Consider the following 494,555-nt stretch of genomic DNA (forward strand, 5'->3'; position numbering starts at 1 on the left):
TTACGTGATTTATCAAAGACGGAGGACGACAGTTTATCACGGTGTTGCAATACTCCGTACTGTGAGTTTTTCGTACATCTAGTATTGAAATTACAGTCCGTTCTTTCAAAGTTTGGATCAAAAACAAACTTTCTGCAGCAGTCCAGTGCTGACTGCTCTCCACCATTTTTAAAATTGAGGAACGTCTCTAGTTGCGTCTTACGTAGGGTTGTCAACTGTCCCGTAATAGCCGGGACGTCCCGTATTTGAGCCAAAAGAGGTGCGTCCCGTAGGGGACGTTGTTTGTCCCAGCCGCATAGATAAAGGCAAGATGCATATATTTTTCTCTCTGTGCGCCATGCATTGTGTGTCTGGCTGCCTGCCATGGCTGTGCTAATGGTCATGTGACCCAGTCCCAATGCGTGCGCGCTGTACTGTGTAGCGAGCATAGACTGTATGGTAGCGAGAGACTGAGACTACCCCCCCTTGTCCCGTATCTGCCTCAAAGTTGGCAACCCTAGTCTTACGTAATATCTGAGCATGCGCCTAAAGAACACACACTGACAACTTTCCGTTTGAGTGGATACATGATACTTCGATCAGTTTGGGGAAAGGTATATTCCACCTTTGTGAAACCAATTAAATTTACATTTGGATCAGCACTTTTCTTTCTGAATGAGGTGAATACAAAGGTTAAATTCTTTCTGTTTGAGCAAATAAACCGAATGCAAGCGGAATATTTGGGTCCATGTATATGTGGCTACTGATTCATCATTACCCTCACTAGTAAGCACCATTGTTACCTGTTGATTAGTTAAACAATTAATTGATGGATTAATTTTGGTCTGAAAAGCTGAATATAAGTACCTGACTCTTGTCTACATAAAGCAGTATGAAAACGCATCACATTAATATAGTTCAAATCAGCTGTGGCCACAATTGGAATAATAAATGAAACAAAAAGAAATAACCTTTTTAATATTTTAACACCTGGTTTGAAAAGCTCATTCACAAGATTAATATGTTTCAGGACTCAAAAGCAAATGTGTTGCTGAGAAACAGAAATACATGTAACATGAATAAACCAAGCCTCCAGAACACTGTAAGTGAAGACCCAATGTGTGTATGTGGTGTGTTTATCTGTTGGTTACATGTCTGTTATAGGAAGACCCCCTGCTGAGAGCAAAGATGCTGTAAATGAGGCACCACAGACAATGTATTGCAGCCGATGTCACTGAACGTGCCCCCTGAGAATACACATAAAACACAAACATACACACAAATGTGAGGACACAGGCGCAGGTGTGAGGCCTGGAAAGCTAATGAAACACTACAGTGAACATATGTGAACATGCCACACACACACATACACACACACACACAGAGTAAATAACACACTGCACACAGCTGAGAGGACAGATACGTACTCATCTCTCTCTCACACACACACACACCATTTCATTCAGAGGCGGTATTTGTCTGTTAAAAAGGTCACTTTTGTAATTTGAAAGCGTACAAACCACCACTGGCTCCACTTTTAAAGCCTTACTAGAAAGAAAAGAGGCCATTCGTGCCTCTGGACACCTCACTCACAATTACAGAGCAGATCAGGCTGCTCTTTTCCCTCCATGTCATTGGAAATAGTGGATTAAGAGCGAAAAAAAAAAAAGGCACATGTTTTTAAGCTCGGCCATCTGTTTTTGGGCAAAAGCATGGCTGTGTGTATGTGTCTCCTTCCTTATCTCATCTGAACCATCCACCTCTCACAGCTCCCTGTCGCTTTTTTACTCTCCAAGCCGAAGAGGTCGGCTTAGGGACCTAAAACTGGGTCATCTGGGTGTTAAAAAAAAAGGGGGGGGGGGAGAAGAGGGAACTGGACAGTTGGACAGTGGCTGCAGAGCAGCCTGGACCACGCTCAGGTAGGGGAGGAAGGGATGGAGCCATGGTTGAGACGGAGCTGAGGAGGGGGAGCTCGGAGTGGAAAGGTCAGGACAGAACAGTGCAGCCCCATTGCAGGGGGAGATATTTTTGGACAGCACGTCGGGGTCGCAGCGCCAGACTGTCAGCCTCTGGTCTGCAGCGGGCCAAGGCGGAGGCCAGAGAGCCTCAAGGTCACGCCCTGCACCTCTTCCGCTGACAGAAACAGGGAGGAAAAGAGGGATGGCTGGAGGAAGGAGGGGGAAAGGTCACAGGAACCTAGAGTCCATGCTGCTGATGCAGGTCTAAATAAAACTCCCTCTGTTCTTTTTGAGCATACACACACTCATGCAGGGCGGTATGCAGGTCAAGATGGAACATGAACAGGCTGCTGGGTACACACTCTTATTTCTGAGGCGAGTGACAGTTCAGGAGTGTCACCTGTCCACAGGGGCCTCTGTGTGAAATGCGATATAACTCAGTCTGTCTGACCCACAGAGCTGGAGAGCTGCTCCTGTAATGGATATCAGCTGGACCGGAAGTCTGGAAACCCATTAGTGTTAGACAGCTCTTTAACTCATTGTTTGTAATTAGTTCTTTTCATTTCACAGCTTGAACTCTCGCACTGTTTTCCCAGGTAATTCAAAAAATAACAACAAAAAATTGAATATGCTCTTTTGAGAGGGTTTTTTTTGTACACATTTTTTTCCTGTCATCAAAACAGGAAAACATTTACTAATTAATTTTCTTGAAAAGTAAACCCGTAAACAAAAAGCTGTACTGATTTGAAATAAATAACAATAATAATAATAATTTTGAAAAACTGTATAATTTGTGCAGTGATTACCGGGAACTTGTCTCAAGTAAGTGTTGCACTTTGACTCATAATAAACAGAATTCTCAACCAGACGTGTTAACAGTGTCATGACCTTGATGTAGTCTGAGGGTTATGGCAAGTATCTTAAGTCTGATTGTTTTCTTTAAAAAAAAAAAAAAAAAAACATTAAGTCTTTTTTCTGTTGTTTAACACCAAAGGAACTCTTTTATTATGTCTGCTTTCTCTCTTTCAAAATACGTTTTTGTTATTTTAATTTTGTTTTCTCCATCAGTCAGGTCTATCCAGCTATCCAGTGTAAAAAAGCAAAGAACTTATTCCACTCTAAATGACATAAGTGACAGAAACAGACAGGGGGAAATGTTTGCTTGAACATTTTATTGCTATGTAAAATTAAAAATCTCATACCTTCGATGCAAAAGAACTACCTTTAAATAACACAAATAAAATCAGGCAAAATGAAAATATTTGGCATTGTGAATAGCTGTTCAGTGTATGGGGGGCATTCGGTTTGAGCAGAATTTCTGATCCTTTGAAATGCACATTAAACTGTATTGTACAGCCCACTGATAAACTACCACCTCTGAAAATCTATCATCTAAATCATCTCTTACAGGGTTGTACACAGGGCTGAGTAAACGACATGTAACACTAAGTTTCTCCCTACCAACATGTAATACTGTATTTAACTGAGGTCCTGCAAGAGATTCAGGAGACATTAACCTTGAAAAAAAAAAAACAGAACACATAGAGTAGATGTGCTTATTATTGGCACATCCTTGATATTCCTGGCACTTATCTGCAGTGCGGTGGGGAAAAGGCTGCAGTTGCTCGTCCCAGGCAAATTACCACTTTTACAGTGCGGTACATTAGGGCTGAAGAGCCAAGTCATTCAATGTGCTGCACAATCCGTAAGCGAAGCAACTCATCCCTCTTATCTTTTACACATTCATACTAGAGACGACAAATCTACAAGTGGAGTGTCTTCTTCTGAGTGCAGCCAACGCAAGACACAATAATGACAACGTAAAACTTCAAGTATAATCCATCTAATCACTAGAATCTGGTTCAGGGTCTAAAATCTAAGCATGCAAAAACTACTGTTATGTGCACCCACTTTCTCTTTCTGTGACAAAGTGCATATTAGAAACTGGGTGCTCTCTGAGACTTAAGATTGGCTCTTTTTGCAGTGGCATCAAAGACAGCTCATTCTCTAACAGGCAAAGAGGCTTGGCTTTACTACTCCGACATTCTAAACGTGTCGCTTAATTATGCTGCACTTATTATCACACATGGAAACATGAAGAATCAGAATTCAAGAGATTTGAGTTTTCTGGACATCACCTCTTCAGTGTATTCTGACCATAGACCGTATAAAGAGTGGACAGTGTGGCTACACCATTTACCATTGTACGGTTCTGAAGCTAAAACATCCGACTGACATGTGCCGCCATTGGCAGCTGTTGTGCAGTCAGAGTCTGCGCAGTTGAGGCTGTGAGGGACTCAAAGAGAATCTAAGTGGAGCCGAATGACAAAAATGTATATATATATTTTTTGTTTTGAGACTAATCTCTTTAGCTCCCCCCCTTCAACATATTTTACAATCCCTGAAAAAAATACACAAGAATGGCAGCTGTCAATTATCATTAAACGTGACTGAAAGCCTCGTTTTGAACCCCTATAACTAATGCAAATGGAACTTTTCAGAAAAAAAGAGGACTTGAATACAAGGCAGCCAAATGATATCTTTAAATCACCACAACCACTGGATGTAAGAAACATTTCTACGAGGTGTATTCATTTTTTAAAGTTTGACCACAGCCCATCTGGAATGGCTGGGGAGATGGATGTTTTGACCTATACTGCAGCCAGTCACCAGGGGGAGCAGTTTTTTTTTTTTTTTTTTTGTGGTGACCTTGCATCGAGCTGAGCAAGATGATGCCCATTTCTTTTTTTACAGTTTATGACTCTGACCTGAAAAAACTGGAACATAAAGTGACTCTTAAAAACATTCAAAAACATAAAGCATCTGATAAAAGTTATAGAATGAATAAAATTTAAATAATAAAATTACAGTCAGCAAAAATAAGCTTTTTGTTTTGTTTTGTTTTTTTACACCTTTCTCAAACAATTAATAGCTTTTTTGTTCTCATTCCATATCTGCATTCTGCTCCAGCATTCACTGCATTCATGGAATACCTTACAAAATAAGTAGGTACATAAATAAATAATCCTTGCATTGTTTAGTATTTGTTATTTTTTCCTTATACAGTACCTCAACTTGTAACTGTACAGTAAGTAAGTATATTACAATAGTTACAAGGTCAAAAGAAGGGTAAACCCATTGTCTGGTGATAACAGGGGTTGAAGCAGGAATCAGGGGTACTGGTGGTCTGCTGGTCGAGGAATGACCAAACATATCTGGACTGAACATGGCCCTTTGGCAGTTCCAAATCCACCAGGCCATTTTTGTTGGTCTTCCACAAGAAGGAAAGAGGGTTGGCTAAGGTAGAGGTTCCATCCAGTGTCCAGAGCTGCCCCAAATATTCAGATCCATCCTGGACGAGCTGAGATCGGAGTTTGGCAGGGTTAGAATCACCGAGAGGGAAGGGTTGAGGTCAATAGGTAAGGTGTCCAAAGCCAGGGTTGCCACTGTGACCTCAGAAGTGGCCCATCCTGGCGGCAAACAGGCTGCGCGAACGTGGCGCAGCCGAGGACATGCGGCCAAAGCTGGACGAAGGCCACTTCACGATGAACTGGGAGGTCACTGGCAGCAGATACCTGGACAGACGGAAAAAGAGCAAGGGACGGAGGGATTAGGGGAGAGGATGAACATAATGAGAGGATTAGATATGCAAAGGTCACAATTTAGAGGTCAGGGCGCATTAGTGCTCAGCACTGAGACCACATACTGCCAACTTTCCATATATTGATTTTACCATTTATGTCCCGCTCCATTCGCACATTTCAGCCTTAATAAAAGCCTGTTGATTCAAGTTATAATGACATCAGCTCTACTAGAAAGCAAAAGGAAGAAAATAAGTTGGCTTATTCCCTCTTAGATCCAATCATCTGAAGTATTTTGTGTAGGGCTGCAACTACTGATTCATTTTAGTGTCTATTCATATGCATTATGCACCCCAATAGTCAGGTAACCACTTTGTAAATAAAAGGCGAACAAGTCAAAATCTCTGAGAATATATAAGGTGAAAATACTAAATGTCTTGAGCAGAAATTTGTACTCTGGCTTTCCAACTCTGCTCTGGCACATCAAACCATAGAAGATGGAGAAAAAAGTAATAAAGTATCTTTTGTCTCTTTTTTCAGACCAGCAGTTCAACTCTCTTTTATTTTAAATAAGAAGCTGGGAATTAGCAAATTCTTGCATAAAATTCATTCACTGTCATCCAAATTGAAAGGAACCTGGTCTTTGTGTAACTGACAGATTGTTGCAGCCCATGTTTTAAATCCAAAAGACACAAGCACAAGCACTATCGGTTACAACCTGTCTACTTACACAGTGAGCATTAGGACTCTTCTACATGTATAAAATAACAAACACTACACTGAAGTGAACGATGCAGATCCTTTTCTTTTAAGAACAACTAAGTTTTCAACTTTAACCCTTAAATTTCTGGTATCATGAACAGGAAATCCTCACCTATCATTCCGCGGCACAGACGTCAGAACTTTTCTAAGACTTTTCTATGACACCTTCCACCGAGACAGAGCAGTGAGGCAGCTCCTGCTAACAGCGTTCCAGTACCTGAGAATGAGACCAGTGTCAGGTTGAGATAAGAGTCAGGAAGGGCTGAACCCTGCTCCCATCTTCCTTAGTTACTGGAAATGAGTCAGATATGGTTGTCAGAGCAATGTCAGATGAGATGATCAAATCCTGGACAGGGTTAACTGAAGATTATGCAAATGTTAGGGTACTGTTCAGGAGACATAAGACAGGGGAAGCTGAATTCTTCCAGACTGATCAGTTGGAAGAATGACTTAAGTGTCTGCACTTTTGCAGTACCTTTGTCATAATATCATATTAAACAGTGTAGCCCTATTGCCACATCCAGGGATCTTTAACTAATAAAAGATAGATGTAATACCCGTTTAGTTGAACATGTACAATGGTCAAAAGAAATAGTCCCTTTGGAAGTGTTTAAGATGTGACAATCTAATCAAAAGGGAGCCACTGGGGCCGAGGATTACAGAGCGAAAAAAGTAATATCTCCTTTTAAGCTGGTGCAGGGAAAGCATACGTTTTCTTTGACAGCTCTCTCTCCTTGTGAAATAGCTCTTGGACAAATTAGTTGAGAAACTGCTTCTAAAGTCGACCAGAAAGGGGGAAAAAAGCACATGTCGCTGAGGGCGTCGACTTCAATAGTGCCCCAGACCCAGGAGAGTAAGAAAGAATTCAAATTAACTTCATTTAGTCCAACAAGAGTGTCCTTGAAACAGCCTCGAGTGGGCCGTAGGTATCCCTTCAGCATTTCTTCTTTTGCTGTGACTGGACTTGTTGAACAAGGGCTCAGTCCGGTTTTCTTCTTAAACTCCTGCACCCAAACCTCGAAGAACAAGAGGACAGGATCTGCTTTGCATTAAGCCTTCCACATTTGCTTCCACTTGGTAGCTCAAAGTGAGCTTTCTTGTGACCGTGATGGCATGAGTTTATCAGACCACTGAATTCAGTTCTTCATGTTTTGTGTCTCTCTCCTCGGCTCAACACCTTTCTCCATCTGCCTCTTATATGTGATTGTCCATACATCCATATAGATTCTGTTTAAAGATATGTGGAATGGTTTCTCCTTTCACCCTTCCGTTTCCATAAGGTTTCCACTATAAACCCGGGCATGAAAATAGCAAAAAAAAAAAAAAAAAAAAAAAAAGGGAAAGAAAAATCAAATATTGAAGATCCATTGGGAAGGAGTGTGTGTTCTTAAGAGATCCTCTGCTATTCGCTTTGAGAATATTCTGCTTATAAAAAGGATCACAGTGGTGGTAGTGGCAAGAGTAAGGGGGGGGGGGTTCCAACGTCCAAGCGGCTGCTGTCCCTGCAGGCTATGTTTAATTGGACCCTCATTCAGCATCTTCCAGGTTTGTCCTCCTTTTGATCATGAAGAAGGTCTTGGCGACGGCAGGCAGGCTTGAAGAGCCAGGGGGAGGCTTGTTTCGTGCACTTGTGCTTTGCTTCAATCCATCAGCTGACAGGGAGACAGAAAGATGCGCTCCTTCTCTGTTCCTCACATGCAAGGCTCCCATCTACTACTGTTGACTACTGCCACGCCTCTGCCACGCTATTCCATCGAAAGGCGTACTATGGTGAACTGAGATCAGGCCAGACACAAAATGCCATGACTAAAGATTGAAGAGGAGACTGCTTCGATAGCTGACGCAATCACAAAACAAGAGGTACAAAGAGGCTTGAAGGTTATCTGCAGCCCACATTCAGCTCACCACCCCAATTAACCCTAATTACTACCGCACTTCTCCAGCAGATGAAAGTTAATAGAAACTGAAACTTTTGTCATCATGGGGGAAATTGTCTTTGGGTAGTGACAGTAATTCTAGGCTTAACAAGAAAGTCATTAGCAGAGCTATTTAGCTACTTCCTCTCATCTGCCCACACAAGCTGAAGGACTTTTCTCAGACCTGTGAGGCTGTTGACACACCTGATCAGAGCACTCCATAGAGGAGGGATGCTTGAACAAGAGCGGGTAGTTGTGGTCAACAATGGGTACGACTACAGACGACAGCTTATGTGCTGCCAGGAGCTCTGCTGCATTTTTTTTTTTTTTATCATGAACGTGTCATGCACAAAAGAAAGTGTGTAAATGTTTAGGAGGAGACAAATTAGCCAACACTGATGAGCTTTGACATCAGAGTCTGACTGTGAAGATCTCCCAAACTAGTGTGCCACTTCTAAACCATTGCTCAACTATTATTTAGTTCAGTTTAATTTAATTCTGACTTTTGTTTTGTTTTAGTATTGGTTTTAAAGTAAAATAGAGCTGATGATTTATTTTTTCAATCATTATTAATCGCACAATATTAGTTAATCTTTTGTTAATATATAGTTAAAATGTCATTATTTTCTAAATTTAACACCTTCTAATTCCGTATAAACAATATTAAATATTATCATATCTCACCCATCTTAATTTGGGAATCAATGTGCTTCATGAGCTTGACTTTCAGATTCATTATTCAGGTGCTCTGTTGCTTCCTTAGTTTGGTCTAAAACTACGACTTAGAGCGCGGTCACACTGGCCATCCAAACCATGCCGTGCTTAAGCACAATTGCCCCCCTGCAGCGCTGACCCCCAGCTGGAGAGTACGGCCAGCACTACCACATACTACCCCTACCAGACTTTAGCAGGTATCAAATATGCACATGGCCCGCCTACGTCATCGTGAAGCATCTGTTTACATGAAGTGCGATCTCATCAGAGTCAGCACAATGAGCAAAGGTTATAATAGTTAACTAAAACAAAACTAAAAAGGAAAACTAAAATTTAAAATACATTGCAGTTAACTCAAACTAATAAAAACTAGAAGAGAAAACAAAAACAATAAGTAAACTAAAACTGTATCTTGTGTTCACAAAACTAACTGAAACTAACCAAAATTAAAGACAAAATGTCCTTAGTTATTGTTTTTGACAATATTAATAGCCTTTAGGATTTAAATTAATCTGACACATTTTCCCAATCAATTTTACGACAGTTTTCTGCAGTCCAGTGCCGTACAGCACCATCATAGCGACGTATAGGGACGAGCTTGTTTACTGCACTGACTGGCTGTGCGCTGTGCTGCGACCAAACGTAGTGGAGCAATGAATCAGAGCATCTGTAATAGTTTAATTTCATGTGAGTCTGACTTTATTGTTACCAAGTCCAAGTTTCTAATTATTAAAGCTCATATTATATTGTTTTATATAATTTATGTTTTTATTATTTTTATTTAATTCATGTTAACATTATTTTATATAATTTATGTTTATATTTTTATATTACGTTTATATTATTTTCTTGTGTTTAAGGCAGCAGCCGACAGTTCAGTATCAGCATTGACTGAGCAGTGAGCACTATGTTGAAGTGGAAAATAAACTTTATTAAAAAATATTTACTCTGACCTTTTTTAAGCCTGCACCTGGTTAATAAGGTATGAAAAACTAAAACTAAACTAAAACTAAGCCTTGTTGCAAAAATTAAAACTAAATAAAAACTAGAATGCCTGCTCCAAAACTAATTAAAACTAAACTGTAATGGAAAAAAAAAAGTCAAAACTAACTAAAACTAAATTATAACGGAAAAAAAAAATGTCTAAACAAACTAAAACTAAAATATAATGGAAAAAAAAAGGTGTAAAATAACTAAAACTAAACTATAATGAAAAATCCAAAACTATTTGCTCGTGCATGAAATAAACTGTGCCGAGCACACTCTCAGCTTTAGTGATGCAGTAGCCCAAGTCTGTTTGGCTGCACCTGTCTGCTTAGCTTGTAGACAGTAGTAGTTTGTATTCCATTTAGATAAAGGAATATATGTCACAATCCTTTTGTAAGCAAAATAGGGCAAAAAGTGAAAGATGGTAAATCCAACAGGCTATCCTTCAGGGTTACACAGTGACAGTGGATTTTGTTTGTATTGTTTTGAGACAAAGTTAAAAAAAGAACCGAGCCTTGCTTTGAATTGATTTGTCGCTCTGGATCTGGACACAGCTCAAGTGTAATAGTTAGTTCTTAGCTACACGACAAACACTGACAAGGGATGAATGATTGTTGCAGAACAGTCGTGTGACATGCATGCAAACTCACACACCCTTATTCACACACATTTTACGCCCTCTCTTACGCATTAATGGAAAAATAATCCTAATTAGTTTCAGCTATCAGAAGTGGAGGCAAGTAGCGACTGTTCCCTGCATGCCCGATGGAGAGATGCAAGCCGACTGTGTCGTGTACTGCAAACTATATGATGCAAGGCGAGCTATTGTCTGTCTTCTTGTGACAAGAAGAGAGCGGTGCTTGGGTTGATCATGGCGCTGATGCAGTGCAGGTGAAGGGCTCAGCTCCCACTGGGACCACTCATTCTAAAAATGCACTCTGGGTAGGATGTTCTTGATAGAAGCATTGAGTGGAGGAAGAGTTTTGTATGTGGCAGCAGGGTGATTGGCTGATGATGAACAGCAAGCTGCCGAATGGTTGCGTTGTAGACAAACAGTGCTCCAAACAGTCTCAATATGCTTCCTCTCATGCCTTTGACCATGTATTTGTATAGTTTTCTGCCACTATAATCAGAGAATTTGAAACATATCCAAAATATCACTTAAGAGGGTAAAGGTGAGAAAGGGAGAGGAGACCATGTTAGACTGTTGGTTGCAACCATTACTGTGCAGGTGGGACCGAGCCTTTGTTACAGCTGTGAGGTGGTGAGAGCAGCAGAAAGCAGGGAACAGGGACGGTGCTGGAAGATGGTGAGGGGGGGTTTAGCAGAACTAAACCAAGCAGAGACCTGCGTCGAGGGGCGAGGAGACGGAGGAAGAGGAGGAAGAAGAAGCAGCAGCGACAGCAGCAGGGGTTGGGCCATGGGTAGAGGCTGGTCCAGCAGCAAATGGTAAGCTTTTTTACACAAACATATATAGACATAGAAGAAATAAGGAGAGACAGACCAATGCATGCTTAAATGGACTCTCAAGGATTCCTACTGCAAAAAATGGATATTTCTTGTGCATGCTTGAGTGTTAAATCCAATTACAAGTTATGTTTTTTATTCTGTATAACTGTCCCCTTTTCCACTGACATTATTAAACTTATCCTCAATATAAATAAACTCAAAATTAAACAATCAAAAGCATCACTGTCTGATTAGTGGAAACAGAAGCAGCCCTACTTTCTGTACACAAGCCCACATACTTTTGTTCTAACAGCTTAGGTTTTAATACTGTAGGTGCAAAGTGATAGCCTGTTAAAATATGCGCAAGAGTTATGAATCATGTAAAGTGAGGCCCCGGGAAAAAAGAAGCTCTCTCTCTCATAAGGTCATTTGCTGCACAGGCTCATCTGGGCTCTAATTGAATTAAGCAGGCCTCGGGGGGCCCGGGGCTAACCTGAGCGCTAATCTGTGGGCCATTATTTCCTGTTAACAGCACACTCCTTCTCTCCCTCTCCCCACTCTCCTTACTCCCTGTCTACCAGCCCAAAGCATATGTGCTCTAAAAGTTCACTTGCTCCAAACCTGAGCTGCTGTCTCCTGCAGGGTTTAGACTTAAAAATAGAATGAGACTGATTTTTTTTTAGTTTGTTTGTTTTATCCGTGTTAGGTGATGAAGATGATGTCTCCTAAGGCTCAAAGGAGAAGAGAGAGGAAATGTTCCTAAAAGGGATTTATGATGGTAGCTGTTCAAAATGTTCAAATCAAAGTTGCCTCCTGAGTATGCAAAAGTGTGTAAACATTTATCTCTCAATTTAGGTCCCTTTCTCTGCTGGGAGATTATCAAAGTTTATAACAAAACAGCTTTGTATTTTATTCCACTAAAAGAAGCATTATTAAGACGTCAAACCTAGACCTTATTACACTTATTGTCTGGTTTAAAGGTCTATAGGCATCATGAGACCTTTGCTGCACAAAATCAGCTACTCTCACTTTATTAGATGTCCTTTAACAAATGAATTTTGTTTTTTGTCTTTTCCAGTGCAGGAGCTCAAAACCCAGCAAGACAACACTTAGGACAGCTTCAACCAAGGATTCTATTTTTTTTTTTTTTTTTGAACCCAACACAGCTGCCCTGAAGTTTAGTGGCGTATCAGTTGCAGCAGGGATGCTATGAGAATCTTCAAGAAGTAAATTGATCAGTGGGGAGGCATTGAAGAGATAGGTGTCCTTCTCACCTGGTGTCATCCCATTCAGGGCTGAGTCCTGTCAAAGAGCCGCGGGACTCTGAGACAAACTTGTACACGACCAATAAGCAGTCCCTGGACAGCTGGACCAGCCGGCGGCAACACTGCAGCTCCTGTGGCGTCACCACCTCACTGCTTTTACTGAAGATGGTCTCCCAAGCCGAGCTGAAGATCGAACAGAAAGCACAGATCTAAGGTTAGATTAAAGTTATGGATAAGCATCGCTGTGAGTTTATTAGTAAACAGTGCTCAGCTATCGTGTCTATGCATGATGCTAGTCCATAGATTAAGCTGCATAATCTGTGTGCCTTACTCATATTCATGCATATGGAAATATGTTGTTTCATGTTTGGCCTTCACATGGACATGCATATACAAACAGTCTCTCACACACACCCACACACACAGTAAGATGGATAGACACACAGAGAGGGAGGATGAAACAAATCCAAGTACAGTTAACCCCCTTTACAACCCTGGACATACCCCTGACTGTGAGAGAGCTTCAACAACTGAGACACACAACTCCAGGGGGTACGTTTGATGTCTACCCCCTTTCACTCCTTGGTTAGTGGGGGGTGCTTCCTCTGAAAGGGTTCAAAACTGTGTGTGTTTCCATTCTCTTCGTCTAAGTCCTTTTCAAAGCCTGTTGAATTTATCGCCCACAATAGCTGCGAGGCCGTTTGATTGTTGTTAAGTCCCTTAGATAAAATATCAAACAGGGGAAGCAGAGGTGGGGTTGGGGTGCTCGGATTTGGAGTGTGCTTTTCGAGGTGCACTTCTCCTCTGTTGCCTCGTGACATCGGGGCCCCCCTGTGTGTTTTCATCCTTGTTTGGGCTATGGCCTGTTGTAGTGCAGGGTTGGGTGATAGGATACCAAGCTGGCTGGATCTTCCATGGCTAGCTGTGATCAGACAAAAGCAACATGGGGTGAAGCATGCTGGGGGTTGGCTGGAGCTGGGCTGTGATAATCCTTTTGAGTATTTCTCCACTGAGTGTTGTGTCATCTTCATGATGTATCTCTTTCAATTACTCTCCTCAGTTTTTTCCTCCTTTTGCCTTATTTTGCCCATTGCCCCTTCCTCTCCACTCATCCACGTCCCCATTCTTCCTCAATTATGACTGGAAAAGAAGTTAGGGAGGAAGAGAGCAAAGATATGTGGGTAACGACTTCAGTTTCACCCTCTTAGCCCTTTGTGTCGAGGGAAACACGGCCACTGAACAACTGAACTGTAAAGGATATGGAGACGAAGGATGAAAAGCTACCGCTGCAGCTGTTCAGCTCTCAGGGTTGTATAAGTGTCTGCGTTTTACTGCATGTAGCTTTGTTTTAGGGCTCTTATATGTAAAAACATATATTTGAAAAGCAGCCCCATGCATCTGATGATGTCTTACTGTGTGACTCTGCAAGAAGCTAAATATGTGTCTAAGAAAAGTCGATGTGAACCAGTGAAGGGGAGCAGTAGTTTTGCGTGTGTGTCTTGTGAGCTGTTTTGGGGTTTCTGCAGGGACATGATCAAGTGAGCTGTCACTGCAGTGACTCATCCTGTAGGAAGCTACTTTCTGTCACATCAAACAAGTTGAAAAGAAAAAAGGTAGCTGAGTAAAAACTTCAAAGTATTTGATAAGAAACCAAAGTAAAAGAACTAAGAGGCCTTCATTCACCCTCTTCCTGCTTCCATCCTTTCACACGCTTTTTCTTCCTCTCACCTGTGAAAAAGCTCTGATTAACAGCCCAGATTTGTGACCCTAATTTGCACTCTGCCTCCACAGAGTAACATGTTTCTTTCATCCCCTGGAGCTTTCAGGAAAGTGCAAAGGGGTCTGGTCGGTCTGTCACTCATTCCCTGTCATTCAGATGCAGTTACTTTGCCAGTCATACTGAATAGAAATGGTAAATTGTCCCTGCTGTCACTGAAACTGATACATTGACGAGCACCGGGTTTGAGGACATGGGGAGATTGACTGGAGCATGAACTGTGGAGATACATAGCAATGTAATGAATGTAGCGGTGTAAAGCATGATAGTTTGTTTGTGTTGAACCAGATTAATTGGTTCCTTTTCTACATGGTCCTTTACTGTGGTTGGTTGGTTTTCATTTAGGTCATTAACTCCAGTCAAATTCACGCTTCCCTAAGGTATGTGTGGGTGTGAAAAAGTGTTGGGTTTACACATCCTTTCTGAGCTCTCTTCTTCACTTTTCAAACAGCTTTTCTGAGTTAATCCTGTTTACAGTCAAGGGCATCGACCAAATTAGAGATTTTCTGATACAGACACCAGTATCTGTATTAACATCTGTAATTGCCTCAGTGCTAATTAGTCAAATGCACAACCTCCAGATACCATAATTTTAGCCCCCTGCCTGGGCTCAGGTAAATTATAATAATTATAAATTATCATCAGCTGAGGGTGCAATTTTTGGAGAGAGCAAGCAAATTGATAACAAGCATCCATATGCAACCAATTAAATGTACATATTATAATAACACACAGATCAGGCAGGCATTCTGTACTGGTCAACACTGTGTATTCATACAGGATTTTGTGTTAAAAGGGGTAAAGTGGCATCCGACCATCCATCCATTTATCCATTATCTTTACAACATTTCCTTTTAGGGGTCATGGGAGGCCAGAGCCTTTCCCTGCTGCCATTGGGCAAGAGGAAGGGTGACACCCTGGACAGTTTGCTAGTTCATCACAGGACCAACATATAGGGGCCGTTTACACAACAACGGTTTTAAGGGTGAAACACACAAGTTTTCTTGCGTATCAGCCTTGCATTTACACGGAAACGGAGTTTCAGCCGCAAACTTTTGAAAACGGCCTCCAGAGTGGGATCTTTCTGAAATGCTGCCAACACCATTGTCGTGTTAACAGTAAGCCGGTGTTTTCAGTGGAAACGCTGATGTCACACTCTGCTTCGCGCGAGTGCATATGACAGGACGACAGTACAGTTGTTATGAACGTCGCAAACTATCGTGTTGTGGTCGTGCTGCTGAATCTGCTGACTGTCTTCATACAAAATGTGCATCTGTTGCTCCACTTTTGCACTTAGAATTCCCCAGTACAATAGATCGGCTCAACTCTCCTTCGGTGGAGGTCACCCAAAAGCTGCTTCTGGACAAGACAGTTATAGCGCCGACTACAGGCCTGGCATGCTTACTACAGCGTTTTCAGTCCCTCTACGTTTCCGTGTAAACACAAATTTTTTACCACTGCGTTTTAGTGTTTTCAGATGAAATGTTGTTGTGTAAACCAGGCCGTACAGACATACATCAATTTCCACCTACAAGAAATTTAGAGTCCTCAGTCAACCTGATGAGTATGTTCCAACATGAACCTTCTTGTTTTGAGGTGACAGCACTAGCCACTGCACCCCTGTGAAACCCTGCATCCAAACATCTCTACCTTAATTGCGTGAGGTTCATGTCATCACACCTTTAATGTATTTCATACCAGCTCATACCTCACTGAAACGCAGGACTGTGAAGCTGATGACCAAACCTAATCACAATTTTTCAGCATTCAGCTTACACTCAGACTGACATACCCAGTGTTGGAGAAGCAATTCCACAGTCCCTGTCCGTGACTCCAGAGCAGGCGGTTGAAGACCCGGTTAAAGAGCCTGTAAAGGTGGAGACTCTCGACATCTGGCTCCCTCCAGATCCGCTGCAGCGCTGAGCGCACATTGGTACGTACGATGTCTAACACCTGAGCAAAGAGTGGAGGAGAGGGCAATGAAGGTTTAAATCAAGGCTAAGGACCAAAGGTGACTGGGCCTTCTCTGTCAGAGCTCCCATCCTGTGGAACCACCTGCCTGAGGAAATCAGAATGGCTGACTCCTTGTCCTCTTTTAAATCTCTTTTAAAAAAAACACATTTTTATCAATGTGCTTATACTGGAGATTCTAGCTGAGTGTGTTTTGATTGTTGAAATGCTGCATTTTATTTTATTTTATTTGACCTTTAACTTTTTTCTTTCACAGTACATGGGCAGGATCTTAAACTCTAATATTTTGTAGTTTTAATCTGTTTTAACGTTTTTAGTGTTCTTAATCATTTATTTATTTTTCTGATGTCTTCCTTTCTTCTATTTGGTGGTGGTTTTAGCCTTTTATAATTTCTTTAGTTCCTCACATTTCTCTTTTCTCTTTCCTGTATTTCTTCTCTTTTATTTCTTTCATTGTTGGTTTCAGTTTGTACAGCGCTGCTGCTTTTGAAAAGTGCTATATAAATAAAGTTTATGATTACCATTATTATTATAATCATTATAAATCAAGCATTTGATAATGACTGAAATTTATCCTGCAAAAGGTGACAGTTCTCCCAATCGAAATGCATGAGGTGGCATTTGTTCCAACTGTAAAATTTCTCTTTTTTTATTCAATCTTATCATAAAATTAGCAATCAAGGAAGAAAATGCACACACTCAGTAACAGAGAGTATTTAAGAATGAACACAAGAACAACCTGTAAAAACATCCTGAAAACACATCTATTCAGTCCTCACACACACACTGACAATTTTATTATTACAAAGCATGTTCAGGGATGGCCCATGGCACTGCCTATAAGAGAAGAAGGGGGTGCTGGGGTAGTGGCAGGACAAAAAGGACTGGGGCAGATAGTGGAGAGCATAGGAGGAGACTAATTGCAGCATGGCCGTCAGTCTAGGGAAGAAGGTGTCAGAAGTTCCCGGGCGGTCTGAGGACACCTGCGCCAGCTTTCCATCCTCTTCTCTGTTTTGCCGCCTCTCTCAACCTCACTGCCTTTTCTTCCTCCCCTTTTCCTTCCTTTTCACCTCGCTCAGAGTGCAGCGCTGTGGCTCTTTTGACTTTGATTCCTCACTCCTCATTATTGACGTGCCTGACTGACTCTGTGTGTGTGTGTGTGTGTGTGTGTTTTGTGATGCGAAGAGGCAAGATTTCCCTACAGCAATACAAAGCGAGCCGCGCATGCACACTCAGACAAACTGATAGATGAGTAGACACACACACATATGTTTTGGTATGGTAATCAGATGGCAGAGCGGTGGGCGCTACATTCCTGACCTCTGCCTGCTGCTCATTAGGCTGCCCTACTCCAAATAAAACATCAGCTCGCACCGCCACAGCCCACAACACAGCCAAACACAGTTGTGCAGAAAGCGGTGGCTGAGAGATCACATCATTACTGACACGCCTACTGGATGCCATTTCACGTCGTATCCCCCTTTTCTGTTTTGTTTACATCCTATTTGGTGTGTCTACCTCGCACTGTCTGGCATGATAATGATCTTCATGCTTGTCTTATTTTTCATTCTTTCTCTCATGTTGGATTTGGGGACTTTAAAAGTTGTTCAAAAGCATTCAGAGAAAGGAGAGGGGCTGGGGCATTTTGTCAGCGATTTAAAAACATCCTATACGGGGTAATAGTATGGACCATGCTGCAGCAATAATGAAGGCAAGCAATTTACACTGTGTCAAATGATGCAGGTGGCATGTTTTTAAGGATTTCTATGTAGGAAGATGAGGCATTATCTCTGGCAAAAGTTGTTAAAAGTATAGATAGTGCGGGACTTTTTTCCATGCATTGTGTTAAAAATCATAAAACTTCTTTTTTTTGACAGCATAAAAGTACAGAATCTGTATAAAAATAGAGAAACTTTTAATGATTAGAATGCTCTGTGATTTGGGGAAAAGATGGAGCACTTGTTGAGCAGCCTAGGAAGTGAATGAGGATAGGGAGCAGCGTTTAAGTTTTCTGATTGTTTCACATAAGGATACAGAAACATGGCCCTACAGGAAGGTGCAAAAACCTTTGAATGCAGCTGAAGCCTGCGCTTCATCATCCCTGCCACTCTGCTCTGCCTCTCAGTCACACCCGAAGCCCTTCATACATCAGTGACACAGCAGACGGTTCTGACTCTCAGGTTGTCAAACACTGATGCTTTGTCATGCTACCTTCTGCATCTCTCACAAACGCACAAGGTAGCCTTTAGGTAGACTGTGTAGCCCCAGTGTTAAAGTCTGTTTCAGGCAGCCAAAGAACACAGGAGTGCCCACGGGCTGAGAGCAAGACACTTCCTGAACACAGCAAATATTATAAGAAAGTAAAATACAGAGAAAGAGCAGGGTTTAGGAACATTTTACGCCTCCCGCCATGACATACTGGTGTCAAAAGTGACTCTAATTTACCAGCAACTGTGCGAGTTGGTAAAACAAAACAAAAGTTGTTTTATCATTTTAGCCTAGGACTTGTTTTCATAAGGCATTTTTTGTACTAGTGGTCTCCTGCTGAATTTTAAATCAAGCTATCCAACAACTATTAATCACTTATTGAGATCTTTTTTTTTTTTTATCAAACTCACGGGCTGATTTTCTCTTTCAAACAAATAGTTACATATGATTTCAACTCTTTTCCATTCAAAAAGGTTTTAAGAGGCACGCTAATCCTCACATAACTTGTTTTCCTTTTTCTGTTTTATGGGCTCTTACTTTCTGTTGGAGTTATGACGTACTTAGCTTACGGAGAAGAGAGGTCTAAATTCTTACTGATGTCAAAGAGGGTTAAACTTTTTTGGGCTCTTTAATGTATTATAACCTTGCCCAGTTGTGAGTATCTGAAACAGAGATTCTGCTGGAAATTGAAGACTTGGAGCTGAGCTGTTGTCCAGTTTTTTAGAGTGGCAGATCTAAAATGTGTTGCCTCAGGTTCTCTTTAGTTAAATTCTGCAGAAGACCTACCTTTCGTTGTTTTGTGGAGTCCAGCTTCACAAGCCAATAGGAGGCCACTTTTGATTTGTGGTACTTCCAGTTGTCAAGAATCTAAACAGAGCAAAAATGACACAATTAGTAAACAGACAGCAAGTCTTCTGTAGCTTCTTTGCTCAAAAACTACTGTTTTCTATTGCACTTTCATCAAACCCAGTTCCAATCCATGAGAAAAACTTGAAGATAGAGCTACAGCGAGCTTGTGCATGTAATATTTCACAACACAGAAAATATAAATTAGAAAAAGATGGATTGTTTACAGCAGAGTTTTGCTTTAACGCCTCATTATTTCGGCCCCTGTGTTTTTGCAGACGGGTTGTGCAGTTTTAGTATTTGAAGAATTTCTGGTGAAAAAACTTGTCTCCTGAGTTAAATGTGCTGCTTCATTTTTCTTTTATCTTTCAACTTAAATATCAACATATTTTAGCTTCATTTAAAACTTAAACACAGTTTTCCTATTTTTTCCTACCAGGGCATAGATAAGAAAAATAAATAAACCCAAAGAAAGTTGACCGACATAGTTTCTATAGGTCTCCGTGCAAAGTTCTGTTGGCATGTAAAATGTGACTTGCCTGTTAACAGACCTTATTTGTTTGGTTGTTTGTTTTCTCTAATTCAGATACAGCACATCTCGGGAATAATGAAAATGGATGTGTAATGTTTGGAACTCTTCAGAAAAGTCCTTTGTTTTGCAGATATGTGAAAAATCCTTGGGGCATGTGCTATTATGCTCAGAAGCTGTACTGGATATTCCTGTGCACTTGCACCAACTGGCAACATAGTTGTGTACCTACAGGCACTGTTATTGTTGCTCTGTTGACTTAGTCTACATCTCCCCACTGGTGCACATAAACCTCTCACGTAGCATGCTAGATCCCCTGCAAACAGCACTCCCCATGGGAAGCTCTAGTGCAAACTTTGTGTTTGTTCACTCACACATGTGTATGCACAAAAAACAGTCTACAAGGATTTACAGATACAGAGCACACTTTAGTGCACTTTCCTGAAAGTTACTTGTTTGTTTATTATTCTCCCTCAACAAGAACCTTATGAACCTTGTCTGGAAAGATGCATGCTCATTTGTCCCATTTGTTTCATACATACACAAATTACCCTCTATTAAAGCACAACAAAAAATACACCTGAATCTTTTCACCTTTCAGTGGTTTCAACTGTGACAAAAAAGCTGGTTTTGAGTGAAAGATTAAAGAGGCAATTACTAAGATACAGGCACACCATTAGTCCAATTAAACCTCAACTTTAAATCACAGACAGGATAAATTGTCAAAGATTGTTTTCATGCCAACTGAACACTCCTCCTCTCTTGAGGCACGGAGAAAACAGTACAGGTGCAGTTGCTCAGCTGCGTTTCCATGGCGCTCTCATTAGCATTTGTTAACAGTACAGGTGTGGAGGTAATTGTCTCTCACGACCCCGACACACCCTGATGAAAGAGAAACACATTCACTGTTTTTGCTGTTCTTGTGGGGACGTTGTATGGGCTTAAACCAATTACAAAGTGGCTGTCCCTGACTAAACCTAAAACATAACAACCACCAACTTGTAAGACTTTGACACTGAGGAGTTTATTTGTCACCTGTTTTACACTAAGCTGCTATTAAAATGAACATGATTTGTGTTTAAACAGTTGCATAACTGGCGGTACAGTTTGTATATGAGGATGTAAGGCTGTCCCCTATGGCTGTCCCTCATATGTTGATGACTCAATTGTCATCAGTTAGAGGAGCTCCAGAGTCAGCTCCCATTATGTCAGTCAAATCACTGATGTTTTTTCAGAAGCATCATTGTTCACAGTTACATAACTACTTTAGCAGCAGTGTCTGGTGCAGAAATGACCTAACTTAAAAACAGAGAGCAGTATAACCAGAGGGGGGTAAAACACAACAGGTAAACAAGTTTGTGTTTACTGCTCCATATCACACACACTCACCCTAGAAACAGACACTGCTGTAACCTTCTTTAACCCTTGTTCAGTGTGACTGGCAGATTGGAGGCAGTGCTGACGGCTACAGAAACACAATAAGCTAAATATATTCATTTATTCTTGGAAGATAAAGGACAAGAGGTGCTTATGGGTGTAAGTAGTAACTGCAAACAGGCGCCCTTTGGATACTTAAGGGTTTGCTGCACTATATTCATCTTGTTAAGGGGTTAATGCTTAGGCTAAAATTTGAAAAGAAATCATCTTGAAAAAGAATATACTCCATGGTACACGATTTTTGTTTCTACTTTTCACTACAGTCATGCTCAGTAGGAATATAAATATATTTTTTAAAAAAGGTTCAAGTTCTGCAAGCAACATAGGGCTTTGAAAATAGTGAATCAGCTTACAATGGCTACGATAAAGAGCTATGCTAATTGATACCTATTGGCCTTGTTTTTAAAATATAAATATGTGCTTATAGCAATTAGTAGAACACCATCATTGTACTGTGTTTGCTACTAGTGCCCTAAAATAACAGTGTATAGCCAATTACCAATACACTTTTTTAATGTTTTTTTGTGATGGTGAATCCACCAGGATGAGCGAGCTCTGTAATCTAAATTATAGATATAATGCTAGAAAATAATTATTGTTATCCATTAATTTCCGGGTGTATCGTTTACAACAAAGCAGGAAAAAAAGGAAAGCACATTATTGTTTTATGACTAACAAATAGTAGTTCATTTCTTATGTTCTTGAACAGAAAAGTGTGTTTTAGTAGTTGTGTGTTATTTTTGAATTATTTCTGGCTCCTCAAAGAATCCCAGTCTTCTGGCTCAAATTTGGGAATAAAAACATAAATTCAGTTTGCAACTCTTCACTCTTGTTTAAAATAGTGAAGCAAGGAATGTCCCTAGGTAGATAGGGACATAGATTTGACATTTATGCTATCCATCACTAATGTGGCCTCCAGTAAGCTCACTCAAACTAGTTACATATAGAATATATTTGCATTTGTCTTAAATATTCTGATAAAAATTTTGTTTATTTAACATGCTGCTGTCCTTACACCTGTCATGAGTCCCCATGGTGACAGCCTGACCAGCTGCTGTCTGTGTTACACTGTGCAGCCTCATAGGCAGCTGGTTCTGCGGTCAGCCTTGGCCATTACAGAGGTCAGAGTCACTGTGGATTCAGTTGAAGGATGCCTTCATGGTGTTTTGGCACAGCTGATTAGCTGCTTCTGTGTGATTTCAAAACAAGCTCCTGTCTTCATTTGGGTTTATTTTACTATTTTTTTGTAATAATACATAAATAACTAGTTTTCTATGACGCTGAATAAATGTTCCAATATACTGTTAAAAAAAACTCTTCGCTGCATCTGAAAAGTAAGTAAGTCTGTTTGCCTCAAGTCAATTTTTCTTTTTTTCATCCAGTGCGATTTCACAGAAATGCATATGACTGTATATATGAGCGATACTGGCAGCAACAGCACAAACAAAAGTAAAAATAAAATGCATGGGAGGACATAAATCTGAGATGTAATAGAGGCAGCACGATTCATACAAAAGAGCAGCGGGGAATAGCAAGAGGCTGCAAACAGTACGACAGGTTGTCACCGGGGTCATTTGAAAGACAATGGGACCCAAGCCAAAATGGTCAGGCCATTGTGGAGATGGACGAGGAGGTCTTCTCTGCTCAGGCTGCAGAGTGACCGCACCTGGCTACAAAGGGGACTCTGGGAATACGGTGAGTCTCGAGATGCTCCAAGTTCACTCTCACTTTCTTGTTCTTATTTACCTCAGTATTTTTCTGAGCCACTTCCAACATTTTTTAAACTTACTTTTGACCCCTAAGCTGAATCTGAATGAAACAAGACTCACAGACACCAGAAACTTAACACATTGCATTACTGTAAAATACATAAAAACTACTACATTACCCACCTCATCTAGCACAGCCTCAGCCTCTTCTTCTGTTTTACCGGGGAACCTGATTCTCATGGCGGTGAGAGCAGCAAGAGTCTGACGCACCAGCTCAGCCTCCTGCTCTTTACTCCTCAGGTTTATCAACGGATCGCCCTGCACCCAGACGAGAGGACAAAAAGCAAATGTTTTAATAGCAACAGGATTTGTTAAAGTTATGGGAAAAATCACTGACTATTGTTTAAAGAAACCACTTTAAAATACCCTTAATTACTAAAGTATTTTTAATTGTATCATTGCACCTAAATCCTTTTTGAGTTTTTCTTTCAATTGTTTTCTTCTCCTTCTGTGGGCAACTCTGACATGGATTCAAAAAGTGCAGGGCGGTTAAAATTACAAAAAGGAAAATTCCCCTGTCACTTCCTATACATGTGTGTCATGACACGAGCATGCAACCGTTGCACTCTATGGCCTTTTCAGTACAAAAGCTTTCCATTGGGTGCTGTATCCAAAGGTTAAAAGTATTTTTCTCCATTTCTTTTAGTAACACGGTATGTCACAAAGGTTACCCGTGAAGAGGGAAAGGGAATGGAGGAGGCAGGCAGAGAGCAACAGATGGCAACTTAATAAAGGATCATTGTGGTAGGCTACAGTCGCCTTTACAGTATTGACGGGGCAGCTGAGAGACTCTCACTGGGTCTGGATACGTAGCAAAAGAACAGTTCATAAAACAAAAATAAGTTTGATCAGAGGAGGATGCCCATATTCGGCATAAAATCAGCCTGACTACTTCAAAATGAGCCAAGTAAACTTTTCTGCACACACTCTGAATCACAACCCTTTTGTGTGCAAGTTGAGTTGAGCATCTTACTATGTTGGAATGGATGGTTCCCAGACTGTTGCTATGAGGCACACGGTGGGCGGAGCCACTTCGACTCAGCGAATGAGAGCGCAGCGTGGCAGAACTTGGCCTGATGAGGGGAGTGGCCATGGGCACGGTGGGAGAAGGTCTGGTGGACAAAGTCCGCAACTCATTGGGCGATGAGAGGGAAGCAATGGAACGAGGGCAAGAGATTGAGCGTCTGATTGGACCAGAGAGCGTTGGGGAAGCGGAGGGAACTGGGCTGGTTTTGAGAGACTTGATTGGAGGTTTCCAGTGCATGCGTCCTGTAGGGAAACAGAAGAGAGAGTGAGGGCAGAAGGGGGGAGAGATTCACTGTCACACTTCAAATTCTTGCCTCTCCTGATCCTGTCTCAGGGCTCAAGTCACTGTCAAGCCCTCTCCTCTGCTTTCCATCCGTTGCCGGGTGGCTTTGGAGATGAAGTGTGGCATTGAAACTACCATGGCTGCTCTCTGGCCCAGTGGCCCAGCGGCCCAGTGTGTATGTTATTAGCAACCGCAGCATGTGTTGGAGAAACCAGAAACTAAACAGTAGTCCTGTCTGGTTTGGGAATGGATTAAAGAGAGGCACGCTCCTTCTTTCTCAGATACTCACACAAAACGCACAAAGACAAAAAAAAATGACGCCGAAAAACCACACTGACACTCCCCATCACCCTTGAAACTCCTCCAGTTTTTCTACCAACCACTGTGTTGGTGTGTTTTCTATTTGTGCTGTGCATGTGTGTCTGACATCAAGCGTGCATGCAAGTGATTATTTGGGCTGCTGTGTGTCCTTCTGAGGTTTGGCCGGTGCCAAATGAGAGCATTACGGGGCTTAGTCCTAGCGGCTCTTTGGTGGCGTGGTATGGAGTAGTGCTTGGCGGGGTTGCAGTCTCTCTTTGCACATACACAGACACACAGTTAAAAGTTGGGCATTTCATTGGTTTTTCCCCTTTCTTTGTGACAAATAGAATGAGCTCACACAACACTCCTCGCTCTCTACTGAGCAGTAAAACCGCCAGTCCACAATGCGACTGGAGAAGCTTTTTTCTTTCCAAGGACAGCGCATATACGGCTGTGAAAGGTGCCCTCTTACTCACTTCAGAGAGCTGAAAGTGAGTTGATGTATGTGACTTATGAAATATTGTGTCAATGCTTGAGACTTATCACTCTCGATAAAACAGGGAATATTTCCACATTATATTCAAGGTGTTTTCAAGGTAAACAACAAAAGGAGTCTTTTTTTCTTACTTTCTCTTTCAATCACATTCCTTCTTCTCGTCCTCCACCTTCTATTCACTGGAACTACACTCTTCAGGACACTTATCTTTCCTCGAGTGCTTTTCAGATGTTTGACATTATTCTGTGTGCAGGTGTGTGCGCGCGTGTTTGTGTGTGTTTGTGTGAAGCTGGGACATTTTGCTCAGGCACAAGCAAGATTAGTCACAGTCTATGATCACCCATTACACTTTAATTTGAAACCAACCATCTACTTTAATTTTATCATGTCAATTAGAAGCACAAAAACTCGCAGGCGGATGAACATTTGTGATGTTCGCCTGCTCATTCACAGCATCACAGTCTCACCGGTGCAGGAGCCAGAGACAGCATGTGAGCACTGATCAAAACTTTGCATTAGTACTTTAAAAGTGCGAGAGCACGTGTTTCAAATCTGTCCCTTCCAGCTATCAGTATCTTAAATATTTTGATTTGGCGGGTTGCCCAGTCAGACCGTATGTAATGTATTTGTAGCCTCACAGGACCAGCTCCAAATTGCTTGTTGCATCAATGTATACACACTCATACTCGCTACATTTGCGTTTTATCCTTCGATCCTTGTCATTTTGAGAAAAAAAGGAAAAAAATACTCAAGAAATCTTGAAGAAATGTGTTACTGCAGGTGTCTGACTGCTCAATTTGATACATATGAAAACAAATCTGTGCTAGAAATCAGAATAACTCCTGTAATCAGAAGGAAAGAAAGCAACAAACATGGCAGAAGGACAGAAAATGCACAATGAGAGGCAAGCAAGCAAAACAAACAAGTGAGCACAAAATACCGACTGCTGTAAACAAGGTCCCCATCAAAACCCTGAATGCTACTGCTTCTTAATAAAGAGGTTCTCAGACACCTTTGTGTACATCCAGCCTCTTTACCTGAGCGCTCAGCCAAGTTCCTCTCCTTGTTTTCTCCAAGGTCATAAGAAACTTTCTTCTCCCTCTTCTCTCCGCTTCTTCCTCCTCCTCCTCCCCCTGCTTTCCTCCTCTCCTCCTCTTCTTCATCTGAGGAGGAGCAGGAGTTATCAGCGCTGCTGCCACTTGAGAAGTCAGCCAAGTAGTCTGGTCTTTGACGTCTGGGTGTTTGACTGCTTTCTGGCATCGCGGTCAAGGGCTGCCGGGTACAAAGAAGAAAGAAAAAACACGCATACACAAAATGTCACTACAAGAACGCGCACAGGTCTGTAGAGAAGCTGACACACACACGCACACATGCATGCACACACAGATATGAGTCCTTCTACTTTTGTCCTCAGGGGACCTTTAGCTGAGTGCATTTGCGCCCATACCCTAAACTTGCACAAATACCCTCATTTTCTCGAAGAAAAATCCTCACACTAAACTCAAACCGCCTTTCACAAGGACACCGGCACAACAATAAACACACAAGAGCACTTGTACATGAAGACATTGAGGTGTTGTCAGCCTCCCTGAGCCTCTCCTCACCCTCAGCCCATTACCATCTGTCACTGGGAGACCTGGAGGTGATGGAGCCAACCCACACGCCCACGTGTGTGTATGTTTACCTGCAAGGCTCATTATGGACGGAGACAATTTTACGATTTCATTCTACCCCTTTGTGGGTGTGTATTTGGATCGTTGTGTGTGTGAAAAACATGTTTTAAATGTGAATCATTTATTTTTAAGCCCTGAAAAAAGAGCATCTCTGGTACTTTAAGACAGGCATTAATGTAGTGTCATTTTATATCCATGCATTTCTTTGTAAGCCACTTTAATTGCAAGCCTTCAGCCTTCGTTCCAGCTGTCCCTGGTTCCTAATTTGATTTATTTATTGTTGGAATGCAAAGTTAATGGTCATCTAATCCTATGAAGTGATGGAGAAATTTCCCTGGATGCAAACCAAGGGAGTGAACAATGGCCACATAAGCTAGAGAAGAGGCTAGGGATGGGTACCTTTCACATTTGAAATGATACGGTACTGATGACTGGTACCTGGCAATTGGTACCGGTACTCAACGGTACCAAGTTTCGGTACTTTTTTTTGTTTATGTGGTAAAAAATATTAATTTGTTTAATAATTAAATATATAAAAAAAAAATTAACAAATTAATTCTTCAATATATAACCTTGCAAGGCTGTGTTCATGTCCAGAATGGAAAATCACCTACTCTTCCACTCCCTCACAGTCACAAGGATGCATTTAGGTACCTAAACATGGTACCTTTTGGTTTTACATGAATCGATACCCGGTACTTTTGACAGAATTCGGTCGGTACCTATAAAAGTACCTAATTCGGTACCCATCCCTAGAAGAGGCCCTGTATCTTTAACCAAAAATGACTGCAGATGAAACTCAAAAATCTGTCAACACTCTTTTGTTCGATGTGGGTTCAGAGGAATACATGAGCACTGAATACAGGCTTCGGGAAATAACATATCTACAAAAATGATCAGGACATGATTAAAACCTTTTTAGTACAATATGTCCTGATGTGGGTGCCCCTTCTTTTATGTGAAGGGTTTTAGCCCCACAGGTGTAGCTCTGTTATGAAGGACCACTTCCCTTATCCAAAGCTAGAGGTTGAAAAGAAAAGAAAAGAAAAGAAAAAGAAGAAAAGAAAAGAAACAGTGTCTTTCATTATTAAAAAGTTAAAAATCTTAGATTCTGTCCTACCATAGTTATCAAAGTGAAAACTTTTATCCTCCCAATAAAAATGATTTTTTCATAAAAAATATTGAAGGAGGGTAAACAAAATGCTGAATCTCTGCTATCTCTGAACAGGTGGCTGACTTTTTCACTTATGAAATCATGATCTGCTTCAGCCCCACAACACAAACACAAAAGATTTTTTTTTATCTCGGAGTTCATTGAGTTGAGTGTCAACTTCACATCCTGGAAAGGAACACACTGATCACATTAATAAAGCATTTGTACATCTGTTATTCTACGGTTAGCTCGGGCAGCGCTGTCAGACCACCTGGATTAATGGGCAGGAAGTGATCACAGGGCTTACACAGTCACCGCTGGGTAACTGTGAGGCTGAGTGATAGAGGAGGATCGAGACAGAAAGAGAGATTAAATACATGAGAGAGAAATAAAAGAGAAGATGGGAGCATTAGATTGATGGAGAGGGGAAAAAAGAGGACAAGGTGAATCTGAGTATAGGAGCGAGGAGAAACTCAGAAAAAGGTTTGAATAGATGGGAGAACGGAAATGAATAGAAAAGGAGAGAAAAGGACTGAACATTCAAGTGTAGAAGTGAAAACAGACAGGAAGCTGTTAGATAAACAGAAGAGAGGAAGACAAAGAGACAGAAACTTGAAGTTTGTGCTAATACAAGAGTGAGTGATGAGGTAAGAAGAGCGTGCTTACAGGGGAACTGAGGATAAAAGTAAAGCAGAGGCCCTTTCTCACATGCTGTACATGACTGTTAGGGATGCAGATCTAAATGTAACCAGCCAAATCTGTTCAAACAAACTTCAAAGCCCCTGTAAAGGGATGAACTGGTTATGAAACAGAATGATAATAAAGTAAAGCTTTACGACCTAGAAAAGAAAACCAGACCTTCTGAGATGGGATTTCCAGAGGTGGGAACAGTTCATCAAGAATTTAACTTTATCACCTGTTAATGTATTAAAATAAACCCTAACTTTACAACAGTCAATGTGGTCATTTTGCTTCATCAAAGAGATTTGAATTGTCTCTTCTATGAACTGACCTGCAGTTGTCTCAAGATGTAACATTCCCACATCTTTACTTCACATTGATGCCATAACCAACACAAACCAAAAGTTCTCAAAGAGATTTACTCTGAACTTTCCTTTTTCAGCTTTACAGTGAATGCAGCAGGAAGTAGCCTTGAACATTTATCCGTATGAAGAGAGAGTGAGCGCATGAATGCCATTGTTCTCACTGTACTGCTTTGTCCTGTTAACCCAGAGAAAGTCACTATCTAGATGCACCCTTCACCTAAACCAACAGGAGTATACCAAGCTGTGGTGTAGAAACTGTCAGGACCCTAAAGTTGTCAAACTGTTCAGAGTTCATGTAGGAAATGGACTTAAGAGTATCAAATGTGATAAGTTATTTATCATGTGAATGCACATGTTCATAAAGTGGAAGAGAAATACAGGGAAGGACAAAGGGAAACAAACAACAGGAAAGAAATAAAGAAAACTCAAAGGCCATCACTAGCTACACTGCCTTTCAACATTTCACTTTGTGCTTTTCTTGCTCTTCTGGTCTTCACCGTCTTAACATTTCCTCAGCAGTGACATACATTAGTGGCCCTTCCATTCCCTGGCAATCCAGTCTCTAATCCCCTCGCTCCTCTCTTCTAGCTTCATGCACTCACTGGTTCTCTTTCACCAGATGGCTTGTGAGCGCTGCACCCCGAGGAGTGAATCTATCCGTCACAGCTTTTTCTTTCCCCCCTGCCCCCCTCAATGTCTCTCCCTGCACAGCCAGCAACATCGAAACTGACAGAGTCCAAATTAATTTGGACAACAGTGATTGTGTCTGAACAAGTCCTCATTCCGACTAAGGCCTCTCTAATGCAGTGCTGAACTGCCTTGTCGAGTCCCTAACATACTCTTTGAGTGTTCCAGCCAATTTAGCCCAAGAGTGAGTGAGTGAGGGAGGGAGGGAGGGAGGGATGTAGATGTTCAGGAAGAGGCAGGGGATGGAGAGGTGAGAGGAGGGGAGTGAAGAAGGGTGATGGAGGGAGTAATGTGCTGTCGTGGGAAATCGAGGGGGCGTATAGGTATATGTGACAAAGGAAGGGAGAGAGGAAAGAGGAAGATAGACAGAAAGAGAGACAGCCTGACAGCTGTCCCCTAGGGGACTTGGGTCTTTTCTTTGGGATTCTTTCTGATTCTTTTCTTTCTCATCTACCCCTCCTCTTTATTTTTCTGAATCACGTCCTATATGCTTTCTGTGGGCGTTAGCTCCAGGCATCTGCCTCCCTGCCTCCCTCATTCTCTCCCTCTGACACTCTCCTTTGCACTTTTCCACAGGTCCCTTGAGGTATATGGCCCTGATTCTCCTTCCTCTCTCAGGGTTTCAGTGCCTCCCCACCTCTCACACCTTCACCCACCTTAGGGCCCCGTTGTCGGGAGGATTTTCCCATCAGCTTCTCATCATCCAATTCACATTGCTCCAGAAGATCCAAGATGTCCTCCTCCTAAACACAAACCAAAAACACATGACAATAAAATGAGGATGGTGGAAGAGAGAATGCTTAAGGTGAGAAAAAAAACTGTAAAGCATCAAAAAACTAACAGGTAGTTATATATCTTAATGATAAAATGATAAGAATAATTAAACTCTCTGATTTTTTATGGCTCTAATTACTTAAAAGTCAAAATGAAGTGTGAGTACATAAGAAAAAGTTGGACTTCACAGGCATATTTGCCTTATCTCAGTAAAAAAAAAAGCCCCTCGCTGGGCAAGCACTGCTATTTGGCTGCTCTTATAGAGTCTGGATTTGGAAAAGCCAGCTTTCCGGCCTTCGCCAATATGCTGGGGCCTTGGCCATTTGGCCGTAGCTGAAATGAAGGCAAAGGTGATTAATGTTGCTTCACGTCTGGGACATAAAAAGCGCCCACTTGCCGCTCAAAAACAGATGAAAAGTGATTGTTTTTCTCTCAGATTAGTCATCAAACTGCCTTCTGGGGTCTTTGAAAAGGTCACTGTGCCCCCTGGCTCTTTGTTGGGGTGTGTGTATGTGTATGTGTGTGTGTGTGTATGTGTGCGCAGTGGTATATTACTATGTCAAGGAGTTTTTGTGTTTCTTTGATGGGTACTTTACGGCCACTGGAAAACCAAACCTACAGTAGCCTTCAAACTCTGGACCTGCATACTGTTAACAGCTGAGAAAGTGTCAGATAAAGAAAAAGGCTTTCTGACAACGAGGATGAGTCAGTGTTGTCAAACTCAAATCCAAGATTTGGACTCAAGTCCAACTTGAGCCGAAGGGGCAACATCCGTATAGTAAAAATGAAGCCTATGTGGATAAATGTTACTGTCCATCAAGAATCTGCTTGAGGCTGGCTGCAGAAAGACTGGGAGTCATGTGCACACTCAGTCCTATATGCAGACACTTAAGGCATTAAAATGCATATCTATAGCCTGGTTAGGGATGGGTACCGAATTAGGTACTTTTATAGGTACCGACCGAATTCAGTCAAAAGTACCGGGTACCGATTCATGTAAAATCAAAAGGTACCATATTTAGGTACCTAAACTTGTGACTGTAAGGGAGTGGAAGAGTAGGTGATTTTCCATGCTGGACATGAAAACAGCATTACAGGGTTATACACTGAAGAATAAATATGTTAAATAAAAATAATTTACATTTTATTATTGAACCAATTGATATTTTTTTTCCATCTACGCACACAAAAGTACCGAAAATTGGTACCGTTGAGTACCGATACCAATTGCCAGGTACCGGGAATTGGTACCGTATCGTTTCAAATGTGAAAGGTACCCATCCCTAAGCCTGGTTCAAAAAAAGGCTGGGGTCTAAAACGCTGATCGGCACACACGGTACGATGGGTGAATTTTTTTCTAACTCTGTGGTTCAGAAGTTATTAAGATCATTTCATTGTTCAATCAGAGACACAGCTCAGGTCACGTGACAGACAGGCGCCTTGTAGCTGTTCGAAGGGAGGCTCACAGCCGGTGTCATATCAAATGTGGTGGAGGCTACATCCATGTTTTATACAGTCTATGCTTGAGCCTTGTTTTTCACGACTTGGACTAAATTTGAACACGGGCACCGATGACTTGGGTTCTCATTACATTCAGTAACAAGCACACTTTCCTAAATACCTCATACAATCTTATTTTTTAAATCCTATCAGTACCTTTGAGAGCTTTTGGGAAGCAGAATTAAGAAATGACCAATGTGTCGAAATTGAGTTAATCCCTCTGCTGTGTATTAATGCAATGAATATGTTAGTATTCCTCGGGTGCCAGTGCTGAAATATAAATCAAAATGTTATGTTTTTAACTTAATAGTTGAAAACAGGACTTTCCCTTTACTTAACGTTCCTTTTGGCATTCTAGCTTCAGTAAATGTCAGCCAATACAGTATGCTTTCACAAGGTGAAAGTTCCCCCACCCACAGCAGTGTTTAAACCACTGGAGGCCCATTACCTTGTTAAATTGTACCAAAGTAGATTGCATGGGTGATTTGATATGTTTTAAAGCATGGATGAAAACTGAACTTCACACATATATAGAAATCACAAATGAACTGAAAGGTATTTATCTGCTTCAAAGTAAAAGTGTTTGTGACACAGACACACACTTTAAATGATGCAGCTCGGTAAAGTGGACAGAGCTCTCTCCAATTATCACCAGCTTCAATGTCATGGGGATTTTCCCTCTTTCTTGAGATCATACATATAAACAACTTTATAAATTAAACGTTTAATATTCTGTTTGTCTGTGTCACTCTTAATAATAATACTAAGTACTTTTTTGGCCAAGTGTGTAGTGTTGTCTTGGAGTCCACAGAGAAAGCTTTTGTAATAATTTTATCCATTTTTGCTATGAAAGCTTTTTATTTTCTAAAGCTGGCAGCTTCTGCCTATGCCCTTCTCTGACGCCATACTTCTTTATGCTGTTTGACAGATGACCCTGTCTGGTCCATTCCTGTGGTAATGTAGTCAGGAGACGCTTTTTCACTGCTCAGGAATTTATGTTCTGTACTGTAAAATAAAGAAAAAAAGAAGAAAAACATATAGACCCCTGAGTCAGCCCAAAACTCCAGTGAGTCCAACTGCACTTATTCCTTCAGACTAATTTCAAACTTGGACTTGACCCCCCTTCTCTCCTTCTCAAAGCAAGTAGAAAAGTCTCAAAAAGGATGACCCCTCTAAGCCCTACTGTCCAGGAAAAACTTGCAAAAAATTCTTACACAACATTTAGCCGGTATTTTTCTGCCAAAGCAGCAATGGATTGACTTGAGCTGCAGGTCTGGATGTATTTTAGGATTTAGCTCTGCAGCTGATATTGCTGGCCTGTCTTTGGGTCATTTATGATGTGTCGCAAATTCCGTACATGATGAGCTGTGCTCACTTAGTGCCCTTGGTGATCTACTGTGCCCCTTACAGCAGGTAGCAGCACCTCTTGATAAACAGAGCTGCATTTGAAACTAGCTTCTACTTGTAAAGAAAGACCTCTCCTCTTTGAAGCATATGTACTTTATGTGAAACTTGTTTAAACATTAAAAAAAGAAAGATTGTCTCTTTGCTTAGTGTAAATTTGCAGGGCTTGCAGCCCACTTTTTTCTGATAGTTAAGTGTTCCCTGACAACAATTTGCAGTGTGTGTACTTTTTGGCATTTTATCATATTGGCAGAAAACTGCGGGCGAGCTGAGCTTGCACCTGCTCAACAACATTTTTCTTTTTTATGTTGGGAGTTTATGTGTGAAGAATGGGGAATAAGAAGACATCAGCTGAGCCGACAGGAAAACATTCAGTAGATGGCTAACAAGTGAACTAACATTTGATGCATATACCTTCCAACCTAACAGTAATAGAAATAGAAAGGAGGATGATGCAAACCCCTTAAAAAGCAGTGTAACCCTCCACTTGTTTCCTGCTGCAAAGAAGTGAAGCTGTAGAGCATCAGCACCAGGATCACAGAGCACGCTGTATTTTCTATGATAGTGTGACAGTTCGTGACATTTTTTCAATTTATGGTGGCATTGAGTAGCCACCAAAGGCAGCCTTCATCAGCCATGCAGGTGCAGACTTGACAAACATGTTGGTGGCGTGCTGACACACAATCCCTTGTGCATACAAAGGGAAACATTTAAGGGCCAAGGTAAAAAAAAAAAAAGAGAGAGATTTGGGAAGATTTGAAGATTTAAGTTTTAACACTCAGAAAAAAGATCATGAGAGGTTCAATTTCATAGATGAGGACAAACAGCAGTTGCAGACATGAGCCTACTGGCTTACCAGTCTTTATCACTGACTCGGTTTGGAAAACCTCAGTCTTACAACATTTTGGTTTTGATGCTTAAAGTATTCTTTAATGAAATTTCTGTCAAGGAATAACTTTAAAAGACTCCCCTAATTCCTCATTTATCTTTGGGTGCCAGCACTTTCAATCTGTCCCTTAAATTGCATGCAGACAAACCATAGCCCAAAACCACTAAGTTTTTATCCTGTTATTAACTGTAATAGTAATGGAAAAATCTATACACTAAAGCTTTTTTTTTCTTGCAATATTAAAACGTAGTTCACCAATTTTGATTTTTTTTTTCTTCAGTATTCTGCATTGTACAAATACACAAAAAAACTGAAGGGTAAAAAACTACAAATATATCAAATCAAATTTGTTACTGTCAATAACAAAACCTTAATTTTTGGTTTCAAAAGTAAAATAATTTCCATTGGGCCACAAAATTTGCCAGAAGGAAACACCTCAATGACAAAGAATGAGGCATATTTAGATAACCAAATAAACTCATGATATTTTTGCATAGAACCACCTGTTCGTTTTTCACTACAGGCTGTCGAAGAAAACAAAAACTGAGACTTTCCAAAGTCCTCATTAAGTTATGAGTATCTGTTGATTTTCTATCCCTTCAGATAAGGGATAAGGGAGCCCTCATATCTTTGCTAATGACTGGTAAAAATTGTGCAATTTATACTTCAATAAATATGTGAATCATCACACCATCAACTACTCAAACACCACAATTGGAAAAACATCAGCTGTGCTTAAGCAGAATAATGAAGGCAAACAACTGCTGTTACTTGAACTAACTACTTAAACAGCTTAAACAGCCCACAATGGCACTAATGCCACTAATCAAATCAAGTAAATGCAAATCTTTGACTTAATCAATAAGCTTAAGTGTTTATCCATCTAGTCAAAAGCAAAGCTGAGAAATGCAAATAAAGCCAAGGAAAGTCTGTCATGAAAAAAATCTCAATCACTTTGACCGTCGTCAGGTAATTACCTGCCAAATATGTCTGTAATGCGAACAAGTGCTCCATTATTGGAAGTTTAATGACTAAATTTCAACTTAAGAGATATATTTGCACCTGAACTCTTACACTCTGCTCCTTAATAAGAGCAGAGAAGTTGTCACTCATGTTTATGTTATTAGATAGCAAACTCTGGATTCTCCTTTTGTTCTATTATCTCTCTCCTCCTCCTTAAATGAGAGCCGCTCTCCGTAGATTAAACTTGCCTCAGCCTAGTGCTTACAACACCTGATCTTTACAAGACACCTCTTTAAAAAAAAATCATCTGGAGGCTATCCCTCCACAGACACACGATAACTTTCAGAAAACTAATCAGTAAATGACTACAGGCTGTTGTTTTAACAAAAGCTGCAATAGTTCTTTCTGAAAAATCTTCTTTGTGCTTTGATATTCATATTAATGTCAATAGTACTGACAAATATATCCACAGTCCATACTCAACATTACTTTACAGAGGCTAAAATCAGTTCAGGTTCTCTCTTCCACCCATGCAGTTTTATGTCCCATAATGTCTTGTTTCTTTCTGTATCACTAACTACATTTACAAGACGTACAATATTCAGATTAGGGTAAATATTCCGGTTTTTGAAACATTTGGAATAATCCACTGACATGTGTGAGCAAACAGGGTTATTCCTGTTTACATGGTATCCCAATCAAATCAGCAGCGCACAGACAACATCTCAACGTTCTGAGAACATCATGACGCAATGCACATCATTTCTACTTCTTACTGTATCCATGGCAACAGCAGCAACAAAAACAACACCAGAATGGAGAACTTCCTATACTCAAAAGACCAAGATTCCTTGCAAACAGAACATGCACAGAAAACAAATTAATGTCCCTATAGATGGGGATATCCCGATAGGGGTATACATGACCAAATATTTGGGTTAGAAAAAGAGTAACTCACAGATGAGTTTTGGGTTTTTAAAAACCGGAATATGAGCTTTTTTTTTTTTTTTTTTTTAAGGGTTATCGGTGTTTACTAGGCCGTGCACAACCAAGTTAATAATATATTCCAATAATACTCCAAAAAAGAAAGGGTTAATGACTGCATGTAAACGCAGCCTCTGATTTGTTCTTTCTGAATACAAAAACCAGACCTGAAAACAGAAAATTGCATTTATCTTCTGCTTACTTTTTGTACCCTGCTCAAGTAATTCCAATTCATAGTGTCTCCATAATAGCAGTCTGTCTCAATACTTCAAAAATTATGTTACACAGAACAAAAGTGACAGAATAACTATCCAAATCAGCATCCTACCAACTTTCACTGTATTTAATTACTGTGTTTTTGCTGTCTTTCTCTCGTCTCAATTTGTATTTTCTTCCCTAAATTCATGTAGAGTTGTTGAGTATTGACTCCTCTTTTTTTTTATAAGTCTTTTTATTCCAGGGTTTGACCGAAGCTACATTCTTCTTAGTACTGGAAGGTACTGCATTGAATAACTGTATCATTCTGCATGGCCATACAGGTTCATTTAAGTGTATGTGCTTACATGAATATTTCCAAAGTAAATCCTTGAATACTTTTACTACAATAAAAATGTAAGTCAAAAGAAAAGTTGATACAAATATGCAGCACTGATCATCTTTAAAGCCTCTTCACAACTTGGCTTTGACAGAAATAAAATAAGACAGAAAACTGGAGAAGGCAGAAGAGGGAAACAGAAGAGCGTCTAACTGTAAAGAAACAAAAATGACATTGTTGTGTGGGATTTGATTTGCTTTTAAAAGCTTATGTACACAGCACAATAAATATTTGTGGAGAGATGGAGTGAATGACAGAGGGAGAGCGAAGCAGATAGAGAAGAAGAAGGACATTCTGTCAGACGTTTTAACAAATGTGAAGGACTGCAGCACACTTTCTGCATTATTTGTGCATCCTTTTTGTCTCTGTGGGCAGAATCTTAATAGAAATGCGTGCTTCTTTTCTTTGCTATGTGCTTGTCCACAAGTGTCTGAATATTGTGTGTTTGTGTTTGTGTGTGTTTCTATGATGTGTGTATGTGTGTGTGTGACAGTCTGCCACTGATGTACGTGCCTTCATTCGTTTCAGAGGATTATTCATTTCCTTTTGAAGTGATGCAGCTCGCCCGGCGAGGAAGGTCTGAAAGGCGGCCGAGAGCAGGCTTTCATACTTCTCCAACAGCAGCTTGTCGTCTGGGGGGTAAATACGTCTGTAGGCAGCAGAGACACAGAGAGGGGAAGGCGAGGAGAGTAACGGAGGAGTGGAGAAAGAGGGAGAATGGAAAAGCAGAGAGGAGGGTCATCAACACAGGATGAAAGGGGATGAGAGGGGAGAGTAAAGAAATGATGAGAAAGAAAGAAGCAAAAACATTAAAATGAAGTGAGTGGGAGTGATGGAGAGAAAGAACGAAGAGGGGAATATGAGTTCAAGAAAAGAGGTATGTGAGGTGAGGGGAAGAACGGCCACAAAATTGGGAGGGAGGGTAGAGTGGTGGATAAAACATAAAGAAAAAGGATAAGAGAGGAGTGGAGAAAGGAGGGTTGGAAATGTGAAGAAAGTGAGCATGAAAGAAATGGAAAAGTTTTACAACAATAGAGGGATAAATGAAAGAGGAGGGAGGAGAGGATGAAGTAAGGCACAGAGAGGTCGAAGCACAGCAGGTGTGAGAAGTGATGGACAGAAAAGAGAGCAGGAAGGACAGGAAACACAAAAACGGAGAGAATTATAAGTATTTCAATGAGAGGTGTGAGGGTGGAGAGACAAAAGAAAAGGTGAGTTGCAGGATCAGGGGAGAATAATGAAGGAGGAGGGAGCAGAGAGAAAAGACAGTAAGAAAAAAAAGTATGAATAGAGACCTTGAGGTAATAAGCTGTTGAAACTTCAGTCAAGTTTCCATAAAGCATAACATATCAAAGCTTCTCTCAAACACATACACACACACACACACACACACACACACACACACACACACACACACACACACACACACACACACACACACACACACACACACACACTCACAAAGTCTTTGAGAGGATCACTTACACATTTGTCTTCACTTATGTGGCTTTTCACATATCCTGCACATTTCTTTTTGGACAGTTTTCAGTGTTTACATTTGGCCTGAGGGATAATAAAAATGCATTCACACTCCCCGATTATCCTTAGAACACATCTCCCAACTTCTATCATGTCATCACTTTGTCCATTGAATCATAACATTGGCCATGATTTAATCTGTTCAAGTGCTGACCAGGGAAGCAGTTTAGTGTCTGTGCAGACATATTTAGAGACAACCCCTCCAAAGTTGGCCTATTGAATCAACAGTTTCATACAGACCTTTTTCCAAAAAAGAAAAAAAAAGTTTTTTCAGATAGATTTATGTGATGTTAATGCAATAGCAAGACATGTTTCACAATTTAAGAATATCTAAACAGTTCTCTCATAAATGCATCTGAATTATAGACTCCACTGTCCTGAAAAGTTTGATGGTGGATCATGATTTTTCATATATCCCATTTCAGTCAGGACCATTTTGCCAAAATAATCTTGATTAACTTGCACAGTAATATCTGGCAGTATGGTTCTGGGACTCCCGGAAAGCCTGAGGCAGGTAGAGCACACCTTCCTGCCCATCACAAGCCATCGTGAATGGCATTAGCAGGGAGTGCAGCAGCAAAAATAAAAACCCAGACAGAGCAGAGCAATCAACATGAATAGATTGACAGAAGGAAGTGGGTGGAGGTGGGTTGCAAAATGCCATCAGAGGAAGCAAGAGGGAGGCTAGGGCTGTTTAAATAGCCCGCTCTGAAGTCAGCCGAGCAATCAGCTGATCTGCACTGATGATGACAGCTAAGCTGTTAGAGCTTGACATCATGGCCTGCCTGAACTAACGCTACGCTTGATTAATATGACTTATCATACAGGCTATGAAGTTTAATTAAGTGGTGGGTGAGCTTCTCTCCCTACGAATGAAAAAAGACGATACTATGCATGTTCTGTGAATTTAAAGTTTTACTGTGCACTGCTAAAAATCCCATGTATGTTCATACTTAACAGATTACTGATAAGTTGACCCATTACTTATCATTCCTTTAGAGGCTGCTGCTCAAATCATACAAATGCTGAAGAAAAGACCTAAAAAAGGACAGACTTATTTCTCTCTTTCCTTTTGCGTTATCCTAGTGGAGATTTTGCCATTCTCTTAAGCTCCCCGTAAAGTACACTGAACAGCTTTTTAATTCCTTATTCTTGGGAAACACAAGAGAATTGAGGAAAATGTGTTTTTCTTAAAGCTGGATAAAGTGCCAATCACAATAGAGAAAAGAGCCAGAACTTGTCAGTCCTTTAAGAGCCAAATAAACCTCTTGATCAAAAAGTAAAAGGTCAACAGTTCAAAAGTGGGTGTTGACTGCTCCTTTTCTCTGACATCCTCCATCCTCCCTCTTTGAATATATGGATGTTTTATTTGACAATAGCTCTCCATTATTTAAGAATAAAATGCGCATCCTCCTCCTACATGTTCCCAATCGGGCAGGAGATCAACAATAATTCATATTCCATTTACATATTTTCTGAGCTATCTTTGTTTTGGTCATCAGTGTCTCTCAAGCCTCCTGATTTCCAACAGCTTAAATGATTTTAAATGAGCATCAACAATGGCATCACCCAGCGTGGTTTCCCTCTGGTGCCACAGGGTCCTTACTTTTTTTCCCTGATTCAAGTTTTCTCTAATAGCTGAATGTAAGTAAGTTCATTACCCAAACTCATCTAATGAGAAGCACTGTGTTAATCAGACTCCAGTGCTAAGCTGGGACACCATTTGAATGCTAAGAGGTCTTTATTAGGGGTGCTCCAGACAGACCTCAGCCTGGCTGATTGACTGTCTGGCTGCACGTCGAAGAAAGAAGAAGGAGGAGGTGACAGCACTTCAAGCGAGCCGGGATCAGCATTCTGACTAGCCATTCAGTCAAGTGATGAGTCAAGAAGTCGCTTACACTCGGGGAGACAGCGAGACGGGGGAGCCAATTGTGAAGACGTGTGTCTGTGAGCGCCAGAAAGTGAGCGAGGGGAGAAAATCAAGACCTGGTGTATGTGTTAACACTTTGGGGAAGAAACTGAGATACAAGGAGAGAGTGAGTGTGGGAGTTCAACAATTTGGGCGGTTTGAGTGGCACATCAGAACTTAGTGTTAGAGCTGAGTCCTTCTTTGAGGTAGATCTGCTAAGTTTGAGATGTGAGGATTAAAAATTGACACACTTTGTCTTTGAAAGTCCCTGCTGGAGGTAAAAGAGAAAAGAATAAAAGAGGGAAGTAAAGAGGAGTTAGAGAATCACAAAGTTTGAATGCTAATCTAAATTTCTGACATGCAGAACAGGTGCCACAGTGAAATTTCTCACTCATGCACACTCAAAACAATCTTTCCCAGCATTTTATTCTCATGACACTGTGGTGCTCTGCTGGTGACCCCGTAAATGTAAATATAGCTTTGTAGGTGGAGCACCTGGAGGGAGATACTCACTCCCACAGCTGTTGGCTTCTTCCTTACCTGTAGTTCCCCAGATGTTGCTTTTCATGCTCCTCCCTGGAGATCTGCTTGCGGACCTGTGCCAGTCGCTCTTTCTAGAAAAATGAGGATAAAGGAGCTTATCTCTCAAACATTTTTTTAAATAAAGAAAGAACAAAGTCTTAAATTTGAGTGGGCAAAAAGGAAGAAAGATACAGAAAATAGTTACTGCAAATAATGACTGTTAATGGGAGGCCCTCCATCTTCTCGTATATTTATGTATTACGAAAGGATGATTGTGATGCTCAGTTGGACGATTTGGCTTAAAGAGGGGGGGAGGAGGTAGCTTCACTATTTACACAGCAGTATCAATGAGCGCTAAGTGATCTGTGCCTTCAATAGTCCTGAACCTGGCCTCGCACTTCAACCATAACAGCACTTAAATCTGAGGTAGTGCCCTTTTTAAAATGGTGCCTCTGCGCCATCCTTCCTTATTCCCACTGATTACTGCCGTGGCTGATCAAAAGGCTAATCAAAGAGGGTGGGAGACGTAAAGTAGCAGTAGCTGCCACTTTTCCTCATATAGATGAGAAACACTCCCTCGGCTCCTTCATTTCAAAGAGAAAATAATTTAACAGTATGCCTCTCTCAGAAAACTTTTGACGAAGAGTAAGACTTAAGTCAGACTGAGTTTCTGCTCCACTCCTCTCTCAGTCCTGAGGAAAGCATCGAAGAATATAACACACTGAGGTTCAAAACAGGTCCATATGTTCACTGAATATCTCTGATAATATCTCCAAACATATGTCTGATGAGCACCTGAACCAAAATAATTGACTCCAGCTCCTTTTGTGCTCATTTTTTGTGGCATAGAAGGTATCTGATGACTTCTGGGTGGGGTTTATGACAGTACAGACATTGTTTAAGTCCCAAGGCACATTTTGGAAGTCTGGGTGGGGAAATAAATGAGTATCACTCCTAACTCCCTTGACCATAGGCATAGTGCACCACCCTGCACAGGTGTTCAGCGTCCTAGATGCTCCCCTGCGGTTCAGCTAGCAGCAAAGAGTGGTGATTTTACTCGGTAGATCCCTGGTGGAGAAATGTGTTCACTATAAATCTTGAGCATTATCTTGCTCAGCAGACCTTTTTTAGGGAAAGTATTAATTCAAACAATCCCAGAGAAGTTAATGTGTGTATGCCCTACCAGCTCTTCCCTCCTTCGTTCCAATGTATGACGCTGTTTCTCCCAGTCCGAGGAGGCAGCTGAAAGTTTCTTCATGGATCCGTGTCCATAGAGCCGTCTCTGAGCCTCTGCTTTTTGCTGGGCCAGGTTACGTTTTTTATCACTTGCTCTGGATTAAAACATGAAACAAAAACAGAGTTTAGGAAATGGTCATTTGAGAGATGGAGAAGAAGTGTTAGATAACTCAAATGTATAGTCTAACAACGCAAAATCTACAATAAATTCCTTTTGTTAATGTTTCTGATAGTTTTTTACACCTCAGCAGTGCTCAGAGTTGTGAGGCTTTCAAAGCAAGATAGCTACATGACTGCTTTTCTGATCAAATTTACACTCAGAGTGTTTATTTCCCTTTTGAATGGTGTCACGTTTGTAAAGAACAAAAATCTGTGGGATCAGCAACAGCGCTAAGTATGTTGTTGGTTGCACACAGGGCTGGGACGATTTGGTCTTCTCTCGATTCAATTCTATAACGATTTTTGGGGTGCCAATTCAATTTAAATTGCAGTTCTGCAATATTTACAATTTGTGCGATCTTCAGTTTTCTTTTTAACACCAGACCATGTGAAAAAGTTAAATGATGATGATAATGTCTACAGACTACATCAGGAGCCGTATTTTCCCCATAAAACAAACACCACATGAATCAGAGAGAAACAATTCACCCTCTGCAGGAGAAAATGGTAAATTTTTTTCCAATCCAGTTTATAAAGAAAGACTGAACTGAAGAATTTGAATTTGGAAAAAAAAGACTTGTTCTGACAAAGAATCTTGATTTTGATCTTGTCAAACAAAAAATCCCAATATGCCGTTTTTCATTTTTTTCTCCCACCCCTAGTTACACGCATGAAAAAAATGGCCAAATCTTCCTTGCCAATGTCAAACATTTTGCAGATTCTCAAAGCAAATTTGGAGGCCATTTACACGACAATGGTTTTAGGGTGAAACACCAAAGTTTTGTTGTGTTTCAGCCTCGCGTTTACATGGAAACAGCGTTTCAGCCGACCTAAAACGCAAACTTTTGAAAACGGCCTCCGGAGTGGGATTTTTCTGAAATGCTCCCAACACCGTTGCCTTGTAAACAGTAAGCTGGCGTTTTCAGTGGAAACGCTGACGTCACAATCCGCCTCGCGCACGCACGCATAAAACAGGACAACAGTACCGTTGTTACGATTGTTGCGAACTACCGTGTTGTGCTTGTGCTGCTCAATCTGCTGAATCTGCTGACTGTCTTTCAACAAAATATGCATCTTTTGCTCCACTTTTTAGCTTTGTATTCCCCAATACACCAGATGACCGGCTCAACTCTACTTCAGTGGAGATCTCCCAAAAGCGGCTCCTGGACAAGATAGTTATAGCTCCACCTACAGGCCTGGCATACTTACTACAGCGTTTTCAGTCCATCTGCGTTTCTGTGTAAACGCAGAATTTTTTCACTGCTTTTTAGCGTTTTCAGATAAAACGCCAATCAGTGCAACTTAGACATCTGATTGGCAGCACCTGGAAGTACCAGAATACGGTGGCCCTGAGAGATCACAGCGCTGCAACTTAAAAAACACACATGCAAAAAAAAAAAAATAAATAAATAAAATTGAGAAAACAACTTCATTAAATAAACACATGTACAGCATTCAGAAAATGCACTGCGAAGACCACAACACACACATTAGAAAAACGCGCTGCAATTACACCGCAACACTACAGAAGTGTTTCCAGAGGGCACTTAAAAGTGATGCACATGTCCGAACAAGCTTTTTGTTGACACTGATTTTCAGTCACAGTGAAAGGCTAATATCTGAATCATGCGATCACAAAGTTAAATAAATCAGAAAATACTTACTTTTATCTCATTTTCCTACACAACCGATGGAAAGAAAACTATAATGGAGCTTTGACTAAAAATCTGTGGCAACAAGTGTGTCTGGACATGTGCATCAGTTTGAAGTGTCCTCTGGAAACACTTCCATTGTGTTGTGGTGTATTTGCAAAGCGTTTTTTGAATTTGTTGTATTGTGGTCTTTATAGCGCACTTTCTAAATGCTTTCTAATGAGGATTTCTTAATTTGCTTGTGTTTTGTCTTTTTTCACGTGTTTTCTTAAGCACTGTGAGCTCTCAAGGCCACTGTACTAGAAGACAAGATTCAGACGAGCACGGACACTTTCTTTGGAGTAAGAGACATTGCATTTTTGATTAACTTTCTGTAAACTCTTAAAATGGGGGAAATTATGCTCAGACTTAGACTCAGTTAAAGATCTTTTTCTACTCCAAATCACTACCACTAAAGTTGTCTCAGTTTATGAAAAACTTGCTCCCTTTACATTGCATATTTCACCAGGTGGCAACATTGCAAACAATCTTTTCCTGTTTACTGTGGAAATCTACAACTTACCAGCCTCTATCCTAACTCAGTGCTTATTCCGATTACCAAAAAAGAAGAAAATTCCTCAAAAAGGAATTGAACACTTCAGGGAACCAATGAACCGACATCCCCAGATGAACAGGACTAGACAGCTAATTCTGAACAAGTGGGCCATTGCAGTCTGGAGAAAGGGCAATTCATTTTAGTCAATCGGTGGCCCTTTAAATTGGATATTGAGTGCTGTTGGAGGCTGAGGTTTATCAATGTCCATGCCCGGCCGGGTCGGAATTGATCCCACGTTGATACAGTTGGTGTTGTGAGCAGAGCCAAGCGCCGACCCACCTCTACACACCACCGACCCCTCCCTGAAGGGGAGCAAAGCAACTTCTATATAAGGCAAAAGTGAGTGAGGTAGAACAAAGCCCTCATTCACTCGGGCGTGAACATAAGCAGTTTGTCCAGTGGAAAGAGCTCCCTGCTGCCTTTCATGGCCTCCTAAGATTTATTTGTCATGAAGTAATCAAATCTCGCCTTTTAATCTGTGGGAACGCTGCAAACATCAGCCATGAAACAAATCATTTTGATAAGAGATTTGTTTGTGCCGACTGGAGCTGGGTTGGGGGATGGAGTGACTTTTCACATAGGAAGGCTGCGTCTCTCTCCACACTCGGCCAAACTAGATCTATTGTGCTGCACGTAATTGATCCATTACATGTGTGTGTCTCTGTGTTTGTGTGTTACTGGTGGATACTATATTTAGAGCAGTAAGAAGGGGACAAGCTCAGAGAGAGCGAAAGAAAAAAAGAGAGCAGAGATCCTGAGGTCTGGTGTAAGATAATCAATCAGTGGACAGACTCGTTGTAGCCAGGGGACAGAAAAGCATGCCAGAGAAACACACACGTGCACAAACACATACACTCTCTTGACATATGTACAAAAACTTCATTACACAACAAGCATGCCCGTGTGTGTAACCTCAACGGGAAAACAAATACGCCCACAGAGCATAGTAAAAAAGCGAAGCAGGAAGTTTATGCAAATGTACAGAGCAGGGTAAACAAGGTAGACTCTGAAAATCAGATAGCCCAGTTAATGTTATCCTGCTCTCATCACACACACTCACACATTCAAGGCCCAGCATGTGCCTGATTGAAGGGTGCACAAAGCACACAATAGAGACATAGCTTTGCATCTCGGCCATTATCTTTCTTTTATCCGACACAGCAGCAGAAACACACAGATTTGCAGCATTTTTTGGTGAAAGCTTGGACTTCCTGTTAGTTGCAGACTAATGTTGCATCTGTGTCATCAGTTTGAAACCAAAACAAGATAAAGGCTGAATTGTGCAATGCATCAAAGTAAATCCAGAGTTTCAGGGCTGCCAAATAAAGTCAGGCTGAATATATCAATCGAAAGCCTTAAACATTTAGAGCCCTGAAAGATCAAGTTTGACATTAGCACTGCCTGCCTCTGCACATGAATCCTAATGGACCCCAAGATACACTTCATGTGAACATATCTAAAGGCATATGTTTGCATGTGAGTGTGTGTGTGTGTGTGTGTGTGTGTGTGTGTGTGTGTGTGTGTGTGTGTGTAAGGAGTGTGGGGAACTGTACCGAATGTTTAGAAGTTTGAGAGCATTGAGCAGCACCCCTTTCTTCACGTCGTAATCAATCTTCTGATCAGTCCCAAAGCTCGGAGCTCGATTGATCTGCAAGAGTGAAGAGGAGAAAAGCATTCAAAGAATATTCTGGGGGTTTTTCCTACACCATCTAATTTTTTCTTCTAATTTTCAAGAGCAGAAGTTGCTCATGGCACATCTATGGGGGGAAAAGATCTATTTTATTTACAAGAAGAGGAGAGAAGAAGAGAGAAGGAAAGAGAAAGCTGTGGTATTTTTTATCTTCAAGGACACTTCAGGGCCTTTACCTGGACATAGATCCTGTTTGACATTGATTTGTGTTTGCGTGTGCGTATAGATGAGCCAACGTGTGTATGAACAGATTGTGTAGGTTAAACTATCACCACAGCAGTGACCCTGCCCTTTTCAGACAACCACAGCGCTCAACCCATGAGTCCATAACCTCAGGATGACAGGTACTGCAACACCTACCTGTAACACTGCGATATACAGTATAATCTCTTTGTGAGCATCAGAGAATTACCAGTGCTCAGCTCAATACCTCCACATACAATCAGGAGCACTCGGAGGGAGTCAAGCGAGTGAGAACAGAATAAGCCGCCTGCGATTTGAGGCACAAAAGCCAGTATCACCCAGGGAAAAATTCAAGAGAAGCTCACCTTTCGTAACAAAATGATTTCCAGCACCAGTGCAAGGTATTCAGATATCACTTGTTATACCTGACACAACAAATCAATTCTTCTCTCTTTTACTCTTTATGTTTCCTCTATCTCAATCCCAAGGTGAGAGCCAGATTGTTTGAGACAACAAAAGGGGGCCGGAGAATGGAGAGAGGAGGGGTGGATGAACTGGCAGCCGTGATTGGAAGGGTGTCTTCCTATGAGGCAACTTCAAATGACAATGCAACAGATGTCCACCGAAAGGCTGGCTTGGGTTCATAGACCTTGATTATGGAGATAAATCAGGTCTCTTCCTAGTGTTGTTCAAATTCACACACTCAATGGTTTGTCAATGGTTCAACAAACACCTTAGAAAGGTGTAGACAAGCACTGTGTCTCAAATCGCAAACTTCCATACTGTGTACTCAAAGTTTTTAAATTGAGTGTACTAAGCATACTACATACTCACCGGCTTAGTGCGCAAATTTTGAGGGTGTAGTGCTGTCTCAAATCGCATTCTGCGATTTGAGACAGCACTACACCGTACTAACCGGAAATGTACGGAGTGCCGTACTTACCGGAAATGACGACATGATGCCGACCTCTTCTTCTTTTATGTCTAATTGTGACCGGCTTCCAGCGCATTTCCGCCAAATACCGCCACTATTTGCCCGCGAATCAAAGCCTTTTCAGTAGTATATTAAACACAGCTAATAACACTATCAAAATATCAAGATCTTACCATCTTTCATTGTAATTACAATGAATTTCAAACGCGCTTTGCTACGTCGTAATCGGCGCCAACAACATCTTCTCCTCCTCCTACTGGCTGAAGATGTCCCAGTACGTACTGTTTATTTGTATTTTTACCATGCTAAGCGAATGCCCACAGCTCTCTTCCGCCATTGCTGCCAGAGTAGGAAATGAGTGCGTTGAGTGTCCACAGCTGCATAACTCAAAATCCAGGCCGATTTGAGTACATCATCCGGGCACTTTTGCATACTCGTTTTTCACATACTATGCATACTGTTTTTCATTTTGATGCAGTATACTCAAAATTTTGAGTATTTGAGTATGGAAGTATGCGATTTGGGACACACTAATAGTCTAAAGGAAGAACACTATCAACACAGGACTTTCTTTGTTTTTAAATTTGAAACTTTATTTTTACTTTTATTTATTATATTTATTGTCATAAATAATATTCTTACTTATTCCTAGAACTCATTAAATCAGAATTTTGACAATCAAAAAAAAGTTTTGAGGGTAGCATCAGTGGGTTAATCTCTGTTGACTTTGACCAAACATGTGATCATCACTTATGATGAAAAAACAATGATGTGAAAATCACTGCTGATGGTAAGGTGGCAATTAAATCATCCCTGGTTGACTTGATCAACAGTCAGAGCACATTTTTGTGTCAGGAAATTCTTCATCCTGTTCCTGTCTTCCACCAGAAAAAAAAATCAGTTAGATACAGTTGAACTCATCAAAGCAGAGCCACAGCCAGTCACAAGCTATGGTTTGAGTAACGGAGCAACAAATGGCCCAATGAGAGGTTTCAGAATTAGTTATAGATCTATCCTACCTGCCAATCACGGGGTTGGATGGAGTGGAGTGAAAGAAGCCAATGAAATCACAGACTGCAGTAGAACACCAGGCTACTCTGAGCCGCGGAGGTTTCTGGCTGAAAAACGAGCAGCAAACCCGAAAGCTTTTTTTACAAAGGAGTGCAAAGCGCAGCACTAAGAAACTCCATCCTTCTTTCTCTTTCCTCCTTCTGAGCTAGCCATTACTAATCCTGACACAAAGGTGCTTACTTCTGTGTGGCAGATTGTGGAGCCGAGATGTAAGATATTATTTACATCACAACCCAGGCTTCACAGAACACAGAAAGAGAGAGCCAGAGCGTTGGCTGTGTGGCCAGCCGTGGGGCAGGTAGCCCTAGAAAAGAGCAGCAAGTACTGAGAGATTGGCTTGGCAGGCTCACACGAGTCAGAAAAGCTCTACCCTGCACATGGGGTTCACCCAAATTGTCCTTCAGCAAGACAACTAAACCTCACCTCCTGCGAAGCATATGACGATGGCTGAACAATGAATCTTTCATTTCTAAATGTTCTGTAGCTGAGCAAAGCTGGGTACCAATGGATAAGAGCTTACAAAGAGAAGAACACTTATCCCCTGAATCATTGGCAGCATTTCTTTCTCTACTTTGCAGGAAAAGTTCAGAAATACTGAGGTATCAACTAGACCCCTATGCTTTGAGAATATGTGGGTTCACACACCAATGTGCTTTTTTACTACACAGGAACCATTTATCCAAAGGAGGGGGGCTAGGTGATGAATGTCTTCCAGCATAAAGAGGAAAAAAGGCAAAGGGACTCTTTGCAGCTCTTTCATTCAATAGTCTAAAGTCTACAATACATCCCTCTGTGTGCAGAGCAGGGCAAAGCTCCACTTCAACCAACAGCACCTTGCTAAGAAAAAAAAAGAATCAAGAGAAAAGTGAGCAGAGGTCTGTTTTCATTTAGAGCGCTCCACGATATGACAGCTGCAATGAAAAAGGTATGGCTTTAGAGCACTATAGCCTATAGGTAACATCCAGACCAGCAGTGATCCTGGCGACGGTTGTCTCGTTACTTGTCTTCATTTCTTCGTTTGATTTGTGGTGTCAAGCTATCACAGAGTAGACAAGCATCACAGCACTCACTGTCTCTCCTTCCTCTTTTTCAACCTTCCCTCTTCCACCGTCGCACTCTGCCTCCCTCTGGTTAGCGTCTCTGCCCACTCTTTTCCTCGCTGCCTCTCGCCCCATTTTCTATCTGGTCTTTCAGCCCTACCCCCTTCTCCTGCTGGCCCTCACTCTCAGGTCTCTGCATCTCCCATTCATCTCTCTCCCTCTATCTGTTTCTGTGTTCTCTTTTCCTCCCTGGCAGAGGAAGTTGGACCAGTCTGGTCCTAATGAACCCCTGCAGGCTCCTGAAACCCCCACTCTGATTTCCTTAAGTGACTCTGGCAGGGCCTTAAAGGAGCCCTCGGTTGCTCCAAGACGCATTCAATAAAAATGTCAGATGAAAAGATTAGGAAGTCCTTTTTACTCATGCTTTGATTTGTTTCAGCATCAGCACCACATCAATGTGGCCCAAATACCACAGAGTTATACTGCAGAGCGAGCAAGTGGGAAGAGGACTTATCAGTCTTTAACTTTTCACAGACAGGTTTATCATCTTCTTATCATCCAATTAAACGTATAAAATCAGATGGTGGGCAGAAAACTATTAACCTCCTCTATAAGATATTTAAAAAATCTCATTCTACACACCTGGAGCTCTGACAGAGCACAAAAGTAACCCGCAAGAGTTTATGAGAAAAGTCATGAAATAAATAGCTACATTTTTCAACTATCCATTTGGTTTCAATTGTCTGTGAACTGCAGCTCTTCGACTGATCTTTATAGCGGGTCCTGAAGTGAAAACCACGAGGTAGGAGTGCAACCAGCAGATTTTGCATGCCTTATTTGATCTGATATAGTCTATTAAGTTCCAAGTGAGAAAGTCTTTTCCCCGTAGTTTGGACGCTGGCAGAGTCTCATTATGTTAGACCACTCTGGCAGTGTAACATTCTCATAAAACAGCAACAGCAACATTGAAGCCTACAGTAACACTATTATAACTGTAGCCGCTGGCCATCCTGCACACCTGAAAAGAAAACAAACTCAATCTGAGTTCATCCTGCTGTTCAAGAGTGATTTCCGAAATGGGTCAACAATTCATTATGTCATTTCAATCATGAATCAAGTTTGGAAAAAGCGAATACCTGAGTCACTCATTGCTAAACAGTGTAGTGGGCTTGTAACAGTAGCACCTGTGGCCTCTGCTGTGTCACAGCAACCCTGATAACATAGCAACAGCAATGGATCAACAACAATCAGCTGCCTTTTTTCCACAACAAATTGCTTCCTCCCATCAACATCTATTCTGTGTGTGGAATACTCGTCAAACAAGTGCAAGGGCTGCTCGTGATTAATCGGTTCAGAAAAACGACCCCCTCTTATTATTCCTGGCAGAGTGTAAACAACCGCTGCTTTGACAAGCCTCCCATTCTGCCCCGCACACTCGAGGGTATCGGCACAGTTCAACCGCTGTCAGAATGGAGTGTTTGTTGCCGTACAATGGTGGAAGGAGAAAGGCAGGCAGAGAGGGAGAGCACGAGTAGCAGAGCGACAGAAAGACAGACAGCTGGCTGCCATGTTAAGTCGCTCTCTTGTTTCAGCCGTCTTATCAATCACTGTTTTGTTCTTTTTGTGGCGTTTGTAGTGGACCAGTCAGACATGGGGAAACTCTAGCTGAGCATGCTGAGCTGCTGGTTAAGGTCCTGGGAGTGAGTGGGCCGATGTTTAGCTTAGCCACCAGTCGGTCTGACCTGTGTGACTGGCAGACAGGGTGCAGGGAGAGTTGCTTTTTGTTGTCTTTCTTTTTTTTTCCTTTTGTTTTGAAGACAAGTAGAGACAAAATCAGACACTGTTACAAAAAGCAACAAAAACATAGAGGTGGACACAGCTGCACACACATACTCAATTTCAATCTAAAAACTAAAAAGCATACAAGAATATATCATTAAAGAACACCTTAGGTCCTAACCATCAGTCAAAAATATGCAGAAGCATAAATCTTGCCTCTCAATCACTCATGCACTCAAAACACAGACATACAAACAGTCCGGGTGCTGCCAAACATGCCTCATGATAAATGACTAAATGTTGGGGTGTGTATTCAGCTGCCCCACATACAAGGTCTGTGTGCTCCTAATTTGATACTTATTCCATGAAATAGTCATGTTGGGGGAAAATGGATGTGGATAGAGACAGACAGTCCCATACATCATTCTAATTATTCTTTAATAAACCTCTTATAAGCCAAAATGTGGCTCACAGGTAACTACTGCCACCTAGAGTCCACAAGGAGCAAGGCACCCCTCTCTGAGCTGAGGACAAGATCCATGGACATTCATATCACAGAGAAACTAACCGCGTGCCAAAGATTAATCAAAGGCAAAAAGGGGGAATGGAAGATAGAAGGGTGAAGGAACGACTCGGAGAGGTAATTGAGAATATCAAACTGTATTTTCCTATCTCAATTTCAGCCTACGAAATTCAATCATGAGAGGGATGAAATTTATTTGTAGAGCACAGGTAGCAAGTAGTTTCCTCTTTAATCACCCTAAATACACAATAATGTTCCACCTGGCTGTTGTCGGGGTTAGAAAACACTGTGGAGGAGATATCTGAAAGGCAGGCTAACCTCTAAATCCTGCTTCTAAAACTCCTGTCCTTCCAGTGGCTACACATTGGATCTTAATGAGGAGCTATAAGGTTCTAAAAACGTCATCTCATACAGTTTTAACTGACAGAAAAGATAGAGGTTTTTCATTAATTTAAATTAACTTGCAGCATGTTAGTCAGTGTTAGGGTATGTTGGTTAGTAAAAAATATTCATGTTTGAATCTGTTTGTGTGTTTTGTGACATCTGTTTACACTTGCCAGCGCAGATTACTCCCAAAAAACGCACTCCAAACACAAACACTCCAACACCCTAACACACATATACACATATACACTTGCACTCAAAAGAAAGGAAGTCTGGATTATGTTGACCCTGTGGAATGGACAGGGAAACTAAACTCATCTTGAAACAATCGGGGACAGAGAACAGAAAGGGAGGAGAAGTTGCAGGAAGGGGTGAAAGGAGGGGTGAAGAATCAGTACCCGGCGGGGAGGGGGGCAGTGCAGCTACAGTCTGTTGGTCTGTTGTCTTCATGTCCAATCGCACACACACACACAAACAAACAAACAGACACACACACACACACACAAACCCGTGCCATGGTTGACCTAACCATGCCTGCCTCATTAGCTGCCAATCACTCTGCACAACCCAACCAGGAGGGGCAGGGAGACGAAAAGAGATGGATGAGGATATGGTAGTTTAGTTGCAGCCATCAATAATCATACTCCTGTGTGTGATGGCATCTTTATACTGAACAGTCACAAGTTAAGCACCATGAAAGTTGGCAAAGAAGACTTCCCATCTTCTTTTCTTCTGGAATAGTTTTTTGTGTGTGTTTTCTCCAGGACTTCTGTTGCCTCTTCCACTGTATAAGAAGATGGACTGTGAGTTGGAGTTGGATTGGTAAGCAGTAGGCAGGCCATCCACACACACACACACACACACACACACACACACACACACACACACACACACACACACACACACACACACACACAGAAACCTATCCCCATAGGGACAAAGACCACACAGTCAAACACACAAACACACAGAGATGGAGCAGAAAACACCAGTGGTTGCATGCAGCAGCTTTCACACTGCCTATGTGTGTTTAAAAAGCAGGCACGCACACATACAGTTCCTACAGCACAAATCAAATCCAGATTCATGTACCTTACATTCATACACACAAATACAAGCCCTCACATGCTGACTGTGGCCCTAATGAGCAGCCCGAGCTGTCTTTGAGGTGCCTGCTGCCTGTCACTGCAGAGACAGCCTCACACGCACCCGGCAGGTTTCTAATTATTCATGCTCGCTACAATTGCTTGTTTTTTATTTTGAGTTGACCAGCTGGAGACTTTTTATTCTACTGCTTGTGACAACTTGGAAAAAAAAAAAGAAAAACTCAATTGAGACTGTAATGAGGATGAGCTTCAATCCATTCACACTTTTCTTGAAGTACATGGACACCAATCAAGATGTTCTGTGTACAACAAGTTGTTCCTACACCAGAATCTGTTTTGGTGCTTTAGAAGAAGCAGGTTTTTTACATTCATCCTATCCTATCCTCAAATGATTATTTATCCTTTTTTCTCACTGCATTTGATTTTTTTGTCATGTTGGCATTACACCAGAGAAAGATAAGAATTGCAGGGGTGATATGATGTTGTTTTATTGCTAAACCCTATCATTGAGTGGAGGCCCTTTTTACATTCAGTGAGAGCAGAGTTGGAGATTTGCGATCCAACATTTTTTGGTGACCCCAATTTCTTTTTAGATTTTAAGAGAAGAGCCCATGTCACAAAGCGATATCTAAGCCAAACTAAATAAACTTGTGCATTAACAGTGTTTTTCTCTATATTTAAGTGTCTGTCTTTCAAATATTCAGTGACGCTCTTAAAATCAAACCCTTGGTACTGACAATACAAATCATGGTCTAAAAAGGACTGCGTGTGTGTGGGAACGTGCACTGTGAGCGTGTGTGTTAAGCGAAGATCATGGCTCAATGAAACGCCTTCCCTATACGAGACACAGATGCTGTCTGGGCCAGCTTAATGAAAGTGAACGTCTCAGGTTACGCTATTTGAGCATGTGTGTACGTATGTGTGTGTCCCGGTGTAGTGCTGATGTTTTGAATGTCAATAGGAGGTAAAACTTGTGTTGAAAACCCTGCTGAATTAAGATAAGTATCACACAAAAGCCTGTCTCCCTCTTTTTTACCTTCTCTTCTCCTCTTTCTTTGCTTGTTCTCAGCACAATGTGCCTGCTTGATGGCTGGCCTTGGTTTGAGAAGCACCGCTCCTACCTTCTCTGTTTTCGCCCCTGTGACAAGCTATTCAGCAGGTGTGCTCTGGTCTGAGGGTTTGTTCTCTTGAGTATCTGTATTCGTTATCAGTATATTTGCAATGATTTCTCTTTGTGCTAGGCTGTTTACAAAGAGCCGCTGTATTGTATCTTGCACAGCGGTTTTTATGCGATGGTGAGATAGTGAATGTGTCGTCTAATCATGGGAGTTTGGAGTTGCACTATTTTGAATACATTGTCCCAAAGGAAAAAAAAGCAGTGGATTTTTCTCCTGCTGGAGTAATTGGAGGATGTGAGGGGAAATCATGCTTCTTTTTCTTCACCAGCCTCCTGGACACACTCACAAAACAGCAGACAAAAATATGAGTACAATGCAGCAGGACTAATGTCATTTGACAGTTTCTTTTATATGATACCATCTAGCTTTCAGGTATTTGACTGACTCTGAGTTTACACAGGTTGAACTTTCATTTCCTGGCTGCGAGTTTGCATGCCCGACAACCAACTCTGACGTTTTAAAGAGTAAGAGAGGAAGACAGTGTCGGAACAGCAGTCTGGGTAAAGCACCAACGAGGCGTGGCAAGTGTAATTCACAGTGACACCAACAAGGAAACCTGAGAGGGGAAGTCTGCAAATGTAAAACAAACCTGTGAGACCCAGATTGTGTTTCTATTCCTGACACATTTTTTACTGTTTTAGCAACTCATGGGGGGGGGGCCTCAGAAAATGAAAAATAAGAAATGGTGAAATGGAGTGAAATAGATTCAATTTAACACAAAATGTTGCAAAGTGATCTGCTGAAAAATTAAATTTGGACCTGAGGGCTTGCCATGGGGTACCGTTTGTGGCAGGCAGCCTTTAGGCCTGGCTGCGTGTTGCGTCCCTGCTGAATAAAAATGAACGTCAACCAGCCTAAAAGTGGTAATAAAGTTATTTTCAGGCTTGACAGCGTACACAGCGAGGATTTGAGAAGGGAGCCTCTATGCTTGCAACTATCCCCTGACTAATCAGTCGAATTTTGGAAATAAATGATTGTTGCTGTAAATGTTGCGTGAAAGAGAAGCAGGGTTGAGTGTGAGCATGTGTGTGTGCATGGGTGTGTGTTTGTGTGTGCGTGGGATGTTAATTGATGAGAGTTATAGAGAGCTGCTGGTAGCACAGGGGGGATCATTACTGCTGGAGTGGAACAACTGCATTCACGGCTGTTTGCCATGTCTCATACACATTTTTGCACACAGTTACGCGCACAAGTACACATATACTGTCTTTGTGCACCAGCAGTCAAAAGGAGCACCAGCCTTTTCCTCTCTGTTGTACATCTTTGTGTCACTTAACATAACTGCTCAACCGCAAACGAAGAGTCAGGTGGAGTAATTATGACACCCTTATTCCTCCATGACTTCTGACAACCCAAATTTTAAAATATCAAACTTTTTTTTCCAAACAAATGTTAGTTGTTTGGAAATCACAAGATTTCTTTTGGGTTGGCATGATGGGTAAAAACAAACACTTATCCCAGAGGCATTCTCCATCCTTGAGTCAATTTGTGGGGAAAGGGGGGGAGAAAGGCGTGCAGCCACTTTGGGTTAAAGGATTTAGGTCACGCTGTAACTGACTGGCTGACATCAGAACGGTAAGATGGAAATCCTGGAGTGGACTGAGAACTTGTCTCCTTCTCCTGGATGACTGACACTTGAGAGACAGACAGTGAGAGAATAAAGGGGTGGGTGTCTTGTTAGTCAACCTGCTGTCCTGACCTATATTTTCCTACCCTGTATGTATCTCTGTGTTTGTGTGCTTTTCAATGAGGAACACACATCTTCGTCTCAACGTATACGCTGCAGCGTAGACAGACATTTCTATTTGTATGTGTGGGTGTGTATGAATGCACACATGCATGTAATTGTGTGTATGTTTCTGGTTGTGAGTCTGTCCTTGTGTGCCGAAATGCATAAATACATACTCCAGACTGTGTGGGAGTTTCTCTGTGTTTCTGTGCACCAGGGACGAGAGCGTGTAAGCAAAATCAGTGTGTGTTTATGGTTTCTGTCAGTGTCGGGCAACGTCTCCCTCTCTCCTGCTGATGCCACATTACTTCAGTTTAGGAGCCGCTGTCACTTTAGTAGCAGCATTGACAGGTGAGACTCCACAGAGTGCAGCCCTCGTTTTTCTGACATACACTCACAAACACAACCTTGAATAAAAATTTGTAAATCTTAAAAAAAGAAAAAATCCCCTCTGTATTTTAGGTGTTCAAATTATGTTAATAAAAAGCTTGATTAAATTTTGATTAGAAAAAGAAAAAAAAAAGAATTAATTTTAAAAAAAATCCTTAGTTAAGAATTTTGCTCATTTGAATAGTTTTGCTCAATGTGGTTTTCATTCAAAGTGCAGTATTTGACCACAAAAGCAATCACAGCTCTGCACACACACACACACACACACACACACACACACACACACACACACACACACACACACACACACACACACACACACACACACACACACACACACACAGAGTTGTACCTCTAGTAGCCAGGGTTTAAGCTTGCGGTCCAAGATGATGTCAAAGCCCAGGACCTCAAAGCAGACACTGTCGCTCCCTGGTGGCTGGCCGGGGCGACACATGCGGTAAGCGTGCAGCACGTGGGGCTCAGCCACTATTAACGTCTTCACAACCAGCTCCTGGTAGGACACACACACACACACACGCACGCACAAACACACAGGCACACAAAGAGAAAGATCACCATCTGAGCTGACAAGAGGAACATACACTTTAGCTTTTTAGTTTTTTGTTCCTCCTACATAGCCAAAGGCTACAATTTTTAGCAGATGATTAAAGGTCCCCTTTAAGTGAAAATGCTCCATTAGTCAGCCCACTTCAGCTGCAGGTTGCAACCTCATGAAAAAAACAACTTGAAACTATAGATTCGGACAAACTTTAAAAATATAGTTTTAATGGCATGTATAAAAGTCAAAATGTGATGTGTGTGTTTTTTCTTTCTTATGAAAGAGGTAGGACTGCAATCCAGACTGCCCCTGAGCTTCTTGTGTCATAAGATATTCTTTCTGTTTGAAAGCCGAGAAACAGAAAGTGTTACTGGCACATTTCAAACACACGCACACACACACACACACACACACACACACACACACACACACACACAGTTTTTCACCAGTGTTGATGGTGTACCATCTGTGTGGCGAGTGGCTCCAGGCCTGTGGTCAAGTTGTGTATGTGTGTGCGTGTGTGTGTGTGTGTTTGTTTGTATGTGTGTGTGTTTGCTCATATGTTTGCTGGTTGCTACCTGCCGGCCTACTCCAACTGTGCAACTGAGGTAAACATGCTCATCCTGACAAAAACGCAAATACACACTCTGCCCAAAGCCTCCCCTCACCACTCCAGCCCCACACAGCGCTGCTGGCCTGCAGTTTGCCCAGTCCAGTCTGACTGCTGGGTGCAGGAGGGGGGCATGGTGGTCTGGCCCTGTCCTGATAAGGCCTCAGCACCCCCTGCCCTTTTCTATCTGTCTGTCCCCCACACACCTCCATCCATCTGTCCGTCCATCCACCCGTCTGACCCACAGGCTGCCTTGCACAAACACCTGCTCCCACTTCCACCTTTTATGCCCCAAGTCCCCAGTACTGGCTAGTGTGTATGAGTGGGTGTGTGTGCCATTGTCCCTTCCCCCATCACCTCCCTCCTTATCCTGAGCCCCCAGAACTGGCCACTGCCGAGCATTGTGCATGTGTGAGCTTGTGTTTTGATAGTTTGAGGCTTAAATGATTTTATAAGCCTCTTATGTTTTCTAATCACACCTGCATTACTATTGATGTTGTTTGTGTTATTTGAAATAACAGAAATGGTAAAAACTTTTTTCTCTATTTCAGTTATTTCATTTCTGTATTAAAGCAGCACTTCCTTTTCTATCTTACTGTGGTATTTCCTAGAGGTTGGCTGCCTGCAAGGAAAAAATCATTAAGTGATTGGTAGAAGTATTTATTTTGTTTATTATAATCAAATGATGTGAACTTCTCTTCAAACGATTTCCTGAAAACTTTAAAATGCAAAACTTCTGCTACATCAAGATAATCACTTGCAGTTTTTTTTCTAAGTTGCACAGAAAACAAATTTAACTGAATGGAAGCAAATGGCAAATTAGACTCTTTCTAGGCAAGGTGTGACTGTTAAACTGGATTTACTACTTCAGGTTTCCTCTGACACACACCAAATCTTGATTTTTCAAGTCTGGCCTCTTACAACAGTGCTGCAGTTTGCAGGGTCCAGTCTCCAAGCTGGGTAAAGGGGAGAAGTTTGATGGTTTGGCCCCGGAACCATGTAACTAGCCCACAGTAGTTGAAAAATGCTCTTAAAATTGCAGCAACATTAAAAAAAGCACTGGTCAAACCTTGGGCACTCTGCCCCCTACAGCACATCAATAATCCTCTATATGAAAGAGGTGTCAGTGCTTTACTTGGAATAAAAAAAATGCTACATGACATTTTTAACCTCAACAGACAATTTTTTTGGCAAAGAGACTCTCTGACTCTCTGACTCTTTGACCGTGACTGGGGGGGAATAGTCAGGGCAGCCTGCTAGATCTGTAAGGGAACAAAATGTAAGAGGAGATAAAAGGAAAGCAGGAGAGAACAGCGAGCAGAGAGGAAAAAAATAGTACAGGGTTGAAACAAAACAGTGTGTGAGTGCGAAGCGGACAGCACTAACGCCAAAGTGGTGCAGCTTCTGAAGAAAGAGCAGAGAAAAATAAAGTGGTAAGAGTGCAAGAGAGAAGGAGGATGGTCTGGCTGAGTCAGAAGTCGACACTCTGGTGTGTCAGTGAGGGACACAAAAGATGAGAAAAAAAGAAGCAAAAGTGAAGAAAATGGGAAAAAAAAGAAGTGGGACTTTCACACCTTAAGAAATGTAACACAATGAGGGATTATTCAAGATTGATAAGAGGGAGTGTAAAGCAAAAAAAAACAATAACTAAACAATAAGCTAAAACACACAATAGTCACTGTTGTCTTAAAAAGCTCTTTGTTTCACAGTATAAAACAGAGAGATGTTGATCTTGAAGATAGTTTAAGAGACAATTGGATTTTATTTTGAGTTGAACACTGCTTGTCCAAAAGCAAGAGTAAAATGGAGTATAACCATGAGGGAGTTGAAGACTACATTAGATTCAAGACTATAGACTGAGAGAAAAACAGTTGAGGCAAAGAATAAAATAGAAAATAACATAATTCAAAACAAGGCCAAGGCTGGAAAAGAAAGAGATAAAGAAAAGACAAAAGGGTGTATAATCAAATGGAAAGGTATGAACAATAGGCAGAAAAGAAGATATATAAAAATGGTACAGGAGGTAACTGAGTCTTTCAAAAAGAAAAGAAAACGAATAAGGTAAAGGTGTTTGGATGAGATGAGAGTGGTGCCAGATAGAGAGAGCTCACCTTCCAGGAATGATGTTTTCACTGAGCTCTTCCTGAAGTTAAACAAAGCTCTGAAGCTCACTGAATTACTGTCATAACAAATCTTATCAAACAATGTCTGGTCCACATGCATGCTGTATGCAGTGTGTGCTGCCTGTTAGCCAGAGAACATGTATATACGTGAATGTACACTTACAGATTATACTCAGGATGTATGAGTGTGCTGTTTGCTTTTGTGGTGAGTTTTCTTATACTGCACGTCTTTGCTCTTGAACACATCTGCCCCACATATGACCGTGTGTAACTGTGCATTTGTGTTTGTGAGTGTGCAGACTCCCTACGTACAGAGACATCCCCCCAGAACTTGGACACGTCGTAATCATTGGTGCGGAGGAACTCAGTGAACCAGCTGATGGACCTCTTGCTGCCTTTGTCCACCGTCTCGTCTCGCTCAAAGTTCTCATTGTGTTTGTTGACGGAGTAGTTGGTCAGGTGCATGTAGAGCTGGCTCTGGAGGCACAAAAGAGAAAAAAGATGGTCTTAACTTACACGCACATGCAACAACTACTACCTAAATGATGAACAAAAAAGGCTCAGAAAGGGATTATTATGTAATAAAAAACACTATTATTGAAAAACTCAACAAATCCTCAAACATTTTCACCAGATGTGTTAGATTATGGAGTCTAAGGTCTGTGGTGCACTTGTAAGGAAGTAAACTTCTTTTATAAGCTCTGACAGCATTAAAAATTGAATGTCATAGCAACAGCAGATCATATTTGCACCAGATGGCATGTTTTGTTTGTTGTTGGATGAAAATCGCAATCTTTTTCTTCCCCCTGATTTCCTTTATTTATTGAGCAGATGAAGAAATAAGCTTTTTCCTCGCCTGCTCCTCACTCTCAGTAAGATGCATTCGCACCTTGGAGTTGTCCAGCTCAACTGAAATCTAATACTTTGTGTTTCAAATAACGTCACTGAGACAAGGGGAAAGACACTGCCATCGTGAACAGTAAAATATTCTTTTAATATGTTCATACTGTAGAATATGTACCTGAATAGCTTATAGCACCTTTGGCTGTGCTGTTAAGTGTAATTATACCTTTGACAGTGATGATTATCAACCCAGCTTATAATGTCCTGAGTGTAGTTCTAACATTTTTCCCCACAGATTGAATAATGTAATGTAAGCATTTTCTTTTAACTTATATGTAGAGACAGGAATAAAGAAAAAAAGTCAAAGCATCACAATCTCGTCCCCTGTCAGCACCTTAGGAGGTCAATAAATAGTGCAGTGAATACAAGAGAAGACTTTCTCTCTGTGCTGGATGGGAATAATTAAGCTCTATTTAAATGTTCCTGGGTGATGCTTTTATGTGATTTTCTGGTAACAGCTGAATAAGCTTACACTCAGAGGCCCTAATGCATAAGGATTCAATCATTAGAGGAGTCAAAGCCATAGTGCCCATCAGTCCCCACAGTGCATTGCTAAAACGCCTCACTAAGTGGTTGACTATAGCTGTTGTGTAACCCTTGATGTGTCCCTCTCTTTAAACACTATCTCTAAAGTTTGAAAACAATACATTCTTGTCCTTAACCTAGGAGGTAATAAAGCTGTGGCTGCAGGCCACTCCAGCCCCTGATATCTGTCTGGGAGCCGTTCTCTGTGGGATTAAACATCCATCTCCATGGCATGACTCACTCCATCATGTGTCACAGACTGGTAAGACAATACACATTGGTGTCACAGGAGGGGTCCAGCTCGTCAGAATGTGTATATGTGTGTGTGTGTGTGTGTGTGTGTGTGTGTGTGTGTGTGTGTGTGTGTGTGTGTGTGTGTGTGTGTGTGTGTGTGTGTGTGTGTGTGTGTGTGTCTGTGTCTGTGTCTGTGTGTGCTCATATAGTAGATAAGCATGATGCTTGATAAAAGCTGTGTGTGTGTGTGTGTGTGTGTGTGTGTGTGTGTGTGTGTGTGTGTGTGTGTGTGTGTGTGTGTGTGTGTGTGTGTGTGTGTGTGTGTGTGTGTGTGTGTGTGTGTGTGAGACTGTGGGAGAGTACATCCCATCATCAGCAACAGACTGTGCTTCAGCAGGTGCAAAACCTCCAGGCAAATATGAGCGGCTTGATATTACAGGAGACAACTGGCATGTGGACGTTTACACTCAACTGTGTGCATACAGTATGTCTGCACATACTGTGTGTGTGTGTGTGCGTGTGTGTGTGTGTGTGTGTGTGTGTGTGTGTGTGTGTGTGTGTGTGCGTGTGTGCGTGTGTGTGTGTGTGTGTGTGTGCGTGTGTGTCCACACAATATAAGCCATATAGTTGTCTGCATTTGGCCACTGTTGACTGTGTCTGTGAGTTTCTGCCTGTTTTTCTAATTTGCTTATGGCTTGAGGTCATAGAAGAGTGTAGCAAGTGCATTGTTGTGTGAATGGACTACAATAGTGTTAATCTTGGATTTAGTTTCAAACAAAAATTCATGAACATTTGTAGTAGCATAAAACTCCACAACTTGTTTGGCTTACCCTGAGCACAGATGGTAAACAAATAGGGAAGCGTGTACCGCCTAGGCTGCACAAATTAGGTTATTTCCTTATTTCATTAATCAAATTAAATCAAAGTATATTATTTAGGTACTTTTAGCAACGGAGGCAAACTCAGTAATTAATCTTTGTAAACTCAGGTTTAACCTTGCATGGCTTGCATTTCACATTAATTCCATTAATCTTGGCTGGATACTTCAAAACATCACTCCTGTCACATTTTTCTTGCACTTTTGACTGATTGATGCCTGGCTAAAACCTCTAATATGGTCGGTGGCTTTATAGATTTGGCATTTTGTTTTATAAATGTGGTAAAGCAGTCATAAAAAGATAAATCACTGTATCCTATCTGAGGAGTTTCATACATCAAATGCAATGATTTTAACACACTGATGTCTAAATGAAAAACTATGTGTGTGTTTCCAGGTCAGTATTCAACCTCTGTAACCTGATGACTGTGATTTAAAAAAAAAGTTGAATAGTTAACTAAAACATTTTTAATGTGTGTGACTCACCAGGTTGGCCTCACTGGGTGCACTGTATTTCTCCGTGCCCATGCGAACCAAGCCGTCGTTGTACAGAAAAATGCGTAGAGGGTCACAGGAAGTGACGAGGATGTAGATGCGCAGGTCGAACTTGTAGCCCTCCATCAGGAAGGGCTTGTCCAGATACTCCTGAACAATGAAGTGCTCCTGGGCTGGCAGTTTCTCACAGTTACGAATAAGCGAGATCCTGCAAAGACGGAAACTTTATTAATCCTTGGGGGGGAAATTGGGGTGTCGTCATGGCGTAATAAAATATGGCACAGTAAAGACAAAAAAGATAATTAGAAAAATGATAGATGGGAGCATAGCAGGGACCATGAACATGACTGATGACAATGGCACTGTCTCAAAAATGTTGGAGAAAAAAAGTTGAACCAAACAGTATACAGATTTCAAGGCAATATTTCATTTCAAAGTCATGAAAAACTTTGACATATTTCTAGGGGGCTACCTCTGCCTGTTTTGGTGATACTTTCAATTTCCACACTCTGATATAAACTTTGCCCTGCATAAATATTTCATAGCAATGAATTAGAAGTAAAGTGTTCTACGTGGAGCGAATAGATATGTCTGTCCTTAACATCAAATACCGTTTATACTGAAGACATTAAGCTTCATTCAGTAAAAGTATCAAAGTCATGTTGCCCAGATGGTATTCATGTGACCCTGCATTGCTATCTTCACTGAAAACACATGTAAATGAGAGGACTCAGTATGCCTCGGGCCTCGTTAGACAAGCTGTTCAGCTCTGAGAGGCATTTCATGCTCCAAAATGATTATTGCTCTGTTCTTAACCTGGCCGTCTAATTAAACCTGTTGAAAAATAAATGTACAAAAAACAGACAGGTAAGACACAAATGTTGATTTGTCTGGCCAATACCCTGCAAGCATCTGGAGAACATTGTGATTTTCTAAAGCTGAATTCCACTTATCAAATGCTGCAGCGGGCTCTTTTAGCCGTGGGCAGGTTAATAAGAGCAGACATGCCCCGTTTCAACCTACACTCTAATTCATTTGCTTTGGTCTCATGTCACTGGCACTCAGGCCTTATAGTACACAGGCCATTGCTAGCTGGACTCAGGAATGAGTTGTGTTGGTCTCTTTGCCTGCATGTGGGTGTGCTCGCAAGGGTAAGGGGCAATGTTTTTGAAACTCTGTGAATGTGTGTATGTCTGTGTGCAAGGGGGTGAGGGGTTTGGTTTGAAACAATAACCCACTATGTACAAACATCACAACTGACCTATATCACCATCACTCATAGTTAAGGCAGACTTGGCCTAAATTGCTTACATGCACAGCCTGGAAGGCTCCATTAGGCGGGCAAGCGGGCACAAAATACACAAACACAATATTTGGCCAGGAAGCAAAGACTTGATTGCTCAAAAAGTAGACTTTGAGCTCCTAAGATATTGTGGCAACTCGCCACCAGAGAACAAACGTTGATCTGCAAAGCATGCCTGCACAGTCACAGTGTACAGTATTTTTGGAAGAGTGCAGGGTATGTTGAAACTCAACCAAAGAAATGAAAAAAAAAAACTTGTAAAAGAAAAAATGTAAATCCAGGCTGACATCAGATATTGCCTTTCAGGTTATGATGAAAGAAGGTCAGAGTTTAGAAGTCCTCTCTTTAGCTTGTAGACCTGCCTTTGTGTGATGTTTTTGTTACATACGGATTCATCACTATCTCATCCAACCACTGAAATACACTCACTGGCCACTTTATTAGAAGACAATAAGTCTACTAACCACTTGTTACAACCGAGGTCTGCAGAAGAGCATCTCTGAACGCACAACACGTCCAACCTTGAGGTAGATGGGCAACAGCAGCAGAAGACCACACCGCGTGACCCTCCTGTCAGCTTAGAACAGGAAACTGAGGCTACAATTCGCACAGGCCCACCAAAATTGGTCCAAAGGAAGAATGGAAAAACATTGCCTGGTCTGATAAGTCTGGATTTCTGCTGCGACATTCGGATGGTAGGGTCAGAATTTGGCGCCAACAACATGAAAGCATGGATCCATCTTGCCTTGTATCAACGTTTCAGGCTGCTGGTGGTGGTGTAATGGTGTGGGGGATATTTTCTTGGCACACTTTGGGCCTCTCAGTACCAACTGAGAATCGTTTAAACCCCACAGCCCACCTGAGTATTGTTGCTGACCATGTCCATCCTTTTATGACCACAGTGTACCCATCTTCTGATGGCTACTTCCAGCAGAATAACGCTCCATGTCATAAAGCTGGAATCATCTCAGACTGCTTTCTTCAACATGACAATGAGTTCACTGTACTCAAATGGCCTCCACAGTCACCAGTTCTCAATCCAATAGAGCACCTTTGGGATGTGGTGGAACGAGAGATTCTCATCATGGATGTTCAGACAACAAATCTGCAGCAACTGCGTGATGCTTTCATGTCAATATGGACCAGACTCTCTGAGGAATGTTTCCAGTACCTTGTTGAATCTGTGCCATGAAGGAATAAGGCAGTACTGAAGGCAAAAGGGGGTCTAATCTGGTACTAGCAAGGTGTACCTAATAAAGTGGCCAGTGAGAGTATATTGTAGTACAGTAGAAAAGCACTACATTGTCCTGCCTATCACATTTTGTAAAAAGTGGGCAAAAAAAGGTAGGTTGACAGAGTTTGACCAACAATGTGAGGGGCCCATCTAACAGGCAGACAGCATACTGAATGATGAAGACAGGGTTAACAGTGTTAGTTAGTCAAGGAGGAGTAGCTGAGGAGAAGACGACATGATTGATGAGCCAAGGTGTCAGATAATCACGGCCCACTCTCCCCTGCCTATTTAATTTGGCACCGGAGGGGATCTCACCTTTTTAAGCTCTGCACACGCTTTTATTTTGTTTCCCCCATAACAAACTGTGCTTCAGACACAAACAATAACTTCATTTAGTCGGCTGACGGAAAAATAAATTACAGGGGGAAGATATAACTTAATTTCCTGCCGCGTCACACCATGCAAAAAAATAAGAGGGAAATCTAATCTTGTGAGCTACCCGCCATCGAGTGGACGAGCTAAACTCATCATCTTTCATATTCTTAATGTATTGCAATAATTCAGCCTTTGCTGCCTTTTATTCTTTAATAAATAAGAGCTTAGTGCAGCATGGATTATAAGTAATGCTCACATTATACCAGAAAGGACAAATTCAAAGAGAATAGGAGGGAGAAGTGAAGCCCACTGAGCTATTTGTACTTCAATATCTCCACCTATTGGTGATAGTAATAAATGCACTCCAAAGTAGTTCCTTATTTGAGCTGTTCAGGGATCACATTTTCAAAGAATAAGAAGTCAAAAAGAATTATTAATAAATATTTCACAATTCAAGCACTTTTTATGTATTATGAAGTAGTCAAAGGAGCTGTGAGCAAAGCAAGGAAGAAATTATTTCAGAGTACACTGTGCTCTTGCCAAATTACAAAGTTTCAAGTTTGGCTTGTTCTTTTGGTCTATTTTGAATCTAATGAAACAGAATTACAATTATGATCCAATAGATCTTGGACCGTAGAGCTTCTGATGTTTTATTTTATTATTGCACAAGACCCCACACTTGGCAAATCAAAGCTGAAAAAAAATGTCCTTTTTACTTTTGGATATGTTAGCTTTAACACAGAAGAGTCATCTTGGGATACTTGTGTTATTTACCACTTTTGTTTAACCCCAACTCTATTACTGCACCTTTGTGCTTCACTCAACCTGCTCAATGTGGTTTTGAAATAAAGCCTGAGCAGAGAAGCCCAACTATCTTAATTTCGCAGCGAGCTTCTGAGTTTTCATCCATCCCACCAGGAAGTAGATGTAATACCACCAAGGAGTCTTGCCTCTGTCCTGGGATCTGCTCCCAGCCAGGTGTACGTTGAACTCTTCCAAGAGCCACGGGGCCCTTTTCACTAGATGACCAAACCAGCTAGATTGGCTCTCCTCAAAGAAAAGAAGCTTTAAAATCAATACCACCCACATGCTCAGTCAAGCTTATCATTTTCAGTTTTCCTGACACTGACAGAAGGTAGTCAATTCTATTTCTAGTTTCTTTTGGTTTTCTAATACTTTCTCCAACCTTAAAGCAGACACAGGCAATAAAGAATATTAGTAAATACAAAAACAATAGGACTTAATGTTGCTGCAAGAAAGACTTGAGTCAGCTGTTACTTGTTTATATTTTGTACATCAAACTTCAACAGTTGTGGTTCCGCCGAAGATAGCTTGACTGATGGACTTTTACATTTTATTGCTCCAGAGTTCATATGTATACCTTATCAACCTACAACACTCCAAGTTCAGAAAAAAACAGGACTTGATACTGATTCTTTAATAACGTTATGATTCCTTCTGTCAGTACTGAAGCCATGCATAGAAATGTAACATCGCTACCTGAAGGAGCCTCCTACCCCACAGGCCTGCGAGTATGAAATATGCATTGAGGCACCGCAGCCTGCTCATCTTTTGATAAAGAGATGCTATTGAGAGACAGAGTCCCCCCTGCAGCAGCCATCTTGGTCCATTTTCTAGTCTGACTGGTCTCTGCTGATGATGCCTCATAAAGGAATCCAATAATCACATGCAGAGGCCTTCAGGGAAGAAACGACTGCATTTGCCAGGGACCCTGAGTGTGTATATGTGTGTCTGTGTGCCCTCCTCTGGCAGCGATAACCTCTGATATATTGAGACTATGGCCATTGAAGACAATGAGGCCAACAATGAGAATCACCCTCTCAGCTCAAATACTCAGTCTGTTCCCAACCATAGTACTATTTCCACAGACATCTATGTCAGGGTCACAAACCTCTGACTGCCTTGTTTTGTTGTGCTTGTGCTTTGGTAATATTTTTCCTCCTCTATTCACTTATTGCTTTGTTCCACCCTCTCCCTGTATCCCTCTGTTGGTGTTAAAGCTGGTCCACTAGACCCTGACCTACCCGTGACCCATGGCTCCATTGGCAGGTTTCACAATAAAAGTCTTCTGCTTGCGTTTCCTGCGGAGCTCCTTGACGTAGTTCTGGAACTGAGTGTACTCAGCGGGAAAGATCCAGGTTTTGGGTATGAAGCTGTACTCCAAAGGCTGGCACTTAATCATTCTGGAGAAACAAAAACAGAGTGGTTAATGGCTGTACTTCTTTACCCGATGCAACTTTTGTACTTCAATTAGGTTGTAACTGACATTTTTGTTACAGCAAAGAAGAGTTTATTTTAGCAACTTTGAGAGTTCCAGCTGGCTAAACACAGCTTTGAAATTTTCTTGTTTTACTATCTGCTTCTAAACCAAAGTACTCTCATTTAATGTGTTAAGAGAGACTTAAACTTACTTGGACATGTTTCTAGCTAGGCAGTCTTTCCGGCAGATTTCGCCCATGCCAGGGAAATGGTTAATTCTCTGCAGAGGGACAAGGAGACATAATAATGTTGTTAGGGCCATTACGCCACTCAATTCCACCCCCGCCCCTTCATAAAAATGAGCACATTAAAGGCAGCAACCTGAAGTGAGCTTACAACGTTCTGACATTTATGCCCAATTACGGACTCAAAACAAAAAGGTGACGCTGAGACCTTTCTCCACCCTTATTTAGTTTACCATGTTTTTTCATAGTATTTAAAGGTTGGGGAGGGAAGAGGCAAAGGGAAAAAAAACGATCAATCTCAACTCCGAGGGGCCGAGGTAATTGGTTCTGCATCGCAAGCTCCTGCAGTGACAGTTGAATGAATTGCTTTGAATGCACTGAAAGGGGGGTGGGGGTAAAGGAAAAACTCTGGGTTTTCTGTAGTCTTTGACCAAATGAGCCTGAACAGGGGTGTTAATTAGGCTCGTATGAACTGAAACTTGACAGCAAACTCTCACAGTACATCACTGAATGTAAAAAAAGCGAAAAATTTAAAAGAGGGAGAGAGGGGGGAAAAGAATACAAAGTGTAAAATCCTGTGATTATTATCCAAATGAGACAGACGTAATTAGGGATACGGAAGAGATTGCACAATTATGCCAATGCCGCGAGACGACGTGGCTTGTGAGGGGAAATCAAAACCAATTGTTGGGGGACTTCTACTTTTCTACTGAGAAATTATCTCATGAAACACTACAGCAGCACAAGAGAGCAAGTGAAAAACAACTGACAGCAAATCACCAGTTTTGTGTGAAACATTAGCAACATTGCTACACATTAAGCTGTTACAGTCTTTGCAATTTTCAGTCTACTTAGCTGAACTCTTGCTGCCCTTGTCCTAACAAGCCCTTCTCTTTCTAGCCTGTGATCTAATCAATCATTAGTGCCCAGTGTAATCAAATAAGCACTCGTGAAGATGGATGGTTAGTGCTGGGAGCTCAGGGGGAGCAACAGCAGCAGGTTCACTGTGCAGGACAGGGAGGTCAAACTGAGGTAAGATTACTCTCAGACCAGCACACAGAACCCACAGTAACCACTGTTGTTTGGGCCCATCTTGTAAACATGACTAGTGACATCTGAAACCTGACTGAGACCCCCTGCTACTCAAACGTGTCAGTCTTCCAGTCAGTCTTCCCATCCCTCTGTGTGTCAGCCCACTCTGTGCAAGCTTCTTTCTGCCTCGTGCACTCACACCACACATCATGACAAAAAGCACATAGACAGGCACCGAGTCTCCCCTCAGTCTGACTTTTTCCCTTTTGTTTGATATAATTAATTGAATTCTAACATGTACAATATATAATCAGAATCATTTTTCCTGTCAGCTGCAGCTGCTTGACCAGAAATCTTTTTGAAGCCTTGAACTAGACACTTTTGCACCTTTGTTGTCATCAAGTGGGTGGACAAACATTTCTGACCTCATGAGTGACAGCTCATTAGGCAGTGACTTGTCGATAACAGCAATGACCGAATGCAAACACTGCTGTATTGTTGATTTTTCTCTAAATGAGGCCATGATTTAGAAATTGAACAGTATGCTACAATGAATACAGCTTGATACCACAGATTAATTAGGAAATGTTTACTGAGTTGACAAATGGAGTGAGAAGTTGGCATATCTTCTAATTATATTGCATACATTTTAACTCCATTTTAATTTTGTATATGTGTACACTTTTCCCCTTTTTTTACAGGAAGTAGATCTTTAAAAAAAAAATCACCCTTAAATACTTATAAATACTTAATTAGATAGATCCAAAAGTCTTAATCTATACTTTCTCTTGAATAATCTGTAACATATCTTGCATCATGATAAATAAAGATTTACAACATTTGTTTCATTTTAGCCACTGACATTTATAAATTTGTGTTTTTATGAAAACTGATGTGACTTGAGCTACAAGGGCCTCTCACACACTTCTTCTGTGGGCATATTTTTCTTCACATGAAATATTTGGATCCCAGCGTTTTAGTGTTCCATCTCTAAGTGTGAGAAAACCATTGACAAATGCAGTGTTGTAATACATACACAGAAATGCATTTCATGTTTATCAACTGTAACCAAAAGAGTGTTTTAGGGAAGAGATTTCCATTTCTTAAAAGAGAAGTCATCTGAATAAGAACTGTGCAGAGGAGTTAAAGTAGCTGTCATGTTCGTTTCATCCTTTAAATCCTTTAGTTCTGGTGTTCTGCACTGCTTCAATTCTGCAACGTCTCTTTCACATTTCCTTTTAAACCCTTGAAGGAAGTCCTTTTTTGTTTTACTTAGAGTTAAATTTTATTTATTTTGAACATTCTAGATTAGATTCTTTTTGTATTATTCCTTCCTTTGGAAACTATGTTTACAAACCTTCCTAATCCATGCTTTCAAACACCCACTGGCAGTAGATGGCTAGCGTGGCTACAAACTCTTGTCCACTGAGCATCTGTAATGAGCATATTGTAAGGTTAACATCCAGATTTTCGTGTTCATTGCAGCAATTGATTATTCTTAAGCTCTCCTCTCTAACCTCTTGGCCCCCACACAAGGTGTGCTGACTTGACATGATAGCCATGCGGAGTACCTGATAATTCCTGAGCTCAGCGATTTTCTCGTGCTGCACAGCCGAGTCGTTCCAGATGAGGTTGGCTGTCTCATCCTCATCTCTAGACTTGATGAAGTCCATCTCACCGATGACTATCCGCACTAGGTGGGGGAAACTCACATTAGTTGCTATTCATATGAAATAAGCTATGCATTTTGCATTTATTTAAATCAAGTCCACACACATGCTTTGGATAAACATCTCTTGTTCATGATTTCAAACCCATCAGGAAAGAAGATACTAAATAAGGGCAAGATGTGACCTGAACTCATAAACCAGTTATTTCACAGATCAATGTTTCACACCAACATTTTGCTTGGCTTAATTCTGTATTTGCATGCATCAAGGGAGAAATAAGTCCAGAAGACTATAGATCAAAAAGCTTCCAGCATATTTGGCATTCATGGATTTGTTGCAGATCAGCCAATCGTAATGCCTGTCTTCAAAAAGATAAATTAATTGTCTGTAATGCATTCAAATCCCACTGGAAACCCTGCAATATGAAAGATCACTGGCAAGCCTATTTGGACATTAATCCTACAACTATTCATTATTCAGTGAGTAATGGAAAATTAATTTGCCTTAACGAAAAAAGGTACCAATTAATTTCTTATAAGTTTGCACAGATCTTAAGAAGGCTTGCTTAATGTAGCATGGCGGTGTTTAAATGGGAAAAAGGTGTTCTGATCTACCTTCACCCATCTGTTAAGATCAGGAAAGGTTGCATTGTTTTGCTCAATGGCTGCATTGCAGCGGGCCTTTGCTGCAGTTACCTGAAGTGTCCTCAAATATACTATATAACATTATAAGCAATCCTTTTTTACACATCTCACAAAACAAGACATCCTCAGGGCCAGGGTTTACATCCTCTTTCAGAACGTGAGACATGACTGTACACCAAACTTCTAACACTAGATCCTTTAACCATACCTGGAACAATCAATTGTGTAAAAACAGAAGACAGGTGCAAAACAAAGGTAACAGCAGAAATGAGCCATCCATCTGGCCCTTAATGTAAATTTTGCTTGAAAATAGCCCTGTAGTTCCCTCAGAATGGCCACTGTGAGGGTCTCGTCACAGCGAGCAAACTGACTCACAGCCAGACTCCCGTCTACCTCCAGGATCCCGGCAGCCCCCAACTTCTACTTGCTGCTGCTGACTCCTTAGTTTCAGAGGTTGTAGTTCACCCCTGAGAGCTGTACTGCCACACAATATACCAAACATGCAAGGATTGCTTACTGTGCTCTTTTGGCTCTTCTCAAAAAAAAAGGAAAAAAGAGGGGGGAAATCACTGCCAAGTTAAATTACCTCAGTAGGGCAGTAAGGATTTATGCATGTGCGTGAGGCCCAGCTGTCTCTGTGTGAAATGCAACTCTATTAAGTATAAGCCGAGACATTAAATAACGACGGCCTCTTTCAAATACTCTGCCACAGCAAATTAGATTTTATTGTTGAAAGGACGTCGTGACTCGATTTGTGGTGTTTTAAGGTGTTGACCGAGGCTTAATTACCAAAATAAAAAAATAACAAACTATTCACTTTGTAGCAGACCATCAATCCCACCTTAAGAAGCAGCAGAGATGAAAAGTCTTGCTAACTTGAGCAGTTTTGATGAAAAAAATGAAATGAAAAAATTCTACAGCTGTAAATCCTGGGCCTTGGTATTAAAATATGAAATGTGACATGATTTTACATAGAATTTGCTTGCTGGATGAGACTAGTATTAACACAATGGGAGTTTTTTCATATAAGAGAGACAGATCCAACATGTATCCCCAGGACAGACAACCTGAATGTACATTTATACTACAAATGAAACTTTAACGCTTGACACGTTTGCCAAATCCTTTCCTATTTTCCAACAAAAAGCCTTAATACTGGGTTAATTCACATCCATGAAAGGATTTCACCAACCATCTGAAACAAAGCCTCCTTTTATCCTTCCTTAGTTCCTGTCTTTAACTGAACTCTGTGATCAAAAGATATCTTACCTTTGCAGACTCACTTTTTCCTGTTTCATTTTTTTAGCTCTTCTTTAGGTTTTTTCTCAATATGAATACAATCTTTTTTTAAAGAAAAACATGTATGCACTATTACAACTGCTGCCATGTCAATCACTCAAGTATCATGAAGGGATACCATACCAATCTCATATTTGGTGCCTGCAACATTGGCGGTTATGGTGCCTTTCTTCTTCTTGGTGCGCACCTTCCTCTTCCCGCTACTGTGGTAGGAGCCCACAGATGGCCCGTTCACGGGGGACGCTCCTTGATCCTCTGGAGGAGAAGACAGGCATACAACACAACTAGATACAGTCACAGCTTGTGCCCCCAGATTGGGGGAAAACATGAGTTGTTGAAGTATTCTAATATATTTTCTGCATTTCTGCAGGGGATTTAGTGTGGTTTGTTTATGGAGATAGGGTGTAAATAAATTAGGTGTCTACTTTGTTGTAGCTGCATGCATCATTATCTTTTATCATAATTTGTTTGTGTGCTTGTTTCTCAGTGAGTGTCTCTGTGTGTGGCTCTTTGCAAGAGAGGATAGTGCTGATAAGCAGGCAGGAAGAGACATACATGAGCAGGTGGCCTCACTGGTGGATGTGTGTTTTTGGGTGCTACACTGTATTTTGACTAGCAATCTAACAGAAAAAAAAACCTTCAGTCCTAAGGGATTTGGACCTCTTCTACTCACCTCCATCATTGGGAGGAGAGGGCATCTCAGGGACTGCTGCAGTCAAGGGGCAAGCCAAGCTTTCTGCCAGGCTCGGCGGGCGGGTGGGCCTCTCAGGGTCCTCACAGCACCCTCCAGGGGCTCTCTCACACTCCCACTAGTTAGTCTTCCCTGTCTTGGGCTGTATGGATGATGTAGTTCAGGCTGGCCCAATGGATCATCTGAGCATCTCTGTGGTTCCTCTCAGTAACATAAAGAGCAGCAGCGAAGTCTTGAGTGGGTAGGGGGGGGTGGAGGGAGGTAGCCGATGGGGGGAGGGATGGGAGGGGGAGGGCCTCTCCAGGGTGTATACAGCCCCAGCTTATTTACAGCCCCAAGAGGAGAGAAAGGGGAGAAGGGGTGGGCGGAGGGATGGATGGGAAAGCCTGGAAAGGAGAAGAAAAAAGATATTTTACAACTGCAGAATAGAAGAAGTATAAGGCTGACTGCTCGGAGGGTGACTACGCTATGGATCTGTGTGTACTTCTCTGTGTGCACTGGACATGCTTCTGATGTTCACACGGGCCTGAGAGGAGGAAATCAGTCACTCTGACACTGAGCTTAACAGTCCTGAAAGGGCCCTTTACAGCTCTGGCACTGCAGTACTACTAATGAAATCATCCAAACCTGTGTAATGTCAGCTGAGCCGATTGTTATTGCATGGAGTTGTTGTGAAATATTAATGTGGTCGTCTAGTAAAGGGTCTGCAGATTCTCACTGTGTCTGAGGCTTGTGCCAGCTGGGTTTCACTGTGTGACTGAGAGGTCACTCCATTCAAACAGATGGCATCTTTACAGCGGTTTGTTAAAAGGATGCTTCAGGCTATAAACAATGAGGGAAATTGAGACCAGACACCAGACGAATCCAGTTATAGTTTGGCTTTAGTCTGAAAGTGTCTGAAACCATGGTCACAGGTAATCAGTCTTTGTTAAAATGTACTGTCAAATTTTGTTTTGCTAGGACTAACTGGTTCAGGGGTGAGTCAGTGATGTACTCAAATATAAGTCTTTCTGTAAAGAGTGTGTGATTTTCTTTTGATTTTTTACACGTTCATGCCTACAATCATCCCACAGTTGTGAGTTTTATGCTGAAACTGTGAAAAGCAGTTAAATGTTTCTGAAACTTATAGCATACTTTGGACAGTTTATGTTGTAACAGTGCACACAGTAGCCCCAGAATAGCTAACTCTTTGCCTGGTAGTTTATTAAACCTTTATTTTCTTTTAGCAGTGCTATAATTTTAAACTATAACACCATATGAATTTTTCCATCCTCTAGCTGCTTGAGAAGTTGCTTGAAAAACAAGGATGGTTTTCCATACTTAGCAAATGAATTCCAACCTACCATGTTTGTTCAAGTATCTGGTTTACAGAAAGTAGGAAGAGTGTGCCTTCAATTGAAAAAGCCCCTCAGAAATCTTATAAAAACACAGAAAAGACCAAACAATATCTTATCAAAAATAAAAAACAAGTTTCAATGCTACTAAAGAGGCCTTTACAATGCAAGTAGCTGCTTGATTTTGAGCTAACAGTGATGTATTTAAGTGGACTGTTGGGTCAAGTATTATATAAAATGTATGTATGTTAAGAAGTTTCCAGGGACACTTGTTTTAATGGTTTAAAAGAAAAAATATACATCACACAAAATCATGTGTAATAAACATAACGTAGACTTCATCTATTGGAAAAGGTTTATGGTGGGTTCTGGCATTCCATAAGGAGGCCAACAGTAGCCTCTAGTGGTGAAAATTTTCTGAAAACCCTATACACTTATGTTTTACTGTACACACACACACACACACACACACATGCTGCTGCATCTGTTGATATGGCAACCCTATAGATTCTATCAGCCTCCTCTGTTCGGGAAACAATCCAATGGCATCACTCGATCACTTAGTACTCTTCACTGCCAGTCTGTTGTTCTGCCTGTGGTAAACACGAGCCATTGATCCCGGACAGGACAGAGACTGGAAAGAGATCAGTGCAGGGGGAGGGGAGGTGCACAACACAGTGTGATAAAGTGAAGCAAGCAGTGCTGACAACAACCTGCTCCCACCTCCCCCTGCGGTGTGATGACTTTTTGTACAGGAGGCCGGCAACAGTCAGTACGATTACATGCAGATCTAACTTTTGGAATGGATGTAAACAGCTTAGTAAAACTGAACTGCTCTGGAAAAAGCATAGTTCGGTCGACACACCTAAAAATGTGATTGCTTTCTGACAATGGTTGGACGGTTCGCCTTGGTGTTCAGCCGGAAGAGGAAGTAGATGATCGTGGTTAATCGGGTCATATATAGTCTATGGCTCAAACACAACAAACAAAAAACATGGCACATACCTACATAAAAACATAGAAAGCTACAGCTACATCCATCTCAGCCATTGGTATTGGAATGTTGCTTTTTCTTTGGCTGAACCAAAAACTAGTTTGATGTGGCCACAGCTTCACTTATTAAAAAAACGACAGAGCACTACCTATTAGAGGTGTCCCAGTCCGATATTGATATTGGATATCGGTCTGATATCAGCAAAAAAAACAAGTATTGGGTTATAACGGAATGCATCTAAAATCTCCGATATAAGCAGTCCATTCCAGACCCCGCTCCTGCTATTTTCATTTGATTTATTTAGTTTATTTTCTGGGTCTTCTAATTTATTCTTTATTTTATTCAATTACTGGTATATTCTTATGTTTAATGTTAAAATGTCTGTTTCCCATTGGTTAATAATAAATGGGTCAGTTTTTCCTCATACCTACTGTTGCTGACTACTGTTCTTTGTTTGAATATCACTTAATCAAGCCTTTTCTAACATGACGGACATACTACAAAATAAGTAATAAAAGTATATTGGTATCGGCCAATACTCAATGCTGCAGTATCGGTATCGTATCAGTAGTGAAAATGTAATATCGGGACATCCCTATCCCTATTACCTATCACTGTGTAAGTAAGACATTCTCTGCCAAAAGTCCAATTCTCTATTCTCCTTGTATACTCAGGCAAGGCTAGGCCCCCTGCTGTGGCTTTACAATCAAGCTATGACCTCAGTCAGACTGCTGCATGCATGTAAACATCCTGACCTTGGTGTCATGCAAATCTTATAATAATAAATAATAGGGAAGATTTTTGACAAACATATCAGATGCAACTTAACACTTGCAAATACACACACACACACACACACACACACACACACACACACACACACACACACACACACACACACACACACACAGAATTTGTGCATTAATTTAAAATTACAGGCAAACCCAGGCAAACCTTGCAGAGGTAATCTGAGGTATTCTGATGAATATTGAAGGATTATTAGTCTTCATAATTCAATGTAGAGTTTTTTTTATTGCTTTTTATAATTTGAGCATTTGAAGCTCAGCAATGAAAATTAAAAGCTCACATTAACAACTGCACATTCTATATTTCATGTGATTTTCAATGTCTCTAAAACAGTAATGGCATACATTTACTTACATCTCCTCAAGTTAAATATGAACATAGATTTTTGCCAAAGCTTTTGCCTCATTTCTAAATATATGAGGTTGAGAAAGAGACTTCCTATCATATTCTGTTCATTTATCTCAAGGGTATTGGTGATAATCACCAAAACAGACTTTTTTTTGCCAGAAATGACTTCACTGTTATTATTGAGTGATGGTGGGACTTGAGCCAAACATCCTTTAGTGACATCACAGGATGAACAGGTCTTAATGATCATGTCACATGTTCTTAACATGTGCATCAGCACTCTCAGGATCTTCTGTCAAACATAAAGGAACGATACAACATTTTCACACAGATAGTATGAATATTGCAATCTTAATGTGAAGATTAAATAGGGTTCGGATTCTGAATGCATCCCACACACATATATTCTGAGCAAGAATCATCCAAATTAATCCCACAGTAAAGTATTAGACACAATCTTAGCTAAATCCTTTCCATTAAATAAAGTATCCATCGTTAATCCTCTGATGCAATGACACTTTTCTTCCAACAGGGTGAGCCAAAGGGCTACCAGGGTAAAGCAGAGCTGAACAGGCAGCGCTCCTATGGATGCTGAGCTCATGCACTTCTCCTTCGCTGCACAACACAAGGCTTCATTGTGGAGAGCCAGTCGTTCATGTCGCTCAGCTGCATCACTATCTCTCATACAGGGCCATGACAAAAACCTGTCTGTCTTTAAGGCATTGTTATGCATAATTTCCCTTAAATCCAACACAAGTTGTCCATGTGTATTACTAAATAATAAATAATGGTTGTATTTTTAAGTAAAATAATAATTTCTTTGCATTTTTTCAAAAGTCAAACTCCGTACTCCACATTATCACAAAACTGCATGGTAAAAGAAATTTGGTACCCCTTTTGATATCAACAAAAAATCAAAAAGACAGCACAAACAGCTTTGCAAGAAGTGTGCCAACAGAAAATCTGAACCAAGGTGACAGACTGCTTATAAATGACAATAGGTGTCACAGCAATTACACAAGTCCCTCCAACAACCAGCGGTACATCCCTAAGGGGTCTGTTTTATGTCTTTTTCTTAGATTAAACTACGCCTTGAAAGCAGTTGTCAGATACAGAATCAATAGAGAGGCTTGGGGAATCACCACTTAGCCTCATGCTGTGCTGAAAGAGCAGGATTTGCAGACACAAGTTCTTTTCTGTACATGCAGCATGCCTTGGACTTTCTTTTACAGCCGTGCTGGGACCTCAGGGTATGTGTAACCATTCAAAAGGACAGAAATGCTTACTAAGATTGGAGCAATGTTTTACTACTACACATCCCAGACTTAAAAACCATATGTAAACAACAGGAAAATGTATCTTTTGTCACATAAATAATATGAACCCTTCTCACTGGACAAAATGTATACAGCAAAAACACAATGAAAGGTTTTCCTCATGTTTAACAAGACAGTACAACGTTTTGTTTTGAATCACTTCTGCATCATTTTCCTTTAAGAAAACATAACAGCTGAGTTTGCCAACTTTTCTCACAGGACCGTGGATGGTTTAGACTCGCCTGTCCATCTAAAATTAGCTCAAACCAATGACCCAACTCTGGCTTTGTGCCTTTCTTCCAGATATGAGGAGGAACAAGTGTGGGAGCTATCAGCCCACAGGGTACTGAAATACACCAGCAAACTGCTGAATGTTTAGTTTAACTTATCCTGATCTACAGTATAACAAGCAAAACGATTAAATGTAAGATTCAGGCATTACCTAAGCATTATAGCATTATGGCAACAATTATAATCCATAAATATATCAAGGCATGTCCAACCCACCTGCTTGACCAACCCATTGTGATTCAGTGATATTATTTGCTCTTCCACTGCTTTATAATGGTCAAAAACAAAGGAGCATTAATATTAAAGGTCTAATGTTGGAAAAAAAAATACTACAATAATCCAAAAACTTGAGTATGCATGTGGTACTTAGCATGGAAATCAAAGATTAGACATATCATATCTTTTAATAATATTATCTCTGGGATATGTCCAGTGGGCAGGGTGCCAGGCATCACTCATATGTTTTGCTGTTATTATGTAATCCATCTGCTGTGTTGGGACAAGTGATGACCAGGGTGCTCTATCAGCATGTGGTCTTTTAAGTGGCACACTAGACTACAAACAGACCAGATTAAATCCAATGGTTTATTTTACAGCACTCTCCTAATGTACTTAATTATGCTCTGTGCATCCTAGCCTTATGTCAGCAATAAACTCGCACAATAAGTCTGATTTCTGTAGGTTGCTTGCAAGGCTAGCCTGAGCCAAGAAACTATGCCTGTCACAGCATACTAGTTAATATGGTATCTTCCAGATCACTGGCAGGATAGCAGGCCATCCTCTTACACTGATCTTGTCTAAATTTCAGGATTAACCCAAGATGAAATTCTTAAATCTCGCGTGTAATATCTTGGATATCCGGGATTTTCAGGAAATTGGTTGCACTCACAAATTAAAAGCCTCAAAAGCACAAGCAGGTGTTTTATTGCTATCAATCATTTGCTAGCAGGCAGGAGCTAACACAAGGCTAATAGCCACTTCTACGGGTCAGGTGGAAGGATCAGGCAGGAAAACATTCATGCAATGCTGCTCTCCAGTTCAACTGAAAACATCTAATGCAGCGTACAGTAAATGTTTGACAATCCCGCGAACGAGGGCGTTTTCATTTTTGTTGCCTTAATTCAGATAATTACCCCTGAATGAGACAGCGAACATTAAATCAAAGCAATCACAATGACCCTGCGCTACTGTACAGTTAGCTTAGCCTAAGTACCTAGCTGAGGATGGAGAGGGGAAAGCGAGGTACCTTATTTATTCCAGGCACTAGCAGTGCAGCCCTTCTGCTGGTGTCATCCGGACGACTCAGATTCTGGGAGACAATGAGGTCTCTTAAGAGAAACAGTGCCGTCTCGGAGAAAACTGCAAGGCTAATGTTGTGTTTGAGTGTGTAAGGCGTCTACAACAGAAGACTAACGATGACAAAAACACATAAAATCTGAATCTTTCAGACCTCTTGTGTGCTATGAGTGCTGGAGCGAATCCATGGACGAAACCATTTGCTCTGTAAGGGGGGAGGTCTGAAAGAAGTGCTGAAGTTTGCATTCTCAGGCTTGTGCCAACGTGACATTAAGTGTACTGTATTGTGTACATGTCAGGTCAGCATGGACTATTTTTTATCTCTTAACTAGTTGCGAGAGAAAACAAAAGTCTTACCACATCTTGGAGTCGTATTAAGTACACCTTTAAGTAATCATTTAGCGTAGGTTTCGGTGCAGTTCTTCCTCCACAACTCGCTGATACAAACACAGGAGAGCTACCTAGCAACAGGAGTCGCTGACCATGGTGCTAAAATACAACCTTGTAGTTTATGGGTGCGACTCGCTCAGAGGTTATTAATGCAGACTCCTTATTACCTTTATGGCAACGTAGAATCTAAGCTTAAACTCCCTTTAAAAGTCTCTGACTTTTTCTTTGATAATAGATTTTTTTCAGCTGCATATACTTTTAAAACCAGACATTTTTCTTTTTGTGGCGTGCAAAGGTCCATCTCCAGACAAATTCATTTTAACACATCAAGGACAAATGTAGCCTTTGCAAATATCACTATCACGATGGCTAAAAGAATACATTTTAGATTTAAGCATAAATAAGAAATAAAAGTTTCTGGCCAGTGCAAAAGAGCAGCCCTAAAATTACAAACATGCAAAGTTTTTAAATCTTTGGTAAAAGTTTAGACAAAGTTTTTTAGAATAATTTAACTGTTAAGAAAAGTGTTTTGTTTTGTGTAAAAGCAAAATAATGATAGGAATTGGATTGTGCAAAATGCTACAACCCCTGAACCTATTTTAACTATAATTTGTCCTTTATGAAATGTGTGGAAACTGAAAATGTAAATAGCCCACTTGCGCAAGTTATATTTTTGTCATTGTATGTGAAAGGCACACAAAGGTAAGTCTATTTGCATGAGGCATTTCAGCAAAAACGCAATTTATAATGCTTCCGGCTAGATATTAAGGAATTAGATAAAATCACAGGAAAGGGGGGAGAGCAGACAGAGAGAGATATCTTTATGTTCGGTGCACAGAAGCATAGACTAATTTTCACCATATGAGGTAGCATAAATAGCAAATAAGTTTCCTCTATTCCAAGGCTACTTGCGTGCAAAGATTCCGGTGTGCGTCTATCACATCACTCAATCCATGTGTATGCACATATCGCCCATATAATACGAACAAAACATTTTCTACTTCTTCTCACAAAATGCTTGCGACAGTGTGGTTTTATGCCTTGTATACACAGTGTACATCTGATCAAAACTTTAATGATCTATTTCTTCCAAACATATCTCATTGAAAATTAAACCAAAAATATCCTTTGCAAATCCAATAATTTTGTTTGAAGAGGTAAAAACTTTATCCTAACATAATGAGCAACAGTGTGTCTTCATGTGTGCTGGGGCACCAAGATTATTATGGCACTGTTTGACTTGATTGGAAAAGTCTAAATTGCCTTTTGCAGTTTTTGTATGCCTAAAAAAACAAAAATATTTAAATAAACATGAAAAGTATTGCTTAATTAATTATTTCATGTGCATCAATAATAGCTTTAGTCTTATACAGTTATAAAATATAAACATTCTAGGGGTATAAAACATAATTCACTCTAGCACCATTTATATAGAATACAATAGAATTACTTTATTGATTCCAAACCAAGAAACTGTGAAAAATTTATATATATATATATATATATATATATATATATATATATATATATATATATATATATATATATATATATATATATATATATGACAATTTGGTTTGCCGCAGACACGCATTCATTCAGTAGCGCATAGGGACAACACAAGACATTCATTAGACATACATGATAAAATCATACAAGATGTGAGCAAAACGGGTACAAAAATAAAGTGCACGACGAGTAATAATACCGACTGTACTGTAAAGTTCCTTTGGAAATACTTTTGATTGCCCTAAACTATTTACAAAATAAATACGGTGACTCAAGAAATTAAAAATAACGTTTTGGATCATTAAAATATCCGACCGGAACTTGAATGCACCGTTTCACCCATCGAGTCTTCTATATTCCCATAAGACGTGAACGTAGCACAAAACGACAGCAGGCAGAGGTGAAAAGTCTGGATCATGTTTTCATTCCAGCGGGGACATACTTGAACGATAAAGGACACTGTAAATAAAAATCAACAGGACGGTCAGCAGAGCACGTCGAGGTTCTGTCAACAATACGAAGACATTGATGTTGTTGTTAGCAAGCCAGCTAGCACAAGCTGAAATTTGTTAGCTAGCTAACGGAGGACCCTGTCAGCTCACCGCCACCATCATCGCTCCTCGCCAGCTGTGCATCGCCCTGTCTTCCTACGATGGGAAACGCAGCAACTGCCAAGAAAGGCAATGAGCAAGAAAGCGGTAAGCACCTGGACACCATCATGCTGCCCTTCCAGCCATGTAGCGTTAGCTATTGCTCAGCGTTGGCTTGCTTATCATGTAGTCAGTACTGAGCAGGCTTTAGCAGCTGTTATCCAGTGTTAGCAGACAGTATAGCAGGAATATGGGCTGCAGGGAAGAACCATCTTTGGTAAAGCACTTTACAAGGTGTGCTAGCAGCCTCGTCATGATTTGTGTTTACTGCTCTCACTTGGGAACACTGCCATAGACGATGCAGTAGGCTAATAATTTCAAATGAGACAGATGCAGATGTCAGCAAGGTTCTTATCATGCTTTTAGGGTGTTCACAGTGAAATGATAATAAATAAATGTATTAAAATAAATAAAATGAAAGATTTCTTATCCTATTTCACACTTTAAATAGAAGTTCCCAGAACACCATGGTCAGTACTCAAGAGCTAGCATCAACTGCTAGGTGGTAGATAACATCAGCAAACATGGGTTTCCACTGAAGCCGTAGTACAAGGCCTTGACATTGCTAATAACAGGAATTCACCAACAGGTTAACCAAGGAGCTGTTAGTTTTTGAGGTCACTGGTGTAGCTTTACTCTCTAAACATGGTCTGTTTGGGAAGAAGTATTGCAAGGAAATGTGTTACCCAACCCCAGAAACACTAATGTGTCAAGTCAACTGTCAACAAGTTTACTGTAAATAAAAATGTTGTGCCTTTATCACTGTTTCATACAGTGACATTAACCTATTGTGTTGATGCTATAACATCAAGTCCAAGTGGCCACCCTTCTAGTCCAGCTGCACCTGTTTAATCTCAAATTTCAGTCTTTGGTGCTTAATCAATCACTTAACATTAGTAGCACTGTTTTTCGCGTGCACATTGTCATTAATTACGAGGGTAATCCATTAAACTGCACCATGCTGCTAGTAGTGTGTCTTGAGATTCTCCAGTCTTGACCTGCTTTCTGTTTGGCAGTGGTCCATACAGTCTCACAACCTTTTGACTCAAGCCACCTGTAGTTTCTGCAGGGAGGGGCTGAGAGCGGTGCACATTACAGCCACGATACTTGACATAGAAATGCCTTGTTAAAGTCATTTCTGCACACATTTTAGGTACTTATGCCCAAACTGGTGTAACTTTATTTCAAAGATAAATTTATGGTACATAGGTGTTTAAAAAGTATGCAGAAGGGGGAGTAAGTAAGGGTGTAAAGAGAAGCTCTGCATTGTTTCCATTAACCACCAGAGTGCAGACTAACCTGGAGACAACTTCCCCTGCCAATCACCCAGTGGGTGTTACAGACCTACAGTTTTCTTATCAGCGTTCTGAATGCACAGCGGCTGTGTTTTTTTTTCTTGCATAACATAAAGAGGCTGGTTGTTTTGTGTTTTTGCCCTCTTATATCCCGTTGTCAACACGATATTATCGTTTGTATAGAAGGCCAATAGTTATTCACATGACACCAACTATAGGGAAAGCTGACATGCATGTGTTGCTGAAAGTAAGTAGTGAGTGCTTGAACAGGAAGTTTAGCTTTATGTGGTTAGCCAGGCATTGCAGAGCACTTCACTGCATACAACAGGAAGCAAGTGTCACTCATTGGTCTTCGGTCTGAAAACGACTACTTTGCCTCCAAGCCTTTTCAGTTCTTCGTCTATAAAATGGCCCAAGGAAAGGATCAGTCCTTCGCCATCCGTCTCTTCCAAAAATGTCGCAAGGGTAGCCATGAGCAGAAAGGACAAGTGAGCGAGGTGCCTCGTATTTCTGAATTCACCATCATGTGGGATAAGTGGAGTAAGTGCAGTGTTTTGCCTTTACACTTAAAACCTGCAGCCGAGCAGGATGAGTCTCAGCTTGTTTTGGTGTTTTTATTCGAACGGATGGGCATGAAGCTTGAAGGGTAAAAAACAAGAGCAAACTATACTTATCAGTTAAAATGATCAAGTTTTCTTGGTCTGGTCTTCGCGCTCCAAGAAGAAGCCCAGCTTCAGCACTTGCTGTTTTAGAGTTAGTCCTTATCTTCCTCATCGAGTTCACAGTCTCTGTATTTATGCACATTCTTTATCCTCCAGTGACATCAGTAAAAACACCGTGGGCATAATTTTTTGAAGAACAGGCTTTTTGTGGAGCTTCAGTCGCTTGCATCATCTTAATATTTCTTGTCCTGTCATTTTTGTGGACCTGTTTTGCAAGTATGAAATGTGTTATGTGTGCTTTTCACAATGTCTTTTTCAATCACTGTTTTATATTCTTTGTTACTGATGTTTAAAGTTTTACAACACTTTGTCCACTGTGATAGTAAAAGCCTCCTCAAATGCTGGTAAGACAGAAAGAGACTTGACAGCAAACTATTTGTGGCCTGTCAAATCCTGTTGCGCTAAAAGGGCATAGATATTGTATTAAATTTTATTTTTGCTGGGGTTTTTTAAGAAAATGTAAGAATATCAACTTTCCTACTAGTATTAACTTGTTCTTCTGATGCAGAGTGATTTAATTAAGGTTTAGCTTTTGTCAGGTTTCTGAGTTAACTTGTGTTTTCTTTTTCCTTACCATTTTGTTGTGTGTTGCATTTGACCCACTTGAAATTTCTAATGGTCTTGTTTTATGCACTTCATAAATGTTTCTTCCTCTCTTTCTCTTCTCCATCATTTCCATCCATGTGGGTGAATGTTCCTGCAAACCCTTGGTGAACTGTAGAGACTTTTGGTATGCTCGTTTTTTCATGAGCCATCTTAAGTCACAGAGGCAGTTAATTTTAATCTTTAGACCCCCCAAAATATATACTTGTTTTCACAAATTCTCCCAAAATGTTGGTTAATAGTCATAGCTAGTTGACATACAGCTTACACATGATGTTCAGCAGTCTTTCGGTACCAGATATGCATATAAATCAGCAACCACATACCAAATGCATCATCAGCTAGCCATCAGATACTCACTATGACTCTGTGACTTTGGACATCTCATGTCTGCTGTGACTTTCACAATGCACTGTCTTTTTACTGCCTGCACTGTAGTGTCAGTTTTGTTCTGCATTTTGTCTTTTGTCACTGCTCATTATAACTGCCCCCTCCTTTACTCTAACCTACTTTTTGAAAAGGATGCAGAAAGTTTGACTTAAAAGTGGCCAAAAAGTCCACAGCAGCTCTTTGCATCACTTTGTTAGATTTCCTGCTTAGTGTGGTTTTGAGTTTTCTCAAGAAGGTATTTTTTGCTGTTCTGTCAAGTATAGCCCTGCATCACACAGTACTTGACAGTTGCCTGACCTATAAATGCATTTGTTTCCCTAAACATGTGAACTTCCTTTGAACATGTTGAACTACCCCAGTTTATTTCCCTCAACATGTGGCCTGACCTTGAGAGAGTGCCAAAATGCTAATTAGTAAAACCCAACTTTGATGTCTTTTTTTTTACAGTGAAAGAGTTCTTAGCTAAAGCCAAAGAAGATTTTTTAAGAAAATGGGAGTGTCCACCCCAGGTAAGTTGTTCTCCTTTCAAGCTTTAGGTTAATCCACCTCACATAATCTTGATTTCTTTTGCTGAAGAAGCTAAATGATAAGACTGGTCGTATGAAAGCACCCAGCCACTTCCTGGATCAGATCTTGTTGAGTTACATGCAAGCTGATTGCATAATTGCACTGTCAACAAAAGCTGCTTATTCTAAAAACATCTCCATCCAGTTTATATATTTTGTTTAAGCCAACAAAGAGACAAACTAAACTACATTTGGTTTGAACTACTGCTGAAGTTAAACTACACTTACAATAACAAATACACCATTTCATTTATGAGTTTGCTGTCACACTTTAATTGATACCCTGTTTCCTCAGTGCACAACAGGCCTGGATGACTTTGATAGGTTCAAGACTCTGGGCACTGGCTCATTTGGGCGGGTTATGCTTGTCAAACATAAAGAAACAAACCACTTCTATGCCATGAAGATCTTGGACAAACAAAAAGTAAGTTTTTATTTTTTTTTACCAAGTTGACAGTTTACTCAACCACTAAAAATAGGCCCTATAAGTCATGGTAGGCTGTGAGACACACTCCTGCATGCTCGACAAGTGCTGCAACACCAGGACTGTGTGTGTGTGTGTGTGTGTGTGTGTGTGTGTGTGTGTGTGTGTGTGTGTGTGTGTGTGTGTGTGTGTGTGTGTGTGTGTGTGTGTGTGTGTGTGTGTGTGTGTGTGTGTGTGTGTGTGTGTGTGTGTCTCAGTCTCATAAAAGGAAATGGAAAGTTAACTCTCATGCGACCCCAGCACGTTATCACTGGAAACCTCAGAGGCCCTTCACATGAGTTTTGATCTGGAAATACAGATGTGAAAGTGGTAGGAGGTTAGCATGTCACTGGTGTTGCTCATGTAGCAGTCTTCGGATCACTTGTGCCTCACACTTATGGTTAAAGATGTAAACCTGTCTGGCTTTCTGCAGTAAGTCTAGTGTACGAGTTCTTTTTCTTTGTCTGAAGAATTTGTATGCCTATTGCTTGTTAGCCAAGTGCAGATCACATCAAAGGTTATTCTGTGTTTTTTTTTGTGTGTGTATAATCTAGTTGCATTTCTGCTAACCTTTTCCCAAAACATTCAATGCATTTATAAATTGTTGCGTTGGGATTTGCTGTGTACTTTATTTTACTTTAGATATAGTACATGAATGATCCTACAAAAACTTGAACAGTAGATGAATCATTACTAGAGCTGTCATTTTATGGTGCTACCACAGTGTTTTAATGCAGCTTAAACCTTTGAACAAGCAGACGCCTGACACTTTGATGTGTTGACATGCTGCTTTGCATATGACAACCTTTGCTTGTTGTTAATCTGCTTTTTCATGTTAGTGCCAATACGCAGTTTTTGTGTGTGTGTGTGTGTGTGTGTGTGTGTGTGTGTGTGTGTGTGTGTGTGTGTGTGTGTGTGTGTGTGTGTGTGTGTGTGTGTGTGTGCAATGTTGACTTTTAGAACTTGTTTGTCAGATTCCTCCCATTTCATGAGTGCTCCAAACCTGCAGAATTTTCAAAGTGTTTCATCATATAGTACTATCATCAATGCAACAAAGAATTGTAGATGTGGTTCTGACAATTGTGAGCACTTTTTGCCATATTCAAAAGCTTTATGAGGTATTTATAACATGGCTCTTAACATTAATAAAAACACTGATTGGACTTATATAACTGTTATTCCTTTTTTTTCTTTTTTTTGAGGTGGTGAAGTTGAAGCAGATAGAACACACTCTAAATGAAAAGCGAATACTACAGGCTGTCTCATTCCCCTTCCTCGTCAGATTGGAGTACGCTTTCAAGGTAGAGTCTAGCTACTACTTTCTACATTAAAAATAACCAGCAAACAATTTGTTAAGAGTAACCAAGAGTGAGCACCCCTTACAGTAAGTAAATGGACATAAAACGTGATACTTCTTGTTATACCTCTGCCAAAATGTTCCCCTCTTTGAACAACAGGACAACTCAAACCTCTACATGGTGATGGAGTATGTGCCCGGTGGTGAGATGTTCTCACACCTCAGGCGTATCGGAAGGTTCAGGTATGGTGTGCATAAAATTGAATTTTAAGTATCCCGATTTTCATGATAAGTACTGCAGCCACCTGACTGTCCACTGTCCTTCCTTTCAGTGAACACCATGCAAGATTTTATGCAGCTCAGATAATACTCACCTTTGAGTATCTTCACTCACTGGACCTCATCTATAGAGACCTGAAGCCTGAAAACCTGCTCATAGATCAACATGGGTACATCCAGGTGAGCCGTTTATGCAAAGTCTGCAAGAGGACAGTAAGATGACTGGGAAAATATCCTTTATCAGACGTACTTATTCGTTACAAGAAGAAACTGATAGCACTCTCCTTCCAAATAGTAACTTATATAACTAGACTAACATACATATACATATAGAGAAATAAAATGTTCATATTATAAGTGAACAAACACTGATTGATGACATTTTTATAGCTTTGACAAAAAATTGTTTGGCAGCAGTGCCGTTCTTTTGTTTGATTTGTCCTGAAAAAGACTCATTTGTTTGATGGCTATTGGATCTTGGTATTTGATTGGTGCATTGACTGGCACAGTTGCTGATATATAGTACAACAACAAGAAAGTTAAGATACAAAGGTATAACTCTCAGAAATTGGAGACAACTTCTGTTAATAACTTTAGTGAATGCAAATTTTCTTTGCCTTCAGGGGTCTACTATTCTAATTGTCCTCCTCTTGCTCTTTCTTTAGGTCACAGACTTTGGTTTTGCCAAAAAAGTAAAAGGCAGAACCTGGACATTGTGTGGTACTCCTGAGTACCTGGCACCAGAGATCATCCTCAGCAAGGTGAACCTTTGAATACACTGACTCACAAACCAAACAGTGGTGACCATAAGCTTTAACCAGCTCTACTTCTTAACCTGTTTCTACCCCTTCCAGGGCTACAACAAAGCTGTGGACTGGTGGGCACTTGGAGTTCTCATCTATGAAATGGCAGCTGGGTACCCTCCTTTTTTTGCAGATCAGCCAATCCAGATCTATGAAAAGATTGTGTCCGGCAAGGTAGGAAAAGATAGACATACCTGAGATCACAGATTCTATGGCTTTGGGTTTTTTTCTGTTCGAAAAAATTTTGATTCTTTTTGCAGTCTTTCTTATCCCTGTCCACATACTGTATAAAAGCATTTAACAGAAATAGGTGAACCAGATCTTCATCTTGATTGAGCTTGAGAATTCGGAGTTCTCTTTTTTTGGCCCTGTAGGTACGATTCCCCTCTCACTTCAGCTCCGACCTGAAAGATCTGCTGAGAAACCTGCTGCAGGTTGACCTGACAAAGAGATTTGGCAACCTTAAGAATGGTGTGAATGACATCAAAAATCACAAGTGGTTCTCTACAACAGACTGGATTGCCATATATGAGAAGAAGGTAGGTTTTTTTTTTGTCATTTTCAAACAACAATCAGGAAACATACTCTGGTGTTTCCTTACTACTGTATTACTTGAGTCATTTCAGATCATATTCTTTTTGAAATTCTGTATCACTACCTTTTCAACTCCTGAAAGTATCTCCATCTTCTGTATAAATAACCAGAAAGCAGACATTTTTAGTGTGTGCTATGCAAACTAAAAGGCACCATAACTTACCACTGAGACTGAAACAAAAAAAAATCTATTGCTCTATAACAGTAATACTTAACATATGCAGGTATTTCTTGGGGCTGAGTGGTAATGTTGGTCTGTTACCTAAAAAGGATGAATATAAATGATTAGAGAAGTGATTATTTGCACTGTTATGCCATGTGTCCTTCTTGAAATTGCAATTACTTTAAGGGTAAAAACATTCAGTCTTTTCTGAGAACTTTCTATCCGCTGATGGTTGGTTGAATGAAAGTGAAAGCACTCCTCAAGTACAGCTTGTAGTACTTTGACAGAGCCTAATTTGTTAAGCATCTCTGGATCAACAAAAACCTCATTTACCTCTCTGTGTCAGGTTGAAGCCCCCTTCATGCCAAAGTGCAGAGGACCAGGAGACACAAGCAACTTTGACGACTATGAAGAGGAGGACATTCGTGTCTCACAAACAGAAAAGTGTGCAAAAGAGTTTGCTGATTTCTAGTGAGAGTGGGCGGGAGTCCTCATAAGGGCTCATTCATTTTGGGATATTTGCACTCTCCTGAGGGTTAAGGTGGAACTGAGGTAATCTCGTTTCCAAATCCAATGCCTCGTTCCTTCATTCCACACAGCTGAATGAGGTCCTTCTTGCCATGATCCTGCGTGCATTTAGCACTAACCTACACACAGGCACATTATGCAGACACCACTCGTGCTGCAACACAAAAATACTAGACCACATTTTAAGTTTTTGTCTTTTTTTGTTTGTTTGTTTTTTAAGTTTGCCACTTTTGATAAGCCTTCCTTTTATTTTAGGTCAAATGATTATTTAAAACGTAACATTCAAAGTTCAAACCATTTATATGTGGCACAAAGAGATTGATTGTATTAGCTGGTATTGCACATATTGTGATATAAGCTTTGAGAATATAGAAGGGGTTTTTTTGCATTTCTGAGGTTGTTTTGGCTTTTTATCTGTTGTCTGTTACACGCTTGAGTTTGTTTAAGGTTCGTTTTGTGAGTTACCAATCATCACTGCTTAAACATAACCCGTAATTCATTTATCCATCATACTAGTGTCGTCATGACCTAGGACCATGTGTTTGTACATATAAGAATATACATATATGAGACATAAGATAAGATTTTCAAACAGAAAAAGGTGTTTGATGAAGGAAAAAGCAACTCATGATGACTCTATGGTGAGTTGGATTAACAACGACAAGTGTCATTATGGAGCAGAAACTTGTCAGTGCTGTATTTACTGATCAATTGTAGCATTGTTCCATCCATATCCAGTCACAGGACATTTACTTTTACCTCAGGCATGGTGTGGTATCAAAAGTATTCGAATGAGATGATATAATTTCGGGTACAGCTCTGTTTCACAAGACAGGAAATCTGAAGCTGTTTGAGTTAATCACGTCAAACCTCCGTCTTTGGTACATCCAAAACTCAATGAAGTGTATTGAAATGGCATTTTTTCAACAACTGAAAGTTTGTGTGATTTCTGTACGAGTATGCTGTTGTGGATGCAAAGCAGTGTTGGTCTTGAAATATTCTGTTCATTCTGGGTTACTTTTCAAATTAGGCTTTTATTTTTTTAGTCTAAAGCTTTAGCACGTCACTCAAAGGATATTGTGTCATTGCCATATTTGTTTTACTTTCATTTTGCATTCTTATGTAAGTTGTTTGTACAGCAGTGTCACAACAAGCTAATTTTCCCCTGAAAGTGTTCCCATTTTTTTATTTTGGTATTTTCCCTTTGGTTCTTGTTGTTTTGATTGTTACCTTTTTTTATATTCACAGCAGGGCACATCAATTAATGCTTTAGATTTTTATCTGAGTGAAATATTTCTCTGCATAATCCAGTGAAGCAAAACTATATCATTAACCATCTATTAATAGTAACACAAAACAGATATATCATAACCTTGAAGTATTCATTCACCTTGGTTGAAGCACATATGTACCTTTACTATAGCTTTCAGTTTCTTTGTGTCATTCCCTTTTTTTTAATTATTTTAACCAGTTTTTACACTGTGATGGAGCGTTATTTGCTCATTCTTCCTCTCCAGTCTGCTAAAGCTGAGTCTTGTTAGTTACAGAAAAGTTAACAGACAACAATGTTGTTGTTTGTAGCTTTCTTGTTGCAGATTTTCAAAGGGAATAAGGTCTAGAGTTTGGCTTATGAAGAACATTGTGTCGTAAATCACTTCTGCTAAGTTATTGTCTACATGCATTTAATCTATCTTACCCCCACCTCTCGACTATGGGGGGAGACACTGGGCACCTTTTATTTTCTGTCCACTCTGTCTTGTCTTTGTCATGTGTATTTAACACCCAGAACCCTCAGAGCCAAGGCGTCCACATGTTGACCTTAGATATCAGAGAAACACAGATTTCCTCTGCTTCTGTAATCTTTGATCCCTTTTTACAGGAATGTTTGTCTGAAGTCAGCAGGGAGGTCAGAGTTGGTGGTCTAAGGAGGGTTTTTGTTTATTTTTTTTCCACACACCTCAATGGAAAATGTGATTACTTCTGGATGGACATCCTATTCAATCATTCTGAATAGATTTCAATCATTATTTAAAGTGGTGCTCAAGTGTTTGTAGATGACAAAAAGTAGTTTAATCAAGCTCAACAATCTAAAACAACCAAATGTGGAAAATGGTTTAGGGACTAAATAATTTTTTAAGATACTGGTGTACTGTACATGGGCATTGGCTATCCCTGATTATAGATATATTGTCAAATATTCAAAGAATAGTGTGAACATTTATTTAATCCTGAATTCATTTTGAAGGAGTCAACTTTTTTGTTACTTTTTCATATTACAGACATTTAATTAATGCCATTTTTCATTTTATGCCTTGCATAACCCTTAGTTTTGGCAGAGTAAAGCAGTTTAATTTACAGAGCATTTATTACCAGCAAATCTTTTGGGATTATTTATTTATTTATAAAGCTTTCTTTTAATTTGCCCCTTATAGAAAACAAAAAGTTACATTTTTCCACGTATGCCTATTGAAGATGTAGCCTCTTAATATAGTAACTTCTTCTTTGCTTTCCTTGTGTAAGGATAATTGGAAATTGTTTTACAGATTTTAAAAACTGCACCTGGGAAATTTGGACGTTTCAGGTCAAACTGCCTGTGCATAAACTTTCCCAGAGAGTTTTTAGGACATCCACAGCTCCCTAATGTGTGTAAAAATGTTTTGTCATATTTGATGTAATATTATGGCACTTTTCCCTGAGCCACCACACACTCCTGACTGAAGTTTAAGTTGTTCACAGTTAGTCACAAGCCAGTATGGGATCAGTTATCTTAAATATGTCTTTATTTAGTATGTGGGGCATTTTGCACATCATTTAGAAGGCTGACACGTTTTCCCACCCATATTTACTTGTTTTTCTGCCAGGGGGATATTCTTTGCTGTAGCAGAATTTATGTAACAAAGGATATGTCACTATAATAAATTCTTTTTATTAAAAAAACGTTGTTGTTTTTGACGTTGTGCGCGATACTGTTGTGTGTTGCATCTGCGGTAACGTACGCCAGTAGACAGTTGAGCTGAGCTGTAAACTGTAGGTGACACTAAAACTTCAAATCCCATGATTCTCTGCCGTCATGTGGGCGAAGGAAGCTAAACCGATGAAGAGGTGCTAGTTGGCTTTACTTGATTAAATCTTGATTTATCAAGTTAATGCCGCCGTTTAATTATTAGTAAAATTATCTTAGTAATTTGTCAGCTTTTTGTTATCCAAAGTACGCGTGAAGCTTTGACGAACCGTTGATGTCAAGGAGGAATCATCCAAAATAAGGTAACTGTTAAATTTTGAAATAGCGAAGCCAGCTAACAATCCTTGTTAGCTTAATACGAGAGAGCAGCAATGAAATATTACATATCGTCTGTAGCATAACGGTCGTCGTTTATTGTAGTACTAAAAAATGATGACAACTTTATTCAAATATATGACAGTTAAGGTTCTATCGTATAAATGAGGTTATTATGCAGTTTTTAATCAAGCTAACGAGTTTTAGGTCATTTTTTCCACACACACAGTCAGTTATCTATATAGTGCCAGCGTTAGCTTTGTTTTCATTGATGTGTCGATTATAAATTCCCTCTCTGAATGTTTCACAGCTGCTCCATTTTGCTGCCATTGCAATGAGGATATCCAATGGATGCCAGACTTCGACAAAGATACAATGATGGTGTTTAAGCTACAAACGCTTTAGGCTCCTGTGAGAGACGACATCTGATGAAAACTAACTGCAACCTTACAGATTGTAAGATATTCATTTCGTACAGTTTTTATTTTACTTAGAAAAGCATTGTCTCAATAAACGCAGGGAGTCCAACTACGGGATCGTTTAAGCCTTGACAGAACCACTGGAACTTATAACCCCCTCAGGGGGTCGATAGTTTCTTTACAAAGTCATTTCCTATAAATCTTGATTCATAAACACATTTTTTTAACTTGTATTCTTTGCATGTTGGAATAGAACCTTGCTGTTCTTATTGAGCAAAATATAAACAGTAAAAGAGAGAAGCCCCAAATAAACTTCTCCAGAACTTTTAAAGACATATTCTGAAGCATATCCCAAAAGTTGTGTTAAAAATGATAACATAGGACATGCGAAACATCTTAACCAAACTGCGAAAGCTCACAAGTTAACAAACTGGTTAATGGTTTTAGTATTTCAACTCTTGCCCAAAGTTATCTTAAGATAACAAGCATGTCTCGTTTGGTGGAAGAAAAAAAAGGTTTTCTACCCTTGAAATCATTGTTTTTATTACAGTATCAGACAATAATGGAAAGCAGCTGAAAGATATGCAGTGAGAATAAGGATTTTTAACTTATTGAGACTTCTTTAAGTGGAGTTCAAGTTGGTTTTGTGTCATTCTATTTTAAAATTTTGTTTAGCAAGATTTAACATAACGATGTACAATACAACACATCTTGTGTTTAACATGTGTGAAGTGTATTTTTGACTACTTAAGATGAATTATGTGGGGAGAGACCATTGAGTTGATGCTACATGCTTCAACCCTGTTTTTTATTTCTTTTTGAATTGTAATTTTACCTTTTCATTGATCCATTTTTCTTCTATAGCTGGCATGGAAGACAAAGCAAATGGCTCTGTTGAAACAAAAAGGTGATTTTTCAAACTTGTGCAAGATTTAAAAGAGATGTCAAAGAGATGTTACAATTGAATATGTTTACACATCAAGATTCATCCCCTTTTTGTCACCCCACAGCCCTGTGGAGAATGGTCAGCTGCCAGACCCTGCCAACTGGGGCGTTGCTGACGTTGTCAACTACTTCAAAGCAACAGGGTTTGAGGAACAAGCCACGGCTTTCCAGGATCAGGTATGAGTGAGATTGTAGCCTTAAAATTACTTTTAGATAATTAGAATAAACCAGGATGTCATTAAAATATTTGTGGCTCTCCCCCTGACAGGAGATTGACGGCAAGTCCCTGCTCCTAATGACCCGTAATGACGTCCTTACAGGGCTGTCTATAAAGCTGGGCCCTGCACTGAAAATCTATGAGTATCACGTAAAGCCGCTGCAGACTCAACATCTGAAGAGCAACACCTCGTAGCAGTGGAGGCCGTCCCCAACACCCACCTCAGTGACAATCATCGTGTCAGAAGACCCCAGGTTAGCTGCCGCTTCACAAAGAATCCTCTGGCACCTTAAACAGGATTTGAATGCTGTGTTTTTATAAGCGAGGACCCAAAAATGGGATGCACATGGAGTCCACTCTGCTGTTTACCCTTTCAGCCATTCTTATGCCTGCTGCTTGAGAGATGTGTTTTATTTTGTTTGTGTTTTATTTAAAAAGAAAGAAATTGGGGACTAAAGTCCACGGGTATGATTCTTTTTGTGTGTGTGTATGTCTGTATATTTTTGTGTGTGTGCGAAGTGAGTTAACCCATGTTGGTTTAAAAAAATGAATATGTACATAAGATGATGTATAATTGAAAACTGTGTATGTTCCGTTGTACCTGAAAACTTTGATACATGCAGTAAATTATTCTAATGCATCCCATTTTGTCCTAAAATCAGATTTATGCTCCAAACTGTGCAGCTAAGTCTATCACTCATCCTTGGCATGTAACAATGAAGCATCTTGTTTTCCTAGACACGAGCCAATTGAAGCCTTTTTGTTCCTACACATCTACATTATCCAGGCTCAAAGCTCTTGATATGAAAATATTTATATGTATATATTCTTATTATGTTCCTACCTGTGGTGCTCTCAGCAATGTCACAGAGACAACTGTATTGAAGTGTGTATTACCGATGTGTATGTTCAACATAACACTGGAGTTTGAGAATCTGAATCAAAGATTTGCAATAAATGGTGCTCTTTTCTCACCAAAGAACAATAATGGTAAATGGCTTTATTAATTTGCATTCTTCTTTTATTTACTTACAACAAAGTTGAATGAAGCTAATAATAATTGATAAGGCAGTTGATAATCATATTAGGTTAGAGAAATTAAGAAATACCTCCAGATACCTGATAGTTACGCTTCTTACATGTAAGAAGCAAATTTTTGTTCCTCCTGCTGATGAGAAAAATAGCTGCCCAGTGTCGTGATTAAAAGAAAAAAAGTAGAAGTAAAGTATGTTAAAATGAAAACAAGGATCTTTTGAAGCTTGGCTCAGGTGGATTTTAATGTCAACAAAACATCTGTATCGAACTGCATTTCCTTTATTCCACACAACATGGTGAAAAGCTTTTTAATTTTTGTTTTAGCTCTGAAAAGATACTTCAAAGGTGATTTTTTTTCTCAGAACACTTTTGGTCTTTGTGATAATCTCATATTGCTTTTGCATAGAGTCAGTTTATTCAGATTAATGTAGCAGCAGCTGTGTTTCCTGTGAGTCACTGCCTTTACAGCTTGGCTTGTTTCCTGCGCAGTGTTCCTGTGATGTTGCCTGAAGGATTGTCCAGGGGAAGAAGGACCTGTAGGGGGGTGAACAATGTCAGTGACTTGAGAAAATCAATGATCAAATAACTGAAACTTTTTTAAAAAAACAAATAGCATCAGGACTTACTTCGTCTTTGTTGCTGAGGCCCATTTTTGTCATGTCTATGGTGAAGTAATGCTGGTTTGGCATGACAATCTCAATTTCATCCATCTGAAAGACAGAAAACTTAAAGCCTGGGCCTTTCTGAATAAGCATTTCTGACAGCTTGGATATTTTTGATCACATATTATAAATAGATATATTGGAAGCAAAAGTTTGACCCTAAAAACAGATAAAAATCTTATGACCAGAAATGTAGTCTTACCTCAGGAACTCTGGCCAGGATGAGGACCTGCGAGTCATAAAGTGTCTTCTGCACAGATGGTGAGAACTCTCCAAGATCATAGGGGCCAGCAAACTTCTCAATAATCGTCTCCTTCACACATTTCCTGCAAAGAAAAATGTATGTAGGTATTTTCACATTTTAAACTTTTAAAATGTGTTTTTCTCTGAATTGTTCAGAATTTGCAGCATCCTCTCCTCCTCTTTAACGGATGAATGCATGCACTCCATCATCAATTCCTACAGATGATCAATGAATGTGCCCCTTTACATGTAGTTGACAGATTATTACCATGAGGCATCAAAGTCCACGTCCTGAATCTTGTTGTAGCGCCACCTGGCGTAGACAGAGGTGCAGAAACATCTGTCCTTGGCCTCCTGCAGGGTCGTGAAGCGGTCTCGCAGGAAACCCACAAAACCAGACTGAGTGGTTTTCAGCACTGTCATGTTCTTCACCCCACTGTGAACCACAGGTGTGCCTGTGTGCACCGTTATTTTGAAGGATATTTTCAGACAGTGTCAACATTCAAGACAACAGGCATTTAAAATCTGGTACTATATGAGCATGAGCATGAGATGAAATTCAGCAACAAAAACCGGACCCAGACAAAACTGGTGACAACATATCTTTTTTACACATCCAGTTACATCTAAGTTGCCTTACACTTCACATTTACACCAAATGTAAGAAAAGCAGATCAGGTAAATCCCCTGCTCAAACTTTGAATGAAGACCTGGTAAAACCACTGTAGGCTCCACAGAAGCAGACACTACTGAGAGTTCCATCAGATGTCTACTAACAGATATCAAGACGATCTAGACGTGTAAATCAGCGCTGCTATAAAAGACACACATGAACTAAATGAAATAATTGTGAAACAATGATTGCTGTCACTTTGCTTACATCACACTGTTGATTTTTGTGTTAACTGGTCATGGTTATGGTATATGAGCTGTGCATACATACCTGCAAAATATTATTGACTTTATATTGCATGAGTTGCCAAACACTTGCTATTTTCCCCCAAAATAGTCTGTACTCTGTGTTTCTGTCTATGTGTGTATAAATATGCTTACCGTTAAGATTCTGTTCAACATCACAGAATCGGCAAGATTCTGGGCTGAGAATAAATGCATGAGCATGCTCAACTCCATTCTGTGAAAAAGAAAATAAAGGGCAATGACGAACTTTTTAAAAATCAAGTTTGACCAACTGTATTTTACACAGTAGTAAAAATAATTCTGAGGGTTGAGGAAGACTTGAAGTAAAACAGATTTAATCCAACTGGCAAACTTTTGTCAATCATTGAAGCCCTTGTTTTACCTTCTCCAACCTTCTCCATGGAGCCTCCTCCATGTGAACCTTGGCCCTCAGCACATGGTTGAAAGAGGTCAGGAAATGGTTACAGATGTCGAGGGAAAACTGTTCAATGGTCTTTACCTGAAACAGATATGTATGAGATCTAAAGCACAGAGACAGATTGAACACTGTGAAAAATGAAATAGAACCCACAGTAAGACAGACTTATGATGAGGGTTATTTAATGAGTATGAACATTGATTTATCACAAGTAATAAGGACATGATTGCTCCTGTTTTAATGGTGACTGTGTGATCAAGCTTTGGGACAGGGGTCACTTAAGGTGTTTTAAAAAAAAAAAAAAGCCACTACATTGGGATTAAGATTTAGATGTAGATTTTAAATTTAACATATTTTCATATTTTATGTTTAATTTAACAAGTTTTTCAAAATTAAAACACACATCTGCCAAACAAACCGTGGTTTTCTTTTCCTTCTGATACATGAGTTTTTAAGACCACAAGCTCATCAGCATGATAGTTTTCTTTAAAACCTTTTTAAAAAATGTAACAGAATTTATTTAATCCTTTTCAGGGAAATCATTCCATTACAGGCAGCTGAAGTTATATTTTGGCCCTTTTCTAGGAGTGCTCTGGTGAAATCATCAAAAACTTTTTCATGCAAATCATTTCTTAGTTTTAAGAAGCTGTGGCAAGAATAATATCTTAATTGTTTTTTGTTTTTTTTAATAAGTATTTTCTGTATTGAAAGAAAGCACATTTACTTAAAACATTACAAAAAATTGCCAAAACCACCCAATTTATCAAATGTGATACAGAAATTAAATCATAAAAAATGATAAAGCAATATTTTTTTCTCTATAAATAATTCATAAAATGAAAAATAATACAAAAGAAAAGAAATGAGCTTGTAAAATAAATGCAAGTTCATTTCGAAAAGACTGATCACAATTGTCCTGTGTTGGAATAACTGTAGACTGGAGTTGGGAGCTGCAGTGGGAAGTTGGGAAGTTGTCTGCTGCTGCTGGCGACTTACCCCCATGAGCTTGGCCAGGGCATGCACAGTGTTCTTGATGGTGTCCGTGGGGATGATGTCTGAGTTGTCACCTTGTAAATAATCCTTGCGTGTTTTGAGTGTGAGCTCCACATCAGCTTTCAGTTCAATGATAGAGTGATGGCTCCCCTGTCTCCTGATCACCAGCACCTTCACCGTGTTCTTGCCGTAGCCTGTTCGCACAAACTCCACATTCTGCACACACAAGAAACCAACACTTTAGGTGTCACCTTGTATTCTGATTTTAACATTTCCTTGTGTTTTAAATGTGCAGAGACCTATAATTTGATGTTTAGGTTTTAATTGATCCCACTTTGTCTTCTGGAGTTTGGTCTTTGGCCTGGTGCTGGCTTGTGTCTTTGCATAAGCCCAGAAGTGTTTATTCAGCAATATCTACCATGCACTACATCACCAACTTTAACAAGAGGAATCTCACATGTTATGTGTTACAGTCAGACAACTTACTTCTACTTTATATGTGACTGAATGTTTATAAATCATTTCTCTTGATGATTATTACAGCACAATTATAAAATCAGATCAGATTTTTTTTTTATCCCAGAGATTTCTTTGGTAAAATTCTAAAGATGAATCCAATAAAGTCTAAGAAGATAAAATAAAGTTAAAAAATGTAAAAAAAATATTAAGAGAAACAGGTCATATGATAAATGAGAACATTAAAAACAAGTATTAGAGATACAATTGATAAATAAGCGTTCACCAATTTTAATATTTTACTGATAGTCCACCATGTAACAGTTCTGGTGATAGATTAGACAAAGTTATGACTTTATGAGACATAAACTGTGGTTTGTTTTTCAAGATCAATTCTGGCCTGGAGGTCATTCACCCTAAGATAGCACTTAATGATTTAAGCTACTTGTTTAAAACATTTTTTTTTCATTTATATAAAATAATGAATGATTTACCTGAGAAGTTGCCATGATATTGTCCTTTTCTTCACCTGTCTGTCTTTCTCTGCAGAGTCTCCAGAAAAAAAGTGTCACAACTGATGGAGGAGGATTTTGTTCAGAGGGTGGTCTCACCTTTGAGCTTTAACGTTTGGACTTGTTTCATCTGCACAGCTTGCATGAATACACACACTAAAGCACAAACACAACTTGGTTTGCTCAGTAACATTTACAGGTAGGCATATCAAGATGTTTATGTGCAAATCCTCCAAAAAAATCAATTATTAGGGTTTACCAAACTCTTTAAGCCTGAAAAGAAATCAACTAAAAGTTTAACTGCCTTTTACTAAAAAAGTACCCATAAACTTTTATCACATCCTTGATTATTAAAAATCAAGACAAGTGATGAAAATAAATTCAATATAATTTTATAGCGGCACATAATGTTTTCACAAAACAAACATAGTGGCTGTGTTTAACTGTGAGCAAACCAATGTTAACCGATGAGTTTCTGGTCAGATAACCTCTTTTTTCTTTTTTTTTTTTACATCTCAGTGAGTGTATTTGTCTTGAAGACTTAAATAATCAGCATTTAAGTGACAAACCCAGATAAGGATCAAAGTTAAGACCAAAAACTTAAGTAGATTTTGCTTGCTACACTGACAGATAGTTACATTTACAATGTTTGCCTGTAATATCTTGAACTACAGTGTTCATCTTGACTTGTAACAAACAAAAGACAAGACTTCAAAAGAAAAGACAAAGGAGAGTGAGACTAAACAGACTGGTGAAGAAGGCCAGCTCAGTCCAGGAACCTATGGAGGTTGAGGCTGACTGGGGAAAAGCTGCCGTCTCTGATGGATGTGTTTCTTATAGCTGACATAGTATTAAAGTTATGTTATCTTAAACTTTTTTAACCCCAATATACTTTTATTATTACTAAAAGACATTGTTTTGCATTGCATTGTATTGTGTTGTGTTAAAGTGTGTTTTAGTTTGTGTGTGTCGTAAGGTAAGTGAGTGTTCACAGTTGACAACACTCTTCCTGCGACTCCTTTATTTCGGCATCAGGGTACGGGTGTAAATCACAGGACCATGCAGAACGAAAGTGGGAAGCAAGCCTATGTTCCTACAGCCTTATTTCCAACATTTTTTTTTTTTTTTTTACATTTACAATAGAATAGAATAGAATAGAATAGAATAGAATAGAATAGAATAGAATAGAATAGAACTTTATTGTCATTGTAACAAGTACAACAAAATTGAAGCCACAGTAGTATTCAACAAAACAAAAGTAAGAAAGTGTATAGAAAGTGCAAAAAGGTCCATAAGAAAATGGATGATGACAGCTTGTCCATCATTCTCCAGTTCAGCCAGCCTCCACCTCCACAGGGTCCAGGACTGAGCTTCTTCAGTCATGCTCCATCTCTGTCTCCTAGATCCTGTCTGCTCACAGCAGGTGAAGCTCTTCCAATGTGGCGTTTGTGTCTGATGTTAGCTCCCTTAGCCATGTCTGTGAATAGCATGATGCAACTCTGCCCTCTGGTATTCCCTCTGTTGCTGGGTTAGCATAGCTAGCTCGTCCATCTTATTGGAGATAGATCTTACGTGCCCAATAACGATGGATGGAAGGACAGGTCCATGTCGTCACTTCTTAGCTCACACCTGAGAACCAGCACGTCGTTCTCACCTCCTTCTCCTCACATTGTGGGAAGACATCAGGCCTTACAACAGTTAGCATTGACATGCTACAGGCTGCTAACAGCTGAGTTCACATGTAAACAATGCAGCCATGGTTACATGTAGCATCTTCAGACAAACACAGGAGAAAAAGTAGTAAAAATAACACTGAAGCCACAAAAAGTTTGGTGTCCATGACCAACAAATGAGCCATACAAAGTACTGATTCACTCCAAATACAAAGATCACAGAAAAGAGATGAAAAAATTACAAGAAACAGACAAAGAAGAGAGAGCTGCTGCAAAAGGCAGCCATTGCCAACAGGGCTGCGCCTAGGCTGTATGTTCTCACTTTTCCTTTTTCATAAATATGTATCAGATTTTATCCCCCTTTCTCCAAACTTGTTAGCCAGTTACTCCCAGCCTATTATCCAGTAGCAATGGACTACAGATAGAATTCTGCTGCATCCATCTGTTTCTCTGTTGTAAATATCTAATGTAAGCGCACAGTGTCCTTTTGAAGCTTCTGGTCAGGTTAGCCAGATGAAGTGCAGCAACTGAACACAAACCTTCATTTGCAGCACATCATTACTTCTGGAAAGTTAAGTTGGCATAGAGGAGGAGCTCCTGGGATGCTTGGAGTCCTCTGGACTCAGGACAACATTTTAAAAATGTCCTAGAAATGTAGGAACATAGGGTTAACCCCTACAAGGGATCTGTTGAAAGAAAATAAGGCACAGGGAAACAACACAGTTTTTTTTTTTTTACCATAAGTGAGTTCAAAGTCTGTTTTGGGGGCCCTCACATTTTAATCACTTCAGGAAAGAAAATAAAATAAAACTCAGCAGTAAATGGGGACAGAAATCAGAGGTCTAAATGGCTGCAGATTCATGTTTTAGCACAGTTTAAATCCTAAGTTCTTGCACTGAGATTGTCTTTTTGAGTTGGTGGTTGATGTGTGACTTAATGTTGATCAAAGTTTGGCTTGTTTTTATTTATTTATTTATTTATTTATTTATTTATTTATTTATTTATTTATTTATTTATTTATTTATTCATTTATTTGTCTTTTTTGCAACTACATTGAAGTGCTGTGAATTTATGAAGTTTCAGTTTATTTCTTTTTTAATTAATTCAAAACCCCCTAAAATGAAATTAATCTACAAACACTGCGTTATTCTGATCTCATAAATAGAGTATGAAGTGAAATCAAACTGTTTCATTTCTGTGTTTCGAACAGGATGAAAGTGTTTTTTTTGGGCCAGGTGGTCTGCAGTGATCTGCAGACTGGCAACTAATAAAAGATGACTCTAAATAAAGTGAGAAGCAGGTGCAACACAGGGAACGAGAGGAAGAAGGTTGAAAAAGCTTCACACTTTCACTGGATGAATTCAGAAACAGCATATTTTCAGACTGAGAGCTGGTGTAAGCACTAAGCTCTGGTTCTTGCCTGAGATTGATACAGTATTTCTGATCTGATTTCTCTATTGTACAATAATAACCAGTAAGAGAACTGATTCATAGGCATGAAGTAAAATAAGCTGTATAAGATTAATTGGCTAAAGCTGGAGCCAAAGCTCAGTGGTAAAAAGTGCTGATCAAATATCTATTAGTAGTGTTCAGTGCTGTGTTTCTGTCATATGACCAAACTGTATGACTTCCTGTTTTGCATGCTGAAAGCTGTGATGTGTCTGCTTTCAAAGTTACTCAATCTTGAAGCACACATGCTAATAAAAGCTTTAAAGTTTCCCTTTTCTGTTCACTTCACCTGCAGATGTCAACCATGATGGCCTCACTCTTCAGTCTCTGCTCTCAGATTATTGTCCTGCTTCTGTGTTGTGCAGTGTGCTGTGCTAATATTTCATGTAGAAATGAAGCCGGTGATCCTGTTGACTGGTGAGTATCTGTGAGACAGTGTGATGTTCTTACTGGCTAGTCCAAGCAAAGCAATACAGATGAGTTTTTGGTGATGGGAGATAAACTATAAATTGTTTAGACACATGTAAAGTAGCAGATGCTTTGGTCTAGTCCAAGATGTCGGTATTTTAACTTTTGTAATACAGCTTATTTCTCTCCATCCTCGGAAGGTTCATCATCTACAAGCTGCCACAGCAAAAGATTGGCGAAGTGGGTACTGGAGTGGACTATATGTACCTGGACTCCTCAGTAGGAAGCTGGCAGATGAGTAAATTCATGGTTAACACAAGTCAAGGAGCCCTGGTGAGCACACTGAACCAGCTCTACAAGGGAAAGACCTACGAGGTATGAAGACAAAATTTTTCTTGAAGCAAGTTTGAAACAATAATCCCTGTGTCAAGACAAATAGAGACCCTTTTGATCAGAGCTGAAGCTCGAGGCTGCTTGCAGAGCAGACTCTCTTCTGTGTCCTTTAGGGGAACTGAGCTGAAGCTGGACATTAGCATGCTTCCCCTGTCACTTGTGTTAAATCACACTCTGTCCTCATGTCATTTCATTTGAGTCCTTCATTTGCATATTTTTTTGTCTTTGAAGATCAATTTTCAGTAACAGTTAAGCAACTAAGACCTGATGAAAATAAAATGATTCTTTAAAAAAAAAAAAAAAAATGTAATCTAGCATTTTGAAAAATAAAATGAGATGAGAAGATTCCACTTCCATGCCAAAACATGATATGTATAATACGTAAAAATAGAGGTAAATTTAAATCTTAGAGGAACAAAGAGAAAGAAACGTGTGACCTGCTGCAGTCTGCAGGTTAAGTTCTTTTGTTATCTTTTAATCTCTGATCATTTTTGCCTGATGATCTTGATTTTGTCAATATGCCAGTGCCTGTGATAAACCATTTTGCTCTTTTACAAATCTGGCAAGAGGGTGTCTGAAGTAGCAGCCAGAGGAAGACTGTCCCCTCCCCATTTGACATTTAGATGACCACCTCAAGTGCCACCCCCAAAAAAAACAAAAAACAAACCTTCAGTAAAATTGTCTAATTGCATTGTTAGAGGTGGGACTCGGGATTTCTATATTTCCTGAATAAAAAAAAACTTGTCTGAATAAAACAAATGTTGTTTTTTCCAGTCTAACAGCTCAGTCTACGCGCTCTATAATGATGCCCCACCTGACATGGCTTACATGCATGGATATGGACACACTAAAGGTTGTATTAAGACATAAAAAAATGTTTTTCCAGGTTTAAAGACTTTTTCTTCAGCAGGATAAAATCTATTTATGCTAGATGAGCAGGCTTAGAACATCTGTACATGATGAACAATATTTCAAGACAAGTGTCGTTATACTCAAAGGCAGCAACCATATTTGTTACATACAGTTCAGTGTGAGTCATGATAAAAGGGGTTACGATAAACAATAAATTTACATCTAATATATTGAAAAATATATATAATATATAATTTTTCAACTTTTGAGTAATGGTTAATAACTTTAAAATTCTACAGCTTCCTTTTTTCAAAGTTTGATGCTTTCTAAATAACTGTACTTTAAGTAATGCAGAGGCTACGTATCAGCTCTTTTTGACATCTAATGCTTTGATTTTTGTAAAATAGGCCAAAATCAATAGTCTAGTATCAAAGAGAGGGCAAAGAGCATCTGTGTGATAACAGCTGTTGACTTTAGATTACCTGACTACCCTGATGTGACTTTGCTTGGACTGACTGAAGGCATGCATTATTGTGAACATGTATGTGTCTTGCTGTATATGCTTGTTTGCATCCTGCAGGGGCCTTGCTCTTTGACCACACTCAAGGTTTCTGGCTGATGCACAGCATCCCCCACTTCCCATCGTTCCCTGAGAAAGGCTACGCTTACCCCTCCTCAGGCAAAGTCTACGGGCAGACTGCTCTATGTGTGACCTACGAGTACGAACAGCTCCTCTACATAGGTGAATGATGCAACCAGGCCTGGCTAATACCAGGGCAGTGCACGAATCCCTGTGACAACTTACAAAATCCTCTGTTTGCTAAAAGTAAAAGACAAAATTTACCCCAAAAATGGTCTTACGTAAGTCCCTGAAGGACAGACGGAAAATGGCTGTAAATGAGCTTTGATATTGATAGGTGTCTACTGGTTGGAGGGTTCATTAGTTATTCTCTTTCAGGACGACAACAGGGAAAAAATTAACAAGGGCAGTGGTGTGGTAAAGAGAGAGGTGAGAAAAGAAGTCAGTCTAGTTTGAGGGTGTTTGTGCTGTAATTTCATTTTAAACTGAGGAATGATATGCACATTGTGGATCTGAAGTTTCATGTAGTTTGACTCTCCAAAAGGTATTGGGTTTTTTTTTTGTTTCTTAAATACTAATGTATGAAATAAGCAGTCCGCTCTTCAAGAAACCAGAGTTGAACTTAGACATCATCAGTCATAAAGCAGCACAAAGCTAGAGTCAGTCTACTTAGGAATTCACTTTTTTTCTATAATTATTTCTTCTCTTTCTTCAATCTCCAGCACAGCAGTTGGCGTACATCTACCCGCGTTTCTACAACTGCTCTGTACCTGCAGCATTTGTGTCTGATCTCCTGCAGCTGGAACAGCTCTGTGAGGGCACCAAGCCACCAGTTTTTTCAGACAAGAGAGTGCAGCATCTTTCCTCAATCCAAGGGGAGAAGTTTGTCAGTTTTGTCAAATCTGAACACTTTGTTGATGGTAAGATATAGCAATGCATCAGCACAAACACAAATACAGAAATAAATAGAAGATGGTGATCACAAAACTGTTACTGGCACTTTACTTTAAGGTTTAAATTTAAATAAAAAAAAAAAAAAGACAAAAATGTGTGGTAAACTTCCCACATAACTTAAAGCTATGGCCTACGATCTGAAACCCAGTTTGGCTGATGAAACACATTTGAAAAACGCAGCCTTACTCACCTCTCCCCTCCGTGTTCCAAGATCCCACCCCTTAGCTCGTATCACCCTTCTTCGCCTCCTAACAACACGCCCCCTCCGACAGAGCAAGAAGCTGGCTGGCAGAAAATGTAACAAACAAGACAGTCATCCTCCTTGTAACACACAGTGGTAGCTTTTTCAATTGGACCGGCGCGATCAAAACCATGAATTAGCCGGCGAAGCAGGTCTGGTGTTGCCACTGCCAGCTGATCAGAGCAGAGCCGACTGTGGGCGAGGCTTTACCTTTCTCGGCGTGTCTTCACCAGCTCAGTTTACAATGCTAAAGATGTGTGGCTAACTTATGCTAAAATCTATCGACAGGGCGTTCAGTCATTAGCCAGTATAGGCACAGACTAACCAGAGTTATTCAGCTGACATCTCCCACATTGGAAAACAAAGTCATTACCTGTTCAACAGACACTCAGCTCTCTTGACGTCAGTCTTCAGTCCCGAATCCCTCTGCAGCTTTTTCCACCGGTCGTACATTTCTCCAATATTCAGTCTCTGTTGGCACCTGTATCGCTCAAAATTCTTCCTTGCTTCAGCGTTTTCCTTGAAACTTTTTCATTTTCTTCCCTTCGCTGTAGAGGGTAACAGTAACAGCTTCCTGGTTTCGGTCTTCTCTGGCTCCATGAAGCTTCGGTAGCTGAGCAGCTAGCTGACGTGAGAGGGGTAGTGGGGAAGGACGAGGTGGGACCATAAGCATGATGGTGCGAAGTGAGGGAGACAGGGGATTGGATGGACTAACGCACAAATCCGAAATGAGGGAAACAGCGGTTTGGATTGGTCAATTATTAAGCCGTTTTGCAGCTGCCGTACTGAATGGATTTTTTTTCGTTCTTTTTGGTTTTTATGTTGCGTAGATCGGACCATCACACCACAACGGCCTCAAAACGGAGTTAATAATAGTTACCTAGCTTCAAATCGTAGACCATAGCTTTAACAGATTTTCTATGACCTGTTTTGGTCTCATTGGCCCATTTTGCTTGTGAGACACAGGAAATCATTATCAGACTTGGACACACGAAAGACCATAAACACACCCAACTCATGATCCTCAAAGTTCTCTGCTGTCAGTGTTTTGTAGGCCACTGGTCTTATCTGGCTCAAAGCTCTGAGAATGGAGGATGTATTTGAGTAGAAAAATTACACATCCTGAATATTCACTCATTTAATAACTCTAATATTGTTGTGGCTAAGAGGAATTTTCAATCATGTCTGACACATTTATCCCTCTTTGGCTTTTCTGTCAGATATCTACACAGGCTGGGTGGCTCAGGTCCTGCATGCTGACCTCCTGGTGGAGTCATGGCAGAGATCGGGTCATAAGCTGCCCTCAAACTGCTCCCTGCCCAAACACACCATGAACATCAAGAGGATCAAGCTCCCTGAGTCTGTCCGCTTCCAGTCCTTTGACGACCACTCAAAGTGGTGCGTGTCATACGCCTATGAGGACCAGGTGACCTGCCTCGGGGATCTGAACAGGGCGGAGCCCCAAATGTGGCGAGGAGGAGGGCTAGTCTGCACATTCAATCCACTGATTTACAAGGCGTTCAGAGAAGCTGTGAACTGGTACATTGACTGTTAATTCAGAGCAAAAGAAAACCAGAAAAAACACCAGATTATATATGTAGGAGTAGATCCTGTGAAGGAAGAAACAGCTGAAATACTGAGAGATGAGTCTGAGAAAAGCAGCAGAGTGTTTGAATCAAATGTTTTCTCTTTTGACAGATACTTGTCGTTAAATAACCACCACTGAAATTTCTTTGCCTGTAAATTTAGCTCAACTTTTATTTCATTGGAAGACATCTCAATAAAGCCAGGTTTGTGTTTTTGTTGAAATAATAAGAGCAGAACAAAGGGAAATTAATATCAATGATATAGCATTTTTACAAAAGACTTTAAAACATCATGTGTTTGAGTCTGGCAACGTTTAAAAAGACATTCAGTCTTATTTGTAAAAGGAAAAAAATGTTTGGGTCATTAATTAATTTTTGAAAACCTTGGAACATTGGAAATTGTAATTGTTTTATTTATTTATTACTTTAGGTTAAGAGCAATTCAATATTCAAAAAGTATTTTCAGTTCATCTGCTTAAAAAAATAAAGATGGAGGGGTTTTTATTATTATTATTATTCCATAGGCCACTTGGAACTTGTCTTTTTTGTACATTGCCTTACTTTTGAGAAACTTAGAACAGTGGTGGCCTGAAAGTCAAGCAAGAGTGATTAATCTGTGATTGTAAAAAGCAGCACCTTGAGAAGCTCCTTCCATTTTACACCTATAGATAAAACCTCAGACCCGTCTTATCTTTTTCTTAGTGAAGGGATGAGCTAAATAAATGTATTTATCATCTCTGGGTGTTTTCAGTCTTTCAAAGCTGTAACTTAAAAGAAAAAAAGGGCTGGATCAAACAGCAAGGACACCTAGTGGTCAAAAGGAAGCTCTGCACAGTAGATCATTAGATTGAGTTCCGTGAGTTATTTACACCTGCTCTGTCAAGTCCAACCAAAATTTTAGTTGAGCAGAATTTGAATCTTTGTCAATTTTAACATTTTTTTTCTCATTAATTCTAGCAAAATGTGTTTTTACTTTTTGTCACATCTTGTTCAACATACTATTAAAGTTGTTTTTCTTTCACCGCCTACTTTCAAGGCACTTATTTCAAATACAAATATCTTGAAAACCAGGGAGTATGTGATATTAAAAGCCTTGCTGCTTGCTTCTTTACCACTGCTGATATCCTCACTTCCTGTGTCACAATGTGGAATTCTCAGGAACTGTGGGGGTTGGGTCTAATGTTTACCTGTACAAAGAGAAACTTAACTCATGAGTATTTCAGACTTTACATCCTATGAAGATATGAAACGTCAAAAATGCTACAACAAAGGAGGACCGACAGGTTCATAAACATGTTGTGTGTCATCTCTGGCTTTGTCATTAAAACTGAAACAAAACTGAGTGAACCAGCTGAGTGAAACTTGACCAACAAGCTGTTCATGGTAAAGGAATTGAGTTTTGTTTCTAAGACACTCCTTTTTTTGTTTCATTCTGACTTTAAGTCTTCAGTTTATGCTGTAATTTCAGTGAGCAGCCACTTTATACTTATATCATCTCAAAATGTCAACTTTAACACTTTATTTTAACATTTATAGATAAATATAAGCTGTGATACAAGTGTTCAGTCTGAAACCTTTTAAAAAAAAATATTTCTTTGTGTTTTTTCCATGATCAAATAAGCAACCCATTAAACTGTGTTGAACTGTGCACACAGAAGATCACATGTCAGAGGATAACACTCTGATTCTTAAAGATAAAGGTAATGAATAATCTGCACAAACAAGTCTGCGCATGAAACAAGGAAGTTGATTGTATGTGATGACTTAAAGGTGTTGGTTTCATTTCTTAGTAAGATAATAGCCAACGGTTACACCAACAGCTTCACAGACCAACTCAAGAACAGATAACAGTGACCACAAGTGACCATGGAAAACTATGTAAGTAAAATGTTTGTACAGTTATAACTGATGGCAGAAATAGATCAATAATTTACATTTGGAATTTTAAGATACTTAAAAAAGCTGTTTTACATTTATAATTGTGTATGCATTTAAATAGCTTGCAACAACAAAATGATGAGTGTAGGCAGATACATGCTTAAATATGTTAACATCTGTGTCTGAACTGACCACATGAGATATGCTGTTTTTTGTAATCTATGCCAAAAAAATTGAAACCCTGTGTGCTTGTAAAGTATAAAAAATAAACAGTTTCGTAACACAAGGAACTGATATAGAAACAGGGTGTGTTCCTCTTTTGATTCTGCTTAATTATTTCAGATAAAGCTGATGACCCTCTTGTTCACCCTTGGGATTCTTTTTCAAGGATGTGATTCAGATGTGAAATGCACAAATGACAAAGGAGTAGAGGTGGACTGGTCAGTGGGAACTTTCATCTGTGGCTGATACATATTGACCTATGATCAGAACCAGCACACAACATCATGGTGTTCATTTCTGTATTAACAGGTTTATTCTATACAAGTTACCCAAAAAACTTGGTGATGGTTTGTCATACTTGTATATGGATGAGAAAACCCATGGATGGCAACTCAGCAAGGAGAAAATCAACAGTGAATTGGGTGCTGTGGGGAGAACGCTGAAACCCCTTTTGGACTACTATGTCAAACAGGTGACGTAGTAAACATGTTAAACATTAGCGTTTAAACACAGTGTTTAAACAGTGTTTATATCATACAGTCAGTGGTTAAGCTAACCACTGATTCAACATTTCTTTTTCTGTTACTGTAGACTGAAGGCTTCGGATACATGCTCTATAACGATCAACCTCCCCCTCCATACGTTTCTCCTCCGTCATTCGGCCACAGCAAAGGTTCAACAGTGCTCCTCTCTGTTGTGTTCACCACAAAGATTACAACATCATAAAGCTCTGTTTTTAAGTTTTTCTGCTTTTCTGCTTCCAAAGGTGTTGTCATGTTGGACAGAAAAACTGGAGTTTGGCTCTCACACAGTACCCCAAGGTTCCCAACATATCGCAGCCAAACCTTCTGGCCCAGCAGTGGAAATGAAAATGCTCAAACATTTATATGTGTGACTTACGCCTATGATCAATTCAAAAAAAAATGGTTGGTTGATAACATACTGAAGTGCTGGATCCTGTTTGTGTTTAATTGAAAATCAAAAAAAATCTAAATACATTTTATAACTTTAAATCCTTAGGTTTTCAGCTGGAGTACATCCATGCTTATTCATATGACTCACACATCCCGACGACCTTTCACAGTCAGCTGCAATGTGTTGCACAACGAAGCTGCTACCCAAAGAAGGCCCCCTGGTTTCGCATTACGGAGCTGACGTCACTATCAGGGAGTCATTTCACTAGCTTTGCAAAATACACACGTTTCAATGATGGTGAGAATTTTCTAATTGACATATGAATATTTCATTCATATTTTGCTTTGTTTGAATTTATTTTTTAATGTTTGCATTTTCTGTCCTAGTATCAGAAATACTTTTCAGCCTCATAAACAGTGTATTGTTGTATTTTGTGTCCCATTCCTTAACAGATCTGTACTCTGGCCTCCTTGTTTTCCACCTGAATCAGCCTCTCTTTGTTAAGACCTGGGGAAAGATGAAAAGCAGCCCTCTGAATTCAAACTGCAGCTCTAGCATCCCTTATCATGTGTACAATGTGATCAGCATAAGTCTCGAGGGGCACACAGTCAGTAATACTTCAGATCACTCCAAGTGGTGTGTGACACCTCTTTCGGGCTGGACCTGTATTGCTGATATGAACAGGGAAACGAGTCAGATGAAAAGAGGTGGAGGGGCAATATGCACTGATGATGCTGTGGTGAGAGAAGCATTTTACACGCTGAAGTCAGAGTATCAAAACTGCAATCCTCTTAGTGATGTACAAAACAGAGAGCTTTAAAGACAGGCATTTCGGACGGCAAAAGTGCTTATTTAATGACTATCATGGGAGCTAAAACTGTATTTTGAGTATCACATATTTAATCCTTGTTTACTGCATCATCTATTGCTGTCTTTGTTCCTTTTTTATATGTTACATTCATATGACAAATCAAGCATTAGCGTGAGTATAATAAGATGATAATGAATTTAATGTTGGAAATCCCCATGTTTTAAATGTACTACAATATTGCTATTTTTAAAAATGCATCAGTTTTATTATTGTATTATTTTTATCATCATATTAACACTTTCCACATATGATAATGAGCTATTTGAAAATGACATAGTTGTTTAAATAACTTGCTTGTGGCCATTACCGTTGTCTCTTTATTATCTTGTAAATGTCTTTTTGTCTTCTGGCTAGCATTAAAATAAAGTATATATATAGCTCTCTGGGACTTGAGGTTTTTGATGACTGTGATTTTGGTTTAATTTCTCTCAGGAATCTTCTATGCCTTCATCTTTTAGTCTTTCAGAGGTTCGTTGAAACTTTCTGACAATAATTTCAGATGTTATTTTTTCCACAAAAGATTCAACACCCAATTGTGTCTTATGGCACTTATGTGACGCTGTATTCTCCAAAGTTTTTGCTTTTGAAGGCAAAATTATAAGCAGTTTATGCAGAGTACTTTGGAAGTAGGTGAAGAAAATCATGTGGCAAAATTAGTTTTGTGTGTAGTTTAGTGTGTTTAGCATCTAGCTGCATGTTCACCTTGAAGTACATTCTGGGGAGATTTTGAAAAAAACTTTATTTTTAGGCTAATTCCTCAATGCTGTCATATTTAGACCTAACAATTTGTCTGAACTAACCTCTTATTTTTCTTTTTATTTGACTTGCCTATTTGAATATATTAGATTATTGAATGTAAAAAAAATAATAAACCTTGGCCAAAACAAGGCTGCAGTGTTAAGTGTTAGGTCTAGTCCCAGTGCAATGGAGAGCACTGAATGTAGAACTGAATGCCAATTGTGAGTAAATAGAAGTGGTGAGGACAGGGCAAAAACATTCAGCTAAACATCTTTTTCTTTTTTTTCTTTTTTTTTTTTCTTTTTTTGCAGTAATATAGGATTTAAGGCAAACAACACATCATGAAATTATTACGTGTACTACACAAAAAGGTCAGGCCTCACGTTTTAAAAAAATTACCTTAATGATTAATTTATTCATATAAACGAAGCAGACACCTTGACTAATTCAGACATATGGTATATATATATACCATATGCTGGGTTATGCTTTGTCACAAGGTGGAATTACAAAAAAATGTAAACCGGAATTCATCATAGTTATAGAAAGGGTGAATTCAAATATATAGGGACTGTTTGCAGAATTTCTCTCAAGATAGGAAGTGTTGCGTTTGTCCAGTATCGTCTCTGTTAGAACGCCTCCGCTTGTCCGCCTCCTAACCACCAGATGTCGCTATAGATTTTATGTACGGCTACTTCACCACTTCCTGTACTGGGGCGGACGTGAACCCAGGTCCCAGTACCACACGTGAAAAATCAGCCAAAACAGACAACCAACACAACATGGATATCACGGAGGTTCCTTTGAGTTTGGACAAAAAGGGCAAGAAAAAGAAAAACAAGTCACCGAAGAAGAAGAAATGTGTAAGTCAGGAGGGGAGCGGAGAAGGTCTTGTGGTGGTGGAGAAGAAGGAGGAGGAGGACGTGAAGATGGAGAAGAGCGAGGCAGCCGCTGCCTTTCCCCCCACATTCAGTGTGTCCGAAATCAAGAATAAACAGCGACGACACCTCATGTTCATGAAACTGAAACAGGAGAAAAGAAAGGTAAGTAAAGACACATGATGTCTGAAGAAATGAATTTAACTTGGTTTCCAGCTTTTAAGCGACACCAACCGAAAATCATAACATCCTACATAAGTAGTACATAAACATCAAAAGACGAATATGTTTCATTGCTGGACTCTCGCTGGCTCTAGAGCCAAGCACAGTGTTTTAGAGTGACTCATCTTTTTATTGTCCTACTTGTCTGACACCGAATCTTGATGGACAAATATATAAAACCAAGCTATAGACAAAATCCTTGAACTGAAGACTTAACTAAACTTTCTTATGTGACTTTTATTTACAATTGATGCTCCCCAATGATGCATCTACTATTTAATAAAATCAAATATTTTGACTTTTAAGTTATTAGAGCAAAAACCCATGTCTTCAACTTGCCCTCATAGTCACACCAAAAGCATTAGAAATACTGTGAAGAACCAGAAAATCTTGAATATTGATATTCTGGAGAATAGTAGTTTACTACAATCTGTATTACTTAAGCTTTACGGAAACTGTAATTTACAAGAACACCCCTTTCTGGAATATCTGGGTATTTTAAGCTTTCATACTAACAACTTATTGTTGATCTCATTGTTTGACCTTTCATTGTAGCAAAAGATGCAGCTGAAGAAAAAGAAGAAAAAAGAAAGGGAAGCATTAGGCGACAAGGTGAGTTTGTTTCTGTTTTAACATTTCAGTAACAGCAGATATTTCTGGTCATGTCTCTTTTATGTGAGCAGCATTGTGAATTGACACTGATTAATTCCCTTGTCTCCGTTTTAGGCCCCGCCAAAAGAGGTCCCAAAAACCATTGAAAACCAGCGGGTGTATGATGAGACCACTGTGGATCCAGAGGATGAGGAGGTTCAGACTCATTTTGGTCTATTTGAACAATAATAGAAGACTTTCATGATAAGCTTTACATTTATTTGGTTATTTTTTTCTCCTGTTTTTTTTTTCTACAGGTTGCATTTGATGAAGGAACTGATGAGTTTTCTTCCTATTTCAACGGGCTGACAAACCCAAAAGTGCTCATTACTACATCAGACAGACCAAGAGGGGTATATGACCACTATTCTTGGGATTTTTATTCATATTCTATAGACGGGTCATGTATTTTACTGAGGTGGTTCATCATATTCTGGTGGGGCTAAGAAGAACAAATTTCCATTAATCGTGTTTATTTATGCCTGTTGTACTCATTGATGGTCTTCTGTATTTGTTCTTGTAGAGGACGGTAAAGTTTTGTGAGCAGCTGGCCAACGTTATCCCAAATGCCCATGTGTACTACAGAAGAGGTTTGGCCCTGAAGAGGGTCATTCCTCAGTGCGTAGCCAGGAACTTCACTTACCTCATGGTCATCAATGAGGATCGCAAAGTGCCCAGTATCCTTAAAGGCAGCCAAGGGGGACTTTTTCTGTATGCTGTAATAAGGACAAGAATGAGAATTGCCTTTCTGTTATTGAGCTTTGTCTCATGTCTTTGCAGATATTTGTTAAACAAGTAAAATAAGTTACAGGAGAAGGACATTCCAAATCCTTCTTTATCTTTTCTTTAAAGTCATCTTTCTTAACCACGGTTCTAAGATGGTATGGTTCTCTGTCATCTACCTGATGGGCCAACCGCACACTTCAAAGTCAGCAGTGTTCGATTACGTAAAGAGCTCAAGGTAAGTTGATTAATCCAAACCTTTAATTTTCTCCTGCTTCTGCTCTGAATTCAGCAAGAAATGTGAATGACAGTAATCATGAGTGTATATAGTTCATATATTTCCTGAAACTGAGTGTATTTTTTTAGATCTATGCTTTGGTGGAATTATGACTTGTCATGCAGTGTACACCTGCAGACTTCTATATTTGCATTAACTACTTTACATGTTGAAAGCAATCTATGTCGATCATTGTCCTTCAAACGATTTTTGTTTGGAGAGAGGAGAAAAAACTCAGTGCAATTCCATCTTCATCTTATTTTCAATGATCACAGCTGAAGGGATATATTTAATAGTTTTGTGCCCAAGTTTGTGGAATTTAATCACAACTCTAGAAATTGTCTGCCATGTAATCAAAACAGTTTTTTAAAGCTCATGTCACAACTGTATCCTGCTCTCTCTGCAGAGACGAGGCAAAGATCCAACTGAACACTCTCCAGAAGTGATCCTCAACAACTTCTCCACACGTCTGGGCCACAGCATCGGCCGGCTGTTCGCTGCTTTGTTTCCCCAGGACCCTCAGTTCATTGGTCGACAGGTTGCAACTTTCCACAATCAGCGAGATTTCATCTTTTTCAGATTCCATAGGTGAGCATGTTTACGAGGATTTCTGACTGGTGTGGCCTTATGCCTTGTGCCATTACGCCCTTTTTTCAGAAGCATATCAACAATGTGCCTCTTGCTTGGTAAGAGGAATCAATATCTTATTTTTCCTCTTAGGTACATCTTTAAGAATGAGAAGAGAGTTGGTATTCAGGAACTTGGACCACGTTTCACTCTGAAACTCCGCTCTCTACAGAAAGGCACCTTTGACTCCAAGTTTGGCGAGTATGAGTGGGTCCTCAAGGTGAGTCTTTGAGCATTCAGTTTCTTTTAGAGAAGCGTAAAGGGCTGTAAAATTAATGTTGTAATAAGCACTAGAGGTGCAATGAATATAGTGCAACACTATAGATACTGAACAGCACATTACTAAATTCAAAGTGAGCTAGTTGACATGTCTGAATATTTACAGATATAAACACATTTTTGATTGCTCGCTTACCTCAAACCTGTGTTGAGATCATATCATGTGATTTGCCTGTTTGCCTTTTTTGGCATTTTATAAATTTAAAGATTTGTTTTTTAATACCACATTCATCCTTGTTTGTCATAATGTGAATACATGAGGTCGACCCCTCAATGCTGGAATTGCTAGCTGTTTATACACCATTGTTTAACATGTCATAACCATACAGATTATGCATTTGAAGTCTAGCTAAAAACTTGTTATTAGTAATGTCCAAGGCCCTTACTTGAAAGCTAATGATGACATTTTCTTGTGTTTTCAGCGCCATGAGATGGATGCCTGCAGGCGGAAGTTCCAGCTTTAAGCCAGATTACAACAGGCTTTTACAATCAGACGAGGAAAAATGTTTATATCATCCAGGAGGTTTCTGCTGTTTGTGCCAACACAGACTCTACAGCAAAGATCCTGATACAGTTTGGGACAACCATCATCACAAGTGTCAAGATAAATATGGATCGGAACATGGATGACTGGATCTTATGAGTTCACATGGCAGACTCTGTCATCTGTCGATCATTTTGTAAGCTGCAGGTTTAATGCGTTTGGGGACAAAGTGTGGGACAGGAGTATTAATCTGCTGTCGGGACTTTACTTTGTTACTTAAGAGATACTGGATAGGCTCAAGCTGGAGCTCTCCACATGAATCCAGTAGCCTGTTTTTGTGAACCTCTAGTGTATGTATCCGGTGTAATTTCGGATCAAATTTATCACATACTGAAATGATCTCAGAAGTAAAAATGTAAGTCAACTGTTGGCACCGTTTGTTTTCCATCTCAACATATAGAGGTACCGGTCTGGATCCGCTCAATGCAAGCGTGTACATGAGTTATCATGGTTAATTATGTCAACAGATGCAAGTCAATGTACTCAAAGATGGTTTATTGAACACTTTCACACAGATTTCTAAATGTATATGTTCACTTTTATTAATTAACCAGCTTACTGTTAAATGTGGAGTCTCTGTTTATCGTTAAATTCAGGCATACAAAAAAAAATACAATTTAAAAGGCACAGTTGTGTTGAATGAGTGTAAATTAAGACATTTATAGTGCTGTGCTAGCACCAGGAAATGCTTGTATTAGATTTTACAATGGCAAAAGTAAAACACTTTTAAGTTAGTTGCTTGTTCCCAAAATACTAAACACTCCTGAGACAAATACAGTCCACAGAGCAGGTCCTGGATCCCTGTTTTTAAAGGCACCACAATGGTCCAAACCTGCAAAAAAGTGTAGGACATCATCGTCAGAATATAACAGCAGTTAAGTCTGAACAAGTTTAGGGTAACTTTGGGCATAAAATAGCATGATTTAGACTGATATACTGAATGTTAAGTTGCTATCTCAAAGGAGGTAACATCTGACCATTGAGCTTTGGCCCTTCCACTCAATCATGTATAACTGGGAAACATAAAACTTGTGTTTGTATAGATGTAGTTTCTACTCATTCTGATACTGCAGATGAAACACCATAAAGAGATGTACAACAATGATTATAGCAACAGCTCACAAAACCCCTGCAGAAATTAATCATTTTACAATTAAATTAACACAACTCAGACTGACTGATCCACTCTTTATCTATGAGGCTCTTAAAATGCAAGTCATCAGGAAGTCCACCTTTCAGTGCTCAAACCGTTGCCACCAGCCTTTATAAGCTCTAATAGCTAATACTAATATATATTACCATCGTGAGCAAAAGCTGTATAGTATATGAGGTTATTTTGTATCTAATGAGGGAGAGAAGGGGGTCAACTAGTTTCAAAAGTCTGTGGCTTTAAGGGATTAAACTCTAAAGTGGTCTCGATTTTAGAGCGCATCTTTGAACATTGCACTGATTTTTTTCTAAGTCTTTTTCATAACTTGGAAATAACCGACAATGACACTTCGCGGCTCCTATATCTGAAAATGCTACTCACAAAGGCAAAGGGTTTGTCAGTCACTGCTATAGGAACGAGCAGACTTTCTGCGGTCTGAACGGGTTGTTGCTGGATGACATGCCGGTGAGCAGAGGGTCTTGCTGGGCGTGCTGGAGGCAAAACTGCTGCAGGTCTGCAGCGGCCTGTGACACCTGAGGAACACAAGAAAGTCCTGGGACGTTTAATAGTAGTTTTTTTTTTTTTTTTTATCGTGCTGCATAACTGTAAACTGAATTCAGACGGGTTTGTTGTATGAACCCAACAGAAAGCAACAAGTGAATAAACACGCCCTAAATGAAGCGTATGAACTTTAAAATTACCTTTACTCTGTTTATCCCAGCCTCGAGGCGCAGCTGCTGGACGACTTTCTTCATCGCTACGATGTTTGATGAACCCGACATTTTCGCTAATTTCAAAGTCATTGGTTGTGAAAATACTATATATGAAACTTTTTTTGAAGAGGATTCGAAGCAGCTAGCTCGCTAACTAGTCCTTCCTCGTCAACAAGTTTCCGGTTGTCTTTGAAGGCGTGTTCGCGGGTGCTGGATTCACGGGTTCTTGAAAATACTTAGTCACCTGTTCCTCTCTGAATCTTTGTAAAAAAAAAACATAGCATCAAACCCTTTACCATAAAGGTTAGAATCAAGAGATGATTTACGTTTACGATTAGTTGAATTCATTATGCTGCAATTCGAAGTTAGTATCTTGATTGCATGGGTTACTGTATAGTTGCGGTAAAATTTGGTTATTTTTTTTGTGCCAATGTTGAAATTTACTTCAGATTTGAAACTGACCAGCATAGTTTATGCCATTTAATTTCTAAAACAATTCGTTTTAAAACATAAAGCAATTATTCGGGCAGGGGATTAAAACAGTTTATTCGTTAGTTTTGTAATTACGACAGTCTACATGGTACCTCAACGCAGCATTTAAACTAGTGGTGGTAGTCCGTCATTACATCAAACTTGAGAAGTGAAACTTTAATGGATAAAACGTTTAAAATTAATTTCACTCTACATTTCTATAATCTCAAGGACCCCAAAAATTAAAATAAATAGATAAATGAACACAATAAAAGTTAAATGTGTTGCTGTAGACATAAGAGTAAACGTCATGATACCGTGTAAACCTACTTCAATATCAAATTGATTATTAAGCTGCTGTGACATACGGAAAATGGATTAATTCTACATCTGAACATGCGAAACGTGCATGAAAATGTCAGACTAGTCCAGGCTGCGTCCTTCTGCAACAGTTGTTATCATCAGCACCAGAGCAACCATTGCTGGCACTCTCATTAAAGAGACTCCACTGGGCGACTGACTGTGCTTGATTCCTGTAAATTGTTTCTTGGAAATCCCCGCCTTCGCAGACAGGACCGGGGGTTAAACCTTACTTGAACGAAAATCCAAGTTTGTGCGTGTGCCTCTCCTTGTGCTGGAGTTATCTAATAATGGAACTGTCATGTGAAACAGTGGGATACTCTGAAAACAGAAGACCAGCTAGTTGCAAGGTAAGGAATATAAATCGGACGAATTAGCCAGATTTCAAAATACTTTGTTCTACAAAAAAAAAAAAAAAAAGAATTAGTCTTATCATCTAAATGTTCACCCCGTTCATTTCTGTCTAGTTTGTTGAGCTCCATGTACTGTTGGTGCCAGATGATCAGTGGAATGTGAAGCTCAATAAAGTCCCCGCAGAAGCCATAGAGAACTTTGTATCTGCCGGATTCATCAGGTGAAACTGCTACAAAGTTATTAACAAAGCAAATTTGGAAGGAGATGTTGTATTTCTTTATTCAAAAAGATGTATTTGTGCACAAAAAAGGTACAAAAAAGCTGTACAGCCCCTTGTCTCAGTCAAACAAAATCTAAAAGTATTTGTTATATTACAGTTTTTACCAAATGCTACTTTATCCTGCTTTTTTGTAAATCTATATATGATAATGGTATGCAAACTGAAGAAAATCTAAATCTGAAAACTTTTTATTTTTCATTGTTTTTCTTGCAAACATTTGACATTCACAATGTTTCAAAAGAAACAGTTCTAACATCTGTGAAACCTTGTAATGCCATGTTATGCACAGGTCAGCTTAACATTTTCTCCATGTGTTGGTAGGGTTTATCCTGATATCACCCTGAAAACTCTGAGGAGCGAGCTGGGAGCTCTTCTTGGCACAGAAAGGGGCATAGACAAATTCTCTTTCCTGAAATGTGTGGGCCGCAATTTGGCACTGGTGAGTGCAGCTGGCTGTTTATTGTGTTTTTTTTATTTTTATAGGTGTTTCACCAGGACAACCATAAAGAAACAACGCAGAACATTTGATTAACAAGTTCACTATTCAACTGATACACTAACGAGTGTATGTGCATTTCGTGAGAGTAAATGTCGTTTTTACTGCCTTGTTTTTTACCAAATAGAAAAATCTTTTCATCATTAGGTCAAGAGCAGACAGGAGAAGGATCTCAAAGTGAAAACATTTGCTCCACCGTATGTATGTAAAATCTGTTTCCTATGCTTTCTCCAGAGTTGGTGACTTTGCATAGTTTCTGATTACGACAGGAATCTTTCAGTTTAGACTGAAAGCAAGGAATCATGACATGTCCTCATGTTTTTGTGTGAGATATTGTTTTTCTAGTATAGCTAGAAAAAAGTATGGACAGTTAAAAATCCTTATACATTCTGGAGCTCCCAGTCACAGATGTATTGCATTTTCTGGACTCTTCAGATGTCAGCAGACACCTTTATCATGCAGGAACCAAACTCCAATAAATCTCGTGTTGTTGACAGGCTCTGCAGCCAGAGCTCTACCTGTTGCCCACAGTGGAGCTCGACAGCAGTGTTTGCTCCCAGTCTCTCAGCCTGGACACCAGCAGCAGCTCCCCAGATCATCACACTTTTTACCACCCTCACAAGACCTGCAGTCTGCCAACAGGAACAAAAGAGCCCGTTAAATTCCCCCTTATCCCCAAGTGTTCCCATCAGCCACCTCCCACCCCCAGCCTGGAGGAGGAGGAGGAGGAGGAGGAGGAGGAGGAGGAGGAGGAGCAGAGCTACAGTTCTTCAGAGACGGAAAGAGAGAGTGAGGAGGAGGGTCTTTGCTCAAACAAGTCAGAATGGGCAGAGAAGGGTTGTTTCCAGATAAAGCCTCAGACTCACAGGGCAGCAAAGCCTGTTTCAGAAGGAAAAGGTAAATCAAAATATAACCCACAACAAACCTTCTTCCAATTGGGCCAAAACCAAGACATAGCCTGGGGGCTTCGATACTCCTTGGAGGTCCCTAGGAGCGTCCTCAATGTGTTTTCTCGAAACCGGGTTTTGGGTTAAATTTTTGGAAAAAGGATGCATTATTAAATGCAGTGATGCAAATTTGCAGCCTAACAATCATATATTTGATCTTATATGTTATCATTTTGTCATAGTTTGAGTCTAGTTACTCATCTCTCTTGTTGCTGCTTCAATATACAAATTTAGCAATTCAGTCAAACCTCAAAGAAACCTTATTATTTAATATTCTATTAACAGAGTTCACTGCAGTAGAAACAGTTCAAGTCAGTGTTAAAAAAAATATAAAGTGACTCTAAAAATGATCATTTCTACAAAGATGTTTCTGCATCTTTGTTTGTATGTGCTTCAGGCTCACACATTAAAATATTAAACTGATTTTCTTTTTCTTTTTCAAGCTTACCAAGTCTGTGGAACACACTCAGCTCAAGTAAAGGAGTCACCAGGGGCAGATAATAACTGTGCCAAGAAGATCCAGCACAGCAGACAGAACAGAGCAGCCAGAGATTCAGGAGTAGCTCCATCTTTGGATGACAGGGATTCAAGCCTCTCCCTCACAGACGGGTACTGTGCAGCCCAGGATACCAGAGCATTGCTGAGTGCCACATTTATACTGTGCAGTCAATAAAATTCATACTTCTGCCTTTGAGGTCAGTTGTGTTAAATTGCAGGCACAGAAAATCAAAAGATGCACAAGCACTGAAGTCCATCAGGAATCAATCAACAAGTGGAGTAAGTAAAATGCAGAGAGAGCTTAACCCTCTAAAGCCTGACCTATCAAACAAAAGGCAGAAAATTCTAACTTCATATATATATATATATATATATATATATATATATATATATATATATATATATATATATATATATATATATATATATATATATATATATATATATATATATATATATATATATATATACATATATATATATATACATATATATATATATATATATACATATATATATATATATATATATATACATATATATATATATAAATACATTCAAAGACTCATGTTTTTGTATTTATTGCTGGTTTCAAGGTGATAGAAAGTTCAGCTGAGCTGTCTCGGCCTGTCCGCTGCACTTCCCCTACTCCAGATCTGGACTTTGCCAAGGTCACTCAAAAGAAGTCTTCCTCTGTTATCTATCCAACAAACAGTAAGAGATCCCCAGACACACAAAGTTAGAGTCATTTTTTTCTGGCTTTTGTGGTTTTTGTCACTGAGCCATCTGATTGGTTTGTTTCTTTCAGGAGAGGAACTGATTGAGGAGATCAAGTTAGTGAGGGAGGAGAGGAAGCAGCTGGAGTGGATTCGACAAGAGTTATTAAGAAAGGGGAAAGATTTATTGGCTCAAAATAGACACCGAAGGAACCAAGGTGAGCAATGAAAAGATGTTAAGCATAAATCTCACACTGAATTTGGATTATTGTAATTAATAAACCTACAAGCAGTGTGCCAATCCATAGGCAGTGGTTGTAATTGTTCCCTGTGTGGTGTGACACATGGTGGCATATTATTTAAGATTTTGGATGAATACTCTAAGCTTTTATTCCACCTTTTAACATCAAGCCCGGGACAGTTGGAAGAAGAAGTATTTCAAAACCAAAAAGGCCACGGCACCACTGGAGGAAAATCTGAGAAACTTACGACAAGAGTTGGAGACATTTTACAATAAACTCTTGCACCAGCTTCAGGCCCGAGACTGCAGAGGGAAGCCGAAACGACAAGGCAGGCCGTCCTTAAGGGTAAAATCAGATTTAAACTTACGGTCAACTACATTACAGCTACAACAGTTATCAAAGACAGGAAAAGTTTGGATGAACAATTTTGTTGAGACTACATTTTTTTTCACAGATTCAGTCTAGCTTAAAAAAATGATACTCTTTCTTATAGCTTGAGGCATCATACCCATTTCACAGGAAGCAATTTTACGTTTTATGACAGAACAGTAATCCACAGATATCCCAAGATTTTTAAGCTCTTAAAGCACTTTGAATATCTGTATTTCAGAACGAGCTCATCATTCAGATCATGACAGAGAGTTATGAGATTGACAACCTGAAAAGGAAGGTGGAGGATGCCAAGATGAAGCTGGTGACAGAGATCAAGGTAATTGTTTTTCTCTTATCCATCTAAATGTGAGTACAGTTTTTGAAGAGAAGTGGAACTGCACAATAAAGAAAAATATTTTCTGGTTCATAACCTGTCTGATGATATTCAAGATAATTTCTTTTTAGCTTTCTTTAGGTTCGGCTTGTGTGCTAAAGAACACTGGAGAAAGTAAAACACAAGACACAACATAAAGAACAAATCAGACTCTAATCTCTAGTTTGCACTCGGTTCATATATTTTATAGGGATGCACAATATTGGATTTTTGCCGATATCCGATATGCCGATATATTGAAACCCTTTTTGCCCGATACCGATACCGATAATCACAGGTTTGTTGTTTTTTTCACTGTAAAGAAAGCTAAGTCTATCCTGTACTGGAATTTATATGTTACTCTTATTGTGACAGTCTTATTTGTTTAAGAAACACACATAAAACAAGACAAAAAAACATTTTATTTTACCATAAATAAGAAATGTATTATTTTTTCAAACCCAAGACATTTAGTATTGAAATGCGGAAAAATAATTTCTTTAGATCACATGAACTTTGAATGTACAATGCATTTTTAAACATAACCAAGTTGCATTTGATTATTTTAGAGCTACTGTAACAACCTGGTGACAGACACAGAGCTCTGCAGTGCAAATAAATGAAGTGCTACATTTTATTTAAGGAACTTATTTTTCAGATGGAAAATAATAATAATCCTCACTGAATAGCACCTTATCGGCTGTGCATATCGGCAGAAATTTTCATATCTGCTGATACCGATAAACGTGTTTTTAAGCTTTTATCAGCCGATACCGATATTGTGCTGATAATATTGTGCATCCCTAATATTTTATAATGTAACTATTTCTTATATGACCTGTATCACACACAGGAGTGAACAATATCATCTGAGTGGAAGGTGGTAACACTGTTGATGTATGCACCCTGATAGGGAGATAGATTAAAACTAAATTCTGAACAGAGGTTATGAATACGACTGGTGCCCTTAGGGTCCGAGGGTATTTCAACATCCAGCATTTGCCCCTCCCCCAGGTTCATCACTAATGTTCTTGTACTAAGAACTTCAAGACTTGAATGTTAGCTTTTTTTATTTCCTGTATTTTGTTTCTCTTTTTTGTAGTTGAGGAAACAGGCAGCCACAGAGCTGAGGGCCTTGAAGGCTGAACTGGCCCAAAAGAAGAGTCAGTCCTCTAATCCTGCTCACACCACCTTTCTGAGTCTAGGAGACACTCAACGGGACAGACCACATGTTCAGAACACCTTGATTAAATCAACGATCTACAGAACCATGGACAAGACAGTCTGGCCCTGAATGTGTAGAGCAGATAAGGTTTGTTTTGATGGATAAATCTTAAACTGGTGAGGGTTTTGTACATTTTTTTTCAGGTACTTTTTTCTTTGCACACAGTTCAACATTTTGGACCTAAGTATAGAATTTTGTGCTGGCTTTTGTTAGAGTAATAAACTTCATGTGCTGTTTGATGTCTGATTTTTTTTTCACTGTCATGAAACTGTTGAATTTTCCTTGTAAATATTTTAAAAATGTGTTATAGGGTTGTTTCTGAATAAGGAAAGACTAAGGTTGTGGACAGTGACAGGAGCATAGTCTGTAAGGATGTGCTTGGGAACCAGAGGACAGTTGGCTTAGGTTCCTGTACAGACCCAGTTATATAGGTTGGACTAAAAAGGTGCCAGTTCATCTCCTGGGCATTAAAGAGGTTCCTTTGAGCAAGGCACAGAACTCCCAACTGCTCAGGGTGCTTGTCTGTTGGTTGGCCCTTCACTCTGTCATGCCCTCTTCTCTCTTCTTTGTGGATGGTACTGTTTGTGCATGTATGTCAATATTTCTGCCTATGTGTGCGTGGCATGTTAGATAATAGTGTAAGTTTTGTAGTAAAAAGAAAAAGAAATGTTTTAGCACCACTGCGAGATTTGACATAAAATATTTATTTATAAAAGTGAAATGCACATATATAGGTCAGCTCAGTGTTCAATCAAAAACACATTTTAAAGGTTTCCTGTGTCTTTAGTCGTCAGGATAGACAGTAAAAGTAAAAGCCACAATAAACCCTTGAGTGCAGACATGCAGCTAAAGTCAGAAGGAAGTCCCAGCCCATTATTAACACAAAAGGATACATTGACTTTGCAACAAACAGGAGGGGAAATGCAAATTTCTGCAGCCATGTTAAGTGTATCCCAGCTAGCATCCCAACAGTGCATTCCACATCTCTGTCGTCTGCTGCCTGGCAACTGGCTCGTCACTGTAGTCCAAGATGTTTCCATTCCACATGCCAATACCCCTCAAACCTTTGGATTTCACAGCATCCGCCTTGGGACAAATGCTCTGTGGGTCATCATACCACACCTGATGAATCTGACCTTTCTGATCCTAGAGAAAAAAAAGTGTAAATAATGTTTCAATGAGAGGCAATGTTTTTGTTTTTTCAGAAGAGAGGCACTTAGCTGGACTGTTTCATTGCTGTTTGGAAGGGGCCTTTCTTTAGTTTGAATTGAGACTTGTAGCTTAAGTGGATGCCAGTGCTCCAGAGAAAAAGCCTTTGTCTCAAAGGCCTGCTTTATTTGTTAAACCGTTCATTATTGGGACTTGGAGAGGTGAAGTCAGACATGCTTGAACTCAACAGCAAGAAAAAAATCTTCTTTGTAGAGGCTGCAACTTATAGACAATGAAATATATGTAGACTAAATGCTTTAAAATAAAGTTGATTTACCTCGTAATTAAAGTAAGGAGCCTGTTGCCTGTTGTCCCAGAGCCTGCCAGACATTGAGATGTTGACCTGTATCATGATCCAACTGTATGGCTTCTGTTTACCAGCTGCATCACTGCAGGGAGCTCCACGGAAAGGGACTTTAGCAATGGAACATATTCCCTCCTGGCAGCAGAAAAGCAACAGCAGCTTTATGTGATAACAAGCTCCACAAAAAACAAACAATTTTGATAGGATGTAAGAAACCCATAGACTAGATAAAAAGCTGCAGGAGGATGCACTGCTTTTTAAAACTTAAGGTATTCACATAATGTTGTTAAATCATATCTGGGTTGCCATCTTTTTTCCTGAAATGGTTAACAAACCAAAATGTTGAAAACTTTGACTTTAACCACAAAACTGCAAAGTAGAAAAGTGTCAGTGACAAAGTTCAATGCATCAAACAGGTGTTGAGCTACCTCATTTCAACCTCATGGTGGCACTAGAGGAAAAGTTAGAGGGCAAATGAGACTGTCTTTGAGAGTGTTTTTGACAGCTTATATCAGACGATTCTGGAGATGTTAAAAAATGTACAAAAAATGTTACTACTGGAGTCTTCAGACTTCAACCCTCATTGAGGAATCACTTTTAACAATGTGAAAAACTACAATATCTTTTACACAAAACATCAAACAACCTTCACTCTAACTGCTTCATTCAAACAAAATCTCACCTCAGAAAGGTTGAGGCAGGGGTAGTCATAGCCATACCAGGGAACTCCCATCACAAGTTTCTTTGGATCAATGTTCATATTAATATACTGATCATAAGCTGAAGAAGAAAAAAAGAAGAAAAGAGCAAGGTAGAAAAAGTCACAAGGAGTATTATTAAGCACATTTTTATTTCCTTGATTAATAATCAAACATCTGTCTGACGAACCATCCAGTGTTTGAGAGAGTGGGGCGTTTGCCATTGCAATACAGTCCCCCATAATCTGGCTCTGTTCGTCATAGGACATGACAAAGAGCAGGTCACAGGACTCAGCAATGGTTATGTAGTCATAGCAGCGCTTGTCGATACATTTTGGGGACCAGGCAACATCAAATGAAACCTGGAGATCAGGAAAAGACACAACTTACTTCTTGAATTAATTTATTATCATTAATTTAATATTTTTGTAAAGTATATTTAGAAAAATAATCAGTTACAGTGAGACACTGGAAAAAGACATCCTGTTTACCTGAGAACCGGGGATCTCCCTGTGGAAAGCGTCAGTTGTCTCTTTAACCAAGGCCGTCAAAGCGTAGTACTCAGGTGAACCCTCTTCTACTTCTTGTTCAATGTCAAGGTTGATTCCATCCATAAACTGACTCTTAGCCAGGTTGACCTTCTCTGTTATCCATGCTGTCCTGTTTTCTTGGTCCACAATATAGTGGAGAGGAATGTCACCTTTTTACAACAACAAGGAAGAAGGGAGATTGTCAAATCATGACCACAAAAAGATGGGCCTGTGCAAGGCAAAAAGTCATCCACATAAACAAATACTGCAGGGAAATTTAGTCTTTTACCTTTCAGTACAACTCGGGCACCTTTTGAGTGAGCATAACATAGAAGTTCAGTATCATATTTGCCAAATGTCGCCACCGTTGTCACCATACTCCAGTTGTAGGACTTCCATGTCTTTCCACCCACATCAAACACAAACACCTGTAAGAAACACACAGATACTATATTATAACGTTATTCACTGACATGTAATCCTTCATCAAGGTCCAAACAAATGAGTGATTAATGATATTTAATGAATTAGAGCTGTTATAATATATCAGAGCTTATTAACTATAATCATAACAAGCTAAAATGCTTGAACCACTAAAAGGTTGCCATTTTACTATCATTATTATTGACGCAACAAGACATATAACAGAAGTCCTTAAGGTTTAATGCGCTCAAAGGAGGAGTCTTTACAACTACCACATATGGCTATAAAGTAAAAACAGTCACACTGCGTGGATAAAGAGGAACTGCGATTTGAAACTTATGACAGGAACTAAAAGTTTTCTGCATTTTACTGTTTAAAGTCATGCAAAGACAAATAATTCTGTGTGAAGTGCTTTTTTATTTTCCTCTTGAGATGTTTCACTTTGTCTTTGTTCACCTTAGAATAAAAATATTTGTCGAGATAGATAACAGTTTGATGCAGTCCCTAACCTTTAGCTTTAGGCATAACTTTATTACAATCATCCAAGAGTCTCGTGACGGTATTTACAGTGTTGTAAAACACTTTTTAAGTACCTGACAGCCATTTAAGATTCTGTTTTTACCATCTGATAATTCTCTCTATTTTACTCGAAATTGGTGGAATAAAGCTAGCGTAAAATACAGTGATGTTTCAACTTAAAAAACGGCAATTATATAATGCATAATGGCTTTCTTGGACAAATTTAATCTGCTACTTGCACTACAACTCCAACACCTGTCTCTCTACACAGCAGGAATCTAGCGCAGTTTACTTGTAAGGTGAAGTCAAGCTGTGCTTTGCTCTAATGATAAACACGGATTTAATGTATACATAGCATCCAATAAATTATAAATGTACACGGCATAATTTACACATTTTTGCTGCAGGTTGAGGTTAACGCTCTTATGTTGACGACAGAGTTCGTGAGTTGGTTTGCTAATAATTATTAAACAAACTGAAGAAAACTACCTCAAAGTCTCTCTCCTCACGGATCTGCTGGCAGAGCTCCGGTCTCTCACACGGACAGATATTCGCCCTGCATACCACAAATATCGACGACAAAATCCAAAGTAACCAGGACATTTTTGTAGAAAGGAGGAACTGAAGCCCAGTCAGAGTCGAACTATAAACAAATCCTGTCAGACCGCATGACAATCGTACGGAAGCTGGCATGGTACAAACCAAAGTTAGCGAGATTTTTATGACAAGGTTGCGCATCTTGATTGTAACCCATGAGCCCTTCAACGAAATTGTCATTGAATAAATTGTACGTTTTGGCTCAAATTAATCATCAATGAAGTAAGATAAGATGTAGACTTTCTAATCATAAATAAAATTTTGACGTGGCAAATATTATTCAGCAACCTACAAGGTTTTTTGTATTATCTGTAGCCTTTTTCCCTTGTTTCTAATTACTATAAAGCACTTTGAATTTCTTGCAGCCCCTTCACTCCGACATGCCCTGATCTCTTTATCAGTGCATGCTCCTGTTTAAGCATGTATGTCAATATCTTGGCCAATATGGGTAGACTGTTCTATAACAATAACATTAAGAAAAAAAAAAGAATATATATATATATATATATATATATATATATATATATATATATATATATATATATATATATATATATATATATATATATATATATTCCTTTTCTCTGAATGAAATATATGTTATTCAGGAAGGTCATGGGACAAGAATAGATATTTAAAAATATTAATATATGATAAGCTAATAACAAATCAGGATTTCTATGTTTTTTCCTGTAAAAGTTAATTGCAGTGTATAAAGTTAATAGATCATAATATTTTTCAAATGCAGACAAAATTTTCTGTGACTGAGTTTGATGCTTCAAATAGATGTTGTGCTACCTCTTTTCATCCTCACAGTGGCACTAGAGGTAAAGTCAGAGGACAAACATGTCATTACCACACCGTGTAGCAACCAATCTGAGAGATGTTGAAAAATTTAACAAAATATGTTGGACTTTTTTAAACTTTAGATAGATAGATAGATAGATAGATAGATAGATAGATAGATAGATAGATAGATAGATAGATAGATAGATAGATAGATAGATAGATAGATCCTTTAATGTCCTTCACAGGAATTTTGTTGCAACTGTCTGCATGGATAAAGTACAAATTCACCAACAGAAAGAAGTGCACATACACAAACAAGAAAAAATACACATACGCAAACAGTTACCTTCATATTCATGCCCTCACAGAAAGCCACGCATTGTCATACACATGTTTACAATACACTACAGTCACTTGGATCCTTTTTTCAGCAGAGTGATGACAGAGGGGACAAAGCTCCTGCTGAAATGTGCCGATTGATCGAATGTGCCAGGCTATTGCCTTGTATCTACATCCAGGAGGGAGAAGGGTGAAGAATGAATAGAGGGGATGGCTGGAGACAAGTGTTATGGTGTGCGCTCTACATGTGATGGCGTTGTTGTTGAGTTCAGAAAGGCTGGGCCAATTATTTTGGAGGATTTGTGTGTGGGGGCTCTGGTGTTGATGATGGTGGTAGAAGATGTTATACTGCCAACTCTGACTGCTTGTGGTTTGTCAATGAGAAAACTATAAATCCAGTGGATGGACAGAAAATCAAACATCTACCCGAAGAACCATCCAGTGTTTGAGAGAATGATGTGTTTGTCATTGCAGTACAGCCCCCCTTAATCTGGCTCTGTTCATCATCGAGCATCAAAAAGAGCGGGTCACAGGACTCAGCAATGGTAACATAGTAACAGCAGGGCTTGTAAACACAACGTTATGCATGCTATGTTGAATGAAACTTTGGGATGAGAATAAGACAAAACATTTTCATTCACTTTTCTTTTCCCCACTGCAGGGGAATTCAGTCTACTTTTCAGTACAACTCAGGTGCCTTCTGAGTGAGCATAACAGATAAGTTCAGCATATATTTACCAAACTTCTCCCCTGTCATCACTATTCACCAGTTTTTGAACTAACATATCTTCCCACCTGCATCAAACACAAACACCTGTAAGAAACACATATGCCACAAATCCACGATGGAGAAAACATGGATATATTTCTTCTCTTTTTGTCCCATCACTGAAGCATCATCATATCAAACACTTGTCACAATTATATGTTGTTTAACTAACACTTTAACAAGAGCAGAAAGCCACACCAATAAGTGACTAATTATATTTATCTCATAAATAAGACCTGGTATGATATATTAGCAGCTTGTCAATAAATACCAAGCTTTAATGTTTGGACAGCTACAAGTTGCCTTTTTTTATTATCATTATGGAAGTAGCAAGACACACCTATCAGAAGCCAAGGAGGTGAAATGTACACAAAGGAGGAACCTTTACAAATACCACATGATTATAAAGTGAAAACATGCACATTCCTCCTGTTTACCTTGGAACCTTGGATTACAAACTTGATGACAATAAAACTGAATTGACTATAAGCAGGATACCATATTTTTAACAAAAATAAAGACCATAAAGGAGTCCTAAGAAAATATTTTAAAAAATGTAAAAAAAAAAAAAAAAAAAAAAAAAAATTATACCGAACCTCTTTCAAAACTTCCTTTACATTTCAAGACAATGAAATTCACCTGCCAACAATTTGTAGTATCCCTTAAATAAAAAATAAAAGTTTAAAAGGAATAATATCAGTAATCATCCAGGGGATTTTGCTACAAGTGGAGGTTTAGTGCCTGAATGTTAACCACAAAGTTTGAGAGTTGGTTGAGTTTTGCCTAATGAACAAACAAAAGAAAACTACCTCAGAGTCTCTCTCCTCCCAGATCTGCTGACAGAGCTCTGGTCTCTCAGACGGACAGATATCAGCCCTGTTTAATACAAAAAAAAATAAATAAATAAATAAATTCTAAAAAAAAGGAGATCTATAGTGAATTAACTAAACCCTGTCAGAATTTAGCTGTCAAAACACACTCAGATAGATTGACAATCGTACACAAGCTGAAATGGTACAAAACAAAGTTAACAAGTTTGTTTTAGTCAAGATGTTACATATTCCTCACATGTGATTTTAACCTATCTTGGGGATTTTGTGGCACAATATCTTCAAACAATTGCCTTTCTGGAATTCCTTTCAAATTACGTATGTTTCAATCTGGCAATATAGTATTAACCTGTAAAATAAATAAATGACACTGTCAAAGAAGAACTGAAAAAAACAATCTTTAATGAATCAAGAACAAATAATTGTCATCGGGAAAAAGGTGCATTGAATGAGAAAGATGGAAAAAAAATTGCCTTGCCAATCATTAATATTATCAAGGTAGTTTCACTCCTTTATAAATATATTTTTCTTAATTGAATTGAGATTGATTGATTGATTGATTGATTGATTGATTGATTGATTGATTGATTGATTGATTGATTGACTGTACACAGAGCAGTACCTCTTACTGTGTATCTTTGCTCATTTCATCCTGAACATGTAAAGGTGTGCTTTTTGTGAAAAATAATCTCATCCTTCTGTTTCTGTTGGTTAAAGTAACCTATCAATTTTATTTTCAAATATTTTCAAAAAAAGTGAAAAACCAGCCAAGGCAGCTTTAAGCCTAGTAAGCAAGCATTTTGAACAGTGTTGTTGTTTTTGTCAGCACTTATACTGTAAAAGAAAAGCATCAGGGGTTAAATTCCCCCAAATATTTCAGCTTTAATGCTGTTTAAGTCTAACAGTGCTAGAAATCAAATCTAAGCCAACTTAATGTTGAAAACAAGTAAATAGATTGACTGAGGACAGTGTATGAATAACAGATCAGACTGGAAATCAGGGATCTCAGAAGCAAGGGGCAGTAGTATAACATGGGGTTTATATGTTTTTAAAATTCGATCAATCATGGAAATAAAGATGTTGGGCTTTTTTGCAAGTGACAATCATTTGTCTATCAAAGCGATCCCTCAGGGGAGACATAATCTGTAAATTTCACATAAAAAGGATTAAAACATACTTTTCAATATAAGACCAATACAAGAATATTTATCGGGCTTAAACTATCAGCCAAAGCATGAAAAGAATATACAACATGCATCTCTGGTGAATCGTGATAAAATATCACTCATTATTATAACCTCGTGAGTTTTCATAAAATTTGTTTAGAATTAAATTTTTAGTTCAATGACTGTGAAACATTGTAGTATTGGAGCTTCTCAAAGATTGCCTAACATGGCCTTTTGGATAGTCAATAGTTCTTGGATTCGACCGGTCATGACACAATGACATTTTGTAGAAATTCTGGAGCTGCTGAATGTTTACCTAAACCCTGATATGGTACTCTTTTTTTTTCTAAATCAAAGTAAAATGCATGTTTGTTTTTTTTTTTGTTTTTTTTTTGTTTTTAAGTTAAACGTTCAAAACAAATCCCTTTGCATAACTTCACAACATTGTGTTTTATCTGCTCAGGTGTTGGTCATGGGAGAGAGGAGATGCATGTATTTGGGACACCAGCTTGTTTGTGTTAGTGAAGCCAAGGGTCAGGTTGGGATCACTTTGACATTTGTCATTTGTATTTCATTCTGTTTGTCCCCGTTGTTTGAGCTGTTTGTTTAGGGCACACTCAAATTAGTGATGCTGGATTTTTTTTATCAGGTAATGATGCAAGCAGTGAGCAAACAGTGTAAAAGGATTTAAAAAGATGCCTTTGTTTACAGATGTCTTACAACCACCAGCCATGAGGGTGTTTGTGCTTGCTCTCACTGTGGCCGTTGCGGGTATGTCTTTGTTATTTGTTTAAAAAAAAATTACCCTAAAATTTAATTCAAATTATGTTTTGTTGCAGGGGGGATGATCTTGTGTTTTTAACCTCAAGGAGAAAATAATTACAATGTTTTAATATAACCACAGCTTTATTTAACAGTATGTTGTTAGTACACCATGTAAAATAGATTGGGGTTCCTTAAATTTAATCAACAAGGACAAATCATTTCGATGGAAAACATATTTAGATTTTTGTCCTCTACCTTTTTTTGTCTTATATTGGTTATTGGCTATTGGTTTTTAATCAACATTTTTATTTATCTATTTGACTTTAACCTTTATTTAACCTGAAAGGGTTTAAAAAACCTCTTTTCAAGAGTGTCCTGGCCAAGACACCAGCAAATGTATGTAGTTACAACAGAGACAAATACAAATGTCTCTCTCAAAACAACAAGTATACATAATATCAACCCCTAGGATTAAAAAAAATGACTTGATACATCAGACAAAATCTACATCTACCTCCAAATTAGCATCCAATGAGCCCAGCTCACCAAGTTTCAAGTCAAGGAGCAGAAAACTTACGAGCTTTTTCCCCAAGTTACATACTGAGTCTCTGAGCAGACAGTATCAATGTAGGTAGGGAGATAAGAGAGAAGAAGATCTCAAATAAGTTTATAAATGAAACTACACAATTATTTTAGGCTGTTTGACAACAGAGGAGACTAACCTACACAAGAATAAAGCAAGCACTGTTTAGATATTGCTGTAGGTTGGTGATGACCCTCAAAGCTTAACGATACACAGTATCAAGAGCGTGCAAGCTTCAAACAAAGGAGAAAAAACATTACCTTAACACAGACAATGAAGTGTCAGCAACAAGTTTCCTTAAGGCCTTAAATTCAAGGCAGGATCTGAATCTAAAATAAAAACCCAACTTTAGTTCCAATCTTTTTACAAGCTGCTGAATGTGATGAGTAGTAATTCACTCTTTTCCCCCTCTTTCTCAGCCTGCTACCAAGTCAGCTTCGGTGAGTTTTTTCTCTTTTGAAATTTGGAAAAAGCAACCATACTGTTTACACAGTTCATATTTTTGAGTTTTAAATTTTTTGATCTACAAATTTATCCTGTGTTTATATTTTGATTTTTCTAGTCCCAGAGTTTGCTCATGGAAAGACCTACGTGTACAAATATGAAGCTTTTCTCATGGGAGGTCTACCTGAGGAGGGTCTGGCTCGTGCTGGAGTGAAAGTCCTGAGCAAAGTTTTTATCAGTGAAGCAGTTGCTGGCACCTTCATGCTAAAGGTAACTAATGTTGTCAAATTTGAATTGATACCCAATTGACAATAATGTGCCATAATATTTCCCTGTAGATTACCATTCGTGGTTAAAGCTGTTGCACTTTTCTTTCTTTCTTTTTTTTTTTTAGCTTGTGGAGCCTGAGATCTTTGAGTACAGCGGCATCTGGCCAAAGGATGCTTTCATCCCAGCCCCAAAGCTCACCTCTGCCCTTGCTGCTCAGCTCTTGACACCCATTAAGTTTGAGTATGCGAACGGTGTTGTGGGCAAAGTGTTTGCACCTGCTGGCATCTCTACAACTGTGCTGAACATCTACAGAGGAATCCTCAACATCTTCCAGCTGAACATTAAGAAGACCCAGAATGTCTATGAGCTGCAAGAGGTTTAATTTTTGTCTTTGAGTTCCATCAACAAAATTATGCACTATTCAAACTGAACAACTGGATTTACAAATTTTGTAACTGTTCTATGTCCACCAGCCTGGAACTCAAGGTGTGTGCAAGACCCACTACATCATCAGTGAGGATGCAAAAGCTGAACGCATCATGCTGACCAAAACCAAGGACCTGAGCCAATGCCAGGAGAGAATCATGAAGGACATCGGCTTGGCTTACACAGAAAAATGTGTTGAGTGCGAGGCAGTGAGTAAAGCTATTTTATTGTCAGCCTTGTGGATTATAAATGTGGTGATACAAACTGTGATTACAAAACTGGTTTTGTTAACGCAGACAGGAAAGGCCATGAAGGGAGCCGCTGCTTTCAACTATGTCATGAAGCCAGCAGCCACAGGGGCCCTGATCTTGGAGGCAACTGCCACTGAGCTCATCCAGTTCTCACCATTCAACATCTTGAACGGAGCTGCCCAGATGGAGGCCAAGTGTGTAGTTTAATCATAGAGGAAAAGTGCTATAGTAGTGCTGCAAGACAATACACATTGATGTAGAGCTTGTGTGTTTTTATAGACAATTTCTGACATTCCTGGAGATTGAGAAGACCCCCGTAGAGCCAATCAGAGCTGAGTATCTGCACCGTGGATCCCTGCAGTATGAGTTTGGCAGTGAGCTTCTTCAAACACCCATCCAGCTTCTGAGGATCAGCAACGCCGAGGCTCAGGTGCTCAAATAAATATCTGTGTCATTAGTCATATCTATGCTGAATGCATCCCGTGGCAGCCGTCCTTGACATAGGGATTGTTTCATTTACTGACAGATTGTGGAAGTTTTGCACCACTTGGTGACTTACAATGTGGCCAAGGTCCATGAAGATGCTCCTCTGAAGTTCATCGAGCTCATCCAGCTGCTGCGTGTAGCCAGATACGAGAGCATTGAGGCCCTCTGGTCTCAGTTCAAAGCAAAACCCAATTACAGGTGACAGCAAAGCTCAAGAGAAGTTGCGACAAAAATGGATATGATAACATGCTAATATGATATTTTGTTTCACCAGGCACTGGATCCTGAATGCTATCCCTGCCATTGGTACTCATGCTCCACTGAGGTTCTTCAAGGAGAAGTTCATGGCTGATGAGCTGACTATGGTTGAAGCTGCTCAGGTGCTTCTGTCATCTGTGCACATGGTCACAGCTGACCTGGAGGCCATCAAGCTTGCTGAGGTAAGTGTTTAGATTTCTTTAGCAGCTGAAGTGTTGTTAGAACGGGGACACTAAATCAGCTCTTAACTTTCATCACTCTTCAGGTACTGGCCATGGAGCCCAAGATCCTGGCGAACCCAGTTCTTCGTGAGATTGTCATGCTGGGCTATGGCACCCTGGTTGCTAAATACTGTGCAGAGTACACAACCTGCCCAGCTGAACTTATAAGGGTAAATATCCTTAATGTATGTGTTTCTATTCTAACATCTTAAATTCAGTCACAAAAAATCAAGAGCACCACCTTTCTCTATTTCTCCCACAGCCCGTCCATGAGCTTGTTGTACAGGCTGTTGCAAGAAACGAAATAGAGGAGCTTGTTCTGGCTCTCAAAGTTCTGGGTAATGCTGGACATCCTTCCAGTCTCAAGCCAATCATGAAGCTCCTGCCTGGCTTCGGCAGTGCTGCTGCTAGTCTGCCACTGAGAGTTCACATTGATGCTGTTCTGGCCCTGAGGAACATTGCTAAGAAGGAGCCTAAGATAGTAAGACAACATGTTTGGATTCCTTTCCTCAATATTAATTTACACATTTTAGAGCAGTTTTGAAAGCTGTAGGTTTATTCTCAACATTCATCTTTGTGAAACAGATCCAGGACACTGCTGTTCAGCTGTTCATGGACAAGGCCCTCCATCCAGAGCTCCGTATGGTTGCTGCTATTGTGCTGTTTGAGACCAGGCTGCCAATGGGTCTTGTAACAACTCTGGCTGACAACCTTCTGAAGGAAACAAATATGCAGGTGGCTAGCTTTGTCTACTCTTACATCAAGGCCATGACCAAGAACACTGCCCCTGACTTTGCCTCTGTGTAAGCATGACAGTATTCCTCTTTGCATTTTTTTCATTTCCTAACATTCAGCAGTTTCATTTTACATTACAATATCCTACTTCAGTGCTGCAGCCTGCAATGTTGCTGTGAAGATCCTGAGCCCCAAATTTGACAGGCTGTGCTACCACTACAGCAAATCACTCTATGTCGATGCCTACCACAGTAAGAGAATGAGAAATAAATCAATGCAATCAAAGTGTTTGGAGCAAAATATTACAATGTGACATTTTTATGTGCCCTGCAGGCCCATGGATGATGGGTGCAGCTGCAAGTGCCTTCTACATCAATGATGCTGCAACTCTTTTGCCAAGAGCTGTTCTGGCCAAAGCTCGCACCTACTTTGCTGGAGCTTATGCTGATGTGTTAGAAGTATGACAATCATAAATGATCATGGCTGGACTACATATCTGTAAAACTATAAAACAACTATCAATTGCTTCATTTTTCTTTTGTTAAAGTTTGGTGTGAGAACTGAGGGCATCCAGGAGGCCCTTCTGAAATACCATGAGGCTCCTGAGAATGCTGATAGGATCACCAAGATGAAAGAAGTTATGAAGGCCGTAAGTTGTAATACTTGGTAAAATGTTTCAACTCCATCATGTACATGTAGTAATGTTCATAGAGGCTTAAGCGTTTGGGGTTTTATTTTCTCTCACACAGATCTCTGAGTGGAGGGCTGATCCTTCCAGCAAGCCCCTGGCATCTATGTACGTGAAATTCTTTGGACAGGAAATCGCCTTTGCCAACATCGACAGAGCCATTGTTGATCAGATCATTGAGGTATGCAGCATAACAGAGGAAGATCACTTCATGATCATTGCATCATAAACATAACAGAATTCTTTATCTATAGCTTGCCAGTGGACCAGCCATTCACAGATATGGAAGAGAAGTTTTGGATGGTCTGCTTGCTGGGTTCACATTTCACTATGCAAAACCAATGCTGGTTGCCGAGATTCGTCGCATCATTCCCACTGTTGTCGGTCTGCCTATGGAGCTCAGTTTCTACACCGCTGCAGTGGCTGCTGCCGCTGTTGAATGTAAGGTCCTCTTCTGTAGTTTGACTGTTTCTGATTGGAGCATTTTTTCTTTTAATAATGACTTTTTTTTTCAGTCCAAGCCGAGGTGACACCACCCTTGCCAGAGAACTTCCACGCAGCCCAGCTTCTGAAGTCTGATATTAACATGAGGGCTGCCATTGCTCCCAGGTAAACCTAGTGTTGCTTTTTTATCCCCAGTATCTTGAAGCATTTTTCACCCTTAAAGCTGATGTTCTTTGCCCTTTTCAGTGTTTCCATGCATACCTACGCAGTCATGGGAGTGAACACTGCCTTCATCCAGGCAGCTCTGCTCTCAAGAGCCAGAGTCCACACAATCGTTCCTGCCAAGATAGAAGCAAGAGTCGACATGATCAAGGGCAACTTCAAGCTTCAATTCCTGCCTGTTCAGGGCATCGACAAGATTGCAACCGCTCTGTATGTGTTCATTCTTTTTCCAGTTCAATGCATCAGTACATTTTAGGATATAGTTGCTTTAACAGTATTCATTTTATCCAACAGCGTTGAAACTTTTGCCGTTGCAAGAAATGTTGAAGACCTCGCTGCTGCTAAATTCACACCCATGATTCCTGTTGAAGCTCAGACACAGCTGTCAAGGGAGAGATTCACCTCAAGGACTTCCAGGATGTCATCCTCTCTGGTTAGTGGCATGGACCTCAACACAAACAGCTACACTTTTTGAGAATTCTTGTGGTAACCTCTGTTCTGGTTTTACAGTCCACATCATCTGAAATCCTCCATGTTGACCTGCCAAGGAAAATTATTGACAAACTGAAATTACCAAGGGCCTTTGAAAAGAAGATGTGTGCTGCATTTGAAACCTTCGGAATCAAGGCATGCACCGAGATTGAGTCTCGCAATGCTGCCTTCATCAAGGACTGCCCACTGTATGCCATAATTGGGAAACATGCTGTCTTTGTTGAGGTTGCACCAGGCAAGTGTCTTAGATGAAAGAATTGCCAATGATTATGAAAAGGTTGTAGAAGTTTAACGTCTCCTTTTATTTTGTTTTGTTTTGTTTTGTTTATTTGTAGCTGCTGGACCAATTGTTGAGAAGATTGAAATTGAAATTCAGATTGGAGATAAAGCCGCAGAAAGAATCATCAAAGTGATCAACGTGAGCGAGGAAGAAGAGATTCTGGGGGACAAAAATGTCCTGATGAAACTTGAGAAAATCCTGGTACCTGGTTTTAAGAATGCCACATCCACCTCTTCAAGCTCCAGCAGCTCCAGCTCCAGCAGATCTCGCCTCAGCAGCTCCAGCTCTTCATCAGCTTCGTCCAGGTCTTCATCTAGCTCTTCTCGCTCCATTCGCAAGACGGTTGACCTTAATGCTCCCATCAGCAAAAAAACCAAGAGTGTGAAGAGCATCTCTTCCAGCAGCTCCTCCAGCAGACGTTCATCTATCAGGGCAAGCAAAAGCCTTTCAAGTTCTAGCTCTAGCTCCAGCTCTTCAAGATCCAGCTCTTTATCTAAGGTGAGACACCTTTGAACTTGTAAAGAAACAGTATTACTGGAAACACCGTTCATAACATAATTCACTTTTTCTTCCACTGCAGCAAGAACTCTATAAGATGACGTTCAAAAAGAACCATGTCCACCAGGTAATTCTAAGGTTAAATAGGATTTGACCACTCCATCACTCCCTTTGTCCAGACATGCTTGATGTATCGTGTCTTTGTTTGCAGCATGCCGTGTCCACAGAGCGTGTCAACAGCAAGAGCAGTGCCTCCAGCTTTGAAGCAACTTACAATAAAGTAAGCCATCCAAAGAAGCCATCTTCAGTTTCCTGAATTCAGAAAATAACCAGCTTACTAATCTTTTTCCTTTTAGGTCAAGTACCTCCAGAGTAAACTCACTCCTGCAGTGACCATTCTTGTCCGTGCTGTGAGAGCTGACCACAAGGCTCAGGGATTCCAGATTGCAGCATACCTTGACAAAGAAACCGCTAGACTGCAGGTCATTTTTGCCAACCTGGCCGAGGACAACCACTGGAGGATGTGTGCTGATGGTGTGATGCTGAGCTACCACAAGTTTATGGTACAAGCTACATGCTTGTCATGAGTTTGAAACAGCGGACAAAAGGTTGCAGGGTTTAAAATCTCTGGTTTAAATTCCTCACAGGCCAAGATTGCCTGGGGCATTGAGTGCAAAGAATACGAGACTGAGATCACAGCTGAGACCGGTGTTGTAGGCAAAGAGCCGGCATTCCGTCTGAAGCTGACCTGGGACAAACTTCCAAAGAGCATGAAACGCTACGCAAAGGAGTAATGTCTCAACTTACTGATAGTGTTTCTTTAGCATGATTTTATTTTACAATCTAACCTGTGTTTATAACTTTAAAATAAACTCACTCTTTCTGTCTTGCTAGGCTCTCTGAGTACATCTCCTACATTGTGAAGGAGGGTGAACTGAGCATGGCCAAGGTCAAGAATGTTCGCAAACAGATCAAACTGACTGTGGCTGTCGCCTCTGAAACAAGCCTGAACGTTGTGCTGAATACACCAAAGGTGCTGTTTTATTAATACTTTAACGATAAGAAGATGTCTGGCACTAACTTTGTGAACTAGTTTGAATGGACGTTCTTAATAAACATTATGATTCTACGTCACAGAGGACAATCTACAAACTGGCTATGGGTCTCCCTATTGCTCTGCCATTTGAAGAAACTGCTGCTGAGCTGGAAGCATACCAGGATAACATCGCTGAGAAGATTTCCTACATGATCACCAAAGCTCATTCAGGTGAAATAAGATGAGAGGAAGATGTTTCGTTATAGGCATCTTGCTTTGCAATTGGCAGCCTAATTGATTACTTCTTTCTTTCACTCCAGCTGAGTGCACCATAGTCAACAACAAACTGGTCACATTCAACAACAGGAAGTACAAGAACGAAATGCCCCACTCTTGCTACCAGGTTTTGGCTCAAGACTGCACCAAGGAACTTAAGTTCATAGTCCTGTTGAAGAGGGACCAAGCACAGGAACAGAGCCAGATCACTGTGAAGATTGCAAACATGTAAGACAAAACTGGGAGAGCTGCCATAAAAAGAGAATGATTTAACGTCTGAAAACTCTCTTAATGTGTTTTCATTGCTTTTTTTACAGTGATGTGGACATGTATCCAAGGGACGGTGTTATTATGGTGAAGGTTAATGGCATTGAAATTCCCATCAACAACCTTCCTTATCAGCATCCTGAAGGTATGTTTTTCAAGTTATCCAAATCCTACTGCCAGGCTAGATTTGCTTATTTGTTGAAAGTCAAATGAGAAATTTATATATTCTCCATTTTAGCCAAAATTCAGATCAGACAGAGAGGTCAGGGAATTGCACTCCATGCTCCAAGCCATGGTCTTCAGGAAGTCTACTTTGGCATGAACACATGGAAGGTGACACACAAAACTGACTGCATCTCATAGACCTGGTTTTGTTTTGTTTTCTCTTTGGGTTTTTTGTGTTTCATGACTGCTCAGCTGTTTGGGTTGTTTTTCAGGTTAAAGTTGTAGACTGGATGAGAGGACAGACTTGTGGACTCTGTGGAAAGGCTGACGGTGAATTCAGACAGGAGTACCGCACACCCAATGGACGTCTGACCAAGGACGCAGTCAGTTATGCTCATTCCTGGGTAATGTCTGGAAAGAGCTGCAGAGAGGACTATGGTAACTCTAACATACACCTTGTTCATTTCACCTTGTGTCTCAACAAAAGCACTCATACTAAAAAAGGGGGAAATGTGGCCTGGAGAGAAATTTGACTGATGGTCACAAAAAAAATTTTTTTAGATACTAAATCTTTTTTTTAACCCTCTTTTCAACCTCTTCAGGCTGCTACATGAAGCTTGAATCCGTGAAGCTGGAGAAACAGGTTGTCCTCCATGGTGAAGAGTCCAAATGCTACTCTGTTGAACCTGTCCTGCGCTGTCTCCCAGGCTGCGTCCCAGTCAGGACCACCACTGTCAATGTTGGCTACCACTGCCTGCCTATTGGTAAGTTTGTAAGGATTAACAGCAGACTCACATTACATCTGTCCACTTTTGTACAGTGCCTAAGTTCTGCACAATCCTTCTGTTTCAGACACAAACATGAGCCGATCTGAAGGTCTGAGCAGTATCTATGAGAAGAGCGTTGACCTGAGGGAAACAGCAGAAGCCCACCTAGCCTGTCGCTGCACTGCTCAGTGTGCTTAATCTCATTTCCTTCAGTCTGACACTGTTGTACTCTTTGTTTTAATGCAGTTATGTTCAATTATTGATTCAACTGTAAATTTCAATAAATTGTGGAAGCAAGTGAAAGAGCTTTTGTTCGATTTTTTTTGACAAAAAAAGTAAGTTATGTTGGTCCAAAGGTATCTTCAAGATCACATTACGATCAGTGAACCTATCTTTGACTTACCGAGTTGGAGGTATGACCCCCGATCATTATGTGCAAACTGACAGGTGGCATGGTGAGGCAGGTCTTGTTATTGTGAGCTAACAAGCAATAAAACAATCATCTGCATAATAGTAAAGCTACACCATATCATTATAGTAAAAGCTCAGTAATGTTTTTGTTGTAATGTCAACTCTTACTTGGTCAGCTTTTGCTTGCCCTGAGAGACTTCTCTAGCACGGTTTAGCTCATGCACGAGCACAAGCATGTGTATGAACCGTGATGGGACCACTTGTCTTGACATTCATTTTAAACAATAGCGAGGGTGTTAGAGGGCTTGTCAGACCAAAACAACTTAACAAAAGCCAAAAAGTCTGCGAAGGTGTAGCAGTGCTCTCTGTGTCTTATTTTATGGAGTACCTAGAGTAGGGAGTGACCACAAGTAAAGTTAAAGCTTATGGGGAAGAATAATTTATTGTTTGTGTGTGTGTGTGTGTGTGTGTGTGTGTGTGTGTGTGTGTGTGTGTGTGTGTGTGTGTGTGTGTGTGTGTGTGTGTGTGTGTGACTAATAATTCAATTTAGTCATTTACTTTGGTAAAGGTTAAGAATATGTATCAGTTAAAGAAATAAAGAAATTAGGATAAATCAAGAGAGCATAGGAAGATGTGTGGAATAGCTCCCTGCAGATAAAGAAGAAGTGGGGCCAATCACCTCCCTTAATGAATGCCAATCACAGATTGCAAACAGAGACAGAGGATGGCCTGGAGCCAACAAGAGTGGAGACAATACCTGAAGAGCCAATGAGAAGACGCCTCAACCTACATTTCTTGGTACTATCTGTTAGATTATAAGGAACAGGAGAGGGGGCTCAGACTGTGGGCTTACCACAGAGCACATGGTGTTGTAGTCAGGGCTGCATAATCTGAACCCTTAGATCTTTGTAAACCATATTTTGATGTACTGTTGATAAATTTGTGTTCAACTGAGAACCAGGATGCATCCTGATCCTTTAACCCCATTAACAAACTGCATGGAAAGAGGTGAGAGGAGCATGGAGTTAGTTTAATAAATATTAAGGTGTTCTGGTGAGACAGGTAGTATCTCATTTCCAACACCTCTCAAATATTTTTGTCAGAAACAGAGACTGTAGCTATCGTTTAGACCTGGTGGATTCAATGCAAGATTAAAGACTTTGTCAACATTACCCCCCAAAAAACTCTGAACAGGCCAAGATAGCCTTCATGATTTCCCATTTAGGAGGAAGAGCAGCGGCCTGGGCCACTGATGAATGGGCTAGGAACTCTACAGTTTGCACATCTCTTTCAGCTTTTACAGACACTTTGAGTAAGGTTTTTGACCACACTACTCCTTATCGGGATCATCATTTAAAGCAGAATCAGTGACAATGCCATCGAATTCAGGACTCTAGCAGCAGACAGTGGGTGGAATGATGCTTTTCTATATGGACTATCTGATCCCATTAAGGACCAATTAGCCGCATTGGACAAACCCAAAGATTCTGAGCTAAGGAAGGACGTCTCTTCACTTTCTGCTCTCACCAAGGGGGGCACTCTGTCACCTCTCAGGGTGGGGGAAGACTGGTGTTGCAGCAGACTGTTCACCATGAAAGTTTGGCGCCCTCTAGCAGCCTGGAGGAACCAATGCAGCTGGGGCGTGCCAAATTGACTCATGCAGAGAGACTTTGGCTGTTTTCGAATTCGCATACTATACTAGCAGTGCCTACTGATTCGACCAAAATGCAGTATGCAGTATGTAGTATGCGAACAAATGTCAGAGTTGTAGTATGAGAAAAACACCCGGATGACGTACTGAATTGGGAAAAATCCACAGTATGCATCGGACCAGTCTGCTTCGCATACTGTTACCCACAATGCAACGCGCCTGGTCCCATATCAGAAGTGAAAATGGCGGAGAGCGTAGCAACAACAACCGGAGTAGCAGAGGAATATAAATTTAAGAGCCACTTCTTTTTGAGCTTTAAATCCTCATCATCTCCACCACTGAAAGTTAATATAAAATGCTCTCTCTGGCAATATATTTGCAGATAAGTTACTCGTGGTTTGTTTATTTTCTACATTTTCAATAAAGTTTTTTGGGGAAAAAAGTCAGCCGTAGCCAACTTCCGTTTTCTTCAAACTGAAGACCAGCGTAGCATACTACAAAAATTAACCCAACTGAACAGTCATACTACATACTGTTTATGAAAGTAGTATGTAGTAGGCAGTGCCTACTACATACTACTTTCATAAGCAGTATGAAGTAGGCGAATTCGAAAACAGCCAGTGTCGACTGAAAGAGGGGAGGTGCTTCTACTGCGGGGAGCTAGGGCATCTTCTGGCAGGCTGTCTGGCTAGAGGTCCTTCTGCTGTGACTAGAAGGGCACTGGTGAACAGGTTTAAGTCCACTGATTACCCTTCTCTATTCTGACATAGGTCAGAATAGAGATTAAGAGACAAACCATGATTCAAGATGCTCTGGTACACTCTGGGGCTGATGAAAGTTGATTGGACTGGGGTTTAGCCAGAAAGTGGGGATTGCATGTTACTCCTCTAGCACAACTGTTAAAAGCAAGTGCACTTGACGGTATTCTTTGTTTAAAGTGATCCACATAACCAAGCCTGTTGAAATGATCATAGAGGAAAGTCACAAAGAAGAGATCAGTTTTCACTTTTTCAACTTAGCTCAACATCCCCTTGCCAGATCGTTGTGTCATGTGTTGCCCATTAAGTCTTAGTCCATGAATATGATCTACCAAGTTTTTGCCGCCTTGCGTGATTTTTTGTTCCTACTTTGAGAGTTTTTTCCTTAATTAAAAGACTTTGATTTCTTTCTCCAGTTGTACATTTGGGTCTTTTTGTGCATCTGTCATGCTCCTCATGATGCATTCATCAGAAGGGGCCACCTGGATACATGTCAGCCACTACAGTAATGCTGAATTGCCCCCTGAGTTTCTCCAAGAGCAGATGATAAAGCGCTCTCCTACACCCTTTACGGGTGTCCAAAGTCAGGGTAAAAAGATCCAGTTATCACATCTGTTTACCCTGTTCACCTGCAACTATGAAATGCAGAAACATTTACAGAGGTCTCGTACGGTGCCATATTTTGGTATTTAGAGTCACCTGGTGGACAAACAGGGACAGGACTAAAGAGGCAACACTTCTGCCCAAACATCTCAGGGGAGAAGAGAAGAAGAAAAAACTAAAGCAGTGAAACACTTGAGAGTTGACGTTAACTTCTGTAAAGCACGACATGACAAAGTCCCAGCTCTCCTTTTTCTTTTTCCTTGGTGTATCCCCTTCAAGCATCCACCTCTGTGTCATTTAGCTATGCCCTTGTTCCAGTTCCTGCTCCAAAGAGGTTCTCCTCAGAAAGTGGCTTGAACAAGGGGCAGTCCAAACTACTTCTGCTAAGATCTCCTTTTACAGTCCAATCAAACATCAGTCAATCTTTGAAAGATTTCTTTTTCTCATTTTGGTTTTTACGGAGGTCACATTTTGTGGTTGTTTTCTAAAAAAGCCCAAAAGAGCAGCTGAAAAACAATGAGCTGTGGTTTCAACAGCACGACAGGAGAGTGTGTGAAAGCTTTGGAGATCACAATCAATGCCTGCTGCCTCTCCCTGGTAATCCAACGGCCCTGCCCGGCTGTTCCCTGCAATCTCATCCTCGACCCTCCGAACCTCTGACCCATGTTCCCTGAGGTCTCCCTGGGGATAATGAAGGGGTCGAGGAAAGAGAGGACCGCAGAGAACTTCCATCTTTTTCCTGGCTCTGCCCCTGCCCCTGCTTCTCCCTCCTCTCTATCAGGCTCAAAACTCCACTGAGAAAAACACAGTCAGACTCAGTGATAGCTGAAATCCAGCTGGGAAGGAATATTTACAGAGCTTACCTTCAAAACCTGTCTCCTCAGCAACTTACACCCAAGCCTGCTCCTTTTTTTCCGGTCTCTGTAGAGTACACACGTCGTATTGTACAACTCTGGATGATGACACACCGCACAGATTATTTTCTCCTCCATCTCCCGGCGGGGTTGGAGTCGGAGCAGGTGGCGGTTGCCCCCCAGCGTCATCAGATCAATGACGATGTTGGGGAATGTCATCGCTGATTGGCTGCCGCGGCACACGCCTTCAAGCGAATTTGCGTCTGCCGCCCAAATGCGGAATGCTCCAAACGCGCAAACACACCACGCCAAACGCCCCAAATGTGCCGTCCGAGGCGAATGGGCATCTAAACATGTCTTTGCATTGACTTTGTATGTAATCGCGCCGCAAATTTCGTGGTTGGTGTGGCCGTACCATTAGGCTGTGGGAACATAGGGCTGACCCTGTTTTCAAAATGGTCTACACCTGACTGTGAAATGGTTTGAGCCAGTTTGACTCTTCTGAAGAAGAGAGAGAACAAGTCTATGCTCACACACTCTGTACTATAGGAGAAGCTTTGTTCATGTAGATTTTGTCGCTTTCTGCAGACTGCACAGCACTTGATGTGACAGTCACCTTCTGTCCAAGAATAAAGTACTCAAACAACAGTTTGTGTTTCAAGTCATTATTTCAGATCTCATCCATCTAAAACTTCCCCACAGTAAGATTAATTATTGCTCTTTGTGTGTAAGTATTTTCTTCATCTAACTACTGCGTGAAGTCAAAGGGCAGTTTGCCCTTGGTCCATAAAACATGGAAAGTGACTGCTTTCTAAAATTGTTTTGTCTTGTGTGGCGACATACTTAGACACTAAGATACTAGAATCATCATCATTTGAAAAAAAATGTTTTTTGACTGACAAGTGTGTTAAAAACCACTCAAGGATTGTGCCATAGAGGCCAACTCATTTTTCATAAACAATAGTATGACCAATCATATCAAATGCAGCACTCAAAGAAAAAAGAAGTGCAGTAAATTAATTTGAACCAGCTGAATTCTTCATGTCATCTGCTATTGTCAGTGATTTATGAAGGAAAGGAAGACTTGGCCCGTAATTTGTCATTTGGTGATTAGTATCAAGATCAAGCCCCTGAGGCAGAGCTCGTATGTAGAGGCTGTTATACCAAAGGAAACAACTTCTGGTTATACAACACTACATTTTTCTATCAGTGAAATCTTACTGGCACTGCACTCTGTATGAAGGCTCTCTGTGAGGACTTGTGTTAAAGTCTACTTTGAATCCTATTACTATTTAAGTTGGCATTGCTATTACCGATTACTAAGTCCCTGCACAAATATATGTGCACCTATAGGTCACACATTGTAACCACAAAATAGGCAAGCAATTAAATGTATGATTTTTAATGGGCTCATTAGTATAATTATGTTTTATTCACAACCTTTAATGTTGAAGTGTAAGTGCTGGTAAAATCTACAATTTCATATAATTAGATTGCAGATGTCATGGAATTGAATCATCCTGATTTATTTGAGACTTCCTTTCATTAAATGTTATTGTTATGGGCTATTGGTACTTTCTGGGATTTAATTTGATCTTATTTGCAATTAGGTGTGTTATTACAGCAAACCAAAGATGGTTAGATTTATTTCAATTAATGTGCTGAAATCACTGAATCATTAGACAAAAGTGTTGTAAAGTCTCAAAGTACACTTTTAATCTGAGTTGTTTGTGAGGAGACATTCAAAGAACTATGAACATTCATGAAACACGGTTATCCTTGTGATACATTATGGTTATACTTTTGTTAGTTTCATTATTTCAATTCAAATGTGATAACCGAAATAGAAAGTTAAATCAACAAGCTGACTTTGAAGATGTCAACAGCTTCTTCAGTTGGATCAAAAAGGAATCATGTCTTTCATGAAGCTCCCTATAAGATACAGAATAAGACTTTAAGTCCTTTTCATCTATAAAGCTCTCAACGGCTGAGCATAATTTTATCTGAAAACACTTTTTTTATGTATTAATAAATTAAACTTTTATTGAACCAGGTTGGTCTCATTCAGATAAAAAATCTATCTATACATGTTTTTTTTAAGGTAAACAGCCTTTAATTACAAACCCCCTCTCCTTGGGAGGCAGAGATAGCAAAACCAGCTGTGTTAATTCAACACCTGTAAGTGTCTATTTTGCCCACACTAAGCATATTCTTAACTACACTTTGTGTCAACTACACGTGTTAATTTTTTAACACTATGGCAGAGTTGCAGCAACTCTCTTAGTTAAAATCGAACACTTAGTTTACAAAGTAGGCTAGTGATGAATCTAAAAAAAACTTGTGTGCTGTGTTAACAGTTAAGACTATCCAGAGAGTCTTTTACAGCAATAAATAAGAGCAGCTGCATAAACACAAAATAGCATTTAAAATTCAACCAACAATGAAAATCTTACTCTTAGGGTTGGTTGAAGCTTGGTTATGTTTTCACTGATTTTGACTGATGGGAAACCTGTCACACTCAGCTCCTGCCTGTCTTATTTTATTATCAATGCATGCCACTAACCATAAGTCTTCCAATTCCTATTACTGAATACTTATAAGAATATTTGCCTGCAAGTTTTTGACCTGCCTTATTAATTAGGTTTCTTGGGTTTGTTGGGTCTGTTGCTGTTTGTTGCTGTCATTAATTTTACTCCTTTTAGCATTAATAAACTCAGTAATGTTTATCTTTGAGCTGCTACATTGTGGCTATGGAAGTCGTTCTGGTCCTACCCTGTAAAGTGTTGTCCTACATAGAGAGGTTTTAATTTTGACTTGTCATTATAAATAGAATACATTTAAATTCTTTTTAATCATTTGTTAAGTGGTATCCTCATTCGTAAGAATCTTTCCACCACATCATAATTTGAAAGCAAGAAACACAGACTGTAAACTCTTATATATTAAAAAAAAGAAAAAAGAAAAAAGAAAGAAACAAAGAAACAAAACATTATATGTACTTTCAGGAAGAGCACCATGAGTATTCGGAAATTGAAGAAATAAACATTTGCTCTAAATTCATGACAATTCTGTTTGATTTCACAATTAAGATTGGAACAAAATGTCATGACACCCATGGTCACCCTAACCACTACAAACAAAGTGAGTAAACAGTGACAGTCATGGTGCCCTCTTGTTTGGACTTTGACACCGCATTTGATAAAATGGAGATATGTCACAGAAATTCACATTGATGCAATTAAGTGATGAAGTTTATATGAATAAAAAATAACTAGCAATGATAAATTACAAAGAGATTAAAAATGCAAGCTCCTGAAATCCATGAGTAAAAAAAACACTTCCTTAATGCTTTAAAAGGTTTCAGAAAGGGTCAGAATGTTGAAACAAGGCATCACTTCTAAAAAAATTTTAATAAATGGGTTTCCTGGATGTAAGAGATTTTAAAATAGAATAATATTGCATTTAATTTTTTTAAATAGACATAAAGTGTTAAATGCTTAATCTGAAACTTAAAATATATATGTACATTTTTTTGTTCAATTCTGTATTTTTTTTTTTTATATGTCAAACAAAATACACCAGATGTGCTCACATACATCCAATATCCTTAAAAGTTTTTTAGTAAAATAATTGTCTGAAACACTTGGGTATTTTATGTTTTTTGTACAGTTAACCAATAAAGGTTGTAAACCTCTGGAGCATGATGTTAAGGTGTGACATGACATATCAGGTGACCGTAACTTTTTATTCCATGACAAATGTCCAGTTACCCTCTTCAGTCCAAACTCATTTTGGGGTGAAATGACCAACCAATCCAACAGAATGTACTAATCAAACATGCCAAGTTCATACCACGCTTTCACGACCTCTCACTCTACTCTGTCAACAGAAATTTCCTTTAAAAGGCTGCTCATCCCTGTGGACAGTCACAACCTCATCAGCCATGAGAGCAGTAGTGCTAGCCCTGGCTCTGGCCTTCGTGGGTGAGTATCTGAATACTGCAAAGACTTCTAAAACAGGCAGCTTTGCTAGGAATAACTTTTCAGCTCTAAGCTTGATTTGATGTTTCCAGTCTTTCCTGGTTGAAAAAGATAGACTGTGTTGAGGAAAAAAGTGCTTTACCTCAATTTAAATGTGACTTACTTAATGTATGTCTTTTAATATTTTGTATTTTATCTGTTCATTTAAACTGAAACAAGAACAAGAACTTCTTTGACAAGAAGGATGGCTAATCATTTAAAGCTGTATCATTAATACCTCTTTAATTCTTTTTCCAGCCGCACAGCCCCACAACCTTGGTAAGCCATGTTGTTTATTACAAAAATAAAAGAAAGTAATTTTTCCTCATAATTATATTAGAATGAGCAAGTTGAATGTTTTCAAAGCTAAAGAGTTATCTGAAAAAATACACACTGTAAATGTCTCAGATTGAAGATACAATAAATGGCTTCTGACCGATTCAAATTGTTCTTCCAGCGCCTGAGTTTGCTCCCAGCAAAACTTATGTGTACAAGTATGAGGCACTGCTCCTCAGTGGTCTCCCAGAAGAAGGTTTGGCAAAGGCTGGGCTCAAGATCAAAAGCAAAGTCCTCATCAGAGCTGAAGCCGAAAACACGTACATGATGAAGGTAAGTTTAAACATGCTCAGATTATTTTGGTTGCCTTTTTGATATAAACTGCTCTGTAATGAAGTTTATTTTTTACGCTCAAGCTTGAAGAACCTGAGCTCTTTGAGTACAACGGTGTCTGGCCAAAGGATAATCTGACCCCAGTAACCAAGCTCACTACAGCCCTGGCTGCTCAGCTCACCACCCCCATCAGATTTGAGTACGCCAACGGTGTTGTCGGAAAGGTGTTTGCCCCTGAGGATATCACGCCCTTTGTTATGAACATAAAAAGAGGTATCATGAACATCCTTCAGCTCAACATCAAGAAGACACAGAATGTCTACGAACTGCAGGAGGTTTGTCAAAGATCCTTTACTGATGATTCAAAACCTATGCCATTGGCTGAAGCTACATAATAAATGCATGCTTGTCTTGCAGGCTGGGGCCCAGGGTGTATGCAAGACCCTCTATGCCATCACTGAAGACGAAAAAGCTGATCGCATCCTTCTGACAAAAACCAGGGATCTGAACCATTGTCAGGAGAGGATCGTGAAGGACATGGGGTTGGCATACACTGAGAAATGTTCAAAGTGCCAGCAGGTGCGTCTCAGCCCACCTTGTCTTAAGCTTACTTCCTCAATCAAAGTGGAAAAAGTTTTATCATGTCATAACTTTGACTTTTCATTTTAGGAATCAAAGAACCTGAGAGGAGCTACAGCATACAACTACATCTTGAAGCCTGCTTCTCATGGCATCCTGATCTTGGAGGCAGCAGTCAATGAACTTATCCAGTTTTCACCTTTCTCTGAGAGGAACGGAGCTGCTCAGATGCAGACTAAGTAAGGGAAATTATGGATGACAGAGATGTAAAAGTATAAGATTTGAATCTCACAGAGCTGTTGATTAACCTTTTGTACATAACTTTTCAAGGCAATCCCTGGTCTTCCTTGAGGTTCAGAAGGCACCTATTGTACCAATCCAGGCTCAGTATCTTCACCGTGGATCTCTGGAGTATGAGTTTTCCTCTGAGCTTCTTCAGACACCCATTCAGCTCATCAAGATCACCAATGTACACGCCCAGGTTGTGCTTCAGACTGCTTTGCATCATGGAAAGAAATAAGTGAATCTCTACAATACTAAATGACCTCCTCTTCGAATCTGTGTTTCAGATTGCAGAGGTTCTGAATCATCTTGTCACACACGACGTGGAAAGAGTCCATGAAGATGCCCCTCTGAAGTTCTTGGAACTCATCCAGCTCCTTCGTGATGCCCGTTATGAAGACCTGGAAACAATCTGGAGCCAATACAAAACCAGGCCTGTCTACAGGTGACTTAGAGTGCTAGAATATTTCATGGTGAGTAAATTTTTAAAACATGATATTCAGACTCAAATTCACATTTCAGACAGTGGATCTTGGATGCCATCCCTGCAACTGGTACTCCTGCTGCCCTGAGATTCATCAAGGAGAAATTTGCTGCTGATGAACTGACTGTTGCTGAAGTAGCCCAGGCTTTGGTTGCATGTATGCACATGGTGACAGCAAACACTGAGTCCATCAAGCTGGTTGAGGTGAGTAACCCACTAAGCACCTTAATTCATCTGTACTGAGAGTGGAGTCCTGACGTGCTTCTCAATCTCTCTCTTTTCTAGGCTCTGGCAATGACCCAGAATATCGTGCAGAACCCAATTCTGCGTGAGATCGTCTTCCTTGGTTATGGTACCATGGTTTCCAAATACTGTGTTGACTTGCCAGTCTGCCCCATTGAATTGATCAGGGTAAAAAAACCTTAATCATTATTGATCAAGTTGCACATTTCCAACACAAGAAGATCCTAATGTCTCATGTCCCCCTGCAGCCCATCCAGGAGCTCCTTGCAGAAGCTGTTGTTAGAGATGAGATCAGGGATATCACCCTGTTTGTCAAGGTTTTGGGTAACGCTGGACACCCCACTAGCCTTAAACCAATCACAAAGATCCTGCCTATCCATGGCACAGCAGCTACAGCTCTGCCCATGAGAGTCCATGCTGATGCTATCATGGCCTTGAGGAACATTGCCAAGAAAGAGCCCAGAATGGTACAATCCCAACATCAGTAAGAACTTCAAGTGGTGTTGTGTACAGACATATTTTCATACTGTTTGCTCTGCCCTGTGAAATAGATCCAAGAAGTGGCCCTTCAGCTCTACATGGACAAATCTCTCCACCCAGAACTCCGTATGCTTGCATGTATCGTGCTGTTTGAGACAAGACCTGCAATGGGTTTGGTGACCTCTCTTGCCAACATTGTGAAGGAAGAGCAGAATCTCCAGGTGGCTAGCTTCACTTACTCTCACATGAAATCCTTGACCAGGAGCACCGCTGCCATCCATGCTTCAGTGTAAGAGTCCTCTCTGATTTTCTTTCTCTACGGAGTCTGTCTGCAAACACTCATCTCACTCAGCTGCTCATATTTACATTACAGTGCTGCTGCTTGCAACGTTGCCATCAAAATCTTGAGCCCAAGGCTGGACAGGGCAAGCTTGCGCTTTAGCAAGGCCGTCCACATGGACTTCTACAACAGTAAGAGCAGTATCATATGTAAATCAGTCATACTTGTGTTTTTTTTCTCTCTCTGTAAAATTAACTAACTGAATCTCATTATAACTTAGGCCCCTTGATGCTTGGTGCTGCTGCCAGCGCTTTCTACATCAATGATGCTGCCACCCTTCTGCCCAGATCTGTTGTTGCCAAGACCACTGCTTACCTTTCTGGAGCTGCTGCTGATGTTCTGGAGGTACAAGGAAAAGGAGACACCAGGTTTCTAAGGTATTAAAGCAAAAACTTCTGTGTGTAACATGTTGATTTCTACATAGGTTGGTGTAAGGACTGAGGGACTCCAGGAAGTTCTTCTGAAAGACCCAACACTTATTGACAACGCCGACAGAATCACCAAGATGAAGCGTGTCATTAAGGCTGTAAGCAATGGAACGCCATTATGCAAAACTGTATGTGAAAAATGACAGAAAGATACTGAATAATTGAGATTGCCCTTTTTCCTTTTTATAGCTTTCTCAGTTGAGGTCTCTTCCCACCAGCACACCCCTGGCCTCTGTCTACATCAAATTCTTTGGACAGGAAATTGCCTTTGCCAACATTGACAAAGCCATCATTGACCAGGCCATTGCGGTACAATTTCAATCATAACTTTGCAAACTTGTATCAGTGTAATAATATTTTTCTTTGCAATATGTAATGGTTATGAGTTCTTACCTACAGATTGCCACTGGTCCCTCTGTTAAGAACTTGGGTATGGATGCCATCAAAGCTCTGCTGTCTGGGGTTTCTTACAACTATGCTAAGCCAATTCTGGCCACTGAGGTGAGGCGTATCTTACCCACTGCTGCTGGTATTCCAATGGAGCTCAGTCTTTACACCTCTGCTGTTGCTGCTGCATCTGTTAAAGGTAGGCAGTAACAGGAAACATCAAAATATAACTCAGTATTTTAGTGACTCTTTGGTAACACTTGACAAGGGATTTTAGCTGTTGAACAAACTTGAATTATCATAAAATGCACTGATAGCTTAGAAACGTTACTTTATCACAAAACAAGAGCACTAAAAATTTAATATACAGGTATAAAAGTTGTACGTATTTTATTGTTTTTTAGTCAGAGCAACCACAACACCAGCTCTGCAAGAAAACTTCCATCTCTCTCACCTTCTGAAGACAGATATTCGACTTGAGACTGAGATCAAACCAAGGTAGGTCCTACATCTCAAAGCAAAACAACAACTAAGCTAAATTCATGGTATCTAACATACCCATGTTCTCTCTAGCATTGCTACAAACACCTTTGCTGTGATGGGTGTGAACACTGCCTTTATCCAGTCCACCCTGCTGTCAAGAGCTAAGCTCAACTCCATTGTGCCTGCCAAAATTGTTGCAAGACTTGACATCAACGAGGGTAACTTTAAGATTGAAGCTCTGCCTGTTGCTGTGCCTGAAGAAATCGCAGCTGTGCAGTAAGCATGACCTTCTTTTCTAAATTTAGCCTAACAAAAATTAAAATACCATATCTGATCTGTTACCAAACGGCATTTTTCTTCTAACAGTGTTGAGACTCTGGCTGTGACAAGAAACATCGAGGACCTTGCTGCTGAAAAATTCACTCCCATCATCCCTACCAAAATCATGGAGCCAATCTCAAGGGAGATTCTTACATCCAAGCGCACCTCATCTTTAGCTGCTAGTTTGGTAACTTTAAAACATTTCCTCATAATAAATGTTCAATAAGACGTACATTAAACCGATTTCTAAAAAGTCATTCTTTTATAGGAAACATCCTCAGAGATTGTCCGTGAGGAAGTGAAAGCTGCAAAGATTCGTTTCCCCAAAACAGCTCGGCTGAACAAGAAGTACTGTGCCAAAGCCTATGCCATTGGACTGAAGGGCTGTATTAAGGTTGCAACTTACAACGCTGCTTTCATAAGGGATATTGCCCTCTACAAACTGGCAGGAAGGCACTCTTTTGCTATTACTGTTAAACCAGGTACGTTTTGAAAACTCACAATGTGAAAATTTTGCAGAGGCTGTGTGCACACAGCAAATATTAATGACATTATTGAACTATATCTTTAGTTGAAAGTGAAGCTATTGAGAGACTGGAGCTTGAAATTCAAGTTGGACCAAAGGCTGCAGAAAAGCTCGTCAAAGAGATCAACCTGAGCCAAGAAATTGAAGTTGAGGAAAGAACACCCATCATGACAAAGCTGAAGAAAATGCTGGTTCCTGGTGTGAGGAATGGAAGCCTGTCGTCCTCCAGCTCCAGCTCCAGCAGCTCTCGCTCAATTGTCAGCTCCAAGTCCTCAAGCTCCTCAAGCTCCTCTTCTCGTGTCATCAGCAAGGCCATTGATGCAACTACTCCAATCAAGAGGCGCCACAGCAGCAGCAGCAGCAGCCGCAGCAGTGTGAGCAGCAGAAGTAGCAGCAGCAGCAGCAGCCGCAGCAGTGTGAGCAGCCGCAGCAGCAGCAGCAGCTCCAGGTCTGTGACCACGTCAACCAGGTCCAAGTCTGCATCCAGCATTGCCTCCCTCTTCAGTGCTAGCTCAAGTTCCTCTCGTTCCATCGTTCAACTCTCAAAGGTTACCACCTCAGATTTGTTTTGTGACTTTTCATTTTTGTTTATTATTATGTGAATAGATCACAGTAGGCATTACATGTGACAAAGTCTTTCCTCTGAACAGAAAAGGACTTATCCTCACAAGTTCCAGAGGACCCACAAGGTTGGTTGAGATGTTATGCAAGATATGAAAATCCAAGTGTTTATTCTTAACAGTTTCTCATGTTGTTGCTTGTTGTTGTGGTTTCTAAATGTCGTGGATTGTTAATTGTAGGCAACCTCAGCCATTGTTTCCAAGAGCAGAAGCAGCGCTGCAAGCTTTCAGACCATCTATAACAAGGTGAGTTTTAAAAGTTTTAAAATGTAACCTAGGATTTTTCACGTCTTGTCAATGATGATTTAGCTTGTGTACATGAAATGTGCGTTTCATTGATCTAATAATCCAACAGAACAAATACCTGGGCAATGATCTGCCTCCAACCTTTGCCGTCATCGTCCGTGCTATCAGAGCTGACCAGAAGGTGTTTGGATATGAGCTGGCTGTTTACCTTGATAAACCAGAAAGCAGACTTCAGATCATCCTCGCTAATTTGGCTGCTGATGACAACTGGAAGCTCTGTGCTGACGGAGTTGTACTGAGCATGCACAAAGTCACTGTAAGTTATGCATTGTCTGTACACTTTTAGATGTTAAGATAAAACTCTATGGCAGCTCACACGTGGTCTATCAATAGGCTAAAGTCGCCTGGGGAGCAGAGTGCAAGCAGTACGACACCATGATCACAGCTGAGACTGGTCTGCTTGGACCAAGCCCTGCAGCCCGCCTCAGAGTTGCCTGGAATGAACTTCCATCTGCCTTCAAACGCTACGCAAAGAAGTACAAAACCTCACATTTCCATGCATTTGGTCTCCTCTGTATGCACTACAGACTGTTTCAAATGTATCTTTTTTGTGTACAGGGTGTACGACTCTATCTATGATTACATGCCTGCCGGTGTTATCAAAGAGAAGGATGAAAACAGTGCCAAGCAGCTCTCCTTAACTGTGGTTGCCACATCAGAAAAGACTCTTGACCTCATCTGGAAAACACCAACAGTATGAACAATTTGGTTATTTATTCATCATTAGACTTTACCTTTTATCCATTTTTTTTCTAACAGTTTTAAATTACTGTCAACAGCGTACAGTATACAAGATGGCTCTGCATCTCCCCCTTGCTCTGCCTCTTGAGGAAATCAAAGGTCTCACCCCCTTTGATGAGGTTGCCGACAAGATCAACTTCTTGGTCACCAAGGCTGCTGCAGGTAATGCATAACCCTATTTTTCTGTATGTAAAACACTGGCAATTACCTTTTTTGTGTCAAAGAATGAAGTTTGTTTTTCCTCCACAGCTGAATGTTCCTTTGAAAGAGAAACACTGACTACATTCAACAACAGGAGATACAGAAACGAGATGCCATTGTCTTGCTACCAAGTCCTGGCTCAGGATTGCACCGATGAGTTGAAGTTCATGGTTCTGCTCAAGAAGGACCATATCGAACAGAACCACATCAATGTGAAGATTGCTGACATGTGAGTGTACAAATGTGTGTGTGTGTGTGTGTGTGTGTGTGTGTGTGTGTGTGGGGGGGGGGGGGGGGGGGGGGTTGTCATAAATTTAGCAAATCTAAAAAAAAACATGTTTGATTCCACAGCGATATTGACCTGTACCCAAAGAACAGTGACGTGATTGTGAAGGTCAATGGCATGGAAATCCCTATCAGCAACCTGCCATACCAGCATCCCACAGGTTCATTCTTCACTAAAATCTTGTTCTGTGGTAGAAACATGTAGTTTAACACAAAGTTAAAAAAAAAAGTACATGTCAACATCTTAGAATAGATGAGTATTTTGTTAGTGCTGTGTTTTTAAATAGGTTTTAAGTGATGTGTTTTTTTCTTCTACAGCCAAAATCCAGATCAGGCCAAAGGGTGAGGGTATCTCTGTGTTCGCTCCAAGCCATGGTCTGCATGAAGTCTACTTTGACAAGAACTCATGGAAGGTAAATGTAGCACGAACTTTGGAAAAGAAAAGTTGTTATGAGACTCTGGCATCATTTTGACAGACTGCATCTTTCTGTGGGTTTGTAATGTCTTCACTCATTTGCCATGCAGGTTCAAGTTGCGGACTGGATGAAGGGACAGACCTGTGGACTCTGTGGAAAGGCTGATGGGGAAGTCAGACAGGAGTACCGCACACCCAGTGGACGTGTGACCAAAAGTGCTGTCAGCTATGCTCATTCCTGGGTTCTCCCAGCCCAGAGCTGCAGGGACACCACTGGTGAGACACAACAGTTTTATTATTGTATGTTTACAAGCTAAAAATGAGGGACTGAATCTGCAGAAACTCACTAATTACTTTTTTTTTTTTTCACACAGAGTGCCGCATGAAGCTTGAATCCGTGCAGCTGGAGAGACCTGTAAACATCCATGGTCAGGAATCCAGATGCTACTCTGTTGAGCCCGTTCTGCGCTGCTTGCCCGGTTGCTTCCCTGTGAAGACCACCTCTGTCTTTGTTGGCTACCACTGTTTGCCCATTGGTGAGTGTGCTACAGGTCAGAAACCAAGAATATACAAAATATTGATAAAAAAAAAAACTGTTCCCTAATCATTCTGCTGTCTTTGTGCAGATTCTGCCCCGATTCGCCCTGAGAGTCTGAGCAGCATGTACGATAACAGTGTGGACCTGAGGGAAAAGGCAGAAGCCCACCTGGCCTGCAGCTGCACCGCCCAGTGTGCTTAATAACAATTTACTCTGTCAGTCACTTATGTACAAGTATGTTTTAAATGTGATTTTAAATAAACTGCATCTCAAAAGTACATTTTCTCCTAATCTTTTTTTCTGAAAGTGTGACATGCATCATTCATCTTTAGTTCTTTCACATCCTGTTTAATGTTGATCAGAAACCTACCAGACACAGTAGAATGAGTAATGCTCATTTGAACAAACATGGTGCTAAATGTAACAGCAAAGGGTTAAAACAATCATTTAAAACAATCACAGCTCTAGGGACACCTGGAAGTTGTGACCCAAAAAGAAAACAAAACTGTTAATAGGTTAAGTGTAATTCCAATAACTTCGCAAAGTGATGGCAAATAGTAAAAGAATCAGCTTTAGTTGCAACGGTCTGACATGAATCGTCCACAGAATGACAGATATTATTTGACTGAAGCAATAATTCAGACATTTTAGTTCTAAAATATGCCAGAGAAAGGATGTCCTAACCCAAAACCTGTCTTTTTTTTAACTCCTCCTATGATGTGCAGTTGAACAAAATCTCAAGTGTAGATTACAGACACCAATGAACAGAAAGGACCAGGAAACTCAAAATAGTCATTAATAGGAGCTGATAAGGCCATAGGACAGAAAATCTCTGTTGAATAAATGTTTCAAGAATTTAAAACTTTTCACAATCTTCAGGTATGAACTGTTAATATCTATAAATCAAGAGCAAATTAAATTACATTCATTTAAATCGATGAGAGATATCAATGTTTATGACTTTAAAGTGGTCTAAAAGACATGATATGTAATTGACTTCTAATCTTTCTTGTTCGATTGCAACATTATACGTCACCCACTTACATAACGGCATCAGTTTCTAAGAAAATAACATTTTCTATACATGTCTCTATCAAACTATACACAAAGCATCTTAAAATTTCTGATTGCATTTCAGTTAAAAGCAACATTAAATTCCATCTACAAGAGTGTGCCATTTTACCTTGATAACAGAAGTTTAAAAGCAGTGGTATATGCAGTCAAATATGGGCCAGCTACCTGCAAGAGCCAGTTTCTGTAACCAGGGATCAGCCCACCAAGGCCTTCGACTTTGACTGCCACCCTATCCACAATGCACCCCTGTGGCTCCTCCAGCAGGTGGTGGGTCTACAGGAGGATGGACCCATGTCACCCGTTAGGGCTTGGTCCTACCAGACCCCAAGGGTAAATTCCTGACCACTGGGTGCTCGCCTACGGGCCCCAACCCCAGGCCTGGCTCCAGGGTGAGGCTCTGTTGGACCTCTGACCAGGGTGAACTGGTCCCTGATTCTGTTCTTCATTAAGAGTCTTCATTAGGAGGATTTGATCTCTGTATTTCTAGAGGGACAGTTTGGTTCGTATTGCCACAGTAAGTCAAACTTGTTTCCAGTCAGGGTTAGACTTTGCCAGGACTGCCATTTGTCACTTATTCTGTTCATTACATTTATGGACAGGATTTATAGGCACAGCCAAGGGAGTCCGGTCTTGGGATCCCATCCCTACTTTTTGCAGGTGGTGTGATCCTATTGGCCTCATCAAATACTGAATTCTAGCTTGCACTGGGGTGGTTTGAAGCCAAGTGTGAAGCACACGGCATGAAAATCAGCACTTCTAAGTAGGGATGGGTACCTTTCACATTTGAAACGATACAGTACCGATGCCCGGTACCTGGCAATCGGTACCGGTACTCAGCGGTACCAATTTTCGGTACTTTTTTGTGTTTATGTGGTAAAAAATATCAATTTGTTTATTAATAAAATATACATTTTTTTCAACTTAACATATTTATTCGTCAATATGTAATCTTGCAATGCTGTGTTCATGTCCAGCATAGTAAATCACCTACTCTTCCACTCCCTCACAGTCACAAGGATGTGTTTAGGTACCTAAACATTGTACCTTTTGATTTTATGTGAATCGGTACCCGGTACTTTTGACAGAATTCGGTCGGTACCTATAAAAGTACCTAGTTCGGAACCCATCCCTACTTCTAAGTCTGTGAAGCCACGGTTCTCAGCCAGAAAAGGATGGAGTGCCCACTCCAGGTCAGGAGGGAGTCTCTGCCCCAAGTGGAGGAGTTCAAGCATCTCGAGGTCCTGTTCACGAGTTGTAGGAAAAAGGAGCAAGAGATTAACAGACAAATTGGGGCAGTGATGCTGATGCTTTACCGGTCCGTCGTGAAGAGGGAGTTGAGCCAGAAGGCGAGGCTCCAAATTTACCGGTCAATATATGTTCCAACCTTCAATGCTGGTCACAAGCTGTGGGTAGTGACTGAAAGAACAAGATTGCGTGTACAAACTGTTGAAATAAGCTTTCTCTGCAGGGTGTCTGGGATCAGCCTTGGAGATAGGGTTTTGGAGTTCAGGCTTCCAGGAGAGGCTTGGAGCAGAGCCAATGCTCACTGGCATCCAGATGAGGTGGTTTTGGCATCCTGAGAGGATGCCTTCCTGGTGAGGTTATTTGGGGATGTCTATCTGGGAGGGGATCCTGTGGTAGGCCCAGGACATGATGGAGAGATCATATCTCTCAGCTGGTGGAAGTAGCCAGGGGGCCGACAGTCTACTCTGATGACACTGATGCCCTTACGAACCTGGGTCTAGATAATTGGTTGAAGGTGGATGGATGGAACTGCAAGAGCTACTATTACGAGGCCCATAAAACAGTGTACTATCAGGTCATATAAAGTTTCTGAGCTTACCTACCAACCAAAAATGACTATTCTACCAACTACCAGAACTAGATATACAGTACCAAATTAATAAATAAATACATATTCAATCATATCTCAAAACGGAACTTAACAGCCGAACAGGAGTTCAAACCTGTCTTCCACTTTCCACAGGTTTTTATCATTTCGCAGCTAGTCTTCAGGTGTTTGGCATTCACAGTTCTGCAAAACCAAAATAATCCATGACTCATTGAGAGAAACTTATTCATATTAAAAAAGATGCAGGTTTTGGCTTCACACAGAGCTAGCTGGTCTGTTCCATTGTGATTGTGTGGCTGCTCTAGTTGTCACTGTCATGCCGCTTTCTGTACTGAGCTGAAACGTTTCCATTCAGTGCAGCGCTTGCTTCTGCAAAGCGTTCAGTCTTTCTCTTTGGTTTGGTTGAACTGGAAAACAATGAAGACAATGAGAAGAATCTGTTAAAGCCGTAACATCATGTCTTTTTTTTATGAGCCCCCCAAATAAAATGCAACAAGATGTGCTGTACCTGTTTTCTGGAATAAGGCAGAGTGTGTGATACAGGTCAGCAGTAGAATTTGATTTGTGAGGGGTGAATCTTGGTGAAGAGGAGGATGATTCAGACGGGCATTTAATGAGCTTCCTTTGAGCCGACGCTGTACTTGCCCTCGTTTCAGCTGCAAAGTAAAGCTACAAAATCAAACTCTAACAAACTTTGAAAAATTATTTCCTTAAAGAAACACATAAGTTTTGCACATTCTTCACTTTACATACAGTTATTAAGTTTTTCACTTATTTCAATAATCAACTTAAATATGCGCATTTGGCAAGGATAATGTAAAAAAGGAAGGTACTTACAAAGTAAATAGGCACTTTTAGACTTTGACATCTGCGGTTTCTTTGAGTCAGAAAATGGACTCATGTTTAAAAACTGGTGTTTGAGCCACATGGCTCGATCATCCTCAAAGGCCTTCCTCTGAAAGTATTACAAAAACAAGTCATGTCAAAAAAGTCACCTCAGAGTTAGCAGACAAGTGCATACAAAATTTAAAAAACTGCTAAAAGGTGTGTCTATAAATCACCTCATGACTGAGTCTTATGGCTGCTTCAGTGAAGTTTCTTCTCTCCCTCTCAAAAATCTTTCTTTGTTCCTCAAGGTTCTCCCAATCTTCTCTAAGACGATCTTTCTCCTGCAACATGTAGCAATTGCTCAGCAGGGATGCAGTCTCCTCATCACATGGAGAGCTCAGCTGCTGCTGTATGAAAAAGAAAGGATCTCATTAGTTGTCTAGGCAAGAACTGATTAAAACTTCAACAAGATGTTTCCGTATCCCTCTAAATAACACACAGGGTTTAATCTAGCTAATGTTTGAAGAGTCTTACAGTTGTGACAAACATTGCTGGAGATCACCCATTGGATGCTAGTGAAACTCTCCAGGGAGCTAATTGGATAAAACTGTGCAGGCGACTCAATCTTACATGCAGGAGCTGCTGTTGTGTGTGAATAAAATCTTTGCACTGCTGGATCTCCTCCTTCAGTCTCTCCATCTCCTCCTCATGGGTCTCCCGGGACACACTGTCAGTGCCTTTAATGTCATCCGCCTGAGCCAAAGATACTGAACATAAAACAAAGCAGAAAATCTATTTTCAGAATCAAAGTCAGTGTCAGTCCATGTTTTTCTTACTTCTGACTTTTTTCTGAGTGTTCCCACAGAGACCAGCAAGCCCAGCAGTTTTCTTTTGCGTGTTATGCAAAAAAATCTGGATATCAAGCACGGCGCAAAAAGCTACTTCTGTATCAGTTAAGCAAGCTGTAGAAGCACTACCTTGACTGTCTAATCTTTCCACGTGGCTCTTCAGTCTTCTCCACTGGAGGCGAATACTGTAGGTGAGCTTCTCCCGGGCATGAACACAATATTGATCAACGCTTTCTCGACTAGAATCAAATACTTCATCTTCTTCCTCTAAGTCGGCCTGTTTATAAGAAAGCAATTATAAAAATGACATAAGAATAGAATAGTTACACTTTCTGTTAATCTAAAAAACAATATGATATAAAATCAAATATTTTCCTACTACATTATTTTCTATTATTTCCGAAACAGACACTAAGGAACTACTTGACCCACCTGGATGCACTCGTCTTGTGGCTCATCCCTTTTTAACGTTGATTTCCTTGCACTAAGAATTGACACCATGTCTTTTTTCATGTGCTGCAGAACTTTGTTTAACTCTGCATTCTCCAGAAGCAGCTCCTTTTGTCGAGTGTCATAGTCACTCAGCAAAGTCTTATACATCTCGCCCTCATGCCTTGGGAAAAGACAGGACATCAGCTTTTATTGTTCGTATGCTTTGATTAAGTGAACATGACTAAACTAGAGAGGACATCTGTTAAAACTACAGGAACATACAATTCAACCTTTTAGTCAAATTAAAGTTCAACCATGTCACCATGTAGCTTCCTAAAATAATTCTGTGTCACCCAGAAAACTGACAAAGGAGCTGATGTTCAGCGTGTCTGAGATCAAGGCAAAAAGTAGACTTACTTTGCTTCGGTTTTTTCAGTTTTCCAAAGGCTTCTCTTCCCATCTGCTCTTCCTATGTTGTTTAGAACATCAATGGCTAGAGGGAAAAGGGATAAATTAAACCAGAATCTGTGATTTTGAGAGTAAAAATGATGAGATCATTCTCAAATGTTAGATATTTCAGTATCTTTCTACCTTGTTTCTTCTCCTTTTTGTCCACCAGAAGTTGATTCAAGCGCTCCTTCAGTTTGTTATACTCTCTTTCTTTCCTTTTCATCTCATGGTTGTACTGGCTGGCACGACTGGCAATTATATTCTGAAGTTTTTGCACCTGGTAGATGTAAAAAAAGAAATATTTTGCACTTACAAATCTCTGGCAGTTGTCCAAAAGGGACAAAAAAATACCAGCCTTCGAGCTTGTTAAGGAGTTTAAAATAACATACCTCTTCTTTTTCGGCTTTCAGGCAGTTTTGTAGACCCTTCATTTTCAGCTGCAGCTGTCTTTCCCTTTCTAGGATTGCTGTGTTTTCTCGTTTGCATTGTTCAAGCTGCTCCTGTGATGACAAAATTACAGTGACATGAACAATTTATACTTCAGTGATTTCATTCAACATGCAGCTCTTTAAGAATCAGGCATAGCAGTTACATCCCACTGTAGTGTTACAGACAACAATGGGATTTCTATTCTATTCTAATTCAAATGCTCAAATTGCATGGTGTCAGTTTTACTTTTAGTTTAGTGCTGGTGAGCTGCAGGTAGTCCACATTGCTGCTCGACTTAAGCTGCTCTATTTCCATGTTTTCCAGGGTTCGGAGGCCCTTGCGATGCAGCTGAATCAGGTCATACATGCAATTTAGCACAGCCACAACATTCATCTCTGTGCTGCCAGTGGATTCGGTCCAGACTGGAGGCAGGCCGAGTGAAGACACCTCCTACAAAAAGAAGAGATAAAGAATAAAAAATGCAGCATTAGAAAGAAAGGAACTGGCATTTTAGTAATAACAATAAGTGTTCAGTTAGTGCAAGTGCAAGTTAATCGACCTGGTTGATGTGTGATAGACATTCTTGCACATTGTGCTCAGTGCAGAAGGAGTTGAGCATGTGGGAGCTTCTGTGCAGTGTCAGCGATGATTGGCTAAACTGCCTCAAGGGGGCTGCTCTACATTCATTGGAGCTGGAGCCAGTGTCCTTGACTTCTGGGAAGAAGATGCCTGTCAAATATGAGAAGAATTGCATTTAAGGTTTCCATGTCACAGTCACTTTGAATCTAAAGTAAATCATACTTTGATCAAAGTCAAAATTTCATCTAATTTGTAGGGATGCACGATATTGGATTTTTGCCGATATCCGATATGCCGATATATCGAAACCCCTTTTGGCTGATACCAATACCGATAATCACAAGTTTGTTTGTTTTTTTCACTGTAAGGAAAGTTAAGTCTATCCTGTACTGGAATTTATATGTTACTCTTATTGTGACGGTCTTGTTTGTTTAAGAAACACACATAAAACAAGACAAAAAACATTTGATTTTACCATAAATAAGAAATGTATTATTTTTTCAAACTCAAGACATTCAGTATTGAAATACAGAAAAATAATTTCTTTAGATCACATGAACTTTAAATGTACAATGCATTTTTAAACATAACCAAGTTGCATTTGATTATTTTAGAGCTACTGTAACAACCTGGTGACAGACACAGAGCTCTGCAGTGCAAATAAATGAAGTGCTACATTTTATTTAAGGAGCTTATTTTTCAGATGGACAATAATAATAATCCTAACTGAATAGCACCTTATCGGCTGTGCCTATCGGCAGAAATTTTCATATCTGCCAATACCGATAAACGTGTTTTTAAGCTTTTATCAGCCGATACCGATATTGTGCTGATAATATCGGGCATCCCTACTAATTTGTTAGTCACTGATGTCAGCATACAGTCAAAGAACATTTGTCAATATCGCATCTGAGGAATTCAAGCCTTTTTAGGAACTGCTGATTACAACAGCTAAATGTTTCAATGCGTCTCACTCCAACAAAACTGAGGGACCTTAAAAATCATCCAAGTCTGAACTCACCCAGCGAGGACTCCGGCATTGTAGCGGTGTAGCTTTCAGGATATGTGCGTTGATCATCTACTACATGTGCAGGATCCACCTACGCACTCCCTGCTCTTGAAATAGAGGGTCAGATTAGCAGTGTCCATTCAACACAGTCTTATCACAGATTACGAGTAAAGGAAGGTTAACCTGCAGCTGTGAGGAAGTAGAAACACAGAGTACCTTTGAGAACACAGTGTGATGACTAAGCTAAGCCACTCATCTACTGCTGACAACAAACTTCAGCAGTTGACATAACTCCTGCGTGTCCTGTCCAGCTCAAAGTTCTGTATCATAACCTGGGTTTGTTTAGAAAATCCTATACAAGGCTAATTTGTATTATTGGGTGGCAGCAGCTGTTGTTGTTGAGGTGTGGGGTGTTGTGCCACAACATAATCACTGTGAGGGTTTTTAACAGGTTACTGGTTAGGACGAGGCAGGCTTCTTATCCCAAAGCTCTTATCATCAGCAAGTCAGACTAATCCCAGACACACAGAGTGAGGGTTTCTCTGCAGACCAAAACAATGGGAAACATGATGCAAGGTTTTTATTTTTCTGTAGGAATAGGCTCATGTTTCAACCAGCAAACTTTTCATATTAAGTAAAATCTGAAAGCATATAGAATTACGTTCTCCCTCTAGGATCACAGCACACACAATAACTTTATTTAAACTCTGAATGTGCATCTGCTTTTTCTCAAACTTAGTTTCACAAAGCTCCTTACTCAAAAAGCTATGGCTCATTTTTAACTTTTTGAGGGGATCTTCTTTTTGGTATCAGACACTTAATCAGCCTTGAGAAACAGATGGCAAGCTTACAGCTACAAGGCTTAACAAGCCCAGACCCTTCTCTGAATGACTCCTCAACAGTGTTAACCTCTGAATCACTAGTCAGCTTCCTAATAAAGTATAATGTCTCCAAGGAGATGTAGTGTGGTCTATATGGGGCATGTGGGATAAGAATATGCTGTTTGTTTAAGAGACAGTCTCAACCAGGCTTCAGACCATTAAGGGTGCCTGATGGGGTCACAAGAGGCAACTTGGACAAGTAAAAAGCCTGGAAAATAGCCCTACTTTATAAAGGTGCCATGTTTCCTTTGTTATTTTAGGTTTTCATTCTGTTTTGTCACACTATTTGATAAATATGAGGGCAGAAAAACTGGACACACATTTTAGTTAACTGTTTTAAAGCATAGTTAGCACCACAAGTTACACCATCTTAAGTGACTAAGAGCTAATGAACATACATTGCTTTAATACAGTCTTAGTGAAATATAAACATTACAACCATTTTCCAGCTATAATTTTTTTTTACCTAACATGAGTATAAAAAGTTCATATTTAAATATGGTCCACTTTAGTTACATTGGTTGCTTTAAATAATACCTAATGTTCACGTAATGTTTTAAGAGTAATCAGCAGCCCGAGCATCTCTGCCCTTCCTAGAACCTACCAGGAAAGGTGACATAACATTAACTTGGCAATATCAACAACGTTGATCTTACTTAACTGTAAACACAGATAGACATACAACACGAAAAGCATTGGACGCGTCCAAACAATGTTGTTCATGCGTCATTCATTCAGTCTCTCCCAAGACCATGTTCAAGACAGACATCATTTTTATTTAATTTAACACGAACTAGACAAAAATGAAGCGGCCAGGTTAGGTGCTTCGTTGCACAGCAGACATCGTTTGACTGAAACTGACGTTCCTCGCTAACTACCCCTACTCTGACATTGAAGCCGAATGGCGATGAAGCACGTTTAAAAAAACTTCATATGAAAACGAAAGGTAAAACTTCAGTTTCAGACACTTACTTCACGTTACAGACTGTAATATATGTCCAAATTTCTTCTTGCCCGTCGACGCAGCAGCTCCTAAAGCTCTGTCGGTCCAAATGACACTATAAACTGCTGAACACACACCAACCAGCACGCTAATTGGCTGACTCGTTGTCTAGCAACCGAGCACAACTGAATTTGATAGGCTCTTGGTTAAGGGGCTTCAAGTGTTTTTTTTTTTTCATGTTTTCATATTTTGTAACTCTTACTGAGAGTAGCACAGGGCTGGACAAACTTCTTGAACCCCAAAAAACTGAGAAGCACATGTGTTGGTTTTGATTTTTGTGCGTAACATTACAGGGATGCCAATTATCAAATAAGCCAGTAATAGTTATTGGCTTCATTGCAGTTTTTGTGAAGTCAGATGACAACCCAAATTTACTACATGTGCAAGGAGCAAGATTTCAAAACATAGAAATTAGAAGTATATGCTGAATTCAACAATGAAGGTCAGTGTACCGCTTTATTTTTATGTCCTTGTATCCACGCAAATGCACACTCAGATGCAAAAATAAATTAATAGACCCCCAACTTAAAGCAACTTTAATGCATGTACACAAATGCAAGATTTTATTAGAAATCACGCTGCACAGTTGATAAGGCCATACATCTACAACATTTAACATGTACAATCTTATTAAAAATTAATAAGTTATTTTTTTCCAGGGAGCAGACTATTTTTATTGAAGGGGAACTAATTCACTGTACTGTGTTCCAACGATTACAGTAAACAAAGAACATGACATAAAATAAATAAGTATTTGCTCTCATGCTGCAGTTTTATGGAACTATGTTCTACTTTGTTCATGCATTCGAAATTTGAAGATTTGAAAAATCAAATAAAGGTTACTTATTTGAAGTCCTAAATCAACTATCCTATGGCATGGAAGATTTATTTTTGGGCAGTGGTTATCCTTTTTACATTTATTTGTCTAAAAAGAAGTGCATCAGGTTAAAAAATGCCTGTGATCAAGAATAAAAATGAAATAAATAATGAAACTGAAAGAGTTTCTCAACTCTGTCAGGTTTCCCTGCATATATATATATATATATATATATATATATATATATATATATATATATATATATATATATATATATATATATATATATATATATTCCTAATGAATTAACCAACAAAATCAATCATTAAATTATATGTTACCTGGTCCTGCACAATCTTGCCTCAAAAAGACTAATTTCGCAATCTTGTTATCACCTCCTCAACAAAGTATTCTGACAAACACTTTCAGACACTTCTCACAGTTTTTGAGTTACCATATGTACATTTAAATCCATGACAGTCTATGTTTCCAGCCTATCACAGAAGCACACTAAGCCTATTGTGTAACTCACTGGACAACATTTTAACTGAACAACACAGAGGCTGAGCAGGTTTCATTATTAGTACAATTATTTTCACATTTTAAAGCCCACTTTTGTCTAATCACTGACTGGTACTGGAACTTCTCTGGACTCAGGTGTTCTCAGCAATGGGTCAGTATGATCCACTCTTTTTGCTTCCAGCCACCATGTCGTCATCTCTCCTTTTCCCTGTTGGACCAAGATTAAGAGAGAGAGTCAGAGTGATAGACAGAGAGGGGAGAGTCATATTGCAGAGCATGTGTCCCTTTGAATTTTAAATAAAGCCATTAGGGTTTGATGAGGGGCCAGAGAGCAGCAGCTGGGGCCACCTATAAAGATATCACAAGTGTCAGCAGTGCTGCCCTTCCCCTCTGGGAATGAGGAGTAAACCCCTCCCCCATATCACACTGGCAACACCCAAAAATGAGGTCTTGGGTTTCAATGTGAAAAGAAGCAATGAACTGGACAACACAAGACTTCCCTGACAAAAAAAGAACAAATACCAGACACACCCAGTATTTTTTTCTTCCTTTTGAATTGCCTGTGATCCTTTCTTCACTCAAGCAACATATCTCATTTTTCTCTAACACAAATAAGCTTTAATATTTCTATTACCTTAACATTAAGAGTCCCTCTGCATGTAAGAACGTAGCCTCTGAGTGTGTGCAGTAAGTCAGCTGTGGCACCACTCACTTGGATCTTCAGGGCTGTGAACATAAGTATGAACACCTTTGATTTAACAATAATTTGGATCAGTTTAGCAAGTCTTTAAGTAAGTTAGAAAGATGGCATTGATCTGATCGTCTAACGAATACTGTATATGTCATGATATTTCACTTTTTTAGTTTGATCAATTGTGTATTAACCTTCAAGGTCTTCTTTATTGAGATTAAAATCTGGGTCTAGAGTTACTCTGTGCTTTTCCATTGTCCCCCCAGCTTAACACTGAGGATTAAGTGCTTGGTGAGAACACTGTCCCTTCTTTGTGCTGTAACTCCCCTGTGTTGTATTGCTTTAACTCAGACAATCCTGTTTGCCACAATAGCAGCAGAGCTATAACAGGCCAAAGGCAAACTGTTGCATCAATCCTGTACAATATTGAGTACAACGGGAACCCCATCTAACCTGAGACCTTCTGACACCAATCCTTCCTCTTTGGGATCTTAATTGGATAAATGGCAGCATGCCTAATCCTTCTGTACCTTCACTGGTTGATTCCATTCGTGACGCTGTGTTGACAGTGTCCCCAAATAGACAGTAGCGAGGCATCTTGGTGCCAACCACACCGGCCACCACAGGTCCTGGCAGAGGAAGAAGCGGTGATTTCATCATTATAAGTGGAGGGGCAGTGGAGGTAATTTGACTGGCTGACACATTATCGTACAAATTACAGTGAACACTTTCAGACTCTTCAAACTTTTAATTGTGAATAGAATATTTTGAAAAAAAATGTGTCAAAGGTGATAGCTTTGCATCTGTCTGAAAGTAAATACACTTCTTTCAAAGCACAATCTGAGTGCGATCTCTTCCACAAATGTGTTTTTTATTTTGTTAAATTTTATTCTAATTTTTGTGTTTGACCCTGGATACAGATGACATTTCCTGAGTACCTGAATGAATGCCAGCCCGTATTTTCAGCTGCGTGTTGGGTTTGTGAGGAATCTTGAAACTGTGGCACACACTGACCAAATCAAGAGCCATGCTGGCTATCTCTCCTGCGTGATTGATGCCATTTTCTTTGGGAACCCCTGAGACCACCATGTCTGCAAGGCAAAGAGGAAAAACACTGAGGAAAAAGATGTCCTATTGCAAAAGCAAAGGTAGCATTTTACAGAAGTTAATCTTAATAAAAATTCACTTTTGAAAATGAACAGAAAAATGAATTAAGTTGTTGACCCTCACTTACATGCATCACCTATTGTTTCAACTTTGTAGACATCATAGTTGTCAATAATGTCATCAAAAGTAGTGTAGAGCTGGTTAAGGAAGTTCACAACTTGGTAGGGAGTGCTGGCACCAGAAAGCTGAGTAAAGCCAACAATATCACTGTCGAAGAGGAGGAATCCAGTGTTACACATCAAGTCAGTTCACTTTGATCGATTCAAAGTTTTAGAGTTCAGGATTGTTTTCAGGGGGCAAATGACTGGATAATAGTACAGTATCAATCAATCAAACAGAAACGTTTTTGTTACAATAAAATTAAAGCCGCATCTATCTATTTACTTCAAAGGTAGAGCATGCTTTTTAGGAACAAGTTGCATGAGGCACATCAAGGCTTATCACAGTTTCCGACACATATATGTTTTTTAAATTCAATGTACATTTCAATTAACAAACATGCTTTAAAACCTGAAGTAGACGGTAGCGTTGGAGAAGCTCTGAGCCTCAGCTGTTCGGCCTTGCCTGAGGTCATCAGCCACAGGTTTGGGTAACATACCTGCACAGGGAGAATTTGACAGCTGAGAGGCAGTAGGCTGTGGATGTGATACTTCTGCACCACTAGATGGCAGTGAGTGAATTTTGTTTTGTTCCGTAAGTCTTCAAATGTTGCACCAAACAGAAAAAAAAAACAGAAACTACTCCACCCATAGCTACTTTAGATCTATATGGTAAAAACATAATGTGGATAACAAACATTTGTGTGCATAGTGTTATCTCTTCAACTCACCAAGACAAATCTATAAGCAAAGAAGGGTAGAGGCCTGCTTGAAAAATAATTATACAAATAAAGAATGTGTTCCACACATAACCTCACATTGCCCTCCTGACTTACTGTATAACAACCTATCTGTCTTCTGTTTCTCTTGAAGGAGGTCCTGTGTTCTCTCAGCAACTATGGCCTCCAAATGTTTGCTGTACTTTTCCATCTGCAATGACGAAACAGTGTCACAAGTATCCAAGAGGCACTGATTGCACCTTAGATTCTCATCTTATGCTGCCATCTCGGTGATGTTATTGAATTTATATGATGCAACATTATAGTTTGTGTATTTTCAATATTAAGGGGTTTTTTATATTCAAACCTGTGTTTATAATTTTGCACCAAACACAATTAATTTGATCATAATTTGGTGCTTTATTACCAGGTTCATCATCATGTCAACTGGGCTGACTTTGTGTGGGTTCATTTTGTCCAGCATCTTCTTCACCTGCTCAAACGTGGGTCTTGTGGTGACATTATGACACCAGCACTTCTTGATAAGCTGCCCAAGAGATCCAGAGAGGAGAAAAACAGAATGATTCAAATGATACACCACGATGCTACTATGTCGTTTGTAAGTTATGTTATTCAGTGAGTCGCTGCCTTAACGATAGTTCCAACATATCCTCATGGGACGGACCTCACAGTAGTCTCCCTGGCTGGGACAGTCAGTGTCCGCTTTCCCTGCTTTAAGTTCGGGCAGAGGAGGGCGCCACATGACATCCATCCTTACTCCCTCAGCCTGGTCCTGTTTAAGAGGAGCACTATAGTTACAAACACAGAGATCAAAGGGAAGCTGAAGGTTGTAATCTGCAGAGTGGGATGTCAGACTCACTGAAATTAGGTCAGAGCGAGTTGCAATCTCAACCAGAATCATGGAGTAGCTGGAGCGAGGAGAGAAAATGTAGGAAAAGGGTTTTATTCACCCTCTGTTTTCAAGTGCAGGTACCTTCATTTAAAAGCAACACTTTATAAAATGTGAGTTTATGTTCAAAGATGACTGCCAACCTATCTTGCCAACGTGCAACCTTTAATTCAACCAACCTGTTTTACATGGAATAAAACCTTTTTTTTTTTTTAAATGCTGTATCCTACCTGTAAACATCTGCTGCTGGAGTCATATTGGAGCTGCTGCCCAGCAAGATCTCCGGAGCACAGTATATACGATTTACATCCCCACAGTTGAAGCCATTACTTACAACATCAAAGTCTTCCCTTCTGTAGGCTGTAAGTCCATAATCTGAGGATCAACACGTAGAAAACATGTGAGAATGTTGTTGCAGAAAACAATTCTCTAAGAAGACATTATTTTTCTTGTTGTTCTGTTCGTATCTTAATTTGCAGAAACAACAATAATTACAGTTTCATGAACAGGCAGTAGATTAATGTTGTGTTACAAGATTACATTTTGTTACCTGAGATTTTGCACACCCAGCGGTCATCAATGACACAGTTTCTGGAGTGAAGTCTCCCATGAAACACTTTGTGCTGATGGAGGTAAGACATCCCACGGGCGACATCTGTTGCAAAGGACAGTCTAAAGAAGAAGGAAATAAGTTCAGTGGCATAACTTCATGCCACATTCTCTCTACAATCATAAACCACTGTAACCTACAGTAAAAAAGTTCAATCATAAGCAAAAAAAAAAAGTGCATGCTAAGTTCAATTCAAGGATATAAATCTGATTTTTTTGTTTTGTTTTTTGTATTCAATGATAATAGAAATTAGCCAGTGGAAGAAAAATGTGTAAACCTTTCTGACCTGAAGCCCCAGTTGATGGGGATGTCATCATTGAGCAGTACGTCAGACAGGCTTCCTTTGGGGCAGTGCTCCGTGATAATACTGACGTAAGGGACCTCAACAGAACCACCAATGAATTTGCACAGATTGGGGTGGTCTAGTTGTCTACAGCCAACACAAAATAACACAATTACACACAAGTCATTGAGGGTTTTTTTCATCCTTTTACCTAAAATGGGAATTTATATAGTCAGAAAAAGGTTTTTATTCCTCTTAATTTTTGGTCACTTCCTCACCTTACTTCTTTCACTTCCTTCCTGATGGTTTTAGAAAGGGTGAAATGTTTATTCTGGATGTGTTTCACTGCCACAGTTCTCCCGTCACTGAAAGACAGACAGTTTGTGTCACCCGTGAATAAAGCTGATTTTGTCCACACATTGAGATTATCATAAAAATATCATCCAGCTCTCTTACCAGTTTCAAATGTTTCACTCATGAATCTTTATTGTGGTATTTTTTTGTTGTTGTTGTTTTTGTTTTTCAGTTTTTTTTCTACAGCGGGTGAATCACTGTCTGCTGCTTGCCTGGTGGCAGGAGTTTCAGGAACTACAATTTATCATAAAGACACATCAAATTTAACGCTGATGGGCTTATAAGCTGTCAAAGATACTTATCTAAGCTTATTTCATAATCAGTTAAAACATTCTGACCGGAGCCTCAGTCTTCAAATGTATCGATTTTAATTGGAAATATTAGTGTTTCCCATGTTTTATTCCTAAGCATAGGAGTAGATAACAGAGGCATTGAGTCAAGATGAAACCATAAAAAAATCACATCATTCTACCTGTGAGTGTTTCTGATCAACATTCACACTAAATCAAAGTATTTCTCACTAGATGCCAGGTTGGATGAAGCCTGGTTTGATGGAGGTGTTGACTCCAGTACATATGGTCACATCAGTGGTTCGACTGATGCTCGAGTTACTCTTGAAGCGTTGCGGGCTTGTGGTGCTGCCAACGCCAATGTAACACACTCTGCCTGCAGGCGGATACAGGTTATGAGTAATGTGTGGAAAATCCTCTGTTGAGATGTAACAGAAGTAGTATTCTGGCAATGGACATGACTTTAAAAAGGTTAAATACATGGTTTACTCTAAGGTGCAGAAGGTATAAATAACAACTCCTCTAAAATACTTTATAACTCGTGAATACTGATCATGTAATACCAATAAATATAAAAGCTTATGGCAAATACATCACTAGAGTTTACTCTTGTTACTTTAAGGTGAAGTAGCACATATCAAATGGATGCATCATGTGTTATGATCTGATTTAAAATGGGGTTTTTTTAATTGTAACATAAGACATTTTACCAAATATGATGTCCTTGTAGTTAATGATCCAACTTTCATCCCAAAGCATCTTCTGTTTCTGGTACTGGAGCCACTACAGAGAGCAGATTAGATAGACATCAGGAAATGGAGAGAGAGTGGTAGAAAACACCAGTGTTTGAAAAAAAAAAAAAAAAAAAGTTCATGAACTTGCTTTGTTAAATGATGAAGTCCAAAATATCCATGTGTATAAATGTAATTCCAAGCCATAAACACACATTTGGGTGGGCATCGTGTGTGTGTGTGTGTGTGTGTGTGTGTGTGTGTGTGTGTGTGTGTGTGTGTGTGTGTGTGTGTGTGTGTGTGTGTGTGTGTGTGTGTGTACAAACTGACCACCATGGTGAGGATGAATCCGCTGCTGAAGAGAGCCACAGGGAGCCCGATGGCCACCTTGATAGCAATGGACATTGGGCAGATCCCACAGTCTGCAGGGCAGTTCAGACAGGTCTCCTCCAGTTCACAAACATCATCCCCACACACTGGAACATATGGAGAAGTTTTACATTTTAGCTTTCAGCTATCTAAATTCAGAAACACATCAAGTACGCAGAGTTTTTGCTTCACCAGAAAAGCCCCAATGTGGAACCCAATGATGTCCTGCTGACTCAAAATTTTGTCTTACAGTAAACTTCAATAAGTACTTTTGCTAGTTTTAGACAGAAATGTCAATTTATGACAGGCCTCAAGGCATTTTCAGAAGCATTAGATCATTAATTACTTCATTCTAATTTTGTTTTGTCTTCTTAGGCTGCAGAGTGTATCCAACTTAAGTTTTTGATATAATCCAATGAATTTAAGAGAACTGTACTGAAGTATGGAACTGGCTTAATCAAATGTGATTTATACAAAGGCTAGAAGCTGACAATATTTTTGAGGAGAAGCTACAATTAGACATTAACATGTTGCAATCTTTCTTTCAGAATTTTATTTGCTAAAATTCTTACTTGTAAGTAAAAGTTAACGCTTGGATTGTACTGAAAGTTGACACACAACTTGACCTTTCCCCTAATGCCTCCATACAGGTTCAGAAGGTAAACAAGCCTGCTCGGCACAAACTAAAGAATCCAGCATATCAACAACTTAAAGCGCGCAAGCAAACTGACCTTGAGCGCTGACAACAAGCACTTTGGCCTCCAGGGCTGCGTGCATCTGTCCTATTTTAATATGAGCGATGACTGAGGTGACTCCAACATGGATCAGCACCACCTAAATGAGAAAACACAACAAGAGAAATCAAAGTTCTGCTGAAGAAGAATGAAGGTAAGTTTTTAGAGTGCATCAGTGGGAGCTGGTGACCTCTGACCCCAGTGTGACCGCTTCCCTAGTACACTTAGGTGTGTTCACTGTTATCTTTGCTATATCTTTATCTTTACTGAGCTCTGAGGGCAGAGAAGATTGAGAGCATGCCCTCTTTCAACTAGGTCCATCAAAACAGGTTAATGTTTCTGAAAAGTTAAGGCTGTGATAGAATGTGACAGAATAAGAACCCCTACTTGTTTCCAAAGGTAAGTGCTCCAGTGGTTTGTACATCCAGCTTACAGCAAAGGGCTCTGGGTTTAAATGCCCTCCACGGTTCAAAACCAGAGTTATGTTCGAGTAATAACAACTGAGACACTCAATGCTACACAACTGAAGGGCAGAAAAATAGTGCCCTTGAAGCAAGGCAGTTTAGAGGATAAGGCTGCCCCATGTATCAGTCACAGCCTTCACACACTACTATGATAACAACTTGTACCTAAAGTACAGTCAAAATCCCTGCTCTGGAGCTGTCATTATCCGTTACATCCAAGTTACAATTATGCAAAAGTATAATCATTCAAAATATCCATTGAGCCTACATCATGTAGAGTGAATGGATTTAAATCCTGCCTCGTGTACCAAAGACTGACTTCAACTGCAGATCTTCCTTCAGGGTTTGAAACAAACTCTTAAAATAACGTAATGTACAAAAGATAAGTTTGAAGTCCTGAAAAGCCTAGTGAAGCGGATTGTGAGCCCTGTGGTTTCATGGAATGAGCTTGTGCGCTCAATCCTACACTGTTCCTCTTTGTGTAGTGCCTAAAAGTACTGGCTTCAGTCCCGCAGAAGTTTAGACTATGATTGTAAAGTACCATGGTGTGCTGGAAAATGAATGAACTCAAACAAGTGTGGCGGTTTGCGCCGCTGTCCCACAGCAAGATGATTCTGGGTGTGAACCCTGGTTGTGGCCTTCCTATGTGAAGACATTTAAAGCTTCCTTCCTATAGAACAGACCACGCTTTCAATTCTCAATGATGCACTTGATGTTTTTAAAGCCTGACAACAAAGTCTTGTAAAGCTGCACACTTTGTTGTACTACTTCTACTACTTTGTTGTAGTTTGTACCATTACTTCACAGCAACATGGTGACTTGATCTTTCACATTATAATTACTTACACCATTTAAATGTATTTGTAGCATGATTAATATGATCGGTCTTTGCTAAAATACACAGCTAAATGTTTGCCTGAGCTTATGGTCAGTTCCTCTTGGGAAGAAATATTTAAAACTAAAGTCAATCATTGCAGAGTCTCACTAACAATTGTATTAATTCAATATAGGACTGTAAATGAAAACTACATATGTTACCCAAACTTCAACATCAATGAAGTTAAAACCCATTCTGGTTTTGTATTAGTGGGTTTCTTACTTTTGAAGTCCAGTATTTCTGGGTCATCTTGCCAGCTTGAGACGCGGTATGAGTCACTATTTTACCATCATCAGGGATCCACGGGCCACAAATTCCACCTCCTTTCTGTTTAGAGACAACAAATGAATTTGATCTAATTCGAAATGTGCTTTTTCATCAGCCCCAAAGTCATAATCATAAAAATGAGGCACAAAGATGAGTTGCTGTTTTGGGGTTGGCTCAAGAGTAAACAAAAACTCTGATTATGTATCACTTTATCGAGCAGATTAAAGGACCCCTGAGATGGACACTTCACAAACCCCATGTATAACAGAACAATTCTGGCACAATCTTAAGTTAATCTTTGACAGAATGTAAGTTTATGTTTTCTTTTTGTGAGGGGAGAAGAAGAAGATGGCAACATGGGCTGTATTCAGCTAGACAGTAACAATCTACTGATCAACTCACTGCTGTGTACTCACCATGAGACCAAGAGGACAGGAGTGGATGTTGGCGTGATACACACAGCAGTTTGTTTCATCTGCGTTGTTCCAGTTTGTTGGACACTCATGTTCATGGCAGAACCTCTTTGCTTCTGATGCATTACTGGATGGGAATATGGGTTGGTGGATCAAAACAAAAAAAAAAAATCCATGGCAGCCGAGGATGCTGTTCTATGTTATTGTTAGTTGAATGTTTCTTGGAAGAGATGACACTGAAATATATCTTCCCCTTGGAGAGTAATAAAGTATTTCTGATTCTGATTTCTGATAGCATTGCCTAAGTCAAAAAAGTCAAAGTAAAAAAAAGTTTTATTTTTGTTGAAGAAATAAAATTATAAATAAATAAATATATTTAAAAATAAAAATAAATAAATAAATAAATAAATAAATAAATAAATAAATAAATAAATAAATACATAAAAATAAAATAAAATAAAATAAAACAAAATAAAATAAAATAAAATAAAATAAAATAAAATAAAATAAAATAAGATTAAATAAAATAAAATAACAGTATAAAGGTTTGTTTTTTCTTCTTTTCTGAAAACTCTGAAATAAGATTTGGGCAATATTGCTATTGGGCTAACATATTGTTGTTTTTCTAAAGCCTGAACTTCAAATCAAAACTGTTTTAGCTTTAATCGGAAAATTATTTGGTTCTAATGTAGATATTTACACCTAAATCAATATCAATACCATGACAATAACATCATTTCTAAACTTATAGTGGTGGAGCTGTAAGTCAGCACATATAGGCATTTCTGGTTCCAGCCATGGCCCTTTGCTGCATGTCTTTCCCCTCTTTACCCCCCACAATTCTTGTCTCTAAGCTGTCAAAGATAAGAAACTCAACATTAAAACTTCAATTCAAAATGAAATGGACAACCACAGCTATCCCAAGTGAAGCCAGAACGTGTAGAGATTGACAGGCTCCAACACAGGTCTTAAAGCCGGCATTAAATTGAAATAAATGTAATTTTAGCTAGATCTTGCAGAGTAAAATTACGAGTTACGTTTTGATTACTTAAGTAGAAAAAATTAAAATTAAAATAAGAAATAAAAAAGATTAAAATGGTGGATTGACCGCTTGCTTTATGTCTGTGGCAATTCAAACCAGATTAGCGGAGTGTAAGAGGAACAGCAAGGAAAAAAAGATCAAACATACACACGCACAAGTCACTGAATTTACCACAATCTTGTGTTTACAATCCAAAATGTCATAAGAATCTGTTACCTTTTATTGTTTTGTTTTTTTGTTTGTTGGTTTGTTTTTTGTAGGTTTTTTTTGTTAAGTTTTGTTGTTTTTTTTGTTTTTCAGGGTTTTATGCTTTTATCCAGATAGGACAGTGGATAGAGCAAGAAAACAACAAGGAAAAGGACATTAGGGTAGACCTTGGCAGCTTGGGGGTTAAGTGGCATACTGGGTAGCATACAGCTACTTCGCCAAACACTGGCTGTTGAATCATTCAGTATTAAAAAAAACACAAACAGGTTACTTAATCTGGGCTAAACAGTTTTTTTGCTACATCTTTGGCCACGTTGTGTGTATTTCAGTTGTCATCAGTTTGCAGCAACCTTCTGTGGTCACATGAATTTGCTGCATGTGTGTGGGCACGGCCAGCGCTTCAGATTCCAGGTGTTGATGTAACACACTCACCTGAACTGGAAAATCTTGTTCCTTACTGTGTACTCATAGAAGGAATCCGAGGCCGTCACCGTGTATGAGACGTTGAACTCTTCCCCGTTTGTCGCCTTTTCTGGAGGACGCTGGACCCACGCCATTTCCAGACCTGTGACAACAGATAGCACATGCCACCCGAACACACAAAGACTCATTGGACATATGTATGCATGCTCTGTATTTGTAAATAATGCCGTTGAGTCCCTCATACAAAGTCACAATAATAAATCCTGGACAAACACTGATTCTTTGCTTTGCAGATGCATAAGTACAAAGACACATTTTTGCTAGCACAAATCCTTTCTACCAACTCATGATCAGCTGTTTCAGTTGCGATGAATCAATCAAGCAAACAGAGTGTTTTAAAAAAAAAGCCAGGACTTACCACCACAGCTGATCATATTGGAGTCATTGGGATTGCTAATTGGCCAACAGTCATACTCTGTGTTGGCCAGATCATGCCAGCTTTTTACTCCCTGCAAGAGAGACATCAAATTTTACACTACAAGGCATTTCAAGGAGTGTGTAAACAGATTTTTGAGGAGCAAAAGCGTAAGTTATTTCATTTGTAGTAGTTACAGAAACATGTGCATGACTGAAACACACAACCAAACACTTAATGGTGAAAAAAGAAAGCAACAGCAGCTGACATTAGTGAGCACAACAGTGATGAACTCTAAGTTAGAATCCCTGTAAATGTCTTATTGATGGTGAATTGTTTTGTATCAAGACAATAAGCCCTGTTTAAAGGCAGAAAAGAACCCAGATATAGAGAAACAACACAAGTCCATGACCACATGCCTGCAGCAACAAGTGTTTCTGACAAGACAACAAAGACAAGGGTGTTCCTCGGCAGCAATAAATGAAAACGTTAATATAAAACACCACGTTTCCACAACAGTTTATTTTCTGTTCTCCATTTCATACAATTCTAAGTGGCTGCATGTGTCCATGCCCTCTTTAGGCTTCATTGTACAGCTCATTAACATGTTAGCTTTAAACAGCAGTAGCTTTAGGCTCATGTGTTGTCTCTCAAATGTAGTGTATGCTAGTGTTTAAATATTTGTTAAATACTGTATGATGCAAAAACTTACCAGCAGGAAACACAAGTAGATGCATGCTGCTGTCCGTAGAGCCATGAGGAGATTTGCTGCTGTGGTCAGCCTCGCTCTGGATTAAGTGGGTAGATGAAAGACCAGATGCAATGTGTGTGTCTGTGTATGTGTGCATGTGTATGGTGTCACCTCGACAAAGCTAAAGGACCCCCCTCCCTAGATTTTTTTTCTTTTTTTCATTCATGACCTCAGACTTGTTCCAATCAGCAGAAGAGGCTCTTCAATCACAGTCTGATCAAGTGCTCATTCACAAGGTGCTTCAGCTTCATCTTCACTGTCCTCCAGGTCAGAATCACCCAAAGGTCTCCACTGCCCCTTTCCAGACCATTAAGACATGGTTTCTACTTATAGTTTTCTGCCTGACTGTTCTTCATCCATTATCTTTTACCACTTGCCCTTTTGGGGAGCCCACACCAGCTGTCATGGGGCACAAGGCAGGGTACCTGAACAGGTCGCAAGTCTGTGGGCCATTAGTCACAGGGCTAACACATAAAAAAATACAACCCTTCATACACACACTTACACTTACAGGTAAACCTTCTTGCTGTGATTCATCAGTGCTTACCACTGAGCTACCATGCTTCCTCATCCACTCAATATGTATGAAATTTATCTCTATAGCTTAAAAAAAAGTTTCATATTTGCTTACATTTCCTTAACATTCAACTCTGTAGGCATGGTGATGTGAAAGTGTGATGTTAATACACTTGATTTACTATGTTTTAAGGCCCCAAATTATAATGCATTAATGGTTCTGATTTCCTCAAAGACATGAACATTAGGCAACATGAGGTATGAGTGTTAGACTGGGTCATTTTTCAGCAGTCAACAGTGCAATTCTGTAGGAATACCCAAATGATCAGTGAAGCTGAATGTGCATCCTTTGATTTCTGTGTTCACTGACAAACATGCTACTAAAAAAGGTTTCCAGTAACTTTCCTTGTTTTTGTTTGAAGAAATTCCAGGGTATCAGCTTAAGATTGACAATGCTGATTTAAGTATGACAGCAAACATTAATCATAAGTCACTTTTATTACTATTCAAATTACACCGTATGACCTCTTGCCTATGTTCATAAGCTGTAAGAGCTGTATAACTGCAAAAAAACAACAAAGAAAACAGAGAACAAAGTTAATATCTGTAAGGATATTATATATGACACAGATCAAACACTGAAGCAGGGATTGATGTTTAGTGATACTTTTTAGGCGAAACCAGTCAATCCTGATTTAACTTCAAACTTGCTCTGTCTACAAGTCTTTGCCCTTACAGCACAACGGATAATTATCTAACATCAAACATGCTGCGTACTGAGGAACATTTCCCTGCTCTGCTTTACATCTGTTTGCACCAAAATTAAGACTGTACCAAAAGACTGAATTTCTCAACATCTGTGGAATTTAATTGACTTTTTAAGAATGCATAATTACAGCACAGCTGCAGAAAAAGGGCCTGCCATACCACACCGTTTACAGCTTGTGTTTTTAGAAAAGTAGAAGGCAGCAGTCACAGAAAGCCTGCAGAGGACGAAACAGAGGATGTTCAGTACTCTATAATGCAAACATGTTCTCAGTGAGAAGCCTGATGACTTAAACTGAGTCACACCGTGACTTTAAACGTAAACTTAATCTACTTTAGTACTTTACTATGAGAAAAAAAACATGCAGTGTTGAACTTTGTCTTCAGCTGCAGAGGATGCTGGTAATTTACTGTGGAGTAAACCTTGGGTGGGATTTTATTGCGCGGAAGGAAAAAAAAACACCATTAGGACGTTTTAAAAGAAGGATATTCAGAAAAGAGGGGTGAGAAAAAAGTGCTGTGGTTTTGTGGTGGCAAAGAGTGAAAGGTTATAAACAATTGGCTTACGCTATAAGCACATAAAACTTGGTAAATTAGAGGGGAGAATTAAAGCTTTAACAGGACCCAAAAGGCTTTTTGAGGAGAACAGAGGAACTGAATGCATATAATACAGTATTAGAATTAAAGTACTGTGATTTACCACTAGATGAACAAAATGTGCAGTTAAACACAAACTGGAGATCAATGGGAGATACATTCAATTCAGAGTATTTTTCTTATTTTTTATACAGTACTTATTTACTAGTGTAAGCACTTTGCTTTCTGATTTACAGCATGACTTTTTCCCCTCTCTAAAGGCAACTCCATTTTTCTTAATCTCTTTAGCCACTTTATAAAAATAGACTGAATGGAAACCAAAGAGCATCCATTAATTGGGCTGAAAGGAGCAAATCAAGCTGAAGTGGCAGCTCTGGAGCACCAGAAATCTCAGGCAACAGTGCTTCATCATCTGAAGAGTCAGACCCAGACAGTAATTGTGTTTGATAAAATGTTGGAATGAGTTTTACCGGTCTGTGACGATTATTTTATGACAAAGCAGGTGACAGTCCTGCTCGGTCAAACAGGATTTACAGGCAGTCTTTTTGGTTTGGCTAATGTGGGTGCCAAGTGGGTGGTGTGAGCTTAATTTAAGTGCTGTGAGTTGAGGCTCTGCTTCAAGCTAACATCAAAATGCTAAAGACCCTCACACTGACTGTGTCAACATAACCAAATTTAGGAGTTAGTGTTTTAAAAGTCTTTCTTAATATTTTTTTTCTTTATGCCTTATTATTGATGCAGTATCTTTGAGGGTATGAGCAGTTGCAGAATAGGAAATGGGAAAGTCGTACATGGGGCGCACAGTTTAACCGATAAGCCAAACCAGCCCCTCAGAATTTCAGGCTTAATGTTAATTTATCTGTAAGATTCTACTTAAAAGAATATTTTTCTCGATATCAAGTTGGGATTTTTCATGTATAACAAGTTCTTTTTTTTTCTTTTTTCTTTTGTATATGCAGGGATTTAACTTTAACCTTATGTTCATGTTGCAGGTCATATTTCTACATTTTTACTGCTACACATGTTGTAATGGCTAAGTGTTTTACCAGTTAAAAAACAACCTTAGACTATCTAATATATAGTCGTAGTTTGGGTCATGTCACTTATCTGTTCTTGATACAGAATAATGAATCATTTTGCCTGCAGAGGCCTCTCGCTGGCTCAAAAGGCAGGCTTTGAGTCTCCTCACTAATAGCTACAGGGTACCAGACCTGTCAGTCACATGAGCTGCACCTCTGACTGGACAAACTCATGATCTAAGGCTCTCGTACCCCTTGTACGGTGTGTGCCGACAATGAAATTAGCTTTTTAGACCCAAGCCATTTTTTTAAACCAGACTGTAGGATTTTTTTTTTAAGATGTAAAAGTCTGGGTTTTTTGGCTTGGTGTGTGTATGGTTTCCTGTCTCTCTGCAGACAGCCTCTATTGAACTGTCAACGAGCTGCAACTTTCAGCACTTCTGCACAGGCTTCATATGTTTAACCTGGATATTGCCCCTTGGGAACAACTTGAAACTAACAGGTGCATCTTTATGTTCAACTGAGGCAAATGATACCATAAGCAGCAAGAGTAATTAGCATCAGAGGTTATACTGTAGGCACTGGACGGAGTGATTCACTGGCTGCTCCTCAAACATCTTCAATGAGTAATATTTTTGACTGTCAAAAGAAAGAACATTACCTTTTCCAAATGTAGTGAAGCCCATCAAGCCCCAAACAAAGAGAAATATGACAGCAACCAGTTAGGTCAGACTACAAATCATCACTCAAAACATAAAAAAACAGGTTTAATTACAGCAAAGGCAATATAAATACTGTACAGCAAAGTAAAAAGGAGTCACTTAAACCCTGTGAATGATTAAGCGATGGAGTTGTGAGAGCAGCCTGGGAGGGCGGCGGGAAGCTAGAGTGAGTGTGTGTGTGAGAGACTGCTGTAGGTCCAGTCTTTTCAGTCATATCCTCTTGGGTAAGCTGAACCTCAAGCAGGAATCCAGTGTGTTGCAACATCATTTTACAACCCCTACACTTTCAGGTGAGCAGTTGTGTCTACACAGAAAACTCATATGGTGATTTGAAGTGGATAAGCTTCACTTGAACAAAGGAAAACAAGTTTATCTTCACAAGGTGCTGCAGGCTAGAGTCCTCTATTTGTTTTAGTGAAGGGACATAACACTCTGGAGGGGACGAGAAAGGAGTGACTGTTTTCTCGGGACAAACCTGCTTCCAACAAAATGAAAGCAGGAGGAGGTTTTCCAAACTAAACAAAAACACGGTAAATGTAATGTCAAACAGTCAAAATAACTTCATCTTTTCTTTAAAGTCTCTAATAAGATGTACAAGTGTATATATGAAACAGTATTTTTGATTATTATGATTATTTAGTTTAAAAACTGACAGTTTCAAAGTATCAGACAATGAACAAGTTGTATTTCTATTCTGGATCAGCCCTTTCAGTATTGCTGTGTAAAGCTACACAGGAAGTTCATTGAAGGGATAATTCATTAAGATGTGCATAAGTTACTGTCAGAGTAGTGAACTTTGTATGGATTACACACACTGCAAAAACTGAAATCTTATCAAGTGTTTTTGTCTTATTTTCAGTAGAAAATTCCTTTTTAGACTCAATATGAGCCAAATTCACATGACCAATCCAGAAAAATGTCTTGTTTAAAGTTATTTAAGGACAAAAATGAGGTCTGAATTGCTCGTAACCAGTAAAAAAAATCTGCCAATGGAACAAGAGAAAAGTTACTTGTATTAAGACATTGTTCTAGTCTCAAGGAAATTTTCAAGCAATTTTTTTCTTGTTCCATTGGCAGATTTTTTTACTGGTTACAGGCGATTCAAACCTCATTTTTGTACCCCGATAACTTGAAACAAGACATTCTTCTGGATTGATAAGTTGAAAGTGGCTCATATCAAGTATAATAAGACAATTCTTACTTTAAAAAAAAGACAAAAACACTTGATAAGATTTCAGTTTTTTGCAGTGCACTTTTGCAGGTGAAAACAGAAATGTAGCACTCTGCGACCCCCACCCCACGTGGCTCATCCCTCAGCAGCAGAGCACAGTATTATCAAAGTCCTGATGAGAAAAAGAGGACTGAGGACTTCTCATTGAAAACTCATGAGACTCGTGTGTTTAAAAATCTTCAAAGTCATAAAAACACATCTTTGAATCTATGTGGGCTATCAGCAGTGCATCGTGGTCTCTTCTTGGGTCCATCTCAACACCACACACTCTAGCGCCATGCTGAAGCAGCTGGCCTGCAGAGAGAAGAGAGAAGAGAATCTGAGGACAACAATCCTCAGAGACCAACCAGAGGTAAAGGTGTGGCTTCTCTTTCAAGTCAACTCCAATCCACGTCTTTGCCTGCTACGTCCAGTCCAAACGGGGGTTCTGGTTCAGTCTTTGAAAAAGTTTCATTTTCAGGTCTTTAGCATGTCCTGTTCTTCATTTTTGGTCTCCTCTGAGGGAGGCTGGCTGGTGCCTGTGTCTTGAGCGGAGCTAAGCGGTCTGGCGTTGGCCTTTGTCGACCGCTGGCGTCGCGTGCCGTTCCCAATGCAGCGCAGGAGGTTTTTGATAGTCGTCCACATTTCCTCGTCTTTGTACGAGTAGATGCAGGGGTTCATGACAGAGTTGAGCACAGCCAGGAGCAGGAGCCAGCGTTTCAGTTTCATGACCTCACAGCTCGTACAACTGAGGCCGTCCATCAGCAAAACCACCAGGCCGGGAGTCCAGCAGACCACAAAGGCTCCTTCAGGAAGGAATTCAGATCAAAAACAAGTTATAAAAACAAAATTGGAGCAAATCACAAGATAGTGTGCTTCTTTTCTCAGTTCATACAGCATTAGTCAGCTAAAGCAAACTGTTTAATGGCCTCCTATTGGTTTAAACACAGTGACTCAACTATGCTCACAACTTCCTGCTTTCCATTTGATTAATTTGAATTTATCAACAACCAAAAAAGTTTCAAAAAGCACTCATATTATATCTAAACTATGTATGTGTTGCATTGCATCGCATACAGAAACGATAAGCATGGTGGTGTCTTGTTTTTACTGAGCACTAGCCCTTCTCTAACCCTGTCAACAAGCAGACACAGGTTGTAGATACAATACAATGATTGTGTTAAATGCTTAATGCTGCCAGTTTGGTAAATAATATGCTAAGTCACCAGGCTACCGAAGCCGCCAATTATTAGCCATCCATTTCAGACATGTTGGGACACACAAGCCAGCTACTAAAGAGATTTCTGGAGCTGAAAGGAAGCAACAAGCAGCAACTTGTCCTCCGACAGAGATGTTGACACTACCGGCATGTCTACAGCTTCAGTGCATCTGCAGAAAAAAATACAACAAGCTGTGATCTAAACAGCTCTCTCTCCTTGTCTTGAAAACACAGATGTGAATCCTGGTAGATAAAAGAGGGTTTAGTGTGAGTATTCACAACAGTTTGTTTTGATTAATTGTTTTTACAACAAATTCAATTTTTTTATACTCTATCTTAGCGTGTGATTTCTGCCTTTGTTGGCACAGATGTCCGGGCTTTCTGGGAGCTACATCCTGGAGCTTTAGTCTGACAAAATGCCAGAATTTCAAGCACATTTAATCTTTTTGATACTTTTTCTTACAGCAAACCTCACTTCCTTTAAATGAAAGAATCTAAACCTGCATGAGTAGTTCAGTATTTCACTTGACGAATGCCATCAGATGTGTGACAAAGATAGGGCTATAGACTCTGACTGATATCTTTAAAGATAAGGAGAATGTGAAGTAGGAAGAGAAAAAAAAACAAACCTGTAATACTTTTTTGGTCGACATTAAAGCAACTTAAGAGGCTACTTACAGGTAATCGCATTACCTGTGAGCCATTTGTTGAACAGCACAGAGAACCACCTACTTTATCAGCCTTTATCTTTACTTAACACTTATGCGCTCATTCATTGAGATCTGGTTGTAACAAAGCATGTTATGCCTCTTCAAACAAGTTTGTCAAGTTGAGACTTCCACCTGAAAGCCTGAAAGCTTTCACTCAGAACTACTGCCTATTTTACATCACATCGTCCTGGATCTGGTTGTGAACCCCAAGATTCCCCTTTCCTCCAACAGCCACCGCAGCCACCTGTTACTTTTTTATATCTGCACAAACAATGACTCTTGTGTACAAACACTTGAAGAGCCTGAGGGAAGTATAAAATCATGTGAAAGCAATTTACTAAGTCCTCAAATATAGGTTCCTCTTCTTTTTTTTCCTCTCTATGGTATTGCCTGGGAGGAGGGGATGTTCATTGAAGGCCGGTTTGTGTGCTGTGGTGTGTGGATGTTACACCACACAGGCTGTGGAGCTGTGTCCTTGCATAGAGAGATAATTACACAGCAGTCTGGGATAAAGTGAGCACAGAGGAAGACAGCTACTTCAGACAGCTACACACTATGTCAGGCCACCCGTCCAGGAAAGCAAAGTCCCCAAACAGACAAAGAACAATGACCGACTTTTATTCTGCTGTGCAACTGTGCAAGTCACTACAACTCCATTATGCAATCATGTATCAGGACGAAGAGTGAGTGAAGTGCTGAGGTGAACTTATTCGACCTGATCTTACACGCAGCAGTTTCTCCAGAATCTCTGAGCCTGGTGGGGCGCTAACATATTGAATCATTTCTGCTTTCTAGTTGCATTAGGATATGCATTTTTCCCCTCTGTATTTCTGCTCCGGTTAAGCTCGGGATGTGCTTTCCTATTGTTGAGCTCTTATGCCCCATTTACACGACAACTTTTCATCTGATAACGCTAAAACGCGGCGAAAACGCAATGAAAAAAAATCTGCGTTTACACGAAAACGCTGAGGGACTGAAAACGCTGTAGCAAGCATGCCAGGCCTGCAGGTGGTGCTATAACTGTCTTGTCCAGAAGCAGCTTTGGGGAGATCTCCACCGAAGTAGAGTTGAGCCGATTATCTGATGTGCAAAAGTGGAGTAACAGGTGCAAATTTTGTGTAAAGACAGCCAGATTCAGCAGATTGAGCAGCACAAGCACAACATGGTAGTTCGTGATGAGCGTAACAACGGTACTGTTGGCCTGTTGTATGTGCTCGTGCGAGGCGGAGTGTGACGTCAGCGTTTCCACTAAAAACGCCAGCTTAATGTAAACTGTTAAACGTGAGGCTGAAACGCAACAAAACTTTTGCGTTTTAGCCTGAAACCGTTGTTGTGTAAACAGCCCCTTAAAGTGGAGCACTGGGAGTGGATGACTGAGAGCTTTGTCTCCTTTAAGAGGTATCCTGTTGCATTAACTTAACAAAGAGCCAAACCAGGATATCCAACTGACTGACCTGGGATAAAGATATGAGAAAAAACATATGATCTCTTTTCCCCCCAACAAACAAACAAAAAAAACTACTAAAGACTTCATTTGGGGAGGGCTTGCTTCTTGTTCCTGTTTAAAATCATGTTATCTGACTATCTAAAGGTGTTACTGTTGATCAGAACTTGTGAGGCTCCTCTTTTTCTCTTTCTCTCCAGGCTCCCTGAAAGCTACGATTTGTCACATTTCCTAAAAGTGTGTCTCATTACGAAGCTCAAGGTTTCCTCTCTTATCAGGAAAACACTGGTTACATTCCAGCCTGATCAGCAGGGACTCTCTGGATTGCCTGGACTTTGTGACCTCTGTAAACCCTGACGAAAACACACAGCTGTGCACCCCGGCTGCTATCAGCTGACCCCAGCAGGAAAGTTTGTGACCCTGTAACATCAATGATACTACAGCAGCTTCATTTTTGTATGAGGCACCTACCGAGCACCACCATGACTGTCTTGATGAGCTTGATGGGAGTCCTCTTGCGGTTAATGGAGCCGCTGGTGTGTGGCGAAAGCATGGCTGTCTTTTTCTTGACATAGGCGTAGATTCTCATGTATATGACCACCATCACGAGGAACACCACCAGGTTTGACACTGACCAGAAAACCAAGTAGCTCTTGCTGAAGATAGGTGCTAGCTGGGAGCACCTGTCTAGATTGCAGATGCAGTTCCAGCCCAGACTGGGCACAGCCCCCATGAAGATGGAGATGGCCCACACCAGCACGATCAGCAGGGTCACCCTCCTCTTCGTCAGGTTGCTGTGGACATTCCAGTGCATGACAGAGATGTAGCGCTCCAGAGCGATCACCAGCAGGTTTGCCAGCGAGGCCGAGAGACTGACGTCCAGTAGACCCTGACGTATGAAGTATCCTTTAACCGTAAGTTTCCGTGACGCCTCGCCCGTGTTGAACATGAGGTACACATACGCAATCCCCGCCAAGAAGTCAGAGGCGGCAAGGTTAGCGAGGAGATAGTAGAAAGGATAGTGGAACCTCTTGTTGGTGATGACAGCAGCTATGACCATGGCGTTGGAGACCAGGATGAAACAGCAGAAGAGCGAGCCAACCACCTGCACGAGGATGAGCTGAGCGGTGTGCCATCTGTCTTCAGCACCACTGTTGTTGTAGAAGAAACCCATGGGCTCATTATAATGACAGGTCTGGTTCTGATAAGCCATTTTGGGGAATAGTCTGAAATGAGAAAAACAAGAAAATTTAAAAGTTTACAGAAGGAAAGGAACCAGTTCCTTCTGTTTGACTGCAGCTGTGTCATAAAATATGTTTGCATTTCTGTTAACTGAAACATAACCTTTACAAAACTATCTGTAACAGTCAGCGACTTTACTTTTATTCAGAGGACTGATTAAAAGACAAGCTGTTTCATCAGGTCCAACTGTAAACGTGACTTGGAGTCAGAAAAAATGTGTTTCTATTAAAAAATGCTGAAGTTTTTTCCACAAAAATAATATCACTTTACCACTTCCCAGGCAACTGTGGAAGAATAACATAAAGATAAACACCACCTGGGCTTAATACTTGAGTAAATATACTTGCAATGATAAATGCAAACATTGTTAACAAGGGACAAGGGCACATGACTGGAAGAGTCTGCTTTGAATAAACTAAGGAGGATCATACTTCAACTACAGACGGACAAGATAGTCTCTCTATAACTACAAAGCCAAAAACGACACGTGCTTAAGAAAGTGACATGAGACACTACCGGAGTTTTTCTACCTGTTGAGGCATTCCTTTAATAAGTGCGACAACCTCTATGACTGCCGGGACCTTACACTTTACACAATGTTACCTGTCCGACAATCAGCGAAGAAGAAAAATTCCATCAGAGGGAGTGACAATGAGCTCGTTCATAGAACACTTAACTAAACTAAATTGACAGAAAAGACGATAAAGGTCTGATTCCCCCCACAGACGTCAAAATAAGGTGATATATAGTTACCTGAACGAGCAATTAGCCAGGTGAGTTTACCTGTCGCGAGCTGGTGGGCTGTCCGTGTTGCGTCAGTCTACTTCCAAGTTATGAAATAGTCCGTGAGTTTATGGTCATGTTTCCCTCCGGTGTTGAGCAGCAGCGCGCGGACAGACTGAGGGAGGGAGGTGAGAGAGCAGCGGGCGCGAGGACAAAGTGAAGGCAGAAAAGTTGTTGGTCTACACTTTGAGGCTCGAGCTCGGTGACGTTAGAGGGCGTGTGCCACTCAGTATCGAACGTGGATTCCTCCGGATGACCGCACGAGGCTCCGCGAGCTCACTTGATGAATGGAGATTATCTGCATTTCTTTCGTCAAGCTGCATAATTGACTTGTCGAAGCATCCTTAGATATCATTTTAGAGTTTATTTCAAATCATAATCATATATTTGAAAAGAATAAAGTCAAAGCTACTGTAAACCTGTGCATTGTGAATGAGTGAAACAGGCTAAGGTTCTAAAAGTTATAGATTCTAATACTTAGGCTATATTATAGGCGCAATATTTATTAGGCAAATTGTCTAAAGTGTGTTTTTCTATGGTTGAACTTTTACCTTTAGATTTGAATGCAGCCTGTCTCATGTTGCTAAAGACTTGAGTTCAGCTTTCACTTTAACTGGAGTACCTCCTGTATTATATGTATTACAACATTAATCTGAACACTGTCAGCAGAATTGGGGTTTAGTCTCGTCTTCCAAGGACACTATGACATGTGGGCTGCTGGAGCAAGGGCTCAAGCCCCTGGTACTTGGTTATTCTTATTATTACATTTTTACATTTTTTTGACGCCCTTACTGCCCTTATTTTGTTAGTTGGACATTTGACCTGAACTCATATATCATTTTTAAATCAAACATAATAGATATGTGGGTACATAGGAAAAATACAGTATTTTCTATGACGTGTTTTGTCTAAATATGAGTCATAAGTAAGATCACCTGGAGCATTTTGACAAAACAGTCAGGAGAGGTGTTTAATGACATTTAAATGAGCAGCAAATACCCACCACTTGTTTTTCTTTACTCCTCCTATCCCTTGATTTTATCACAAACTTTGGTAGTCAAAAGTCAAGTGTGAGCCTGTATGAACAGTTTAACTTCACTTGTAGATTTAATGATAAACTGAGTTATGCTGTTGCCCTTGAGCGATTTAAAATTTCCCCCTTGCTCAATCTCAAACCAGCTGTAAGTGAGTGAGGCAATCCTGGAAAGCCTCTGAAAACAGGTTAGTTTTTAGAGATCACAGAAGAAATTTGTTGTACTCTCAGGTAATAGTGACAATCATATTTTGAAAAGAAAGTTGAATGTGTAAAAAAAACAGAGAACTCAGTCTGATGATCAACACATGATTGCTTTACTGCTATTACAACACATGAAAAATAAATTACATCTAGCACTGCACAATGATGCATTGCAGCAGCTTTTCCTTTAGAGATCAAATACAAGTGACAAAGATTTCAGCTCTTGGCCAACTGATTGCACGTGTAGACCCTTAAAAAGGCCTAGTCACCATCATCCTGTATTCCAATACAAACAGGCAGGAAACTTTTTTTTTCCCAGTTCCAGCTCATATGCTTGAAGTCCACTTTCATGTTCAAGAGAGGGAACATGCTCGGTGTCCATATTGCACTTAACAGAATTAGCCGGGACTGCCGCTCTCCACTTCCAAGAGTATGCGGTGCAACAGCTAAAGTTCAAAGTCTGTATTGGTCGTGGGAATTCCTGTTCTCTGCACTCTCCTTCTCCCTGAGTTGTCTAATCTGCAGATCTGACAGCTATCAGCTAATTAGTATGACGTCATCATTTTCAGGAGCCCTGCAACAACATGGTAAAAAGAAGCATTAGTCATACGCTGCATTTTTCAGCCACACAAGATAAACATACTTCCTGCTTAAAAATGTCATTAATGAGTATGTATCAGCAAATATGTGCACAGTTTGAACATGTGATGATGGATGTGTTGACAAATGTTCAGAGCACAGTTTGTCGTATTTACCCAGAGTACTTGTTAGCAGCATGTCTCAGGGCAGGACAGAAATTTAGATTTGTCAAAACTCAAAGCTGCTTTTTTTCTAAACCCTGTCAGCATTGTTTACTCCAGTTGTCAAGAGAATCCTCTATTCAGATCATCAAGGTTGATTTCTACAACACAAACCAGCACAAGCTTGTCTTTTTATTCTCTGGGATTCCACCTGCATGATGGGTTTGGCCCCGACAGGATGAGAGACGACAAAGAGACACAGGAAGAGGCTGGGATTTCAGGCTGATTGGGCGTGATGGAAGACAAAAAACCTCTAAGCAAGCACTGTAAATAAAAGCCTTGTCATCTTTAATACTTTCTTGTTATTTGCTCAAAAGAGAAAACAGTTCATTTTTTCCTTCTTTTTTAGTCAAGCAAAACATTTTAGGGCTGAGGTTGTCCAAAACTCTCTGTTCCTTTTACTCCTGCAGCTGTTTGGACATGACTTCCTTTAACTCTGAAACATACATACACATCCTCAGTCGTCCTCTTAAGAAGAAAAACCACTTCATTTTTTACACCTCACTGGATTGTATGTGGTTTCTTTGCAAAGCTCAGCAGTCTTGTCAGATCTCATACAACATATTAAGTGAATGAATTCCAGTAGAAGCGTTCAAATCTGCAGCTTTAATAGTAACAGTCTCCCCAGTCTTGGGACAAGAGACACTACCACAGATGACAGACTTGATATACTGGCTTTCTATATGCTCTAAATGGGGACTTTTGCTTCTTTACTTGCTTTCCAACATGTTACTCACTGTAATTCAGGATAACAACAGGAAGAAGCTGATTGCATACGGATGAAATTTCATCCAGTAAGACTTTAACATGTTTGCTGATCTAATTTTTGTGACCACAGTGGGATGAAGACACTGCTAAGAATGGAAGTTGGTCAGCTCAGAGGGTGCAAATGACTGCAATTACAGAATACTAATGACGAAAAGTGAGCCCCCCCCAGAGAAGGCTGTGCATCTCCTCAGAGAAGATGCATATTCTACTGTCAGTGCAGTATAAAGTTGCAGGATAACACATCATGACAGTTCATCAAATAATGGTTTTGTAACTGAGACTACACATCCTAAAACAGAGCAGGAAAACTGGATGGGTCATTGGTAGAAAAAAATCTGTGGAGAAACAGCAGTCAGTGTGTTGATGTCTGTTAAATCAATGAGACAAGAGGCCTGAGAGTTAAAACTGCTTACACACTGTAAGAAAAGGCAAAGGAAAACTTCACCCACCCCTAATTCATAAAGTTCTTTTCCAAATGATTACATGACCTGAAATTACTTTTGCAGTAACTCCAAAAATTTGAGGCTCTGACTGCAAACACAGCAAAAATCTATACAACTGAAGTAGCTGCTTTTGTTGGATAATCAATCTCTTTTTGCACTTAGTCATAAAACAGATTTGTGCTGCTTCAAAATGCAGAACCAAAAGCTGCAGAAAAAAAAACACCACAGACTGATGAAGTACTGCTTTTGGTTAACTTGGATTTTAACGTGTATGTTCGGCAGAAAAAGACAGTGAAAGAGGAAGCAATGAGCTTTCAACGAGCACAAGTTGTGCATAAATATACACTCTGATATTCTGATATGGTGGGAAACAATCACCAAGATTGTGCTCACAAAGTGAAGAAAAGAAAGGGGTGGGGGATAAAGACTCCAAGAAGGATATCCCAAGTCTGCACCAGTGATGGATTAATCTTTTGAATCATACTTAAGTCTCAGTTATATGTTGGCAGAAGCCTGTTGATTTAGGAAGCATCACAGCAGAGAGGGAAGAGAGCGGGTGATGTCTAGGGGGAGGGGAGGGAAAGACAGAGAGAGAGAGGTGGGAGGGGGGGGTGGTGGTTGGGGGTTCTTCCCTGAGTACAGCCTGAGTTTCTCTGTAATCAGCCCATCACTGGGTGTGTCTGCATAGCTCCTACCACTAATTTCATTGCTCTCAGACCACGCAGACTGAGCCAAACCACAGCGTGGAGGAAACTCCGCTGCAGTCTGCTGCCTGCTGATGATAGAGATTGGCTCATAGAAAAGGAATGAGCAGCAAACAGAGACGTAGAGAGGAATACGATGTACTGCAGTAGCAAAATTGTGTCATCAGAAGCAACTGAGTTTCTCACCCTGTAATGTCATTGTTCATGTCTTTTTAATTTTTTGTGTCACTTAGTTTAATTATAACTGACTTATAAAGAGATACAGTATACTTGTTGACACCACTACTACATACTATAAGGGTACACAGTTAAGTATGTGATGATGTTTAACAGAGAGCTTCCTTTAAGATGTTTGTAATATTAAACTCTACTCAGAAGGTAACACATCTGATGGAACCAGATTCAAAGGTGTTTTTGACCTTACAACACTGCAAATGTTAGTCAGAGCTGGAGTGACAAAGCCTGTGCAAGTTTAGTCATGTTTGGAACATTTCCCCTGAGCGGTATCTTCATTTCCATCCAATACACCAAAAATGATATCATGTCTCGTGACTTTTCAGCCTATCACATAAATGTATTTAAGTTTCTGTTGTCAGCTTTCTGATTATGAAATACAGTGAGTAATGTGGGTCAGTCAGATTGTGCAGATTTTGATTTTGTTCGTACATAAAATGGAATTTTGTTCCCACACTGTAAGAGACAACTAAGCTGATTAGTCAGTGAGAACTGGAATATATATCAGTTCTGTTTTGTGTGATGCTACGCTGGGGTGTCATTTATTACAATTTTAAAAATGATGACGAAAAAAGGCTTGTAAGGTTTAAACAACAGTGCTCTGAAGTATTCTGTATTCTCAAAAAGTATGCCAGTAAACATGTATTCTGTTTGGAGAACAAATATGAAAACTGAATATAAATATTGATATTGTCCATATTTCAGTGATTCATGTTAGCACAAGGGATCCTCCAGGCGTGACTGTGTGTGTGCATCAGGGCGTGTGAACAAAAGTCAAATATTACAGTATCACAGCTTGTCAGTAAACACTCGTACCTTTGGCAGCAGCAGAGCGTGGGGTATTTGAGTTCAAAGTCTGTGTGACCACTCTCCTCTGAAACAGTAAAATCTTTCTGCTCTTTGAGGAACTTCTGAAGGTCTGTCAGTGGGAATCCTTCTTTCTGATACCTCTGTTGGTAGAAAAAAAAAACAAAACACAAATGTAGTCGATTTTTTGTGGCATATGTCTCGTAGACTTTTTTCAAACAAGTAATTGTAGCATCAATAAATCTACTGTGTTATTTTTATGTATGGTCGTAGACTATTTTAACAGTAAAATAAAAATGTAATAAACCCTGAAAGTAGTTTCACAGCTAATCAGATAATTGACTGTAAAATTTTAGTAATGTTGTAAAACACTTTTGAGTACCTTGATGGTCTCATAGGCGTCAGTAATGAGGGCGATGAACAGCGACAGCACCATGTAGATGAACAGCGAGATGAAGGAATACAGGTAGGCCCTGCTGAAGAGCCACACCAGAGTGTTTTTGTCCTTCAGCTGGGCAAAGGTGGTGAACATGTCGTCGCCGTTCACCAGGGAGAAGAGGCACTCAGCTACACGACTCAGGCTCTCAAACTGGAGTGGTGAAAAAGGAGGCATCATTTAAGATTTCATAGTTAATGTAAGGACGATGCTTAAGTCTGAAGAGTTTCGAAATTAAAAAAAAAAAAAAAAAATCCTACACAGGCTTTCAAGATTTTTCTGATATCATTTTATACCTTTAGTTACAACTGAAGAGAGGACTTAGCGTCGGTTCAATGGATCACAAGAGAGTCAACAGAGATTATTTTAACTGGCACATCATTTTCGATCTTTAAAATGTTCTGGACTGGTTTTTGATATTGGCTATGACTTATTTAAAATCCTCACGATATAATAAAACACTTCGTTTTAACCCCTCAGTGTTGGCTGACCAGTGTTGGTATTTTACACTTTTTCTTTAACACCCAACAAGCCATCAATGATCAAAATCTTTCTGATGTGTTGATTAATAAATTAAATACTGAAATTAGATCAAGTAACAAGTGAAATAAATTTGAAAACCCCCCAAATACAGAAAATCCAAAGAGGAACATGGCTTATTTCAGATAAACTAACAGATAAAAAGTGGGTTTAAAAAAAGATGTGTATCCAGGTAATGGTTGGGGTGAATGTGTGTGTGACCGATTTAGCATAGCTTCTTCTTTTTAAACAGCTCATGTGCAAAACAAGAACCCTTAGAGAAATCAGGTCACCAATAAGTAGAGGGAGGTGCAGTACACTGACAGAAGCATGATAGTTGATAGGGGTGCTGTGATAAAGGCAGAGAGACAAACAAAAAGACAGATGGCTGAGGGGGAGAGACATTATGAAAGAGTTCTAGCTGAAAGCGATAACATCTAAATACAACATCCCACTGAGTCAGTATGGATTCCAGGGCATAACACTTGAGGACGTGTGGGATGGCAAGTCCTGTAACATCCTTTGTTTATCCCTACAGTAAATACACAGAGGAGACTGAGAAGGCCGCCGGCACACTACAGGGGACACCCCAAGCCACTGCAATGTAAATACGACAGGGTATCAGTTGACTGCAGCGTTGAAAACAAAGGGAACTGAAACTTATTTCATCCAAACTGTAAGCAGAAAAACACTTGAGGTTTAAACACTTTCACTTCCACTGAACAAAGTAGGAAAAAATGACACAGTGACAACAGCTGCATTTAGAAGAAATATAACTGTATTTTACAGCTTTTTGTGTGCTTTTTTTCATGATAAGGCCCAGTAAATAATTAAAATGGGAGAGAAAAAATGCATTATCTCTGTCAGAAATCCTCCTTGAAGGCCTCAAGCTGTAGCCTATTGGCTGAGCACCCTAAAGTAAACTGACCTGAAAAACATACTTCCAGTCAGTCTACAGCTATTTACATTTCTGATTCCTCTTCTCTGTCATATTATCAACACAATTTTATTGGATCGAGCTTGCCCTGGGCAGATGATCTCAGTCTATCTCCCATCTGGCTCTCTTACAGTGCAAGCACTGCAGTGGACGCCTACTGCATCCTCAGACTTCCGTAAATAATTTATCTCAACAACTAAATACACACATAATTTGTCTGATCACACTCGCAGTCCAAGCCGTGGTCCCTCCCTCTCCAAACGTCCACTGTTTGCTGTTAGAACATCTGTTGATGAGTTTTCTGAGCAAATTAAAACATTTCCACGTCCTGTTTCTCTCTTTTTTATTGCCTGTAATTGCATGCCATCAGTTGTGGTTTGTGCAGATTTAACAAGACTTGTGAACATAAACAGGTCAGCCAAATGTTTGAAATTTGACCTTTAAAATAACTTGAAAAGTTCATGGAGGGCTGCTTTGTTTCATGCCCCTCTCTGAATCTTAATTCACTGTTGCTTGTTCTAAAGGTTTAATAAATCCAACTGACACATGAATTATGTTGTTAATTACACACATAATGCTGTGAGTGTGTGCGTGCATAAAATAAGGTCCATCCCTTGGGGAAATCGTCAAAATTTGGCTAAATTAAATGGAAAGAAAGCTTGACTAAGTGAAACTGGGTCTTTATTGACTGGGCGTATACTGACATCTAGTGGCTGTTTATCAGACTTCTCCAAACAAAATACCCTAAATCTGGCTTTGCTCCAGTACAAGGAGGTCAAAGCCAATTTCCGCTTTTAAACTTATTTTCAGGGTATAAACTGTAAAAGCAACATCAGTTTCTTCCCACACAAAATATAATAGCTGAGGATTGTTTTTTATTTTCTTCTTCCGTATTTCAGTCAATTAAAAGAAAACCTGGACTAGAACTTGTGTACTAGTGTTTTTAAATACTGTAACTTAACCTCTATTGCAGCTTTGAAACCTGCAATAGAACGCCTGTATCAACATAAAATATAGCTTATGAATCTAGACTTAGATATGGAGAAATTCTTTGTATAAAGAATTTCAAAAATCAGTTTTTCATGGATTAAAATTACTGTAGCCGGTAGGTGTCAGCTGATTTGCAAAAGCAACAACACAACGAAAGTACAGCCACAACGGAAGCTAAGAGGACAGTAATCCTAACAGACACAGAAAAGTTGTGAAAGTAAGTAACTGATTGTTTTCTTTTTAACTTCAGCTATGATTAATAAAGCTCTCATGCTGATGTTAACACACGTCTGATTCATAAAGCTAAATGTAAGATGACATATTTTTCTGGTAAATAAAGAAATATAAGTACTATGAAAGGTATTACAAGGTGACACCCCTACAAAGCTGAGGTTAAGCTGACCTCTTTTAACTTCCGCTGTGGCTGTACTTCCGTTGTGCTGTGGCTTTTGCATTCATGTTAGCTTTTGCATTCGTGATGTCGCTTTTGCATGTGTTTTTGCTCTTGCACACCTTTTTTGGCTTTTACAAATTGTCTGACACCCACCAGCCACCGTACTGAAACCCAGTCTAAGCAGACTGATTTGTGAGTATTAACATCTAGAGATGGGCCGATACACTTTTTTACATTTCAATCCGATCTATTAAAATTTAATTGTGCTGATACCCAATCCATTCCGATACAGTAGGCAACATAGTAAAACATAAAAAAATAAAACATTCTCAATTTCAAGCCATTTATTAAATAGCGTTGCAACAACCTGAGTGCAATATGTAATGGCATGATATGTAGGAATGCACCAATCCAACTTTTCTGGTTCTGATACTGATACCGATGCCTGGGCTTTGGGTATCAGTCCATACCAATATTGATTCAGTACCAGTGTTAAATAATAACCTGCATGCTCTACTTTGGGATAAGATAAAAAAACTGAAATAATCATTTATTTAAACTTTAGAATATTCAAATGTTTAGCACTATTTTGGTAAAAACAATGCTTTAAAATGTACAGAAATTCTATTCAAATGTAAACTTTTATACCCTGTAGACTGGTAATGCAGCAAAAAAAAATGCATCAAAGGTAACAATTTAAATCAAGTGGTCAAGAGCGCCAGTGAAAAAAAGGCATAGGGCTGTTTGCCTGGATCGGCCCCTTTCCCACCGATACCGTTCCAGCTTTGAGGGGCACTGATACACCGATACCAGGATTGGTATCAGTGCATCCCAATTATCATCACTACCCTATGAGTCATTTTAATATTCACATGCTTGGGCCCTTGTCAAAAATGCTGTCACAGCTAAAGCGTGACCAAACGTTCATAATATGTAGGATCTCCCTTCATGCAGCTTTAATTTTCCTGCCTCAGCATTTCTGCAGGACAGGCGACAGCATAGTCAGCCCCACTGGTTCCTCTAATTTCTCTCGCAATGATAGCCAGGGCAGGAATAACATACTGTCATCGACTCATTTCTTACATTCCCATCAACTGTTTCCCTTAAAAACAGGGTTACCTTCTCATGGTAAGGTCCCAGCACGATCCAGCCGCAGAAGGTGTAGCCGAGGTAGATCATGCCGGCACAGCAGCAGAAACGAAGGACTTTGGGGAAGGCTGCTTTCATGGTTAATATCAACACCTAAGGCAAAAGGCAAGGAGTTACCATCCATGGAAGAAAATAAGTTGTCACAACCTCTGTATCTTAAATGTCCAATAAGCTGCAAAATCAAAAAGCGTCATAATAATTCTGTTTTTATATTCCTTTCCATATCATAGTCAATTTCGAGTGCAAGGTATGGTCTTTAACAATGTAGGAAAAAATACTTAAAGACTCACATTGTATTTCTGGAAGTATCCCAAGTACCTGATCACACCAACCCACACCAATAATGTTGAGGTTCCCAAGAAGATACTGCACACGTCATAACTGGTTAGACTCTATCAGGGAAAAATAAATCTTTGAGAGGCATGTTTGCATTTAATCCTAAAAAGAAAATCAGGCTTCAGTGATTCAGCAGGATGGCACACCCATCTCTAACAAGTCAGCAGTCTGTTTTAGCATCAGGTGGTAGCGGTGACATGAGCTACAGGGAATGATTTTTATGACAGCTTATGCATGAAGTGGAGCAGCAAAGGAGGAACATCCCGTCATTAACCAAAGGTGACACACAATGACTTGGTGTTCTTTACTCCAGGGTTATGAGACAAGCGTCTCAGTGGCGTCATTTAAAGACTTGGGAGTCTAATTGTGTTTGAGTTGCATTTAACAGATTTTTATAGTGTCTCCACTGAGTTGTTTAGCTCCAAAGTCCTACAGGCACCAGTCATTCCCAAAGTTTTATTTGACAACAGTTTAATAAATAACTTGTTATAAAATCACAGGTGATGCCACGTACTTAACTCTGAGAAAACTATGACAAATGTGAAGATAACTACCTGGTATCTAACTTCATTTTTTCAGCATCAAAAAATAGAAATTCATTCAACACTTAACATTTTAAATAATCAAACATTTCCTTCAAAGTATGACACATCACTACTACATTACATCTATTAAATCTGTCTGAGGTACATGAATAATTTTACCTTTGCTTGTATTTCCATTTTGAGTATGGAGCCAACGATGGCCAAGAGATCGCTGACGATAACCAGCAGGTACCAGCCGTTTAGAAACTCACCCTGGTCATCTTCACAGACTGTACGGTTGTAGTTATCATGCAGGAATCTGGAAAATCTCTGGAAATACACCATTACAAATATAGTCACTAAAACCATCGAAATGATCAGATTAAACATTTATAGCAATAGTTTGAATGTACTGTACTTTTTTGTACATTTGGCTTCATGTGAGAAAATTGAGGAATATGCACATGATGTTCTTCTTCTGTGTATGATGAGTATGATGATGATGATGCAGTGAGATCAGAGACTGCTCAGCTGACCTGCAGTAATCTGACAGCCAGTACGATGGAGCGGGTGCACAGCACAGCCGATGTCAGGCAAATGAGGATGACGAAGCCGTCAAACACCAGAAGATAGTGTGTGTTCTTCTGGGCTGGAACGCAGAAAAAAAAAATTGTGTTTGTGTGTGTGAGTTTGTACGTGAAAGTGTACGTGTGTGTATGTGTGTCTGTGGAGGTTTATCTCTTACATAAGTCCTTCGCACTACTGATAACTGAGGTAACGCCTCACCAACAGTCAAAAATAAGCAGCAAGTGGCAACTTTCACACACCAGAGCAAAATAATACATGTTTATAAAATCTAAATAAATATATAAGTGATATTTTGTGTAAGTGTAAAATATAAATAAGACCATACAGTTTAAGATGTAAAGGACAGACGTATGGGTTCCTAAAGAGCTATAGTTAAATCAAAGGAAATTCGTGAAACAAGAGAATTCAGTCTTAAGGTTCATGAAAAATAACATTGCCAATGACTAGAGAAAGTTAGACTCCCTTAAACTGCAATTCACCCTCCTTTTCTTCGTGTTTGTTAATCAAGCAGGTGAGACAAAAAAGCCTCACCTGTCCCAGATATCTTCCAGTCACGACATGCGCTGCTCTGAGCGTCAGTGTCCAGGAAAATCTTCACCTTCCCACTGTGACACTGGTTATCAAATGTTATCTGAAAAAAAGATTAAAAATAGACTGACATAAAGATATAACACCTTTTATCATCCAGTGTCACGAGGGAAGCATGTTTTAATCACTCAGATAAAGGGCAGCAGTTTTGTGTTGCACAACATTAGAAATGAAACTGCTCGTAATCGTACCGTAACATAGAAGGAGTAGCAGTCGGGTAACTCTCGAGAACGCACCGTCTGAAGGTTGATCCCTTTCAGCTGAAATGTCATTTTGATGTCAACAAGCCTGAAAGCAAATTTGAGGATAGTAATCATGCATTAGGAATGAGATCAAAGTGTAAATTGTGTATTTTAGTTCAAGCTGTGTCAAGTGTCAGGAGATGAATACCTGTAAAAATCCAGATCAAAAAAGGATGAATTCTGGGTTTTCCATTGATTTGCAGTTTTTGGATCGTGGGACATGCAGACTGAGAGCACAGATAAACCAAGTCAGAACTCAAAGTACTGCACTAAGACATTTTTCTAATAAACACTGAAATAACACAGGGATAGTGCTTCTGTACTTCTGCTTTTGTGAAAAACACTACCCCACATTTCCAACCATAGCACTAAACGTGTCGTTTCTCAAAGCTGATGCTGACACCTAAAAAAAACACAAGGTCATTTTGTTGATTAGCTGTTTACCAAAGCAATCAAACATCCCCTCTTACCTGTTTCCAGCTGAGAGTCTATGTCATAGGCTTCATCTGAGGGGTCCACAGTGCCTCTCTTGTAGTACTCCTTACAAATGGTGAGAGGAAGCGGCTTGCCATCCTCATCTTCAGCATAGTTTATAGGGCCCACAGAGAGGCGGCCCAGCTGGCTGTACTATAAGTATGAGAGGGAAAACAAGCTATCTCAGGGTAATTTACTCAATTTTGTTATGAAGCTGAGACAGTATGACACCAAAAGCCTGGTAAATGTAAACTAAACAGACCAGTCCACTAGTAGATATTTTCACAGGAAAGCAAGACAGCTTTGGGGAAGTTTGAATCACATCAAGTATGTTTATGTAAGCATTAGCAAAAAAACTCCATCTTAAATGTTAAATACTGTGCATAGGTTATCCATCATCTTGTATGCAGGCATTCCTTATTTCCTCAATTACAAGAGCTTGTTCATGTTTCTGAGCCCATAGTGAATTTGTTGCGTGAATTATTTTTAACTAGGATTCTAGGAAAAGCTGGAAAAAAAATAAAGAAGAATGTGCTTTTTAACGCATCAGAAGATAAAACCATCTTTAAAGTCTCAGAAAAATAAAAACCCCAATGCAAGTATGATTCACATAGCCTCAAACACCAGGCATATCAAATACCCATACTGTTAAATTAAAACTTTTATGCAGCCTATGTTAAAATCATAATCTTAATCTAAAGTAGAAACTCTTTTTTCCTGCAAGCTACAATTTACAAAACTGAACTTGTTGTAAATTAGAAAACAGTTGGTTGTGAAATTAAATCAGTTAATAAAAAGTACGTCATTCTAAAATTCAACTATAAATATGATTAATGTTTCGGTTATAAAAATCAGAGAGTTGAACTTGCCTGATCGAGGACATAAAACAGACCGTCATAGACGTCATGCTGCGTGTAATAGGCCACACTGTAGTCATCCTCATCCACACCGCTGTAGTCCTTCAGGAAAAGGTTTTTAAGCGCCATTGTGTTCTCTTCTTTGTAGGACACCACAAGCTGATTGTTGAGGCCAAACAGAACAAGCTTTGGAGGCAAAAACAGCAAAAAATCAATTGTATGTTTAAATATAAGGTATTAATTGAGGGTGGCTGTGGCTGTGCATGCATTTCATTTAAGCTTTGATTTTTGGGGGGTAAGCAATAACAGTTTTTGCAATCCTTATCTTTTGGGCAGCCATTCCTTAATGTCCCATGCAGGTTTTACTTTCACATACAACAACAGACATAAAATAAACTTCGAAGGGAGTAGAACAACAGATTTCTTCTGTATCAGTATTAAGAGCAGCTGGCAAAAAGGAGAGCAGGGTTAAGATGTACGGGTGTGGTGCACACATTTCATCATCTTCAAGTTGAAATGCAGAGGCACACTCCCCCTTATTGGAGACTTGAAGTTGTCAAACTGTGTGTACACAAATATCATCACTAATTCACATTTACAGGCTTGTTGTCCCAGACAAAAAAAAAAATAGTTGCAGGAAGCATTTTATGGGCGGATTGTTTTTCCAGGTCTTTCCCAATGTACAGAAACCCCATGATACATACTTGTGTGGTGATCATCATGATTTTCAGTATCTGCACCCCTAGCTTCCAGGGTAACTGTCGTCTGGCTCTGTACTTTTCACACGGACTCATGAAGTAATACTTGAGGTCATCTCTCAGGCTCTCCTCTTTGATAACCTCTTGGGTCAAAACAGAGCTGAAACAGAAAGTTTCAACAGAGTTAAATTACAAGCTGAGGCAGACAGAAAAAAGTGCATAACTGGCTCTAAATGTTTGAGTCTATCCCAGTGTAAAGCCAGATTGTAACACCAATAATGTAAAAACAGAAGTGAAAGCAGATGTGCTATGATCATCATCTTGGGCCGTAGTTTTTTCACTGCAGATTTGTCATCTCCCACAGGAAGGACTCCTTGTACTGAGCACACTGGCTGCATTCATGCTGCTGCCTGGGTTTAAGTCCAAGGTTAGCTCAGTGTGTGCACTTTCAATATTTTCCCAACTTTTTTCCCCCCACAAGCTCACACTGACATATTACAAAACTTCTAGTACTCACTTGTACCTTGAGTGCGTGTTAAATCACACACTGTGTCTATATCAGGAAGTCAGAGCTAGCAATAAAAACCTGAACCTCTACTTTAATGAAATGATGACAATAACAGGTAGGATTTTAAGACAGGTTTTTTAGGTTATCTCCGGCAACGTGAGTTGTCAGCAAACGTATTTTTATTCCGTTAAGTAAAATTCAGCAACACAAAAAGTCAAATTGTATATTAAACACATGTCCCTTGTGATAACTTTTCAACGCAAGTCACTTAAAAGGATTTACCTGACTGAGTTGCTCCTGTCCAGGTATCGATTCAGTAATTCCATAATTGTTTTTCGATACGAACTAAACACAGCTTAACACACAAGTCGCAAAGTAGAAAACTGACAGGCAGCGTACACACACTCACAGTTCAGCGGACTGCTTTCAGCTGGGTGTCTGTGTACGCACGCGGCTTCCAGGCATCCAATCAGGAAATGAGCTGCAGGCGGCGTGCACGTTCACCACTTCACAATCTACGGCCTCATGGGGTCAGCAAGGGTCCGGTCTTCTTCTAAAAGTAAAAATTTATCACATTTCATCTCAACGAGAGCACACAGGAACCATTTTTTTTTTTTTTTTTTTTTTGCTTTTTGCAGTTGTTATTTTATTTTTATTTTAAAACAACCTGTGCAAAACAACATGTACAAAACAAGAGGTTCACATGAACTTGAAACACCATAAGTAGAGGAATAATTAAAAAATACAGTATTATAAATTATTCACCATCAGTGCTTCAGAGATTCTGTCTGTTCAAGACACAATGAACACAGGGGGATTAGGGCTCCTGTTTTTAACCTCATACATTAAATATGAATCCTCTCTTTCTTTACATTCTTCCAGTTAGTTACAGGGGGAACCGTCCCTTAAATGGCTCATTATTATACCTTTTTTAAATGTTGTTTTCTATGATAATTTGGCTTAATAAGTCTTGGTCTCCAATTAGTTTGTTCAAGAACATACAAACATGCTCACATTAAGTTGAAGTGAATACCCAAAAAATGTTTAAATCCTTGAATCACAACGAAAAGAAAGTTATAGCTCCAATTCAGTCTCAGTTCTTTTACCAACAATTACAGAAAAAAAATTCTGAGAGGCCACCAGCATGATTACAGCAGTTTTAATTGTGGAGTGACATACCTGGGTGTTCTCTGTGGCTCATTACTGTGCTAAAAGAAATAATCTATGAATCAAGCTAAATTTTTATTCCAGAAAAGCACAATTAGTGTATGGCGTTGGTCTTTATGCTAAGTAAATAAAGACTGGAATTTTTTAATCATTAACTGATAAATCCCCACAACTTTTACAAGGTGGAAATAAAACACCCAATTCAGACATGTTCACTCCCAGGAATCACTGTTTTGAATAATCATGTCTCATTCTCTTGACAATTTGACTCTAGTTTTATCATTTGTAGCGGCTTAAACCTTTAATAGAAAATATAAGAGCTTCTCTGCATGATTAATCAACTTTTAAATACAAACCTTTAATGGCCATAAAAGTGAGCTCATAAAAAGTACAGCATTAAAAAATTATTGTTCCCTTTCTTGATATTTTAACTTTGATTCTCAATTTTCTGAAAAAAAGACCATGATTACTTCTGAAAGGTGAGACACACAAACACTTAAGTTTCTGTTATCCCTGACCCTTGTGCCATAAAAAATAAAATGCATTGCTTTTTATACAAAATTACACTTCAATAAAAAGCAGAAAAAGAACTGCACTGGCTGGAGGGCTCTGCTGAATCCTGCAGCTGCTGCTGGAAGACAAGGCACGATAAGCCGACAGCACGACAGGAAGGATCAGATGGAAACATTGAATCCTCTTCTCAATATATACATGCACATGTAAATAATGTTTATATATCAGTTGAAACATGAGTCAGCCTTTGTCACCTCCACAGTCCAGCAAAAACCACCAAGCATGGTCAAAGTAATCAACCTGAATCTGGCTACTCTGCTGCTGGAGACGACTCCTGGACAGGAACTCCAACCGTTTCCACATGTGCCAATGAGATGGAGGAGTTCTTGTCTTTTGCAGCTGGCTGGTCCTGCATAGAGAAGATTTACATTATAATAAAAAATGCAAACAATACATCCCTAAAATGAAGTACAAATTTAATCCAGAAAAATTAAAACAATCAAAAAAAACTGTAAATCGACTGGGTAGCAATGAAATAACCAGATGATGGGGAAAATGAAACCATAGTAAGAGTGATGTTTTGCTGCAACAAGCCTTCAAATGGCATAAAAATGTATGAACTCTATTGGTTCATTGCTTCTGCAGCAGTAGTCTGTTTCTTCTTTTCTCCAGCGATTAAAGGAAAACTAAAGAGAAGGTCTCAGCATCAGTTGTTCATAAAAGATGTGAAAAGCTTGAAATTCTGGTGGTTGCAATCTAGTTATGGTTATTTTTAAAGTTTATGTAAGATTAGATCATTGAGTTAAAAAATCAGCATGAAATCTCTGATTCTGAGTTTAATGAATGATTGATTGATTGATTGTGATTGTACATGTATTTGTGAAATACATATCACACTTTCATACCACAGGATACATTTGCAAACACAAGCTAAGCTAAACAGCTATTGTCAAAACATACTGAAAATCTACCAAATGACTCTGTGTCAAAAAATATAATATACTTATTTACCAATCAAAATATGATGAGTGTGAAAATTCATCTTCCCATTAGTGCATGTGCAATGCTGAAGCATTAAAACATGACAAACAGAAGGATTTAGAGATTTTGGTTACACTTCAGAAATGTGTATGGTCAGATATTAGTAGAACATGTTTGATACAGATTTCCCGTTTTTTTTATGAAACTCACCTGAGCATCAGTCCGTGAAGGCCTCCTCTCATTTGGTTGCGGTCTAAATGCTGCACTGTCTCTACTGGACTCATGATTGGACGGTTTTTCACTCACTTTTGAAGGTTTATTTTTAGATTTGGATGATTCTGATTCATCAGGTTTAGTGTTTGACTCAGTTTTATTAGCAGAACCTGTGCCAGCACTCGCCACAGGTAGCTCCTCGGGTATCTCTTGCTGAGTTTCAGAATCCGATTCGGCAGAGAGATTCTGCTCCTCCTCAAGCACCCCAGCATCCGTCTCATCTTCACTGGTGGAAGGCCCTGCAGTGCGTAGAGTCTCCACGTTCAGTTTGGCTCGTTGTTCCATGACTCTGTTGGGCCTCCGATGATGAACCTCGTTCCTGTGGTATCTGCCGTCATTGGCTCGGTGTCTGAGGGCTAGTTGGGGTGCATCCCCTCCAGCTAGGTGGTCACTGTCCTCAATCTCCTGGACGTGTCGCTGTGGTCTAAGCTGGGGGGGAGGTGGATCTCTGCGAGGGCGGCGGAAAGGTGCGGTGATACCATACCGGAAGGCTGCATTCACACTGCCATACGTAAATACCTTAAAAGAGAAACATACACATATAATGTATCATTTAAACAAACCTTTTTAAACTTCAGTGATAACCAATTATAATGACTTTTAAAGGGACTCACCACAATAGAGAGCACAATACAGAGCATAATGGTGAGGAGGACTGGGATTTGAAGGGTGACTGGAATATCTTTGAGAAGGGCTCGAAGAAATTCACTGATGCCCTCGCCGATGTGCTTCAATGGCTCAGTGAAGAAGGTTGTTATGGTTACTGAAAATGCCTAAACAGAAAGAATTTTTATGGGAACTAAAATCTTGTTAAAGCATATGTGTGAGTAAAAAATCAAACAGTGAAGCAGCAGTCAAGTTATGTTTTGATGTCTCATAAAATTAGGCATAACACAATTGATAACAGTAAAAATGCTGATAGAAATAATTGTCATTATTGCTTTGAGTTTCCAATACACCATCATACAATAGCTGTGCATGCTCTCCAAGGACAGTAGTACCATCGTGGTGACCCACCTTTGAAGGAGGTACCAACAAAAGGGGGTCCACCATCAGCACTTCATAGTATTTCTTACAAGGGTCATCTTGAAGGGTCCAAGTGCTTCTGTACCACTCTATAGGAAAAAAGACTGAGTTAAAGGAGGTAGCTGGAAGAGCAGCAGAAGTGTGCTCCTCTCTATTCTCAAAGGCTGATTGTCCCTGTCAATAGGGAAGTTTGTATTAAAGAGAAACTTCAGACCAAAGTCATCTAACCTCAGAATTATTAAAAAACACATGACAGACACAGACACTTTAAATGTGCACCAGACAATGCCTAACTGATAAAAATGAGTGGCACTGTCTGAAAACAAAGGTGGATAGATGCTAAGGTGGATAGTCTTATCATTTCATATTTTGTGTGAATGGGAACTGTCAAAGACAAAATGCTATCATGCAAACCCTCTGGGTATTAATCAACCTAGAATCAGAAAAAAGAATAGAAATCTACAGCCTTGTTCATTTTGTTGTTCTGGTTTGACAATTTGGAATTGCTCTGGCAATGTTAGGCTAATACACGGGAGCTGAGGACACAGATATTCCTCTCATCAGTTGATGGAGACCAAATGAAGAGCTAAAAGGAGCCGACCTGATTAAGAACAAAAGTTTTCAAATAAAGTCACAGTGTAAATTTAAAAGTCACATATCTGAGTTTAGGTTGTCCACAAGCTATTCCAAATTATTCTTTAATGGGTTAAGAGTGTTCTTCAGCTTTTTAATCTAAATGTGCTGACAGACTTCTTTACAATATATTGTTCATTAAAATAAGACAACATTAAGGAACAAGTGTTCACACTGATGATTGGCTTACCTTTTAAACTATCTCGCCAGTCAACGCTCTTCATTCCAGTACATTTCTCATAGTCAGCGTTTGCCTTCACCAAGTTGCTTTGATGCTTAGCAAATTCAATCTAAAAGAAACAATGTAATTAAAACTTTATCCTTTGTTAAAGCGGGGGCAGCAAAAAAGACCAGGGAAACAAAAACTCCTCTTTTTCACCTTGTACAAGTAAAACCAGTTCCAGAAGATACTGACGATGAAGCCAACGAAGAGCATCCTGCGGAACTGTATAAACCTAGACACCGTAGACCACAGCTGAGTGCATATGATGCCGATTAAGACCAGAACAAGCATTCCCATCTGCAACACAAACAGAGAATGCGATATACAACTTGACTGGTTGAACCAGACTGAAATAACTGATATGTGAACTTAAATTCTTGAATCTACTTTGCAGTTGTTTAAGCTTGAAGTTGCAGGAAAACAAGTCAAGAGTGAGAATGATCAGCATGATTAGTCTCTCTTTCTGCTGCCAACTGGATACTTTCCCATCAGCTAAAAGTGAATTGAGAAGATATCAAATGAATAACTGAGCTACCTTTAACAGAGTGTCAAGGTCTATGCCAAATGTGTCCTCAAAGCGCCACTTCCGGGCTTCATAGTCATGTGGCCTGAGATCCACCAGTATCTGACTGATGGCGTTATCCAAAGCTCCTGTCCTCCAAATGTCCTCACCCTCCAAAAGGCTCTGAATCTCCGTCATGGCTTGTGATGACAGTTTGATCTTGGCATCATAAAAGACATCAGCAGAGTCACTGGGCTGGGGTGAAAAAGAGACAGGTGTGTTAAACTCAAGGCCTCTGTGTGTTTTTTCTTAAGACAAACTAAAGCTCAACACATTTAACTATGTCACAATTGGAGTTGGTACAGTACCTTATTGGCCAAATAATGATCCCTAAGCCACATATTAGAAAATAAAACACCTGAAAGGCCAACCTACCAAACCAACTCTTTGTATCTCTTTCAAGAGTCTGTTCAGGAAACGCTTGAACACTGGGTTGCACGTGGGCTGCTGTGAAACAAGCGAAATCTTCTTCTTTAGCTGGTCAACCTGAATGACAGGAAATCACAAAATTTGTAATGCATCAGCAATGACATGAAGATATATCTTATATAATTTAGTTTACATTGTAATAGTCAATGCATAATTTACATTTTATTAACAGTGGGGTGTTCAGAAAGTTTGATTTTGCACACACATTATAAGATGCTATAATGTCATGAGGTTTTTAGCTCGTCTTGGGATTTAGTAGTAGTCTTCGCTGTCCCTTCTTTGTCTGGTGCTGGTACTTGGTGTCTTTATCTTGGAAACTTTTGGCCAGATTGGTTTGGTAAAAAAATTTACTTGAACAATTAGCAGGGCTTTTAGATGTTTATGCACCATAGCAGTAGTCAGCAAGGCACTTTTGCCCCTGGGTTGGATGTAAATCTAATTCTAATTCTATGCATTCTGTGAGAGAAGCTACAGTTCTAAAGCTTTCTTTAGCCACCAATTTTATCCAAAGGTACGGACGACACAAGCAAGAATTTGGACAGCACGGAAAACCTTAGTTTGTGTGACAAAGCTCTACAAGTTATTCAGCTGCAGTAGCTGCTATTAAGTGCAAGATTTTTTTTACCATATAGGATAATGTAGCCATAACTAACCACAATTTATTGCTTTAACAAAATAGTTCAACCTTCAACAACATTCAATAATCAGTGCTAAATATTCACTAAGAGCTGGGTCTGAGACCTTCTGACTCATTCTACCCCTGAGGACAAAGAGGAGAAGGGTCAGTAAGTGTTCCCTCAACAGATGAGTCTACAGACTAGGGATGGGTACCGAATTAGGTGCTTTTATAGGTACTGACCAAATTCTGTCAAGAGTACCGGTTACCGATTCACATAAAATTAAAAGGTACCATGTATGGGTACCTTAATGCATCCTTGTGACTATGGGAGTGGAAGAGTATGAGATTTTCCATGCAGGACATAAACACAACATTGCAAGGTTATATACTGAAGATTAAATATGTTAGTTAAAAAAAATCATATTTTTTATTAAACAAATTGATATTTTTTTACCACATAAACACAAAAAAATACCGAAAATTGGTATCGTTGAGTACCGGTACCGGTTGCCAGGTACTGGGCATCAGTATCGTATCGTTTCAGATGTGAAAGGTACCCATCCCTACTACAGACACCTCTTAAAAGTAGAATGGGACTCTGTGGATTGTATATATTTAAGTTATTCATTCCATCATTTGGGCACAACAGAGGAGAAAAGTCTGGCAACAAGGAGTGTCGACCTGGATGTGGGACCCCAGGCAGGCAGGAGCCGTTCTTGTCGATGTTTTGTAAGCCAGAAGAAGAGCTTTGAATTTGATTCAAACTGCCACGCAAAAAGCTTGATGCCTTTTGTTCAATTCTTTCTTAATTTTTTGCTCATTTTTGTCAACTGCTTTTATGGCTTATTTTTTTATTTAAAAATATGTCCTTAATATATTGGTCAATGTCTCAAGTAGACACAGAAAACAGTGTCTACTCTTAGTGGGAACAGGAACAACTCTGTACAAAAGCTCCTATTTTTTACCCTTTCAATATTCCCTGCAGTCAATTCCAAAACGTCTTCCAGGTGTGGCAGGTCACTTGAACTAATTTATCTCTTTAATTTATTCGTTATTTAACTTCAATGTGTATTTCTTTTCACGTGTGAGCAAGGGCACTTATAGGTTATAGTAAACAGAATCATTTTCACACACACTGACTGTTGAACTTCTTTCACAAGTGCTTCACTCCAAAACCACCAACCTGACTTTGAAGATCCTTCACTTTTGTGTCACACTGCATCTGCTCAGCCTGAACTGAATCCTCATTGTACTGTCTTCTTTTAGTTGGCACATTGGGGTAGTTTGCAGGCTAGACGGATGACATGCACACTTTGTCACTGCCACAACAGAAACATCCAACATGTTTGAAGAAATTCAGAAACTCTTCCAAGCAACATCGTATCAAACCTCTGCTGGCTTCCTCATTGTCTTGGTGCTCGCATCGTAATTAAGCATATCATAAGGGTCGATCCAGTCGTCCTCCTGCTGTGCAGAGGTAGACAGTGCCAGGCTGCATACCATAACAATGAGCAGCATCCTGATACAAAGAGGTGAGTGTTTTCCACACACATATACACACTGGTAAAACTAGCTAGCAGACGGAGCTAAACGTAAACAAGACTTGTACGAAGGTGAGCAGGTCGCGTGGCTTCAATTAAAGCTACTTTAAATGACGGTTCTTTAATACTGTTAAACAAGTGTAATGTAAATTTCTGTTTGACCGACTAAAACTAAAATATATTTGATACTATAAGGCTACGGAAAACGCAGACACACTGACTTCTTCTTCTTCGGGGTTGTATGGCGGTTGTCATCAACAACTTGTGCACTACCGCCACCACTTGGGTTGTAATGTTATAGTGCATCAATTCACAGCCTTCACTTGTCGTGTTTCCTCTATGGTTTCCTTCATTACATTACATTATCATTCTTATTCTGTCAGATTTCCCAGAAATGTCCACTACAAAGTTAATCACCATTAAGATTAACACCAGACCACCACAAGACATTTTGCTCATCTATAGTCTTTCCTTGCTCTTCTCCCTTTTGCACTATGACCTTTTGGGACACGGAAAAAAAACCTTGTAAAGTGACTGCCGTGCCACAGTGCTTGACTGCTCTCTGTGAATCAGTTTTCATTGCATTCACCCTCTTCTAATCTCCTACATCTCCTCATCCCTACATGTCCATACTCCAGGCAGCAGGACTACCAGAGAGAGGCTTTCTCAAATGGTCACAAATGGCAGCATACATATCTGAAAACCCTCTTCCAGGTAACTCTTTTTGAGAAAAAGACACACCGATGTGCTGTTCTTCCTTTCACCTTCCTGGAACCATGTTAGTCACCTGGCTGCACACACAGTCAATATCCAGGAAAAGACTTCTACTTCATTGAAAGCGGCATGCCACCCACCACTACTTTATTTCTCTTCCCTGGCCCGAGAGGGAAACATTGAAATGCAGTTTTATCTTTAGGTTTCACATATTAGGGCCTTGTCTGTGCCATTTAGAAAGAAATTCAATGGTGACCAAACCTGCTCTTGAAATTCATACAGACCTTACTCCTTACTTCGTCAGTCTCATCACAAACTTTTTACCTCATGACTATCATAACTTGTAGAGGTGCTATTTTTCCTTTACCTTATTATGTGCATTTTCTGTGATCTTTATTTTCTCCATCTCCCTTTGACTTTTTTGATTACTTTTTTTCAAGAAACCTTAGCAGACAGGCTAAATTAACTATTCAATAGCTTATTTCAACAAAAAAAGTTTATTGCAAAGATGTGTTTATTGTATGTACAATATTCTTTAACATTTTATGAGCAAACATTTATTATAACTTTATAATGATTGATTCCATTGTTCTGTGAAACTACTGGATTCACAGAGTTCAAGGCAAATAACCTACATCTTAAGAAAGACATACACAGACCACAACTGTTGAATACCCCAAACGAATGTATCAAGTCTCCAGAAGTTTGAGCAACCTTTGCATATGTTGCTAACAAGGGGCTGCCATGTGTCTGTTTGGTCACTGTGCCTCATTCAGGAGCTGAAAGGGTAGCAGGTATGAGCCCAGTCAGTGTTTAACAGTTAGTAGGCAGGACTGCAAAAGGGCTACAGGCAAACATTTATCGTCCTTTTCGCCCCTTTCCTCCCTTCATCCCTCCTCTGCCACCCTTTGGATGTGCTCCTTTGCCACCCTTTCCTTTACCCCCTTTGGCACGTTGTTCTTTCCTCTGCATTCCTCGCATGTCTTTCTTCATGCGGCTGTCCACCACTTTGAATGCTCCCTTGACGCCGGCGGGCCGTCTCACCTTCTTGCCAGCTCCTTTTTTGGACACAACGTATGTAACTTCTCTCTTCTCTTTCCCCAAGCCAGCTTTCTTGTAGATACTAAAAACAGAAGGTTAAAATTATTCAATTTGATTTATAGATAGATTACCCAAGATTATCAGTCAGAATTTAAGGTTTCAGCTTAAACCCTACAGGTTTGACCTTCATACCTCTTTAGCTGAGACATCTTCTCCCTTTCTGAGATGTCCACAGTGTTGACGACTGCCTCTGCTTTCTTCTTAGCCTGCTCCATCTTCTTCAGCATCTGGAAAAGTCACAAAGAGGCAAAGACATTTTTAGATGCACATGTCATGATTATAAGATATTAAACTGTCTATTTAATGTCTCATCATTTTTATCTTTTCATTTCCCCAAATCTCACCCTCCTCTTCTTCCTGGCTTTGGCCTCTGCGACTCTTTTGATGGGTCTGGCATCAATTTCCTTCCATTTTTGTTTGTACTCCTCCACCATCTCTCTGGTGACAGGCACTGGCTTCTTTCGGTGTTGTCGCTCATCATCCAGGAACCACTCAGGGACCTCCCACTGCTCCTCTGAGCTAGCAAATCTGCAGAGGTAATTAAACAAAGAAAAGGAATTTCTCAAGGATGTTCTTACCATTTCAAAAGTAGATATTATGTGGAAGTAATAGGAGTACCAACTTTATTGTTATTCTGTGATAAAGTTTTTTGATTTATGTGGGGCCTTGTTTTAAGTTTAGATGAAGAAAACAAATTATTATGGCTCTATTTTTCTTTTACTTTTCTTTTATGTATATTTTATTGTACTCATGGACATACTGAAGGATTTTAACCATCAGGAAAGTTGGTGCTCTTAAAAACAACACATTAAAGCGCACACACCCACCTGTGAAAAGAGCCATCAATCAGATCTCTGGCTTTCTTCTTCGATGTAGCGATCTGAGCTCCCAGGGCCAGGCCCTCTGCATCTAGGATCCTAGCTTTCTTGCCTGGGGAGCAGAGAAACAGAAAACATCCTCAGGGTCACAAGTTATGTAAAGATTTAAAAAACAAAAGAGCTTTATTCACATTCTGGTGACTCAGTGCAAAATTGCAGAGAAAGCTTGAAGTAATGACTTGAGACATGCTGTTTAGGTTAAATAAACATGAGCTGATAGCTTGTATCATAAAAAAGTGAACGAAAGGTTTAAGTTCAACATTTGAATCACAAACACATGAATTAGTGATACTCACTGGTGCTCTCTACAGGAACAACCTGGAAGTCATCATCATCAGCTTTTCCTGATGTCCTGCCAGCCCCTTTGGCCTGCTTCATCTTGCTAATCTCTCTGACAGAAAAAAAACAATTCTTTTTTATTCATTTTAAATTCTAAAGGTGTTAAACATTTAATTACTATGACAAGAGATACGCATCAACAGCCACAGAAAAATTAAGTATTACTTCTCATCATCACTGCTGTCATCTGAGTCGCTGTCACTCTCCTCTTCAACTTCTTTTGTAGGCACCACCTTTTCCTCCTTTGGTGAAGCAGTCTGCTCCTCTTCTTCAACGTCTTCAGCTTTCCTCTTCTTTCCTTTTTCTAGAGAAATCAAATCACAATCAATCCAACTGTCGCCTGAGAGTGAAATTCACGCAGGTTAAGATTTATTTGGGGGACAATAAATAAAACAGAAAACTGGAAAGAAAGAGCAAGGGATGTTGTGCAGGTTGATTTGAACCAAGGTGGATTCCAAAAGATAGCCTTTGTACACTGAGCAAGGATGGCACCTCAGTGTCAAATTTCTTGATAAATTTGTTTCTGAAAAAGACTAAACAGTGAATACATAAGAATAGAGACTGTTACCTTTTTGTTTGCTCTGAAGGAACTCTGACTGCTGAAGCTCACACTCTGCATCTCCTTCCAGATCAATCTCAGAGAAAATGCCCTGCAGGACGCGATCAAAAAAAAAAAATCACAGAAAATCATTCATTTATTCATTCAATCATCCAAAATGAACTCAGTAACTTTCAGGTTTCAGAGGCAAATGTGTACAAACCTTGCTGAACCAGAGGTTCGTTTCTCGCTCTTTCTTCTCATCCTTTCCCTCTAGTTCCACCAGCAAGCTGCTTTTTTGCCCTTCATCAACCTCCTCCTCCTCCTCTTCAGTGAATTTTACTCTGGGAAAAAAGAAAAGAATAAGACGTTTAAAAGATAAACAAGGACGTTTTAAATCTTTGAAACCTGACCCATGTCAAGGTTTCTTAAGTTTGAACCAAAATTGTTGACACACCAGCTTTGTTTATGGTGAAACTAGCTACTTACTTCTTCTTTGGTGCTTTTTTCTCCAGCTCCGCTTGTCTCTGCTCCACCTCTTCCATGTCTTCATCATCTAAATCAGAGGCCAAGGATATCTCATCTGCCTCATCATCTTCCTCGTCAGAAAGATGCAGGTCATCATCTCCATCCACGAGATCATCAGCTGCCTGCATGTCTCCCTTGGTTATGTCAACCAGTGCCTGATGGAGAAAAGTGAGTACAAAAGAAAATGAGCCTCGGTGAAAAGATCCAGCTGTGGAAAATATAATTCATGATTGCGTTCTCCACATCATGGGAGGTTGAAAGTGTGTTACGTTTGTGTCTCTGTAAGACCCACCTGCTGCTTCTTGATGGTGGCAAGGGAGAACATGGATGAGTCACCCGTATCTGCAATGGAGACACCTGGCAGGTCCATCTTTAGCGCCACCCTCTCCCTTTGCTTGCGCCGCTCCTTCAGCAGCTTCCTCTTCTTCCTGGAAGAGCATCACAGATTTAAAAACACATTTTCTAAAGGATTAAAATAACTGAAAATAAGAATCTGATTGTTAATCAGGTAGTAATCCTGTCATACCTTTTGAGCTCAGCTACCTCCTCAGCCTTTAGTTCTGCCAGTTTCCTCTCCATTTCTTCCTCCTCCTTTTCCTCTTCATCCTCCTCATCCTCTGCCTCTTTAGCCTCCTCTGGTTCCTCCTCTGAATTGCCTTTTTCTTCATCAGAACTTAAGCTTAACACACAAAAAAAGGATTTTTTTTAATCTATCAATTTGCAGTGGCACAATCAGTCTGGCATTTATTTCAAAAATTGTTTATGTGCTTTTTAAACATTTACTCAATCTCTTGTTCAAGCTCTTTGGCCTCCCCCCTCAGTTTTTTGGCCAAAAATCTCCTCAGCTTGGACCTCCAGCTCAGCAGCAAGCTAAAGATGTGAAGATGGAAGGGATAAGAAAACAAAACAGAAAGCATAAGTCACTTTTAATTTTGCATATCTTTGTCTTGGAGAAGACGTCATAACAGCGATCGAAGTGCCTCACCGGAGCTCTTTGCGACCCAAAACTTTGATGTCACGACAACACTCCCTAATCTCAGCGCTGGTGGATGAGTGAGACTCTAGTTCAGGGTTGTCAAAGGAAATCTAAGGGAAGAAAACAGAGTGAGGACAGAAGTGCAAGAGAGTTCTTCCTCACTTTGAGGTGTTCTCAGGCCAGTTTAAGAAGAACTGAGATCTCACCTCACTTGCTTTTCCCAGGAAGTCCACAGGGTTTTCAGCTTTCAGAAAGGCAGTCACACTGAAGCTGTGGTACAGTGTCAGATCACCATCCGCATATCCCTCAGCCTGAAACAGAGCAGCAGCCGCTGGATCAGTGAAAAGAACATCTGAAGTCCAATGTGGCCTCAGAAGTAAACACAATAATAATGTTGCAACTAGGGCTGTGATTTTAATGCGTTAATTGGATTAATTAATTACACCGCACATTAACGCGTTATAAAAATCAATGCAAGATTAACTCATTAGCTACCGGCCATTTTCAGAGCATCTTGAACAATCTTTTAAGACCCAAATAATCTTGTTTTCTATGACTATATAAACACCAAAGTTACTTAAGAAGAGTGGACTCTCTTCTTTTATGTCTCTCTTCCTGTTTTTGATCCTAAAAACAGACAAATCAAACTTTTTTAATCGCGTTCATCTCGGGCGCTCCATCCTTTGCTCCTCTCCATGATCTCCGTCGTCTTTTCTCACAATGGCGCCGCTCTTTCTCTCTGAACTACCGCGACACATCCTCAGTTGGAGCGTGAGCTGCCTAAACTTTTCTGTCTTGCAGCATCTCTCTGCGTCTCTGTCATCTCACATTTCTCCTCATATCCATGCTGAGCTCTCGTCTAAAGAGCGCACCACCCACAGTAGTTTACGAGCAGGATTTTGATTGACAAACTCCACCAGACCCCGCCTCCCTCCACTGAAAAATATAATTTACTTCTATAGACGCTGTAAACAGTAATCCAATGTCAATGGCAGGGAACACAGACCTTTTAATTAATATTGTCCAGTTGAAAAAAAAAAAGGTTTTACAAATCTTCTCTTTTTCGTGTATTCATTCGAATACATTCATTCACTCATTAGTCATGCACTATGATTTTGTAATGCCTTAGAATTCAAATTCTTTATGTGGGGACCTTAAGCAGATATAAGATTAAAATGTGATTAATTAGATCAATTAATTACTCATCCTGTAATTAATAAAATCATTTTTTAATCTCCTGACAGCACTATTTACCACATAACGGCTGATGAATTTACTTGAAAGTAGTGTCCACAAAAAAAAACATCTTCTAACCAAAATAAACAGGATTTTGTTGTTTTAACTTGCGTATGAGAATATTCAATGATTTAGTCTTCTACCAAAATCTGTTTGAATTGAAAAGTGTTGCTTCTGATGTTGAATATTGATGTGGTTAAAATGCAATTAATTACAATTAAATAATTACAAATTGCATAATTAATTTGATTAATTTTTTATAATCAAGTCCCACCACTAGTTGCAACATAAAAATGTGTCTTGACCATGACTCAGTGACATGACACTATGTTAAAGAAAAGTTTGATGTTCTCATTCTGATAAAAGTCTCAGTATTAATTTGTATTCCTCCATCCCATACACCATACCTTTGGCTTCTTGACAGGAATCAGATCCCTCACAGTTTTGGCCTGCACCTCCACCTCTTTGAATGCATGTTTTGGGTCAAAGAACTTGCTGTCAATTTTGTCTGGAGCAAGAAAACCTGGGAAGACAAAGGAGTATACAAGGTTCAGGTGTATGTAAATACATTTTTCTTCTCATCATAACCTGTAGAGTGTAGCAACCACTGACCCTGACAGATGACGAAGATTTCAGCAGACTCATTCCTAGAGGCTTGCGGCTTAGTAGCTTGTACCTTCTTGAAAAACTGTTGGAAGATCCAGAGCAGCGGCTGGTAGTCTTTGGAGCGGAAAACCTTGGTGACAAAAGTGCCACCTTTGTTAAGGAAATCACAGGCCAACTTCAGAGCCATGAGAGTTAAATGGGCTGAGGAAGAAGCAGGATAAATTAAGTTAGATGGAGGGAAACTATGTAGAAATGAAATCTGGGACAACAGGTTGAAGGAGTAAAGAAATGTCAGAAAGTTAATCAAATTTCAAATGAAATATAAAAATATTTTGATTAACTGAGGATTGTAGTCTTATACTCTAAACTTTTGCTTTGGTGGCACCTACCTTGTGAGAAGGCATCATGCTGCCAGTTGGCTCCCACATTTGGAGCTCCATCATTCAACACAACATCAACCTTCCATGTTTGCAGTTCTTTTCGTATAGCCTGCGTAAGTAAGAGAAGGTGTCTCAATAAATTAACTTGACTTGGGAGCCATTCTAAACAAATCTCATCCTTGGTAAACAAAGTAACAAAGTAACAAAGTCTAATCCTTAATACTATGGGTATCATTTTTTTCAATAGTGCCGACAGATTATGTTGTGTACTTTGGTTAATGCATCTGTTTCATCCTTCAAAGTATCAGTCTCACCTGTCTACATTTATCTGTAGTGATGTCTTCTTGCAGTGTCACCACATTAGGTATGGGCCTTATAGGTACCAGGTCAACACCTGAAAGGAGAAAATACTTTCACATAGCTGTTTTTGCAGTGCATCATGCACTTGCGACCACACTCATTGAAATTTTTGATGATGTCATACACAAGTGGTTTGAATAAATATCTTAAAGACATTTAACCCACCAATGATGAGACTTGATACAGGCATAAACTTGGACGCCACCTGCAACCTGTCAAGAGATTTCAGTGTTAGTATTTTGCCTGTGTACCACACTCAAATGTCTCAGATCTTTACATCATTTGATCGTGTGATGTCTGTCAGCTTACCAACCACCAGGAGCTGCACACAGGTCGATCAGAGCTCTGGCTTTCTGTAGAAACTGAAATTTACGATTGAGCTGAATGAGTTTGAAGGAGGAACGGGAGCGGTAACCTGAAGGAAAACAAACAAATATCATAAAAGTTACATTCAAGAACCATATTTCAACACTTCATCTTTTCAGAATAAGTAAGCAATGCTATTAGTACTGCTAATGTAAGTAAATGCCACTACAGTCGGGTCTTAAACGTGTTATTGAAAATGATACGCTACCTGTTTCTTTGGCGAGGTGGTAAAATTTATCTTTTCGGGTCTTTCCAACTTTAAGTTTCTTCCCCATTTTTGTATATCAGGATTTACACTGAACCAAAACACTGCTTTACCAAAAACTCAAACGTCTATGAAAACAACACGTGCAACTGGACTCGGCGCAGACGTGTGACGTCATCTTCCTTTCTTTTTTCTCGTTATTGGCGGTTGGCAGCCAGCTTTCAGGTGTGTTTACCGCCACCTATTGGACTGGAGTGTAAGTCAAGCGATAGCAAATATGTCTGCTGCTTTATTTCCTTCAATTCCTCCATGGGCTGGAATGCAAAGCTCCAAATCACAGGGACATAGGCTTACCTTCGTTTACCCATTGCTATCAAGATGTTTTGGCTTGTTGTATTGCTTTTAGTTTTTGAAACAGCCAGCTGATGTCTCTGCTTAAGCCTCACATACAATTGAAGAACAAGTATGTGAACCCTTTGGAATTACCTGGATTTCTGCATGAATTGGTCATAAAATGTGTTCTGATCACCATCTAAGTCACACCAAAAAGTAACATGGGTCTTTTTGGAGTCTACTAAACTTACTTACCCAACATGCTGGGGCATGACCCCAGGAGAACGGTTCACACCAGATATCCCAGGAATATTGCTGATCCGAAACAGTTTTTTAAAGAGGAAATGGTCCAAAATTCCTCATAACCATTGAGCAGGTCTGATCTGCATCTATCGAAAACATTTGTTTGAGGTTGTTGTTGTCAAAGAAGGGTCAAGCATCTCCAGTCACCAGATAAATCGAAGGGTAGACTGGTGGTATTACTTTAAGCCGGATGTGTTTTCCTATTGTTGTGACTTAGGTAAAGATAAGAACATATTTTATGGCTAATTTATCTTAAGGATCCAGATAAAATTTTTGTATCAGAAAGAAGGTAGATAAATTGGTGACATTTGACTATTTAACATCCATGAACCATGTACAATTTTGTTTAGTTACCAAAACAACATTCCTTTTCAGTTCAAGTCTCTTTTATTCACTTAATTCTTTTGATTACAGCCGCATGAATGTTGGGAGGAAATACAGCTGTCAGAAAGGCCTGTTTCGGGATCGTGTGTTGATCAGTCCCAGGACAGAGAAGGCGCTGGCTGCTGCCGTCACCAAACTGATGGCTCCAATGGCCCGTGTAGCCTGTGGAGACAGAGGAACAGGACTGAGGATTACTTTGCACTATCAGAAAAGGTTAGAAGGAGTATAATATCTTTATGGTAAAATATCAAATACTTGTTTGTGGCTTATGAGAGAAGAAAAACACTCTAAATACCCTAGACAGGATATCTCTAAAAAAACGATTAAACAGCAAAGATATAACAACAGTGTTTGGCATTTTATATCTGGATTTTCTTTTTATCTTTACCCAGACTTTTAGACTGAACCTAATGTAAAATTAAGCAAGCCACAAAGATCCAGTGACTTCACAAGTACATACGGCTAAGCCTAAATGAAGATTTAAAAAAAAAAAAAAACAGAGTTCAGCAAAAATAACTATAGTGTGATTAATCACCTTGTACTGTCAAGAGAAAACCCAGACCAAACACCAGTATCTCACATAATTCAGACCAAGTAGTCTGTGTTCAAGTCCAGTGAAGTTTTTTTTTGTATTCCACTCCTGATCAGATTGTCATGTCAATTGTTCAAATTCAAGTGGCAACCAGGCAATGATAAAGCTGAAACATACATACAGAAACAATATTGAGTCCAAAAATTAACACAGGCCATTTTCATGTAAACATTGTTAGATTTATTTATGTAGGGGTTTATATTTATTTGCCACTGTGGCAGAAAAAAAATGCCATACTTCCTAAATGTCCTCTGCTGATCTGAGAATATACCAAACAGCAAAGCAAAGGTGACATTTTCAGTCACATACTGTGCTGTTTTGAGTAAAAAGTCTGTATTTTGCCCTGATGACACATGAGACAGAAACAAAGCAAACAGTGAGAGACCTGCTCGGACACTCCCTCCCCGTAGCGCAGGAGAGTAACGAAGTGCTCGCAGTTGCTCCCCAGTAGGTCGTAGGACACCTCCTGGCCGATGAGGACTTGTGCTCGCTGGATGATCTCAGAGATGGGCAGGGGTGTGTGGTTGTGGTCGTACTTGTTGTTGACACGATACGAGTCGTTTCCTACCACCTCCTTCAGCAGCTGCATGCGTACCACTGCTTTCCGGCTGAAGACTGACTTCACGCTGGACATGGCAGCTGCCTGGCTCTCATCTTAAGGGAGAATACCAACAAGTGTACAGTTTAATGGATGTAGACCATTAAAAATTTAGACACCTATTCTTGATAAAGAAACACAAATCCTGACATCTCCATACGAGAAACTGGGTTGGCCAGGGAGCCGGTGTGGTCTAATGGTTAAATGCAACTGTGACATACAGAGGCTTTAGTTCATGAAGCCTGGGTTTGATTCCAACTTGTAGTCTTTTACTGCATGTCACTCCTCACTTGCTCTCCTTTTCCCTTCTTCTTTATCCACTGCCCCATCCTCTCATAAAAGTACTGAGCTCCAAATAAAGAAATCAGAGTTGCAGACATTGATTATACCTAGGTTAAGAGTTTTAATCTGCACCAGGCATTTTAAACTTGAAGATTTTTACAAATCTCATATCTCAGACAGCTTAGGCCATTGATACAATAAATTAAAGTTTTTGATTTATGGGTACTGGTTTAACTCTGTAGTTCAATTGTGAGCCCCATATTCAAAGGCTACAGACCCTAAATCTGGGGCCCTGGGTTTGACTCCCACACTCAGCTCTTGGTCATGTGTTGACACAAGCCTTTTTAACCACAGGTTTTGTCTCTTTTCAGCTAGATTGTTATTATTATTATTATTATTATTATTATTATTATTATTATTATTATTATTATTATTATTATTATTATTATTATTTTTGTTAAAGCATTGTGCAGTCATTTAAACATGTCTATACTGGTTTCCCACTGACCAACAGGAGTCAAGTTGATGATGTAACCATCCCCCAGGTAGAGAGCCCAGTGCTGATAGGCTGGTCTGAAGATCTCAATAAGGTCACCAGGCTGGGGGTCACCAGAGGGGTCAGAAAGGTTGGGGTCATTAGAGGCCATCTGCACACAGAGAAATAGAGAGCAAGAGAGAACAAATATTATCAAAGGATTTTAAATGTCACAGTCAAGATACAACCAATTCATTATTACAGGCCTGAAAGAAACTTAGATACATTTACATCTGTGTAGCTTTAACTAAGACTTTAGTCGATGTTTACTTGTTGATTTTATGATTATGAGTTTGAATAATTTGAGTTTTTCAGTGAGGGTAACTGAAGCTTTTGAGAGAAATGACAACTAATTCAAATGTTTTTAAGGTCAGCAGGTTCACTCATACTTCAACATGTCTTACTCACAACACTGTACACTCAAGGCCAAATTTCAGATCGTACTAATAGCCCCAAGTCAACTTACAGTAGAGTTTTGTTGTTGTTTATCCATCCCACATCATGCTTCCACAAATTCTAAAAAGAAAAGAAAACGCAGACAGGAAAAAAACCTCAAAAAACAACACCGCTTTTAATCAAGTGGTAAGTATATGAAAGAGGGTATGAGAGCTAGGAAATAACAAAACTTGCGACAATAAGTAAAAAAAGTTCAATTCTTAGAGAAAGAGAATGCTGGACAGGATGGGTCAATGTAAATGGAATCCATACATACACACGCACACAATACACACCAGCTAACACACAGACAATACACACACACAAGCACCTGTGTAGCACAATAGCATCAGCACAATGAGGAAGCTGACAGAAAAAAATAGTTTGAGCCCAGGTTATTTTTCACAGAAAATAAACATCCAAGAAAATTTCAGCCTAATTCTGATCAAAATCACACGTGTAAGATGTAATCTATATCTGGCTAGGAGAGCAATTACTGAATCCATCTCATTAACAATGTATGATGCTCAAGCCATGATGAAAAAGAAAGCCTCATATTGTTTTACCACACCACTTTATCAGTAGGGTCATTTAGGTGCTAACAACATGAAAAGATGTGTGTTTTTTTGTCTTAACGTAAGCTATGATGCTCTGTAAATATCACCCTTCACTTGACCCACAACAAGGTAGAAGTACTACACAAAATGAAAACTCTGCATTCTTATAAGTCAGTTTGACTATAGATGATTGTTTGAATGCATGTCAGGGGTTGAAGTACTCATATACTATCCACACAGGTGTGATACTCACTCGAACACCAGCAGCTTTTTCTTCCTCACCATCTTAATTCTCCATCATAAATCCGAACATAACCACGGAAATATCCAGTCAAAAAGGGAAAAGCAGAAATATATTATTTTAAGAGCCTGGTATGAATCAAAGGCTGTAAAATATCCCAAAGCCAAACCAGAGGCTGGAGGTCGCGTTGGAGGTATTTCAGTGTTGCCGCTCTGACTGATGACAGTTTCACAGTGTTGCTAAGGTCACAGAGGCACACACACTCGCAGAGAGCCATTGTCCCATTCACAGGCCACCATACTGCTCCTCTGAATGAGAGTTATTGTGGGCTTGGAAAAGACAGGGTTCATTTACATGCTGTCTGATCTTTGAGCCATTTTAGAGTTGGGGTAAGGTACAAACCCCAAATCGACTTTTTTCTTTTTTCTTTTTTTGTTTTGTTTTGTTTTGTTTCTTTCTCAGCTGAAACATAGGCCTATCATGTTTCAGTCTGTCTTTTTTCTGATATTAAACTCACTAACAGTTCTTTTATTTAAATGATTGTTGATATTTTGTTGATATGAATCATTATTTGTGAAATCTTTCATGTATTTATTTATCTATTATTCCTTCATTTGTTCACAAAAAGTTATGCAAAACTCTTTTTTTCCCCCCAGTTTAATGTTTTGATCAATCTTATCATCTACCATGGTCTGTGTCATTTTACCTATTTCAATTGATTAGATTTACAATTTTTAAATAAATCTTCCTGTCTTGGGTTTGCTTTTCTATTTTACCTTTTTTTTTGCTTCTGTTATTGGACAAGGAGAAATGATGTATTTTGGGATGCAGTAATAAGACTCGACCAGAGGAAAAGTTCAGTGATGATGTGTGGTTTGAATGGGCAGTTCTATGTTGATAAATAATGTACGTCTTTTGTCATCTTTCTTTCGCCAGTCTCTTGATTTTCTGAAAATTGTGTCAAACTTCCATGTGATAAACTTGCTTTCTTTCGGATCTGTTCTACCCTGTGTGTTCAGATCCAGTAGTGAGCATGTGAGCCCTGTTGGCTGTAACGGAGATCTCAGAGGCTGGATGCATTCTTTGCCCGCTGATTGGCTGCTGCCCGCCGCCACATACGTCACTTGTCTCCTCCTCCGGTACTGTGCATTTGAGAGTAGCGCTTTGATAGTTAAATACCTGAAGATGAAACAGGAATTACCGACAAACATCGGTCATGCCAGCGTAACGGGTAAATAATGCAATCAACTAATAGTCGGAAGAGTTTTAGCATTAAGTTATAGCACACTAAGATAGTTGACCCTCTTTAAAATTAATACCAGCAGTAGATCTGGATCATTTAAATTTTTCAGATGACAACTACTGATTTTTAATGTATTACTGCTATAACTTTGAATATAGCTCTATTATCCAATTAAAAACCCCCGGGATTGTCAAGCAATTAATTTTTAGCGGACTATAGTCTATGGGATTACCATAGTTCTAAATTAAGGTTATGGTTGTACATTTTTATATCTTACGATACCAGTGTTTATCATTATTAAAATGCAGTCCTATTTGATTTTCCCCCACTACCTCCAGTCCGTATGAACAACTAGTGCACTCGTACATTACTGAGTCCATGAGGTTTCAGCAACTTAGAGACAGATTGTGGTCAGTGTCAAACGCTGCAGCAAAGGTCAGTCTGTGTTTTATTCTGAAAGGTTCCCGGAAGTGTAACTTGATTTGCGATAACCTTTTGCCTTTACCTATTCAGGATACAAACAGAAGGTTAGCCAGACTGACAGCACTCATTCCTTCTGCCAGAAAGGGATACTGTGTATCTTTCCTCGGAATAAATGTTGATTGTGTAATGACAAGAGGACACCGACTGTTGTAGGACTGTGGTAAGTAAGAGCATACCATCATCTCAATTTACAAACCCGTTGACTCTTACAACGTTAGCGAGCTAAGTCTGTTAGCTCGTTTGGAAACCACATGCGTCCTGTCGCGTGTAATTTTAATATATGATATTATATCCATTTAAATTACTCCTTTGTATCCCACTCCTTGCCTCCAGGAGGGTTTTGTGTTTTAAAACATGTTTATATCACGTTTCGAAGGTGCACGATGTCCCCGCTTACTTCAGTGTTGTGTTAAAAACAGATAGTGAAAGCTCTGCATTCCTGAACAGCATTAGCTAACCATCTGAAAAGTTATACAACTTAAGACTACTATCAACCATCCAACCGGATCTAAACAGTATTATATCACAGCTATGATGCTAACTGTTGTGTCCATGTCCACATTCAGAGCTGTTTCTGCTTTTCTTGACCCTCTCTGTGCAGATTGAACAGCATGGCTTCTGCCCCTCCACTCAGACGGTCAGATTCAGCTCGGGGAGAGTTTTCCCCTCTGAAGCACTTTGTTGTTGCTAAGAAAACGATAAGTGATGTGTTTGAACAGCTACTCAACTATGTGACAGAGACCTCTGAGTTTGTAGAGGGTAAGTGGGTTTGTTCTCTTTCCCTTTTCTAATACTTTTTTTTTTTGAGACAATTTAGTTTGTAAACAGAATTTTATGACTTTGTCTTTCTGCAAAATCCCTTTATGTCAGAGAGAAGCTTTTGGATAAGATGTTTTTTTATTTGACAATGACTTTTCTCTAACTTGTATGCACGTTTGTTTCACAGAAACATGTGGGAATAAAGCGTTGGAGAATATTGCAAGTCAGGATCAGAAGTTGGAGATTCAGTCATACGCTGACAAACTTACTATCATTAAGGAGGTGCTGGCACGGAGGCACATGAAAGTGGCCTTTTTTGGCAGGTAAATAACATCTGCACTTTGATTTAATTTATTCATAATTTTTAACTTTGACAATACATATAGTGAAAAATATACAAAAGCAGCAGGAGGATGGGACAACATGAGATTTTGTATGTATGGTTCAGGATTAAATTGCTATATCTTTAACCTCCTTGTGTATCTAGATTACCACATTTTCTGACTGTCAGTATATGTATGTTTTTAATAATTGAATGTGACAGATTTGGACTCTGCATATGCATTTAAACAATGATTTAAAAAACTATCAAAAAAGATCTGTTACATTTATTTAACGACTGCTTTGTTGGTTTTTAGGACCAGTAATGGTAAAAGCACAGTAGTCAACGCCATGCTAAGGGACCGGGTGCTGCCCAGTGGTATTGGCCACACAACAAACTGCTTCCTGAGTGTGGAGGGTACTGATGAAGACAAGGCGTACCTTAAGACTGAGGGCTCTGATGAGGAGAAGAGCATCAAAGTAAACATTGATTTTTTTTTTATATAACTTTGATCATAAGGGTTGGTCAACTTTTAATGACCTTGAAACTGCTTTGTTCTCAGTAACCAAAAAAAGACATTCTGTACTTCCCCAAAAGTACTTCTGGACTAAGTTTTACATAATGGTACTCCAACATTCAATAAGTTAAATTATCAAACAAGCTCCAGATTTTGAGCTCTTATGCTGATAATAAATTTAGAAATCTTAGAAATGCTGTAAACTTAGAAAATTGTGTACTCTTGTTTGTAAAAGTAAAAAGATTGATCCCTTTCTCTAAAACTTTTTGTTCATCTCAATAAATAACTGACTTCACGTTCAATCCTTTAAATGACATAACAAGTAGATAAACAGTGTTTTCTTGTAAAAAGGGTTTTAAAAAAATTGGTTGGAAGTATGGGATTTTAGTGCACCAGTTTTTTCGTATTTGCATCACATTTTTTTCACTTGCCATTCCTTTTTTTTATTCAAAGAGAGTGTGGTTTTTGTTTTCGTCTTTTGATACTTCTCCAAACTTTAGCATGTGACATGTGACAGATGCAGTAATTAAGAACGTAAATATTACCAAATTTCCTTGTTTAAACCTATGTCTGTCTTTTTCATGTCTTAAGTTTTTGATTAGTTTTCCACATTTCTAGTATTTTCTCCAGAAACGATATTAATGTAATGAGATTACTTATTGAGTAACGTTTACTCAATTAGTGATTCGCAGCTAAAACAGAATGACAACCCTGATGCCTAAAACATCTTTCACTCCAAAAAAAAAAATATTTGCAACCAAAACATCATCCTTTATTTGCATCTTATCTGCAGACTGTAAACCAGCTGGCTCATGCACTTCATATGGACGAGAGTCTGGATGCCGGCTGTCTTGTCCGTGTATTCTGGCCAAAGACCAAGTGTGCTCTACTTCGAGATGATCTGGTGCTCGTGGACAGGTAATAGGATCTGCTAATCAAATGTCAGGAACATTCATCACCTGCATTGTTTAAAAAAAAAAATCTTATCTGAGTGTTTTTCCTCTTAGTCCTGGGACAGATGTAACAACCCAGTTAGACAGCTGGATCGACAAGTTCTGCTTGGATGCTGACGTCTTTGTGCTTGTGGCCAACTCTGAATCAACGCTAATGAACACGGTAATACCCTCTTAATCTCAGTAAGCTTGTTTACCCAACACAAGATTTCAATTTAAACTTAAATTAGCTTTACAATCCCAGCTTTGAGACACTGGTTTCACATTAGATAATAGGAATCTCTCCATTTTTATGGTCAATTTTGTACATTAAGTTGTAAATTGTATCACTGTCTTTGGGAAGTGAGAGTGTTGACTGTGTTTGACCAGTATCACTAGTGTAGGTGGGTACAGTCCAGAAGCTTCACTGTACTTGTGTTTGCAGCATATTTTCATATTTTCTATTCAATCACTGGTGGATCTGAGATTGTAGTCATGACAGATGGCAGTCGATGTCAGTAAACAAACAATACAGCCATACTATTGGGAGAAAGTTTAAGTCAGTTATGTCAGTCACTTGTGTTCTTAAAGGGCCAGAGTGGATGTTTCCTATGCTGAGTGCAGAGAGTGGCTGCTCATATGTCTACTCTACCAAAGAGGCCTCACTCCTAATTCTCTCAGCTCAGGCATTCATGCAATGTGAAGCTGGACAAGTCAATCACTGAGTTCATTAACCCAGCAGCACCATAATAACAAAAGGAAACATACATTCCCCTAAGAGCTATTCAATGGAAAAAGCCCACACATTATGTTAGTAATGTAAGAAAGTCTAGTAGAACAAACATGGCGTAGTTCAGTCAGACTGGTTGTGCAAACACAAATGTCCCTGTTTCAACACTAAGTTTGCTATCTTGATCAAACTGAGGCAGAAAAAATAGATACTGTGTGTTCAGAAATTTAACATCATTCTTACTAATTCCTCCTCATCGTATAGGAAAAACATTTTTTCCACAAAGTAAACGAACGTCTGTCAAAACCCAACATCTTCATTCTCAACAACCGCTGGGATGCGTCAGCAAATGAACCAGAGTACATGGAGGATGTAAGTCAACCATTCATCTGTCATGTTGTGTTGTGTTATCATTCGCTTATTTTTACGGTTTCTGTTTTCTTTTTATTTTCCGACAATCTTTCTTCAGGTCAGGAAACAGCATACAGACCGTTGTGTCAACTTTCTGGTGGAGGAGCTGAAGGTTGTGGATCGGGATCAGGCACCTAACCATATTTTCTTTGTCTCTGCTAAAGAAGTGCTCAACTCGCGGATGCAACGGGCACAGGGCATGCCTGAAACAGGTGGGCCTTCAAACTAAAGCTCATGCACTGTGATTGGAAGATGAAGGCTTAATGTTGTATGAAGATCTTGTCACCTTTTATAGTGACAAAGTTTATTTCACTAACCTACAATGTGATTATTTCCTCCAACAGGTGGCGCCTTGGCTGAAGGTTTCCAGGAGAGACTGAAGGAGTTTCAGAGCTTTGAGAGGAGGTTTGAGGTCTGTCTTTGCACCTGTGTGTTTATGTCCTATTCATACCTTTCGAAAATATTAATCCTATTAAAAAAGTCTCCTGTGTAGGTGTAGTTTTACCAGAAGTACATCTCACCAGTTGAACCTCTGAGCTGGAATCAGTGTTATGTCTGTGCCAGGTCAAACACGACAGATTAAACAGTACAGATAAAGACTGTGGTTGGTGATTCAGAAATGACTTATTGGTTCTTTTCTGTTCGCCACTGCTGTTGAGCGTGGGTAATAAATGTCGTAAAAAGTAATGCTTTCATTCCTGAAGACCTGCAGATCCAGACAACGACTGCATTTTTAAACCAGAGCTTACTTTTGTATTATTGAAACAAACACTAGAGAGAAACTCCTGCTAAACTCTTCTCTCAACCTGAGCTATCAACAAGTTGTAGTTGGTGAGGTTTTTCTGCGGGTCATACAGTTTCAGGCCAGCAGCAGCTCACTGTGCCTTTCCCATCAACCTGCGTCTTCATTGCTGAAGTCTAGATTCACTTAGGCGAGGGCATCCGTTGGTTTCTGTTTCACTTTTATTCTGTTCTGACCATTTAACCATGATTTATTTCTCTTTGTTTTTCTGTGTTTTGTTTCATCTTGTTGATATTTTTCTTGCAAATAACTAACAGGATTTTTAAACTGTTCCAATTTTGGGTTACATCATGAAATTGAGATTTCATACATGCCTGATTTAACATCACTGTGGTCAATGTAATGTAATCAAAAGTGGCATAAAATTACAAATGTCACTTTTTACAGCTTTTTGATAATCTACTTTATTAGAATAAGAAGAAAAGCTGATGTGGTTGTTGGAAGTGTTGCCAAACAAGCCAGAGTATTTAAAAAAGGAATGGTCAGGCTATAAGTAGTTTGACACAACAGTGCCTTTGTGAATCACAAATTATGTTTCCTGTGGCTATTTTACAACGAAAGCCAAAGTAGCTTTCCTCAGTAAGAGCTTAATTTTACTATAACTCTGATACATTGTTAGGAAAGTAAGTTATTTTTTAATTTGAATGATTATTATTGTGAACAGAAAACAGAGAAGCCTTGATATTTGTCTTCTGAAAGTTAAGATTTAATTGATGTGGACTTTGTTTCTGCAGCCTGCAAAGATCCTGGCAAAAAACAGCATTTTTAAAGATATTCATGCTCCATTCATTTTTCCTCAAATGACAGTGTTGCAAACATGTTTATCTAATTTTCTTTCTTATGCTTTATTTGTTGTAAACATTTTCTATATGTTTTTTTCATGATTTTTTTATCACCCACACATTACTGTGACGTCACAATACGTGGGCTGTGAGACACAAGACAAATACTCTGCTGCTGTCGTTTTTACACACCAGTGTTTTTGTTTCTTAACTTCTCTTGAGTTCAAGTAGCAGGTGTGTGTCTTGTCCGCTTTTCTGTCCCTGGTCAGTGTGTGCTGCTCACACACCCTCACCAGCAGCAGCCCCCATGCCCCTAGAGCTGTCACAGTAACTTGTGTGTTATGGCCTCGCAGGAGTGTATCTCGCAGTCAGCAGTGAAAACAAAGTTTGAGCAGCACACTATCAGGGCCAAGCAGATCACAGAAAAAGTCAAGAGCATCATGGACGCCATCAACATCGAGGCAGCAGAGAAGAGGTGAGTATCCCCATCTGTACATTTCCCCTTTTACTCTCTTCATGGAGTGGGTCAGTCAATGCCATGCTTAAGAAGGTGATCAATGAAACTTCTGAGATAATATTTAAAAATGTGTGAAAATATTTCACTGACATCCTGTCAGTCCTGTAAGTTCGCATTTTCTGACTCTTCTTCCTCTTGGTGGGGCCGTGTTTCAGAGTGGCAGCGCTGGAGGACAGAGAGTATCAGATGGACCGGCTGGAGTTTGTCAAAAATCAGCTCAACTTGTTGATAAATGACATCAAAAAGAAAATAAAGGCCATTAGTGAGGATGTCGAGTGCAAGGTACTGTGAACAATGACCACAGAAAGAAAAACCAAATACTCTTGCTTGCAGAACTATTTCCCTATAAGGGTTTGGACTTGGAGGGCTGTTAACATCATTTTTTCTCATTTATTTGACATTAATACGACTTGATTAAACTTGGTTGTAAATTAATGAATTAAATGTACTTGAGAGTTCAAGGTAAGTTCTTTTAACAGCCCTAAATCCAACAAGGGTAAACGAGGCGTAAGGACAAAACAAATAATTTATACAAGAGGCTAAAACAGCTAAATTTGAAGTTTATACATTATGTTACTATCAGAAATACCTTTTAATGAGTTTTATGCAGTATTAAAAAATCTTCTTCAACAATGAAATGATTTCAAGAACATAATGAAGATTCTTCAAACAAACTACCCTGTTTTCTGTCTTTGAACTAGATTTCTCTCATTTCCCCTTGTCTTTTACTGGCTGGTAACTTAGTTTATGTTTTATCCAGGTATCCAACGCCATGGGAGAGGAGATCTGCCGTCTCCATGTAATTGTTGAGGAGTTCCGAGCTGACTTCCACCCATCGCCACATGTCCTCAAGATCTATAAATCCGTAAGTGAAGCCACAAACTCATGGTGTTTAAAAATGAAGCCATGGGAGGTTGTGCTAAATCTGCCGTTCCTCGAGTGGTTGGCTGCCAAATCTAAAGATCTCATGTGCCAACTGCTGCTTTGGAGCAGAATCAAAGATATTTTGCGAGTGATGCTCATTTTTATGTGTTTAAACCATAGACTGAAAAAAAAAATGGACGTCCGCTTGCTCGGCTCAAAGTGAGGACTCCACAAAAACTGCTCCCCCTGGTGGCTGGCTGCAGTATAGGTTAAAAAAATCCAGCTCTCCAGCCATTCCAGATGAGCTGTGGTCAAACTTAAAAAGATTAATACATCTTGTAGAAATGTTACTCACGTCCGATTGTTGTGGTGATTTGAAGATATTATTTGGCTGTCTTGTATCCAAGTCCTCTTTTTTTCTGAAAAGTTTTGTTTTCATTAGTTATATGAGGTTAAAAACGAGGCTTTGTGTAACGTTTAATGATGATTGACAGCTGCCGTTCTCATGTATTTTTTCGGAGATTGTAAAATATGTCGGGAGGTAGAGTCAGGAAGTGATTAGACGAAAGAAAAAATAATTATTATTTTTGTCACCCAGCTCCACTCAGATTCTCCCAGAATCCCTCATCGTCTCTATTGCGCAGACTCTGGCTCCAAAATGCTTCGATGCTGGTGCCTGAGACGGCGGTATTTTGGCTTTAAAACCGTACAATGATAAATGGCAGAGCCGCGCTGTCCACTCTATATACAGTCTATGGTTTAAACACACAATACTTGTGGAAATAAAAACAAATACCAATGTTAAGTTAATGTTAAAAATAAGAGGTACACTTAAATTTGCACCATCGAGGGCTCTGCTGAGGGTTAGCTGTTGAAGCAGTTGACCTAAAGGCACCTGTTTACCTGTTTCATTGATAGGTTGAGTCAGCATATCTGGGTGACATCACAGAAGTTACATTTTTTTACAGCCTGTCATTCATTTTTTGTTCCAACCTTTCCTTTGATCTGATCCCTTTTTTTGAAGGAGCTGCTGTCTCATGTGGAGGAGGGTATGGGCAAGAACCTGGCTTTCCGCTGCTCCGACGCCATCAATGCTTCTGTCCAGTCCTCTCAGGAATACATGATAGGTAACAAAAACTGCAGATGAAGAACTAAAGTGTATTGCATGTTTTTGCCTCAGTATTAGGATTAGGACCTTGTGATTAACAATAAAGTGTTAAAAAGTAGTTTTAATGGAAAAAATCCTGCACACAGTCTACTGCTTGTGGCCGAACACAGTGCAAACGTTTTGGGCACTTGATTGATAGTCAGTAACACCCAGCGTGCTGCTATATTTACCTCCCATGCTGTATGCCACCATCCCATGGCCTGTCAGGCACACATGCTGACAGTGAAGCTCGACAGGTGACTGTGGAATGGTATTTACTCTTCTGGAAGGCACATTAGACAAATTAGAAAAATTCAAATCAGACCGCCCTTCATAGGCTACAATAAGAATAAAATGTTTGTGTTGCTGTGTTTTCTGTCCTCTGGTTTCCATGAAATAACAGTGACAAAACCAACACCTGTTGTTGATGTCTATCTTACATTTCATCTTTCACCCTCCAGAGAGCATGCTCCCTCTGCTGCCATCTAAAACCCAGAACCAAATCCACATGCTGGTGCCCAGCAGAAAGTTTGATCTCAGCTACGACCTCAACTGCGCCACACTCTGCAATGACTTCCAGGAGAACATTGAGTTTCAGTTTTCGTTGGGCTGGTCAGCATTAGTCCACCGCTTCCTGGGATCTGCCAACGCACAGAGAGCTCTCAAACTGGTAGATCAGAGCTTCCAGGTGAGACTGAACCCCGTCCACGCTGGTTTATTCTTTGGTGTGCTGCTGCCTCATGAAAAATGAGTTTTAAGTAGAGATGCACGATATTGAATTTTTGCCGATATCCGATATATGGAATCCCCTTTTGACCGATACCGATAATCACAAGTTTGTTTGTTTTTTTCACTGTAAAGAAAGCTAAGTCTATCCTGTACTGGAATTTATATGTTACTCTCATTGTGACGATCTTATTTGTTTGAGAAACACACATAAAACAAGACAAAAAAACATTTGATTTTACCATAAATAATAAATGTATTATTTTTTCAAACTCAAGACATTCAGTATTGAAATACAGAAAAATAATTTCTTTAGATCACATGAACTTTAAATGTACAATGCATTTTTAAACGTAACCAAGTTGCATTTGATTATTTTAGAGCTACTGTAACAACCTGGTGACAGACACAGAGCTCTGCAGTGCAAATAAATGAAGTGCTACATTTTATTTAAGGAGCTTATTTTTCAGATGGAAAATAATAATAATCCTAACTGAATAGCACCTTATCGGCTGTGCCTATCGGCAGAAATTTTCATATCTGCTGATACCGATAAACGTGTTTTTAAGCTTTTATCAGCCGATACCGATATTGTGCCGATATCGTGCATCCCTAGTTTTAAGATGACTATTATTGCACAGACCTCTCGACCAGCGCTGCCTGCGGCCCGCACGCCATCATCCGGACCTCCCTCCATAGCAGCACCACCCAACAATGAGACAGCCCTTATGACCCAAGAGGACTTAATGGTAGCCATGGCAACCAATGTGGCATCCCTTACCTCTCGCACTTCAATGAGCGTAGTCATCGTTGGAGGAGTGGTAGGTAGTATGAAAAACTTCCCCTTCGGTCTCATGTCTCTGACAGACCATTCCTTTGATTGTTTTTGTGTTCTCTGTATAAGGTGTACCGAGCAGTCGGGTGGAGGCTGATCGCCCTGTCAGCCTCACTGTACGGTTTGCTGTACCTGTATGAAAGACTCACCTGGACCACAAAGGCAAAGGAACGTTCTCTGAAGCGCCAGTTTGTGGACTATGCATCAGAGAAGTTGCAGCTCATTGTCAGTTTTACCAGTGCAAACTGTAGCCACCAGGTCCAACAGTAAGTCCTGATACTGTGAGATATATATTTAGATATGTGTGTGTGTGTGTGTGACACCAGTTGTTCTTTTGTTTTCTCAATTCACTTTTATCTTCAGTGATTTTTTTAACATGGCTCGACTTCTCATCCTGCTCCTGATTTGTATACAGACCTAAACACACAGAGCCTCGCCCCACCCAGCCATCCTCTCTGTAGCATGGCTAAATGAATGAGTGCTGTAACACTGTGCCCTCTGTGTTGTCAGGGAGATGGCTACGACCTTTGCTCGGCTCTGTCAGCAGGTGGACCAGACGCAGAAAGAGCTGGAGGCAGAAATCTGCCAACTGACAGTAAAGATAGATCAGCTGGAGACCGTCCAGAGTCAGTCCAAGAGCTTACGGTCAGTCCAGATACTTTTCTTATTTGGGTGGGGGATGGGTGGGTGTATGACATTGGATGGGAAATACCAAAGCGTTACATGTTTTTCTTGTTTGAAGTGTCATGTGTGTTTGTTTCCTCTACAGTCATAAAGCCACAGACCTGGAGAGACAGTTGGAGGCATTCACAAACCAGTACCTGCAGCCTCAGCAGTGACCCTGCTCATCTTTATCTCTCCACTGTTTTGGTTCCTCCTGAGCCAATCATTCCTCAGACAGGTGTGGTCCTGCCTTGGTCCTCATCATCTGAACTACACCAGATGTTCTGCGTGTACATCAGTGCTGTTAAGACTGAACATTAAGAGGGTTGGCCAATCAGTCTTTAAAGGAAATCAAGAGATATTTTGGTAGTAAAACAAGGAAAGTCACTTAGCCTGCAAGATATACCAAACTATTTGTCAAACATGAAGGTTTGTTTCCATTTTGTCGATTGTTAAAATGTTCTCATCTTATTTTGTGTTTTTTTTTCTTCCTTTGAGTTTTTGCCTCTGTCACATCCAGTTGTCACTTTGAAAAAGTTTTTGGGGATGAAATGACATCATAAGTGTTTTCATCATTTTAACATCAATTAAGAATAAACTGAAATATTTAGCTACACTTTCCTGGAGTGACAGACACAACAGTGTTTTCCCGCCTCCTTTGCCAGCCAAGTGTTTGAAAAAGAAGCATTGAAGGTTTGTAAAACATTACTGCCTGATAAAGAAAAAGTTGAACTCACAATCTTTCAAGAGGCACCACAAGGTGGCATTACTATCTCTCAGTGTGAGAGCTACCACTTAGGTGCTATTTTGACACTAATGTGCTTCTTACTGTGAATATGCCTTTTTTGACAAACGTTGAGGAGGAAATGCAGTTTGTGTGCCAGATAGATTTAATCTACCTTTCAGGCAACATGAACAGCCATACATTGGTGAAAGAATAGATATATTTAAAAATTACAAAAAAAGAAAGAGAAAAAAAATTACAGATATTAGATTTTTTTCTGAATGGTTAGTGTAGTTGCTTTACCGAGAGAAATCTTTTGAATAGAAAGGGAAAGCATGTCTTTAACATACTGTAGCTTCATGTTCTATTTTCTAAAAGTTTAAACTGTATAAATCAAAGACTTTTGAAATCCTCACATATTTTATAAAATCCTATTTTATTTATACCCAATAGACTTGTTATGGGGATTAAATCAGTCTGAATCTGTAAGATTTCTTTCCTTTATTTTGTGTGAAATACCTCCAGTTTTGACCTGTCACATTAAATCTGTCACAGTGTAAAAGTGCTGATGTATGTATTTATTTCAGAGGTTTTATCTTCAGAACTCAGTATCTTGTGAAGAGATTGACTCATGTGAAGAAATTAATTTTGCTTTTATTGTCAATCATATCCACACAACTCAGTCTGCATGCTTTTTTCAACCATTAGAATAGAATAGAATAGAATAGAATAGAATAGAATAGAATAGAAAATACTTTATTTATCCCAGAGGGGAAATTCAGGAGTCACCGCAGCATTTAAGAAAACAAAAGTAAGAAAGAGTATAGAATTAATCCACAAGGTGTAGTTTTTAATGGTGCTAGTTAAGCTGAGTACATATAATTAAAACAATTAAGGTAAGGTAAGGCTCGACATTCTGAGGCCACCCATCGGAAAAAGAAGCAGCCTTGAAGGTAAAATCAACAGGTGAGTCAATGTCAGTGCTGCCCCCTACAGTCAAAAAGAGCTGCTGCAATTCAAACAATATTATTTTGTGGTAGAAAAACAAATATTCTACCAAATCAATTTTACATGTTCCATGAGATCTATAAGCAAAAAAATGTAAACTAGTAATGATATGTCGGTTCAAATTTTTGTACAATTAGTGTACTGCTGTCTTCAAGGTTACAAGTAGGGATGTCCCGATCCGATCACGGGATCAGATCGGGATCGGGGCATTTTTTAACGATCGGAGATGGGGGAGACAGAATCGGAAAAAGCCTGGGGCCTTAGTTCTTGTTTTTGATTAAAATGTGTATAATAGAACATCATCATTTATTTTAGAATATAACTTTATTTGTCATTATAACAAGTACAACAAAATTGCAACCTTATTGTCACACACATACAAGGTCATCTTGTGGTGCACCACTGAGAAGCTTTATTTTTATTTTGTTAATTCAATGCTGCACTAAGTGGAGGAAAAAAAAGCTATATCCATGTTGGCTAGAATGATACCTTCATTTGAATAAAATAAAAAAAATTCAAAGGACAACTTGTAGGAGTTTTTTTCTTTTCTTTTTTCTTAATGCATTGCTGAAAGATCGGATTGGGAAATATCGGGATCGTCAGACACTCAAAATAAAAAATCAGAATTGGATCGGGAGCAAAAAAAAGATGATCGGGAAACCCCTAGTTACAAGTGTCACTGTGTCAGTGTTTGACCACCTGTAATCTCTTCACTGCTTCTTGATTAACAGCAAAAAAATAAATAGATAAAAGGAGAGGTGCAAATCTACCAGGCCAATTTCAAGTTAAAACAATGTTTTTTATATACACAGGGATAATTAACATTATTTACATTTTCTTTTGCCTGCTCAAAGGTGGCTTTTTCCTATCCCCGGAGAGACAGGCTTTCTAAAGCTTTCAGTACTGGGTCCTTTAAGTTGTGGCCCTTTCTTTCTCTGGAATTGTTGACCAATACAATAAACTTTTCATATATACTTAAGTATGGTGCAGTGGTTACAAACTTTCTCTTTCCTGTCAAGACCATCAATTCTGCACACCTAAGGAGCACATTTAGTTTCAAGTGTCAACCTTAAACTGCTGACTTTGAGGTATACTTTAAAAAAAATAATCACGTTTTAATTTGCATTTTCAAGTGCACTTCAAAATGCTCTCTGTAAGGCACACTCTGAAGCGCACACTCATTTAAGTACACTAAAACAGAAAAAGGGCTTAAATTGATAAAGGCTTGCTTTAGGGTGTACTTAAAAGTGAGCATTAATTGAAGTGTTCTTTAAAGTGTAAAAAAGTATTTCAAAAATGTATGCGTACGTGTGTGGTTAACATAGTTTAATTTGAATTTTGTGCTTGAAAGTGCACACTTAAAATTGTGTTTTTAAAAGTATAAAATTGAAAGTAAGTTCTAAAAAGTTTACACAATAAAGCTGTCCTACATGCAGTTTTGGTCAAAATCTGTAGACATTTGCATATATTTTTCGTTTAATCTGTCACTCTTCTATGTATAAATAAGTTCGAGGTTGAATACACAGCATACAAAAACATTCAGCCCCAAAAAGAAGGGATTCCAACTGTGTGTTCTCTTTTGACTCGTTTAAGATGCTTTTAATTCATGAAAACAGGTTAAAGTTCTGCCTGAAACATACTTATTTTTTCTTTATTTACTTCAAATTTTGCCGAACAGACACTGTAAAAAAAAAAAGAGTACTTTCCAAAGATCGCTGTTCATATTTGCTTTTAATCTATTCTAAAGAAAACAAAACAAAACATGTATTCTTGGTTAGAAGCTTTTTATTGGTTACAATTACTCATGGCAACATATCAGTATCACCAAGCCACTGTACAAATACAAAAAAAAGGTCTGGTGTGAAAAAGACTATAAAAATTATTCCATAACAAGTGATTATAATTCCACACAATAGCACTGTAAGAGATTTATCATGGCACAAAGTCCCTGGTCCTAACTGGCTTAGAAACAAAAATAAATAAAATCAAAACCAGAAAAATGTCAGAGCAGTGGGTTGTGGAGTCGAGGGCAGTGAATTTGTCATGTGATGGTGCTGTGGTGCTGTTCATGTGACAACTAATGCAAGTATAGGGGAGGCAAATAACTTTCCCTTCTGTGTTCATTGTTTATCAGAACTTTAAATCATTTCTTGTATTATGTAACAAATCAGATGGTCTTGCAAAAACAGTGGAAAATACTGCCTAATTTTTGCAGTGGTGAATTATTTCACGTCTGTTCTTTAAAGTTAGATGGTGATACTGTGGGTGGAGAGACAGCTTTAGGTGGCTGGCACAAAAACTGCCCACCATACCACAGCAAATATTCAAAAAGTTATCAGGTTCAGTACATTAGAGGTACTTTGCACAATACAGGAAAGAATTTCTGTAAAAATACATCAATAACATGAGTTTAAATGAAGTAAAGCACCTTTTTAATGAATAAGTCTACAGCACTACTTCAATGAGTGAACTGCACAGGCACATAGAAGTGATACTATTCCGGGTCCAGCTGCTAATACTGCAGAATCACACAGAAAGAGCAAAGAAATGCTTGAATGCTGATTATCACTGTAAGAAATACACATAATCCTCTTGTTCAGCTGTTAAGGGCTAAGGTATATTTTTTTCTGTTTCAAACAGCCTGTTAGAAAAAACTCAGAGTTGGTAAGAATGAGTCATCACGTCAGAAAGAATATGGTCATCAATCTGGCACAGTTTGCAGAAATAAACATAGCGTCTTAATGTTGACAAAACAGCAAAGAGGCTACTGCTAGCTGGGGCTGGCTTAGCTTTGAAGAGTGGCGACAGGGAAATGGTTAGAATGGCTCTGTAAAACTGTAAAAACATTAGCCTCTCATTAAACTGCTGAGCGCAAAAATTAACATGTTACAGTAACTAATATGGAAATATTAAGTCACAGTGTAAGTCAGCGGTGTTGTGTGGTACCACAACATAGCAAGTTACCACAGAAATACTCAGGCTAATTGTAGTAATGCTTTAAAACAGATAAAATAAAACATAAGTTAGTGGGTGACAGATTTTTTATCATTTCTTTTTACTTTTAGACAGTCCTCGGCTCTCCCCCACTGTTTTGAGTCTTTGTGCAAATCTAACAGGATGCTGGTTGTAGCCAAGCTAATATGTTACAGACAAATAAGTGTTACTGGTCTACTGATCCAACCCCCAGAAAGCAAAAATTAACCAAAATACTTTTCTTTTAACCGTGTTTTATCACATTTGACTGGGGACACATGAACACCTGATGGCAACTGGCTAAAATACAAACTTTTCTCTAAAATTCACCATCAACTTAACACTTAAACATACAAAAGTCTATCTTCAGGTATAAGGAGTCCACGTTTTCCTCAGACAACATATAAGGTATAAAATCATACTCAGATGGGGTTATAATGGATGGATATGTAGAAGGCTGGCACTGGTGTAAAGTGAGCAACATTTTGTCACACTGACAAGTTTTTTTAAGTTCACAGCTCAGGGTCTGTGGATAACATTGGCACCAATGAGAAAGTAACTCTTAGATTTATATTTTATCCATATACTTAGGCAAATCAGCATCCCGCCTTACCATCCCTCCTCCTACACACACCTCAATGCTGATATGCAATACATACCACATCCTACACACCTTAAAGTAACTTTCAGGCCTAAGACTGTTACTCTGACATTCTCCGATATGGATTCATGACTTTAAAGCCAGGTAAAAGCAGGTAAAGCATTGGGAAAAGTGGTCAAGGTGTGCTGAGAGATTTCATTAACTCTGATTAAAACCAAAGAGAGTCTACAAACTGTGGGTAGTAGAAGGCAGAATAGTATAAAAAGTGATGTAAAACACTTGCTTTAAGACGCAATGTAAAGCTACATGTGGTTGTGGTGGTTTTCTGTAAGCATGTTTTTTAGTGTTCACTAAGATCAGAGGAAATCAAAAGCAATCCTTGTTGATCAGTGTGTAAAAAGGAAGAGGAAAACATTACTGTAGTCGATGCTTGTATTGTTTTCTAGTATGAGTTCTATCATAAGGCAGAATGGAGACACAATAGTGCCGTATCTCACAGGAGCACAAACCCTCCTTTATCCAACCCATGTGGGTCAACATTTATACTTAGAGATAGGCACCAGAGACAGCTGATTGATAGGTCCAACTCACATACATTGTGTGTATAAATCTTTGAAAAATCAAGCCTTCAGCTGAGATACAATAATGGAAGATGTGTGAGGAGAGACAACTCAAAACCAGAGACACCGCTTCTCTTCTATGGGTAAATAAGCCACATGCTCAATGGTTTACATCAGCACTACATTCTGTGAGTGGGTTTCTAACTCTCTATCAAGTGAACATTTCCATCTACCAAGTGAACTTTCTTCACAAGCAATACTTAACAGTTTATAACATGTTCTTGGTGAGGAGAAAAGAAAATGCTGAAAGTGTTAAGCATTTTTTAAAGTATCTTTTTTTTTTCTACAGGCTTATGGTGGCACTGGTGTGAGTTTGGGGTGGCTAACATGATTTCAGTTCCATGCAGTCACTCAGTTCACACCTCGCTGACAACTATAAGGACTTTTTGATCCTTCATTAAGAAATAAAAGAAGATAAAAATAACAATGAATAGACATCTTTTTTTCCTCTCTTCATTTTTTCCGTAATCCTCAGAGGCTCCTGACAGAATCACTGCTCCCCCTTATGGTCCTTTCGTTTATCCTCTAACATTTGTCCATACAGGCCTCAGCGCTGTTCCAGGCTCACAGGTTGAAAGGGGCTTCTGCTTGGAGAGAATGAGTCTCTCTTTGTGTCACGCCCTTCTCGCCATCAGTGTCATTTGTATGGGCAACTTGAGTCTTAACTTAAAGGAAAAGTGTTGACTCTGCAGGCCACAGGAGGCAGGGATATCGTGATGGGACGCCCCTGTCTTTAGGACCATTATTGGGATATCAATCAAAGCATAAAGCTGTTGACTTGCATGGAGAGAATGTGGTCTTCAGATATTTAGCATCAGATGATATGTAGCCTCTGTCCGTATAAGTAGAGGTAAGACCTCCGTTGAATCAAAATGGAACAAAAAAAACAAAAGTTTATCCTAGACTAGCATTTGTTGCTTCCTACTTTGGATTTTCATCTGAATCTACTCAAATCTTTAAGAAAAATACTGCTCGTTTTTAATCACTGTCACGTTTGACATTCTTGTCCAAACAAAACGACTGTGGTGATGACTGCTTACAAAACAGAAATAGAAAAATAAAATTTAACGACAGCTATCATTCACATAAATGCAGCACTCATTGATACAGATTAACTGGCTTCGTCCGTATCATGAAGACACAAACACACCTGCGTGTGAAGTGTGAGTTTAACTTGGCCAAATTCCTGCCAAATGTTTCATTTCTTCTTGTTCTGTCTTCTTTTGATGCTGGATGAGAAAGCTAAACTAATTAAGAAGGATCATAATTTTTGGAAAATAGAATAAAACCTTTCAGGTTTAGTTTTGTGGAAATGCTACGTCTAAAGGATCAAACTGACACTTATGATATGTACATTTAAAATAAACATCAATCATTTTCAAAAACTCAAGGGAGGGAAATTAACTACAAAAATATATACATACACATTATATATGCATATATGATGCATATATATACACACATAATGCTATACATATATACTGTCTTTATATATACATTTACACTGTGTATTACACACCATTGGCATTATGTTGGCCGTCTGGTAACAGACGTTTTGTCACCTTCTTGAGAAACTATAAGGGCAAAATCTTCCATTTTTCACAACTTCTGTTTTTTGTTTTTGCTTTTTTTAATTGATTGGGACCAACCAAAACGCTCTTATTCTTGTTTTTGTGTAATGTGAAAAATCACCACTCAGAAAAAAGTAGAAAGAGTTGGTAGTTTGTCACAGGTTGGCTGGTCAGGGCGAGTTGGGAGTATCTCGGCTGACAGTGTGGTCCAGCCCAGCCAATGAGCCGGGACGTAAGAGGTGAGTAGCAGGAAGGGTAGTTGGCAGGCAGTGATTGAGCATAACAGGGAAGAGGTTTGTTTTAGTTCCAAATTCGGAGGAAACTGTCCCAGGAGCCGGTGGCCACAGCCATGCCGTCTTTTGTCACACCTAAGCAGCTCACTCTGTTGTCATGGCCTGCTAGCACACCTGCAGGTCAAAGAAAACACAACCGTCAAATGATTTTTTTTTTTTTTTTTACAACAAATACAACCTGATGCCTCAGTAAAGAGTGAGTGTGTAACTTATGTACCTTTATCATGAAATAACCAATGTGTTGCACAACAGCAGATCACAAAAACAGATTCTAGAAACAAACATCTCTGATTTGCAAGGGAAAGATTTTTCTGTATTTGACTGTTTTATAAAATTTTGGTAGGCTACATATTAGCATGTATCTTTTGTGAATACAACCAAACAAAAGCAACATCTGCCATGCCTTCAAAACACAGATATGTGCCACTTTCCTTTGGATGTTCATGCAGCTTAGGAAACAGAGTTTCCTGGCATAGAACCAATAAAACAGTTTGTTAATGTGCTGAAAGCCACAGACATGTCTTCAATAATGTAAAAAATATGACATCTTTACAGGGGTGCTGCTGCTTCAGGGGATTTGAAATGACAAGAGATTGATGCAACTAAAATATCTTCTTTGAGTGGGCCCTCTCACCTAGGGATCTGAAATAATGAAAATAAAATAAAGGCTTGCCGCTTACCAGCTCTCTCGCCTTTCAGAGTGTCCCAGACGTTGCAATTGAAATCATCGTAACCGGCCAGCAGTAGTCGGCCACTCTTGGAAAAAGCCACAGAGGTGATTCCACAGATGATGTTGTCATGACTGTACATCATGAGCTCCTGGTCAGCACGCAGGTCAAAAAGCCTGCAGGTGGCATCATCTGAGCCTGTACCAAAGGCGTTCCCATTAGGGAAGAACTGCAAGAGGACACAAATTACAATTAAATAGAAGCAAGGTGAAAAGGAATAAAACATATAACTTATGTTCTGTAATTTGAAACCTCTGGAGGAGACTTGATTTCTTGCTTTTCCCTAAGAAAGAAAGTTCCCAGCTAATACGGAGACAGCAGTGAGATGTTTGTGACGTCAGTACTCACGGCCACAGCGTTGATGTCAGACACATGGCCGGTGAAGGATTGCCTGCACATGCCATCACGGATATCCCAAAGCTTGGAGGTGGCGTCACAGGCTCCAGACACAAAGGTCTTAAAATCTGGGCTTAGAGACAAGCTCATCACGTCCCCTGTGTGGCCGGTGAAACTAGTGGCCTGCTGGCCTGTCTCAATGTCCCACAGTGCACTGGAAAGAAAGAAAGAAAGAAAGAAAGAAAGAAAGAAAGAAAGAAAAGAGATATCAGTTAAAAAAATGTCCTCTGAGACAATGACTGTTACTTGTACATGTATATGTGAAGCTTTATAACAAACAGGACTTTATTTGAACATTTAAACCCCCTGAGATAAGAAAATGGGAGAGGACAGTTTTATGCCTACCAGGTGGTGTCACCAGAGCTGGTCAGGATCTGGTTGTCATCCAGGAAGCGACAGCAGGACAAGTAACCTGCAGATAAACAGAGGTTCAACATCAGATAAGGAGAGCCATACAAGGAGAGCCATACCCTGCCTTATCAGCACCCCTGGGTGAGGCACCTAACTGTTGAGTGGTTCAGAACATCGCATGCTACAATTTTTCCCCCACTACATCAATATGAAGTAAATACTTTCTCATGCGCACAAAATATCTTGACAACTACAAATCCTTTTTACAAGTTAAAGAAATATACACCTGTTGATTTTTGAATCTTTCTTCATCATCTTTTGTGAAATCAGTGAGAACCAGGATGTACTGTTCAATTATGCTCATTAAAGGGGACATATCATGCTTGTTTCTCCTTTTCACTATGCCAGACTAGGATGCCTGTAAAGCATTTCTGCCCTCAGTACAAGTCATTTAGTTCCTTCATTGCCCCACAATAGCGTTCTCAATATCCTCATTTTAGGCCATTCTGAAGATCTCGTTGAAACGCTCCGTTTGGAGAATGACCTCCAGTAACCTCGTAACGTCACAGCCCTTTGTGCTCTGATTGGTCAGTTCTATCAGAGGGGCGGAGGGGGTAGAGCCAGGGAGCGGTTTTTGCAGCATGGCAGTATTTACAAAATTGCCGAGGAGCAGACCGAGCGAGTTTGCTGTTTGCCAAAACTTCACCGTAAGGCATTGATAGCACTAATAAAATGGCAGAGTGTAGGATACGTCCTTTTGTATTGGACCCCGAGTCAGACCCGGACTGTTCAGCTCAGGAGGAAGAAAATCCACCTCGACACCGATCATCTCAGGACGCTTCAGTGTAGTGAGTCAAACCAGTACTGTAACATGTATAGTTTATACGTTGAAACATAGGCAGACTTCACCAATAAACTATTTCTATAACAGGGCTCCATCCTGCTCCTCCACTTTTCTCTGTCTGTTTTATCCATCATGCTGAAAGTGTAGTCTAAAGATCGCCTCTACCGTCAGTTTGTCACGATGTTAGTACCGCAACATTATTGTGGTCCAGGTTCACAGTGCATGTCAGAACAAGCATGCAAATATCACAGTCTCACAAGTATTACGTCTGCTAAAACTAGAGTGTTTTAACTGCTAATTCACCATGTAAAGCCGAGCTGCTCAGCAGAGCAGAGTCCCTGCATCCAGCACTCAGTCAAGTTAGCCAGAGCTAGTAGGGAGCTTTATTTTTACTCAGCTCTTGGTGGGTGAATCCCTCGGTGGCGGTTGTGTGACTAACTGACTTCACAGAGGAGGAGCTGCTTTATCAGATTACTCCAATAAAAAGAAAGGATCCTCGTGTCGTCACGAAGGTCCAAATCTCTAAGCCAAATGGCAATGACCTATTTTCAGAGGCATCAAATCTCGTTCTAGGATATCAGAAAAAATACAATATCTCATTTTTTGAAAATTCAGGGGGTGAAAGGTCTTCTTTTCAACTTTATTATATTATATGTAAGTATTAAATCAGGGATCAGTATATGTCCCCTTCAAGCTCTGGGGTAAAACCTGCATTTTTGAAAAGAAGCAAAAATATTCTGCAGAAACTCTGACCATCTTGGAATGATGTTGATCCAGTCCTTGAGTGTAGATTTTTTTTTGAAAACTAACTAATATGAGTTAAATCGACTCTACAAAACACCATAATCAAAATTATGTTTCTCCAAAGCCAGCCAACAATAGGCTCTTTTTTATATTAATATTGATTCCATCCGGCTCTGCGCCTACCTGTGTGCCCTGGCAGCTCTCTGGTGACCCGCACATTGCCTTCACGGGTCTTCAGGCTGTATATGGAGCAAATGTTGTCCAGCCCTCCACAGGCCACGTAGTTCCCAGAGGGGGCGTAAGCGCACGTCATGACCCAGGAGGAGCGCAGTGGGATGGCATGCATCTGTGAATGAGACAAGATGGGAATTGTTCATCAAATCCAGCAAATGATGTTAAACTTCTATGCTATTAAGGACTTGGAGGTCAAATGATGTTTCTGTAAAAATTCCAGGTTGTTCTGTGAACCGCAGATGTTAAAGGATGTTTTCTTCCATTTATCTGGGTAGCTAAAGATGTGGTTTTACCAATAAAATAATAATATGACATCATGACAGTGGTGAAAGGGAGGTGGCTGGTCTGAACTGAACAACCAGTGCTTGAAGGACACAAAGGTCTGCCGGGTGGTTTATTTTCTCTTCTAAAGATGTAAAATATCGTTACCCACGGTTACATGAAAAGTTTTTTGTCTTTCCAAATGGAATCTTTCTGAATTACAATTTTTCCGAAAACAATAGTATACATGGGTAGGAATATTCCAATCTCTGGTCTACATGTGCTGCTATAATCAAACAGAATAGTCAATGGGGCATGTGCAAACAAACATAAACAAACTTAAACAAATTTAGGAACGTAGCTACGTCATATCTGAGCATGCGCTGAAAGAACGCACCCTGACAACTTTCCATTTGAGTGCATAATACCTAAATCGGTTTGGGGAAAGGAATATCCCACCCCCGTGAAACCAATTAAATGTATATTCAGATTGGCACTTTTCTTTCGGAATGTGGTGTATACAAAGGTTAAATTCTTTCCTTACGAGCAAATGAACCGAATGCAAGCAGAATATTTGGATCCATGTATACATGGCTAGTGAGACAGAACCTCTGTTCAGTCTAGGTACAGTTTACACGGCCATAATTGCTACAAACTTTCAAAAAAGGGAGGCAAAACTATCTTAAATCATTAAGAAATTAACGCATCTGTTCAGAAAAACATTTTGGAATGAGACGTTTTGGAAAATGCAGAATGGGGCAGAGACTGATGAGTATACTCCAGTCACATGACTGATTTGGTGGAAATGAGTAGTTATGATAGTTGTATGACTGACTTCTGATAAGCTTACCTTATTTGTTGTGTAGCTGTCCCAGATAATTAGCTTTCCATCTTGTGAGGCACTGACAAGTAACCTGGGAAAAAGTGAACAGAACAGCATTAAGTCAGGCTCACATCTTGATACACCAGTTTGTTTTTGTAAGAAAAGAAAATCTACAGTTCATGCATGTGGATCATTTAAAGCAATGAGAGACAGCCACTTCGAAGACTGTTGTGCTTCACTCTCTGAACGGCTATGAAAGCATTCAGTGTGAGCTCCCCGACAACTCTCTGCTGTTTTACTACATCTTCACTCATCCTCTTCCCCTCCCTCTGGAAGCCTCCTTATTCAGGGAAGCTACTCACTTTTAATGTCTGCTCCATCTAATATTTATCACACAGTTATGTAAAAGTCCCTGCCGTTGGGAGGGAGGTGGAGGCCTGAGGGGTTGGGAAAGCACCAGAAAGAAGCCGAGGTGGGGCAGCAATAAGAGAGAGCAGAGAGGGAAGACATAGAAGATGATGAAGTAGAACCAGTCGGGGAAGAGGAAGAGTTAAGATGGTGGAGATGCAGAAACAGCTGGACCCCCTCCACCCCCCTCTCCCCCTGGCTGGGTGTTTCCTTCTCTCCAGGGACAGGAAGTTGACAGTGCTATGCTACAATCAAGAGTAGAGCAATCATGCTCAAATGTCAGTCCCTGTATACAAAATAAACACTGGCCTCCAGCTGGGTCACCCAGAGGGTGCTTGGTACACAGATGCATACATTCACTTCAACACACACACACACACACACACACACACGGAACAGAAGACCCTGGATTAAGACACCAGCAACCTATCAGTCAAACCATATCAGTATTTTGCATATTCTACTGAAACATATGTGTAAAACTGAAAAAGAGAAAACTACTTCATGAAAAAGATCAAAAACTCTACAACATTCTTCCAAAACAACAAAATCAGATGTGCTGATAATTGCAGCAAACAGCTGAAAGGCAGTTTGTAAGTTTTAATAACATGACAGCTATGGTCTGATCTTCAGAGTATGTGAGAAACTTTTAACAATATTTAATTCTTATGTACTGACTGGAAAGTCTGTGGTAGCTGCTTGTCTCTGTGCCCAGTGCATGTCATTTCTGTGATCGTAGTGAGGGTGCAGGACAGTGCGAGCTCTCAGTCATTTGGTGTGCAGTGGTGGAAGTGGGAGCAGTCAGTTATGGTGGGATTAGTCAGATTAGTAGAACTGTAGTAGCAGAAGTAGTATTAATAGTGGTAGTAGTGGTAGTGGTGGTGGTAGTAGTATAGTCCCACACCTGGGACTGCCGTCACTGCCCCAGTGCATTGCATTTGGAGACAGATAGACAGAAGGAAAGATCAAGAGTGAGACAGGAATGAATTACTTTAGTTAGGATTTAAGCCATTTTTATCAACATCAAACCAACACAACACTGATACATATACTTTAACTCTCCTTCACTGTGACAGAATGTGGACAAAATTAAGAAAAAAACATGAATGTTCAGCCTGTAAAGTCAATAAACTACCTGGAGTCGCTCCCCCAGTGCATTGCATAGATCTTGGCCAGGTGGCCCCTGAGAGTGCGTCGTGTCCGCATCTGTATCCGGCCCACTGAGTCCAGACCAGCTGTGATCTGCCAAAACACAGGAAGAAGTGTCAGCAGCCACACTCAAGGTCTCAACACACACACACACACACACACACACACACACACACACACACACACACACACACACACACACACACACACACACACACACACACACACACACACACACACACACACACACACACACACACACACACACACACACACACACACATTGTGTTTGTTCATACATGCTACGCTTGATCCCAACACATAAAGGAAAGTGAGTTAGAAGTTTCTAATGACGTAATATAGTTAGTGTACTGAGCAAAGTGCCATGTCTCTTTGACATTTCCACTTTTAATTGATCACCAGAAATCCTTGTATCGTTATGTGTTTACATTGGAAGATAATTTGAAGTCAATCACTCTCCATCCTTTTCTCCTTAAATAGTCACCAACCATTCAAAATTAGGCAAACATGACTATTGTTACCTTAATTCAGGGGTTCTCAGACTTTTTTAGACAATGGATCCCTTTCACATCAGACATTTTTTCCAAGGACCTCCCTCTTGTTATAACAATGATTAGCTTGATATTATGCTGTGTAGTATTTTGCAAAGATAGAATTAGGCTATATTTATACTTTCCAAGTAACACATCTTGTAAACTTGGATGAAATGTTGCCTCTGAGGCAGTTGTGTGTAAAAAGGGGGCAGAGAGGGCAGTCACCCCACTTGTGGCCCAATTGTTGGAAAACACTCACTGAAGTGACGTCTCAGGAGCCATAAACATGTGTGTAAGTGCCCTCTTGGTTGGCAAAACACACACTTAACTGCCCTCTTGGGTAGCAAAAACGCTATAAGCTAGGGATGGGCACAGAATTAGGTACTTTTAAAGGTACCGACCAAATTCTGTCAAAAGTACCGGGTACCGGTAGAGGTAGACTGATATATCGGCCGGCCGATATATCAGGCCGATATTCGGACATTTGTCTCTATCGGCCATCGGCCGTATTTTCTTTTAAAAAGCCGATTTTTGATCCGTTGTATAAAATGACGCAATATTTGATCAGGCACAAAAAAGATGAGCACCTCAAACTTGTGGAACCACTTGGATACATTACATACTTTTGTTCAAATTATATTAATAAGTTTAAATTTCTTTTTTAACATTTTAAGAAGAGTGTGAATGTTTACTACTGCTTGTTACATTATGTGTTTACTCAGACAAAATATTTCATTGTTTTGAAAGCTGAATAAATGATCAGAGGACTGGACACGACTTGTTGTAATAGATTTCTTTTAGCTGCTCAGAAATTGCTGCGTTTCACAAAAATGTGATAAATATATATTTATTTAACAATCGGCCTGAATATCAAATTGGAAAAATCGGCTATGCATATCGGCATCGGCTGCCCAAATTTGGAAAGCATCGGCATCGGCCCCCAAAAAACCCATATCGGTCGACCTCTAAGTACCGGTTCATGTAAAATCAAAAGGTACCATGTTTAGGTACCTAAATGCATCCTTGTGACTGTGAGGGAGTGGAAGGGTAGCCAATTTTCCATGCTGGACATGAGCACAGCATTGCAAGGTAATTTAATGAAGAATAAATATGTGTAGTCAAAAAAAGTATTTTATTACTAAACAAATAGGTATTTTTTACCACAGAAACACAAAAAAGTACCGATAATTGGTACCGCTGAGTACCGGTACCAATTGCCAGGTACCGGGCATTGGTACTGTATCGTTTCAAATGTGAAAGGTACCCATCCCTACTATAAGCGCCCTTTTTGTTGTTTCAACCCTGCCCTTTAAAAGTCTGTGCACACTCCTGCACCAAGGTGTTGTTCGTTTTGAGTTTTTTTTTCCTGTTGATGCACATTATAAAGTGATAAACATGTCACGATCACATAAGAATATTGAAAAAAAAATAGCTCCGTTCCCAGATCCTAGTTTGTTTAAATGCTTTTTCAATGATATAGCACACTTTTGCAAATGTTTTTAAGTTATTCTGTGGACCCCAGAGCTATGGTTCATAAAATAATTTCACTTTGAGAAACACAGCCTTAATTGATCTTACTTGTGACAGAGTTGAGTCACTACACGCTTTCCTGGCATCCTGTAAAAAAAAAAAAAAAATTAATTACCTTGAGCAGACATGAAACATAACATGTAGTTGAATTTCTGGAGAAAATATGTGATTAAAACTGCTTTTAAGAGTCTAAGCATGATGCAAAAGTGATTGAGAAACTTAATCTTGCAGCTATTACAAAACAATCACCCAAAGTCTCCACAGGTTTGGTGGCTGGTTTACAGGGATATTTTGAGAGCATCATTTACTCTCATGGATTATAAAGTAGCACAAATGTGATGTACAACACCTTTCATCCACCAGCCCACACACACACACACACACACACTCACACACACCAGCATAAACAAATGTGTAAATTTGTGCTCTACCCGGATCTGATTGCGTAGTTGCTCGGCTTCCTGCCGCAACTGTTCCAGCTCGCTCATTGTCCTTCTGTGATGTGTTTAGGCCACGCTCCGTTCCAAATACCGACAGGGCCGGGAAATCACACGTGCCCCAAACACACACACACACTCTCTCTCTCTTGCACACACACTCACACACACACACACGCACACACACAGGCACACACACACTCACAGACTCTTTACCAGCTGACACCTGCAAGACAGAAGACAGAAATACTATGAGGGTAAAGGATGGAGACTCTATCAGACAAACACAGGTATCCTGTATGGGCTCAGACCAAAGGAGGGTGCTGCAAAGGGTGGGGCTGGGTGGGAGCTCGGAGGGTGGCCCGGCTCTTCAAACACCCCCAGTCTGGTTCAAAAGGCCATCTGAGCCAGGCTCTGACCTTTCCTGACTCAATCAGCCTTTTGTGTTGTTGCACTGTGCTGTTTGTTCGACCCGCCCAAAAAGAGCCCTGAACGTCTGTGTGTGAGAGAGAGTGTGTGTGTGTGTGTGTGTGTGTGTGTGTGTGTGTGTGTGTGGTCAGATCTTCATTGGACAATATAAAAATGAAAAATGTGTGCACTTTCATAGCTGCATGAGCACACAGTGTGGAATACCATCGTTTTGTGTGTCAGACCAAGCATCTGTTTGCACATACATGTATGCGTTTATGTGTGTGAGCACATATACATATGCAGGCTGCCACTTCCTTTACCTTGGGGAGTCTGAATGTGGGTCACAAAGCACTTAAAACACTCCTCAGAAATGTTTGGACCACGCCCCCACAACCCCCACTTCATTTGACTGGCTGTTTGACAGTGTGCTGCTGAAGTCTACCCCTCGGAGATTAAATTTTCAGTTCCATTTTCTATAATTCAACAATTAGACGGAGCACAGCCCTTCCTCTCTACAGGAAATCATGTTAATATGGGAAGGAGGTTGTTTGTGCTTCATCCTCTTTTTGCAGAGGTTACAAAGCCAGTGGATCCAGATCATCAATTCAATTAGAGATAAAACTCTGTAACCTAGATGAAGAAAATAATTAAGTAAGACAGAGTAATTTTAGTTTTTACATTGTTATGATTTATTCAAGATATTGAAAATGTGTGGGAACTCCTCTTGTAGATTCACTCCTCACTTGGTCATAGTGCTTTGCTTTAACTAACAAATGGAAAGATGCTTTGGACTGCTCATTGTGGACACAGCCAAAGGGATCTTTGACAGCAATGAGGCGTCAGCGTTACAATGTTTTCAGCTGCCCAGGAGTGAGGTCACTCCCTCCTCCAAATGACGCAACTCCCCTGAAGAGAGGTCCTCAGCATCAGCCCGCATGTGATGTAGTGCTGACCTGCGACTGTCATGGACCAATAATTCTGAATAACTTTGAACTCCGCTGCGTCACTGAAACAGCCTGTCAACACCTTGTTTATAATTTGAGTCAAGTTTGAAAGAGGTCTGATGGAGAATCTCACTAAATGCACACTAAAGCTCTGAGGAGTTATTGGACTGCTGACTCAGATTTCTGCCATGCCTTGGCAGTGATTTCTGAAAAACTGCCACATGAGGCATCTGATTCAAACTCGAAAGAAGACATTTGTCATTTAGAAACCAAAACAGACCACTGATCACGGCTTAAGTAATCAACCACTAGTTACCACAGCCGTGAAAGCTGTCACACAGTCGGCTGCTACGTTTGAGTAAGTTTGGAGTCATGTAGACAGACAGCTAAGCCAAGAGCACAAAACAATATCAGGGGCTACAAAGACAGAGCTGTGTGTTGGAGCTGCCTATTGTTTAGTACAGGGGTGGGCAAACTTTTTGATTCGTGGGCCACAATGAGTTCTAACATTTGACAAAGGGGCCGGACCAGAAGCAGATGGATGGAGTGCTTTGGTAACCTATCAGGGTATCATTCATTCATTCCATATCCATTTTAAAATAAAAAATCAGAAAACAAATAACGGTCTATTTTTCGCCGTTTTGATTTTGTTTTGAAATTATAATTAGAATATGAGAGAATGGAATTATAATGGGATTTTTAATCTGTGTATGGTTTGTTCTTTCGTTATTCTGTTTCAAAACAAAATTAGAAAAAAAAACGAAAAACGAAAAAATGGACTTGTTTTTTAGTTTTCCTGTTTTAAAACCAAAATGGAAAAACAGAATTACAGAAAAACACGTTTTTTCTGTCCTGGTTTTTAAAAATGAAAAAACAAAAAATAAGAAAAGATTGTGTCAAAATTGTTTGTGTGATATTTTGATATTAAATGTGAACATCTCTATATAAAAATTTTGACAAATAACTCTGGTTGAAGGTTTATACAGACATGTTCCTGAGCTTTTTTTTTTTTAGGAGTAACAGATCTCTGACGATCCACTCCATCTTATCCGCGCATATGGGCACTTCCATATGTTTCAATGAGTTTTGTTTTGTTCTCTCCTTTTCTTAGGGCCGTTCATCTTTACAGAAGGGCTGATGGGTCAGAGGGTAAAGTGCAAACATGGAGTAATAGGCCTACGCTTCACCTCAACAAAGCCAGTGTCTCTACAGAGGGTTTATTCATTTAATTTTTCAAGTTCGATGGCTGGATTAAAACGTTTAACGGGCCGCATGTGGCCCCGGGCCATAGTTTGCCCATGCCTGGTTTAGTATGTGGCTGCCAGCTACAGTAGATAGTGCTGCTGGGCACCACCATAGTTGGGTCTCTGAAACTGGCAATACTGAAAATTATTGCTGTACCCTACTGACATAAAATGACCAACATCCCTCTAATGTGTTCACCCTCTACCACATCTGACCTGAAACCAGACAACTGCAGCTTCTTCAGTGCTACATCAAGGATGCAAAAAAAACAGAACAACCAATGTAGAGTTATTCACCGATTGCAACAAATGAATATTCAGACTTTATAATGATGGAAAAAATATGAGATCACAGTGTTTCCAAACACCACAGGCTTTTTTCTGGCTCAACATGTTCTGTCAAACATTCAGTCAACTGATGTATTTGTAACAAATGTAGGAAAACACACGTTTGGATCTTTGTATCACATCTGTAAAGTTTTGCATTCAATTAACTCATGAGTCTTCAGCTAGAAAAAATTATTACACATTTTTCAATTAACCGTTTAAGCATTATTGCCAAATTCACATTTTAATAATTAATAGCTAAAACTCTGATCAGAAAAAGACAGTTAAAGTATAAAAAATACATTTGAAAAAGTTTTGATGGTATACAGCCTGAATAATAGGCTACATGATTAGCAGAACTGGTTGGATAACTACAAAAGGACCCTGCAGCCATCTCTTGAATAGAATGATCTAAAATATATGATAAAAAAAAAAAATTGGAGCAAAATTTAAAAAGTACTCCCGCTTGCAGTTAGTGGTCAGCTGATGGTTGATGTAAAATGTGGATACCATGTTGCTTTTTGAGGCATGGGATAAAAACAGCTCAATGATGAATAACATTCATTACTCCTCACACACTGCAGTCTGATGTTCTTTGCTTTCTTAGCCCGTAAGATGCTGAAATGAATTTTTAGTTTTAAGTTAATTTTAGGGATACTAAATAGGTTGATTGGTCAACTGAATAATTCATAACAATTTTCTTAACTCAATAATGAATTGATAGATTCTATATACTTATGAGTGCTATAAGATGCCAACTAGCACTCCATTTTTGCTATCAAATTTCAGCATAGCAAAATTGTGAACAAAGATAATAAAAAGATTTTTTTGTAAAAAAAAAATAAAAAAAATTGATGTTAAGGTGTGTATGCAGTGGGCAGCTAATGCACTTTTTCATAATGAAGAGTTAAATATATTGAACAATGACTTTTGCTGTTTTTCCGTGTCTTTCACGTCTTCTCACCTACAAAGAATGAGAGAGACACACACACAAAATAATGACTTAACTTCTCCATCATCATCGTCAGTTGTCGTCCATGAAGCCTGGACATGCTGTTACATACACACACAGGAGACACTGTCCCTTCAGTGTGTGTTTGCTGACTCAGTAATAGTTTGTGTTTAACAGGAAGTATCTAACCAGAGAACAGTAAATTTTTAATTTGTCAAATAAAAAAAATAAAAAAAACGAAAGAGATTCTTTTCAGATAATTAAATTCCTGTTTGACTTTAATTTGTAAATGAGCGCTGCTTCTCTGCTGACTGTCTTACAGTTATAAGTCAGTCACATCTGCCTCTACCATGATCTAATACTGGTGAACAGAGCAGCAGGTGGTACAGGCAGTGCAGCTGCACCCAGAGCCACAGGGGCCCAACAACAAGAAATTGTCAGGAAGTTAAGGAATTGACATTATTAGGAGCCAGGTCTGAACATGCTCTTGCATCATAGCCAGCTGTGAGTACATCATTCATCATTTTCCTGAACATGTTGTAAAGATGGACACGCCAATTCTTGTATCAAATACGAAACTAAAATATTCTAAATTTGAGGTAACAGGGAGCCTAACATTTAGTATGCACATACTATTCATACAGTTAGCTATTTTAATCCCAAATGTAGGGATTTACCTTGGACTTTCTTTTGTTTTCCAAATAAAAAAACTTTACAACAACCATTCTTTTTTTAATATAATCATGACTTATTCTCTTTAAAAATTTTATGATACAGTATTTTTCTGCTGATTGTTTTAAATTCAGTTCAAATTTCTGATCTTATATTTTGTTTGTTTGACAATTTCAGGACCCTTCAAGTTTCTTTTCTTGATGGAGGTGAGCACAAGTGTGCAGGAAACTCAGTTATGTGTGTGAAAGTAAAAAGTGAATGCAGCAGGGCCACTTTACCAGGTGTTAACTTGTTCAGCTAACCTGCTATCTATCCAAAACATTCAGGGAATGGAGGAAATACTTGGTGAGATTCCAGCAAGGTGAGAAGCCAGGTTTCTTCCCTATTGTCAGCTGTATGATCATACAACGTGTTGTGTTTTGTGTAACTGCCAGTAAAGACCTGCAGTGAGAATATCTGGGACCAAATTTCATAAAGTCAAGGATATTTTCACATCTTCAACATATGCCAAAGTAAAAACATGATTCCTTTCTCTCTGGTTCCACATTTCCTGACAGTTATAATCCTGATTCAGTCATAAAAAGGTGTTATTCAACCACTGTCAAAGGTCAGTTTCTCTGAGATGTGACGTAGCTTTGGTAATACGTTTGCTTTTCAGATATTATCCTGATAAATCTGATTCAAATACAGAGAGTGACTGCATTCTGCATTATGACTTTCAACAAATGTAAAACAAACAAAATAACTCACTTTTCCTTTTTAAAGACATATAGACTGTCTCGTTTATCATTTTAAGAGTGCTGTGTCAACACCAATTCAGCTGTTCATTTTTTACCTGAGTATTCATTTTGACTATAAACAAACAGAAATCAGTGAAACGCCTTGGCAAATTTACAAAGCCTTAGGGTGACAGCTTTGAATGGTATGATTAGTCCAAGCATGTCTCACTCCGCTTCTATTTAATATGTGATTTGAGAATAATATGCAACAAGTTCTCACACCCAAGAGACACAAACCTGATTTTTTATTGTAGCTTGATACCTGACATATGATTACCAAGAGTCATAATTCTTGTTCTGTTGTACCAAGCTTTGAGTTGCAGGCTATGACACAGTGTTTGAAAACATTAACATGTATGAGTATTATAATTTTGATGTTCTGTGAACCTACTGATCCAAAAACTAAAGATACTGAAGATACTTTCAGTTTTTTCTCCAATTGCACAGAAAAAGCATGTAATCCCCATGTCTTTAATTTCCACTTTTTTCTGTTTGTTATACAAAATATGTTACAACATATTGTCAATCAAGCACCTACTAACCCTCTTTAAAACGGATTAAAGTGAACATGATTGCATCAAAGGCCAAAAACATCTTAAACAGATACAGTATGACTACATCAAAGGTGTTCACAAACTTTACATTCAAATACCCATTACTGGAACTCATGTAGCTTCCGTTTTCCATATCAGCTAAAACATAAACTTTAGCTTGAGATTTGTCATCTGGAGAAAGATCATTATTATTCCTAATCCTTGTTTATGAATTGATCTGAGGAGACAGTGATTCCTGTTGGCAGCAACAAATTGCAAGAGTCGCGCACCCCGTAAAGTCACCAGTTGCAGCTCGGAAAAGGGCTGACACGTACATTAAATAGAAAAGGAAGAAAAATGCCACCAAACGGTATCATGCAACCTGGATTGAGTAAGCTGGTGAACACAACGAGGAAAATACAAATAAACGTCAAATGGTGAATGTTTTCCATATTAGTTCCGCCTGAGAATCGTTTGACAGTCAGTAAAAGGCCGCGGGATAGTAGAAATGTTTCAGTTAAGAGAGGAAAAAACACATTGTGTTAACAATAGACAGAAAACAGTGTCCACACTGTCGCTCAAGGGACCACTAAAATGTCAAACTTAAGAACATTTTGTCGTTTACTCTCTGTGTAAAGCAAAATAACACTGCCGCAAGTAAAGCAGGAAATAGCCTTAAAGCCATCAAAATATCAAGACAAGACTTCACGTCCTCACCTGAAACAGGCTTTCGGGCTCTGTCCGTCCTTTAAATCCGAGTCACACCGGTATGTCTTCAAGCGACAGCCATGCTCCTTGCAGTAAGAGAAATCATAAAAGGAAAGGTCTTAATTTTATAACAACTTAATCGATTTAATGGGGCACAAGCGGGCGCAACACGGGTCGGATTAGACTAAAATTTTTCACCAAGCAAGCTAATCACCACACCCATGAAAGTGGGAACATGGCAACAGCCTACGCTGAGGGGTGCGCAGCCGTTAATAGATTAACTGTTGTATTATATACACGCTATGACTGGACATTACATATCAGCTCTTCATAACACTTTGTATGTATTAGTTGGTGCTCCAAAACAATCACATTTGACATAGTTTTCGACAGCAGAAAATGCCTGAAATGGGTTGTGTAACCTACTACCGAAATGGTATCGTCTGTCAGCCCCCTCAACAAAACGGAACCGAATGGGATACAGGAAACAAATATTAGACCTATAAAACCCGCGATGGTGGTGGTAGTAGTGGTAGTAGTAGTAGTAGTAGCGATAGTAGTCGGAGTGATTTTAATGAACTGTAGCCCAGGATTGCAAAGTCACACTTCAGGTTAAACAAATATCACTCATTGTCATACACACTAAGACGTTGAGTAAACCTAGGCCAGCCCTAAGTCAACAGAAAAACTGTGGTGAGGGAAGAACAATATTGTTTCAAGTTTACTCCAACCGTGATTTTACCTACCAGCAGCATTTTAAAGTAGTCTTATTTCTTATAATGGATGATTTGTATGGAAAAATACGAACAAACACCAAATACTTTAGACTAAAAGTATGTAAGGGTATAGCCTCAACTTCTCACACTTTTGTATTGCTGTTGGAATGTCAAGGTTAACAAGTGGATTATGGGCCTGTGATCGTTTTTAATTTTTATTTAAAATGTGCAGAGCTTTCCTCTTTACTGTAACCTAAGTGATTTTTCATCCCACTTCCATTAAGCCCTTATTTGAGACTGAAAAATAAAGTTCCTCCAAAGATACTCAATAATGTTCAGTCTGTCAGCAAGTTTAATCAGGTAAAATGAGATGTCATTACTGTCTCATTTTATAAGGCACATGTGAAAAAAAATTGAATCTTCACAACACCAGGGAGATGACCCCCTAAAATGCATACTCTGCATCTGCATAATATTTATATCCAAATTCCACAAACCAGTATAAATTATAATTGAATTAACTATAGACTGGTAACCTTCATTGTAAGAGACAGTGAAAATACATCACTATTCCAAAAGCCACCCAGAATCAAAATTGAAGCTGTTGGGGATGGATTTTGCCAGGAGACAGCTGTGCCAAGTGTCATCCTGGCACACCACAGTTGGTCTGCATTTGGCTCATTGAAAAGGATCTTTCTCCATTAGGACAGGATGAATTTTTAATGGGGCCAATGAAAGGGAGCAGTGGGATAGGCTTTTCCATATCTCTGCACGAGCCACAATCAATGTAGGGAAGATGAAAGTTGCCCAGCCCCTTGGTTTCCTTTCGGAGTGGTATGGGGTCAGATTAAGTCTAATTGAATTCACACACACACACAGCAGTAGTTTAGGTGTGTCAGACCAATCTCCCCCCCCCAAATATATTATTGGGATTAGGATTTGCATGATAGCAGAAGCATATGTTGTGGTTGGTTTGTCATTAGTGCTGAGAAATATGTAACGTGTGATATTATTTAATACAGACATTAACCAAACACATATCTAAGTGGACAGTTATTATTGAAATGGGTAAGGTATAACCCCCAGTAGCCTTTAATCTACTTCAAATATCTGACAATATCCTCACAAACTAGAGAGTTGGGTGATCCTTGTCATGGGGTAACCATTTATCAGGCCCTTCATTTTCACAATGACTGTGCTGGTTAGGCTAGTACTGTTGTTGTCAATTATATTTGTAGGTAACAGTATTTACAATAGATTTATCCCTGTCCTGTCAATTCAAAGTTGCTCAACATCTGAGGTGGTTTCTCAATTGAGCTTTAAATCATACAACGCAACAATATTTTACTCAAATAAAACACTTCAGTTCAGCTGATAAACAACCATTCACTGCAATGTTATTTTCAATATGGGGCCATGGATTCGGTTTTAGTTATAGAATGATCTGGAGTCACTCTACTGTTCATAGCCTTGTGAACTAGAAGACTAAATAAATAAGCCAGCTGAGAACCAGAGTCAAGGTGTTGAAAAGCACATCCTTAGCCAATCGGGTCCCTTGGCCCCATTGCTTGGCAACTGAGAAAGGGGGGGGAGCAAATTGACACTGTAAAAATAGCACATCAATAGCCTGGTGTCTGAAAAAAAGAATGAAGGCACACATGTCGGTGAGCTATAAATAGCCCCTGGAGCCTGGAACCTGGAACAAGTATTGTGTACAGTATTTTAACTTTGTTGTTGCTCATGTATGAGACATTATTGCATCAATGCAAATTCACCTCAAAGTACTGTTACAGTCAGATGGAGTCATTTGAATGTGAAGGCAGTTTAGGCCTCAGGAGAAACAACAAGCTGACCCCAGAATTTCCATTCATAACACTGTAAAAGGCACCTGTAACTAGCAACAGGTTTCTATTTGTAGGTTTAGTTCTGGAGTTTACCATCAAATGTTTGCATGGATGCAAAGTAATACTGACGTCAGCTGCAGCAATGAGTTTTATTTTGACATTAGAATAAGTAAAGTGCATTGACAAGTTTGCATGACAGTAAATTAAGAGTTTAATGGCTTAAATAAATGATTTTAATGGTGTTTGATCTATTCCATCATCTTGTGTTTCGCTGTTTATTTTTCAGAGGCATTATGAATTAGTCTCTTCCTGTTGCTAGATTTTGCATATCTCTTTGTCATCTTACTGGAGTTAGTTGAACACATGTGCCTTTTGTGCAGCAGATGAGAGGAAAAACAGACCAAAAATAGCTTGAACATAGCCAATAAAATTTCAGATCTGTTTAAAAAAATTACCCCAATATGAGGGTGATCAAATCAAGTGGAGATAATAGGATGTCAATTTGGAGCACTATCTCATTTTCTATTTTTATCTGCATGTTGCATTCCCCCTCGCCATATGGGGACGCACCTCGAAGACCTCCCTGTAAATTTTTACTTCATCAAAGGCAATTAAGAGATGTAGCAACAGTAGAACCTTAAAAGGCTTTATCAGGGCCGTCTTATCCACCAGACATCTCCCGGGGAGGCCAGCCGTTGCTAGGGTAACCCTCACAAATGGCAACTGACGTCAAGAAGGTAGGAGAAATACCAGGGAGAGCCGGAGCTGCTATGCATAATGAATTATTGAAAAAAAAAAGGTCCCTCTTCAAGAGCGCAAAGTAACTTAAAATATGTGTCTCTTGCTGGGTTCTCCACCTCTTCTTGGGCCCTGTGTAATAAGGAAATTAAAAGGTAATGGTGTCAGGATTTTTCTTGGGAGATTGGCACAGTTTTGGCCAAATTCAAATGGTTCTCCACAGATGAACCATGTCTGCAAATAACAAATCATGGCCTCCTTTCCTAGACTGAAATCTCGTGCCATCTTGTCCTGTCGGCTGAAGTTGTGCTTTTTGTTGAGCTCTTTTACTCTGCATAAACCTTCTCTTATTGTGCTTTTTAAATTAGGTTTACAGCTCCCTGCACTGCATTTCACCCTGTCTAATTAAAAGAAGAGACAGTGAACACATCAGCTTAAGCCCCCAAGATTTTTTCTTTGTCGGTCATGTTTAAGTACCAGTAGTTTACTCTGTCTCTGTGTCATGTTCTAGTCTAATCTCCATGCTGTCTTTGGCCCATGAGAGACTGTCACGGTAGCAGCTTGCTGAAGAGCCCACTTCATCGTTTCTCTGATAATACCTCTCATGCTGTGTTGGAGTCACGCTATCCACAATCGGAACACCAACAGCACAGAAGAAGGAACATGCAACTGAGAACTGACACAGGGTCCATTTGCAGCCAGATTAGATATCCATATCATGTTATTAAAACTTCATATTACTGTTTAACTTGATTAGACCAGAGATCAAATTAGAGCTGTATCATCCTGATACAATGATGTTTACTTTTTTTCAACAAAAATAATAAAAAACAAATCATGACTTGTAACTAGAACATTATCATTGCCACAGCTATCAAAAAATAGTGTCATTTGATCCAGATTGGACTGCCATTCAATCTGTAAAATGAACATGAACTGCAGAATGAGCAGGTCTTACTTTAAATCTTAAACCTGATTGAGGGAGAGGCTTCAGAGGAAATGTGCAAAGAGAAGAACTGAGAGTGTCTCAGTGCAGGGGAATCCCAGACACTTCTGTAAATCAGGGTTGCAACAAGTAACACAAAGCTTAAACCAAGTCAAGTTTCCCAAGAAGTGAATCACACAGGTCATATATGGGAGAAGTACCATTATAGGAAGTGAGGAACAACCCTGATGTGCTAATGCCACTGTCTTTCAAATGGCTGCCACTACAGCTGCAACACTATGACACCAGATGATCAATAATTCGTAACCAGGAACGTACAGTTATTTCAAATTGACATTTTGGTGCACCACAGGCTTAAAACGTTAGATAAGACTAAGGTATTACCACCTATCTGCAAGAAAGTCAAACACAACTGTGTGTCTCCAGACTGGTTTGACAGACTTTCAATTGAAATATTCCTTCCGACAGCGGTAAATTTACTTTTAGTATAGGTTCAACACCAATCTGTTTGACACACATTTATGCTTCTAGAGAAGATATTAAAAACTTTTTGAGGCACTTTTCTTAAATCAAAATGATCATAAAGTACCCCTTTATATCTTACATTTAAATTTTACAAAATTATACTGCTAAACAAGATAAAACATATGGCAGTGGATCTCAGATGAATCAAACTCAGATAAAACATAAAACACTCCCACCCCCACATACTCTAAATGCAGGGGAAAAAAACAACAGCACGGAAATCTACCTTTTTTCCAAGGAAGATGAGTAGCAGAAGAGGTGGGCGTTATCTGCATTCGTCCTAAACAGCATGGATCAAGTCGTACAGAGTGCTGTGGTTGTGTGTGGATGCTGCTGGGAGGAGTAGCAGTGAATGAATAAAGAGAGAGACAGAACTAGAGTATGAGGCAGAGAGCAGCTGTGAGTGTGAGTAAGTGTGTGTATGTGTGTTGTGTTGTGTGTGTGTGTGTGTGTGTGTGGGGGGGGGGGGGGGGGGGGTGTGTGACAGGGTAGTATTTCTTATTAAAGTGGCAGAGCTTATTTCTGCAACACCATTGTAAAGATAACAACAAGAAAAGTGACAGGAATTGTGTTCCTCGTGGCAAACATGTTGCACAACCGACTTGGAGGATGGGTTTGAAATAAAAATAAAATCTCACATGTCACTTTGGTGTTGCTTTTATTATGAATCTTTTTCAAGAAAACCTTATATTGAAATAGATTATGTTGTTAACTTTGATTTCTAAATAAATTAGATTTAGTTGGAACCAAAGGTTGAAAATTTTGTCTCCAAAGCACTTATCAAGACTACAACTTTTTCTTCTTCTTTTGACTGTTCAGTGATGTGCATTTGAATTTGAAGGAGGGACTACACAAACAACAACCTGAGGCTAGAAGTGCTACTGCAGCTCTAGACTTACACTCCATAAAGTAACAGCTGTTGTTTTACTTTTTTTAAATCTCTTTAAAGATTGGCAATACGTAGGCACAGCAAGTTTGAGTCAACAGGGGTTGCTTTATTATGATTTTATTCCCAGGAAAGCACAGTCTGACCCTTTCTTCAAGGGTACTCTAGAATCAAAGTCCAATATAACAATGCCATAAAAGATATGAAAGCAATAAGTGTATCAGTTGCCACACTCTCTGAACTTTAAACTGTAAATGATTTTTGTGAACGTTAAGAAAAAAGTTTTCTAAGGACTTAGTATTTAATGCAAAGTAAGATACAGTGATTGTCTCTTCACGTGAAGAATGTCCAGTCCAGTTCTTCCAAAATAAAGGGAAAGAGTTCTTTTATACAGTGTTAAGTATGTGGTACAGTCATCTAGCACCATTTCTAAGTGCCTGGAGAAAAGTCTTAGGAGTCATCACAGGGAAGAATATTTGACCTTTCAAAATATGTTTCCAAAACCTTGTTTCAAACACCAGAATTAATATCAAATGCAACTATTATACAGATATAGATTTCACAACAGGAATATTAAACAGAACAATCTATCTTAATTTCTGGATTTACTGACCTTTCTGAACACAAAATGCAATGACAAATATCTAGCATTTGCTGACACTTGTGTACTTAGTGTTTTCTGTTGGGGCTCATCATACTCTCTAAAACTCAAACCACCAGAAGGATTTACTCAAACTTGATTCCCTGGGCCAGAGGAAGATCTTTGCTGTAGTTTATTGTGCACGTGGAGCGCCTCATGTACTGCTTCCACGAGTCACTGCCAGACTCTCTTCCACCTCCTGTATGTTTCTCCCCACCGAAGGCCCCTCCAATCTCTGCTCCACTTGTGGGAATGTTGACATTCACGATGCCACAGTCGGATCCTTTGGGACCCAGCCAACGGAAAACCCGACCAAGATCTTTGGTGAAGATGCTGCTAGACAGGCCCTGCTGGACCTCGTTGTTCCATGCAAATGCCTCGTCTTCTGTCTTGAACTTGAGGACGTACAGTATAGGGACGAAGGTTTCTGTATGGACGATGGGAGCATCATGAGGCAGTCCTGTGATGATGGTGGGCTCCACGTAGTTTCCAGGTCTGTCCATCACCTTCCCTCCACAGACCAGAGTGCCACCTTGCTGCTTGGCTTGCTCAATGGCTGCCAGATACTGCTCCACGGCTTGTTTGGTGTGCAGAGGTCCGTACAGGGTGCTGGGATCCCAGGGGTCTCCGATGCGAACTTGTTTGTAGGCCTTGGCAACCCTCTCTACCACTGCGTCATGAACGCTCTCATGTAGCATCAGCCTTCTAGTAGTGGTGCAGCGCTGGCCGGCTGTTCCCACTGATGCAAAGACAGCAGATGGCACCACCAGATTCAGATCGGCATCCTCAAAAACAATGATGGCATTGTTCCCACCAAGCTCCAACAGCTTACGACCAAACCTTTCCTGAACCATCATTGCAACCATCTTGCCAACATGTGTGCTGCCAGTAAAGGACACAAGATCAACACGCTCATCCTTTGCCATGGCAGTGCCGATGTCAGCACCTCCGCAGGTCATGGAGCAGATTGCACCAGGCAGGTTGTTTTGCTCCAGTACCTCAGCTACAATCTTGGTAACTGCAACGCTTGTGAGAGGTGTGGTGGGAGCTCCTTTCCATAGGCAGACGTTGCCACAGGTCAAAGCGATGGCGTTGTTCCAGCCATAGACAGCCACAGGGAAGTTAAAGGCAGTGATGATGCCAACAAGACCAACCGGGTTCCACTGCTCTATGAGAGCATGGCCTGGTCTTTCTGATGGCAGGATGGGCCCTCCAATCATTCTGGACAGACCAACTGCATAATCACACACGTCAACATATTCCTGAACCTCCCCCACTCCCTCAACATAGATCTTGCCCATTTCTAGAGACACCAGGCTGCCGAGGACTTTGATCTTCTTTCTGAGAGCATCTCCAATCTGCCTTACGATCTCTCCTCTTTTTGGAGCAGGAATATCTGCCCACATCTTCCAAGCCTCTTTCGTCTTCTGGACTGTTTCTTCATATTCAGCCAAAGTAGCCTGGGTTACTCTGGCGATTGGCTCATTGTTGGCAGGGCAGTATGACGTTATGACCTCTCCGCTGCCTCCCCAGCTGCCGTTGTAAACACCAGGGTTGTCTTCTGACAGTCCAAGCTCTTTCAGCCAGGAGTATTTGGGCTGGTTGATGAGAAGACCTGACATGTTTGCAGTCTGCTGATAGTGAACTGACGGAAGTTTATTTCTGAAGATGAGCCTGCTGTGCCGGGCAAGGGTCAAAGTAAGGCAGTGCTGCATGAGTGCTGGAGGGAAATAGAGTTAAATATTAATTGAGCATGTATAAAAATGTCTGCGGAGCACTTGTATCAATCATTGGCAGATTAAAAAGAAAAAAAAATCTACTAGAGGGATTAAATTACCCTTTGTTTTATTTCATATGATGAAGAGATAAAATAAATACTTAAAACAGTTATCTTCTAATTAATCAGTTCATTATTTTAAGAAACATTAAGTATCAAATAAAACCAAAGAACACCCATTATTATTTTCTAGGACATAAAGATACACTTGTACACAGATACACAACAATGCTGGGGTTATAGTGATATAAAGATAACGAACGCAGCAGACTCATCTCAGAATTGAAAATCACAAACCAGATGTTTCACATTCTTTCAAATAACAACTACAATCACTTATCAAACTCAAACCATTCAAAAACTTTTTCATTTCAGCTGCAGTCCAATAATTTGCTTTGATGGTTTCAAAATGTATGATTTTAGAAGTTACATATGATGTTTGTCAGTCTTGGAGGAAAATAGTAAACATGCAACAGAAGCTGAGACCTGTCAACAGGTGCAAGGACTGCTAGGATAAAAATAGGCACTTTTGTCATGGCCCCTTTCTAAAAAGAATGAATTTGCATTAAGCATGCTTAGTATTAGACTTTTTAAAAATTGAGTCAATTAGTGCTGAACCTATGCAAACAGCTGGACAGTATATGTTTCTCTAGTTAATAAATGCAGATAATAAAAACAAAATTAAAAACAATACAGAAATGCAATTTAATATGTTAAAGACTGTAACACTTGGTAGAAAAAAAAAACTTCTTTCGAGTGTAGTTCAAAAGTCTCAGTAAGCAAAGTAACAAGAGATCTTCTTGAACTTCCAGATGGCCAACTAGAAGTAACTTTACTATACCCACCCCCTGCGCTTGCGCACTCAAGCCAACTTTGACAACCACGAGGCTACGGAGCCCCTTAATTTATTCATCGCACAAACAGAAAAATGAATTTTACAACCCACTAGCCATAGCACATCTGCAGGTTCGTGTATCAAATTAACTGCGTATGTCATTATGTCACTCTTGGCACTCTTGAAGCGCGGTGTGACATGGCCACCAAGATCAGTCAATCTTGAGTCTTCAAGACCAGTCTTAACGTCAAGGTCCAGCAGTTCACAAACACTACTAACACCGCCCTGTAACATAACCTGCAGTTACACTACCTGCGCATTAGTTTTGAACAATTCAAAGTCTCTAGATGCTACTTAAAACATTTCTTTTCCACTCACGTTGATATAAAGTTCGCAGGGCCACGTCCACTCCACGGCAGGGAAGTACTAACAGCTCTCAGACACTACGTCACAGCTCTGAAGCGGAAGTATTAATGCTGTGCTGCTTTCTGATTGGTCAACTGTCTCGACACAGTGTGGCGCCTGCTTTGTTAGATTGATCCATGCGAAGAGATTCTCTTTGTTGTGATAAATCCTTCAGCGCTCACCGTACTTAAGGAATAACCTGTATAAAGTTGATTTTAAGATAGTAAAGAGGATGAGTGGCGGAGTGTATGGAGGCGGTAAGTGGAGTCTCGTGATCATAATAAGAGAAACAATTGTCCACGCTCTCTCGTATCCTTATCCTCTGCTAGCTATGCTAGCTTTGCTAATAGTTTAAGTATTACTATGATAAATTGTTACATAGCAGTTGGATAACGCAAAATGCTCTTTTATAAACGCCCTTTGGCTTCCTTAATAAGTCATGTTATTACTAACCTTGTTTGATTTTGCACCATGTATATAATATATTGGCCGGTACAGCTAGGTCGCTAGCTGGCAATGAAATGAATGAGAGTAGGCTTACCGATATGAGGAACACATGAGGAACAGTAATTAGACGCACTTGATGGTATGTTTCTTAATGTAAAAGAATTTACGGATTTTTTTTATGATGAAATAAGAGATGGATCTGCTGCCGTGACATGATAATAATTAAGCAATATATACGGTACCGGTACCACAACACTCTATCATAATTAGTCTATAAGGTAAAGAGTACAATACAATCGTTCTTGATATATTCGGCTCAAAATGATTGAATTGCATTTTTACACCGTACACTTTTTGTACGAAATCGAAACACTGTTTATGGTCCATACATTTAAGCACAGATAACCACTTTTTAAATATTTATTACGGTAATTAGATTAAGCACAAGTAATTTTATTTACACACCGATCTAAACTGTTTGCTTTTTATGGTTTTAGTCTCTCTGTCTTGCTTAACATGTACAGTCAATTTTTAACAGCTAAACTGATGGCTAGATATGACCAGACCAGACTGGAATATGGTTATCAAGTTGACATCACACGGCAAAATTGGACAATACCTATAGGGAATCCTGTGGCCAAATGCTGCATTAAATAGCCAAAGCACTCATAATGGCAACATAAATGTCATCCTGTAGCTCCAGAACACACTGAACTGTTTAAAATAGCCTTACACAAACACCACTAGTTAAAACGGGTAACAAGGTACATGAAGAGAGAACACACTTTTTTTGTCAAATTGTCCTTGGTAAGAAGTATTGACATTATTATTAGCTGACTGCACTTTCATGCAACATGCAAATATAGCTAAACAAATCTGCTTCGTGTTCTGTAGTTATAAATCGTACTGTCAATGATTCCCATTCAAATTAAAAACCACATCTCTCATTTCTTCAGATGAGGTGGGAGCTTTGGTGTTCGACATTGGCTCATACTCTGTTAGAGCTGGCTATGCAGGAGAAGACTGTCCCAAGGTAAGTGGATCACTCAAATGACCTGATTAACTATGTGTTTTTTTCCTTCCTCTGTGCATCCTCATCTTTCCGATGTGGGTCCCCAATGGCTAGAAATGAGGGCTGTCACTTCAGGGAGACAGCCAATATGAATTGAGTTCAGATCACTCTTGAGTACAAGGCTTGGATACGATTTATATGTGCTTTATGTGAAGATGTCAGAAGTGTAATGATTAGTGATAGTGAGGTAAGTGAAATGCCAGATATGGACTATGAATAGCTATAAACTTATTTAGAGGCAGTTTTCTGTTTTCTTAAGCACACAGATCCATGTATTTATTGTCATTTATGATGTTACTTAATTTTTTTAAATACACTACCCAGGAAAAAACCCTGTTGCTAAAAGTGCTAATGGTACTGATACAGACTGCACTAATTACACATTTTTAAGTTACTGATATTAATCAAGTTTGTAAAATACAAAAGGTGCCACAGTGTTTAATTGCTGATGTTTTGATCACCAGCCAAAGTTTTATTTAGGAGAAAATGTATTACATTAAAAATATTGACATTCAATCCATAACCATCAAGATTTTATTTTTATTTGTTAAAAATCATTTTAATTTTTAGGTAGCCAGTGGTTAACATTGATCGTCTATTTAAATAACTGGTCTCAGAGTTTTAATCATTCTAATCATACTGTTGAATTGTTGTTTCTGGTTTGATTCAGGTTGCTTCAATAGGTCTTTTTCGGACATATAGATGTGTCACTGAAAAAAAAATGTCTTAATGATAAAGTTTACAAAGGCTGGGTTCTACTTGGCTGTCTCTGTCTCAAGCTCCTGTTGCAAACTCTATAACTGTCATATTGTAATGGCTAACCATGACTGAATTACAGAGCTTACTCAGCCTAGTAAGTATGGCACTGGGCTTTTTTTTTAATCAAAATAACAAAAAGAAAATGCCTCTAAGTTGGTTCGTAACCCCCTTTGTTCCAGTGTGCAGACATGGTTTATGCAAGATGAATCAGGGAGTGCAAGATAAAATCAGGTACTTTTGAACATTTCAAAACAGCTGTGATCAGTTTTCTTAAGAAGTTGGTAGAGTAATGCATCAGCGCCAATATTTCACAACAATGGACGCATTCATTGTTTTAAAACATCTCCTTAAAAAAGGGTTCTTCAAGACTTTACTTTCTGTGATTGTTGTTGGTTAACCAGGATGGTGTCTTGACATGTATTGTGTTTTGCCCTCTCATTTTGGTTCGACTTAGGCTGACTTCCCCACGGTGATAGGTGTGACCCTTGACCGAGAGGATGGCAGCACACCTATGGAAACAGATGGTGACAAGAGCAAACAGAGTGGCACCACCTACTACATTGATACCAACCAGCTCAGGGTACCCAGAGAGAGCATGGAGGTCATGTCTCCACTTAAGAACGGCATGAGTGAGTGTTGCGTCATGAAGTCGGATCTTTTGCATCAAAATCCACAGAACAGTAATTTAGTGTTCTGGTAAAGGAGTGATCCCTTTTCCATGGGACAATATTTACACCCAACCCCAGTTTTTCTGTTCCCTCCAAATTTAACAAGAGTGTTTGAGTTCTCTCAGCTCAGGAGTGTCAGCAACCGCATATCTGAATTATGCCTGTTGAATGTAGCTTTAGTTAGCCGACCTAGCTACAAATGCTCGTCAGAATCTGGTTCACTGGAGTTTGGCGATGAGGCTATTTAGAGATGAGTATGACACCAATCTTAATTGCAGCAGAACAGCGCTGAGGGACAGCTGACTCCCTCGGAGGGCTGACCTGAAACACTGGTGCCGGCTGCTGAAATTATTATCTAAAAATGCTCATCTTCGCTCTATTTTCCCCTCTATTAGGCCTATTAATCAGGATGAAGAAAGATATACATTTTCATGGTGTTGGTTAATTTTCAAGAGGGCCTTAGCCACCAGTACAGAAGAGACAAAAGTCACACCTTTATTTTCACCTGTACAATATTTAAACTTGAAGTCAGTAGAGATTTGACCTCTAACAAGCCCTCTTTCTATCCTTTGCCCTGACTTACAGTTGAGGACTGGGACAGTTTCCAGGCCATTTTGGATCACACCTACAAGATGCACTTCAAGTCTGAACCCAGTCTGCACCCAGTGCTCATGTCAGAAGCATCAGTGAGTTCACATTTATGCCGCTGGAGTCTAAACAATCCTGGCAAACAGCCAATAGCTTTGAACTACTGACTTTAAATCTTCTTGAAGTCAGTTTTTGAAGTTCTGACAAGCAGTTGGCTTTAGTTGTAAACAAAGAATGGTGTAGATTAAAAGTGATTTATATTTATTTTTTGCTAGTTTTGCTAACATTATTTGATGATGTGCTGACAATGATTTCATTGTGTGTCTGCAGTGGAACACTCGGGCAAAACGAGAGAAACTAACGGAACTGATGTTTGAACATTACAACATTCCTGCCTTCTTCCTCTGCAAATCTGCTGTGCTATCTGCGTATCCTATACTATTTCCCTTTATCAGGAAAGAATGGGATGTAGAACCAATAAGCACTGTCCAATCGACTCATTACTGGCCGTTCAACTTCATAGGGTAGAGCACAGTTTCTGTAGAAGTCTGTTATATGGGGTTTATTTCCTTTACTCTGAGCACCTCAGCTTTGCCAACGGACGCTCTACAGGCTTGGTGCTGGACAGTGGAGCCACACACACCACAGCTATTCCAGTGCATGATGGCTACGTCCTACAACAAGGTGAGAGTTTCTTTTCCTGAATGAAGAGTTCCAGTTTTGCTTCAGGTGCTTGTTGCCATCTGCTGGTTGGAGATGGTGTCTCAGTCTTGTCAGACAGGCTACCTGTACCTGCAGAAACCTAACAGGCTGGATTTTCTTTTTTAATCATTGATTTTTAAAGACGCCGTCCTCTCTGTTGAGTGATGTATTTATTCTCTCACAGGAATTGTCAAATCTCCTCTGGCTGGAGACTTCATGAGCATGCAGTGCAGGGAGCTTTTTCAAGAATTAAGTGTTGAGATCATTCCCCCATACATGATAGCCTCGAAGGTAAGGCTTTGTGTTTGATACTCACCAGTTGAACTTATTCTCATCCTACAACTTACCTGCCATGATAATCATTTGTCATCATAGGACGGAGTTCGGGAGGGATCCCCGGCCAGCTGGAAAAAGAAGGAGAAACTACCTCAAGTCACCCGCTCATGGCACAACTACATGTGCAATGTAAGCAGAAATCTGTCAGACTCCTTGCATGCATTCTTTTGAGTTGAGTTTTGATAACTTTTTTTTCTTTATCCTTCAGTGTGTGATCCAGGACTTCCAGGCTTCCGTACTGCAGGTGTCAGACTCCCCATATGATGAACAGTAAGATTCATTTATTGTGTTTTTTTTTCAAAGTATTCCAGCCAGCTTAATGTGGGTAATTCCTTGTTGTCCACCCTCAGCTGCTGTGCGTGGCTTTTATACTATAAGTACTCACCTTCCTAATGTTTCAAATCCCAGCTTCACCTCAAAATAACAGAGTCTATGCTTGACCCCGTCTCTGTTATCAGGGTTGCTGCACAGATGCCCACGGTGCACTATGAACTGCCAAATGGTTACAACTGTGACTTTGGAGCTGAGAGGCTGAAGATCCCAGAGGGGCTGTTTGACCCCTCTAACGCCAAGGTGTGTGCTTTGATATTACAGAAAAAGAGTGTTAAAAAAGAAAAGCAGAACATTCAGTGTACTGTCTTAAACAAGGGATTTTCCTTTATGAAAGGTTGTTTTGTGCAAATCAATGTTTTTCTGTTTCGTATTTAATGGTCTTGTGAAAATTTGGATTGGTCAATACAGGGCTTGTCAGGGAATACCATGTTAGGAGTTGGCCATGTAGTGACAACCAGCGTGGGAATGTGCGACATCGACATCAGACCGGTGATTATAATGATGATTTAAATTAAGATGACTTTGTTTTGGAGCTGAGTGTTTAAAGCCAATTCAAACACTGGAATGAACTGTAATCCTTTTTCTTAGGGTCTCTATGGTAGCGTGGTAGTGACCGGAGGAAACACGCTGATTCAGGGCTTCACAGACCGACTGAACAGAGAACTGTCTCAGAAAACCCCTCCAGTGAGTGAACTGTACTCTTTGCATTATGTAAATTATGATATCTTCTTAGTTGATGAATTGTTAATTAAAAAAAAGAAAAACTATGCTGCTTGTTGTAATCTCCTGAGAAAACACTGCTACATTTTAGACTCATGAATGATCATAAGAGTTAATTCCTTTAGGATTTCAAACAGACCTGAAACTACTCTACTTTTCTGTCAGCATCAATCACATTTGCCTGTGTTTTGCAGAGCATGAGGCTGAAGTTAATTGCCAACAACACTACAGTGGAGCGCCGGTTCAGCGCCTGGATAGGAGGCTCAATCCTGGCATCACTGGTAAGGGCACGGAGGATTTAAACTGTTTCATAGCAAAATCGTGCTTTATCAAAACATTTTTTCATTCTTGATAATCTCTTAAAAAAAAAAAAATGGTTAGACTCAAAACAAACCATTCGTAGCTGTGACTTTGCCCTCTAGCTAAACTGTATTGTGACATTGGCCTTTTTTCTAAAATTACTAACCTGGAATGACCTGCGAGAGGTTGTTGCATGTTTTAAAGCTTGCTCAGGAATAGTAATCTTTTGCAGTCTGCTTATCATTTCATATCATATGTATCTTGCAAAAACTGACAATTTCTGCTTTTTCCCTTTCATTCTTTTATGAAATGAGAATAATTCAGCCTAATCATGTTTTATTGTGTCTACCAGGGAACCTTCCAGCAGATGTGGATCTCCAAACAGGAGTACGAAGAGGGAGGAAAGCAGTGTGTGGACAGAAAGTGTCCTTGATTTTCCACCAAATCCTCTGCATCACCGTCTTTGCCAACAGCTCAACATCATGAGTCATTCACCTCTGAACCTGGACTCAGGAACGCCTACTGATGATCTTGTGTTTTGTATGATTTGTATTTTTAAAAAGAAAATTGTCCATAAGCTGCCTGTCTAGGATGTCTTGTGAAAATCAGACATGCATATCAACAACACTGTCACGATGAAAGGTTGTTTTAGTTCCCTCAACAGTTTGCTGTTGCCTTATTTCTTTTTAGGTTGGTGTTTTGTTGAGTCATTGCATCCTAAAAAAAGCCTGTTTCTTTCAGGACTTGACTAAGGCGTAACAATATCACCTACTTTTCATGTATTTTTTCCGTGTTGGATAAGAACGAAACCCCCAGTTCCACTTAAGGCAAGGTATTCTGCAGAAAAAAATCGTCAAGACATATTCTGATATTGCATATTTAGAGAAAAAACAACCTTACAGCTTGAGGTGAATGTCTTGTTCATAAGCCTCTTTTATTGTGAAGTAAAGTCATTGGCAAAGGCCCGTCAGTTCCTGCCTGTGCTTATGGGTGTTCGCCCTAGATAAATCTGTATTTAAGTTTCACTTTTGTTTGTTATTGGCTACATGAGGCATTTTAAAAATAAAATCATTTTGGTATATGATGATTAATGAGTGTGTGATAAGCATGTAACAGTCCACCTTAACATGGCTGTGTTAATTTTTGGCACAGAATAAGGTTACTGGAAAATTAAATGGACACGTTCCAAAGAGACAATTTCCAAACCTCAAATGTTCAATTTGATGGTTAGTAAAATGGTAAAATGAAGAAAATTGAAGTTATGAGACACGTTTTAATACAAAGAATGAAACAGTGTCCAAACCATTTCAGTGAAGTATCATAATTTATCTTGTAAGATCAAATAACGACGTTTCCACAAATAGACACAGAACCTACACAGGAACACAGCTTTTGCCCTCCTTAGTTATTAAGTGTCAGAGGCCTTGTGGCTTTTTCATTGTCCAAAACACCAGTCACAAAATTTTGCTTGAGTTTCATGATGCAGGGACTTTCATTTGGGGAAACTTCTCCTTGAGCTTGGCCAGACTGTGCCTCTTTAAGCTTGCCTTCCTGGCTTTGTCACGAAGATGCTTCTCTACACGCAGTCTGCAAGACAGACAAGTTTGGAAAAATCATATTAAAATCAGAAAGACTGTGTCAATCTTTCCATTTCAAAAGGCATTCTGCAGTCTATTTATAGATAGCAATTTCCTATGTGTGCCATATCTTACCTTATGTGTGGCTCAACAAACTTGGGGGTGTAAAACGTCTTTCGCTTGTATCTTGTGTTCATGTACCAGGGAATAGCATACTCTTTGAATCGATACCTGAGAAGAGAAACAGTGTGTATGACTGCACAACAATTTATAAATTTGGACCTTCTTAAAGTTACTTATAAACCACTGCATTACTGCTAAAATCAGCTTTTCTTACACTACCAAGAATCTTAAAGCCTAGGCTGGATTAGAGTGGTTCTAGGTTAAAAAAAAAAAAAAAGTATGGTTGAAAAAAAATATGTGGTTAACTTGGAGAAAAGAAAGAAAAGAAGTATCTAAATTGCAGGCAAGACTCAATAAAAATGTATGTGGGTGTTCATCTGAAACAAATTGTGAAAACAGAGTTCATAGTAAGTATTTGATCACTCTGCACTTACCAGTAAACATATCCAAATAAGTTCCTCCTCCAGGCTCCTGGTCTGCCTTTCTCTTGTCCTGTCTGCAGCAAACGCAGTGCTGTCTCTCTCTCATTCACCACTGTCTCCAGTCTGATCATTGATCGCTCAACCTGGGTGCAGAGAAAATGGAAAGATTTAGTTACATTCACAACCTCACAATCTAATCAAGTCAAAACTCTCTTCTTTCTATGGATTTGTTTAAGAGTGACTATAAATTGATGGTGTGTATGTGAGATTTGTATTGATGGAGGAATCACTTAAGCATCAGACAAACCTTCCTTAGTCTTTCTGGACTCGGCATTTGAATCCTCTGCCTTTTTGCTTCTTGCTCAATTGTGAGCAACATGTTCTTTTCTTTCAAGAGCACATACCTGAGATAAAATGAGAGTATGTAACACACCAGATGATGAGTGTAAACAGAATGGCTCCTGGCTGCAATGACTGAAATCTTAACAGTACGTACCAAAGTGAATGTAGTTCTTCATTGCTCTTTGCCCTTAGCTGCCTGGCAGACCATGGTGCACCTAAAGACATAATGAGAAGCCAGAACAGTACAATATGCTGCCAGCACACCTGCTCACTACGTTTGCCAATAAAAGGTGCTGCAGCAACACCAGAAAATACTTAAGCTTTTACCTGACTTCACATTTGATTGTCCCCAGTTCTCAGGAAGGTCAAAGAATTCTTCCAGACCTCTTCTGCTGGTGCTGGTGTGTAGAGCTCGACATTGAGGCACAGAACTGATGGAGCTGATCCAAGAACGGGCCAGAAGTGGAGACTGTTGCCTAATCAAGACATTTTTTTGCAATAATTAGACTTGAGATTTATATTTAGTGTTTTACATTATTAAGAATCTGACTGGAACGTGCTCGACACCATGACCACAAAATGTGATAAAGACTGTCGTCTATATCAACACCAAGAATACCACACTACGGCTGAAACATAGTTATAAAAACCTTCGCTTCACTGTAAACTGTCTAAAAGGCTTGAACAACCAGTTAGAAGCAGAACCAGCTTTAGCTAGCAACATGATGACTGGTACGTTGTTTTTAGCCAACGTTTAAACACCGCGACAACGACCTACCCATAAATTTGAGACTGGTATTTGCCCAGAATGCCAGTATATTTCTGAATATTTGTCGCAGAAGATATCCTGCAGATATTTTGAAACTGTTTGCAAAGAGTCAAAACGCGTCCGGCCGAGGAGGACGCCGCCATCTTTTCCAAAGCCCTTTCCGCATTACCCGTCATGCACTTTTTCAATATCAAATACGCATTTCTTTTTTAAATTTATACCTTTCGTATGGTTATCATATATTGGATATTTAAGTTTCACAATTTGTATCCGAAATAAAAATTATTGCACTCTGATAAGTAATAACTTTCTGTGCCCTCATCAAACATGGCGACTTTAGCTTCACTTAGCTTATCAACCAATCACAGACACCGTTGTAAAGCGTGTTCCCTCAGTAGCGATGGTGGGAATGAGTGTTCTCAGGTCTGCTGCTGCGTTTGCAGCCAGACTGAGTCCCTTAAAATCTGGAAATGCCGCGGCGAATTTTCTTGGCCGAACGCTCCAGCGAACAGATAAAGGTAAGAGCCTTTCAGACTGTTGTTATATTAAAGTTTTTGGCTCTAAAGGTGGCCGACTCTTGTATGACCTTGCGTCCGGCTTGTTAGCTTTGAGCTAGCTAGCTCGTAACGTACTGTCATCATGAAGTAGAAAGTAAATTATTTATCTTATACATGTAGTCTTTTGTAAGATGTAATAGTATTTCTCATTATGTGTACAATGGAAATACTGTATTGCGAAATTATGGGCTAGTTTCTTGATGTACACTTCACCACAATATAACACATCATATGTGTTTTGTTGTTGTTTTTTACTCAGAGGACATCTGATTTAGTTTTCAAAACACCATCAATCCATGAAAACCGAGGCACAAAATCGCAACGTAAATTAAACAGTGTGCTTACCCTTGGTGTTTGTCATTAATCTAAGAGCCTAGATTCTAGTTTTATATAACGCATACTAGCAGTGTAAAGTGCTTTGAGCGGTCAGAAGGACTAGATAAGCGCTGTATAAACAGTCCATCTCATTACTTTCATCATGAGACGCTCAGATGGTAAACGTAAGTTCATGTTAATAACAATTTCTCTTGTTTTGGTTTGTAGTGGCTGTTCGCTGGGGCAGTGGAAAGAAATATTTTTTCATGAAACCCTCTCAGTTCTATGACCGGAGATTTCTGGCCTTATTGGTAAGTACTGGGACAAACTCTTGATCATTTGCAGTGGGGATGCAAATTAGGGGTCGAATTAGTTTTAATTGGGGGAGTGAAGTGAGTAGTTGATAAAAATAATGCGCACAGCAGTCAGTCTTTATAATATGTGCATCTATTTTAACTACCAGTCACATATTGATTAAAGTACATGTTTATCCATACTTTTGTTCTAAAAACATTTAATTTTTAGCAATGCAATAAGTCTGTACACTTAGGTGGCTCATTTTCCAGTAGACCTTACATGGAGCTAGAAATTAAAAATCCAAGTGCCACAATAAGATAAAGTTAGGCTCTGCTAACCTCTGATCGCTTCTGCTGTATTGGAGTGAAATATAATAAATAAAAGTCTTTTGGATAAATGTAAACCACACTGGCGTTGAAGTTCCAGTTATCCATTGTATCTTGGATTGTTTTGAAAAGTTCTGAATTTGTTTTAATGTGGTGTCTTTTGCTCCAGAGATCTTATCTCTTTCTGACAACCGCCCCTGCGATTATCTTCATCACAGGTGTGAATATCATCGTAGGTAAGTGAACTGAAAATAGACTTGTTTTAGTGCTTCTCTGGGATCATTAGATAATGGATCTTCATGTAATAATTTATTTTTATGGAAAATTTTAACAAACTTTGATTTTAATCTGTGCTGGTTGTGTTGAAAAGGTGAGGCAGAGCTGGTTGAAATTCCTGAGGGCTATGAACCTGAGCACTGGGAGTACTATAAGGTATGTTTTTAACTGTCACTAACCTGCACCTTTCTGCAGGGAGAGATGAGAGCTTAAGCATGTGTTCACTTGTGACCTGGATATTACAGTACTCATGGGTTTCATCATTTTGAAACTCAATGGTTTCTAAGTTCAGCTGAACAATGATCACTGATACATACATTTCTTTTCTTTGATAGAATAATTCTAAATTGTCCTTGTTCTGTCATTGCAGCACCCTATCACAAGGGGGATTGTACGGCTCTTCTACGAATCACCTGTGAAGGACTATGAAAAGATGCTAGCTGCAGTCCACATCGAGAAAGAAAAGGCAGACCTGAGGTGAGTGTCAATACTGGCCTTGTGTTTTGTAGCTTGTGCAAGGTACATGGGCAATAGTACTCTTCTTCCACTACAGTCAGTGAACTGTAATTTTTTTAAAGTCAGAATCTGATCTTCTTTTTTAATTCAATTACTGTATTGACCTGAAAATAGGACAACCCCAATTATAAGATGACCCCTCTCTTTTCAAGACTAACCTTCAGAAAAAGACTGATAACCAAAATTTACTATGTATATTTTCTTTATTGAAATTCTGACACAATTTTTGCAATAATAGTTAGGGACTGCTTTTATTTTTGGCTTTAAATACAATCACTGTTTGAAATGTAATTCTGATGACAGCTCTGGTAATGGACATGCCTTCATTTTGTTCCTTAATAACAAACGAACGTCTTTCTGTCAGTCTCCTGATAATGGTCACTTTTAGGAGCACGATAAGCTTTCTGTTATAGCTCGCATTTTTGGACCGTCTTTATGGAGGTGCAATCTTTGGACATTACACTCCGTAACTCCATGGTTTTTGCTACCTGACAGTTGTGTTATATCTGCTGCATTGACTGTCATTATCTGAAAATTAGCACCATAACTCTGCCTCAGTTGTCTGTTAACTTGCTCAACTTTTTGGTCCACTGCTCTGGACAATCAGTGCCTTGTCTCTCACCTCCTGTCCATAGCCCCTGTCACTGTGTCTCTGCTGTGATTGACTGATCACTACAGCCACCATGAGGTCACTGGCTGTATAACAAGTTGGCGCTCTCTGCTGTTGTGGTCGTGAAGCGACCCTTGACAACTATCAGCACAGTTCCAATCTTATTTGATTGAAAATCATTGAACAATACCTGTGAAACAAAAAAATCTTTATGTTTTAACTTCAACAACCAATAAAGTGTCCTGAGTTTTAGGTCTCAGAGCAAAACACACAATGGCTGGCTGTCAGACCTTCCTGGAGGTACATGATATCAGTTTCATATGTAAGGATGGGCAGATCACAGATCCCCCAAAATTAAGGAAATCAGCACCAATCGATCGGTGCATGTCTAAAAAAGAAAACCTTATCTTTTATTCGGGTCAATACAGTAGCTATGAATGCTTGAGTTATCAAGACATAAATACACAGATTTGTAAAATATAAAGTCTGATTACTGTGATCTTAAGGCTGGTACACATGACAGGATTCTCCAAAACTTCATGTTTATTCCAAATCTCGGGTAGTAAAACTTGACCTCGGTGTAAACAAACATGGCGGACGTACAGGAAAAGCAAAGATGTTTGTTTTTGGACTCTAGAATTTCGAAAAAACACACAAAAGAATAGAAAAGGTTGTGCATACAGCGGGTAAAAGGGCTGTATGAATAACAATGCAAGTTGGAGGTGAGTAAAATCGTTTTTAATTATTACAGATAGATTTCTTACTTCCTCTTCACTCAGTTAGCTGAGTCAGCTTGCGTCTTGATTGGCTTTGCTCTGGTACGCGTGACATTACACACTGTACCTGCTCGGCTCCTCTTGGAGGGCCCCACACACTACAGGGTTTTTAGTCGCAAATATCAAACATGTTCATTACCTACGATCTCTGATCCGGAGGCCTTCCGAGCAGCTACGACCAGAAGAAATCACTCTTAACACACCCCACACCACAGGAAAATCACACATGATGTCATCAGACAATTGGGCCTTTGCTGGCTTTGATCAAAAGAGGGAGATCAGGACAAAAATCAGCCTGATTATCCTGTAGTAAATACTCACCTTCAAAAAGAGAAGTGATGATACTTTAGGCTTCCTGGTTTTAATAAAAGGAAACAAAACTTGTTGTTTAATACACTATTTTAGGATTCACAACTTACTTGTATTGCTTTCCTAAAGCACCATTGTACTATTTCTCTGTTTTTTTTGTTCCAAAACAGACTGACTCAGCTGGAGGTGCGTCAACATATGAGGCAAAAGGGAGACGGACCCTGGTTCCATGTGGAGACCATCAACAAGGAACTCATCGACTACAGCCCTAAGTCGTCACCTGACCATTAATTTGTATCAGCCATTGGTACATGAGGCGATCAAAATCTATGTTTGTAAATTTTCCCTCTTATTGCGTAAATAAAGTATCTATGTGTACTATGACATTTTGCTCTGGTCCAGTGGTTTTTTTTGTTTTATTCTGCAAAAAATTGTCATTTACATCTTTGTAGTTTATGCTGTAGGATAATGTAAAACAATGTGCCTCTGAAGGTATTTTAGACACTTTTGTGGTACTCCACATCTTCTTGAAGTAGAATGATAAACAGAGCATCTGTTTTGTTTATCAATGTATACGAATGAAAAATGCATGCAAATGTGAAATTTTGGCTGAGTGACAAACACATGCAGCATTTCAATCCATGTGTCCAAGTATTTTTTTTTATCACTTTTGCCACCCCCCCTCTGTTTTGAGATTAATTTGACTACACTGTACATGGGAAAACTTGTCCACATAAGGCATGATACCATTTTTGTTTGTCATTTTTATGTTTGCAGTTACCGTGGGTGTCCACTCGGTGGCAGTATTTTTAAAGAGAAATATTCGTAGACAATACAAAGAGCCTCATTGTTCTAGAAATCACGTTATGATTTTATATACAGCGCCTAAAGTTTGCATCCCGTATAAAAGCGGAAAACAGGAGGCGCACATTTTTCCGTTACAGTCCCACACAGAAATGTAATGTCTTGTCTAGATATAAAATCTTTATACAGAGAAATGACATCCTTGGATGGACTCGTCGGCCGCTGAAACAAGCAGCTTTGTGAAATAAATGATCTCACACTTGGGCTTTTCCTGAATCTCAGAAGAAGAAAAAACATGGTGTAGTAAGCGTGGGTGGCTTTCATAGACAGTATAAAACGTGGCTTTATGAATCATGCTCGGAGGTGGGAGGGGCCCTGCTGGTAACATCCCTGTGTACAGAGAGGCTCAGCACAGCCAGCACTAACGTTGTAATATCTGCGCAGGTCAAAGCTTTTATGCTAGAAAATGAAAACAGAGCAAGAGCAGCATCTATGCGCAGCCCTCCGTGTAGCAGCCGCCAGCTAACCTCCACCCCTCTGTCATTTTATTTTTATGTTTTTTAGCGTCACATCCCCCTGGCCGGAGGAATGTAGAGACGGAGAGCTTTAAAAATAGCATCCTCTCCTCTGACAGCGCTGCTCCAGTGGCTCTGCAGCACTGTGGTGCGAGAAGCAGGAATGCGAAGATGGCTACAGACCTAGGAGAGCTGCTGGTCCCGTTCATGCCCACCATCAGAGTGCCCAGGACAGGAGACAGGGTTTTTAAGAGCGAGTGCACCTTTTCCTTCGACACTCCCGTAAGTGACAGTCTGAAGACAGACACATTAACGGTCGTTCGCGCGCGCTCCGTTGCCCGGGCGGGTTGTTAAATGTTGTGGCAGACAGACAGTCTGACAGCGTGATACGTCTTCATCAACACAACACTCCTTAACCTGTGAGAGAGAAGTGTCATTTATGTGCCTACATGGCTCCATTTTCGTGAACTTGAAGGCAAATTAAATAATTAAATGTTGTTTACATCTCACAGGGGAAGCATGGAGGCTTTCCCCTGTAAGCAGGGGGGAGGGCTAGACTGTCCAGTCCATATCCGAATACCCACGAAACGCATACTAACACACCTGCTTTTGGCTTTTTATTTGTCTCTAAAGCTTGAGCAGGACTGTGAGGTTAGCTTCAGCTGTTCAGTTACTGTTAAATTAGACTTTACAACCACCAAATGCAATTTCTGTCATCTAAAATGTGTCACGAAATGGACTTAAAAAATTCAGGCGTTTACAACTGGAAGTTTGTAACGTAGAAACCATTTTCTTTCAATATATCGATTTTCGTCCAGGGATGTTGCCTGTTACAGTATTTATTTAGCCTTGAAAATATCAGTTTAAGAAATGATAGATTGTTAAATGCACTGCCTTTTTAAAAAAGTGACAAAGCAAGTATTCAGGCTGCTATTTAGCCTGGTATTGACTAAAATTATGTTTGTATAAAGTGAGTCTCTTGGGCCCTTACACTGAGTCTTATGAGTTACTAGAGAGTGTTATAAAAATCTTGTGACCTAAATGTACAGAGAATTTTCCATTTCTTTTTTCTATATATGGTTAGTGTTTCTTTTATGACAAAAAGAGGAGTGATAGCACTGAAACAGGGGTTATTTAGGATTTTAGCAATGTATATTTCTTTAAACACTAGTTGTTTCAGACACTCTGTAGTTTTTAACCTGCTGTTAAACTTCCTCTGTGCTTCCTGTCTAAGACAGATTTGTCCCGGACAGAAACTGTGATTGTTGGGCTCCCTACATCTTGTTCATTCAACAAAAAAAATACTTTCTCAACTGAAACTGTTTTTAAAGGTGACTCAGCTGTCTGGAGTTCATCATGTTGGCTCGAGGACTGGTTTATTTTTATCCTTGCTCTGTTGAAGCTCGTATGTCACTCTGGGCCACTTAAAGGTTTATCACAGGGGTTCATAGGGGCTGTACTGGTTGTAGAATTAGGTGAGTTTTTAGGGGTTATTCCTAATGTAGTACTTTGTCTTTGACAGCCTTCTCATGAATGTGAAGAGAGGTTTTTTGGTCACAGAAAGTAAAATCTTTAAAGAAGTCTGGCTAGGTTTATCGTTTGCATTTTAAAGCACTGTACATGTGTTTCACTGGTATTATATAGATTCTTTGAATGTTGACAAAATAAACAAAGCATTATTTTTGAGAGACTGTTTTTGATATAATCAGTAAGCTTCAAATGTGGAGTATGATTAATTCATTTTGCATGCACTCACCAACAATATTCAAAGGTAGGAAGTAACTTTGTTTTTAAACAGGAGAATCTGCATTTTTCCTCATGCTAGAAAATCCAAAATACACAGTTCATATAAATGCAACATGGTTTTAGGTAAAAACCAGGCTTTAAAAGCAGACATTTTCTCATAAAACTGTGATTTTTTTTGTTTCTGTGCAAGAGTGCTGGTGCAGAATTCTGGCTGTTTATCAAGAGGCAGAAAGAGACTGTTTGGACAAGAAAGCCTTCTTGGAAAATTCGCTTGCCAAATAGTTGGCACAAATGTCTTAGCATCCTCTCTTCTGTGTATGTTGAGTTAGATCTCAAAAACAGTGCTTTCAAGTGAGAATCACAACAATTTCTTAAGGCTAATGACTCCTCAAAATACTACAGAGCTAGTAAGTTTTTCTCCATGAGATTTACTTGACACTTACTGTTAGTGAGTGATCATTCTAGTCCTAGTTATTTGCTGTGTAATATGAATATAAAACTTATCCAGTGTTTAACACAAGACAAGACATTTTTCGAAGAAATCCTGGAAGTAATATAACCCACTTAATCATGTTTACAGCTAGATTATGTTTCTCTCCAAAATTAAGTTCATGTTACAATGTTTGATTGTGTTAAATATGCTGTTTTGTTTATGGCTGCTGGCTTTATACTGTTGTTGATGGTCACTGTTTGTTTTTCTTTCTTTGCAGGAGTCAGAAGGAGGCCTGTATGTGTGTATGAACACATTCCTGGGCTTTGGAAGAGAACATGTGGAGAGACATTATCGCAAAACAGGACAGAGTGTTTACATGCACCTCAAGCGACACGTCAAAGAGGCAAGTTTACATTGGACTTGTAGTTTTAATTGCACTCCAGCTTCTAGGAGACTTTTATGAGTTGTCTTTCTTAACTCACTTAGACAACAATGCTTTAGGTAGAATATAACAGGCTGTATACATGCATATTTAGTTGTTTTCTTTTACCAGTTTTTTCATCTTCAGGCAGCTTTCAACAGCACAAAAATATATTTTGAAATTAATAGTAGATTAATACTTGACTTGGCTATATTGACAAACTTTATCCACTTTCAGGAAATGATAAAATGTCATTGGCAAAAGCAAAAAGGTGAAAAAGAAATGTGATAAGATTTATTTATAATTTCTGTACATGATCAACTGTTTATAGCACTGCAGATTAAGGGCAAGCAGCGATTTTAACAGCTATAACGTACTGTGGGCAGCTATGAGTGGAAGCTAGCTTATATGTTAGCTTCCACTCATAGCAGTTTTTATACAGAAAACACTGTGAATTACAATTTAGCTAAATATCCTTCCAAAAATATATAACTAGCCATCACAATAAAAGAAGCTGTACATTACTAAGTCTTGAAGATATACTTGTAACTGCTCATACATTTGTTAATACTGCTTACAAATTCTCAGTCCAAGAACCATTTGGCTTTCCATTTGTCTAAACTTCTAGAATACATATGCTAAATCCTGCCAATTTCATGTATACACTGCATGATGACTCAGGTTGTTGACATCATGGCGCTATTATTTGCAATGTGGATGATTCAATTACCCTGGCCTGTCTCGTATGTATATGTAGAGCTGGGAAACTTGGTTATAAACGTTTAATTAGAAAAAACGGGAACTTTTCTTTCAATGGGCTTTCTGCTCTGACTTTCAGACTGAGGCCTGTCAGAGTGTTTGTGGCTAAACTTGATATGTTTCTGTATCTATCTGTTCTGCTCAAATAACAACTCTAACCTTGTACACCCTTGTCTTTGTGTCCATGTTTATGACCTTTGATTTTCTCTTGGTAATTTGGTGTTTATTATGCCATAATGAGACACATATCTCTTGAATTAAACTTAATTGAGAAAGGACAGTCTTGCTAACTTAAAGCAGAAACCTGTGGTGTTAGTTAAAAGTCTGAAAAGATTCCAAGGCAAACTGATGACAGCCATAAAAATACTTATAGACTTCATTAATTTATCAATTATAAATCTTTCCCATAGACTTTGTGTCAGTGTGCACGATGTCACCCAGATACATGATAATGTGCTGTCTTAGAAAACTATGAGACTTGATTGAGGATTAATGAAGATTAGAATTAACTGGGTAGCATATTACTTCTCAAGAAAGCTCCTTGAAAATGATGCAACAAATTACAAAATATGCTTCCATTTCAAGTGTTTTTATAGTTTATAAGTTAGTGAAAATTAGTTTTGATCATAGAAGTACATACATGAACACTTAAAAATTTCAAGTGACAAAATGTGTGGATCTCTGTCGAGGAGTTGGACAGAAAATTATGACAAAATGATGCAAACAACAACCCTGCAAGATAAGTTGAGTCTGAGTCAGAGGCTTTGGATGAAGCTGTGTTTACTTTTGAAATTTGTTTGGTGTTGCAGTTTGGTTGTATTTTATTGCTATACTGTCGGATATTGTCTATTTTTGTATGTGTTACATCAGTTAACCTGTAAAGCGCTCAAAAGACACCCACTTTTTTATAAGCAGTTGTAAACAACCCAGGTGGTTTTCGGCTGCCTTGTTTTCTCTTGGGCTCTAATTGCCCTCAGATAAGCTCTGCTTTGTAAAGAGCTGCTATTTCCATGCCTGGATCCGACCAGAAACAGCTGCTCACATTCTGCAGGCTCCTGTGTCTGCTGTTTTTTCCCCATGAGTTCACTCATCTCAGTCTCGAGTGTGTCAGCATTCTCTGTCTTTCTGTCTGTCTGCTTTCCGCTGTGTCCTCCTCCCTGCAGAGTGAACAGGAAGCAGTCACCTGAACCTTAGAGGGTTTATAAGCCACCGGGCTTGGGCACTGAGTTGTTAAGATACCAAGTTGCAATTTAGCAGATTTACGTTTTAGTGGATGTAAAGGGTGTACTTTATTGATCTTTGCATAAAGGTTTGAAATGATGCTGGTTGGCTCAAAGTTTTTTATCAGATAAAGTTTTCTGGTTTCTTTAAGTTTGCTTTCAGTCTGGAGGGTATATGAGGAAAAAAAGTGAAGGATGATGGCAGACTCTACAAGCAAAGACAGGCCCAAACATGTTGTTACTGTAAATGATATCCATCCAAGTCTACAAATCATACATGCAACTAAAGCAGGTTTACGTATCATTCTTTAATTTTGACCCTGCCATGGTAGGGGGTTTTCCCCTGGTCCTGTAACCTGACCTGGCAACTGGATCGCCCAGAATCTATTTCTAACAAAATGACCACCATCTGGGGAGCATAGAAGTTCTTTTCAGCATCTGACAAAGAGAATCATCAAAGGTGTTATGAGATTATTTTAATATGATGAGGGCTCTTTGATGTAATTCAATTTCCCCTGTCCTGTTTCCCGCAGAAAGCCACAGGAGCTGCAGGAGGTGCTATCCCCAGACGAAGAAATGGAAAAGTGTTTCTAGGTAAGTGAGACACAATGAGAGAAGAAGCAAGATTCTTTACTTAACCTAAACTACATCTTTCTCTGAAGTGAGAGCCTTTTTTGGTATGTCGCTCCCCTTTCTCTGGGAAGGTAACTCCATTCACTGCTCTGTCCTTTCAGAACAAAAACACTGGTCAAAAATTAAACTAAGAAAAAAACCCAAAATAAAATAACGCCCCATATTCTCAGTTTGAAAACAATTCTTTTCAGTAATTAAACCTCGCTTTAATTATATATCATAAACATGAGTTCTGATCTGAGTGACCTTGATGGAGATGTATACAAACTGATGTTAACTGGGAACATCAGGTTTAAGCTACGCCATATACAAACAGATAGATTGGAGTTTGAGTTATTCCTAATCTCTTTGCAGAGTTAAAATGGTGTATAGCTCCATGAATTAACTCGCAAAGGAGCTCAAATACGTAAAAAAGTTCAGCTTTAAAATTTGGATTTAAATTTGGACGTTTATCTCTTATCTCTCTGAATAGGCAAATATTTTGTTGCTGTGATGCTACAGCCAGTAAAATATTACGATATCTGAAAAAAACATTGTGCCCTCTGGGAGTTGGCACATAAAGAGCTGGAAAAATGAAAGTGGCTCAGAAAGACAACACTTCAGCCCTGCATTTACTATTTTATTCTTTGAGTTGATGTTTCGGTTTAAAACTAAATGTGACTTATAACATCTCGTCCCTTCATCTCCTCAGAAAACTGAATCAAAACTCACAGTTTTTGTTTGTTACACTTCTTTGATCCCCAGCAGCCCCTACAGCCTGTCTTTACCCAAAGCGTCAAATACTTCCCATGACCAGACCCCTCCTCCTCCCGCTGCCCCTCCTGTGCTCCAAATATAGTCCATTTATTTGTATATGTGGTTGGTAACTGCTCTAAATCAAAGCCTCCTCCTCTGCATGGGGAGGGGAGGGTTTGTCGCCTGGCCCTCAGCTGCCACCACCTGTCATCCTCCCTTTAGGCTGACACACTTCTACTGCAGCTCTGACGCTGCTCTGAGGGGACCAGGTGTCTTTCTCCCTCCTTCCCTCACTGTTTCTCACTCCTGGCCTTGCTGGGGAGGAATTCCTTCCACCCAGCTTCAGTGTAATTAATGTTCCTGTTTTCATATCAGCCAATGTTTAATCAACTTTGTTTTATTTACCAAATGTCTTTGATCTGACTGCTGCACAACAGGTCAGAACTCAAGCCAAATACCTCCTCTCTTTCTAAAAGACGTTTTTCTGAAGATGTTCTTCCAGGGATGTCCCTCCTCATTGTCCTTTTTAGATGTTTGATGTGACAGCAGGCATGCGTGTGGCCACCGTCATCCCCATACCAGTCCAGTGATTTAATAAAGCCTCTATGTGCCAACGTCAGATGTTACCATGAAAGCAGTGGGCACAATAACAATGTCAGGGATAACCTGTGATCCTGTTTCTCTTGAGTCATTACACAACTTTAGGCTGGAGTGGAAAATAGACTACTTTATATAGAGAGGGATTGTTCACATGAGGCTCTTTTGATTTTGCTCCCAGGATTTTTCAGGCTCAACTTTGGTTTGATACAGATTTGATTTAAGATGAAGTTTCTTAACATTGGTATCACCATAAAAGTTTGAATTATAATTCAGTTTCATGTGAGAAACAGGTTAAAGTCAGCCATCAACTGTTTCAATACCTGGAATTGTACGTTAAACAGCTCAAACACTAAAGACATATAACGGAGCCAAAATGAGAGAAAGATCAGGAAGCTAACTTGTTAAAAAAAAATACTATTTTCTTGATATATGATCATTTTAATGTTCCTGTGATTTATTAGCCAACAGTGAACAAAAATGTTTGGTTTTAGAGGTTTGGTTGGGGATAATAAAAACATGTTTTATATAAATATTTTGGACATTTTTTAAGAACAAGTGTATGGTTTGTATGAATGTGATGAATAAGATATGAATAACAACGGTGCCTGAGATGTTCAGAAGAACCTCTCCTCAGTCCTCCTCAGTAAATCTGGTAATGAGACTGTGTGATGATGAGTGCCTAAATTTAGCTCTGCATGAATAGTTACTAAGCAAGAGTCATCGGCATTAAATGGAGTCATTCTCTCTCTGTTGTGATAAAAGATGCCATTGATGGTTCACTGGCTAATTTGGCTTGTTTGTGCTGCATCCTGGCACAGCAGAAATTACAACGTGGGCGAAAAGTATGAGGAACATAAGAAAGAAAAGACCTCACTCCTAAAAAAGAGAAAAGAAAAAAGAAAAGAAAAGAAAAGAAAAAGCACAAAGAGAATCCTGACACACGTCGATAGCATCTGACTGGATGTTTACTTCCTTCCCTATAGATTTAGAGCTAAACCGTGATTTTAACGGTGAGGACTATGAATACGAAGACGAGGCCAAGCTTGTCATTTTTCCAGACCACTTCGAGATCCCCTTACCAAATATTGAGGAGTTGCCCGCTCTGGTCAGTGAGTTGTTGCTGCATGAGCTCTGTGTGCTTACCTGCATGTTGGTGGGAGACTACACTTAGTGGTTCCCCTGTCTGCGAACAGCTTACTCAGTGAAGACACATAAAGCCTGAAAATAACTGAGATAAGACTTCCCTCAAAGCTTTCATTCGCACAAGTTGTTTTTTCCGGGGAACCACAGGTGCTTGTATCACTTTTGACTGTGTGTCATTGCTGTGAATAAGTCTTGATTTTGGCTTGCCATGGTGTTTGTTGATGTTTATGCATGCTTCCATTTACTTTTGTGTAGGTCATGCATAGTTTGCCTTTGCACCACAGTAGCAATGCAGAGCTGCTCTGTCCTGCTCCTGATAAACTATTTGTCTAGAATAAATCTAGCATGTCTGTTGTCCTGCCATGTTTCTGTTATTTACCACTTAAAGCTAGGATTAGTTTAATGTACAAATGTTCTTTTAAGAGCAAAGAGTTTTATTTATATATTTATTTTAAAGGCTTATCTGTTTCCAATGTGACCTCACTTTCAGGAGTTAATTCACCTTATGCTTTTTCCTCTGATGTTCAGGTGACCATCGCCTGTGACGCAGTGCTCAATGCACCATCAGCCTACAAAAAGCAGGAGCCTGAGTCCTGGGAGGAGGAGATCCAGGTATCCAGACATGCCCGGAGCCTCAGACAGCTGGATAATGGAGTCCGGATTCCACCCAGGTATGACAGATACTGAGCGCCTCTGGTACATCTCAGAGCCATACAATAAGTGGCAATTGTTCAGATTTATGTAACTATCTGGTAAGATGTGGGAGAAGCTACCTTTTAATGATTTCAGGTTTGGTTCATGAGACATATTCAGGGGTTTTCTTACAGCTGGGTGTTTGTTGGGACTAACTTTGAGAGGAGGGCAGAAAATCTTAAATCAGAAAAACAAATGGAGGCTATTACGATTGTTCTCAGATGCTCTATTTCAATTGCACCAAGGATTTTTTTTTCCATTTCTCCCAAAGCCTTATACATTAAAGAGAAAAAAATAACTACAATTCAAAGTCCCTCTCGGGTTTCCAAGTGTCTTTTTGTGAACGTCAATCAGCACTTGTGCTTGTCTCTCATAGCCTATAAAGATTATTTGAAGATGAATTAATAAGAAAGAAAATATGATGTTCTTGCTGTCTTTGCACTCAGTGGCTGGAAGTGTCAAAAGTGCGAGATGAGGGAGAACCTGTGGCTGAACCTGACAGATGGAGCAGTGCTCTGTGGGAAGTGGTTTTTCGATGGGAGTGGAGGAAACGGACATGCTCTGGAGCACTACAGAGGGACCAACTATCCCCTGGCTGTCAAAATGGACACCATCACACCAGATGGAGCAGGTCTGACACACGAGGCGACTGTCAGAGCTGTTTCATGAATCAGAGTCCAAGTTATTGTGTAGTGTTCGCAACAACTGTCCTTCCATCAGTTTTCATTTCGCTGTCTCTAAGAGAACAAACTTCATTGGAAAAGCTCTGTCTTACTTTGCCAGCTCGGTTGGTATCAGTGCTGAAACTGATGAAAGTCTTTGGAAAAGTTAATTTATGATTCTGGCCAACTTATGTGTTCAAATACTGCAACACCATTGGTTTGTATTACATAGTTAAGAGTACAGATTTTTTAATGCCCAAATTTTGCTGTTAGAAAACTAAAACTGTTAAAACTCTGGAGTTATATTTTTCAGTTTGTTTCAACTTAATGTTTTGCTTTCAGATGTCTACTCATTTGAGGAGGAGGAGGCTGTGTTGGACCCCCACATATCAGAACATTTGTCACACTTTGGAATAGACATGCTACAGATGCAGAAAAGAGTGAGTTGTTTGTTAGCTTTGAGCAAACAGTGACAAAAAAAAGCCAAAATAAAAAGCTTCCACTTTCAGTGTTTCATACTGCTCCCTCCCTGTCCCTCAAATTCCAGACAGAAAATGGTCACCACACAGACAATAGTTCCCGGCTGCGGGCCAGTGAATGGGAGGTGATCCAGGAATCTGGGATGAAACTGAAAGCGGTGTTTGGTTCTGGTTACACTGGCATCAAAAATCTGGGAAACAGCTGTTACCTCAGCACAGTGATGCAGGTCCTTTTCAGCATCCCTGACTTCCAGAGGATGTGAGTACACTTCACTTGACTAAAAGAAAGCTCATGTGCATGTTTTTGGTGTTAGACACTTATAATTTTCCACTTTTTTCTTTTTCAATATTAGCCTTAAATATATACATTTTAAGTGTTAGAGCTGATGCTTAAAGGGGACTTACTTAAATAAAGGTTGTTTGGCTTGTGTTTGAGTGTTAGCTATGCTGCATACAGCATTTGGGCAAGTATGGTTTCTGGCACGAGGTCCAATTCTCACAAAGATTTGAGACCTAAAAAGCAAATCTATTTTTTTCCTATTGGTCAGCATGAAAGTAAATTAAACATTTGTACTTTTTAAAAACATCTTTGGGTATTTAAAAAAAATTAAACAAAAGTTTTTTGGACCTTGTTGGTCCTCAGTGGTCCAGGGTTTGTGTTGTCCTAAGTGCTCCCTCTGAGGTGAGTGTGTGACTTGTACTCTGATCTTTAGGTATGTGGGTAATCTTCAGAGGATATTTGACTATTCACCTCTTGACCCCAGCCAGGACTTCGCCACACAAATGTAAGTGACTCCAGAGTTTCGTGATGCAATATGTTATTACGTAAGACAAGGGACGCTTTTCTCCCCAGCTACTGTATGTTTGACGACACAAGGTTGAGAAAATGCTTTGGCTTTGTTTTGAAATACTCAGATATTTTTTTTTAATGTGTTATTCATTTTTAACAAATTCTGAAAATCTTATAAATATTTTTTTAAGGTATGCTGCAGGCATATGGTCTGTTAATCTCATTGTGTCTTAAGCAATACATATGTTGTAAGGTTGATTCTCAACTCAATCTGGGAAAAGGTATTGCTTTTTGTTATGTAAGACTGTGTTGCAATAGGGCAGCGATGCTGTAGCTGTGATGAAAGGTAAGAAGGGTGTAAGCAAGGCAGGGGATAAATATCAGTTATGTGTAGCAATGAACATCTCCTGTTTAGAAGCACACTGCCAGATAAACATGTTCATGAACATTGGCGTTGGTGTTTGATAGTCTGTAATCATATTCAGGTTATTCAGAGAGAAACTCCTAAAGCCCCGGTGGCACAATATAGTAAGAATTGTTGGAATAACAGAATTATCCTGTACTCTGGACTTAATTTTGATAACACTACTTTTTTTTTTGTTTTGTGTTTTTTTTTTTCCACAAAACAAAGTTAATTCAACATCTTGAAAATTTACAGTGCTTTATTAAAAATTAGGACTCAAAAACAACAGTGATGACAAATAATAAAAAAATTCAACACATAAAATAAATAGATAAATATAATTTTTTATTATTATTATTATTATTATTAAATAATAATAATAATAATAATAATAATAATAATAATAATAATAATAATAATAATAATAATAATAAATACATAAAATGAGGTACAATAAGTTATTGGTGGTTCTAAGTCATATTCTGTTTTTTTTTTTTCAATGGGACAAAACTTAAGGAGCTCCAGAATATTACTTTTCAGAATCATTATTCAGTTTTTCTGTATGATACTGTATGACACCCTTTTTTGTACAATTTCAGCAGTTATCAGATAGTAAAAGCCAAAAACATGCAATCTTGGCAAGAGAAAATGTTTTAAATGTAATAAAAAATATGTATTTTCATAACATTTAAAATAAATACAATACAAATTTGTTGAGTGTTCAGTGCTCTTTCCAAATAATGCTTGGTGTTGAGTAATGAATTAACAACCATTGAGGATAAGGATAAGGATAAGGATATTCTGAGAGAGATATACTCCTGAAGACTTTGTTACTTCAGCTATGGAGCTTGGATTAAACAGGAGCGAGCTGTATGGGATAGAAAATCCAGGGTTAACAAGTTAGCAGATCATTCAAATAGACCCCATATAAATTGTCTGAATGTTTAAAGGGTTTTCTAAACCGCAGGCGAAAAAACACTCTCAATGAGTAAAAAGCAACAAACCAAACTAAAAAACATCTGATAAGTTTGTCATTTTTCAATGTTTATTCCTTTGTTTCTGTCCGACAGGGCTAAACTAGGACACGGACTGCTCTCAGGCCAGTACTCCAAACCACCCATGAAATCTGAGCTCATTGAACAGGTGATGAAAGAAGAACACAAGGTATTAAACTGGGTATGTCCAGCTCCCAAACTGGGTCTGTAACTGACATAAGCATGCTAATACTGAGTGTTAGCAAAAATACTTTTTCTCTTAATCACTGAATCTTTGTAGTTGTCAAGGCGGTGTTACAGTTTCACCATCCAAAAGTGAAATGTCATGCCATTATGCACTGAATAATTGTGTTATAAATAAACTGTGATAGAGACAACTGTAAAGATGTTGATCCAAACAAAAGGAAATGTGATTTCTGGAGACACCGTCAAATTTTCTCTTGCTGTGACTTTTTCATCTGGTCTGAAAATACTTGTTTGGCTACTGTCATAAATACAAGTCTCAAATTATTTGCAAGCCCAGCTCTAGGAACAGTTCCAGCAATGTGCCTTGCATTCATTTCTCAACATCATTGCTTAATCTAGTCACTAAAATTAGCTAAATAAGCTGTGCTAAATGAATAATGCTTTTAATTTTTTTAAGAGTTAAATCAAGTTGTTTGATTTCATGTTGGTAAGTCCTATTATACAATTTGAATAGTGATAATATCTATGATAATAACCAAATGTGCCTTAGATTTTTCAACCACATGATACACAGCTGTCAAAAAACTAAGATGAGAGAAAAACCATTAGGGCATACTGGAACCAGCACCAGTTCTCTAAGCTCTGGGCTTCTTTTAAGCCTAAACAGCCACAGTAATTGAAAGGGCAAAGCTGTGAGCCTAGACTTCCTAAATGTGACAGTGGAGTCAGGTTTGGATACGTGTTGACAGCTGGGAAGATGTGGGGGAAGGGTTTAAGCTAGCATGCTATGATTAGTGAATATTATCTTTTTCAATAACATCTGCGGTTTGCTAACTCTATTCCTTGGTCATAGAATTGAAAAGAGAGAGTTGGCTTTTCTGATGTAAAATTGGAGAAATCAGAGTATATCTCAACAAAACACAATGCTAACGGCTGAAAATTTATATTGATTTCCTATTAAGTGTAAATATTAAGTTTTACAAGTAAAACATACTTAACAAATAAGGGTTGCTTTTATCTGCTCAACTAGCTAGATAATGTTAACCCAACTAACTTTCCAGGAACACAGAAGCACTCTTGATTGCTTCATTGTGATAAATCACCATCATGATTAGGAGACCTGTAAATAGCAGCTTGCGTCATGTTTGTTTAAACATTTTCTTTATCATGCAGTAGTTCTTCTAATTCAGGTAAGTTTTCATGCTGTCAGCTTGTGTAACACCCAAATATTCTCATTCCAGCACCAGCAGAAAGGTGTCTCTCCCCGGATGTTGAAGTCCCTGGTGAGCAGAGGACATCCTGAGTTTTCCTCCAACAGACAACAAGATGCTCATGAATTCCTTCTGCACATCATCAACCTGGTGGAGGTGAGTGAAGCTGATCCTCGCTGCCCAGCATAGTTGTCAAACTGGCTATAGACTACTAACATTAATTCGTCATACTGTTTATTTGTATAAGTTTCATATTGGACATGTCAGGTAAAGGTTAATACCTAAAATGTGTGCCCCTGTTTGACCTCCTGACCTTTATTGTACAACAACCACATCAGAAATGTCCCTCAACCAGCAAATCTGGCAGACCAATGACTGCTATTGGTGGCCGATGATGGACTGATTCGGTGTCAACTTAAGGAGTTAAAGCTCCAACTCTATTATTTGCATTAAAAAAAACCTATGAAAAGATGTTACAAATTAGCAAAATTGTCTACTTTAATTCCAGCTCAAAAAAAATTAAAGCTAAATATGACATATCACTAATCTCTGATTTTTTTCTCTTTTAAAACTAGCATCAATACCAGTCTGAAAACTGCCATGAGGGTCGGGCTCCTCTGAGAAAAAAACACTCTTTTAAGAGCGTGCCCTGATTTAATTGACACAAAATTTAGCGACCAGTTTTTAGGGGCTTTTGACGCTAGCCACGTTTACATGGACCCAAATATTCCGCTTGCATTCGGTTTATTTGCTCTAACGAAAAGAATTAAACCTTTGTATACACCTCATTCCGAAAGAAAAGGGCCAATCTGAACTGACACTTAATTAATTAATTAATTAATCGGTTTCACAGGGGTGGACTATTCCTTTCCCAAAACCGATTGAAGTGTAATGTATACACTCAAATGGAAAGTTGTCAGGGTTCAGTCTTTCTGCGCATGCTCAGATATGACGTAAGATGCAACTAGAGATGTTCTTTGATAAATCACGTGATGTTTATGTTTGTTTGCACATGCCCCATTGACTATTTTGTTTGATTATAGCAGGGCATGTAGACCAGAGATTGGAATTTTCCTTTCCATGTATACTATTGTTTTCTGAAAAAAAAGTCATTCAGAAAGATTCCATTCGGAAAGACGAAAAACTCCTCATGTAGCCGTGGCTACAGTTGCACCAGCAGATAGAGTTTGGTGGGTCATCATGGCACTATTAATAGTGGTAACCTTATTTATACACTTACTATGTTTTTTTTAAATTGAAGTAATCACTAAAAAGCTTTGATGGGTGCTGTTAACATCATATTTATTCATTATGTTTGTGAACTCAAATCACCGGGACCAGTTAATGCTATGTATGTAGCATGCTAACGTGCAACATCAATGGGAGCTGTTCAGATTAATTCATTTTTTTGTGATATCCTTGTGCTCTTAAAAAATGGCTGGATTTTTTCTGACCTCTGGCACACATGGACAGCTAGTTGATGGGGAGGGGGGGGGTCTGTTTTTGAGCGTACTGATCCTTGGTTGGTACATACACATGGGGTATTCTGACATGTCTTTCTCAACTGGGACATATTAATAGCTCAGTGCTATCTGTTACACAGGGGGCAGATAATACCACCTATTCTGCCTCAGCCATGATACATGCACCAGCTCCAACCAAACACCTCAATCTACCCCTGTTCACAACACAGCACTCAAACTCTTGGCTGTCTGTAAACCAGAGACTGATTTAGTCATGTAGACATAGATAACGTGACTCAAACTAAATCATCAGCAACATTTTCTCCTGTCTGTGTCAGTCTGTACACTTGGTCTGAGTTAAATTAGAGCTTGTGTATTTCTGTGGCCTCTCAGAATAGAAAGGCTGGGTTGCAGAAAGGCTGCGGTGCAAATGTGTGTGCTAAATTGCTAACCATCCTTCATCACTGTCTTCAGATACACCCAATATGAACTCTAATGACCCCATCTAATCATAAGCAGTGAGTGGACACAGAATCACTCAGGGAAAATTAATGTGCCCGCGATCTGGAAAGAGGTTACACTCTCAGTAATGGTGGGGAAGGCTAATTGAGGTGGCTCCTGAATTGAAGAATTGCAGGTTCAGTGTGAATGACTGTATAAAGAGATGTGGGTCAAACAGCACTTATGTTGAAGTCATGCCAAGAGACTGTAATAGATCCCTGCAAGAATAACTTATCGACAGTTACATTTGAGAGCACAGGCTGTCATGTGTCACAAGAGGTACGTGTTTACAGTACGTGTGACAGCAGACAAGTTGCATGTTACTTTAAATAATTTTGATTAGATTAATACTGTTTTAGTGGCTGCTTGTTGTAACATTTTATTCTCGAGTTTAGTATTCGACAACGAAAAAATTAGTTTGCTATTTGAAATAATTTCTCTATAAGACCTGTGCCAATTGCTGTGTGCATTAGCAGAGAGACAATCTATAAAGTTTCAAAGAAAAGAATAGATAGGTGAGACAAGTAACAGGATGTTTGCCTCTGAAATTACATCCCCACTTCTGATTCTGCAGATGGATAAGTTACCGGCCATTAAATAAAAGAAAAAAAAACTCTGACAGAGAAACCTCTATTTTATGAGCATTGAGCATCTTCTTATGCTCACTCCATGACAAAATGTTGCTTTTCACTAGTTGATGATATTCAAGCTGACCCTCTCACTATACCTGCTTGTTGCTGTGTTTTTTTTTCAGAGGAACAGCGCAGGATCTGAAAACCCGAGTGATGCCTTCCGTTTCCTGGTAGAGGAGCGAGTCCAGTGCTGCCAGACTCGCCGTGTTCGTTACACTCAGCGGGTCGACTACTGCGTCCAGTTGCCAGCGCCCATAGAAGCAGCCACAAACCGAGGTAAATGAACTCCTGCACAACCACACATTAAATGTCTTGTGGCTGCTTGTATTGAGTACAGCTGGTTTTATGCTGGGCTTAAGAGGCACCAGCTGCAGGTCATCCTATGTAAGGGTTCAGATTATGTATAATTTAAGTATTAAATAGGGCAACGTGGTGAAAAAAAAGGCTTTTGTGGAGTGTTGCCGTGTACATGTGCATTAACACCTTGAAACTTTCATCCATACTGAAACCTTTATGTTTTTCATACTTATGGGCAGACTTTAAAGTGTTGGTGTGTGTTTTTGTTCTACCAGAGGAGCTTCTGGCATATGAAGCCAAGCTAAAGGATGCAGAGGAGAACATGCAGGCCCCCCCTGAGCCTGTAAAAGCCCGTATCCCCTTCACTGCCTGCCTGCAGGCCTTAACAGAGCCAGAGAACGTCCCAGACTTCTGGAGCTCAGCGCTACAAGCAAAGTCAGCTGGTGTCAAGTAAGTGGAGGGCTTCCTGCTACTTGGTTTGACACAACTACTTTACATCTTCTAAATGAGAACCTGGCTGTAATTAAAAATATCTTATTCTATTTTTGGAACCATCTTTAATTTTTATTTTATTTTCCTCTGCAGAACTTCCCGCTTCGCTTCCTTCCCAGAGTATTTGATTTTGCAGGTCAAGAAGTTTACTTTCGGGGTTGACTGGGTGCCAAAGAAACTAGGTAACTGTCTACCAAACATCACTAAATCATTTTATTCAATGTTTTTCACTGACTGCCAAAGCTGTCTGAACTTGAGTATTTGAAAAACTCCCCTGCAGAGGGCGCCATAAAACCATAATTCATAACACAAATCCAGCAATAAGTAAAACAGCTTCTGAAGTAAATGTGGTATCCCTCAGGACTATAACAACTAAAGAAGGATTTTAAGTTTTGGCCACAAGACAGATAACTCCCCTAGCTGACATTAGCTTTTTTGCTCAGTTCTTAATTCGTCTCTCCCTGTCCAGACCTGGCCATAGATGTTCCAGACTTTCTAGATCTGAGTCGGATGCGAGCTACAGGGCTGCAGGCGGGTGAGGAGGAGCTTCCTGACCTCATGCCTCCTATTGTGCTACCTGAGGACACCAGAGGTACAGAGAAAGTCCTTTCTAAATTGAAGATGATGAAAACACAGACCTGTATGTGTGCATGTATACACACAAACACACACCTTGACAATGGCATTTTAGCAGGTATGTGCTTACAGCTTGAAGAGCTCACTGTGATTCATCCAAAGCAGGCCACTTTGAGTAAAACTGGTATCATGAAAGGATATCCTAGCCTTTTAATCTGTGATTTTTCAATTTTTTGCTTTATCATTCAACAACAACAAGATAAATAAATTGGGATCTCCTTCTAGTTTTGCCGAAGTTCTGCTGTAATTCGACTGTATTGATTTATTTCTGTAAACCAGAATTCACTAAGAATGATTCCCCACTAGCATTATCTCCCAGGGGGGACTTGCATTGATTTGTCAGAGCCGATACAATCTCTCCTTGGTAGAGTTTTCCTTCTTTTGAATTCAGATAGATAAACATAGCAACACCACTCATAAAAGGAGAAAGTATACATCAAGTTTTACTAAAATAAAGGCTCTGAACAATGTTGCTTTGAAATTTGTGTTGCTTCACAGCTGCTGCCTGTCATCCTTTTCACCAGGTATGGGGGATTTTTGTGACAGAAACAAATGATCTGTGAAATTGTCTCCAATATGATGTTGTGCTCAAAGCCACCCAAGTTTTCTTTTAGAGGCATATTGAATGGGATCTCAGGAGAAAGGCATGCTCAATCAATTACTGAGAAGTTGTCGTGCTCACAGTGGCTAAGCCTGCCAAGTTTTAATGATTTTATGAGATCCTGTTGTAATGCATTTCCCTTGGCTCTGGGTAGAGCAAACTAAAGTCTAGCTAGTGTGTTTTAATTTGTGACGTCTTGTAGCTACAGCTGGGTGTGTGCTGAGTTACATTCTAGTATTATATTCTATACAGAGCAGAAGAGCTGTCTCCTCTGTGATTGCAATTCTCCTTCCACTATTCCTCCTTCTGTTGTTTGCAAAGTTCAGCTACATCAACTGATCAGTGTCCTCCTTAATATTTTAGCAGGCGTGAAGCACAAAGTGTTCTGTACTGTCTCAAGCTCCAAACACAACGCACAAAAAGGGGCCCAAAGAGCATTGCAAAGGCACAGTAGCATCTACAAGCAGGCTGTTCCGGGCTTCACACATTGACAGACTCGGGATGAGTTTTTTTTTTCTAAGAGCTTTACACAATTGTTCAGCTGGCTGCGTCTTTAGACGGGATGCTTTGAGGACAACACTGGAGTCTGAACATGTTTGCCTAAGTGTGCCTTAATATTTTAGGACCGAACGCTACATGCTGTACTTGCTGTCACAGGCCTTTAAACACATGAAATGGTTTCTTTAAGAAGTACATCTACTAAAAACTCACACTCAAACGCACAGTGAATCAACATTTGAAATCGTACAACTTACACTGAGTCTGTGCAGCTATACTGCTCAGCTGCAATGAATTGTTGCATACAAGATGTTTCTAAATTACTTTTTAACTGTGAAAATACCTTGAATTAGACATTTTGTTTCTACAGACAGAAAGGCATTAAAATACATTTTCTAAACATGGATTAATTTTAATTAGGTGATGAATTCTACCAAACCACTGGTCCTCTATATGTAGTAGCCATAAATCATTAGACACCCGTCCTTCTCTAAAAGGCTCCAGTGCTTCTCACTGATTCCACAGCAGATATATTTTTCTTGGGGAATTGTTGGCAGAGAGAATTAAATGTGCACCCCGGATGCTCCAGTCCTTCATGCAGTGATTGCTGGTCAGACTTCCTGCCTTGACAATTTCCCGAGTGTCTTCCCTCACTCTTTACTCCCCCAAATTTCTTGTGTCTCTTCCTGTTATTTTTCTTTATGCTGCATGGACCACCAACAGTTATTTTACACTGTTCTTTAGTGTTAAATAAATGAACATATTAACCCAGTTCTTTTATGAATGGCTTGTGTGCTCAAATGGCTAGGCCAGGGGTGGCCAACCTGTGGCTCGCGAGCCGCATGTGGCTCTTTGCCTTTCGGTGTGTGGCGAGTCGATCCATTCATATATATATATATATATATATATATATATATATATATATATATATATATATATATATATATATATATATATATATATATATATACAAGAGTAGCGGTGTACCGGTCAATCTAAAATTTTGACATACTGATGCCAACATTGGGTTCAGTGTTGATCAATATTTGGGTGTACACATTGATACTTAAGTTTCAGTTTCTCTTCTCTAGTACAAATTTAAACACACTAACAAACAATAAATCTCGCTTTGAAAATTGGAAATGTATTGATTTTCATTTATTGTCATTTCGTTTATGTGTGAGAGGAAGTGTGTTTGTAAGACCACGTGTGTGATGTGGCGCTCTGTAGTACCACAGTAATTTTTGCGGCTCTTGGTCTCTAACTGGTTTGTCACCCCTGGGCCAATGATGCCCTATCCTTGGAGTCTTCTATCAGAAACTTTGTTAAGTGACCTGTCATTCCATGTCACTGGCTTAAAGTAAAATAGTTTTTCATGAATTTTGTTTTAAATCAGGTCAAGGGGTTTCATTAGTTTAGCTAGTGTTTATCTTGTATTGTGTAAATTCTTGTATAATCTATAAAGTAAAACCAAATCAAAGTTTTAATTTCTGTCTTTGTGATTCAATACTCCATTTAGAAAACTACACAAAGCGAGTGATGTGTTTGACCTCAATGTTGGCTGTCACCTGACATATTTTTTCCTTTTTTTTCAGATAACTCCATGGGCTCTTTGGACTGTAAGTGTATTTTCATTCACTCCGAATAATGTACAATTTGTGTTAATTTAAACTTAAGCCTTCTGAAATGTATTTTGGTCTCTAAGCAACAGCCCAGGAGCTAGTCTGTGTCTGCATGAGCAGGTGCTGCACCTGCTCGTAACTTCCAAACAAACTTTGCTTTAGCATGTGGCTGTGCTCATGTCAGCAGGCTCATTTCTCTCCTTGATGAATTATCCCTGGATGAAGAAGCCTCCCCAGGGCTGGTTCTTTGTTTAATGAGGCCCAAAGAGGGAGAGAGAGCCATCAGAGAACTTGTTTGGTTGTGTAAACCTAAAAGTTAGTGTTGAATCAGCAGCGGCTGTGCTTTAGTTATTGATGTGGGTTTATCGTGTCCCTAGCTCCGGAAATAGACGAGGCAGCAGTAATGCAGCTGGCAGAGATGGGCTTCCCGCTCGAGGCCTGCAGGAAGGCGGTTTACTACACAGGCAACATGGGCCCCGAGATGGCCTTCAACTGGATCATAGCCCACATGGAGGAGCCTGGTAAGGACACGTCACTGCATGAAAACATGGTGAACAAATACTCACGCTCAAACTCTTAGCATCATTTTCTTTATTATAAACATACAGTAAACAAGACCTTTTAAGACACATTTAAAAAACATAGCCTCACCCACCCCTCCCCTCCGTGTTCCAAGATCCCGCCCCCCAGCTCGTATGGCCTTCTTCGCCTCCTAACAACACGCCCTCTCTGACAGAGCAAGAAGCTGGCCGGCAGAAAATGTAACAAACAAGACAGTCATCCTCCTTGTAACACACAGTGGTAGCTTTTTCAATTGGACTGGCGCGATCAAAACCATGAATTAGCCGGAGAAGCAGGTCTGATGTTGCCACTGCCAGCTGATCAGGGCAGAGCCGACTGGGCGAGGCTTTACCTTTCTTGGTGTGTCTTCACAATGTTTACAATGCTAAAGATGTGTGGCTACCATATGTTGAAATCTATTGACAGAGCCGACCCGGTCCGACCAGCAGCGTTCAGTCATTAGCCAGTATAGGCACAGACTAACCAGAGTTATTCATCTGACATCTCCCACTGTGGTAAACAAAGTCATTACCTGTTCAACAGAAACTGAGCTGTCTCGGCGTCAGTCTTCAGTCCCAAATGCCTCTGCAGCTTTTTCCACTGGTCGTACGTTTCCCCAATATTCAGTCTCCGTTGGCACCTGTATCGCTCATAATTCTTCCTTGCTTCAGCCTTTTCCTTGAAACTTTTTTGTTTTCTTCCCTTCCCTGTGGAGGGTAACAGTAACAGCTTCCTGGTTTCGTTCTTCTCTGGTTCCATGACGCTTCGGTAGCTGAGCAGCTAGCTGACGTGAGAGGGGTAGTGGGGAAGGACGAGGTGGGACCATGGGCAGTACGGTGCGGAGCAGGGGAGACAGGGGATTGGATGGACTAATGCACAAATTGGAAATGAGGGAAACGGCGGTTCAGATTGGTCAATTACTAAGCCGTTTAGCAGCTGCTGTACTGAATGGATTTTTTTCATTCTTTTTGGTTTTTATATTGCGTAGATCGGACCATAATGGCCTCAAAACTATGTTAATAATAATTACCTAGCTTCAAATTGTAGACCATAGCTTTAACTGGAAGCGGAAATGAGAACATTTAGCCACAACCCAGACCCTCACACAGAATCTCAAACAGTGGTGAGCCTCCTATCTATACTTCAGAGAGACTGAGCCTTTCTCCAGTGCTCTTTTTTAAACCTACTCAAGCTCAAACCTTAGCTGGGAGATGTCCCACCAGCTGCTTCATTTAGCATTTCACTAAAGAAGCATGCATTTTACACAAAACAATAAAAAAATAGCTTCAACAGTGGATATGTTGTATTTTTCTTTCATTGATTTGCAAACCATCAAAATATATTTTAACTGCATTCTAAAAAAGTTTCATCTTTGCTGGAAGTGGATTTAAAGTACTTTGTAGTTTACAAGTGAAAAAGTGGTGAGCTGTTTTTTTTCCTCCCGCTTTTAAAGGGGAGTGATGCAGCACATGCCCAAGCTTTTTTAAATCAAGGTGCTGCATTACTTCACTCAGTGTGACAAGGGGTTAATGACTTTTCCTTTTCAATGAAAGTTGACCTATATGCCAGTAGTGTTAAAAGATTGTAACTGGCCTTAGATATGTAGCTTTACTAGTTGAAAATTGTTGTTGAAGAAGTCTGAGAATCAAATTGAATCCTTAAAAAAGTTCATGAGGGGGCTCTTGTAATCCAAAATCGTTGAGACAAAATAGAAAACAAAAAATAGGACATGGGGAATGTTGGCTACATGTGCGTGAGGGCAAAAAGGGTGACAGCAGCATGGAGAAACCAAAAATACTTGTAACAAATAATCACAACAACAGCTGCTCTGGAAGAGTCCCAGTTTTCAATGAGCTGACTCTCCAGACTTCAAGAGGTGAACATGAGGTATGAGCTCAGGGGCAATAAACAAAGAAAAATAACAGCTCCAAAAGAAAACAGTCACATGGTGTTTTTCTGTAGCAGTCACATAGTGTTTTTCTGAAAGCCAGTAAACTCACATGTGAAGTTTGTTTTGGGCTCAGTTTTCTGCAAAACACTCTGACTCTGCTAATCTGCCAAAAACATTTCTGTGACAGGTATACAAAGCAAAGCAGGCTTATTTCTATGGGACCTTTGAAACACAGAGGTAATACAAAGTGAGAGGCACATCACATCTCTCATTCTTCCATTACAGCCTTAGCTGTTGTTGCAAGTATCAGACTTAATGTCTCTTTGTGTACAGCAGGTGTTTATCTCTGCATGTATCATCACCACTTACTTCACGTCAGGGCTGACTTTGTTTCCCGTAGATCTCTCGGCTGCAGAAATGTTCCCCCGAGGCTTCGACTCTCGTCGCTTTTATGTCTCTGGTCGGCTGTAAAAGACCTCTACAGTGAAGAGGAATAAGAGCAGCCCGATGCTGCTTTTAAATGAGCCTAATGCAGCTTCAAAATGAGCTGCATTCAGCCTGAGTTACATTAGGAAAATGGTCCGTCCCCGCCTGAGGCACAAGGGTTACTTCTTCTGCCTCTCCAACGTTTGTTAGCATTTTATAAGTGTCCCATTAACATCACTTCAGCTTATTTGTTCACAGAAACACTTAAATCTTTAAAGATGCAGGACCACATAACTATTCTTTCTGACTTGACCTTTGGAGCTCTGCAGTGAATAGGGTCAGCTGATGACCCCTTATGGTAAGAGGAGCCTTTTAAAACCCTGCAGAGGGTAAGGTCACTAAATTATCAATTACACATAATTGACTTTTAAGGGATTTGGTGAAAGCTGAAACTGAGCCATTAAAAAGACAACAGCTCATGTGAACTTCATAAATACATTTCCACAGCCTTTTATTATATCTATTGAATTAATGCTTCAGAGACAGGCCTTTACATCAGATTCTGCACCAAATTATATCTATAACTTTTGTGCTTTCTTGACCCGTGCAAGCTGAAAACATCATCTAATTCACAAAGCGTGTAAAAGGGTGTGATGCTCCAAAACTAGGTGTCAGAGCAAATCATGTTTTTGTGCGACTGTGTCTTTTTGTGTCCTCTTCTATATAATGAGCCTCATTTCTAGTTGGCTCAAGAAGTGAAGTCAAATTCTTACGACCTCCAGAGAGTTGGTTGAAATTGCATTGATCTATTTGGAGTGTCTTCACATTGAAATTCTTCTGTGATCATGAAAAGTATTCCACCTCTAGACCTGAAAACAAAACATTTGTCCATGAAGTCTGTTGATATTATTTTGACTCCACATTCATTTAACCTTTAAAAGAGAGAAAAAGAGTTGGAGTTCACTTAGGAAATACAAAGTCTCTAAGGATTTATTTGAGTTTGTCAACATGTATGTTTGCTTCCTCCATGAGCAATCTGCTCAATAATTGTAAAATCAGTGGTCTTCATAGCTGCAGTTTCACAGAGGAGAGAAAGGGTCTGGATCTCCCTGCACTCCTGTACGATGGGATTTTTTTATGTAACAGTTGTGCCTTTCAAGTTTAAATAATTCACCGTGGCAGCTTGTTGCTACTTCTTTCATTATGAAACTGCCCTTCTGAACTCCTGGAGGTTTCATGTTTTTATTTTAATCGTCAAGCACTTTCAGTCAACAGTCAACAACAGAGCAGGAAATAAATGTTCCGCCACTGACCCTTCCTCCACCTCCGATGCAAATATTTATACTGATTGTTTTAAAAATAAATGCATAACTAAGCCATGTCATCACCATTCTCTCCCTTCCTCTCTTTATTTCTCTCTTTTGTCAGACTTTGCAGAACCTCTCATGCTGCCCTCCATGATCGATCCTGGTCCCTCCACCAGTGACAGCCCCATGGGTGCCAGCCCGCTAGGCAACTCACCCCCTGAGGAAAGCATCGCCATCCTTACTTCCATGGGCTTCCCCCGCACTCACAGCATCCAGGCACTCAAAGCCACGGTCAGTCTGCTGCCCACTCTGTTCCTGATTCCACTTTGTGCACACCTTCATTTCCCTGCATCATTTCTCTTTTAATAGTTTGTTTCCATCATAAAGGACAGTTTGTTGTTTGTCAAGCACAATTTATAATTGTCTGCACTTCCTGCTTGAGGGTATTTAATACATATTATCCTGTAGTTAATCTCCTATGCTGCCTATAACACATCCCACTTGCATATTGATTTATTTGAATGGCTGGAAAGAAAGGAGTAGCCCCTGTGTGAACTGAAGATCACCATGGCTGAACTAACACCAGCAAAAGCACCTCATCCACGTAGTCCTGTGGTGCTGCTGCTGCTGCTGCACATTCCTTTATCTGAGAGTCACAGAGACAATGAAGAAGAGAAAGTCAAGAGACGATCTGAGGACAGGGAGGCTCCCATGTAGTTACATAATCGTCTCAGGGCGATGCAGTACAAAGACAGCTCAGTGGTGACACCTGAGGAAAAAAGGGGCTGACCTGGACAATAGGGAACAAAAGAATCACCCAAATATGACAAAGCAGCTGGTTGGCAGGAAGAGAGGTGGATTTTTTAAGGTGGTAAAGACTAATCCAGCTCTGTCAGTCATAAGTAGGCTTGGCTGGCCTACTTGTTGGCTTTCCAGGCTGCAAATTTAATTGGTCCTACACGTCAGAGTGATTTAAGATATCTGCTCTACATGCTGTTTACAAATAGTCCCAGCAGACTAAGAAGTTTAGGAACAGGATCTGCCCCATTGACATGTCACACCACTTTATCATCACATTTCATAGTAATTACAATTTAAATGTACTTATTAAATATTTAAAGGAATAAAAATGAATGTAGATGTATGAGCTCACAAGAATCATTCGACATGATGCCTGATTCTTGGGTTTCATGTTTTGAATTTCAAGCTGTTTTTTTCTGCAAAAATAACCCAGCAGTGTTTTTAGTGCATGAAAACAGACACCAAGTTTCCTCGTTTATCGCCACCACCCTCCCCGCAGTCCATGAAGTTGTTGAAGTGAAATAAAACGAACACATATTCCCCATGAGGGGGATGGAGGTGTGAGGCAGAGAGGGGTCTCATGGCTGATGTATTATTAGCTCAAAATCTGGAGGGCAAACTTTTTTCAACCTCAGCGACCTGATTGGGTGAGACAAAAAAAAAAGCAGCCACACTTGCCAGTCTAAAGGCAGACATTCTCCTGGATTCACACCTCTATTTTGGATTAAAAGCAAACATCCTCAGGGAAATTTTGGCACGAATAAACGGTTCCCACCTCTCAGATTAATGATGCTGTTTTTTTGGCGATGGCTGCTTTTTTGAGGAGCTACCTACAGACAAAACGGCAGGGGAGAAGGAGAGCTTGTTGTCCCATATGCACTGTTTGTTCGCCTTGTCTTTACTTCATGCTGATATTTGCTGTTGCTAAAAATGTTTCTTTAAGAAAATGCCTCTTTGTTAGCTCACATGTTGGGCATTAGAAGAAAACATTACTTGTTTCTTAGGAAAGGACATACTGATGATACAAGCACAGCAATTACAGGGATGGACGCGGTCAGTTTTGATTCAAATAGGGAAAAAGTTGCAGGATGCTTTTTTAACACTGTGATGTTGGTTGTGGTCTTGGATTTAGGGCTGAACAATTAATCGATTTTAAACCAACATCACAATGTAATAAAATGCTATTTTCAAATCGCAAAGGCTGCAATTAAAGAAAAAACAAGTTTCATGTACAAACAAGTTCCCCTCGATCACTTTGTTTTATATGGTTTGTTACTCTTACTGACAATGGGAGGTCAGTAAATTTTCCAGTGTTCCTTTTTCTTTTTCATTAAAGAAACGCAAAAAAAAGACTTGTTGAAATGTTAACAGTATCTTTTGTTGTGTTAGTCATACTATAAAATGACTTAAAACTTCTGTTAAGTGAACCATGCAAAAGATAAATGCCCCCCCCCCCCAAAAAAAAAAAATAAAAAAAAATAGTTGTACGCTAAATCGCAATATTGGTCTGAAAAAATCACAATTAGATTTTTTTCCAAAATCGTTCAGCCCTGCTTGGGTTTTAGTGAACCTCAGTAAAACAAAAGAATCTTCTTTCAGAACAATAACCTGGAGCGAGCCCTAGACTGGATCTTCACCCACCCAGAGCAGGAGGAGAGTGACGCCCTTTCAGACATGGCAGACACCGAGCCAAATGACAACGCTTTCTCGAATGCAAACTCACACAGCGACTCCACACTGTCCCCGGACAGAGACACATCGGGCCCACGGGTCAAAGACGGACCAGGACGTGAGTGAACCTGCATGCCTAAATATAAGCATCAATTATATAAAATAATGTTGACATAAATTACATAAAAATAATATTAACATAAATTATAAAAAAACAATATGATATGAGCTTCAATAAATTAAAACTTGGACTCTGTAACAATTAAACTATTACAGATGCTCTAATTCATTGCTCCACTACGTTTCGTCGCAGCACAGCGCACAGCCAGTCAGTGCAGTCAACAAGCTCGTCCCTATATGTCGCTATGATGGTGCTGTGCAGCACTGACAACTGCCGAAAACTGTCTAAAATTGGTTGGGAAAATGTGTCGGATTAATTTAAATCCTAAAGGCTATTCATATTGTCAAAAACTATAACTAAGGGAATTTTGTCTATCATTTAGTCAGTTTCGGTTAGTTTTGTGAACACAAGATATAGTTTTAGTTTACTTATCGTTTTTGTTTTCTTTTCTAGTCTTTATTAGTTTGAGTTAACTGCAATGTATTTTAAATTTTAGTTTTAGTTTTTAGTTTTGTTCTAGTTAACTATTACAACCTTGGTCATATCCAAGGAATCTTTAAATTTTCATAGTTGTTCTTCTGTTGACTCTGATTAGCTTTACTTTTTAGATAGCATCACCTAAATCTGACAGAAAACTAGCAGAAGCATCTGGTATAAATTTGAACCAAGACCTGAACATGTGCTGAAGGTAAAAACCTCCTGGTTTTTAATTTCACCTCGATGTGATAGAAGCTTTCAGGTTAGCTTACACTCAACACCAGTTAATGTCTACCACTTGTACGCGATGTATCTGGTGCTGCTGGCGTGCTCTGTCACACTTTAAGTGTAGTCAGAATAATAACGCTGCTGATAACGGCCAGATGTTTACACCTCCAGCTGCTGAAGATTTTTCCTCAAACAGTTTATGAAGCCTGACATTTGGAAGTTGATTAGCTGCTGTTTATCACAAGCTCTGTGTGAATGTGACTTGATGTCTTCTTTTTTAAGGTTATGAGCTCTTTGCTTTCATCAGTCACATGGGGGCATCAACCATGTCTGGACATTATGTTTGTCACATCAAAAAGGAAGGAAGGTGAGTTGCATACAGTTATTAATAGTGAGTGTCAGTTTGGTTTATTGCTGTACAAAATAACATATCATACGTCAACTCCTGTTTTCTTCTGTCTGGAGGTGGGTGATCTACAACGACCACAAAGTGTGTTTGTCAGAAAGGCCTCCAAAAGACTTGGGCTACATCTACTTTTATCATCGACTGTCCAGTTGTTAAATTAAATCCCCTCCCCTGCATCACCCCTCACCAAGCAACCTTTAAAAGAAACGCAGCCGCTCACCTGCAGGACACTGGCAGATAACACTCGTAACAGCCACAATGGAAACAATGGAAGTAACCTCTCTGACCAGCTGCTCGCCTTACCATGATGTCATTCAGGATCAACCACACACACTGGTCAAAAAAGGGAAAGTGATGCGCTTTTTGTGCATTTTTGTTATCTTGTGCTTTAAATGTATATTTAAGTGTTTGTGTTTAAGAAAAGACATTTTCTTGCCAGTGTAGGTACAGAGGGATGTGTGCAATTTCTACTTCTGGAGTGCTCTGCACACAAAATAATGCCACATATCAGTCTCATTGTTCTTTCTCTATGCCTTCAGCTACTGTGCCAGTATTTTCAAAATGGTACATTTTTTTAAAATGTATATGAAATGCGAGTGCTTCACTGCCAGCCCTTAAATGCTCAATAACTGCAACAACAAACAAACTACTGTGCTGCTGGAGGCTTTGCACTGTGCACTGAAATACAAAATCTTTTTCATCCCCAGTAAACGCAAAGAAATTAGCAATGTGTTGTATGCTCAAGGTTCCACAGTTAGGGCAACATGCTGTGTTAAAACAGTGTTTCTGGCTAAATTATGGCTCAGATCTGTCCAGGCTTTACCTGGAGATAACCTGCAAGCAAGTCTCTTTTGAAGTGGAAACTTCCTGAGGTTCACTTGCTGAGTTATCAACATTGAAGTATTGTTCCTTCCCTGTAAGCACTTTTTATCTAAAATCAGCTCAGAAGATGCAGTTGGAGGGGTTTTATATTCACCAGCAAGAAGCATTGAATGTGAAAAAACTTCAACTTCAGTACTGCTGAACCTGGAAATCCTTGAAGTGGCCAATAGTGGATTTAGAGATTACAGTATCACACAAACATTGATGCCTAATTTAAACTTGTTTTAAGATTAAATCACCAGTACATGTGAAGACACCCTCCATCCTACACTGAATCTGTCATTCAATACTAATTGCAAAAATATTGGCATTGTGGGTAAAACCTTCACACTCAGCTGCAGCCAGCTTCAGTTGGGTTATTTTATCACAGACAACCTGATATTCAATCTGAATGTTTTTCTTGCCCTGTTGCTGCTTTTTACAGGTCACTTAACCCAGATATGCACCTGACCTGTCTTCATGTCTAAAGCAATACATGCACCACAACCATATCAACTCAGCCCTGCTGTAAAAGAAGAGCTGCACAGTGGCCTGTATCTCTTTGATGACATGTTGCAGAGCTGAATGTATAACCTTATGGTGCTCACTGCAACTAAAACCTCTTGTTCAGCGTTAATACTCAAAAACCATAGTGAATGTAACACTGGCTCTCCGCTTTTCTCTCACAATAATCTCATGCTGGATTATTCTATGTACTCTTCACATCTTCACTCTCAGATATTCATAATGTGCCGGGTAGATTAACCAAACAGATGACGCACTTCTTTAGCAATATTAGTGTGTTTACACCCTCTGACTGTTGACAGCATATCAGTTCTTTTAATTTAATTTTTTGCTCATATTGTCTCTCTACAATCTCATTGTTGAACAAATAAAACTGGACAGTTTCATCTAAAAAAGATCTGTGTAATATAACGCAGTGTTAGTCTTCTGTTTTCTGCACAAAAATGTATTCCAATTAATAAGTTACTCACTTAATGGTGCAAATCTGTGACATATTTCTGCTAACTTTGGAGTCATAACATATCTAAACTCATATTCAGGGAAAGGACACACTTTAAACAATAAATCAACATTTTTGAAGAGTGTTGGAAGGAAAATTGGACATCTATGTCAATGCATATGTTTAACGTCGTTCCTGGGGTAAAAACATGAATGTCTATGAAAGATCTCGTACAACAATCTCACTCTCAGTTTATGAAAGGAGTGTCCTTTCCTACGAGGTAAAGTCTCTGCAGACAAAACAAAAACCATTGCATTTTTAGGATGAGCACCCTTTTGCTAAATAACTCAGCAGTGGTCCTCCTGCGATGACACTGTGCCTGTTTTGTTGAATGTCATTATGTCCCATCTTTGTCACATACTACTTGACACACTGCTGCTCTGTTCATCATCTATGCAGCGGGGAAGTCTAAAAGCTCTCTCTATGCAAGTCTTTTGTTTCTGCTCTGTTTCCTTTTTCATTTTAGGTCAAATACCAAATCCACCTGTTGGACCCTGCTCTAAAATGAGTCTTTCTGCTTCTTATCACATCTGGTGATAAACTTGTCGCCTTGCTTAATGATGCAAAATTATAAATGTCTTGAGATATTCCGTGCAATTAATAATAATTTCTTAGCACCTTTTGTTCCCCCTGTACTCCAAGTCATATTCTCTGTGTTTGTCCTTTGTTCCAGCTTTCCCTCCAGCCTGATCTCAATTCATTTTCTCTTCGTTGTTTCACTTAACAGTGCAATTTGTCATGAAAAAAGCTTTTTCACTGTCAGCATGTGCACTAGACGTTGACATTTAGTCATTTGGATTGTACAACTGTACTTTTGTGGGTTTTATTCTCTTTGTTTTCATTTAACTAAATGTCAGAAAGGTTCTTCAACTGTTTTTACTCTGTTGACTTTTGCAAACAGATTTGTGCCAATTCAGTAGTTGTCATAGGTTTCCTGAAGGATTTATTTTAAGTTGACTTTTGTAATGTATGTGTCTATCCAGATATGGCTTAGGTGTATGTGAATAGAGTGACAGTATACTCAGTGGCACTGTTTACTTACCAGGTTTGGATAATTTAATAAACTACACCTTTGATGAGACTTGAACTCTTCCTTCTGAGACAACAAAAACACATGAGCATTCAATAAATAAGAACAGTTTATTTTAAAAGATTACTTTCATATTGTACATTTCAAAGGTGCTAATGCTTTCCTGGTGATTATACGGGGAGTTATATGCAGTATAGTAGGTGTTTCAATAAACGAATTACGGTATATAAAGTATATAATTTTTAGGTTCATTCATCAAAATATCATTTTATTCATACATATCTGATGCATGGATAAATAAACCAGCGCAAACTGCTTTTGTACACATGTTGAGTTAAAGGAGTGAAGAGAGAAATGTTCACAGCATGTACTGATAACTTTTCTGAACCCCAACCAAGGATGCTGTTCATAACATTTTGTAAATGCTTTACAGAGCCTGAGCATGATCGTAAATGCAAGAGACTAAACCCATCCAGGAATTATTATTAGCACACTTATAAAGCTAGAAGAAAGTAGGTTATACATATACAGGACTAAAGTGCTAAAATATTTGAGTAAATAAAAGTTTAGTGAGTTGTTGGAAACAGATCCTTTTTTTTGCAGCATTTTTCCTCTTATTTATGTTTTGTCTGAATCTCACCTTTGAACCTGAAGTCTCTGTCTGCCAATCAGGACAAGCAGATTCAAGCTGTTTATGTAAGTGGCTGTGGCTTGGAGCACTTTAATGTTAAAAATATACAAAATGAAATGATATAAGTATCATGTTTTGTATTTTTGTGAGTCTACACTTTGAGCTCCATATATAGTGCTTTAAAAAAGCTGTGAAAAATTCAGTTATAATTTGACTTGTGTTTCTTTCTGACCATTTTTTTAAAGACCTTTAACTCTTGAATCATCAACTTTGGCAACCTAAATTCATGAAGCTTTTCATGCTTTGACAATAAACACAATGAAGACTTTAAACAATTCAAAGTATCACTGAAGCTTTATAAATGTGTGCATAACAATCCCTGAAATCAGGTTTAGTTTCAACACTAAAAGCATGGAGAGTGGAACTGTATAGGCTGGGGTTATGGAAGTGTTACCAGTACATTTACATCATGTAGAAGTCATATTTACGAAATTTCTACGGATTATAACTCTAACCAGTTGTAGCCAGTGATTCTCTGCTCAGCCTTGCACACTCGCTAGTCCTATGCAAGTAAAAGCATCTTGTGTAGAATATTTGCTGAGTATATACATCACTTTTTGTCAAGGTTAAAGAGTTTCAAAAGTGCATTGTTGAAGTATTGCAAGGAAACCTCATGGTATACTTTATTTCTAAATAGTGGGAGAGAAAGAAAGCACTTGAAATTATTTCATGCATACAAATGGAAAAAAAAAACATTCAAAAAATAAATGTGTAGCATCTAGCATGCGATCAACCTTGATCTTTTCTTTCTTTTCTTTTTTTTTTTTCATAGAAGCATGCGCTAAGCTAGGTTGTTTCACCTGAGAAGGTCCAAAAGTAGGAAGGTTCTAGAAAAAGATAACCAGGCAACACCAGGCGTCCTATCTCAATGCACTGCAGTATGATGTGCACAGCAGAAGTTTAGATCACAAGCCAGCAATTTAAGATCTCATTACAAAAATAAGTTCTTCATTTTTTTTAACACAGCTACAAATGCAAAAAAAAGCAAAGGCCCACAACATCATAAGAAAACTAGAGCTGATTCTGGAAATCACATGTTAATGGACATCGTGTCAAATTTCTGATGTTCACCGTTAAATAAAAGATAGCTGAGGGAATACTGGCCTGGGGAAACATTTTCAGATGTCTCATCAATCTTCAGGGAACTTTTACTGACAGGTTAAATCCTGGATCAGAAACAGGTGGGTGAGCAGTAGGACATACTGAACAACAGATCTGCTACAAGCAAGAATTTTAAAATGTGCTGAATGTTTTACCCCAGTGTGCATCTAACCCACAGTGTTAGCAGCATTTGAGTGACTGTGTTTCAGAGGGAGCACACACTTGGCTGAAACAGATGAAGCTTTTTTCACTGTAACATCTGCAGTGGTGTGCTTGCAGTAGCAATGCTAACATGCTAATGTTTATCATGTATGAGGTTTTGGTGTTTTTAAAGGTAAGAGCACGCTAACACTTGCTGATTTGTAGTCCAAATGAAGTTAAGTTGACTTCAGTTTCAACAGTTTCACAACACACCAGTGTCAGACTGTTTAAAATGTTATCATGTTGATGTTGGAAGGAAGAAACACAACAGTAATTTCACCAAAACCACTCAGTCTCATGGTGGACACATTCTGATTCACGTTTTTGGGGGAAGAATGGCAGTGCTAAAGCCTGTGGAGGTCCAATCAGGCATCTGGCAGAACCCACTAACACATTTATCTATTTTGTTGAGCTATGCCGCCAGCATGGCTGAAAATACATAGTGTTTGAATGATGATGAAATATTCAGCTGATGGACTGTTGGCTGTTATCCAAATCATCTCAGCAAAATAAAGGCTGCATCAATGTTTTTTTGTCTCTTTTCATCAGAAAATAAGTATCTCAGGCAGTGAAAATATTTCTACCTCTTCTTTGACCTGGTTGCCTCAGTCTGTGACTAACACTGTCAGTTAGCAGATTTTTAGGTCTGTGATGTACTTCCTTGGCCACAAAGTCTATTATCATTACATACTTATTCAATGAGAGTATATACATATTTTTAAATAAAACCAGGATGCATTCCCAAGGAGTTTGTCCCTGTTGTAACAGCTGTGCCCAGTGACACATTTAGAGATGCATTCCCATTACCAGACTCAAAGAAGAGGATAGTTTTGGACATATAAAACTCAAGTAGAACATGTTTGTGGATGGTATGTGAGATGAATTAATATGCGCCAGAAATCTATAATGTTCATATATCAGGCCCTTCCCCCTTAGTTCCTGGTACTTTTAAAAGTACTACCCCAATAGATCAGTCACCCAAGAGCTAAATTTAGGCCTGAACCACACGTATATGGATATATTCCTTAACGCATATTTTTCTGTCCAATTGGGCCTCTCAACCACACCAACACGGCGATTTCACCCACATAAACGGAGATTTTTTAAAAAGGATAAAAAAGTGAAGAAATAAAAAAAAATATCCGGTTCAGTGGATCCGTGTAGCGGTGTTAAACGGAGCTGGTGTTGACACGATGACGTCAAGCGCCTGGCAACAAGTCACTGGCCGTTTTCGAATTTGCATACTATACTAGCAGTGCCTACTGATTCGACCAAAATGCAGTATGCAGTATGCAGTATGTGAACAAATGTCAGAGTTGTAGTATGAGAAAAACACCCAGATGACGTACTGAATCGGGAAAAATCCACAGTATGCATCGGACCAGTCTGCTTCGCCTACTGTTACCCACAATGCAACGCGCCTGGTCCCATATCAGAAGTGAAAATGGCAGAGAGTGGAGCAACAACAACCGGAGTAGCAGAGGAATATAAATGTAAGAGCCATTTCTTTTTTATCTTTAAATCCTCATCATCTCCACCACTGAAAGTTAATATAAAATGCTCTCTCTGGCAATATATTTACAGATAAGTTACTCGTGGTTTGTTTATTTTGTACATTTTCAATGAAGTTTTTTGGGGAAAAAAAGTCAGCTGTAGCCAACTTTTGTCTTCTTCAAACTGAAGACCAGCGTAGCATACTACAAAAATTAACCTAACTGAACAGTCATACTACATACTGCTCATGAAAGTAGTATGTAGTAGGCAGTGCCTACTACATACTACTTTCATAAGCAGTATGAAGTAGGCGAATTCGAAAACAGCCACTGTGTTTGACTGCACATGCTCATAACGTTCTTCTTCTATGGTTTTCACATTTTTCTAGCCTGCCACTTATCGGCCAGGCATGGCATTGCAGGCTTCAGAGGTGATCGTTTTCAGTTTGGCCTCTTCATATGAACAGAGATATTTCTGTGGTGTGGACGGAGATTTTTTTTTAAACCAGGACAAAGATATCCGATCAAAAAAATATCCATATACGTGTGGTTCAGGCCTTAGACCCTAGTACCTGAGGTCGAAAAGCTTGTAGTTCCACAAAAAGTCTCCAGTTCCTGGGGAAATTTTCTGCAGTTGAAAAGTGCCTAAAGACTCTGCCAATGCTTTTTTTTCAACATTTCACACTAAAGTACCTGCTCATCTGGTTCCACTTACTGTTTAAATCATATCAATGCATCCAGAGCAACAAAAGCAAATTTCCTGGGCTTTTTCTGAAACCATCCACTTTCACACGACGTGGTACATACTTAGGGTCACACCATGTTTGGTGTCAGTAGTGTGATGGTATGTGGTTTTCAAAAGCAGCTGTAAGTTTTGAACTATAGCTGGATGGTTTTTGTTCTCATTATGCATCCAAGCTGAGCTTCTGGGAGGCAACTGCTTCAGACTGATGTAGCAGAACATGTATTTGATAGCTAGCCTTGATGAATTTTGTTGATGCAGCTGAGGTCAGACATATCGTTGCACCACAGGGTTATGAAACATGAAGGCAACAATTCAGGTGGATGCTGTATTACTCTGTATATCTGCGTCTGTTTCACTCTCTCCCTCTCTTTCTTTTTTTGTCCCTCAGTTCCCTAATGAAGCTCTTCTTCAGACCATGACATCAAAGCACTACACTTTGGAGAATGAATGGCTCTTGAACTGGTCTCTGGTTTCCCCTGATAGCATTCTCTCTAAGCACTGAATCACCACTTCCTTTTGGTCCGCTGAGGCAGGCAGGGACAAACCGACAATTCAAATGGAGACATAAAACATGACCTTTTGCATAGGATCTGGATATAGAAACCCACTATGTACAGCACACCCAGGCTGTGGACACTCCTGCTAAATGGCAAAGTGCTGAGCTATGCGGTACAGCAGATTATCCATCATTCACTCTGCTGCACAGCAAATAGCGTAATATTCACTGCACAGAGTGACTTTCAAAAGAGACACCGGACAGGCTGTTGTACAAAAAGTTTGTTTACGGGAAATTGCAAAAGAAAAATTTGCAACTGGCTTCCTACAAACATGTTTCTACAGGATGGAACTTCAGGATTTTCATAATTATTATATGAGTTGCAGTTAGTAAAGCAAAAACATTCAAATATGTGCAGCATCCTGCTCAAGCTTACGTAAATATTTTAATCATGCATGATGGCTGAGGCGAACTGATTTAATTAAATGTGTGAGCTTCCTGCCCATGGAGCTGCTGCAGTGATAAAATTGACTGCATCCTAAGCTCTTTAAGGTCTTGGCTTGCAGCCTCACATTTTTTACCTGTAATGCTGTTAAGCTGCATTGAAATGAATACTGTCAGGACAATGAGAGAATGATGTGAGGACTATCAAAGCCATTTCAGGGTGGGGGTGGGGTATTTTTAGACCTGTAACAACTTGTTTTTTCTTTTTCTTTTTTTATTCCAGAAAACTTGAGAAGTTTCATCACTAATGAAGGTTTTACAGATCAGCCTTGCCCAGATTTTGTGTATTTTTCCCAACCAGTCAACATAAAGGGAACAAAGAGAAGCCAGGAGCCAAAACAAAACAAAACAAACAAATAAATAAACAAGTTTATAAATAAATGAATAAACCCAACAAAACAAAAATAAATGGCTCAGACATCTCCCAAGTTCAAAAGACAGCAGTTATGTAAAGAAATCAAAACCAGTCTGAACATGGCTTAGTACTTTTGTGATGCCATAAAAATAGTATAAATAAATATTTTCTTCACATGCATTTAAGTAAGGCTTTACAACCTGGCTTGCACATTCCACACGGGTTGAGGAAGATATCTGTTTGTGTGAGGTGCAAAGGGAGAACTTCTTAAAGTATGTTAATTTTGAACAAGAATCCATTTTTGAAAATGCTTATTCATGCAGTATCATTTTACTCTCTGTTGAAAGAGGATGAAAACAAGCCAAGAACCCAATCTGGAGTTCCAGGTCATAATGTGTAGTCTTTATCACTTGCTCACTAAATCCATCCTTCAGGAGGGTGAGACAGTCTTAAGTCTTTGAGAGTAATTGGATAACAAAACCTTTTTTTTTCCTCGAGACCTCGTCTTTTCTCTGCAAAGCAGCGTGTGAGGGTTCCACTGTGAGACTCTGTGGGAACTGTCTGTCTGCTTGTCTCCACTGGCTTAGCTCTGTTCCACTGGATGAGTCAGTTTTTAATTGATGTGTTCTCTAAGGCATTGCTCGTACAATCTTTGCCCGTCCTTGTGCTCTTCGGGGAAATCACAAATTGCAGTGCAAATCCATCACAAAGCAGTCACTTCAAGCACTTGGCAGAACCTGTCTTCAGAACTGCTCCAAGGTACTTGGGCCAAAAATATAACAACTTTGACGTCTGGAGTTAATTTTGACATGCATAAAAACCACACTGTTGTCCTAACATCAGATCTGATCCATTCTGATGTGTGCACTTTGGGCTTTGGCTGAAATTAAGAAGTAAGAGAAGAAGGAGATGCTTCTGTCAGTACCTCCTGTTCCTCAAATCTCTAGGTTGAAGGCTCGCATAAGAAGATCCAGATCACCAATATTTGCAGCCTGGAAAAGTTCAGGCTGGTCCATCATGGATAAAGCTATCCTCAGAGCAGCCCAGATGTTTCCGGACATCACCTCGTGGTTCTGCTGGCGACTTCGGCTTTTCCTCTGAAGGCTTAAAGCAGTCAGGAAGTTACTGGCTGCCTCTCTGGGTAAGCAAAGACAAAAGCAATCAGTATGTTTTCAAGGCCCTCATTGAGGTTCACAAACATTAATGAGTGAATTCAATATGCTATATCTTGTTACTTCATTTCTCTTATTTAAGTGATCCACTTTCAGCTACAAGAAAATAAACCACAAACCTTTATTTAAACCTAAGTGGTGAAGAATAGTGTGATACCACCTCTTGTTTGAGGATGGTGTTGTCAGTAACATGTGCATTTGAATGCCTCTTGCTCTGCCAAGGTTGGCAATGTGGACCGTACCAAGACAGACTTTGGAACGGGGTAGAAAAGAAATCTCTGTTTTTATAAATTGTTTCAAGCCAAGTGCAACTTTACTGATCTAGAAATATTTCATACTTATATGCCTTAAAAAAGAAGTGGAATTGAATGAAAAATATTTTTATTACTGATCATTTTAATGTATTTTTTTTGTTTTTAACTCCATCCTTTTATTAGCCATTTGGTTTAACCAGGAAGCACTTAAAGCCAGAGTTTGAACCATGTTGCCTGAAAGATGACAGAGTGGGAGAAGTTGAGACAGTCCAAAAGAAAGCTGAGAAAGGAAAAAAATGTACACTGATTAAAAAAAAAATTGAATCATCCCTATTCAATGTGATAAACTGTGCAGCAAATTTACAAGGAAGTCAGAAAGGATACAAATAGTTCTGGGCTGTTAGAAGTTTCTCTGACAGTACTGACATCCCTGTGGAGGAGTTGGATGTTACACTCAGGGAAGGACTGAGGCAACTCAGTTAAATGTGTCTGGTTATAGAACTGAACATTTTAAAAAGAGGGATCACTTTACTTTGTGGAACTATCATAATCTGGTGGTAATGCAACTGCTTTGGATGCCATTCGCCATAAAACATCATGAAAGAAGAGGACATAACACCCCTGTAGCCTGGGAACCCACTGTAAGGTAAGTTTACTGTCTTTAGTTTTTTATGACATTGGTCCTGGTGTAAGGTATACCCTGAACCAAGTTCCTGTACTCTGCACAGATTTTGGCATCTGTACCCACACAATCCTCCTGTACCGAATAACACTAAGAGTCCTTTAAGAGAAATGAGCCTTTTAAAAGGAACTGTGGGAACCTAACTGTCTAACAGTGAGTAAAGCTAACTTTGTGAGCCAAGCTCAGAGGAATTACACCCTGAACTATGTTATGCTACAGGTTCAGCACTTTACTTCTAGTCCTTCCTGGCTTGCTCATTAGTTTTTTTTTTTTCTTTTTTTTTTGCACCTGCTGGCTCTTACATCATGTCATAATTATTCAAGTGGCAATTGCTCTAATCAGTCGTTATTGAAAACACCTGTTGGCTCTTTAATGACAGTCACACATGTGGATCTTGTTGGCAAGTTATGGAATGACATTTTTTTAATGCTGTTGAAACCAACCAAAGAAGAGGTCAAATTTCATTCATTTCAAACTGCGTACAAGGGATGTTTTAGCTAATAAGCTTGGTACTGATGTCTTTATCGATTCATGATCATTACCCGCTAAAAGTTGTCTTGCATCTCTTCATTTGTGGTTCTACAGTTGGTTATGCTACTGATTCAGATGAACAGTTTCTTTGATACTGAGAGTACTTTGCTGTAAATAACCTTCCACTTTGGAGCCAAAGAATCCAGTCTTTCTACACCAGGCTGTGTCCAGTGGTTTAAATCATTACTGATGGCGAGTTTTCATATTTTATGATTTAAACCATGTAAATATTGTTTCCACACTTGTTTACAGCTCAATTAGCAAAGAAATATGTGATTACTGTATTTTAAATTGATTAAATAATAAATTGATGCAGTCTCCGTGACATCACCTGTCTGTGTCTGGAACAAAAGCTTCCAAATAGAGCCTGTACTTGCTCTTACCTTTTTAAGTGCATAACTGCGTTCACACTGACAGTATGAAAAAATGCAGTGCAGTTTGAATTCCCAGGTGGCACACTACAAACAGTCAAAGCTGAGTGTGAAACACTGGACACTTCTTACTCTCAATAGTTGCCATATATTGGCTACGCAGAGGAAGGGGCAGGAAATTATCAAACAATGGTTGATGTATGAGTAACAAAAGAACACCTGTGAACTGTTAAGAAATACGTTTGTATTTCTGGTAAATGCAAAGCTGCAGTTTTTGATGTGGGATAACACCTCCCTGTAAGATTTTGTGCACAGTGTACACAGTGCACTTTGTTTACCATGTACTTACAGAAGTATGTGATTTGACACACAGCCACAGTTTTGAAGCAAATCATCTACAGGGGCCATATTAGAAATAGGCAGGCTTTGAGCCTCCACACCAACAGCTATCGGGCACCCGCCTGTTCAGCTGAGCTCTGCCTTTGGTTGGGCTAATTCTTGTTCTTAATACCTTTAAAACTGCTGAGTCAGGCCAGACATGGCCACTTGGTATTTTGTTACCTCTTTAACAAAACAGTTCATAACAATGGTTGCTAGTTTGATTGCTGGTGCCTGATTGTGTCATCTTTATTTTGTTTGGATGTTGACTTGAAGCTACTTTATTGGTTGTGAAATATGGTGGTGTCAGACAAGTACAAAGAAGAGAAAGTACCTCTCAAAGTTAGTGTATACATGTTTGTCTTGTGTCAGATGAGAAGATTTGTGAGTGGTGTCTGTCTTGTTATCATGATCCTCCTGAAAGGCTTTTTCTCTGGTAAGAGTCTGAGTCAGCATATCAATTTTGATCATCAGCTCTGTCCAGGTCACTCACCTGTGGGCCCCCAGGTTAATGCAGCTGATTCCCAGGTTGTAGCGGGACCTGATAAACCCTGGCTGCAGCTCCAGGGCTCTTGTGTACGCTTCAACAGCTTCCTCACTCCGGTCCCCGTTTGCCAGTGTGGCCCCGAGACGGTTCCATAACAAGTAGTCCTGGATGGAGGGTAGAGATGATTTAGTGCAGATCACCATCAAGTATGTTGTCAACCTTAATAGATTTAGATATACTCATATGTCTGGATTAAATTTCTCAACATGAGGATCTTTTTTCTTTTTAAAGAAGTTTAAAAAAACATCTTAACTCTTGTTTTCAATCTTATTCCCATTAAAAAAACAGCCCCTTGTTTCTGGAATAATCTGACTAAGGTAATTTAAGGGGAGCTGACGTACATCACACAGGGTGTCCTTGTTGTTCCTTGCTACCTGCAGGGGGACAGGCACATACAGAGGTCATGGTCTGCTACAGTATAGAGGTCCTTAATCTTTGGCTAAGCCTGGCGGCGGGATATAATTATCTCCCTTTGTGTTTGGAGCTAGTTCTCCGGCAGGGGAGCCCATATTACCAAGTCAAATGTGGGGGGTTGGATTTAACAGTGAGTAATATTCTCGCCAGCCTGGGACAGCGTTTGGAGGACAGAGGCTGATTTGCATGACGGAGATGCCGAGACGAGGGAAAAGTTTGTGGTTCTACGCATGCTTGTCTGTTTTGTTGGTTTATTTTTGCATCCCAGTTTTTGAAATATAAACCAAAGTCTTTATTCTCTTCGTGTGTGTGTGTGCACTGTACTGGACCTCACTGTGCTCTTGGGCCGGATCATCAGTGACAGCGTATGTGTGCCAGTCAAGAGTTCATGAGGCCAGATTCTACAGCTCCTTGCTTCACATATTGCTGTGACAGTTCTGTGTGCTTCACTGCATCTGTTTGCATGAGCCTTCCCTCTCTAAGGATGTGTACAAGCTTGAGGGCTTCATGTCTGCGAAATGTGTTGGCATGAGAACATGCGGCGTGTGACAGATTGTGTGTGTGTTTTGGTTTTGTGTGTCTTGAGAAAATCTTGATGTGTTACACTGAGGCCAAATCTGATTACAGGCTCAGTGGCTGACTGTAGAAGATTTACAATATACAGCATTTATAATTCAGCAAATATTGTTGTGTGTGCTCTGTAAAGACATGAAGTATAGCAGCAGGAACATGGCAAGGGTTAGTGAATTGTGAATTGTAAAGACTACATAACTAAGATGCTGGCTGTTATCATCCAACTGTCAGAAATATCATGTCTCATAGAAAACAATGCATCTCCTGGATTCAGCAATCATCCTGCACTGTATGCATAGCTCTATGTTTGATGAACCGATAATGGAAGTTCTTAAAGGACAAAAAAATAAATTAGTCAGTCAGCTTATCATGCTGCAGTAGAATCCTAAAAATATCAATATATTAAGCTAAAATACTTGCAAAGCCTGATATTTTAATGTGTAGTGCAAGGTCATAGTAGTTTTGGATTTGTCTTTATAGTTTAGTTTTAGTTAGTTTTGACATTTTTTTTCCATTACAGTTTAGTTTTTATCATTTTTAGAACGGGCATTCTAGTAATTATGTAGTTTTGATTTTTGCAACAAGGCTTAGTTTTAGTTTAGTTTCAATTTAGTTTTAGTTTTTTCATACCTTATTAACCAGGCCCAGGATTAAAAAAGGTCAGAGTAAATATTTTGTCATACCGTTTGTTTTCAAGTCCAACATAGTGCTCACTGCTCAGTCAATGCTGATACTGAACTGTTGGCTGCTGCCTTAAACACAAGAAAATAATATAACCTTGATATAAAAGTTATAAACATAAATTATTTACAAAAAATGTTAACATAAATTAAATAAAAATAATACAAACAAATTCTATAAAACAATTTAATATAAACTTAATTATTAGAAACTTGGACTCTGTAACAATAAAGTCAGACTCACATGAAATCAAACTATTACAGATGCTCTGATTCATTGCTCCATTACGTTTCGTTGCAGCACAGCGCACAGCCAGTCAGTGCAGTAAACAAGCATGTCCCAGTACGTCACTATGATGGTGCTGTACGACGCTGACAACTGCTGAAAACTGTTGTAAAATTGGTTGGGAAAATGTGTCGGATTAATATATATCCTAAAGGCTGTTAATATTGTCAGAAACAGTAACGAAGGACATTTTGTCTATAATTATTAGTTTCAGTTAGTTTTGTGAACATAAGATACAGTTTTAGTTTAATTATCGTTTTCGTTTTTTCTTTTCTAGTTTTTATTAGTTTGAGTTAACTGCAGTGTATTTCTAAATTTTAGTTTTCGTTTTCAGTTTCGTTTTAGTAAACTATTATAACCTTGGTGTAGTAAAGTCCTGTTTGCTCTTGGGTGAAACGACCCTTTAAAGAAGTGGGGATTAATGACATTTGTACAAATCTTATGCCTTTCTTTCGATATGGTAATTTTGGAAATACTTAAAAAAAAATAACGAACTGTGAAATTTACACTCATAGATGTTTGACTTGTTTAATATCATTTTTTTTCATGCTTGTTCCAAAAGTGGGAGGAAAAAATGAATTTACAGATAAGATTAATTGTGCTAACAGAGAAATTCTGCACGTATCTGAGTGTGTGTGTGTGGTGTTCCTACCTCAGGCCGCACTGATAGTGCTGTATTAAAGGCCTCCACAGCTTTGTTGAACTCTCCGCTGAGGTTGTAGAGCACCCCGAGGCCTGTCTGTAAATCCGGGTCGATGCTGTCAGAGTTCTGCTGAACTGCTTCCAGAAAGAGCTCTTTGACTTCTGGTTGCAGAGAGCTGTGGACACACACACACACACACACACACACACACACACACACACACACACACACACACACACACACACACACACACACACACACACAGGAGGATTAGTGTGCCTTAAAGCTGCTGAGTGAGCGCTCTTGAGATTGCATAGCCATGATGTTCTCTATACTACGCATTAACTTATACTCATGGAGTGTAAAGAGAGAAGACTGACGGAAGGGATAGAGAGAAGAAGGGAAGAGACAAACATACCGGTACAAGCAAAGGAAAGAGGAGAGGAGCTGCCTTTAGCTTAGCATGGAAGCCTGGTTATTGAATGAATGAATTAGTAAATGTTTTTTAGTTTGTATCCAACTTTGGTGATTAAATTAGTTTAAAAGCTTGGGAAAATAGTGGGTGTCATGCAACTACAGTTTAATTTTCGGACTTCAGGCTATCACACCTTGAATACATTTAAATTAAGGGTTAGGGTTATCAGCCTAATACAACATTTTTTAATTTAAAAAGCAGAGCAACCAAGAACTGTGTCTCATTCTTGTTCCTTTTTGATTGAAGGGACCTTGTTGGTCTGTTCTAGCTGCACCCCGTGAAGTCAAGCTGTGTTTTCAGTCCAGACTCCCAGCAGGGAGCATCCACTCTGAGCCATGTGAAAGTCCCGCTGAGCATCTATGGAGTTTGCCTCACATAATGTTTTAGAACTGCTTGTTCTTGAGCTAAACGTTGACACATTTTAATCAAAGATTACCCCGTGTCACAGACAAATCACAGTCTGGGAGTTAAAACCTGCATCGCTCTGTGGCGCACAACACTAGATGAAAACACACTGACTACATTGCCTTGATGAGAGCAGAGGTCAAGGACAAATGTCAAGGATGACCTAAGAATGACCGAAATATACATGAAACTCCAAAGAGAACTTTTCCATGTTCTTCAGTCCTGTCCCACAGGTCATCATAGCAACTTTCAGTGTCACCTTCCACTACAGCTATCACTCCAAAAATCTGGAGGACACCAGGGAAAATCGACATCACTGTAGCCTCTGGTTTGTCTGGACAACACTGGTCAAGATTCTGGTAGTCTCATTTAAAATGCAGGGATTGCTGTCAGCTTTAAGTTAAAGTTAAACCTTTCCTGCGTCAGCTTTTTTGTACTCAAAGAACCAGTTTGTGTCAGGGCATCAGTGAAGCTTTTTATTTAAAAAAAATGCATGTTGTTTAAAAAATTGGCAATCCCATCACTTTGTTTCTCCTAAAGGATCTACATCCACAGTTTGAAAACCAGAGCAGTAAAGTGAAAAATTAAAATGACAGCTTCTTCTGCCTCAGTGGTCATTTGGTTGTTGGCGATTGGGTTAAGGATTGCCCTTTTGTTATGTCATAGTTTCCAGAACAATGGGAGGAAGGAGAAGGAGAGGTACAGAGAAAGGAGTTGAATGAGAGTGAAAAGATGTTACTCAGTGGATAAAAGGTGAAACCAATATGGGCTTATGGATTCAATCAAGAGGGTCTTTGACTCCAGAGCAGGAAGACGGCCTTTTCCATCTGAGATATCCAACAGCCCAATTTTTTTCTGGCTGAAGATAACATGGACCATCTGCTTTCTACAGCAGGAAGAGTAGTTCCACAAGATGGACACACTTTACTCCACATAGCTGGTGTGCCAGTGAAATAATGCAGTTTTGCTTCTCCTGACTGAGAATTAGATTAAAACAAATTAATTCTTGGAATGACTGAAAAACATGTTGCTTTTGAGTGAGAAAAATGTGCCGGGTCATTTGCTGCAAGTTGAATAGTTACTTTGAGAAAGACTAAATGCAGCTGCTTGAGAGACAAATGTAGGCATTTCAATGATGCCAAAATGTAATAAAATTATATGTAAAGTAATTAGAAAAATTTTCAGAGTAGGGAACTTTACAAGCCTTGAAGTAGTAAAAGTCTCCACTATTTGTTTTCTTGAGGACCTGTGTGTTGTTTGACCGCTGTTTATTTAATCTCACCTGTCGTGTCTTCCCATGCTGAGAACATGTGACATCCTGCGATGGGAGTTTGGGGATCCCATCAGATGTGTCTTGCCTTTCAAGAGGCTCTTGTACTTTGGATTATACCGTAGCCAGCGGATGAGGGCCTCACAGGCGTCATTTCGCATACCGGTGTTGGTCAGGCTCACTGCCAGGGCCATGAGGGCTGGGAGGTTGTTTGGGTGGAGCTCCAAACACCTGGATGGAGACAGGACACAGGCATGTGAGAAGAGGGTGTACACTTCAAAGGGAACTTGTGATTTGACAGGCATTAATTGGGACAGGCCAAAGCGAGGGAACATCAGGCGTAGGCTAATGATTTCTGGGTCATGTTGGAGGAGTTGCACCTTCTCTGCCCTGACTCTGCAGCTGAGGCTGGGGCTGCACACTGCCCTCAGCACCAAGGTTAGCTGTTTTGCATTGGGTTTGCGTGAAGCAAATTGTGCCCTTGCTGATAGCTCCAAAGCTATGAGGAGAGTCTGTTCCTACTATGTGCTAAAGTTATATCACCGGTTATATCACTGGGGCTAATGCTGCTGAGATCTACGATTTCCTTTGTAATTGAAAAAGGGAGAAGAGCAGCACTGTGTCCGATGAGCAACTTGGATTAGTTAAGAGAGTGGAGAAGCAGCCAGGACAAGATTTAGCTTTCATCAAGATAATTTTCAAGCCAGATTCTCTTCAGCTGATTCGCCAACTTCCTTTAAACCCTCATAATCTCTGTCAGACCAAATTATTTCAGACTGCTCCCCGCAATGTGAGGAAGGTGAAGATTATATAAACAAATCAAAACAACGCAAAGTTAAACAGCACACTTGAAGAGAAATCATTTTTATTCAAGATGTTTTCAGTTTCATGAAAAATAGAGAGAACACTGCACATAAATTACATGAGCACAGGGGGATATATTGCTCAGACTTGTTCATGTGCAAGACTGCAAGCGCCTTAAACTACAAATAAAGATCTAAAGTCTGTCACTGCCTCATTAACTACTTGCTTAGCTCATCAAATGTTAAATTATTTATTTATATAAAGCTGTAGCTTCTCCCAGGGAAAAGAGGAAAGAAATGGACACAAAAAATAACAATAAGGCTTTTTTGCGTATTTTTTTTCTGCTTAACTCTGAGGCATTATTTGATAAAAGTGATTCAAAGGACAGATTAAAGAAGGATAACATTATGCTTGCCAGCTAAAGTGTTGACAGTGTAGCAACAGCAGGAAAAATGCCAGTTAAACATCTAATCCCACTTCATACACAGACACTTCCCCCCACAGATGGAGCTATTACATAATGAACTAAAATATTCACCATGCAAACTACAGCAGATCTGTTTTAAAATATAGAACAATCCCGCTTCTTTGCAGTAGTTCAGTGTTTTCTGTATTTATTTGTTTTAGCAGAATGAAGCGTCTCACACCTCTGAAATGTAAGTGTCTCTTCTCTTGAATGGCTGTGCCTTGTGTTTCCATTTGACTTGTCAGTGTTCACACTCTCAGAAAGGTGCAATTTCTGTCTTAGGCAGTGTTATGAATGAAAGTGGGCCACCTCCCATCGAGGACTCTGCTCAGACTCTGGCTCTGTGCAATCACCATCTACGCAGGGTGTCTCTATTTTAAGGATAAAAACCTTGCAACATGGGCTGGTTAAGTGAAACAGGAAGAAAAATGATAATGTTGATGGTAGATATATAAACAGTATATATAAACTTTACATCAGAATGTGAAGTTGACGTGCCAGCTTGTAAAAAGTTTAACGACAGCTCTCAGGCACATTTCATAGGCAGGAATTAATCCTTAAAACTGACATTTTCACAGAGCCTTGTTCGTGCAAACATATGGTGTCCTCCAGCAGGATCAGCTGACAGTTTGCAAAGTCTTAAAAATGATTTTTTGGTTTTAATGCAGCTGCAGTTGTTTCTCTTACCGCTGAAGGGAGACGATGGCAGCCTGCTCGTTCTCATTTTCAGCCTGGGTGGTCCCCAACACTTGCCAAGCCTTCAGGGAAACCAAACACAGGTAACAGTAAACAGCAGGATGCAAACCTGGACTCCATAGCCCGTATTCTCTGGGGGTGAAACACACTAGAGTGACTCAGCAAAGTCTGTCAGACACAATCAGTGCGACCCAGAAAAAGGGAATGATTCCAGTTTTCAGACACATCAGTGCACATGAGCTACATTTAAACAATTTGAACAATGCACAAGATAAATAACCTCAAAAGAGAAATCAAGGGTGAAAAGATTTGTGACCTTAAAACCGATTTTAGCACTGAACAAGCACGATTGTCTGCAGGTATTTAAAGATGCTCCATTAACTCATCAGAGGGATAGAGCGCTGGTGTAATCTTTTCTCTTTGGGAAAGTGAACTGGTAGTTTATGTAAGGACTCTTAATTTGTTCACAGCCGAGAGATAAGTGGATCATGCAACAAAAAATACACTGACAGCTGTGTGAAACTTGAAATTAGAGCGTAGTGTCAGTGATTAGTTATAGCCCTACATTTATTTAAATTATCTGGTAAAGTGGATCATACATGAAATCTAAAAAACCCAACTCGATATGTTTGATGGAAGCACATTTATACCAGGTGCAAAAATTTTTTTTTTAATTAGATAGAAAAATAATGGTGTAATCACGAGTTAAAAGGTTAAATGATGAGTTTTTTCTGCACATACATACAAGTGGCAATGATGTTTCTGCATCCCATTGCTGTCCCTACATAAATCCCAGTAAAAGCTTTCTTTTTGAGAGGAGAGAAGCTCTTTCCTCGACTCGCTTTCTCCTAAGACAGACTTTCCATTTCATGATTTAGTAGAAATAATTATTCATTCATTCATTCATTCATTTTCTATACCCCTTATCCTGTTCAGGGTCGCGGCTGGCTGGAGCCTATCCCAGCTGTCATTGATAATTATATAAGGTATAATACAGTATATATATATAGAAAGTTAATATTATAAGTATTTTTGTGTGTTTTTGCATTCTTACAGATGCTATATTGAGTTGAGATTGTCAATTTGAATTTGAATACAGCGCATACAATAATTACAACTTAGATATTTTATATACATAAATACAATAAGTTCACCTCTGACAAATATTTTGCAACAAAATGCATTTGATATGATCCTTGGTATGTGTAAAATATGGATCAATAGGCATTAGCGGGATACAAAGGTCATCTCAGCTGCATCAAGACCTGAGGGGTTTGTTGCAAGTTGTGACAACTGTCTTATTGGAGGTTTACTGTGGCTGTGAAAAGGCACTACCCCAGATTTTTGTGCTTGTGTTTGACCTCAGAAGAGAGACGAAAATGCTCTTTGATCTGCATAAAAGGGCAATCAGTAATTCAGTATGCACCTAAAATCAAAAAAGTTAGATTAGGAGATTACTTTCTTGTATTTCAAGACCTAATAACCTGTTTTAATCTTAAATCTGAAGTTCTTTTCAGAAAAAGGGTCATAATTATTTCTGAATGGCTCTGAGGTCCTCAGAGTGGGCCAATAAGCCACTAAGCGCCGTAGAAGGAATTTGGGAATCGTATTAGTTCCATACACCGCAGGATAATCCTATCCTCGGAATAACTGGCACATTTCTGTATATTCCAGGGGATTCTGAAAGTATTTTGTATGAAGGCTTTGCTCTTTCAGCCTGCAAAGAGGTCCCTGCTTTTGAAATGGGGAGAATACAAAAAAGAGAGAACCTGCGGACTGAGCTATTATTCGGCTCGCTGAGCAAATGGAAATTCTTATCAAGAGTGTGAACAAGTTTTTTTTCTTAGCTACAGTAAACAAGTCTTTTAACAAAAAAAAAAAAACCTGTGCCCTCTGCAGGCAATCAGCACCCAGCCAGTGGGTTCTGCCTGTTAAATCAGCTTCACGCTGCCTGTGGTCAGTGAGGCATTCTCCCTCTCCAACTTAAATCATCACTGAAAGAGGAGCTAGTGGACGTAACCTTAAAGTGGAGCTGAAAACCAAACCGCTTCAGTCATGCTGACATTTGCAGAGCTGTGGTTTTATTGGTCATCTTTTTGAAATATCATTCCTCGCTGTAATTATGAAACCCTCCATGGATAACCCGCCTGATTGATAAGTAATGTATTGGCGTGTGTGTGCATGTGTATTTGAGACATTTACCTCTGAATCATGAGGGTCCTGCAAGACAGCTGCTTCCAGCATAAGCACAGCATTTGGCAAGTCTCCCTCTCGAGACTTCTTTTGCCCCTCATCAAATGCGTTAGGCAAGTCCTTATACGGATTATCTGTGTGGAAGTAGTAACCCTGTCAGCAAAAAAGAACAACAAAAAAAAAGTAGGGACAGTGGCAATGTCAGTTTGTCTTTTCCATATTCAAATGCAAACCAGAGCAACTGTCCTGTGTGGTTGTGTATTTAGGCAAAAAGCTCCAGCAACAGGAATTGATCTTTTCTGCCTCACATCAAACCTCTGCTGAGCTCCCTGGGGTTTGTCTGTTCTCTTTAAATGTTAAACCTTGCATTTTCAAACTCTGATTACCCTGGTGTGTTGTTGACTGCTTCTGAGCGAGATGACTTTGAAACTGCTTCTTTAAGAACTGGCTCTGCACTGGGATCAATCAGAGCACCCAAATGTCTGATCTCGTATGATTTTCTTATGTAAGGAGGTCAGTTGCTGTGTAATATATACAGCTGAGCCATATGTTTGCTGTCATTAACCTCTTACTACTGTCTAATCTGAAAATCCAGTAGTTAATCGTGTTTGTTCATCATATTTGCCTTTTTCTTTTTACTCTACATTGTGGAAATTATGAAACGGCTGATCAGCTTCTCTCTTTGCTGTCAGAATCTGCTTCCATGCTACAGTTGTTTGCTCTTCATCTCTGATAAAAGGCAATCATTAATATCAACAAATAAAACACAGAAACCAAAACATTAAAGTGATAAAAAACTGTACAGGGCAGCTCTGCACATGGTAGAGTCATGCTGACATGTGAGTATTGTATGTCAACCACAGTGCTCTTTGGTGCTCCAATCAATGAAAACCACTCTGGCTTCTGGTTCTGGTTTGTACTTTCCAAATATTAAACTTTGCAGGAAAGGATCAATCCTATTCCTACTCTCTAGCTTTTGGAATGAATCCAGAACCTGGAGGGGATTTGGTTAACTCTGCATACAACATAGAAATGAACAGCTCAGTGTGCTCGTTATTTTTCTCATTACATTAAACACCTGCAGTCTATCAGCACACCTAGAGCTCCAGATTTAATTCATTAAATCTACACAGAAGGCTAGGGTGGTGCAGAACTGTAAATTAACTGGGTGATTTGGTTTACATATATTTGGAATGACTTTTCTTTTAAATCTATAGCTGAATGTATTAAATGAAACGTATTTACTTAATTATATCTAGGAATAGGAAAATAATTGCTTTCCCCTCACTCTCTTCTCACTGGTGTTTTATGTAATAATACCTCAGCAACAAAAATTAAAATATGAGAACCCATAGCTGAGAATGTTTCCTTAATTTAGTGCAGGAGTCTGCAACCTTTACTTTCGTAGGAACCATTTTCCCTCAGCTCACCTAAATAAAGGTCATTCAGGAGCCACAAAATCTACTTATCTTCACAGTAAAGGCTTTAAAGTGGATAAAAATCTAGACATAGTTAAAATGTAGTAAATAATTATGTAAACGAGAACTTTTTGAATTTATGAAACTGTATATGTGATGTCTTATTTTTTTATTTGTAATAAATTAGCAAAAATTTGAATTTTTGCTAAAATTGCACAAAATTAAATTATTTAATATTTGAAAAAAATGTCAAAAATGTGTGAAAATTAAGAAAATTGCAAAATTTAAAACAAAATTGAAAATGATTAAATTTGCAAAAAATTTTAACAATTTTAAAATTTAAAGAATTTGCAAAAACTTTAGAGAGAATACTACTATTTAAAAACATATGGAAAATATCGCTTAACTCTAATTGTTTTTTTTGTTTGCTAATGTCTTGCCACTTATCAAGTATGTATATTAAGCCAGCATGCTGGCAGTTAAACGAATCCATTCACACAGAATTAAAATCTCTGTAACCCTCTGTAAGAAAAATAAAAATTCTTTCGCTCAATAAAGTTTTTTCAAAGCTATGAGGAACCACTGCAAAGGGGTCAAAGAGCCGCATGAGGCTCCAGAGCCGCAGGTTGAAGACCCTTGATTTAGTGCCACTTTGCAAACTTGTTAAGAAGAAGTTATTGAACAGACAGCATCATTTTGGCATACAAATAGATTACCTCTTATTTCTTGTTCCACTTGTTAATGTTTTCATTAACAGCGCTCACTCCCCTTTGAGTTGAAAATGTCACACTCACTGCCTTTTTATTAATAATTGGTACTTTTCAATACTATCCAGGGTAAGATAAACAGAATAAGTGCTGTTTTAATATTTTGAAAACTGTCGTCAGTACAGTGCGTCTCCTCATCACTGTCATGACGATGGGTTTTGTGCACATGCTGATTGAGACTTTTTAATGATACTGACCTTCTCGTGGGGAGACACGTTGGAGGGGATCTGTGCCTGCTCGTTTTCTGTCAGCCAGTTCCGCCGAGCAAGCTCTTCCCACTCTGCCTGCATCTTATCCCAGAACTCAGTGTCTGACTGGAGGGACACAGGAGGAGGAGGAGGGGGAGTGAAGAGATGGGGAAGTGCGGGAGAGGAGGGAAAGGGTTATTACTGCACGGTAAAACAACAGCTCTTATAATATCCCATCATCCCTCTGTTGGAAATGTCACGTCTGTCAGGCTCAGTGGCTGTAATGTATGGACTCAGTAGCTCTGACTCACTACATTTGCAAGTCAAAGCAGAATATAAAGGAATGGGACCTCACATGCAAACGAAAGAATGAATGTTCTTTTTCATTCAGGTAATGGACACTTTTTGTTAATTATTCAATTATTCACAACTTCCTTTTGAGGAAACATCAGTAATGTTTACAGTAGTAGTCAGTAGTCACTTGTGCCTTTTCTTTGCTGGATAACAGCGTGCAGTCTTTTGTTGTAGTTCGTGATGAGTCTCTGATACATCACCAGAGGAATCCCGGCCCATCTGTCTGGCTAATCTTTTTACCTCCTCCAAATTTGATGTTCTTCTGATATAGGCCTTTATCTTCAATTCACCCCTTACAGGTTTTCAAATGGGTTTAAGTCAGGGCTTTGTGCAGGCTGGTTAATAACATTCACTTTGTTTTTCTGGAGGTAGCTCTTTACCAGGCGCGGCGCCTGTTTTGGTGTTTGTTTTATAGTGTTGGAGAGCAAATCAACAACCCAGATGCTGTTTTTCTGCTGAACTGAGGGAGCACTGAAGCATCCCCACAGCATGACACTCCCAACCCTGTGTTTCACTGTGGGGAGTGGACGGTGCTCTGTATGATTCTGCCTTCTTTCACCAAACGTACGCAATGTCTTTGTGGCCAAAGAGCTCCACTTTGGTCTAATTTGACCAACAAACACACTTCCAGTATACATAATGTTTCTCAAGGTTTTCCATAGCATGCTTCATTCTGGACTGAAGGCATCTCTTCTGTAGAAGAGAAGTTTTTCTTGGCCTGCATCCTTGCTATCCTAAGCTCTCAATTTTCAACCAACAGTTAACTTCAGCATGTAAATAAACCACTTGAAATTAAGACCGTTAACATAATAATTAGCATAAGCATAAATCAGCAGCTGCCATGCTTAAAATTGACCTCAGAATCAACCCCTCCCCCTTTGGTTCAACCAAAAAACTGATTTTTTTAAATAAAAATCCTCACTTTGGTGGATGGTAAAAGGCTCACAGGTTCGTGAAATAAGAGTGATTAAATAAAAGAGATCAGCAAGTGGACAGATATGAGGCAGACAGTCGTTTATAGCGGAGCAATCTGGTGTGTATCCAGAGAGGAATTACAACCGTTACTCGGTGCTCATGACTGCATCAATCTATGGACACTTACCAGACGGTGACATACCAGGACGTAAACATGAGACAACAACAGAGACCCTCCCAAACCAAGAAAAAGCACACAGACCGCGAGTCTAAGACCCGGTTTGTAATAAAATAACCAGAAAACTACGTCCAGAGAACCGCACCAAATCAGATAAAGGCGGCACATTTCACTATTCACTAGCAGACATCGCTGGTGTTTCAGTGTAAAGTGTGACCCTATGGTTAATCACCATAGACTGTACAATCACTGATAGTCACCAGTTAGCATGGTCGCTTTTAACTCCATGTCTCCTCTCCATCCACAAGATATCACTGACAGCATGTTGAAAAAAGGTCCAGTTTCAACACAGCCTTGGCTCTGAATTTCGGCAGGTTAATACACCTTCCCACACACAGGGGGCGGATCATACTCACGTGCAGATCAGACAGAGGGTGGGGGTAGTATGTTGCGTAGCGTGCGCAGTTAGCGTGAGAAAGCAGTGCGATACCAACATTAGCTATCGCCGAAGAGCCCAAAAGAAAAGGGACAGAAGAGCATAAAATGAAAAAGAAGGTCTATGACTTTAGAGGGAAGACCCGGGTCAACAATGGTGTGGCTTTCTGAAGGTGGAGGCAACTCCGCGATATAACAGAGCTGAAAACTGACGCGGATGTCGCCGTCTTTCTGCTGGACAGGTAAGCAATAGCTTTGTGGTGCTTCACATAACAGCAACAGCAGTCGGGTATTCATTTTATTGTCTAATCTGCCAAAATGTACTGTTGTTGTGATGTTATCAATTATGGCAGTCTAGTTGTGGCTACTGTTGTCTGATATATCAGTGTTATCAAAGAACAACGAAACCCAAACAATATTAGCGAGCTGAAGATAGAAACACCTTTAAAATAGCTGGAGCCGGCGAGTGTTACAGCTAAATCTCATGAGGACAGTGTCCTCCCACTGCGTCGTACAGGGGTCATGCGGGTCAAGTCTCTTTCAAGGGCAAGCTCAACAACCTGGGCCTTTCTTTTTTAGAGCATCGCACGTCTTTGTTCGGAAAATATTAAAATATATCTAAATATTATAACATCTTTTGCTACAATACTACTGATATCCGTCACACTACTACTACTTTCAAAGCAGTAAATACGGCTTCACGTATCATAGCTAAGCGAACTGACCCTCGAGCGTTCACTGGTCGGGCCTCCGCCATGTTGGTCAGCTACGCAGTTTCTACGATCGTTTCCATGACGATGCACGTCCATCATCTTTCGCGCGTGGAGCCAGGGGTGGGGTATGGAAGGAGAGGCGGGTCTAAATTTGTTTATCAACAATCTCTCCACTCGTTTTCTCCCAGACCGCTAAGTACACTTTTAAAAACGCTTGTTCGTCTGAATGAATGGAGCTAAACGTTGCTTCTGCAGTCAGGATGCCTGCGCAACAGCGGTCCCCAACCTGTCTTGCGCCATGGACCGGTTTAATGTCAGACAATATTTTCACAGACCAGCTATTCTTCTGTCTCCTCACTGACACAGAAACTTTCCTAAGATGTTTGTGTATTGTCCATTTTGCCAGCTAGATTCTGGTTCTAATTCTGGCACTTTTATTGCTCATTTGCACATCTGCACATTGCACTTTTAGATTACTTGGTAGTAATTTTCCACTTTGGAATGAGCTCTGAACTAAACTTATTGTTTTTGTGTATTTTCATGTTTTTAACTTTTATGTTTTTTTTTTAACCCTGTTGGTTTTACCTTGTCTTTGTGTAGCAAAACTAATTTCCCTCCACGGGACAAGAGATTCTGATTCTGATAGCTTGGGTTTGGCGTCAAGAATGAGTCTTAGACGGGTACGACAGAGAGAATCCGTTCATTTTTCAAAATAAAATATCATTCAGCATCAGATAATAAATCAGACTGAAATAATTTAAGTAGAGTATTTTTTATGTGCAGCCTGGTACTGGTCCACGGCCCAGGGGTTGGGGTCCACTGCTCTTTACAATATGGTACACAGGATGTGTCCTCAAAACAGAGAATAGCTGACTTGAGGTCACAGGTACAGAAAAAGCTGCAGGCTCGTGCAAAGCAACATTACATTCCCATTTTGTAAAAAAAATAAGCATAATGTGCCTACATTCATTTTAATATTCATTACCACCATATCCTAATATGACAATGTGAATACGAATATTATTAACGTCTTAATTTTATGCTGATAGTAAACAGTATTCATTAATATGGAAGTACTGTTAGCAACAGTCGCTTTGCAGTTCAGTGGAGAGGTTAACATAAGAGAGCACGTGCATACAGAAAAGGGTGCACATTTCAAGCTGCTACATTAGATTCCTGTCAGAGTTAGCTGTACACTTCAGCTGTCATCGGTGTCAAAAGGGTTTCAGACTACAATGTGAAACTAAATGTTCTGCTCACACTAATGCTGTTTGGATGATGAGTTTTCTGTGTTCCAAACTTGAAGATATTGAATAAATTTTTATTGTGGTACTTTGCCTCTGGATTACAGTGTGGGTTGTAATTTATTAGATTTGCCAAGCAGTTTAGCTCAGTATGAGATGATGTCCTGAGATTCAGATTAAACCAAGGGAGAAGCTTGGGAAAGATGCAGTCAGAGCCAGTGGTGTTGTGGTGAAGAAGAAGGGAATATTTTAAATACATTTTCGAATAGTCACTAAAAGTGAAGTTCTTGTTTGTACAAATTCAACACCCTGTGCAAATTTTGTTAATAAGTTCACTGAGTTTTTACTTATTCAAAGCAAATTAAAATTGTGTGTAAAAAATGTACTGGCAACTTCTTGTTACAGCATATCTTTAATAGCATTTTGTGATGCCTAATGTATAATTTTTAAAAAAAATCTCAGATAAAGTGCTACAACTAGAGCAGTCATGACTTTACTGACAGAGACAGGATTATGAGCGTTAGTTTATCTCTTCTCACTTTGACTAGTGCAACACTGTTTATCTGCTTTAGCAAAGAGGAGTTGAAAAGACTTCAAGAATGCTTAAAAAGCTGCAAGATAAAGTCAGTCTAAAACACATCCACACAGTGTGTTTTCTGTTTTACCTTCCTCTCATTACATCTTCTTATATTATGACTAAGGACTTTGGGCCAAACCTCATACCTCAATATTTTTGGATACTATTCTTTCACCAGTCACTGATATCGATGCTTATTTATCCTATTTAGCTGGATCACTGTCTGGATACTGGATCCTTTTAAAGGATTCTTCATCACTGTGAGATAGGGCCATTTTCACCATATGTTTATATAACTCCACAATAAATGGTCTGATTGCTTTGCCAGAGAATACAAGACAGAGTCACGATAATTTCTGACAGATGTAAAAGTACGATCCAGATCCTGGCAATATTCTGGATACTAGGTTCTGAATATGAAATATGTATTGGGTCATCATAATTTTTAACACTGCCAGGTAAAAAAAAATGTCATACAAACCCGCAATTAACACCAAATTGTAGCAGACAGTCTGCTGGAAGGGAGTATAACATTAAAGTAGGACTAAAGTGTTGCGTGACAATCACAGTATGCTTGGCAGAGATCTGTGCTCTCTGAGTGCTTTTCTAGTTACTGTTAATACTTCCTTAAACATAACAGATGAAAGTGTAAAAAAAAAGCTTGTAGTGGAATTCCACACAGTGCTTACTCCTGTGAATAGAGAATTAAGTGTTCTGACATTTGCATTGAATTAAGTAACTGTGGCGCAATGGCAGTGTTCAGCCACATCAGCTGGGTGGCTCTAAGAATGGCGATGTAACTTAATAGATCCGTTTACTGGTCTGAATTATATTAGAAGTTTTATTCTGATAAAGACTTCTGCCCCAAGTTGATGACACCTTTTGAGCTTTGGGATGGCATGTAATGGCACTTCCATTAATTGGTGCTTGGAGCAACGAGTGTTTGAAGCAGATCAAGATGATAGATATGATGGTCTCAATCTAATGCACATATAAAATGTATTTTCTGGTCCAACCCTGTTTCAAAGTGTGTGACAGAAAACTTTTTTTTTCCTCCTTAAAACTATAAATGCAGTGTTGCAAATGCTCTGTGTGTTTTTAGGCCACCTTGGTTAGATGAAGCTCTTCATAGAATCACAACACCCTGCAGAGCTGAAGCTATTTACCAAGAATTCACTGCAGTGTTTTTCAAGGTGGAGTCTTGGGTGAATGTTTTCTGGTTGCCTGGGCCACAGAATCTGCCTCTGGCGAGGATGAGCACAATACCCTTGACCTCTAAGCTCATCCTGGAATCAATGAGACGCAGATAAGCGGAAAAGGAGATATTGTCAAGTGTGTTTTCAACATGACGTTGTGACATGGACATGCACTGCAGAGAATATTCATAGTGATACATTTTCTGGATTGACTTTAATTTGAGTCAAAGTCTCATTGAGAAAACCAGCTGAGTGAAACATCTGCTCCCCTGATCTGAGCATACAGGACTGTTATTACAGAGCTAACATCACGCATGTTTTTCACATGAAGTTTTTTTCCCCACTGGCCCAGTCCATGAGTCTTGGCTGTCTTCTTTTCATAGCAGAACAAACCAGGAAAAATAATGCCAAACAGAGCAGAAGAGCCCCACGTGACTTACTGAGTCCTGTGAAGTCAGAAACTCATCAGATCACAACAGCACTGTGTAAAGTGAATGTGTGTAACACTGTAGAGAGGTGCAGGGTCATAAAAATGTACTGTGACAGTGTGTGTTTGTCAAAGCTCTCCTCATTTCTACATCTGTGAGGTGTGGGATTGACATGGAGGCCAGGGTGCAGCTCTCAGCGGTGAGAGATGAGGAGCTGCTGATTCTGACAAGTTGCTTGTTGGTGGGAAGCTCAAGATCACAACACTTTTCAGGGGAAATACGTTATAGTTCAAAGCCAGATATTTCAGATTTTAAAAGGTAATGGATATGTTAAGACTTTATTTTTGAGGATTATTCCAATTTTGATAATCCAATAGAATAACGGGATTATTGTTGAGGATGAACCTAATTGATAGCACCTGTCACTTATCAAAATCCACTGATAACCACTTGCCTAAATACAGTACGGTCTCAAATGTGCAAAAGTAAAAAGAGAATTCTATTTGAGAAAATATGACCTAAAAAATGGTATGGATGCATGAACTGTGTGAACCCGGCAGTGTTTGAGTAAATGTATCACTGCTCAGCCCAGCACTGCTCCTGCTCTCCACAAATCTTCAGCTCATGTGAATGGTTTTCTTGCTGCAGTTATTTTACTCATTTGCATAATAGAGTCACTATTATTTCATTATTTCTCATTGTGCTGTGCGCCAGTATGTGCCCGGTGACCCAGTCCATCATCTGATTATCTTGCTCGTGTAGCCGGTCTATTGTTTGCACTGTGAAATTCCATCTGGCAAATGATTTGTTGGCTCCTTAATTGCGCCAACAGTGTCAACAAATTGCTTGCAGAATTGAAATAAAGTAAAGATATTGACGTGTTTTGAATTTACATCATGCTCTGTAATTTTTTTGTACCTCTGTGATGGGCGTTCTCTTCTGACATTGGCAGTTTAATTATGTGGAACAGAAAAGATACAGTGTGGTAATTTACATCCCGTGTATCACTGCGGTGAAGCCAGAGCTGCGGCTCTAATCTAGCTGCTCTGATGAAATGTTACAGGAAAATGGTTTAAGAAATGGATTGAGTCCTGACTGCCTCCTTCCGCGAAATCTATCAGCACAGTCTGAGATGAACTGAGAAGGTGGAGGTGAGCTGTGTGTTCTTTATTTACCTTGTGAATAAATTGTTCACAACAAAAAATGATAATATTATTTCCTACTTGGACAGCACTTACTTCTACTGTCTTCATCACACTCCTTAAATAAAAACAGAGTATTCAAACTTTCGTGTGAATGTTGTTAGTGTCTCTGATTCAGATGTTCTGAATTTACAGAGCTTGACACATTTATAGAACACCACCCAGTGTAAGGTGTTAACCACCATTGGCCTACATTAACAGTTCATAGTTGACTAACAAAACACTTTTTATGTATCTTTAATAGTTAACCTACAAGAGGGGCACACTCTCGAATCAAAACAATATTTATTTCAGAATATGATTATTGTTGTTATCCGTGAATTCTCAAATCCACTGTTTTACAAGACAGCAGAAAGATAATAGAGCATATTATTATTTTTAGATTGACAAAATATAGTTATTTACTTGTAGTCCTGAACAGAAAATCTTGTTTTAGTGGTTCATTTCTGACTTCTCAGAGAATTCAAGTTTTCTGGCTCAAATAATTTGGGTATAACAACATAAAATCAGTTGGAAATTCCTCTCCCCTGTTCAAAATGGTGGAGAGAAAGGAAATCGAGAGTTAAGCACCTCATGATGCTGTTTTTTTTTCTCATTTTCATGACAGGTGACCTTTTACATTTATATTTGTTAAGCACTTTTACCAACTCCAGATAAGGGCTTTCACTCACATGAACTATTAAGAATGGATATTGGTTTGGGCCCTGAGTTAATAGCCAACTAGTCACCTGCAAAGAAAAGTCAGCAGAAACCCAAAAGAAGTGATGAAGACAGGCTTTCTTAGGTAACCTAGAAGAATGAATCATCTTATATGACCAAACTAAGGTTCACCCATACTGACCAATAAAGTCAGTTATTCCTTTAAGAGCATTTCTTTCCTTTTTTTTCTTAAAAGGGGACATATCATGCTTGTTTCTCCTTTTCACTATGCCAGACTAGGATGCCTGTAAAGCATTTCTGCCCTCAGTACAAGTCATTTAGTTCCTTCATTGCCCCACAATAGCGTTCTCAATATCCTCAGTTTAGGCCATTCTGAAGATCTCGTTGAAACGCTCCGAGAATGACCTCCAGTAACCTCACAATGTCACAGCCCTTTGTGCTCTGATTGGTCAGTGCTATCAGAGGGGCGGAGGGGGTAGAGCCAGGGGGCGGTTTTCGCAGCATGGCAGTATTTACAGTTTCGCCACATTGAATGGAGCAGACCGAGCGAGTTTGCTGTTCGCCAAAACTTCACTGTAAGACATTGATAGCACTAATAAATGGCAGAATGTAGGATACGTCCTTTTGTATTGGACCCCGAGTCAGACCCGGACGGTTCTGCAGCTCAGGAGGAAGAAAATCCACCTCCACACAGATCATCTCAGGACACTTCAGTGTGGCGAGTCAAACCGGTACTGTAACATGTATAGTTTATACGTGGAAATATAGGCAGACTTCACCAATAAACTATTTCTACAACAGGGCTCCATCCTGCTCCTTCACTTTTCTCTGTCTGTTTTATCCATCATGCTGAAAGTGTAGTCTAAAGATCGCCTCTACCGTCAGTTCGTCACTATGTTAGCACTCAGTCAAGTTAGCCAGAGCTAGTAGGGAGCTTTGTTTATACTCAGCTCTTGGTGGGTGTATCCCTCGGTGGCGGTTGTGTGACTAACTGACTTCACAGAGGAGGAGCTACTTTATCAGATTACTCCAATAAAAAGAGAGGATCCTAATGTCGTCATGAAGGTCGAAATCTAGAAGCCAAACGTCAATGACCTATTTTCAGAGGCATCAAATCTCGTTCTAAGATATCAGAAAAAATACAATATCTCATTTTTTGAAAATTCAGGGGGTGAAAGGTCTCATTTTCAACTTTATTATTTTATATGTAAGTATTAAATCACGGATCAGCATTATATGTCCCCTTTAAAAACACTTTTTTTAAGTTTTGATAATTGCAAATACAGATAAGAAATATTTTTCCCCTAACCAAATGTTAGTTTTACCACAGTTGAAAAGAATGGATGGACTGAATTTCTGTTGATTTATTGAATCTGTAACATTTTTAATTTTCTAGAATGATGCTCAATTGTATTTCTCAACGCGTGTTTCCCAGACTGCATCTGTTTGTGCAGTTTGGCTCGTTAATCTTTCTCAGCCTCTAGAGATAATCTGAGTACTTGAATGGAGTTTACTTATCCACTTTGCCCGCAGGGTTAACCAGAGAAAAGTGCCATTATTTACCCGTGACACTGGGTAGGAAAAAAAAAAGCTCTCCTCATCTCTGGGTACGACTGGCCTGGCCTTTCAATGTTAATGACACACACACACACACACACACACACACACACACACACACACACACACACACACACACACACACACACACTATGTGCTGCACAGGCTCAGGCAGAGGGATGAAAATAGGAAGCTGGAGTCCGATAATGTCACTCAGACATGAATCGAATACACTTCCACAGACAAAGTGCTGTGAGTGCGTTTTGGCCGGCGATGTGATGACTCGCTGTACGAGTTTTGCAGAAAATTAGAATACTGTGGAAGATTCAATATTTTCCATCCATGTAAATATGCCAGAGTTAGCCATAAGGATAAGACCTTCCGCAGGACCTTGTGTTTGCACATTGCTCTTAGTGGTGCATTTTGATTCGCTTGCATTATTTATTTGTGACTGACAGTGAACCCACAAGAAACAAAACAAGGTAGCAAACCTTTCCGCTGGGGTGGACAAGAGGCAACAACTCAAGCTTTTTGAAACATTTAAACATTCTATATCAAACCAAACAACTAGTTAATTATCCTCATCTCTGAAAGGCTGTAGCTCTATTGGAAAAAAACAGAGTTCATCTGTCTGCTTGGGGACACATTCGTTGAAATTATTGAGGGAGGTAAAAGCATTACTCTGATTTTTCCATCCACGTTTCCCCAGAAGACCTTTAGGGTTATCACCACTGACCTTTTGATCAGAGCAGCATCTCTAACTTAGGCACCTGCACTACCTCTGCAATCTCTCTATGAAGCACAGCTGCCCCAGAACAATATTGTGGTGATAAAATTGAACCTGTTGTGTGCTGCTGTTTTAATCAAACAAGAGGCCACACAGTCACCTTCATCTCGTCTTCACTGCCACTGTGGGAGAGCTTTCCCAGGCTCTAAATCATTGTTTCCTGCAGACACAGTTGTACTCATAGCTGTTGTAGTGATTCTCCTTTTAAGAGGATGAATGTATTTTCATCAGCTCAGAATAACTGACAGTACTCTTATATGATGTGGAAAGTCACTTACCTACTCTAACAGCTCACTTAACAGTTGCTTTTTAAGAAATCGAGGCTGATTCTCCTCTTGGCCCACTGCCCTTTTATTCTACTTTCTCAAAGATCTCAGCGTGTAAAGGAATAAAATCTTGATTTTCTCAAACTGATTATACTAGGGAGCCCATTTCCTGCTTCTTCTATTTGTCCTAATTTTTGTCTTCTTTTACATTCGGCTGTGATGTCTAATTGAATGAATTGGTAAGAAGGCACTGTGCTGATTTAATGTTCTCTTCGCCATCTGAGCCATCTCTACCTCCATGTCTCTGTGAGTATGAAGGAGCTTGCATATGCTCAGCTACTTAGATGATGATTATCTGATTGTGGGCTCTGACATTGGCAGCTGAAGCCAAAAATGGCAGACTACTTGCACCAGAGCTCCAGAGTGGAGCCCAGCACTCAGGCTGCTGCTCGATTGAAGCTTTGAGATACTGTTACCAATCGATGCTCCATGCTTGGATGCTTGCTCAGAAGGATCTTCAGAGTCAAATTCTCTACCTGGCCCCTAGCTGATGCATCTTCTAAAACTGTGCTGTAATTTGGCAGGATGCAGCTTACACAAGATGTTACATCATTTCTAACTTTAGGGAGGGATCCCTGAGTGGGTTGCCCACTACTCTGCGGCTGTTCCTCTCACTTTCTTATCACCTTCCTGTCCCTGCTCCATTATTTAGTGACCATTACACATAGCTTACTGTGCAACAGCCTACTGTAGCTCTCAGTAGAGCTGAGATATCCCAATAGTGCAGGGCTTACTCCTTTTTTAGGGGAAAGAAGATGTCTATTGAGTGGTGGAGTGCAAGTAAAAGAAAACTTAACTTTCCTTGTTATCTAAACTCCAGCACAGCAAAAAAGGGACTCTCCTGACTTTTTTTAGACTCTCTGCTATTTGTTTTTGGGCCCTGGATGATGTAACCTTTCAAAAATATCTTGCACCAAAAGAAAACCACAAGTATTCACACTTTCTGAAAAATAGATGAAGAAAACTAATTTAACTGTGGGTAAAAATTCTTTTTCTTCTTGTTTTTGGATCAAATAGCAACTGAACATGTAATGACACTGAGGGGGTAGAAGTTAAACTGCTTTGAGCTTCAGAGAAAATTATGTTTGCTGAGCTGCAAGAGGTTTGCCTGGGGTGACCACAATCTGTAAACCCAAAAAGAGGACACCAGCCTCTCAAAAATACTGCAAAAACACACACACACACACACACATATATATATATATATATATATATATATATATATATATATATATATATATAAAAATCAAAAAACAACAAAGAAGCGTTATAAAACATCGATAAATCTTTATTTGTATAGCGCCAAATCATAACAAACAATATCTCAAGACACTTACCAAAAACATTAACAGGTCTCGACCTGTTGTGTTAAAAAATTAACAGTTATGTTCATTTGAAACATTTTTTTTCTGTTTGGAGGGAAAAGTACTGATAATCCCTGTGTATCATGGTTTTCCAAATCTCCAGAACTTTCCACATAGGTGCCATGTTTGCAGACAGTACAAAGTGCTTCCCACTGATCACAACCTCGAAGGAAAGAGATACTTTTTTGCAGTTTGTCTGTGAAAGTGAATTTACACTTTGGCATTTTCCGTCAGGGCATGTTTTCTGTTTGATCTGAGAGGAATAGTGTCCTGGGTCCTGCATGCTATGACTCATGTGGCCTGCAAGCTCAACATCTTGGCAGGTAGGTACATCAGAATAATGCCAGTGGCCCAGTGCAGCACTTTATTATAAATACTGGACTATACTAGATATATACTAGACTGCATATGGAGTGGACAGTGTGGCTCCGCCATTTATCATTGTACGGTTTGGAAGCCCAAATACCACCGTCACAGGTGCAGCCATTGGTAGCAATTGCATCCAGAGTCTGCGCAGTAGAGACGATGAGGGATTCTGAGAGAATCTGAGTGGAGCTGCGCAACAAAAAAAAAGATATTTTTTTCTTTCGGGAGTCTAATCACTGACTCTACCTGACATATTTCACAATCCCCGAATAAATACACAAGAACAGCAGTTGTCAATCATCCCAAAACGTTATGTAAAGCCTAATTTTTAATCTCGTATAACTACTGAAAACTACGTTTTTCAGAAAAAAGAGGACTTGAATACAAGGCAGCCAAATGTTATCTTCAAATCACAACAACAATCGGACGTGAGAAACATTTCTACAAGGAGTATTAATTTTTAAAAGTTTGACCACAGCCCATCTGGAATGGCTGGAAGGCTGGATTTTTTAACCTGTACTGCAGCCAGTCACCAGGGGCAGCAGTTTTTGTGGAGACCTCACTTTGAGCCAAGCAACAGACGTCCATTTTTTTTTTTACAGTCTATGGTTACGACCAAAAAGGAGGACATGCCTGTGCAAAAGAGGACCTATAGTCACCCTAGTTTACATGATATTTACTATGATTCTCACCGTCCTGCAGATAGAGTATCCATGCATAGTTTCCATACCGTCATGGTGTACCCAAGGGTGACCATATTTTGATTTCCAAAAAAGAGGACAATGGCACTGGCCTCGAGGCACAAATTCAGACAGGCTTCTTATGTTCTTAATATTTTCACTGCCCCGTGGTTACTCCCGTCTGTGGAAACACCACAGTACTGGATTTTTTTGAGTGCTTCATGAGACACTGAGACATATGTGCCAGCTTTGCACACGGTACACTCCGCCTCCCACTTGTCCCGACCGGGACGGTATGTCAGAATTTTTTTTTTTTGCAGTTCATCTGTGAAGCTGCACTTACGCTTAGGCATCTTCCGTGCAATACAGCTCCGTTGTCTAAACAGCCCCCTGTCTTCTCCGCTCTCCATCTATGTCTCTCTCTCTCACCTTCTCTCTGATCCTCCCACTCTCTATGTGTGTGTGCACGCGCAGAGCAGACCTGCCCACAAGGCAGCCTCTCGGTAAGTGATGCGCATCATAGTATTGTTTGCAAGCGCCAGTCAATTTACGGACACGCGCAATGGTCCTATGAAAATCAGTGAACACTGGACATTTTCGTGAATTTATCAAACCCGCCCGGACACCCCGGACAGGACGTAAAAAGTGGACATGTCTGGGCAAAAGAGGACGCTTGGTCACTCTAGTGTACCCCATACACCACACGCCTGAAATCCACAAGAACTTCCAGCATTTCTCACAACTTGACAAAAGGAGAGTGTCAATACGCTGTGCTTTGCAGAATTGAGTCATATCTAATTACTTTAAGTTCTCCATCCCCTGTGGTATCTGATGTCTGGCCCTATAATGGCTGACCTATTTTACCTTCATATTGTTAGCCAGCTGGGTGTTGTGAAAAATTTTCTGGGTCAAACACCCTGTGAACTTGAGAGTGCAAATTATAGCACGGACAATTAAACTGTCCACCAGCACCACAGGAGTGAATACATTGCATGAAGCACAAAAGCGATCATTTGACAAGGCAATGAAAGGGCTGAGGGAGTTGAATAGAAATCAGCTCCACAGGATTTCATGTAGGTGTTTTCAAATCAGGGGCAATTAAAGGCTACATGTGTAGCTGCATTGTTAATGTGATACTACCAAAGCTTGTTCTGGTTTAAAGGTTTTATGATTCAAGGTCCTGTGTGACACTTCCTTTTTTTGTGTTGAATTTGGGACCCCTGTGAACAAGACAGTGGCCTTTTATCTCTTTGCTGCTACACGTGTAAGTGGAACTTATAGAAAAAAAAAAAGTTTTGAAGAAGATCTGTGAAGGAGCCATGTAAGAAATTAGACAGGCCTTCAGCCTATTCACTATCAGCTATAGGGGGTCCACTTGTCAATCAGGTGAGCTGAGCCTCTGATTGTGTAAGCACTCGTGTTCTTAAAGGATAAGTTCGGTTTATACAGCTTTTATATTGTTTATAGAATGAAGTAGAACAAAATACTCACCCAGAAGGCTTTCCTGATCCAAGCAGTGCTTTGGGAGATATTTAGATCCAAAATCGTGACGTCTGTTTAATGGGATCCATCGGGGCATAGACAGCACTGCTCCTAAAACTGCATTAATCGTCCAAAAACTCGTGTTTTTCACCAATATTCCATCATGGTCCACTCCGGGTTAGTCCTCTGCGGCAGTCTGTATCACTCCAGACAGCGCTGTGTGGCTGTACTAATCTCTGAACTGACGAAGACTTTGTTTACATTTGCCCCTCAAGGAAAGGAGTTTGCGTTCCAGAGAGTACTGCGCATCCGCAGTACTCTCTGGAGAGCCGACCGCGCATGCGCAGTACTTTTGGGAGAGCTGACTCCTTTCTTTGAGGGGCAAACGTAAACAAAGTCTTCTTCAGTTCAGAGGTCATTACAGCCACACAGCGCTGTCTGGAGTGACACAGACTGCCGCAGAGGACTAACCCGGAGTGGACCATGATGGAATATTGGTGAAAAACACGAGTTTTTGGACGATTAATGCAGTTTTAGGAGCGGCACTGTCTGTGCCCCGTTGGATCCCATTATACGGACGTCCGCTGCACAATTTTGGATCTAAATATCTCCCGAAGCACTGCTTGGATCAGGAAAGCCTTCTGGGTGAGTATTTTGTTCTACTTCATTCTATAAACAATGTAAAAGCTGTATAAACCGAACTTAACCTTCAAATCTTTTAAACAGCTGAGTTATAAAAAAAAATCCATCCCCCTACAATGTGTGCTGTCAGAGAAATCAGATATTCCGAAAAAAAATACATTTTTATACCACTTGAAAAAAAATAGACATACTCTCAAAATTAGTGGATCAGGGCACAAGAAGACATTCAACTCTTAAATATTTAAAACTAGCCTGGTCTTTTCTGTGAAGTTTTATAAAAGTCAGCGGTGGAGATGTCTCTCACCTGACAGGTGACAGATGTTAGCCACACTAAGCAGCACTCTGCTTACCTCAACAGCAGCCTTGGCTCGCTCAAACTCCTCCTCCAGGGACTGGTTTCTGGAAAGGAGGGCGCTGCCCAACCGCTGGTCTTTACTCAGGCGGGCCTGTCACACACAGACATACATGAATTTCATAATATATACAAATACGCTCATGAAAGAAATATATTTAATAGGCACTCATGTTTGTACAACGGATCACATAAACACACACACACACTCACACGCGCACAGCTCACCACATCACACACACAATCAGCCAGAGGCAGAGACAGGCAGGGAGAGTGTGCAGGGTCAGCCGTCTCTTCTTTCTCAGGGACGAGTAAATATCCCTGCCTCGACAAAGCCTCTGACATGCTTAGGAAGGCCAGCAGAATCACTGCTGTCAGCTTCTCACCCCACCCCTCGTCTGAATGACATGCTACTCATCGAGCCCCTCTCAACCCCCTCCCCTACACATCTTCTCCCTTTCCTGTACACCTGCACATGCAAAATCAAACCTGGAAATGACCTGATTTGCATTGACGTAAAGCCCTACTCGGCTGTGGAAATGGAAATCAATTGTTCACTCATGAGGTTTTGCATTAGAAGTGTGCTGTGGTTGAGATGATTTCACATTGCATCTACATGTTACACTGCTTAAATCAGTTTTAGATACCTCCTCATGCTCTGATGTGATAAGACCAAGGTTTACTGTAAACATTAATGACTGTGTGTAGCGGGTGTGTGGAGACAGTGGTTTCCCCCAGAAAGTCCAGCAAGTACCTGTTAAAACAGACCTTCATTACACCAGATTAATTGAGGTCGCTCAAGTCTCCCTTTTAATGGATGAAGAAATAATCATCTCACCCAGTGAATGTGGATAATCATTTTTTCTATTTACACGAACAAAAGGCACACAGTGTGAAGAAAATCCCATCACTGTCTTGGTTGTGTTAAGGAACAATAAGCTGTTGTAGAGTTAATAAATGAAAAATCCACCCAAAGACATTTTAACATTTACAAATCAGGTGTAACGCCATCTGAAATCTGGTAAGACTAACAGTCTGTGTGTGCAGTCTCTGATACCGGAGACAAAATTCTAGACAATACCAGAAACAAGAACGGTTCAGCTGTTTCTATTTCAGAAAAAAAGCTAAAAAATCACAAATTGAAGATCTGTAAAATATATAGACGTAGTATTTGTGATGCCACCCATCTGTTTCTCATAAAGTGGCTGTTTTCAAAACCACACATTACCAATATCATATAAATGCAGCAGATAGTAGTTACTGAATATTGCCCCCCTGCTTTTAAATGTAGTGCGTACTATGATTGTGTTGTGTGGTCTGTTTTGTTGTATGCTATGCTGTATAACCCACGTATGATCTGAAAAGGTTTAAAAACTTTTTTATAATGACTTTTTATGAATTTCGTAGACGTAAACAATTACCTGTGAGGTGGGAATCACCTCTTGTACAACTAGGAGTGAAAAGATTTGTTCTCTTTTGCATAACTTCATTTACATATTATGGACTGTGTAACGTTAGTGTTTTTGTATTGTTGTTTCTAACTCATTCCAGTAGGTGGCACTAATGCACCTAAAACTGTATGCTAGATGCAATAAACAGAAAAATAAGATGAACAGCATGAGCTGTGCATTGTGGGAAACAGTTAAGATTGAGTTAAGATTGGCCCACTGCATGCTATGTACTTTCCCCAGATCAACAGGACGTATGTGATTCTTTGGCAGATTTTTCTCTTTTTAACACACTACATACAATTTTTTTTGCCAAATCAGTAGGAATTGCTAGTTTAGTAGCCGTTTTGGAAAACAGCGAACCTTGCTTTAATGTTTGATGAGGCAAAGAGGCAGGCGTTCTGACTCTTTGCAGGCAGCTACATGGTGCCCAACTGTCAGTCAAGGCAGCCGTGCACTTAGCTTGGCAAAACCTGTATGTTTACTAAATGTGGAAATAATAAGTTATGCAAATATTCAACCGTTGAACAGTATGTGCTGAGAGAGATTAGCTATTCAGACCAAAAACATTCTTTAAACCAGGCTGTAAATATGTTTATTTTTGCTTTAAATTATTTGTAGATTTTTTGGAGTGTGGTTTCTAGTGTTTTCTGCAATCAACCAGCCTTAAGCGGCACCAAACATCCTTGACCATATATGGTTTTAAGCCACTGTCAACTTTTACTCCGGTCAATAAATGTTGTCCTCATTCATATCATTAGCGCCACCACTCTGAGTCATTAAGAAGTGACAGGGTGAATCAAACTGAAAGAGAAATCTAGCTTGTTGTATCAATATTTTATCCTGCTTCTACTACCTCTACTTGTGGAAAATAATAGTTATATATGTTTTTTTTCAGCTGTGAAGCTGAACGATCCCTGCTCAAGAGGAGTTCTTGAAGATTATTGTGAAGACTTAACAAATGTGAGAAGTCTTTGACAGATCAGAACCTTCAGTCATCTATTCTTAATTAAAGATTATTGTGTCATTTCGTAAACTCAACACAAGTTCAGAAACTTCTACCCTAACAAAATACTTCTGTAGCTCTTTACACACAAAATGATCTTCTTTGGGTGAAATTTTGTCCTTGAAGCCAAACATTTTTAGAGCTGGTTGAATGTGTATGAAAACATGACTTACATAGTGTAGGAATGCAACGGATAAACATCTGCCTTCTTTTTGTGCACACCCTGTTTGTGTGTGTGTGTGTGTGTCTGTGTGTGTGGTATCTGTTAAGTAAACTTAAACCACCATTTTGTAACTCCTGAGTGAAACAAGTGAGTGTGTTATTTTGGCCAATGCCTTCCCTCTTATTCGTACAGTTATCTTTAATTCAAAATCTATTATTTATCAGCGTGCTGAATGGGTGATGTATGTTTAGCTAGCTTGGTGAGATCAGCTCTAATGGGCCCAGAGTAAGGCTGCTGAATAATTCATAGGCTATTAATCTAATAATGGTGTCTAGAAACAAGAGCTCTAATTCAGACCTACACAGAGACATCAACTGAGGAGGAAAGCGCTTGACATTTGGACCTCATAGCACCACAAAGGAACAATCTCAAGGCCAACAATACATCTGGGTTTCCTTAAAGGCACTTTTGGCTCAATATTATCTGCTTTTTGGTCTTTGGAGTCAAATTTTACGAGATGATGTGATGCTTTTTACTCTGGTGCAAATGTAGAAGTCTTTCAATATATATGAAAGGATGCATAGGGTGGCTTACATGTCTTCCACTAATATACTGCCTGTTGAGCTGAAATGGAAGAATTGTAGGTGTTAGCACAACATGATGGGCCTCATTAGTGTGCATTAGCATGCAGTTCAATTCATGAAATTCTTATCCTTAACCATCAGTCAGAACAATGTGTGTGAGGTGTGTGAAGCTTTCTCTCTTCAAAAGGATGTTTATTTCAAATGCAGACAGCGCATACAATAATGATGATTACTGCCTGCTGCTGTCATACTGAGCACTTACTTGAGATGCTAGAGCAGACTCTGGTTCAACTTTGGTATTTACTTCCACCAAGTTCTTGTTCGTTGACTCTAATTGGGTTTTACAGTCGATGGACCTGGAGGAAAAAAATAGATATTTCTAATGAAACAAGAAAACTGCTCTAAACTTGATGTAAATATAATTTCTGTATCTCTTAGTCTAAATGATCTGGGAGATTAAAAAACCAAACCAAAACAATTCTTCCACTTTGGAAAGACAAAATTCTTGTGTCTGGTTGCCAGTTTTTTAAGGGCAAAATAAAAGTTGGCTGCAAGTTCTCATCCAAAGGCCACGGGCTTCTACATGAATACAAACAGCTCCATCGCCACAACATTGACATTCATTCCAAACCTTCTGCAAAGCCATGATTCATGCCAGTGTTTGCACATTCCTACTTATAATTTATTGAGCTGCATTCCCAGAAAACAACAAGCTATTAATCAATAATCTTTTTACTTCATGTTTGTAGCTGATTTTCAAATCTAATACAAAAAGTTACGTAACATGATTAATACCTCTACCTTGCAAAGAATAATTTTTTATTAGCTCAAAAATATTTTAATTATAACAAAATAAATCAATATAATACTGGCACAAAATACTGAATTTCAATAAATGGCTGTTGTAGTCATTAGGTGATAAAGGAGAATACCTACCACAGAAACTCATTTGATGAGTTTTTTGATGAACGTCTTCTCTCCAGCTTCCATTTCCTGTTGCCATTCTTCTCCGAGTTTGCGTTCAGCTCTTCCCATTTATCCAGCGGTGAACCAATTGTTACTGGTGACAGAAAATAACAAGTAGTTACTTTAATACTCCAATGTGGACTTGTTTGAAATAATTGTTGATACCTAGGCCTGTCACGTTGACAATTAGATTTTAGATGAATTTACTATCGATATGTTGGTCAGAGGTACTAGTTTATCTACAGGAGTCACCAAAATCAACAAAGACTGAAATTTGATGTTGGGTTAAAGATCAATCTTACTGTCATAAATTGTTCACCTAACTGTTGTTTGACCTAATCTGCGTAATTAGTTACTTAATGAAGATTTTAACCTTTTTAACTTCCAAACACAAGGAGCTCTTCCCCTTTAAATGACCTTTAAAGGTGTAGTGTCGTATATGGAAACATCTGGCCATCATCAACATAAGGGTAAGTTTATATTCATCTGACTATAAAAATCATTTTGTTTGTGTTAATTTAGAGTGAGACTTTTACGTCTCTATTATGAGACACCCTTTCATATGGATGGACCCTTTTGTATTTAGTGGCTGACTAAAATGCACAGCTTGGAAGAAGAGAGTTCTGGCCGTTGTAATCTAAAAGTTGACAAAAGGAGTAATGTACTCGCCATGCATCATATGGGTTTCCTGTCCTCATAGGTGACTGTCATGACACCAAGGGGATAGAGGAGCAAGGAAGCATATCTGTCCAGACTCTGACTGCTATATATCACCAAAGGTTCTCTTTATAGACACTGTACCTTTAAGGTGATCCCTGTCATCACAGTAAATGGTGTGCTCTTTCTTTGCACCCTTATAAAATATTTGAGGTCAGTTTCACAGTGGCAGGAGGTCGTGAGTTGTTTGAAGAAACTAAGGGGTACTAAGCAAAAGCAGAACAGGAAGACTGGTGTATGGGACAGTTTTTTCAGTCTAATCTGTCTCTACCTGAATCTATGGATGCCCTCTCAGGCGTTCTCATGCTTGGTCCCGTCTGTTCAACCTCCACCTGGATCAGCTCGGTCTCATCCGTCTTCTTTCTGTGGGCGTTGTTCTTCTTCAGGCTGTTGCCGCGGGATGACAGCGGGCTCTCCCTGCGTTTGCTGGTCTTTTTGTCGCCAGGTTCACTGAGATCCAGTAGGTCCAGTGTTGAAGAGAGAACTGTGAGGGACATGGCAGTGTTTTAGTCACCCTCTTTTGAAAGAGGGATTGCATAAGAGTGTTTCTCACACATTGACTTTACTTGGGCGAGCTGCCCAGGCGCTAACTCAGCCAAGGTGAGTTTGGCTCCGTAATTTAGCTTTTTGCTTTTAAATCTGTGAGAAAACACTGAAATAAGGTGGAGAATATGGTCAAACTAAAACAGTGAAATAAGAAGTAACCTACCAGCACTGAAGCAATGTTGTGCTTCTTTTAACCACACTCAAACATAATTTTTACTCAAACTCTGGCAACAAAGTTCAACTTATTGTAACGTGATTTTTTCACAACATATGTTATTTATATATGTGAGCAAAGTACTACAAATGTTGTTTTCTCTTATGCTAGAAACTGTAAAGGTTTAAGATTTGACATGGTGGTAGTCATCCTGGTTGTGTCCATAGCTTTAGTTTTGTGCTTGTCACCCCAAGCACATTCACTGTCCCAGAAACTGTTTTTTTTTATCTCTGTGTAAAACAAGAGAACAGCAGGTTTCTCTCTTTGCTCTGCATGAAGCTTTGGTCTTCATCTCCACCTTTTCTGACTCAGTGAGAGAGCTGTCAAAGGTACTTAAGATGTCACGATATCGCTCCTGGTTGGACGTGTAAAAATGTGCTGCTGCTCTTTTCAAAGAGTCTAAATATACTACAGTATGTGCCGCTGCATGGTTGGATAAGGAGCCCCTTGAGGAGATCAAGTTTGGTCAATTAAGTAATTCAATCTCAGGTTGGCAGAGCGGTAAAGGACTGAGCTTTTTTGTCTAGGGGCTTAACTTTTGTCTGAGCTGTCGTCTGGCTTCACAACAGGCTTTCAAGTCTGTGCTGATTGCCAGGTTTCATTAAAACTAAGAAGGGGGTGTTTGATGTGAGTAATGGCTGTTCATTCTTTCAGAGAAGGGTTTTGTGTCTGCTACATTTATTTAAGGTTAATCAAACCAAAACTAACTTACACTGTAACAGTTTTGTCCATGATAAGTCATAGTTTTAGACAAATAAATATTACATCTTGCATTTTCCGCCTGGATTCGTCAATACAGTAAATTGACATTAAACAAAACTGGTGGTTAGAACAACTTCTTTGTAAGAGTCTTTCATACTGTTAGCTTCCTCTTACAATCAGAGCCTTTCTTCCTCATCTTCCAGGGACTGGTGTTGCCTTTTTGTGTGAACTCCAAACTGCATACACACAGCTGTATAATTGGCATACTGCTGTTTCATGACAACCAACCGAGAGCAATTGTTGACTGAAATCTCTGCGTAATTAGAGCATATGCTTGTCTTCCATGTCTTGTACTCTTTAGATGACAAGTACAAATCAGCAGAGACACACTTGTGGGGAAGGTTGCCTGAAGAGTTTTTATCATCAAAAAGAAACTCAAAGCTTTTCAAGAAAGGCAATGATGACAAAAATGTCTTGGCACCCTGGGGTTTACTTCAAATGATGAAACTGAGAAGATAGTTTTATAGACAAGAAAGATTGCCACATGATTTAGATACCTTTAAACTCTATGAGCCCCATTTAAACAAAGTAAAACGCGCTAACCAAAACACAAAGCAAACTTCATGTTAAATGGATATCTGTGAAGGTTTTCAGTCATTCAGGTCTTTGTAATTCCCAGCACGATACAAAAAGGGCCCCTGGCCTTGGTAGAACTCTTGAAGACGAAGCACAGAAGAGCCAAAACAATTAGCATTAGTGCAGCTCTTGATGACTGATTTTGTACAAGGGTCTTGCACATGTTTGTTCACAAGTGTCCAGCTGTGTTTTATCACTGTTAAGTCACGTCCTGTAACTCTGTACTGTCTAATTCAGCAAGAGATACTGGAGAAACTGTTTAAAGCCAAAGTTGGTAACTTCGTGAAATAAAGTGGCAGTGGCCCCGTCAATCGACTTGGCTTGGTAACCAAAGGGCCCCTACTTCAAGTCCTGGCATAGACCAAGATTGAGAATTGGGCGGACAACTAGAGGGCTGTTAGCAGAATTTCCTGAGCACTATTGAGGTGCCTTTGAGCGAGGCACTGAACCCCTAACTGCTCAGTGCTGTACAACGCTTTTGACTGAACAAAATCAAAAAACTGTAAAGAAAAGTGAAGTAGATTTTAAAAGTATGCAAAAACAAACAAGCAAATAAACAGCTGCTCGTTTCAAATCACAACCTCGAATAACAAGATGTTGTGTCATTTGTTTCCCAAACAAACTTGCTTACTCTTAGCTAACTGGTTTAGTTTTGCAGCTACATTGCTAGCTCAGGTTTGTCTGAAACTACTTTTTGACGGTACAGTGGATGCAGGGGTTAGATCCTTAAACCGAACAAAGGCACTTTTATTCACCAATGATTTTCTACTTGGTTGTCTTGGCTCTTGCCTTAGCACAGCTGATGTGAAACAAATTAGCCAAGTGCGCTAACTTTTTTTTGTAGATCATCAGATTTTTAAGGGTAAAACTTTCATCTTAAGTATTTAGAGACATTGAAAAGGAGATAAAGGGAGTATCATGTTCGCATGTATGATAGCTGTCTTCGAAGCCAAATCTGAAACCTGGATAGAAAGGTGGGATGGAAAACTGCTTGTTACTGCTTGCGACAATTGCACTTCAAGTAAGGATCAGTGACACGTGGGCATTTTCAAGTGAGACAAATTTGAGATTTCAAGTTTTATGTGAAAAAAAGGCTGATCACTGAATTGCAGCTGATTTGCAGTGCAGCTCCATGTTGTGTCTTCCTGAGATTCCCACGGTCTTGAGCCTGCATGTCGAAGCAAAGTGCTGACCAGAGATTTTTGAATGTAGGGAGTAATGGGAAGGATTTATTCAATGAGAGGTTGTGATCAGCCTTTAATGACTAAAGAGTAAGTGGGAGGAGGAGCAACCACACAGTTTAGGTCAGAGGATTGGGTTAATCTATAGTTTTTGAATTTTTCTTGTTTTCTTTCATAAAAAATCTTAAATTCTAAAATTTATGAGTTTTTTTTAAAATAATTTCATAAATGAGAAAGATTATTCATTAAGTCAAAAGTCACACTGTAACACTCAAGACATCATGATGCAGATTTCATCTGGATTAGCATACTTAAGCCAGTAATTATCATTCATTATTGATTTTCTTTGGTCACCTATTCCTGCTCTTTGTTGGTTTCTTTCTGCTGGTCCATCACAGAGTAGAAACAGATTCACCTGAAATCTCCTTAACTTTCTTTACTAAACCTTACTGAACAATAAAATACTTTACCCTTGATTTGACTACTTCATGAATTTTGAGAATCCCCATTAATTATCAGTGTGTCTGTGTCACTGTCAGTGGAGAGAGCAGAAGGCACAATGATGATAGAAGGTTGAAAGTTTTCCGAGACATTCCCTCGCACTCTGCCTGAATCAGCACAGCCACCGGCGGACATGGAGATGACACACGTCAGCTGTGCAATCTGTTACAACAAACAGTTGTTCAAAAGATGTCACAGCTCAGCGATCAGACCCCTTTTCATGTACAAACTAGGATGGCACCTGGTATCTGTTCAAGTCAGGACATTTCATTTTACAGCATCTGCAGTGACCTGGTTCAGCTTTAGTTCATGTCACACCAGAGTTTGATGAGCAGTACGGATCATTTTTAAGTGACTCTGTCACTGGAGCATTGGGAGACACATTGACATTAAACGTAATATAAACTTTGCTAATGTCAAGATTTTACCTGTTTCTGAGTGAAAACCTGATTCACTTTTTTTGTCCACTAATTTGAATAATGGTGGGTGAAACTGTAATTGAAAAGGATAATAAAACTGATGCATTTGGATCTCTATGTATAACAAACAAAACTGTTTTTCCATTTAGGTTCATTTCAGGGGGATAAACTTTGACTTAGGTTTTAAGTTTTACCTTTAGATCTGTGCATTATTGAGCTTTCATCAGCTATCAACTTGTTTATCACGATATTACAAACACTTGTGGTCAGCTCAGTGTGCATACATTACACTATTTATGTCTATATTTGACACTGTGGCACAAAATGGCCAAAAACCAGGATAACATCCCAAGAAATGTTTGACTGAGACTAAAAGATTGGTGCAAAAATAGGTTGAGCTTTAGAAACGTAACACGACGTCAGCAAAGTTTTGTTGTCATATTTCTGCTTTTCAGTTGCAAATTCACTGAATTCTGTGGAAAAAAAGACAACTAACACAAATGCCAAATTTCTACTGTGTCAATTTCAATTTTTACAATCTATTTTTTTTTATTTTGATGTGGTTTAAAAGCACCTGGCTATGCAACAATAAAATCAGCTGATTTTCTGCTTCAACCAGTTCTAAGAGCTGTAATACAACAACATAACTCAAGACCCATCCAATCTTGATTAAAGACCCATCTAAAATAGAAAAAATGAGAACAAAATTTTGATTTATCCAAATTAAATGTCTCTGAGCCAATTAGAACTCCTAAAAACAAACAAAGCCTCTGCAATCATGAGTGGATTGTGCACTGGTGATGTGTGTTAAACAGGGAAGATGGTTAGAGGATGCCTTTGGCTAATGAAATTTTAGTATGACTCATTATGATGCACAGTCATTGAGCATTTTTGTTCCACAATCGTCTACTAATATTGTAGTGAAGGATGATCTTTAGCTAATAGACGGGTACTGGAACTGGGTATTGCGTTGTATGTATGTTTGCATGTCAGTGTTTAAACAGACTTTAATTCCAAACTGAAAAGTGTTTGTACTGTACCAGCTGTGTTGGAAGTCACTGGGCGAGAAAGCCCATCACACTTGGTCTCACAGAGGAAATCGTCGATGGAGGGGCTTAGGAGAGGGCGGCTTTCTTGTTGCTCACTCACCAGCTGTAAAAACATATAGGAAAAAAAAACTCAGATTTGTGAAGCATTAAACTCTGTTCATAATGCCTCCAGAGTCTCTCATGTAGTTATTCTCACCCCCTTGGACACCATTGTATCTACTGACATATTCATTATTTCACTTTTTAATATGACACAGTTAAAATAATATTTTCCATTGCTTTGTGCTGCTTGTTACAATGGTACTTCCTTATTATGATTCTCCTGGTACTCCTGTAATGAATCAGTCTATCATAGTAGGATGACCATGCTAATATACAATGCATGTGATGTCACTGAATAAGTCTCCATTGAGAAAACCAGCTGGGCTAAAAACACACAGGATGTCACCCGGACTATAATTGCTCAACCATTATTGCTTATCTCACCTTCCAAATCATGAAAATGCTAATCACCTCGCCTGTGATACACCAATTTGTGGGCTTGCCAGTGCAGCTGCAGAATAGGTTACATCCAATTTATGATCAGCACCCTGAAGCCTCGATACTCCAGGTGCAGTTGGTTGCAATTTGCCAACCAGTGATTCTTAATTTGGAGGTGAAAACCAGTTTTGGCCCATAGTTAGGGTGAGACACTGCCACTAATGTCAGCCTGTGCAGAGTGTATAAAAAAACTGGCAGCGGGCAAACATGACATTTGCTATTGTTGCCCTGCAGGCCAAGCTCGCCAGCAGAATTTTAATGAAGGCGCTAAAAGATTAATTGCCAAGCAAAAATGGATGTCACAAAACAAACAGTGAATAGATTTTCATAGCATGTTCATAGCCTGTTGGCTCTAAATTTATAATTTATCCGTAGAGCCCTGTTATGAGGCATCGTTTACCCATGTTATTGGCTTTACGCTTTAAATGGGTGTCCCATACTTCTTTTTTTTTTCTGTCTTTTCTCTGGATCCAGTGTGCAAGTGTTATGATAAAAACACACGCATACATGATGAAATGACTTATTGCATAAATAATTCCTCTTCCATTGTAGAAACATTTAATATTTATATGCTATCAGAAACATACGTCATCAAATTCTTAATTGATTATTTAGATTTCCCCTTTTTATGGCAAAAGTTGGACAAAAAAAAACAGAAAAAAATCTTTATTTTATGAAATGAAACAGGAAAAACTCGTCTGAGGACGCAATCACACTGGCAAACAGTGCCGTGCTTGAGCACGATTCACTTCTCTGCTTTGGCACGCTTTGGAGAGGTGGGCTTCTGCACGGTTTACTTCATGCATGAGCGTAAGTACACGGACAACCGTGCGATCTATGACGTGTGATTGCCGCGAGCGCATCTCTTGACAATCATTTCAATAAAGCTGGGGTGTCAGAGGGCTGTGTCGGGCCAAATGACTTAACGTAAGTCAAAAAGCCCCTAAAAGTTGTAGCAGTGCTCTCTGTATCTCATTGTTTTGACTAAGATGAGGTGCGCTTCACATAAAGAGATGCTTCACGATGACGTAGGCGGGCCATGCGCGTGTGTGATACCCGCTAAAGTCAGGTTCATATTGGGGTAGTGTGACCGCTGGCTGTACTCTCTAGTGGGGGCAGTCTCTAAAATGTCAAAAGGGTTCATTAAGGAACCATAATGAATGTAAGAGATACTGAAATATGCGGAACATGGGACCATAAACTTGCAACTCAACCTCTACAGCATATATACACTAACCTTGCAGAGCAGATGGACCTGCCTGATTCAGTTTCTGAACTCCTGCAGGTCCATCTTGCCAGGCTCCAATGACCAACGATTTCACTCTGCTAAATTCTAACCAGCCCAATCAGGGAAGAGAGGCGGGAGCTGTGGGAGCAGACGTGACGTTAGCAGACTTTCGTACTTGTCAGCGTTCCTTTGATTCTTAAGCTACATTGATAAAAACGGAAGCTGTCGTCTAACGCCTTTTTCACAGCTGTTTCTCGTGATTCAGTAGTTGTTCATCTATTGTTTCTTAGAAGCATTGGCTCACTTAAGCTACGTCATACCGTGGCTTGATGTGGATTGGTCTGTGGTGAGTGTGTTAATCAGAACGGTCGTCCAATCACCAGCTGCGGATTTTTTTTAAAGTCCCGCCTCTGAAAACAAATCAGAAGAGCTGCTACCCAGATGGACTAGTGAAATATTTCCGTGGCGGATATATGAAACTGTTCTTCTGGCGTGTCAGGTTATATTTACACCCCCCCAAAACAAACAAACAAAGAAATTATGGAGTCGCATAGTTGTCCCAAATGGTGAAACTTCTCACTGGTTTATAGGACACTGGGAAAATGTTATGAAACAAAAAATATCACAAAACGTTCGAATGTTTTCATTAGTTAAGCACTATCAACTACATAGCAGACAGTTTATGAGATCTTTCTGTAGAATTAGGTTTGTGCTCAAGATCCAAAATACAAGAGATGGTTATTTTCTGTAGCCATCTTCTAAAACATGTTTTAGGTTCAATTTGAACAAATCATGACAGAAGAGGTGAATTTGATGAAATGTCACCCTTAATACTGAATGTTAAATGTCAAGTCTAATGAAAGTGTTGGAGGTGTTTTTAAGGTGACTGAGAATAATCATTCTTTTTTCACACTTTCACACTCCCAATGAGGTTCAGCCAAATAACTTTGCCACATAGCAAAAAACAGACATAGCTCATTTGAGGTGGTAAAATAAAGTAGAAAATAAAACTATATTATGGGGTGTATTGGTTTTTGGACAATTAGTTATGTGTATAAAAGAAGCTCAAACTTTTTCCATATACAGAAAAACTTTGAAAAAGCATGTACATTTTCTCCAGGATATAAGGTCATTATTTTGCTGTGAGAGTTTCTGTTGAGCTGAAAGAAAGCTGATCCAGCACAGGTAATTGGAGTTTGCGCTGCTCTGGTGTTAGAATAAAGCCTTCGGTTCATATGAAGTCTCACAGTGTGAAGTAACCCGATTTCATCCTCTGCTGCTGCCTGCCCAGGCATTCATGCATATTCTCCAGTTTTGGATGAACGCTACAAATCACACAGGGGGCAGACTTGTTTTTTAAGGCCATATTTATTCAGTTATTTACACTCTGCTTATTCAGGGGAAGTGTAATCGAGTTGAAGTGTAGCCCAAGCAACCATTGACTCATTTCAGGTGTCAGAAGGTGTTTTGATGTGGAAAAAAAGCAGCATTTTTGTTTTGAGCTGATCTATTTAATAATTAATTTATTTTCACTTTTGCTTATCTTTCACCTAAGACCAGTTAGTTGGACTTTAAATTTCCTTTGAAATGACAAGGAAATTAGACCCCTTGATCCCTTGGAGAGTACAAACCATCCAAGCAGGTTTGAGAGTATTATATTGTCACTGACATGTTTCCATTCAAATATTCCTCTTTCCCTCTTACCTCTGCTGTGAGTCGAGCAAACCTTACAGTCACCACCTAAAAAGCACAACTAAGTGTGAAGGCAGCTAATGACATCATTTTATTTGATGCCCCGTCTCATAGGTCATGCATTTAAAGTAAATACAGGCCACAAGCAACAAAAAAAAGCTGTTACTCTTGTTCAGGATTAATTTTAATAAGCATTGAAGAGGTGTCAGGAATTTGTGCTTTATTCCTATAAAGTGTGGTAAATCTCTATCCTTGTCCTCTGTTCTTACAGTTTCTGTAGCATAAGATTACACCCTTATGATTGGGAGTTCTCATCCTTCTTTGTTTTGCAGAGGTTTCCTGTCATAGCTTCTTAGCTGTCTGATCCATTCAGCACAGATGCTAGCTCAGCTGTATGAATGTAGCACACTCCTCAGAAACTCTGGAGACACGGGCCCCCAGAACCGCAGAGCAAAGCTTTTTATAATGTAAATAAAATTCATAAATGCACATTTTGGCTGTGGCTGAACGTGTGTGAACCAGAGAAACATCTGTCGGGGAATAACAGCTTTTGTGACTTGCAAAGCATCTATTGGAGGACATTGGAGAGTTACTGTGTGCATTAAGCAGAGGTGCTCTAAAGTATCCCCTGTAGCCAGAGTAAGAACTCCCCTCACAATACACGACCTTGGATTTCTCTGCTTTTTCATGCAGTGAAACATCTTTTGGATGCAGACTATAGCTGTCCCTACAGAGTGTGTGATTTTTATGTTGTTGCTGATTGACTGAAGGTCAGAACGGTCAAAGAAGCTGCACGCAGGACATCTGCAGAAATCCAACGTCAAGTCACAGGTTTGATTCACGGCGTAGTATTGAGGTTTTTAAAGAGTGATGACAGATGTTAACAGAATCTTGGCTTTGAGCCCTGTAACTTGTATTTAGGGCTGAAAGTTGGCAGTGTTAGCATACTCTCAGGGAATATTCCCTATTGTTAAGTTGTGAAACACAACCATTATTTGTGAATAAAGGCAACCAGCCTGGCTCTTAATCCTCTTTATTAGGATTATCAAAATAGGATCTCTGTAACAATGGGTATTCCCAAATAAACAAATTCTTCATGGGATTGTGTGATGAATCCCAGGAAATTCTGGAGGAGGGAGGTTGGTTCGGGCTTCAGTTGAATTGTTCAACACTTTGGTTATGAATAAAATGCCTTAAAGTGATTCTCTGGGATGGAACAAGTTGGGTCCTATCACAAGGTTTAGGGCAGAAATTACCCCCACAGCAGTGTTTTTGTGCAGCAGAAGCCCAGGGCGCTCGCACCAAACAACCCCTCCCTGCTCCTCGGCCGGTTTCCTGGGCCATATTTTACTTGACGAAAAACACAAATGAACAGACTCCCACCGAAAAAAATCTGATATCGGTCTGCATTCACACTTTATTTAGAGAATTTTCAGCGCGTTACTTTCACACAAAAACACCGCTAAATAAGGCTCTAGTTCAAATCGTGTCGTAAAACGGCGCTACCTCCGCTGCAGAGCCACAGCTGGCAACGAGGCGCTCGCCGCTTAGTGTATCAGTCCGCGCGTGCGGCGTGCCAAATATAAACAAACGCAGGTAGTCTGCCAGGACAAAGAGACACGATGAGAACTAGAGCCTTATTTAGCGGTGTTTTTGTGAGAAAGTAACATGCTGAAAATTCTCTAAATAAAGCGTGAATGCAGACCGATATCAGAGTTTTTCGGTGGGAGTCTGTTTATTTGTGTTTTTGGTCAAGTGAAAATTGGCCCCGTCTGAGTGCAGAGGAAACCTGCAGAGGAGCAGGGAGGGGGTGTTTGGTGCGTGCGCCCTGGGCTTCTGCTGCACAGAAACACTGCTGTAGGGGTAATTTCTGCCCTAAACCTTGTGATAGGACCCAACTTGTTCCATCCCGGAGTATCACTTTAACTACAGGATGGTTTACAATGAAACTCTAAAGATCCCCTAAATACCAACATTGGGTTTGTGTTTAAAAAAAAAAAAAAAACTCTCCTAATTCCCTAATAATAGCTTTGGTGTCAGTTTTTTTAGCACTACTTTTTAAAAAAAGGTTTTAAAAAGGCTTGCACATGCTGAACCCTAAATACAAACTTTGATATCTGATGTAATACATGTCAAGCATTAGCATGGCTGTATTACCATGAAGCCTAGCAGAATTGCATTTACACAGATCAATAACACTTCCCTTGTTTAGACTCAGAGCTGGAGAAAAACATTTCCTGAGTGATAGATTTTCTATTTTTAAAAGTTACAAAACTGGCCTTCTCTTTTTCAGTCTATTCTGTAAAAACCATACTTCACTGAGAGTTTTGCACACAAAAGCAATAATGAAATAGATCATAAATTCAGAGACCAAGGATGTGACTATACATCACAACCTGCTGTCCTAATGAAAGACACTTCACACAGTATGGTTTTTCGTGGTGCTTCCCCTGTTTGCCAATGGGTTCAATTTTAAATAATGGTTTTAGAAAAAAAAATGACTCAGCTACATTTTTTCCACTTCTAATCATCCTGAAAATGGGGACAGAGGATCTCCTGCATTCATCTGGGGAGGCACTTTGGTAGCAGGTAGCATGCAAGCACCAATTATCGCTTTCCTCCTGAGCGGCTCACTCATTATTCTCACTACAAGAAGTACATCTTTTTCCCTGCTTCTTTTCCTCCATTGCTCCCTTCCTGTTACACCTTTTTGCTCCTCATCTTTGCAAAGCATTTTGTTTACAAAGTGCTTTAAGAAGAAGTATAGAAATTATGTAATGGAAAACTTCAGCTAATTGTGCCACTTGGGCTCGACTCAGAGATGTCTCAGATGTTTCCGTTCAGGGAACCGTGTAGCAGTTAAGCATGTCAGAGCTTTGAAGGCGGGGAGGTTGAGGTGAGGACATGGGAAGGTGGAGAGTAAGGAAAACACCACATTAAGGGAAAAGTGGGCTGAAAACTCTTCTTGGATAAAACCTGGAGGCTCTGTCAAGAATGGTTACCCTGGAAATCATTACAGACATAATCCTTCACTCTCTATATTTTATCATAATGAATCCAGCTTTCTTGACTCTAATATCACTGAGTCTTGTCTAATGCTGGATGTTGTTTACTCATTACACTGCTGCTAAAGCTGTTGTTGTGGGTGGCAATGAATTGTTCCATGTACTCCCACGGGCCTTCAGGCTGGAGCTCACCTAGCTGGGTATTTATGACTCATCAACAATGACTTTGCATGATTTGTCCTTGAGAAAAAAATACTTTCAACTTTACTTCTTTTAATTTTTACTTCCAGTTTTTCTGCCCTCTGGGTACATGTGTCTCATAAAGCCTGAGACCCCCAGAACTGTGGTACTGATGACAGGCAACCCCCTGCTGTGTAAATACACTTACTGGCCTATACACAAATAGACAAAATGAAAAAAATGACCTAAGATACTTAACTCAGCTGATGGTACAAATTAAACAGATTCTTTGTTTAGCTGTGTTTAATAAAGTCTCTCCCGACTTTTGTCACTGAAAGATGCTATGAGGATGATCTGTTTAAATTGCACTCCCTCACCACTGTCTGTTTTAGAATTAAATGGAGAAAAACACATTTTCTTTGTTCAAGACAACTTTTTACTGGACTCAATATGCCGAAGTGAGGGATTATCAGTATTGTTATGTAGCGCTACAATTTGAAATGTGACATTGAGCAAACTTTGTAGCAGCCGGCTATTAGCAACATCAACAGCCCGGTGCTCCAATATATCTGTAGGCTAACGTGACAACAAGTAAACACACACATTTTGTAAGTAGTTTAGCAGCCGTTTATATTTAGTGCAGCTGGCAGACCAGCAGTCAAAGACAAGTCTGTAATGTGTGATGTTAGTGAATCCTGGTTAGCTATGTCCTGCCAGTCATCTATTAAGCAAAGCTAACATAACCTCACTCTTCATTTTATTGCTAGAGTCTCAAGTTTGAACAGACCACTGCAGAATAACTGCTGACTGTGGGCTGGAATGAACATTATCACTAACAGTTTAGCCCCAGTGTTATAGAGTAATACAGCATCACTGTTCTGTTTAGCTTTCTTCTGCCCTTCTGTCCTTTTTTATCTGACAGTTAGGCTCCTGTGTCCACTATCGCTAAAAAACTAGCCATAGAAATAATTATGCAGAAAAAAAAACATAGATCTCTGTGTCTGATCTCTTCTCATAACTACTCTTAGTCAGCTGGCGCAGTGTTGTCATAGAGACCTAGACGTGCTAGGGAGCTAAGGAGTAGCAATTTAAAATAATATGTAACCAGCAGTATTGGTGTTGATAATCTCATTTTAAAGTGTGGATTACGATCAAGCATGTATCTAAGAGGGAGCCCTTTTCAAGATCACTTTCAAACTGCTCACAGCCCCTTAAACACTGATTTGTTAGTTTAAATTGCAGTAAAATAACTTGAAAATAGGTCCCTTTGGTACAGCCTTCATCACATGTTAATAATTTTATTGAGTTATTGACATCATCATTTCTTTAGTTTTAACTTTGTGAATCCGGGCACCATTGATTCTCACAAACTTCACTCACATAAATAAAAAAAAAACGTTTGGGACTGTTCTTTGCTGCCGATTTACATTTATTTTTTTGGTACCTGAAAACTGTTGGAGATATTTATTGTTATGATGTTGAAAAACGTGGGTCTCATGGAGGACTTAAAGTATATTTTAATTAAAGCTGTAGTTCCAGAAACATTCACAACACTTTTTTTCTGCTGTGCATGCACATGAAGTCCTGGAATAATCTCTTTTTTTTCCAGCTGTATTTAGTTCATAAGATTTGAGGACAATAGCAGCCACACATAATTTATCACTGGCCTAATCTTCAGTCATTAAGTAGGTTTAAGCATTCAATTCCTTTTATTTGAACTTTTGATTAAGCAGTTATTTTGGTGATAATGTGATCTCACACTGAGCAGCACAACTGAGTTGAACTCCCAGTTTGCTCCTGAGACCTCACAAATGCATTTCCCTCCTGCCCCTGGTGACTGTGATGCCTTGTTTCATAATGTCTCTGTTTTTATTGTTTCCCTCCCTTATGTAATCTGAGGGCTAAGACCCCTGACTCTGAAGCCCATTGAGACATCATATGTGATATTTAGCTTTACAAACAGGCTTGGCTTGACTCGACATGAGGCGTGAGGGACACAGCCTGTCAGTTAGCCTCTGTCACTTGCTGTGTCATGAAGCTGGGACGTGATGCCTCTCAGGCTGCAGCCTTAGACATCGGAGAGCACAGCAGTCATGTGCTGATTCTGACTGTGTGGATACAATGGTGAGCTTGGCTCTTCAGTTGTTTTATTTTCTGTCTGTTCTCCTTTAAAAAAGCTTCAAGGAAAGTGATGTTCATTGCATTTAGAAAGCAGTGACTGGTGAACTTGAAAATCTGTTGGGATCAGCATGAATTTCTTTACATAAGATAAACAAAATCTAAACTGTTTTATTTGTGAGGCTCTACCCCCTCTTTTTAAAATCTGCTATATATAGCAGCTGCTTTAAGAATAGCAGTGTTGCTTGCTCTCTTTGGTGTGTGTACTCACAACTGTAAGCGCCCGTGTTGAGCATGCAACAGGCATGCTTAATGTGTCTTTCTAGGATGAATACAAAAACAGTTCATCAGTAGATTTTTTTTATTTTCAATTTTATTTTAATCTCACTTTTATAGCCACAAAGCACACAGTTTGTATGATTTAAGGCTTTCTATATTGCTGCTTTGGTGTTAAACTCTGCCTGCAACCCTTAAATTGTCAACAAATGCAAAACAAGAGATTACACCATAATAGGGGTTTTTATTTATTTATTCATTTTTATTTTTATTTTATTTTAATTTTGTATTTATTTATTTATTTATTTATTCATTTTAATTTTTAATTTTTATTTTTTATTTTATTTATTTATATTTTTGTTTATTTATTCATTTATTTATTTTTATTTGTTTATTTATTTTTTGTGTGTGTGTGTGTGGGGGGGTGTCTTGATATCCATCCTACTGGAACTGAAATGCAGATCACATGACTTTTATGTAAGTGGACAAAATGTGTAGCTGTCATGAAAGCGTAACCTTGAACCTTTAACCTTGTAACCAAAAGATTACATTTTGAGGTTACAGTAATTTCAAATATGCTAAGCATAAGGGCCCCTCATGCCATTTGATATTACAGATGTTGTCTTTTATATTAAAATGTTAAAAACAACAGCATTTGATGCAAGGGTCGGTATAAAATCTATAATCTAAATAATGTAATTCAATTTGATTCATAACTCCATGCAAAAAGTACATGTATTATTATTTCTGCATGACTTTTGGCTATTGTACTATAACAATAAGACAGTGTGGCTTGAGTACACGCTGACATGAGTTTTCGTCTCCTGTCACTATGATCTGTACAGTGATAGTAATTTTGTGGTTGGGAAATGTTTCTTACATTAATAATCTACCTGTGGTCTCCATATTGATTCCTGTGACAGAGCAGCATGTCAAGAGAAAATGACTGATTGTGTCTAACAGCTGTTCTTCTGTTATACAGTACATCTATACCACAGGTTTAAAACTCCTTCCAGCTGTATGTTTATGTCACTTACTTTTTCTTGCCTCACATCCACTGATTTAACATCTGAAGAATCATAACTGTATAGATATGAAAATAAACTTTAATACATCTTGTGTTGTCGGGGCAAACTGCAGCAACCGTCCGTCAGCAGAAATGCTGAAGCTTAATTAAATCCTTCTGCTTGAGTGGCAGCATTATTTTGGCCATATGACAGCTTATTAAACCAGACATTCTATTAGAAAGTCAAACAAAATGTGAAGCATGCTACAGGTTATTAAAACACAGGTTTACAAGAGGATACACACCCCACACATACTAACACACTGTACGAAAGCAATCAAGCACAGAGCAATAAAACTGATAGTGGCATGTGGAGCAGCAACTCTGTCCTACAACACAACAATAGTTAAAAAGCAAAAGAGAAGTGAAAAGCTCAGCAGCAGGTAAACACTCATTTGCTGCAGTAGTTTTTGTACACAGAGAGCTCAATCAACAGCTCAATGCCATGCTGTGTGCATTTGGAAAATGCATTCATAGGCTGTGCAGAGGATTAGCTGCTTATGAGGTGTAAAAAAGTTCATGGGGACCTGGTTAGGAAGGTTAGAGGAAATTTGTGGCCCTCTGGTTAATCCCCTCCCCCCTGCATAAATGTGCACAATAAAAGTTAAGCGTGGGAGCACTGTGAATCTGTCAGAGGCTAATTTAAAAAGATAAAAAGTTATGTATGTAATTGCAGCAAATTAAAACAGCCTCTATGGCTCATTAAATCACATTCAGTGTCTGTGTAAATGTAGTCGAGGGTTTTATACCCCATAGAGCAGCTGGAAAAAGAATATTTGTAGCGCCATTGTTAGATACAACAGTTAAAGTAATGAGTTAGTAGACAGCAGAGGTCAGTTAAAGGACACTCAAAGCTTTGCTGATGTTAAGTATGACCAACACAGGAGGATATCCGCTTAGAGGCGGTGGAGGGGAGGGCGGGGGGAGTTTCTGAAATGGTTCTGCCCACCTTGGTAGTCACTGTGAGGAGGGGCTTCCCTTCTGATGACGCCTTACTGGGTATCTCCTTCAGGACCATGGCAACAGTCTTATCTGCAGCCCTAGAGTCTTTCCCCTACAACAGTGAGATCAACAATGACTTGTGTCAGGAAAGTTGGACAACTCAGTGCTTTTTGCCCCCGTCCTGGGGCATCTTACAGAAAAGACTTAACCTTGTGATGATGGAAATACTGTGTGGGGTCGTCTACAGTAACAAAACATTGACTATAAGACATTTCCACAAGACTATGGCAATGAAAACAGGGTTACTGCACAATGTAGAGGGCAGACGGTGATGAGCATGTTCGTACAGAATATCATACAGAGCTCATTACACACAGAGTAAAGTGTATACAAGTGATTACGCTAAATGTAAGAAGATGAATGCTCTTGTTTTTCAGCAGGGAGTTATTTTGTAGATATTGGAGCTAATTTTGAAAATGGAAACATTTAGGTTATTGGAAAGCTAAAACACGTTTACACTAACAGTATAGAAAGTTGATGTTTTAGCCTAGAAAATTTAGCTTTTATGAAACATTGCCCATTAGACTTACCAAAACCGTCAGAAATAATGTTGGTGCCCTGATCCTGTTGATCAGTTTGAAAGTTTGCGGTACCACCAAAACAAAAAAGTTTATTTTTATGAGATTGCAAGAGAGATACAGTCCCTGTCCTGCCTGATGTCGATCCAGCACAGCTCCAAACTTACTGGCCTACACACACACACACACACACACACACACACACACACAAACACACACACACACTGTTCTGCTGTCTATCTTCTCCTCACAGCTTGTGATGGGGTTCAAACTGTGAGGTGCTTGTCCAATATTTATGAGGGCTACATTGCGTAACAGTAAAAATTGATAACATAAAAGGTCAAATTGATTTTGACAGCCTTTTGTCACCGGCCTTTTCAAATTGACTTTATGACAGAGGCAGACCAACAAGCCCTCACTCAGTTTAGTGTCATCAGTCAATCAATTTCTGTTTTAAATGATGTTGGAGGGTAACAAAAGTTATATCAGGACACTCTAAAAAGAGCAGCTCTTCTCTTTCCTCTTTGGTGTAAGAACAAAAAACACCAGCAACAAAGCAGCTGCTCACTTTCTATATTTTGTAGACTCACTACTGTTCAGACTCAGCGTGAAGCAGATGAGAGGCCTTTTAGCCGGATCTTATCTCCACTTTCCAACTCCCTGGAAAATGAATCAGCCTTTTTTTTTTTTCCACTGATCATTTCACAAAGTGAATGTGCCAGCTCTTGAGAGTTCCCTTGGAAATCTTAATGCTCTTAATAAAGTCCTAAAAGCCACCTGTGCCCACTCCCCGGCTCAGTCTCTCTCTGCGTGTATAAATCAACAACACCTTTCACCAAGAGGATAGCAGTCGCAGAACGGCGTTCACACGGTCAAAGATGATTCAGAAAAGCTCCGCACAAGCACAAACATTTGTTGGGGTTGTTTTCACTAAATGGCAGATGATGCCATTCGAAAAAATCTGAATGTTATCGCTGTGCCGTATGTGCAGGTACTGTTTGAGCCAAGAGTGGCAAAGATATCTTCCACCAGGCGTACAGACGGTTTGCACTGGCAAACGGTCTTGGCAGGCCTGACTGTGTTGTTCTGTGTCAACTTTTGCCAAGGTAGCTCTCATTTTTCAAGGAATGATGGCCCACTGCAGTCGACTGCTATTGAGGAAATGGATAGTAACAACAGAGCAACCTTTACAGGAAAATAATTATTTTCTTAGAATAAGGAATAAGGAGTTTTTATGTTGTGGCATTCAGGCTGCAAAAGTCAGAAATATGTGTTAATAAGTGTTTTGTCAAAGATTATCTGATCGTACCCACAGAGCTTATTGCAACAACTGGAACATATTTTCATTTTATTGTTTTCCTCTCTAATACAGCAGCATGTGACAAAAGATTTAATCACTGTGAGGCTGTTCTGGACGATAAAATCAGAAAACAAATTACATACAGCAGATGAGATCGACTGCAGCATTCTGCAAACAGTTTAATCAAATTATTAGGTGCTGACGGTGGCAGAGGACATAAATGTTTCTGTTCATCTCAAGACTCTGGTACTCTGTGTATTTACAATCTCCCAGCTAGCTCTGTTCATCACCGACAAAGGCATTTTGTAGAAAAGTTTATTGCACAGGCATTCTTATAGTTAGGACTGAAAAGATTTATGAGTTTAGTGGAAAATGTAGAAAGATGGACTCAGTAGTACAGTGTTGTCAGAAGTCAGTTATACCTGCATCTGTTAAGGAAAAAAGCATCATTACTTGAAAACTGTCTTTATGCAGGACAGCACTTTTACTTCAAGATAACTCATAAGGAGAGAAACCTGACTGAGCAGATCATCTAATTGACCAACTATTGCACTCTGCTTCCTGTCGCGGTTGCTTTTTTTCAAAGTCTGATCCAGAGTCAGCAGGAAGAAACTATAGGAAAAAATCCCTGGAGGAGCTAATGAAGGCCTTCTTTGTCCAGAGGACTGTTTTAGAAAGTGTTCAAAGAATGGCCCTGGACTTTTGCCGACTGGCTTCAGCTTCTCTTTTTGCCAGGAAGTTGAAAAGTGTTCAGAAAGTGCCTCAAAACTGCCCCATTTTATATACAGCACATATCATTTCAATGCATTTGGTTTTAATTAAAAAGTTTGGCTCAAAGCTGTCTGTTGAGGATGAGCTGTATCTTACCTTTAATTTTAAGCATGGGACTCTTTCTCATTATCTGTGATTTTATGCTGTTGCTTTGTGTCTTTATTACCTCCACCAAGGAGGTTATGTTTTTGGTGAGTTTGTCTGTTTGTCTGTAAACAACAACACTCAAAAAGTAACCAACAGATCTTGATTAAATTTTCAGGAAATGTTTAAAATAGGACAAAGAAGAAGTGATTAAATTTTGGAGATGATCTGGATCACCGTCTGGATCCAGGACTTTTTTAAAGGATTCTTTATCATTGTGAGATAGGGCCGTTTTCATCATTCGTGGATATAACCACAATAAAAGGTCAGATTACTTTGAAAAGAATACAAGACAAGGTCACAATAATTTCTGGCGGATGTAAAAGTAAGATCCAGATACTGGCAATATTCTTGTATCAGAGTTGCAAACTTTTCTTCATGAATCTAAAGGTTGTGTTTCAATAAAACGTTTTATATGCTTATCATAAAAGTGAAGTTTTATGAGACAGAATATTTTTCTGTTAATTGCGAATTTTCACAAGGTTTGAAAAAACAAAAACAAAAACAAAACAAAACGGCCAATAGACGCTTTGTTTTAACCTCCCAGCTCACTAGATCCAGTTTGACTGCACATCAGTTCTTTAAAACCAATATGCAGTCAGATGTCATTCCACAAATTAGTTTAAATAACCATAGAAAAAGGATTACACCATGGATAAGCCACAGATGGTTTTCTTTGGGAACAAACGTTTTGCTCTTGAAACTATCTTGTTTAATTGAAGAAATAAACAGCAGCTTTTTGTGTCAGTACTAATTGTGAAGGTTAAATTTCTGTGTTCGTTCTACTTCAAGAATAAAAGCTTTTACAAATTCAATTTGAAGGAAAGGGGCATAAAATCACTTCTGTACTTTGAAGGGTAATGCATCATAAACAATGGGATAAAGGCAACCCTAACTAATGGTCAGTAAAATTACATTTTGAATGCACAAAAGCTTTATTGTACCCTTTTTTCTGATGCATTCTGAAGACAGAGGTGAAATAATCTATATCAAATTTCATGTGCCATTACCTCCACACAAGAAAATGTAGTTTATCGCCTCAACTCTTCAGAGATGAAAAAGTGAAAATGGCTGTAAGAGAGGTGAATAAGAAACAACAACAAATGGACTGGATTCATTATTACTGTGTTCACTTGACTGATTAACGCTGAAACTTCACACAATAAGCACTGTAATTGTTAAAACTCATCATATCTTCTGACACTTTTGATTAATTAAAATTTCACACAAATTGTGAAACGTCAAGATAATACTGACGCTGCCTTGCCTCTCTATAATGTCTGTAAAGTTTTCTTTAAAGTAAAAGTTTGCCATAGGAAACAAAAATTGTCAGGTTTAGGAATGTGTGATGAAGCTTATGTTGATGCTTTGCCCCCAAACAGTGACTGCTTTTTATCTCTTTGAAGCAATAAAACCCTCTTAAACAGGGTCACTTATATAGTGATACATGCTGACTCATATCTGTTGTCTCTACCTGTTTTCCCTAGCTGCACTTGTAAAGCTTTAACAGAAAAAAAATCACAAAAGTTTTATGGTGTAATTTTGCAGCTTTACAAGGTAGACTGCATTGTCATCCTTTTCTTTAAAGATGGATTTCATGAGGGAGTAGCATCCTCCAAAAAAAGGCCACCTTTCTGTTTAACCCTTTTCATGGTACAAAACTTTCATTGTCACAAGTATAGCATTATAAAGTAGCCTTGACGTCAGTTTAAGCAGAGAAATAGATATAAGCCATAGAGGGATAATTTGTTTATCAACAACAGTGGATTCGTGCGCAACTTGGGTGCAGAAGTACTGTTGAGCATATTGGTTTGTCAACCAACGTGGGGGAGTTAACCACCAAAAAACGCATTTTTGATGGACGGTTAAAGGTGAAAGATCAGAAAGTGGACAGACATTTCTAGTTGAGAAATCTAGCATGTACCCCAGAGAGGAATTTAAACACACAACCGTCACTCAATGCTCATGGCTGCATTATCCGTGGACACTTACCAGACTGTGACATACCAGGATGTAAACGTGTGTCAATAAATCAGAAACCCTCCCAAATCAAAAGAGCACGCAGACTGCTGAGTCTGAGACCTGGTTCATAATAAAAGAACCAGAAAACTACGTCCAGAGAACTGCACCAAATCAGAATATTAATGGTTGTGTATTTCAGGGATAATAAACTGGTTCATCATTTCATAATATTACGTAGTTTTACTTTGGTCATGAAATCCGTTTCTGTTAATCACAAAGGTTCACTCATTACTAGCTCTCTATATTGACTCCATGTTTGGTCATAACCTCGGCCCCAAACCAACTTTTTCATTAAATAAGAAAAGTCAAATCTGTATTTTGAGTATCAGCAGTTAATGTTGTTGTTTGTGGACAAACCTGGTTAACTGAGGTCGGATAAAGACGGCACATTTTGTTACACACCCCCAGACTTCGCTGGTGTATCGGTGTTAAGTGTGACCCTGTTAACTGGTAACTCGCGGCTGTTAAGTTGCCTCTGTTGTGTAGTATTGTTTCTGACAACAGACTAGAGAACAACGGTACACTCTTATTCTGATAACAGGTTGAATTTAGTGTTTAACATTAGAGATGTCCCAGTCCGATATTGGTATTGGATATCGGTCTGATATCAGCAAAAAAAAAAATACCGGTATCGTATCGCAATGCATCTAAAATCTCTGATATAAACAGTCCATTCCAGACTCCGCTTCTGCTGTTTTTATTTGATTTATTTAGGTTATTTTCTGGGTCTTCTAATTTATTCTTTATTTTATTCAATTACTGGTATATTCTTATATTTAATGTTAAAATTTCTGTTACCCATTGGTTAATAATAAATGGGTCAGTTTTTCCTCATACCTACTGTTGCTGACTACTGTTCTTTGTTTGAATAATAATAATATCACTTAATCAAACCTTTTCTAACATGACAGACATACTACAAAATAAGTAATAAAAGTATGCATGTCTAATGCTGATATTGTATCGGATTAATATCGTTATCGGCCAATACTCAATGCTGCAGTATCGGTATCGTATCGGCAGTGAAAATGTAATATCGGGACATCCCTATTTAAAATACACTAACCGGTCTGAATGATTGGAGCTAAATGCTGCTTTTGCGATCAAGCTGTGTGGGCATCTTTATGATGACGTAGGCTGATTATCCCTCTAAATGTTAGGGACTGTCTGAGGAGTAAAAAAAATAAATGTGTCATTGAAAAGATAATCCTAGATTAAATACTCAGCTTGTCTCACATTTCTCCATAAGATACAGGTTTGAATAAAGAAATAACATCTCCCCACAGTATAACAAGGGCTGGGCAGAGCCTGGAGCACAATCTGCTCGACAGGTCGACCACATGCCGCAGCCTCAGCTGGCTGTAATCGTGTGCTGTAGCTTCAGATGCCCGGCAGACCTCTGGCCTCTCACCTCCTGCTTGATCGTGCTCTCAGCCTCAGAGAGATGTCACGAACAACAGCTGGGGTGACTCTGCAGTGTGAAACTAATCACAGTCAGGAATGAGCACCTACTCTACAAACACTTGAGGGGAAAATTTGCTTCACACTACTGGCAAGCTGATATACAATAATGAGTCGACTGCAGCATGAGTGGGACTCAGGGAGTTTGTGTTAATAACAATGATAAAGCCGATCCTCCACAGAGGGAACAGGCTCCTCTTCAGAGGATGAAGATCTTACTACAAGCTGAGCCTCATACCAGATACTCTCAATGAGACTTATTAATTCCTGAAAACAGACACAAAAACAATCACTGCTGTTTATTGATTTGGCTCAAGTTAAACTATTTTTTTTTACTCTCTCTGTCTCAAAAGACTCACACTTAAGTTCTTAAAACAGTCCTCACAATTCAACAAAAAAGAGACAGAGCAGTTTTATGTAAGCTTAACTCTAAAATGGGAAAGTAAATTCTGTTTAAATGATTTATCCTAATGTTCGTATCATCAAAAAATGTAATGCTTACATCACTGACAAACACACATTCAGTCTGAAAAAGAGGTTTCTGCGAAGTTCGTCATCTAAACAGAGGAACACACTCACTTTATTCTGGTGCTCAGTGTATAGGACCATAACTACTACTGACATTAAAGCTATAGCGAATCTCCAATAGATCAAACACTTGGCATAAACTAAAACGTATAGACCGTTGAAATCTTCAGTTTTATTTCTGTTGTTTCAACAAAAGAGGCTTATCAGGAAGTTTTTTATCAGTCTGACATTTCCTGCCAGTGTTTCTTGGCTTTATGTACTTCACAGAGATTGCTTTTTGTAACAAACAGGGTTAAGAAGCAGAGTGATATCTCACTTGAACTACTTGACAACTAACAGCTGCTTGTACATTAAACTGTTTCTTAAACTAGAATAGCCCGTGTTGTTGGGCAGATTTGTGTTTTTTACAGGATATTATGCTGATACAAATCATATCCAGAGTTGCAGCCTGCAGCTGAGAAACAACTACATTTAAAAACAAACAACAGCCAGTCATTTAGTCTCTGTTTCCCAGGTGGTTTGGTCTCAAAAGTGACCCTGCGTCTTTGCCAACCAAAGACATACAACCCAAGAGGAAGATCTAACTCTCAAAGCCTGAAAATCTTCTTTAGGTCTCTGTCTGTGAGGCCATGTTCATCTCTGCTTGGGGCAAAATTATCTTATTTAATTGCAATTATTGTAATGTGAACATAATTATAACCCTGAAAACAGCATGATGAATTTATTTCTCTTCTCTAATCAGCTTTTGGATTCCTTTGTTACCTTATTTCCTCTAAAACAAAGGTGCAATCCAGGCCACACAACTAATTAGGGGCATCAGAGGCTGCAGCAAAGTTTTCTGTTTTTAATTGTCTCTAGTGTGTGCATAAAATGTCATCTAACGACGCATAACTTAGCATACCAAATTAGTCTAACACAGCTTAAGGTGGTAAAAGTTGGAGTTCGTTTTCTAGAAATAATCAGACGAGTGAAGCATGGAGGTTTCCACAGAGAAGGATGGAGTCAGATTCTGAGATACGTTTTATAACTTCTTTACAGAGCTGAAAGGATTGTTCAAAACTCTCCTCAGTGTCTGTTAAGTTAACATTACGCTAAGGACAGCAGCAGCTAATAAGCTTAACTTAGCTTAGCTTAGTCCAAAGATGGGAAACAGACAAGAAAGTTAGTCTTGTGCAACTTGGAGGCAACAAAATCCACACCAACAATCTATTATGCACACTGTTAAAGATGTCATAATTTTTTTTTTTTTTTTTTTTTATGCAACCCAAAGTAGCTAGCTGTTTCTTAGCTTAGCCTAGCACAAATCATTGCACAAAAGTAAAAGAGCTAGCTTGTGTTGCTTCATATTTAGAGATTGTATTTTTGAGAGACTTAATCTGATATTCTTGAGACCCATTTACATTAATGGCCATTATACTTAAATAAGGATTTACGATTTGTTTCCTCTGTGCTGTGGAATACAATTCAATACAATTCAATACAATGCTGCAAATAGCCTATCAGCGCTAGTAGTTTAGCTGGTTATTGCTAGGGTAGTCACCAGCTAGTAATGTGACAACAAGTAGCTACAGAACAAAAAGGGGGGAACAGGTTTATGATATGTGGGATTAAAGGGGACCACCTAGACCAGGGGGGGTGGGACAAGTTGACCCCCATTCTATGTCTGAGCCTGTTAAACATACGTTCAGGAAGCATTTATCGTTTCTGTACAGGTGTGATGCAGAGAGACACACACTCGAAACATATTAGTATATCTTGGGGCTGAAATACAACAGTCTACAGTCCATCTCCACTCTGTTGTGGCAACGAGCTGTGACGCATAAATACAGATGGAACAGGACAGGAAGTAGTGACCAGAAACTCCCTAATAACACCCAGTGACTTTCAAATAAAACAAACCATGTAATGACCAGTTCTTACTATGATGATAGATGGATATAATGAGCTGAGCCAGACCAGGAGTGAATAGGTTTAAGGTTTTACAGCCCAACTTAAATGAAGAGAGGCTCATCAATAAAGTAGGCAGGAACTCCTTGGTCTCGCGACTCCAGCTGTCTGTCAGTCATGCAGCTTGTCGGACTGAATATGCAGCCAATGGGAGTTTATAATCACAGTCAATACGCAACAAAGCGGCAACCCCCTAGTGTAAAAATATGAGACAACGTGGGAGTGCTAAAATTTGCTGTTTTTTAAGTGTCCGATTGAGGCTCGCTTCAGAAGTCACATACACACCAAGCCAAAAAAAGCTGCAGTCACAGCAGAAATTAACGTGGCCCAGTTCAAAAAACGTCTCCTGTCCGAATATTTTACTATCGGCACACACCGTACAAGGGGTGAATTTGGAAATTAAGATTGTGAGCTTGCCCAATCAGAGGCACAGTTCAGATCACGCGAATGACGTGCGCCCTATAGCTGTACTCACTTCCAATATGACCATGACAAGCTGATTTGCTTCAAAAGTCCATTTCAGAAACAGAGGGATGACGTCAGGTCCATTAATTATGCAGTCTATACACACAGTACAACAAAGTTGGACTGCAGACGTATCTGGTACATTTGAGGCATTATAAATTAATATTGTGTTGAATAAAATAATCTTGGTTGATCAATCCAGTCACTTAAGTTTCTGTACCACAGGGCAAAAGCCAACAGCTTTGAATGCATGTAGATTTTATCTCACTATTTTACCATAAAAATGTTCGACTCTTGTTCTTTGTGACTGAAAACAGCAATGATCTTACCTACTCTTGCCTTGCTGCTGTAGCTTAGTGTACTACATTTCTCTGAGATGTAGCTCTATTTAAAGCTTGAATTCATGCAGAGAAACTATCTCAGCTCTGTACATTTTACAAATAGTTGCCGACATTACATTTAAAGTAATATATTTAGAAAGAAACAGACTATTTACTGAGCCTAAATATCTTTCGTCTCTGCTATTTATTTACTTCAAAGTCACTCAAAGTTGAGCCAGCTCTTTTTATGAGCACAGATTTTCACCCACAGATTGCCTGGACAGCAGCGCTTAGCTAGTGATCTGTGTAAAAGTGTTTGCCTGTCAGGAATGTCTCCCATAGTACTGTGACAGACGAGTCTGTATGGGTTTTAGCTTTGCTGAGGCTTTAAATCCCTCAGTCAACAAAAGGGGTTTGAGGCGATTTGCTGAAAGCCGCCCTGTGGCTATATTTCTGCACCTGCAGCGTTTAACTGCTGAAGGCCCTGTCAGGCTACTGGTGCCAACGAGACCCCACACAAACGTGTCTACTTTGCTTATTCAGGTTTCACAAAGGTGAGATTGGCCTTGTAGAATTGATGAGAAATTAACTTTGGATATTAAATTGAAATAAAGCAATGAAAGTTTTATTGTTTATGCCTCTGAACTCAATATTTTACAGTGTCACAATTTGTATTCAGAGCACTGATCAGGTTTCCACAATAAAGTCTCATAAAAGGTAAGGTGACACTACCTCCTGTTTGCCAGAGTTTATCAGCTTGGTTTTTATTTGTTGACAGCTCTCTAAACTCAGAATGGTTCAACCGTCAACAATAATTTCATGAAATAATTGAAAAAACTTGTTAAGGGACTTTAACATTGTTTAATTTAAATTGGAGTTAGCGGCAGACTTGGACTGATTTCAGGTGCTTTGAAAACGTAATTAATGAAGAAGCAACTTGAGTTTCTGGAGGAGTATCTCCCTCCACACCCTTTGTGTGGATGTGCTTCGCTTGAAGTTATTCCCATTCAAGTTGTTACTTTCAGGAAGGTTGTTTTGGATTTCTTTGAATGATTTACTTTTTTTTTTTTTTTCTAAAACAGAAACTGTCTGGAGGAGCCAAATTTCCAGGTACCTATGCATATGTTTAAAACAGATGCCAAAGATAATGTAGAAATACAGTTTTTTTCCTACAAAAAGAGCAGCAATATATATTTTTTTTTAATCAAACGGTAACTATTCAATAAAAACACTGTAAATAACAAACATCCACTCACAAATCTTATTCTAACTCCGAATAAGAGTGACGAGAAAATCTATTCCACTGATTCCCTGTACACCTACTTTCAGCTGCGGCCAACTGAGCATTTTTCATTAGGGGAAAGAAGCAGCACATAAATGAAGTGACAGTCTTGGAAGGGGAGAGGACTGTAATGCCTTTTAATGGGGATAGATGGCGAAAAACCGTCCCTGAGGGTTTGCAGGCTGCTACTCTTTTGGACAGCTGTACAAATACAGCTTAAATAGAAATCAGAGCAAAGACATCAGTCTGGCTACAATGGCACGAACAGCCACAAACCTACACCAAGTTCACAACATTTAAAGTCCCCTCAATGAGCTAGTAGTGACATTAATGAGGTGCAGATGGAGTGATTGGCAGGACTGAATGCTGCTGGGCTCCTAAGTTCCCTGGTAAAGGGCCAACATTTTGTCAACAACTGACTTTTAACAAGGTAGATTGTTACAAATGTTGAAATCATTTGTAAGAGCGACACCATTTGGAAAGCACTTTGAATGAACAGGAGAAAGACTATTCAGGGGTTTAGATAAAGAAAATGTATCTTTATTTTTCTAACTCAGGAAAAAGAGTTGAAATATTGTCGTGACAGCCTTGTTGTGTTTGTACCAGTGGGGTGCTTAAACATAATGACTGAAGTGGTTTACCAAACAGCATGCACACACCACACAATATAGTGCACCAAAACCCCTCATATCTCCCTGTGGCATTACAAGCACACAAAAACATCAAAAATATTAACATATTATTTAATCATCCAAATGTTTTTTTATTTGTACAGAAGTCACGCCTTAATTGGTGTACTGGTAAATTTAGATTTTACCAGTCATTAAACCACCTCCAGTTATCTAAACAGTTATCAGATATAAAAAAAAACAATGGACAGGGACACAGGAGAATATTCTAGTATTTTATTTATTCATTTATTGGCACTGTTAACTGGTGGCTGTTGATCATGTGTAGCACCAGAGACAAAAAAACTCCAAGTGGATAATAAAATTGTATGGTCTGGTATAATGCCCTGTCATGTGGTATTGTACCTAATTGCACAATATAGTGTTACCTATCCCATCCCATCCTGTCCTATCCTATCCTATCCTATCCTATCCTATCCTATCCTATCCTATCCTATCCTATCCTATCCTATCCTATCCTATCTTACCCTACCCTACAATACCCTACCCTACCCTATCCTATCCTATCTGTTCCTTTCCTTTCCTTTCCTTTCCTTTCCTTTCCTTTCCTTTCCTATCCTATCCTATCCTTTCCTTTCCTATCCTATCCTATCCTATCCTATCCTATCCTATCCTATCCTATCCTATCCTATCCTACCCTACCCTAACCCTACCTACCCTACCCTACCCTAACCCTACCTTACCCTACCCTACCCTAATCTACCCTACCTTACCCTAATCTACCCTAATCTACCCTACCCTACCCTACCCTACCCTACCCTACCCTACCCTACCCTACCCTACCCTACCCTATCCTATCCTATCCTATCCTATCCTATCCTATCCTATCCTATCCTATCATAACCTTTTCATCCAAAAGCGCTTGGAGAGAAGCTGGTCCACCAGAGACTGATCTAAAGCCTGTCACAGAGCTAAAACAGCCATGTTAGCGTTTTCATACCGCCGGAGGCCTTAATTTCCCATTCCACACACGTTAGCATGTCTTCATCAGTGTTTTGCAGTAACGCATTTATCATCAGTAATGTTACTTGTACTGGTAATGTGTAGTGTAACAAATTACTCTTGATATTTCAGTAATAATTTTACAGTTACTGATGCAAAAAAAGAAAAGAAAACAAAACAAAACATGTGAATCTCAAACTGCTGTTGTCTGTATTCAAATCCTCTTTTTTCTGAAGAGTTTCATTGTCATTAGTTATAAGAGGTCAAAAACAAGACTGAGGAGCCAAATTTCCAGATACCAATGCCTAAGTTTAAAACAAATGCCAAAGATAATGTAGAAATACAGTTTAACTTTCCTTTGATTCTAAAAAAAAAAAAAAAAAAAAAAAAAAAAAAAAAATTCAGACAAAAAGAGCAGTGCTAACTACGTCACATTTAACAATGACTGACTGCTGCTGTTCTTATGTATTTTTTCAGGGATTGTAAAATATGTTGGAAGGGAGGGCCAAAAATTGATTAGACTCTGGAAAGAAAAACAATATTATCATTTTTGTCACTTGGCTCCACTCAGATTCTCTCTTAGTCTCTCATAGCCTCTATTGGCAGACTCTGGCTGCACAATGGCGGCGCCCTCGTCGGGGGCATTTTGGCTTCAAAACCGTACCGTGGAAAAAGGTGGAGCCACACTCTCCACTTTATATACAGTCTATGCTCTCATCTTCAATTGAACCAGATATGTATTTCATGTAGTCTGTAACTTTGATGTGTTCATAGGCTGCAGACAAAAAATGCACCTGCTGGCAATTTCACTTCTGATATTCACACAGAGGCCGCGTGAAAACTCAGTATCATGGGGAGAAAGGACACAATTACCAATTTTGTGGGGTGTAAAGAGAAGTAATATAGTCAGTACTGTAATATATTATTGTTGGCAGGGAGTAATAAGTAATGTAATTATATTACTTTTCAAAAGAGTAATGAATAATACATAACTTATTTTCAGTGCCAGGTTCTGGTTTTCAGGGCTACCGTGAATAATCCTATCAACTTTTTGTCATTTTTCTGTTCAGAATAATGTTGATCTTTTTAAGGCAGGGTTTAAAAAACACAGCGCAGTGAGCTGTACATTTCATGACATGGTGCACAAAAACATCTGGTCACCTGACATCACTGCACTTTAAATGGACCAATGTGCAATGTTCTTACATCTCATTTAACCTCAATGATCTCTTTCTAAATTAAAGTGGAAAGTACCAAACAATCCTCTGTGTTTACCTAAGAAAGAGAGAAAGGGGAATTTTAGACGCTGTGTGAAAATAACAACCTCATGCCTTATTGTCAGTTTGGTTGTTTAGAGCCTATTTGTGGATTTTTAACTGCAAACATGTGGACAGAGCAGAGTAATGTAGTTTTAATGATGTCTGAATTTAAAGACTACGAAATGATTAAACTATATTCTATGTGGATATTACATTACAATACTTTTTTTTCACTGCTTCAGCTTATACCAACTGTCTCTTTGACCCATGTTTTGTGCTCTTTTAACTCTATAAAAGCAAACATGTGCAAGTAATAACTCACTCAGACAGTCAGATTGACATTAGTTATCTGTGTATTTTCCTTTTTTAAATTCAAATGCAGTTCCCTGCTGAACTAAATTTGACAAATAGATTAAACAAATCACTCTGAAGTTGAGAGCAGTCCTCCGTGTCGTATCAGTGCAATCAAAAACACCTCTCCATCACTCATTTTTAATGTAAATGACCTTTGATGTTCCTCAAGTAATTGTACGATTCATTACACATTTCAAATACGATTTCACAGACTCATGATCCCAAATCACAAATACCCATCTTTGTGAAACAGTATTTGCTCTGCATGGAGAAGATTTATGTATTCCAAAAATAGTTCATGTCTACAGAGTACAAGTGGGCAGAATCTTAAATCAGCTTCACAACGGATGCACACTCTGGCATAGAAAAGTCTGAAAGAAACTCTTTTTCAGGGTTTTGAATTACCTTGAACTGCAGATTCAAAAAGACACCATTGTACCAGTCCAAGTAAGCTGTTTAGACTGCACCAAACAAAGATGACTTGATGTGCTTGTTTCTTGGCATTATTTTACTTTACAGTGACGCCTTGCCATAATGAGTATCTAACTTAACATAGTTTGACATATTTGATCTTTAAAAAAAAAGTCACAGACTTAAAGTTATGTTTCTTGTTCTGAGACTTCTGAAGCTTTCACAGAGTCTTTATTTGGACCGAAGTTATGTAGAACAAGAAAGCAAAAGTTGTTTTTCAAAGTAATGTGTTTTATACGGCCCAGGGTTTGACAACGGAGGCTTTAAAGCTCCTGTGAGGAGTTTTTGCTAACAATGGAGCAAAGTGAAATTAATATATATATTTTTTTGCACTTAGCGAGGCAAAGATTCTCAGAAAGTGATTTGTATGATTCCTACGAGACATCAGATTCAGGGCGCCAGTATAGCACAGTCCATAGATCGCATGCCCCATCAGGTCAGCCCTTGAGCAGTCAGCCCAGGTTCAAGTCTGACCTGAGGCACCTTCCCACACACTCACCCTGTTTCCTACTCTACTCATGAGTTTATTTCAGCAGAAAACATCATGTACTTACTAATGTATGAGACTAGAGGAGCATCTAAAAATTTGGACTATCACTGAAAATACTTGCAGTTTGAAAGCTCACTCGTAAAAAATAAATCATTTTCTTTGCAACAGGACTCTATTTGGTTTTAGAGTCTACTGAAAGGAGGTTTAATGTTTCAGAGACACAGTTTTTTCAGTAGCTTACTACAGGTGAAAAGTCAATGGGTCAGGAGGACACTGCAAGACAATCCCCTGTTCAAACAAACACCCTGTTACAGTTTCATCATTCAAAACACAACTGGCTGACGTACCACAACATGATACTCGTACCAACCTTTCAAACCTGGACACTAGCTGTGTGTGTGTGTGTGTGTGTGTGTGTGTGTGTGTGTGTGTGTGTGTGTGTGTGTGTGTGTGTGTGTGTGTGTGTGTGTGTGTGTGTGTGTGTGTGTGTGTGTGTATGTAGTCCCTGTGGGCGGCGTTGGCTCAGGTTCATGAACATTAACATGAAAGACTCGCTGCTGCTCATAAAACATTAAACCTGGATCACAGAGCATGTAAAAAGCATGTCAATTTCAACTTAGGCTATACGAGGAGTGGACTCTGGGGGAAACATGCATCCTTTGGTGTAGGATGCCTGTTAGGGCATTAATATGAATGACCTGTGGACACAGTATACACACTCACGCAGACTGAGGACAGAAACCAGTCAGGAAGTGTTGACATCAGTGTGAAAACAGCAGCCTGTGGTTTTCATGACAGATGCTTCACATGAGATGTTTCCTTTTTTTCCAGGGATTTCAAAACCCATTCGAATAAAACACAAAGACTTCAGTGACATTTCTTGCTTTCTCGAGCACTCTGGGTAAGGGATATTGCATTCCCGTTTCTCATTATAGCAGCATATATTAACATTTCTAATCTCACATAACCAATATGGAGCACATATGCAAATCTGTCTAGAAGTACAGAACATGTATGAAGAAGATAATGGGATTTAAAGCTAATTAAACTGCCAATAAACATTCATTTTCTTACTTCTGGTGACTCTTTTTGTTAGAAAACAGTACAGCATCCATATTATTCATATAGTTTTTGTAGTTCTTTATGATAATAATGTTGCAGGCTAAAGAGATTTATGGAATTTATGTGGCTCACTTGCTGAGTTGTACTTGCATTTTGTTCCCTTTTATCTGACTAATTATGACACTTGTGTACAGTATGTCACTTAATTCAGATTCAGGGGCTTGTGCTGAATATTTCTGCACAAAGCTGTGTTTATTGTTCTCTCAACATGCTCTGTTCTCCTCTTCTCCCTCTGGCTGCATGTATTCCCCGCAGACCTCTCCACTAACAGATAGCTCAGCAACAAATAAGAGGCTTTGTTTTGACTTCCACTCCTCTCGGCAGGACAAGATTGATCGGACTCTTTAAATTACTGCTTGTGTCTGCAGACACAGGAGTGAGATTGAATTGTAAAAGCTCTGAAGTAAAGTTCAGCCACACCTTTCAGCACTGATCATGCTGCTTTGGGAGAAACCAATGTCAATTCTTTATGGTCTTGTCAGGTTCAAGGACAGGGAGCAGGCTTTTATGTGAGCGTCCATGACCATATGGTGAACACGTGTGCAAAACAACCTTGTAAACCCACTCAAACCCATTAATCATTGAGGATATAGAACACTGTGCATCTTGAATTTGCATTAAGGCCTTACTCTATCCACATTATTATAAGAAAAAGAAAACTTCCTTAGCAAATTCCACACCGGGAGGACCCCAGACATGAACTGCTGCTCTTTTTTCTGATTGACAAGTTCATTAATTTGGACCTGAGAGAATGGCAGCTTGTCAACAGTTCACCAATGCTAAGAATGTGTCATAAATATTTTGTTCTAGATGCCAGAAAAGACAAGAAGTTGCATTATCTGAGAAATCCCAAACAGAAAGAAAAGATCACATTTTCAAAGGTCTTGGCATTTTAATTAGCCACGAATCACTTGTTTAGGGAAGCTGCCTGCTCTGTAACATGAGTCATCATCTTCACAACATGACAGGAATGCTGTAGCTACACATTTTTACTACTCAGCAATGCTTCTTTTATCCATTGATGCCATCTGGACCCTTCAGCTCTACATAGAAACGTTCCTCTGCTATGAAAGTGCTGCAGCTTCATAGGGTGAGGCCATCATTGTGTTAAAGATCAAAGATGCCTGAACAGCCTCCTGAAGAGGGTCAGGGTCAAAATACCTTTACAGATTGAGTGTTTTGAAGGCTCAAATAATGCCCTTTTTATTTCATGGTGCTTCTTTACAGTAAATGAACTCCATGATTTTTTTTTTTTACTATTCTGTGAAACAGTTGAGTGAGAATTTGGCTACGATCCCCCTGCAGACCATGATCAATATTCAGTGGACCTTTCAGCTGGTGCTGAATTTCAGGGAATTGTGACTGAGGGAAAATAAAATGGATTTTGATAAGCAAATAAAGACACTGAAAAAAACAAACCATTAACTGGAGAATACAACTGTTCACCACAGCAGCACTATGTAAAAAACATTAAGAGCACCATCACTTCTTACAGGGTACATGTAAGAACCAAGAGAGGTACAAGAAAATCCAGAGTATTGCAAATGTACCTCATCTGATAAAAAAAACAACAACAACCATGCTTTTCGTAAATGGCTTATGTGTTTCCAGTCATAATGAAAAACATGAATTAAAGCTTTCTAAAAGGCACACCAGCTTATACAGTGTTATTATATTGCATTTATTGTTTATTTCCCAGAAGCCCAGGTGACCTGGCAGGAAGTGAAGCGGAGTTTCTATTTCGGCTGTGAAACAAATATTGGTGAGTCACTTCTCTATTTAATTAATTTTTGCACAGTAGCTACAGACCGACATTCGGAAACACATCAGCCATCTGTGAACCGTGGAGCGAGTGAAATACCAGCAATTCAGCAAGTCCTTCAGTGAATTTGCCTTTCGGTGCAGTCTGTCGGTTAAGACTAATGATGTTCATGTTGGTTTATTTTATTTTGAACACACACCTGCTCCAAGCACGTCACAGGGCAGGTGTGCTGTGTTTCATGTGCTTTATTATGTGGTGTTCAGCAGAAGCTCAAAGTAATTGTTCCTAGAGAGCTTTTATTTCACAACTACACAAACTCATCAGCAGAAACAGGAACCACCTGCATATAACACTAGCTTGAAGTTACTCACATGTTTAGTTGCTAATCTATCTCAAATAGTTACATGTCAATAAATCAACCAATGTTGTTATTAATGTCAGTGAGAGGTGGTTAAAATGTTCAACTGAAAGAAACCTCCATTCATCATCCTCTGTTAATCCATGGTTCAGAGTGCAAAGAGGAGAAACTGCTGCAGAAAACAAAAGGGCCTAATAAATAAACTAAATCATCCTGACGGTGGACTCTTTTCATGCTGGTGAACCCACAGGAGATCAATATGATCAGAAAACATCACACAGAGTCTTTAATTGACCACATCCATTTTAAAAATGGGGTTTTGGCTCTGACTCTCATTACCTGACACGGTCATGTCCATTTACCTCATCAGTGCTCAGAAAGAGCTGCGGGGTTTCTGCCTGTGCTGAGGATGTAATTCCTCCACGAGCAAGAGAGTAAGAAAAGAATCTGAGATTACAGTCATGTAAATGTGCTTTGTCTCCTCTGCTGCTGAGAAGCTGCAGCACATTTCTCACTATAATGAGCCTATAAGGAGAAGAATAAAGGCAGAACCTAGCGACCTTGGGGGCTCACTGTTCTTCACAAAGGGATTCAAAATATCTGCAGCCTTTAGCCCAAACTTTCCAACAAGTTTTTTAACCTATGTCTTAAGCTAGAATGCTGTGAAAGTATGGGATTGGGGGCTTAATTGGTTAATTAAATTAATTTTTGCATTTGCATTGAGATGTACATTATTGATCCTTCATTTATTTTAAAGGTATGAGGGAGGGCTAAAATGTTTGTAGCCTGACTAGGAAGAAGTTATGCCATAGTGATGAAACTTGGCATGCATTAAATTCAACACTTTCTGACAATTACAGCATGGTTTATTTTCAGATTAACAGATGCTGAAAATGCTGAATTTGATGCATGTCTTGTCAGGGTACGACCTTTTCAGCCCTTCCTCGTACTGTAAAACAAATCTCTGCCTGGTATTAAGCACTTCCAGCGCCAACTTGGGAGCTATCTCCCACCCCATGCGTCCCCAGCCGACGCTGCCTCAGGTTACTGTTCATGAGTTAAAACCTGTGTGGTTCAGTTCATCGTTCATGAAAATATCCATGTATCACATTCTTCTAAACTTGATGAAAGAGGGAGTACTGAAAAGTTTGTAGCCTGACTAGGAAGGAGTCATGCCATAGTGATGAAACTTGGCATGTTTATTTTCTAGGGATGGAATTTGGTACTTTTACAAGTACCGACTGAATTCTGTCAAAAGTAGTGGGTGCTGATTCTCGTCAAATCAAAAAGTACCATGTTTCGGTACCTAAATGCATCCTTATGACTGTAAGGGAGTGAAAGAGTAGGCGATTATCCATGCTGGACATGGACACAGCATTGCAAGGGTATATATCGAAGAATAAATATGTTACTTTGGGAAAAAAATACATTTCATTATAAAAACAAACAGATAATTTTTGCCACATAAACACAAAAAAGTACAGAGAATTGTTACCATTGAGTACCAGTACTGATTGCCAGGTACCAGGCATTGGTACCGTATCGTTACAGATGTGAAAGGTACCCATTCCTATTATTTTCAACATGATCAATATTTTCTTGGGTTGTTACTGTGGCAGGATGTTCAGACCTTGGGTGATCTTTAAGGCTTTCCCTACCCCTCTTGAATTCAGCTGCTCACTTTTTTACAGTTGATAAAACCATAACATCATCCACTAATGTAGCAACCATGTCAGCGTGAATGTCATTGGGGGGGTTAACCCTTTTTCTGCAGATGTTTGATTTGGATTGGAATATGGAATATTCCAATCCAATGTCTCTGGTTCTACTTGTCAAAGTCCTCAAACCCTACATCGGCATCTGTTAATCTGAAAATAAACCATGCTGTAATTGTCAGAAAGTGTTGAATTTAATGCATGCCAAGTTTCATCACTATGGCATAACTTCTTCCAAGTCAGGCTACAAACTTTTCAGCCTTCCTCATACTTGTTTCTGACTGTCTGTGAGACGGCATGTGCTCGCCTCTCTCTTTCTCTTTCTGTGTGTGTGTGTGTGCGTGTGTGCATGTGTCTGTGTCTGTGAACGGGGTGGATCTCTGCCATGTGCAATATAGAGCATGGGAGAAATGTGGTAATGTGATACCCGGTCATGTGAATAAGATAAATAGCATGGGGCTGTTTAATCTGATAAATCAACTGATAAGTTATAGACCAGCTCTATAAGAGACAATGCACTGCTGCTTCAATTTTTCCTCCAGTTCAAATTAGCTTAGATCGTTCTGCTAAAAAAAAAAAAAAACTACAACTGAAAAAAGAGAACTTGTAGCGAAAAAATGAACGTGAACTAGTTCATTTTTTGGATCATGAACTAAATTCAATTTTCTCAAAAATGAAGTATTAATGTGAAGTGGTTCATTTTAATTGGTGAGAACTGAACTTTGAGCTAGCTCACTTTTTTGTCTGAGCTGTTGTAACACTGATCAAGACGAAGTAAAATATATTCACTTTTTTCTTATGTACTAACAGGTTATAACATGGAGAAAAGTTGCACCAAGTTACCCAGCTGTGTATCTACTGACTTAGCTTGTCTGGAAAAGTCTGAATGTAGGCAGGACTGTACTGTGCGAGAGGCACATCAATGTGAGTGTGGTTATTACACCTGCTTAGACAGTCTAGCTGGCACAGAGGACATCTGAGAGCTGTACATGAATAGCGCTAGCTTGGCAGGATAAAAAATTTGGGTGAAAAGTGTGTTAGCATGGCTGTGGACTGGTAAACTTACTGTAGCACCAGGTTTTAAAAAGCACCTGAAGCATTTTTCACAACTTGAGGCTTTACTGAATTTTTGACTCCAGAACTAATATTTAAGCAAGATGTTGGTGGACATTTGAAAAATACTACCTGAATAACCATCATGGGATACTTAAGACTTACATGTTGATTGGCAATGTCTTTTGTTTCTCTTTAAAATGCTGATTTCTGATTGTTTTATTGCTTCCACAAAGGAGCTTATGTTTTTGGGAGAGTTTGTTTGTCTGTCTGTGAACAACATAACTCAAAAAGTTACCAACGAATCTTGATGAAATTTTCAGGAAATGTTCAAAATGGGATCACAAAGAAGTGATTCAATTTTGGAGGTGATCCAGATTACAGTCTAGATCCAGGATTTTTTTTTTATCATTGTGAGATAAGGCTGCTTTCACCATATGTGTATATAACTCCAGGATAAATGGTCGGATTGCTTTGCAAAATTAACAAGACAAGGTCACCATCATTTCTGACATATAAAACTAACATCGAGATCCTGGCAGTATTCCTATGTAATTGGTCATCATTATTATCAACACTGTCAGGTAACAAATTATCGTACAAACCTGCAGCTAACACCAAATTGTAGTAGACAGTCTGCTGAAAGGGAGTATAACATTAAAGTAGGACTAAAGTGTTGGTGACAATCACAATATGCTTGGTGGAGGTCTGTGCTCTCTGTGCTTTTCAAGATTACATTATTAGTAGAGATCAATTTATTTCCTCCCTTCTTCCACACATCACACATGCGTCTAAGGCAACAGCTGTGGCTGTGATGGAGAGATTGAGACTGAAAGACAGAGGCAAGTAATTGCTGGGTGGTAATTCTCACCCTCAGGCTGAACTCGTCCTCCACTTCTGCTGTTCCTCTCCTCATATCCTAGCAGAACAAAAGCCCTCTCCAGGCCCTAGTGGGCAATTTCTTCTTTCCCCATTTCCTCCCCATTAAGAAAAAACTGTGGAGAAAGAGGACACGAAGCCCTTCTTGCAGAGCCAGCACAAGTCATTATTTACACTATGGCTCTGCAGCTTGGCCTGCTGTTGCTAATGATGAGAGATGGCGGTAAAAGGAGGAGAATCCCCTCTGTGCATTGAGCAGGAGTGTACAGTAACCTGATTATTAGTGGCTGCCTGGGAAATGGCATTACATCCTCACTGCAGACACGTCTCTCACTTGGAGCCTCAGACCGTCCTAGATCTGGGCGACTGCACGTCTTTTCCTTGTGGATGAGTTTATCATTGTGCTTTGTCAGGAGCAGTCATACCCGCAGCTCTGAGGCTGCTTATACCCCCTGAGTGCTTTGATTGCAAAACAAGGCTTTCTCTGCTCGTCATGCATTAGTTTTTCAGTCAATCAAGATGTAGTTAGATTTGATTATACGACTAAAATAAAGGAAACAGGTCTAGCTGCTTTTCCATTACATGGAGAAGCTGTTGTGGAGTACAGTATGCCAGTAGGAATTAAAGCTGAGATGTATTCATCAGGGGGGAAAATGGACCATAATGTGCTGCATCAGAGCTGAGAGCTATTCACAGGGCGACCTTTTAATTAGATGACTTAAAGCAGAAAATTGGCTTTTATCATTTGGTTACCTGCAATTCAATCCAGGCCCACTCATTTGTCTGCTCTGTCTCAAGTATCTGTGCTACGGAAATAGACTTGGAGCTATTTTTGGGCAGAGAGAGGGGGAAGAAAAAGAGACAGAGATTGACAGAGTGTCAGAGATGTTCTTTTAAAACCAGACTGAGAGTCTGCAGCCAGAGCAGCTCCACCAAGCTGCTCCTGAGCTTAGTTAAATTTACATGCTAACATATTCCATATGACAGTGCTAGAATGCTGAAGTCTAGCCATGTACACCACAATCACCATCACTACTTAGTTAGCTTGGTAAAAATGCAAACATGGTAAAAGTAAACTAGAAAAGCACTCAGAGAGCGCAGGTCTCCACCAAGCATATTGATACACATGTGATTGTCACCAACACTTAAGTCCTACTTTAATGTTATACTCCCTTTCAGCAGACTGTCTGCTACAATTTGGTGTTAGCTGCAGGTTTGTATGATAATTTGTTTCCTGACAGTGTTGAAAATTATGATGACCCAGTACATATTTCATATTCTGGATCTTAGTATCCAGAATATTGCCAGGATATGGTATTTTTACATTTGTCACAAATGTCCGTGACCTTGTCTTGTATTGTTTTGCAAAGCATTCAAACCTTTTATTGTGGAGTTATATACACATTTGGTGAAAACGGTCTTTATGTTCATAAACATAAGAAATGGACTGACCCAGGGGTTCCCAAAAATTTTCAGTGCATTAAATACTGGTGCCAGAGACCAGTGACTCCCTGTTATAGTACACTTATAGGTCAGTTCTATATAGCATACATTGCTGTTTTTTTCTTGACTAACCTGGCATCACTGATGCTGTTGTTATCCAGGCTAACTCAACTCTAGGGGCATGCTGCAAATAAGAATATTCTGACAAAATATCAATATTTTCTGTTTTCATGGTTTTAATTGAAATTTTACTCCTATTTTTATTTATAATTTTACAATTTAAGATGAAATAGACAGTTGGTAATTGTTTTTGATTATGACATTCAGTGACCCTCCTTTAAGAGTTTTCTGACAACTGTAACCCCAGGCTCACACTGAATCCGGTGCGAGTCCGGTGTGGCTTCCACATGTAATCCGTATCATTAAAATCACTGTTGTAGGGTCACATTAGCCCCGCGGGGTGCGAGTCCAGTTGCGGGAGCCGTACGGCACAACGGAAAGAATCCGCAAGAAGTCTATCTTTCCCGGACGCTGGAGAAGGTCTGCGTCAAGCTGAATGAAATATGACGAGCTATACAGGAAGTGAATTGCCGGGTGGCATGAAGATCCGTTGTTTTTTTCAATTAAATCAGTGTAAAAACAAGTGTAACTTGATTCTTCTTTATCAGCACAGTCGCGCTAGTAGTTAATGTAAACATTACATCACACTCGGTGACACAAGGTCGCAAAAGTGAGCAGCACAGCATCTCCTCACTCATTTTGACAACAAGGGACGACAAGAGACTCATCCTTGAAGTGGAAAGTCATTCCATTTCATATGACACATCCCATCCTTATTATAAGGATAATACAAGAAAAGGAAAAAAAGTAACCTTATTAAAAATGATAAACATTAGAGGAATAAAGGTCCGGATAAGAACGTGAACCCACGTGAGCTACTCTCGTGGGTGCCCTTTCCGCACCCAGCACCGGAGCCAGCCACAGTCTCTATCTGGAGCTGATGTGAGTGGCAGCTTGCGGATTCAGCACAGGATCTGGACTGCAACCGTTTCGGAGCCTATGTGAGCGCGGCGTAAGGGAACCACTGTTCATACCAACAAGTCATGACCAAGCTGACACTGAGGGAAAGTCCGGACTTGTGACCCAGTGAGCTGGGAATTTAGTGAGATAAAGCTACAGTCAGCAAAGCTGAGAGTTGCTAAAACAATCAAATTTTATTTTCCTTGACCGTTCTGTTTTCTATGTTCACTAAACAAATCACTCACTGACTGACTGTGAGGGAGAGAGACTGAGAGAGAGGCGGAGCTCCTGTTCAGTATATCAGTATGTTCAGTATACAACTGACTGAAAGTGAAAGTGTGAGACTGCAAGTCACCATTTTCAGTCACACACAAACTGTACAGATGGAAACATGATCAAACTGAGACCGTTGAGAATTGATGTTAAAACAGTCAGCCAAGTGAAATTAAGTTGAACATATAAGCTGTTTGCCAACTGACAGCAGCCATAATAGCATCCGTGACTTGTGTGGCTTTTTAATTGTGTGGCTTTACCTCGGTCTTCAAATACTGCCACATACATCCACATTATATTTTCCTACTGAATCGATTTGATAAGATTCACTTCAACACTTGTAATCAAACCAGAATTTTAGAGGTGATGCTGATATTTAAATGAAGTTAAATGTGAGCTTCAGTCATTTTTAACAACCCAAGCAGTTACATGACATCTTTGTTGACTTTTAGGCCCTATTGTTAGTAACCAACTGACACACACACACACACACACACACACACACACACTGTAATCAGGTTGCCCAGACACATGCCCATGAGGTGCTTGTTACCTTGAGTGACTTTGGCCAATTAGGGCCTTTGAAAACAGCAGCAGCAGAGAGAGAGGATTGTTAGGAGGAGAGAACGGGTCATTAATGCGAGCATCAGCACCATAACAACCTCCCAGCATGCTGATGATGACCATTTCTTTAATAGATGCTCTTTTTAAGACATCCTCTGATAAAGCAGTCAGCACTAATCATACGCAGACTAGCATCCTCATCATTAAGGCGTTATTTCAGCTTCAATCTAAGAATCAAGGTGCACAAGTTTTCAAAAGGATTATTTGCATTGTCACGGATTTGTCACTGTGATTAGAGGGAGAATTTTAAAATGAATCAAAGACATGAGTCGTGCTCTCAATGTTTACACGCTATGAAGTAATCCAAGGTTCAAGTGCAGGTCTCCTGAAATAGTGTTGCACTTTCCCATCCCCGCTCTGATGAGAACAGTGTCACGCTGCTCCTCTGAAGGCCCTGACACCCGACCCCACCTCCCTGCTGTCACCAGGCCTGCCTCCCGTTCACCGCTTTCCTTCACTGGAATGGATTGAAGTCCTGCTGCGCAAACAAGATAGGCTGCCAGTAATGGCTTATTGTTTGAGGATGCTCACTCGTGCTGTGAGGGGAAATGAATGCTCTTTAGATGCGACCATTTGCATCTCAGATACAGATCTGACTACTTGAAGAGATGCCAGTGAAATAATGATTCATCAGATGTTCATGGAACATTTCTTCCATTATGATTAATGATGTGCTTCATAACTGTCTGTCTTTCTGTTTTTATTTGCAATTTTATGAGAGTTTCAGCAAAATTTCCCTTTTCCCCAAACAGAGCAACACAAATCTGGCTACTTGAAACGATTCTTTCAAGTGATGTTATTGCTTTTATTTTGAATAACTGTACTCCACAGTGACAGTTTGTTCCATTTGGGCATTTTCTCCAAAGAACACTATCTGGACCAGCGCCTTTTGGGACGATACCGTTATCTGGTAAAACTGAGCCAGGAAGCTTTTTGGACTTCTACTGCAAAGACAGATCCAAGAGATAAAGCAAACATTTTGAAAAGCAATTAGGTAAGGCAGAACACAAAGAAGAGTTGCATTTCTGACTGCCAGAAATAGACTGTCTATTTTGAGAAGTTAAAAAAACATCCATCCACTGTGCATTATGTCTCTTTAAAATACATTCTTTCACACAAAACATGTTCAAACAGCTTATTTAACTTGAACAAAGAAAAAAGCCACTGCCAGACAAAGTTTCTGTTTTTAGCCATGCTTTATGTTTGAGTGAAAATTGAGTTATGAGTGCAGGCAGCTATCCAAGAAGCAAGGCCATTTAGTGAGCATGACTGGTTATGTACTTATTTTATTCTGGTGGATTGGTTCTTGAACTTACTAGGTGAGAGCTTTAAAAGTAAGTTAACTTCTTAATTGGAGGATTAAGGTTGGAACAACACCAATGCCGATCAGCTTTGAGTGTTTCAAGTTATTATTACTCAGTTCATAACAATGAGGTTTCTAAAGGAAGGGATAGCCTTAAACATCATGCAAACTTTATGTAGAGGGCTATCCAGAGGGAACGTTGAGCAGACAGCATGCACTTAGGATATCATGTGTGGTTGCTGACGTTTTAAAAGCATTTACTGGATGAGTCCATGGGGTCCAGCTGAGGGAAGTTGTTCAACTGAGGGAAGTAGATTACCCCATATCCTCTTTTATAGTTGAACATTTCAGAGTCCTGAATGACAGGTCACTCATGAACTGAATGAATTTGTGAACTTTCTCAAAGTGATAATGTACCTGCAGGGCATGCAAAGTCATTTCACATTAAGAAAGGGTTCAGTCAACCAGCTAATAGCTGTATTGTGATCATTGCATTGTAATAGTACAGATCTATCAGACTGAAGTATGACCCGTAGAGGGGAGCTCTGAATGGGAACTGCCAGCTGTTACAGATGGTTCTCTCTGGAAGATGCTTACAGCAAGGAAAAATGTCCTCTTTTTTGCAAATAAATAATAAATCTGTGGACTTTTGTGTGTGTGTGTGTGTGTGTGTGTTTTAAGTGTGCAGATTAGCTTTGGTTTACCTGCATGAGAGGCAAAGAGAAACGGTGAAAAAGAGAGAGACTCCCACAGGCAGCTCATTACCGCTCCACAATCTTAAGGACTCCATCAGAAGATGAATGCTCTCCTACTGAGGCATTGATCTTTAGGCAGGATGCCATCTCGTTCAAGTTAGAGTTTAACTCAAATAGAGGAGGCATCAAAACGCAGTGCTCTTGGTTACCCCGTCTATTCCAAGCCAGTCAGACCAGGCCGGATTTTTTTCCACAGAGCTTTTTATCAGATAAAACTGATGTCCTGATACGACTGGGAGCACTAAGCCGAACATCCTCCCAGAGAAAAAAAACAGTTTTTTTGGAGACCATGGCCATTCATGCAGAGTATCTGTGCAAGGTGAGATACGGACAGCAGTTTTATTGCCAGTTACTTCTAATTCTCTGCACAACGGCTCACTGGGTTTCATTTGCTGTTTCCTTGACAGCTTTTAAAGCAGATTTAGACACACTGCGACTCTTTTTCTTCTCCCTTGTGATGTTTTCTCTCTGGCTCTCACTCCTTACAAAAACTGAGGAGCAGCCAGTCATACCAGCAAGCCAAGATAGCACTAGTGTCATTCATCATCCAGTGGTGAATTATTCCAAGGCAGCCCATTAGTATCATATAAAATCAGGCTCATGTATCATGAGCTCAGCCTTTGGCTAAAACATACAGTCATGCTTCAATGTATGTCCTTCTTAAGCTGGGGTGACATGCTTTTACAATGCACAAAGTTCTTGGGAAAAAAAGGCACTTAACTGTACAAAGGAGGCACCACATGACACCTGTCAAGTCTTTGGGAGGAGAGAAAAGAGAGAATGTCCTTTAAACCAGGCGCAGGACCTCACTGGGTTATCTGTAATTTGAAGCTAAGTCATGAATGGTGTCAGAGTCAGAAGGTTATTTCCTGCATAGAAACAGAAATTCACAAGGCAGGGATTCCTCGGTACATCATCTACAAGTTTGCAGGAGAGGCTGGCCGGGTGCCCATGCATCGATTGAGGGATCTCGGATTTCACAATAGCCTCCAGCTCTGTTGCCAATTTGGAGTGCTATTTTTAAGACGGTGGACCAAAGCAGCTCTCAGTTTTTTCTTTTTTTAATCTGCCATTAGTTGATCAAACACAAGTGAGACCTGCTTGATCCAGCTTTGGACCCTCGAACATCAACCTAACTGAGTGTATAAAAATAGACAGGAAACATTATGCCACCCACCAATCAGTGCAAAGCGCATGTTTATCAATGCAGAAAATAACTTTAGTATGTTGATTTTTTCAATGTGAGTAGACTCAAGCTGTTACTTCTGATGAAGGACTGTTGCTGCTGTTGAAGCTGTCCTCGTGTAAATGTAGGACTTCCAGCGGGAATAATCACGCTGAGGGGCTCATCATCAGAGGACAAAGTCTGCTGGTCATCTAGAACCGTCTGGTGCGTGTGTGAGAGAGCGTGTAAATGTCTGCGTACGTGTGTATGTCCGGATTTTAAGGGGAGTGTGCTCTTCACACAAGATTAGATGTGGGCAGCGGTGCTGATTACACAAGGGGCTGCGAGGCACACGTAATCACGTCATACAGCTTAGTTTGTTGCTCTGCCAGTCTGGAGAGTTTCCATCTCCCTGTCTGTCTGTCTGTCTGTCTGTCTGTCTGTCTGTCTGTCTTTGAACGAAAGCCAAGGGTAACAAACTATACCATTGAACATGCTGTGAAGATGCAGCCATTGCTGCAGTGATAAGGCCAATATATGATTTTTCTCTTACAGTTTCAATCTGTCGTTGGAGGCAGCCAGCAGCGCAGAGAAAATACCTCACATTATCTCGCTCTTCAAAGCACCAGCACATCCTCTGTGTTGTGTACAACAGGCTGATTTACATTAACAGAAAAGGGAGGGGATTTATAATAATGCTCCAACAGGATTGATACTGCTGGAACATGCCAGTATTTAATTTGTTTCCTGCGGTCTGTTCTGATATCTCTCTCTGAGATGGTAATTTGAATTCAAAAATCCATCCCCTGCTCTCTGCCATGCATCTGTGGAGCAGTATGCATGCATTTTGTTGTTACGAGGAAAGCAGTTAAATTGTTTCTTGGATTGGCACATTTTCTTTAAATTTGCCTAAGACCCTGGCTCAAAACAACTTCTGGAGTCAGTCAGTTCAAATATGTTTATCTCTTTAATAACGTAAAGCTGGTATGACTTTGTTCCCTTTGTGCTACATGAGATATGCTGCAAATATCAAAATATAGAGACGTTAAGGCTGGTTGGAAACAAACTGACTTGAGAAAATTCCTTTGGGAAGTCACATAACTTAGTCAAAGCACAAAGTACTACCAAGACCTGCTGTTGTTTTGTTTCTGTCATTCTGCACAACAACAACCTTTCTTCTTCCCTGTTTCTTCATTTCTCACTGTTAAATCCGGAAATGACCTTTTCTGTGGCAGCCTGTCTAAGTACCCTGGGGTATATGATAGCTAGAGGATGGGCTTTAATTGACGTGATAGCATTCTCCAAGTTTGGAAAGGTGAAGGAGAAGAGCAGGTATCAACAAACGTTGAGTGTTGAAAGGTTACACTCTTCAGTTGACTTAGCTTCAAGTTGGAAAAGTCCCTTTATGAGTTTAGATGACAAAGACGTGACAGCTGGAATCTTCACATATTTTAGATGTACTGTTTTTTTCTTCTTTGTTGTTACTTCAAAAATTGGTTGTGGATAAACTTTTTATAGTCTTGTATAGTGCCTGCGGTTAAAAAAAACTTTGCACTTAGGAAAGTCATTTCAAATTTAATCGTATGACCCATGTTCTCCTGCCCAGCTGCTCAGAAAGTCTTTTCTCAAATCTTTTCACTTTACACTGTAGGCTTGTCTCTGGTTGAGCTGGAAACAAAGCATCAGTGACAACACAGAGAAAATACTCACCGGCTCTTGGTATGCTTTAAGTAACACATCCAAGCAACTCTTTTCTCAAAAGCTTGCTTATCTCTTGAGGAGAGATCAATGTTTACGGTGAACTCTGAATGAACTTGTGTGAATATGAACCTCTTTATAACGAATGTGACACAGTGTTTCTATTCATCCACCCAGCTGCCACGTTTGACCCGTGGTCTAAACTGACTAGACTGAGACACGGCATTTCTTTCCTATGCACTGTTGACAGGCTCGTTTCAGTCACATCTAAAGTGAGGGTAATTATTTATATTATGCATTTGCATCTTAGCCTTTTGTTCAATGGGATTTTGGGGAACGTGGACATTTTATGGAACATCTATGTAATATTTACCTTCAGTACCTTACCTTGCACAAGTGAAAATGTGTGCTACCTACTCTTTGATTTAGACTTTAGTTTCACGTAGCAAGTTTTAACCAAGCGGCAACCTCCAGTCTAAGAATATGAGACAATGCAGATGGCCAAAATCTACTGTTTCTTAAATGTCCACTTGAGGCTGGCTCTGTAAGTAGCGGAAGTCACATACACACCAAGCCAAAAAAAGTCGTTTTCAGAGCAGAAATTAACATGTTTACAGCCTGGTTCGAAAAACATCTCCTGTCTGAGTCGCTGCTACTATCGGCACACACTGTACGAGGGTGAATTTTTTTCTAACCCTGCAGTTCAGAGAATATTAAGATCGCAAGCTCGCCCAATCAGAGGCACAGCTCAGGGTCATGTGACCGACAGGCGCCCTAAAGCTGTACGTGAAGCCCTTGCCACTACCAATATGGTCAAAGATAAATTATGAAAAAAAAACAACAGCAAGGAAAAAAAAACTATAGTGTGTGCTGATAGTGAAATGAGATACTAAGACTAAATCAATGGGTTTTTTTTTACTAGGCTGTGAACATGTTTCTTTTTACTGTAACAATTTGTTATTTTGGATGGGTGTGTATGTGGTTTCTGGTGCTTCTACAGCCAGCCTCAAGTGGATGCTCATTGAACTGCAGTTTGTACATTTTTGAAACTCTGGAATGAAAAAAAATAAAATAAAGCCGGAAAAAAACTGACACTATGATTTAAATTGCTTCAGTTTTTCAACTTTGAATTAATTTTTGATGACTGCTTTTGCATGCTCTCTATTGTCATCATTATAACAATAGATCGGTTGCTAGGCGCTGCCCTGTTGGCTATAGCTGCCTTTTGCAGCAGCTCTCTCTTCTTTGTCCGTTTGTTGTAATTTTTTTCCGTCTCTTTTTCGTAATCTTTGCATTTGGAGTGGATCATTACTTTGTATGGCTCATTTGTTGGTCATGGACACCAAACTTTTTGTGGCTTCAGCGATATTTTTACTACTTTTTCTCCTGTGTTTGTCTGGAGATCCTACATGTAACCATGGCTGCATTGTTTACATGTGAACTCAGCGGTTAGCAGCCTGTAGCATGTCCATGCTAACTGGTGTAAGGCCGGTTGTCTTCCCACAAGATGAGGAGAAGGAGGTGAGGATGATGTGCTGGTTCTCATGTGTGAGCTAAGAAGTGACGACATGGACCTGTCCTTCCACCCATCGTTATTGGGAACGTAAGATCTATCTCCAATAATATGGACGAGCTATCTGTGCTAACCCAGCAACAGAGGGAATACCAGAAGGCAGAGTAGCATCATGCTATTCACAGACATGGCTAACAGAGCTAACATTAGACACCAACGCCACATTGGAAGAGCTTCACCTGCTGTGAGCAGACAGGATCCAGGAGACAGAGATGGAGCATGACTGAAGAAGCTCAGTCCTGGACCCTGTGGAGGTGGAGGCTGGCTGAACTGGAGAATGATGGACAAGCTGTCACCATCAATTGGATCTTTTTGCACTTTCTATACACTTTGTTACTTTTGTTTTCTTGATTGCTGCTGTGACTTCAATTTTGTTGCACTTGTTACAATGAAAATAAAGTTCTATCTATTCTATTCTATTCTATTCTATTCTATCCAAACCTTACAGTCAGATTAATCTGTTTCATAAGCACGTTGGAAATTTGGGGGAGGATGTTGCTCCATTCTAGCATCAGCACAAGGGCTTAACACCACTAATTGGCATTTGTGTGAATGAGGGATTCAGCAGGATGGGAAAAGTATGTGCACTGTTGCTTCATGCTATTGAACATGTCGTGTTAAATCACACACAGGGCAGCAGTTCAGTGTAGAAATATAAAGTCAGCATCAGACAAGGACAGGTCAACCATAATCTGGGCTCTTGGTGTCGGAAGTTTTTAGAGCTGTTGAACCCCTGATAATTTTTTTCTTATCAACAGATACACAGCCACAAAAAGACAACTTTTTACTTTACTTATAGACTGCTGCCTCTTTCCTCTTCGTATCTTCAGGAAACTGAATCTATATTTTAATACTTGTTGAGAATTGTCTATTTGTATTTGAGGATTAAAGTACTTGGCTCACAAAACAAATCTTCAGACCAGTGCAGACAAAGCAGTCCCTGAGGGAGAAGTTTCTCTTGTGCAGCAGCCTGAGGAACAGACTTGATATATTTTTTGTGCATATGGTTTTCCTGAATTTCTACAAACTGTCAAACATCGGAAACAGGCATGCATTGATCTCATCCCTGTTTCTAGGAGTGAGTGGCTCAAACATACCACACAGGCAGAAAGCTTGAACCACCCAAAAATAGCAACAACTTTGGTATCTATACAACTTGAGTCAGACACTCCCATAGCCGGCGAAGCCCCAACAGCAGCCAGGCCTTGGCTCTCTGATACAGAGCGTGTCACAGACTCACAGGAACCCCTCCACTCGCCCTGCCTCCGTCAGTGATGGATTACGCGAAGAGAGGAATGAATTGGAAAACACAATGGTACAACATTAATCTTGCCACGGATTGTAGAGAGGAGGGTTGTAGAGAGGAACAGGGACCTTTTGTAACAGCGACATAAAGTGAGATTGCTGTTATGTCTACTGTACTGTCTCCTTGTGCTTAGGTTCTTCACACGCACATGCTGTCTTGATCCCAAATAACTAAAAAAATGTCACATCATATTTTAATATTTGTTTATCCCTTCTAGGCGAATGTGTTCTTGCCAAAATATACAGTTGTTTCTCTTTTCTCTCCTTCCCTCAAAACAGACGTCGTTCTTTTAAATGTTCTTGCAAAATAAGCTCAAAGAAAAGAGTACCAAGATTTTTGACTGTGTACCAGTATTCAAATTTAAAACAGTCATGTGTAGCAACATTTTCAAGCTTTATCAACCAGATTTATTTAGGATCAAAACATGTTGTCATTAGACATGTTACTCAACTTTCCTCCTGTTGTTTGTACTACTTAGAAATTGTGCAACTCAAGCGTTTAAACTCAAAATCTACATTAGTGTCAGTCTAACATTGGACATTAACTGCAAAAATTCACTAGTCTTAAGATTATCTCTGCTAATGCCAGCACTATGGTGGCCTACAAGAAGATGATCATTCTTTGAGTGTACTCAGAATGTCAGGATGTGGGCAGACCCTGTCATCATTGTAGAGTACTCATCTGTGCTGTTGGATCCGTGCTGTTGGAATTTGGTTGCAAAATACCGCCATAGATTTTACAATCTAACACCACCAGTTCTACAGTTTCATTTAGCAGACGCTTTTTTTCAAAGCCACTGACAACACAAGCAAGAATTTTAACAGAAGGAAAAACCTAGTCAGTGCAACAAAAGTGCTACTAGTTATTTGGCTGCAGGTGCTGCCATGAAATGCAAGGATTTTTTTTTTTTTTTTTTTTTTCCCAGCACTGTCTTTTGTACTGCAAATGAAGACAATCTTCAAATGTTGTCTCAATCATCGTCTTACTGTCCTGCTTGTGCTCCTGTGACTGAGCTGTTGCTCTGGCATCAAGTGAAAATATAAGTATGAATGTACTTTTAATAAATGTGGGGAGAGGGGTGACCCAGCTGTTCAGGTCACAAGCCACATGAGGCTACCCTCAGGCGAATGGTCCTTGTTCAAATACAACCTGTGACCTCTTTCTCTCGTCACTTCCCACTCTCTCGGTTTCCTGCTCTAGCCACTCTCCTGTTCTCTCTGAACAATGACATAAAAAAAAAACTAAAAAAAAAATAAAAAAAAATAAAAATACTTTAAAAAAACTAAAAAAAAAGACCCCCCCCCAAAAAAATAAAAAAATAAAAAATAATAATAAATAAATAAATAAAAAGGAAAGAAAAAAATTGAAATGTGTTTTCGAAAGGTTTCAGGTTCATACAGTGAATAGTCTGACGTGAACAGCAGTATCACTTTAGTAAGATATAGAATCAACAATAAGAACTTGGTTCAGATTATTCTACAGTGACTGGGGCTCGAAGCAAGACCAGGTTTAGTAACGCCAACACTGTCAGTGAGTAAGTCTCTGTTTGACTGAAATGTCTTCTTGTTATTATGTTCAGTTGTGATTTGCTATTAGCTGAATTGTTACAGAAACCTTGATTTCAAAGAACTTCATGTATAAGGGCAACACACACTCAGGGCAACACACAAAAGGAGACGTCCTCATGTTTTTCTGTGAAGTCTCTACTGTTTTTTTTAGAAGTTTCCAGAAAGGATTATAAATTAAACAAGTAGGGTATTGTCACATCTGTAAGCTTAGGTTGTGCACTCCCTCAGCACATCAAGTCAGACAAGAATGTGAGAAATATGCCGTGTGACACAAACCCCAAATTCAAATGATTTCAGATGGTATAAAAGCCCTGAAGATAAGCAATGCAAGATTTGATGCTGCCCCATCATATGGATGCACATGTACCATCATTCATTCAGCTGCCAGGCAGTACTGTTCATTCCCTGCATGTGTGGAGAGGAGTCAGGGGGGAGCAGAGCCTCTGACCTCTCCTCTGGCACTCTGCTGCAGCCTCTGTCATGTGCAGAAATGTGAATCATGCAGCCATGCCTGGACTTATTACCCACACCCGTGTGAACATGTCTGTGTGCTCACGGCACACAGATGCCAACAGAAGCACGCAGGTACTTTTGTTTATTCTTAAAACGCAAACTGAAAGCTTCCATCTGAACGTGCAGAGATGCAGGTGCAGTGGGAGTCAGACCCAGGCTTGTGGGACTGCTCCGGGTGAGAAGTTGGACCTGATCTGCCTTCAGACTTCTCAGCTGGTGTACCCTTGAACTCGACACACATCCCATCTGTACAGCCAAATCCTCTCTGTGCTCTGCTCTGCAGCCCAGCCCTCAACTTCTGCCCCAAGAATTCATTAACTGCACGTCTCGTAGGTATTTATAGCAACACAAGGCAGTTACCCTCTCACCACCTTCTTACAGTCAAACTCATACAGAAAGTTCTGGTGCGCAGACATTGAGGTACAGAGTGAATCTGTGATGCACTTAGGGGGGAGAAATAGGCAGGGAGGAGGGGAAATCAAATTGTATCACCAAGAGGAGCAACTGCAGCAAATATATCCATCACAAAACACTAAACAAATTTCACAGTCTTTATTTTGTCGTCTTTGCAAAGTCTGTTAAATTGCTGCATTTTCCAGCTCCAGCATAATTATCCCCCTCACTTCATACTTCATTTACTGCACACAAATAACATTAAGGACTACTGCTTCAATCCAGCCTCACATAAAAAAGACAAATTGGATCATGTGCCCCAAAAAAATAAAAAAATTAAATTAATTTAAGGGAAATTAAAACAGCTTCAGAGAATGTTTCATCATTTCGATTTCACCGTGAGCAACGTGCATCCCCCTGCAGTAAACTACTGGGTAGCACACGGCTGTAAGTACAGGCCTGTGATGGAGAGTGTTGAGACTGTCATTAGTGGTGATCATGAGAGGGAGGTAATTAGTATTTGTGGGTTCGGGCTAATTGCTGAGATAATATGCAGACCTTGGTTTTCTTGCTGAGTGTTCTCCTGCAATTATCAGACAAAGGAAAAATCACAGAGAGGAAGAGGAGTTGTTGTGTCAGAGGGGTTGGGCAGGAAGATCCAGTTGCCAGGTGGAGACACCATCCGGAGACAGGATGTTGGGAGTTGGCAAATCAAAAGATGAGTATCCCTCATGCTGCGGGTGCGAACAAAATTAAAGAAAAAAAAAAAAAAAAGCAAAACAGTGAGATGAAGATGAGATGAAGAGGAGGGCAATGGTTTATTTGCTCTTTATGAAATAATACAGCTTCATCTTCAGTTTTTGTAGAGATTTTGTCACTTTGCTGACGACAGTCATTGGTTGCAAATCCAGTGATGGCTGCAGAATAACAAAAGCAACTACACTCTGGCTATACTGTTCATCAAAGAGGCATTATGTGATTTATTTGGATAGGGTGAACAACAGCAAAGATACACTGTGACATTCTGCCGAACAATTTACGGGCGAATCTTAACGCAGAAGTAGTGGTGCGTTACAGGGGCGAATCATTGAGTGTATGAAACAAAGACAGAGTCTCTGTAACGTCAGCCATTGGTTTCTGGAGAGGCATTTTGAAGTCCAGTGATGGCAAGCGTCATATCTGAAATGTGGACCGAACCTAATTTCCGATTAGGGCTGCAACGATTAGTCGACATAATCGACTATGTTGACGATAAAAATTAATCGATGCAAATTTTAATAGTTGACGGGTCGTATTATTGTTTTTATTGTCGTTGTCACATGGTGAAAGCAAATACCAGGGGGTGATACTCATTTGTAACTTCAGTTCACAGCATGAGGTGCTGTGTTATGGGATACTTTTATTAGAAAATATCACTAAGTTCATACGTGAGGAATATGGATGAGGAAAAATCTCCACTCCCACAGAGCGCTTTGCGCTGACGGAGGCTCTGCATTTCCGGCTTGAACAGCCAGAAAGCTCCCGGAGTTTAGCGTCTGATAACGTGATCTAGAGAGTCTCCTTCACTCTCTGTTAACAACAGTTTTTCAGGATCTGAGCCACGAACTAGTGTCAAAACTTCCCTAACTTTTGAAAAGAGAGGACATTTATCTGATGGAGCTCTCACTCTCAAGCTCACATTGCACCGGTAACACTCAGCGATAAGGAGGAGGGGCGGAGTGCGCATGAGCGAAGTGGAAGTAGCGCATGTAGAGAAACGAAACTAAACGCGTTGTCATGGAGAGCTGGGAGAGAGTCAGACGGGATCATACAGAGAGCAAAGCAAGCCCCAATAAGCAAATAAACATTAGAAAACAAGACAAAAGTCACCAATGAGCGGTCTTTCCAACACTGCGTACAACAACTTCATTTCCCTGTTACCTGCTTCATTCATTTTGAGATTTAGCCTATTTATTTTTCTGTAAAGTACATATATTTTTTTATGTCATCATGTATGAAATAAAGACAAACAAACAAACAAACATGACACAGGGCTGACCAATCAGAGGAGAGAACCTAACTCTGGGTAAATGCAGTGAAAATGCAACACACAGGTTGAATTAAAGGTCTGCACATTTTAAAGGCCAAATTAGGTTGAAACACAAAATAATCGTGGTTAATCGACTAATCGAAAAAATAATCAATAGATAAGTCGACACTAAAAATAATCGTTAGTTGCAGCCCTATTTCCGATCAACCTGGCTGTGAGTATTACAGACTTGCTAATGGTGGGGATTTTGGTCTAATGAAAGCTTCTCATGATGGTCGGATCATGTTCTTGCTACTTTTTATGATTACTTTTCTACCGCGACTACATGTAGCGATTGAGCTCACAGAGGATATTTGTCACTTCCAGAAAGTTGTAACAATGGGAAATACAGTGCTGCCCAGCACACCAATCATAAGGTGGCATGCAGTCCATGTCATTTCAGGCTGTGTGTGTTTGTTGGAAAAAAGCCAGGCTCAGCTGTAATCCTTTGTTATCTTCAAGTTATTTCTGTTAACCAGGTGTAAAGATGTTCAAATTTGGTGGGAAAATGGTAACTTAAACACAAGAAGTAATGGAGGTTCCTTGACTTTTGGAGCCAGCCTACTTTGCATACTATGAACACTTTAGTTTCAGTTTTTATTATTATTATTATTATTATTATTATTGTTTTCCCTGGAGGTTACACCACTAGGACAAAATTTGGTCGTCAACTAAATCAGGGGAATCAAGTCAATGGAGACAACAAATGTATTTTCAAAATGTTAAAAATTGCTTTGCAACTCGAGAGTTTGCAGAGTAGAAAGCCAACGCACCAACTCAGCCAACCCTGGAGCCATGCTGATCTGATTTTCATTTAATACAATTAGTCATCAAATTCTAGGATTGGCTACTTTTCTATGCGTCATGCCAATTTAAATTGTCATAGGGGTTTATTACGTCAGATAGACTAAACAACATTTAATCCATCTAAAATTTCTTCAAAAAGTCTTTTTCCTTGTTAAAATCTTTTCCTCATTTATTGCAAAAATATTTTTCTATATAGACTTAATCCAACAGATAACAGACTTTGCCACTAGCCAGATTAATTTCTTCTTCTTCTTAAAAAAAAGGGGAGGGAGGTGTAAGTCAAAGCACCAACAACCAAATTGTGATTTTCAGCTTAAGTTTGATGTAGCATCATAAATATGAATCTGTGTAACAATATCTATGGGTAGAATCTGAGCACACCTATATTTATAGTGTAAGGGTGGCACTAACTCATCATGGGCAGACCCTCGCATCTGCCATGTTGAAGTGCATATTTGTTTACCAACAGCTCTCATCCATGATAACTCATCTCCTCAGAGGACCAAACACATGCTCTCTCCTCTCTGGCGCTGAGACGCCTGGTTTCTGGAGCAAATTAATTCCCAGTTGGAGGATGACTGTTATGAATGGGTTGGGCGGAGAGAGATGGATGGTCTCTCCATTCTCCTGCACAGCCCTCCTGGTAACAAAGATGCTGCAGCTTGTCCTACTTTTGGGTGAGGAAAAATGTGGCTTTGTACCGTAGCCCTGGGGACTGGCTGTGGGTCTGGGGGGGTCGCAGTGTTAACAGACTCGGAGTGAAAAGATAACCCAGAGGAAATCCACCAAGAGAGGGAATGATGTGGAGCTGTGAGGTTTGGTGCTGCACATTGATTCTATCCCTCCTCAGATACAGGCTTCTTGTTTGAGAGAGTCTGCTACACTACTCTGACATTTGGTGTGTGTGTGTGTGTGTGTGTGTGTGTGTGTTTACGTGTGTGTGTGTCTGAGGTTCATAGCAAGGCGGGCTCATGACATTCAGTCTGTGGCTCATGATGTTGTGTGAGGCTTGTGATCTGCTGCTCTGCCTTGTTGTAGACAGCACTTATCTTCTGTGAACGCTTTCTGTCAAAACCCCAAAGAAAGTTTATCTGAGCATAAAATAAGAAACACAACTCAGCACACAGCATGACACAGCTGTGGTAAAACTTCTGTTCCTCTAAAATGTCATCTTATCAAATATTAATGGAGCTAAAAAAACTAAATTGAAAATAACAAAAAGTACATGTTTTGGATCTTGAACACAACCATTGCAGACAGCATGCGACTGAGCACCTGTACACAGAGCATTAGTGAACCATTTTATTTCTTACTGGTTTCAAACAGTTTAATGCAAATTAAGAACTGGAAAAGCTTGGGGGGTAAACGGCAGCATCTGAAAAACAAACTGCTCTGCTGCTTTTTTCTTTTCATGAAACAAGAAAATCAAAAGTGCGTTTTCAACTCACTTGTGTTTATTTACATCCTAGTCTCATTCTTGTCTCCACCACATGCTCAGGCTAATTAGCACTTTCACTGTAGTGGTGTGATGTCAGAGGTGTAAGCTTGGTAGGCTCAGAAATGTTGATACCATTTCCCAGAGTGTTGAAGATGTGATGCCCCAGTAGTTTGTATGAGTTAACTCCCTTCTGGCCTATATTTATCTTCATTCATAATATTAAAAAAAACAGGTATTACAGTCTCAAAGCCATTCAAGTGGATCGTTTGTTTGACTTAAATATCTGCTACATGAGTGTATTATCAATCACAGATTTCCATAGACATATGTGACGTTGAATCTCTATATAATCTTCAATAACAGTGAATGTTTTGCGGTCTGTTTTCTTTTGGACTTCATTGAAAGTGAAGCACAGCCTCTTTATCCTGACTCCAATCATGATCAGTAATTGAATGGAGGCAGGCTGTATAGTATGCAAAAGATATTTCTTTCCATTGAACAGTGGTAACCTCTGGATTTGCATCCATCAGTAGTATGCAATTGAACTGCACAAAGTAATTGATGGGTGACTGTATCAGATTACACTGAATAATGATTTTAATTGGCTTCTGGTTTGGCTTTGTGGTTTGTGCGTGCACCCCATGTACAAAGGATTTTCTGTCTAGACAAAAGAGGTTTTATTCATAGACTGTAAATTTCATCACAGCTTTGATGGCTATATTAATTTTTCCATTCATTTTTTAGAAATTCAAATTTGACTTTTAAATTCCTGCTGAGTGGTATCTTAAGATGTAAACAAGTCTAGGAAATCAGTTTGAATACTCGGCTTTAGTCGTTCCCCCAACAAGCAAACATCATTATAATCTACTCACAGCTACGGATTTAGCAGGAAATGAAATTATGAACCATGGATTAGACTCAAACAGAAAGAAATTATTTCAAACACTCCTACAGTGAAACTTTGTTTAAAAGAAGCTAAAGCCCAATGTATGATGGACTGATTTATAATGACTACATCTATATGATAAATATGTAAAATGTGCTCCTTTTTCTCCTTCTTCCATTCACGTCTCTTACACCAGCCTGTTACTTCCTCTCTCATCAGTCACACCCACATCTGTCCCTTAAGTTCAAACTATTTCACTCTTTTTCTTTTTCTTATTCGATGCGTGGGTGTTAGCAGAGAGTTCAGAAACGATCACATTTCCATTCTCAGCTTGAAGAACAACCTCCATCTCTGGTCAGATTATGGGAAAACTGCTGCTGATGTCTGCTTGAATCCCTCTTAGTCTCCCTCTAAGTCTCCCTCTAGTCCGCTTTACGAGCTCACAAGCTTCTCAGATCCCCACAGTGCCAAAACTAGCCCACCAGGAGGGAAGAGGTTCCCACAATGCCCCCCCACTGTCACCAGTGGTTGAGGAATGGATGCCAGCTCCCTCTGTCATACCACACCACACTATGTAAGTGCTTCTGACATCTTCAAAAACTTTGCTGTGTTATTTCACCTTATTTAAGGACTGGTATCTACACCACAAAAGTATATCGCAAAAAGAAACAAAATGAAAACAAAACAAAAAAAAAAAACGAGGGATGGATAAAATAATAGTTTGTGACATTGACTAAGTAGTTTGTAAGCTTTCTGTAGCAGTCTATGAAAGTAAAGTTACAGAAAGTAACCTTATCTAAGGCATATACTTCTGTACAGTCCAACAAAAATGTCCAAACCGCACTTTTGATACTGGAGTCTCTTTGGTGGCATGTTGTGAGGATCCGTATGCTTGGAGTGCGTGCCACTCTTCGGCTGAAAGTAAAGGTCTCTGACATGACGTGATTTAAAATTCTCCACATATACCTTTTAAATAAATATTTAAAGCACAGAGCTTTTGTGAAACAATGTTACATGAGCATATTTATTAGCACTACAACTCAATTGGGATTGTATAAACCGCAAGAATCATGTGGTTAACAATAAAACAACTTAACATGAATTTTGGAAAATTAAAACCACAGTCATCATAGTTTAAGACACAAATATTCACACAAATGTGCTTTACAGTGGCTTGATTTTGGAGTTGAAATAAGAGGTGCAGTATGCTTTAACTACTCAGAACTGTTCATCAATGCAAAGGACGCTGTATGGTACAACAGTGTATTTAGAGTTGGGAAGCAGACTGTTAATGTCTGCTCTGCTGGGAGGATATAGTATTGAAAGAATTGTCAAAAATATTCTTCCTGTTGTCTACAGAAGCTATCGCATCGTGACATTTTGGTCACATTCTCGACAGGACTGGGTGAAATCATAATACATTCATAGGAACTCCTTTCACTGACTGATATGTGTGACATGTGGTCAGGTCGTCCCTAACAGTAGCCACGTATACATGGACCCAAATATTCCGCTTGCATTCGGTTTATTTTCCAGAACAGGAAGAATTTAGCCTTTGTATACACCTCATTTCAAAAGAAAAGTGCCAATCTGAAAATACATTTAATCGGTTTCATAGGGGTGGAACATTCCTTTCCCCAAACCGATTCAGGTATCATGTATCCACTCAAATGGAAAGATGTCAGGGTTCATTCTTTCAGGGGATGCTCGGATATGATGCAACTAGAGACATTCCTCAATTGTTTACGTTTGTTTACGTTTTTCAGCGCATGCCCCTTCGACTATTCTGTTTGATTATAGCGGCACATGTTGACCAGAGATTGGAATATTCTTTTCCATGTATGCTATTGTTTCCGGAAAAGCCATTCAGAAAGACAAAAAAATTCTGTGTAACATGTAACTGTGGCCAGTGATGGCTGGAATTGATGACCATTTTGGGGGGTTTTGATCAATCAGAATAAAGAATTTCACACAGCCTCTGATTGGTAGAAAATGCTGTCAAGGAATTTTCTGTATATATTGTATTTATTGATAACTTTCATCTGTCTTAGCTTAATACTGAGGCCACCAAAAGATGTACCAACAAAAACTTACGGGCAAAACTAAAATTCACAACACATAGTTTTTGATTTTGGCTTGGCCAAAAAGATTTCAACAGGAAAGCAGTCACAAACTCCTGGTTGATACATATATCTGTCTTTGTTCTGCATTTCTTAAAGAGCTTCTTTCTCTATTTCCTGAATCAAAGCCCCAGTAAACGGTGACTGATCCATGTTCCTGTGCCAATCCATGTTCTTCTCAGAATTCTAGTTTCCTTCATCGCCTCAACATGAGTGAGAGCAGCCCTGTCTATGGAGCTTTCTTCCAGCCGGACACCACCTGATTTCACTCATTATCCCGGCTCCTGAAATAGTCAGGCCTATTAAATGACTCTTAATCAAGACCACGCTTCATTAAATCAAGCAGACTTTTAAACAGCCTCTGTGGAAAGAAGTGTCGGGACCCCTTTGTCATGCCTGGAGGCGACTGCTGAGGCTTAGAGCGAAGCCTGTTAGAGGTCAACATCCCTGAATGATTGACTGTGTGGCAATGTTTGATTGATGAATGCTTGAGCGGTGTAGCGAGGTGAACACTGTCATGCACTCCTGCTGGTGTTGTGATGACCTGTCGACCTGCGTGCCGATCGCTCTGCTCTTTCTGTTTGATTATTCTACAGTTACCTCTTCATTAATCACCACTTGAATTTCTCAGCATTGATTGAGATCATTTTAATAATCATGACTTGTAGCATGCTATTTTAAATTTCATAAAGCACTTCTGACATTTTAATGCATCAGCATCGCAGAATAAGAAGTCAGAGGAGGGTGGGAAAAACTTCAACAACAAGATTCCTAAATGACTCTTAAAAAAAAAAATATCCATATTGGCAAGGATAACTAGAAACCAAAAACATAACGATGCACTAGGTAGTCAAACATCCAAAGCACAAAAAAGTAACAGGTTCTTTAAAAGGTGTGGCTTTTGAATTTATCTGTAGTTATTCTTGCAGAGGGAAAACCTTAAGAATTAATTTATCAGCCAGCAAACCACTGATAAGTCAAGAGCTTAATGAAAACATGCTGTGAATGACTGGGATCTTTGGAGACTTGATCTAATTCTGATCGGCAATAGCATTCGTCCAAGTTTTCCCTGAGGGGATTTGAAATATGGTAATCAAATTATGCAATCATGTTGTGCTTAACAGAGCAAATATCCAAAGACCTTGAAGCACCACTTTCATCAAGCCACAATCTATTTTATACACACTGTACAAACACTCGCATAATTACATTTATCATAAACGATAGTACTAGGGAAAAGAAACGTTTACAATTACACTGAAATCCAAGATTCCATAATATGAAGACAATCCCAAGGTCCTTTCAGTATGGAGAACTTCAGGGGGAATATATACAGTACAAGGGCTGCAATAAGAGCTCTTCTGGCTTTTTGTTTGATAAAGATGAGCAGCAGTGCTGAGTCAGCACGCCCAGCAGCATCTTCTGTTGCACCTTTTCAGAAAGAGCAATGAGGCTGACATCCACACATCTGAGAGCGCATCTATCTCCCCCAGTGAGGCGATCCTCTGCTCACAAACGTTCAGCGACGAGCATTTTGTTTCATGCACAGCATGTAGGATTCTACCCTTTTGTCAAACATCTTTCAAGAGAAAGATGTTTCATAATACCACCAGGCCACCCATAATAAAAAATAATCTGGCACCCTTCAGGATCTTTGATCCGCACAATTCATCACTTTCTGCAGAACCACAGCAAATTAGTCTGTTTTTGCACTCGTGGATTATACTGCCATGTTAATCCACTAAAATGGATGCATCAGGTCACAGCAATACAAAGAAGGTCAACAAATTAAGAATACAATGAAAAAAACAGGGTGGGTGAGAGGGGGTTGATTTCCTTATCTTGTTTCTACAGAGTGCTGCTCCCTGAGCTGCAAAACCATAAGCTGACAAATCTGTCTGACTGACAGTCGTGGAATAAAGACGGGCTTACAAGTGTTTTTACTTTGAGGAAATATATCTGATTGCTCTGATGATGAGCGACTGACTGAGGCTGTGGCATTAAAAAACATGTCTATTATCAATTTTGTCCGAAATTCCAAGCTAGGAACCCAAGTCTGCAACTTGTACTCAATACCCATGTATTGTTACAGCAAAAGTAAAAATAAATGTGTGCCTAGATGTGATTGAAGTCAGGGAAACATGTGGAGAAGTTCACATTTCAGGACTATAATACATACGTTCTTCTGCAAAGATGATTATATGTTGTGATAGCAGGCACTTTTAGTAAGTTTCTTTCTTAAATCTAACTTTTCACAAAATACTATGTTTATTTGTGAAATGCAGTTTGAATGTGTAGATGTACTGTTCATCGATCACAGCAAAAAGTTGTCTTTCTCTCTCTCTTAGGCTGCGTGATGTAACAAAAACCCCACCCTTTCCCTGAATAGGCTGTACGTCATATACATTCTCATTGTATTACTCACACATTTAGGTAGCTCTGGTTTCATAAACACACACATGCACACATACATGCACACACAAGAATGCACACAGGACTTGAAGGAGAAAATGTTTTCAGCATCAATAAATGCATTAGTTACGCAAGTGAGCATCAATGCAAAGGATCCCATACCAACGGATAAAGCACGTGCTGTGTATTTGCTGCAAAATCAGCCCTGTGTATAGGTCTGACAGAGTAGTATCACATTTCATTTGTAATCTAAACAAAGCACGGATGAGCATGCACATGATGAGAAACATTTAAAGTGAAAAAAGCATCAAGGGATGAAACATAGAAACCTATGATCAGGGAGGAAAACGTTTTACTCCTTGTCAATATCTGTCTCTTCATTGACCCTGAACAAACACATCTGTGGGAATCCAGACAAGAACTGCAGACCTTCTTTTCATGCATTTTCAATGACTACTGCTGCTTGAGTTAAAAGTAATGAAATATTAAATTTCAGTCTTCAATGCTCCTGAGTCCTGACTCAGGACTGCTCTTTTTATTACATAATCAAGTGTCTGTGAGCTGAAGTATCTCTGTCAAACAACACTTTTATTATAAATCCATGACTGTAATATGGAGCAAAGGATGCTGTTAACCACTGAGGGCTGTTTTTCTGTTCTGTGCTCTCTTGTGCTTCAGAAACAAAGCCAAATGATAATTTAGATAGTTGTTTTGATATTGTCAGAATGTAGAAAAAGCTGAGCTGCTCATTTTTTCAGCATGTTTTGATCATGTTGTGCCTCATTGTTCCAATTCGTCAGTATCTGGGTTGAGTTTTTGTCTTTGGTATTAAAACACAAAGTATGTTTTTATTTTTATTTATTTATTTTTTTGCATAAAGCTGACGTCAGATTGCAAGACGTCACGTGAGCATAAGCGTGCACGTTAAGAAACTAATGATTTTTGGTTTCCTGTGTTGAGGCTGCCCTGCTTACCTCCTGTTTACATTCACGGTGCACCTGCACGTGCAATGTGCGCGTTGTAGTTGCGCGCTGTTTTTTCTTCTATGGTTTTGTTGAAAGGAGATATACTATCATAGAAGTGTACTCTTGCTTTCTCATTCTGTCTTATCAATTAAGAAATTTCGTTTGCTGTCTTTTCAGCTGTGACTGGTAAAAGCACACGTCGCTCAGTTCAGGGTGAAAACGAGCACACATGTGTTGCCCATTCTTAAAAACAACACACGTGTTTGTGTTGCCAGCGCAGTTAGTTTGACGCCGAAATCTCTCCTTGCCTCGGACTAAGCTTGATTACATCACATCCCTGCTGTTAAAAATGCCCTTGACATGAACTAGGCTGCGTGTGAAAGTGCGCCGTGTTCACATGTGTCCTACCTCAGCCAAAACATCCCCCTCTCATGAACAATGAATAGACAAAAAGCGCTCCCTTCTTACCTGTAAATGCCCCTGGTACATATTGAGCATACAGTCAGTAGCAGGTCTCTCCAGCGGTGGATCTTGTTCAGACTTCTTCCAGACTTGTGAAGCAGACTGTCAGACTGGAAGTGTTGGCTTTAAAGGAGCAGCGGAGTTTTTAGCGAGGTGGGGGGAACAGGAGGTCCGGAGGTGCAGCACACAGAGGGGAGCTGTCCTCTCCTCAGGTGCTGAAGCTCACACTTTGGGCTCATCCAGGATCTCTCTGCGCCGTGACACCGAGGCGCGCCGGGCGCTGGAGGAGTGCGACGTCGGACTTCACTTTTACCTCTCCCAGTGTGAACGCTGGGTTCTGGTTTTATTTGTAATGAGGAAGTCTTACAGTCCTGTCAGGGGAAAAGAAAAATCACCGTGACTTAAGTCTTCATCCTGAACGCATCGTTTGGTTGTCCTCTTCTCTCTTCTCCTCCTCTCTCTGCTGTGCTTTAAGTGTTTGACGCTCTCCGGTGTTGGGGCTCCTCTTACAGTGCGCTCCTCTTTCCTGTTTGCTAACTACTCCCTCTGACCCAGCCCTCCAGTGCCTCCTCCGGTGCTGACGTACTCCACAAGGAAGCGCAGAGGAATATTTTAGTCATACTTGAGAGCATGTTAGACACATGCCAAAATATCATTTAAACTTTATTTTGCAAGTTTGTGTCTTTTTTGGAAACCACCCTGTATGTTTTATTCTTAAAGATCGAAAATAACTTTATAATTATGACCATAAGATTTGAGACACATGTCACCATTCCTCCCTCAGGCCTTTGCTCCACATGATTACGAATTGGGTCTGCAGTGTAATTTTCTTATTAAACTCTACAATCAAACTGTTTGTGGCACATGTGTGTGTGTGTGTGTGTGTGTGTGTGTGTGTGTGTGTGTGTGTGTGTGTGTGTGTGTGTGTGTGTGTGTGTGTGTGTGTGTGTGTGTGTGATATCTGCATGCCATAAACAAACAAATGAGTTGTTGTTCCCAGCTGTCCAATTAGATGAAACAATTATGTAACCAAAACTGTGCAAGTTAATTGTTTTCAGGTAATTATGTAGGGGAACTAGAACAAATCACTCTATCACTGTGCAAAAAACCATGGGTGGCGTAAAATTATTAACATCAGTCACATGTTTATACTCACCATTTTTCATCTCGTATGTCAACACACACACACACACACACACACACACACACACACACACACACACACAGTTTTTTTTTTAAGAAATCAGATTTCCAATCTCCTTCCCAGAGTCTGTGTATCTATAATTTTGCAAACCAACCTGTAACCTGCAATTATTTCTAAATCAGCTCAAGACTCAAACAGTGTGACACATTAAGACATGACAGGAGTGCTAATCAAACCCACTCTATTAAAACTGGAGGGTTTTAATAGAAGGATGGCTATTGAATACATATCAGAATGAATGACACATGACTTCACCTGGAGACATCGTACTAACAAAAGTGTCACATATCAAAGAATCAGATAATAAATATAGCAAGTTATGTTTTTTAGAAGTGATGGTAACAAAGAGGTATTTGATTAATTCAACCAATCAGAGAAATATGTGTATTACATCCATCAATGAAATTCAAAAACTAAAGAAAACTTTTGATTGCAAAACTTTGAGGATCCTTCAAACTGTGCACCAATGAGTGCAGAGGTGAGGGTGGAAAAGCAGACTTCTTCATCTTCCTGACAGGTGTGACATTGAAAGTACAAAGCCTGAACAGACCAGAACTGGTTGTGGGCATCCGGCACATAGAGCTCCCCAGGCAAATACAGGTCATGTCCTCACTTGCCTCGGACACTGTGGAGCACTTTATAGACAAGAACAGGACGTGACCTAGGAGATACACAAACAGCAGTCAGTGTACAGGACGCAGCACGCAATTGACCAGAGGTGGGAGTGGAGCGAGTTTGAAGAAATGTAACTGAGGAGAAAAATGACAAATGGGAGGAGGACTACAAAAATAAGAAGCATCAGAGAGCAGTTTTTAATTGAAGAGTAAAGATGGGAGAGGAAATCTTTCTCCAAGTCAGAGAGAGAAGTCACTTCTACTAATGAGAGAAGAGAAAGAGGAACTTTTCCTGTCTGTTAAGAAAAATCTCTTTGGGAAAACATTAATAACATGGGACACATTCTAATCTGTAACTTGTTAAAAATTGAAACATTAGTTACTAAAAGGGGCTGTGAGGACTAACCAGTGTTTTTCCAGGAGAAAGACTTTGTTTCCAATGAGCACTTGCACAAACTGTTGTTAGGACATGACTCACACCAAGTCATGCATTTGTTTTGAAGCATGAATGGAGAGTAGAAATTCTTTTTAACACTTTTCTTTTTAAAGACAACTTTGTATTGGATACAAAGTGATGAGGAAATGTGTTTGTTGTTCGAAACGTGACAACAACAAAACTTTGTAGACTCGGTTTGTACTGAAGTTTAGCATCCAGCTTTATTAAGTGCTGCTCACAGCCTGGTGCTCTAGGACATGGCCGTAACATTGGTGAATTATCTTTATGACCTACCGGTGCTCATCTTCCAAAAACAACCCCACCAAGCAGAGCAAACATAACCTCACTCTTCATTTTGTCAATAGGCCCTGAAGTTTAAACAGACCACTGTAGTAATAGGCCTATAACTGCTGCATGTGGGTTGTGATGCACATTATCACAAACAGCTTAGCTGGTGTTTTAGCCTTTAGCCTGTGTCCTTTCACTCTTACTACAAAAGTAATACAAGAAATTATTTTAAGCAGATAAAAAAGCATCTCTTCCCACTGCCAAACTTCTTTGACTGGGGTGGTGTTGTCATGGGAATGTGTCATGAATCAATCCTGACCTGGCTGACCTGATCAAGACATTGACAAATTGCATTTAGAAATAATCATTTTACCGCTGAGGACTTTATTTTAAATGTCGATTATGATCAGTCATATATCTAGAAGTGAGACCTTTTCTAAATCACTTAGAAAGACCTCACAGTGACTTTAAGAGTAAGCTGCCACAGACATTTTTATAGTTGGTTAGTGAGCATTGTGGGACAGCCCCCCGCTGTACAATTCAAAAACATAGAGATAGTGGAAGGGGTGGTAAAACGAGCATCATGGGACAGTGGAAGAAAAGGTACTGAAGAGAAATCTGTCAAAATCTAAAAGAAATGTCCACTGACACTGCTTCCCAAAGTCAATCCCAGGTAACTTTGAAAGGAGTTGGAGGGTGTGAAAAGAAGGGACATTTTCCCAAATGACTTGGGCTGTTCTCCAAACCCCCTACTATTTACTGTATGCGAATGTAGAATCTAGTAGGCACTACATACTACCTACTGCTTTTGCTTGTAGTATGTAGTATGACTGTTCTGTTGGGTCTGTTTTGTAGTATACTACTCTGGTTTCCAGTCTCGGAAAGCAGAGCTACAGATTTTTTTTTGCCTTAATTATAAATGTACAAAACAGTCTATGGGCAGATCTCGACAGTTTAGTTTTTTTGTTGATCATATCACACAGAATCATCATACTTAGTTTCTAATCTTACACCATAAGTTATTTTGTTTGCTGAAACTTAATCTGGAAGGGATTTTTGTTTAAATAGCTGATGAAAAAATCACTTCTATATAATCCACGTATGATTTAAGAAAGTGAATCAGTGGTTTAAATTTGTCAAAGAAATGACCTTCTTTTACAACCAAAAGTGACAAGATTTACCTGTTCTTCTTTCGCATCACTTCTATCTCACGCATCATCCAACGTCAGTGTTGTATTATAGGGAAACACTTTACTGCAGGTGATAAATGGCTGCTCAGTTCCTGAATACAGAAGTTAGGTTCACTGTTTCCTATAATGATTGCCTTTGAAATGTTAATTGAATATTTCAATTTCCCAATTAGCAGTTGATAGTTAGCTATTTGTTATTTAATTTCACAAAGTTCTTTAGTACCGAGTTGGTTGATATGCATAATTGAGATCACATGTTAAATGACATACCTTTAGGATTAGGCCTATAATGTTTTACATGATACAACTGAAGGCTTCAGATGCGATATTCACCAAGAGTGGGGTTGTAAATTGGCCTTACCCGATTGTGATAGACACTGGGAGTACAGGCGCACTGCAAAACAGAATCTGGCCAGAAGTTATTTGCCAATTTTCACCAAACTCTAACAAAATTTTAGGGGTGACTCCAAACTTTATCTTATTATTACCTAAGTGTGATGAAATTTGTGGACCTCTAAAGTAAAGTGTCACCTAATGTAGTTATAGTGCCGACTCATTCCAGCAGATGGCAGTAATTCACCTAAACCTGCCACCCACATGGACAAACAGCGTTAGCGCCATGCATTGTGGGAAACAGTATTCCAAGTAGACTGGTTCGTCGTATACTGAGCAATTTTCCTGGATCAGTAGGACATCCAGGGATTTTTGGTATCCAACAGATTTTGCAAGTTTTTGCAAGTTTTTGCATACTGTCCTACGGCATACTAAATTTTAGCCAAAATAGTAGGCACTGCTAGTGTAATAGGCGGTATGGAAACTGAAAAGTCCAACTCCGTATGGTTTGATGCCAAATTGAAATGTGAGATTATACAGTCCTCCAAGCCCTGGACTCAGCATGAACTTTCTAGCGGGTACTACAGTAGCTTCCAAGTCTGCAAGGTTTCTAATGTACCTAGTATCCATCAACTGTGGCTCTGACCAATGCATGACACGACTCCAAAGTGTAATCTAGCCTCAGGAAATTCATCCTCATTGGTAATGCAGTGTTACGCAACACACTGAAAGCCTTTGACAAAGACAACACAAACACAGATGTTGCTTATAATGCAAATTCTGTGGGAGTTAAACAATTCACCTCTAAGACTGGACATGATTAGCTCCCCATGCTAAGGTATGATGGTAAGAGAGGCTACAAAGTGTACTAGAGCCAGTCAAAGATTACTGCCCTGAGAGAGAAAGTAGCACCAAACATGGTGCCCAAGACCCCAACACAGTGGGGAAAATATTGTCAACATATGAGGGTATTATCATACTTGGCAACAGCATTATAATTTCACTGTCAGTGAGACAGCAAATGTTTGAGCTCACACTGTCAGACATCAAAGCCTGTTGAAATGCAGGGAACAAGCAAAGGAAACTGTGTGGTGGCCTAAAATATCTGCCAGTGTTGAGCACATTGTGGAAACCTGCCACTTTTGCCTGGAAAACAAGCAAACAGCACAACCAAGCAATACAGCTGACACCTCTCTACACAGGACGATGGCTTCACATAGCCACAGATTCCAGGTATGAGTGTCAAGTCCAGAAGGATAAAAATCAGGTTGTTAAGCAATTAAAAACAGAAAGATTTAGCTTTGGTACAGTGATCGGCAATGACATTTCTTATCAAGCAAGACCTGGAAAGATATTTGCTGTTGGTAGGACAGTTTGCATGCCAGTCAACTTGTATCTTTGAATATGATGACTCACTATAAACCAGGGGTGGACAACCTGTGGCTCCTTGCCTTTCGGTGTGCGGCTCTTTGATCCATTCATTATATATATATATATATATATATATATATATATATATATATATATATATATATATATATATATATAGAGAGAGAGAGAGAGAGAGAGAGAGAGAGAGAGAGAGAGAGAGAGAGAGAGAGAGAGAGAGAGAGAGAGAGAGAGGGAGAGAGGGAGAGAGAGAGGCTGCACGGTGGTGCAACGGTTAGCGCTGCAGCCTCACAGCAAGATTGTCACTGGTTCAATTCCCCACCTCGGCCGGTGGGTCTTTCTGTGTGGAGTTTGCATGTTCTCCCCGTGCATGCGTGGGTTCTCTCTGGGTACTCCGGCTTCCTCCCACAGTCCAAAAACATGCTTACCAGGTTAATTGGTCACACCAAATTGTCCCTAGGTGTGAGTGTGTGCGTGCATGGTTGTCTGTCTATGTGTCAGCCCTGTGATTGACTGGCGACCAGTCCAGGGTGTACCCTGCCTCTCGCCCAATGATTGCTGGGATAGGCTCCAGCCACCCGCGACCTTAAACAGGATAAGCAGTATAGAAAATGGATGGATGGATATAGAGAGAGAGAGAGAGAGAGAGAGATGAGTAGCAGTGTACTGATCAATCTAAAATATTGATATACTGATGCCAACGTTGAGATCAGTGTTGTTCAATATTTGGGTGCACACATTGATACTTAAGTTTTAGTTTCTCTTCTCTAGTACAAATTTAATCACACTAACAAACACAATAAACCTCGCTTTGAAAATTGTAAATGTTTTGAATTTCATTTTATGTCATTTCGTTTATGTGTGAGAGGAAGTGTGTTTATAAGACCACGTGCGTTATTTGGCTCTCTGTAGTACCACGGTAATTTTTGTGGCTCTTGGTCTCTGACTGGTTGGCCACTCCTGCTATAAACCGTAATTCTTGATCAACATTTTAGACTTTTGAATGGTGAGAGCCTGCTCTGGAGATTTCTCCATCAACAGAAAAATGTCAAGAGCTTCTTTTATACCTGTAATAAATGGATTTACTTTGGCTGTGAAACAGGAAGTGGTAAAGAGAGGACAAAATATTCACTCATCACTTTTTATTATGATGTTCATCTTGATGAGATTAAAAAGTTATCACAACCCGATCCAGTAATAGAGTAGCAAGTCTAGAAAGCCTACAGTTCTTCATATTAGTCTAAAATGTCATTTCTGCTTTATACTTAAACATTACACAGATTGCCTTCCATCCAACTGTAAGTCCCCATCTGACCGATTCCAAAACTTGTCCACAATTTGCTGTTGCACCTTACTTTCTAAATCTTGTTAAATGTGGTTTAGTACAAGATCTTTTTTATTATTAAATTTCCAATTTAATTTCTATAACTGGGTTTTCCTCCTTGAAGTATTTAGTGCACAATAGACAAAGCATGCTGTTACTTGAGAAGATAGTTTTGTTTGGATAGTCCTTCATGGAATAAATTAAGCAAAGTTGTTCCCATCCAATTACCTTTACTGATAAAGATATATTATATCCTCTTGTGATTCACTGTGGAGCACATCAGGGCCTCCGTCTATCTTTGTTTCCGTTTATCAATCACTGAACCACTGTCTGCTATCAAGCAGAGTTCTTTTATAACATATACATGTAAGGTTGTAAACTTCACTTTTCACCATATGCTGATGACTTTCATTTATACATTACCAGCCTATCATCATTAAATGTCCTGTTTCAAACCATGCTATTTTAAAGGTTCAGGAAACTCATGCTACTCTCCTGAGCTGCTGATGTATTTCCTGGGATTAAATTTGAGGAAATACTTTCAAAATTTTGATTTATATCAGCGTCATTGGCAGCAAAATTCAGAGGATCCTTTACCACTGAACTGGCAAAGCAAAGAGGAGCAAATTCAACACAATAGCTTAAAACTGACACATAACACATTCCAGCTTTGTTGAATACACAAGGACTTCCACAGATTGACACTTAACATTACTGGAGCCATGTTCATGGCCACCCACCCACTGAATGCTTCTCTTATTTACTCTTGTTAGCTTTGTTTTTGGTCTTCACAGACTCCTGTGGGAAATAAACAGTATTTTAGCAGTCAGCTGTTCCACTTTGGTCATCAAGGAGTTTGTAACAACATGGTCAGCAAAAAGGTGCTATTTTTATTGTTTTATTTTTTGGAAAGTGTTTGGTTTCTGTGGGTGAAAATAATAGCATGAGAGCTAAGAGAATGAACCAAACAGTAAAAGTTGCTGTATTAACAGCTAATAATGAGCTGTATGTCTTTATGAAGCCTTATATAGCAGAGATGTTACAACAGATGAGCCTTTTCCAATGGTAAAATATAATTTGATATTTAGTGTTTGTAAGATCATCATCCACTTTTAAGGATACTCTTATTCTAGAAACTACTTTCTATAGCCTGCACCAGATCTGTACTATCTTCACCTCATTGTTGCACTAAAGACAGTTATTCTCACTGAATAATAAATTGTGGAGGTTCATTCACGCTCCTATCGTATTGTCTCTTCTGTACGAAGAGAGTGCACGATTTCATAAGCCACCATATGTTTTAACGCCAAACCCTCTCTTAGCTCGCAGCAGCTTTTTAATTGGAGTCGAGTAGCACAAGATCACCATCTGGGCGGCTTCCCGAATGCACTGTTCTCAGGTCAGATGTTACTAATGTGTGAGTTTAAGCTGCACCAGGCCAGCTTCTAACACCGGCAGCTCCAGATGGCAATGGGAGGTAACTGTCAGTATGAACATCATTGCCCAGAAATCTTTTGCTGTGATGTAACTGAACATAGCGTGATAATGTCTGTTTACTGCCAGAAGGTAAAATATAACCACCAGTGAGTCTTTTCTCTGATTGGTGTCCTCTTTCAAGGTACTTTTCCTATTCTCTGCTTTATTTTCAGTCTTTTACTTCACATGGTTAAAAATCCATTGCCTGTTTTCCTGATCAAGCTACATTTCTTAAAGATATATGTGGGAGTTCATTTTTCTTGGCAGTAGAAATGAAAAAATGCAAAAAAGTTTGAATATTGATAAGGTCTATAATTTACAATCATAGGAACATTGTGCAATGTAGCAACGCACACTGTCAGTGTAATGCATTGCACAGCAGTCCTGTCCATCTGCGGTGTTGTGACGTTCATCATGCCTCACCAGATGAAAACAAATCCAGCCCCCAGGGGATGAAATGCACAATGATTATTAAGCCCTGTCTGTATTGTTTACCGGAAATACACAGACATAAATTTGGCCAGCTGTATATCAATTGATTTCATTCCTTCATATTCCCTCTCCCATGTTTTATCAGTGGGTAATAATTACACACACACATACCATACATTGGACCATGTTTTCTTTTCACACTCTACCATCAATCTCATTGTGCTGATGGACACGCAGAGAACAAAAATTAATGTAACACAAGGGGAATTAATTTTCCACACAGCTTAGAGACAGCATGCTCACTGACAGATATATTATTTTAGTCAAACTGAAATGTTTTATCTGACTCTGAAATGGGCCAGCTGACAGAGACAGCTACTGAATTTCATTAACGCTGAGCAGGAAATGCATCGAAAAAAAAAAAAAAAAACACCCTGATGGAAGAAACTGGTCAGATGTTAATGGGAATATTATTCCACATGTGAGCTTTGTGATCTTTATTTGACAGCTGAGGATAAAATGTTGGTTGTTTTTAGAAACACGTTAAGACATGCCAAGTGCCAAACCCATCCCACCATTGGCAGGTTTCCAGACTGAAAGCATGAGTGAGTTAAAAAATGCACACATGAATGCACAGAAATCCTTTCATGTGTCAGATATGCAGAAACTAATCAAATACATGAGCAATAAACTGAATCATCAGAATAAATTGCAGTTTGCAAACAGCTTTAATCTACTGTTATGTTCATTCACCGCTCCACCCGTTTAAAAGTCCATGTCCTAAGTGTCTGTCAATAAAGCTTTGCCAGCAGTGAAGTATGTACACAGTACACGAAGGCTGTGGGTCTGTCGCTTCATCATGATGTTTTCATTTCATTTCATTCTCCTTTATTACAAATATTTCTTGCTTTAAAGCATTTAAAAAGTCATACTGCACAAAACCTTGTCTGGATTAAGTAGAGTTCAAAGAAATAAATGGTCCAAAAACACATGTTCATGACAAACAATTTGGATTAAGAACAACTAACCCAAAAGCCCTGTTAAACAGATTTCAGTGACATGGCATGACTGGTGAAGTCAGTCGATCAGTGTGGTACTCAGTGAATCAGTCATCAACTATAAGATGGATTCTAAAGTTTTATACACACATTAAAGGTCCCCAGGGGAAGACTGGCTGAGTATTTGGTCTCCCAAGCGACTAAATACTTTGTCTTGACACTTTGTACAAATATTGGTGATGCCCAGAGAACAGATGCAATTAATTCAGCTATCTAAACTTTTATCTCTGTTTATTTATGTTTTAACAAGTGAATTATTTGTCCACACACTAGTAAGATAAGCAAAAAATATGCAAGAAATTCATGTCACTGGGTTGCCAGCTTAAACTATAGACTGCATAGACATTGTCTCTGTGATGCTTCTAAAACTTGTTGTCTGGAGGTGCCATGTTGGAAACACTTTATTTTTTATTCAGATCTCTGTTAGCTTCCACAAAGTGGGTTTCAAGTCTTCCTGAGGTCCATTAGCTAACCTATTCTGCTTACTTATCCATCAAGTCAGCCCTATCCTTAAATGGGCAGAACTCATGAGTTTAATATTTTCAAAACTGATGAGTGATTAAACAAATAAATAAATAAATAAATAAACATCATACACCCCATAGTCTGTAGTTCTGGTGTGTAGAGTTGATGCAAACCTCTTTGCTGCATATTAAAATGTCCCATCTCCTCAACTTTCCAATCTAACAAGGGCAAAAAATGGTCCCAAAACTCTCAAAACAACGAAATAAATTGAAAGAAAAAAGGTTTTAAAGTATGTTAATAAGTTCGACCACACCTTGATGTTTGCTGTGCATGCAATGCAGCAACTTTATATGATAATTTCTCTCAGGCGTAAAATCTTTTATATTTAATCTTCAGTACTGCTTATTTTAATTTAAACTTTTGAGCTAAAGAAAATACACTGCAGTGTTGGCATGCAATGAACTCATTTATCCAGATTTCACTTTTTATTTTCTATAGCATGTGTGCAAGTTTTGGGTTAAAGGCACTCAGTCTTCACCTCATGGCTTTTGGAGTCATACCTCATGAAGCGAATATAACACCTCTTCAAATTAGTGTGTACGATAAGTTATGATAATCAAAAGAAAGGTCACATTTTTCACCCAAAGCTGCAGTAAGTGTTTGAAAAATCATAATATGAGCGACTGAAATAGCTTTTCTGGTCTGATCTTTGAAGATCATTTAACTTGAAGATCATTTAACTTGAACGAGGATGAAAATAGATACAGGCACACATGGTGAGCCCATTTTAGCAGACTTAATACTGCGAGTGATTCACTTGAGAAATTAGCTGATTAAAAATTAAAATGCCATTTTATCTCATGTGTCATCTTTTAGCTGGTGGGGCTCATTTGACTGCAGTGGGTATTTCTTTTTTTAAGGTTGAGGTAAACCCAGAAAAAGGCTTCAACAATGAAAACATACTGCAGCTGAACTTTGATGCACATAAAGAATGGAAGGTACACACACACACACAAGTTATGCATCATTTATTGTGATATACATCAGAGAGTGAAGAGCAATTTTACCTTGACAAGAAGCTTCTAAAATAAACAAAACCAAACATCTGTCACGGTGAAGCGAACTGTTTATCCTGTAACTGTCATTTTCCAGAAGTTATTTTCAGAGAGACATTTATTTCACAACCCACAGCGATAGGTCACAGACTGTCAGCAAACACAATCCTGTACCTTTATTTATGATCAGATGAAAATTGCTGCCTTGTGTCCTGGCCATTTGTCAGTGTGTGTTTGCCTTTGTGGTGCGAAAGTGACGTCACCATCATGCTTTGTTTGCTCGGGACAATTCTGACCTTAAGTCTGTGTCACCCAGCAATCTGAAATTGTGTTTATTCTCACAAACCTTCCCGTAAGAGCAGAGCTGTGCTGTTTGTTTTTACTCATAGTGTGTAGCTGGAGAAGTCTAGGTGCAGTGCTGATTTCCAGACTGCAGCAAACAGAAGTCTAAAATACTCCACACTCCATCAGGTCATCTCAGACAAACTGTGATTTGTTTTGATTTAACACACAATGCAAGTACCACGCTAACATCTAATCTGCTGTTTGGAGGACAAGTCATTAGCAGTGAGCCAACAAAACGCAGAGCTGAAGAGAGGAATGACAAAAAGTTAATAGAGCAGACAAATGATGTCAAATGATCCACAGTGGCAGACACTTTGTACCAGTTTACACTCCAACAAACATGCTCCCCTCTGAGCCTTAGCTTCTTCTGCGGATGGGTAACACACCAGCCTTTTGTTAAAAACACAGTGCGATGAAAGTACTGTTTGTTCTCGATGCATAAATGTCTAAAGATGGTGAAGATTCGACATAGCTGTACTTAATCCTATTTCCTTAATATTTCAGTTATAAGAACAGTATCACTTTCACACCAGCCTAAATTCATTATAACAGCATGCTGGGTGATTGCTAGGCACCATCCTGTTGGCTATGGCTGCCTTTTGCAGCGGCTCTCTCCTCTTTGTCCGTTTCTTGTAATTTTTTTGTCTCTTTTCCGTAATCTTTGTATTTGGAGTGGATCATTACTTTGTATGGCTCATTTTTTGGTCATGGACACCAAACTTTTTGCGGCTTCAGCAATATTTCTACTGCTTCTTCTCCCATGTTTGTCTGGAGATCCTACATGTAAGCATGGCTGCATTGTTTACATGTGAACTCAGCTGTTAGCAGCCTGTAGCATGTCAATGCTAACTGGTGCAAGGCCTGATGTCTTCCCACAAGGTGAGGAGAAGGAAGTGAGGACGACGTGCTGGTTCTCAGGTGTGAGCTAAGAACTGACGACATGGACCTGTCCTTCCATCCATTGTTATTGGGAACGTAAGATCTATCTCCAATAAGATGGACGAGCTAGCCGTGCTAACCTAACATCAGAGGGAATACCAGAGGGCAGAGTAGCATTATGCTATTCACAGACATGGCTAACGGAGCTGACACCAGACACCAACGCCACATTGGAAGAGCTTGACTTGCTGTGAGCAGACAGGATCCAGGAGACAGAGATGGAGCATGACTGAAGAAGCTCAGTCCTGGACCCTGTGGAGGTGGAGGCTGGCTGAACTGGAGAATGATGGACAAGCCGTCAGCATCTATTTTCTTATTGACCTTTTTGCACTTTCTATACACTTTCTTACTTTTGTTTTCTTGACTGCTGCTGTGACTTCAGTTTTGTTGTACTTGTTACAATGACAATAAAGTGTTTTTCTATTCTATTCTATTCAATGCTAACACACTCAAAAATGATGACGCTAGCATTTTTCTAGAATGCTAGACATGTTTCTTTTTAAGTTATTTTTGACTGACATTTTCTTATTTGCACCCAGAGATTCTTAAGGTTTGTCAGGGGGCCAAGCAATTTTGTTTCCTTAAGGGACCATGAATTACTGGTCTCGCAGATTAAAATTTAGGTACTTCAATAACAAGCAGAAATGCTAACCTCATGTTTGCACTTAAGAAACTGTTAAAGCTTTTCGAAATTTGGAATCAAATAATATCTGTTCTTTGGAGAGTTTAACTTTGCAGAACGTACAAACGCATCCATACCTCCATACCACACAAATGCTTAGGACAATACCGGTTGTTAATCATACCAGCACTGTGTGATTTGGAAACAGAAATAATGAAATGAACCATTTTGGGTTCCCATAAGTTCAGTTTTTGTTTCTTGGTATGAAATTGGGAATAAACATCATGTTATTTTGAACATGGTTGTATTCACATTCAAAGTTATGATGTTGTCCGAAATTATGCTTTGCTCTCTGAGTGAACCTCTTTTAAAGAAGTATTAAACATAAAATCTGGGTCTAAATGTCACTGTTTGTTTCATCTCAACAAATGGACAAACTGGCCAATCATGAAAAAAGACCAAAATAACAAACTCAAGGCAGAGTAAAGTTCAACTAACTTCAACTGATAGGATTTTTTAAATTTTATTTAAGTGCTTCTTTGGATGATGTCCAGCCAAATGCAAAGGTGTGATGCATTTGTTCAAGGTACTTGAGGACACACTAAACAAAAAGTTCAAATGCTTCCAGGTATCATGACTGCTGTAAGTTTAAGTAGATTAAAGACTTTGCCAAATCCTGAAAAGCAGTTTCAGTGTCTGAAAGGAAGCTGCACTTTTCTTTGGTACACTTTTTCTTTATCAGTGTAAACCAACTCCACTTCAAAGTTTGATTAAACAGATGGTGTTAAATAACCGTGATGTACTGAGGGAAAAGCAGCATGTTCTTTCCACTAGTAAATAATAGCCTGGCTTAGTTTGATAGTCTGCTGTTACAGACTGAAGAAGAATCAAGTATGGTTAATGTTGCAGAAAAACTGGTTGGTGTGGATAAAGATGTGTCTCATTAGAGCAGGAGTGTCTAATTACAGAGAAAGTAATTTGAAGGAACGAAATACTTCGCAGCTGTTTTAAGTGAGTGCTTTTGATTTTTCAGAGTGTGTGGGAGGTGCTGGGAGACCCAGTATTTTCTGTTGTCTGTTTGTTTCAGTCCTACTGTAAAATATGGTGGTAAAATACAGTTCCTGGATACAGTGCAGGTGAAGGCCACAAATAATCCCTCCATATGTGCTTCTTTGTCTCGTTTGCTTTATTCATATGGCCTGTGAATACATTAGCATGTGTAATATTAACAATTTATTTTGAAGTGTTTGCGGAAGCACTACAGACACTTTGTGGTAGAGCCTACATGTACTGCTTGTTACATCAGCTTCAGCCTGCCAGCTCAAGTTACTCGCAACCATCAGTCCCATAATACCGGCCAGATAATGCTCTCATCTCCAGCCCACTCACCCTGCTCTCCCCTCTAATGTTGGGCTATCACAAAGTCTGAATCTTTAATGCCCACATGACATGTCCACAAAGAAGGTAGCCTCTTTAAATATGTAGCCTATCCAGTTGTTCTGCCTGGCTTCATTACCACGGTTATCTGTGCACAGCACAGGATTCATAATTCATGTTTCTCAAATATTCCCTCAGATGAGTAGAGGCGTTCACAGAGATCCCATTCATCTCTAATGCAAACACATACTCATACTTCGGTTGAGCTGCTCCACATTAACCAAACTGGGAATATTTATACAGAGAAGTTTTGATATTTATCACAAAATGCAGGATTTTCTTGATGAATAAAAGTACATCAAGGGGTCCATGATGCTTTGATATCACAACAGGCTGATTGTTTAGAATGCAAATACAGCTGCCTGCCTCTGCTGCGTGGGGTTGTTTGGTGGCCGATAAAAGCCGGTTGCATTCACGAGCCAGCTGAGCTGCAAGCGCCTTCAAACAAGGCTGACCCCACAGCACCTCTCCTTTTATCTGTGCATTTTACTGTTCGAGGTAAGGTCAATTACCACAGCAACAGAGAATGTTTGTATCTTATTAAGGATACCCTTTAGCTAATGCTAAAGGTGAGCCTCTGGGCAGGGCAGAAAACACAATCAGAAATCTGCAGTACACACATTTTTGACAGCTATTGGCTTGGATGACCTTGAACAACATATAATGAGAAAATGAAATATAAATCAGGGATGGAATGATGCAGTTGTTTAAAAAAATCTTTCTCACCAACAATAATTCACAAATGAAATGCAGTTTTAAAATAGCAAAGAAACACAGAGGGAGACTTGATCTGGGTTGTACATAGGCCAGTAGCTGGTCTTTTGTCAAAAAACAATTGGTCATTAAGTGCCATAATGTCAGTGGACATATCATTATTACTTTTGTTTTTGGGTTTTCTCTGGTGAACTTTCTCAAAAACCTTTTGAACTTGCACTGCATGATCATTGCTACAGCTTCTGTTCCCTCTTTTTCTTCAACATGTGGACTGAAATAATGACTTTTTCAGGTAATGACTTGAGGTCAAAACGTCAGATCTTTTTTTTCTTTTTTCTTTTTTTTTAAATTGTGGCACTTTTTTGTGATTGCAATCTTGTTATTCTCTGAAACAGTAAAATCTAACACAAAGGTGACTTGACAGCTGCACTGTAGGTTTTTTATGTGTGGATATAGAATGTAATGTTGCTTGTTGGTAGGTTTAGTTTGGTAGAAAGATATTGCGTGAGAGGGCTAGCAGCACATTGCTAGGCTTGGCTGGTTTCCATCCCAAATAAAAGTCCCTAGTTGATCCTTTCATAAGGACATAAGTGCAGTGATGCAACACACGCACTTAACCATGAATAAAGGTCAGAATTCCTCATTGACAAATTGTCCTGCACAGTACTTACAGTACAAAAAATATACAGTATGGTCTAGTCTGCATCCTTTTCATTAAAGGGGCTGTGAGGACTCTCTGGAAAAGCTAGTGTTTTTCTGGGGTAAAGACTCTGTTTCCCATGGGCATCTACATCCACTGTTGTTTTGAAGCTAATGTATGGAGATTGAATCTTCTATTTAACACTACTTTTCTTTTTTCAAAACAAACACTGTGACATACAGAGTGTCAAAATAATGTATATTGTATCAATGGTGTGTTAATAGTGTGTTAATTAATTATGTAGCACTATAGTTAAAACGTGTCAACATGAAAACTTTGTAAAAATCAGTTTGTATTGTAATTTGGTTTCTGGCTAAAGCCAAGTGCTTTAAGACGTGTCTGTAACTTGTAATGTTTGTAAATCCTGGTTATGTCTTACCAGTGCTCATCTAACCAACTATGATCTCCTGAAGCAGGGCAAATGTAAGCTCACTGTCCATTTTATTAATAGACTCAAGTTTAAACAGACCACTGCAGTATAACTGCTGTATGTGGATCTAAATAAACATTAGCACAAACAGCTTCACTCGTGTTTCGGCCTTTAGCCTGTGCTCTATTACTCTCCTGTTCAGCTTTCTTCTCTTCTTCTGTCTTTTTCTTTTTTTCACTTCAGCTCCAGTGTCTGCCATCACTACAAAATTAATCCAATAAATTATTTTCAGCTAAGAAAACACTGATCTCTCTCATCAATGCTAAACTTTTTCTGCCAATGTTGTCATGGTGACTTCTAGGTGCCATAAAGCAAAGTGGTCCTGCCTGACCCGATCAGGAGGCTGAGACATAGCATTTAGAAATAACGTACTTTAACACTTATTTTCTCATTTTAAGTTGTGGGTTACGATCGGGCTTTTATCCAAAAGTGGGAATTTTTCAAGATTGATTAAAAAGTCTTGACATAGCTTTTGATGTAAAATGCTGAGGCAAGAGAATCCCTTGTTAAATTGTTATGAAACTGGATGAAACATGTATCCAGGTTTACAGAAGTTAAATGTGTCTCATGAATTGAGATAATTCCAGCAACACTGCACATTAATCCTGCTCTGCTCCAAACCTCTGCCACTTAGTCATGGCAGTTTCATGTTTCTGTGTCGATCAGGTTGCCTAACATGTAAAGCTCTCTATAACAACAAGTGGTTTGTCATACTATATCTGATCACTCTCTGTCCTTTTTCTCCCCCTCATTCTCTCTCCCTCGTTCTCTGGGATGAATGGAAACCTGACGCCCCAGAACAAAGGGATCGAGATAAAATGTGATGAGATATGGGACAGATGCGGGGATCCATAGTGTGAAGCCTGAAGGCGGTTATTTGTCTCAGGTGGTTGATAACTACATACTTCTCATACGGATGCTAATTAGACATCCTGTTAGCACTCAGACTCCCACATAGATCTGTGGGTGTGGAGTTTCTTTAGTGATAACACTTTGAGCTATCCGTGCAAGTTGAGGAGTAACATGTGTGAGTGTTTCAACCCTTTCAGGTTACAAAAAACTGTCACTGAAGATTGGGTGACAGAGAGGAGAGGTTTATAGTTTATTTTAAGTTTTTGTTGGTAGCTTGATCATTGCCTTCTGCTGCCTCGACATAGTAATACACATTCAATGCACCAGTGTAAATTTTCAGCTGACATATCAAGAGTTAAAATAAAAACTGTTCCACTATCACCTTTGTATCAATATGCTGAACCCCTGTGACAGTGTGATATTGACATCCTGGTGCTTATTTCCACCTTGCTTTAGGGAACAGAGGAATGAGAGTCCCAACATGTAAACAAACAGCAGGAGCTCTTCAGACTTACTCACTGAGGCATGCATAAACCAACCCTACCAGCTGTGATTCTGTACACTTCCACTGTATCACCAACCTCTGTAACATCCTCTGATAGTGGATCACCAGCCGTGCAATTTTCATTCCACCTCTGTGTGTTAGATATTGGAGACAAAGTGTAACAGGGATGTATACAGCCCACATTGAACTTGCAATAAAAGACTATAGATTGCACAAAAAAGATGGACAATGCAACAGTTGCCAAACAGTAAATCCAAAACATTTGGCAGTTCATCTACTGATTGTCTGCAGAAGAGGTCCAATTCAGCATCCTTCACAGATAAAAGGGATAAACTGTAAACATAAACACACATAAGTACAATTTTCTCAAACATGGTTTCAGTCTTTTAGTTAGTTCTCATCATGTTAGTTTATGTCATAGAGTCAGATTTTTTTTTGGTTTTGTTTTGTTTTGTTTTTACATGAAAGTTTAGCTTTACTTGTCTGTCTGATACAAAAATTGGTCGAGATATGACCCTTTTATCTAGATGTGCCTGTTTTCCACCATCCTTTATTCCAGTGGCCATTGCTCTAAGACTGCAAGGGAAGCTCAGCTTCCTCTAAAATTTCCCCCCCAAAAAGTGGTGATATGTACTGCTGTGTGTACATTTCATTGACAAAATATGCGCTAGAATTCCTTCATCTTTTGTTCAGAATCAGCTACCTATCACAGGTAACTGGCTCGACCTCCTTCTCATTCATCCCCGCAGCATCTTTAACACAGTCGGACGCTAAGCGTCTTCTGACTTCAGCGGGGAAGCGTAGAGTGGATTGTTCCACTGTGGAAACTGGATGGTTATTGGATAAATGCTAGGCTTTGTCCCGCCCATCGGACGCTCAGCGTCTCTGGGGGTCTATGAGTCAGTGGGCTGGCCTGGACGCTGGGCTCCTGCATGATGATTGGATAATCTGTCTGAGGCCGAATCCCTTTTTGATTGACAGTGAAATGAGCCAGTCAGCGATCTTGAAGTATAACCCTCCACCGAAGCATCTTCTCAGTTGTTCTGGACTGATCCAGAGGCTTTATCAATCCCCAGCAAGTTTACCTGTCTTAAAAAACAATGAGTGCTGATAAAATCCCCGGAAAAAACACCTGTTTGGTATGACAGGGTCACAGATCATTTTATTGAAAAGGAACAGAGGGTAGAATTTACGTTTAAATAAATAAACACATTTATGATGTAGGCCAGAAAATAATGAGCTTCCCCTCCTTGATTGACCAGCAGCCGCCACTGCTTTCTCCAAACCAAACAGGAAGCTTGTTAGAGACCCGTGGGAGGAGCTGAGACGTGACGGGGGAAACAAAAGATTCTTTTATTGTATTGGACAGAGATATTGAGTATGACAGGAATGTGAGACAGGATCAAAACAAAAGCCAAAATAATTTCAAAGTCTGTTGATATGTCAATATTATGTAATCCACTATCATGTTTGCAGCTAGATTTATATTCAAACAGAAAAATACATAGCCACATGTTTCTTCTTAATGTGGCACAAATATTTTTATATTCAGCCTGCATGGAAAAAAATTGTTACATTTGGCTCACAAAGGACCAGGCATGGGAATTCTTCTCCCCTTGTGTAAACCCTATCAGCGTTGGACGCGTGCCTGGTGTGTGTTTTGTGCTGGTGCAGTGTATTCAGGCTCTCAGGCCGACACGGAGATGCTGTGATCATCTCTCAGAGCTGCCTGTCAGTGTCGACAGCCAGTAACACTTCTGTGACCTCCCAACACACAACAGCACAATGGGATAATTAGATGGATAGGCTTACAGTGACACACACACACACACACACACACACACACACACACACACACACACGCACACACACACACACACACACACACACACACAGGAAGAGAGGGAGAAATCATGCAGCATACAGCTCAGTGCAGCTATGTGAAAAGATTTATGTCCATTTTTGTGTTTCCACTAAAGCTAGCTGTGGAAAACAATAGATCTGTCAGACGTACAACATGGTGGCACTGGTTAGAAAAAAAACATGCTACTTCTTTGATCTTCAGAGTTCAAAAACTTTAAGTAGCATGAAAGTTGCTCAAACTAGACTGATGTGGCTAACAGAATAAGTCATACTCCGGGTAATTTAGTTTTTGTTTTGCTGCCTTTGATCATTTCACATGAACTTGTTCAGCTTTCAAGTTGACCTGTGATTGAGAGGCGAGTGGCAACCTGAGGTCTTAAAATATGAAGCCTTTACAAAAGAGCTGCAGTTCTTTGGGAGTCTTTTGACACGTTGCTGCAGACACTGTAAATTAAACACACAAAGCCTAAAGAGCATATTTTACAGCAAAACTACACCCATCTATAGCCTGATTAAAAAAAAAAGCCTTTGTCTGGGTATATAATTTCTCTGTTAGCACCAATTTGCTGGGGGTGAATTTAGTCACAACATATGATTTGCTTGATTTGCATCAAAGTGATTAGAAAGTCCATTTAAAATATCAGATCAGTGATTTACGACTGATTCACTCTTGATAGCATGACCATAACTTTGAATTCTGGCTTGTATTTCTTTAGATTTGTTGGTAGTTAAACACTTCTGTCATATTCACTTAACACACAAAACACTTTTTTTTCACTGCCTGAAACATTTTAACCCTGCTCTTCAGCCCAGTAATATATTGTTGGGGAAAAACGGATTAATTTTCCTGTTGAATTATATTGAGAAAATACTTCTGGTCTAGATCATTTGTGGGAAATTAATGATTTACAGAAATGACTTTACAAATATTTCCAGTGGTAAAACACTCTTCTAATGTTTTGAAGGTAGTTTGTTTTAATAGTTTATGGTCTGTGCGTTTGCCTGTAGATAGCCCTTGAGGCAACACATTGAACTCTATGTATTAAAGAAAACCTTCGGATGTAGAGTCTCATTTTCAAGGGGGCTTAAAGGTACAGCACACACATACAAAAGAGCAATATCTAACAGACACAGTTACAGAAATGCAAACAAACTGCTCTCCTTCATCTTAGTGTCTCCCACCTGACCCCTTGCACTCAGCTGTTAAACCAAGTCCTTGAAGAGAAACAGTTTGACCTAAAATGACCTGATAAGAGGGTGGGGGGGATTATTCCCGTCATATGGAGCTTTGCACTCAAATGACCCGTGACCAATTTCTTTCTAGATTCTGGGGACATTTGGGAAGGGGATAATTATGTCTGAGAAGATATGAAGATGTATGCAGAACCACTGAATCTTTAACATATAGGACACATTAAAAATGAATAAAAACAAACAAACATGGAATTACCTTCTGGTTTTAGGTCAAAACTGAATGAGTGGTTAATAAATAAAAGCAGTACTAAGCAGTATTATGTACATGTACTGTCTGATACATGGTCCTATTCTCTGTGATATTATCAAACCCTTTTTAACAAAATGATGCCATGAATGGTGAGATGAGTCAACAGGAAGCCACATTTGTGTGTAGACTGTGTAATAGAATAGAATAGAATAGAATAAAATAGAATAGAACTTAATTGTCATTGTAACAAGTACGATGAAATTGAAGTCACAGCGGCAATCAAGAAAACAAAAGTAAGAAAGTGTATAGAAAGTGCAAAAAGGTCCATAAGAAAATAGATGATGACAGCTTGTCCATCATTGTCCAGTTCATCCAGCCTCCACCTCCACAGGGTCCAGAACTGAGCTTCTTCAGTCATGCTCCATCTCTGTCTCCTGTATCCTGTCTGCTCACAGCAGGTGAAGCTCTTCCAATGTGGCGTTGGTGTCTGATGTTAGCTCCGTTAGCCATGTCTATGAATAGCATGATGCTACTCTGCCCTCTGGTGTTTCCTCTCTTGCTGGGTTAGAATAGCTAGCTCTTCCATCTTATTGGTGATAGATCCTACATTCCCAATAACTGAGAACCAGCATTTCGTCCTCACCTTGTGGGAAGACATCAGGCCTTACACCAGTTAGCACTGACATGCTACAGGCTGCTAACAGCTGAGTTCACATGTAAACAGTGCAGCCATGGTTACATGTAGGATCTCCAGACAAACACAGGAGATAAAGTAGTAAAGATATATACTATATATATATATATACTGAAGCCACAACAAGTTTGGTGTCCATGACCAACAAATGAGCCATACAAAGTAACGATCCACACCAAATACAAAGATTGTGAAAAAGAGAGAAAAAATTACAAGAAACAGACAAAGAAGAGAGAGCTGCTGCAAAGGCAGCCATAGCCAACAGGGCGGCGCCTAGCCAATGAATTAATGAGCAGTAGATCACCAAGTCTTGACGAAAAACATACTTTGTTCTGTCGACTTTAGAATGAACACAAACTATTACCACTGTGAAAATGAAACAGAGTCCACAGTCTTGATATTAGATTTGTTCAATGTGTTTTTCTAGGTAGTCGATGCATTAAATTGATTAAAACCCTGTCACAGTCATCAGAGGCCTCATCATCAAGCTTTTTGTTTTATTTTTTATTCTAACATTCACTGAAATGTTATCAGCTGTGGTGCAGTCTCCTTGTCTGGACACATATAGTATTATGGTGTACAAGGATCAAAACTCAGCTCCGACTATCTCATACACATCATGTCCACCCATGGTAAGCCTCATTAATTTGCTCATTCCTCAAACACACACCCTCTCTCACACACACATTAAACACCAGAAATAGGGTCACATCTCCCCTCCCTATCTCAGTTGTTGGATTATTAAAGCCTGTGCTCCTCAATCACTTGGAACGACTTTAAAAGATGGGTTCCTCTGGTGCGATGAATTGTGAGATGAGTTAGTTAAAGAGCAGACAAAGTTTAATTAATAGTTCTTTCTCCCTGTATCATGAATCCTTTGTGTTATCATAAGCTTGTAATCCTCTATAGTGACATCCAGCTTGTGTGATAATGTGAAAAGATGTTCATGGAGCAAGTCTTCTTTGTTAATTTACCACATCTTAAATTTTCCGCTGCTCCACTTACATGGGTAGCTTAGACGCCCACTTGCTTAATATTTTATAAGTAAAGTACTTGGAAGCTACGAGGTTCTGCAAACCATTAAACGACCACACGCTACAGGGAATTTTAGATAAGCTGTAAGTTAGCTGCTGCATGAAACTTCTCCACCTCTCACCACGCTTCACAATCACTGAGACCACCTGTCAGTCAGCAAGGACAGGCAATTTTTTCTGCTATTCTAGTGCCAGTGGACAGCACCCTAGAGTTATTGCCTTTTTCACTGTTTCTACTCATGTGTCAATGTTACAAGCCCTGCCCAAATTTTGAAACTAAAACTCAGTATCAAACATTCAGGTTCTTTTCAGACCTCAGCGAATAGTTCCTGAGTCAGTCGGCCTAAAACCACTTTCCTCAGCCTTTGTCCATATTAGAGCGACTAACAGGCCTTCAGAGGCTGAGGTAATGATGTGAGACAGTGTCAAGGGTTCTGTCTCAGGGCAGGTTTATTTTATCGCAAAACCACACACTTTTCCTGAGGTTGTAAAATGCATCCACTAAGTCAAGCTCTTTGTTTAACTCGGATTTGATTTTAGATTTGCATTCAGTGAGTGACTTAGTGGTCATTTTGAGACAACTGGGTCTATTAAGCAGTTTACACTTCAGTGATGGGCGTTTATGTTTCCCTCTTTCCGTAAATAAGGTGACCCAGTGAGTACCCACTTGAGGTTTCAAACACTGAATGCATGATTTTAAGTATCCGTGACGTAATTTACCTACGTATCGATTCCAGGCTAAATTGAAAAACTGAAGTTCTCAGTGCAATGTCTCACATTTGGATGATTGATTCCATGTTGAAATTTGGATTAATGCAGAACTCTGAATGTCCACCCCTAAGTTCAAGCCAATTTTTACCTAGCTCAACTACATGTATAACATCAAAGGGTCAGACGACACTGTTTTTATCATTTTTATGTTTTTTTTTTTTTTTATTTTTTTTTTATTTTTTATTTTTTTTAATTTTGGTGCCTTTATGGCTGCCTTTACAACAGCTCTCACTTCTTTGTCCATTTCTTTTTATTTTTTGTCTCTTTTTTTGTAATCTTTGTATTTGGAGAGGATCATTACTTTGTATGGTTCATTGTTGGTCATGGACACCAAACTTTTTGTGGCTTCAGTGATATTTTTACTACTTTTTCTCCTGTATTTGTCTGGAGATCCTACATGTAACCATGGCTGCATTGTTTACATGTGAACTCAGCTGTTAGCAGCCTGTAGCATGTCAGTGCTAACTGGTGTAAGGCCTGATGTCTTCCCACAAGGTGAGGAGAAGGAGGTGAGGACGACGTGCTGGTTCTCAGGTGTGAGCTAAGAACTGACGACATGGACCTGTCCTTCCATCCATCATTATTGGGAAAGTAAGATCTATCTCCAATAAGATGATGAGCTAGCCATGCTAACCCAGCAACAGAGGGAATACCAGAGGGCAGAGTAGCATCATGCTATTCACAGGCATGGCTAACGGAGCTAACATCAGACACCAACGCCACATTGGAAGAGCTTCACCTGCTGTGAGCAGACAGGATCTAGGAGACAGAGATGGAGCATGGCTGAAGAAGCTCAGTCCTGGACCCTGTGGAGGTGGAGGCTGGCTGAACTGGAGAACGATGGACAAGCTGTCATCATCTATTTTCTTATGGACCTTTTTGCACTTTCTATACACTGTCTTACTTTTGTTTTCTTTATCGCTGTTGTGACCTCAATTTCGTTGTACTTGTTACAATGACAGTAAAGTTCTATTCTATTCTATTCTATTCTATTCTATTCTATTCATTTTGGAGTTGAGAGAGGGACTGGGATGATTATTGTGTCTGCTTTCCTCCCAAATAACCTTCCAGCAGCTGAAATTAGGTTTAAATGAAGACTTTATTTCAACACAGTTTGTTATTTTATACACAAAAGTATAACTACATAGGCCGTGGGATGGAAAACCATCGCAAATTGATCTTTGTATTGAATAAAAGTAGAAAGAAAACTGGACATTACAGAATGGTGTAAGGGTGCCTAGATGCTAATGTTAAGCACAAGTAACTTTTTAGGAAAAAAAAGTCTTTGGTCAAGTATATTTCTCTGAAAATCCAAAATCAATCAAATAATAAGACTTTATTTTCAAAGCAGTGTTTGATTCTCCCATTGGCTATCATCCTCTGACAGGTATGAAGTCTCTGAAGTTTTGAGAGGTGTATGAAAGTTTTGCACTATGGCCGTACCACATTAAAGGAATCAATAGCAAGCTAACTCATAAATGGATTCAAAGTTCTGGATTCCAGGACTAAAAGTGAAATTGACTCGAAGATGTGATAAAGTTGCGCTTGTAAAAAAAAAAAAACTGCGGGTGATGTTGTGTTAAGATCTCAGCTAAGTTCGTCATTGTCTGATTGATTGTTGGGGTTACATCATCCATCTCTTCCGGGGACAAAGTTAGCATCAGGTCCTGTCTAAAGACTTTGATTGATTCTACCTGGTCCCTAAAAACAGTTTTTGCCATACAAATTCATGGATAGACAGGGTTTTCTAGATCATCTAGGAGAAAGTTCACCAATGAAATTTCTGTATTCAATCTTATATGAGTAAGCAAAACTACCACACTGTTCCAAACATTAAAGAGAGCTTACTCTATAGAACGTTTTGCAAAATGTAACAAAACCAGCCTGATTATTTAAACTGAAATAGCCCTCTTTAATCCAGTCTCTGTAATGACTGTGCCACACTGTTAGTATCGCTGCACCTCTCTTGTGTTTCCCTCAACACATCCTGTGAGAATGACTGACAAGGTGAGCATAATCGCTCCCAAGGTTGGCTGATTCTGCCAGGCTACGTCTGATAAATGAGATGAGATGGAGAAATGATGGGGCGCAGACCCAGCAATGCAGCAAAGAAGGTTTTTCTCTGTTAGTCTCCCTCTATCCCCAACTGTCTGTCTTTCTGTCCCTCTTTCTCTCTGAACCCTGGGATGTCACCATCTTGACAGGTGAGCAGAAGGAGAAACAGAAGGTGTACAGGTAAAGATATTATTGTGTCTACTTTTAGAGAACAGGAGATTCCAGTCTGGTGGGATGGATTTTGTTTGCCTATCTCTCCTTTAGTCACTTTGATTTAGCTTCTTCTATCTTTTTTCTTCACTGGCTGAAACAAGAGCATGAACTCCCTCTTGCAACATGCTCACACATTCCTCATTGTGTGGACACGTTTTTGTCAGATATGATTGAAGGCGTCGACCACTGGTTGGTCGACTAAACTTCCATTTAAATGATCTATTTATCTCTTGCAGTTAATAAAGCGAAGAGGAAAAAGGGAAAACAAAGAGAACAAATTGCAGTGTGCTGCTCCTTGTTGAAAACAGCACAACAATATTTAAATGAGTCATTGTACATTGTTTTGTCAGCCCGCCAGGTGACTCAGCATTGCAGGTGCTAATTTATATGCCACCTAGGTAGGAAACAACATCCCTCTTTCACTACTGCACAGTCAGAGGATTAGATAGCTTCCTCCAGTACACACGCAGATTACACGCTGATTAGACACGTCTCTACACGTCTTGAAACAACTCAGTCATCAGCGACCAATTACTGGTGACCTGTAATGACATCTGAGCCTGACATCAGGGAGGTGGATGAACTTTTCTTCATACGGTGAAATCAAGCTTTAAGAGATTATCTTTCTGTGCAGCTTCAGCGACTAAACTGAGCCTCTAAGAATCTATAAATCAAGCAGTTTGTTGTTCACATTCAGAAAAATGTTTTATTTGCCAGCTGACAGTCATCAGGAGAAACAGATTTTAGATGGATGAGTTTGTCTTTTCCTCTTGTGACAGAATAGATTTTGATGCATTTTGCTTTGTGGGTGTAAACTATTGTTGCAGATAAGTTAGACAGAGGGAGAGAAGTGTTAAAATTACATACTCCATTACTTTGAATGGCTGTCCATCTGAATGTTGAGGCGTTTATCACTTATCAGATGTGTGGCGAGAGAGAAAGGAGTAGTGAGGGACGACTAAGAGAGGTTTTGATTCATTTCATTACAGCTATAACTTACTGATTCTCAAAATTTTTAACAAGCAGAAGCACAGACAGCAATGAGCGTGGCTAAGCATTCAGCCAAGTCAAGTCTGATATTTTTTGTTATGTGGGTCGTGAGCTGATACTGTGGCAAAGAACGCCTGAAGGGAGAAAGTAAAAGTCACCACACAACTCAAGGGTAATCAGCCGTTAGAGTGAGTTACACAATGGAAACAGTCTGTGTGTTTTTATTCTATTCTGGACCAAACAGTTAACTCTTCTGTATATTAAATGAATGTAAGATAAATTGCAGACTGGAGGTCTAAGAAAACAGCTGGTGTGATGATATACCGTATAATGATTCTGATTTTACAATCATGTTGTTACTACTGAAAAAACTGTTACATCAGGGAAGTGAACAAATTGTCAACAAAAGACAAAAAAGTGTTTTCTGACATTTTCACAATATATACTGCATAACTTGACTTCTGTCACAAGTATTTGAACTATTGTCTATCTTCTCAGATGTTTTCAACAGTGTTAAAAAACACAGCCCTTAGTTGTATTTACTTATTTTTCTTTATTTATTTTCAGTTCTTAATGCTGGAAAGTAAAGAATTAAGGAAGAGGCAAACTGCCCTGAACTGATTTAATGAGGAACACTGCAGGGAGGATGTTTCATCACTAAATCCACAACTTTGATAAACTTGTGTCTTAAGGGATTATAAACATTAGTTCCTTTCACAGTAGGGAGGTTAAGCCTCTTACAGATTAAAAACAAAAATGGCCTCTTTTCCTTAAAAACCGAGGCATTTTGACTTACATTATCTCAGTTCATTCCATTGTCGAAGTATTTTAGGGCTTCTGTCATTTCAGTAATGGATCCAATCTCTGCCAATATACAGAAAAATGTGAGCCAGGAGTTGAGAAAAGCTCTGAGGTTCTAGTGCCTTTAAAAGGAGCAATCACTGTGTTATGTAACACTGGCAAGTCGGCTGTATTGCCTCCAAGGGAGTTCACAGTTCTCCTCTTTTCATTTTGAACAAGTCTCCTGTGTGTGAGCAACAACAAACATCCAAACTCACACGCAGGTTTTCTATGTGGATAAAAATGGTTCATAAGCTCTTTGTCTGCCACTGGATTCATTTATGTGACCTGTGAAGGTTTAGCAGTCAGCACAGCATCCACCTCATTTGGTATTGATCACAGGAAATAAGAGTTAGGAATCTTGTATGAATTAGCAGCCTCTGTGATGGTTCTGTGGAATGACAGTGACCATATTTAGACGGGAGGGGTCTAAGTATAGAGGGATTATTTGTTTATCTACAAAGCCGGATGCGCAATTTGGGTGCAGAAGCACTGCGGAGTATAATGGTTTGTCAACTGACGTGGGGGAGTAAACCACAAAAAAACACATTTTTAAACTAAATATTATCACTTTTACGAATGTAAACGGCGCCCAGGTTTGTGAAATAGCAGTGAGTGGACAGAAGAGATCAGCAAGTGGACAGATATTAGGTGGACAGACGTTTTTACCCAGAGAGCAATTTAAATACACAACTGTCACTCTATGCTCATGACTGCATTATCCATAGACACTTACCAGACTGTGACATAGCCTACCAGGATGTAAACGTGTGTAAATAAATCAGAAACCCTGCCCAAACCAAAAAAGCACACAAACTGCTGAGTCTGAGACCCGGTTCATAATGAAAGAACCAGAAAACTATGTGCAGAGTTAATTATTTACCCACGGACGTCGCTGGTTTTTCAGTGTAAAGTGTGACCCTGTTAACTGGTGACTCTCAACTGTTAATTAGCTGAGAGTCACCAGTTAGCATAGTTGCTATTAACTCCAAAACACCGGTTGCTCCATGACGGTCCAAACTTGATAGACGTTGCCTCTGTTGGATAGTATCGTTTCTAAAAACTGACCATAGAATAACCGTAAATTAATATGCTTTAAGCAGGTTGAACTGAGTGTTTTAAAAACGCTAACTTGTCTGAATGAATGGAGTTTAATGCTACTTCCGCGGTCAAGATGCATGCGCATTTTTTTGATGACGTGGACTGATAATCCCTCTAGCTCAGTGATTTAAAGTGATAGCTAGTAGGCTGCTGGTAACATCCAGGTGTCATTTAAAGCAACTACTGCCCTGATTCAAAAAATTAAGTTTCAACTGAACCGAAAGACAAAAAAAATATGTCTTTCAGGTGATAAACGTCTTTAATTCTGCTGTGAAACCCAGGCTCTTAATTTAGGACATAATGAGACTTGATTCACCTTTGGCTCCATCCTTAAGTGAAACCTCAATGAACTTCGTTTTCTGGCACTTCTGTGTCATTTCTCAGCATGGAGGTTTGCTGTTCTGGGTTGATTAGCAGCATAACAATGTACCATTTAAAGAATGCAGGATATGAAAATGCTTTCCTCATGCCTCACATCTCAAACTGCAGGGAAAGCCTCTGAGCTCACATCAGCAATGTGTACACCTCCTAGAGATTCAAGTGGGACATTTACCTCCAGTAGGGTTGACCTTGAAGCCACTTGTCTAAAAGGCTCCTGGATGTTGATGAATTCATTTGTGTTCTCTCTCCTGTTGACATAATTGCCACTTACACACAATGATGAACCTTATCCACTTAAGGAGCTGCAGCTCTGCCGTCGGAGCAGATACAAACAGTTGCAATTAAAAAGGCTCCTCATTGTGAAAGAAAGTATTTGGTATAAATTTGAACCAGGGTAATCAGCTCGACTTTGAATGTGTGATTGAGCTGCAGCTTCCTGGTGGATGTTCTAATGTTTGATGAGTTGTATGAATTTTAATATAATCAAGGAGTCTTGGTTGTAGATTTCTGCATCACAGTGCATCACCTCTCAAATCCTCCTCAACCACCCACTTAAGACTCCTCTGTCACATCACTGTCACTCCCTCTGCCAACTCTGTGCTTGTCCTCAGTCAGGGAGCTGACAGCAGCCTGTTTTTTTCCACTAATCATCTCAGGTAATTAGTCTCCCAGGGGTACTGATGAGAGGAAAATCCAAAAGAAATGTTGACGAGAGAAATGTGTTGGATCTCTCTCTTCACTTACATGAAGCTGCAAACCAGAAATGTTCTGATAAATGCTTGAATTTAACAATAAAAAAGAGCAAAGGGCCAGCGCAGAAGTTTCTTTGCTTGAGAGGTCATTGATCAGTAAATCAATAGTGAATGAGACAGCAGTCGGTTCACCCACATGGGTTCAACTGAAGGCAGACAGCTAAGCAATCCCTGCTACCATATTCTTCTTGTTTCTGTTTTGTTAGCAACAGAGCAATCAGGCATGGTGTTAACAATTCACAACCACTTTCTTTATTCATATCTAAATTTCCCTCAGTCAATCAGCAGTTCTGTTTTATTAATATGCATCACATTTCTCTTTGCTTTGCTGTCTGACCTGACAGTGAGGATAGATTTGCATAGTTTTCCAGGCAGAACCTGCATGATTGATTTGTTGAACTGTAATTGTGTTGAAAGCCACAATGAAGCCAGACTGATCCTGACCAGGTTGCTATATTCTTTGAGACAACTTTTGTGAGGATTCTGCTGTGTATAGATAGAAAGTTAATTGCTTAAGTTAATTTAGTTCTTCGTGCATCCAATAAATGCTGCTTCAGTCAGGACCACTTTTGTTAAAAGAATTCATAATTTGAATACAATAGTTTGGCCATATGGCTCTGTTTTAGGATCTCACTGCCCTTCTACATACCTCTGTGGAATACCAAAGCCTGGGGATAAGAGAGCAAACCCCCACCCTTGGGAGAGCAGCAGCAAAGAACTCAAGGGAGACAGAACACAGCAGGCAATAGTGACCTATTACACTATGTATGACACTGATAAAATCAGGCAAAGTATAAGAACAGGTGATGAGGTGGAGATGTGTTGTGAAGTGGGAAAGAGTGTCCAGGCTATAGCAGTTTAAATACAACAACCATTCTGATGTTTTCCAACTGGATGCATGGATTTAATCAGCTGACCTGGTGTTGAAAGCAGCTCATGTCCTGTGGGCCAAGCTTATCTTTGTGGTAGGGATGGGTACCTTTCACATTTGAAATGATACAGTACTGACACCCAGAGATGGCAAAAGTACCCAGATTCCTTGCTTGAGTAGAAGTAAAATACCTATTTAAAAAAACGACTTGAGTAAAAGTAAAAAGCTCTGATCCAAATATCTACTCCAATAAAAGTAAAAAGTACAGGCTCTGAAATGTACTCAAAAGTACTTTTAAAAGTAAGAAGTATTCCTTTTGCACGATTCACTGACTGTAAACACAGGATAGTTTGTATGGAATCTACTTCAGCAATGTTAACATTTGAACAAACGCTTCCTGCCTAGTGTCCTAACATACTTGATGGACTGTTCTTGAACGCCAATACTTCCTAGAGTTTTAAATTTGCACAAGATACAGCGCATACGCCAGGAGTTGTTTTAAGTACCAACAAACTCAAAAAGCTCTTTTAAATAGGGCCATTGGTGCTGCCCCTGTGACTGTGTGGGACCCTCACCGTTGTCCAACGTTAGTGGTGTAACATGCATGGGCAGTGTGGCAAACCTGCTCTGACACTGATGTTGTGGTGCCAAAAAACAAAAATATATGGGCCCAGGCTTTGTATACAAAGTAACAAGCCATTTTGGGAAATGTAAGGAGTAGGAAGTATTGATATATTTATGTTGAAAATGTAATTGAGTAAAGATAAAAAGTCGTCAGGAAAATAAATACTTCAAAAAGTACAAAGTACCTGAAAATCTACTTAAGTACAGTAACAAAGTATTTGTACTTTGTTACTTGCCATCTCTGCTAATGCCTTGTGCCTGGCAATCAGTATCAGTGCTAAATAATGGTGCCAATTTCCAGTACTTCATCATCTGACTGAGCCTATTTGGCATGTTTTCCATGTATATACTTTTACTTTTCTTTTTTTCCACCATGGGAAATGAAATTGGTGGGCTTTTTTACAGCTTGTCATTGGTGCCAGCAACAGTCGATGTCTGCAAACCCATAACTCCACAGAATGAGCAAATCCACAGATTCCAGGTTAAACTGCATTCAGAGCTGCTCTCTGTGGAAGCATTTTAACTTTGATTCCTGCCAGTATCAAAAAAAGACAGACAATGCTTCACTCAGCTTCCACCATGAACCCTGACAGAAAGAACTGAGCACAGTGACTAATATGATAACTTCAAGATTTTCCTCTCTGCCAGGTCTTTCTGTGCTATTACCCTGACTAAACTAAAAGCCTGGATCTTGACAGATTCCTGACTAATGGATCAAAACCATCAAATTTTTACATTTCATGTCACCCTCTTTCCTCAGGCCCAGCTGCATTTGCTCTCAGTTTGAAGTACTCTGACGTTCTCTGTGAACAAACCCAATATCCTCATCTCATACAACAAGAAATGTAGGGCGCTTCAATGAAGGGTTAGAGCAGCAGGCTTGTGGTAAAAAGGGTTTAAATGGTTTCTTGGTTGGTGACCATTTAGTAATGCATCTGGTAATTGATTTTCTTCTTGACTACATCATAAGAGGAGCTGATCCTTTTCCCTTCCAGCAGACCCACAAATGAAGTCACAATACTGAGACTGGATATTATTTTCGAACCAACCTTTCTTTACCAAGTGAAGGAACAAAATCCAGTTTATTTGCATACTTTTTTAATATTAAAAAGAAAATTAATCAGGAAATCACAACTCTGAAGAGTCCTTCAGGACTGAAGGATTATGTCCTCACAGCAATCCAGACAGTCATTTCAATGGCGTTGGTATCGTTACTTATCTTGAAACATATACTTTCTTCTCGCACTCTATCCTGTCTACATTGAAGGGACTAATTTCCATTTATATTGCTACTTAATGCTCTCAGTTGTCCGCGGTGTGATTATACTCAGGGATCACCCTGACACAGCAGGCAGGCCCCTCGCTGAGCCAACAATGCTGATCTGTTAACCACGATGACTCCACACAGGTCAACTGAATGTCATTTAGATGAAGTGTCAAGTAGAGGGTGAACATGCGTGTGCGTGTCTTTGAAAGATGACATATATGAGATCATTGTTGTTGTTTTTTGTACTAATGTGTGAATGTGACTTTTATTGGCATGACTAATAGGTATTAACTTTTAATACGTCCATTTTGGCAGAGAGGTTCCCCCTCAGTGGATGAAACAGACTAAAACAACATGCGCAGACCACATTGCCTGAGATCAGGATGTGACTGTTACATCCAGATGTTAATCTTTTAAAAGCAAAAAAAATAATCCAAAGGTTTAAAAAGGCATCGTTACCACCAAACACAAAAGCCTAACCTTTTAATCTGCTAATACGGTTACCAAATGGTCTGAAGAAACCGTATCTTTTATTTACTACAAAATGTCTTTATATCAGCCTGGTACACGAGACTCAATCCTTAATAGACACTCTGGGGCCTTATTAGTAATATCTGAATTTCCAAGGATTAATCTGAATCAGAACAAAATGGCTCAGGATACAGCAACCAATCAGGGCTAGAGATGTGTGATGTCACAGTGAGATGGTATCAGGAAGTTAGTTTAATATCTCATCTCTATATAGCTCTTTTTTCAACGTGTTACTCACATTAGACATTATTTAGTAACCAGGATGTATGCAGAAAATTCGAATACTACTTATGCTTGTTTACTAATCAGAACATTCAGCTTGTACTGCCATCTTTGATGCATCAAACTGCCCCAGGAGGACATGACGGGTGCTACACAACATCAGATTTACTGTCCTGAGTGGCTACAACTGAACTGAATGGGAGAATAATCAAGTGATTATGCAATAGCTAACAAACAACACGTCTACAAATTTTATCTGCATTGTTGTTCAAGAGTAGTTATTCGCCCTATTGCAAGAATGGGGATGTGTAAGTTTTGTCAATTAAATGACCAAAAGTTGTCACCCTCAAGTTGGCACCACATTTATTTGCAAGTTTAACAAAATAATTAGTTATTTTTAAGATTTTTGATTTTGTAGGTCCAAATGCCGGTAGTATGTTGTGTCTATAACAGTGGCGGCTGCTGGTCAGTCAAGGAGGGGCTCATTTTTTTCCGGCCAACATCATAAATTTGTTTATTTAAACGTAAATTCTACCCTCCGTGCCAGCTTGCTAGCTGCTGGAGCTGCTAAGTGAGACTACGACAGGCTGTAAGTGTGAATGACAGGGGGAGAGGCTAAACAGCTGTAGCTGTAGCTGCTTATTGGTGAAAAGAGAGAGAATCTTTTAACACAACGCTCGTCATTTGTAAGAAAAGTAAACTCACTGGGGATCGATAAAGCCTCTGGATCAGTCCAGAACAAATTAATGTTGAACTCAGAAGATGCTCGAGTTCGCTGACTGGCTCATTTCACTGTCAATCAAAAAGGGATTCAGCCTCAGACAGATCATCCAATCATCATGCAGAAGCCCAGCGTCCAGGCCAGCACACTGCCTCATAGACCCCCAGAGACGCTGAGCGTCTGATCCAATGACCGTCCAGTTTCCACAGTGGAACAACCCACTCTACACTTCCCTGCTGAAGTCAGAAGACGCCCAGTGTCCGACTGTGTTAAAGCGCTGAGACGCTGCGGGGATGAATGAGAAGGAGGTCGAGACAGTTACCTGTGATAGGTAGCTGATTCTGAACAAAAGATGAAGGAATTCTAGCACATACTTTGTCAATAAAATGTACACACAGCAGTACATATCACCACTTTTTTTGGGGACATTTTTTAGGGGAAGCTGAGCTTCCCTTGCAGTCTTAGAGCCACTGGTCTATAAGCTATAGCACCATCACTCCCCACTGGAGCTACTGCTATTATATTATAATTTTCTGCTGATGAACACAAACAGAGATGACATATAACATCCTGTTCAGTGATGACTTTGTGGTCTGGAAACTGAATGGCTAATTTGTGTGGTTCTTTCAATCAGTGATGTTCAGAAGGATTTTTTTCTCTTTTGTTTGTTGTTGTTCTTTAGTTAGATAAATATTAGTGGAAGGCACCACTGGATGAATGGTGTCCTACATAGAGTTTATTATCCCTTTCACTAGAATTAATCTAGCACTCAAAAATATCCTACAGCGACTTGACACAAATTAAACTCCCTTAGGCAAGGTAAAGTTCTTGACATGGTGTCTATTATCACATTCGGATGATGTGCTGACTCCACAAAACTTTCATTGTTGACACCTCTGCATTTATACAGTGGTTGATTGGTAAAAACTTGGTCTGGCTTTTACATCATTTTTTTCTGCATTTGACACATTGTGCAAGACAGGTGAAGGATGGAGAGGTGGTCGTGAGTTGAAAAGGTTGGTTTTGCGTTGATTTTTAAATGAGTGAAGTCAGACAGAGTTGTGGATGTTTGGAGGGAAAGAGTTCCAGAAAACTTTCACTTATATATTTTTTTCTTCCAAACATCAAGTTTTTAACAAGCTGTCACTGTGTGTCTCTGCAAACAGCAGAAAAAGGTCACTCAACAGCTCCACAGAGAGAAAAGGACAAAGCTATAACTTGGCATTAGGAGAAATTTCCTCTCTGCAAGGTTGTTCTAGAGGCTTTATTTTTGATCTGAAGATTTATTTGTAAATATGCAAACAATTTGTTTTAAGTTGGAGATGAATGCTCTAAAATATACACAAAAATCTGTACAATTTCCTCAAAACTAACGTAACCCTTTTAGATGACCCATAGAGTTTGTTAAAAGTTGGCTAAACAGGATTATTCTTTTACTCGTTTTGTTGTAGGTTGTTGTCTGAATTGAAACCTCTTATTCCCCCAAACAGAGCTCAGATGATCTGACTTGATTTATTGCCTCCTTGACAGGGAAGTGTGTGCTTGGACACAAATCAAGCAGTTGCTGTTATTGTCCAAAGCGTAAATCTATCTGATGACGGCTGCATGCTGGGCCCCAAATCACCTGCTGTTCCTTCTCACCATGCAGCCCCACCATGACTGAGAGCACTGTCAAATACTCAGACTTTGTCTTCATCAGTACAACTCAGGCTTTGTGTGGAGGTAAGGCGTCTTTACAATGTTCTTTACCTCTGTAAATGGTAATACTTTACGTTCAATAAATAAAAATAAAAGTTAGTGGATACTGAAATCATAATGTTATCATCCTTAACAGGTAACTTTATAATCGAAACTATTACTGAGTCCAGAGTTGAGCAGAGGAACAACCAGATCTTGGGAGACACAAGTAGAGGATGATAGTAATTGATTTCTGGTTGAGGTGATGCTTCTCCACATCCACACAGGTGCATGCTCAGTGTGAATGCTGGGATCCAGGCTGCTGTGTCATCTACTCTCTGTGTGTATGCCCTTAAATGCACCTTTTTCATTGTGCTGCTTGCCATTGTTTTCCAAGACACATCCTTGAGGTGAAGGTCAATATTAATTAACAATCACTAACTTCATGGTTTATGGCTTGTTGATCCAGTCTTCTAGACAGGATTTTCTTTTTTCCTCTAAATATGATCATAAGATACATTTAGATTTCAGACTAACTTTAGACTGAAAAAATATCATCTGATGACCTCAGTTATTAGTTGGGCATCTTCTCTATTTTCTACCATTTTATAGATCCTATAAGGAGTTAGGATCAACTTGATTGGCTTAAGTCCAATGTGCACTCCTGTACTGGCTATCACCTGCTCCTCCCAGTCCCACTATTTTTTCTGCAGACATTCAGACATTTGGCAAACCAAGCCTGTTTAATGTTGAGTTGAACTTCAGTCTGCACTTTTTTAATATAGTTACATATTTTGTAGGAGGGGAACATCTTGCTATAAGTGCATAGATGTCTTTGTAGAAGTAGGGCTATGCAAACACACAATTTATGCTACACCTTGAGTTCAATACTGAAGCATAAACTAAGCTGAAGTATTTGTACACGCACAAGGAGACAGGCTCCAGTTTTTGGGTCTCTGTGCACTAATCAACAATAAGGCAGAAGCCTATAGAGATGGGAGCACGAGTCTGCAGTGTGATGTAATCAGCTGCACTGGTTGTCCTATCATACTCAGTTCAGTTGATGGACTTTGTTGTTGGACTGTTGTGCGATTTCATTGGCTGGTGTGAGAGTAGTCTGACAGAATGGTGATACTCTCTTAGTCTAAAAATATCCAGCCCTCACTATCAGCACAAAGTAAGGGCAGTACAAATAAGGACAGACAGTGATTGATTATAAATTTCTGTTGCGTTAAATTCTGTTATCAGCAGTCAGCACTCAGTTTGTTTTCTGGGTTCTTCTGATTCAATAGAAACTGCATTAAATCTTTTTTTAATGCTTAAGAGGTCTTTTGCTTTATAAGAAAAAATGCTGTTAGACCTTATTATACTCGGCACCAAAAGAATTTAACTGGTATTATTGCTGAGAGGAATCATAAATCTAATGATGAGAGAACCATGGTTTAGCAGTCCCAAATTGAACAAGATTGTATCTATTTAACTGAGTTTGCAAGTTGATGATTAGCACTGTTACACATCATACTCACTAGGGAGAGCATGGAAACTTTAATGATCCAGAACATTGAGGTTTTAACCCCTTGGTGGCTGTTGTCACAAATTTGGGACGTACCCTGTCAGGTCTTGATGCAGCTGAAATGACCTATGTATATCTTCCCTATTGATTCATATTCTACACATACCAAGGACTGTAACAGATCCACTGAGTTACAATATATTGGTCAGGGGATGAACTAGGGCTAAACAATTAGTCAAATTTAAACCGACATCGCAATGTAATATAATGCAATTTTCAAATCGCAAGGGCTGTAATTTGAAAAAAGAAGAAAGAAATTTTGAAGTGCATTTACTTAAAGGCAGGGTTGGCAGTCCTGAAAAACTAGCATGAATTTGAATGTAGCATCTCATCAGGACTCATCCTAGCCCCTCCTCCCCCTCCCCTTGGGGCTTCCTCAAAGCAACGCCCCCGCTCACATGCACGGGCGCCGCTGATTCGCAACTATGATTGTGAATGACTGAAAGACGGACTCAGCACCTGAATTTTAAGTTTTGCACTACGCAGAGTCATGTCTCATTTAGAGGTAAGGAAACACCAAAACTTCAAAACGTAAAGCTAAAAAAAACAATAAACAAACGTGGCTTTTGTCAGTACTCATGACTGTCATGTTAGAATCGCCCACTTTTACCTGTGACATGATATCAGGAGTAAAGCTATAATACAAATAGTACATGTGCATTTTCTCTAGGACTTACCAAATATCACATGTTTTTTGTGTTTTTTTTTCTTTTTTTTACTTGTCAGAGCCCCTGTGGTGAGAGTTTATTAGACTCTGATCCAAACTACAGCCCAGAGCCAAGTACCTCATCGGGTCAGAGGGGACAGGCCCAAGGTGGAGCGAGAGGGGCAGTAGTTAGAGACAGCTAAACAGAGCAAAAAAAGAAAGCCTCTTTCTTTCTTTTCTTGCTCTGTGTAGCTGGAGGAGCGGCAACGAGCAATCGAGGTATAGGTAGCTGCTCCGCCGTTCAGCAGCACTGCTCCTTCCTTCTCAGCTCGGCCACGCGCACTGAATCATGTGCACGCCAGTGAAATGTACGAGCAGGAGGCGGGCAGAACGGCGACAGGATTTGATTGGTTTACAAACAAGGTGTCCCTGGAAGATGATTGGTTGGTGTTTTCCCTGTTTTACTCCAGCTGTAGATAGCGGATATTTTCCGCTCTACTTTAAGAACACATCATGTATTTCTTGCCATCGGTATATATAGATCATTTTAGCCAGCATAACAAAAAGTGTATCTAAATCAAACTGCCAATTATACCTTTAAGTTCATGTTTTGTTACTGATAATTAAAAGAGCAGTACGATTTTTAAACAATTAATATTGATATTTTTGCTCACCGGTGTTTCTTTTTCATTTAAAAAAAAAGTGCATTCCACATGTTGACATATTTCTCTGATTATCTCAGATTTTATCAAAAAAAATAATGATACTTACATTATGAATCTACAAGGCTTGAAGTTAAATCAATCAGTCAATGTTATACTGTGAACTTAATAGTTAATAAAGATATGTTATTCCTACCAATTCATACTTCAATTCATCTCATTTCATCATAACATGTAGGCCTGGCCTACAGGAAAGACATGTTTATATATTGACAGTATCCTTTGTTGTGTTGTTCATACTATAGAATGGTTTATTGCTTATGTTCAGTGAATAATGATGAAGATAAACATCCCCCTCAAAAATCGCATGCTAAATCACAACTTCAATATTGGTCCAAAAAAATCGTGATTAGATTATTATCCAAAATCATTCAGCCCTAGGATTAACTTCTAATGCCTATTTATATGATATAACTTAGTAATAACTATTGTGTGTGCTATACTCAAATTTACAATCCATACTCAATTTAACATCAGGCATTAAGGGGTTAATTGAGCATGCTATCTTCTATGGCATGTTTATGAACTGCTCTCTGTTGCAATTTTTATGAAAAGATGACCCCAGAGCATAAAAAACATTTGTGTTAAAGTGAGGTATATTTTGTGTTTATTGTATATCCTGGAATTAAGCAATTCATGTATCTATAAGTTTGGGTTTGACTTGCTGTGATTGCATTGTGCGGTATGGGAGACATCATCAAGATACTGTTGCTCACTCTTGTTTCAGTTTAATATAGAATTGCAGGATATTGCAAATCTTTAGGTCATGTTCAAAACTTCAGTGCTCCTGATTTTCTTCTAATTAAATCCCAAACCTTTACTCTGTGTTTGACCCACAAAGCAGTCCTGTGGGGAAGGAGAAGAGAGGAGAAAGAATCGCTTTGATTGCAAATGGCCAATTAGGAGTGGATGCTTTGCTCAGGAATCCCGAAGTTGAATGGCAAAGTGTTCTCCTGTGTCCTGAGCGCGGGGCTAATGCCTCATGATCTACTGTACTGTTGGTGCAGAGAAGGTGAAACATCTCATTAAGTCAATGACACAGTAATAAGTCGTGTGTTAGGATGACATCATCATAATCTAAAAATACAAAAATATCTCAAACAACTCTCTAATCTATAGTGACTCATGCTGACCTCTATATGAGCTACTTGAAATAACTCTGTGTGTGTGTGTGTGTGTGTGTGTGTGTGTGTGTGTGTGTGTGTGTGTGTGTGTGTGTGTGTGTGTGTGTGTGTGTGTGAATCCAGGTGTTTAAACTTCAAAGGTAGAGATTGCTCCTGTAAAAGTGGTAACACCCTTTTGCAGATAGATGAGACCTGTGCCTGGACAGCCAGCAAGAGTAATACTTAACTAAAATTAGACAAAGGAGACGAGGACAGGATAAAAATAGGATGAAGCAGAGCTATTTCTGTTTCAATTCCTCATTCTTATTCTGACACGTCATTGTTTGAAGCCATCCTTTTTTCTTGTTATAGAAGCCAGGTCATCAGCATCATTACTCAAAGTCTCATCTAGGATTCATCTTTTCATCAGCCCTCATCAGTCTGAACATTTTATTCTCCTTTTTTCTCCCAAATCTGCTGCTGAGCCTGTTAGAATCAATGTGAGTTGCTAATCTACTCTCTGTATTTACAAAATTAAGCTTTGAATTTTATGATTTTAATGTGTTACTAACAGCTATATTAAAAATCTCAACCTTGTCTTTGCAATTTAATCGAGGCATAAAATAAATGCTCATGCTAAGTTTGTTCTTAGCAAGAGTTCTGTTTACAGCAGCAGGTACTACCATAGACTGTATATAGAGTGGACAGTGTTGCTCCGCCATTTATCATTGTACGGTTTTGATGCCAAAATACCCCCGTCACAGGCGCAGCCAATGTAGCAGTTTGGGAGAATCTGAGTGGAGCTGGGTGACAAAAATAATAATATTTTTTTTTCTTTTGAGAGTCTTATCACTTCTTGACTTTACCTCCCGACATATTTTACAATCCCCCCAAAAAATACACAAGAATGGCATCTGTCAATCATCGTTAAACGTTGCGTAAAGCCTTGTTTTTAACCTCGTATAACTAATGAGAACAAAACTTTTCAGAAAAAAGAGGACTTGGATACAAGACAGCCAAATAATATCTTCAAATCACCACAATTGAACGTGAGAAACTTTTCTAAGAGGTGTATTAATTTTAAAGTTTGACCACAGCCCATCTGGAATGGCTGGAAAGATCGGTTTTTAAACCTAAACTGCGGCCAGCCACCAGGGGGAGCAGTTTTTGTGGCGACCTCACTTCAAGGCGAGCAATCGGACGTCCATTTTTTTTTACGGTCTATGGGTGTTACATGTCACTCAAAACTAGTAACTCACAGAAAACTTCTACATACAGCATCTCTGACAAAGGTTTGTTCCAGTATCACCACTGTGCAATGGACCAAATCAGTTTTGCCGTTTGCAGTTAACTGTCATTGTCCAAAGTTTGGGAAATGTTAAGAGACTCAACTGGGGAATTTGTACAGGCAGAAATAAGAAACAATTCTTTCCTTTTCTAACCCACATTTTATTTTATCCATTATGTCTGCAGATTAATTATTCAGAAAGGAAACATGAACGGTTTTGACTATAAACGATTCTAGGCCATTAGCAGGTTGAATTTGAATTTATCCAAGATAAAACTAATTTATTAAAAATATTTTTATCTGTACTTTCTTTTTAGAGTTATTTTAGAAATATTGGGCAAATATTAACATACTTTAACCAGATGTTGAATCTGATTATTTTTACTAACAGCAGCTCTGGACCCTGAAAAAGCTTTAGCCACTGGGACCACCTCATGAAAAAGCTTAATTTCCTTCTTAAGCATCAGAAGAACGATCACCTCATATATTCTCTGTTTTATTGACAAATGGTCTCTTAATTCAATGTCTTTTTTTTGTAAGGGTTTTTATTTTTCAATTCTGAGTGCACATTTGGGATTATCATAGCCATTCTTACTACCTCGTAAGGCAATACTTCTTGTCTGTTCGCTAATTTTTATTGCCAAGTCTGTTTTTTTCCATGGTTGTGGATCTTTTGCATATGGGTTAAGTTCCCTGGTGTTGTTTTCATTTTTTTTTTAATAAATATATTTCATAACTAAAAGCAGATGGTTTGCTATTTTCAGTGTCAGAGCAACTTTCTGAAATTTAAATATTTCTCATAACAGCTGCTTCATTTTGACTGGTCAGAGTGCAGCGTGCCATTTTTAGTAAAGATTTGTGTCATAGAAAAAAAACAAACCCAGATATTTGAATAGAGTGTGAATAATGAATTTGTTGGTCATGTAATTTTTGGGCTTCTTTTGTTGATTGGGCCATTCTGCTGTTGGTTTCCTGCTTTGTCCTTACGCTTTTGATTGACAGTCAAAGCACTTTGTAGACCTGAGTGCTCTGTAAACAGAATGAGACTGACTCTGCATTTACCGTCTTTGTAGTGCACTCTGTGTGTGTGTGTGTGTGTGTGTGTGTGTGTGTGTGTGTGTGTGTGTGTGTGTGTGTGTGTGTGTGTGTGTGTCAGTGAATGAGGCTCTGCTGCTCTGTTACTATGAGAATGACCACCGTTTATCGCAAAACTCTGAGCACTTAAACATTTGGATACATTGGTGTCCCTCCTGGATGTGTTTAGCCCAGGTTCTGCAGTGAGTGTTCGGTCAATGCACAGAAGCATAATGTGTCCCTCTATGAGCAGCATTTATAAAACGTAAGCTTGTTGTAATCATCAACTGTTTTCATCCCTGTATTGATCCATCTCACCCACACAGATTCTACCATATTTCACCAACTTATTTCATTCACTACCAGGACTTATTTATAGGCATAAAACCTTGGAGGTAAAATAAATTATCCTGAAAAAATATCAGGTCATTGAAGGGCTTCTGATAATCTCTTCAGTTCCTGAAGAACTCGGCTCATTTTTCGAACAACAAACTGTTTGATTGAAGTGTTTCTAAAAATATTAAGTATCCATGTCCAGTGTGCCTCCATGCAGCATGTCAGGTTTCAGCACTGACAGTTTCCATTTTTAGCACTGAGAGAGGAGGTGTTTTCGTGACCTCAGTCCCATGTCTGCAGCCTGCCTGAGGGGTACAGCTGGCAGGCAGAGATTGGACTCAGCTGGTGTGATGCTGGAGTCTGTTTGGGTGGGAGGTTGAGTTCTGAGGCAGGATGCGGGAGACACCAGAGCCAAGACGGATGTGATTTCCAGCATTTCAGGCCAGGGCTGTCCCTCAGTACTGACTGTTTGGGACTGCTTATGTGAATGTGCTCTTGTTTTGCTATGAAGACAATTCCCTCAAAATGCAAAGGGTACAAACACATGGTAGAAACTGCCCTGTAAGTGGTGACAGAGTGTCTTTTTGTTCATAGACTTGACATATCAAACAACAGTTTGATGAAGATAGAGCTAAATGGCTAGAAATGAAGAAAAAAAAAAAACAAATTTGTGAGTGTGAGTTTAACTTCAAAACGTCATACTCAAAATCAAATGTAACTGTGAAGACATGATATGGCTAAGGACCAGAATTTCCCCCCAGAGCAGCTTTTCTTAAGACTTAATGAAGAAATAAATATTGTGAAGAATGAGAATGCTTCAAGAACTCAAGAATCAGCCATCCTCATCTCTGTCATATGTCCCATGCTGTCTTTATATTAGGCCTGAGCTGGTCATTAACCTCAGGTAATCTGCTGGACCACCACAGCTGAAAATCAACCTGCTTACTGCACACTATTTTCCAGTTGAAATGTCTTAGTTTGGCTGTAATGGGCTCCTCCTCATTTTATGGGCTCCTATGTTCTTCAGCACATTGCCCTTTTCACACACAATTACCTCCTCAGCTCCTTTTCAGGCTCATTAGCAGAACTCACAGGCTTAACCCGCCCTAAAAGCAGGGGCTTCAAGGGATATGACGAGTTCTTGTGCTTCTAGAGGAGGATCATTTAGCTCATCCCAAAGTTTTGAGCGGTAAAGTCATTAAAGTTCAAAAATAGATGCTAAAATGAGCCCATGTTTTGTTGTGGTAAACTTTTGTGGAAATAGAAACAAATCACTGAGGAAATATGAGTTCAAAATAACAAACCAACTAATTTTAGTGGTGCTGCTTGCTCCTTTAGTTCTTTTGAATCACCACTGATGATGAGGTTAAAGAATAAAGAGGAAGCTAAAAGAGTCTGGGGTGCCTCAGGTCTCGCTTACCCTGTTGGGATTCTAATTTGTGTAATCTCTTATCATTTATATGGCATACATCCCTTATTATTATTACTATTACCTGACAAGTTAATTCCAAATATTGATAAGACATATCTTTATCTCAATTTCTGTTGAAGCTAACATTAGACAAGGTGTACAGACTTAAATCCGGTCTGGTCAGTCTTCAGTCTGGCTCCACTCTGTTGTGTGTTGACAGCGTCATCAACTCGCACCTTGCTGTGTGTTCAGTCCGGCACGTTGCAGGATCTCCAGACAGCTGGAGTAGCAAGACTGAGGAGTACCCGTGCTTCCCACTCCATTGATAAGCCTCTCCTTGTTCATGCTGGGCTGTAAACCTCAAACCTGTTGACCCGTGGCCTGGTTGCACTCATCATGTCAGTGTGTTGTTGAAGTCAAGTGAAATACAACCTGGTTCAGTTCGATTTTATTTTGAAAGTCACTGGGCATTTTTAGGTTGTTTCTGTTCACAACTTCCTGCTCAATCTGCCCTGACATGACTTACCCCTCACAGCTCCTGCATCAGACAAAAGTAAGACTGTTGCAAATCTGCTGCAGACTGCCGGCACAGGGACACAGCCAGACTTTAACTGAGTGGATCCAGTTGACAAATTGGCTTGAATGGAAACCTAAGTCATCTGATGCCATGACGGAGCGGACCGGTGTATTTTAGCTGTCAAACATCAACGTGCTAGCTCTGCTGCTGTTCCCTCGATTGCAGGACAAGTTTACAGACTTGGCTCTATCAAAGACCCTGATAGATGGGGTTACTCTGACATTGGTGCTTGGTAACTGTCTTTATTTCCCAACTCTCAAAACAGAAAATAACATTTTTGCAGTTGTCTCAACCATAGACTGTAGAGTGGACAGTGTGGCTCCGCCATTTACCATTGCATGGTTTTGAAGCCAAAATACCCCTGTCACAGACACAGTCATTGGCAGCAATTGCAGCCAGAGTCTGCGCTGTAGAGACGATGAGGGATTCTGGGAGAATCTGATTGGAGCCAAGTAACAAAAATAATATTTTTTTTTTCTTGCGAGAGTCTAATCACTTCTTAACTGTACCTCCCAACATATTTTACAATCCCCCCCAAAAATACACAAGAATGGCATCTGTCAATCATCGTTAAATGTGGCGTAAAACCTTGTTTGTAACCTCTTATAACTGCTAAAAATAAAACTTTTAAGAAAATAGAGAACTTGAATGCAGAACACCCACATGATATCTTTAAATCACCACAACAACTGCATGTGAGAAAAATTTCTGAGGAGTAATATATATATAATTTTTTAAGTTTCACCACAGCCCATCTGGAATGACTGGAGAGCCAGATTTTTTTTACCTATACTGCAGCCAGCCACCAGGGGGAGCAGTTTTTGTAGTGAGCCGAGCAAGATTACGATTTTTTTTTTTTTTACAGTCTATGGTCTCAACAGGCAGTGGTGAAATGTGCTCAACTTCATTACATCCATTGATGTAATAAGTGGTCCATCACTTTTGCAGTTGAGAATTGATTACTATTGTTGCTTGTTAATTACAGTGACCAATACAGAATGAAACCACTACAAACAAACAACAACAACAAAAAATAAATAAATGCAACTTTTGTGCTTTCTTATGGCCAAGCATTTAACCCTCTGCCTCTTGTGTGTTTGTCAGCTTCTTATTACTGGCTGTAACCTCATAGCAAAAGCACAAACACATCATTGGAAAAATGAAAACGTTTGATAATCTCTGAATCAGAAATCATGAATGTTCATTGTCGATAAATTACTCCTGACAGTCGTCATGGCCAGTCGTTATGCTGTCTTGTGGTAAGGTCAGGTTGCCCTGTCAGCTCTCAGTTCTTGTGTGCCCATTTACACATTAACTATGCAACTTGGCATTGGAGCCTCAGGTTCACTTAGACCTCTGCACGTGCAGGTTTAAGAGGAAAATGCTCCAGGATTTTTTTATGAATTACATAACAGTGATTGACACAGTGAATTGAACATCAAAAGCTCTACTGCCAGCAGTAAAATGACGGTCTTTGAAGAAAAAAAGCTTTCAGAGTGTAGTGGTGGTGAACATGTGTATCTTAATCCTGGGGGTTGGGCTTGTTGCGTTGCCCAGGGAGATGAGTTATTGTTTTTGAAGTTCCTAGAAGTAAAATAGACAATTTCAATGGAGCAATTAATGTCAGAAATATATTTAGGATTGTGTGCAATAAGTTGGAACTTGGAAGTGTTAATAAAATAATAAAAGTGTTAATTTCAGGCTTCATTGATTTGAAGCAGTTGATGTTGTTGAGTTAAGCCAGCTGAGCAGGTGGTACACAAAAGAGTAGACAAAAACTGTCAAATCTCCTTCAACATTCTTCAAATTGTGGTGAGGATTCTGAAGGTCCAAAATGTGCAAAAGTCTTTTTGACAGAATTATCTAGGGCAGGGTCTTGGTTGCAACCAGCTTAACATATTTTGATATTTCTCTTCCTAGCACATTTTTTTAATCCTCTTCTTGAATAACTTGAACAATTTTATGGTCATGGATACACAATCTCTTCTACAAGCTCTGGGTCTGACAAGGGTCACCCCTCCCATTTGGACATGACTCCAAAAACAAGGGCCCCAAACCACCTTAAGCAGTTTCTTTTTTCACAGAAGAGTCATAGCTTGAGCGAAACTCCATTCAGATGTCTCAGCTTCCTGTCTTATTTTTGAGGCTGCGGCCCTGCATTAAAGATAAAACAAAACAGATAATGCTGAAGTCCATGATGACATCCTTCTGCTCTCTACCCAGAGTTTATAACCTTGGGTGAGGGTTGGTACGTGGATCAGCTAGAAACTCAAAAGCTTTGCCTTCTGGGTCCTCATGCCACAGGCTGAAACAACATCTAAACTGCTGCTGATGCTGTCTCATGATCCATTTAACCCTCACTAGTGATAAAGATGTAGATATTTGAACTCTTGTCTTTGACAGAAACTTTCACTCTACCTGGGGGGAGCAATTCCTCGCAGTTCTTGAAGAGTGCCATGCCCTGAGACTCGACGATGCTAACACTTGTTCTAACTGCTTTCCATTCAACCAAATTCTGTTTGCTTATGGGAATAAAGTCTTGAAGTACATCATCTAAAAAAGAAAAAAAAAATAGCACATATCAATGTCAAAATAGCACCAGCCAGGCCTAAGTCTTGTTTTCAAAGCACTCTGGTGTAGCAGAGCAGCATTTATTTGAATGATAAATCTTAAAGTTAAGTTCATAAAGTACATTTTAAAGCATTCATTTGAGCCCCAAACCAAGACAGTTTTAAGAAATTATTGACATTACTATGAACTTGTTAATTGTCCATAGCCCCAAATAAAACCTTTCATGTTCAATTTCAGCCAGGCTCACAGATGTACACTACTGTGGACACAATCCTAAGAAACTGTAATAGAGTAACTTTAGATTTTTTTTTTTTTCAATTTAACACTAATATGTGCTAGATATTAATGTGCTGATTTGTTAACCCTGACTCTCCGTTTAGCTGTTTTGAAGCCAACAGGAAAAACACATGTAAGCTTTTTTCTCTGTTCCTTTTATCCCAGGCAGTGTAATGGTAGGGACTAAAATACACCATTCACTCAGACCTGGATAAACAATAAAGACAAAGACTGCCAACTCCATGCAGAGACAAGAATGACTTTGTGGTACAGCATCAGACAAGAGGACTTAAAAAAGCATAACATCTAATTGCAATCCAGATGTCGATAAAATATTTAGTATGACCTCTTAGCCGACTTTTGGTTTGAGTTTTAAGCATGGGAGTCTTCTTCAGGACAAAAGATAAAAAAAAAGGATTTGAGGCAGATTGGTGCTTGTATGATAAACTGTTACTTACAATTTATCAAAAAAACCATATGATATAGTGGCTTATGTAATTTCCATCTTATCAGAACACCCATGTATGATACCAGTGTGTGTGTGTGTGTGTGTGTGTGTGTGTGTGTGTGTGTGTGTGTGTGTGTGTGTGTGTGTGTGTGTGTGTGTGTGTGTGTGTGTGTTTCTACATATAGTCCCTTAGGCTAATCTGATGAAGCTAAGTTGTGTTACCCTCATTCAGTCTCATCTTTCACTATTCTTGCTGTCTGGCTTCAGAGCATTGTCTTTCACAGAAGAAGCTTCCAATGGGATTTATGTAAGTAGGTTTGCCTATAGCAGTTTGGATCCTGCCTGATTAAATATGAACACATATCTTACTATACTTAAAACTACCTTCTCTTACTTACGTCGGCTGCCTTCAGATGTAACTTGTACTGTGTAATTCAGTTTGACTGAAAAGAGAAACAACACTTGGATCATTGTAAGAGGTGAAAAAGTCTGATACATTTTTCCTGAAGCCTTTGGGTTATAGGTGCTGTTTTACGAGTGATAATTTAGAGACTTACAAATACAAACTCTGTTTTTTCAACACACAAGTCCCCGTTCAAAGATATGAATCCAGATTTACAGCCACGAATGATATTTAACCAAAACAGCACAATAGAACAGTCTCAAAGGAATTTGCAGAAACTAAGTTGACAAACAAAATATGATTTACAGGTTGTAAATTTGTGGCAGAAAAACAATTTAATTTTTTGAGACAGAACTCACATTGCATAGATACAGGTACAGAATAGAGAATTTGCACTGACGTCATGGTTTGGGTAGTTACCCACATGCACGGCTGTATATTGAAGTTACACAAGTGTAAAGAATGAATGAACAGAGATAGAAATGCACTGTCAAATATGATTTCCAAGATTTCTTATCTGCTAACAAATGATGAAAAATGAACAGAGCACAAGAAGGCTTATTGAGAAGGACTCGACCAGCACGCTGTTGTGAGAAACTACAGCTGATGGGCAGGAATAAGTTAGCATCAACTTCATGGAAACATGACAAACCCACCATGTCCTTTTAAGATTTTGTTGACTACCTTGTTTGTACTTGTAACCCACAACTAACTCTTCTTCTCCATGAACTTAAAGTGTGTGAGACTGTGCCCTGTGACGTAAGGTCAATCAGAAGTTTGTTTGGTGTTCCGTTTTTAATTGCCTAAAACACAAGCCATGCATACTGGTTGAACCTCATATTGTTTCTTTGCACCACAGTCAAGACTCCACAAGGCAGTCACCTCAACATAATTGTGTCTGTATGAACTATTTGGCCTGGTATTTTTTTATCTTTTTATTTATTTTTGTTTACTCACAAAACTCTGAAGCAAAGTTTTCAAGAAAACTTAAGTTTTTGTGTTGTTGAATGAACTGATGCACTTGGTCTTTAAATAGAATGAAGCAACTAACATTGAGCAAAAACAAGAAAGTCCATTCATAATTACAAGAAATAATCTTTTGCAAACAAATTTGTACCAACTAAAATAAAACATTCAAAAGCCTTATTCACAGTACACTTCTCATTTGAAGAAAACAAAAAAATGAGATGATCAGATCTCTGGCTCCCCCTGCTGTACAAAAACGTAAATTTTACCCAGCTGCTGGATTTTAGGCCTGTCAAAACTAACGGAGTTTTGAGAAGAAAATATTGAATCCTTCCAAATTTGCATCCTGTTTAAAGCACAGAGTTTTACATGCATCAATACATTTTTTTTATAATTAACAGCCAAAACAAGAGAAAAACTGATAATATGAAGATGTGCATTGGGAGTTTATATTACAGCCTTTTTTTCTTTAAAGTATCTGATTTATTAAATACATTTCCTGAAACCCAAAAAAATATTCCATTAAACCTTAAAAAAAAGTTAGATCTTGATATCCAAGATTTTCAGTCATGCACACAGAAATCAGCAAGAGCTGAGTATAAGATATAAAGCAAAGTTATTTTGGTGATTTACCTCTTGGTGTGCAGTGGTGGATATGCAACCTCTTTCACATTAGTATACTTAATCTCCATTGTTACTAAAAGCATATCAATAACAGCTTATTTTAATAATTGTTGTAGATTAAAGTCTGTGAGTCTCTGCCTCTTGCAGAGGCCTGAGGATGACCTCCCTCCTGTAGGAGAAGCGTGTTAGTTTGACCCTGTGAGACATCCTCTCCCTGGTCTGCAGAAGGCGGTACAGAGATAAAGTGAATTTAGCAAGCACAAGGGTGCAGGTGACCTCCACCAGCAGCAGGGCTGTGTAGAATATCATCTGAGATCTGCACTGCTGGGCTTTGCTTCTGTACGGACCCTCGTACGGACCCTCGTACAGACCCTCGTAGGATGGTGTTGGACCCGGTGGGGATGGAACCACTGGACAGGTAAAAAATACCGAACTGGTTGGGTGAGGTGGAGTTGGTAGTTTGGTGGTCACTGGCTGGGTAGTCCTGGGGGTGATGGTAGTTGTCATGCTGGTTGTTGGTGCTGTAGTTGTCAGGGTAGAAGTGGTTGTAGCTGGTTTTATGGTGGTGCAGGTGGTTGTTGTAGCTGGCAAAGTGGTTAGTGTTGTGGTAGTAGAAAGGATAATGGTGGTTGATTGTGTAGTTGTAGGAGGTGCAGTGGTGGTGGGTGGTCTAGTGGTGGTGTGTGCAGTACTGGTTAGGACAGTGGTTGTTGGTTCCATAGTTGAAAGTGTTGTGGTTTGCAAAGCTGATGTTGTTGGGAGAGATGTTCTAGTAGTAAGGATGGTGGTTGTTGCTTCAGTGGTTGGGATTGTTGTTGTGGTTGGTGTTGTCGTGAGAACTGTTGTGGTTGTTAGGAGGGTTGTTGTTGGTGTGGTAGTCGGTGGTGCTGTGGTTGTTAATTGAGTTGTTGTAATGGTTGTGGTTGTTGGAGTGGTTGTTGTCAGTGGAGTTGTCGTGATGGTCGTTGTTGTCATTGGGGTTGTTGTCAATGGAGTTGTTGTCAATGGAGTTGTTGTCATGGTTGTTGTCACTGGAGTTGTTGTCATGGTTGTTGTTGTCACTGGAGTTGTTGTCACTGGAGTTGTTGTCATGGTTGTTGTTGTCACTGGAGTTGTTGTCATGGTTGTTGTTGTCACTGGAGTTGTTGTCATGGTTGTTGTTGTCACTGGAGTTGTTGTCATCGTTGTTGTTGTCACTGGAGTTGTTGTGATGGTTGTTGTCATTGGAGTTGTTGTCATGGTTGTGGTTGTTGGAATAACCGTGGAGAGGCAAACCAGCTGCTCCTCTGTCACTGATGTGACTTCCTGTCCTTTCAGATCCTCTGGGTACTCACACAGGACAGGACTCTTAACCTTGTCTGCGTTTCGCTTCATCCAATCATGCAGACCAATCAGATTACAGTCACAGCGCAGAGGGTTGTCATTAAGATAGAGTTTCTTTAGTTTCGTCAAAGGCTCAAATATACTCCATGGAAGTGTCTCTAGCTTGTTGTGGGCTAGCTTAAGCGTGGTCAGCATTTGGAGCTTTTCAAACACATCCTGTTCAAGCAAATCAATCATGTTGTTCTGAAGATTCAGCTCTGTGAGCTTCTCAGGGCCTTCAAAGTACTCCGAATGCAACGTGGTAAAAAGATTTCCGGACAGATCTAGCTTCTTGAGCTTTTTCAGACTGCTGAATAATCCTCTGGGAAGAGAGCTGAGGTTGTTTTGGCTAAGACTTAGCTCAGTTAGTTTGGGCAGTTCTCCAAACAACACAGGCGGCAGACTAGTTAGTTGATTCCTATGAAGTGTCAAAGTTTTTAGCAATGGGAAGCCAACAAAAAATCCCTCTGGTAATTGAGTCAGAAGATTGCTATCTAAATAAATCCTAATTAGTTTTTCTTTAAATGGAAATAAATTTGGTGACAGTTCTGTAATTCTGTTTCCATACAGGCCAATTTCTATTAAATTTGGCAAATTCAAAAAAATGTTTTCAGGAATGGCGGTGAGCTGATTCTCATACAGACGTAATGTCTGTAGTTTTGTAAGCTTTGAAAACCAGTCGGCAGATACAGCAGACAGATTATTTTTAGCTAGATGGAGGACTAATAGGTTTTCAAGATCATCAAAGACCCCGTCTTCAATCACATGGATCTCGTTTCCGTGTAGCATGAGATTTTTGACTTTCTTGAGGCCTTCAAACAAGCCTCTATCCAGACGCTGCAGCTTGTTTTGCATTAAAACAATCTTCTCAAGGTTGAAGAGGTCTTTAAAGACACCCACAGGGATTGATGTTAGAGGAGAGTTGGAGATCTCAATATGCGTGAGGTTAACCAAGCCTGTAAAAGCCTCAGGTCCAACATATGTTGTGTTTGTGTTAATGAATTCCACCTTTGTAAGAAAGGGGAGTTCAGAAAATGCTCCATTGGGGATTATTTTAATCCGGCTTTCCAAAAAAAAAACTTCTGTCACTCCAGCTCTAAGGTTGCGTGGGATCTCTGTGGCAGTTGAACTGAAAACAAACTGGTTTTCAGCGCATTTGTCCTTCCTGTCACATTCTTTGTTTTCAGTGATTGAGATCTCAAACAGCAGAGAAAAATAAAGGATGATGGTCACTCCTCTTGACATTGCTATAATAAAGATAGAATATGATAATTTTTTTTACTTCAATTAGAACATTAACATTAATCCATATACAAATTAGAAGTAGTTTGATAAATGTTACTGTTTGTGATAGTATACGAGTGATCAAGTATTAGTCACACCATAACATGCTTTGCTATTTTTCTTTCCTAAAATCTGATATGACTTTAAAATTTGAAAAACAAAATAAACACATGCCTACCGTATTATTTCCTGACAGGGGATGAGATCATTGCAGGGAAGCGTAAGGAACAAACTCTGTCTCATTAGCTATCTTGAGCATCAGTGTTTACAACCAGCTTCGACTGTGTTGCATTCCATGTGAGGTGGGGTGTAACACACGTCTGCAGCTCCAGATAAGAGCAATATTTCAGCCAGTTACCAAACGGCCCTGTAGCAAGATTGTTTATTTCAGTCCCTGACATTTTAACTGCAACTACACACTCTTTCAGAATTAAGAGTTAAAGCATTAAAGCTTTCAACAAATGTCTATCAGTCTCACTTTGTACAAATGATATAGTTGTTTTCATTTTAGAATTTAAAGATGATTTAGCAGCCACTTCCACCATCATGTGGAAAGAATGTGAGCTAAGTGCAGCTCGAACATTCATCATTGGGGCACATACTTTAGTTAATCTCTGTAGTATGTAAACATTTTGTCATTTTGTAGATTGCACCTGCTCCTACATGGAGGAAAATAAGGGCTGGCTACACTTGTGTACATGCCTTTCCTTTCTTTTTTGTGCTTCTGTCTGTAATTTGTTGATTATGTTTTGATTATATTTCCTACCATTAGACTATTCTGGAAACAATCAGACCCACTTTACAACATTTGGGATTCGTTTGTTTTGTCTGCTGTCTGTCATGCAGTGCAAGTAAAGGGTGTGATTATAGGGTCATAGCTGGAGGATCAAAACGTTGTACCAACTTCTCTCCAGTAGATGGCAGTCTTTTGTCATTTTCCAAAAAGTTGTCATTAATGAAGTGAAAAGCTGAGTTTACAACAGTGCTTAATATAAATTAATGTTTTATTACAATCCTTTCAAAAAGAAAGATTCCTACAGTGCAACAATTAAGGAAGTCAGTTTAGCTGATGCAGAGCACCCTGTTTGTATTGGGACCGATTTTAGTGGACTCACTGTGCTTTTTTGTTTGGGCTTTTTACTCTTTTTTATTTATTTATTTATTTTTTTTACTGCTTGATAACCTGTTTTGATTCTCTATGAAAAAGGTCCTTTCAATCCAAGCATTGAATGTTGATTGCTTTAATGCAGGAAAATGTTATTTTGTAAATTTAATTTCAACCATTCATCACCTTATAAGTCAGGATTAAGCTTTTTTCTATTTTGCTTTTCTTTCTTTTACAGTCTGGATCTAAAAACAGCTTTGGTTTTAAAAGCTCATATCTGTATCGACACACTGTACAGGGGAAGGATTTTTTTTTGGAACTCTTCATTTTGGACCTGATATTGACCTTGAGAGTTTTAAGACCTGCCTTAACGCCACCTCCTTACCTTTTCCTAACTTGAAACAACATTAGGTCGACGTAGTATTTTTTACTATTGCACCCTCTAAGGGTAGGTTTCTTAACTGTATCACAAAAGACATGTGACTTCACGCAGACCACACCCATACATCATACAGCGTATGGTTAAGAGCCCTCTGGTGGACAAGGAAGCCTCTGCTCATTTCATCCTGTACACTTGTTTTAAGTCGTAAAATATCTCATTTGCTTTTTTTAAACACTCTGGGGTAAATATTCAAAGAAGCTGTTTCTTCAGTGTGTGATCAAACATCAGGTCTGACCATAGACTGCATATAGAGTGGACAGTGTTGCTCCGGCATTTATCATTGTACGGTTTTGAAGCCAAAATTCCCCCCGTCACAGGTGCAGCCATTGGTAGCAGTTGCAGCCAGAGTCTGCGCAGTAGAGACGATGAGGGATTCTGGTAGAATCTGAGTGGAGCTGGGTGACAAAAAAAAAAAAAAAAAAATCTCTTTCGAGAGTCTAATCACTTCTTGACTCTACCTCCTGACATATTTAACAATCCCCAAAAATAGTACACGAGAATGGCAGCTGTTAATCATTGTTAAACGTTATGTAAAGCCTTGTTTTAACCTAGTATAACTACTGAAAACGAAACTTTATAGAAAAAAGAGGACTTGAATACAAGGCAGTCAAATGTTATCTTCAAATCACCACAACAATTGGACGTGAGAAACATTTCTATGAGGAGTATTAATTATTTAAAGTTTGACCACAGCCCATCTGGAATGACTAGAAAGCCGTTTTTTTAAACCTATACTGCAGCCAGCCACCAGGGGGAGCAGTTTTTGTGGAGCCCTCACTGCTATTTCTGTCTTTTATAAACATTTCAAAAATCTTTATGTGCAAAAAAAAACAAAAACAAAAAAAAAACAGGACAACCTACTATCAAATTTATGCAGACTGAGGTTTGCCTGTAACTCACTATGTCCATCAACACAGTGTAAGAATGCTCCAACTAAAATAGTCCATTTATTCAAATTACAGTAGCATTTAAGAATGCAAACCAAAAGATGATCATTCATCAGCAAAGTTAAAAGGGCACTTTGGGTTTTGCATGGAAAGAAGTTTTGCAAAACAGTGTCAAACAGTTGCCTAAATGTATTATTGTTAGCAAAATAAAAGCCATTGTCAAACTGCAGTTATTCATACAAAAAGAGCTGAGGGAATACAGGCTTTATGTCCTCAGAGGGAGAACTCTGTTTCAGGGATCTGAGGTTACATTCAACAACATTACCAGATTACAAGATAGCAGGGCAGCTATTTTTTACATCTAAAACCTTTGATATCTGTTCTGTTTTTACAACACACATGAAAACAATACTGAATGGTACATGTATCAACACAAACCAAAGCTAATTATTTCAAATCTGTGCTTGTTTTATCTATCTGGCATGTCTGAATGGAGCTGAAATGGTTACTATTGTTGCTTTTGAAGATCTAAAATCATTTCTATGGTCCAAACTTCATTCCAGACTGCTGATGCTGGGAAGTCTGGTCTACAGCACAGAGTTCTTATTTCTGCGGCTTAAATCTCCCCTGCCTTTCTTATTCCGCCCCCAGCACAAGCAGCAGATGAGGACTGTGCTGATGATGACAGTGGCCACGACTGCAATGATGATGAGGATGATTGAAGTGTCATGAGAAACAGCACCATCCCCACCTTGTCCACCACTGCTGCTTGTAGCCTCCTCGAAACTTGAGGTGGGGTTGGATTTAACAGCAGGTGAGGAGGTGCTCTGTCTAAATGGAGGCGTGTGAGGTTTCCTTCTCCTCTCTGTTGATGTCATCACAGGCTTCTCCGTCGAGCCAAGAGAAATCAAGTTCTCGTCCTCCAGCAGGGTGATGATCTCACCGCTCAGACTGAACGGTGTTTCACAGACCACCAGAGTTTGGTTGGTTTTTGATGGATTCTGTTTCAGCCAGTTTCTAAGTGGAATGATGTCTTTGTCACACCTCCAGGGGTTTTGCTGTAAGAGGACCTCTTGTGCTACATTCAGGGAATTCAGGCTCTCCTGTGGCAGGTTGGAAAGAGAGTTATTTTTCAAGTCTATCTGTCCCAGGTGGCTCAGGCCCTGGAGGAAACCTGAAGGAAGGGAGGTGATAAAGTTGTGCTCTAAGGAAATGTTGACCAGATTTGGCAGACCTTGGAAAGTTCCAGCTTGGAGGTTTTTGAGCAGATTAGTGTGAAGTGAAACCTCTCCAAGCTGTTCCAGACCTCTGAAAGCCCCTGGAGATACATGGCTAATCTGGTTTCGACTGAGCACCAGGAGACGGAGTTTGGTCAGGTTCCTGAATGTTTCGTCTTCCACCCGACTCAGCTTGTTGTCATACAGCCACAATTCCTGCAAAGCCATGGGCCCAAATACCCCTGGTCTCAGACTCTCAAGGTGATTTTCATACAGGGAGATCTGGGAAAGAAGTGGCAGGTTCAAGAAGATGCCTTGTGGGAGTGTCGTGAGTCTGTTGTTGGAAAGGAACAGCTTCTGAAGTCTCAGAGTCTTGGAGAACAGGTCAGGGTGGAGATGAGTGATCTGGTTGTCATGAAGAGACAATTCCTCTAGGTTTCCAAGATCATCTAAAATGCCGACAGGGAGCTCCTGTAGTGAGTTTCTATTGAGGCGTAATGTCTTTAGTTTGGAGAGAGCCTTGAACGTCTCTCGAGATAGTTGACTGATTGCGTTTCCAGAAAGTGACAGGTACTGCACCTCAGTGATAGGGTGAAAAGTGTCCACGGGAACAGAAGTGAACTGGTTCCTACTGAGGTCGAGGAGTTTCAACCCAAGCAGTGGTGAGAACCAGCCAGGCCGGAGGACCAGAAGTTTGTTGCTTTTCAGATTAAGGGACTCCAGCTTTTGGAGATTCATGAACAGGGTATCAGGGAGATCTTGCAGTACAGTGCCAGTAAACCCCAAGGCGCCGATGTTTTGAGTGGCATCAAGTGTGCCAGGGCGCACCTCCCTCAGTCCAGTGTCTTTGACTACAAAGAGGCTGAGGGCGTTGGAGAAGTCAGTCAGGTCTTCGGGCTTCAGGGAGGAGAAGCTGCAGTTGGAGAGGTACAGAGCAGCGGTGGATGAGGGAACTGGGCTGGGGAAGTCTGAGAGGCCATTGCAAAAGATTTTGGTAGCTTGACACAGACATCCATCTGGACACGCCCAAACCACGGAGTGAAGGGAACAGAGAAGTAAAAGCACAGGAAGAGTCCAGGGCTGGTCCATGTTGTCTGTAAGACAAAAGTAACAGCCCAGTCACTGTTAGGGTTATGGCTGAAATGATAACTAAAATACACCATTACTTCTTGGAATACCACTCTTTAAGAAGATTGTCTAATCCTAAAAGAAGTGTATTTTTTCTTTGTTTGCCAGGGAGAAAATTCATGAAGGTGTGCAAATGCATGAGTAGTTCTTTAGTGACCAGGGTGTATCAGGGTGCAGAGAGAGCTTTTCCAGGAAGTATCTTTGCAAGAAGAAAAACCTGAAAGGAGCTCAGCCTCAGTTAGTTCTTTTTTCACTTTTTACCAATTTCTTTTCTTTAACTTCTTCTCTATTATGTTTTTTCTGTCTCTCTTTCTGTTTACTCTTTCTGCCTTTCTTTCTGTTTTTTTTTTCATTTTCCTCATTTCTTTCCCCCAACGTTGTGATAGTAAAACATTTTAAAAGTATTGATTCATAGACAAACCCAAAGGGCTGGGCTTTGCGTGGGTTCATGCTAGCACCTATGCTGCTGCGTAAAAAGAAAGAAAGGGAGATAGAAGTTGGCAAGTCTAAGTAATGATTCAGATAAAATTAATTCAAAAATCCAACCTAACATTTAATTAGCAGTTGTAAAAAGTAAAGCGGATGTTAACGTAGAATTTGTGTTGAATTTGTGGTTAAAAATGAGCTATTATTGCAAAAGAACTTCTGCAAACATCAGCTATGTGATCTGAATAATAACCATTCCCAGTCTCGACCACAGAAATAGAAGAGACGGGTCCCTCTGCTGAAAGAACAGCCAACAAAGGTTTTCTCTGCACTTTAAATCACTACCATAGGAAGGCATTTTTCTTGGAGGCAGCTCTAATTAGTTACAGTCCTTACAAGCTGCAGCATCAGCATTACCCTGTTTACCCAAAAGGAGACGTTTTCATTGATGTAGAGTCATGCTCAGTTACTTGTCGGCAGGCTGGGTTGATACTTCACTGTCTTTGTTTGGCATCAACATCATTGAACTGAATTTCTCTGCTTTAAACATATGACCAAAAAGTAGGAAGGTTCCTTGAGGAAAAAAATTGTCTAAGTACAAAGAAACCCCCTTTCAGTTGTGGACAGGGTGTCTGTTGTTTTGCCAAAAGTAAACAATAAATGTGTTGTCTCTACAAAACATTTCAATATGCAGAAGGCTTGCACATGTTAAGGCTGTGCTCACTGTTTGTAGCGGTGCAGGAGGAGCCAAACATGAGGCTGTGCCAACTTACTGATCCAGTTCTCCAAACAGGCTGCTTCAAATTTATGCAACTCAAGGTTGGCAGGCATGAGTAGTTCTTTAGTGACCGAGGTGTATTAGGGTGCAGAGAGAGTTTTTCCAAGGAAGTAACTTTCTAAAGAGAAAACCTCTGAAATAAGCTCAGTCTTAGTTGTTTCTTTATCTTGTTTTTCTTCTTCCCTTTCCCTTTCTTCTCTGTGTCTTTCTTTTAATTTAAACATTTGTTTCTTTTGTCTTGAAATTTTTGTTGTTTTCTTTTTTAATCTCTTTCATTTTTCTTCTTTCTGTTTATGTTTATGTAATGTTGTATTTGTGTATTTATTTCTTTACATTTTGTCTTGGAATTTTTTTTTCTATCTCTTTCTGATTCTTGATTGATTTTTGCTTTTTTTGTCTTTAATTTTATCTTTAACCATGTCTTCTTTCTTTTATCTTTTTACTTAACTTATTTCCTTTTTATTTTTTCACATTTATTTTTTATTTTTCGTTAATTTAGTCTCTTTCCTTTTTGCTTGTCTTAAATCTTTTTCTTTCTTTCTTTCTTTCTTTCTTTCTTTCTTTCTTTCTTTCTTTCTTTCTTTCTTTCTTTCTTTCTTTCTTTCTGTCTATATTATGTTTTGACACCCCCACCCGTCCTCAAACCCATTTTTAAACATGTCCTGGTAGCCCACTGCTGCTGCTGTTATTTCAGTACCTCTATTGTAGTGTTTGTTTTCATTCAAGCCATGGGATAGGCGATTCATACTGTGAAAAGTTATGATCAAAAATCTTTCCATGCTCATTAAATAACACTGACCATCTGCAAGTTTAATAAATGAGTCTTTTTTTTTTCATCCCTACCAGATCTTCCAATTTACTTGTACTCAAAGCTTACTATAACTCTCTTTCATGTTTCTCCCCATGAGGTTTTATGGGGCAGCTCCCTCTGGTTTAACTGTCAGAACCACTTCCCTCTTCCTGACTTCGGTGAATCTGGAGGGCAAGAGCCTGGGGTCACATTAAAGTCAAGGATGTGTTTTAGATTAAGCCACTACAGGAAACTAAATGTCAGCTTTCTGTTGAGCAATGTGTTAATTCAACGAAGTTCCCCTTTAAAGGTAAAAGTTTAAAAGTTCATGTAAAACAATATCAGCAAAACCACTTTCAGGTCAATGAAGCAGCTTTAATGGCTTTTTGAGATACAATGCATTCAACAATCTAAAAAAAATCCCCATGCAATATAAATTTAAAACCTGACAGCTAAATCATGTTTCCTCTCTGGTTAAACCTCCAACTCTAACCTAAACCACCGTCTGCTCTCGACTGGAACAGGCTGGAATAGTCTACAGCAGTGTCATGACTAAAGCATTTCCAGTTCACCAATAATTGGTCTGATTTTTTTCCCCTTTGCCTCAGCTGAAGGATCAGCACTTTGTCTGACTGAACTAACAGAGTGGAACTGTACTGCCATCGAACAGTCACAAAGCCAAGAAGTCAAGCTTTGTTTTCTACAAAACGTCAGTAACATCTATCGCAAATACAGTGCTAACACTCAAGTGATCCAGTTAAATAACAGGAAAAAATATAACTTTGATTGCGTGATTCTTTGCAAATAACAAAAAACCTGTATGTTTTCCATGCACAACTAAACTCAATATAAGATAAATCATCAAGAAGAATTATATTTAAAGAAATGTTTTCTAAACTAACATTGATTACTTGTGAGTTGTTCATTAAACCTTCCTTCCACACCAGCCCTGACATCTATGTATCAAAAAAAGAATCAATCAGCTCTGTGTTAACCAGGCTGCTCTGCAGAACTTACCTCCCATGGTGGCAGATGAATGAGTGAACCGTGACAGAGAGTTGGTGCAGTTATCTTATATGCACATCCTCACTTCCTCACCAGCCTTACAAATCCTCTGATGAAAGTTCCCAGCACAGTCTGAACTCTCACACCATCACATTTTCCTGCTCTTCGTCATCACTCGATTCCCTTTACCATTCTATTTTTTAGATTTGCCCTTAGCTCATGAAGTCTGCAGCCTCTCTTTCTCTGGGGTTTTAGTGTCCCGGCTGCTCCCCCGGCCCCTTCTCTGCCTTCCACACGCTCACGCTCACATTTTTGCTAAATGTGGTGGTGGGGGATCAAGCACAGGGGAAGCCCCACCCTTTGGGTGTCTGTGCTTGTTGAATGCATGTAAAGGGATATGAGAGCTTTGCCTCCATATGTTCATGTGTTTTTAGTTGTATAATTACATGTTTGGATCTACTTCCACCAAAAAGAGGTGAGTATGTGTCAGGGGTTTTGATTTATGTAGTCAAAACCAACAGAGTTTTGTGCCTTTTGTTTGTAACTCTGATTTATACTTGCCATCTCTTTTTAGCAAACAGCTGCACATATCTGTGGTATGACATCTGGGTTTTAGTTGCACAGCTTTTGGATGTTCACACCAAAATCATATGATCGGGCATTACAGATTACAAGACTATTCAAACTATAAGATTTAACTGAAAACATTTGTTACACCCTGTTGTGTTGCAGAATTTAATCATTTTTAAAGGTGTGTGATTGCCATCAGTATGAACAATAGAGCCTGCAAGTCTGCGAAAATGACTGAACAGATCTTTTTTGTGCAAACCCAGATGAAAACATGAGAATATGAGAACATATAAAAACATTATGTGGATTTTTTTTAACTTAGTCAAAATATCCAAAGTGTCAAACACTGCAAAAGTGAAGCACATCAGATATTAAACACAGTGTCTGAGCGTTCCTAATCCTCCACCTGTTGATATAAACTCTGCTTGCTTCAGTTTTTTGGCAGTTTGTTCATCAATAAATAAGTCAAAGATGTTGAGTAAGCAGTGTTCTGCTGCATTTAACATTCCTTTGCCGTCACAACCCAATCCATCTGCTCTGTAATGAAACACACCTCCTCCCCACCACAGAGCGCTGATAGTGAGGGTGGAGTTAACGTATAGACAGTCAGTCAGGGATGTGCACAAAACTTGGGCTGGAAACACTTTTGCCCTGTCTGTCAGGTGACGATCAAGTCCAGCTGCAACGACAGGAGGCAGATAAGAACCAAAGATAAAAGATGACAGCACAGCGTCACTGCATCTGTTCAAATCACCATCTTGGATGCAACTTGATACCAAGCAAGACAGCCATACTTCTAAAAGAAACCACTGAGTTTGTAGCTGTTAAATGGAGAGGGATTCAGAAAATGCTAACCTTGATTATATTATTCTACCTTTTTATTGTGGTGCAGGCAAATGTCAGGGATAAGAATGTCCGCAAACAGTGGTGTGCAAAGAGGGGGGCATGGGGGGCGCATTTGAGTAACCCAAGTGCCCTAAAGTGCTGTCTCTACACTCAAACTGTTCATTAGCTGTTCAAAAGTTTAATACCATAGCCTTAAAAAGTCAAAATCTTCACAGTTATCTGACTTTAATGTTATATTTATTCAGGCATAATCACATTTACCTGAAGAATTCAACAAATTAGTTGGAGAGAGCTGGCATTGTTGGAACGACTATATTACATCGATTCGCTACATTGTGTTTTTTAAAAGATAAAGCTGTTTGCAGCCAAGAGCCTGGCAACCCAAAGTGTGGAAAATCAGGTTAAATAAATTCATCTCTAAGATAAAAAAATGTTGGAACACAATAATATTTTTAATCTTCCACTCTTATTTTCCAAGTCTGGTCAAATATCCCTGACCCCTGCAGCATGATTTCCTCCCCACACTGTTTCTCCCTCTGTGTGTGTGTGCCAGAGTGTGTGTAGGAGGGAGATTGTGTGTATGTCTGTGCCCACTGTTGTGTGAGCTCAGCGTACTGGAAAGGCCTAATCACCCGTTGTCATGGAGATGAACTTGGGTGCTGTTCACTAATTCATGCTCTTTTGTTTGCTGTTTGTTTTAAAGTCCAATCACTTCTCCAGGAATTTGCGGCATCCATCATCTTGTTGTGAAGAATTAAAGGCTGTGAAAACTTTTTAAAGCAACATTAATTCTCCCAAAAAGTACAGCTTTAATTGATATCACCCACATATGTATCCACCCATGTGGGAACAAACTAACTCAGCTCACATGAATGAGTACTTTATATAAGGCAACTGATGTTGTAAGGATGTCTAAAAAAGGGAACCATAGGTCTTAGCACATTCTTGTGGTTTTGTCTCCTGATTGAGGCTTGTGAAATGACAGAGGCACTGTTAACGATAAGTTTCTTTTTTGTGTTATTTTGCCCTTTACCCTCTGAAAGACTCAAGGTGGCTGAATCTGTGCTTCCTGTTTTGATGGTGAAGCTCTGGGCGTTCTGTTTCCAGTATTCAAGATGTGATTCATTTTTGGGAATAACATTTTTTTTTATCATCCTTCACATTCAGATGAGATAGTCAGTAATGTGTTTTTAGGAATTAGCTGGAAAACACATTGCAGTGCCAGAATAAGCCACATGGGACAGTTTGATACTGTGTGTATTGTTTGTGTTCACCTCAATCTTAGGTGTGGCCTTAAAAATTCAAATATTTTAGTATCTAATACTTAGTACATTCAATATATTGTATTTCATTATAGGGCAATTATTTTTACTCTTCTTTTTGGAGTTAGGATTTTAGCATTTTAAACAGTAGACTTTGAATTCAATGTGTGACATGGTCTGTCTCTTTGTGCTGCCTGTTCTCATTTGTTGACTGCTCCATGTACCTTAATTGCCCCTCAGAGATTGATAAAGTTTTTTCAATTCAATTCATTTAACTGACCAGTAAGTGAGAACAGATGCTCAACAACAAAAAAAAAGCCTGAAAAAACCCCACATAACTACTGATGGGTGAGGCAGGAATTCCATCAGTATGAAAGCTTGATGATGTTTATACGCGTCTCAGCTGCAGAAAATCAAATAAACACAAAAAAGCCAAACACAGGAGGAGAATGAGAGGGTCTTAGAGGTATATCTGATGGTGATATGATTTATTCGGTGAGTTATTGGATGATTTCACAAAGGTACAGTTAGTAATGGTCTAAAATAGTGTGGCCTCCCACTGCAGAGGGAGGATTTAGCCACAAGGGGGAGACAGATGCTTACAGAATCCAGTGAACAAATAAGAAACATGAGAAAGTAACATCCCAAAAAAGCACTGCAACACATGCATCCAAGTATGTAAAGCATCATTTTTACAGGCTTGGACTTTAGGTTTGGACTTAAGTTTGAAAAGTACAAACAGTTGTGATATAGCTCTGGTCATCCTGTGGGGAGGACCACAGGAACTAATCAGACTTTGCATTGATTCTTGGTACAAATCAGATGACGTAAAACAGCCCTTATGAGCCCTCAAACTAACACACACTAAGACACTAATGTTACGTTAAGCACATGCCATGTGGGCCATACATCTACATGTTATATTAAGTGCAGGTTTGATTATCCAGTGAGTTATGAAGTGGGGTTTTAGTATTCAATGAGGGCTTTTAATTGTAAGTTTGGCTATTTATTCTGAGTCTGACCAGGTAAACATACATGTATATCAATATTTGTCCCGTTTTAACCTGTGAGAATGGAAAAACAAATGTTAAACTCTTGATGAAGGTGGTTCCCAAAAGTGGGGGTCAGAACCCACTGGGGGGTTGCAAAACATTGAAGAGAGTTATGGATTAGCTTCCAAAATCTGAAAACTATTTACAAAACTATGTACAACTGCATTATTCATCTGTTACTGTATAAAAAAAAATAATCAAAAAATTGGGAAGAAATTTGGATAAAATCATACAAACAGGAAATGTTTGATCCGTTGTCAAAATGTCTTTGTTGGCACAAGACCCCTGAGGTGACTTAGCCAGAATAATGACAGTATGTAATGTGGTGACAGATTGATTTAGGAAACAGGAGTGTGTGCTCATCTAATTTAGAAGTCTAATTTTCAATGATCAAATAAATTAAGTTACTTAATAGCAGAGGAGCTTAATTCAGTAGTTACTCTCTAAGCGAATCAACATTTAGTTGCTGAATGTGTCCCCTGATAAAGTGTGACATTGTTTGGTCTTGCCATTTTAAAAACTAAAAATGACAATCAAAATTCAAATCCCCAAATTTTGATTTTCTTTGAAATAGAATAAACATATACATCCAATGTATTCATTAAAGAAGTATGAAGTTACGAACAAGCACTTTGTAATCATGTTGGCAGTATCACCCTGCCTTAATCATGGAAGCTAGAGTTCAACATCAAATTAGTGAACTTTCTTTTTTTTTCTATCTTAAATACCCTTTTATAGTCAAAACATCAGGAAAACACCAACCGCACACAACACTTATCTTTTACACCGGAAGTGGTTTACTGGGTCCCTCCTGCAGCTGTTCTGATAACATGTTTTTTTTACCCACAAGTTTCTGCACACTCAGCCTTCAGCTGGATCATGGTATTATCGAGGCGGTACATGATGTACACAGTCACAAGAATAAGAAGCATGCCTGTAGCCACGAGAAAGACGTGAGAAAACATAAGCAGCCCTGCCAGGGTCGTATCAGAAGGCAGTGACCACACGTACACCCAGCCGTTGTGAAAATTGTGGTGAACGTAGTCCGGCCTGCTCTCAAACACCATGGTGCCATTAAATGGAGAGGACACGACATCGGTTGGAGGAGCCTTTACTAAGGGAAAAATCTCCGGCATATAAAGCATGGTGGTGAAGGTGGCCTCAGTGTTGGTCATAGCTGCAGCAGTGGTCGTAGTTGCAGGGATGGTCGTAGTTGCAGTGGTAGTGGTGGATTGAGTCTGCAGAGATGTTGTAAAGTAATTGGCTGTTGTGGCATCACAAAAGGAGAACTCCGCTTCCTGCAGAGATCCAAGGGTGCGGTTGAACTTATCCATCGGACTTTGACACCGAGTATTTTTCCTGTCAAAAACCAGACGCTCATTCTCCCTAATCCATTTGGCAATGTCTCTAATATAACAGTCACAATCCCAGGTGTTGCGACTCAGAAAAACCTCCTTCAAAGCTTTATTTGACAGGAAAATATCTCCTGGGAGAGTCTTGAGCTTGTTTTGCTGCAAATCAATTATCAAAAGCTTTTCAAGGCCCTGAAAAATGTCTTCTGGCAGGTTCTGCAGCTTGTTGTGATTTAGTCGCAGTATTTTCATTGAAGTTAGACTAGAGAAGAGCTGAGGGTGAAGATCATGGAGGTTGTTAAACGGCAATGAGAGATTCTTGAGGAAAGGGAGGCAGCAAAAGAGGTCTAAAGGCAGATCTTTCAGCTGTTTGTTCAGCCCAAAGTAAAGTTTCTGAAGTCCAGACATGTTAGCAAACAGGTTTCCAGGAACAGTGATGAGGTTAGTTTCATATAAACTAAACTCTGTCAGCAGAGGCATGTGACCCATTAGCTGGTTTGGTAGAGTAAGAAGTGGGTTCTTATGGATGGTAAGCTTTTTCAGCAGTGGCATAAAGTAGAAGCTCTTTTCTGGGATAGTTTGAAGATTGTTGTTGGACAAGTAGAGGATTCTTAAGTTCTTAAGAGGCCAAAACACCCGAGGAGAGAGGTTGCTGATCTGGTTTTGATATAATCTGAGATCCTCAAGAGCAATAAGCCCGTCAAAGATCCCAGGTTCCAGTTCCTCCAAGTCATTGTAATAGAGATACAGTACTTGAAGTCCAGTCAGACTTTGAAAAATGGTCGGTGGGAGCTTCTTAATTGAGTTCCTGCCAAGGTTCAGGTATCGGAGTTTGGTTAGTCCATCAAAAATATCAGGAGAAAGATCTTTCAGTTTGTTTTGGCCAAGGCTCAGGTCCCGCATCTTTACAAGACCTTTAAACATGTCTGGATTTAAGGTTTCCAGCCTGTTGTCATCTACAGCCAGCTGCTGGAGTTCAGTCAGTCGACTGAAAAGCTGAGCAGGAAGGGTGGAAAGGTTAGAGGATACCAGCATGATAGACATGAGCTTTGGCGTGGCATGAAAGGCCAAAGGATGGATGGTGTGTAAGGAACTTGAAGTCAGACTGAAACGGGTCAGCGGGGTTAGGTCAGCAAAGCTGTACTCGTTCAGGACCTGCACACTGGTGTGTTCAAGAATAAGCTTGGTTGTGTTTTTAGGAAAGTCCCCTGGTATTTCTGTGATGTTGTAGCCAGTACAAATGACCTCAATCCCGCATTCGCAGCTTTGTGGGCAGTTCTCAGTGCAAGTGAACCATGGCAGTTTGAGGAGTACAATTATCAGCCACAAGACGCCTGGAGAGGTCAAAAGAGTTAAAATTAGTGCTAACAATGCTCACCAATATTAAGAAGCAATAATACATCAAGATTCTGCGAGAAACTTTTATATTCAGTAGCTTCTGGTGCCCTAGGGTGGCACTGATAAATGGTAGAGCTACACATCTGCACAAAAACTGCACAATGCATGCTGTGGTAATCTTCAAACAGAAATACAATCTAAACATTTTCTTCTTTTATAGCCCTTTGGGTATCTAAAATAATCATACCAGTTAAAAAACAAAAATTTAGAAAACTAATTGTTTATTACTGAAAATCTTTAAAAAAAAAATAATCACACATTTTCTCGTGTGTGATATTTATGTAATAAAGGACTTAAAATCGGACTTGGGCGAAACAACTTAACAAGTTATACCAACCTTTGAAGTAAGGATCCATGGTTGTCTGAATGATGTGATCCTGCTGCGGTGCTTTCCTCTATATGACCATATAAACAGTTTGACACCCTCTTCATCAAGTCTTCCTGTTCTTTACTAAAGGAAAGACCGCCCTAAGATCATCTATCACCCCACTACTGGATAGGGAAGTATTGCCTCTTTAAAAAAGACAAGTGCTAAAACCTCATTGTGACGGTATTTGACTACAAATACAAATCCTGTATTAAAATCTAAAACCAGCAAAAGATTAGTGTCAAAGACTAACTTAACTTTCAACAGAATCAACTCTGAGTTGTCATTTACTTGTTTTCTTGAGCTTAAATTTCTTTAAGTGCTTTGATTTCAGGCATTTTTTTATTGTCTTTGTGCTGGTCAACATTGTTTGGCTTATAGAATACACAACTTTAATGGAAAACATCTACTTGACTCAGTGTTGTGTTTTACTGCTATTATAATGACTGACAATAAGGAATGCTTGGTCATTTCCTGTGGACTTATCTAGTCAGGACAGTCCGACCCCTTCATGCTGTGAACTGCACCAAAGCAGATAACACTGTGTCCTGTATCGTGTCAGTCAGTCAGGGTTTCTGATGCCTGCTGAGTGAGACAGCACTTACTGACTGTGTAGCTCTTAATGCCTGATAATAAAAAAGACATCAAACTTGTAACTTATCTTTTCATTTCTGCACTTTACAAATAACACTTTAAAATGCTTGATGCAGCTACAACAATTTGACGTCTAAGTCTGTGCACCTCATTTGACAAGGTTGGCCCATGGAAGTTCATGTAACTGAGAAATGCTGACACTGGCTTGTCTTCTAGCTGGTCATGAAAAAAAAATTGTTTCAGTTGAGAACTGTGGAGCTTACAGGCAATGTTTTTTTCTGACTCAACTGCTTGATTCAAAAACTTTCAGCAGATATATTCTGTATGAGGCAGTCATTTGGGGATTCAGAGACAACAAGCAGAACAGATGAAGTCAAAGGCAGAGTCAGGGCGTTCTGCTTCCAGTATTCCTGACATAAATCATTTTTAGAAACAACATATTCTATCACGCTTTGGCTTCAGACCAGATAATAAACCATGTGATTTTAGGGATTAGCCCAAAGCCCCTCTGTAGTACTGGATTAGGCCACATGGGACAGACTGTATTGATTGTGTTTACTAAAACCTAATTATGAGTCAGTTAGGGATTAAGGAACAACAAGCAGAAAAAGACGTAGTCAAACTGGTACCAAGTTTATTAACAGATTTAAAATATTATTTCACCCTAGTCCTTTTAACCACTCGAAGCACTTCTGTGTTATTTCCATGCAATTCAGCATGTGCCTGTGAGCTGGGATTTAACTGCCATTCTTTCAATTGAAATCAAACTCTCGATCTCAGTGCCTCAGATCCCACTGCATTAATATGAAATATAGAAAATAAATCAATCCTGAAATAAACCCAGTAATGGAGTGATAACATAGTTTTTCAGATAACAGTTCTTTTCATTTGATAAATGATTTTATATGTCATTTTAGCTTGATCTTACAGTTTGAACAACTTGTCATATACAAGACAAAATAATGTATAATTATCCTCTTCTTAACCTCAGTTTTACTAAGTGAGTTAAATGGATAGCTCCCATTTTTAGGTTAAACTGTATGAGTTGTATATAGCAATTATTTACACTCAGATCCCAAAACGGTGGGTAAACAAAATCTCTCAAGGAGCTGAAGTCTGAACCTTAAGTCCCCCCTGGTGGCTAATACAAGCATTAAGGACGTACAACTCATACAGCCCCACTTCAAGAAAACTGAACCACCACCAATATAATCTAAGCCTAGCAGGAATAAACCACTTCTGATGAATCTGTTGTGGCTCCTTTTTTGTCTTGGACAACAGAGTGAAAGCCCATTCATTTTGTGTGTGTCAGGTTATTTCTTAGTGGAAAAACTATTGTAATCCCTGACAACGTCATTGGCTAAAAGCAGCGTTCATCACTTTCTCTTCTGCTGCTGTAAGTGCAGTCTGGAGTGCAGACTAAATAAACTATTGTGTTAGTCGTCCTCTGTGTGAGTCACATCTTTTTTACAACAGCTTTCCCAACATTTAGACAAAGACTGTGACTCAGCTTGGTCACCATCCTCTAAAAGAGCTGCTTGAATTACCTCTGCTGAACACTAATTCATCCGTCATCACAGACCTGAAACTCGTGCCACATTCCAGCACTCAGACTCTGTCCTAAATTCACAGTTAGTTTCACTGTTGAAAATGACTGTTCTGAAGTTTAAAAAGGGATAAAGTCGGTATGAAATCTAAGAATTGTTGTTGATTGAATGTCGTTATTTAATAGGGTAGAGAAGCCGGAAATATTGTTTTTAAAATCTTGTAAGGCTCTTTTTATATTAAAAAAGGGACTCTGCTCATATGTTGTCTCTTAAATGCATAAAGAAGAAGCAGAAAACTCCACATACATATTCACATTATAATTTATTTCTTTTGTAAAATGTACAGCAATGTGTTTCTACAAGCAGTGGCAGATGAAATGTCTCAGGGCAGTGGTGCAAAACAAATCATGTAATGCACAAGTCTGCCACAAGAGGAAGACAAAAGCTCTAGCAGAAGTCAAATAAAATCCCTGCAGATAATAAAATGAAACGTAACCTTGCCATAAAGTCACTTGGTCATGTCTGACCATCAAGTATTTCCAGTGAGCAGCTGAATATTTACAGACTGAAGATGTATAACCAAAGCAAATCTGTCTTCATTGCAGTGGCAATGGCAGGTTTATTGATACATTTGATTATGATACCCCGATAAATATTGCTGTGATAAATACAATGTCATTATATTACTGAGTCTTAAGGCTATGTTGGGCTCTGCAGCAAGATTTCATAGTGGTGCTTGTCCTCTGTCAGACACAGTACTTCCAGAAGCAAGCTGCAGACAAAGGAGAAAAAAACAACAACTTTTGAGATGACTGCAAAATGTTAACACTGAAACACTGGTCAAGTTGTATATGTTTTTTACTCACGTTCTCCTCTCTTCCTTGTTATGGATTTGCCTTCTGCTAGGTTAGCTGTGATCTCCTGCTCCAGCTCTAGGTCCTCTCTCAGCACCCTTAGCTTCATAAACAGATCATAGGGGTGAAACACAGCAAGAGGTAGCATCATTTACATCATCATGACACAAGATAATCTAACAAGTTTTCATTCAAAGGGCTCTGTTTATTGCCTTTTTTTCCTCAGAAACGAGTCCCTAACATGCACTATTTAAAAGCACTTGAGTAAGTCTTGTTCAGTTTGAATATTTCTTCAAACACAAGCTGTAAATATCCTCACCTCTTCTAATTCGGCTAATTTACTGGCCAGCTCGACACCTGCAGAGAAGAAAACCAGTCATAATCAAAGAAGCAAGAATATAATTTTTTTTTTTTTTAATAAGTTCATTTATTATCACTTTTTTCTCACCTAGAGGATTGTCTTTTTCAACAGGAACCAAGCTCTTGTGTAGTAACAGTGCGAGAATCTTGCTCTGTGGATCTGTGTCCTCTTTTGGATTGAAAGCATGGTTTCCTGAACATACAAGGAAAATTAAAATGCTGTTCTTAAAACAATAAATATTACAAAACATGGATAGAAAATATTGCCTATCAACCAGATTTTGTGGTAATATAATCTCTTAATTTGTTGTTTTTTTTCCCCCCTGAAAAGTAAACCATTAAACTGACAGTGGCACTAATTTAAAGGGTGCAGTAGTTTTACGCAGCATTTTTATTGTGTATAGACATAAAGAAAGATTCATGGATACTTACCAGGGTTAAATATGCTCCTTGCCTCCACATTTAGCACCCCCTGCAGTAGTAATAAACCCAAGAGTCCTAAGCAGCTGTTATAAACTGTCATCCTATCCATACTAGTCATTCTAAGGCCTAAACTAATGCTGCACCAGGAGTCCGTCCAAAGCAAAGCAAGGCAAGAAAATCCACTGCCTCAGGTCCATCCCGTCAATATATTTATCCTTTCACGGGCCAGAAGGAGGGGCCAAAACGGTTGCGTGCAAGATCAATAACTATGTCATCGTGGGTTTTGTCAATAGGCCGCCTTTTCACAAGGACCATGGCAGGTCTGAGTGAAATACGGGGATCTGACGTCGTTGGCGTGGCCAGAAACCCTTAAATCAGTCTGACAGGAGAGAGGAAGGTATCAATCAGCCTGCTGGTTATGAGAGGCCACAATCAGAAGTTGGCACTTGCAAGTCTTTTTCTTTTACATTAATTGCTTCTTTAAATAGCCACATTGGGGAAGTAGATTGAGTCAGTCTCTAAGTGCATCATAGCTGCAGATGAGCGCCTCCATCTTGGCTGATTTGGAGCTGAAGGGACATCCGTCACTTAGGCAAAGCCAACTATACCCAACACCTCCTCAGTCACTGGAGTCTGTATTGTGCATCAAGGAAATCACATCTCCTGTCTCTGCCAGAGGAGTAGTTACTGTGTTTATGCAGTGTAAGGAAAATGAACAGACTGAATCTGGCTCCTTAGGGTGTCATAAAAGCCACCCTGGCCCCTGTCTGACATGGCTTAGGTGTCTACTGATAACTGCAGTCTCAAATCCAAGAACCTTTTTTAATGAGTCTGTCACTTTTGTTATTCAAGTTTTATAAAGACCAGATAGAGACTCCAAACAGTTTTGTTAATCAGCCTGGGGTACACAGTGTCTGGGTTTTTTTTCTTGTGAAGCCACATTAGGTAAAATTATATGGAAAAACTAAAGACTAGAAAAGCACGCGGAGAGTCTCAAGCATATTGTAATTGTCGTGTAACACTTTAGTCCTACTTTAATGTTATACTTCCTTTCAGCAGACTGTCTGCTACAATTTGGTGTGAGTTGCAGGTTTGTACAATAACTTGTTACTTCACAGTGTTGAAAATTATGATGACCCAGTACATATTTCATATTTCATATTCCGGAGCAAGAGTATTCCCAGGATCTGGATCGTACTTTTACATCTGTAGGTGGCGACCTTGTCTTGTATTGTTTTGCAAAGCAATCCCACCATTTATCGTAGAGTTATATACACATATGGTGAAAACAGTCCTATCTCACAATGATAAGAATCCTGTAAAAAAAATTCCTAGAACCAAACGGTGATCCGGATCACCTCCAAAATTTAATCACTTCTACCTTATCCCATTTTGAACATTTCCTGAAAATTCCATCCAGATCTGTTTGTTCTCAGATCAAACAGACAGACAAACTCCCCCAAAAACATAATCTCCTTAGCGGGGGTAATAATTAGCAATGTACAAAAAAGGAGATTCTTTATAGAAAATGTAATAAATATTCACCAATACTACCTATCATTGCTGAGAACAAAATGCTAACTAGACGCTGGAGGAATTGATGGTCATGTCATTGTTGATCTTGTCATTGTTGTTTTCAAGGCTGTATAAGGCATAGATATTAGTTCCAGCCTGTTCTATAGTCAGCTGAAAAGTCTCGTGTAGAATAAATCTTTTGCATGAAATTGATCCTTTTCTTATTTCTACTAAAATGAAGATTGTACAAGATGTATGTGGCAAAGCCCTGAAGTTATTGATCCTGTTTGAGTTCCTCACCAGTCCACTGCATCGCTAATGAGAGGGGTCACGGTCACTGTGACCCCATAATACTGTATGTCATGATAAAATATACAGTGACACTATTTCAGCATTTAGTGTCCAATGTAGGTATCCATAGACATGTAAATGGACCAGAAACTTCAGATGAATGCTGTGGATGCTGACACTATTGTTCAGATATTTACTATGATTGTGTATTTGAGTGTGTCCACAGACTGAAACCACAAACACTGCTGTTTGGTTCAGGCGGTATTCTTTTTATATGAACACTGCTTTTCTTCACTGGTTCACATTTCCATGGAAAGTTCATTCAGTCCCTGTGCTACATCGTGATTAATTTCACATTGTATCTGGCAATATACAAGTCTGTTGTCCACCCTATCATAAGGAGATTATTATTTCTGCCATTTAAAAAGTGCATTTCAACCTCAAGCTTGTCAGTAAAATAATTTAAAAAAAAAAAAAAGTCTAGCATCCAGCTTCTCCAACACTGTTTCTTACTCAGCAGCTCCACAGATAACTGCAGTGCAACAAAAAGGATCCAATACAGTACTTTAGGGTTTTAAGGTTGGCAAAATTATTGCCTGTTAATTCCTCTTTAATCATTTTTTTCTATTCTTCCAAGTGCTGTACCTTTAACCTGTATTTTTTTCTAATGCTATATCCAGAGGGGGGGAATCTTAACAAGAATGCTCCAGGGCTTTGTGACACACTGAACACTAGAGGGAGCATTAGCATTAACATAATCAGAATACCAGCCACCGTCAGATCAAATGGCACTGCTACATGTTTTTCTTATTGTCTGTAACGTATTAATGCCTGTTGTCCTATACTACCCTAGCCCAAATGTTGTTCAATGAGAAGACCTTTAAGGCAGCAAAGTCTCTCAGATGTAGCCCAAGGGGATCTGTTCTCCTGTGCTTCGTGAGGACTTCTATCTGCAGCTGCGGATGTCTACAGTCACTGAACCTTGCTGAGACAGCTTTGTCAAGTGAAACGTGTGTAACCAGGATTATACCGGAAGTGTGACAACCAAATCTTCAACGTTAAATGGATTGTTGAGGAAATAGTTGCTTAGGTGCTTCTGTGAAATCATTAAAAGTTAATATTATTGAAACTAGTTTATGAGCTGTGGATAACTTAGACACAGTTGTAGAGAGAACTGCTTTATGCTGGGTGTATGTACACTTTAGAGTAGTAACATTAAGATTTAAAAAAAACAAGTGCGGAGGGCTTTGAATTGTCAAGTGGGCAAACCACTCCTCTTCAAAAGTTTTCTTTGGCTGTTTCAGGAAAAAGATAAATCAATTAATTAATGTATATGTATGTACATATGAACATACATAAAACAAACATAAACAATAATCAGTTCAAAAATATGTCTATGATTAAAGTTTTTAATATTATTCTAATTGCATTTAACAATATTTCAAACAGGTTTTTGTTGACTGATTTTTCA

General features: G+C 39.6%; 31 protein-coding genes across 45 annotated transcripts; 12 read left to right on the forward strand and 19 right to left on the reverse strand.

The window, feature by feature from the left end:
• Positions 1 to 3,099: 3,099 nt before the first annotated feature.
• Positions 3,100 to 80,150, reverse strand: ttll7 (tubulin tyrosine ligase-like family, member 7). Of its 3 annotated transcripts, XM_074668786.1 has the most exons (23): positions 79,916 to 80,150; positions 73,562 to 73,965; positions 73,012 to 73,143; positions 70,847 to 70,968; positions 68,211 to 68,278; positions 67,824 to 67,982; positions 62,858 to 63,074; positions 60,145 to 60,309; positions 56,893 to 57,051; positions 46,087 to 46,181; positions 42,075 to 42,222; positions 40,910 to 40,983; positions 37,435 to 37,570; positions 30,469 to 30,555; positions 26,291 to 26,525; positions 24,122 to 24,417; positions 23,272 to 23,406; positions 19,354 to 19,434; positions 16,181 to 16,341; positions 12,621 to 12,794; positions 11,245 to 11,351; positions 6,393 to 6,497; positions 3,100 to 5,512 (listed from the first exon to the last, which is right to left on the reverse strand). In XM_074668786.1, exons 2-22 carry the CDS (start codon positions 73,584 to 73,586, stop codon positions 6,415 to 6,417), a joined length of 2,859 nt encoding a protein of 952 aa, XP_074524887.1. In that variant the 5' UTR covers positions 73,587 to 73,965; positions 79,916 to 80,150; the 3' UTR covers positions 3,100 to 5,512; positions 6,393 to 6,414. The 3 variants fall into 3 exon arrangements, with proteins under 3 accessions (XP_074524887.1, XP_074524889.1, XP_074524888.1); XM_074668788.1 differs by lacking the exon at positions 11,245 to 11,351; XM_074668787.1 differs by lacking the exons at positions 6,393 to 6,497; positions 11,245 to 11,351.
• A 2,064-nt stretch (positions 80,151 to 82,214) lies between these two features.
• Positions 82,215 to 93,128, forward strand: prkacba (protein kinase, cAMP-dependent, catalytic, beta a). Of its 2 annotated transcripts, none has more exons than XM_074668790.1 (10): positions 82,215 to 82,562; positions 85,972 to 86,033; positions 86,386 to 86,514; positions 87,756 to 87,854; positions 88,011 to 88,093; positions 88,183 to 88,309; positions 88,795 to 88,890; positions 88,984 to 89,106; positions 89,307 to 89,471; positions 90,036 to 93,128. In XM_074668790.1, exons 1-10 carry the CDS (start codon positions 82,517 to 82,519, stop codon positions 90,159 to 90,161), a joined length of 1,056 nt encoding a protein of 351 aa, XP_074524891.1. In that variant the 5' UTR covers positions 82,215 to 82,516; the 3' UTR covers positions 90,162 to 93,128. The 2 variants fall into 2 exon arrangements, with proteins under 2 accessions (XP_074524891.1, XP_074524890.1); XM_074668789.1 differs by lacking the exon at positions 82,215 to 82,562 and adding an exon at positions 83,396 to 84,349.
• Positions 93,129 to 93,264: 136 nt separating this feature from the next.
• On the forward strand, positions 93,265 to 96,044 carry samd13 (sterile alpha motif domain containing 13). The gene is made up of 5 exons (XM_074668791.1): positions 93,265 to 93,481; positions 93,805 to 93,950; positions 94,778 to 94,820; positions 94,924 to 95,035; positions 95,127 to 96,044. Exons 2-5 carry the CDS (start codon positions 93,923 to 93,925, stop codon positions 95,268 to 95,270), a joined length of 327 nt encoding a protein of 108 aa, XP_074524892.1. The 5' UTR covers positions 93,265 to 93,481; positions 93,805 to 93,922; the 3' UTR covers positions 95,271 to 96,044.
• A 528-nt stretch (positions 96,045 to 96,572) lies between these two features.
• uox (urate oxidase) lies at positions 96,573 to 100,318 on the reverse strand. The gene is made up of 8 exons (XM_074668919.1): positions 100,295 to 100,318; positions 99,348 to 99,560; positions 98,316 to 98,432; positions 98,069 to 98,147; positions 97,284 to 97,470; positions 96,975 to 97,098; positions 96,737 to 96,820; positions 96,573 to 96,644 (listed from the first exon to the last, which is right to left on the reverse strand). The coding sequence occupies exons 1-8, from the start codon at positions 100,307 to 100,309 to the stop codon at positions 96,573 to 96,575; spliced, it is 891 nt and encodes a 296-aa protein (XP_074525020.1). The 5' UTR covers positions 100,310 to 100,318.
• Positions 100,319 to 103,734: 3,416 nt separating this feature from the next.
• dnase2b (deoxyribonuclease II beta) lies at positions 103,735 to 109,464 on the forward strand. Its single transcript, XM_074668623.1, has 6 exons — positions 103,735 to 103,851; positions 104,043 to 104,217; positions 105,010 to 105,088; positions 105,668 to 105,829; positions 106,390 to 106,587; positions 108,083 to 109,464. The coding sequence occupies exons 1-6, from the start codon at positions 103,739 to 103,741 to the stop codon at positions 108,415 to 108,417; spliced, it is 1,062 nt and encodes a 353-aa protein (XP_074524724.1). The 5' UTR covers positions 103,735 to 103,738; the 3' UTR covers positions 108,418 to 109,464.
• Positions 109,465 to 110,248: 784 nt separating this feature from the next.
• Positions 110,249 to 112,297, forward strand: LOC141789543 (deoxyribonuclease-2-alpha-like). Its single transcript, XM_074669008.1, has 7 exons — positions 110,249 to 110,326; positions 110,669 to 110,766; positions 110,858 to 111,020; positions 111,140 to 111,221; positions 111,315 to 111,455; positions 111,551 to 111,760; positions 111,916 to 112,297. Exons 1-7 carry the CDS (start codon positions 110,315 to 110,317, stop codon positions 112,281 to 112,283), a joined length of 1,074 nt encoding a protein of 357 aa, XP_074525109.1. The 5' UTR covers positions 110,249 to 110,314; the 3' UTR covers positions 112,284 to 112,297.
• Positions 112,298 to 113,761: 1,464 nt separating this feature from the next.
• Positions 113,762 to 117,765, forward strand: rpf1 (ribosome production factor 1 homolog). The gene is made up of 9 exons (XM_074668769.1): positions 113,762 to 114,115; positions 114,728 to 114,784; positions 114,899 to 114,979; positions 115,081 to 115,176; positions 115,347 to 115,500; positions 115,702 to 115,784; positions 116,230 to 116,411; positions 116,544 to 116,670; positions 117,152 to 117,765. Exons 1-9 carry the CDS (start codon positions 113,855 to 113,857, stop codon positions 117,191 to 117,193), a joined length of 1,083 nt encoding a protein of 360 aa, XP_074524870.1. The 5' UTR covers positions 113,762 to 113,854; the 3' UTR covers positions 117,194 to 117,765.
• Positions 117,766 to 117,840: 75 nt separating this feature from the next.
• LOC141789381 (guanine nucleotide-binding protein G(I)/G(S)/G(O) subunit gamma-5) lies at positions 117,841 to 119,339 on the reverse strand. The gene is made up of 3 exons (XM_074668771.1): positions 119,125 to 119,339; positions 118,805 to 118,956; positions 117,841 to 118,105 (listed from the first exon to the last, which is right to left on the reverse strand). Exons 1-2 carry the CDS (start codon positions 119,224 to 119,226, stop codon positions 118,831 to 118,833), a joined length of 228 nt encoding a protein of 75 aa, XP_074524872.1. The 5' UTR covers positions 119,227 to 119,339; the 3' UTR covers positions 117,841 to 118,105; positions 118,805 to 118,830.
• A 646-nt stretch (positions 119,340 to 119,985) lies between these two features.
• spata1 (spermatogenesis associated 1) lies at positions 119,986 to 125,672 on the forward strand. Of its 2 annotated transcripts, XM_074668528.1 has the most exons (12): positions 119,986 to 120,317; positions 120,435 to 120,541; positions 120,923 to 121,040; positions 121,245 to 121,298; positions 121,595 to 121,994; positions 122,488 to 122,653; positions 122,761 to 122,821; positions 123,139 to 123,256; positions 123,351 to 123,476; positions 123,670 to 123,845; positions 124,111 to 124,209; positions 125,348 to 125,672. In XM_074668528.1, exons 1-12 carry the CDS (start codon positions 120,258 to 120,260, stop codon positions 125,537 to 125,539), a joined length of 1,677 nt encoding a protein of 558 aa, XP_074524629.1. In that variant the 5' UTR covers positions 119,986 to 120,257; the 3' UTR covers positions 125,540 to 125,672. The 2 variants fall into 2 exon arrangements, with proteins under 2 accessions (XP_074524629.1, XP_074524630.1); XM_074668529.1 differs by lacking the exon at positions 119,986 to 120,317 and having other exon boundaries at positions 121,245 to 121,294; positions 125,348 to 125,670.
• A 486-nt stretch (positions 125,673 to 126,158) lies between these two features.
• ctbs (chitobiase, di-N-acetyl-) lies at positions 126,159 to 129,828 on the reverse strand. Its single transcript, XM_074668492.1, has 7 exons — positions 129,643 to 129,828; positions 128,501 to 128,639; positions 128,173 to 128,381; positions 127,872 to 128,043; positions 127,666 to 127,763; positions 126,957 to 127,118; positions 126,159 to 126,616 (listed from the first exon to the last, which is right to left on the reverse strand). Exons 1-7 carry the CDS (start codon positions 129,754 to 129,756, stop codon positions 126,428 to 126,430), a joined length of 1,083 nt encoding a protein of 360 aa, XP_074524593.1. The 5' UTR covers positions 129,757 to 129,828; the 3' UTR covers positions 126,159 to 126,427.
• Positions 129,829 to 134,374: 4,546 nt separating this feature from the next.
• Positions 134,375 to 143,425, forward strand: LOC141789573 (vitellogenin-2-like). Its single transcript, XM_074669053.1, has 34 exons — positions 134,375 to 134,414; positions 135,411 to 135,431; positions 135,554 to 135,705; positions 135,830 to 136,081; positions 136,179 to 136,340; positions 136,428 to 136,576; positions 136,662 to 136,812; positions 136,909 to 137,066; positions 137,143 to 137,308; positions 137,392 to 137,517; positions 137,610 to 137,828; positions 137,933 to 138,150; positions 138,236 to 138,333; positions 138,416 to 138,540; positions 138,630 to 138,731; positions 138,832 to 138,951; positions 139,025 to 139,211; positions 139,286 to 139,379; positions 139,461 to 139,646; positions 139,731 to 139,869; positions 139,947 to 140,163; positions 140,264 to 140,706; positions 140,789 to 140,833; positions 140,918 to 140,986; positions 141,063 to 141,269; positions 141,354 to 141,496; positions 141,601 to 141,739; positions 141,844 to 141,973; positions 142,063 to 142,246; positions 142,336 to 142,430; positions 142,524 to 142,618; positions 142,723 to 142,888; positions 143,053 to 143,214; positions 143,303 to 143,425. Exons 1-34 carry the CDS (start codon positions 134,375 to 134,377, stop codon positions 143,413 to 143,415), a joined length of 5,073 nt encoding a protein of 1,690 aa, XP_074525154.1. The 3' UTR covers positions 143,416 to 143,425.
• An 8,012-nt stretch (positions 143,426 to 151,437) lies between these two features.
• On the forward strand, positions 151,438 to 159,999 carry LOC141789357 (vitellogenin-1-like). Of its 3 annotated transcripts, XM_074668744.1 has the most exons (36): positions 151,438 to 151,477; positions 151,772 to 151,792; positions 151,971 to 152,122; positions 152,206 to 152,457; positions 152,540 to 152,701; positions 152,792 to 152,940; positions 153,032 to 153,182; positions 153,271 to 153,428; positions 153,506 to 153,671; positions 153,753 to 153,878; positions 153,959 to 154,177; positions 154,262 to 154,479; positions 154,564 to 154,661; positions 154,751 to 154,875; positions 154,955 to 155,056; positions 155,148 to 155,267; positions 155,358 to 155,544; positions 155,750 to 155,843; positions 155,919 to 156,104; positions 156,195 to 156,336; positions 156,418 to 156,631; positions 156,721 to 156,943; positions 157,028 to 157,223; positions 157,326 to 157,364; positions 157,402 to 157,416; positions 157,476 to 157,541; positions 157,651 to 157,857; positions 157,935 to 158,077; positions 158,160 to 158,295; positions 158,381 to 158,504; positions 158,592 to 158,772; positions 158,895 to 158,989; positions 159,147 to 159,241; positions 159,354 to 159,519; positions 159,618 to 159,779; positions 159,870 to 159,999. In XM_074668744.1, exons 1-36 carry the CDS (start codon positions 151,438 to 151,440, stop codon positions 159,980 to 159,982), a joined length of 5,043 nt encoding a protein of 1,680 aa, XP_074524845.1. In that variant the 3' UTR covers positions 159,983 to 159,999. The 3 variants fall into 3 exon arrangements, with proteins under 3 accessions (XP_074524845.1, XP_074524844.1, XP_074524846.1); XM_074668743.1 differs by having other exon boundaries at positions 156,721 to 157,223; XM_074668745.1 differs by lacking the exon at positions 157,402 to 157,416 and having other exon boundaries at positions 156,195 to 156,283; positions 156,416 to 156,631; positions 156,721 to 157,223.
• A 201-nt stretch (positions 160,000 to 160,200) lies between these two features.
• Positions 160,201 to 169,242, reverse strand: LOC141789524 (afadin- and alpha-actinin-binding protein-like). 2 transcript variants are annotated; one of them, XM_074668955.1, is made up of 14 exons: positions 169,136 to 169,242; positions 167,295 to 167,389; positions 166,254 to 166,423; positions 165,941 to 166,144; positions 165,655 to 165,765; positions 165,407 to 165,542; positions 165,233 to 165,308; positions 164,816 to 164,996; positions 164,513 to 164,660; positions 164,166 to 164,302; positions 163,769 to 163,939; positions 163,545 to 163,662; positions 163,216 to 163,363; positions 160,201 to 163,114 (listed from the first exon to the last, which is right to left on the reverse strand). In XM_074668955.1, the coding sequence occupies exons 2-14, from the start codon at positions 167,311 to 167,313 to the stop codon at positions 163,009 to 163,011; spliced, it is 1,725 nt and encodes a 574-aa protein (XP_074525056.1). In that variant the 5' UTR covers positions 167,314 to 167,389; positions 169,136 to 169,242; the 3' UTR covers positions 160,201 to 163,008. The 2 variants fall into 2 exon arrangements, with proteins under 2 accessions (XP_074525056.1, XP_074525055.1); XM_074668954.1 differs by having other exon boundaries at positions 163,769 to 163,942.
• A 1,086-nt stretch (positions 169,243 to 170,328) lies between these two features.
• On the reverse strand, positions 170,329 to 182,410 carry LOC141789523 (atrial natriuretic peptide receptor 2-like). The gene is made up of 23 exons (XM_074668952.1): positions 182,282 to 182,410; positions 181,573 to 181,663; positions 181,164 to 181,296; positions 179,486 to 179,609; positions 179,025 to 179,129; positions 177,459 to 177,561; positions 176,689 to 176,834; positions 176,338 to 176,410; positions 175,859 to 176,003; positions 175,262 to 175,348; positions 174,987 to 175,130; positions 174,641 to 174,762; positions 174,321 to 174,465; positions 174,061 to 174,109; positions 173,866 to 173,973; positions 173,608 to 173,727; positions 173,298 to 173,391; positions 172,874 to 172,961; positions 172,431 to 172,570; positions 172,135 to 172,287; positions 171,727 to 171,825; positions 171,140 to 171,231; positions 170,329 to 170,713 (listed from the first exon to the last, which is right to left on the reverse strand). Exons 1-23 carry the CDS (start codon positions 182,324 to 182,326, stop codon positions 170,603 to 170,605), a joined length of 2,517 nt encoding a protein of 838 aa, XP_074525053.1. The 5' UTR covers positions 182,327 to 182,410; the 3' UTR covers positions 170,329 to 170,602.
• A 4,658-nt stretch (positions 182,411 to 187,068) lies between these two features.
• On the reverse strand, positions 187,069 to 192,803 carry lpar3 (lysophosphatidic acid receptor 3). 2 transcript variants are annotated; one of them, XM_074668569.1, is made up of 3 exons: positions 192,548 to 192,803; positions 190,994 to 191,748; positions 187,069 to 187,955 (listed from the first exon to the last, which is right to left on the reverse strand). In XM_074668569.1, exons 2-3 carry the CDS (start codon positions 191,733 to 191,735, stop codon positions 187,627 to 187,629), a joined length of 1,071 nt encoding a protein of 356 aa, XP_074524670.1. In that variant the 5' UTR covers positions 191,736 to 191,748; positions 192,548 to 192,803; the 3' UTR covers positions 187,069 to 187,626. The 2 variants fall into 2 exon arrangements, with proteins under 2 accessions (XP_074524670.1, XP_074524669.1); XM_074668568.1 differs by having other exon boundaries at positions 192,518 to 192,803.
• Positions 192,804 to 193,875: 1,072 nt separating this feature from the next.
• On the reverse strand, positions 193,876 to 207,308 carry mcoln2 (mucolipin TRP cation channel 2). 2 transcript variants are annotated; one of them, XM_074668456.1, is made up of 14 exons: positions 207,190 to 207,308; positions 206,279 to 206,432; positions 205,587 to 205,760; positions 204,714 to 204,870; positions 204,392 to 204,470; positions 204,193 to 204,289; positions 203,945 to 204,044; positions 203,362 to 203,474; positions 203,006 to 203,155; positions 202,256 to 202,357; positions 201,936 to 202,058; positions 197,923 to 198,129; positions 197,550 to 197,683; positions 193,876 to 194,358 (listed from the first exon to the last, which is right to left on the reverse strand). In XM_074668456.1, the coding sequence occupies exons 2-14, from the start codon at positions 206,366 to 206,368 to the stop codon at positions 194,322 to 194,324; spliced, it is 1,563 nt and encodes a 520-aa protein (XP_074524557.1). In that variant the 5' UTR covers positions 206,369 to 206,432; positions 207,190 to 207,308; the 3' UTR covers positions 193,876 to 194,321. The 2 variants fall into 2 exon arrangements, with proteins under 2 accessions (XP_074524557.1, XP_074524556.1); XM_074668455.1 differs by lacking the exon at positions 207,190 to 207,308 and adding an exon at positions 207,063 to 207,183.
• A 1,178-nt stretch (positions 207,309 to 208,486) lies between these two features.
• On the reverse strand, positions 208,487 to 215,023 carry clcc1 (chloride channel CLIC-like 1). Of its 2 annotated transcripts, XM_074668454.1 has the most exons (11): positions 214,973 to 215,009; positions 214,596 to 214,725; positions 214,390 to 214,497; positions 212,534 to 212,644; positions 212,132 to 212,353; positions 211,753 to 211,893; positions 211,564 to 211,663; positions 210,732 to 210,829; positions 210,329 to 210,487; positions 209,652 to 210,233; positions 208,487 to 208,869 (listed from the first exon to the last, which is right to left on the reverse strand). In XM_074668454.1, the coding sequence occupies exons 2-11, from the start codon at positions 214,722 to 214,724 to the stop codon at positions 208,771 to 208,773; spliced, it is 1,749 nt and encodes a 582-aa protein (XP_074524555.1). In that variant the 5' UTR covers position 214,725; positions 214,973 to 215,009; the 3' UTR covers positions 208,487 to 208,770. The 2 variants fall into 2 exon arrangements, with proteins under 2 accessions (XP_074524555.1, XP_074524554.1); XM_074668453.1 differs by having other exon boundaries at positions 214,596 to 215,023.
• Positions 215,024 to 216,263: 1,240 nt separating this feature from the next.
• On the reverse strand, positions 216,264 to 223,178 carry ftsj3 (FtsJ RNA 2'-O-methyltransferase 3). Its single transcript, XM_074667646.1, has 21 exons — positions 222,978 to 223,178; positions 222,713 to 222,818; positions 222,569 to 222,615; positions 222,358 to 222,437; positions 222,053 to 222,152; positions 221,670 to 221,864; positions 221,465 to 221,580; positions 220,028 to 220,132; positions 219,831 to 219,931; positions 219,629 to 219,715; positions 219,372 to 219,524; positions 219,138 to 219,273; positions 218,807 to 219,000; positions 218,541 to 218,661; positions 218,348 to 218,429; positions 217,945 to 218,083; positions 217,737 to 217,831; positions 217,390 to 217,492; positions 216,907 to 217,090; positions 216,695 to 216,789; positions 216,264 to 216,584 (listed from the first exon to the last, which is right to left on the reverse strand). Exons 1-21 carry the CDS (start codon positions 223,042 to 223,044, stop codon positions 216,320 to 216,322), a joined length of 2,571 nt encoding a protein of 856 aa, XP_074523747.1. The 5' UTR covers positions 223,045 to 223,178; the 3' UTR covers positions 216,264 to 216,319.
• Positions 223,179 to 223,990: 812 nt separating this feature from the next.
• plaat1 (phospholipase A and acyltransferase 1) lies at positions 223,991 to 227,513 on the reverse strand. Of its 2 annotated transcripts, XM_074667648.1 has the most exons (5): positions 227,247 to 227,508; positions 226,468 to 226,517; positions 225,975 to 226,113; positions 224,972 to 225,240; positions 223,991 to 224,156 (listed from the first exon to the last, which is right to left on the reverse strand). In XM_074667648.1, the coding sequence occupies exons 2-5, from the start codon at positions 226,492 to 226,494 to the stop codon at positions 224,055 to 224,057; spliced, it is 537 nt and encodes a 178-aa protein (XP_074523749.1). In that variant the 5' UTR covers positions 226,495 to 226,517; positions 227,247 to 227,508; the 3' UTR covers positions 223,991 to 224,054. The 2 variants fall into 2 exon arrangements, with proteins under 2 accessions (XP_074523749.1, XP_074523750.1); XM_074667649.1 differs by lacking the exon at positions 226,468 to 226,517 and having other exon boundaries at positions 227,247 to 227,513.
• Positions 227,514 to 228,952: 1,439 nt separating this feature from the next.
• Positions 228,953 to 240,223, forward strand: mfn1b (mitofusin 1b). Its single transcript, XM_074667647.1, has 18 exons — positions 228,953 to 229,120; positions 229,562 to 229,719; positions 229,907 to 230,042; positions 230,358 to 230,520; positions 231,352 to 231,476; positions 231,566 to 231,674; positions 232,485 to 232,592; positions 232,690 to 232,843; positions 232,976 to 233,043; positions 234,569 to 234,690; positions 234,888 to 235,014; positions 235,493 to 235,597; positions 236,621 to 236,723; positions 237,205 to 237,431; positions 238,111 to 238,290; positions 238,374 to 238,570; positions 238,815 to 238,949; positions 239,074 to 240,223. The coding sequence occupies exons 2-18, from the start codon at positions 229,572 to 229,574 to the stop codon at positions 239,141 to 239,143; spliced, it is 2,277 nt and encodes a 758-aa protein (XP_074523748.1). The 5' UTR covers positions 228,953 to 229,120; positions 229,562 to 229,571; the 3' UTR covers positions 239,144 to 240,223.
• A 3,552-nt stretch (positions 240,224 to 243,775) lies between these two features.
• On the reverse strand, positions 243,776 to 266,919 carry LOC141788743 (guanine nucleotide-binding protein subunit beta-4). 2 transcript variants are annotated; one of them, XM_074667787.1, is made up of 11 exons: positions 266,782 to 266,904; positions 261,796 to 261,872; positions 255,211 to 255,442; positions 254,828 to 254,866; positions 252,682 to 252,788; positions 251,166 to 251,229; positions 250,004 to 250,166; positions 248,227 to 248,293; positions 247,834 to 248,035; positions 247,438 to 247,654; positions 243,776 to 246,871 (listed from the first exon to the last, which is right to left on the reverse strand). In XM_074667787.1, exons 3-11 carry the CDS (start codon positions 255,265 to 255,267, stop codon positions 246,765 to 246,767), a joined length of 1,023 nt encoding a protein of 340 aa, XP_074523888.1. In that variant the 5' UTR covers positions 255,268 to 255,442; positions 261,796 to 261,872; positions 266,782 to 266,904; the 3' UTR covers positions 243,776 to 246,764. The 2 variants fall into 2 exon arrangements, with proteins under 2 accessions (XP_074523888.1, XP_074523889.1); XM_074667788.1 differs by lacking the exon at positions 261,796 to 261,872 and having other exon boundaries at positions 266,782 to 266,919.
• A 601-nt stretch (positions 266,920 to 267,520) lies between these two features.
• Positions 267,521 to 271,190, reverse strand: aldh7a1 (aldehyde dehydrogenase 7 family, member A1). The gene is made up of 2 exons (XM_074668017.1): positions 271,072 to 271,190; positions 267,521 to 269,801 (listed from the first exon to the last, which is right to left on the reverse strand). Exon 2 carries the CDS (start codon positions 269,794 to 269,796, stop codon positions 268,168 to 268,170), a length of 1,629 nt encoding a protein of 542 aa, XP_074524118.1. The 5' UTR covers positions 269,797 to 269,801; positions 271,072 to 271,190; the 3' UTR covers positions 267,521 to 268,167.
• On the forward strand, positions 271,182 to 278,104 carry actl6a (actin-like 6A). Its single transcript, XM_074668018.1, has 14 exons — positions 271,182 to 271,355; positions 272,502 to 272,578; positions 273,831 to 274,005; positions 274,630 to 274,730; positions 274,963 to 275,060; positions 275,222 to 275,316; positions 275,519 to 275,625; positions 275,710 to 275,799; positions 275,879 to 275,940; positions 276,129 to 276,243; positions 276,412 to 276,492; positions 276,592 to 276,687; positions 276,918 to 277,004; positions 277,376 to 278,104. The coding sequence occupies exons 1-14, from the start codon at positions 271,331 to 271,333 to the stop codon at positions 277,454 to 277,456; spliced, it is 1,290 nt and encodes a 429-aa protein (XP_074524119.1). The 5' UTR covers positions 271,182 to 271,330; the 3' UTR covers positions 277,457 to 278,104.
• Positions 278,105 to 278,189: 85 nt separating this feature from the next.
• On the reverse strand, positions 278,190 to 280,432 carry mrpl47 (mitochondrial ribosomal protein L47). Its single transcript, XM_074668020.1, has 7 exons — positions 280,266 to 280,432; positions 279,815 to 279,963; positions 279,642 to 279,702; positions 279,453 to 279,549; positions 279,158 to 279,288; positions 278,736 to 278,831; positions 278,190 to 278,610 (listed from the first exon to the last, which is right to left on the reverse strand). Exons 1-7 carry the CDS (start codon positions 280,430 to 280,432, stop codon positions 278,499 to 278,501), a joined length of 813 nt encoding a protein of 270 aa, XP_074524121.1. The 3' UTR covers positions 278,190 to 278,498.
• Positions 280,433 to 280,625: 193 nt separating this feature from the next.
• Positions 280,626 to 284,622, forward strand: ndufb5 (NADH:ubiquinone oxidoreductase subunit B5). The gene is made up of 6 exons (XM_074668443.1): positions 280,626 to 280,774; positions 281,357 to 281,439; positions 281,921 to 281,987; positions 282,122 to 282,183; positions 282,398 to 282,504; positions 284,409 to 284,622. Exons 1-6 carry the CDS (start codon positions 280,657 to 280,659, stop codon positions 284,527 to 284,529), a joined length of 558 nt encoding a protein of 185 aa, XP_074524544.1. The 5' UTR covers positions 280,626 to 280,656; the 3' UTR covers positions 284,530 to 284,622.
• Positions 284,623 to 285,444: 822 nt separating this feature from the next.
• Positions 285,445 to 316,691, forward strand: usp13 (ubiquitin specific peptidase 13). The gene is made up of 21 exons (XM_074667545.1): positions 285,445 to 285,839; positions 288,014 to 288,139; positions 290,670 to 290,730; positions 293,088 to 293,209; positions 293,776 to 293,918; positions 294,387 to 294,571; positions 294,945 to 295,042; positions 295,150 to 295,340; positions 295,795 to 295,866; positions 297,345 to 297,438; positions 298,697 to 298,822; positions 301,385 to 301,538; positions 301,835 to 302,009; positions 302,145 to 302,233; positions 302,521 to 302,643; positions 305,382 to 305,405; positions 305,786 to 305,929; positions 309,715 to 309,884; positions 311,994 to 312,183; positions 313,174 to 313,258; positions 313,357 to 316,691. Exons 1-21 carry the CDS (start codon positions 285,729 to 285,731, stop codon positions 313,451 to 313,453), a joined length of 2,580 nt encoding a protein of 859 aa, XP_074523646.1. The 5' UTR covers positions 285,445 to 285,728; the 3' UTR covers positions 313,454 to 316,691.
• Positions 316,692 to 316,767: 76 nt separating this feature from the next.
• On the reverse strand, positions 316,768 to 420,866 carry pex5la (peroxisomal biogenesis factor 5-like a). Of its 3 annotated transcripts, XM_074667541.1 has the most exons (15): positions 420,359 to 420,866; positions 373,656 to 373,760; positions 362,593 to 362,704; positions 357,625 to 357,837; positions 356,607 to 356,730; positions 355,933 to 356,026; positions 355,681 to 355,710; positions 352,468 to 352,563; positions 337,021 to 337,137; positions 334,648 to 334,791; positions 332,437 to 332,507; positions 330,492 to 330,710; positions 328,339 to 328,504; positions 325,680 to 325,837; positions 316,768 to 322,935 (listed from the first exon to the last, which is right to left on the reverse strand). In XM_074667541.1, exons 1-15 carry the CDS (start codon positions 420,386 to 420,388, stop codon positions 322,734 to 322,736), a joined length of 1,881 nt encoding a protein of 626 aa, XP_074523642.1. In that variant the 5' UTR covers positions 420,389 to 420,866; the 3' UTR covers positions 316,768 to 322,733. The 3 variants fall into 3 exon arrangements, with proteins under 3 accessions (XP_074523642.1, XP_074523645.1, XP_074523644.1); XM_074667544.1 differs by lacking the exon at positions 373,656 to 373,760; XM_074667543.1 differs by lacking the exon at positions 355,681 to 355,710.
• Positions 420,867 to 469,029: 48,163 nt separating this feature from the next.
• On the reverse strand, positions 469,030 to 473,157 carry LOC141788961 (uncharacterized). Its single transcript, XM_074668182.1, has 2 exons — positions 473,054 to 473,157; positions 469,030 to 472,838 (listed from the first exon to the last, which is right to left on the reverse strand). Exon 2 carries the CDS (start codon positions 472,834 to 472,836, stop codon positions 470,347 to 470,349), a length of 2,490 nt encoding a protein of 829 aa, XP_074524283.1. The 5' UTR covers positions 472,837 to 472,838; positions 473,054 to 473,157; the 3' UTR covers positions 469,030 to 470,346.
• A 2,197-nt stretch (positions 473,158 to 475,354) lies between these two features.
• Positions 475,355 to 480,957, reverse strand: lrrc15 (leucine rich repeat containing 15). The gene is made up of 2 exons (XM_074668184.1): positions 480,666 to 480,957; positions 475,355 to 477,620 (listed from the first exon to the last, which is right to left on the reverse strand). The coding sequence occupies exons 1-2, from the start codon at positions 480,670 to 480,672 to the stop codon at positions 475,897 to 475,899; spliced, it is 1,731 nt and encodes a 576-aa protein (XP_074524285.1). The 5' UTR covers positions 480,673 to 480,957; the 3' UTR covers positions 475,355 to 475,896.
• Positions 480,958 to 483,818: 2,861 nt separating this feature from the next.
• Positions 483,819 to 487,538, reverse strand: LOC141788962 (uncharacterized). Its single transcript, XM_074668183.1, has 2 exons — positions 487,471 to 487,538; positions 483,819 to 487,069 (listed from the first exon to the last, which is right to left on the reverse strand). Exons 1-2 carry the CDS (start codon positions 487,487 to 487,489, stop codon positions 485,223 to 485,225), a joined length of 1,866 nt encoding a protein of 621 aa, XP_074524284.1. The 5' UTR covers positions 487,490 to 487,538; the 3' UTR covers positions 483,819 to 485,222.
• Positions 487,539 to 490,095: 2,557 nt separating this feature from the next.
• uts2d (urotensin 2 domain containing) lies at positions 490,096 to 491,537 on the reverse strand. The gene is made up of 5 exons (XM_074669083.1): positions 491,288 to 491,537; positions 490,944 to 491,048; positions 490,815 to 490,852; positions 490,508 to 490,598; positions 490,096 to 490,413 (listed from the first exon to the last, which is right to left on the reverse strand). Exons 1-5 carry the CDS (start codon positions 491,394 to 491,396, stop codon positions 490,388 to 490,390), a joined length of 369 nt encoding a protein of 122 aa, XP_074525184.1. The 5' UTR covers positions 491,397 to 491,537; the 3' UTR covers positions 490,096 to 490,387.
• Positions 491,538 to 494,555: the final 3,018 nt, after the last annotated feature.

The sequence above is a fragment of the Halichoeres trimaculatus genome, unplaced genomic scaffold, assembly GCF_033239565.1.
Source record: "Halichoeres trimaculatus isolate MK-OKI-2021-1 unplaced genomic scaffold, fHalTri1.1 fHalTri1_scaffold_4, whole genome shotgun sequence".
In the NCBI taxonomy this organism is placed as follows: domain Eukaryota; kingdom Metazoa; phylum Chordata; class Actinopteri; order Labriformes; family Labridae; genus Halichoeres; species Halichoeres trimaculatus.

Bases quoted from the DNA above. Each gene is read 5' to 3' on its own strand.
- ttll7 (XM_074668786.1), bottom strand. From the start codon at position 73,586: ATGCCCTCTCCTCCCAATGATGGAG. The intron at 37,571-40,909 runs GTAAGGAAGAAG...TGCTGCCTACAG, and splicing joins CAACATCTGGGGAACTACAG to ACGTATTTACCCCCCAGACG. The intron at 24,418-26,290 runs GTAAAGAGGCTG...GTTTCCCTACAG, and splicing joins GAACTTGGCTGAGCGCTCAG to GACGCATGCACTGGAAACCT.
- prkacba (XM_074668789.1), top strand. From the start codon at position 84,217: ATGGCCCAAGGAAAGGATCAGTCCTTCGCCATCCGTCTCTTCCAAAAA. The intron at 87,855-88,010 runs GTAGAGTCTAGC...TTTGAACAACAG, and splicing joins GATTGGAGTACGCTTTCAAG to GACAACTCAAACCTCTACAT. The intron at 89,472-90,035 runs GTAGGTTTTTTT...TCTCTGTGTCAG, and splicing joins TTGCCATATATGAGAAGAAG to GTTGAAGCCCCCTTCATGCC.
- samd13 (XM_074668791.1), top strand. From the start codon at position 93,923: ATGAAAACTAACTGCAACCTTACAGATT. The intron at 93,951-94,777 runs GTAAGATATTCA...TTTCTTCTATAG, and splicing joins TAACTGCAACCTTACAGATT to CTGGCATGGAAGACAAAGCA. The intron at 95,036-95,126 runs GTATGAGTGAGA...TCCCCCTGACAG, and splicing joins CCACGGCTTTCCAGGATCAG to GAGATTGACGGCAAGTCCCT.
- uox (XM_074668919.1), bottom strand. The intron at 98,433-99,347 runs GTAAGTCGCCAG...TATCTGTTTCAG, and splicing joins CCCTGGCCAAGCTCATGGGG to GTAAAGACCATTGAACAGTT. The intron at 96,821-96,974 runs GTAAGACTACAT...TCTGTCTTTCAG, and splicing joins TCCTGGCCAGAGTTCCTGAG to ATGGATGAAATTGAGATTGT.
- dnase2b (XM_074668623.1), top strand. From the start codon at position 103,739: ATGATGGCCTCACTCTTCAGTCTCTGCTCTCAGATTATTGTCCTGCTT. The intron at 103,852-104,042 runs GTGAGTATCTGT...CATCCTCGGAAG, and splicing joins GCCGGTGATCCTGTTGACTG to GTTCATCATCTACAAGCTGC. The intron at 104,218-105,009 runs GTATGAAGACAA...TGTTTTTTCCAG, and splicing joins ACAAGGGAAAGACCTACGAG to TCTAACAGCTCAGTCTACGC.
- LOC141789543 (XM_074669008.1), top strand. The intron at 111,456-111,550 runs ATCAATTCAAAA...TAAATACATTTT, and splicing joins ATGTGTGACTTACGCCTATG to ATAACTTTAAATCCTTAGGT. The intron at 111,761-111,915 runs GTGAGAATTTTC...ATTCCTTAACAG, and splicing joins ATACACACGTTTCAATGATG to ATCTGTACTCTGGCCTCCTT.
- rpf1 (XM_074668769.1), top strand. From the start codon at position 113,855: ATGGATATCACGGAGGTTCCTTTGAGTTTGGACAAAAAGGGCAAGAAA. The intron at 114,116-114,727 runs GTAAGTAAAGAC...CTTTCATTGTAG, and splicing joins TGAAACAGGAGAAAAGAAAG to CAAAAGATGCAGCTGAAGAA. The intron at 115,785-116,229 runs GTAAGTTGATTA...CTCTCTCTGCAG, and splicing joins GATTACGTAAAGAGCTCAAG to AGACGAGGCAAAGATCCAAC.
- LOC141789381 (XM_074668771.1), bottom strand. From the start codon at position 119,226: ATGACTTTGAAATTAGCGAAAATGTCGGGTTCATCAAACATCGTAGCG. The intron at 118,957-119,124 runs GTAATTTTAAAG...TGTGTTCCTCAG, and splicing joins CTGGGATAAACAGAGTAAAG to GTGTCACAGGCCGCTGCAGA.
- spata1 (XM_074668528.1), top strand. From the start codon at position 120,258: ATGGAACTGTCATGTGAAACAGTGGGATACTCTGAAAACAGAAGACCA. The intron at 121,995-122,487 runs GTAAATCAAAAT...TTCTTTTTCAAG, and splicing joins GCCTGTTTCAGAAGGAAAAG to CTTACCAAGTCTGTGGAACA. The intron at 123,257-123,350 runs GTAAGAGATCCC...TGTTTCTTTCAG, and splicing joins TGTTATCTATCCAACAAACA to GAGAGGAACTGATTGAGGAG.
- ctbs (XM_074668492.1), bottom strand. From the start codon at position 129,756: ATGTCCTGGTTACTTTGGATTTTGTCGTCGATATTTGTGGTATGCAGG. The intron at 128,382-128,500 runs GTAAAAGACTAA...TGTTGTAAAAAG, and splicing joins TGCCCGAGTTGTACTGAAAG to GTGACATTCCTCTCCACTAT. The intron at 128,044-128,172 runs GTAAACAGGATG...CCTGATCTCCAG, and splicing joins GGGAGATCCCCGGTTCTCAG to GTTTCATTTGATGTTGCCTG.
- LOC141789573 (XM_074669053.1), top strand. From the start codon at position 134,375: ATGAGGGTGTTTGTGCTTGCTCTCACTGTGGCCGTTGCGG. The intron at 142,431-142,523 runs GTATGTTTTTCA...TCTCCATTTTAG, and splicing joins TCCTTATCAGCATCCTGAAG to CCAAAATTCAGATCAGACAG. The intron at 143,215-143,302 runs GTAAGTTTGTAA...CTTCTGTTTCAG, and splicing joins CTACCACTGCCTGCCTATTG to ACACAAACATGAGCCGATCT.
- LOC141789357 (XM_074668743.1), top strand. From the start codon at position 151,438: ATGAGAGCAGTAGTGCTAGCCCTGGCTCTGGCCTTCGTGG. The intron at 155,268-155,357 runs GTACAATTTCAA...TCTTACCTACAG, and splicing joins TCATTGACCAGGCCATTGCG to ATTGCCACTGGTCCCTCTGT. The intron at 157,224-157,325 runs GTTACCACCTCA...TCCTCTGAACAG, and splicing joins CCATCGTTCAACTCTCAAAG to AAAAGGACTTATCCTCACAA.
- LOC141789524 (XM_074668954.1), bottom strand. The intron at 165,543-165,654 runs GTATGTTATTTT...TACATCTACCAG, and splicing joins TGAAAGCCGAAAAAGAAGAG to GTGCAAAAACTTCAGAATAT. The intron at 163,663-163,768 runs GTGATTTATAGA...TAATACTTTCAG, and splicing joins CCATAAGACTCAGTCATGAG to AGGAAGGCCTTTGAGGATGA.
- LOC141789523 (XM_074668952.1), bottom strand. From the start codon at position 182,326: ATGGCTCTACGGACAGCAGCATGCATCTACTTGTGTTTCCTGCTG. The intron at 175,131-175,261 runs GTGAGGAAGTGA...TGTTGGCTGTAG, and splicing joins AAGGAAGTGAAAGAAGTAAG to ACAACTAGACCACCCCAATC. The intron at 171,232-171,726 runs GTACAGAAGGAT...TTATGTTCACAG, and splicing joins AATGGAATCAACCAGTGAAG to CCCTGAAGATCCAAGTGAGT.
- lpar3 (XM_074668569.1), bottom strand. From the start codon at position 191,735: ATGGCTTATCAGAACCAGACCTGTCATTATAATGAGCCCATGGGTTTC. The intron at 187,956-190,993 runs GTAGGTGCCTCA...TCCTTCCTGAAG, and splicing joins GACAGTCATGGTGGTGCTCG to GAGCCTTTGTGGTCTGCTGG.
- mcoln2 (XM_074668455.1), bottom strand. From the start codon at position 207,106: ATGGAATTACTGAATCGATACCTGGACAGGAGCAACTCAGTCAG. The intron at 205,761-206,278 runs GTATGTATCATG...TTGCCTCCAAAG, and splicing joins TCATGATGATCACCACACAA to CTTGTTCTGTTTGGCCTCAA. The intron at 203,475-203,944 runs GTGAGGCTTTTT...TCTGCGTTCCAG, and splicing joins CTGGAAGATATCTGGGACAG to CCCAGAAGAACACACACTAT.
- clcc1 (XM_074668453.1), bottom strand. From the start codon at position 214,724: ATGCTGCTCATTGTTATGGTATGCAGCCTGGCACTGTCTACCTCTGCA. The intron at 212,645-214,389 runs GTTGGTGGTTTT...CCTGTCATTCAG, and splicing joins TGAAGGATCTTCAAAGTCAG to GTTGACCAGCTAAAGAAGAA. The intron at 210,234-210,328 runs GTGAGTCCCTTT...TTCTCTTTTAAG, and splicing joins GTATTGTGCTCTCTATTGTG to GTATTTACGTATGGCAGTGT.
- ftsj3 (XM_074667646.1), bottom strand. From the start codon at position 223,044: ATGGGGAAGAAACTTAAAGTTGGAAAGACCCGAAAAGATAAATTTTAC. The intron at 219,525-219,628 runs GTAAATGTTTAA...TTGTGTGTTAAG, and splicing joins GAGCTTGAACAAGAGATTGA to CTTAAGTTCTGATGAAGAAA. The intron at 217,832-217,944 runs GTAATACTTAAT...TTTTTCTGTCAG, and splicing joins GACAGCAGTGATGATGAGAA to AGAGATTAGCAAGATGAAGC.
- plaat1 (XM_074667648.1), bottom strand. From the start codon at position 226,494: ATGGATAAACAACAACAAAACTCTACT. The intron at 226,114-226,467 runs GTAAGTTGACTT...CTCTGTGTGCAG, and splicing joins AACAACAACAAAACTCTACT to ATGGCCTCTAATGACCCCAA. The intron at 224,157-224,971 runs GTCTCTCACTGT...CTGTCTCCACAG, and splicing joins GGGAGGGAGTGTCCGAGCAG to GCTACACGGGCCATTGGAGC.
- mfn1b (XM_074667647.1), top strand. From the start codon at position 229,572: ATGGCTTCTGCCCCTCCACTCAGACGGTCAGATTCAGCTCGGGGAGAG. The intron at 231,477-231,565 runs GTAATAGGATCT...TTTTCCTCTTAG, and splicing joins GATCTGGTGCTCGTGGACAG to TCCTGGGACAGATGTAACAA. The intron at 231,675-232,484 runs GTAATACCCTCT...CTCATCGTATAG, and splicing joins AATCAACGCTAATGAACACG to GAAAAACATTTTTTCCACAA.
- LOC141788743 (XM_074667788.1), bottom strand. From the start codon at position 255,267: ATGAGCGAGCTGGAACAGTTGCGGCAGGAAGCCGAGCAACTACGCAAT. The intron at 248,294-250,003 runs GTAGGCGCAGAG...GTTTATCTGCAG, and splicing joins AGAGCTGCCAGGGCACACAG to GTTACTTGTCCTGCTGTCGC. The intron at 248,036-248,226 runs GTAGGCATAAAA...CTTTCTTTCCAG, and splicing joins AGCTCTGGTGACACCACCTG to TGCACTGTGGGACATTGAGA.
- aldh7a1 (XM_074668017.1), bottom strand. From the start codon at position 269,796: ATGCAGCACTGCCTTACTTTGACCCTTGCCCGGCACAGCAGGCTCATC.
- actl6a (XM_074668018.1), top strand. From the start codon at position 271,331: ATGAGTGGCGGAGTGTATGGAGGCG. The intron at 274,006-274,629 runs GTGAGTGTTGCG...CCTGACTTACAG, and splicing joins TCCACTTAAGAACGGCATGA to TTGAGGACTGGGACAGTTTC. The intron at 275,941-276,128 runs GTAAGATTCATT...CTCTGTTATCAG, and splicing joins GACTCCCCATATGATGAACA to GGTTGCTGCACAGATGCCCA.
- mrpl47 (XM_074668020.1), bottom strand. From the start codon at position 280,432: ATGACGGGTAATGCGGAAAGGGCTTTGGAAAAGATGGCGGCGTCCTCC. The intron at 279,964-280,265 runs GTAGGTCGTTGT...TGTCTTGATTAG, and splicing joins TACCAGTCTCAAATTTATGG to GCAACAGTCTCCACTTCTGG. The intron at 279,550-279,641 runs GTACGTACTGTT...ATTTTATCTCAG, and splicing joins GAAGAACTACATTCACTTTG to GTATGTGCTCTTGAAAGAAA.
- ndufb5 (XM_074668443.1), top strand. From the start codon at position 280,657: ATGGTGGGAATGAGTGTTCTCAGGTCTGCTGCTGCGTTTGCAGCCAGA. The intron at 280,775-281,356 runs GTAAGAGCCTTT...TTTGGTTTGTAG, and splicing joins GCTCCAGCGAACAGATAAAG to TGGCTGTTCGCTGGGGCAGT. The intron at 282,505-284,408 runs GTGAGTGTCAAT...GTTCCAAAACAG, and splicing joins AAAGAAAAGGCAGACCTGAG to ACTGACTCAGCTGGAGGTGC.
- usp13 (XM_074667545.1), top strand. From the start codon at position 285,729: ATGGCTACAGACCTAGGAGAGCTGCTGGTCCCGTTCATGCCCACCATC. The intron at 309,885-311,993 runs GTCAGTCTGCTG...ATCTTCTTTCAG, and splicing joins TCCAGGCACTCAAAGCCACG to AACAATAACCTGGAGCGAGC. The intron at 312,184-313,173 runs GTGAGTGAACCT...TTCTTTTTTAAG, and splicing joins GGTCAAAGACGGACCAGGAC to GTTATGAGCTCTTTGCTTTC.
- pex5la (XM_074667541.1), bottom strand. From the start codon at position 420,388: ATGCTCAATATGTACCAGGGGCATTTACAG. The intron at 373,761-420,358 runs GTAAGAAGGGAG...TCACTGTTGTAG, and splicing joins TGTACCAGGGGCATTTACAG to GGGAAAGACTCTAGGGCTGC. The intron at 322,936-325,679 runs GTGAGTGACCTG...TTGCTTACCCAG, and splicing joins ATTAACCTGGGGGCCCACAG to AGAGGCAGCCAGTAACTTCC.
- LOC141788961 (XM_074668182.1), bottom strand. From the start codon at position 472,836: ATGTCAAGAGGAGTGACCATCATCCTTTATTTTTCTCTGCTGTTTGAG.
- uts2d (XM_074669083.1), bottom strand. From the start codon at position 491,396: ATGACTAGTATGGATAGGATGACAGTTTATAACAGCTGCTTAGGACTC. The intron at 490,599-490,814 runs GTGAGGATATTT...CTGTTTATGAAG, and splicing joins AATTAGCCGAATTAGAAGAG to CTAAGGGTGCTGAGAGAGGA. The intron at 490,414-490,507 runs GTGAGTAAAAAA...CTTTGTCTGCAG, and splicing joins AACAAGGAAGAGAGGAGAAC to CTTGCTTCTGGAAGTACTGT.